Raw genomic sequence first — 576,716 nt, forward strand, 5'->3', positions numbered from 1 at the left:
ATGTTGAGAAGGCCCTTTTAAGGATGCATAAGATTTAGAGAAGAGGTTTTGTGAGAAGCAATGATGAGACTAGCTAAGTTGGACAAAGTTCCTATCCTAGTCAGGGTAGAGTAGGGTGGAATCATAGATTCAGAGACTAGAGGATTGAAGTTAGGAGGGTCTCGAAGAATTTGAGGAATTGTTCCTATGACCATAGTACTTTACATTTCATAAAGTGCTTTTTTTCTGCCTCAAACCTGTAAATTGGGCAGTAAAAGGATTATTTCATTTTAAAGAAACTGAGGCCCAAAGATAGCAAATGACTAAGAAATATCACAGCTGGCTAGAACTTAGTGTGTATGTGTGCGTGTGTGTGTGTGTGTATGTGTGTGTGTGTGTGTGTGTGTGTGTGTGTGTGTGTGCACAACACAAAGAAATATACCAAAATGCTTACTGGACAGTGAGACAAAGGCATCCTGGCTTTATCCCATACCTGATGGGAACCCACAGAAGTTTCTTGAATAGGAAGAAAATGTAATACAAAAGTGGGTTGGAAGTTCACCCAAATCCCCTACAGGCTCTCACCTGTAGCTGCTGGGACATTGTTGAGCTGTATGGTGATGGTACTGAAGTTGGCAGATGTCCGATTATCATCACTAGCATACACCAGCACTGTGACCTGCCAGCTGGTCTGATGAAGAGGACTCCTTGGGCCAGTGGGGAGGTGGCTAGTACTCCCACTGTATGATTGTTGTCCACCAGTAGCCCATCACAGTGAGCCTCTGTCCACAGCTGGTTTTCACCTGTAAGGATGGGAGTAGAGACCAAAATTTGTAGGTTTAGGGACTGGATTGGTAAAGCTTCAGTGCATGGGAGAGGCTACATATCAATGGGATGTGAAGGAAGGGGTTCCAGGAAAATCATTCCTACCTCATTCCTTCCACCTTTAGAATTTCATTCCTTCAGGCTAAGCAGGTTAAGCTCGCTAGATCCTCTTTTATCCCCTACCCCTACTCCAGGGATAGTATTTTCAGTCCCTATCAGAGATGGAGAGGGAAAGAGAGGGACAAGGAAAAAAAGAAAGTGATGGGGGGGGGAGGGAGGGGGAACAGAGTGTGGGGAAAGAAATAAAGAATGTACATGGGAGGCAGAGATAGAAACAGAGAAAGAGATGAAAAAAAGACAAAGGGAGAAAAGAGAGAACAGAGAGGAAGAGAAGTGTGAAAGATGGGAGAGAGAAAGGGCGGGGGCTGAATGGGAGAGGGAGAGACAGAAAGAGACAGAAAAAGAGATAAGGAAAGAGAGAGACAGAAAGGGAAAGAAAGAAAGAAGGCAAGGAGCAGGAGAGACAGAGGGGGAGAGAATCAGAAATAAGGAAGAGACAGAAATGAGAGGAAGGGGATGAGAGAAGGGGGAAAGAACCAAGAAAAAGAAGAGCCTGAGGGGACAGAGATAATTCCATGCTGGTGAAAGGGAGAAAGAAATGAGACTGGCACAGAGGCAGAGATGCCAAAGGAAAGCAGACAGATGGGGGTAGGAGAGAGAGAATGAGGGCTTCTGGAACCTTATGCCCAGCATCTGCATGGGTTGATGAACCTTACCCAACAGGGCCAGCAGCCCCATGACAGTGAGCACAGGCTTTCGGACTAGGTGCACATGGGGTGGCTTTGTGTTGTTCATCTGGAAGCGGGCAGTCAGTGTCCTCTGGGTAAAGTGGTGTGGGTGGTAGCTCAGGAAGGCATTATCGTTGCTCAACAGGGTGTAGTTCAGGGTGTTGTTGGTCTCTGACAGCAGCAGAGTCTGATGCTGGGCTATGACCTAGAAGGAATGGTAGCCTGGAACAAATGAAACTTCCCACCTACCCACAGTGCACCCCACCAGGAGGTGTTTCCATTCCCCTTCTCAAGTCCCAGAGAGTCACAGAGCATATGAGCTGGAAAGGGCCTCAGAGATCACTTCATCTAAAAATGAGGGAAAGCATCATCTAAAGTGGGGTAAACAGGATCAGAGAAAGGAAAAAAAATTCCTCAATTAGTGTCAGAACCAGTACAAATCCCAGGTCTCCTGACTCAGCCCAGAGTCTTTTCAGTTTATTTCATTCTCTCTCATCCCTTTGCCAGTCTCACTTCTCTGTCTCTTTTTGCTATCTCTCCTTCCTCCTTTCTCACTCTTTTCTATTCTCTCTCTCTCTCTCCCTCTCTTTGTCTGTCTCTCTATCTCTCTCCATCTCTGTTTCTGTCTGACTGTCTCTCTACCTCCCCACTTTCCCTTTCCTCTCTCTCTTTCTCCCCTAAAACCTAAGAGCAGTCAAGTAACCCAGTGATCAGAATGCTGGGCCTGGAGTCAAGAAGACAAGTTCAAATCTGGCCTCAAGACACTTGCTAGTTGTGTGACTCAAGTCACTTCACTTCAACATGCCTTAGTTTCCCCAACTGTGAAATAGGAATCATCATAGCACTTACTCCCAGGGTTGTTGTGAGGATCCAGTCAGATATTTATAAATCAGTTCAGTGTCTGACACATATTCTGGATTCTTTTTTTTTTTTTTAGTTTTTTTGCAAGGCAAATGGGATTAAGTGGCTTGCCCAAGGCCACACAGCTAGGTAATTATTAAGTGTCTGAGACCAGATTTGAACCCAGGTACTCCTGACTCCAGGGCCTGTGCTTTATCCACTGTGCCACCTAGTCACCCCTCTGGATTCTTTCTTTCTCCTCTTCTCTCTCCCCCACTTTCTGTATCTCCCCACTTCTGCTTTCCCTTCCTGTCCCTCCACCTTCTTTGTAATTTTTAGCTGGTCACATTGAAGTGAACAAGTATGGACATCTATGAAATGCTTTAGAGAAGTATCTTGTTCCACAAAGACAGAAAGCCTGGAAGATAGAAGGGAGCTCACCTTCACGACCATGGATGCATAAGTCACATCTGCTCTCCAGATCTGGGGCTGGGACCAGCCCACCAGGGGGTCAGCCTCATCATTGTAAATGGGTACATGGGTGAAATTGGGGAAAAGGCTCTGGATCTGCCCGGCGACTTCCTTTTCCTGCTCTAGGATGTAGATAGAGCTGCCCCCACCCTGCAAGAATCCCAAGATAGGCTGTCAGACCACAGAGGCATTGGCCAGGAGGTTGGTCACTCTTCACCCCCTTCTTTCACTTCATACTTCCTATGTTCAAGGGGTTGTGCACAGTGGCCATTTCTACCCTCAAAGAATTTACAATCTAGGAGAGGAGAAAGCCATATATACATCCCTTTGGGGTACCAAGGACATACAGATATTAGAGATTGGTGCCTGCTTCACCAAAGAGAGAAATCATCAAGCAATTCTTTCCAGTTCCCCAGGACAGTTCCCCGGGGAACTGTCCTGCCCTGGTGGCTGACCTGGCCCAGACTTGGACAAGATAGTCTCTCCCTTCCCTAGTCATTGCCTAGGATGGAGAGTGCCAACACCTTGGCTGCTGTGAAGAGGCAGCCAGCTTAACTAGAAGCTGTATTGGGAATCAAGGGAAGAACCCATGGGAACTTCAAGGAAGCATGCCAGTCAGGAAATTCTTATTGTTGGACTCCAGGATGGGGGTTGTATGATCAACAGGAACCATGGAGCAGACATGGTCGCTGAGACCAGAATTGGTGATTCCCCATTCTTCTCTTCCCTTCTTGTAAACGAGATAATATTTGAAAAATATTGGTACATAATAGAGTCTAGTGAATGATTAATTAATGATCAATGTGGATGACCATTGAATCATTCATTTGTGTGTATCATTGCCAGAGAGACAATGGGGAGAATGCCCCAAATGAGATTTCACAACTTACTGGGCCAGTGCTGTCTGAGGACTCAGAGTGAAAAAATGAGAATTACCAAGTCATATGTGTGTTTATGTGGGCATGTGTATGTACATATGTACTTGAATATGTGGATAATATATAAACAGACATAAACATGTGAGTGTGTAAACAGCTTCTAAATACTGGGAAAAACTTTGACCCAGATATTTAGGGTTTTTTTTTTTTACAAGGCAATGGGGTTAAGTGAGTTAATGAAAGAGTAAATGGGGGAATGTTAGTGAATAAATGAATAAATGATCAGCAGATGAATAGGTTGGTCAGTTAAGTGGCTCAATGAACAAAGGGCCAGGCCTGATGTCAGGAAGACTTATCTTCCTGACTTCAAATCTGGTCTCAGACACTTACTGGCTAGGTGTTGCCCAAGGCCACACAGCTAGGTAATTATTAAGTGTCTGAGGCTGGATTTGAACTCAGGTCCTCCTGATTCCAGGGCTGGTGCTCTATCCACTGTGCCACCTAGCCACCCTGACCCAGATCTTTAAAGACAAATAAGCAAATAAGTCAGTAAATTTTACTTTTGTGTGTGTGTGTGTGTGTGTGTGTGTGTAAGCTGTAAGCTATGGAGCTAGCTTTGAGAGAGGATGGGGGTTTTTAGCCATTTCCATTCCCATCATTTTTGTCTGGTTCATTAGAAAGGAAAGCAGGGAGTAGATCAGAAAGAGCCATTAGATGTAATATCTTCAAGGGCAGCAACATTTTGTTGCCTTGATTTGAATCCCCAACACTTAATACAGGGTCTGGTAAGCAGAAGATTAGTGAAAAGCTTCTTGACTTGTTTGGCTAGTAGCCAAGACATGGGATAAAAGGGATCATCAACCCTGAGTAACATTCCACTCCAGCACCACCACTATTGCTAGACACGTGAGTATGATATAAAATGAACATAATAAAGAAAAAAGCAGACATTTAGTTAAAGTGTTATGATTAATTTGATAAGAAGTCATTTTAAGTTGGGAAGATCTGGAAGGACTTCATTGAAGGAGTATCTTGCCTGAGCTGGGCCTTGAGAGAAGGCTCTTAAAGGATGAAAAGGTGGGTGTGGCCAGTTTGTTCCAATCATAGAGGATGGTATAAGCAAAGGCACAATGGAGGGCAAGGATCTAATATATGGTAAGTCTGACAGAAATCTTGTGGTTTCTTTAGCTCCCCAGTTCAGCACTCTGAAGGATCCACCTGAAGCCCACTTACCTTCCTATGTAAGGAGATAAAATCCAGGCGCACACCTTTCTCACCAGTGAAGAAGTTTGTCCCATTGTAGCAGTGACTGAGTAAGTTCCAGCAAATGGGGGGACTTAGGGAATGGATGGAAGGAGTCTCCAGGACCTCCAAACTTCAGGCCCAAATTGACTTCCCTCAGGCCTTCTGAGCAGGCATCATAATAGTTGAGGAAGCCTACATCCAAAAATTGCAGTCATTGCTTCAGCTATTCATTCATTTATTATTTTTTTTTTGTTTGTTTGCTTTTTTTTTTTAGGTTTTTTTGCAAGGCAGTGGGGTTAAGTGGCTTGCCCAAGGCCACACAGCTAGGTAATTATTAAGTGTCTGAGACCGGATTTGAACCCAGGTACTCCTGACTCCAGGGCTGGTGCTTTATCCACTTCATTCATTTATTATTATTCAGTCATTTTCAGTTGTGTCCAATTCTTCACCACCCCATTTTAGAATTTTCTCGGAAAAGATACTGGTTTGCCATTTCCCTCTCTAGTTCATTTTATAGATGAGGAAACTAAGGCAAACAGGATTTAGTGACTTGCTCAGGGTCACCTAGCCAGTAAGTGTCTGAGGCCAGATTTGAAGTCAGAAAGATAATTCTTCCTGACATCAGGCCTGGCCCTTTATTCATTGAGCCACCTAACTACCCAACTTACTCATTTGCTGATCATTTATTCATTTACTCACTAACATTCCCCCATTTACTCTTTCATTAACTCATTCATCCTTCTATTAATTTATATATTAATCCATATACCTACCCAATCTTTCAAACACTGTGCTTATTAAACATTGACTGAAAACAATTTGGTTTATACCAAAGAATTGTCCTAATTCTTCAATTCTTTAAGGAATCTCCCCTGTCTTCTTCCCAGGCTTCTCAATTTCACACAGTTTTCTTCCTTCTCTGTCCTTCCATAGAACTTATAGTCTGCACGACATTCTCTGATTTCCAATCATATACTGAGCTGAACTTTTCTCTCATTGTCATTTCATGGCATCCCTTCCCATCCCCCAAACATCATATAAAGCCCTCAAGAACAGAGGCCAAAAGAAGAGAATGATGGTAAAAGAATGTTGGACTGAGAATCATGAGACTCCCCAACTGAGCTGCTCAAACTGTGTGACTCTGGGCAGGTCATTTAATCCCTGAATCTCAACTTCTCGTTATTGTCGTTCAGTCATTGCTGGCTCTTTGTGACCTCCTTTGGGATTCTCTTGGCAGAGATACTGGAATGGTTTGCCATTTCCTTCTCCAGCTCCTTTTACAGATGAGGAAACTGAAGCAGAGGTTAAGCGACTTGCCCAGGGTCACACAGCTAGTTAGTATTAGAGGCACTTTTTCCATTATGCTACCTAGCTGCCTCAACTTGCTCATCTGCAAAATGAGGATAATAATTCTGCAGACCTCTACAAGTCGTTTTGAGGATGTAATAATACAATACATGTAAAAAGGTCTTGTAGATCATTTTGTCATTTCCCTCACAAGATCTAGTAAAGAGCTGAGCAAACCACAGAGTCAAAGAACCAGAGTTAGAGACTATCCTACTACCTATTATTCTATTCTTTTCAGTTAATAGAAAAGGAAGCAAGTTCAGAGAAGACAAGGGGCATGTTCAAGGTCACACAGTGAGTCAAAGGCAGAGTTGGGAATAGAACCAAACTGAACTTGAACTGAACTGCCCTTCCAGGGGCACTATAAATAATATGTATAAACATATATATACAAATAAGTTTATAAATATTATAAACATATATATATACAAATATATAATAAAACATTAGAATAAAAATCAATGCATTTGCATTAATGGTAGGAAGACCCCCATCTTGCACCTAGAGTGAGTACCCCATCGTCCATCCTCTTCTGGTCATTCTGCTGCCATCTCAGAAAATGTGCAATTGCAAATACCTTGGATCGTCATGGACACATTGTCAAAGTCATGATGATCCGGCTCATTCCAAGTTTCAAAATTCCATCTGGAGACATGGCTTAACCCATATTTCTCTACAAAGAAGATCATGAGAGAAGTCAAGAATACTGTCAGCTCACTCTTCACAGAGAGGAACTGGTGATGAACATTTCAGCCCACACACTGCCACCCCCAGTGATCCTAAAGTGATTCTACATTTCCAAACACTATGCTAACCATTTCCCTGGAGAGCGCTAGTGTGCTATTCTCCAGCTTCTGAGAGCAAGCAAATCTAAGTTAATCACCAGCAGTTTGCATGTGAAAATTGAATTAATTATAAAAATAAGTCTTAAAATTTATTAAATATCCCTGGAGATACTCTATCCTGAAACACTGAAAAACAAACATAGAATAGTCCCATAAAGCTGGGAAAAATCTTGGAACACAGAATACAGAATGTCAGAGTTGGGAGAACATAGAATTTCAGAGCTGGGAGGGGTCTTAGGACATGGAATGTCAGATTGGAGTGGAGATCTTAAGAAACTATCTAGTCCAACCCCCTCAGTTTCCAAAGGAGGAAACTAATGCACAGGAAAGAGAATGAACCTGACTGAAGTCACTTTGTTAGTTTGAGTTATGGGGATACCTGAAAGTAATTCTGTTAACTTCTTTTAGAGTCCTTAAGTTTTTCTCCCAGCCTCATGGGTTCAGATGGGTCTTCCCTGGCTCTCTTGACCACTTCCAATGTTCCTTGTCTCCTGGCATTGCTAAGTTAAAATTGACAAGTAGGGGCGGCTAGGTGGCGCAGTGGATAGAGCACCGGCCCTGGAGTCAGGAGAGTCTGAATTCAAATTCAACCTCAGACACTTAATACTTACTTAGCTGTGTGACCTTGGGCAAGTCATTTAACCCCACTGCCTTGCAAAAATAAAAAAAAAATTGGACAAAAACCTAATGTCAGTCCTAGAGCTATGATCTCTAGCTTCCTCCAACAGGTAATGAAAAGTAGTTATCTCCCCCAGTGGTCCAACAACAGGCAGGCTGCTAGAGGTACAGCAAGGGGAGAAGATGACTGTTTTTGTTCCACCATTTTTCCTTGTAACAAGGGATGGTTCTCCAGGGACTCTGGGGTAGTAACAGTTGAATGAAAAGCATCAATAAAACGTGAACAATTCATTCTAAACCCACTTCATCCTTTTCACATTGCTTTCTCCTCCATATCTCACCTCATTATGTGATTACTGTCTTTAAGTGCCTTAAGATCTCTTAAGATCTCTACACCACTGACATTCCATGTTCTAAGCCCCCTGGCCCTAATTCTGAAGGGATGCCATGCAAGACAGAGGTTTGGCTTTTATCATTTTAGTGAGAAGAGAACCGTGCCTTTGAATCTAGGTTCAAATCCTGCCTTTGATACCAAGTTGAAGTCCCTTTAAACCTTGAGCCCTAATTTCCTCATCTGTAAAATAAGGAGGTTGGATTCAGTGGCTTTTGGGTCTGGAACTACAATCATATACATACTTTCTTTGCAGAACTAGGAGAACAAGGGGAAGTTAAAGAGGCAGATTTAGATTCAATGGAAGAAAAAATTGCTAACAATTAGACCTAGCTAAAATCTGCTCTACCTCCTGGCTTCCCCAGCTTCCTCAAAGGATCAGCTAAAGTTCTTCTGAAAGAAGGCTTTCCTGAACCCTCTCAATGTTAGGGTCTTCCCTCTCAGATCATCTCCAATTTATCCTGCATATAGTTTGTCTGCAACGTAATTGTTTGCATGTTGTTTCCGGCAACAGACAGTAAGTTCCTTTAGAGCAGGAACTATCTTTTGCCTTTTTTTTTGTTGTTTTTTTTTTATGGCTCCAGGGTTTAGCACAATGGCTGGAATAGTTAAAAAAATGCTAGCTGACTGAATAACTGACTGGCATAGGCTGCTCTTGGAGATACTGAATTTTTCATTACTGAAGGTCTCTAAGGAGAGGCTAGATTGGTAGGGAAGTCAGTAAAGGGGAGCCTGAATAGGCAGGGGATTGGAACAGGAGAAGAAGTAATAGTGTTGGTGATGGGAGAGGGCTGGGGATGTGGGCTGATAGGGACAGGTAGAAAAGAAAAGGTGAAAGAAAAAAGGAGAAGAAAAGAACATGGTAAAAAGGAGAGAGGGAGAGTGAAAATGGATAGGAAGCAAAGGAGAGATAGGGAGGAATAAAGAGGGAAAAGAAGAGGGAGAAGAAAAAGATGAGGAGGGAGAAAAATGACAGACAAGAGAAAGGGGAAGGAAGAGGCAAGAATATACTGGGGAAGGGAAAAAAACAAAACAGGTTGTATGGTAGGGTTTTTTAACCTGTTTTTGTTCATAACATGACTAATAAGGAAACATGTTTTGCATGACTGCACATGTATAACTATCAAATTGCTTGACTTTTCAATGACAGGGGAGGGGAGGGGGAGAAGGAGGGGAGAATATGGAACTCAAAAATGTAAGAATCAAAGTTTTAAAACAGTTTTTACATTTAATTAGGGGAAAATAAAATAGTTAACCAAAGTCTTTTAAAACTTACCAATATATCTCTTAGCCAAAAGGGTGACAAGGTTCTTCCATTCATATACCTGATTTTTGTCCTCAAAATTGGTAAAGTAGCCAGATGGGCTCCCCATCAACTCAAACCCTTGAATAAATGAAAATACTTTTCAGTCTCATTAAGAAAACTTTCCCAAATGGGAACAAATAGTATGATAGACAAACCATCAAGGCCAGTGCAAGTAGACAGTGCCCAGGAGGGTCTCAGTTTGCACTCTATGAGTTGGTTGACTTCATTAATTCCTTCATTTATATGAATTCAGAAACTGGAGAGATCAATAAGGGGAAGGAAGACTCCTAGAATTCCAAGACTAAAGATAGGTAAGGTTTAGGAAGGCAAACAGGAGGGAACTGGATATTATAGGCAGGAAGAATGGAGAAAACAAATGTCTAGAAACATGGATGAGCCTGGTATGTTCCAGGAACAATAAGGTAACTCCATGAATTGAAAATGAGGGCCTATGTCAAGGAAGCTATAGAAGCTAAGGCTAGAGAAGCAGAATAGTTAGATTGTAGAGGGCCTTGAATGCCAGAGAAAGGAGTTTGAATTTAATCTTGAAGGCAAGATGTCTGAGAGGTAAATGATACTATCTCATAAAGGAAGGGACAGAGTCGGCACAAGGCTTAGATCTCCCCTTTGGATTCTAATTACCTCTCTATCACTGGGATTAAAGAATTCACTGGAATTCTTTAATTTCAGAATTCTTTTAGGAGTCATTGAAATTATAAAAATGACAGTGTTTCCTGATCCATTTACCTGGAATGAGTTGGTTCTCCCAGAGAAGATCCAAAAATCTATCCAAGTTGGTAAAGTTGTAGTGAAGGTCCCCATCGGTGACACTGAAGAGATATTGTCAAGGTTAAAGAGGCTTAGAAGAAGAAAGACTACAGCATTTTCAGACAGATGGTATGGCATTAAATATAAAAGCTACTAGAATGAGTTCTGGACTTGTAGTGATAAGAAACAAATTGAAGTATTTGATGCATATTAACCATGTGATCAGAGCTTTACCCAAGCCCTTGTTGCTTCATCTACAAAATGAAGAAAATGAATGAGAAACAATATGGGCTGATTACCATGTGAGGTATAACCTATCATATGGTGTGATTATGAGAAAAGCACTCTGTGGAACATAAAGCCCTCCAGAAATGTATTCTAGAGGCCAGCATTAGCACAGAGTCTGACACATGGTAGAAAATAAAAGCCTGCTTGCTTAACTTGATTTATTACTATGTGAGGTTGGAAGGTATACTGAATTTGGAGTCAAAGGACCTAGGTTTGAATCCTAGCCCAGTTACTTAAGAAAATGGATAACAGCATTTAGAGCTAAAAGAGACCCCAGAGAGCAGCTAGTTCAACCCCACCTCATTTTGTTTTTAAGTTTTATTGATTTTTTTGCTTTATATATAGTTATTTCCAGATATTACTCCTCTCTCCATCCATAAATCTTTCCCCTGAAACCTTCCTAACTTCCCTATTACTGCTAAAGGCATCACCATCCTCCCAACCTCCCAGGCTCACAACCTAGACATCATTCTCAACTCCTCTTCCTCATTTTCCCCCATATCCAATCTGTTCCCAAGAATGGCTCCTAGTCTTATAGATTTGTATCAGTTCTCTCTATATATTTGATATGAAATCATTTGTAGGGAAATGCTGCAAAGATTTTTTTCCTAGTCACCTCTTTCTCTTGTAATTGCAACTTCACTTGTTTTAGTTGTGCAGAAACTTAATAGATAGAGTTCTGAGGATAATTTCATTGGAATTTTGAGTTCAAAAGCCAGATGCTCCCTCCACTTGGGCAACTCCTGCTGGCAAGGTTACAGAAGGAAATGATTCAGTTGATCTTCATATAAGGGTTGATATGCATACATATTATAGACTACTGGAATAAAGTGTGGTATAGTGACAAAAATAATGGATTTGGGGGTCAAGATGCAGATGCTAGCTGTGTGACCCTAGCCATGTCACTTCCTCCTTTGAGACCTCTAAAATGAAGGCATTGGACTAACTGCTTGCTCTAATCTCTCGGCTATGATTCTAAGTCCCCATAGCTTCCTATTCATTGTTGTTGCCAAACCATGCCACCTGCACTCTGGCCAGCCTCCTCATCAGAATTCAAACTCTGACTGATTACAGATGAAGAAATTACAGATAGGTGAACTTTTCTAAACCATGCTTCTGTGTTGGTAACCTTCTTCCCTCCTTCCCCCTTGCCCTTTATGTGTTGTCTTTAGCTGTTAGAATATAAGCTTTGGAAGGGTGGGGATCAACTTGCTTGCTTTTATTTTATTTATATCTACAATACCTAGCACAGAGGCTGGCATATAATAAATGCTTCCTTCATTCCTTCATTTATTCTTTTTTTTTTAGGGTTTTTTTTTTTTTGCAAGGCAATGGGGTTAAGTGGCTTGCCCAAGGTCACACAGCTAGGTCATTATTAAGTGTCTGAGGCCACATTTGAACTCAGGTCCTCCTGACTCCAGGGCCAGTGCTCTATCCACTGTGCTACCTAGCCACCCCTCATTTATTCTTTTTAACAAAGATTATTAGAAGATGGGTGGGCAGTTAGGTAGGCACAGTGAATAGAGTTTGGGACTTGGAATCAGGAAATTCCATTTTCCTGAGTTCAGATCTGACCTCACTTACTAGCTATGTGACTCTATGCAAGTCACCTAACCCTGGATGCCTCTGTTTCCTCATCTGTAAAATGAGCTAGAGAAAGAAATAGCAAACTGCTCCAGGATTTTTGCCAAGAAAACCCCAAATAGGGTCACAAAGTATCCAACATGACTGAAAAGGAATGAACAACAAACCTCATTGGGAGATAAACTCCCAGGATAAGATCAAGCATAGGGAAAGGCCAGTGGAGATGCCCTGGGTTTTTTTTTACACATTCCAGTGTTTCCAAAATCTGCCTTAGGAGGAATCACTCTACTCCTCCTCCACAGAGTTGACTTAGTTAAGAAGTCTGAAGTCAATGACATTCCTAAAATCCCTCCAAAGATAGGTCCCCTCCTATTTATTCCTTACCATAACCCAAATGTCTATAGCACTAAAAGGTATAAAGAATTCTTTCCTCACATTAATCTTAAAGCAAAAACTATTATCTTTATTTCCAAAAAAATCTGAGAATCAGATTCAAATTACCCAAGTCTATATAGCTAGTAAATTTTGGAGTTGTGCCACAATTCAGGAGTCTCTGCTTTCAAGTATGGTTGAAATGTTAAATTTTAGTACTATTATTATTAGCAAAAATAATATTCCAATTGTTCTGGGAAGAATAATTCATCAAACAGCTACTGAAGATCTAGAAAGAAATTATGGACACCAAAATCTTTGACACTATCAAATGATTCACCTTTAAAAATGGATTTGTTTTTTTAATCAATGGAAATGACATTTAAAAAAGATGCATTAGGGATAGCTAGGTGGCACAAAGGCTAGAACAGCCCTGGAGTCAGGAGTGCCTGAGTTCAAATTGGGCCTCAGACTCTTAATAATTGCCTAGCTAGGTGACCTTGGGCAAGTCACTTAACCCCATTGCCTTAATAAATAGATAGATAGATAAATAAACTTAAAAGATCCATGGTCACTTCTGTACCCTAAGGCTGGGGGAGAGGCAGGTAGAGAAGGCTAAAAACTCTGATATTCATTTCTTCCTTCTATTAGAATATGAACTTTTTGATAGCTGGGATTATCTCCATTTTCTGTTTAAATGCCCTATGCTTAGCCCAAATGTTGAACATAGCTCATTCATTCATTCATTCATTTATTCATTCATCCATTCTCTACTACTTGTAACTTCACTCTTTAGTTTATCTACTTTGTATCCCAGAGCAGTTCTGATAGAGGAATTTAGAGTTCTTTACAATGGACTCAAAGGATTGTGGACTGAGCTGCCATATATTTAAAAAAAAATAAGGAAGCTTTTCTAAGATGAAGGTCAACATTTTCCAAAAACCAGCCCTAAATAAAATAGAATTATGTAGCTAGAAAGGAGGTCACTTAGTCTGTCCCACCTCTAAGCAGATACTCCCTTGTCAAAAGCTTATAGAGATCATCCAATTTTCACTTGAAGAAAAGGAACTAACTACTACTCTGGATACCCCCATTCCATTCTGAGGTGCCCATTTATCATGAGTAAAGGACTATTTATTCTTTTACATTTGGAATTTAAAGTTTTCTCTATAACTTCTTCCCCTCTGTGATCAGGGTCACAGGGTGATAGAAATAATTTCTCTGAGGACTGAAAGCAAGGAGAGATCGTTTCCTGCTGGGGGGGGGGGGGCAGGGAATCAGAGAAGGCAGCCTAGAGGAGGTGATATATAAGTTTAACCTTATAGGAAAAGTAGGATTTCAAGGAAGAAAAGGAAACAAAAGAGTTTGCAATTAAATTACAAAGATTAGGAAGTGGGAGATGGAGATGTGTTTGAGTAAAATGGAGCAACCCATATTGGCTAAAGAGGAGGGTATTACAGCACATAAAGAAGAGTACTAGGAGAATGAAACAGAAAAACAGTTGAACTGTGGAGGTGCTGGAATGTCTAGGCATATGATTAAGTGGACATTAAATCAGGAAGGCAGCTAGAAGGGCAGGGGTTGAGCACTGGTCCTAGAGTCAGAATCTGAGTTCAAATCTAACCTCAAACACTTCCTAGCTATATGACCCTGGGCAAGTCACTTAAAGCCTGTTTCTCTCAGTTTTCCCTTCTGTAAAATGAGCTGGAGAAAGAAATGGCAAACCATTGCTGTATCTTTAACAAGAAAACCCCAAATGGGGTCTTGGAGAGTCAGACACAAATAAAAACGACTGAACAAATGGAGTCAGGAAGACCTGTGTTAGAATCTCTCCTAGCTTTGTGACTCTGGACAACTGACTTAATTACCAGAAGTCCAGTTCCTCATTTAGAAAACAGAGATAAAGACTTGCTCTGAGAAAAGAACTTTGCAAATCTTAAAGGAGTGCAGAATGACAAATTTCATTATTAGTATTGGCAACAGTGACACAGTGAAAGTTTTGAGTAATGGATTATGGAAGGAGCAGAGTATACAGGATAGATTGGAAGGGGAGAGACTGCAGGAGAGGTCTATTAGGTAGGACATGGTCTCATTGGTTCATATGAGAGGTAGCAATGGCTAGTGTTAGGAGAATGAAGACAAGGGCTCATGTCTGCAGTAGAAACAATAAAAAAAAATTGTGAAATGAATGTACAAGCAGTTTCCACCTATTCCCTGATTATTATCAAAGGTTATCCAAAGGCTGCTGAAAATGCAAAAAAACTTAACCTGCATTTGGGGTAAAAATTAAGTGCTCATTGGTCAAATTCCAAAGGTTAGCTCTCAGACAGTGCTGTGCTACCAACCCATTCCCATCCCCCCATTCTGCCATCTGCAGTCAAACTAGGCACCCCTTCCCCCCTCTACCCCAGAAACATTCATTTCTCCTCGGGATCCAGACTCAGAAATAAGTAACTCTGTCCTATAGAAGGGTCAGGGGTCAGAATTGAGAGGAGTCCTAGAGTGGGGCTAGAATTAGGAGTTCTGGTATCAGTTTGAAGAGGCTAGCTCGTGGTTATTCTAGAAGAGGGGATTGCCCATCTGTTATATAGTCCAGGCTTAGCTTTTGTGGTATGGACAGTGACCAGCATTCCACCAATCCTGCAAGCAGAAGGGGAAAAAATGAGGAAAGAATGAGAAAGAAATGAGACTTTCAGGAGTGGCACCACCTGGTGATAACAGAAGAAAAGAGAAGCAGAAGCCAGAGTGGCAGGACAAATGTGTGGGAAGGAAACACAATCCCCTTTATGTCAGTATCCTGGGACAAAGCCCTACTCACCCTCCCTTAGTTACCATTCTCCTTAGAGACCAGTTAATCCAACCCTCTCATCTGATGAATAAGAAAATCGAGGCCCAGCAAGAGGAAGAGATTGTACCCTAGTCACAGGGCAAATTACTAGCAGAGTTAAAAAAGAACTCTCCTGCTTCTCAAATTTTTTCATTCTTGGAATGAAAGAATAAAACTAAAAATAAGTGGTAGAAAAACAATTTAGGCTAAATTTTAGGAGAACATTTTGCACAATCAATTGTTCTGAAATGGAATGGATTATCTCATGAGTGAGTGAGTTCCTCAACTAGCTCTGTGATAATGATAGTTATAGTAGCTAACATTTAGATAGTGCTTTAAGATTTGCCAAGCACTTTACAAACATAATCTCATTTGATGAGATGGTCTTCTTGCTATTATTCATAGAAAACATGCCATCTCCAGGTGCTATGCCTTGGTCCTGGCTGTGACCCATGCTTGGGATCCAGTCTTGTCTCCCCCCGCCCCAACCCCACTCCATCCCAGAGGATAGATTTAAGACTTAGCATGAAGCCTTTCCAGCCTGGCCCTTTCAGATGTTTCCAGGCTTCTTCACATTTGACTTTTCTCCTCATTTTCTGCAATCCATCAACACTAGCCTACTGGCAGCTCTTTGACCATAACCATCTATCATCCATATCTCCCATCCCGATTCCCTCTTGCTGACTTACTTCCCATTCAAGAACAATAATAAAGGTGATTTGATCATGATTCTTGGTTCAAGAATTGGGTGGAGGACAGGGATGAGGGAGATAGGAAGGAGAGCAGAATAAAGGGGCATAGGGATAAGTTGTCTATGGAAGAGACAGTACACATTGCAAGTGACATTCCCACCTTTCCCAGGTCAGGGAGCTGAGCCTCAAGGAGATTATTAAGTGACCTACCCAAGGTCATAGAATTTATCAATTCCAGCGATGGCTTCTGAACCTAGGTCTCTATGGACTCCAGGTCATTAGGGTCTTAGGACACCATGTGGGGTGACTAGCTCTCTGTTTTGAGATCCTAGAGCAGAAACCAGCAGACTCACAGAGTACAAAAAGTCTCATTGATGCTTCTCTGTCAAATCATCATAAGGCTTAGAGCTAGGAGGGTCTACCTCAGAGACCCTCTGGGTACAGCCCCCTTATTGTAGAAAGGAAGACTATGTGTGAGCAGGTGTTTATGTATGTGTAAGGATATACGTATCTGGGGGTATGTACATGCATTGTGAATAACGTCTATATACATGTGATTTTGTTTGTGTGTATATATATTTTATATATATATAGAGGGGTATATCTAAATGTGTCAGTACCTATATGTCTGTATATATATATATATATATATATACATATATATGAGCACGTATATCTATTTGTGTCTTTATATATTAAGTGGATATATGTGTGGGTGTGCATATATGAGGGTCTGTGTATGTTTAAGTGTGTAAATACATGTCTATGTGCATGTGCTTATATTAGTATGAGCATGTGTATATCTACACCTGGGTTTATAAGTCTGGCCATATACCATATAGTGTCTGTGTATAGGTGTCTGTGTGTGCATATATGTATGCGTGTCTCTCTCTGTCTCATGCACGTGTGTGTGTGTGTATATGTGTGTGTGTGTGTGTGTGTGTGTGTGTGTGTGCACGCAACAAACAGCCAAGGCAGGATTGAGAACAGGTCCTCCCTCTTCAGGTCCATAATACCATGTAGCGCTCCCCCCACCATCCCAACCCAGCTGCTTTTCCTGGGGGAAGGGAGGAGGGAGTCTTCTCCCATCGGCTTCAGACAGAGACTGGGGTAGCCTGCTGCTTCTGGGGAGCCCTCCTGCATAATAATGAAGAGCCTATTCTCCTGCCGGCTTCTGTGAGTGTCTCTGGGCCCTGGTGGCTTGTGAAAACCCAAGCGTGGGAGGGAGAGTCTGTGCCTGTGTTCACAAGGCCAGCTGCGCAGGCGTGTGGACAAGAAAGATGGAGAGGGAGAGGCAGACCCAGGCCCGTTGGCCCCCTGAACAGAGGTGAGTTTTGTCATCTAGCTGCACAGTCCTTTGTTGGTTGTGTTATTTTAACCAAGGGTAAAAGCGGGGCTAGGCCATGAGGCCTCTGTACCGGGACTGCCTTTCACCAGCAATGGAAAAAGCAATTTCCCTTTTGCACAGTGTTGAATGGAATGATTCATCTCCTGCTTCTCTCAGCCCCACCTGCTCCTCTTTCTTTGAAGGGGGCAGGTCTAATCCGGGTATTTTAGCACCAGAATGAGGACCAGGGGAAGAGAATGCACATGCTCACCTCCTGTAAATCCCCTCTCGGATCCTGAGTAAAAGATGTTTGACCAATATCAGGAGCTAGTCTTCCTTTATAGTCACTGAGGGACATTGAGGAAGCACAGAGTGGAAGGGGCTCTCTATCACTTGGACAATCAGCCCAGTAATCTCTCCAAAACTCTCCAGAGTTTTCCAGAAAATGAACATGAACATGGAAACTGTTCCCAAGCTAGAGACTGGGCCGACCCTGGGCAAAGAGCTCTGGCTTCTAGGAGATTTTCCCATTGCTGAGTTGTAGAAAAATCTAGAGCCTGTTTGGACTTTGTTTTCTGGACAGAATTCTTCTTCCACATCTCCATTCCCTGAAATCCTCCCAGTGTGCCATAACCCCATCCTTGCTATATTCACCTGGTTTAGTTCTATATGAAGAGCAAGAATGAAAAGCCCAATTTTTGGCCCTCTCACTATCTCACTGGAGAATGCATCCATTTTCTAGAAAAGGGAAAAACTGGGACAGAAATATAGGTATTTCAGAAACTGAGCTAAAAGCTTATTTCTAAAAAGAATTCAACAAATCAATTCAAGTGGAAGAAGTTTATGGAGTTCAACTATTGAGCCCAAGTATTGTGGGTGGACACTGGAGCTGCCTCTTGTCTTCCTGTCAAACTAGTGCTATAAAAGGTAGGGGAGGAGTTAGACATCACAGCTTCCAGACACTTTCCTTCCTCTTGGAGGTTCCTGGACCAAAAGGTTATAAGCCACTGCTTTTACCTGATGAAGTTTAACTTTCCTGTCATACTCTGATTACTGACTTCTTACACACACACACACACACACACACACACACACACACACACACCACTGCCACTACCATGGATGATAACCTTCATATTGAAGGGTAAGGGACAATTCTCTATATCACAGCTCAATACTAGACATTGGCCATGGAGACAGTGGTTGGGTTTAGATGAAATAAACACGGCTGCTTAATGCTCTCTCCACATCTGAGCTGAGTAGTAAATTGTCATCAGTAATAACTGGATCCATCAGACTCATAAAGGTGGTGAGGACCTTCTCAGATGGTGAGATGAATGACTGCCCATGCAGCCAGCCAACAAACTCCAGCCCTTGACAAATTGGTAAATTTGGTGAAATTTGGTTTTTGGCATGTACAACAGTCTCCTTCCCTCTGTCCCTCCAGGTGCTATTCCCAAGGAATCAGATTCACAAATGTCAGTCAACTAAACCCTAATCATTAAGGCCTAAATAACTGATAACAGCTTTATGTCTTATTCCTTCCAGTGTGATCTGCATTTCAGTAAGATAATGGAAGTCCAAAGTACCTTCAAGGTCCAAAGAACTTAATCTCAAATGATAAAGTTTCAAGAAGTGGGACAGGCTAATGGGGAAAAATTTGGGAAATTGGAGAACCTTCTCAATATTCCTTGAATAATATTTGGTAAATGGTGAACTATGCCAATTCTCAAGATTAACAGAACATGGAGATATTGAGATAGATTCCACAAGGCTCAAGAAAATGGACAATTATGGGGCAGCTAGGTGGTGTAGTAGCTAGAGCACTGGCCTTGGAATCAGGAGTACATGAGGTCAAATCCGGCCTCAGACACTTAATAATTACCTAGTTGTGTTGGCCTTGGGCAAGCCACTTAACTCCATTGCCTTGCAAAAAAAAAAAAAAGAAAAGAAAAGAAAAGAAAAGAAAATGGACAATTGTAATGTAGTCATTTAAAAACTGTAAGATTATAAAATTTAGAGTTAGGAAACCATCCAATTTGCACCCTCTTCCTCTGCAGAGACTTAGAGAGGAGAAAAGACTTGTCAATAGTCACACAGTGAAGTTAGTGGAAGAGGGGCTTCTAGAACTCAGGTTTCCTATATCCAGTCTAATGCTCATTCCAATATTACTACAAAGGGACTGAATTTGGAAACTAGATCTAGGTGAAGACAGAGGTCAGGGCAGAATGTTCCTACTTTGGGGCAAAGACTTAGTAGGTTCAATGTTAATGGAGCACCAAGCAGATACTTGTAATATGAGATTGAAGAAAAATTGAGTTATCATAAATAAATTATTATCTCTAAAAATAACATCTAAAAACAAGTTTAAAAAATAGAGTGATCGATAAGATATACCAATTAGATATACAACATGTTAAAATTGTTTATAAGAAAACAAAGTTAGAATTTCTGATTGATTGAAAACAGGTAATATTTCAAAGTTAATATGGGCTTTGGATAAAAAAAATAAGTCAGATGGCTTTCATTTCCATTATTCTAAACTTTTCTCAAAGCTAGGCCTTCTCCTGACCATTGAATCCAGTGACATCTTTTCTGTTGTCATCCACATGATCATCCCTTCCTTTGAGATACCCCTCCTTCCTTGGCTTTTCCTCCTGCTTCTCCTCATACTTTTCCAACCATTTCTTTAACTTTTGCTCCTTTTCTTTTTTCTGCTTCTTCTTCTCCTTCTTTTTTTTCTCTTCCTCTTTCTGCTCCCACTTCCTCAAACATAAATGTCTCCCAAGCTTCAAATCCTAACCTCCACATCTCTTTTTATACTCTATCTCAGGGGTGGCTAGGGTAGTGCAATGGATAGAGCACCAGCCCTGGAGTCAGGAGTACCTGAGTTCAAATCTGGCCTCAGACACTTACTAATTACCTAGCTGTGTGGCCTTGGGCAAGCCACTTAAGCCCATTGCCTTGCAAAATAATTGTTGGTGTACTCTCAGTGACATTATCTCACTCCTATGATTTCCATTATTACCTCTCTACAGTTGACTCCCAGAGTTAATGTGCTACAATGGATTTGGAAGTCTATAATCAGATCCTGTTTCTGTCCCCTGACCACTTGAATAAAGTTCTAAAATTCTCTGAGCCTCAGTTTCCTCAACTATAAAATGAGAGGATTGGATTAGATGATCTCGAAGGTCCCTTTTTTCTTTTTAGGTTTTTGCAAGGCAAATGGGGTTAAGTGGCTTGCCCAAGGCCACACAGCTAGGTAATTAGTAAGTGTCTGAGACCAGATTTGAACCCAGGTACTCCTGACTCCAGGGCTGGTGCTTTATCCACTGCACCACCTAGCTGCCCCATGAAGGTCCTTTTCATCTCCAAATTTTATACTCAAGATATCATGAGAGGTTGATGTTATTATTGATCTATTTCCAGATGATAAAACTGATGGATAGAGAAATTGTAACTAAAGTGGGATCACACACACACACACACCCACACCCACACCCACACACACACGTAGTCACGTGTCTGAGACTGAAGAGCCAGTGCTCTCTCCACTGACTCTAAGATTCCTATATTTGGTGTCTCATTATCAAAGCTTTGTCGGTGGACTCATGCCAAGCCAGACAGAACCATAGATTTAGAGTGGAAAGAGAATTTAAGGGTCATCTGGTCCAAACCCATGATCTTACAGGTATGGAAGTGGATAATCACAGAGAAGTGACTTTCTCAAGGTCACACAGGTGGTAACATAACCAGCATTTGAACTCAGGATTGCTGACCCCAAACTCAATCCTCTTTCTAGTATGGCATACTATCTCTGAGCATGTATATTGTCCCATTATGTTGTTGTACTTTCTAAGCTCAATTAAGACAGGTTTCTCTCCAGGTAGGGTACACGGTGACAATTTTTTTAGCCACAGTTGCTCATGAATATTCCCTACCAAATCACAAAGGGATTAGGATCAATACTGAGGGGGGAGGGGGAATTGAGGAGGTGGAGGATGCTTTCACAAAGGAAATCACTTCTCCCTGAAATAATGAAGCAGTTTTGGCAGATAATAGATTTAGATTTAGAGCTGGAAGGGAGTTTAAAGGCCATCGAGATGAAGAAATTGAAGTATAGAGAGGTCATATGATTGGCCAAGGTCATATTACTAATAAGTATCTAAGGTAGGATTTGAATTCATCTTTGCCTGACTTCAAATCCAGTGTCCTATAGACTATTTTCTCAGGAAACACTCAGAGCTGCCAGTCTGCCAATAAGCTTTTATTAAATACCCACTATGTGTCAGAAACTATTCTAATTTCTAGGAATACAAAGCTAGATAAAAGACAGTCTGCTCTCAAGGAGTTCACGGTCTAATGGAGAAGACAAACTGCGGATATCTATGAACAAACATAACACAGACAGCATGATCTCAGAGGGTAGACACTGCCATCAGGAGAGGTTTCTTGTAGAAGGTAGGACTTTAGTTGAGGTTTGTTGGAAGCTAGGAGATGGAGATGAAGAAGGAAAGGATTGCAGGCATGAAGGTCCGTTGGAGAAACTGTCCATGACATTTTGGGAGCATCTTGTTCAGGAAGTGTAAAGAGGCTGGCATCTGTGTATCACAGAGAATGGAGAGAGGGCCTGGAGGAAAAGGAGCCTTCAGCTCAGGTACAGGTTTGCTTGTCAAGAGGTTCTGTCAGTCCCTAACTCCTATTTAAACTGCAAACCTGGTTAGAAAATGGCTCACCAGAAAGGAAAAAGAAATCAAAGGAGAGGCAGCTAAGTGGTGCAATGGATAGAACATAAGCACTGAAGGTGGGAGGACCTGAGTTCAAAATCCAGTCTCAGACAACTGATAACTACTTGCTGTGTGTTCTTGGGAAAGTCACTTAACTCCAATTTCACCAAAAAAAAAAGATAAGGAAAAAAAGAAAGGAAGTCAAAGGAATAGAAGTCAAAAGCAATTGATCCTTGAATGGTGATGAAACAAAGAGGATAAATTACAATCAGATGTGTCTGAAAAATAGAATGGATTGGAACTGGGGAGAGTGGGAGGCTTGGTGAGTTCTCTTCCTCTGGAATCGATGACTACTAGCCAGGAGACTTATCAAAAGGGAACCATGACTGGCGTAAGGGTTGGAAGAGATGACACTTTCAACCCTTTTATGGCTTCTCTTTGAGATTTTTGTTTGTTTTTTCTTTCTCATTGGTCTTGATGTCTATGCTTTCAGACATATGACTATAGAACGTCAGGGTAAGAAGAGATTTTAGGGATTATCTAGCCTAATCTTATTATTAAACAGGTAGGAAAACAGAGGTCTAGAGACAGGAAGGCACCTGCCCAAGGCCACAAAGAAAGTCAGTAGAAGAGCTTGGCGGGCTCCAGTGTTCTTTCTCTGACCCTGTAGATATCACAGTTTCTCTAATGGCCCGTTGGTTTTCTAGGCCTTACCAAAGGCCATCCCAGTAAAGCACTGTTACCACCAATTAAGTTTTTCTATGACTTAGCAGTTCCACCCTTTTCAGGCTAGAGAGAAGGAACTGGGGAAGGTGCCTGCTGGCCTTATCCTAAACTCCACTTTAATCCAGTAGGGGAATGAGATCAGATAAGAGTGGCTTTAATGACTCAAACAGTAGCTTTGGGCCCGGAGCCAGAGTAGGCTCTCCCAGGCAGGTGAGGAAATGTCTGTGGTCAATAAGGCTGGCTCTACAGAGACAGAAAATGCATTATCTACTACAGCCACTGGATGGTAACTGATTTGGGTTTGACCATGTTCCCATCTCCTCACCCAGAAAGATTTAGCTTCCCACCATAGAAAACACAATGGAAAATATCTAATTTGATTGACAACAAAAATTTACTGAGTCCACCATTTTTCCCCATCCCCCCAAAAACTATGTGTCCAACCTTGTAATATAGGATGCTCGCAATAGGAAAAGAGGAACAGCTGCTGGCTCTGCCCTCACAAAGCTTATAGTAGTGTGGAAGAGGGACAGAAGAACAGACTTAGGACCAGTTTCCAGCGGTTTCACAGTTTGGAAGGACCGAGAGTAGACTAAGATCCTACCTTCATAGAGCTCACAGTCTAAGAAGGGAGTGTCAGAGGGAAAGTAAATATACCTAGAACAACTTAGGAGCAATAGACAATAAGACTATGGGGGTTCTATAGGAGCTAAGGAAGTGAGGAATGTTTCCTAAACATGCTATTGGGGATTAGACTCAAGAGGTAAATTTTGGGGACAGGGAAAGCACAATTAATTTGGAATCAAGAGGACTTTAGCTTTACTTCAACCCCATCCTCATCAGTAAAATGATGCATTAGGACTAGATCCCTCTGGGAGTCCTCCTATAACTAGATTTGGATGAAATCTGGTGATTGCAGCTTAAACACAAGGAGAAATAAGCCAGGAGATGAACCTTAAGGTGAGAGGAGATGTGCTAAGTGAAAAGATATGGCAGGTAGGCTGAGCAAATGAATGAAAATGCATTTATTAAGCACTTACTATGCCTGGGAACATAGAAGACAGTTTAAAAAATGTTTATTGACTAGACTAACACTATGCTAAGTGGCTGAACAAAATTGTTCTAAGTGGCTAGGGATATAGTTACAAAAAACAAAGATAGTCCCAGTCCTCAAAGAGCTTATACTCTAAAGGAAGAGAAGTGAAGAGTTCTGCTTCAGGAGAGTCCCTCTCCTTCCCCTCCAATCTATGGCAGAGTTGACTTAAGAATGAGATTAAGGTGAATAAATCAAATGGAAGTGGAGTCTTTACCTGAAATAGCTATCCTGGAGAGGCAGTCATTAAGGAGGGGTGGGAGAAAGGGTCAGATGACATGGTTGGAACTCCAGTGTACACAAGCTCATGAAATGTAAGTTAGGAGGGTGTGTGGAAGGAGGGGCTGGGCAAAGGTGGGAAGGATTAGTTGAAGAAACTTCCTTAGAGGAAGCATTTTTAAAATCTGAATCTTGAGAGAAGTAATGGCCAACTGATTGGCAGAGAGGACAGAGGGCATTCCCAACAAAATGAATGGCTTGAGCAAAGGTCATGGGTTGTATAGGAACTTGTGGGATGGTGATCTCTATTCTAGAATAGAGTGGTTGTGTGGTGGGACCAAAACAGTGTGGTTGTGGTCTAAAACCCAACAATGAACTGGGAGACTAGGGCCCTGGTTCTAGTTCTGCCATTGACTCATTTTGTGATCTTAAGTCATCCCCATTCCCCTCTTTCTAGGGTCTCACTTTCCACTTTTATTTTTAAAAAAGAGAGAGATTTGGACTAGCTAGTCTTTCAGGGCTCTGTCAGTTCTGACATCTAATGACTTTTTTATAATTCTAAGTAATAAAAGGAAAGACTGGAAATGTGTTGACAGTAGTACCTAGGATGGTGAGAGGACCTTGGATATCCAGCTAAGGAGTAGGGGAAGTGATTGAAAGTTTCTGTATCACATCTTGAAAAAGGAAGATACCTTCAAGGTTCTCTTCCTCCCTGACCACCCCCCCCCCCACTATCCAGGCTAAGTTAGAAAATCCTGACATGGTGGGGAATTTTTCCTCCCACTTGCTCTAGTCAACCCACTCACAAATCATTTTAAAAATAAGAAATAGAAACAACTATGTCTAATTTTGTTCTGAGTATTTATTAGCTGTGTGATCCTGTTCAAATGAATGAGAAGGCAGTAAAGTGCAGGGAGCAGAATGTCCAGTGGGTTTGGAGTCAACACAACATGAATTTGAATCCTGGCTCTGCTACTTGCTATCTGTGGGACAATTAACCTCTCTGAGTCCCAGATTCCTCCTGAACATTTGGACAAGACTGTAGAAATCCTTTCCAACTCCATATCTACAATCCAATCGGTCACAACCTCTCTCAGTCTCTTTTTTCATTTGTAAAATGGGGGACAATAAAACCCATAGTACCTCCTTCATAAAAGTTGCATAAAGGTGAAAATCCAGTGAGATCAAAAACTTGAAATGCTTAGCAAACTGTAATAAAGAATGCCATCTATTATAATTACTCATCTAGGAAAAACGTTAAAAAGCTAGAACTTATCTAGGGGAGAACACTCATAGTATTAGAGAAAAAGATCTAGATTTGGAATCAGGAGACCCGAGTTCAAATCCCAATTTTGACACTAGCAGTGAGACTGAATAATAATAATAATAACGATAACAAAAACCATTCCTATTTCTCCAGTGCTGCAAGGTTTACAAAATATTTTCTTCACTATAATCACAATAATGAGCCCAAGGATCATCAGACTCATTTTACAGATGAGGAATCTGAGGTTAAGTTACTTGCCCAGATTCACACAGATAGCAAGTTAGAGAATTCATAGGATCATAGATTTTAGACTAGACTGGGCCTTGGAGATAATCAAATACAATTAGCCCTCACTGTATAATGAATAAAATGAAGCCCAGAGAGAATAAGAGACTTGCCTAGATCAGACTGGGTAAGTCAGTGTCTGAATTTGAACCCAGGTCTTCCTGATTTCCAATTCTAGCACTATCTACCACACCAAGCTGCCACCCAATTCTTCTGACTCCAAGGCCTGGCTATATTGGAGGAAAGTTCATTTGGCTAGGGTCTGAACAATGAAATAATAAGATACAAGAAGAGCATAGTATTCATTTCTAATATATCTCCAGAGGAAATTTATGTTTCTATGAGGAACAAGGACAGAAACCGGTTCTTTGAGGTTCAAATTTTCAGGGCCTGGCATGAGGATGTTAGATTTCTCCTGCCTTCATCTGCCTGGACCACAGTCCTTCTCTGTGCTAAGTTGGTCAAGCAGTCCTAGGTAGGTGAACAGAGATCCTAGCATATCCATAACTCAATATGAAGGTGTGAGGGTAAAGGGCTTTGGGTTTAGAGGAATCTTTAACTTTCACTTAGCAACCTTAACCTTTGTTGAGTCAACTGAAGCATGGACATAACGGAAAGACCTTGAAAGGTCAAAGATTAAAGGCAGCACTTGGGCTATTTGTTACCTGTGGTTTTATAATTCTGTAGTATAATCTTCCCAAGACACTTTTCTACCATTTTTCACAGAGGAATGGTCTGGGCAAATTCCTTAAAATGGAGGTTCTCTCAGGAATTGTCCAATCAGAGGAAGGAGCTGCAGGGACAGGGTAAGAAGGAGTAACACCAAGAAATAGAGTCTTAAATCAATGAAATTTAAGATGTGAAAATAATATGAGAACTAAGCCATTCAGTTAATTTGTTGCTATAGGGGATGCATGCTCTTTGGGCAATCTAGTGAAGTCAATGCACTACTTTGCTGAGTAAGGTTTTTAAATAATTGAAAGAAATTCTAAATTTCAGTCAGAGGCAAGTGGAAATAAAGATGTAACTTTTCTTCCCATTTATCTTCACAGACTCCCTGAAATCTCTTCCTAAACAGAGAGGTGTAAGGGAAAGAGAATGACTGAATTTGAACTCAGAAGGGCTTTGCTGACTTCAGATTAAGATTCTCAGCTATTGTGACTCACTTCACCTCTGGTGACTTCCTATTTTAATTAGTCTTCCTAATTATCTGCTAATTATTCATCTGTTTTTTTATCCTGGATCCAAGCACAGGTTGATCCCCCAGTCAGTTGGTTCTGACCGAGGGTACCCATGCCACTGGCACAACAGGGGAAACAAGGGAGGTGTCCTTGCTCCTAGTGCTCTTCCCCCATTGCCCTCTTGTCTAGTTTCTCCATTGGATTTTGGCTTGTGCTCCGAGCCAGACTGATGCAGGACTTCCCAAGTGCAGTCCACTCCTCTTTTGGCTCCCAGAGACTGTAAACTCCCTGAAGGCAAGTCCTTCGTCTTGTCTTCTCTAGGTGCCCACATGACTGGACAGCCAGTGGAATTCAATTGTTTGCCACAAAAGTCAGGTCAGTGTAATTCCACACTTCTGTTCTAGAAACTGGGAAAGGCCCTTTAATAAAAAACAGGCACAATTGGCAAACTCTCCTTCAAGTTTCTTATCACATGAAGTAAGTTCGTTATTCTCTCAAGATGCCAAAGAACCCTAAGTTATTTGTGAGGCTCTGATTACAGGACAACCCACCAGATTATCCTGGTAACACTTTTCTTTGCATAACATATGACTCAGCAATCTCGGGTAAATAATTGAACAACAAGCCTGGTGGCCATTGGGTGCTGGGTTAAGAACAGGGAGGAGCTAGATTGACCCCCCATGTGCTGGCACAGGGACCGCTTTTTGGCCAGTGGAGGACGGTGCCCTAGTCCTCTTACCCCATGGTACTGCCATCAAGTCTCCCTAAGGAGCTAATTCAGGCTAGAACTTAAGCTCTTCATTTTCCTCAGGCTCCACAGAGGTAAGAAGAACTTAGTTGCTTTTTCCTTTATTTTTTTAAAGTTGCATAAGTAAAAGAGACAGAGTAGCAGAAGGGAAAAAAAAATCAACAAATGAATTTTGAGTCAGAAGGCCGGGGTACAGATGCCAAATTTTTATTTACCGCCTCAGAGGCAAGTGACTTAACTTATCTGAGACTGTGTTTCCTCATCTGTAAAATGGGGATGGGCAGTTGAACTGAAGGATTTCTAACATCTCACCCAGATCTAAATTTCAGAATCCTTAGGTGGCTAAGCTTCCCATCGCCTCCTCTTGTGCCTGTAAGAAATAGACATTCCTCCTCCTCCTCTTGGACTCCTCTAGTCTTTGATTCAATCTCATCTTCCTGATCTTGGTCTTTCTATTCCCTTTGCCTACTTTAAATGGCACACGGAAAAAAAAATTAAAAGCTTAGAATTATTTAAAGTTTAGATGCTGAAAATCAAAATAGAAAGATGAGGTGTTCAGAAAATCAATTCAGAAAAATGTCATTCCTCCTTCCTTTGCCTTCTCCTGTACCTATCATAAATTACAACTGATTGGGACACTGTGCTAGATAACTCCATGAAGCAGCAGTGCCTCTATGTCTTGTTCCATGTCCATCTCCTGGCTTGAACAGGATGAATAGTTCCATCACACCGGCTGTATTGTTAGGAGCCTGAATTGGCCAAGGCACCTGTGGTGTGGAGCCAACCCCAAACACACCATTAACAAGGAAGGTTGATGTATTTCTATAATATGGAATTCTGTATTTTATGCTACCAATGAAGAAAAAACTTGGGAACATTTTTCTTCTACCTGTATGTAGGACAAGGTAGATTCCTCTTATTTGGGCAAATAAAGGGGCTATTATAAACAATTTTTTAAAAATTATGATATTCATTTTTAATTTTGAATGCCAGATTCCTTCCCCACCCAATCGAAAAGAAAAGCAATATGATACACATTATAATGAAATCATGCAAAACAAATTTCCATATAAGTTATGTTGCCCAATCCCTCCCTCCCAAAAAAGTAAGAAAAAAATAAAGAAAGCTCCTATGATTTTTAATTAAACTAGGGTCTGATTGCTGGAAACAGAGTCAAGATGACCCAAGTTCAAATCTGACTTCATACACTTAGCAACTATATGACCTGGGCAAGTTACTTAACCTCTGTCTCAGTTTCCTCAATTGCAAAATGGAAAACTACCACCCAAGGTTGTTGTGAGGATTAAATGAGATGATATTTGTAAAGTAGGAGCTTAATAAATGTTTGTTTCTTTCCAAAAATCTTTATGTAAAATGTTAGATATTATTCTCACAGTCACAAGGAATATTAACCTTTCCTTGTGCAATTCCAGTGATAAGGCAGGAAGAAAAATTGCAGTGCAGCTAGAGTTGAATTTTTAAACCATGATATCTTTTTTAAAGGGTCAGTCCCATGCCAGGGGAGCTACGGAGAGTGCCCTTCTTCCTAAGAGTCAAAAGCTGCAGAGAGAACTTTAACCTCAGAATTCATAGGTAGGTCCCTTTGGGGGTGTGCATTTCTTATCATATGCAAACACAGAAGGATCACAGGTATGTCTTATAGCCAGGATCCATTTTTCTCCTCCCTGCATTTTTCACCTCCCGGTGACTTCCTCCCATTTGGGGAAGTGTTTAGCAAAATTTCAACAAGGCTTAAAATCTAATTTCATCTAAAAATGAAAGCTAAACTTTCCAAATTAGGGGATAGGTTGGGGCTCTCAACATCAAATAGCACACTTCCATGTACCCGTCTGATTTATAATGCTAACTTTTGCTCACTGAGTCACAGCAGTTCAGAGGTGGAAGGCACCTCAGAAGGCATCTAGGTCATCAGATCTGTATGCAATTAGAAAGACTAACAACATCTGCTTGAATGCTGCCACTGACAAGGAACTCAATGCCTTTAAGAAACGGTTTCTGCCTTTTTTTTTCCAGTTACTACCTTTTTTTTTGTTTAGTGAGAGTTTTAAAGCTAAAAGAGAAAAGGTGAGTAGAAAAGATGTGGCAGCACTTTACAAATATCTCATTTGATTCTCACAACATCCCTGAAAGCTAGATGCTACAATTGAGGAAACTGAGCAAACAGATTGAGTGGCTCACCCAAGGGTCACACAGCCAGGAAGAATCTCAGGTCACATTTAAACTCAGGTCTTCTCAACTCCAGGTCCAGTGTTCTATCCACTATGGTGCTGCCTAGCAATGACTACCAATTGCTCTGACTTCTGCCCTTTGGGGCAAAGTAGAACAAATTGAAATCTTTTCTCAGATGACTTGAAGACACTAATCATGTCTCCCTCCCCTGCCCCCATCTACGTTCTCTATTTAAGCAAGGAGGTACCAACACTTAAAGACTGGACAAATCATTTAAAAACCACTTTGAGCATCAGTTTTCTCTTTAAAATGGAAATAAAACCCCACCTTAGAGGGCTGTAAAAAAGAAACCTGCTATTTAAAGAACTATAGAAACGTGAGTTATTCTCATTGTGAGTTTTTTTCCACAATAAATCTTGTTTATATAGTTCACTCATGGGAAGACACTCTCACTGGCTATCATTTGGAAAGCTCTGACAAACCAATTTCCCTTAAGGTGTTAATATTCAATTCCATTATCTTTTAAAGCCATTTATCTTTGTTCTAATATTAATAAATGCTTGTTGTAGTGCTTAGAAATTTCTTTCTCCCCAGAAATTATACATTTTAAAAATAGGATCAGGCTACAATCCAAAGAAATGGCAATAGTTTGCAATTATAGGTTCTCAGCAGTCTGAGAGATCATCCAGTCTATCTTCTCACCCAATATATCCCCAATAACTATTTGTATAGCATAGCATCCACTTAAATAAGTTCCATGTGGGGAAGCTTAGAACTTTAAAAAAATTAAAAATTTTATTTTTTCCAGTTACATGTAAAATAATTTTAATATTCATTTTTAAAAATTCTGAGTCCCAAATTTTGTTGTCTTTCCTCTCCCCCATATGATATAGATTTTATGTATGTAGTCATGCAAAACAATTTTCATATAAAGCCATGTTGTGAAAGAAAACATAGAGCAAAAAAAGGCCTAGAAAAATAAAGAAAGTAAAAAAAAAAGTATGCTTCAGTCTGCATTCAGACTCCATCAGTTCTTTCTCTGGAGGTGACTAGATAGCATTCTTCATCATGAATTTTTCAAAATTGTCTTGGATCATTATATTGTTGATAATGGCCAAGTCATTCCTGGTTGACCATCATGCAGTGATGCTGTTACTGTATACAGTGTTCTCCTGGTTCTGCTCACTTCACTTTGCATCAGAAGTTTAGGACAAGGTCAAGATGACCTCAGTTCAAATTTGTCAACTGAAGTTGTCCATTTTTGGACAACCCTTAATTCTTCTTTCTATTGAGCTGAAATTTGCCTCTCTGGAAACATAACTAGGAAGTAGCAACCTGAGCTTTGCCTGAGGGGAATAAAGAGTGTACTGAGGTCTCTGCCCATTCCCGTAATTCTGGAGAGCATATCTTGTACCTGCCTCAGGGACAAAAGTTGTTAGCTACGGGTGTGCCATAGCTGTACTTTCATCTACAGCTCTGAAATCTGCCCTCTGTCACCAAGCAACCCAGTCCTGCCTCCCTGGGATAATCCTTTAAGCACTTGAAGAAAGGTACCCTATGGGACCCTGCCAACATCTTTCCCCTTCCCTGCTCTTATTCCTTGGCCTTTTCTTCTCCAGTCAATTTCACAATTTCAGCAATCAATTATAGCACGTTTTGTGGTCTCTAGTCCTCTCCTCATAAACTTAAGGACCATAGATTTAGGGCTGGAGTGGATCTTGTACATCTTCTAGATGTCCAAACACCTTCCTTTTCCAAATGAGGAGACTGAGGTGCAGAGAGGTTTACTGACTTAGCCAAGATCACACAGGTCAGACAAGGATTTGAACTCATGTCATATAACTCAAAATCTAACATTTTCCTCATTGTGATCAGTGGAAGTTGCAAAGAGGAACATTTTGGCTTAACAAAAGGACACTTGCCCAACAGTTAGAGTTAGGAAGTCCTCTACCTTTTACCCTTTATTTCCTTGAATTTCTCTAAAACTCAGCTCAAATCCCACCATCCGCAGGAGGCCCCTTCTAGTCCCCCAATTACTATGTCTTCTTCCCCTTTTGAATGACCCTCATCCACTCTACCTAGATCCTAGATGTGTGTGTTTATTTTATATCTAAGTAAATATATCTACATTCTTATTGGTGTATATAGATGTTGTTATAGAGGTGCTGAAGTACATATTTCCTCCCTCATTGGAATGTACACTCCTAGAGAAGAGGCTCTAGAGTGTTTTGCTTTTTTTGTTTGTTTTCCTAGCACTTTGCACAATGGTTCCTGTGTTAGAATGTGGACCTGGAGTCAGGAGACTCATTTTCTTGAATTCAAATCTGGCTTCAGACACTTAATAGCTGTGTGACCCTGGACAAGTCACTTCAGGCTATTTGCCTTAGTTTCCTCATCTATGAAATGAGCTGGAGAAGGAAATGGCAAACCACTCTAGTATCTTTACTAAGAAAATCCCAGGTGTGGCTAGGTGGTGCAGTGGATAGAGCACAGGCCCTGGAGTCAGAAGTACCTGAATTCAAATCTGGCCTCAGACACTTAGCTGTGTGGCCTTGGGCAAGTCACTTAACCCCATTTGCCTTGTAAAAACCTAAAAAAAAAATTCCCAAATGGAGTCGTGGAGAATCAGACACAATAAAAACAAGGGAACAATAACAACAAATGTTTGCTAACTAACAAAAAGTTAATGAACTGTCTTGGGAGATAGTAGGTTCTTGCTCATGGAGGTCTTCAAAAGAAGGCTCAAAGGTCCCCATTGATGAGCTTTTAATTTTTTTCTTAATATTTTGATAACCTATATTTCAACATAATTAATTTCTTTTGTAATCTTATGAATTTCATTTATGCATTTAAAGACATGATTCTGAGAAGGTATCACCAGACTGGTAAAGGGGTCCAGGACACAGAAAGACAATTAAGGACCCTGGCCTAAGTGACTTCTGACAACTTTTCTAACTCTGAGATGCTGGGAAGTCGCAGATGCTCTAAGTCTCAGTATCTTTGTAACATGGGGATGATGATAATGAGGATGATGACAATGATGTTGATAATGAGGATGAAGAAGATGATGGTGAGGATGGTGATGGTGGTAGTGGTGGTGATGATGATATTTGCAAAGGCTACCTCACAGGATTGCAGGGAATAAATCATCTTGGCAATCTTAAAGTATTCAAAAAGTGAGAATTATTTTTATTATACTCCTTCTGCTACAGTATTCGGAAGCCCTGAATTTAAGGAATGGAGTGTGTAGGTATGTTGGGGGGAGGGTAGAGGGATATACAACCTATTTGAAGTCAGAGAAAGACAATCAATAAAGGAGGTAGGGCTCTGTTCATAATGGAGTAGGAAGAACTCTGGACTGTGCAGGGAGACTTCCTATGGAACCAAGAGAGGTCACTGTTGTTATTCTGACACTAAAAGATAGCCCAGATCCAACACATGGATAAGATGACTCTTCTCCTTCCGTCTCCAAAAGCCTCAACATGCTCTACAATCTTGTAGAAGCCAGTAGATAGCCAGGGACCCAGCTGACTATAAAAAGTGTTTATTGACTGACTGGGTTATAGATGGGTTTTGTTGAAAGCAGTTTTGGGTCTTCTAGGAAGAAACACTAGAAGGTGTGGGCCATTTGATTTCCTTTAATTATATTTCACTCTCAGACAGAGAATTCCAAAGTGTGGTAAGCTTTACCATGTGGTCATAGTGCACTCTGGAGACATGACCTCATAGATGTCTAAGTCTGGCTGTCTGTGCTCTATTATTCATACACCATTGCTCACTCCAGGACCTCTACATCACAAATCCAGAGTATTGGGGTTTCTAGGAGAAAGTGACAGCAGAGAATTCCTAAACCTCAGTATTTCACAGCTGCAAGCATCTCAGAGGTCATATAGGTCAACTCATATCTGACCAGGATCCCTCTGACCCCTACAAGGGGTTATCAGGGTTTCCTTTGTAGATTCTCACCAAAGGGGAGGTGGGAACCACCTCTTTAGAGAGTAGCCCATTCCACTTTTGTTGTTGTTTTGTCATTTTAGTTATGTTTGACTCATCGTCATCCTATTTGAGTTTTCCTTGGCAAAGATATTGGAATGGTTTGCCATCTCCTTCTCCAGTTCATTTTACAAATGAGGGAACTGAGGCAAACAGGGTTAAGTGACTTGCCCAGGGTCACACAGCTAATAAGAGGTCAAATTTGAACTCAAGAATAGGAGTCTTTCTACCCACTTCACCACTTAACTGCTCCCATTCCACTTTGGGATAGCTCCAATTTTTTGCAAGTTTTTATTCTCCCTAAGTCTTCCCTTCTTCTAATTAAATATCCCCTAGTTCCTTTAACAAATCCTCATTAGTCATGATCTTGAGGACCCTTGATTAACATGGTCATTTTTCTACTAATTTTTGGTGATTTCATTGTTTTAGGGAAATCCCCAATGAAGAATTCCCTTCATTAATAGAGATTACACATAACATGCAATTTGTCATCTTAGAGAGCTGCCTGGGCCCCTGAGAAGTGAAGTGAAAATTTGTCCAGAGTCAGTCAAACAGCCACCATAGGTCAGAGAACTTGAACTCTGGATTTCCTGACTCCAAAGTCAACTCACTATCAATTACAACATGCTGCCTATCCCAGGTCGCCATAGTCTTTCATAAACTGAACTAAACAGAATATTCCATATGAGGTGAGATCACCTGGCCAATAGACTAACAACAGATTAGCTTTTTTTGGTTAAAATATCATACTCTTGAGATATATTGAACCTAGATGTTTTTCAGACAGATGGTTAGCTGAGCACCCCTCCCTATATTATACTTATGAAGTCAACTTTTTTATCCAACCATACAGCTCTACATTTATACATAGCAAATTTCATCTTCTGATACTCAGTCCAAAGATCTAGCCTACCAAGAGATTCTTGGATCCCGACTTTGCCATTCAACACAATGGCTAATCCTCTTGGCTTTCCATTATCTGCAAATCCGATAAGATGCCATCTCTGTCTTCATTGAGGTTATTAATCAAGTGTTAAATATCATAAAGTCAAGGAGAGATCTCTAGAGCACTCTAGGGAGGGACCTCTCTCCAAAGAGATGTCAGTTCATTAATGATTATCTATTCAAGTCAGGCCATTAACCAGTTCTGAATCTCTTTAACTGTACTATTATCTAAACCAGAGATACTTAACCTGGAATCCACAGATAAATTATCAGGAGCTCTGTGAAAGTAGGTGGGAAAACAATTATATCTTTATTGTAACTGTTAACTGAAGCTTACCATTTTCTTTAATTATTTAAAAACACAATTTTGAGAAAGGATCTATAGTCTAGCCCAGACTGTCAAAGGGGCCCAGGACACAGGAAGATTAAGAACCCTTATTCTCCATATTATCTACAAAAATAGCTGTGGCTCCAAAAAAACTGTAGCATATACAGTGGTTACACCCAGTAAAACCGTCTTGGCAGACAGGCTAAACCAGGTTGGGGAGAATGGAAGAACCTCAAACCTGTTAGTGAAATAAGGAGACATCTGCCCAAAGCATGGGAAGACTTTCCCCAGTGGAATGGATGGATGAGAACAATTTGTTCCAATGGCCACAAAGGCGACCAAAGCCAGCAGGCACTGTGGAGCCATCAGAGCTTGATCAGACAACTAGGACGCCAAGGGCATTCATTGCATCCTGAGTCATTTGATAACTCTGGAAGAGAGAGTGAGGCTGATGACTTTGTACAGCTCTGCCTCACTTAAATCTAATTCTTTTTTTTTTTAAGGCTTTTGCAAGGCAAATGGGGTTAAGTGGCTTGCCCAAGGCCACACAACTAGGTAATTATTAAGTGTCTGAGCCAGGATTTGAACCCAGGTACTCCTGACTCCAGGGCTGGTGCTTTATCCACTGCGCCAGCTAGCTACCCCTTAAATCTAATTCTTGCATGTTAAGTCATCACCCTGTAATGTCATTGGTTGGCTTCAAAAATAAAGGACAAACAACAATTACTGAAATCTAAGTAAATTGTCCCTATAGCATTCCCATCATTTGCCAGCCTAATATTCCTGTAACCCTCTCCTTACTATGCCTGTGCATTTGGGAATTGGACCAATTGTTATTATAGAAGCACCCCTAGAAGAGGCAGACTGGTCAAGCCAGTCCTCTGACCTTAGAACCTTAGTTTCCTCATTTGTCCTAGGGAGATAATAATAATAATAATAATATACTACCTTACTCAGTCAATTAATCAATTAGAAAATATTTCTCTATTAATAAGTGTTTGATATGTGACAGGAGCTGAGCTGAGCATTAGGGAGAAAAAGATCAAATTGAAAACTTTACATGGTTGTACTAACAAAGCACATTAGAGAAGTATGTGAGTTGAAAAAGTTTATTCAGGCATCTTAGTCTCTCCTAATTCAAGGCTCTAGAGGTAACTAGATGACTGAGCTGAATTAGGAAGACTGGAGTTCAAATCTTGCCTCAGACACGTATGGACAATGTTACCCTGGACAAGTCACTTAACCTCTGTTTGCCTCAGTTTCCTCATCTGTAAAATGAGCTGGAGAAGGAAATGACAAACCACTCCAGTGTTTTTGCCAAGCTGCCCCTATGGTCACAGGGTAACAAAAAGGCATACATGACTGAATACCAAACCATTTGGTCCTCCCTGTCTTTCCAGCCTGATCTCACACTACTGCTTTCCTCTTCCATTGCTAAGCTCCAGACAAACTGAACATTTCTCTCTGACCCTTCAAAGATCTGTCAGTTCCCACCTCCAGGACTTTTCTCTGTTCCCTCTATGGCCCACTTCTTTAAGTCCATGTCAAAGACTGCTGCCTCCATGAGACTTTTCCTGATTTCCCCTATTGCTAAAAACTTTCCTTTGAGACTGCATAGGGAGCTCTGGCTTTACCTCTTCTGTTGTCCGTAACCCGCAATGTTTTGTACCATCAATGTTTGCTTACCTTCTTTCCCTACCGAGCCAATAGCCATGGGGGCTAGGCTGTGTCTTATGGAAACATTTCTCTCCCACAGCTGGGAGCATGAGCTGGATGTTTGTGTGCTGAACTGAATTTTTATTTTTTAAACTTAACATAGTTCTTTATAAATGTGGGGGCTGGAAGGAGGCATTGGGGATTAACAAGTTCCAGATTTCTTAGAGTTCCCAAAGAACTCTGATGTTCTTTTGGGAATGTGAATAAGACTCCTAAGAGAAAAATTCTTTCTAAGAGATTAACTCTGAAATCACAATCAAATTAAATATTTATTATGGTGATTTCTGGCCAAGATGACTGCCTGAACAGAGGCAGATACCCCAGTTCCCTCATTATTACTTTAGCAAAAAATATACTATTTGCACCAGACTGAATAATGATTAAGAAATCCCAGGAGAAACTGTAGTAAGTGGCTTCTTCCACTCTTGAAATACACAGACACAGACACAGACACAGACACAGACACAGACACACACACACACACACACACACACACACACACACACACTGAACGTGTAGTCAGGAGATCCACAACTAAGCCAGGACTACCACAGGAAAACAAACCAGGTGGACAGGAAAGCCTGTGGTAAGGAGGTGGGAGAGCAGCGCAGTAACAATCAAATAGCAATAACCCAAGCCAGGGACCCCAGAAAGTGACCTGAAGATAGAACACTTTGTACATCAAAGATCAGGAGGCAAGGTCTAAGCCCAGAAGTTTGGGTGGGGTGTGGTCAGCCCAGAAATACAGGGGATGTAAGGCAAGACCATATACATGTCCAACCATTCCCCTCCAAAATATAACAGGAAACACAATGTCTTAGTTCAAAAACTAAATGCAGAGATTAAGCTCAAACACTTATCAAACTTGATTTTACCCAAACCTTTGCTCCCAAATGGAACAAATAACTTAATAATAACTATATACAGTGGTTCAGAAAACAATGAGCTTTCTATAAGGATTACATGAATACCTAGAAGAAATGAAGGAAGAGATTTTTTTTTAATTACATAAACACTCTTAAAAAAGAAAATGGTAAACCTTATCCAAGTTACAGACTCTCTAAAAACTAGAATAGATCAAACAGAAATCAGTAATTTCATTAGTTGGCAAGAACTATTTGAATAAAATCAAAAGATTAAAAAAACAGAAGGAAATATAAGATATTTGGCATCAGAAACAACTGTTAAAATTGTTTTAATATGCATATTGGTTCTATTTTGAGGTTTAGGTTTTCTCTAGAGCTTTCTACATTTATGTAGAAAGGAGAAAAAGGTGATGGAACTTGGTTTGTTTCCCTACTTGGGGTCCATGAGAAGATGACTATAGTAACAATGGCAATAATAATAATAATAATAACTATATACCCATAATAAAGAATATAATAATTGCTAGCATTGATAAAGCTCTTTAAAGTTTGTTGAGTACTTTACAAATATTATCATATTTTGATCATGACAGCATTCCCACTTTACAGAGATAAAAAGTAAGGCAGACAGTGGTTAAGTGGCTTGCCCAGGGTCACACAGTCAGGAAGTACCCGAGGTTGGTTTTAAATATGTTTGCCCTATGTTTGAGCATATAAACAAAGAGCAAGAAGATTGGGACAGTAGGTATCAAATGAACCTCATTTTTTTAGGGGTTTTATTTTCAAGGCAATGGGGTTAAGTGGCTTGCTCAAGGCCGCACAGCTAAGTAATTATTAAGTGTCTGAGGCTGGATTTGAACTCAGGTACTCCTGACTCCAGGGCCAGTGCTCTATCCACTGTGCCACCTAGCTGCCCATGAACCTCATTTTTATCTGAACACACACATAAACATATATGTCCAAGAAGTTTGACATAGAAACCCATAACTACACTGGCATCTGGAATGGGGGTATTAATAAAGAATGAAAATAAAACAGGGGTAGGAGGAGATTGTTGTAAATAAAACAAGGGTCTTAATATTTAAAAAAAAATCAAAGGGGGAAAAATAAAAGCAATGAACTAGAATCTAAGAGGTTGTCCATCAAATGGGGAATGGCTGTACAAATTGTGGTATATTAATATAGTGAAACAGTGTTACCCCATAAGAAATGACAGAAAGAGATGGTTTCAGAAAATCTTTGGGAGGGGGGTATAAAATGGAAAAACTCTGACCAATCAAGTCTCCAGGGGACCTATGTATGATGAAAACTAGACCCATGTTTCTGGACAGGGCCATGGTTCAGAATCATTTTTTTTGACTATGCTTATTTGTTAGAAGAGATTTTCTTAGTTTTTTAATTGGGAAGGAAGAGGTTTGTTCAGTCACGTCCAACTCTTCGTGACCCCATTTGAGGTTTTCTTGAAAAGATATTGGAGAGCTTTGCTATTTCCTTCTCCAGCTCTTTTTCAAATGAGGAAACTGAGGATTAACTAAGACAATTTAGGTGATTTGCCCAAGGTCACAAAGCTAGTGTTATCTGAAGTGTCTAAAGCCAAATTTGAACTCAGGAATCTGAATCTTCCTGACATCAGGTGTAACACTACCCATTGTGCCACCTAGGAAATGGAAAGATTAGAAATAAATATATTTCCCCCAAAGGGGGGCCACTGAACTTTTTTTAACATTCAGAAGGAAACAAAAGGTAGTTCAGAGGGAAGCATAGATAAGAGACAGTTTTGGAAGTGATGAATGGAATTATTGGGCACTTTTTTAAAAAGTAAGAGGTATGAAATGAAGTTTCATGGTTTCAAAGGTAATTCTATTTTTATGTTCTGCTGTGCATGGAAATGTTTTCATTTTAAAAATGACAATATTTCTTACTTGCAGAATATTTTTGAGTATTACTTCTTTCATTTTTCGTCAAAATCTTTACACCAGCCCAGAGGAAGGAAGAGACTTCTCCAAAGTCACACAACTATTCCTTGCCCCTACTTATCTTTGTGTCCTCTGCCTTACCAAGATGGGGAGATGCCTGAGATTATTCCAGTGGTGTATGAACTCCTGGTACGGAAGTCCTACTCACATGGACAAGCTTTGAGGACAAGTGTAGTATCACTATGAGCATCGGGAGAGAAAACTGGCTTTGCAGTTCAAAGAAATCTGGTTTAAATCATGCCTGTATCACAGGCTAAACTAAAAGTCTTGGGGCACATCATTTAACCTCTCTGTGCCCATTCTCTCATCTGTATTATAATAATGATGATGATTATAGTGCTATCTTATCCTCTAGCTCTGAATCTATGGTTTTATGATGTTACAATCAGTCTTAGTTGAAAGGATTCATCACAAACTTGGTCATCAGGGGAGGAATTTTTTTAAAGGTAACATGAATTATGGCATTAGAGGCTCTGACCTCCATTATCGTGCCTCTCCCAACCCCAAACCAGGGGCCTGTGAGTACCCCTGTGAATACTGCATCTCAGATTTGGAAGGGACCCAGGGGGCCACTTAAAACCACTTGTGCCTGAAAAAAGTACCCATTAAGTAACCAACCAGTCTACAGTGGAGGATCTTGGAATCACAAATCTGGAACCAGACAAGACCTTATGGGCCATCTGATCCAACTACTTCATTTCATAAACAAGGAAACTACAATCCACAGAGGGAAGTAATTTACCTAAAGTCACAAAGATAGTAAGTACTAAGTGACGATTCAAACTCAAGTCCTTTGATTCTAAGAAGTGCTCATCCCATAGTTCCACACCACCTCCTTTCATTGAACCCACAATTTATCTAACATGCAACATTTTACTATCTCTTCTAGGCTTGTGATATCTGAAAATTTTATAAGCACCCAATCTGAGTCATTGATAAAATATCCAATGATATCAGACAAAGCATATGCATTTGGGACACTTCACCAGTAAACATCATATGGGTGTCCCATATCTCAGGATTCCCTGGACCAGCACTGATCAAATTCATAAATATGCTCTCAGCTTTAAAGTATTTCCTAGCTGGGCAGTTGGGTGGCACAGAGGATAGAGCCCTAGCCTCAGAATCAGGAGGACAGGAGTTCAAATCTAGTCTCTGAGACTTCTAGCTATGTGACCTTGGGCAAGTCACTTAACCTTAATTGCCTTGTATCCAGGTCATCTCCAGTTGTCCTGATTCATATCTGGCCACTGGACCAGATAGCTCCTGAAGAGAAAGTGAGGTCGGTGACTTAGCACAGACCCCCTCACTCAAATCCAATTCATGTGCTTGTCAAGACATCAACTCCCTGACGTCATGGTCTTCTTTGAGAATGAAAGAGAAACATCATCATGGATGCATTCTAAGAAAAATGTTTTTATTTTATAAATAATATCTTATTGTAAAAATAATTTTTTTATATTTGGTGGGGTTTTTTAAATTTTGAGTTCCAAATCCTCTTCCCCTCTCCTTTCCCCTATGTGCAATAGAATAATGTTTTAAGTGCATAAAATATTTAAAAGTTCAAAGAAAACTGATTATATTGAAATATAGATCTCAAAATATCTTAAAACATAAGCTTATGGACCCAAGGTTAAAAACTTAATCCAGACCAACTTCTTCATTTTATAGAGAAGGAAAAAGAGTGCCAGAGAGAGAAAGAAGAGTATGCCCAACATCACATAGCTAGTAAATGGAAGAACCAGGACTAGGACCCTAATCTCTTGACCTCCTTGCTCTGGCCAATCAATAAACCACACTTTCTTTTGAAAGTATGAATCTGGGGCGGCTAGGTGGCACAGTGGATAGAGCACCAGCCCTGGAGTCAGGAGTACTCTGAGTTCAAATTTGGCCTCAGACACTTAATAATTACCTTGCTGTGAGGTCTTGGGCAAACCACTTAACCCCATTTGCCTTGCAAAAAAAAAAAAGTATGAATCTTAAAAAAGAAAAAAGAAAAAAAAAGAAAGTATGAATCTGAAAAAAAACCAAGTCTGATGAAAACATTCACTTCAACAGTAACACATGATAGGCAGGCTGCTGGCAGGGGTGTCTTCTCTAATTAAGTCTGCGCTCAGTCCCCAAGGAATTTATGTTCTTGGAAGTGGGGAGCTGCTCTGTGGAGACAACATGTGGTAAGTGTGTCATCACTACAACGTATCAATTTGGGGCTGATAGTAATAACTTGTCAGGATGATGATGGTTAAGAAATTCCATCCTCCCACAAAGTGAAAAACTCAAAGTCCCACTCAAGTTCTCAGGGAGAGACTGAGAAGTAGTTACAGATGGAGAATGGATCTAGAGCAACATCCACCTGGAAGTTGCTTCCTAGGGGAGGTTTTCAACAATAATAGGCTTGTAATGTTAAGAGCAAGATTTCTGCAGGTCTGTGGGTGATTAGAAAAGAAAGGAAATTTCATTATTAAGGTAGAGGAAGTGCTTGTATTATAGTCAAAGGATTTTTCCCAGCCCTACTACTTATAGGTGGTAGACGAGTCATTTCCATTCTTTGGTTTTTGGTTCCTTCATCTGTTAAAGGGGGAAAAAAAAGAGGTTGTGCTAAATATTTAGGTATGGCTCCATCCACTGCACCACCTAGCTGTCCACAAATAGTGGCTAAGGCTAAAAATGACCTGTGATCTTGAAATGGAAGTGATGCAAAAACCTTTTAGTTGTTTCCACATGATTACATATTGCTTGCCATCCTAGGGAGAGGGAGAAGATGAAAGGAGGGAGAAAACTTGGAACACAAAACTTTACCAAAAAAGAATATTAAATTTTTTTTTGCATGTAATTGGGGGGAAAATAATTTTTTTAAAAAAAGTATTGGTGGTGAATGAGTGACTCTCTTAAATGATACACCAATACTAGGTTATCCAAGAGTGCAAAGGACAAAGCATGGTGGTGTTGAGGTTGCCATGGTAATTTTGATTTATGCTTTTAAAAAAGTGAAACAAAATGGATGGCAGAGTTTCACAATCTTCCTTTCTTATCTGTTGTTTGTGGGCATGTTTGTTGGTGATTGTCAAATTCATAATAAAAAAAATTAAGTATGTATAAACTATGTAAGCAGTCACAAGCACATAACCAACAGATTTTTTTTTTATTTTTGTGAGGCAGTAGGGTTAAGTGACTTGCCGAAGGTCACACAGTTAGTAAGTTTTAAGTGACAGAGATCAGATTTGCACTCATGTTTTCAACAGATGTTTTTAAAGTGCCTACTCCAAATGCTGAAAATAGAAACTCAAAAGTAGAAACAATTCCTACCTTCAAGCTTACCTTCTATGGGGAGGAATTCTGCATATAGATGCATAATAACTATGCATATGGTTATTTGATGTAAAATTAAGAGGGTAATATCTAGTGACCCTCAGGTGTCAGATAACAGAGGGTAGATATCAGGAAAAGATCTCTTTTAGGAAATAGATAGAGAGGTGTGCTTTGAAAGATGCTGGGAATATATGTATTTTGTAAAGATGTGAGACTAGGAATTGAGTGTTTAACTGAAGAACCCCTTCTCCCTCTGTATTAAAAAAAAACACTAAAAGAACAAGAGGATGGAAACTATGGACTGTTGCATCCTAATGGTGTTGGCAGTTGGGCTTCTGGTGACACTTGTTTCTTCTTCAGGCATACCTGTGGACAGCATGAATGTTTCCAAAATGGATGGGCAAGCTGAGCCTGCAGGAGCAGATCCTGGGCTACAGATTCCCATTCTCATCCAGAGACAAGTTCCATCTCAGAAAAGCCTGCGAGAGACAGCCAAGGCCAAACTGAAGAGGAACTGCTCCCTGACCCCAGCCAGCCTGAAGGATGCCATTCTGGGTTTCTTCCCTGTGATAGACTGGCTTCCTAAGTACCGCTTCAGAGACTACATCGTGGGCGACATCATGTCTGGCCTTGTCATAGGGGTCATCTTGGTTCCTCAAGCCATTGCCTATTCCCTACTTGCAGGTCTAAAGCCCATCTACAGCCTCTACACATCCTTCTTTGCCAACATCATCTATTTCCTAATGGGCACCTCCCGGCATGTGTCCGTGGGTATCTTTAGCTTGCTCTGCCTCATGGTGGGGCAAGTGGTAGACAGAGAATTACAGCTAGCTGGGTTTGACCTCAACGAAGACATCTCCCCAGCCAGTAGTAACAATAGCAATGAGACCTTCCCAGCTTCTGACCTGACTCTGGGGGGCTTGGGTCCAGAATGTGGAAAGGAATGTTATGCAATCAGCATTGCCACGGCCTTGACTTTCCTGGCAGGGGTCTATCAGGTAAGTGTCTCAGCCCAACAAATAGGCCCCCAGATAAAAACCCTTTCTTGTTTGCTAACACTTTACTGACATAACCTTTAAGAACCCAGAATCACCATCAGAGCATAAGGTATCAAAACAAAGAATGAACATTTATCTACTCTTACAAAGCTTTTTTCACACTTGTTATGTTATTTGAGTTTCCCAAAAGCCCCATTTTACAGAAGTAGAAACCGATGCTCAAAGAGAGCCCAGAGTTCAGAGTTAGTAAGTGGAAGAACCCAAGACTAAAAAGTAAAATAAAATAAAATAAGATAAACAAAGGTTTACCTGTTTCTCTGTTTCTGATAGTTCACTCCCTTTATTTTTGATTTAATTCTAGGCAAATCTCTTAACTTCCTTGCTTCGGTTTCTTTTTTTTTTAATTTTTGCAAGGCAATAGAGTTACATGACTTGTCCAAGGTCACACAGCTAAGTATTAAGTGTCTGAGGCAAAATTTGAACTGAGGTCCTCCTGACTCCAGGTCAGTGCTCTATCCACTATGCCACCTAGTTGTCCCTGCCTCAGTTCCTTCATCTGTAAAATGAGAGGATTGATCTAATTAATCTCAAAGGTGCCTTCCAATTCTAAAACTATAATCTTTACCTTGGCTTTAGCTTCATCTGTAAAGTGAGGGAGAATAGGATTAGATCAAGAATTCTTAAGCTTTTTGAAGTCAGGTACCCCCTCTGGCAATCTGGTGAAAACTAAGAACCCCTTCTCAGAATCAGGTTTTTAAAAAAGAGTATCTATTTATTTAATTGTTTTATTTTGTTAAATATTAACAATTATATTTTTTGTGTTTTACAGTTTTATCTTTTTTGCCTTTTTTTCAGAATCATGTTTTGTTTTTGTTTTTGAACTCATATTGAAGGAAATGCTAAATGTTATTTGGAGGTTCATGAAAATAAAGATGTAATTTTTTTTCCACCTAAGCTTATGGACTCCCTGAGACCTATTCACATACCTCTGGGGGCTCATGGACCCCAAGTTAAGAACTCCTGACTGTATAGTCTCTGAAGTCCCTTCCTACTGACACTCTACAAGTCTGCGATTTTATTATGTTCAGTATCAGGAGGAGAGGATAAGGATAAGACAGTGCCTGGGCCTTTCTTTGTTTATCTCTGAGATAAGGGAGACATAAAAAGATAACCACAAATATTGGGCAGTGTATGACTTCTTGACATCTAGCCAGGTATAGACAGTATGCACTAGGGGAACTCAGACGTCAGGAAGGCTTCATAGAGGAAGAAGTCTTGAAGGAAATCAGAGTAATGGTGACATCAATGATAATGCTAATAACAACCACATAAGACTTTTCTCACACAAAGGGGATGGTAATCTGTACAGCAATCGTGCAGAGATTACAATGTCCATTTTACAAAGAAGGAAGCTAAGGTTCAGAGAGTAAAATAAAATAAAATAAACAAAGGTTTACCTGTTCTAATAGTTCACTCCCTTTATTATTGGTTTGATTCCAGGCAAATCTCTTAACTTCTTTGCTTCAATTTCTTTTTTTTTTAATTTTTGCAAGGCAATAGAGTTACATGACTTGTCCAAGGTCACACAGCTAAGTCTAGTAAATGACAGAGCCAAGATTCAGACATAGCACTCTAGTTTCAGCAGTCCCAGATTAGAAAACAGCAGGAATAAAGGTGTGGAGTCAGGAATTAATGAAGAAATAGTGGCACCATGGACAGTAAGCCGACCAGCCTGGCTGTACCATAAGGAAAAACATTGTTTTGTTTTGTTTTGTTTTGTTTTGTTTTGTTTTGTTTAAGTTTTTGCAAGGAAATGGGGTTAAGGCCATTGTCCAAGGCCACACAGGTAGGTAATTATTAAGTGTCTGAGGCCAGATTTGAACTCAGGTACTCTTGACTCCAGGGCTGGTGCTCTATCCATTGTGCCACCTAGTCACCCCAAAACATTGTTTTTTAAATAGATTTTCTTATTGATTTATTTTGCTTTTACATTGCCTAGATTTCCCTATATTCCTTTCTTCCTCCTATAGAAAGCCATTCCTTTTGACAAAAAAAAATGCTTTTAAAGAAAAATAATAGAAAACATCATCAAAACTTCTCAATGTAGCAGGAAAAGAAATCTGATGTATACAATGCTTCACATTCTGTGGGTACAATGTTAATAAGGAAAATTATTCCCTTGTTAGAAATGACAATGCCCAGAAGGCAGCATTGGAGCCCAGGAACGTGTTCATTAGAAGGAAAACCAATTTGGTGTAACAAAGAAATTGCATGGGCAGGGAATCAGAAGACAGGGTATCTAATCCTGACCCTGTCAATAACTCACTGTGTAACCCCAGACAAAGTAACTTTACAACTCTCAGTCTCAGTTTTCCCCATATAAAAACTGAAGGAACACAGTATTTCTTAAGCTTTTTTACTATGAAATATGAAGTTTTTCTTTCTACATTATACATGAAGTCTTTCAATTGCACCAACCCAAAATATATCATCTTAGTTAAATAGAATCCATGGAGAGATTCTATTTATCTAAGGGATTTGCATCAGTGCAGGGAAGAACCATATTGATAAAATCATGGATCACTGAAAGTGGGAAGATATGGCTTAAAACCAATGTCTGGGTCACTTTCCTGATTAAAATGCCTGTAAGCCTTGATGGGGACCTCTTAGAAATAAACTGGTTTTTTTTTCCCTCTTGTATTTTCCACCCCTACATCTGTAATTAATCCATTGTGGATCCTTGCCTTCACTGAAAGGAATGCCTCTCCAATGATGAAATTTCACAAATGGTGAAATGTTGTTGGGGTGAGACATTTTCTCAGACACTGATTCACTAAGTGATCATTCCTTCTCTGGATCACAGTCTTCTCAAATGTAAAATAAGAGGACTGGGCTGTATGATCTCTGAGATCCCTTTCAGTTCCACATTCTATTCTCAAAAGCAAAGGTGCCAAAAACCAACTAACAACATCCTGAATGTGGTCCAAACCAAATTAAAGTTAAAAGAAAATATTCAACAAAACAAATAAAAATTTAGTAAAACACTGGTAATATCACATATTAAAACTAAGTCAATATGTGGTCTGCAGGAATCCTTGAGTGGTTTGGTGGCTCCTATTTCTAATTGAGTTGGAAACCACTGTTGTAACACTTCTTTAATTGATATGATATTAGGTAGTTATAGAGTCATTAACTCTTTGGTCTTAAATTTCCAACCTGCCCCTTTCCTCAACTAGCTGACTCAACTCCTGATTCTGTTTCTAGGTTCTCATGGGACTTTTTCAGCTTGGTTTTGTCTCCACGTATCTTTCACAACCTCTTCTGGATGGTTTTGCAACTGGGGCTTCCTTAACAATCTTAACCTCCCAAGTCAAATACCTCTTTGGAATAAAGATCCCCCGTCACCAAGGATATGGCATGTTCCTTGTCACATGGGTGAACATGATTCGAAATATTACCCAGGCAAACATCTGTGATGTTATCACCAGTGCCATCTGTTTAACAGTACTGGCAACGGCCAAGGAGCTCACAGATAGGTTCAAGAAAAAGATTAAGTTTCCTCTACCAACAGAACTGGTAGTTATTGTCGCTGCTACTCTGGTGTCTCACTTTGGGAAACTGCATGAGCGCTATGGGTCCAGCATCTCTGGGGAAATTCCAACTGGGTTCATCCCTCCCAAGGCTCCCAACTTTGGGCTGATGCACCGTGTAGCCCTTGATGCCATTCCCATAGCTGTTATTGGTTTTGCCTTCACGGTCTCCCTGTCAGAGATGTTTGCCAAGAACTACGGCTACACCATCAAGGCCAACCAAGAGATGTTTGCGGTTGGCTTCTGCAACATAATCCCATCTTTCTTCCACTCCTTCACCACCAGTGCAGCCTTGGCTAAAAGCTTGGTCAAGACCTCCACGGGATGCCACACCCAAGTATCCAGTGTGGTCAGTGCTATTGTGGTATTGTTGGTGCTACTGTTTCTGTCTCCACTCTTCTACTCCTTACAGAAATCCGTCCTGGCCTGCATCATCATTGTCAGCCTGAAGGGGGCTCTGTGGAAGTTCCGAGATGTACCCAAGCTGTATCGTGTGAACAAAGTGGATGCTTTGATATGGTGTGTCACCATGGCCTCTTGTGCTCTCATCAGCACTGAAATTGGACTCCTGGTCGGCGTCCTCTTCTCTGTGTTCTGCATCGTGAGCCGCACGCAGCATCCACACGTGACCTTGCTCGGACGGATTGAGAATACTGTTTTTTACGAGGACAGCAGACAATATGAAAACCTTCTCCCTGTCCCTAAGATCAAGATATTTCGATTTGAGGCCCCCCTCTACTATGCAAACAAAGATTTCTTCCTTAAATCCCTCTACAGGATGACTGGCCTAGACCCCTCATTAGAATGGGCAAAGAGAAAAAAGTGTGAGGGGGAGAAGCCCGCCAAGGACGGGGGGCATGTGGAAAAGGGAGTTATTGGAGAAGTGGGCCAGGTTGATACCACCGGTCAGCTGATCCCAAAACAAAGTGAATTTCACACCATCATCATCGACTGCTCTTCTGTGCTATTCCTAGACACAGCTGGCATCAACACACTTAAAAATGTGCAGAAAGAGTACAGGGCCATCAACATTGCCATCCTCCTGGCGGGCTGCAACCCATCCGTGATAGAAGCTCTGAAGAGAGGGGGCTACTTTGGCAATGACGACACAAGTATGAAGGAGCTGCTCTTCTACAGTGTGCATGGGGCCGTGCAATTTGTCTGGGCCAGGGAGCAAGTGATAGACTCCATCCTTTAGGGTTCAGCCCCCTAACAGCCCGGATAGTACAATACCCACACCCTGAGACAGCAGGCGACCACCGCCACACAGTCTTGGGAGAGAGGAGGGGCAAAGGCAACCTGAAAGCCGGGTTTTTGAAGCAAACACTGTCAAGGGTTTGAATCCCAGTTCTGTTACTCACAAGTTGGGCAGTCTTGTATTGGCCCTTTCTAAGCCTCAGTTTCCTTTTATGTAAAACAAAGGATGGACCTAGATTATTTTAATGCTTCTTTGCAGTTCTCAATCCTATGATCTTAGGTTAATTATGTGAGGGAAAAAAAATTCCTAACCATTATTGTACATCTGCTTTCTTTTATCGAAATAGAGAACAATAGCCTGAGGTCTGTCAGGCTGGGGCTTTCCCTTGGGGGGTTAGAGACATTAAGGAAGAGGAGGTGCTAAAGGCTGAAAAACTGTCACTGTGTCTGCAAAAAGATACCACACCCAAGTGCGTCTTACAGTTAAGACTGTGCTTCCGCACAGGGTACTCTCTACCCTGGGCCAACCCAGGTCCAGGCCTCTGAACACAGTAGGTGCTTAATAAATGTTTGTTGAATGAATGAATGAATGAATGCATTCAGTCTGGATAAACTAGAGCCTTTCCTATCTAACACAGCAATTTTGTGATTCTGTGAGCCCCACAGTACGGTAATCTGTGTGTTTCTAGATATTGGGTTGTATAGTCGTCTTGTCTTGGGGAGAGCAAAGAAGTGTAACAGCCAATGAGCAAGTGTTCAAAAATACAAAGGCTTCCCCTCCCCCTCTGCACGCCCACACACTCCTAAACCTCTAAAACCTCTTGTTCTCAGACACCCCCATGTACTTCCCTCTCTCTTGCACATACCCATATATGATATCCCCCCACACACACACACACAATACTTGCAGCCCCACCCTTGCCACCTCTTCCTGTCACAACACACCCTCCCTCTCCAGTTGTCATTGGTGGGTATAGAAGAAAGAGTGTTGAACGTTAAGGCCAGAGATCCGGGTTCAAATTCCAATCTGACACTAAACGGGTGACCTTGGGTAGGTTGCTTTAACTACCTGAGCCTCAGTTTTTTAATCTGGATAATGGAGAGATCCAAACTCACACAGTCAGCTTCATAGGCCTGTTGGGGGAAAGTGCTTTGTAGATCTTGAAAATGAAGCTGTGGCTGTTTTGTCATGATTGAGCGACACAGAAAGATCAAACAGACTTTCCCTGTTTGCTTCTCAAGGAGGAACTTCAACAAAGAAATAAAATCCAAAGGAAAGCTCCTTTCTCATACCTTCTTGGAATAGGAGAGTTATCTCTGAACTTTTATCTATTTGTCGTCAACCCTGGAGGGCAAAAGAAGGCAGGCTCTTCATGAAGGCTATTGGCTGAGGTTGCTGCCTTCTTGGCCCCACATCACAACGTCCTTCCTGCCTCTGATAGTGCAGCTCACAGACCCTCTCTCCCCTCCCACCATGATTAGGTAAGATACGCAGCTGTAGAGAAAATACATTCTCGCTATCTCCCTCTGCCTCCAATTCTTTGTCCCATTCTCTACCAAGCTCTATCTACACACACACACACACACACACACACACACACACACACACACACACAGAGTATGCTTTATAGTTGATAAAATGTATGGCAGTAAGCCTCTCTGAAGCATCCACATTCACTATCACTTTGAGTAGGGCCTATGTTCTCCATGGGTCTCAGATGAGGAGGTTGGGTTAGATGATTCTTTCCCAATAAGTGATTCTAGAAGACCAGAAAACCTTCAAGGTGCAAAAGAATCAATCTCGGGGCAGTTAGGTAGTACAGTGGATAGAGCTCAAAGAGGACCACAAAGAACAACAGAAGTTGGTACAGTAGTTATAACACTGAGTCAGGAGTCAGGAGGACCTGAGTTCAAATTCAACCTTGGGCATTTCCTAGCTATGTGAACTTGGGCAAGTCTCAATTCCAATTATCTCAAAAAAAAAAAGAAAAGAAAAGAATCTCTATCGTTAGAATCTCAGGCAGCCAAAATATGGATGAATGGAGGTTTTTCAGGGAGAAAATTATCCTTGAATATCCCTCAGATCCTGTCAGCTTCATAGGGTCCTTTTTTTTTTAGGTTTTTGCAAGGCAATGTGTGCCCAAGGTCACACAGCTAGGTAATTATTAAGTGTCTGAGGTCAAATTTGAACTCAGGTCCTCCTGACTCCAGGGCCACTGCTCTATCCACTGCACCACCTAGCTGCCCATAGGGCCATTTCTTAATCTATTTGATTCCTTATACTTCTCTTTCTTCCCTTCCTCTTAAGTCTCACTGAACTCAACTTTCCATGATTTATAGATTCCTCTTGGAACCAATCTGGGAACCTTTGCTTCTGGTCCCCAAACTTCTTTTTTTCACTACTTTCTAAATCTTCCCACATTCCGCAGTCTTCTGCATCAACCTGCTGAGTCCTTGACCTTGTTGATGCCTGGATTCCTGGTTTTGGGGTTCAAAGGGAAAGATGCAGGAGCCCTGACTTCCTATCCCAACTCTACTATTAACTAACAGCATCTTGTACATGTTCTTTTCCCTCACTGGAAAGGGAGGGAGGGAGGGAGGGAGGGAAGGAGGGAAGGAAGGAAGGAGGGAGGGAGGGAGGGAGGGAGGGAGGGAAGGAGGGAAGGAAGGAAGGATGGATGGATACATTTATAAAATGTCCTATATGCCAAACCCTGTGCTTCAGGATTTAAAAATCCTTACAACAACTCTGGTAGGCAGGTGCCATTATAATCTGAATATCATAGATGAGGAAACTGTGGCAGACCAAGGTTAAATGATTTGCCCAGGGTTACACGGTTAATAAGGGTGTGAGAACTCCTCCCTAACTAGAAGGCCGAGGGACTAGCCCAGCATCAGTTCTTCTCAACTATTTTCCCACATTTGCTTTTTTTTAAATATATATTTACGTTTTCATGTTTTATTAGATATTTAACAATGACCAATGATACAAAAAGCTACATTTGCTAAACTCTTTACATTTAAATGAAGTAATTTCAAGGCATCATGATCCTTTTTCAGTTCCTTCCTCTTAGTCTTCATCCATTAGTCAACAAACAATTACTAAGTGCTCAATATGTACCAAACATTGTGCTAAAAGTTGGGGCTACAAATATAAACAAAACCAAGTTGATCTCTGTCCTCAAGAAGCTGACAGTCCACTGAACAAAGATTCCTAGTGGATTCTGCTTTTCCTTCTTCATTTCTTCCCCCTTCCATTCTCCTGCCATCAAAAGTAAGTATAAGCAACTAGAGTCAGAAGACCTGGGCTCTGGTCCCAGCTCCATTACTAATTTGAATCTGAAGTCATTTCCCCTCCCTGGGCCTCAGTTTCTTCATCAGTCAAATGGGCACAGAAATAATCCCCATTCAACCTACCTCATGCATGGAAGACATGAAGACCAAAAGAAGAAATTGATTCAAAAACACTTGTACATGTTCTTTTCCCTCACTGGAAAGGAAGGAAGGAAGGAAGGAAGGAAGGAAGGAAGGAAGGAAGGAAGGAAGGAAGGAAGGAAGGATATAGAAATCAGTATCTCTGCAGGACATGGGACAGGGAGAGAGCTCCTTAGCTCCCTGGGGTTGTGCAAGGAAAAACACACTTGTACAATCATAATTATCTTGTATTATAATTATATTATACCACATTGTTTATCATTGCTAATTAGAATTAATAACTTAGTTTTACAATTATAATTGTATATTAATAATTGTTCATCATTACTAAAATTGCTTTATCATTGAGTTTAAAATTATTTTTCTATTTTGAATTCCAAATTTTCTCCTTCCTTTCCTTCCTCCCTCTCCCTCCTCTCAATTACAGAAAAGACAATTTGTTTTTTAGGTTTTTGCAAAGCAATGGGTTAAGTGGCTTGCCCAAGGCCACTCAGCTAGGTAATTATTAAGTGTCTGAGGTCTGATTTGAACTCAGGTACTCCTGACTCCAGGGCCGGTGCTCTATCCACTGAGCCACCTAGCCACCCCAGAAAAGATAATTTTTAACATTCATTTAAAAAAAAAAATTAATTCCAAAATTTTCCCCTCCCTTACCTAATATTATTATTTATTGAACAACCAATGATGATTTTATTTTATAACAGATTTTTGAGGAAACTCCCTCTAACAACATGAATCAAAAATTGTTTACAACTCAGACTCTTTTTTTTTTTTTGCAAGGCAGTGGGGTTAAGTGGCTTGCCCAAGGTCACACAGCTAGGTCATTATTAAGTGTCTGAGGTCAGATTTGAACTCAGGTACCCCTGACTCCAGGGTCGGTGCTCTATCCACTGCACCACCTAGCTGCCCCTCAACTCAGACTCTTAAAAAATGTCTTGGGACCCTGTGAAGCTAAATGACTTTTTTAATAAGTGTCAGTAGGGGGACTCATGGAAATTTTTCTTAAGCCCAGGGGCAATTTCTCTGTCCCACAGATGACCCTGACTCTCACTCTGGGACTCAGTACTCATGGACAGTCACACCAGTACTGAACCTACTCAGCTGAAGAATTCAAGCAAAAGTGGTCCCATTCACAGCAGTGTGATAATTTAATGATATTGAATGAGAAAAATTATTATTAAAGCTTAATACCATTATACTCTATTGGGTTCAGACTTATGATTCCATCATGGTGCTGGGCTTGGAGTCAAGAAGACTGCCTCAAATGCTTATTAGCTGGGAGACCCTGGGAAAACTATTTATACTTACTAGGAAAAGTTTCCTCATTGCTAAAATGAGAGAGCTGGACCTGATGACTTTTAAGGTCCCTCCTAGCTGTAAATCTCTTTTCCCATCATTCTATGATCACTGCTGAGGACCTGTGCTAGGGCAGATATCTTCACCAATGCCCGTTTGTGATTTGCTCTCTAATTATTAGGTCACACCATCTATCCTGTCATTATATTGCTCTAATACATACTATTATACCTAGCAATAATATTAATAATAACTAGTATTTAAATTGTGCTTTAGGATTTATAAAACATTATATAAATATTAGAACATGTGATCCTCACAACAATCCTGAAAGGTAGTTGCTATTATCCCCATTTTACAGATGAGGAAACTGAGGACAGATGAAGTTAAGTGACTTATTCAAGGTCACATCACAAATGTCCAAGGCCAGATTTGAAGTCAGGGGTCTTCCTGATTCCAGGTCTTGTGCTCTATTCAGCTCTCATATCTAGCTAGCTGTCCCAAGTAATGCACCCAGGGCCCAAGTGTCATACAAGTAATGTACCCCAGGCCACATAGCTAGTAAATGTTGATGCTGGATTGGAACTCAGATTTTCCTGACTCTAAGACCAATACTCTATCCACTGTATTTCTTATTTGCCTATCAAATACTACAATATAATGATATTCTGTCACCATTAGTCAATAAACATTTTAAAAGAACCCATTATGTATTAGGGCCTGGCCTAAGCATAATAATCTTTTCCAAGCATCCTCCCCAAGCTAAATTATAGCAGGAAAGTACCCTTTGGTTCCTGAAGGCAATGCTAGCACCAAGTTCTGACTGGGCCAGACAAACTGGAAAGATTTGGGGTACAGGTTTAGAGATGGAATGTGTGGTATCCCCTGCCTGAGGAACAGTCTAGTTTAGGGCAGAGATCTGTATGTTCCAGCCATATCTCAACCACAGCAATTCATGATGAATTGTCTATTCCAACAGAGAAGGGTTATGATCTGTCTATGTGGAGAGAGAATTTATGTTAGTGGAATCAGAGATTCCTAGGATATTCAGGGATGATGATGATTTAAAATAAAGTTGCCTATGTGGTACAGTGGATAGAGTGTTGGAGTTAGGAAGACCTGAGTTTAAATCCAACTTAAGACAATTACTAGCTGTGTGAACCTGGTAAAGTCATTTAACCTTTGTTTGCCTCAGTTTCCTTATCTGTAAAATGAGTTGAAGATGGAAAGAGCAAACTACTCCAGTTTTCTTTACCAAGAAAACCCCAAATGGGGTCACAAAGAGTTCAGATATGACTAAAACAACTGGGGATAATGCTACAAAACAGAATTGCTTTGAGAATCAAATGAGATAATATTTCTAAATTTCTTGGCATTTCTTGGTAGATGGTACATGCTATTGAATACTTATTCTCGTGCTTTCCCCTATCATTATTAATAAAAATATTAGCATAATCACATTTATATGAGACTTTAAAGTTAGCAAAGCAAAGGTCATATGGACCTGCAAAGCAGAAAGGCCAAATGTGATGATCTCCATTTTCTAGCCCAGAGAGGTCCAGAGAGGAGATTTGGCCAAGGTCATGCAGCTAGGAAACAGTGGAGCTAGAATGAAGACCTAGATCTCTTGGTTTACCTAGTCCTGGCTTCCTGCCATTATACCACCTTAGGTGGAAGAAAAAGCATTGCTTCTCTCATGTACATTTCCTAGTTGCCTGGATAGTTTCCCATGAAATCAGCAGGGCTCACCTGGCAGTGACGAGGTCCAGTAACCAGTGAGTCCTGACCTGTTCAATGCCCTGGTGAGGGATAGATGCAATGTAGGCAAGATTGAGCTGCTGGTCTTTGCTGAGATCATACAGGTTTGACTTTTCATGGGGCAGAGGAGGGCTGAAAAAAAACAAAAAGATCAAGAAAAAAAGTCACTCCCAAGCAATCTTCTCAGATACCCTATGTCTATTGACCCCCTAAGCAAAACACACCTCTCATGTAACAGGTATGTGTTGAGTAACTAGAAACACAAATAAATCAATTCAGTTACCATAGAGGCCATGTAGCATACAACTCCCTAGTCAATGTGGAATACTTTCCATGGTATCCCCAACAAATGGGTCATCTAGTCTCTGCTGGAACTTTTCTAGCCACAAGAGGAATCACTTTTAAGGTAACTGCTACCTCTGCTTTTTTTAAATTAACAAGCATTTTTTTCTACCTTTCTCCCTGATCCCCCACAAATAGAAAAATAAAGAAAAAACATTTAGAGTAAATATGTATAGTCAAGAAAAATTTTTTTAAAAATTCCTGCAATGGAAAATGTCAACTCCATCCAGAGAAAGAATCATAGAACTGAATGCAGACCAAAGCATACTACTTTTCACCCTTTAAAATTTGTTTTTGGGGGTTTGTTTTTCTTTGCTTTTTTCCTTCTCTTGGTTTTTCCCCTTATGTTTTGATTCTTTTTTTTATGGTGTGACTAATTTGGAAATATATGTAACATACTTGTGTAATTTATATCAGATTACTTGCTATCCTATGATGGAAAAAGGGAAGGATAGGAGGGAGAAAACTATAAAAATGAATATTGAAAATAATCTTTACATAAAATTGGAAAAATAAATATTAAAACACTATTTTTTTTTAAATTCCAACTAGTAATGTCAATTTCCCCTTCAGGGTATGTTGGCTTTTTCCCTCCCCTTTTTATTTTTTGTCATATTTTTTATTTTTATTTTTATGTTTTTAGGGTTTTTGCAAGGCAGTGGGGTTAAGTGGCTTGCCGAAGGCCACACAGCTAGGTAATTATTAAGTGTCTGAGGCCGGATTTGAACTCAGGTACTTCTGACTCCAGGGCCGATGCTCTATCCACTGCACCACCTAGCTGCCCCTATTTTTTGTTATAAAGGATGACTTTCTGATCAAGGGAGGTAGACTGGCATAATAGGGAATGAAATTATATAAAAACATAAGGTAGAAATACAAGTTTCAGACAGATTCCCCCAGGCATTAGTCTCACTACATATAGAGTTTTGATTGAAAATAGAGAATTCAGATAGAATATATAAGATTGAATTTGATATTTGGGGGGGTTTTAAAAAAAAGAAGAAAACTTAACTTTATAAAATTATTTGTTCTATTTTAAGCCTTATATCATAATTTGCCATCCAAATATTTTGTTTTCCATGATCCAGCTTTATTTACGGGCATATAAAATGAAATTGTGAGATGTTTTACAAGCTTCTTTTTACCTTGAGTAGCCTTTGATTTGTATGTTTTTGTTTATATGGATAAAGAGCATGACTTCTGCTTCTGTGCAATAGGTTCAAATGTGCATTTATTAGACCTATGTTGAAATGGCAATGTAGCATCTACTCACTGCTGAACTGAAAAGTAATTAATTGTAGGTGGAATTTGAAAGCGTGTACATCTAGCTACTTGGGGTTTTCCCCCTATGTTTTATTTATTTTTCTAATTGTAAGAATAACATTTTGAGATTAAAGTAGTATGTGCACATACACATGTGAAAGAACTACCTGTCGGCAATATTTAAAAATAAATTGATTGGGCAAGAAACCTTAAAAAAAAAAAAGAAAAAAGAAATACAAGTTTTTTTTTTCTTTTGAATGAGACAGTTACAGTTAAGTGACTTGCCCAAAGTCACAGAGTTCCTAAGTATCAAGTATCTGAGGCTGAATTTGAACTCAGGTCCTCCTGACTATACCACCTAGTTGCCTGAAATCTAAATTTAGAAATTTTCATCCTGGGGAAAAGAATTGACTGTTCCAACTTAGTTAACTCTTTGATACTAGTAGCTTTCAGATTTCTAGGTTTTTGTACTAACCCAAATCACCTGGATATCTCTAACTTTACATCTTGGGTGATTCTCTTAGCTACCATTCTGCCTTCATCATTTGTAGAATTCCCTAGCATTTTTTTTTTAGGGTTTTGCAAGGCAAATGGGGTTAAGTGGCTTGCCCAAGGCCACACAGCTAGGTAATTATTAAGTGTCTGAGGCTGGATTTGAACTCAGGTACTCCTGACTCCAGGGTCAGTGCTCTATCCACTGTGCCACCTAGCCACCCCTCTAGCATTCATCTTAATTCAGGTCAACAAATGAATGAAATCAGGGGAGATCCAAGCCCTTTGCTAAGATCTTTCTTCTCCATGCTAAGGAAACCAAGAAACAGTTTTGGAAAGAGCTGAGATGACATGTAAGGAAAGCACCTTGGGGAGACAAACCATGAAATAGTCCTAGACATTCTGTAACCTGTTCTAGTCATCTAACTATGATTAAAAGGAGGCTACTTGATGGGTTGCAGAGGAATTCAAAAAAACCTGCCAGCTTCAGCTATGGTATCTGCCACTTTCCCTTCTAGAAGAATTTCAGTGACTTCATTGATGACTTTGGGAATCTAAAGGGCTTCTTGGCATGCCCTCATTTTCCAGTCTGAGTTTTATAGCCAGGGGTAGCTTCATGACCTGAGGAGCACAGAGTGACCTTTGGGACCCCAATAGCTGAGAGGCAAGTTTATCTAGCAGTCATATTGCATTTGAACATGCTATGGAGAAACCGAGCTAAATGGAGTCTATTTTTCCCAGAGACAGAAGTGGTATCAGGGCAAGAATTTCCCCAAGGGGTTGGGCAAAATGACTGTCAGTTGTGGCTAAGTCCTTAAAGTGAATATCCTTTTGTAAAAGCTAATCGATGTTAAGTGGTTAAATGGAACTGCAGTGCTTGTTACTACCAACTCCCCAAGGATGGAGGGAAGAGCTAGTGAGGGCTTGAGCTAGTAGAGAAGACACCAAAGAAAGACATCTAAGAAAATAGAGTTTTCCTTCCTGTATTGGTAGAGGGAGTACCCATATTAATGAAATCACAGACACCTGAAACGTGGGAAAAGGATTTCATCCTTTTACTCCTCCGTCCTTCATTCACTCAGGAAATATCCCTGAGCATTTATAGAGATGTGTGTTAGCTTATACAGATCCCTCTCCACTTGGGAGAGTGGAAATTTCTCATAATATTAGGGGTGAGTACAAAATGCTTTATCTCAGCCGACTGCCAGAGGCTCTCACCTATCAGTTCAATGACATGAAGGTCCTATATACATTATGTGTGCGCATGTATAATTTATTTTTTCCCCCTCAAATACTATGAGGAATTGACATATCTGAGGATCTGTGACGCTTTCAAGATGCTAATGATCCAAGCAGGTCACAAGAGAATCAGCTGAGAGAGGTAGAAATGTTTAACTTGGACTCAGGTCAATTCAGCAAGCGTGAAGTGCCTACTGAGTGCAAGTGAGGGCAACGTGATCTCTGCCTTGAAGTATGTGAAGAGCTTTCGTGGGAAGTTATAGTCAAATTTGTACCCGGCTCAAGAGAACAGATCCAAAGCAGGAAGTTTCAGGAGACATTTTGGCTGAATACAAGGGAAACTTTCCCCAAGAGTGCCCTAGACAGATAGAATAGAGAGTTACTTATCATCAGAGCAGGTCATGTCCCTAAGGGGAAGGGATCCCTTTCAGATGAGCTCTACAAAGGGGCAGAGGGATAGCTAAGATCCAAACTCTTGCCCTAGGCATCCCTTCACCGAATTTTCGTGGCGCCCTCCTTCTAGAGTTTCACTTCCCAGAATCCTATCGCTGGGATCCCTTGGATCTCACCCCAAAGTTGGGGATCCAGTCCCTCAGACAGCTCTCCATCTTTGAACCAAGAGAAAACAATGGGGGGGATGGAAGACAAGCCCCGCAGGGGATTTTTGAGGGGGGGGCCCTCTTTTTTAGTCTCTTCCTAAAAGTGGCGCTCGAGCTCCAACTCTAGAGGCAGGCCAGGGCCCCCGTCCCAGTGCCTAGCCTCGGAGGACAGCGGGTGGCGGCGTTCATTGCAGAGCCGTCCCACATCCTGGCCGCGGGGAGGCGGACGCAGCCTACCAGAAGCCGGTGCTCTTCCAGAAAGGCTTCAGCGGCCCCGTGGCTGCAGAGGCGTCCACGGAGAAGAGGCAGGAGGCGAAGGTCCGCGGCAGCAGGGCCAGCAGCGGCAGCAGCGCCGCGGCCCCCGCGCTCCGAGCCCCCATCCCGCCGCCAGCCCGGAGTCGCTACAATGTTGCCAGCCTCTGCTACAAAGTAGCCAGATCCCGCGGCTGGCGGCCGGCTTCCCTCCGCTCCTGGCCAGGCCCGGCCCCGCTCGGCCCCGGCCTCCCCGGAATCACGGGCCGCCTCCTCAGCACTCCCACTCCCGGGAGCACGGAATCTCCCGAGCGGTTTCCTGCGTCTGCTGCAGCTGCTTCCTGATCCAGCTCTTCCGGGCAGCCTTGAGTCGGATTGGGGGCGGGGCGAGGGGGGGGTCCTGAACTCTGCCCGCTAGGAAAGAGCTGGAGCCCTGCCTCGGGGAAAGGGTTAGAGTCCATGGGAGATCTGGGGGAAACGAATCCTAGAACTTGGAGCTGTCTGGGGCGGTCGAGACCTCTCCTTTCCCCGAGAGGAAAACTGAAACTCAGAGAGGCCAGTCAAGGTCACCCAACTAGCAAATGGGAAAACAGGTCCTTGGAATCGAGGTCTCCAGACTCCAAATCCAGGCCCAGCCCGTCCTTCCCAAGCAATTAAATTGTAATAATGATAAAAACCATAGATTAGAAGCCAATGAATGGAAACCCCTCCTTTTGCAGATGAGGAAACTGAGTCTAGGAGAGAAATGACTTGCCCTGGGTCTTCTTACTCGAAGTCCGGTATTCTTTTCTCTAACTTTCGCTTAAAGTTTACAAAGCAACCTGAACAAACAAAGATTAAATTCTTCTTCGTCGGAGAGATAGGCCCAGTATACAGATAAGCTTGACGCGAGAGAGGCTGTAGAGCAAAGTGGAGATTCATTCTCCGAGCTCTAGAAAAATGAGGAAGGGGGCTCCTTTCTAGCTGATTGTTGGTGTTTGTCCTTCGTTCTCAAGAGAGGGGACGCCACGACTTGCAAGTGAATTGGGTTTAAGTGAATTGAGGCAAGTCTGCAAAAATCACCAGCCTCCCTTTCTCCTCCGGAGCCATCTGGGTTCAGGGACCAGATACGTATTGGAGATAGCCCTGGATGCTGTGGGAGACCTAGTCATTTTAAACTAAGGTCTTTAACAGCTCTCACTTTTTCTTCTGTTTTTTTTAAGGTTCTTTTTTTGAAAGACAATGGGGTTAAGTGGCTTGCCACACAGCTAGGTAATTATTAAGTGTCTGAGGTCGGATTTGAACTCAGGTACTCCTGACTCCAGGGCCGGTGCTCTATCCATTCTGCCACCTAGCTCTCACAGCTCTCACTTTTACTGAGGCAACCATAGTCATTCCGTGATTAAAGCAGGTTAGAAGGAAAAATAAAGCAAACCATGGCCTCTGGCAATAAAAAAATCACTCTGGAAGGAAAGACTTTCAGGGTTTCCTAGATGATAGAGAGCAAGAAAGGCTTCTGTGGAAAGCATAGAATCTAGGAACTGGACCTTGAAACTTTGTCAGACTGGGAAGGTAAGGAGGTTGGTCTATATATTGGGTCAGATTATACAAAGGCAAGGAAGAAAGAACCCAGGCTCTGGTGAGGGAATAGCTAAAGTCTAGAACAAGGCCCTTGGTATAATTTATTAAAGTTGTCATTTTTGATTTTTTTGCAAGACAAGTGTCTTGCCCACAGTCACATAGCTAGATGATTTGAACTCAGGTCCTCCTGACTCCAGGGTCATTGCTCTTCCACTGTGCTACCTAGCTTTACACACACACACACACACACACACACACACACACACACAAACTTCACCACCTAGCTGCCCCAAGTTGTCATTTTTTAAAAGGAAATTTTTACCTTTTAGATATATTTCTGTCAGTTAAGTTAGAAACTAAGTTCTCATTCATGTCTGTATCTACTATCTGTTGTCCTTTTCTGAACCTTACTTTTAACTTCTGTGAAAGGGGAATAGTAATGCTTCCTCTGCCTTCGTCATAGGGATTATATGAGGAACGCAAGGAATTATGAAAAATAATAGGATGTTGAGGTCAAAGTGTAGAGGTTTAGAAGTCAAAAGACAAATATCAGTTCCCACATTCATTTGCTTGGTGACCAAGGTTAAGTTATCCAGCCAATCAAAAAGCATTATTTAACATTTATTATGTGTCAGGACCAATTTAAACAAAAAGACAAATAGATAATCCCTGCTCTCAGGGAGTTTATACTCTAATGAGAGAAGACCCCTGGAAAAAGGGAACTGAAAAGGGGAGGAAAGGCATCCTTGGGGACATAATGGGGGGGGAATGAAGACCATGATATCAGGGAGGTGATACCATGAAAAACATGTGAATTGGATTTGAGTGAGGGGTGCTGTGCTAAGTCACCAGTCTCATTTTTTTTTCCTCCAGCCATCTGGGTCCAGTGACCAGATATGGGTCAGGATGAATGGAGATGGTTCTAGATGATGCTAAGTGATTGGGATTAAGTGACTTGTCCAAGGTCACCTAACTAGTGTCAAGTGTTTGAAACCAGATTTTAATTCAGGTCCTTCTGACTCCAGGGTCAGTGCTTTATCCACACAGAAGAGAGAAGGACTGACCTTGACCCTCTCTCATAATGGAGGTTTTAGGAACAACTCACCAATGAGAGAAGGGAGTTCTTGGGACAAAGGGATATTTCAAGCTGAGAAAGCCCTAAGGTATGAGGGAAATTCCACAGTGGGAAGGCAGATGAGGCATGGTAGCCAAGTACATAGAGCCCCAAGAGGACTGGGGATCTTTGGGGATCAATGTCCTTATTTATATGACAGGGGCAGTAATATTTATGCAGCTCATAAGGATGTTATTCAGAAAGCTCTTTGTAAACCCTGAAGGGCTATCTATAGAAGCAGGAATGGTTATGATTATTGTCGTTGTTGTCATTGCTGCTATTGTTGCTATTACTATTATATCTCTGACCCATAACAGCGACTGGTGGTGCATTTATTTATGTTCTCAGAGCTCAAGGCCGCCCTCTAAGACTGTAAGTAGCAGAGAAAGTACAGATCTGAACTGGCAGAAAGAATTTCTTCTCTAGGGAGTTCACTGGTCCAACCCCTCTCCCTTATGTATGAGACACATCAGGAAGTGCCACTTCCTGATAGATCAGAAATGATGCTGGCTTCTTGGAGACTAAGCCAGTGGGTTGGCACTAGTCAACCTCAGAGGCCCACTTCTGTCTTTGAATTTCTGAGGTCATGTATACAAGTTCAGGTTTTCAGGACAGTGTGGGTCTTCCCGGTTAAAGGCAGAGATCCTCAGAGTCTCAGCCAACAAGGGATGAAGTTACCCAAGTTGCATCACTGGCTACTGAGGCACAGAGGGGAGAATCTGTCACAGTGTAATCCCACGTCCTCAAAGTGTCAAAGTAATGGATGCTAAAGTGTTTTGGAAGCTGTTAAGTACTGTACAGATGTGAGAGAATATTAGGAGGATGATTACATGTAGGGAACGTTTGGTAAGTTCCTTTTGGTGTTGAGCCCTTCATATACGAGGTGATGGAGGAGAAAATGCTTTGACAAAACATAAAACCCTGCACCCACAACTATGAGGTCTGATAATTATTTTTCAGAATAGACAGAGAGAACCCACCCAGATGGAGTTAAGAGAAGGTCAGTTATTGCCTATTGTTTAGCAGGATAATCCTAAACTATTTATTTTGGCATTCAAGGCCTTCTACCACATGATTCTATCCTGTCACTCCAAATCTATGTTCTACTTTTTTTAACTTCTGACTAGCCACACCCCTCCCTGGCAGACTTTAGGTTCATTGATGCTTCTGGGTTTAAGCTGAAGACTTCCTCCTGCTTGGAAATGTACTTCCTGTCTCCATTCAATTCATTTAAATTCAAATCATAATTATGAAGTGCTTACAGAGTACAGAGAAATTTCCTCATCTGTAAAATGAGCCGGAGAAGGAAATGGCAAACTGTTCCTTTATCTTTGCCAAGAAAACCCCAAATGGGGTCATGAAGAGCTGGAAATGACTGGAAACTACTGGGGGAAGACCCCAGGATTAAACAATGAAAGGATTGCCCTCAGGGAGTTTACAGTGTAGTAGTGGGCCGAGAGACACAATTATACTATGTGCAATTTCCAGTTTAGTAAATATATGTGAGGAAGTGCCACAAAAGACCGATCTGAGGTCATAAGACAAAAGGTTGTTACTATTTGGAGGGACTGTAGCATAACTTTGTGGCAGACGTGCCATTTGAACTGGATGTTGAAGGATGATTATAGAATTTCCCAAGCAGGAATTGAGGGGCAATTTGCCTGGGGAAAGGAAGGCATGAAGGTGGCCAAGCACAGTGCATGTATGATGGTCTCAATTTGCTAGAGTTCAGGGCACTTGGAGGAGAGGAGTAGGAGAACACATTAGAAACTTGGAGTGTCATCAGAATATTGAGGGCATTGAAGACCTGGGAACGTTCAAATCTCCTGATCCTTCAGGGCTCAACTCACCCTCTCCTTTTTCTTGCAAGATAAGATGCCTTTCCTGACTTAACTCCTGTCTCACTGAACTCTTTCTTTTATGCATCCCTATAGCTCTTATTCTCTGCAGTATACCCTCTATTCCACCTCTTTTGAGTGGGTAATTAGATGGTAGATTAGGAAACTACTACAAACAGCGTGTGTGTGTGTGTGTGTGTGTGTGTGTGTGTGTGTGTGTGTGTGTGTGTAGACATCTTGAAAGCTTGTATCATACCTATCTTTGTAACCCTTTATATAGAAGATAGGACCTTGCTCGTGGAAAATGTTTAATAGCTATGGGTAGAAATACTTCCTGAAGTCAGATATTCTTAGAACTGAATGATTACCTAAATGCAAGGTGTAGTGATAAAGAGCAAGGTCACCCTAGAACAGAGGAATTAGAGGTGGCAGGCCAGCTTTGTGGCCCACAAGATAAGGAACACTCTCAAATGGCCAGAACTAGATTAAAAGTCATTGGGAGGGACAGCTAGGTGGAGTCAGGAGAGTTCAAATCTGACCTCAGATACTTAATAATTACCTAGCTGTGTGACCTTGGGCAAGTCACTTAACCCCAATCATTGGGAAATATTTAACAAAATGAACAAAAATATATGAACACATCATGAGAATATGCGAGTTTTCTAAATCAACATGCTGCTTGCTGGGATTCTTAAGTAAAGGTTTGGTGACCCCTATTTTTAATACTATTTGATTTGAGTTTTATATCACTGCCTTAAAGGCAGGTTTCTGGTGTCATAGCCCAGAGATCCATCTTGATTCTGTTCAACATTTGTCTCAATTATTTGGCTGCTTATCAAATTTGCTGATGACAACTGAAATGACAAGTCAGATGACAGAATCAGGACACAGAAAGAGACAGTGATAGTGACAGAGAGACAGAGAGATCTCAATGGACTGAAAATGAAGTTCCAATTAGAGTTCTAGGAATGAAGAAAACTTAGAGAAAAGAGGAAGGGAAAAGAAGAGAGTTCAGACTTCAAATATAAGATGTGTTGCTGGAAGTCACATTTAATCAAATAAATAGTAAGAGTTCCTTATCATGGCTTCTTTAACAGGCAATGGAAATGGGTGTTGTAGGAGGTGATGAGACTCCCAACACTGGAAATAGCTCATCAGAGGTTGGCAGACCATCTGTTATGTAAATTGGTAGAGAAGATTCCTGATATGGTGGGGAGTTTGGTTTAGAGGACCACTAAATCACAACCCCACCCACCCACACATAAAAACACTCAGTAATCATTTGATTACTGAATGAGTGGTGTTTAATGATTCATTTCTAGTCTCCCATGTCTTGATATTCTGTTTTATGGGTTCTACCTCATAATTTGTTTTCTGGAGAACTGTATCTACCAGATTGGTATTGCGTATGGAAGGATTCTCTTTAGGTTTGTTTTTTTTTTTTTTTTTTTTTGCAAGGCAAATGGGGTTAAGTGGCTTGCCCAAGGCCACACAGCTAGGTAATTATTAAGTGTCTGAGACCAGATTTGAACCCAGGTACTCCTGACTCCAGGGCCAGTGCTCTATCCACTATGCCACCTAGCCGCCCCAAGGATTCTCAATAATGTTCTAATTGAGTTGAATCAGAAAGCCACCAATTAACCATGAACCAATACTTTAATGGATCTGTAATTTCAGGTTCTTCTTCTGCCTCTAATATCACAATAGATCACAATGTAGCACAGTGGATAGAGAGATGGACCTAGATTCAAGTAATCCTGAGTTCAAGTCTCCCTTCAGATATTAGCTGTGTGGTGCTGGGCAAGTCATTTGATCACTGTGTGCCTTTTCCCACCCAAAAAATGACAATGATAATAATAATGATAGCTTCCTCCCAGTTATGTAAGGGGGGGGGAATCAAAGAATATTTGTAAAGTATGTTATAAATTGTAAAGTACTATATGAAAACGTATTGTTCTTAGCAAATCAGCTGGTTTATAGTTGGCACCAACAAAAAGAAAAGGATCTAAGACCTTATTCTTATGAAATGCTGGGCTACAGAGCTGTAATTTCTGCATAATGCAACTGAAAAATTCAGTTCAGTAAACATTTAGAAGCATTTGTTCTGGGCTGCAACTGAGGGGGTGTAAGAGATGAATAGGATCTGATTTTTTACTCTCAGCAAGCTCCCAATCTAACTAAAGAAAGGAAACAAGGGCTGTAAGAACTATTTTAAAAAAAATGAAATCACAGCAGATACAGAAGAAAGGTGGCCAGCACAGCCCAAAGCTTGGGAAAGAAACTCATTTCTAGGATCTTAGAGCTGGAATGGACCTTAAAGCTGTAGCCTAACTCTCTTACAGAGAGAGAAATTGAAGTGTAGAGGGGGAGGGACTTGTCCCAAGTTACAAAATTGGTAAAGGGCAGATCCAGGATGGAATCCACAACTTTCCTGACTCCAAAAATCAGTATTCTGTATATTATGTATAGGAAGCTCTCTCTCTCTCTCTCTCTCTCTCTCTCTCTCTCTCTCTCTCTCAGAGGCCATTCTTTGCCTCATTTTTTACCTAGCCTTAAACATTCAAAGGGCCTTTGCTCAGAAAAACTAAGACCTGGGGAAAATCCTAGCTTAAAAAGGCCAAGGCTGCCACTGCATCTGGGCCTCTCCAGTCCTACCGATCTATAGCTTGCTGTATATAGCTCACTGGACCCAGATGGCTCTGGAGGAGCTGGTGAATCTAGTGACTGGCCAGCCTTGCTTCATTTAAATCCAATTCACTTGCAAGTCACGGCATCACCTTCCTGATGTCATGGTCTTCTTCCAGAACGAAGGACAAAAACATTATAAGAAAATTATACATTTTAACATTGCTGATGTCATGGTCTTCCTGGAGAATGAAGGACAAAACCATACAAAAATTATACATTATAACATTCCTGATGTCCCGACTCCCCTGAGATGATTTACACAAAGTGCTTTGCAAATTCTAACTGGCTATGTAAATGCCAGTCCTTGTGTATTATTCTTACTCCAGGGCGGATGGAAACAAGTCAATAGATCTGTAAATGCGAGCTAATGAATAGGAGGGCAAGCTTCCCAGTGACAGGAGGACACTTCGCCGGGAGAAGGGGAAAGGCTTCTCGGTAGGAGATGCCCCCTGGGCTGAGCCTGGAGTGCGGTCCATAGTCTGAGCAAAGAAGGCCAGGAGGGATGGCTAGTGCGGCCTCGCAGGGACACCTTTAGGCCAGTCCTTCTCTCTGGGCCTCAGTTTCCCCCCCCGTAAAATCACAGCGTTGCCCTCCGGGAGGCCTCTCGCGGCCCCTTCCCCTGGGTGAGGGGAGAGGAGCCGGGGAGCGCGGGGCGGGCGGGCTCCGGATCCGCCCCGCCTCGCACCTGCGGGGCCCCCGCCCCGCCCCGCCCCGCCCCTCCCCGCCTCCTCCCCGGCGGCCCCTCCCCCCGCGCCCCTGGGCCCGGAGCCGGCGCCTCTGGGCATGCTCAGTCGCTCCGTGGCCACGGGCTGGCGGCCAGTCGGAAGCTGTGCGCGTCTCGGCCGGGCCCATGCGGACTGCGGAGCCGGGGAGCCCCCGCGCGTCCCGGGCGCCCCGCGCCTGAGCCCCCGGCGGGCTGCGGGCCGCATGACGGCGCCGGCGGCCCCGGGCGCTCGCTCCTGGTTCGGCGGCGGCTCGGGCTCGGGCTCGGGCTCCGGCTCTCGGCTGGGGAGCCCGGCCTCCAGCCCCCAGCTCGGCGGCGGCAAGGGCCGCCCGCAGCCCGGCCCCACGGGCCAGGGGCAGGGCGCCGGGCAGGGGCCGGGCCCCGAGCCCCTGGCGCCCCCCGCCGCCGCCCCGGGCCACAGCTTCAGGAAGGTGACGCTCACCAAGCCCACCTTCTGCCACTACTGCACCGACTTCATCTGGGGACTGGCCGGCTTTCAGTGCGAGGGTGAGTGCGGGGACCCCCGGGCCCCTCCCCGAGGACCGATCCCTGGCGAGACCTCTCAGCCCGCCCATGGAGCCTTGAGCGCCCCCCTTGAAGCCACCCCCTCCTCAGGGGGCGCCCGGCCGTCTCGGACCCTCGCCTCTTCAGGAGGGATGGATCCTAAGTCTTGGACCTCATTTCCTCCTCCTCACCCCTCCATCTCGGGCAGATCTCAGGCCAGTCTCTCCTGCTGATCACTCCCTTTCTTGCCTTTGGTCCCGGGGGGCTTGGTGCTGGGCCCCTCGAATCTCGTCTCCTGCCACTCTCTTCTGCATCATCCTGGTCACGCTGTCGGGGTCTAAGTTTGTTTAGAGGTAGAGCTTGGAAGCCTGACCTGGGGTGAGGACCACACCATTGGGGAATAGGCCAGGCTAGTGGGGGGGGTGAAGAGGGGGTCTCTCTTCTCTATGGAGACTGGAGGGGTGCACCCTCTAAGGCAAGGTCCTCTGTTTAGTCTGGAGGAAAAAAAAAAGAATTTCTAAGACATACAGAGCTGCCAGACTTCAATTTTCCTCCAAACCTCTGTCATTTTTATCTCGTCTGGAAGTCTCTTCCTCCTTCCCAGCGTTTTGTGCCCTAACTGGCTTATCGGTACCTTCCAGGAGAAAGTCAGCTCAGAGAAGGCAGGGTCTCTAAATAACTTCTAAGCTTTGTATCTCCCCCAGCCCTGAACATTGTATATACAGAGGTGGACTATGTTAAACTGACATTGTTTCTATTCATCCGGAGAAGTGGGGGACAGAAAAGGGACCTTTCTTTGCTTGTATGCCACCTCTCTGTGTTGACTTTTCATGGGCTGTTGAAAACCCTTCTCTCTGGTTTGGGGAGGGAGGAGACAGAGAAACAGACCAGGACACCCCCCCCCCCCACCTTTAGGAAGCAGGGGCTCCCAATCTGATAGGGAAGATAGTCTCCCACATGGAGTAAAGGCTGAGTGAGGGATAGCTACACAATGCAGTGGATGGTTCAAGGAGGGAGAGGTCACTTAAAGATGATGTGGTCAGGGAGGACTTCCTGGGGAAGCTGTGACATTGAGCCATGGGAACATGGAAGGTGTGGGGTTGGGCAAGATGGGAATGCCCTGGTTCTGTGGGGGGGGGGGGGGAGATCAGAGTTCAACTCTTCATACAGCTGTACTGAGAGCCACAGGCTGGCTGAAGGATCAGTTCAGCCCCTCAATTCATTTTGTAAATTGTAGAAACTTTAGAACCTGGAATAGAATAGACCTATAAACTAGAACTCTATTGCTCTGCTATTAGTGTAAAGGGTCTCACAGATGAGAAAACTCTTTCTGTCACTGTTTGTTGGCATCTTCTCAAATCAGTATGAATGTCTGCTATGTTGTAGGTAAGGGGAATACAAAGGCAAAAGAGAGTCCCTTCTCTCTAGGAAGTCAGAGTCTGATGGGGGCAAGCAGACAGTCTTATAAAACAAGCTTTCTATAGGATAAATTAGAAATAATCAATAGAAGGAAGGAAGGCACTAGAATTAAAGAGGCTTGGGAAAGGCTTATTTTTTGGAGGAGGTGAGATTTTAACTGGGAACTGAAGGAAGTCAGGAGGCAGAGATGAGGAGTACAGAGTTCCAGTCATGGGGGATGATGAAAAGGTCCAAAGTTGGAAGATGAAGGGTCTAGCGTGTGGGAGAACCAAGAGGCCTGGGCCACAGGATTGCAAAGCGTGATGTGACCGGCTTTAGTCTTAAAGAAAGCAAGAGAACTTTATAGAATGTCAGAATTGGGAAGGACCTTACAGACTATCTAGAGACCAGACTCCTCATTTTACATTTGGGGAAACTGAGACTATGTAACACACACAGAGCAAATTCGTAGTAGAGCCTGGACCAACTTCTTAGCTTTTTTGGACTTCATTGCCCCTCTCCTCAGTTTTTATCATGCTATTACCTGACAAGCAGAAAGGGAGACATCTTTGGGAAGATAGCAGGCATTAAGAATGTGTATAGGCTCAAAGATTCAAAACTGAAAGGTACCTCATAGGTCATTTAGTCCATTCCCTCCCCCATTTTACAGTTGAGGAAACTGAGACTCAGGTCATACAGTAGCAAGTGATAGAACCAGGGCTGCATCAGTCATCTGACTGGAAATACTATATCCTTTCTATGGTGCCAGATCAGCTCTCATCTGACTCTCCATTGTTCTTGGTGGATTGTAACTAATTGAGTGAGACTTTATGAGGTACAACTTAGGGCTCAGTCTTGAGAAGAAAACTCAACTTGGAGCCCAAAGAGCTGAGTTCTGCCACTTATGAGTTATGAGTGACCTTGGGCAAGTCATTTCACTTCTAGAGGTATCTTTATCGTCTATAAAATGGAATTACTACTGCTTACCTCACTGGACTGTTCTGAGAAAAGTGTTTTATAAACTATAAAATTCAATAGAAGTGAATTATTTTTTATTACTACTAATGATAATAATTGAGTTTTGTGGCCATGGGGCTCTTTGGGAGCCAAGGTATGGGACAAAGACACCATGGTAATAATAATATTGGGTGCAGTACATGTCCTGCTGGCTCACCCTTGAACTTGTAATCTCCAGTCTGGGAGAGGATAATGTCTGGTGAGCCCTTACCTGGAGGATAGTCATAATGAAGGAGGGATAATCACTACAACAATTCCCATTTCTGTAGCCTTTGAGTGTGTCCCTTTCAAGGTCCTTGAGAAGAAGGTAGTTTATTTTTATCCCTTCTTACTGGTGAAGCCCAGAGAGGGGAAACCAGTTGCCCAGCATTACACAACAAGAGGCAGGCCCTTGAACCCAGGCCCTCTAAGTCTAAGTTTCAGTTCTCTTTCTTCTATTCTTCACTGGTTTTCTTTCTTGTTATGGACAAAATCCTATCCTTTTTTCCCTCAATCACCTTGGTTTCCTCCCTGCCCCATTCTGCCCCCATTAAGTAGTGGTTTCTGAAAGTGAGCACCATTAACCACAGGAGCTAGTCAACAAAAGACTGTGGGGTTTAATGGAGGCAGAGGACCTGAGCTTATTTTCTTAACTCTGACTTTTCCCTCTATGACCTTGGTCACATCCCTTCTCTCTTAGTTCATTGTCCTCATCCCAAATTGAATGAGAACCAAAATAGATGATCTTTAATGCTCCTCCAACTTTATAATACTAGATGGTGCCTAGAATCTGGTATGGGTAAAAAAGCATTTTTTTAAAGGAACATATAAGGTCCAGTTAGTAGTCCAACATAGGGTGTTGTGGAAATGGCCCTGAGCTGGGTGTTAGGTTGCCTGGGTCCAGATCCCATCTCTCTTACTTCTGAATTATATAGTCATAAGGAACATGTTCTCTTGAAACTTCTCTTTCCTCTCTATATTTTTTTTTAGGTTTTTTCCAAGGCAAATGGGGTTAAGTGGCTTGCCCAAAGCCACACAGCTAGGTCATTATTCAGTGTCTGAGACCAGATTTGAACCCAGGTACTCCTGACTCAAGGGTTAGTGCTTTATCCACTATGCCACCTAGCCGCCCCTAAACTTCTCTTTCCTCAATGGTGGTTTTTTAAAAAAAGTTTTCTTTATTTAAAGCAGTGGGGTTAAGTGACTTGCCCAAGGTCACACAGCTGGGTAATTATTAAGTGTCTGAGGTCACATTTGTACTCAGGTCCTCCTGACTCCAGGGCTGGTGCTCTATCCACTGTGTACTCAGCTACCCCTTCTGAATGGTGTTTTAACTGAGATGTGGCTCCCAACTTGTTTGAGAATGAGTACTTCATTTTTCATATCCTACCCCCTCCCCATAATGATAGCATTTGTGCTATTAACCATAATGTCTTGATTAGAAAAAGAGCAGCCATGAATTCAGAAGTACTTTTAGCAATCACAATAATATCGATGAGCAAATGAAGTAATAGAAACACATGTGAATGAGAGGTATTTGCTGTCCACAGAAGATACAATTTCTTATTTGTGCATTTGCAGACCCCTCATAAAAAACTGTGACCTCAAAGGAGACCATAGCCCTGAAATTGGAATCCATTGGACTAGGGATTTGCTCATTCGATTCCATTATTTATTAAGAGCCCCTATGAACAAGATACTGTAGATATATTGATATGTGATTCAAGATTTTCAGTAGAAAGACTGTATGGAGGCAGTTAGGTGCCACAGTGGATAGAGCACCTGCCCTGGAGTCAGGAGGACCTGAGTTCAAATCCAGTCTGACACTTAATAATTACCCAGCTGTGTGACCTTGGGCAAGTCACTTAACCCCATTGCTTTGCAAAACAACAAAACAAAACAAAAATCACTGTGTACAAAGGAAGCATCTGGGAACCTTATCGATCCCATGGTACCTGAATCCCAGTGACTGTCATGAAGTAGCCACAGCTCTCCTAAAATTCTCTTCTTCCCCCATCAAAGCTGTTAAAACCCGTGAGTCCTGGCGGGTCCTGTGGGTTTCATAGGCTGCCATGGATGGGATTCTTGTCTACAAATAATATAGCTCTGCCATCCCAAGCAAGCCCTGACAGGACTCATAGAGAGCAGGAATAAGCCCTCACACTGGGAAAATACCTTCTCTACTTAAGCCTTTTGGCTTCTCTCAGGCCAATTTTGAGCTTAAGTCCCATTTCTCTCTTGAGACTGGCAGAGACGATTAGCAGCTATGTGAGCTGAGAAGCTCTAAGGAGGCTTTCTGTTCTCAAGGGCCCTCTAGACAGGCAGGTGTCCGATGCTTCCTAGTATAAATACTAGGATCCAGGCAAGCCTGGGGATGGGACTCCTGGAGGGAGAAGCTGCCTAGAAATGGCTCAGAGTTGGACCTTTCAGGATGCCCCAGTGGGGTTGAGGCCAAGTGCAGGCAGGAGGTGGACTTTGGGCCTAGAAGACAGCTGTCTTTGAATCTTGGAGTACAAGCTCTGCTCCACACTCCTCCACTCCAATAAAGGAATCCCGACCTTGACTGTCTCAGCCACTGTTGCTGAAGAACGTGCCAAGGGAAATCAAGGGCTCTCCCTGATTTGTCATCAGGAATGATGTGAGTGTTTTGGAGGAGGGCTTTTTGCAGAAAAGAGTGAGACCTGGACCCTCCCCCACAGAGGACTTGTGGTACAGGAGAAGAAATATGATATACACCCAGAGGGCACTTGAGAGGCTAGTAGAGTGAAGAGAGTGGGCTTGGAGTCTGGAGCCTTAGGTCTGAATCCCAGCTCTAATTGTAATTAGCTGTGGGAACTTGGACAAATCACTGAAGCTCCCAGCCTCAGTTTCCTGTTCTATAAAATGGGAATAATAATAATACTTTTGACTCCTTAACATAAGGTGGCGACTAATATTATCTTGAAAAAAGTATTTATGATCTCAGCAATGTTGTCAAATATACAGTGTCTTGTTGGTTTGAAGTGGAAATCTGGATGTCAAAAAGTTTCCTTAATCCTTCTTTAGTTTCGAAACAGGCATGTTGTCAGCCTGTCTTCCCTATTACGAAGTCAGAGGCTTCCTGAATGGTCTAATTTAAATCAGGATGGGTCGGGGCACCGTGAGGAAATGCAAAAGGCAGGATAGGTATTCTCCCCATTTTCCTGATGTTGAAACTGAAGCCTCAAAGACAAAGTGATGTATTCTCGGTCACATGACTATAGCTATAGCCAATGTCTATTTAAGATCATCTTGTTAATGACTATTTCCCCCACTTATTTATAAGAATTCCCTTCTTTAAGCAACTAAATTCTGTTACTTATGGCAGCCTGGGGAGGGATTAAGGGCTGCTTCTTTTTTTTCTCTCCTACACTTATACAGTTAATATGTATATTCTGGTTGCCCAGAATATGGTACATTAATATGGTACATTCTGTACCCAGAGCTGGCACTTATAAGGGCTACAAAGGATGATAAGACCTAGCCCCTGCCCATAAGGAGCTGATTTCCTTATTGGCAAAATGTCTTTGGATACTTGTGGAATTGAATGGCCCCACTCATGGTGTCAGGGAGAGCCCACTACCCATTCTATAGATAAGGGTAGTGAGTGGCCAACTGTGCCATTTCCCAAGTAGACTCCATCTGAAGACTGTCTTCAGTTCCATGCCAGAGAAGGGCAGTTAGAATGGGGTTCAGAACTGGGTGGCTAGGTGGTGCAGTGGATAAAGCACCAGCCCTGGAGTCAGGAGTACCTGGGTTCAAGTCCCGTCTCAGACACTTAGTAATTGCCTAGCTGTGTGGCCTTGGGCAAGCCACTTAACCCTGTTTGCCTTGCAAAAAAACCTAAAAAAAAAAGAATGGGGTTCAGGGCATTGCCATAAAGGTAGAGATCAGTCAGAGGCTTCTGGAGAAGAGAAGACTTACAGGAATGCAAGGGGTTGTCATATGGAATGAGGAATTGCATCTGCTTTGCTAGGTACCAGAAAGCAGCACAAAAAGAAGGTAGGGGAAAAAGCATCATTCTGGCTCAATATCAAGAATTTCCTAACAGTGATCAATGTCCACTCTCAAAGTGTCTGGCTTTGCCTTCCTTGTGACTTGTTTGAGTTCAGAATCACATTTTAAAATGCATAAAATAAAATGCATAGGGTTACCAAAGAAAACAATTATGCTGAAATACTCTTAAAAAGGTCCACCTTCATCATGTTACAAACAGGGAAACTGAGACCCCAAGCAGGGGAAGTGACTTGACTCCACAGTCAGATGGTGAGTTAGTGGTGGAGTATGGACTAGAATCCAGGTTTCATCTGCAGCATTTAAGAAACAGGGATTGGGAATGGATGTATATTCTCATGTGTCCACCCCACAGTCCCAAACGCTTATGAAATATTGAGAATTGTAATACTTGGGATAGCTTGCTTTGGCTTTTGTAATATGTAAAGGTCACCCAGAGGAGCATTTGTAGTAGTCTCTGCCAGGCTAAGGGCAACTGCTTTGGGAGGGCCCAAGCCAAGAACCCTCTTTGAGAAGTCTGATCCCACAAACCTACTTTTAAAAGGAGTTTCCTGGGTGCTGGGGATAAAAAGACAAGAACAACCCTCAACCTCAAAGAGGTCAGGATCCAGGGCAGCTAGGTGATGCATTAGATAGAGCATTGGCCCTGGAGTTAGGAGGACCTCAGTTCAAATTTGGCCTCAGACACTTAATAATTACCTAGTTGTGTGACCTTGGGCAAGTCACTTAACCCCATCGTCTTAACTAAAGAAAATTAAACAAAGAGATCAGTATCTCCTAGGGTATGACTTCCAACTTGGGATCTGGAAACTTATTTTGAAAACCTCTATTGATCACTATACTGTAGTATCATTGGTTACCTTTAATAAGTCTATATACTTTATTTTATGCATTTAAAAACATGTTTCTGAGAAGGGCTCCATAAGGCTCACCAGATGGCCAGAGAGGTCCATCAGACAAAAAGATTGAGAACCCCCAGACTAGGGGAAGAAATATGACACATGCCTACATAAGTATAATACCAGGGAAATGGGATATTTATGAAGACAAGGTCCACAAAAGCATTGGGAGAAGGATGAAGATATAAAATTTATTGATTTGGGTGACACTCCTGGCTGTGGCCTCTCACCATCCCTGGCATCTTATTCTCTTAGCAACAAAGATCCAGTAAGATTTTGATAGCTAGCACTCTCAACCTCCAAGTCTAGTGTGCTTTCCATACACATCCATGCCCCCAGGAACTCTCTAAAATGAAGAACATAAGATAGACACCAGCGTAGAGACAACTGGGGCTTTTCCTTGCCTGGATGGTGCTTAGATGATAAGACTGGCCTTTACATGTAATCTATACTTAAAAAGAATTCCCAAATGACATCCTTTGGGAATGAAATATACTACAAGTGTCTGGCCAGTCTCTTCCATTCTGGGAGTGCTGTATTTGTGTCCACATGGTGCCATGGGGGTGAGAGGAAGAGGTTAAAAGAGACCTTGGAGAGAGATAGAGAAGTCTGGAACCTGAGTCTTGCCCTTGCAAAAGTTAGTGCTCTGAGGACAACCCCAACCCAATGTGCATCTAAATCCTCAGTTTTGGAGGTGGGTGAGGTTCTGGGACTGCCTCTGGGAAACCTGTTCTGCCAGTCTAGGATTTGACACCGTAGAAGATTGCTTAGTAACTATGGTCGAAGGAGGGATTGTAAACTAGCCGTGTGGGAGGATTAATTGCTAGGTTGTCTCTGTGGAAGTACAAGGAACCAAAATTCAAAGGGGGAAAGAAGATGGTTCATTTGTAGAACTACAGAAGAGTGGCAAAACCAGTCTGGGGGATGTTTATACTTTTAAAAAGTCAGGCAGCTGACTTGGAGGTTAGCCCTGAAGATAGAGGGCCCCAAAAGGATGTCCCCTGCGTATAAGTCTGAGTAAGTCAGATCCAGTCTGGTTAAGGGAAGATAATGCCTAATGACTAATACCAGTCTCCTCACCTCCTCTTCCCCCAGTCATTCCTCCATAGCCCTTTGTTGTCATTCATTTCTCTGTCTTGAGCCTCATACTACCCCCACTGTGAGGCAGAAAAGGGCAGGAATCATTTTGCCCATTTGGCAGAAAATCAAGGCCCAGAGAGGGTTAAATTTAGGAAAGGCCCAGAAGTTTGCCCACAGGTTACCCACAGCAGTTCTTAGCAGAACCTAACTTGAATTTCCATCTAGACTCTTAGACCTGAACTTGTGGGTGGGTATAGAGAAGAGGGCCTGGCTGTTCTGTGGAGAATCTGGAAAGTGTAGATAGATGAGGCCACTCCTTTCTATTTAACTGTCTGCAGAAAGTGGGGTTTGTTATCCCAGCAGCAAATTGGGGATAACATTTCTTTACCTCTCTTATAGGGTCATAGACTCATAGATAAAGAATTTAAGGGCCCTTGCTGGTCATCTGGCCTGAACTTTACCTTTTACAGGTAAAGGAACTAAGACTGAGAACAGTCAAGAGACTCAAAAAGAGTCAAGTCACAGACAGCAAATACCAAAGCTAGGATGTGAACCCAGATTGTCTGATTCCCAATTCACCATTATTATTATTATTATTATTATTATTATTATTATTATTTTTTGCCTTTGCATCCCTGGAAGTTAGCAAAGGGACTAGGAAATAGTGACTGCTGAATAAATGTTTATGAAATGGAGTGGTAGCATAGCAGTGACTCAAAACTCTAGAAGGTCATGCCAACCCAGCAAAAGCCCTGGCACGTCCAGTCAAGTTAGAAGACTTGGAGTGTGGGCCCAGAACATGCATGTCTTATGTCTGTTCCTTGAGGAGAGGCTCAGCACCTCTGGCTTGAACCAACCAGGCTAGTGTGAGTTGTTCTTGTTGCCGGTTTTATTTTTTTGCTGTAACAACTCATTAAACTATAGAACTAAGTCCTAAAGAGAATGGGCAGAGAGAGGGGGTGATCCAAATTGTTGAAATCAGGGATCCTTGAAGAGTAATACTAAGCAATATTTGGAATTTACTCTTAAGAAAAACTAAACAGGGGCAGCTAGGTGGCACAGTGGATAGAGTACTAGCCCTTAAATAAGGAGGACCTGAGTTCAAATGTGACCTCAGACACTTCATAATTACCTAGCCGTGTGACCTTGGGCAAGTTACTTAACCCCATTGCCTTGCAAAAACCAAAAGACAAAAAAAAAAAACAAAAAACTAAACCACTTAAGGTTACATTTTATAACTTTTTTTTAAAACACAGATCACTTTATCAGTTTACCAGTGACTCCTGTGTCAACACCCAACAAATTTAAGCTTCTTTCTATGCTCTTCCCATTATATTTTTTGTCCAATCAATCACTCTGTGTGTTTCTCTAAGCTATTATATATATATGTATATATAAAATCAGTTTTCTTTCCCAATATATTATTTTTCCCATATCCCTATGAGCCTTCTGTTGTAATTAATGTTAAAAAAAAAAGACAAAAGGATAAAAAAGATAGTTCAGCAGAACTCACCCATGGATCAAATCTTGCAACAATGTGTACTCTGTTTCACACCCTCTGCTTCACCTCTTCCCATAAGGGAAGGAGACACTAGCTCAAGACATGTTCCTTCACTGGGAGTTATTTCCTACACATCTTTCCAATAATTGAATTCAACAAGCATTCTTTAATACCTACTTTGTGTAAGACCTATGCCAATCACTGGAAATGAAAAGACTAAAAAGAGGCAGGTCCCTGCTTTCTCTCCTTTTTTTTTTAAGATTTTCCAAGGCAATGGGGTTAAGTGGCTTGCCTAAGGCCACACGGCTAGGTAATTATGAAGTGTCTGAGGTCAGATTTGAACCCAGGTACTCCTGACTCCAAGGCCAGTGCTCTATCCACTAGGCCACCTAGCTGCCCCCCCCTTTTTTGCAAGGTAATGGGATTAAGTGATTTGGCCAAGGTAATTATTAATAATTAATTACTTGTTAGGTAATTATTAAGTGTCTGAGGTCAGATTTGAACTCAGGTCTTCCTTACTCCAGGAAGGAGCTCTTATACTCTTCTGGGGAGGCACCAGGCAGTTTGGGGGGGGAGGGGACACTAAGAGGAGGGGGGAAGAGACATTAAGGGAAGGCAGGAGGGCATACTAAGGGAAGGAGGGAGAGGACACTAAGGGGAGGAGGGAAGGAAAAAGAGAGCTGGGAAGGTTTCTTGGAGGAAGTAGCTTCAGAATTGACTCTGAAAGCAAGATAAAGATGAGATAGGAAGTGCTCTGGAGCCATGTGTGATGATGACTTGGGTAAAAACCTGGAGTCAGGAGAAATCATTTTCAGGGAACAGCCAGCAGGCCACTTTGGCTGGAATGTAGAGTTCACAGATAGGAATAATGTGAAATCAATCTGTCATGGTAGGTGGGAGCCAGATTGTGGAAGGCTTTAAATGTCAGTCTGTATAGCTTATTTTTTAATCCTAGAGGCAATGTATTTATTTATATTTCTCAAATTTTCATTTTTTAAAATAACAATAGTGAGAGGCAGCATAGCATAGCAAATTGAGAGACAATCTCAGAATCAACAAGACTTGAGTAAAAGTTCTATTTTTGATAAATATAGTGACTGTGTGACCTTGATCAAATCACTTAACTGCTGCCTGCCTCAGTTTCTTCTTCTGTAAAATGGAGATAATTAAGGCACCTACAGCTCATGGTTGTTATGAGGATCAAATGAGAAAATATTTGTAAAGTGCTCTGCAAACCTTAAAGTCCTAAATAACACCACTATTGCCACTGTTGCTATTACAAGTACCATTACCTCTACTATAACATGTCTCATCCTGTTTATTCATTTGTAATAGGAAAATGATAATAGTAACCACTTTGTAGCATTGATATGAGATAGTATTTGATGAAGAGTCTTTGTAAGTATTAGTTGTTACTGTAGTCGATATAATGACTATATCACAATTTGTTCAGCCATTCCCTGGTTGTTTTCAAGTTTCTCACTATTCTTACAGATATGTCAAGGAACTCTGATTAATTGTTGGTGTCACATAGTATCATAGGCTTTATGATCTAGGAAGTTCAGAGAAAGTTCTGTCAAAACCTCTTATTTTATAAATGGGGAAGCTGAGATAGTGAAATTTAATGACTTGCCCCAGGTGATGCCAGAAGTTGGATTGGAACCTACATTCTCTCAACTCCAGAGCTAGTGTTTTACCTGTGGAACTTTGTTTATTCTCTAGGTTAGGGTTGGGGAACCTCCTGTAAAAAGTCAGTGAAATCATATGGTCTGTCACTGCACAGGCAACCACAGGCTAGACTCAAATTCAATAAATCTAGGGAGCTTATTAGGGATGAACTAATTGACTAATTTGGTTTGATCAAATATAAGCAGGCTAATTAAGTTTTGGCCCCAGCAGAAAAAGGGTTCCCCATCCCTGCTCTAGGTCTTGGCCTTTCTGTAATTTAGCATGTAACTATTGAGGTTTCTGAGTTTTGCTACTTGTTAATGAACCCAATAATTTCTGGCTTTTAATTCAACATTGGTTTCACTAAATCACTGTCATTATAAATACATGCTACCTTATTAGAAATAGCAATAGTAATGTTCAAAATATCTTTAAAAAGATATTTCTGTTTTTTGGCTATGACATATATCATACTACTCAGAAGGCACAATTGGGTCAGATTGTTCTCCCAAAAGTTTCCATTGAGTTGAAATTCCATCAGTAATGCACTAGGGGACCTATTGCCATAGGTTTTCACTAGTATTGTTTTATAGTTTTTGTTTATTTTTTTCCATTGTGAGAGATTTAAGGTATTAGGACAATAATATTGAGAGTGGGGAAGAGACCATAATAGAGTTCAGCTTCCCTTCTCTTGCTCTACTTCACATTTCCAAAGCAGAAAACGGAGTCCCAGAGAAACAGCAAGTAATTTGTTCAAGGTCACACAGGATTCAAATCTGAGTCTTCAGAGTCCAAATCCAGTGCTTTTCCATAATACTCTATGATAAATCTAAAGAATGACCTCAGAGTTGTTTTAATATGCATTTATTTCATTATGAAGGGCATTGGCCATTTTCCTAAGTGATTATTTGTAATTTGTTGTTTCCTCTTTTGTAAATTGCCTGTTCTTATCCTTTGCATACTTAGCCATTAAAGACTGGGTGTTTCTCTTGAATAATGTATTGAATTATATCAATTCCATATATATATATATATATATTTCCAAATCAAATCATATTTCTATCTTATTTCCAACAAAGATTTTTCTTCTCATCTAATATTTTTCTTTTTCACTCAGTTATATTGTTTTTTTAGTTGTTTTTTTATACAGATTTTGAAAGCATTATGTAACCAAAGCCATCTACCTCATTCCCTATAATTTCTCCTGTTTGTTCATTGTCTTTGGTTTTTGCATATCTCCCAAAAGCTCCTGCTTAGCCCAATAGAATAATGAGTTGCTGAAAGGGGGTGCAGATTTTTATGTTTGAAGGTTTTGATTGAATTTTAGACTCAGTTTTCAAAGAATAACATTCCCATGCTGCTAGGCTGGAGGGTGGACTGGGCATGTGGGTATGTGGGGGGGGGGAGATTAGAACACTGAGTCTTGACTCTTGCTGGGATCTCTGAGCTTCTTTAGTTTGCATAATGCAAGGGTTCCTAATCTTTTTTTTTTTTTTTGCATCATGGACCCTTTGGACAATGTGGTGAACCTTCAAGTTAAGTAATTGAAGAAAATGCCAAATTTCAGTTAGAAGTCAATGCAAATAGGGCGGCTGGGTGGCGCAGTAGATAGAGCACTGGCCCTGGAGTCAGGAGTACCTGACTTCAAATCCGTCCTCAGACACTTAATAATTACCTAGCTGTGCAGCCTTGGGCAAGCCACTTAACCCCATTTGCCTTGTAAAAACCTAAAAAAAATAATAATTAGAATTCAATGCAAATAAGAGTAAATTTTTTTTTCCTATATAAGTTGGTAGACCCTCTGAAATCTATCCATGGCCCACGTTGGGGTTAAGGTAAAGAACTCCTAATGTAATGAGAAAAGCCTTGGATTTGGAGACCTGGATGGGAGTCTTTTCTGTGACACTTATTAGCTTGTATGACCTTGAGGGCAGCTAGGTAGTGCAGTGGATAGAATATCAGCTTTGGATTCAGGAGGATGGGAGTTCAAATCTGGCCTCAGACACTTGACATTTAGCTGTCACTTAACCTTGATTGCTCTGTATCCAGGACCCTCTCCAGTCATCCTGATTCATATCTGGTGACTGGACCCAAATGACTACAGAGGAGAAAGTGAGGCTGGTGACTTAGCACAGCGCCCCAACTCACTCAAATCCAATTCATGTGCTTGTCATGGCATCACCTCCCTGATGTTGTATCTTCTTCAAAAACTGAAGGTCACAGGCGACCCCCCCCCAACAAAACATTGAATGTCCTTGGCCGAAGTACTTCCCTCCCTCAGTTTGTCTATCTGTAAAGTGGAGATTGTAATTCTTTCAATATCTACCTTATAAATTATTTCTGCTGTCATCATTTCATACTCAATGCTTCAGCATCTTTCAACATCCCTGATTAGCTTCTTTTTGAATATCCATCCATGATCAGGAACTTCCAAAGGCAACCACTTCCACTGGTGAATAGCTTTCCTTGTTAGAAGGAAATCTGCTTCTGTAAATTCTACCTGCTCATTTTTTTAACTCTTTCCTAATGTCCTATCCTGCCTCTTTATTGTGGCCTGGAGGTGACCCAGAATTCTTCACCAATTTTGGCAGGTCCTACTGAACTGGAAAAGCTTCCAGTATATTCCAAGGACTGGCCTAATGGGGATCATCCCTAGGTTGACTGCAAACTGATGCATTTTTTTGGTCTCTCTCTCTCTCTCTCTCTCTCTTTCTCTCTCTTTGTTTTTGTGCTGCAGTGGAGTTAAGTGACTTGTCCAAGGTCACACAACTAGGTAATCATTAAGTGTCTGAGCCCAGTTTTGAACTCAGGTCCTTCTGACTCCAGGGCCAGTGCTTTATCCTCTGTGCCACCTAGCTGCCCCATAGTCCTCACATCTCTCAAAGGCTATTTGCTGAATTCTATAGAATTGTTACTTCAAACCCTAGTTACAATGAGTTCTGTCATTTTTCTTTTCTTTTTAAACTAATTTGATATAACTGAAGTGGTACCTCAGAATTATTTTAATTTGGAATTCTTCAATGATTAGAACTTACAGATACAAGGTTAGAGACTCTCCAAGAGTCATGCCTGAGGTTTTGACCCTTCTCTGCCAGCTCCCTAGTGATTACTCCCTCTCCCTAGCTCTTTGTCCTCAATGACTTTGGAAACACCAATGATGCTGGTGGCAAGAAGCCAAACTTCATCACTTCAGGGGACTGGACACAGTGGCCTTTCCCTAATTGGGAAGGGATTCATGTTGCTATTGTGATTCTGACAAATCTATCTGATTTCTGGGAACTGGGATTTAACATGTGAGGCTTTGACCAGAGCAGTATAAATCTGAGTCTCCTGCTGTGAGCTAACATTCAAAAGAATTGCCTTTGAGGTGAAGTTCCAGATTCAAATCCTGGCTCCAACATTTTTTTAGCTCTATGTCCTGGGCGAGTCTCTGGGTTTCAGTTTCCTCCCTTGTCATATGGGGATTTTAATACTTGAACTACCCACCTCCTAGGAGTGTCATGAGGAAGAAATATTCTTTGTAAACCTTAAAGCAGAATAGAAATTGGGGGTTCTTATCTTCTAGTATCTCTGCCTCTGGCCTTCCTGTATCCTTCAGTGTCCATTATTACATCTTTCTTAAGTCATTGTTGAATCTGAAAAGGTTTCTTGTTTCCACAGTCTGCAACTTTATGTCTCATGAGAAGTGCTTGAAACATGTGAAGATCCCATGTGCCTGCATTGCTCCAAGCCTGGTTAGGGTGAGTAGAGAGCTACTTTCTCGAATTTGTTACCTGTAAATGGGTGGGGTTCATTTTTTCTTTTTGTGGTGATGATGAAATCATCAGTTATTCTAATAGCTTTTACTTTGCTAAATACACACACACACACACACACACACACACACGTATGGGTTTGTGTATACACATCCATATTATACTACAAGCTTAATGCAGGTATCATTGGGACCAGGACACTTTTGGGGACTGGGTACTAGGTCATCATGGTGTCTAGAAATTTCATCATGGTACTTTGTATTCGTTTGCTATTGAATTATTATTATTGAATAATTGTATTCTATTATTTTTGAAGTCAAATAAAACTTGAATTGTGGTCCTGAATTTTCTTAGTAGGATTTTAATTGGGCATTGATGGGTCTGTGTTAACTTCTAGTGGGTTTTGGGGTGTGAGAATGGAAGGGGAATGTCCCAAACTGAAGAACTGAATGGGGCTATATGCTTCTTTCCCTCCAGTTCTTTGTCATAGTCCTATCATAGAAGATCTAGAAGGGAATTTTGTGCAGTTGTCTTAATCTTTTTTATATTATGAGCCTCTTTGGCATCAGATAAAACCCATGACCCTTCTTTCTCAAAATCATGTTTTAAAATACATTAAAAATATATGGGATTACAAAGAAATTATAATGAATACTATTGAAATATGTGTAATAATATGAAAAAATGTTGAAATAAATATGATTTTTTAAAAAAAGTTTACAGATTTCTGGGTTAAGAACTCTTGGTGAGTCTCATAAGCAATTGAAGAAGGGAAGTAACTTGTCTGAGGTCTGCTGTTTTAACAGCAAGAGTGAGACTTCTTTCTGATTCTGATCACTTTATTCTGTCTCAATTCTCAGATTATTCTGAATTCTTCATAATTGTTGTGTTTTTTTAATGCGCTTATTGGAATACAATATAATGGAATGCATATTATTATATTACTGCACATAAGGGATTGTAATTTTCCATTACATTCATGAACTGTTCAGCCATTCCCCAAGTGACAGGTTACCAACATTTTTTGTTTTTATAACCACAAAAAGTGCTGCTAGAGAAATTTTAATATACATAGGACCGTTGTCTCTGTTTTTTACTTCCTTTAATGCTAAACACTTATTTCTCTCCCCCTTCCCACTGTGTTCGGCATCTCCCATCTGTTTGGATAGCAGAGGACATAGGTTAGCCTCCCTCAGGGACTTACTCCTGTTGCCCCAAGATCCACCCAGGCCCCTGTTATAGCTCCTTATAGGGGAAGCAAAGTAGTTCAGTCAGGAAGGACCTGTCCAGCTTCAAATACTTATCTGCTGTGGAACCTTGGACTAATCAGTTAAAACTCCGATTTGCCTCTGTTTCTTCAGCTGTGAATTGGAGATAATAATGGCAGCTCTTCCCAGGCTTGTTATAAGGATCAAATGAGATAATAATTACAAAACGCTTATCACAGTGTCTGGCACATAATGGGTGCTATATTAATATCAGCAATCGAAGATGGTGATGATGATAATAGGTACTATATTAATATTAGCAGATGACAATGATGAGGTGGTAGTAGTGGTGATGGTGGTGGTGGTAGTGGTACTCCTTAGATCCTTGGGGAGCCTGACTGTCTTCAGAATCATCCAGAAGCCTCTTAATCCTGTCCTCAGGATCTTCCTTGGCTTTAATCACAGAAATCTATCAGTTGGACCCCTTTGAAAACATTTTTCCAGGTGACTTATTAATCAGTTTTCTTCTACTGATTCAGTGATTTTTTTTTAGATTTTTGCAAGGCAAATGGGGTTAAGTGACTTGCCCAAGGCCACACAGCTAGGTAATTATTAAGTGTCTCAGACCAGATTTGAACCCAGGTACTCCTGACTCCAAGGCCGGTGCTTTATCCACTACGCCACCTAGCCGCCCCCCAGTACGCCACCTAGCCGCCCCTCAGTTTTCTTCTATTTCAAAATTTTTGATCCTATTCTTAAATCCCAAGTAAATTGGAATTTGAGGTCATGGAATCTCCCTGGTCTCCCTGGTTTCCTAGATTCAAAACTTGAAGAGTCCTTAGGGATCCTCTAGCCCAGTACCATTATTTTACAGAGGACTAGTGGCATAAGCTAGACTGGTGCCTTGGTCTTCATACTCCCAAGCCTTAGGCTACCTTCTCTGGTTCTCCACAGGTGGGTGAAAGTTATGTAATGACTTCCTGTTGTCTCCCAGACAGTGTAGCTGGAACCCTTTGACTGGACCATGCCAGGCATAGGAATGACCAGAGTGCAGAGTGTGTTGGCATTAAGCACCTACCAGCAAAACCCTGTGTTGCCAACCAGGATCAAAAGAACATTCTTTCTGAATCAATGTGGGCAGATCTTAAACTTCATTTGTAGAAGTATAGGATCTAGAACAAGGGAGTTCTAGAACACTGACTTCAGCTCTGGTTAGAATATGGTTTAAAGTATAGTTTTTAGTTCTGAGTACTATCTTTAGGAATGGCATTGACAAATTGGAGCAAATCCAGAGGAAGGTAGCCATCATGGAGAGAAGGGGTCACTATCTGAGGTAGGTAGTGCAGTTATCTCCATCTGATTGATTAAGAGAAGTCCTGAGAGATATGTTAATTTCCCATATTTACATAGTTTGTTAATAGAAAAATGAGATCACTCTTTATATTTTTTATTAGTTCTTGAGAGTGGAGGAACTTATAAAGGCAGGATCAGGAAAGCTTAGAACTCCAAACAAGATCTGATGTCACCTTAATTGGAGCTTCAGCACTAGAGCTATGACCAAATGGACAAGGACCAGGGCTATCAGAGCTGCCACAAAACTCAGTTCTTGGGCCACTTGTGGGTTAGCTTCTGACTGTACCTCCTTCCTAGCTGTCTTGGAAATTAATTTATATGTGTGTTTAATCTTTCTGGGAACTAAACCTATGTCTTGAAGTCCTTGCCATCCCTACTTCCCAGCACCTTGTGGGTATGGTGGCACACAATTGGGTAATCCCAACTCTGGTAGGTTGAGACTGGTGAAGCTTTTGAACTTGGGAGTTCTAAACTACAGTGGACTATGATGATCTGGTATCTGCACTAAATTTGGAGCCTTTTGGATATAGGTCATGGAGGGTGAGAATTGGAATGAGCATGTCAAAGTTCCTGTGTCTGTAGAATGGGATTGGACCCATGAGTTATTCCATACAGTTTCAAACTGAGCAAAATAGGAAGACAAGAATTTCCATACCAGTATTACCCTTCATTATTTCAGGATCCTGTGGAATTGAGGCCTCAGTAATCTTAGAACTTGCAAACTTATATGTTTTGCACTCTTAATCTATTGTGATTCAAGTTCCCTGTTTGTTGAGGTAAAGGCACCTTTTTGATCCTTGTTATCCCTATACTGCTAAATCCTGTTACTTCTCAGGACTTTTCCTCATCTGCCATTCCCTGATCTTGTACCTGGAGGAACCCCCTTCTACTAACAAATTTCCTGTCATCCTAGATCTTTTCATTTCCATATTCTTTCTACCTTATTGCACTTGGAAACAAGGATCTCTTAGATGGTAGTCTAGACCATCTTTGTCAGAACTCCTTCTCTTATGTCTCCCAACACACTGTCCCAGCCATCACTATCAGCATCTTCCTTCTCCTATTCCATCCATTATTCTTTGGCCAGAATTACTCACTAACCTCCCTTTTTAGAGTTTTTTTCCTTTTAATCTGCCAGATCTTTGTTGCCATAATCAGCTTTTGTCCAGACTATTCACATTTCCTTTTTTAGTAGTTCAATTCCTTGAGTCTAGGGTCATTGTTTGAAAGGTTAGCGGAGTAAGGTAAAGGTTTTGGTTTTTTTTAAAGGAGAAGGGAGTCTAGGTCTTGTTTGTAAGCAGTAGGTGATTAGTAAGGGAGGGAGATACTGATGAGAGACAGACAAGGAATGACTAGAAGACAAATTCATTAGAAGTGGCCTGAAAGGCATAAGTTGGAAAAGCTGACCTTGACTAGCACTCATTCTTTAAAGTCTAGAGAAAATAAAGTGAGGAATTTAGTGAGGCAGAGAGGAGAGAAGGGAGGATTAGAGATTTTGAAGAGTGAGGAATTTCACAATTCAAAAAGTGGAGCTGGTTCTTGGTATGGGGTGATGGTGAGATGTAAGGTCTAACATCCCTGGCACAGCTGAGGTGAGAGTTGAAGAAACCAGGGAATTCGAGTTTCATATGTAATGAAGTCCCCAAATACAAAATTAGGTAGAGAGAAAGACTAAACAAAGAATTAAATTCCTTGAGAAAGAAGACTGAGTGATCTGGCCATTGACCAATTGTGGCAATCAGGATGGGGTGATAGAGATAGAAAGAACCTCAAAAAGAGGTTAGCGAGTGACTCTGACAAAGGGGAAAATCTGAAAGTGGCAGGCAAGACCAAGAAATATACTCAGGATCTCTTCTTAAGGCCAATATCTGAGTCACACTTCTTTCTGAAGGAATTTTACTATGTTGGCTTGCAGTCTTTCTACCTCAAACCATGCCCAAGTTTTCTGTCCTAAAACAAAACAAAATTTTTCACTTAGCCTTGTCATCCCTCAATAAATTGCCCTATGTTCTTCACTTTTTCATAGGTAAAATCTTAGTGAAATCAGTCAATAAATTAAATACCTGGTATATGTCAGACCCTGTTCTGACACAGTACCTACCCTCAAGGAGCTTAGATTCTAATGGGAGCAATACCATTCACATATAGTTCTATACAAAACACATATAAATAAGGTACAAGATAACTTTCTGTGAGGAAGGTGCTAACTATTAATGGGAAGGGATGGGGGTGGGGAAGAAAAAGCCTCTTGTTCAAGATGGATTTTGAGTTGAGTCTTTCAGGAATCTAGAGATTCCAAGAAGCAGAGGGTGAGAAAGGAGATTAACTGTTGACTTCAAGAATTCAAATTGAGAGAGTGACTGGTGACTTAAGAATTCTAATTTGTCTGGTCAGTAGAGCGAGAGATGTAATAAGGCTGGAATGGGGAAAAAAGATCTTTTATATTCATTACTTTCACTTTGTTATTTCCCACTTATTTGTCAACCCTTTGTAATTTGGCTCCCGCCCCACCATCCAACTGAAGCTGTTCGCTCCAATATCCCCAATGATCTCTTTCTTGACTATATCCAATGATCTTTTCTTAGTCTGTATCCTCTTTGAATTCTGCAGCTTTTGATACTGTTGAACAATTACTCCTTGAGTATAATCTCTTGAATTCATGACATAGCTCTCTCCTTGTTTTCCTCCCACCTACATTTTCTCTGTTGCTTTTACTGGATCACATTTCTTTGCTCTCTCCTAATTGCAAGTGTCCCCCAAGAGTCTGGCTTTTGTCATCCTCTCTTCTTTGTTTTTCTCCCTTAGTTAAATAGCTTTCTTGGATTCAATTGTAATCTCAATAAAGATAATTCCTAAATCTATCAACCCTTAGTATTTCTCTTGAAGTCTAATCCCACCAAATGGCATGGACCACTTGAAGATTTTAATGACTTTCCTATTGCCAGAAGGGTTCAAGAAAAAGCTGACTGGCCATTTTTTAGATATTAGAGATTTGGATGGGTATTGAAATAGATAATCTCAGAAGTCCTTTCCAGCTCTAGATTTATGATCTCATGATATTCTTTCATAAATTCCAATCTCATACTTCCAGTTGCCCATCAGACCTGCCCACATGGATGTTCTGTCAGCATCTTAATATCTAAAACAAACTCACTCTTTTCCCCTCTTACACCTTCCTCTCTATTGAACTTTCCCCATTTCTTTTGCATAATCATCCTCCCAGTCATCTATCCCCTCCCAGGGAGTCCTCTTCAACAAGGGATGCTTAGATGGTATGGTGAATCAAGCTTTGAGCCTTAGAGTCTGAAAGACCTAAATTCAAATCTTGCTGCACCCAAGACATTTTGTAGCATGTGATCCTGGGTAAGGCATTTAATCTCTCAAAGTCTCAATTCCCCCCAGTTGTAAGATGAGGGAATTGGATTCAGTGACTTCTAAGGTTCTTTCAGCTCTCCAACTATAATCTTAGCTCATCCTCAAATCTTATGTCTTCAATCATTTTGTCTTGGTTTCTATCTCCACAACAGCTCCTGATCCATCCCCCTTATCTCTACTTTTAAAATCAGCATCCTATTTCAGGTTTTTATGAGTTCTCACTTGGTTTGCTACATTAGCTGCCTGATTTACCTCCCAGCTTTCAATTTTTCCTCCTCTAGTCCATCTTCCACACAACTGTCAAAATAATCTCCCTGATATATTGACCTGACCATATGGTCCCTGCTCAGAAATTTTCCCTGTTACTGCTAGTATAAAAGATAAACTCAAAAAAAAAACCCTCAAACTCAACTCTAAGTCTAGAATTTAAAGTGGTTTTTTTTAGGTTTTTGCAAAGCAAATGGGGTTAAGTGGCTTGCCCAAGGCCACACAGCTAGGTAATTATTAAGTGTCTGAGACCAGATTTGAACCCAGGTACTCCTGACTCAAGGGCCAGTGCTTTATTAAAGTGTTCTAAACTATGACTCCAACCTAAATTTCTAGACATTTTATATTACTCACCTTTACACATTTTATGTTCCAGCCAAACTGGATGACTAGTTGTTTCCTGAACTTGGTTCCATCTCCTTCCTCCATGTATTTGCTTAACTTGCTCCCCATATTTACAATATACTCCTTCCTCATTTCCATTTATCTTCTTTAAGGCTCTGGTAAGGTCTTCCTTGGTTTCTTCTTGAACTTGGTTTTTGATAGTTCTGTCTCCTCAAATTAATTTGTGTTTAGCGGTGTTCAGGTTGTATCCACCCAGTAGAACAATGGTCTCCATTTAGTGGTTCATGAACCCATTGGGGGTTGAGACAATGTGTCTCTGCTAATGATTCTTTAATGAATCCTAATATAATAAATAATAGCTCAGTTATGTTACAAATATATTTTTGGTTTTGACAACAGACAATAACTGTGTTTTATATTTACAATTATGATTAACTTGGAGGTTTTGTGTCAGAGGTTACTATACCCACTTAATGAATAAATTTGAAAGAATATTAAAAGTAGTATGATAAATTATCCTGAAGATTGGCAATATAATTTTGTTGTTGTTGTTGGAGGGGTTTCAAGGAACAAAAAAAGTTGGGAGCCATTGTTGTAGAACATAAGGTCTTTGAAGGCTGGGGCTGTTTGATTGGTGCCTTTTTATCTGAGCACTGACCATGTAGTAGGTATATAAGAAATCTTTGCTGAATTGGATTGTTGACTTTGGGTGACTCACTTAGTTTCTTTTTCCACATCTTTAAAATATGGCAAACAAGAGGAAACCCTTTGTTCTATAGTCTTCATGAGCTAAAACAGGTGGATATAAAGGTGCTATTCAGAGTCTCTGGGGGGATGGCATCAGAAAAGGGTTCCTTGTTTCAATTAGCTCTTCTGGCTACATCTTTGGAATGGTTACAGTTGTGACATCCATTTCCTGGGGCTATTGTTGGAGAGACATTTTATTATTTTTTTTAAAGAAAGATTTTACTTATTTCGAATTTTACAATTTCCCCCCCTAATCTTGCTTCCCTCCTCCCACCCCCTACAGAAGGCAATTTGTTAGTCTTTACATTGTTTCCATGGTATATACATTGATCTAAGTTGAATGTGTTGAGAGAGAAAACATATTCTTAAGGAAGAAACATAAAGAATAAGAGATAGCTAAATTAAATAATAAGATAACGGTTTTTTGTTCAAACTCCACAGTTCTTTCTCTGGATACAGATGGTATTCTCCATCACAGATACTCCAAAATTGTGCCTGTTCTGTTGCTCTGATGGAATGAGCAAGTTCATTAAGGTTGACCATCACTGGGGAGACATTTTATAAAACTTAGAACTCTATTACAATCATTCAGATATTTTTCTACCTGATGAGAGGCAGTTTAGACTATGGGTCATCCCACTGGATCTGGAGCCAGGATAGCCCTGGAGTTGAGTGATAGGGAGGAGGGGGTTACCTATAGCACCTTCCTTATGGGGTCTTTATAAGGACCTAATGGGGGGGGAAAGTGCATTTAAAAAAGCATTTCACAAGGGCAGCTAGATGGTTCTGCAGTGAATAGAGCACCAGCTCTGGAGTCAGGAAGACCTGAGTTCAAGTCCAGATCAAACACCTGATACTTACTAGCTTTTTGACCCTGAACAAGTCGCTTAACAAACCTTAAAATGATTTGTAGATGTTGGTGGTTATTTTGAATTTTATTTGAATTTTTAGGGCTCTTGGGATTAAAAAGTAGTTTTGCTAAAATTTCCAAAGCAGCAAGATGTCCCTCACTGATGAATGTTTCTGCCCCTCCCTTGGCAGGTTCCAGTTGCTCACTGTTTTGGTCCTCCAGCACACTACAAGAAGAAGTTCTGCATTGTCTGTAGAAAGCCACTAGATTCCCTTGCATTTCGCTGTGAAGGTAACTTTAAAATGGTCTTGAATCATTAATCAAGTCACTTTTATGATCTATAAGATTGTTAGTGTTCACTTACTCTCATTTCTCCTTTTCTAAAAAAAACCCCAACCCTTTTATTGATGCTTTTTTGTTTCTTTCACTTCTTTGTCACCCTTTCCCTCTACAGAATGGAGGAATGGTTGGGGTTTTTTTTTGTCACATGGTATAGTCAAGGCAAAACAAATTGGCACAGTGGCCATATTTGAAAATGTATATCTCTTTCTGCACCTGTGGTCCACCACCTCTCTACTTTCAAAATGCTTCATCTTTAACCCTCTGTTGCCATTATTGGTCACTGTAATGCTCTGATTTGTTCTAGAACTGTTTTCCATTATATTACTGTGGTCATTGTCTTCTTTCTCAGACTATAGCAGAAAGGGTCCTGGTTTGGGAATCAGAAGGGTCCATTTCAGGCCCAGTCTCAACAGTGGATGTTGGACAACAGACCCAAACCAATCTGAGAGAAGGGGAAAGGGTTGGGGATATTCCGAGATTTAGCTCCTGCTGATCCTGTGACTCAGACCTGCCCTGGCCCTGTTCTCTCAGGCAAAGACCTCAGGCTGTTTGAAGCTCAGTCCAGAATGTCTAAGTTTTCCAGGGGCCCACACCACCCAGAAATTGCATGGAAAACCACTCAAGAAAGCCAAACACCTGCCAGAGTCACACTGTTATACCAGAGTGAGACTTCACCTTTGGACTCTCTGGACTTCGCCACCATCCTTTAAGCTGCTCTGTCCTTTTGGCTTCTTTTTCCTGTGGCTGAGTTTCTCTTACAGCCTCCATTTTGAGAAAGCTCAGATTAATCATTCTTTTTTCTCTGGACTTCACCATCATCTTGCCCCGTATATGGGTAACTCCCTCTCCCCTTCACTCTACTTTTCAATTCCCTCTTTTTTTTGAATTTATTTTTTTATAAGGCAATGGGGTTAAGTGACTTGCCCAAGGTCACACAGGTAGGTAATTATTAAGGTCCTCCTGTCTCCAGGGCCAGTGTTCTCTCCACTACACCACCTAGCTACTCCTCAGTTCCCTCTTATATGTTGTCTTCTCCCATTCCATTGCCTATAGGCAGAGTCTTGCTTCATTTGCTTTGGCTCAACTCTTCTGCTTCCATGATTCTGCCAATATTGTTCTTGGAAAAGTCATTTCCTTGCCCAAAGCTTCTGTATCTATGCCTGTAAAATGGGGTTTATGAATACATCCTTGTAGTTTGTTGTAAGTCACAGATAGACCCCTCCATCCTCAGGGTGGGGCAGTATGGACTGGCCTTTGGAATCCTTTCTGACCCTTTGTTGTTGTCATGTTGTATTTATGTAGATATGCACCTTTATAATGACAAAGTCCTTTTCTACCAATTATCTTATGTTGGTTCACATAGCAGAATGGGAGTGCCAGGCAGGGCAATTATTATTGCCTGTTACTTACTGCAAAGGAACCAGATCTTGAGGAAGCAAAATGAGTAGGTTATGGTAGATTTAGATGTTTCAAATTCCTCTGAACTCTCAATTCCATTATCTCTTGATCCAAAGTGACTGTTACCTGAAGTCACACAAAGATAAAGGAAGAATCAATATACTAACACAGATCTTTGACCTTTTTAAATCCAAGACTCTTTCCACTACTGAGTTTCTTTCTTTGGGTGATTTGCTTCTTTATTTTCTCTCCTGGTGCCCTCATCCTTCAGGTGAACCTGTAGACAGGTATGAATCTTAGACTTGGGAACCCTTCAGGATCATTATCCTTTGCTTCTGGCTGCTCCTTCTGAAACCTTTCCTGGGCTAGGAAGCTTGAGTTTAGCCTGCTCATCCCTGGTGTCAGCCCCATAACTTAACACCAAACCCAACTAGGCTTTTTTCCTAACCCCCTAGGATGACTTTCCAATGATCAAAAGTCCTAAAAAGGATAGGAATTGGTAGCTCATAAGAAGAACTATGTCCTTTTGAATCTTCTTAGTCTTATAATGAAGTGTTTACACTCAGTATTATTAGTTAGTCTTGCCTTGGAGATGTCAGTCAAGCCATGAGCTCCTCTGGAGTGGAGATTTCTTTCCTCTAGTAATGCTACAAGTATGTAATTAGACCAAGGTGCCCATCTACTAGCTGTTTGACAATGGACATTTTATGGGCTTCAGTTATTGTCTGTAAAATGGAGATAATACTAGCTAGCATTGCATATCTTGCAGGGCTATTATGAAGATATGACAGCTGAATAAATTTAATTTATTTAGGTACCTGCCATGTATGGAGTTTGGTATATAGGACTGGGAAGATACAAGATGTGGATAGTCTATGATGCCAGCATTTCCTATGTCACATGGATAGCTATAATGCACACTAAGCTCTGACTTTATACTTAAGGTGGGGAAGAGGTGGTTCTTCATGCCAATCATAGCTCTCTTGAGCTACTTGGAAGGCTAAGAATTGATATTCATTGCATTCATCCAGCCTACCACAACTATTGTAACTCAGCATCTAGTCTTCAAATCTGATCTTCCAATGACGCTTCCAACCAAAGTACTTTTACATGGTGGGCAATAAGTGCAAATACTTTCTGTTCCCAGGAAGGGAAAGATAATTTCTTTCTTTTTTTTAAGATTTTATTTATTTTGAGTTTTACAACTTTTCCCCTAATCTTACTTCCCTCTCCCCATCCCCCCCCCCCCCACAGAAGGCAATTTGCTAGTCTTTACATTGGGGAAAGATGATATCTAAACCTCACACCTCCTCTGATGAAGAGGTGTGTAGCTCTTTTCATGAAAATTGTTTTGAATAATATAATAATTCCCATGACCATGATGTTTCAAATTTACACAGAGTTCTTCCTCTTACAAGAGACTTTAGAGGAGGGTCAAAAAATTATTATCCCCATTTTAAAGAAGAATAAACTGAGGCTGAGAGAATTTAAATGGCTTGTTCATAATCCAACAGCTGGTATATAGTATTTGTCTATACTTAGATTCTGACCTATGACCCCATAGCACTCAACATTCACTGCTAATGCATTTTAATAAATTCAGAGTCCATTATACATAGTAGATACTCAGGAAACTTGTGTTCAGATTTGATGTAACAGAAGTCAGATATTCCTCATGAACAGCATTAAAAATAGGGCTCTACTCTTTTAAGTGTATTTGGAAGAAGTTGAAGTAAATCTGACTGAATGAGAGGCAATTAGGTGAGGTAGCAAATAGATTGCTGGGATTGAAATGCAAATCCAGTCTCAGATACTTTATAGCTGTGTGACCCTAGGCAAGTCATTTAACTCTCTCAACCTCTGTTTTCTTAACTATAAAATGGGAATAACAATAGCACTTATCTTCTAGGGTTGAGGATCAAATAAGATCACAGTGATAAAATATTTAGGCACTCTGCTATTTAATTGTTTATTCCCATTTTTCTTCCCCTCTTCCCCTCTGCCCTGAGCTTTAAACTGTTCTGTACAGACAATCTTAGAACTTGGAAGGACTTCAAGAACCTTTTTGGCTAGGATAGGAGTTCTTAGTCATTTTTCTGTCATGGACCCTTGCCCTTCTGGCATTCTGGGTCTGGGGACCTTTTCTCAGGATGTTTTTAAGTGCATTAAAAAAAATACATGGGATTACAAAGGGAGCAGTTGTAGTGAAAAACAGTTGTTTAGTTGTTTTTCAGTTGTGTCTGACTCTGGGACCCCATTTGAGATTTTCTTGACAAAGGTATTAGCACATTTTGCCATTTCCTTCTCCAGTTCATTGTAGCATTGAGGAAACTGAAGCAAACAGGGTTTTAAAGTGATTTGTCCAGGGTCACACAGAAAGTAAGCATCTGAGTTCAGATTTGAATTCAGATCTTCCTGACTCTAGGCCTGGCACTCCATTGATTGCACCACCTAGCTGCTTTTATAATTAGAAATACAATTATCAACACATTCAACAACCAAGTTCACAAACCCTAGGTTAAGGACCATTGATCTTGTCCAATCTGTACTTATTTATACCTTTTCTATAAATGGTCATCTTGTCTGTGTTTGAATATCTCCAGTAAAGGGAAGCTCACTCTCTCAAGATTGGCCACTTCACTCTAATTGTCCTTTCATTGTGTCAAAATCTGCCTCTCTATCATCTTTCCCCATTGTTTCTCATTCATTCTACGCTCTAGGACCAACTGCAGATACGGGAAGACTGCTATTAGATTTCCTCTGAGTCCTCCCTTCCTTACTTCAGGGATTTTCACCTGGTTTTCTTTTACTCTTTTGTGTTATTGTCTTCATTCCCTTAAAATGTTGCACTTTTCTTTTAAGAAAAAAGACACCTGCTGAGTGTCTTTCCCTTCACAAATGAGACAGCTATGCACACAGACACACATACACACACTCTGATTTGAACTGTTTCTGCAAAGATCCCAGTAGGTAAGTTGCTGGACTCAGAGCCAGGAAGACTCAAAATAAAATCCTGTTGCTGATACTTATTAGCTCTGTAGACACATTACTTATAAAATGGAAGATAATAATACTTGTGGTATTATCTTCCTCAAAATTTGTTGTGAAGCTCAGATGAGATTTTGTGAAAAATAAAATGTACTTTCTGGCTTTCCAACTGTGTTTTATGAGTCTTCTCTTTTAGTATTCAGATTCTGCCAGTATAGGATCTGGGTGACCCTTGCTCATTCTGAGTCTCAAGGATGTCTACTGTAAAAGTAAGGATGATCCCAATGGTCCCTTCCAGTTTTGACACCCTTTTAAGTCTAAGATTAAAGTTATTCATGGACACTTCCAACAATAGCATTTACTCATTTGATCAATCATTATTTTTGAGACTCCAGTAAATTGTCAAATCCTGGGCAGCTTGCTGGGTAAGATAAGATGCGATAGGCATGGGCACCACCCAGATAGCTATAATTCACAAAATTGCAATGTCTAAGTCAGAGAGGGGTGGTTGGAGCTGTCCATATGTGGAGGGTACCAGTGTCCTGACTAGATTGGACAGTACGACTGGACTGAGGAGATTTCACAAGCTGAAGAACATGTATGATGTTTTCCCCTTATTTCGTATGTAGGGAATGTGGTTTTTCTAGAAGCAGACCATCAGCATACAGACCCTAGTGCCAAGTGGAATTATTGTTGTAAAGAGAGTGATTCTCAGAGGAGACTCCCCGGATGCCAAGTCATTGCCCCAATCCAAAGTTTGCCTCTAAGTACTGGGTTGATAAAGTCTTGAGGCTAAAAGCTTCCTGTGGTCTCAGATTTAAAGAATCAGTGCATCTTAAGAACATATAAACACCTCTTTTCCAAGGCTTTTGTGCTTCCAAGGGCCGTACCATGAGCCATGTATTCTATTCCACTTAAAAATGGGAATGTTTGTTGAAGCTTTTAAAATAATGGTGTCGAAATTGCCCAACTCATCTGACCTTGGGAATTTATTTCCCGGCATCCTGGGTCCAGTTTCCGCAAGATAGTTCTCACAACTCTCCCTGTGGGTTTCTTCCACTCATTTGCAAATCGCCTCTCCATCTGCCCCAGTTTTCCTGTTGAACAAGACTCTCTTTAGTGCTTATCAGTATTTAAAGGGCATCACTAATGGAATGTGGCAACATCCCCCCTTCATTAGCATAGGGGCTTACAATTCTTGAATGCTTAAATGAATTTCTGTTGTTTCTATGCTAAAATTGCCCTGTTTGTGATTTAAAGACACTTATCTGTAACATCTAGCTAATATATCTATAACATCTATTTTGTTGTGATAGTAATTTATCCTGCAAACATCATGTTTCCACTAATTATGCCCATTAGGAGCCATTGGTCTTTGGGAACAGCCTGGACAGTGCAGGCAACTCAGACATTCATTTATTTAGTTTTTAACTGACTTACTCTTTTCTCTGAAATCAGTGTAGACTTGTGCCATCTCCAGACTGATCTGCCCTCGGCTTATGCCCTAATTTCTTAACCTCCCCCTGAGGCAGGTGGCATTTCTCTTAAGACCCTCTTTATCATCTTCTTTTCAGTCTTCTACTCTGGTTATTATTATTGTTCTTACTATTTGTACTTCATTTTTGAAGAAGACCAATGACATCATAGGGTTGGCTTGCTTCTGAATTGGATTTAAATAAGGCCGAGTTGCATAAAAGTCATCAGCCCGACTTGCTTCTCCTGAGTCATTGAAGTTCAGTGGCAGGACAAAAGTCAGATTGATTGACTGTGGCCCAGGATCCAGTGAATGACCTTGGCCTCTTTCATCCAACCTAACTCCACCCATTCCATAGGGATTCCATAGGGTTTGCTTCAGCCATTTACATGGCCATTAGAACAGATAATTAGTGAGATATATGGGTGTCCTCCTCCACCTGTTTTGCCAGAGAAAAGTCTTCGTATACTTGGAGTAGCCATATCTCTACCCCACCAAGTGGTTCGAAGCCTGTCAGTTACCCTTACCCTGGTTTAGTTCATCTACTGAGATGATTTTGTCAGCTTGTGGCCCCTGAATATGCTATAGCTTTTTGGAGCCTTAGGGGAGAATTGGGGGACTTGTTGGACTCCAAAGGTAAATGAGCTCCTCTGAAAAAGGCTTGGCAACCCTCACATCAGAGGTGCTAGTTGGCTTCTAATATCCCATACACCTCTCTATAATTATTAATTTATTAATCAGATACTTAAGTTCTGAAATATCCTTGGTCATGGGTATTTCCTCTAATAACACAGATTGTGGCTCATCTACAGTTATCCATGTCTTGTGACTCATGTATGTCTCCTCGCAAGTTAACTATGAGAGTGCCACTTATTGCTTTAGGATTCTTGACCTCTCCAGAACAGGATAGGATCTGAGCATACCAGCTCTTATATTACATTGTTATTTTTTTTAGGTTTTGTTTTTTTTTGCAAGGCAAACGGCGTTAAGTGGCTTGCCCAAGGCCACACAGCTAGGTAATTATTCAGTGTCTGAGACCGGATTTGAACCCAGGTACTCCTGACTCCAAGGCTGGTGCTTTATCCACTGCACCACCTAGCCGCCCCTACATTGTTATTTTTTAATCATATTATATCATATATCATCTTTTGTCATATCATGATCCTATATTATCCTATATTATATAACCAATTGGTTGATCCTTGTGTGGATAGCTAACCTCTTTCTCTCTCTCTCTCTCTCATTATTATTATTATTATTATTATTATTATTATTATTATTATTATTTGTAGCTTTTGCAAGGCAATGGGGTTAAGTGGCTTGCCCAAGGCCACACAGCTAGGTATTTATTAAGTGTCTGAGGTCAGATTTGAACTCAGGTACTCCTGACTCCAAGGCCAGTGCTCTATCCACTGTGCCACCTAGCCACCCCTTTCTCAATCATTATTTCTTTGCTGACATCCTTTACATAGCTTTACCTTCATTAGTCCTTTTTTGTTGTGGGATCCAATAGAAGAAAGTAAAATGCTCTCAGAGAAGTCTAGTCAAGGGCTGCTTGGGAACAATTATGCCTCTGTAAAGAGAAATAATATTCTCATTAATGAATTGGATGGATACCTATCAAATTTGCAGATGACCCCAAACTGGGAGGGAATAGATGATTATAGAATCATAGATTTAGATCTAAAAGGGACCTTAGAGACCATCTAGTTCAGCTTCCTTGTTGTAGAGATGAGGCCCTAGAGATTAAGTGATTTGTTCAGGATCATATAACTAGTGAGCAGCTGAGGCAGGAATTGAACTAAATTTCTTTTTATTAACATTTTTAATTAAAGTCTTATATTCCAAATTCTTTCTCCCCCAGTCTCTCCCCCCCCTCCTGAGATGGTAAGTAGAGATAGGTTATATATGCACAGATATGTATAACATTTACATAATAGACATGAACAAAAAGATTCAAAAGAAAAAAATGAAAGTAAAAAATAGCATATGTCATTTTGTATTCAAGCAAGTTCAGTTCTTTGAAGGCAGATTGTATACTTACTTCATCATTAACCCCTTCTGATTGTCTTGGAGCATTGTATTGCTGAGAATAGCCAAGTTATTCATAATGCTTCATCAAACAGTATTGTTTTAACTGTGTACAATGTTCTCCCAGATCTATTCACTTCACTATGCATCAGTTAATATAAGTCCAGATTTTTCTGAAATCATTCTGCTTTTCCTTTCTTATAGTATAATAATATTCTATTATAATCATAAATAACAACTTATTTAGCCATTCCCCAATTTATGGGCAACCCTTTGATTTCCATTTCTAGGCCACACAAGTCTTTTTAATTCCAATTCTCTACTTTCTGTTCTATCCACTACTCTCAGTGTGCTTGGACATAATCAGAATGGGAAAAGAGAATCCTTAGATAGATTTCAAGGAGTCTGTGAACTTGAATGAGGGAAAAATATTGTAACTTTCTTTTTTTTAATTAAGTTGATTTATTTTTATTAAATTTTTGAGTTGCAGGTTATCTATCTCCTTCTCAGCCCTGCATTTCAGAATACCAATATTTAGATATGAATATATATGTAGTGCCATAAAATACATACTTCCAGTTCTTTCTCTGGAGGTTGATAGCATTTTCCTTCCTGAGTCATTTATAGTTGATTTGAGGGTTCTATTACTCAAAATAGCTAAGTCTTTCACATTCCTCTTCCAACAATATTGCTGTTACCCTAAACAATGTTCTCTTGGTTTTGTTCTTTTCACTCTGCAATATTTCGTGGGAGACTTTTCCATGTTTTTCTAAAACCAACTTGCACATCATTTCTTTTTTCTTTTCTTTTAGAAAGGAAAAAACATAAGAGAAGTTTTAAAAAAGTGAACCTAATATCCATTCAGATTCTATCTTTTGTTTTGTTTTTTTCTTCTCTGGATGTGGATGACATTGTCCATAAAGGGTCTCCCAGGATTGGCCTAGTTCTCTGAACTGCTGAGAGGAGCTGCATCCATCATAGTTGATCATAACTCACAATGTTGTTAATGTGAGCATTGTTCTCTTGTTCTGTTCCCTTTGTGTCAGTTTGTGTAATTCTTTCCATGCTTCTCTTAAAGTCTGACCATTTTTGGTTTCTTATAGAAGAATAACATTCATATACCATGACTTGTTCAACCATTTCCCAGTTGATGAGTCTCCCCCTCAATTTCCAGTTCTTTCCAGAAAAAGAGCCTGCTTGTCATTTCCTACAGCACAGTACTATTCCATCACAGCAACTTTATTTAAATAAATTCCAAGTGAAATTAAGCATTTCCTTCAATTATTTAGAAACATGATTCTGAGAAGGCTTCCCTAGACTATCCAAAGGGAGACCAGCACCCACTCATACAAAAAAGGTTAAAAACCCCTGGGCCAGAAGAAGTTCTAAGATCCCTTTCAATCAAAATTCATCATCATATGATACAGTCATAATGAATTTTTGACAACTTCAAAAGATGGGCTGAAGCAGCAATTTGGTGGTTCTGGTGATTGTGAGACTGGCCTTTGAGGCACTCTGACTGAACTATCCAGGATGGAGAGAAGAAATTCACAGGGCTATTGTGTCTGTGAGAATAGCTCCTATTTTTCTGTACCTTGGAAAAATTATTTGGGGGTTCTGTAAAGAAGTAGGATTGCTGAGGATCTCTACTAATTTTATCTGTTCATAGAATGTAAGAATAATTTTATATGTCTATGTGAAGATATGTATGTATTTATATATATGCATAATCTATGTATATATGTGTGTCTGTATGTGTGTATACATGTATATGTATACAAATATACCTATTTATATCTAATGGTAACCATCTTTAGAGCAGAGGATGGGGAGGGAAGGAAAAAAGGGAAAAAGAAATTTACATGATAATTTGTTGTCTTTTTGGAGGAAATATCAAGTTGTCCATGGTAGATTTGCAATGATCTCTTTAGTGTGTTATGGAAATGCTTGTTTTGTTCCCTGAATTGTAAACAAAATAACTTTTATTTTATTTTATTTTTATTTAAGGCGATGGGGTTAAAGTGACTTGCCCAAGGTCACACAGCTAGGTAATTATTACATATCAGAGGTTGGATTTGAACTCAGGTCCTCCTAACTCCAGGGCCAGTGCTATCTTAACTGACCAAAAATAATTTTTAAATTTTTTTAAAAAAGGAATGGATTAAACAAAATATTGAAGTAAATAGATATTTTTCAAAAACTTCCTGGGATTGACTCCTACTGTCAACTGTGTAATGCAGCAGACCTTTGATAGTTTTGATCAAGTCCCCCTTCATAAGAAATTATAAGAGAGACAGAGTCTAACAGTGCCTCATCCTCCCATAGTCTCATCCTGCCTCAATAAATGCAACGACTTTTTCTGAACTGGGATGCTTCTCTGCCCATTAAGCTTTTCCTTTTCTCTCAAATCCAGAGGGTCTTAATATTTTTGTATCATGGAAACTACTTCCCACCCGTCTGAAAATAACTTTTTAAATGTATAAAACAAAGTCCATAGTATTACAAAGGAAACCAATTCTAGTGAAATATAAATATCAAAATACTCAAAAACAAGTTTATGACCCCCAAGTTGAGGATTCTGACTCTAAACTCTTATAAAAGGTATAGATTTAGGGAACTTAATGGGGTCAAATAGGAATTCCCACTTTTTCAGCCTTCTGCCAGAAAATGTAAAAGGAGATGTTAAAACTAAAAAACATACAATGTGTGGGTGTGTGACCAGGTTGCCCTGGAACGGAAGCTTCCTAAGAGACAGGGACCAAGTGGCATCTGTGCTTTCTGAGAACATTTAGCACATAGTAGAGATTTAGAAATTGGTATGAAATAGTTGAGTCTGACTTCAGAGTTAGGAGAGACTTCTGGAATGAAACATGTAAGGCCTTTTACAGCATCTTGAGCTCTTTGACACAGAGTCATTGAATTGAGAAGTGGAAGGGACCTTAGAGACCCTGTTTCTCATTTTGTAGGTGGAGAAACTGAAGTTCAGAGGGATAGATGACTATTTCTGGAACCTGGGTCTCCTGACCTTCAGTTCAATGTTTTTTTTTATCTACATCAATTATTTCCAACCATTTTGAGAAAAGGGACCTCTTTTTAATCTTATAATTTTGTGGGTCCTCCCCCTGTACACAAAATGGTATTTGCTATTCTTTTTTTTTTTTGATTGATTGATTTGAGAAGATACACTATCATTTCAAAATGACAAATAACTCCATAGTTCATGGGGAAGGATGTGGTGTTCTGTGTACCTGAGTGTTTTGTCTATGCTTCTATGTGAATGTTGATCAATTCCTAGTAGGGATCATTTCACCTTCGCCCATGTGCCCCCAACATGTGGGAGAGCTCCTGGAACATAGACGCTTGCTTAATAAATATTTGTTGTTTGAGTGATACACTCTTCAACAAGCATCGCCTTCTATTTTCTGGCTCAGGGATCAATCATTTAGGGGAATACAGCGGAGGCTATGCCTTGGAACTCTCAGGCTAGAAGGGCTGACAAAATGTATATGCTGCTAGTGTTATCCTAGTTCAATGAAGAGAAATGTGTAAGAGAAGTGGGAATTATTGGGGAGGGGGGTTGGAGAGCAGTTTAGGAGGTGGCACTTGAGCCAGGACCTGAAGCAGTAAGATTTGGTAAGATTTGAAGCAGGGATTTGATGGATGGACTCAAGTATAGAGGCAAGCATGAGTCAGGTGTTCTTGGTGGGCAGAAGAATGGAAGTCCGTGCATCTGAATGAAATGTTTTTCCTCCCTTAGTTTGTGAGCTCTATGTGCATACCGACTGTGTCCCCTTTGCCTGCAGTGACTGCCGCCAGTGCCATCAGGATGGCCACCAGGACCATGTAAGTGACTTCAGGGACCTCCCAGATGACAAATGTCAGAAAAATGCCCAAGTGTGGGAGACGGTGAGGGGAATGTTCTTCCCAAATGGAGAAAAAGGGCAGCTTTGTAAAGTTCAGCTGATTTTGGAAAATCCTTCCTTGGCTTCTATGTACCTGCCTTGGAGCCTTGGGGAGGCAGGAGGAAGAAGAGACTTGGGTCCTGCCCTCAGGGAGCTCCTAGTCCTGGGTTTAATTATCATCTCAATCCTGCAGAGACCTCACAAATTATATAGCTCTATTCACTCCCCTCAGTTTCAGTTCTTCCTCACCTATTGACTTTTGGGCATTTCAGACTGGATTTCTTAGAACATCTCCAACTCAACAAGTTCAAAAACCTTGAACCTTGACCTTATTATCTTTCTCTCTAAGCTTTCCCCTAATTTCTGTCAAAGATACATCAAACTTCCAGTTTCCTAAGTCCATAACCATGACATCATTCATTAGATTATAAGCTCCTTGAGGGCAAGAATTGTCCTTTGACTCAATTTTGTATTTAATAATATATTTATTTAATTGAGAATTTCAAGTCCTCTATGATTTGACTTCTTAGGGTTTTGGTTTTTTAAATTGATTTACACTGTCTCTGATCCCTATTTTTAGGACACATACCATCATCATTGGAGGGAGGGAAATCTGTCATCCAATGCCCGCTGTGAGGTGTGTAAGAAGACCTGTGGGTCCTCGGAGGTGCTCTCAGGCATGCGGTGTGAATGGTGCGGCATTCTGGTAGGTTCCTGATCCTTCCAATCATCAAAGCAATTAATTCTTCCCTGATGGTCCTTTAAGGACAAAACGCTTTGCTTACAACAAGCTTGGCTAATGTCATTTTAGGTGGTCAGTCTGTAAACATTTATTTTTTTGCCAGGCAGGCACTATGCTAAGAGTTGGGGTTACAAAGAAAGATAAAAGCCAGTCCCTGTCCTCAAGGAGTTTATAGTCTAATGGGTAGAGGGGGAGACAGCAGATGGAAGGAAGCATCATGTTGTGGAAAGAAACACTGGAGTCAGAGTCTGAAGACCTGGATTTGAATCTCAGATTTGCCATTTTTATCTGAGGGATCCTAAGCAGTTCATTTCAATCATTTAGGTCCCAGTTTCCCTGAGTAAAGTAATGAAATTGTAGTAGACCAGGTTCTTAACTTGGGATATATGAACTTAAAAAAAATTTCAATATATTTTATATCTATCTATCTATCTATCTATGTATCTAATTATATGTATATTATATATTTAAATAATTTATATTATATTTCATATTACTATATATATTATATGTGTTTACATATTATTTATCTATAAATTAAAATATTCGACTTTATCGATAGCTATCTTTCAATATACTTGGCTTCCTTTGTTAATCCTTTGTGTTTTGTTTTATGCATTTAAAAACATGATTCAAAGAAGGGGGTTCATAAGCTTTATCATTTTATCAGAGATCTTTATTGTCAAGTCCAATTCTGTAATCTTAAGGCATTTGTGAATTAATACAGTGGAACCTAAGGAAGAAACTAATCAAGACAGAGCGTTCTTCAGTGTAGTAGGATCATCTTGCATCTGCTGTATATATCTCCTTTAAGTGAACAGCAGAACTCTTTGTTCCATATCTCTCAAGCTAATATATCAAACTTAATTCTAAGTAGCTTTAGGTACATCAGGAGTTTAGGGACCTTTGTAAAATAAAAGTCTCATTCCCTTTGCTTGGCAGTGGAGGCTATCTCCAGACCATCATTGTTCTACCTGTCCAGGTGATTTCACAGGACTCCCCTCCTTTCACTCTATACTTCAGTCAAGCAGGATGACTATGTCTCCTGAAGGTGCCTGGTGCTGTTTTCCCCTGCCTTTGTTTATCATAGTCTCCATGACTAGAATGCCTCCTTGGCCACTGAATGTCTATGTACTCTATAAAACATTAAAACCTTCCTTGATCTCCCTCTAACTATAGTAATATTCTCCCTTAAACTTCACAAAGTACTTGTTTTGCCCTGTTCTAATGTCCTTATCATGGAATAATGTACATTATAATGGTTTGTGTTTCACCCTGTTAGACAATGACCTCATTTTACCCCAACACATACAGTAAGCACTTAATAAATGCTTATTGAATTGAACCATAGTTACTTATCACCCCAGTATTGCCATTAGATAGAGAATCAGCCACAGTGGGATGGTTTAAGAAGGAGGTTTTTTTTTTTTATCAAATTCACAGCATTCTCTTAAGAGATATGTGAATGAATGATTTACTGAATTCTTTGGCGTGATGAGTTCAGATCCTATCATGTTAGTCTTAGATCAGAGTTCTTTGGTGACTGGTTTTGTCCTTAAGGGGAAATTGACTGCAAATGAGATAATGTTTGTGTGTGATGTATTCTGGTACATAGTAGGTACTTAGCAAATGTTCCCCTTTGCTTTCTTTAATGGCAGCTTGTGCCCTAGCACTGGACAGAGACCTGTCTCCTGTATTCACCTTCCTCTACAACCTTCCCAAGTTTCCCTGATGCTTTGAACTTGTACTAGGCTGCTTACAGGAGGTGTCTTGCCTCACTGACAGAAAATCCTGTTAATGAAATCTCTTCCCTTAAAATTCATCAAAGATCCTACAGATCTTTGCAACAATTTGTTAGTTAGCCAAGAAAGACTAGTTATCTTCATTTCATTGCAGTGTGAAATTTATTTGCTCTTATTTAGTTATCAAATTTCTCCAGAGGTACTTTTCAGGTTTTCAGTTGTTTAGGGTTTAGACATAGGGTTCTGAGACCTCCATCTGATCTGGCAGCCCCTTGGAGAAGAGGTGTTACTAGAATGTGGCTATCCTCTGACCTGTGACATAGTCATCCCTGCCCTACTTAACTGTTCTTTGCACTAAAAACTTCAGGCAGCTGGCAACTGAAAGCACATGTCTTATGTGAGACTTATGTAAGAATATACACACAGGTGAAAGGGTATTCCAGGAATTTTACTATGCCTAGAACCATACTGTATCTCCACAAAAATTTTCATCTAGATGATTATCTTTTTAAAAAATATCAATAGTATTTTATTTTTCTTCCAATTACAATTAGAGATTGTTTTCAACATTCACTTTTGTTCTCCTTCCCTTTAAAAAGATAAGCTTATAGCTGTGTGACCTTGGGCAAGTCACTTAGCCCCATTGCCTTGCCAAAAAAAGAGATAAGCATGGTCAATCTAAACAAATTATCATATTGACCATGTTCAGAATTATGGATCTTGTTCTTTATATATAGTCCATCCCCTCTCTGAGTAGTATCCTTCATCATTGGTCCTCTGGTATTATGATTGATCATTGTATTGATCAGAGTTCATAACTTTTAAAATTGTTCACCTTCATAAGGTTGATATTTTGGTATAAATAATTCTGGTTATACTTTCTTCATTCTGCATCAGGTCACATAAATCTTTCTAGGTTTTTCTGAAACACTTTCCCACAGCACAATAGTACTTCATTACATCTGTGTACTGTAACTTATTCAGTTATTCATTTGATAAGCACTTCCTTAGTTTCAAATTCTTTGACACCCCCAAAAGAGCAGCTATAAACAATTTGGCACTTATTTTTTCTTCTTTAATTTGCCTTTTTTCATAATCTCTTCAGGGTATAGACCCAGTATGGTATTTCTGGATCAAAGGGTATACACATTTTTATTGCCCTTTGGGCATAATTTCAAATTGCTCTCCAGAAAGGTTAGATGAGTTCACAGCTCCACCAACAATGTACTAGTGTACCAGATTTCCCACATCCCTTCCAACATTGTCCTTTCTGGTCATATTGGCCTGGTACTATCTTTTAACAGCAAATAGATAAGAGATTTTAGTGTTGATCTGATGTGTTTATTAGTAAGAATAATAAAGATGATGATGATGATGATGATGACAACAGCAATAAAGGCATTTCTATGTTCCTTTAAGGCTTTATAACCTCTTTATATAGATGATCTCTTGGTTTCCACAACAAACCTCTGAAGTAAGGACAATTATTATCTCCATTTCACAAAACTGAAGCTTGGAGCATCTTGGAGCAAATAAATGTCAGAGGGGGAACTCAAAACCCAGTTGTCCTGACTACAGTATCCACTATGCCATCCTATTAGAAAGGCAATAAGAAATAATCTACTCCAAGCTGTCCATTTTACAGAGACCTAGTGAGATTGTAACCTCATCAAGAACACCCAGATAGGAAATATTGAAGGTGGGATTTGAATCCAGGTCCCTCACTTAAAATATCTTGGACTCTTTCCTTGCTCTCCTTACCCTTTTTTTCCCCAGCTCTTCCTCTTTTCTGTTTCTTCTTAATACAAGATTTTCCCATTCAGTCTTTCTCTCAGTGTTTAGTTTGAGTCTTTGTTGTAACTGTTGTTTGTTGCTCTGGTTTGATTTGATTCTAGGCTCATACCTCCTGCTATGCCATTGTGACCCCCGAATGCACGTTTGGCCGGCTGAAGAACATGATTCTTCCCCCTAATTGTGTGCGCTTGTCCTCTCGAAATTTCAGCAAAATGCACTGCTTCCGAATATCAGAGAGCATCCATATGGATCCAGGTATTGGAGGAAAAGTACAGTCTTTTTTCTTTCTTTTTTTAAAAAAAATAAATAGTAACTTCTAGAAACCCTAGAACTGATGAGTTGGAAGAAACTCAAGAGGTCATCCTGCCTAGCTCTGAATCAATGAGCAAGCAACACTGTTCAACTTTTGGTAACAAAATGGGGACCCTCATTTCATTGCTCATTTATAGAATCTACTAGGATGATCAAATGATTTAGAGTGGAAAGGGATTCTAATTTAGACTCTAAGAATGTGTCTCTGTGTGTGTGTGTGTGTGTGTGTGTGTGTGTGTGTGTGTGTGTATTTTGATATTTGTTATTCAGTTGTTTTTTCAGTCCTATCCAACTCTTCATGACCCCATTTGGGGTTTATTGGCAAAGATGCTAGAGTGGTTTGCCATTTCCTTCTCCAACTCATTTTACAGATGAGGAAACTGAGGAAAACAAGCTTAAATTTGTGTGACTTACCCAGAGTCACACAGTTATGAAGTTTCTGAGACCAGAATTGAACTCAGATACATGAGCCTTCCTGATTCTGGATCAGCACACTGTACTACTTAGTGACCTTTAATATTTTGATAACTGTATTTCAATATAATTCTTTTCTCTGTAATGTTATGTATTTTATTTTATGCATATAGAAACATCATTCTGAGTTGTCCATAGACTTCATCTGGCCTGCCAGAGGGGATCATGACACAAAAAATGTTATGAATTCCCAATGTAGTCCAGTCACCTTATGTCATAAGTGAAGACATTAAAGTTTAAATAAAACAACTTGTATAATGTCTCTGGTTACCCAGGAAATAAAGAGTAGAGTTCAGATCTGTACACTCCAAATTTAATGCTGTTTCTATTATTCCAAATTTCTTTTCTTGCATCATTACTAATTGAATTAAACTTTAATTTAAAAATCACCATCTAGGGGTGGCTAGGTGGCGCAGTATATAAAGTACCAGCCTTGGAGTCAGGAGTTCAAATCTGGTCTCAGACACTTGATAATTACCTAGTTGTGTGGCCTTGGGCAAGCCACTTAACCCCATTTGCCTTGGGAAAAAAAAACCTAAAAAAAAATCACCATCTAACATTAATTGGTCTCTTATTGTTTACCAAGCACTAAGGATGGATAGAGGCACAAACATTATCCCCCATTCTCAAGAAGCTTATACTCTAGTCGAGAGTGCATCTAAAAGGTCTTTCTGTTACCCATTTATCCAATGAGAGGCTTTACTTGGTGCTCTCTCCTTAAAAATAAAGCCTAGTAAGCCCAATGGTTGAAGATTGTTGCCAACCACCTTGGTTCTCAAAGAGGACCAATGACATCAGGAGGGGATAGCTTAAGTGAATTTGATTTAAGACAGGGCTGACTCTCTCTACTCCAGAACCACTGGAGTCCAGTTTCAAAAGATAGATTAGGATGACTGGTAATAGCACCAGATAGATAGTTGAAGACTGTGATTTTCCTTCTTTTAGGTGATACTTGATCCTCTGGGAAGACAGAGCCTTGCTTTGGAGCAAGGGAGTAATGTTAAAGAATCCAGTTGCAATAAACATTTATTATTCACCTACACAGCAGAGAGAAAAAAATGAAAAAATGGCAAATCTCAATCTTTCAAGGTATTTGGTACCTGCTAAGTGGAGATGTTACATGTACACAAATCTGTACTAAATAAAGTAGAAGATAATATAAGCAAAGGAGAAATTATGAAAAGAAATGCTTTGTAAGCTCCATAAATGTGAGTAGTAGCAATAGTTGTCTTCCCAACAAAGTGTTCTGGGAACTTTGAATGTGCCAGGTGGTATTTTAAGAATAATGACCTGGCAACTCTATGTTAGAGGGACTGGAGAGGGAAAAGACTGGAGGCAAGGATGCCAGATAGGAGACAGTCACAATATTATGACACAAGTGGGAGAATTAGGCAAAGTGCTGGCAATGAGAACAAAAATGAAGGGATGGCTGGGAATGACTTGATAAAGAAGGAACGGCCAGGACTCAGAGATCTTGGGGTCAGAGGAGAAAGGTGAGGATGACCCTAAGGCTTTCATGTTTGTGTCTCTTCACTGTAGATTGTTAGCTCCTTCTGGGAAGGGTTTAACACAATTCTTAGCACTAACAATTGCTTCTTATATGAATTGATTAATAGAGCCTAGGATAACAAAGTTCCCAGTCTGAGTGACCGGGACAATAGAAGTGCCAGCCATCCTTTGCATGGGTGCTGCCTGATGAAGTCCGAGCCAGGGAATCTGTCTGAGCAATGGAGCGCCATCCTGGTTGGGAATACATAGACATCAGTGGAGACAATATCAGAGTGGCAGTCAGACTTGACTAGGTTGTAATGATGAGTAGAGATGTGATATAGAAGGGAGGGTGCTGGATTTAGAGCTGGAAAAATCATATTTCAGTGTATTACTAGCTTTGTGACCATAGGTGCATTATTTAACCTCTATGAGCTTAGGGTGTCTCATCTGAAAAGTGAAGATAGTTATTTCTGTAGTACCCACTTCACAATCTTATGAGGCTCAAATATATAAAAGTTCTTTGCAAACTTCAAATTTCTTATTATGATTACTCTGGATTCTGCCACATATTATCAATAGAATTTAGAGCTCTAAGGAACTTTTAGAGATCTTAAATATCAACTTCCTCATGACATGACTGAGGAAACTGAGGATGCAAACTTGCCTGAGGTCACACTAGTCATAAATAGTACAGCTAGGATTAGAACCCAGCTTCCGAACCTCTAAATTGGAGGCTCCCTTTATTATCTATAGACCATGCTTTGCTGATTTGCTAACCATGGGATTATGAATAATCACTTCTTTCTAAACCTTAGTTTATTTATTTGTTAAATGAGGATGATAATATCCCCTGTCCTTTCCTGATCACAGCACTGCTTAAGGATCAAATGGGAGTATAAATGTATTGGAAAAGAGATGTTCTCTGTCCACTGCAGGGCTCTGAAGCTTGACAGCTAAAGTCGAATCCATTTGAGAGGAGGGCTGTGGAGTGAGGGTGGAGAAGGCAAGTGGAAAAAGAAAGGGAGAAGGAATGGGGGCACCTTGGAGAGGGCTGTTAGGATGTTCAATGACTATGACAGTGGTGGAGACTTGACCGATGAGGGGATGATGTCATCATCAGGGGAGGTCATACTCAGATTGTGCAGATTGTGCAGAGTACTTTTTGAGGTCCCACAAGAAAATAACCAGAGGATAATGGAAAGTGCCATTCCCTTCTAAAAGAACTCATGAACTGACCTTTTATGAGTTTCTATGAACCTTGATGAAGAGGAACCAGGTTGCTGACTTGTATCTTTCATGGAAGGTGCATTTTGTTGTATCTGAATATCAAAAAGTTTGGATTTTAGAATAATTCTCCATATTATGGATAAATACTGTTACCAAGGGTAACATTTTTCATCAAAAAGTTAGATTTTTTTAAATGGAGATTTCATATTTTAAAGTTATATAAGGTTTGTGAAATGAGCAGTTTGGTGGTGCAATGGATAGAGTGTGGACCTAGAGTCAGGAAAACTCATCTTCCAGAGTTCAAATCTTGCCTCAGACATTTACTAGCTGTGTGACCTTGAACAAGTCATATGACCCTGTTTACTTCAGTTTCCTTCTTTGTAAAATGAGCTGGAAAAATAAATAGCAAACCACTCCAGCAAGAAAACTCCAAAAGGGGGTCATGAAGAATTGGACACAACTGAAATGACTGAACAGAAGCAACAATAAAAGTTTATGAACCAGACACCAATTGTAATTTTGGCTAGTAGATGGTAGAAATCTAAATGAATTATTAATCTATTGTCAGTTGGATGACCAAGAACCTCCTTCTTTGCAGATGATGGTGACGACGCTGTGGACACTGGCCCAGCTCCAGGCTCATTGAAAGATGCCCAGGTTTCTACAGACTCCGGTAAGAGGGAGAAAAATTTTCAAAGGGAATGTCATATAATGTGTAGCTTCTTTTTATTTTTTATTTATTTTTTCAAGACAAATGGAGTTAAGTGGCTTGCCCAAGGCCACACAGCTAGGTAATTATTAAGTGTCTGAGATCGGATTTGAACCCAGGTACTCCTGACTGAAAGGCTGGTGCTTTATCCACTACGCCACCTAGCGCCCTTATGTGTAGCTTCTTAAAAATGAGTTCTGACAATGTAGATATCTCCATCTGTGTCTACTCTAGTTTGCAAAGTCCATTAAATGTCACTGCGATGCCAAAGAGAAGGATTCTGTACTGAGGCTATATGCATACCTCTTAGTTGAGAACAAGATAGGTAAAGGTCTGTGTGTGTCCATAGACTAAACTGTGAAAATCTCCTCTTTCCATTTTCACTCCAGCAAAGCCACAATTGACTAGAGACCCAAAATAGTTGGAGTGTTTCCTGCACTTGAGAGGGAAGGTGAAGGATTTTTAATGAATTAAGTTCATGTCATTAAAAGCTCAGCTTCTACATCATATTCTAGGTTCAGGGGACACTCAGCCCAAATCTCCTCTGTTCAGAGTTTCCTCTAGTGAAGTCTGGAATTTCATTTTAATTCATGATTCCAGTGAAGTCATTGATGACATATCTGTAGATGATGCAAAACTGGGAAGAATGACTAATATATCCTATAATATAGTCCAGAACCAAGAAGCTCTCAGTGGTCTAGAAAGGTGGCCAAACCTAATAAAAATAAACTTTAACAAGGATAAATATAAAATCTTACAGTTGGATTCTAAAAAATCACCCTTTTTTTCAGTGTTACTAAATATACTAGCCATGTGAGTAACTTCCTGTCTCTGAGTGAGAATTTGCATTTGGTTTTTCAACAAAACCAACTATAGAAAGGATGTGGCAGGTATAGGTGGACCATGCATGGGTTTTAGTAGACCACAAATTCAAAATGAGTCAGTAGAGTAGCCAAAATAGATAATGTGAACATAGGGATAGGGAGTGAACTTATGATTTCACTGATATAATGAATTCTCAGAGAAATTCTCTCTTCCTACGTAAATTGGCACCTTCCTTGCCATTTAAAAATCTTAAAGGGTTACCTGAGATTAAATTATTTGCCTAGGATCACTCAACCAATATGTGTCCCAAAGGTGCTTTAAAACCCCATCATCTTGATTTCAAGACCATTTCCTCCAGTGTGAATTTCACTTGGCTTACTGTTCAGAGAGAGGGGTCTACAACTGTATCCAAACTGTGATAGTTTGGATCAGAGTATATTCAGACCTCTGCCCTACATTTGTGTCAAAGTTCTGTAGAGAGTAGTCAGGAGGCTGAGGGAGATGAGCTCCAGAGACCCTGAGGAATCAGTTGACGAACTTGGGAAAGTTTAGCCTGGCAAAGAGAAGGTCTAATAGGGACTTGATTGCTTACTCCAAATATTCAAAGAGCTGTCAGCTAGAGGAAGGATTCAATGAGATGTTTGGCCCTAGAGAGCAGAACTAGGAACATGAGTGGCAGATGCCCTCTGAAGTGTCTGTCAGTTAAGTCTATGGTTCTGTGATCCTGTGTTCCTGTGGAAAGCCTTACTCTTTGAAATTGCAGTGAGATTTAATGGACTTGCAAACTAAGATAGACACAATTGGAGATATCTTGGAAGTTTGAAGAAGTAAACCCACTCTCAGACTCTCAGCTTAGACACAAACTTAATAGATTATCTCTCAGTTGCCCATATCTATCATCTTCAGTATGATAATTTATGTTAGATTTTCCTGGATTTTTGTGTTGCTTTGTTTTGTTTTGTTTTGTATCTGGGGTATATGAAACACTTATTAAATGATTGATGACTTGACTGTATGGAACTCTCCAGCCTATATTCCTTGTGTCCCATTTCCTTGCCTCCTCTTTAAGATGGGGGTGCTGAAAGAGGAAAGAATAGGCTTCACTGAGAGGGGGTGGGACACATTCTGCCCCTGCCAGAGAACAAGTGTCTAAAGAGAGAGAATCAGAATCTTCAAACTCAAAGGGGCTTCAGACGTTCTGAATTCCAACCCTTACCTTCCAAAAAAATAATCCATGACAAATGCTAATAGTTTTGGTTTTGAGAACTCTAGTGATGGGAAACTCACTTTCTGTGAGGCAAGTTGTCCTTCTCCTAAAAGAAAGTTTTCATTAGAAAGATTTTCTTAAAATAGAATTTAAATATGCCTCTCTATAACTTCTACTCTTTATTCCAAATAGAAGAAATCTAATCCCTTTTCCATTTAACTCAGGGGTGTCCAACCTTTTGGTTCTTCTGGGCCACTTTGCCCAACAAAAGGCCCTCAAGGACCATATACAGAATTCATGAAGACAATGAAACCCACTTCACTATTTACAAATGCAGCAGTAGCATATGCAACACTGCTGGCTTGAATGGACCCCAGAGACTTCTGTGGAATCACAACTGGTTGGACACACCTGATTTAACTACTTATTAGCCTTGGAAGATCAATGTCATGATCCCCTTAAGTCTTCTCTTCTCTGTGATAAATATCTTTAGTTCTCTCCACAGATTCTCATGATCTTTTTGATTTTTTGATCCTCTCTCCTTTGGTTTCTATTCCTCTCACTATCCTCATCAACCTCTTCTTCATATGTCAGTTGGTTGATCAACTGGTATGATTTTAAAAATAACATTTTATTTTTTCTCAGTTACATGCAAAGATAATTTTTAATGTTCATTAAAAAATACTTTGAGTTCCAGATTTTCTCTCATCCTCTCTCACCTACTGTACCCTAAGATAGTAAAAAAATTGATATTGGTAATATATGTGCAGTCATGTAAAATATATTTATTAGTTGTGTTGTGAAAGAAACAATCCAAAAGGGAAAAAAACTATGAAAAAATTAATTGAAAAAAGCTTGCTTTAGTCTGAATTCAGACTCCATCATATTGCTGCTACTCTGTACAATGTTCTTCTGGTTCTGCTCCCTTTGTTTTCTATCAGTTCATGTAAACCTTTCCAGGTATTTCTGAAATCATCCTGCTTATCATTTCTTGTAGCACAATAGTATTCCATCACAATCATATACTTGTTTAGACATTCCCAAACCAATGGGCATCCCCCTCAATTTCCAAATCTTTGCCACCACAAAAAAGAACTCCTAGAAATATTTTTGTATAAATAGGGCTTTTTCCCTTTTAAAAAAAATCTCTTTGGTATGCAGAACTACTAGTGATATTGCTAGAACATAATTTGATGACTTTTTGGATGTAGTTCTAAATTGGTCTTCAGATTGGAAACTGGTATTTATTAAGTGCCTACTGTATGCTTGGTATTTGCTAAACATTGGGGATTAAAAAGACAAAGACAAACAGTCCAGATTGTATGTTCTGGTTTGTAAATATCTTTGCTAAGATGACATGCCCAGAACTATGCCGACACTCCAGATGGCCCCAGAGTAGGGGCCTTTGGATCATTGTTCTTGCTCTGGACACTCTGCCTTCATCAATGCAGCCTAAAATCCCTTAGTTCTTACTGCCAGAGGAGGGGTAAAGGAGATGGTAGTGGTGGGAGTGGTGTGGTCCCCAGGGCTCACTGGAGCAGCACCTCAGATACTCTATTTTTTAGCTAAGTAGCAGGAGGATTTGGAAGACTGAGATAATTACTTTTCTCAGGCATTTAATAGACTTATCACGGCCCAATTAATGCAGCAGGGAGTCTCCAGATGGAACCAACAGAGAAGAAAAATGTTTTTGTAAAATTCCCTAGGTGTCTAAATGCCTCTCACTAGGGAAGGCCAGTAAAAGGAAGGGGGGAAAACAATAAAAACAAACATTTAATCCCTTGGAAGTCTGATGGTGACTTCAGATTCAGAAGCCCCCAGACTGTCACCCCGATAGGAACCTTTAGGCCCAGGAATAATGGGATCATTACCATCTAGAATCATCAGAGTTGGAAGGAACTTTTAAAAATTTCTTTCTTTTTTTATTTTCATCCATATGCTCATGTATATTTTTAAGTTACAAAATTTCCTTCCACCCTCCCTTCCCACCCTCCTCCTTCAAGGAAGGGACCTTGAAAAGCCATCTAGTCTGACTCCCTTATTTTACAGAGGAGCAAACTGAGGCCCAGAGAGAAGAAAAGATGTACTTGTCAGGGTCACATAGACACTCTGAAACTAAACCTAAGACCTCTAGATCCTTGGAGTTCAGAGAATTGCTCTATGAATAACGGTGTATTTAGCAAAGATAGTTGCTTGTCTTCTAGGGTAGGGTAAGAAGTTAGTTCTCTGTATGCATTTGTTATCCACAGCCACAAACCCTCCATGCCAAGTCATTTCCCTTGTGTCTCTGGAGTCCTTGGCAGCACATGGGTCAGCAGTGGGCATGAAAGAAGCAATGACTTCCCTCCCCTTTCCCTCCTTACCCCCCCCCCCCATAAAGTCCAATGATTCTGCTGCTTCCTAGCACAGGAAATTGTCTCTGGGTTTACCATCTCTTTCTCCCAATCCTCTTGCTCTATTCAAATAACCAGTGAGTCCAGGCATCAGTGTGATTATCTTTTTGTCTGTTCTCTTCTGACCATTAGAACACCTGGGATCTCAAATACCCTGGGAATTTTTTCTTGGCCTCACATCTTCTGATTGTGGGAATTATTTTAGCCAGAAGGAAAACCTCTCTCCAGACAGATGGAGAACAGCAATTGTTAGAACTAGCTACAGGTTTAAATGAGCAGCTTGAATTAATGGGTTTTGACTGCATTGCAGGTAAAAGCCATTAGAATCTGCCTTAAGCTTAGACTTAACCACATCATTCCCCTGGGGCTCAGACAATTTCCTCTTATCTACAGGTTAAAATACAAATTCAGCCTGACAGTTCAGGTACCCTTCTGCCATCATACCTTGTGTTCTCTTCCACCCCTCCACTGTATGTAGTAGGCACTTAATCAATGCTTATTGGTTTGACTTAGGAACCCTCTATCTCACACTGGGCCATCTCTTTCCAAAAAGAATTGGGAAGAGCTCAGAAATGCAGAGTTCAGATGTGTTCCATGAGTTAGAATTTGATTTTGTACTATCAATACAGGTCATTCCTGGCTGATATATGAATGTATAGGAAGACACTTGGATCACTGGCCTCCACAATCATCATCCACTCCCCTGCCCCCACCCTTGTTTTTCTCTCATCAGTACACAAATGAGGTCTCCTTAGTAATGGTCTTGTTCTAGACCACACTGACACAATATATTTTTATTTCACACAATCCTTGAATCACTCCCACAATGAAATCTTTCTCCCATTGAGCTGTTGGTGAACTCTTTACACATTCTGTGCCCTCTTACTACAATCACTAGTCCTCTCTGCACTCAATTCTGTAACTATTGCTTTTAGACCATTTTCCTAGCTATCTCAACTTTTTACCATCCCAGTGTCTTTATTTTCTTTGTCCCAGAGAGCTATTCCATTTAACAAATAGTACATTTAAAAATTAAAGAGGGATGCACAGCCGATCATTACATTGAAAAAGTTTGAAAACTTGTAGAATATACCAACATCTGTAACCTCTAATCTACACAAGGAAGGGGACTGGGGATGTCCTCTGATCTCTCTTCATTTGAATCCTGCTTGAGCTTTATAATTTATAAATCATTTGATTTTTTTGGATAGTTGTTCTTTCCATTTACATTCTTGTAGATTATTTTCTTGACTGCTTACTCCCCTCTGCATCAGTTCATGTAGATATTTCCATTCTTCTCTATATTTGTCCCATACATAATTTCTTTTAGCACAGTTGTATTCCATTACTCTCTGCAGTTTGTTTTAGCTGTTTCCCATTCAATGAGTATTGATTTTGTTTGAAGTTTTTGGCTATCACAAAAAAGTGCTGCTGTAACTATTTTGGTCTATGTGGACTCTTACAAGTAATAAAGTCTGTGGTTCAAAGAGTATGAATATTTTAGTCACATTATTTGCATAATTCCAAATTGCTTTCCAAAATGTACCATTTTGTAGGTCTACCAACAATGTCTAGCTTGCTTGTCATTCTATAACCCTGTCACCATTAATTATGTCTTTTATCATCTTTGCCAATTTGAAAGGTATGAAGTTGTTTTGATTTGCATTTTTCTTATTAGTGACCTGGAATATTCCTTTATGTGGTTGTGAATAATTTCAGTTCTTCTTTTGCACAAATAATATACACACATATTTGAACCACTCACCTGTAAGCAAGGCAAATGGGGTTAAGTGGCTTGCCCAAGGCCACACAGCTAGGTAATTATTAAGTATCAGAGGTTGGATTTGAACTCAGTACTCCTAACTCCAGGGCCAGTGCTCTATCCACTGTGCCTGTTAGTCTTGAATTGACCTTTAGAATAATGATCCCTGCCCAGAGCTTCTCTCTCTCCCAGGTCTATTGTAAAGATTATACTACATGATGAATAGAGAAGTACCTGTGATTTCTAGAGCATTGCACATATGTAAGGGACTGTTGTGGAAAAAGCATTGAATTTGGAGTCAGGAAAAAACCATGGGTTAATCTCACCTCTTAGGCAATGCATATGTATGAGTTTGAACAAGACACTTACTTTCTTTTCTTTTACCTTCAGGCAAAAAGACATTAGAGTATTATGTGCCAGACCCTAGAGTAAAGATGTTACAAAAATTCTTTCAACTGACCCTCACAACAATCCTGGGAGATATTATCATCCCCATTTTACAGTTGAGGCAGACAGATTAAGAAACTTGCCCTAGGGTCATAGTCCAGATTTGAACTCTGGTCTTCCTGATTCCAGACCCAGTAACCTATCTACCTCTAGCTCTAGCTCTAAAATAAACCATAATAATGATTACTTAATGCTTATCTCTCTAGGATCAGATGAAATGCTGCATGTAAAGTAGTTTGCAAACCTTAAAATGTTATGTAAATGTTAGTTTCTGTTATCATCATCATCATCATTATTTGAGAAATAGCATTATATATCAAGCAGAAAGCCAAACTTAAAGCCAGGAAACTTGGACTGGGACCCAGGGCAAATCACTTCCCTTCTTGGGATTCTAGGAACCTCTGTAAAACTGTAAGCCAAAGAAGAGGTGCCAACTGACGTTGTTAGAGAGTAATTAAGAGTTTTTCATTACCAAGAAATTATAGATATAATTGCTATCCCCTATCTATAATTCTAAGAAATAATCAAAATTGTTAGTTGAGAAAAGGGCAATGGAGAGAATCATAGGGGGTGGGGTGGAGAGGGCTACTTCATATTACCAAACTGTATCTGAAAGGTGACATTAAAAGTAGAAAAGATTTGATTCAGGAGATCTAGGATCAGAAAATCCTAAGTACTTAACAAAAGCAAAGACTAACAGGTAGATACCCACCCAATGGAAAGAGCCCAGGAGGAAGACTTTTGGCATGCTGGGTAGACCCTCTTTGTAGGATTTATGGAAAGATACAGACCTTAGCCATAGACTGGTTAAATGAAAAGGAATCTGAACCCTAAAAAAGAAGAAGTAACTGGTTCAAGAACAAGCAGACACAGATGTATTGTAGTCTACACTGTTATCTGGCAGTTTACACTGCTGAAGGGAAGTTTCACCCACATCATTGAAATCTTTAAAGGATCACAGAACCTTACAAGTTTCAAAGAATAGACAGTGTTAAAAACCATATTCCTAGCCTATAATAAAAAGCAGCTGCCACTTAGGAGGCCTGCAAAGAACTCTCAAGTGAGGAAATAAAGTCTGAAAGGTGGCCCCTGAACCTTCTCCTTTCATTCTTTTCTTTATAATCCCTGTGCTACTGAGTATATTTGTTTTTAGTGGGAGTCTGGGAGTCAATCTAGGTTCAAATCAAGGACCAGTCTGTGGCTAAGGTCAGAGGTCAGTCAGGGATTGTATTGGGATTTGGTCAAAGCCATGCCAAGGATTGTCTTGGAGCTGAGGTCAGGGCTCTGCCTGGAGTTTGATTCTGATTTTCTTTTCTTCTTGTCTTGCCTTTTTTTTCTTTAAAGTTTCATTTAAGAAATTCTGTGCCTTTTTCCTCTTAGGCAAACAGACACTGAAGATCTTTGATGGCGATGATGCCGTGAAACGCAACCAGTTCCGGCTGATCACTATTCCCAGGATAGCAAAGACAGGGGAGGTTGTGGTAAGAGATGGCATAGATCCAGATGGATCGATCCCCACCTCATAGCCCCCATAGGACTTTGAGTGGGTGGTTCGAAGCCAATCTACTTTATTTTTATTGTATTGTCTGTGCTGTTCAACTCAATTAGTTCAACAGACATTTATTAAATAACTTCTGGTGTAAGACACTGGGTTGGATACAAAGAAAAAGCCCAGTGATTCTTGATCTTGAGAAGCTTATTCTCTTGAGGGGAGTGGAGGATACATTATTACTATCAATTCACTGTTAAATTGAGGAAGGATTAGAAATGCTACATACTGGAGATGACATTTGAGTTGAATCTTGAAAGGGAAACAAAGATTGTGAGAAACAGACTCAAGGTTTATCTAGAGCCTTATATACTGTCATTCCTTAAATATTTCAGAAACTTTATACATACATACATACACACACACACACACACACACACACACACACACACACACATATATATATATATATATATATATGTATGTATATGTAGTTTGTGGGTTTTTGGGGTTTTTATGAGGCAGTGGGGTTACGTGACTTGCCCAAGGTCACAACAGCTAGGCAATTATTAAGTATCTAAGGTTAGATTTGAACTCAGGTCCTCCTGACTCCAGGGCTGGTGCTCTATCCACTGCGCCACCTAGCTGCTCCCTTTATACATATATTTTTAAAGAAATGACTGATTTTGCAGGAGGCAGCCTTGAGGGCTTACTTCATCAATGAGGACCAACGAGAATTTGAACTCCAGACATTGACTCAGCAGGCCATGACTGATTGTACAACTCACAAAAAAGGAGGCCCAGAAGATGGCGGTGGCACTAGCATTCCTTCCATGTTCAAAGAGTCCATTCCTGAAGCCTGGATCATTCACGCTAAACCCAAGGATCATGAAGTTATAAAAATTTACCCAGCTTGGCTGAAGTGAGTGGAGGGGCACCTACCAGATGGGACCGAGGGCAGGGTGGGAGTTGAAACCAGGACTTCCTGACTACAAAGAAAGAAGCCTATTCACTTGACCATGTTTCCTCTCCACTTGTTACATTAGTGAGATGTCAAAGTGAGGAAGGTCCTTCATGACCAGAGAATCCAGAGATCCTTGTAGTCTGTTCACAATCAGAGTTTGTTAATTTTCAGATAGATTTATTTGGTATTCTGGATTCAAATGGAGTTGATTGGTTTCTCCAGTTAAAATAGAAATGAGTCCAGTGGATACTATTAAATATTTTAAATTATTTTTTAAAAAGAATGTATAGGCAACACACTTCTGAGTTTAATTGGCATTAATAATATTTTTGCCATCATTTTCTTAAGTCTAGACAATAAAAAAAGTAAGTCAAGCTCTTAATTTGTAGTATTTGTTGATATCTGATGTATAAATCCTGAGGCTGAAAATTTAACAGCTGCCTTTTGTGAGCAGGTGTGAACAGGCTCCAGCATACCCTTTCCTTTCTTTTCTTTTTTTAAAATTTTATTTAGGACAGTGGGGTTATGTGACTTGCCCAAGGTCATATAGCTAGGCAATTATTAAGTGTATGAGGTCAGATATGAACTCAAGTCCTCCTGACTCCATGGCCAGTGCTCTATCCACTGTGCCACATAGCTACTCCCTATAAGGCCCTTTCTATTGGGAACTAGGTAGAAATTTGTGGACTTTGATATTGACTCCTGTGAAGAACTGGCTCTTCCTCCTTTGACTCCCTATACATTCCATATTTTATACAGCTTTTAAATGAAGCCAGCCCAGACAGACACTTTACTTTTCCCAAGATATCTAAGGCAGCGGGCTCTGAAATTTCTGTCTCTTAAAATCCTTATTCCCTCCAGGGTTGGAATGGCATATGTTTCCATCCGAGTTGACAAAGAGAGCACTGCTCAGACAGTGATGAAAGAAGTCCTCCCATTGCTGGGGAGACAGGTAAGCATTTAGGCTATTTGGAAATTTGAGGGATGTTTCCTTTCCAGACTGATTGTCATGCCCCTCTCTCTCCTGTTGGTTCTCCTAAAGTAATACAGTTGAATTTGGTACATCAATCATAAAGTCATTCAACAGACTTTTCATAAGGGCTTACCACCTTCTGGGTCATATGTTCTCAGTTATACTGAGTAGACTCATAATATAGGGAAAAAAGAACACACTGGACTCAATTCAGTCCTAACTCTGCTACTTACTAGCTCTGGATCTTGATTTTCTCTTTTTTAAAATAAGGAGTTAAAATAATAACCACCTTGACTGACATAGATATAACACTTCAAAGTTAGCAAAGTGCTTCTTTGAGCCTTACAAGGGAAAATATAGAAGAAATTTCCATTTTTCAGGTGGGGAGAGTAAAAGGTTAACTTCATAGCAGTTAGGTGACTTGACCATGGTCATACAGCTAGGAATTGATATAGGCAGGATTTGAACATGGGACTTCCTACTCCCACTTCCTACTCAACACTCTATCTGCGATTTCATGCCTTTCCAAACTCTAAATTCTATGAACTTCTGTTATAGATTTAAGAAAGTCATAATACTTCCCTTTCAGAGCAGGCGACCCAGTTGAATCATACTTTGATTTAGACATGTTGAGTTATCACTTGGCAGGGAATACTGGAAGACAATAACCCACTATGGCTGTGCTAAGTTATGTTCTAATTAGATCTCTTTGGACAGACCTTGAAGATACACAGTATGGAAGAGAGTTAGAGTCAGAATGATTAGGTTCTGGTTTTATCTCTGTTCCTTTCTCTGTATGACCTTGAGTGAATTGTTTCCCTTCTCTGGGCCTGAGGTTTGTCATCTATAAAATTAGGATATTGGACTGACTGACCAAACAACCTTTAAGGTCCTTTTTTTGCTTTGATATTCTAAGATACTATTAGTCTTCAAGTCCTTTTTTCAGGATTTGACTCTTTCTATTGGGTCTCTTGCTTTCTTTTTGGGAAGTGGAGATATTGGCATGCATGATTAACTCTTGGAAACCACCTCATGACAAGATATGTTGACTTTGGCAAAAAGTTAATGAATGTTTTGTCTAATCCTTGGCAGGCAGAAAGTCTCAAGAATTTCCGGCTTGTGGAGGTGCTTATGGGCAGTAAACAAGGTAAGAACTGGGACTGTTGGTGAGCCCTGAGATGACAGGTTAGAGAACAATTTTAACTGGGAGCATCAATTTTATTATACTAGGTCCTGTAGATCAGGGTCCAGCTTTGATGCATTTTTCTTTTTGTAATGTTATTTTATTTTATTTTATTAATGTTATTTTAAAGATAATTTGCAATTCCACATTTTCCTACTTCCCTCCTTCCCTGCCTCCCATCTCTTCCCTATATCAGTAATATACCACAGGTTGCATAGGAACAATTGTGTTTAATTATGAGAACTAAAAGAAAAAAAACACATGAAAGAAAGAGACATAAAAGAAGTTTTAAAAAGTAAACATAGTGTGCTTTGTTCTGCATTCAGACTTCACAGTATTTTCTCTGGATGTGGATGGCATCTTCCATCACAAGTCTTTTCAGAATTGTCCTGGATCACTGAACTGCTGTGAAGAACAAAGTCCATCACAGTTGATCATCTTACAATGTTTCCGTTAATGTGTACAATGTTCTCCTGGCTCTGCTCACTTCACTCAGCATCAATTCATGCAGATCTTTCCAGTAGTTTCTGAATTTTGTCCACTCATTTCTTACAGAACAGTGGTACTCCATCATATTCATATACCACAATTTGTTCAGCCATTCTCCAATCGATGAGCATCCCCTCAATTTCTAATTCATTGCCCACTACAAGAAGAGGTTCTATAAGTATTTTTATACATGGGGTTTTTTTCTCCTTTTTAGGATCTTTTTGGGATACATACCTAGTAGTATATTGTTGGATCAGAGAGTGTTCACAATTTTATTGCCTTTTGAGCATAGTTCCAAATTACTCTCCAGAATGGTGTGCTTTTCTTGCTGAGATTCTGTATTACATGTTATTATGATTCTCTGGAAAGGTAGGAGAAGAAAGCAACCTCTATTGACACCAGTTCTGAAGAGAGTACCAAACCTGGGTTTATAGGTAATCAGTAGATAAAAATAGAAGGAGCTCTGAACTAGGAACTGATATTCTCCAAACTAGCATTTATATTGTCAACACAAAAGAAAGCTAACTAAATCATGATTATAGCAGTGTAATGTGGTCCCAGGGGGGTCTATCTATGTAGGTGACTTCCCTTATGTTTCTTCCCTTATGAAATTTTCTGAACTTCATTGTGACTCTTGGGAGGTCCTATTAACTTGACTCTGCTGTGATGTGCTCAAGGTCTTGGAATCTGAGGTCAAAACCCTTGGCTATAAGGTCAGCAAAAGCTACATTCTTGATAGTGCTCTCTGAACCCTAGCTGGGTCTAGGTCAGAGGTTTGGGGAAAAGCGTAGCCTTTCCTTGAACACCTGCCTGGACCATAAAAATAACTTTTGTCAGGATCCCAACCCAGCAACACTTATCAAACCTCTCTTACTTAGGCCAAAGTAGCTGTGGTTTTGAGAGTCCTGGGCATGGTTTCAAATCCCAGCTCTGCCACTCACTGGCCCTGTGAACTGAGTCATGTTTCTTCTTCTCTGTGGGCCTGAGTTTTCTTCCATGTTCATCCCTAAAAACCTCTTTCATCTATCAAAAGAAAGATAGAATAGAAAAATTTACTATTTATTTGCTTGCCTAATACTGGGCACCAGATTTGAGTCTTGGTTTTGTCATCTCTCAAATGAAGATGATAACATTTCTTCTGTCTCATTCTGAGTTGTTGTGAGAAAAGCAACTTATATGCCCTAAACTGGTGGTGTGTCAAACTCAAAGAGAAAAGGTTGACTTAGAAAACCAAAATTAACACTATCTAATTAAGTCATATTCTAGTTTTGGTTATTTTATTCAACATTTCCCCAGTAACATTTTAATCTGATTTCAGCTCCCAATTTTGTGGCCACAAATTTGACACTTCTGTTGGCAAACCACCATATTGGAATCTGCTTTTCAACATTATTATTTGTCCATGTTCTCAAAATTATGACATACTACTCTGCCTCTACTTTGTATTTATATACATGCTTAGGACTTTGACAGCTGTGTGGAAGGTGGGTTGGGGACAGATGCATATATAAATGCAAAGAAATGTGCAGGGATGTTGTATGCAGAGTTAATAAACATACATGTTGCAGGCAAGCATGATAGAATTTAAGTTCTTCCAAGGAAGGAATTGTTTTGTTTTCCAACTTTGTATTCCTAGCACCCAGGTCAGCACCTAGGTCAGCACTCTTAAGAGGGAAGTGAATTGATAATACTGAAATGAAAAGAGTGAATATATCTCTACCTATTCTCAGTCTTTGTTTTCAGGGCTCCCCCTTTGCACCAACCCATCTTTCGTCTTCTAAATCTCCTACACTTGGACCACAGGGTTCATTATATGTCAAATGGCTCACTAAAAACTGAGCCCAGACATGTGTAGAGAAGTCCAGCAATCCTTAGTGACCTTTGTGAATAGGAGTATTTCCAGACCCATGAAAAATTTGATAGTGGATTATTTTAAGCAGAAGTCTATTTTGTTTCTAAATTCCATGATCCTTCAACTCCTCTTAATGTCTTTTGAATCCTTTTAGTTCAGCGGATGACACTGACTGATGAGGAATTAATTCTCAACAGACTTAGAGACATCCGAAAGGTAATTGAATTATGATTCATGAACTTTCTGTTTAGGCCATGAGCCATTATACTGATTAGACTTTAAGCAGAAATCCAAAGAAGAGTTGGGGAGTGTGGTGGAATTTTTAGTGATTCTTTCACAGAGAGAGACCTTTAGAGATTCTTCTGGGTCCAAAAGTATTTTAAACCTTCAAAATTTCTAGGGGAGCATCTTGCTAATCATGGTCCCTGGGAAACATTCCACTTTTAGTTTAATGCAACAAATATTGGCTGAACACTCACTGTATACAAGGTATTCTTTCCTTCTTTCATGCTGTAGAATTTCATTTTATTTTATTTTTTCATAGTATTTTATTTTTTCCAATTACATATAAAGGTCATTTTTTAACATTGCTTTCTTTATAAAATTTCAAGTTCCAAAATGCCTCCTTCCTTTTTTTCCTTCCCTCCTCCCTAATACAGTAAGCACTTTGATTTAGGTTATATGTGTGTAGTCATGTAGAACATCTTCATATTAATCAGGTTGTGAAAGAAGTTTGCAAAAAATTGTTTACAAATGGAAAAAATGCTGTGGAATTTTTTGGGTGGAATGGGAATTTACAAGGCAATGGGATTAAGTGACTTGTACAAGATCACACAGCTAGATAATTATGAAGAGTCTGGTTGGATTTGAACTCAGGTCCTCCTGACTCCAGGGCTGGTGCTCTATCCACTGCACCACCTAGTAGCCCCCAATGCAGTGGGATTTTAAAGGAAAAGGAGAAAAGTTATGGAAGAGGTTTTTAACTTGTTAACCCATAAATTTCTCTAAGTGATACTTTCATTTACACACACACACACACACACACACACACACACACACCCCTTTCATGTCTGCATACCCACAACTTTATATGTTTGTGCAAACAGATGTGTGTATGTGAATATATGCGTCCCATATATATGTATATAGATATAGATATGTTAAGTGTGTGTATGTTGTAGCATTGTGCACATAATAATAATAATGATGTGGATGGATGGAATAATAGGGAAAGGTATCAGGAGACCTAATTTGGTGCCAGGTTGTTGACCCTAGCTTACTGTGCAAATTTAGGCAATTGATTTTGTTTCTCTGAGCCTTCTTTTCCTTGGCAGGAAAGATCAGATTAAACCTTAGGATGCCCTGTGGTTCTCTGATCTCTTTGTGCTGTTCTCCAGACAGTGGGAAGGGTTATGTATGGTTCACAGAACACAAGATCTTAGAGTTGGAAGAAACTTCAAAGGGCATCTGGTCTGGCCGCTAACTAAATTATGTATCTTTTCCATAAGTGCTAATCTAGCCTGCGTTTGAAGACCTCCAGCTCACTACCTGCTAGGGGAGTCCATTGCCCTTTTAGGAAGGTCTCAGTGTGGGGATAGTTTTCCTCCTGGAGAGCTTAAATCTATGTCTCTGTGATTGCTACTCATGACTCCTATTTTCACCTTTTGGGTTGAGAAAGTAAATGTCTAATCCCTTTTTCTTTTCTGTGCCACAGATGTTGGATGACAGCTGTTATGTTTTTCTTGAGTCTTCTCTACTGCAGGCTAAACATCCATAGTTTCTTCACCAGATGCTTGAATGGCCTTGTCTATAGTCCACACATTATTCTCACTGTCCCCCCGCTGACTTTGTCTCAATTTGTCAAAAACCTTTCTAAAATGTGTCCATAACTGCTTACTGTAGATGTGGTCTAGCCCAGGGAAACAGTTGAGCTCTCCCCTCCTTTTTTTTTTAAGGTTTTAATTTTTTTTATTTAATATTGATTCTCATTTTGTACAATCAATGTTATTTTTACATTAGTAAAATATTCTTAAGAGTAAACGAGATACTCCCTCCCCCCATAAATATAGACTTGCTTCAGCGATAAAGTAAAGGGGAGAGAAAAAAAATTAAAATTTAAAATTAAAAAAAATAAAAAAATAATAGTAATAATTGTAGGTATGGCCAGGTGGCGCAATGGACAGAGCACCAGCCCTGGAGCCACGAGCACCCAAGCCCACATCCGGCCCCGTACACCCAACAATCACCCAGCAGTGTGATATGCAAGCCACCTGAATCCCACTGCCCTGCAGAAACCAAAAGAAAAGAAAAAAAAAAGACCCAAAATAAAATAAAATAGTAATAATAGTAGGGGTGGCTGGGTGGTGGACAGAGCATTAGCCCTTGAGCCAGGAGCACCCGGGTCCCAATCCGGCCTTAGACACCCAAGGATCACCCTGCTATGCGGCCCCAGGCAGGCCACCCAGCCCCATTTGCCCTGCACCCCCCGCAAAAAAATAATAATAATATTTAAAAAGGTGCTTCAGTCTTTGTTCTAACACCAACAACTCTGTCGTGTGTGGATCACATTCTTTATGATTACTCCATGGCAAAAGTTACTTCCATATTTTTCCACTGTTGCCATTGCTGATCGCAACTCCCTCCTTTGGTATTTCTCTAGTACCATGTACTATATTTTCTCTCTCCTTTCACTCTGACTCTGCTATAGGGTAGCTGAGTGGTGCAGCAGACAGATCCCTGGCCCTGGGGATAAGAAGCCCTGAGCCCCCATACCACCCCTTAAGCCCAGAATCCACCTGGCCCTGTGATCCTGGACAGGCCATCCAATCCCAGCCCCTTGCAATAAGTAAAAAAGAAAATGTGTTATATCTGACCATTCTCCCCCCATGGTCCATCCTCTCCTCCATCACTCACATCCCCTCCTTGCCCCTGTTACCCCCCCTCTCCTTACTCCAAATGCCTATACCCCATTGAGTATATATACTGTTTCCTCTCCTAGCCACCTCTGATGAGAGCGAAGTTTCCCTCATTCCCCCTTGCCTTCCCCCCTTCCATAGCATTGCAATAGCTCAATATAATAAAGAAAAGTCTTATTATATGCAATATCTTGGCCTATTCCCCCTCTCCTTTTTCTTTCTCCCATTACATTTCCCTTTTTTTTCTATTAACTCCATTTTTACACCGTATTTTATCTTCGAATTCAGCTTTCTCCTGTGCTTCAACTATAAAAGCTCCCTCTACCTGCTCTATTAACTGAGAAGGTTCATATGAGTATTATCAGTGTCATTTTTCTATACAGGAATACATGCAGTTCATCATCATTAAGTCCCTCATATTTTCCCCTTCTCCTGCAATCTCTATGCTTCACCTGAGTCCTGTATCTGAAGATCAAACCTTCTGTTCAGCTCTGGCCATTCCAACAGGAACATTTGAAATTCCTCTGGTTCATTGAAAGTCCATCTTTTTCCCTGGAAGAGGACATTCAGCCTTGCTGGGTAGTTCATTCTTGGCTGCATTCTAAGCTCTTTTGCCTTCTGGTATATTCTATTCCAAGCCCTACGAGCTTCCAATGTAGTTGCTGCTAAGTCCTGTGTGATCCTGACTGCAGCTCCACGGTATTTGAATTGTGTCCTTCTGGCTGCTTGTAATATTTTCTCCTTGACTTGGGAGTTCTGGAACTTGGCTATGATATTCCTAGGGGTTGGTTTTTTGGGATCTCTTTCTCAGGGGGATCGGTGGATTCTCTCCATTTCTATTTTGCCCTCAGCTTCTAGGATATCAGGGCAATTTTCGTGTAGTAATTCTTTGAAAATGATGTCACGGCTCTTTTCCTGATCATGACTTTCAGGTATTCCAATAATTTTTAAATTATCTTTCCTAAGTCTGTTTTCCATATCAATTGTATTTTCAATGAGATATTTCACATTTTCTTCTAATTTTTCATTTTTTTGGTTTTGAAGTATTGATTCCTGATTTCTGGCAAATTCATCAATCTCCCTGCATTCTATTCTTTGTCTGAAGGATTTGTTCTCCTCAGAGAGTTTTCTTATCTCTTTTTCCATCTGGCTCATTCTGCTTTTTAAAGCATTCTTCTCCTCCATAACTTTTTGAACTGTTTTATCCATTTGACCTAAGCTGGTTTTTAGCATGCTATTTTCTTCAGCATTTTTTTTTATTTCCTTGACTAGGCTGCTGACTTTATTTTCATGTTTTTCCTGCATCTCTCTCATTTCTTTTCCCAGTTTTTCTTCTAACTCCGTCATTTGATTTTCAAAGTCTTTTTTAATCTCTGTCATAGCCTGAGCCCAATTTCTATTTTTCTTGGAGTCTTTAGATGCAGGAGCTTGTGCTTCCTCATCTTCAGACTGAGTATTTTGATCCTTCTTGGGCTCATTTGCAAAATGTTTCTCAATTGTGTTCCTCTTTTTTCTCTGCTTGCTCATTTTTCCCAGCCTGCGCCTGTTTTGGGGTGCTTCCTGATCTTTTGGGACACTCCCACAAGGGTCTCAGTGTATGAGGCTTTGTCCTCCCTCCTGGTCTGTGAATGACCATATGCGCCCCCCTCTGCCACATGGCTGAGGTAGGGGGGGCCCTGCTGCTCTTGGGGGGGGGCTAGACTGCAATCAGGATCTGAATGTGGTCAGAGCCCCAGAGTCCTGTTCCTGGGGCTGAGGACAGAGCTCTGCAGTCTCTCTCTCTTTTCACTCCCCTCCCTCAGCTCAATGGGCTCATGCCCTGGAGGCTCCTGCTTACTGGCTCCACCTGCTTCTGTTCCTGGATCAGGGCTGCAGAAAGACCACGTTGCTTTGCTGTGTGCCCTGAAGGCTGGGCTCCACGTGCTTGCTCTGGCAGAGGTCCCCCGCTGTTCCCCCACTTTGTGCCTGGTGCTCCCCGGGGTGTAGCTCAGAAGACTCCCCCGCTGCTGTGAGCCTTGGCTCCCAGTGCCCTGGGGCTGCCTCTGGGAGGCTGAGGTTCTTTTGCTCCAGTGGGCCACCCCTCTGGCGGGCCACCCCTCAGACCCCAGGAAGCAGAGCCTTTCTGCTCTTTTCCAGGTTACCTTGAGTAGGAGAACTGCCTCACTGGGTCCCTCTGTGGGTTCTGTCTCTCAAAAGTTTAGTTAGAGTCCTTGGTTTATGAGTTTTATCAGAGAGCTCCTAAGACTGGATCCTTTATAGTCGTCATCTTGGTTCTGCCCCTTCCCCTCCTTCTTTCTAGTCACTCTTACTCTAATAATGTAGCCTAAGATTGAGGGGTTTTGACCACCATGTCCCACTGCTCCCTCCAGTTAAGTTTTAGAGTTTACTAAACCCTCCAGATCTTTTTCTGTACAAACTGTTTTCTAGATGGGCTAGATGCCCCCATTCCATACTTAGGCAACTGACTTTTGGAGTCCAAGTATAAACTTCCAATGTAATGAAAAGAGCCAAGGATTTGGGCACAAGAGGAGCACAACATAGAGCAAGTTCTGGAACTTCCTTGGGCCTAATTTTTCCTCTTCTGTAAAACAGAGAGACTCAGTGATCCCTCTGAAGCTCATACTTCTCCACTCTTACCCAGGAGTTCACATTTATGTCTGTGAAATTTTGCCCATCATTCTGGCCTGTCAAGCCAACATTGATCAAAGTTATTTTGGGATAACCTCCATTTCCTCTAACCATGGCAAGCCTTTTGTCCTCCCAATTCATCTTTTTTTCCCTCCTCGTTTTGCTCTCCTCAATGCCAGTGCCTCTTCTGCCTCTCTGCTTAGCTCTCACCTAGAATCCTAGACTGTCAGAATCAAGAGGGATATTGGTGATTATTTAGTTCAAGTCTTTCCATAGAGGGATGAGGAAACTGAAGTCCCAAAGTGTAAAGGTTTTTTTTTTGCAAAGTTATACAACCAATTAGTGGAAGACTTAGATTAGAAACAGTTCTCTGAAGTGTAGGCCAGGCATTTATTTCCCCACTGAGTAGCTTCCTGGGCTGCTGTCAGATTGATCCCCAACCCAAATTGGTGATTTCCTATGTTCATAATAATCCCCTCACCAACCCCAAACACCTCTAGGTTCACTTCCACTTTTCCTTATTTCCAGACTTCCATACGTCAAATGAACCAAACGAGGTTTTATGTGATAGAAAATGGCGAAGCTACCACACAAGTGAACTTGTTTGTTGGGGGTCTGCCCCCCCAGCTCTCTGCTGAAGAATATACTCATATCCTAAAGGAGGATTTGGCTATCAAAAGTGAGTAAAAAAACCATCCCCCAAACTACCTTTAAGAAGTTGCTTTTACCTGTTCCTTTATCATTTTGATTTTCTTTCAGTTTATTATCATTTAAGAATTTTCTGAGCAACTTCTTTTTCTCGTTCTCACTTCCCTCTCTCTCTCTGAATTCTTCTGCTGCCATTTTCAATCTTGCTCTTGGGAAAGTAGGGAGACAGAAAAGGAGCATCCCCAGTCCCTGCCCTCAGGGTGCTCACTGGGTGGGGGAGACTGAAGGAACATACTCCTCAGGTCCTGTCCTAAGGGTGTGTGACAATCTTGGGGAGTCAGAGGAGAAGCCCATCATAATCTAGTTCTAGCCTACATTTTCATCTTCATCATCCTATATTTTAAAGTCTAGCCAGTTTTCTTGCTCTTCTAACACATGGTACCATCTTCCATCTGTATTTCCTATCTGCATGCCTTTGACCTACTGGTCTTCCTCATTACTGGAAGGCTCTCCAGACTCGATTCTCCCTGTAGGATGCCTCATACTTCCTTCAAAATTTAGCACTACCTTCTTCATGAAGCCCTTCCTGATTGCCCCAATTTCCTGGGTCCTCATTCCCTAAACTAGCTTCCACTATTTCATATGTTTTTGTTTATATGCCTACATGTATAAATGCAGTTCCTCTGATTGAAAGGAAATTCCTTGAGAATAGTTACTATTTGGGGGCAGCTAGGTGGTGCAGTGGATAGAGAACCAGCCCTGGAGTCAGGAGGACCTGTGTTCAAATCTGGCCTCAGACACTTAATAATTACCTAGCTGTGTGGCCTTGGACAAGCCACTTAACCCCATTGCCTAGCAAAAACCTAAAAAAAAAGAATAGTTACTTTCATTTTTAATCTCAGTATCCTCTTTCTCCAAGATAATAATTTAGTAAGTGTTGAATAAATGCTTATTGAGTAATTGATTGCCCTCAGGGGATCTCCAAATATGAAGAGGCAGGGAGGAGGAGGAGGAGGCAGAAAAGGAGATGAAAGACTTGCCTTTAGGAAGTCCACAGGCCAAGGGAGACAAAGCTGATTGCAAATGGAAGAGAAGTTGTATGATGGTATTTACTAGCTTTTAAAAACAGAGTATAATTTAAATACAAAATGCACGTCCAGACTAAAGGCTGTCATTGGTTAGAAAGAGGAGTCTTCATTGTCTAAGAAGTGCTATATGAGGTTATATTTGAGGTAGACCTTGAAGAATTGGAATAACCTTGGGTTATTCTCATCTTTTTTTTTATTGTTCTAGAAAAAAATTCATGCGGGAAAAATATCTGGGGAGTTTAATAGACAATAAAAGTCAACAGAGTGAATAGTGAACAAAATACTTTATCTTGGACTGCATTAATAGAGAAAGATTGGCTGGAATGAAGGAGAGTCCCAACTATTCATTCCCAATCTTGATTAGATCACATCTACAGTACTACAAATAGTTCTGGGCACATTTTAGGAAGGTTGTTGGTATTCTTACCTAATTTTTTGGACTCTGTCCTGGCATTGTTGTTGACTTGTTGCATGGGCTTGGTCAATATAACAAATGTTTATTAAGAGCTTCCTATAAGCTGGATGTTTGGGATAGAAAGTGTAGCTCAAGCCTCTGCCATCAAGGAGCCCACAGTTTAGTTAGGGAGAGAAGACACCAGCACAGGTCATTGTAATACCTAATATCCCTTAGTTTTCTTGTTGCCCAGTGACCAACCTAGGCTTCTTTCTCTATTTCCATTTCTACGATGAGGAGGTTGAATTAAATGGTCTTAAAGACCCCTTCTGGTTCAGGACTTCCCCAGATTGAACCTGTTTTCCCTTGAGCTTGCAGGTAGTAGCTTGCAGATAGACCATTTCCACTATGGGGATAGAAAATGACAGGATGGCATTTAGATTTATAGAACTTTCTGGGAATTTGGGAAAGCAGCATGTGACCTGGAAGTTGGAAAAAGTGATTTTTATTTTTCTATTTTTACAGCAAATCTAGTGACAGTATCTCATGTTTATGCAAATCAAGGTAAGTAGCATATATTGTATATAACTATTACATAGCTTATATATCTATAATATAGCTCATATCTGTTGTTTGTGTTGTCCTAGCCCTAGTCCTTCATTCTGCAAAAGGACCAATGATGAGGAGGATAATGTCTTGACTTGTAAATGAATTGGATTTCCAGTGAGGCAGAATTGTGCAGTCATCAGCTTCACACTGTTTATATTTATAATGTGTATCATACATAAACAGCTTTGGATTTGGGGGCCAGAAAACCCAAATTAAATTTGATCTCTTTTGCTTGAAAGCTAAGTAACATTAGAAAGCCCTTCTAACTCTCTGAGCCTCGATTTTCTCAACTGTAAAATGGGGATAGTAGTTTTATTCCCTAACTCACAGTTTTGTTTATGAGTCAAGTGAGCAAAACAGAAAATGCTTTATAATTGTCAGTTAATATTCTCTAATACGCTCCCCAGGTGAGATGATGACTTTATTAATTAAGGTGAGATGTAATGAGTTATTCTTTTTCTCCCTTTCACCTTGAATAATTTATAAATCTTTTCTGACAGGGTCTGTCTCCTACTGAAATGGCATGGGTTCAAAGGGACTGGTAAACATTATTTGGGTTGTTAAATGTATTCACTTTCAGATTCATATCTGAAACATTTCTTAGAAAATAGGAATAGAATATAGAGATGGAGATCCCAAAGATGTGATTCCAAAGGATGCTGTTCCAGACCCCCAATTTTTCTGTCTGTTAAATGTCCGTATCTCCTACCACAGTCCCATCTGCTACAGGAAAGTACAAAGCACGTAGACTGGAAGTTGAGACATAGGTCCTAGCCCAACTTTGTTACTGACTTTCTCTGTGACCTCAGGCAGTTAACATTATCATTTTTAACTTCATTTCCTTTCTCTGCAAATGGGAATAAGGAAATATCTGGTCCTGTTGACCACGTGGGATTATTGATCGTCATGATCAAAGAAGGGAATGGAAAGGATGTGCTCACTCCATAAGTGCTAGGTAGGTAGTATTATGGGGAAAAAAAAGGGAGAGAGAAAAATAGCATTTTGGAAAGAAGCAGAGCATAAAATCTAGAGTAAAAAAACCCTAGAGTTCAAGGACCTGGTTTTACTTAATGGAGCCATATGACCCTGGCCAAGTGACTTCTATTCTCTGTGTCTCTGTTTTCTCATTTGTGGGAGGAAGGAAGGAAGGAAGGAAGGAAGGAAGGAAGGAAGGAAGGAAGGAAGGAAGGAAGGAAGGAAGGAAGGAAGGAAGGAAGGAAGGAAGGAAGGAAGGAAGGAAGGAAGGAAGGAAGGAAAGGAGAGGGGGAAGGAAGGATGGTGGGAAGAAAGGAATGTTAAATACTCAGAATGAGTCATCCCCACTTCACAGTTATAGAAACTGAGGCAGATGGTAGTTAAGTTCCTTGCCCAGGGTCATATAGTTAATAAGTGTCTGAGGTCCAGGCCCAGTGATCTATCTGTTATCATGGATTCCTATAGCAGACTAGTGAAGCCGTGTAGAGCCCTTTGCAGAATAATGTTTTTAAATTAATAAAACAAGCTACATGAGGTCAAAAAGGAAACCAATTATAGTGAAATAATAGTAATAACTAAGTATTTTAAGAAACACAAGTTCAGAGATCCCATTACAAAACTCCTAGACTGGATTCCCTAGAAGAGATCCCTTCTGGCTGTAGCATTCTGGGATATGGATCTTCTTTGAATCTCAGAAATGAAAGGGAATCCCAGAGGCCTCTAACATGATCCATCCCAGTGCAGTCATCCCCTTTGCAGCATTCCTGACAAGGGATTATCCAACTGCTAGTTAAATCTCTAATAGTAGGGAACTTGCTATTCTTCTATATGATCCATTCATTCCACTTTGATTATTAGGAAATTCTTCCTTATAATAGGGTATACCCCAAACCACTAAGTATTAAGTTTTAATAGACTAAATATTATTATATATTTTCTTTCTATCATATAAATATTATTTATACATTTTTGTTTTCATAGCCTGAATATTATATTTTAATTTGTTTCTCTATAAACATTTTTACATATTAGCCTAAATATTATTAGGTATGCTAATTTTTTCTATCATAAATATTATTATATATTTTAAGCTTTAACAGTCTAAATATTATTATTTTAATTTATTTCTAGCATAATAAACATTATTTACATATATTAAACTGTAACAGTCTAAATATAAATTAATATTGATTAAATATTATTTTAATATTTAATAGCACTTGAGCTATTAAATATTTTTATACCTCAAAATCTTAATGCAGATTAAGGTTTTAATAGCTTAAATAGAATTATATATTGATATGTTATATTACTACATTAACATTTTAACAAGCTTATAATATATTCATATGATAAATATAATATAAAACATGATATAATCTCTATAATATATGCTATAATGTTTAATAACTTTTAAGTCATAAAAGCTTAAAATTGCACACTAAGACTTTGAGGATATATATTGAGCTAGTACCTGTTTTCCTATAACTTTTCTCCATTATTATCAGGTTTACCTTCTGGGACCAAGCAGGAAAAAAATCTAATTCCATTTCTCTATAATGCACAGACCTTCAGATTCTTTAAGATAGCTCTTAGCTGGGGTGGCTAGGTGGCGTATTGGATAAAGCACCGGCCTTGGAGTCAGAAGTACCTGGGTTCAAATCTGGTCTCAGACACTTAATAATAACCTAGCTATGTGGCCTTGGGCAAGCCACTTAACCCCATTTGCCTTGCAAAAACCTAAAAAAAAAAATGAGATTGTGCAAGGTATGGGGGCTGGAGGAAGCAAATAAAAAAGACAGCTCTCATTCTTGCTTCCTACCATCTCTTCCCCACCACACCCCATCCTCACAGCAACTCTTTTTTCTTTGGGGTTAAATATCCCCATTTCCTTCCATTGATTGTCACATGGCATGATATCCAGCCTTGTTCTCATTCTGGTCAAGTTCTAGTTTGTCACAGCCCATCCTTTGGGTTGTTTTTTCCCTCTAGTGGCCAATGCTGGTTGATACCATTGTATGTAGAAGACTTCAGTATAAGATTCCCTTCCTTTCCCTATTGAGTTATGCGTTTCTTGCTGTTTTACTTTTTTGATTAGATATAAAAGTAAGTTGTTTTCATTTCAGGAGCCGTTGTACTTGACATCTCCTGTTTTTCGGAGGCAGAAAGAATATATATGCTCATTAAGGATACAGTGGTCCAGGACAAGCAGCTGACTGGCATTGTGATGCCTGAAGTGATGGTAAGATACTTGCTTCCCCTAGGGTCAGAGAATTTGTGACTTCCTCCAGGTGACACAGGGAATAAGCAGTACAGCCAGAATTTGAACCAAAGTCCTCAGACTCCAAAGCCATTGTTGTTTCTACTTAATTCCACAACTTTCCTCTTCTCAGAGGGGAATGGCTAGTCAGGAGACAGGTCAGAAAAAGGATAGAAAGGACTAAAATCTCATTTTTGAAAATGATAAAATTAGGGTACAAAATTCAGAAAGCCAAGTCATCAGTTAATTGTAGTCCAACTTAAGTTTAATTATAAATTTGAATGAAAACAAAATGAATGTGAAAAAGAACCTCAAAAATTGTAAAGTGTTGTACAAATGGGAAGTGGGATTATTGATGGCAAAATTCTAGAATTTTGCCATCAATAATCCTACTTTCCATTTGTATGGAGGACACTGGTACCATCGAACTAGATTCATTTGGATTGGTTAATGTATATTAACTATTCCCTAGTGCACACTGTGGGGGATGCAAGGGATGGGAAAGGCACTGTTGCTTCCTTCTTGAAGTCATGGAATTTCAAAATTGGAGAAGAAACCTTAGAGACCTTGACTCTTGATTGCTTAGAAAATCAAATAAAAATTCCTTTGTCTGAATTTAAGGTCATTGACAATCTGGTGTTGACTTTCTTTTCTAGGTTTATTTTATATTTTTCTTCTCCAAGAACTCTAAATTCTGGCTAAACCAGACCCCACATGCCATTTCCCAGCTCTGTACTTTTATCTCCCAACCCTAGAATGCTGACCTCTTCAGAGCCATCTTTCAGAAATCTTCTCTTCCTCCAAGGCTCAACTCAGATGTTATTCCTCTAAGAAATCTTTCCCAATTTCCTTCTCTATTCCTATCTGAAGGCATTTTATCTCCATCTCAAACTTTTCTAGAGCCATTTGTCTGCCTCTCTCCTTTGTCCCCCATCATTATAAGCCACCAAAAATTGGGTATGTTTGCTCTCTCCTCTCCCTAGGCAAATAGAAAATCCTTGAGGACAGAAGCTGAATCTTTTTTTTTAATCATTGCATCTCCTACATTGAGCACAGTGTCTTAACACATAGCAGGTGCTTTAAAAAATATTTATTTTGAATCCTCTGTCATATTAGACAGAGAAAAATCTATGTAGTAAGTTGGGACTGGGTCTCCTGACTCCAGATCTGGGGTTCTTTCTATTATGTCATGTTGCATCCCTAGTTATCCTATCTTCTTTCTGAGACAAGATTGTAATACATATGAAAAGTTAATTCCTCATACATACATATGTATACAAACGTGTGTGTGTGTGTGTGTGTGTGTGTGTGTGTGTGTGTGTGTGTAGGCTTAAAAAACCTGCAAAAGTGGTAGCTATGACTTAAGATACAATGGACAGTCAGGGAAGGCTTCTTGTGCTAGGTCTTGAAAGGGAAAAAAAAAGAAGATACTGTCCTAGGAAGAAGAAAGAGTATGTACAAGGGCTCAAGGATATGAATGAGTTTAGCATTTTAATGGAACAGGAGTTTACAGAGACATAATAAGAATGTGGCTTGGAGTTGAGAGGTCTTCTTGGTCTCTCCTTAAATGGGTAAATACTGTTTGCTGATGTTTATCTGTTTTGTAATGAATTAATCCCATTTTCCCCTTGCTTCATCCACTGATCTGCCCTCATAGACTTGAAGGGCAACCAACCTTCTGCATCTGGACATCTTTGTAACTAGCCAACAGGTGGCGCCTCTGAGTCAATATAATTGAGCTTGCATTCAGCCTTCAGAGTGGGGGAAACTGCCTGGATCTTCCAAGCTGAGTAGCATAGAGAAGAGCTACATTAGAGTAACAGCAGCAAGAGATGTTCAGGAAAATCACAACAGACGAAATCCAAGAAAGAATTTAACTAGAAAAGTGATGGCAACAGATGTCTATAGACTTCTGTCCAAAACACATATGATAAGGCAGAGATCTTACTGCAAATTTGATATGCCAAATTCCAATTGGAAGCATGGACCTCAATCAAAGGTAATATGATTAACAAAAGAGGATTTGGGTGGAGGTGACTACCACTGCCTAACAAGAAGACCTGTGTGTATGTGGAAATCCAGGAACTAGAACAAGAAACATGGTGGAGAGTGTTTGGGTGAAAGTCACTGGTGCCAGAAATAGAAGCAGTATTATTATTGTAAGAGCAAGCCACAAAGCGCCTCTGCAGAATGAGGAAATAGTTGAATACAGGAAAGAGATGATGAGCTTAGCATAGAAGAGTGTTCGCTCGTATTGTTGGAGGACTTCCGTTGTCCACACTTTTGCTGTAGCTTCCTCTGCTCAAAGCAAAACAGCTAATAATTTCTTAGTCTTTCATAATAATAATTTTAACCCCCTCCAGTGACTCTGGATTTTAATTTTTGCCCACAATGGGAAACATTACTGGAGTAGAAACAATGGGAAATAGTCCCTGCCCATGATCAAGTCAAAATATCAGCAGAGAAGAACTGCCTCACAGGGTCTTGAAAGAAATGGCAGGTATGATTTCTGAAGCTCTTTGAAAGATCAGAGATAAGGGGATTTTCCAAAAAAAGGGAAGAGGATAGAATCAGCAAACAGAGACAAGGGAACTGGATTGTAATTTATGGCAAAATTCTAGAATTAAAGAGATAAACCCCTGGTTAAAGAAGTAGTGGTCCAAGAGGCAACATGGCTTCATTAAGAACAGAATTCTATTCCTTTTTTGTTTTCTTTTTGTCTTTTTTGAGTCAGTAGGGTTAAGGTGACTTGCCCAAGGTCACCCAGCTAAGGAGTATTAAGTGTGTGAGCTTGGATTTGAACTCAAGAGCCAGTACTTTATATACTGTTTCATCTAACTGCCCCAGTTTTCCTTTTTGGGTTGTTGGATTTTTTGGCAAGGCAATGATGTTTAGTGACTTACTTGTCCAAGGTCACACAGCTAGGTAATTATTAAGTGTCTGAGAATCGATTTGAACTCAGGTTCTCCTGACCTCAGGGTAGGTGCTCTATCCACTGCTCCACCTAGCTGCCCTAATCTTTTCCTTTTTTAACCGGGTTGCTAGAATCATTGATCAGAGCAGGGGAGTTCTAAAAAACAGTTTACTTTGATTTTAGCCAAGCATCTGATTTTTTTCTTTCTTTTTTTTTTTTAGGTTTTTTTTGCAAGGGGAACAGGGTTAAGTAGCTTGCCCAAGGCCACACAGCTAGGCAATTATTAAGTGTCTGTGGTCGGATTTGAACTCAGGTCCTCCTGACTCCAGGGTCAGTATTCTACCCACTGTGCCACCTAGCTGCCCTCAAGCATCTGATTAAGTCTCTTCTTTTGTCCTTTTGGAAAGGATGGAGTCTTAAGCTAAGCAATACTATTGCATGGATTTGGAACTGTTCGACTCTCTGGACCTTAAGAATTGTGGTTCATTGTCATCTAGGAAGTCTTTAGTAGAACTCTTTAATGACCCTTTGCTATTAAACATGTCTGTTAATAATTTGGGAGGCAACTAGGTGGTACAGTGGATAGAGCACCAGCCCTGGAGTCAGGAGTACCTGAGTTCAAATCCGGCCTCACACGCTTAGTAATTGCCTAGCTGTGTGGCCTTGGGCAAACCACTTAACCCCATTTGCCTTGCAAAAAAATGAAAAAAAAAATAATTTGGCTAAGGACCCAGGTGGCACACATCAATTTCACAGGTGACACAAAGCTGGAGGGAAAGACAGAAACTCTGTTGTGACTGTTGAGTGACAGGAGCTAAAACAATCTCAACAGTTTAGCACATGGACTTGGATCCAGTGAAATGAAATTCATAGGGATCATTGTAAAGTCACATTTGGGTTCAAAATACCAGCTTTACAAATGCAAGATGGAGGAGGTGCAGCTAGACAGCAGTTTAGAGGAAAAAGATCTGGGGCTTTTAGTGAATTATGAACCCAATATGAATTTGCTGAGTAATATAGCAGACAGAAAAGCTGATGCCAGCTCAAATTGCCTTAAGAGAAGCATCAAATCTTGGGCAGGTCTTTTCCTCACTGTACTCTGCCCTGTTTCATCATTACTAGGAGTGTTGTGTTTAGTATTTGTATTTATGTTAGTGAAGTTTCTCTTTGTGTAAATTAATTCAAGAAAATAGGTGTGAGAGCACCTATAAATGCTTCTATACTGGATCAAAACCTGCTATCCTATAATGTTCACCCACTGATGCTAGTTCTTTCCTCTAAATCCATGAAGAAGTATAAGCCATCCATTGTGTGACAACTTTTGAAATAGCTATAGAGAATGGTCATATCCTCCCTCCTGCAAGTCTCCTAATTAAACACTCTCAGTTCCTTCAAATGATCTTTTATGCCAAGGGTTCTCCTAAAGTTCTCACTACCTTAGTCATTGCTTGAGGTCTTTGCAGCTAAGTTTTCTCAAACCATAAATGCTCAAAAGGAGGGTGACCTCTGTTGAGATGGTGCCACACACACCTTGCTTGGTTGAAGCATAGAGATTTAGTTTAGAGGGAAAAGAAGATGGTAGGAGAGAGGGAATAAAGGAATAAAAGATGTAAATTGTCTTCAGGAATATCTTTGAAGGGTCATTCCATGGAAGATGCATTAGTATTGTTTTGTGTGGAAATAAGAGGGAAGAACTGGAGACAAGGGGTGCAAGTAGCAAAGAGTCAGGTTTAGATTTGATGTAAGGAGAAGCTTCTTAATGTTCAAAAGTAGAATGGGCTTCTCTGGGAATTAATTGTTTCTCTCTCCCCAGAGAATCTTCAAGTCTTCAAGCAGAGGCTGGGCAACCACCTTGTTGGGTGGATTTTAGAGGGAGTTCTTAAACTAGGTAACTGCTGAGATTTTAAGATTCCTTCGTCACAACTCTGAGACATGCAGTGATGGCAGTAGCAATCAAGAAAGACTTCAAGGAAAAAATGGAAGTTGAGCAGGACCGTGATGGATGGGGCAAGACAAGCAGACTGGAAATAGAAAGAAAGTTATTATTAACAATAATTACTGCCATTTGTATAGGATTCACTTATCAAATACTTAGTTAAGTAATTGACAGGAAAAAGCCTGAGTTCAAATCCTGCCTCAGACATTTATTAGTTATGTGACCCTGAGCAAATCACTTAATTTCACCAACCTTGGTTTCCTCAGTGAGATAATAATAGCACCTACCTAACAGGGTTGTTGTGAGGATGCTATAAGCAACTTAAAGTGTTATTTAAATGCCCTTCTTGTTATTATTATCATCTTCTTCTTCATTTTCAAATGAAGAAACTTAGCCCGAAGTCTTCTGACTGAATCCAGTTTGTATTTTTGTATACTACTGTCTCTTGATTACAGATGAGTGGAACAAGGGCAGCTAGATAGTGCAGTGGATAGAGCACTGGCCCTGGCATCAGGAGGACCTGAGTTCAAATCTGGTCAGATACTTAATAGTAACCTAGCTGTGTGATCTTGGGCAAGTCATCTAACCCCATTGCCTTCCAAAAACAAAAATAAATGAAGAAATATACCAGATGGGAGGAAAAGTGTGAATCAAAGTGCAGAGTGGGTTATGTATGGTCCATACAAAAATTGGAAGGTAGCTGCCCCAACTCCATTTCTCTTTCATCCCAACCTAAGACTAAGGAGAGAATTTTAGAAACTGAGGCAACCCCTGCAACATCCCTGGGGCAATTCAAGGGAACTTCCCAAAGAACCCTCTTCCCCAGGCTTTTTTATGATTAATTCAAGCATTTTTAATTGATATTTTGTTTTTCCTAATACATGTTATGAAAGTTTTTCAACATTCATATGCATATGTGTATTTTTAAGTTACAAAATTTCCTTCCACCCTCCCTTCTCACTCCCTTTTCCTAGCAGTGAACAGTTAGGTTAATATTATTCATACACATTTGTGTTAAACATGTTTACAGAATGGACATTTTTGGTATGAGGAATTAGGATTAAGGGAAAGAAATACATAGAGATATTTTTCAAAAAGTAAATGTAGTGTTCTTCAGATTCTGAAGAGTTTATTTTTTGTTTTGTTTTTCTTCCTCTAAGGGGCAGCTAGGTGGCAAAGTGGATAAAGCACCAGCCCTGGAGTCAGGAGTACCTGGGTTCAAATGCGGTCTCAGACATTTAATAATTACCTAGCTGTGTGGCCTTGGGCAAGCCACTTAACCCCATTTGCCTTGCAAAATCCTTAAAAAAAAAAGCCCCTTGTTTTTCTTCCTCTGGATGGGAAGCACATTGGGCTGAACTAAGTCTCCCCCCACCTCAAAGCAATGGGGTTTAAAGACTTGCCCAAGGCCACACAGCTAGGTAATTATTAAGTGTCTAAGGTCTGATTTGAACTCAGGTCCTCTGGACTCCAGGGCCGGTGTGCTATCCACTGTGCCTCTGAGCTGAACTACTTCAACCATTTTCAATATTTGTACATCTCAAGACACTTTCCCATTCATCATCTCACATAAATCAAGTTATTTAGCACTGTTTAAGAACTGTATGTGAAGCACTGTGCCTAAGTTCTGGGTATACAAAGAAAGGCAAAAACCAACGCTGAGAGGAGGAAGGCTAGACAAGGATTATTGCTCTCATTTTGCAAATGAGAAAACTTAGCTGCAAAGACCTCAAGCAATGACTAAGGTAGTGAGAACTCTAGGAGGACCCTTGGCATAAAAGAGCATTTGAAGGAACTGAGAGTGTTTAATTAGGAGACTTGCAGGAGGGAGGATATTCCTATATTCTCTGGTATTTTCTATAGGAAGAGAGATGTTGAATTTTGTCAAAGTTTTTCCAGCATCTATTGAGATAATTATATGATTTCTGTTGGTTTTGTTACCATTCTCTATAACTATTTTAAAGTTGTCACACAAAGGATGGCTTATACTTCTACATGGATTTAGAGGAAAGAACTAGCATCAGTGGGTGAACATTATAGGATAGCAGGTTTTGATCCAGTATAGAAGCATTTATAGTGCTCTCACACCTATTTTCTTGAATTAATTTACATGAAGAGAAACTTCACTAATATAGAATCTGCTTTGCAGGGAAGAAAAATTGTTTCAGAAATCACTGGTCTTATTGAGTCAGCTTTCAAGGACTCTATTCCTCAAGGAAAATTTTTCCAGGAACCATTATCAAAATTTCTTTTTGCGTTATCAAAATTAAGTGTTGCCTTTAGAAATCCCCATTCCTGTCCTTCTCTCATAAAATCACACATTAACCCTTGTTTCCATAACATTTTACTTTGTATAAGTGACTTTTTGTGAGCTAGGTATTTTGTCCCCATTTTACAGAGGAGGAACCTGAGATTCAGTAAGGGAATGTGACATACCTGAGGTCACACAGTAAGGAGTAGAACCAGGGCTGAAAGTCAGGTTTCTTTACTTCCCATTCCGGGACAACACATTTGCTTCCCACAATGAGCCTTAGCCCTTTAAATTTATATCAACCAAACATCAACAAGAAATCAAATGTACCAATGTTCTGTTTTGTTTGTTTGTTTTCCTATCAGCTGCTTTTCCAAGATTAAAAAGGTAAGTTGTAACTACCTGGCCATTCCCCTGGCCATGTAGTTAGGACCTTGTTTGTTACGCTGTATGTTTGTATTTAAGAACCATCCTCTCTCTCTTTCTTGCTCCCTGAAGTTTGCCATGTAAGATCGAAGATGCCAGAATTCCCTAGGGTGGCTCTGTTTATGACTCTGACCAAGTCCACTTTATCCAGTTCTGGACAGATACCCTCCAGTCTAGTTTTGTGTCCCAGTGAAAACCAAGGATCCACAAGATGGGATGGCTGAGGATGAGAAATTGGCTTGACTTCAAGCTAGGCTGACCAAATAAATAACATCCTCGTTTTTATGTCATTGGGAAATAATTTTCCATTTCACTTCCATCCTATGGTCTTAATATTTTAGATCTCAAGTTATACTGGAACCTTGGCAATCATCTAATTCCTCCCCACAGAGGAGAAAACTGAGGCCCAGAGCTAGGAAGTAATGACCAGAGTTTAATAGATCTTAGATGAGCCAGGGATTCATCCCAAATCTTCTGATTTTACCTTCAGTTACCACTGAATCACAGTATTCTAGATCAGAAATATAAAAGTGTCATAAGATAATGGGCCATCTGATCAGAAATTCCCTGTGTTTGCACTGAAGAATGGACTAGTTGCCTGCATTTATTTAATTGTGCTGCATGTTAATCAAACCACTCCAAGAACTCTTCTCCCATATGAGTACTTTCTCTGCAGCCCCTGTATTTTCATCTCTGTGGGAGAAGGATCCAGGCAGTTTCACTATCTCCTAACTCACCCTTTACCCCTTCCCAAAAGAGCATGAAGGGAACATCTCAGTCATCCATGGGAGGTGCTGAGGAGCCTTGCTTCTGCACATAGGAATGTGCTGGTCTTCTTAGCATTTAATTCAAATAATTCTGGGAACCTTGGCCACACCTCAGGATTGCAGTTATTACACTGCTGACTTCTTCCAAACCCCTCATTGTCTGGCCTTTCCATGGCTTTTGCTATGGACTCTTGGGGCAGTGGGCTTGTTGAGTTGCTATTGTTGCAGGTAATGCAAAACCCTGTTAAAGGGAGATACAACCTCAGGCAAAAACTCCAGGGTTCTTGGAAATTTCTTCTCCCACTTTCCTCTACCAGTTTCTTCTTCCTTCCCTGCTTTCCTTGTTCTTCCCTACAACTTTGAAGTTTCTTATGTGACTTTCTTCCCAAGTGACACCCTAGGTGAGAAGGAAACAGAATTTGAGGGATTATAGCTTCCAAAGAGAACTTGTGATCCAAATTAGGGATATGGTTACAGCCCTAATTTCTAAATTAACTATTGGTATTCTAAATTTCAAGTCCTTGTTCAATGACCACATGTTGTATTTACTTCTAGAAAAATTGAATCATAGAAGGCACAGCAGGATAGAGCATCAACCCTGGAGTCAGGAGAACTTAAGTTCAAATCTGATCTCAGATATTTAATAATTACCTAGCTGTATGACCTTGGACAAGTCATTGTCTTGCCAAAAAAAGCCCCAAAAAATTGAATCATAGCAATTTTGACATTCTTATTGTAAACAAAACAAAAAACCCCAAAGGACATGTCAGCCAAATGGAATGATGACTCACAGAATGACCTTGGAAAAGCAAATAAAAGAATTAGTTGTAGTGCTTTCCTTGTGTATCCAAAGGCAATAAGAAACATTTTATACAATCTTCACTGGTGTCTATTATATACATTTACCAAAAGACCACTGAAAGTAACTACAGGGTAGAGGAATTGTATGAAGTGCTTCATAAGACCCTGTATCTTTAATTAACTTCTACTTTTGTATTTAGATATTACAATGCAAATGGGAATATAGGAGAAAATGGCAAAACATATTGGAAAATAGGATTTTGGAATAGCCAGTAAGAGAGACCAGATTCTGATACAGATGTGTGTGTGTATGTGTGCATAGAGACAGACATATGTATGTGTATATGATGATGAAAATGAATGTTTGTTTCATATATATATATATATATTTATATATACACTTAAGTAAAATAGTGTATAAAATATAGGCAAATATATGCTTTATATATAATGTATATTAGGTATTGTGCAGATAGAAATACATACATTTTATATTTATATGAGATAAATATATACACACTTATATATAATATGCATGTAGGAATGAGGTACCTTTATAAGCATAGTCTCCTTTCTTTGTTATTCAAACATATTTTTCAATAAACTTTTTGCCATCTTCTCTACCCTTTTCATTATAGTATCTAAATATTAAAGTAGACGTTAATTAATTGGAAAGGCTATATATATATATATATATATATGTATGTATGTATATATATATATATCTTATACACACACACTTTGTTGTTGTTTCACCTTGTCCAACTCTTCATGATTCCGTTTTGAGGTTTTCTTGGCAAAGCTATTAGAGTGGTTTGCCATTTCTTTCTCTAGCTCATTTCACAGAGGAGGAACTAAGGCAAATGGAGTTAGGTGACTTCCCAAGGGTGACAAAGGTAATAAGTGATTGAGTTAAGATTTGAATTCAGGAAAATGAATCTGCCTGATTCCAAGCCTAGTGCTCTATTCATTGTGTGTGTGTGCACACATTCATATATGCATATTTATACACAGTTTTTGTGAATGCATTCTTCAAGAATGTAAGGCACAAAATAAAATTGCAAAAGATTAAACTGATTATATTCTAAGCGATAGGAAAGAACTGGTTACTAATTTGGTAGTCATTTCCAGCTCCAGCAGTAAAGAGTCAGATTTCTGACCACAAATGTAACAGTCAATCTCAAATTAGAAGAAAGAAGAGCAAACAGCTGAGGTAATTCACTGATGCTTTTAACAACAGAAAAGAGATAAGAATCATAGACTTTCACCATTTTCTAAGATATTTTAACCAATGCTAATTATCACTTCAAAGAGGAGAGAAAGAGTCTTGATATTTACTTTTCTAGCTAGTGCTAGATCTGGTCACCAAGTGGAGAGATATGGTAGCCGAGGTCAGAGACAATGCAAAACATAAACTCGTTTGTAATGGGTCAACTAAGTGGTGCAGTGGGTAGAGTCCCAGGCTTGGAGTCGGGAAGATTCTTCTTCCTGAGTTCAAATTTTTCCTCAGATACTTAGGAGTGACTCTGGGCAAGTCACTTAACACTGTTTGCCTCAGTTTCCTCATCTATAAAATGAACTGGAGAAGGAAATGGCAGACATTTCTATTATCTCTGCCAGGAAAACCCGCAAAAGGGTAACAAAGAGTTATACACAGCTGAAAAAAACTAACAAAAGTTTTTTTATAAAAATTTTTGGAGGGACATGGGAGTTTATATGGAATAGTACTTCAAAAAGGGGCAAGAAGGGAAAAGGCAAGTTTATAGAAAGCTTGGAGAGAAAACCAATTAAGTCAGATCATGCCAGAGGCATTTATGGAATAAACTGGAAGAAAGACTATAAACAGGCAGAATTGGACTACCCATAGAGCTGGTCTCTCATTATGTAGAAATCTTAGACAGATTTCTATAGACAATGAGTTTTAGTCTACTGAGGAAGGGGAGATACAATGAATACACATTTAGATCAATACATAGTCATTTTGAGGAAGGAGATAGAAAATAAACTGGTGAGGCTGGGGATGCGGAATTAGGAAAAGATTCCTGAAGAAGATGGTATCTGATATGACTCTTAATAGTGACACTGAATGATAAAGCAAAGGTTGAATTCCCATGAATCTGAATATAGATTGTATTCCTCCCTACAAAAGTAGCCCTTAGAACTGAATACAACCTAAAAATCACTGTTCTTTTTCAGTGTATGTCAATATAGGTTTTATTCCTTTCAAAGATATCTAATTTTTAGGAATATACATTTTTCTTTCTATATTTTTGATCAAATACAACATGTTCTATACCCAAAAGTTTAAAAATCAATTTTCTTTGGTCATTTTTGAGTCATAAAAAATATCAGTCCTACAGACCTCATTGTTTCCTGGAGATAGTATATAAGTGAAAGATACTAAAGCATGAATCAGGGGAGGCTTATAGTGAGAGTCCCCACAGGACCTGTCTTTCTCCTGTTTACTGCTTTAATCAGCAACTTGAATGAAGCCATAGATGGATGATAAGCTTTCCACACCAACCACATTAATAGATGATATACATCTGTGATGGTTGACAGAGAATCAGTATCCAAAAATATCTAGACCAACTAGAATGATGGCATGAAGCAAATAAGATGAAATCCAGACAGATAAATACCAAGTCTTGTACTTGAGAGTTTCATAAAATATCAAGGGGAAATGTGACTATATCAATTCATATGAAGAAGCCCTGGGGATCTTAGTGGAATGAAAACTCAGTTGGAATCAATAGTCAAGAAAACCAGTGCATTTGACACTGCATTTAAAGAAATAGAAACCAAATAGCCATATTGAACTGTCCTTGCCTAGTTTATATCTGGAATACTGTGCCTAGTTTCCAACATGGCAGTACATTGGTCGATTAGAACATATCTATAGGAGTATGGCAAGAATTGGAAGGGGACTAGATACCAAGCTATTTCGGGACTGCTTGAAGTAATTAGAAATACTTAGTCTGAAGAAGAGGAGAGTTGGGGTTTGATAGACATGATATGATAAGTGTATTCAAACATATAAAGACAGCAGGAGATGGGGGAGCTATGTGGGGTGGGGTGGAGGAGATAGTATCTTTTTGATGGGTTAATTTAAGGAAAAATTTGTAACAGCTATCCATTAATGAAGTGATCTATGTCAGAAGGTAGCAGATTCCCTCCCTCTTGGGATGAGACTTTGGCCAGAGATTGGATGATGTGTGCAGATCACATTAGAAAGAGGATTTCTACTCAGGAAAGGGTCTCTTCCAATTTTTCACTTCATTGACCTCTAAGGGCCTGTAATTCCTTATTCCTGGGAAAATTAGAACCAAATTTGTCATATGTGAAGGCTGTTTCTCCTGAAGGCAGGATGTGTGGAATCTTTATTTCAACCTTTGTTTTAAAAAAAAGGAAAAAGCTTCCAATCAGAATCATCCAGCTATCTGCCCTTAAGTCTCTTAGACTTCTCCTTTTGACCTCTCCTATGTTCTCATCATTTTCCGAACTCCATTCTATATCTCCTATTTTTCTATTTCTATGGCATCTCATTCCCTTGCTGGGTTGCAAATTCTTTTGAGTACAGAGATTATGTGTCATATTTAATCTCTTTATCCCTAGAATCCAGTAATATCACTTTGCACTTATCAAACATTTTAGTAAATGTTTATGGAGTTGAATAGGACTGGATAAAAGGATTTGATTGAGTAAATAATGAGTTCCCTGTCACTGTAAGTACTCAGGCAGAGACTGGATGAAACTTGTTTGGGATATCCTAAAGGAGAATTTGTTTATTATCGATTTGAAGAATATTTTAGATCATCAAATGAATCCCTTCCTGTTGAGATTTTGTTTAAAGAAAAAAACTTTCAAAAATACTTAAATTTAATAAATGCATTATACCTTTTCCTTGTTGAGTCCAGGGTCCAAGGGCTGACATTCTGAATACCAGTTATTATTTCTCAGGATTACAGATAAGGAAGAGTTAAAGAGAGATTGGGCTTAGCGTAAACTGAACCCATGATGCACCCTAGAAATTGCTTTTCTGACTAAGTCCCTAATAAGAGTTTGTTTTCCTTTAATTTTACTTTCTAAAAAATTAAAGTCAGGTCCATATAATTAGAGCTTTAGGGTTGGAATCTTGGTTTATTTCAGATCCAATAACAATAATCATTTCTGTAACACTTTCAGCCTTATGAAACCCTTTTCTCACAATGTTGAGAGGGAAGTAAAGAGGGTGAGAATTATGTTCCCCATTTTCTTTTCTTTCTTTTTCCTTGATTTTTCCTTCCTTCCTTCCTTCCTTCCTTCCTTCCTTCCTTCCTTCCTTCCTTCCTTCCTTCCTTCCTTCCTTCCTTCCCTTCCTTCCCTTCCTTCCCTTCCTTCCCTTCCTGCTTCGTAAAATAATTTGGATTAAGTAACTTGTCCACTGTCACACAACTAGTAAATGTGTGGAGTCACATTTGAACTTGGGGTCCTCCTGACTCTAGGACTGGTGCTCTATTCACTATGCCATCCAGCTGTCCCTTACTCTCCTTTTTTTTTCTGAAGAGAAAACAGAATTGACATGATTCGCAAAAGGCCACTCAGCTTGAATTCTACTAAATAAAACAGAAAACAGGTGTCCTCTCAAGTGACTGTCTGTCTTCTCTAACACTATATTATCTTGATCTCATTAGTCCAACCTTGATTCAAGTACAGGATGACCAGGAGAGTGGAGTTACTGGTCAGCTATAGAGACGGGGTGGGGGTGGGGGGTAATAGAAGACTTTATTTATACAGAATGCAGTGATTTCTTCACTCTGAGTGAACCAAGGTCACCTTATGCTCTGGAATTCCTCTAAGGTGTCCTAATGGGAATGACATTATGGGATAAAGGAAAGAGCACTAGATTTGATGTCTGGAGACTTAGGTTCCAATACCTGTTTGACCATTTTCTAAATGTGTGACTAGATAATTGACTTTCTTTCCATGAGCTTCAGTTTTCTTCTCTGTAAGATGGGGATGATCCCTCTTGTACTAATAATTACCCTATAATAGTAGTTATGAAATAATAGTGAACATAACTCTTCCTTTAGGGTTGGTGTGAAAAGTGTACACTATAGAACAATCTTAGTTCTGGAAAGCTAGCTAGAAATCATAAAGTCCTACCTCATCATTTGATAGATGAGGAAGCTGGGTTCTAGAGACCTGATGTAGCCTCCCAACATCACAAAAGTAGGAAGATGCAAAACCAAGATATGAAACCTAGTCCTTGTAGTCCAAATCCAGGGTTTTCCCACTTCCATATACTGATACTGATCACTTTATATGCTCTCTGGGTTTCAGTATGCTCTCTGAGCTTTGCTTACCTTTAAAAAGAGGATGCTAATATTTGCATTTACTGGGAGGAAGGAGCTTCATAAGCTTGACAGTTCTTTAGAAACGGGAATAATTGTACCTTCGCTAGCACTTCTGTGATTGTTCCCTGGAGTTCCTCCCACAGACCAGTCTTTATTGAGTGTGCCCTAGAAATACAAAGAAAAGTCAAAGACAGTCTAATGAACAAGCAATCATTCATTACTAGGTCAAAGTGTTTGAGTTGAAGTAGACTTGAGTGGAAGGGGACGAGTGTTTGGAGTACGTTAGTCAAGTCAATACGCATGTATTTATTAAACCTTACATTATGCCAAACCCTGATCTAGGCAAAAAGAGAGATTCTCCCCTATCATAGGAGAAGATAACATATAAATGGTATTTGAAAAAGAGGAGTGTATAATAACCAGTTCTGTGATCTGATTGGACACCAAGGCTCAGATTCTTGCTCCTTAGGAGAATAGAATGGGCCATGCCAGAGCCTCCTGGGGTCCCTCTCCCCAAAAGGCTTTAGGGACAGACAACATGATGGTAAAAATAATATTGAAATTAGAAGACTGACAAGCCTTTAAGTTTCCCAAAACCTCTAGAGGAGTTGGTTCAGGAAAGACGAATTGAGTTGAATTGAATGGAATGGAATGGATAGGAATTCATTGAAGTCAGCCCACTTGCCAAAGGCTCACATCATTGCTGTTTTCCTAACCTGTCTTTCTGTATTTCTCAGCATGCGAAGCTTCCCCCAGACTGCTGCCCACTCCTTGTATTTGTGAACCCAAAAAGTGGAGAGCTGAAAGGCCGGGACTTGCTCTGTAGCTTCAGGAAACTGCTGAATCCTCACCAGGTCTTTGAGCTCACCAATGGAGGCCCTTTCCCTGGGTAGGTGGACATTGAGCTGTAAGTAGCATCCTTGGGGAGATTTTCTCGACTTCTCCTCATTCCCTCTCCCTTCTCCCATCTCCCATGCAACCAATAAATTGTAACTCAGAGAAACAGGCTAAGTGTTGGGGGAACAGACTTAGCCTTGGTGTGAGAGTGGGAAGGCAGTAACCATTAGTAACCATTAGTAAACAGGAGAGTTTGGATTACTCTGACCTTGAACTTTCTTCCAGGAAATACAAACATCACAGCTGGCCCTTTCCTAGCCCACCCTTGGGATTAGGGCAATAAGTAGGATTGAAGGGTTTAGTACAAAAGACAAACAGATCAATGAACAGCTTTAAATTTTTGGGTTGCAGAGGTATTGCAGAGATCATCTAATTCATTTCCTTCATTTTATGGTTTATAGAATTGTAGTCCATAGAAGGCATAATGACTTGCTCAAGGTGATGTAGGCAACTTAGTTCTTCTGACTCCTAGCCAAGGACTTGCTCCTCTAACATTTACACTGTTTACTAACTCGTTATTCTTTGCTGGTTGTGATTGTGGTTGTTTATCCTTCCTTCTCAAAGAGGACCATGATATCAGGGAGGTTAAGCCATGACATGATTTAGATTTAAGTGAAGGGGTCCAATGCAGAGTCACCAGCCTCATTTTCTTCCCCTGAGCCTGTGTCTAGGGGCCAGTTATCAGACAACTGGAGCTGACCCTGGATTCAGTTGGAGACCTTGTCCTTTTTAACCCAGGGTCTTTAACCTCGGTTTCTCAGTTTGACTGAGGCCATGCCCATTCAATGATTAAAGCTAGGTAATAAAGAGATGAGGCAAAGGATGACTTCTTTAACCTAGTAAAAAAAATCAATCTGAGAGAAGACACTCAGGGTTTTTGACCAAAACAGATTTAGTATTTACATTTACTCTAAGCCAATCAGGGCCCAAACAATGACTAAGCGAGGCTTGACAAATCAATGAAGGCCAAGTGATTTGAGACCTGTAGAAAGGTATCAAACTCTAATTTCATGATCCCTGTTTAGAAGACCCCTTAGACTAGGAACAGGGAACTTCTTGCTCGAGGGCACTATCAGGCTCTCAAAATCATTTGGTCTGGCACTGCCAAGGCAACCACAGGCAGGACTGAAATTCAATAACTCCTCTAGAGGATGTCTTTTTAATTGGGAAACTTAAAGGTTTGTCAGTCTTCTAACTTCAGTATTATTTTCACCATCATGTTGTCTGTCACTAAAGCCTTTGGGGGAGAGGGACCCCAGGAGGCTCTGGCATGGCCCATTCTATTCTCCTAAGGAGCAAGAATCTGAGCCTTGGTGTCCAATCAGATCACAGAACTGGTTATTATACACTCCTCTTTTTCAAATACCTTTTATATGTTATCTTCTCCTATTAGAATATAAATTCCTTGAATTTTAGATATGAATGAATTAAATGTTTGACCAAATATAGCAGGCTGATTTTTAAGTTGATAATTTTGTATGATTCAAGATGTGATGTTTTATCCTTCATTCTTGGAGATGACCATGACATCAAAGAAGTGATACCATGATAAGCAAAAGTTTTGGATTTCAGGTGGGGCTGTACTAAGTCACCAGCCTCACTTTCTCCTCCAGGGCCATCTGGGTCCAGAGGCCAGATATAAAGCAGGATGACCAGAGATGGCCCTGGATGTGAGGCAGTTGGGGTTAAGTGACTTGCCCAAGGACACACAGCTGGTAAGTGTAAAGCATCAGAGGGTGGATTTGAACTCAGGTCCTCATGACTCAAGGGTCTGTGCTCTATGCACAGTGCCAACTAGCTGCCATATATGGTGGGAGAATGATGTTCTAAATATCCAAATGGCCCCTGGCAGAAAAAAAGACCATTTCTAAGTATTCAGCCCTGATTCTTCAGGTGCTCAAGCTTACTCAGAGGCAACACAGTGGAGCACTGGGCTTGATGAGTTCAAAGGCAGCCTTAGACATTTACTAGTTGTGTGACCCTGGGTAAGTCACTTAACTGTGACTTGACTCAATTTCCACATAAAATTGAGATGATTGCATCTACTTCCCAGGGTTGTAGTAATGGTCAAATGAGGTAATGCTTTACAGACCTCAAAGGAATATATTAATGCTAATTATGATGAATAGTTGCAAGAACACTGGACTCAAAAGTTGGAAAAGACCTGGATCTGAATCAGCCCTGTGTAACTTATAAGCTGTGAGACCATGGGTCACTCATTGAACTGCTGAGCTTCAATTGTAACAGCTGTTAAATGGGGCTAATGAAGCCTAACTCAGTGTTATGGTCAGGCTCAAACTTGAGGCTATGGAAGGATGCCAAACCTTAGGGCACTATGTGAACATTAACTATTATTATTTCAGGCTTATTTCTCAAGCTCTTCTCATTAGGTACTCAATTTAATTCAGTTCATTTAAATATTTGTAAAGTACCTATCTCATGTAAAATCCCTGTGGGTTAAGCTCCAGCAGAAAAAGTTTTCAAAATGACAGTCTCTGCCCTCAAAGCATTTATAAATACTTTTCCATCAATTAACTAATTAAGGCACCTCAATGAATCAGGATGGGCCTCAAATCCAGAAGGCTTGAGTTCAGATCTGCCCTCAGATACTTATTAGCTATGACCTGGGATAGGTCACTTAACTTCTGTTTGCCTCAGTTTCCTTATCTGTAAAATGAGGATAATAACCTCTACTCTGGGATGTTGTGAGGATCAAATGAAACACTAATTGAAAAGTGTATAGCACAATCCTGACTGTATTTAGATCCCTGAAATATGTATCTCTTCTGTCTAGCTTTGCTGGCATAGCATTTTTTAACAATCAAACTAAAGAAATTATGGTTTTTTATTTTATTTTAAAATTTTATTAATCTATTTTAAACACCAATGACTAAGCTTTACTTGACAGATAAAATACTAAACTGTGTCTAGAGATGTGTAAATAGGGACCAACACCACCCTGAATGTTTGGAGTATGAATATTTAAGTTCTCTGATATTTCTTCCAGCATTGGGGGTGGGGTTTGACCTCAAATCTGGCTAAGCTTAGAAAGGTAAAAAAACACCTTTTTAGTATGAGCCCAGTTATAGGACCATATGTCTATTATCTCTGCCCTGGCTGAACTAAGACCAGAGGCTTAATAACCAGAGCTCTGGGCATTAGGAGATGAAGGTTTTGGGTGGGTTTTTTTTTTTTTTACCATAAGGAAAAATAAGGACATAAAAATCAATGAAGCAAACATTCACTGTATGAATATTTAAATGGAAGATATTTTGATATTTTATCACCTTTTATTTATCACAATTTTTTGATATTATCACGTTCATTTTCAAACAGTACTTTCTTTCTTACTTCCTTCCCTTATATCCCTTGAAATAAAAAAGAAAAATAAAAGTTCAGCAAAACTAACTGGCCTAGCACATCAACCCGGACTGACAATGTTGGCTATGTTCTATACTCATAGTTCCCCATTTCTGCAAAGAAGGGAGAGAGGTGCATTTTCTTTTCTTTGTTCAGTGACCAGTGGAATCATAATCACACAGTGTTTCTGTCATCCTCATTATTGTGTACATCATTTTTCCCGGTTCTCCTCATATAACATCTGTTTTATATAAACCTCCTGTTTCTCTGTAATCTTCATTGTTTCTTACAGCATAGTGATATTTCAGTAATTTATGTACCCCATTTTATTTTGCCATTTTCTAATTTCTCAGGTTGGTAATGTTTCCAGGATGGTTTGCTTTTTGTATACATTTCTGTGTTCACCTGTGTAAGGAATTCTCATTGAGGACAGTCCCTCTGCTGTTGCTGTGATGAGCTGACTCTGCATTTTATAGTCTAAATATTTCCATTTGTTTGCTACTACCAAGATTCTGCCCTTAACATTTTGGTGTCTGTGTGACCCTTCCTTTCAACCTCTGACCTCCCTAGAGTGGGAATTTTGATTTAAAGGATATGAAAAATGGTATTCACTTTCCATGGTATCCATCCAAATTGTTTCTCAAAATCAGCTTTGACCTACCAATGGTATTTTAGTGTTCCTGTCTCTGCTTAGTTCATCCAGCATGAATTGTTTCCATCATTTGTTACCTTTTCCAATTTACTAAGTATGATACCAAACATTAAGAGTTGTTTGGATATGCATTTCTCATGAAGCTGTTTAAAAACTCCAAACAAATTACAAAAAGTCCTGGGAGACAATAGTTGGAGGTTTGTTTTGTTTTTTTGGGGGGGGTTTTGTTTGCTAAAGGAGAGTTTATTTGAATTCTGTTTATAATTTCTTTGATCATTGTTTCCATAATTTTAAAAAGTGGCAAATATTTTCTCTCGTAGTTACTAGATATGACATGAATTCAGACCCAATGCTTTTTTCTTTTTTTTTTTTATATTTAGTAAACCATTCCTTCTTCCCCCTTCCCAAGAGTCTGTTTGGTCCTCTTTATTTGATTTAAGCAGGTAAATATCAGGTAGGAATAAATTAGACCTTAGGGATAGAGATCTTTGTGTTGACCTAATCTGACTAGCATTCTCATTGCTATCCCCGGGATCTGTCCCTATGTTGGGCCCTGGCCTAAAGAAGGGGAGGTGGAAGACAACAGCCATCATGATATCTTATATTCTATTCCTAAGGGTTTGGGTACCTTTAGATTATCAAGGAAAAGTACTGGATTGGAGAACAGAGGGAGACACAGGCAAAGATGAGCATAGTAAACACAGATGCTAAGACATTAGTCTCCATTCATTAGAAAGCTAATGAAAAGGGCTGTTCTTTGTGGGATGTGAGACATGATACTGGATACATCTGGATCCAAGTCTTGTGAGGGAAACAGAGATTTAGAAGCTCTAGATTGCAGGAGGGGCTCCCCCATAACCCCACTGCTTAGTGGGTACCAGGAAGGTCCAAGAATGAATGATTCTTTCTCTCTCATAGATCTGCTGTTGCTAGCCTTGAGTGGGAGCAGAGGAATAGAAATGGGGGAGAGTATGTTACATGCATGATGAGGCTCTTTAATCTATGTTTCCAGGAATAAGATTCTGTTTGTGCTAAGCTAGCCTCCAACTGGAGAGCCACACAATCTTCTTAGGGTCTTAGCCATGGACTTGGAGTCAGAAGGGACTTTTCAGATCATCCAGTCCAATCTCCCAGCTGAGACTCAAGAAAAAAACATTAATAGTCCTGGATCATGCATTTAGTAAGAGGCTGAGCCAGGGTTATTCATATACATGTTAGGAAGGCCAGAATGCCTCAGCCCATGTAGGCAGGACTCAGGTTTATGCTCTTGGCCTGAGCAGGTAGCAGGTAGCCAGCTCTGGATGTAGACATCCCTACCATAGACTCTGACTAGCCCATGGGTTAGGAGCTTTATGGGGTCTGATGTGGTCTCAGAGGCCCTGATGGATGGCAGAGGGAGCAGACCAGAAGAGAGAAGACAGCTATAAACACACTTAAGGTTTTTTTAGGGTCAGGAATTCTTTTGACATGTTCTTCCTGCCAATTTAAGAGAATAGAAGCCTCTTGTTTGTCATTCATCGACTGAACTTTTAAGGACAGTTTAAAGTATTCAGATTTCTGCCCAGAGAGACTGGGGTCACATGATCTTGTCTCCTGGGCACCGAAGAACTGAACAAACAAAACAAAACAAAACAAAAACCTCTTGAACAAAACTGATGACATACTGCTCTCTCCTTCTGAGTTTTTTTTCTCCTGAGACTGTAGGTGTCCCTCTGAAGAGCAAGGTGTGTGAAATGTGATCAGAACTGTTTTTCCCATTACCATGACACCCTTAGTCTTTTTTTTGGGGGGGGGAGTCTCAGTTTCCTCATCTGAAAAATGAGTATGATCATAATAGCACCTTCTTCCCTGGGTCATTGTGAGGATCAAATGAAATCACACTCTGCAAGCTTTAAACCATTGTATAAATGCTAATTATCAGATATTATGAAGAAAAGAAAATTCAGAAGGAGAGTGACTAGATGAACTACTAAAGATCCCTTCTAGCCTTAAGATACTCTGATGCTATGACTTAATTCAAGTCACTTGTTGACTTGGTGATATCCAGGTTCTGAATCCAAGCATTCTGATTCCTAACCATCTACTCTTTTTTTTTTTGCAAGTCAGTGGGGTTAAGTGACTTACCCAAGGTCAAATGACTAGGTAGTTATTAAGTGTCTGAGGCTGGATTTGAACTCAAATCTACCTGACTCCAGAATCAGTGCTCTTCCAACTGTACCACCTAACTGCCCCTTAGCCATCTACTCTTTTTTTAGTTTTTTTTGCAAGGCAAATGGGGTTAAGTGGCTTGCCCAAGGCCACACAGCTAGGTAATTATTAAGTGTCTGAGACAGGATTTGAACCCAGGTACTCCTGACTTCAGGGCTGGTGCTTTATCCACTATGCCACCTAGTCGCCCCTAGCCATCTACTCTTTACTAGACTGTCCTCCTATGTAGAATGTTGAATTTCTATTCAGGCATCATCATGCTTGACCATTTCCTTGGTTTCTTATGTAAATATTCCTAGGTAATTAAAAAAGTATAATCAGATCTGTATTTAAATGAAGAAGTTTCTGCTCACAATGATGATTTAGGAGTAAGAATTTATTAGGAATGAGTTTGATGCTGCCTTAGAGTTCCAGAGTAAATGAGATGCTTTTTTTTTCTTTCTCTAATAAGGTTTCATATGTTCTCCAAAGTCCCCTGCTTCCGGGTCCTGGTATGCGGTGGTGATGGCACCGTAGGCTGGGTGCTGGGAACCCTGGAAGAGATCCGGCACAAACTGGCATGCCCAGAACCTTCTGTGGCCATCCTACCTCTGGGCACAGGTGAGCACATTCAGACCCTGGATGTGTGAGGAATGAAGGTGGGACAGAGTAACACCTTGGGGGATGAGGAAAAGAGAATCATTTCATGATGAGCAGCAACAAGCAGGGGCACTGTGAAAACAGCCATGTTAGAATATTCACTCCTCATTTCTGTAGCATCTAAAGATTTATGAAATGCTTTGTGGGCAACAACCATGTGAAATATGTTGTTTTCCTCATTTTATTGAAGAGAAATCTTGAGGCCCAGAGAAGGAGAAGTAACCTCATATATACAGTATTATCATAGCCTAAATTCAAACTCTCCTGAAAGTTCAGAGTTCATCTACTGATGAATCATATACAGTGAAAATGAGAACTAGTAATTTTTTATGCACTTAATATTATTTTATTTTTGTTGAAAAGAGCTAAGTCTATCATAGTTGATCATTGTACTATATTGTTGTTACTGTATACAATGTTCTCCTGGTACTCTCTTCATTTAGCATCAGTTCTTTACAGCTTTTTTTCTGAAATCTGCCTGCTCATTATTACTTATTTATTATATTTTATATTTCTTTCCAATTACATATAAAAAATTTTCAACATTTTTTGTAAGCTTTTAAGTTCCTCATTTTTCTTCCTCCATCCCTCTCTTCCCTTCCCTTGATAATGTGTAATGATATTGGTTATACATGTATAAGCATGTTAAACATATTTCCATATTGTGAAAGAAAAATCAGAAAAAAAGTGAAAATCTATGAGAAGGGAAAAAATAAAACATTTTAAAAAGTGAATTAAGCTTTGGTCTGAATTCAGATTCCACAGTTCTATTTTGTTTGTTTGTTTCTGCAAGGCAATGGGATTAAGTGACTTTCCCTAGGACTTGCCCAGCTAGGTTAGATTTGAATTCAGGTCCTTCTGACTCCAGGGCCAGTGTTCTGTTCACTGCACCACTTAGCTGCCCCTCCATAGTTCTTTCTCTGAATATGGATATTTTTTAAGACAAGCCTTTTAGAATTGTCTTATCATTGTATTGCTCAAAAGAGCTAAGTTGATCATCACATAATATTGTTGTAATTTGTATACAATCTTCTCCTGGTGCTGCTCGCTTCATTCAGCATCAGTTCATGTAAGTCCTTCCAGGCTTTTCTGAAGTCCACCTGCTTGTGATTTCTTTCAAAACAATAGTACTCCATCACATTTATATACCATAATTTCTTCAGCCATTCCCCAATTGTTGTGATTTCTTTCAAAACAATAGTACTCCATCACATTTATATACCATAATTTCTTCAGCCATTCCCCAATTGTTGGGCATCCCCACAATTTCCAGTTCTTTATCCATCACAAAAAGAACTGCTATAAATATTTTTGTACATGTGGATCCTTTCCTCTTTTTTATGATCTTTTTTGGATACAGACTTAGTAGTGATATTGCTGGCTCAAAGTATATGCAGTGCATCAAAGTGTATTTGGAAATAGGAGAACTAGCAACTTATAGAAAAATAATAGTTCACATATTTTTAATACTTCAATACTTTTCATAATTCCATATATATTTAATATGAATATGGCCTAAAGGCTTAGTATTCAAGAGGGCTGGAACACTTAGAAAGTGTGTTGGTATTAGAGAAAGGATTCCTATAGAGGTCAGACCTGAGTAATGATTTCAAGGATGCCAGAGATTCAAGAAGGAATGGAATCTCATCCACACTGAAGTATGGAAGTGTTTGTAACTGAGAAGAGTTCAAAGTGTAGCTCTGCCTTTCCTCCATAGAAGTATTTGTATTTTAAGAGGCATCAAGGTCTTAGAGAGGAAATAATGGCTTACTTAATAATTACAGGAAATTCACTTAACCTGTTCAAACAGGAGTTTTCTCATCTGAGTGTATGATACCAGTGAAATCATAGGTCCAGTATCTGCCCTGTCCTTAGCAAGATCTAGGGCCAGTGGGATGCTGCTGTAAGGGAATTCTAGATAATAACAGGGCAGCCAGGGGACCCAGATGATAGAGTGCTGATCCAGGAGTCAGGAACACTCTTCATCCTGAGTTCAAATCTGGCTTCAGACTCTTATTAGCTCTATGACCCAAAGCAAGTCATTTAATCCTCTTTGCCTCAGTTTCCTCCTCTGTGAAAACAAACTGGAGAAGGAAATGGTAAACTACTCAAGGTTCTTTTGCCAAGAAAACCCCAAATGGGGTTCTAAAGAATTGGACATGAATAAAAACTCTGAATAATAGCAACAACAGTAACAAAAGCAGTAACAACCAGATTGCTATGGGAATCCCACCTTCGGTGGCTACCTGTTCATTTGTTGAGTGGCTATTCTTTGCAAGCATATTTCTAGGCTGTACTGATGGAGGTGGAAGGAGAAATAAGACATAGTTCCAGCCATCAAGGAGTCTTCACAATCTACTAGGAAGAGGGGGAAGAGTAAGACATATGCTAGACACATACACTATAAATACACAAAAGAGGCATAAGGTGAAAGAACATTTCTGATGATGAAAGAAGAGACCTTAGAGTTCCTGTAATTCAACCCTTTCCATTTCTAGAAGAGGAATCCTGAAGTCAAAGGAAGTGAGATTTTCCAGAGGCCACATAGCAAGACTCAGGTTTCCCAAGGTTCAGTCTCTCATCTCCTCTCATCCCCTCATTTCAAGTATACTTCAGGATGGTTTCAGAAGTGATACAAAGTAAAGTAAGAAGAATCAAGAGCATTATTTATACAGTAACAGCAATATAAGGTAGATAATCAACTTTAAAAAGCTTGGGAGTCTGATGAAAACAGTAACTAATTATAAGCTCAAAGGACTCCTGATGATACATACTATCCACCTCTAAATAGAGAACTGATGGACCTAGAGGACAGATTGGAAACATATTTTTCTTTTATTTTTTCTTTCTTTTTTGGACATGAGTAATAAGGGAATTTCTTTTGCATGGACTGTGTATATGTATGTGTAACAGATTTTGTTTTCCTTTCCTTCTCAGTAGATGAGAAAGGGGAAGAAGGGAAGGAGAAAATTCAGAACTGTAAATAAAAATAAAATTGAATTTATTAAAAAAAATGAAATGTTACTCAGCGGATAATAAGGATTACATGGACAGAAATAGGGAATGGGGAGTGATTCTAGGTATAAAGGGGAAGGGGGGCTAGAGCAAAAAAAAGGGAGAATTTCTTGAATATGTTGGAGGATCTGGTGAATCCTTTAATTTAACTAGAGAAAAAAGTAGATGAAGAGGAGCTATTGGAAGAAGGGACAATACCTCAGGTTATTGACTTTGGAAACTCATTTAGGACTTGGAAGGTAATAGTTATTTCCTTTGTGTGTATCTGTGCCTCCTTATTTTCCCAGGTAATGATTTGGGTAGAGTGCTGCGCTGGGGAGCAGGTTACAGCGGGGAGGACCCATTCTCCATTCTGGTGAGTGTGGAGGAAGCTGACGAGGTCCTCATGGACCGATGGACAATCCTTCTGGACGCTCAGGATGTTGAGAACACTGAGAATGAGATGGTTGATCCAGAGCCCCCAAAGGTATTCTTTTTCATCACCTGAAATAATGCAATAATTGTTCATCCATCTGGATTCTGGATTTATTTGGGACTGAAAGGGACCCATAGAAATGATAGAGTAGGGAGAGATCAGGATTTAAGATGTTAGATAGAATTGAAAGGAACTGTAGAGATTATCTAGTTCAACACCTTTATTTTATAGATGAAGAAAATGAGGTCCTCAAAGTCAACATGAATAGTCACCATAACTAATAATACTTAGTTTTTTTCTCACATCCCTCTATCTATTCAAATATGGTGAGGTGTTAGCCAAAAAATATTTCCTTATTGGAAAAAAAAAGCTTTGTCTTGTCATGAGTGAGAAATAATCTTTAAAAGGTCCACTTGTCCAGAGTGTTTGGGCACCACTGGAAAAATCATAGGACCATAAATCTGGGGATCTTTAAGTTCACTTAGTCCAATCCCCTCATTTCACAGACAAAGAAAAAGAAACACAGAAAAGTGAGGCACACAGCCTGTGGTCACACAGTCAATAAATGCTGGAGCCCAAATTCAAACCCAGTTTGAGACCATGTTTGAGTTTTTTTTTCTTGGTATATGGTATAACATGTTGGTCTCTATCTAGTTTCTGTCAAACTGTTTTCCAGTTTTCCCAGAATTTTTTGTCAGATGGTGAGTTCTTGTCCCACAAGCTGGGGGTCTTTGGGTTTGTCAAACACTAGATTACAATGCAATAATGGCTTTTCTCAAAAGGTTTTTTCAAAAGCATTAATTGCTTAGCATTATGCACACAGTAGACATTACATTAATAACTTATCTCCTATTTCAGCTGTATTATCCCCTCCCTTCCCTCCCCCTCCAAAAGTACTAGTTTTATCCTTTGCAAAATGGCATCACTCACCCCAATCCCATGAGGTAGATCATGTAAGCATTACTCTTCCCATTATACTGGCATTTTATCAGGAAGGACATCTCCTAGAATCTCAAACTCATCATGTTCCAAGTAGAATTAATTATAGTTCCCACTTCCCTCCCAAACTCATCCCTCCTCATGACGCTACCACCATCTTTCCAGTCTTCCAGGTTTGTCTTCTTGACTCTTCCTTCTCCCTCAATGCCCATGGCAAACAGCTGCCAACCCTTGTCTACCCTGCCACCTCAACATTCTCATGACCCTCCTTTCTCTTTGCAAACAAGGCCTCTATTCTAGTCATCTACTGCCTAAACTTTTGCAATATTGGTCTTCAAGCCATCCTCAGAGTTGCCTATGGCTAGTTCAAAAGCATAGACCTGCCTCATCATTCTGTTACTTAGAAATCTTCAATGGTTTCTTTTTGTTTGAATAAAATACAAAGTCTTCAACCTGGGTATTTAAAGCCCTTCATAGTGTGACTCCCACCAAACTTATCAATCTTATTTCCCCTAGTCCTCTTCATATGTTCTCTTGTCTAGGCAGACTGACCTGCTGACTGGTTTCTGTATGCATAATTCCATTCTTGCTTTGGTGCTTTTGATGCCAAATTGTCCCCTGGGCATGGTGAGCTTAAAAGACTCCTTGCTTACCTGTGCTTCTCTGACTTCCTTCAGAGCACATCCAAGATGCCTCTAGCTATATGAGGTGCTTCCTGATTTCATAAGTTTCCTTTACCCTATTAATAGCATTCTTTCTTTTAATTACACTGCATATGCTTTCTTATTTACTTGTGTACACATTATATTTCTTAGCACCATCTCCATTTAGTTTTTGTATCTAGGACTAGCACAGTGTCTGGCACATGGGGAAAACTGAGGTTCAGAGAAGTAAATTAACTTGATTAGGGTCACTAATGGGGGCTCCCAGGTTCCAGCTCTCTCTTCACTGTCTGGGTTGTGCAAGAGAGGGTAAGTGTTGAATGAGGGGCAAACTGACAATGCTATATGAGACAGATGAGTAGGATTGAGGGTTGGATGGGAGGGGTCAAGGCAGGGAGACCAGGTCCTAAGTTGCTATAACAGTCCAGGTCTGATGTATAGGGTATAAGGAGGTGGGAGAGGTCAGTTAATCTATTTCCTGAGGGGGAGCGGTCTCTAAGCCTCAGCTTCAGCTTCACCCTAAGAGACCAAAATCAGCTATATTTCTTTTGTGGCATTGTTTTTGTCCCGGGCAATAGGGCAATAAGGAAGGGGTAGTAACTTGAGAGCAGCAGAAATGGTCAAGAGTCTTATGGCTCCTTGAAGTGATATTTCCATTTTGACTTTTGTGCTCTCTCTCCCGCCCCCTGCTTCCCCTTCCCTCCCAAGATCGTACAGATGAATAATTATTGTGGAATTGGAATCGATGCAGAATTGAGTTTGGGCTTCCACCATGCAAGAGAAGAGGAGCCAGGCAAATTTACTAGCAGGTAGTCATCATGAACTTTCTAAAGCCCATGACCAAAAGCTTGTGACTAAAGGCAAAGTAAAATTTATCCTGTCTTGGCCACCCTAGGATCTTAGGATCAGCGATTTAGAGTCCCCTGATTTTTAAGGCCTGGGATGGGACTCACCTCAGACATTTACTAGCTGTGTGACCCTGGACATGTCACATAGCCTCTTGTCCACCTCAGTTTCCTCATCTGTAAAACTTTGATAATAACAGCAGGGTTGTTGTGAGGATCCAATGAGATAATATCTATAAGGTACTTTGCACTTTATGTGCCAAGCCTATAATGATGCTTTATAAAGGATTATTGTCTCCTCCCTCCCTCCTCCTTTCCCTTTAAGAGATTCCCACATAACTCAGTAGTATCAGGGAGATCAAACAGCTTATGTCCTCTCCCTTTTGATTCAAGACACTGGTAATGGGGGAGAGTTGGAGGTGAAGGTAAGACTGTTTGCTGTCTCTAGGTTCCACAACAAAGGGGTGTATGTTAAAGTCGGACTACAGAAAATCAGCCACGCCAGGAACCTCCATAAGGACATCCGACTTCAAGTAGAGCAGCATGACATAGAACTGCCCAGCATTGAGGGACTGATCTTCCTCAACATCCCCAGGTAACAAGTGTCCCAACTGCTGTTTGTCAGCAGGCCCCAATCAGGAGCTTGTGCAATGAAAACCATCAACATTTCCTGGAAACCTGCCTGTGCAGAGCACCAAAGATACGAAAGCAAAGAGCAGTCACATGTTCTCTGACCTCTTCGGAGAGGGCCAAAACATTTCACACATAAGCTTAATAATGTCATATAATAATTAATAATAAAGTTAGATGACGTGCCCAGAAAATGCCAAGCAGCCTGAGAAATTCTGTGATGACAGAGATAGTGGAGATGGTCATTTTTCCAACTGTAGAGACAAGGAAGGCTTCAAGGAGGAGGGATAGCCAAAGTGGTCCTCAGAATAGATTGTGAAACCCAGGAAATTAGGCTCTTCAGGGGCAAGTCAGTGTGAATGAGTCAATTGGATTGTGGAGTCTTTGAAAAGAAGTCTCATTTTTTCCAAGATAGCCAATGCCCCCACTTCTCTTGAAACATGGTTCCAGATGTTCCTCACATCCATGACCCTTGATTTTGTTGATGCAGCTGGGGCTCTGGAGCTGATCTCTGGGGGTCTGATAATGATGCTCGGTTTGAGAAGCCACAGATTGATGATGGCCTGCTGGAGGTGGTTGGGGTGACAGGTGTCGTTCACATGGTGAGTACTCTGAGAAGCAGTATTTACTTCATATTACTGTGGTAGGGATCATAAAGTATAATTGGGTTTCTCTGGGATTCAGAGGTAGGGGAGGGGAGGGGAAGGGAGAAAGTCTTTTTCGCATTTTTAATAGTTCTTTTTAAAAATTTTAATCTTAAATGCAAAAAAATTCCAAGTGCACAGCAAAACATGAGAATTCAAAATATAAAGCAATAAATTTTCATTTCAAAAAAGCCAATATAGTAAATACTATATATTGTGTTCAGAATTACCCATCTTTTCTTTGCTTCCTTGTAGATTTCTGCTATACATTTTTTACTTTATTTTTTCCCCTTTCTCAACCATTCCCCACCACCAATTAAGCATGGATATATATATCCACATGCATATATATATATATGCATATGAACACATTTTATATGTTCACATATATACATCCATATACATATTCATAGATATCTATAATCATACATAAATATGTAAGACCATACTATGCTTATTTCTACTTAATGTCTTTCCTCTGGAGATGTATAGCATCTTCCTTCAGAAATCCAAGATTTTCATATTTTTCTAAATCCAACAGCTCATCATTTTCTCTACCATGACAATATTTCTACCTTATACTATCTAGTTATTTTAAATAGACTAAAACAATACTGATTAAGTTTCCCTATTTTTCCCTTTTGATTAAATCCATTTTAGTTTTAACTTTATCTGAGATGATGATTACTACCCCTATTTTTTGCATAATAAATTATATTCCTGATCTTTATTTTATGTTTATGTGTATTATGTGAAAAACAAGAGTTGATCCAAACACATGGCAGCTGGTGAGTTCAGGGAGAACTCTCTGCTTTCCAAAGCACCCATGATTCTTCACTGGGATAAAATCCCAGATCATCACCTTGCAGTTTGCAGCTTTTGACAATCTACTCCATCTCCTTCTTCATCCTTCCCACCTTCCCAACTAGACTGTGCTCCTCTTCATTCTCTCTGTACCTGCTTATTCTGCTCTCTCCACCTGGGGAATATCCTCCTTGTCCTGTTCACACCCAGCTTGGGAGATTTGAATATGAACTGAGTCCTGAAGGCTGGGGAGGGTGTGGAGGGGCAATGAGGACTAAGGAGGTTCTTCCAAGTGTATTTCTTGTAGATCTCTATGGGTATTTGCTATTCTTACCTTATGTAAATCAGTTTAGAATTTTGCTTTTTACCTGCAAAGATTGGACTCACTGAATAGGTCTCTTCGTCTTCACAGGGCCAAGTGCAGGGGGGATTACGGTCAGGGATCCGAATTGCCCAAGGCTCCTATTTCCGGGTCACCCTCCTCAAGCCAATCCCAGTACAAGTTGATGGGGAGCCATGGATTCAGTCCCCAGGCCACATAATCATTTCTGCTGCTGGACCAAAGGTAATGATGTTTATCCATTGTTCTGGAAGAAGACCATGACATCAGGGAGGCAATGCCATGACTTGGATTTGAGTGAGGGGAGGCTGTGCTAAGTCACCAGCCTCAGTTTCTCCTCCAGAACCATTTGGGTCCAGTGGCCAGATAGGAATCAGGACAACTGGAGATGGCCCTGGATGCAGGGCAGTGAGGGTTAAGGGATTTGCCCAAGGTCACATAGCTAGTAAATATCTGGGGCTGGATTTGAACTCAGGTCCTCCTGACGTCAAGGCCAGTGCTCTTTCCAATGCTCCACCTAGCTGCTCTATTGTTAGAGCATGACTCTTTTTATTACTTTTTGGAGCATGGCTATTATTTCTTTAAAGTGAATGTGTTTTCCTGGTAAAGTAGTTTTCAAAGGGTTTTCAACATTTTTTTCAGCTCATTTCATCTTTCATAGAAAATCTCTGAGGGAAGCAGAGCCACTGTTAACTCTTTAAGCAATGAAAACGAGACAGAGATAGATTGGCAAAGTAATCTATAAGTTCATCCTAGTCAATGGCAAAGCTAACATTAGAATGGGAGGTAATAAATGACAGATGGGAGTGCCAGAGTTGGTCATAAGAGTAACTCTCAGGCATTGAACAAGTCACAAGACCATGATTTCAGTTCCAGCCTTGAATTTTACTAGCCACTTAATTGGGTAAGTTGTTCCATATTTTAACCTATTTCATGGAGGAGGGATATCCAAAGTTGTCCGCAGAGGTGATTGGTTCATTAGTCTTGTGAAACCTGATAGATTAGGCTCTTCTGGGACAGGTTGATGTGAATGAGTAGTTTGATTTGTGGAATATTTTTTCAAAATCCTCATTTTTCCAAAATAGCCATCCCCCCTTCTTTTGAAACATGGTTCCAACTCTTTCTCACTTTTATTGCCCTTGATTTTGTTGATGCAGCTGGAGCTCTGGAGCTGATCTCTGGGGATCTGACAACAATGCTCGATTTGAGAAGTCATACATTTGCCATAAAAATGAGAATTATATATTATACCCTTGCATTGCTGATTCCACAAGGTTGTAAAGAAAAATTCATTGTAAATGAAATGTTTTAGAGATGTGTTTATCATTACCTAAAAGATGTTACAGTGTTTTAATAGGTCCCTTAGTCAGAGGACATGATCAAGGAGGCAAGTTCCGAGATGATTAAGACAGCAGGGTGTGGGATGAGTTAGGGAAACAGTATTTTTCTCCACCTCCCTCCTCCTCCTCCCCCTCCTCCTTTCTTCATTGCAAGGGCTGGAGACAGAGAGTGGAGCCCAATGTACCGCTGGGCTGGGGTTGATGTATTGGTTAATATTGCTAAGTTGTTTTTCGTTTTCTTTCTTTTTTATTCTTTGTTACAAGGGATGGCTCTCTGCCTGAGGAATATATTGAGAAATGAAAGTGATATAAAAACAAAGGACATCAAAGGGCAAATAAAGGAAATTTTTTAAATTTCCAAAGGGGGAAAAATCTAGCATTTTTCTTTCAGGAGCAAAGAAAAAGCTTTTTCTTCCTACTAAGAGGGCTTTTTAATGAGAGCCAAGACCTCTTGTGAATGTGCTATTTGATTAAGATTTTAAGGTTATTTTCTGATAATTACAGAAAAATTAAGCCTGCCATACTTTTTGTTCTTTTGCTACAAAGACAAAAGATGTGACCTTTTCTTGTGGCTTCCATTCCTAGGATCTAGTTTCTAAATCAGACTTCATGTGACCTCATCTAGAAATGGTTATATTAAATATCTCAATGCATGAGAATCCTGACACATCAGAAACAGTTATTTGATGTGTCTGAAGGTATTGTCACAGGAACCTAGAGAACAGGGTACATAGCTACATAACCTCTAATCTTGGCTCCAAGGAACAAAGGGTGACGAGATAGTTAGGTGGAGCAGTAGATGGAATACTACCCTAAAGTCAGGGACATCTAAGTTCATATCAAGCCTCAGTTATTACTTATGGACCTGAACAAGTCACTTAATCTGTCTCAATTTCCTCACTTTTGTTGTTTGTCCTTTGTTTTCAAAGAGTACCAGTGACATCAAGGGGTGACGACTTAACACAGGAATTAGATTTAAGTAAGGCAGAGTTGCAGTGTTGTTGGCTTTTCTCTTCCTGAGTCTTTGAAATAAAATGAGGATAACAAGAGTACCAGCCTCCCAGGGTTGTTGTGAAGATCAAATGTGATATTTGTAAAGTGCTTTCATTCTTTTGTTCCTTCCCCTCTTCCCCCCTACCTCCTTCCCTTTCTGTACTCTTTCAGTAGACATGTGGAACACCCCACTGGCAGGCTGTATATATTCACTGTCACATACACTGTCAGATGTAATGATTTACATTTGGTTTTGATTTAACTACTTTTCTTTATTGCAATGAAGATTTGGGGATGGGGAGTATTTATGGAAAAATGCTTTAGGGTAAAAAAAGAAAGCATCAATTAAAAAAAAGCATAATGCTGATAGTTATATGACCTTAAACAAGCCCCTTTCCTTTTCTGGCTGTGTTTTTCCCATCAGTAAAGGGAGGGGATTTGTAGAATATTAGATTTAGAGGTCATCTTGTCCAACCTCTTCATTTTGCAGTTCAGGTCCAGTGAAGGTCTAGTGAAGTCAGAAACAATGCCCGAGGTTGTAAAAGCTCTTAGGATCAGAGACTAGAATTCAAACCTAGTTTCTCTCCCTCCAGATTCTTTGGATTATCTTTGAGATCCCTTCCAACTCTAAAGTCCAGTGATTCTGTGACTCAGTTATATCAGAATTTAATGACCAGCCTTCATCTCTTTTCCCACTCCCTCTACAGGTTCACATGCTGAAGAAGTCAAAGCAGAAGCCAAAAAAAGGAACGGGAAGCATGAAGGATCCCAAAATTGAGAGCTCGGGAGGCTTAGAAGGAGAGATGAAATAGAAGAGGGTGTGAAGGCCAAAGTCGATGAATGGCTCCCGGTGCACCCCAGGGCTGGGCCTAGGGCAGGGAATCGGGAAAGAAGGCTTGCTGATATAACATGCTCATCAATGCCCTTTCATCGTGTTTCCTGTGTTAAGTCCTATCCACCCATTGTGCTCTTTGGCTTGGAAATGTGTGCATTCCATGGCTTTTCAGGAACCTATTCCATCATTTTGAGGTTTGCCACATAAAGAAGTTGGAAGAAGAACAGATTCTCCCCGGTGTAGGCTTGGGGACAAGGTGACTCATTGACTTGCACAAGGATCAAACCATAAGCATCTGCTTCTCTGTTGAATGCAATTTCTGGCCCTTTTTGTCAGACCCTTAGGATGCTTTTCCAAGACAAAAGGGTTCTCATGCACACAACTGTACCCACAGAAACAAGAATCAGAAAAGGTTGAGTGTTGACCTCCATTATTAAGGTCAGACTCATCTGGCATCAAGCTAACTTTTCATTAAATTATTAATTGTTGTGGATGTTTGCAGAAAATTGGTGATGCCTTCCAAACAGTTTTAGTTTGATCACATCCTGTCCAAAGCCACCATTTGTAGTACAAGTTAGATTAGGCAGTTTGTTCCTTCTGCCTTTGGAATGTTTGAGTTTGTGAGTTTGTGAGATCAATCACATTTATTATATCCCCCTCTCCCATGTGCCAGATTTGTTGTAGTGAGAATCTGTGGTCAATGTATACACATATTCCTAATTGGATGACAAAAGATGTCATCTCCAATGGATACTGCATACTATTCTTTAAATAATAGACATAAGGGTGCCAGGGACCCCACCCCCCAATGTATGTATAGTAGTGCCATTGAATTAAAATAAATATTAAAGACAGGAAATACTCTCTGGAAAAGATTTAGGGAAAGTGAAAAAGAATAGATGCAGTTTTGAGAAGATAAAGGGTAAGGGGAGGGATTGAATGCTGATGCACAATTTTTTTGTCCTCTCCTTTGGACAATATTGTACAAATTGCCTCTTATCCCCACTAGAGGGCTTTGCACTGAGAGCTCAGCCAGGTCATGTTACCATAATGTCTTTACCTTTCATGGCCTTCTCTATGTAACTAGTCCCTTTTTTTCTTGCCTCTTTACTTTCCACTTTTTTTTTACTGGTCTATCCTTCTTCAGCATCTTGGCCAATGTGGACAATTTGTTCATCTAGCCCCAAAAGGGGATAGGCAGTGGGTAATAGGACTTCCAAGAATGCTATACTATTTCAGAATGAAAATTAGCACAAAGAATAAGACATTTCCCTTTGGGGGAAAAATACCCATTCTGTAGATTTCCTTATTTCTTGCCAAATGTGTAGGTTCCAGAGGCTGGACTATGCACTAAAATTAGAAGTGTTTTCTGAAGATTTCAGGACTCCAATTAGGAAGATTGAGTTAGCAATGAAAAGTCATTATTTCTTTGACTTGGTAGTTTTATGCCAAATTCTTAGTCTATTATCTACATAGAGCAATATTATGTGAACATTTGGCCTATCCATGCCAGATAATTTTTCCTTTGACACCCATAGTGAACTGGGCCAAGAGAGAACAAACTGTAACAGTGTTTAGGTCTTTCCTTCCCTGATGGTACTGACAGATGTGTGTCCTAGGCTCTTGGGCATTGAGTTTCAGATCCCATCTTTCAGACCTAGCCCACCCCCCTCAACCTCAAACCCTACCTCTCTGTATTCTTGTCAGGACCAGTAGTCACAACGTGACAGAGACAATTTTGGTGAAATATCCCATTGGGGTCTCTTCTATTTAGCTGCTATTGACCATATGATGGGTACCCACTGGGTCTTCTTCAAAATGGTGCTTTGGCCACAAAACATTGGAGACCTGGCTGCATTCATTAGATAAGTGTCTCTAATATGTTGACCCCTGGGCAGATTGATGGTTATTCCAGCTGTGCTAATGAAGCAGGCTAGAAAATTTACATTTGTCAAAATAAAGGATGGATCCATTTTTCAGGGGCTATATATGTTTTCAGGAAATAGAGGATAAGGCTGCCAGATTGCTGATTTAAACTCCCAAGGTTTCACTTGAAAATGCCTGTTTTACTTAAAAATGGGGATTTTTGAAAAAAATTTCTATATGCTAAATCCAACCAAAACTTAGGTAGAGGTTACACAGTCTTCCTGTACCTTGTACCAAGCCCTTCCCTTCTTTGTTAATCCTGTGTTAGTGCCTCTGGAGATGGGTTAGATCCCACCTCTCCCACCCCCATCCCGCTGTACCCCACTGCCAGTGCTCACTTCTGTGTGACTCCCCTCCTGAGCCTCAGGTTCCTCATCCAATGACTTCTGAGAGCCATTCTTGCCCCAGGTCTTTGAGGTCAACCCAGTATTCAAGAAACAAGGAGATATTTCAATAGAAAAAATTATCTACAAATGCTTAAAATATGATGCAATTTTTATCATCTCATATTCTATATTTTATGGTCAGTATTTTTATATTAAATTAACATTATAATACAGCAGGGTACTTGATTTCTCAGCTGAAGGGTCCATCTTGTCAGAATATACCTAAGAGCCACTCTCATCTCTGGGGAAGTAGACATGGAGGAAATGTAGGGCTGTTTGGGTTTATAGGGGAGAACAAATGAAGCACTTAAAATTTTCCTGCTTGAGCTAGACAACCCCCTATATTTAAGCATTTCAAGTGTTGTATGAAAGCCGGTGGTTGTTTGCTCTGAGATAAGCAAGCACACCACAAAAAGTATTTTTTAAAAGATGTTTTAAAATCTAACTTTGTCCAGTGATACCTCTTAACCTTCCCTTGGCAAGTGGGATGCTGGCACTTTTTGATATTTGAGAACACCGACCATTACAAACTGCAAAGAAACTTAAGAGACCATCCAGTCTTGTCTGCTCATTTAAGGAAGAAAAAGTGAGGCCTAGAAAGAGGATATAATTTATCCATGCTCCTAAATGGGAGGATTGGGAGTAAAGCTCTCTCAGCTCTCAATCTCCTAGTCTTCACGTTCATTAGAATGTGTTGTATCTAATAGCTAAAACTGAAAAGCCTATCTCCTATTTCCAGAGGTAGGAGAGATGGGGTGATTGCAGTGGTCACTGTCATACTAGGAGAAGTCAAAGATAATCTTTTACATTTTAGTTACCTTAAGTAAGCAATTTCTAAGGAAATAATTCATAGCAAAGTATGGGTTCAGGCAGCCAGTCAAGGATAGCAGCCCCATATGGCCTTTGAAACCCCTATTTTTACCAACACAGAGTTCCTTTGGTTGGAAGAAGGCATCCTGAAGCTTGAGATGAGAAAAGCAGGATTCTCTATCCTGAGAGAGAGAGGGATAAATAATTTTTCCCTCTCTTGTGTGATCAGTTGGGTTGAGGTTTTCAGCCACCTGATAAATTGAGGGTTAAAGGAGTGGACGTTTTGTCTTTGTAGAAGGCAAGGACATGAACATTTGTATAGATTTAAGCTACAGAATTCTCCTCCATCCTTATACTAATTGAGACCTTTCTAAAATCCGGATGAGTTGAATTTGAAGTAAAGAACAATCAGGGAGTTAAATCATTTAGGGTCAAATAGCACAAGATAGTTTGAAATGATTGCCTAAAAAAAGATCTTTTAATTCCGAAAATCATGTGTAGCATTATTTTATTTTTCAAAAATCCAAAGATTAATTTTCCTTTATATATTACTGGAAGATAATGACTTAAGGGTTCTCTTCTTTAAGGCATTTGTGCTTTCAGACATGAGATCTGTATTTTCATGAACTTTGTGTTATTCTCTGGGCTAGGGCCTAGAAGGAATGGGACCTCCCCTTTCAACTCTTACATTCCCTAAGGTTTACAAGAATCAGTTCCAGCTGCTGGAACATAATCAATCCCATTTATTTGGAACTAGATCAGAATTTGTAAGTCAGGACCAGACGTGGGCCAAAGTTTACTTAAGAATATAGCTTTACTGAACAAGTTAGCAATGTAAATAAATATATTTGAGTAGGAAGGAAAATAACTTTTAATCTACTTAAGAGAACAAATTGTTCTCAAGCACTTTAGAAGCTCACATTTGCCGATAATTAACAAGCAAAATCCAATTAATCCTTAACAATTCATTGAGGCAGGCTACTTATTTTGAGACTAGTTGAGTTTCTGAATGTACTTGAAAGTAGTGAGACTGATTTTTTTCTAAAATTTTTTTCTAATTTGAATTGTTCACCTATTCAGACTGACCTTCCCCCAAATTAATCTGAATCTACTGTGCCTGGATTCCAGCATGTGAAGGATTAAAAGTAGTTTTTGCTTTGCCTTGTTACCCCTGAAAAAGAAGGCTAATTTTTAAAATGTATAAAGCTAAAAAAAATGATACATGGGATGTTCTTGGGGGACCCCGATGGAAAGAATCCTGTAAACTCCAATCTTTGGTTATTTTATTTCTGTCTCAAATTTTATCCCTACTTTAAAAGAACAGAGAATCCCTTTATTATACAGACTCTAACTGCACCAGTGGTCTGTATACAGTAGGTGCTTAGGAAACATTGATGAATGATGACAGATTATGTAATAATTCTCCTTACTTTTGGAGCCAAACTAGTTTGTGGAGATAACAGACTTTTAGATCTGCAGGTGTGAAGACAATGGCTTTCGGTATTACTCAGATGGCCCCTGCATCTGCGATGTGGGACAGAGAATTTGATCTGGAGGCTCTCTTTGATTGTGGAGGGAGCAGAGATTAGATACTTTCTGTCTAAACTGAAATCCTGTGGTGTCTTTATTTCATCAGCTGTTGGCAATAAACAGGGCATCCATTTTCTTATTCTCAAAACAGATTTGGGTCCATGAAGTTGAGGGCTTTGGGGAATGCATCTGATGCTTTCCATTTCTTGTCATGGTAAGAAAAGATGGTCCTGAAAAAAAAAACAACAGAATTTAAAGGAAAGAATAGACTGGACCAAACCTCTTTAGAACCAAGTTTGAGAAGCTGAGTGCCTCAATATATGCTAACATTGATTTTGAAGTGTTAAAAGTATAGCCATATGGCTGATGCCTAGGATCCAGTCCAAGTGAGTCAGTTTGCACCTGCCAATTCTGATTTCTTGCCTATCCTCCTTCAAGCTTCTGCCAAACTCTGTGAACAGATGAATTGTACCTGTAAACCATTCCATGATGGAATATCATTTTCCTCATCATGTGCCTCCAGTATGAGAATTCTCATTGCCTAAGTTTACTTGCAGTTTTTCATCTTAAAAAAATTAATGGTGTTACTAGTTTCTACTTGTTGCTTGGCAAGCCACTGTGTTGGTTCCTCATCCATAAAAATTACTGTTTCTCAATTGTAGTCAGTGTACAAAGAAAATTAAGGTGAAGTTTTTCTTTTTTTTATATTTAAGTATGAGTTTTGTCTATGTGTCTCCTAGACTGTTTTCTGTATATATTTTGCATTGTAGCCATGTGGTGGTTTTCTTCTGACTGCACTTTGCACTGACCTGAATTCTGAACTCTATGTATAATTTATGGGTACCAGAGATAGAAAATAATTTATATGTGTGACAAATACAGTACTGGTCATTTCCATTGTATTTTGGTGTCTTCTTTGTGTCTTGGAGGTTTGGGGTAATAATGATAACAACTTGCAGAAGCAGACTGGCATGATATAATGAGTGCTGGGTTCAAAATCTTCCAATGACATTAGTCATATCACCATGGCCAAGTTATGTGACCTGATTTGAGTATGTACAGGAGAAACAGATTATGATCTGCCTCAGTATTACATGTTCCCAGATATATATGTATGTTTACACATACATACATGTATTCTTATTTATACACAGACAAGCACGTACATATACATACATATATCTGTAACTATATAGTTCTAAATAGTTATCTATACATTTCTGTAATGTAAATATCTATTGATATCCATCTATCTATCTATCATGGATCCTTGATTTATGTTACACATTAAGATTTGCATGTGATTAAAACAGTTGTTTTTTATAACTGGCATGAGGAGGAGCAAGAGGTAGAAGAGTTCTTGAAGAGGAAGTCAAGGGTGGCACCAGGACTATATGATCAATGAGCTTTGGTTCCAATGGCTCATTCACGAAGGCAGCAGAATATGGAGACAACAACAGTGGGTGGGGGCAGTACATAAGAACAGCATAAAGATAACAAAAAAGTGGAACTCACAAATTGGGAATTCTGAACTTTACTGTTGACTCCCATCTTCTTGGTATTTCAACTAGCTTCTTTCTCCTAGTGATGGTCTCCCTGATGAGTTATTCCAGTCTAGCTCTTTCTTCCTCCAACCATCTTTTCCACTTTTTGGGTTTACTTCATATTGGTTCCTGACCCATGATCTTCAGAGTCTTACTTGCCAGGCCTGGCATTTCTACCTACTGCTGGATAGAATCCTTCAGGTTAGAAATGTAGATTTTGGAGGATCCTGATATCATCTAAATTATCCCAAGGTGGATAGGTCTGTCTTGACTGCTCTTTCACAAGACCGTTACCAGGTTACTAATTTGTACAGGAGGGGCAGATCTGATATTCCAAACTCTGTACTGTATAAAAGAACATAGGTGAGTAGATACTGAAGAGTATGGCCCAGGGCCATAGGACTAACTAAACTACATTAGGTTTTTTTGGGGGGGGGGTTAGCAAGGCAAATGGGTTAAGTGGCTTGCCCAAGGCCACACAGCTAGGTAATTATTAAGTGTCTGAGACCAGATTTGAACCCAGGTACGCCTGACTCTGGGGCCGGTGCTTTATCCACTCCACCACCTAGCCACCCCTGAAACTACATTAGTTTTTAAGAACTATTTCCTCTTGTCAGTGGGTCCATGGGGTCCTTGCTCAATCTTAGTACCTACTTCCTTTCTTCCATTCATTGCCTCACCACTAGACTACCAAAGTCTATAGTATTTTAAGATATATTTATAATAAAAAATTAAAATAAATTAAGAGAAGAAAGACAAGTGATCTCTGTAGTCTCCATTGTGGCAGAAGGATGACCTATAGTATAGCAACAAAGCATTTCTACAATGGGTAGGCAGCTAGCTGGTACAGTGACAGAATATTGGACTTGGAGTCAAGAGGACAGGAGTTTGAATTTGACCTCAGACACTAACTAGCTGTGACCCTGGGTAAGCTACTTAACTTGATTACTTCACATCCAGGGCCATCTTCACTCATACCGATTCATATTTGGCCCCCTGGATCTGGATAGGTCCAGAGGAGCAAGTGAGGCTGGTGACTTAAACACAATCCAGCTCCCCCACCCCCATTCAAATCCAATTCACGCTTGTGGTTTGCATCACCTCCCTGATTTCATGGTCTTCAAGAATTAAAGACAGACTTCTACAATGAGTAAATTTACATAAAAGTCAAAGTTCTGTCTTGTTTAAATGTCTGGGAGATTCCCTCACTGTTATCTTTAAGCCTCATCCCGCAAAAAATCAAACAGTTTGTCCCTGCATCCTTAGCTCATAGGATGTTTCTAATGCTGGGCCCTATGTTCATGAGCTTCTCAACAGGGTTAATGGAACCCAATGTTGTTAAGAATCCTCAGGGGTGGTTAGGTGGCACAGTGCATAGGGCACCGGCCCTAGAGTCAGGAGTACCTGAGTTCAAATCCGGTCGCAGACACTTAATAATTACCTAGCTGTGTGGCCTTGGGCAAGCCACTTAACTCCATTTGCCTTACAAAAACCTGGGGAAAAAAAGAATCCTCCCTAAACTAAACTAGGTAATCCTGCTGAAGGCATAAAGTCTCAGGGGGTGGTGTAGAATTGCATTCCCCATCTTGAAAAGAGTTTCCAAGAATGTCTTATACCCTGAGAACCAGTGGAGATGTTGAACTGCCAGAAAACAGAATAGAATTCACCCAAGTAGAGAAAAAGCCACAAGTATATTTCTAGATGTCAGTCTATTAGAACAGGAAAATGGGAAATAAAGAAAATTCCTGGGATTTTCCCCTAAATGGTCAGAAGTGAAGAGATTCTCTCAAGCTTCTCAAAGGCAAATTTTGAGGCAGTGATAAATACCAGTTAACTTCAGATCTCCAACATCTGTACACATGCAACATTCCCTATAATTAATATACTAACAGGTACATCAGAAAAGTCTTCAAAAAAAAGAGATCAAGGCAAAGGACATATTATTTAGAATAAACTTTAGAATATTAAGAATTTACATATTTTCCCATATATTATCTCACTTTGTCCTTGCAAGATCCTTTATACCAATAGAGCAGGTATTGTTTTTTTTTTAGGTTTTGAAAGGCAAACGGGGTTAAATGGTTTGTCCAAGGCCACACAGCTATGTATTATTAAGTGTCTGAGGCCAGATTTGAATCCAGGTACTCCTGACTCCAGGGCTGGTGCTCTATCCACTGTACCACCTAGCCACCCCAGGGCAGGTATTCTTAAAGTAAAAAAATGAAGGTCAGCAGGTTCAATGATTTACCCAATTTCAGGTACTGAATTGGGGTTCAGACTCAGCTCTTTTGACAAGTCCAGATATGCACTTCAATAAAAGTGTAAATTGGTTTTGTTTCTTTTTCCATGACTGGAGTAAGAGATGAATAAACCAAAAGAGACCAGTTGTTATAAAAACAGCAACAATGTTGACTTATAAGGAAGTTTGGTCTATGTACACAGGAAGAGTTGCTATGGAACTTTAACATCATCAGGAATGTTTTTCTCACTATTCATATTTTTAAAAGAAAAAATATTTCTTTCCACAGATGTCTTACAAAATTAGCCACAGAGGCAGGTAAGCAGGCTGCAGGAATGTGACCCAAAAGCTTAGGGAGGAATTACAGCCAACTCTCAATTATTCAGGGGCTGATTAGGTATCAAATGGAATATCCAACCCCCTTGCTGTTCTACTTTCTTGTAGTGGTTCTTTACCATTGACCCTGATTCTGCTTAGCATATTTGCCTGAGTAAGGGATGAGTGGCAAGGGAGAAAGAGACATGAAATAAGGATGCCATAGGAGACTCATAAACATTTGCTGAATATTAGTCTCAGGTCTCAAGTGGACATTTCTGGATTTCTGTTTCTTCTGTAACCACACTGAATTCAGGGCTGACATTTAGGAGAGTCATGACTAGTCCTAATATTTCAAAAATGATCCTCTTTGGTATGCTTTTCTTTCCAGTGGATATGCTAAAATATCAGTAAATTGAGTCATAGTCAGATGCTCCAGGGCACTTGAAACATCTGCTGGGGAAGTTCTTTCTGGAGGCTACTTCTTCTTTTCTAAAATATATATATTATTTCTTCCCTAAAACATGTAAAAACAATTTTTAACATTTTTTGAAATTTTGAATTCAAAATTCTATCTCTCCCATTTTCCCCTCCACACTTCCCTGAGACAGTAAGCAATCTGATGTAGGTTATGCATGTGCAGTTCTGTAAAACATTTCCATATTTTGTACAGGAAGACCTGAGCAAAAAAAGAAAGGAGAGAGAGAGAGAGAGAGAGAGAGAGAGAGAGAAGGAGAAAAGTGAAAAACAATACTCCAGTCTGTATTCAGACGTCTTTCTCTGGAGGCGGATAGCATTTTTCATCATTAGTCCTTTGGGATTGTCTTGGATTATTGTATTACAGAGAATAGCCAAGTCATTCACAGTTCTACATTATACAATCTTGCTTTTACTGTGTACAATGTTTTCCTGATTTCACTTCACTCCTGGTTTTTCTGAAGTCATTCTGCTTGTCATTTCTTATAATATAATATATAATACAATACTTTGCTCCTTAGAAACTCCTTTAAAGCTCCTTTAAAGTTCAAAAATGCTATTCTTAATTCTTTATTTTCCCCTTGATGCTAAAGAGAAAAAGTTTTATTTCTTTTCCAGGACTGCCCTTCATACATTGGAAGGTGACCATGTTATATACCCCCGTTGTCAAAACTTAGTTCCTTCAATTGATATATCTATGATAAGATTTTTCTACTTTCATCATTCTGATCATTCTTCTAATGGATGTCCTTGAAGAACAAGATAGATTTTTTTGGACATATCCATGTGGGAATGCATATTTGATACTGAAGGTTCTGGTTTCATTTTTTCTTTTTCTAATGGAAAGTGTGGAAGGAGAGAAAATAGATCTTTGTTCATTGAAAAATTAAAAATTGTTCATTGAAAAAATAAAATAAAAAGTTAATTCAATGTCCACAAAGACATTTATTTGCCTAGTAACTTTGACCATCTGTGTCAAAAAAGAATTCTCAACCTATTGGAAATGTGGTTACATTAGATCAAAGAAATAACTATAATCAAAGAATTCAGTTTGGCTTTTTTTTAATGGGGGAAAGAAAAACAAACCAAAAAAACCCAGAGTCTCAGAACTAGACATAATGGCACTTTGGTCTGCCCACAGCAACAATGGGATAGGAACACTGTACCTCTCTTTTACTGCATTTGATCCTGGCATCTAGATGCTTCAGTGTATAGAGGAACCATGAGGAAGACTTATCTTTCTAAGTTCAAATCTAACTTCAGACATTTACATAACTGACCCTAGAAAAGTCTCTTAAACCTGTTTGCCTCAGTTTCCTCATCTGTAGAAAAGGAAATGGCAAACTTCTCCAGTATCTCTGCCAAGAAAAACCAAATGGGAGGGAGTGGCTAGGTGTCACAGTGGATGGAGCACCGGCCCTGGAGTCAGGAGTACCTGAGTTCAAATCCGGCCTCAGACACTTAATAATTACCTATCTGTGTGGCCTTGGGCAAGCCACTTAACCCCATTGCCTTGAAAAAACTAAAAAACAAAAAAACAAAAAAACAAATGGGAGCATGAAGAGTCAGACATAACTGAAACAACTGAACAACAACAGCAAAAACAATAGCAAGTTTTTTGAAGTCCATATCATTTGGTAAACAATTCTGAACCAAAGCACAACAAAATCCTCAAATCTTTTTTCATATAAATTGTGTTCTTGCCAAATCTCTCCTGTTCTATACTTGATTTTTTTATACCAAGTATAACTTTCACATTTATCCTTATTAGTTTTATCTTAGATTCAACCCATCTTTCCAGTTTTTTTTAACATTTTTTTGGACTCAACTTTGACTTTGACTTGACTTTGACTCTTGCCTATTCCACCAGAAGTGTGATGGAGACAGCTTGTACCAGCTCAAGATCAGATCATTATATTTTCAGTATAAGCATTTACATCTCAGAAATAAGCAAAGGCTAACAATCAGGGCTTGACTTATTATTTCACTGATTGTCTAAACTTTAAAAAGTGATGGAGAGAATGTTAATCCAGATTAAACTTACAAATGTGTCATATATGATCACTCCCACCCAAGAGACCTAGTTGTTATACATTTGCCGGCATGCCCTTATAATCTTTCCCACATTTGTTATCAGTAAATGTGAGGAGCATTCTATCTCTGCCTTCTTCTGAGACTCTGATTTTTATTAATCACTTTAAAAAAGTTTATAAAAATATAATTACAATGGCATCTTGCTTGGATTTTAAGCCATTTGAGATAAACAATTGAATAAAATAAAATTATGAATTCCCAGAGTTGTTAGTATCATAAAATGTCAGAACTAGAAGGTACTTCAGATATCCATTCATCCAGATTCCTTATTTTCTATGTGAGTAACTGAGATCCAGAGAGGAGAAACAACCTGTTTAAGGTTACTCAGGAATCAGTGGCAGAGATACACTTTGCTTCCATTTTAGTGTTCTTTCTTTTTTTTTTTGTGCAAGGCAATGGGGTTAAGTGGCTTGCCCAAGATCACACAGCTAGGTAATTATTAAGTGTCTGAAGTTGGATTTGAACTCAGGGCCTCCTGATTCCAGGGCCGGTGCTCTATTCACTGTGCCACTTAGCTATCCCTTTAGTATTCTTTCAACTAAAACTATTCTGATCTTTACACCAGAAAAACAAATTTATCAAGACTCTCCTAAGCTAAGAGCTATGATTGAAGTTTATTTAAAACCATTGAAATATCAGCAAGGGCATTCCTCATCTTTCTCCACTGCTTGGCCAGTCTGAATCCTAATAAATAATGCCGTCAAGGCCCAATATTAACTACTGAGTTACAGCTGTCCTGTATGATTCATTGAAAAGTAATCCCTAGAGAGAACAAGGGATAAAGGAAATAATCCCTACTTTCAGATAAGCAGAGCAGAATTTATTACCCCTATTTTACAAACATTTTGGAAATTTTCTGGAATCCTTTGATATCACCTCCATGAAAATGAGGATCTTTCAGGTTAGTCAAAAATATTTTTTGAAAATGTGTATTGAAGGAAAAAAATAGTTTGGGAACCTCTAAAAAGATTGATATGACTGAACTGGGGAGCTGAGATGAACTTTGGATAGAAGATTGAAAGTGTGTGTACAAAGTAGGTAATTAAGGATGAATAAAAAACTGTAGCACCATCCTGAGTCAGAAAAGCTAAAGTTTAGAATCAACTGAGATTTATGGTAAATACTGCCAAGAAAAACAAAGAGCATATACTTAGCTATTCAGGGTGGGGGAGGAACCAAGAGTGAGAAGATACTAACAAATAGCAGAGAGTGTGGAAATCATCAATTTCTATTTTTTCTATTTTAAACTGAACAAAAAGGGTTAAGAGGGAATCAAAACCCAAGATCAGGGAGAAGATAGTAAGCAGCACCCATCTTCTCTAAATGAGTTGAAGTAACCAGGTTCAGACCAATTGCAGATCAGGGTTGAAGAAAAGAAAAATTATAAGGCATTTGCCTGTGCTTTACAATTAATATTTCATTTGATCCTCACACTAATCCTAGGAAGTGGGTATTACTACTATTTCCATTTTACAGTTGGGAAAACAAGACAGATTAAGTCATATTCCCGGGGTCATGCAACTATTATGTTAGGTGGAATCTGAACTTCCTAACTCCAGACCCATCATTCTATCTCCCCTCTAATACCTAGTTGCCTCAAAACTGAAAAAAAAATAGATTTAATTGCTGAAATCATTACTGGTAAAGCTGTAATCCGGTGGTTCTCAAACTTTTCAGCCTTGGAACCCCTTTATATTTTTAAAAATTATTGAGTATCCCCATCCCAAAGAACTTTTCCTTCTGTGGATTATTTCTACTGATATTTACCATGTTAGAAAAAAAAGAATCACTTAACCAGGCAGTGCCTGCTAGACCCTCTCTTAGACTAAATTGCAGAACAGTTGCATAACTGAATTGTTAGAGGGAATTTCCTCATCTGGAAAAATCAGTGAAATCACAGGCCATTTTATCATCAGCAGCATCATCACCATCACTGCAGAAAAGTACATTGTCCTTTCAAGTTGGCAAAGCACTAATTTCATTAGAGCTTAACAGATCCATGGAGGATAATGCCTAAGGGATAGATCATCTTCTGACCAACAATTTTATTAATATGTTAAAGACATTACTGACATTTTATTAAATTTAAGGATGACAGAAAACAAGAAAGAATCACTGATCAATTGAATGACAGAAGCATTATTCAAAAAGATTTTGTTAGGCTAAAATCATGGGTCAGTCCCTTATGGAGGATTTGAAGGCAGACAGACAAGAATAAACCAAAATGAGAAGATTCAGATGCATTGTGAATTACACCACTTGAGAGACTACTCACAGACCCATTTAAGTGTTAAAGTATTGGATCATTTCTAGAGGAGGAAACAAAGATAATAATTAAACTTGAAATCCCAACATGTGAGAATTAGTTGCGAGAATTGGAAATGTTGATGATCCAAATTCTGGGTTGGATTTAGCAATTCATTCTGGAATTCATTTCTCACCAGGCTTGATTGCCCATAAACCTTGAATTTGACTCAAGTTCCTGGACCCCTGGTGCTCTCTCAATCTTCTAAAGTTCAAAAATTACAACACAGTTTATTCTGTCTTCAATGTTACTTCATCAGAGACAGAAAAGAATAGACAAAATAGGATCAGAAGCAACAGTAGGGTCATGTTTTCATGAATTCAAATTAACCCCCTGATGAACTGGAATGTTTCCCACTTGGAGGCTTCAGCAGTTATCATCTCCTTACTCGAACACATCCAAGCAAGAAAGAACTATCCTTAAATATTTGTAGGACTGTCATGTGAAAGAGGGACTACCCAGAAATGACCAAAGTGGAAAACACTTCTTGCTTCCTGGAAGCTATGCTCTCAATGCAACTCAAGATCAAATCAGCTATTTTTAGCTCTCAGATCACATGATTAACTCATATTGTATTTTCAATTACTTAAATCCCAGATCATTTACAGATTACTATCTAATTATCCTTACCCCATCTTTTACTTGGAAGTTCATTTATTGAACCTGATTGTAATACTTTACATTCATTCCTAGCAGTTTCATCTTATTAGATTCAACTCAATATTCTAACCTCAAAGATCCACTGGATTCTGACCATCATCCAATATGTTCACTGCCCTCCTCATTTTGGTCTGCAAATTTGACAAGGATTTCATACCTTTATCCAAGCTATTGAAAAAAAATTTAATAGCACATGACCAACCTTTGCTAAGAAGTTAATGTGCACAAAACATTGTTCTATGGGTGTGTGTGTGGTGGGGTGGTACAGATAGAAAAACAAGACAATCCCTGTGATCAAGGAGCTCATTTTCTATTAGGAAGAGACAGTCATATTAGAGGTTTCAGTCCTTATAGTCATTCAACCAGTTTCAAACCCCTTAATTTGCATGATTGTCTAGTTTGTATCTCTAACATCTTTTCTGTAGCATAAGATACTTCATTAAATGCTTTGCTAAAATTTAGGGATGCTATAGCCATAGAATCCCCATGATCTGCTAATTGTCAACAATCTAGAATATATCCTTATATATCACAAAAGTATATCAACCTGACAAGATCTATTTTAAAAATGAAACTAAAAACATGTTTATGGATATTTTTTGCTTTAACATCACAGTCATTTCCATGTATATCACACCCTCTCTTGACCCCACCCTGTGATCTTATGCAACAAAGAAAACAAGCTAAGTTAAAACAACTGAGATCTGATAGAGTTCTTGGTGATATTTCTTTGTGATCATTAGTTAGCAACATCATGTGTAAATTATTTAGGTCAAAGTAGAATAATTAAACTTATTGAATTATATAATAAACTTTTATAGCTTAATTTTTTTATATGTACTAATTTTTATGCAATCACTTGTTTTACGTGAGTTGGCATTGAGTTCACAAGGTTTTGCACATTTTTTAATACTTCATCATGAAACCACATAGTACTTTGAATATTAGGTTTAGCTTTGATGAACAATTCATTTTTCTAAGATTAGCCTTGATTATAGCCTATAACTTTACTCCCTCAGTTATAATTTTTATTTTAACATTTTTGAACTTAACAAAAACCAAATGAAGCAAGTTTTTTCCACATACCAAGTAGAACAGAGAAAGAAGACAATACATAAAACTGCAGATTTCTATTACGTATAGCTTATTTTTCCTTTTAAGGATGTAATAAATTTAACATTTTGAAGCTGTATGGCTTAAAAAAATTTCCTCCTGGACTTTTATTTCTCTCTTACACATTTAAAAAATGCTTCAATTCCCCCTTTCTTTTTCTTTTTTTTTGGGGGGGGTAACAAATCAATCACTACCCTTTATAATCCTATTTTCTTTTCCTCCCACCTCCCACAATTGCAATAGAAAAAAAACACCTTGTAAAAAATGTATAGTCAAGTGAAACTAATTCCCACATCGTGTGTGTGTGTGTGTGTGTGTGTGTGTGTGTATGAAACCACATATCTCATTCTGCTCCTTAAGTCTATCATCTCTGTGTCAGGAGGAGAGAATTAACATAATCAATCATCAGCCCTCTGGAATCATGGTTGGTCATTGAATTAATTAGAGTTCTTAAGTATTTCAAAGATGTTTTTTAAGAGTATTTTTGTTATTGTGTATAATGTTCACTTGGTTCTGCTCAATTCACTCAAGTCTTTCTAGGTTTCTCTGAAACTGTTCCCTTCAACACATCTTATGGAGCAATAGCATTCCATTTCATTCTTATACCATAATTTGTTCAACCATTCCTTAATTAACAAATCATTCTTTTAGTTTCTATTTTTATCCTGTAAGAAAATGAGTTATTCACTATAAAAATATTTGTATGTCTGGGTCTTCCCCCCCTTTTTATCTCTTTGGGGTAGTCCAATGAACATACATGAACAAGAATTCCTTCACAGATTTCATCTAGTTTTTGCTTCAAAATTTGTAGTAACAGGGAACTACTTCCTAAAGTAGTACATTCTACTTTTGGATAACTCTATTTTAGCTTTCTCTTTTGTTTTCCCATTTGGATTTTACTTCTATACTCTGGACCCAGACAGAACAATTGCTCTTCTACATGATAATCGTCCAAATATAATATTGATGTTATTAAGTCATTTCAGACTCTCCATGACCCTATTTGGGGTTTTCTTCCAAAGATATCGGAGTACTTTGCCATTTTCTTCCCCAGTTTATTTTATAGATGAGGAAAGAGAGGCAAATAGATTAAATGGCTTGCCCAGGATCACCTTAGCAAGTGTCTAATGCTGAATTTGAACTCAGGTCTTCCTGACTCCAGGTCCAGAACTCTATCCACTGCTATAGTTAGCTACCCTTCCAGTATTATTAACTCCAATAATCTGATATATTACCTCTCAGTTCCTTTCAGCAGTCACTGTAAAACCAGATCCCTAGACCTCTCATTATCCTGGCTGACTTACTGGGCCTAGTGTACTGTATTGATATTCCTTCATAACCAAAATATAATACTGTAGCTATGGTGTGACTATTAATAGGACTTCCTTCCTCATTCCAGAAACCATGCTTCTATGAATATATTCTGAAGTTATATTAATTTTGTTAATCGTATTGCCTTGATTTTTTTTGGCATAGTATTTTTTATCCAACTCATATTATTTTCTATTAGGATAAATTCAGGAAACATTTATTAATATAGATTGTACTGTCTAGTTTATTATTCACTATTTTGTTGCACATCACCAAATCCCACAGAGCATGTGTATAGTCTTTTGCAGTCAGTGGTTGCCTAATAAATGTTTATTAGATTAAAGGGAATGGAATGTAGTCATTTCAGACCTCTTTTACGTAAGTGAATGAGATTCACAGCTGTTGGCTAAGTTGGAATGTGAGTTCTTGATGATTAAAGGATTGCCTGAATGACTTTTCAAGATCCTTTTGAGCTCTATGATTCCTTCATCAACTTTATTATTTTTTAAATGACTTCAATCTACAGCCTCTAAGAGGAAGGCATAATTTTCTCTCCCATGTCCTATTAAAGAGTAAATGAGAGCTCTCTTTTACTTCTTCCTCTTAACATGTTAGTATAAGTTTTCCAAGTCTCAGTAGTTCTATAATCATATTACCAGCAAGCTACATATTCTGAAGAAAGTATTGTAAAAGTATAGGCCAGGAAATTACCTGTAAAATTAGATGTCAAAAAGAAGAAAGGATATGTTCTTACATTAAAGTCCTATATGCAAAAGGATTCTCACCTAACTGAAGAAAAAGCTTGTGAGGAATGACTTCAATTATATTCATACACCACAATTTATTTGGCCACTTCCTTATTTAATGACCATCTCCTTAGTTTCTATTTTTTTCTCACCACAAAAAAGCTGCTATAAATACTTTTGTACATGTAGTACCTTCTCTTTCTTTGATTTCCTTAAGGTATAAGCCTTGCAGGAGTATAACTGATCAAAAGTGTGCAATTATAAATTCCTTTAAAAGAATGGTGGAACCCCTTCACAGAAAGGAGGAAAAAGAGACTTCCACAGAGACATAGAAAAATTTGTATAAACTAATGTGAAAAGAAGTGAGTAGAATAGAGAAATTATAATATCAATATCATAAAAACAAAGAATTTTGCAAGTTTTAAGAACTCTGAGCAACAAAATGATCAAATAAGATGATTGATAAGGAAGAATTCTTTCCGCCTCATGATAGACAGCAGAACTCAAAATAGGCTTTTGAACATGATCAATGTAAGCATATACTTTATTTATGCATATGTGATACATTCATCCATGTGATACATTCATTCCATTCATCTTTTCTTCCTTCCATACACCTTTTCTTCCTTCCTTCCTTCCTTCCTTCCTTCCTTCCTTCCTTCTCTCCTCCCTTACTCTCTGAGGATAAAAGGAGGTGGAAAGGAAAAACAAGTGCCTGATCATATTTTAAAATGAAAAAAAAATTAAAGAATGTTTTCTAGAGTTTACTTTTTATGTTTTTATTTTGGATTATGTTATGAAGGGAAACTCTCCACCAACTTTTCTTTATCATATATCAAAACTTGTGAATACAATAAATTAGTGCTATGTAGGAATCTTTCTCAGGGATATCTGCAAATGTGAAGGACACAATGTCTATTCCCCCACATGATGATGAGCACCTATTGAAGTGAATTCTTTGAGCTGACTATCCTAACTTCACTTGCCCTGATGAGTCAAGTGCTCAGAGAATGACTGTTGCCTCTCCTCAGAACTCTAGGGATTGACCTGAAAGGTTGAAGGGAGTTGACTGTGTAATGCTATATGACTCAAGAGCTTTCACTGATGCACTTGCTGTTATAAATAAGAATTGTCTGTCAATAAGACAGCCAGACTCACTGACGTTTTGGAAAGTACCTACAAACTTCAAGGGGAAATGTGCTCAAGTTTAGAATACATGTGGAAAACAGGTAACTCAAAATCCTAGGACTGCTGTGAGTTCATTTCTCCTCCACATGGGATGCTTAAGGAGTTCTTTTAAGCATGGGAAGCTTGTTTGCTGGGTTCCTTGTGGAGCTGTGAATCTGTTGCATTCTGCTCTTAGTTCTTGATGTTGACAGTGCTGTCAGATATTGTAGGTTCAGTATTAGGATGCTGATAGGAAGATGATAAGTCCTTCTGATGTATGCTACATGTGCCTTTGGGGTATCTGGGGTGTCAAGAATGAGCACCTCTGGTGTTAGGGCTGCCAAACCCTTTCCAGGGCTTCTCATCCACCTGGGGGATTCACCTGTCACCCAATTCTCATCAGTGGTTCCAGGAAGCTGTAGGATGTGCAGTGGCCACCCTTGACCATCTTGGCAGATGGACTAAAGCAGGTTGAAAGTAATTAACAGATCTTAAATCCCTTGATAAGTTAAGGGAATGTCTATCCCAAGCATGTGAAGATGTTCCCTGATAGAATGGGCAGATGAGAACAATTTATTCCAACAGCCACAAAGGTACTGTGGAGTTCTTAGAGCTTTGTCATACATTGAAGACGCTAGGGTCAATGAATCTGGCATCCTGGCCATTGCCAATCATCCTCGCTTTTGTCTTGCCACTGGACTTCAGTGCTCTGGAAGAGAGAGTGCGGTTGACTACTTTGTGCAATTCTGTCTCCCTTAAACCCAAGGATTTCATTGGTCATCTTCAAAAATGAAGGACAAACAACAACAACAGGTCCCTAGATTAGAGACTGGATCCTATGCATTTGTGGGGACAGTCTCCACCTGGCCCTTCAGTTAGTAAATTCTGTAGAATTTACCACCAGAGAAAAATTGGAAATATTTTTTCCTTCCATTTTTAGACTACAATTACAGTAAATAAGTTTCCTTTAAAAAGTAGACCATGGGCAGCTAGGTGGCACAGTGGATAGAGCACCAACCCTGGAGTCGGGAGTACCTGAGTTCAAATCCAGTCTCAGACACTTAATAATTACCTAGATGTGTAGCCTTGGGAAATATATATATATATATATATATATATATATATATATATATATATATGTATATGTATGTATGTATTTAGTAAACCAGTATGTATATATATATATGTATGTATGTATTTAGTAAACCAGTATGTGTGTATATATATATATATATATATATATATATATATATGTAGTAGACCAGTTCTTCTGAGAAAATCTTTACTTGTTGGAATTCTTATGTATGCATATCTATTATATGACTGTACTCAATAGCATTAATGATATAAAGAAAATATGAAAATGGATTTGGTATTCTAAAATATTTGTTGTTGTTCAGTCATGTCTGACTCTTCAAGACATCATTTGGGGTTTTCTTGGCAAAGACACTGGAGAGGTCTGCCATTTCTTTCTCCATTTTTCACATGAGGAAACAGGCTAACAGATAGAGTGACTTGCCCAAGCCACATAGGAAGTGTCTGAGGTTCCATTTGAACTCAGGAAGATGAGATGGGTCTTCCTGACTCCAACACTGACATTTTACAATTCCTAGAGGTTTGCCTAGAGTATTCTGATAGCTCATGAATATCTATGTTTTTACTTTTAAGCAGTTCTAGAATGCTTTGCCTGCCTGTTATGTGAGTCTAGACAGCTTGTCTGAGATCTTTATTTATTTTGGGTCCACAGGAGGTTTGCCTTCTGGCCTAGAAACCCCAAGCAAGCATTCTAAATGCCTAATCCCTTTGTGGGAATTCCACACCTCTTTGAGGGTTTTTTAAATTACGTTTTCTGTTAAGTTAAGTTGCTTGTCCTAATGAGGAGTGAATTAGAAAACTCCATTTGTATTTCATCTACAGTAGTGGGGATTCATTGAGGGAAATTTTGGGAACTTTTAGAACAAGGACCCAGAGAAAATTTGCCTTGACTTCTCAGTGAAACACTTACAATACAGAGAATCCTAGGAAAATGTTGATGTGTGAAATGTAGAGACACTTGGAAATATTATCCTTATGCAATGAAGGAACAATGAAAGTAGTTTCACACTAAACAGTTTATTTTCTCATTTAAAGGGAGGAGGAATGACTTCTAGATTATTCCAAGGCCCTAATTCCTGTGGAATGACCCCATGTGCTGCATGATCTTTTGAGGAATTGTTTTTCTTCTAACATAGGGACCTTTATTTTCTTTCCCTTTTTAAGTTAGTTAATGATTAAACCCAGTCTCTCTATGTGAGTCTGAAATAGAGGGGTTCAGCAGCAGAAAAAGGAGAGGGTAAAGTACTCCAGGCCCCCATGAAACCAGTTCCAGTTTTATTATAGGACTTGGCATCCATGAGAGTCCAGAGCAGCAGAGAACCCTCCATGGGACAGAAGAATGAGGATGTTGTTGTATAAGGACCAAGTCAAGTTGGTTTGGTTTCTTATCTCACAATGCAGAGGTTCCTTACAGTCAACCATTAATCTCTGTGGAAAGGGCAGCTCAATGACAATGGGTAGAGAACTGGCCCTGAAGGCACAAGGACCTGAGTTCAAATTTGCCCTCTGACACTTATTAACGGTGTGACAAGTCACTTAACCCTGATTAGCCTGCATTCAGAGTTGTCTCCAGTCGTCCCGATTCATATCTGGCCACCGGACCCAGATGGTTCTGGAGGAGAAGGTGAGGCTGGTGACTTAGCACAGCACTCCCTCATTCAAATCCAATTCATGTGCTTGATATGGCATCACCTCCCACATGTCCTGATCTTCCTTGAAAATGAAGGACACGGGGCGGCTAGGTGGCGCAGTGGATAAAGTACTGGCCCTGGAGTCAGGAGTACCTGGGTTCAAATCCGGTCTCAGACACTTAATAATTACCTAGCTATGTGGCCTTGGGCAAGCCACTTAACCCCCTTTGCCTTGCAAAAAAAAAAATGAAGGACAAATATTATTATGGGGCCAGTAGGTTGCACAGTGGATAGAGCACTGGTTTTTGTAGTCAGGAGGACAGGAGCTTGAATCCAGCTTCAGAAATTTGACTAGCTATGTGACCCTGAGCAAGTCACTTAACCCTGATTGCCTCACATTCAGAGCCATCTCCTGTCAACCAGATTCATATCTGGCCACTGGACCCAGATGACTCTGGAGGAGAAGTGAAGCTGGGTGACTTATCCCCTCTCTCAAATTCAATTCATGTGCTTGTTAAGGCATTACCACCCTGATGTCATGGTCTTCTCCAAGAATGAAGGGCAAATATTATTATAATCCCAGTGAAAAGTGCCCTATGTGCTCAGGGGACTCTGAAAGAAACCACACTTTTTCTCTGAGTTGGGAAGTTTGATTTTTTTCTCTTTACTTTCCTTGATTGTCTTTGGTTGGAAAAGGTATTTTTGCAAGCAAGAAGTTAGGCATTAAATGATTAGAAATTATAAAATAATATTGTTTCTTGAATTGTATCATCAGGTATTTGGAATTTAGGAAGTATGTCAATTACTAGATTTGATTATGAATTATGCCACAGATTTTCTTAAGATCTTTTATTACAATATGTAAACTTTTCTCAAGTCATTAAAGAACTATTAAGAATTTGGAATGATAATCAGGGACAGTTTGGGCTATCTATCTGTGATGGATAATACCATCTGTATCCAGAGAAAGAATTTGGGAGTTTGAACCAAGATCAAAGACTGTTACCTTCAATTTAGAAAAAAAATCCCATTATCTTATCGTGTAATTTTGCTATCTCTTATACTTTATTTTTCTTCCTTAAAGATATGATTTCTCTCTCATCACATTCAATTTGGATCAATGTATACCATGGAAACAATGTAAAGACTAGCAAATTGCCTTCTGGTGGGGTAGGGGGAGGGAAGCAAGATTAGGGGAAAATTGTAAGACTCTAAATAAAATCTTTGAAAAAATAAATAAATTTTTTGTCACTTTCATGGCACTAAAAAAAAGAATTTGGAATGACGGAATCTATGGAACTAGACACATTCCATAGATTTGCTGAGAACAGCAAAACTAGGAGAGAGTGTAAAGGTGAGGGTTGATTAAATGAATCAAGTCATTCTATCCCACTTAAAATAAGTGATAAAATGCTGTGCTGTGATTGGGTGAGAACTTCAGGTGAGAACATGTCTCAATCAATCAATTGAAAATTTCAACTAAATTCAGGAAAAGTCCCTGAACAACTTGTATGGCTTCCTTATAGGAAAAATATTTGGATTGACTGAGGAAGTTTTTTAAACATCCTATGGGGGCTGAATAAAATCCAGGAATTGGTTTAGAGTCTAAGAGAGTAGAACTATACTTCTTAAAAATAATCAGTAGGGGATGGGGGGGGGGAAGTGCAGAACCAGGTCTTGGCCTTGCTTCCTTCACCCCCACCCTATGAAATACTTAGGAAGACCTCTGGAACTTCAAAGGTCAGGAGGACTTTCACATCTTTCCATCAGAATTCCAAGTTAAGGGGATATCAGAGACTAGACATAAATTCAAGGCTCTATAAAGAACACAAAAGAAAAATGATACCATACTTAAGGAGAACATCCTGAGACCTGAAATGAACACCTTTCAGACTCTATGGTTGTTTTTTGTTACATATGCTCCCTAGAATTGAGTTGGACTCTGTAGTAGAATGAATGGATGTCAAAGATTTTGGAGGGAATTGTGCCAACTACACCACTTTAACAAATACCTTAAAAATATTAATTGTCTGCCTGCCTAAATGATAATCATGGTAGGTGGTGCATCATTCCGAATTGAAAAGCATTAGAAAGACACCTCAACCCTTCTAGATAAACCTAAGATAACTAAAGGAAAATAGTAGCTACATCATCATCAGTTCAAGTGTGAGTTGGAGTAATAGTTCTAGTGAAGCCTATAAATCCCTTCTCGGATAATTTCTAATTATATAAAATGAAATAAACAGGATTATAAAGAAAATCAAATACATTGAAATGTAGTTAGTAAGACATTTGTTTAAAAAGCTCACAGATCAAAGCTTAAAATCATATATGCTACACTAAAGTCTAGACTATCAGTCCAAGCACTATCCTTACAGTGAACAGACTCACATGAAGTCAGGGTCTTAAGGGATGATGCTCTTTGGTTGAAGCATTTCATGAAAGATGATAGAAGAGCTAGAATTTGGGTTGATAGGTAGAGAACCTATATCAAAAATATTATGCATGAATTAAAGTTAATGAAACCATGAAACCACAATGATATCTCTCTCTCTCTCTCTCTCTCTCTATATATATATATATCTTCATATTGATAACCCTTCCTACATTTGTAATGAAAGTCTGCCCTACATATCTGGATCTTTAAGAATTGTCACACAAGGACAGTCATATATGTATGTATGAACAAAAATATAAATATATCTATAACTGCTCATTCAAGTGAATCAAACACTATATGAGTTTGTTCTCTTTACTCAATCAAATAAACATTAATTAAGCTTCTAATATGTGCCAGGCTGTGGTGATATATAAACCAAGAATGTTATAATTTCTACTCTCAAGTTCATATGTAAGTAAATAGACCCGGAGTAAAGAGAATTGATACAAATAAAAGACAAGGTCATTTAATAGAATGTAGTTAGAGAAGAAGAGTAGCTATTATTAGCGGAGGAGGATCAAAAAACTTCATAGCAGGGGGCAGTTAAGTTTCCTTTTTTAAGTCTGGTTGGTCCACAGAGTTTGGGAAAGGGAGTTAATGTATGATGAAGAAAGAAAAATGGGTGTGAAGGGTTTGAAAAGTGCACAGAGAAGTTGATATCTGATCCTTGAAACAATAAAAAGAACAAAGTGGAATTTATTAAGGAGGTGAGTGATATGATCAGATATAAGCTCAAGGAAAAGTTCCTTTGGAAGCTATGTCTCCACTGATGGATTAGAATGGGAAGATTTGAGCCAGGACTTTTGGGAAGCCAGGGAGATCAATTAAAAGTCCCCTTAGATACTCAAGGACCAAAAGAAATTAGATCCAAACCCAAAGAATAAGACTGAGGCCTAAAAATAAATATTTACTTATTTGAGAAATAAAATATGTTCCTCCAACCAGAATTAGTGTCTGTTACTCTTGGTCACAAGGTGCATGATTGTTGGGATGAATAAATTAATATCTAAATAAGTGATTGGAGATGGAATGAATGGAAGATAGCTAATACAAAACAACAGAGGGAAATATGTAATATAGATATCTCATCCTTATTCTCACTGAGTTTAATGACTATTGGGATGATAAGAAAAAAGACAGATAGCTATAATACTCAATATTATATGATAACACTCCTAAAATAAAGGTAGTCTTGGTGTAATTACAAGGGTATTAAATGACTTAGTCTTGAATGAAGACTCCACTACTTATGAGTCAAGTCAATTAAAATTTCTGCCTTCAATGCTAGATAAACATTAAGATTCCTCCCAGCATTTCCTCCCTTGATTCTAAGTCCAATTGTAATGCCTCACTGTAAATGTGCTATTTAGGTAACTCCATTTTCTTCAAGGCTGTGCAGCAGCAGATTGCAGAGACTGGCAGGTCCTGCCATGATCAAATACCTCAATATGTTACTATTGATAAATTGGGTCTAATGTGCAAGTATCGACCTAAATACATCCAAGAAACCCATTGCCAGAGTGCTGGACACCAAGTAATGAGATTTTTGGTTCCATCAACTTTTTAAAATTCTGCTAAAGCCTAGAGAGGATGCAGTCTGGATCAGTAGAAGGTGTGCTCCTAGATCTAGAAACCCAAGATAAAGGACTGAACTGAATTGAAGTCATCTAGTCCAGTTCAGCCATGAACAGGAATTCTCTCTACAGTGTCTGTGACAAATGATTATGTAAACTCTGCATGATGATCTCTGATGATGGGGAACTCACTACTTTCTGATACAGCCCATTTTGCTTTGGGAAATCTTTAATTAATTGTTTATTCTTTCATTTAGCTTCAATCTACCTTCTTTAAGTTCCACTCATTGCTCTTCATTTTGCCCTTCAAAGAAAATCTAACAGATCTAACCTCTCTTCCCATTATGGGCCTTTAAAATTTTGAAAATAATGCTAATGCACCCAGAAATCTTTTCTTCTTTAGGTTAAACACCCTGAGTTCCTTCAACTATGTGATTTTGTGTTGAATCCCCCATACAGGCTAGATAGTGCATTGTATAGAGCACTGGACCTGGACTTAGGGAGAACCAAGTTAAAATTCAGCCTCAGACTGTGTAACTCAGTGCAAGTCATTTGACTTCTTTTTCCTCAGTTTCCTCATTTGAAAATGTGGTTAATAATCACATGCACTTCTCAGGGAATATCTTTGAAGCATTTTTCAAATGCTAGCTATCATCATTATTATTCTTTGGATTCACTCCAGCTTGTCAGTACTTCTCCTAAAATGTAACAGCTAGAATTAGGCACAATTCTCTAATTGTTGGCTCACTAGAGACCCTCCTGATCATTATTAGTTTTCTTTTTAAAATTTCATTGCCCACTGCAGGACAGATTTCTATTAAAATAGCCTAATATTCTTAAAGCATTTAATATTAATGCTATGTGATGACTCCATAGAGAATTCTCAGGCTCAATTTCCAGACCTCTCTGCCCTGAAGCACATGTAAAGAATGTTAAGGAATAGTGGATCAGAAGTCTCAGAGAAAGAGGAAAGAAAATTCAAGAATATTGGAAAGTGCCCACTGCCAAACTTTTCCTCATCTCTTAATTTATGTTGTTGATTTATTTCTCTCAGACAACTTTCAAGAAACATTAAGAATACCTATTATGGTACTCTTATGGAAAAGAGGGAGATATATGCTAGAAAATTGTATACCTAGATCAGAGATGGGGAAATTTTGGCCTGCAGGATGTATAATGCCTGCAAAATCATTTGATCTGGTGCTGCCAAGTCATCCACAGGAAGGACTTGAAATTCAATAAATCTTGGATCTTTCTAGAGGTGAATTAATTAAATATTTGACCAAATAGAGCAGGTAAAATTTTAAGTTTTATGACCCATGAATGATGTTATAAATATACAAATGATCCTTGACAGAATAAAGCTTCCTCACCCTTGAACTAACCATTCAAAGTTCCCAAAAGACCATTTCCATAAAATGATCAAACTGACGATTAGATCATAGAAAGACAAGTTAACTATTCTATATTGTCACAAGTCTGTGGCCATAAAATCACCATACCAATGCTCTGACTGGGGTTTCAGGAATGCTGTAGTGCCTCAGTAGCATGGAAGATTCCATCCAAAGCACCAAGGTCTCCCCCTGTATCCAGACCATCATCATAAGTCCTATTTTTTACTAGATCAGGCCATGGGTGAGGACAATTCTGGAAGAGGCAATGAGAAGGATGTCTTTGCACAACATTCCCTTTACTATAATCAACATAATGTGCAAGTCATTCCATCATTCATATGATGCTACAGTCTTCTTTGACTACAAAGAACAACAATCAATCAGTAAAAATATATATATTAGGAATTGTTTGAATGGTCAGAATTCACGAGTAGTTATTAATAGTTCAATTACAGTTCGGAAGGATTTCACTAATGGAGAATCACAAGGATCTGTGCTTGGCTACATGCTGCTTAATATTTGTAGTAATGACTTGGAAAGAGGTATAAATAAGCCAATTATGCTATTTGTACATGAAACAAAGCTAGGAGGGATATACATATTAGGTGATGGAATTAGAACACAAAAAGATTTTGGCAAGCCAAATAGATTAAGAGGAAATTTAAAAGGGATAAAATGTAAATTCTAACGCCAGAGCATAAAAAGTTGTTGTCAAAAATGCAAAATGGGGACAATTTGGTTGAAGAGCAGCTAGTCTGAAAATGATATGAAGTTTTAACAGACAGGAAGCTCAATATGAGTCAACTTTGTAATCTGGCAACCAAAAGACGAATATGATTTTGGGTTGCATTAAGAGAGTTTAACTTCCAGGAAAAAGGTAACACTCTTTGCTGTAATTTACCTTGACTTAACTGCATCTGGAATATTGTGTTTTGGTCTGGGTTACACGTATTGGAAAGAATTTTAATAAGCAACAGAATGACTACAAAAAGTCAAGGACCTCCAGTTCACATCATAAAAAAATTGGTAGAAAAAAGTGGGGATGAGCAGACTTAAGGGGAGGAAGGATTACTGTTGTCTTTAAGTAACTGAAAGGTTGTCGTAGAAGTATAATTACATTTGTTCTGTTTGGTCCCAGAAGGAAGAACTTAGGATTTTTGATAGAAATTGCAAAGCAAGAAATAAAGTTAATGTGAGAAAAAAGTTCATAACAATGAAAGCTATCCAAAAGTAGAAATGAGGTGCCTCAAGGGATAGTGAATTCTCCCTTATCAGAAGTTGCCAAGCAATGGCTGGATGACCACTTTTCAATCATCATCTAGCATTTATATGCGCCTCACTGTGGGTTTGGCACTGCATTAAACACTTTACAAATATTATCTCAATTATCAGGTACTAAAATGTCACTGAAGTCCATTCCAGTTCTATTGTTGGATATACATTCAAACCCTTTTTGGCTCTACAGAACCTTTGAAAGCTTGTGTTTGACTCATATAGCTTTTGAGAACCCTGGGTTACCTACTATGATGAGGTATTGGAATATAATTTTGAAGAATATGGTGGAACAATGCCAAGAACATAACTGAGACTAGAGAAACTAGTGGGAGGTGAAATCAGAGACTGAAGAAACAGGTTTGGTTCTGAGCAAGTAACAGATTTTGAACTAGATAAGGAAAATTTCAATGCACTTCATTGCTACTCTATAGATTCATAAGGTTTTTTCCCAAGGCGATGGGGTTAAAGTGACTATGCCCAAGGTCACACAGCTATGTAATTATTAAGTGGCTGAGGTGGAATTTGAACTCAGGTCTTCCTGAATCCAGGGCTGGTGCTCTATTCGCTGCACCATCTAGCTGCCCCAGATTCATAAGTTTTAAAGGCTGGATGTACATGACTTTGTCCTTCCCTCCAGGTCCTCCTGAATTCCCCTCAGCTGGTGAGTTCTCATCATTGCTGTCACCCTCATTAACTTCTAGAAGTAGTACTCAAGTCACTCACTAGCCATCTTGATATTACTTGTCCTCTGATACTGCTGAACATTTCTTAGAACCCCTCATTGGACACAGACATTCTGAAGGATATCAAATTAACCTTACATACATATTTAGTAACTGGGATTCTTTTATCTAATATGTGGGGACTTTCTGCTTTCTTGTAGGATTTTATATGTTTTCTCTATTTTGGGAGGGCATCCAGGTGGTTCAGTGGATACAATACTGCTCTTGTAGTCAGGAGGACTTGAGTTCAAATCTGATCTCAAAAACTTGATACTTACTAATAGTATGAGCTTGAGTAAGTCACTTAATCCTGATTGTCTCACATCCAGGGCCATCTCTACTTGCCCTCTTTCATATTTGGCCATTGGACCCAGATGACTTTCGAAGAGAAAATAAGGTTGGTGACAGCACACACACACACACACACACACATTTCATGCCAGCCTCTTTTTCAGTTAGAACCTGACTTTTCTGGTTTTAAAGTTCCACTCATATTAGACACTAGAGGGCAGAATTGGGCAGTGAGGTATAACCAGTTGTTTGGTGACAGGTCAATGAATAATTAGCTGAGCTCATTCAGAACCAAAGCTAGCAATCTGACTAAGACAAGGACGATCAAAAAGAGTGATCGATATGATTTAAAAGGCATTTATTTATTTCCTGCTTTATATATATATGTATATATAAACTGTGTAGACATCTAGACATTGGGAAAGATAGAAAGATAACTCAAACATGGTCCTTCACACCTTCTGAGTCTAAATAAAAATGATTTAAAATCCTAACAACATAAAACATAAGAAATGAGATCTGAACAAAGTGCCACTTGAGATCCCACTAGGATGTAAGTTCTTTGAGGGCAGGGACTATATTTGTCTTTCTCTGTATACCTGATGTTTTGCACAGTGTGTGGCATGTTGACAAACTGGTTGATACAGGGAAAGAAAACATTTCTCTCTAGAAGGGTTCCTCGGGATCCAGAGACAAAAGATGGTGCAGATGATGCATTGGAATCCTTTCTGCTTCAGTTGCAGGGATTATAGAAATAGTTGGATTAAGTGGAGTTGAGAGCAGAAGCACTTCTTCTGAGGTATGTAAGGGAATCCGATATCAGGAAGGCTTTTGAACTGAATCAGTGTTTATTGACTAGTGAAAGAGCTAAGCTGGTAGTAAGAGTCAGTAAAATGAGTAGAGGAAAGAAATACAATGAGGCTAGAAGATATATAGTGCAGCTGCAGTCTGCCATGTTTGATTTTGATTTCCTTCCCCTGATTACAGGTGTAGGTGTCAGATTTGGACCATGGATCTTGCTTTTCTAGAGTCCATATTTAGAACATATAATAATTGGAGAGCAAATGATGATGAAATAATATAATCTTATATAGGATATATTTAATATATATGTAATATAAAACTGTTTAGCTCAATTTTACTACTTGAGAAAATGTATGAGAAAGAAGGCAAGTGGTTAAAAGTATCAAATGAAGAGATCACAAAGAAGGAAGCATGAGAAAAGATGAGAAATGTTGTCATTAAGAGATCATTAGTGGCTTTGCATTGCTAGTGGAATGTTAGTGTTGAGGTTGTTGTTGTTTGTTCTTCATTCTTTTTTTTTAAGGGTTTTGCAAGGCAAACGGGGTTAAGTGGCTTGCCCAAGGCCACAGCTAGGTAATTATTAAGTGTCTGAGACTGGATTTGAACCCAGGTACTCCTGACTCCAGGGCCGGTGCTTTATCCACTATGCCACCTAGCCGCCCCCATTCTTCATTCTTAATGAAGACTAGAACATCAGGGAGGTGATGCCATGATATGCAAGTGAGTTGGATTTAAATGGGGAGGGGAAGGGGCTATGCAGAGACACCAGCCTCACTTTCTCCTCTGGAGCTATTTGGATCCAGTGACGAGGTATGGATTAAGATGACAGGAGATGGTCCTCAATGCTGGTGTCAGAAACTAGACTCAAGGAAGTTGAATAGTAAATGAATGAGTTGTGAGAAGATAGAGGCAGTGAGTGGAAACTATTATTTAATTCAGTGATTATTACTAAGCACTGTTAGCTGTTAGATATTCAATTCAAAATAGATATGGTTTTTTCCCTCTTGGTTCTTGGTGGGACAAAATAGGAACCCAGATGAATACAATACAAAATATTATACCACAAATTCATTAGAAAGGATTAGAACAAAGAACTATGGGAGGGAACAGTTTTATGGAAAGATGGCAGAGAAAGAAGTCACAAGGCAGTCTATTTATTCAAAATTATCCTCAAAAATATAATAAAATATATGGAAAAAACAAAACCACTTCACTCCTTTTTTCACAAACTCGAAGAAATTATTATACAAAAATTCTAACCCTGAAATACTCAAATGAATCTACAATCTCATTAATTTAGTAGTTCCCTCCAATAATACAGATCACAGTCCATTCAAACTTGCCCATTTTATGGGATTCATATCCATGTCCTTCCAAAAGATCATCCCTGAAGCTCTTCCCAAACTATTGGAGGGTTGCTTCTTGCAGTGGAACACTGGCGGCTCAACTGCCATTTTTACTTCTTGTCACATGAGTAGTTCTTCTTTTCTTCCTAGTATACAATCCCTTAACATCATCTTTTATTTCTGTTCTTTGGAATTCCTTGTTTATAATATCGTAGCCTGCTTAACACCTACAGTGCACTGCTGCACTGTTCTCTAGGTGTTGCTCATTTCTGGTTTTTTGGAGGTGATGGTGTTCATGTCGCACTGACATGCAGCAACACAAATGAAAAGTCAATATTGCAAAGATGGGCTTTTGAGACACCTGGGGCTGGTAAAAGATCATGATTTCTCAAAAGCAATCCAACCATACTCTTCTCCTTCTGTTCAAATCTGGGTTCAATTCATTGTCAGTAATACTGTATGTCTAAAACAAACATACATAATACAAATATAAATACACACACACACACACTGTTGGACAAGCTCTATTGAGCAAACATCCACATTCATGTTGAAGTCTAGTAAACAGAAAATTTTTCATCCACTTTGCCTTTCCTGTGTGCATAAATAGGCAAAACTCCTTTGAGAGCTTATATATCTTCTCTGAGAAGCTTTTCAGTGTTTAGGGTTTTCATGCAATCATTACAATGTTATATATAAAAATAGGAACATCTAAAAGACCTTATCATGCAAAGGGAATTCTTCAATCTGACATCTAAATAGGCTCTTCTCTATCCCAATGGTACCATTTATTTCCTTCCTTTAGTCTTTTCCTGATGTTAACTATCAGAGGATTCACTGAACAGTTATTTCTAGTGGTATATGATCTAAGGAATCTTGACTGAATGAGAGGTATGACTGGAAGTTAGATTTTTGTAAAAGAACCCCTAATTTGGTATCTTCTTTTACTAAATCACATGTTGCTTCATAATCAATGAACAATAAACACAAGGAATGCAATATTCCTTTATGTGGCTAATTGCTGAATATTGCTTTAGAAAATCTGTCCCTACCAATTATCTTTTCAATGAAGTTCCTGATTTATGTTAAGAAAACTTTTTTTTTTAGTTTTTGCAAGGCATTGAAGTTAAGTGGCTTGCCCAAGGCCACACAGCTAGGGAATTATTAAGTGTCTGAGATCGGATTTGAACCCAGGTCCTCCTGACTCCAGGGCCAGTGCTTTATCCACTGCGCCACCTAGCTGCCCGAGAAAACTTTTAATAAGATAGTCAATAACTAGGATAGTAATCATGAAAGGCTGATGTCTACTGCTAGTCTCAGGGTCACTTTTTTCAGTATATACATTTTTAGATGTGAGATGCTTCCATATTTGTGTTATCATCTCTTCCTTCAGATAGCTTCTTTATTAGTCTTTTAACACCCTTGCAATTGTATTTCCTCCAGCACAGATTATTTCTTCACAATTAAAAAGAAATTCTGAACAAAAGAAACCTGAAGCAAAAGTCATAAAAAGATATACTTAAACATCATCAATAGAAGCACCAAAAAAGCAAGCTAAGTGGAACAATGTAGGAATTAAAGAATGAAATTAGAAAAAAATATAATGTAATGAAACAAGAAAGAAATGAGATTTAAAAAATCTCAGTGTAAAAAGATAATGAAATTCAAGAGTTTGGAAATATTTTTCAAAAAATATAAACAAGTGATGAAAGGGAAATGATGACAGAAGAGAAAGCAGAAAAACATTTCTCAATTTTTCTGAAGCACTTTTCCCCTTCTTTGCCCACATTATTCTGTAATTTACATTATACTGATTGGTTCATATGTTGTAATCCTGAGTAGAAATAAACTTCAAAAGAGAAAAGATGGTGCCAATTTTTATCCTTAAAGTCTAAGCATTTAACACACTGCCTTGTTTACAGTACAATCTTTTTTTTTAGGGTTTTTTTTTTTGCAAGGCAATGGGGTTAAGTGGCTTGCCCAAGGCCACACAGCTAGGTAATTATTAAGTGTCTGAGGTCGGATTTGAACTCAGGTACTCCTGACTCCAGGGCTGGTGCCTGGCTGCCCCTTTGTACAATCTTAATGTTTGTTAAATTAAACTGTATTGTAAACAGTTACTCAGATAAAGATGTGGAAGTAGTATATATAAAAATGATAGATCTGGGATATAGAGTGATCATAAAAATTTAAGATTAAGCTTCTTGAAAACTATGAAAAGGAAAAAAACCTTTAAAACATGTAAGAAAATTTTCTAGAAATAATGAAAATAGGAGACAGATTGTGGAACTGTAGCATATATTAGCAGAATATATAGACATATTTTATATTCATATATACATACTCGTTCTATTCAATTATGTATAATTCTATAGAATTAAAAGTCTATTGACAGAATATATACATTTGATAAGGGTGAAGTCTGAATTTAATCCATCCAGATACTTTACTATCAAGCTTCAATATTAATATGACAAGACAATAATAGTTTTTTTATTAAATATTTTATTTATGTTTCCAAATCTATGCAATGGTAGTTTTTAAGAATCATTTTTTTGGCAAAGTTTTGAGTTTTGCATTTTTATCCCTCCCCTCTTCACTTCCCCTTCCCATGATAGAAAGCAATCTAAAAAAAGCTAAACTTGTATAATTATGCTAAATAAAGATCCATATTAATCACATTGTGAGAGAAGAATCAAATCCAAATGGAAAAATATATTAGAGAGAAAAAAGACATAATTCATAAGACAACTTTTAAAAATTGAAGATAGCAAGCTTTGGTCTACATTTAAACTCCACAGTTCCTTCTCTGGATATAGAAGACATTTTCTATCCCAAGTCTTTTAGAATTGTATTTGACTATTATATTGCTGAAATGTGCAAGTCCATCATAGTTGGTGATCCCCCAATGTTGCTGTTAATACGTAAAATATTCTTCTGGTTCTACTCACTTCACTCTACATCAGTTCATGCAAGTCTTTTCAGGCTATTCTGAAATCTAGTACCTCAGGATTTCTTATAGAATGATAATATTCCATCACATTCATATACCACAGTTTGTTCAGTCATTCCCCAATTGATGAGCATCCCCTCAATTTCCAATTCTTTGCCACTACAAAAAGAACTACTATAAATATTTTTGTACATGTGGATCTTTTACCTTTTTTTTTTTGGTGATTTCTGGGATATAGACCTAGCAGTAGTATTACTGGATCAAAGGGTATACACAGCTTTGTTGCCCTTTGGGTGTAATTCCAAATAAAGCAATGATTTTATAAGCAGTTAAGAATAATGACATAACTTCAAAAATATCTATCTGAATTATGAAAGATTTTTTTTAGTTTTTTTTGCAAGGCAATGGGATTAAGTGGCTTTCCCTAGGCCACACAGCTAGGTAATTATTAAGGTCATATTCCATACCTTGTTCAGTCATTTCCCAATTGATGAGTATCCCCTCAAATTCCTTGTCACTACAAAAAAGAGCTGCCTTAAATATTTTTGAACATTTTTCTCCCTCCTTCCCTTCCCCCCCTCTCCTTGGCAATGAGCATATAGATTATATATGCATATATATATATATGAAACTATGTTAAATATTTCCATATTAGTCATATTGCAAAAAAAGAATCAGAACAAAAGGGGAAAACCATGAGAGGGAAGAAAAATCATAAAGCATAAAAGAAATTTTAAAAACTGAAAATAGTATGCTTTGGTTTGCATTCAAACTCCATTGTTATTTCTCTGGATGTAGAAGTTATTTTCCATTACAAATCTTTCAGAATTGTCCTTGATCACTGTACTGCTGAGAAGAACTAAGTTTATCATAGTTGATCATTACACAGTGTTGCTATTAATGTATACAATGTTCTCTTGGTTCTGCTCACTTTACTCAGCATCAGAGCATATAAACCTTTCCAGGCTTTTCTGAAATTTGCCCATTAGTGATTTTTTTCAGTAGTACTCCATCACATTCATATACCACAGTTTGTTCAAGTATCTCCAAATTGATGGGCATCCCCTTAATTTCCAATTCTTTGCCACTACAAAAAGAGCTGTTATAAATATTGTTGGACATATGTCTTTCCCCCTTTATTATATGATCTCTTTGAGATACAGATCCAATTTCAAATGACTCTCCAGAATGGTTGGATCAGTTCACAACTCCTCCAGTAGTGCATTTGTGTCCCGGTTTTGCCTTATTTCCTTCAATATTGATCATTTTCCTTTTTTTGTCTTATTGGCCAATCTGATATGTGTGACATGGTACCTCAGAGTTGTTTTAATATGCATTTCTTTAACAATGTTTTAGCACATTTTTCATATGAAAAGATAGTTTTGATTTCTTCATCTAGAATGGTTCTTATTTTTATAAATTTGACTCAGTTCTATATTGTTTAGAAATGAGACCTTTATCAGAAAAATTTGCTTCAAAAATACTATTGCTAACTGTATTTCTCTGCAACCTATTTTCTCCTTTATTTGTTTTCTTTTAAGTTTAATTGTATTTATACATGTAACAGTATTTTTCAACAATCTTTTTATATACATTTTTCTCCCTCTCTCCCTTCTCTCTTCCTCCTCCTGGTATAATATAGGCTCTCTCTCTCTCTCTCTCTCTCTCTCTCTCTCTCTCTCTCTCTCTCTCTCTCTGTATATATATATATATATGTATATATACATATATACATATATATATGTATATATATAAAACCATACAAAACATAAAATCCATATTAATCATGTTGTGAAAGAAGAATCACATCCAAATGGAAGAGAAAAAATTAAAGAGAAAAAATTACATAATTCATGACAACTTTTTTTTAAAATTTGAAGATAGTAAACTCTGGTCTATATTTAAACTCCCCAGTTCCTTCTCTGGATATCCCCTATTTTTTCTTTTCTTTCTCTCATTTCATCCAGGCCCATCTCAAAAATATTTTGCATTTATTTGGTCCTGTGCCCAAAGGAACTATGACTTTAAAATTGTACAAATTTTTTGATCCAGCAATAACACTACTGGGTCTGTATCTCAAAAAAGATCATAAAAAAGGGGAAAGGACCCACATGTACAAAAATATTTATAGGAGTTCATTTTGTGAGGGCAAAGAATTAGACACTGAGGGGATGCTCATCAATTAGGAAATAGCTGAACAAATTGTAGTATATGAGCAGACAGATTTTTAAAAACCTGGAAAGACATGAATAGATGCTGAGTGAAGTGAGCAGAAGCAGGAAAACATTGTGTACAGCAACAGTAACACTGTGTGATGATCAATTATGATAGGCTTAGTTTTTTTCAACAGAGAAAATTGTCTCAAAGATAATTCCAAAAGATTGTAATGGAAAATAACATCCACATTCAGCGAAAGAACCATGGAGTCTGAATGCAGACCAAATCATCCAATTTTCACTTTTATAAATTTGCTTTTTATTTTTTCTTTCTCATTTTTTCCCCTTTTGTGCAATTCTCCTTTCACAATTTGACTAATAGGAAATATGCTTAACACAATTGTAAGTGTATAGCCTATATCAGATTCCTTGCTGTCTTAGGAAGGTAGGGTGAAAAATGGGGAACTTGAAATCTTATTTTATGTTTTTAGATTTTTTTTTTTGCAAGGCAATGGGGTTAAGTGGCTTGCCCAAGGCCACATAGCTAAGTGATTATTAAGTGTCTGAGGCCAGATTTGAACTCAGGTACTCCTGACTTCAGGGCTGGTACTCTATTCACTGCACCACTTAGCCGCCCCTTGGAACTTGAAATCTTACAAAAAATTAATGTTGAAAATTATCTTTATATGCAATTAATATAACAACAAAAATAAATAAAAATTATGATCTTGTAATGGAAACAAAAAACCAAATGCAATTACAAAATGATCACCATAGAAATAAAGGGAGACTTGGATAATTACAGAGGAATTCAATTCTCATAGGCCACTGTAAAAATGTTTTCTTTCCTCTTTTATGGGAGAGAGTTACCCCATGCTACTTCTCCCTTTCCCTTTCTCCCAGTACCTTCTTCTCTCACCAAATAAATTTTATTTTTTTTAGCTATCATCCCTTCATATTCAACTTATTTCTGGGCCCTCTGGATATATATATATATATATATATATATATATATATATATATATATGTATATGCATATACATATATATATGTATATATATGTATATTCCTTCTAACTGCCCTAATAATGAGAAAATTCTTATGAGTTATAAGAATCATCTTCCTATATAAGAATGTTAATGACTCAATCTTATTAAGTCTCTTATGATTTTCTTTTCCTGTTTATCTTTTTATGCTTCTCTTGAGTCTTGTTTTTGAAAGTTAAATTTTCTCTTCAGCTCTGGTCTCTTCATCAGGAAAAGTTTGAAAGTCCCCTATTTCATTGAATATGCATCTATTCCCCTGACAAATTATGCTGTTTTGCTGGGTAGTTCATTCTTCGTTGTAATCCAAGCTCTTTTATATTTTGCAACATCTATTTCAGTCACTTTGATCCTTTCAGATACTCTAATAATTTTTCAATGATCTCTCCTGGATCTTTTTTTCAGGTCAGATTTTTTTCAATGATATATTTTATTTTTTTATTTTTTCTTTCTTTTGGTTTTGCAGTATTGTTTCTTGCTTTCTTATAAAGTCATTAGCTTCCATTTGCTCAGTCCTAATTTTTAAAGAATTGCTTTCTTCAGTGAGTTTTTGTATCTCTTTTTCTATTTGGTCAATTCTGAAAATACCTTAAAAACAGACTAGGCCAAATAATAAGTGGGACAAAAGATCAGTGGGGAAAAGAATGCTTTAAAAAGCATAATTAGTTTAATCATTATTTGAATGGGTTTTGAGGCAGAGCTCATGCAAGTCCCTGACTTTATTCTTCCATCTTGGTTCTACCTCTAAAACAACATCTAATAAACAAAATTAACAGAAGCAGAGTTTCCTATGTAGATATACATAATTTGGTTTAATACTTTTGTTAAATTCTAGCTATGGTAAACTAGTTACTCTCTCAATGCAGTCACCAAAAGGAAAAGTATAAGACAAGTATAAGAAAAACCTTAAGGGAATGAAATATAGAGGACTGATTCTCTTTTATAAATCAGGTTAAAAAAAAAAGAGAGTTTTGGCTTTTGGCTTTATTTTGTGGGTTTTTAAAGCAGTATAATGAAGGCAGAGGATTTGGAGATGGACCAATGCCAGATATAAATTCCTATCTAAAACAGTTAGTTGGGTGGATTAGGAGAAATAAAAAAAAATCTAGTGTTAATAGTATATGAAGGGGACTTTAATTATCATTGCCAATTCATGTTTGCAATAAATATGTGAAAAGCTTAGGAAAGACAGAATTGGAGAAATGGGAAGGTTAAATTTCTTTCTGATTAAATAATTTGACAAAAACAGTAGAGTGTAAGTCAAATTTTTAAAGTGTAATTTTAAATGTAAATGGATCAAATTTCTCTATTAAAAGGATTATGAATTATCTTAAATAATAACCTAATCCTATGCAGTAGACAGGAAACATACAAAACATAAAAAGACAAATATAGGTCTAAGATTAAAGTATGAGGTAAAATTTACCATACTTCACTAACTATAGAGAACATGAGTTTGTAGTAATGTTCTCAGAACAAGACAAATTGAAATCAGAAATTATTAAAAGAAATAAAAAATGCAGTATTATATTAAAAGGAGGGGTCTGTGACACTTTTCAATTTTTGAATTCCCAGCATTTAGCCCCTGACTTTCTTTATATCCTTAGCTCTTAGTAGAACATTATAAATGCTTATTAACTGATGACAAGCATGATCTTTTAGGCCTTTAATAAATTTAATAAATATTTATCAAGGTGGCAGCTAGGTGGATAGATCACAGACCCTGGAATCAGAAGGACCTAAGTTCAAATCTGACCTTAGACACTGAATAACTGCCTGTGTGACCTTGGGCAAGTCACACTTAGCCCCATTGCCTTAAATAAATTAAATAAAATATTTATTGAGTTGAACTGAAAATGTAAGATACTTTTGACGTTGAAAAATAAAAAAAAATTAACTATCTATGCACCTAAAAGTCCAGCATCTAAATTTATAAAGGAAAATTTAAATTTATTAGAAGGTATCATTAATAATGACGGGAGATTTCAATGTTCCAAATGGATCTATTTTTTATTGATTGGGGAAATTCCTTCTAATAATGCAACAACTCATTCATTCCTGTCTATCTTGTGCAATATTCTTCCACAGGCTCACCTTCAAGGAGTGAATCAATATGATATAACAATGAAAATAGGAATGTCTGATAAGGAAATTAAAAAGTAAAAAATTGAATTGAATCAACTGTTGAAGAAATTATATTTGACAACTGAAGGGAAAGATTGAATGAGAAAATTAGATTGTTGTTTTTTTTTTGAACATCATCGGAAGTTTATTCCCTGGTGCTTGATCATAAGTACAATCTGCAGTTCTAAAACTAATACGACTAAAACTAATCCTCATCAGAAAGCTGCATTTCATGTATCTTCGAATAAAAGCTCAATATAAGGACCAATAAATTAGAAAAATAAATGAGATCCAAGTGTCTGGAACTACACAGCTCACGTCCGGGCTCACCACACAAAGGCTGCTCGCTGGCGCAGCATGCGGACTCGGAAGCGCTGCCATTCCCGCTGGTAGATCCACAGCTCCTGCGTGGTGTCCAGACAGGCCAGCACGGCCCCGCCCTTCCATGCAATCAGGCGTGGATCCATGTCCTTCGGCCTCGTGATGACGTCAACGTTTTCCACAACTCTTCTGAAGGAAGGGGGCATTTTGTTGAGGATTCGGTGCTGCAGGAATTCCTGGGCTTTGTGGAACATCAGGCCGCCACCCACCACCAGGATGGAGCTGTACATCTTTTTTTTCATGTCGTCTGAGGCGCAGCAGTCGATGCTGTGGAGAATGGCCTTGTCCAGCCCCAGGACTTTCCCTTCAAACTGGGAGACAGCAGTTTTCCTGGACATCAGGGCCGTGGGCGCTTCCTCAGACTCATTGTCCCCCATCAAACAGTCACTCTGTGATGGCCCCAGCTCCACTTCCTGGGCATGGAGCCTGTCTGGCATGTCTGAAGACTGAGCCCGCAGGTCGCTGTCGAAGCCACCAGGTTTGGCCATGGACTTGCGGTCGGCAGTTGCTTTGGAGGACTGCTCCTGCTTGCTCTGTGTGGCTAACAGGTAATGCTCATCATGAGGGTCCTCAGGGTCACCCTGTGATCTCTGGGGCAGTGTTGTCATTTTCTGACCGACAATGCCAAAGGTCGCTGGGTAGAACAGAGCCATCGGCGCCTGTAGCTTCTCATCCCCGAGTCGAAACTGGTAAAGCAGAGCTGGGGAATCTGAAACTCGTGGTCTTGGAGGCCCGAGATGTCCTGGTCCAGATGACAAAAAGTTTCTTTGAGGTGCTGCAGGAGGAGGCAGTCCATCTTATTCGTTAACTGGCAGTCTCTATAGGGGAACCCTGCTCGCTGCATGAGCCAGTAAAAACACCGTGAGACATCGGATCCCCCATAGGCAAGACAAAGCCGAGTATTCCGATGGGAAACTCCATCTTCCACACAGCACACACTGGTCTTCTGGTCCCCAACATCTACAATGCAGGCACTGCCCAAACCACTCCCAAAAGTGGCACACACGGACTCTTGATGGACCACGATGCCTGAGAAACCCATCTTCATGAGGGTCATATTCACCACTTCCTTCACATGCTGTTTGTTGTAAATATCAGGGATTAACAAGATGCACCTATAATACTTGAGGTCTTTCAAGGGGATTTCCAAATATTTTTGTATTACATGTGACCATATTGCTTCGAGATCTGCCAGGATGGCAATAAGGGAGCCCCCAGGTCCAGGGTGAATATTTAACTGACCTCTGCGGATAGGCCAGTGAATATTGTAACAATCTAATGGATTAACATATAAAGCCTCTTCTACTATACTCGGGGTGATGAGATGTGCTTGTCCATTTATTTCCGGAGCAGTGATCTAGAATTGCCGGCTGCATCTGCTTGTTGTAGGATCGAGCCTGAGAATTGCAGAAAATTCCTTCAATTTAGACATGAAATTCAGACTACCTTTTCTCTTCTCCCCCATGGCCCAGGAAGAGAGTAGCAGTCCTGACCAGAGATCCCGGGAAAGGGGAAGAAGGCCGAGGGTCCAGGAAAAAAAGGTGTTTTCTCTGCCAACAGAAGAATTTCCCCTTCCCAGGACCTTGTCATCTGAGCAGTAACTGATCTGAGAATAAGGCTTCATTCTGCCGAGAGTGGGTAACACCATGTCTTTATGTGGTGCACACAATCCCCAACCCTCAGACTTTTCTGCAAGGGCTCCATCACGTTCTCTCAAAGACTCCTGTAAGATCTTTGAAATCGGGGCAAAGGCAAAGGAAGCCTTTCTGAAGGAATGTCTTTTGGCTTGGTCATCTCTTGGTCACAGCCTAAGGAGCTCCAAGGCGCCCTGCAACTCTAAAATCCTAGGACTTAAATATACTAGTGATGTCCATTGAGGAACATCACAGATAGCAAGCACAGGGTGATTCCTTCTGGAGGATGGGCCTTTTCTGCTCTCCAGAGCATCGCAGAGAAATAAGTAAAGGTAGCGACTCTATGCAGTCCTGCTTGGAAAGGCTCACTGCCCAAAGGCTGCCCACCAGCAGACAGGATCTAGGTATCCAAAGACGACCATCTACTGAGGGGGAGGAGCTGCTCCGGGGACACTGGGATTCTTCTTGCACCGTTTGACATCTTTTTGGACCAGATGGCTTGGTCCACCATTTTAAGGCCGTTTTGTCTCTGTTCAGTACTTTCGGGCTTGTTGAGGCGGCCCCTCAGCAGCCAGCTGTCCCGGGGGGCGGCCGGGCCCGGCTACCCGCGCCGCCGCGCGATCAGGTGGGGGACGCTGATCGGCAGCGTGTCCGTGGCGCGGCCCATCCTCAGCGTGGTGGAACCGGGGTGGATCACCACGATGAAGTTGCTCTGGATCTGCTGCAAGCCGCACCGGGGGGTCAGGGGGCCGTACCGGGGGTCAGGGGCACACCGGGGGTCAGGGCCCCCCCCCCCGCCCCGGGCCGGGGGGCGGGGCTCAAATTGTTTTCTTAAAAACACACTTGAAAATTCACAAAAATTGACCCTTTTCTGAGATCTAAAGAAGTTTCAGATAAATTCAGAGAGGCAAACATTTGAAAACCATTTGTGAGCCATGATACAATCATAATAGTCTTCAAGGAAAATATGATCAAAAAGAAGCAGATCCAGACAGTTGAAAAATGATTTGAATAATTCTAAAAATCAAATTATAGAAATAATGATAAATCATATAAAGGACAATAGTAATAAAATGTAACAGAATTTATGGTAACAACCCAGAACCAAATTTATACCTCAAAATGCTTATGTTTACATTAACAAGAAAGAAAAAAGAAAATAAATGAGTTATTGGCAGTTAAATGAGAAAATGAACAAATTAATATATAAAGGGTAGCATGAAGAAATTACTGAACAAGGAGATATGAAAAATATAAAATAAAATAACAGTTGAATAAGTAAAACAAAAAGCTGTTTTTCAAAAGACCCCAAACTGACAAATCAATACATTTTAATTAAAAATGTTGGAAGATCAAATTGCCAAATCAGATATGAGAAAGAAGAAATCATAATGCATACAGAATCACAGAATTCAAGAATTGGAAGAGACCTTAGTGGCCATCTCAAACAACCATACAAGAAAGTCATGCATTCTATAACAAGAAGAAATAAAGAAAATTATCAGAGAAAGAAGGAATTAAATTAAAAAACTTTTAAAGACTAGTATGTATAGTCAAAAGCAGGATCAGAAATTAGGTCTTTGACTCTGAGTTCAAGTCTCTGTCCCTCCATCATATTACTTCCCAATGACTATATCATGAAGGAAATTAAAACAAATGAATAAAAAAGACAAAGAAAAGGTAACTAAAGCCAGATTAAATTTCATGGCTAATGATAATTTCCAAGGACAGTTGATGAAAGACATCTCCCTTTCATGATAGTGAGATAGAGGAGACTTTAGAGGACAAATTTGGCACACTTTTAGACTCAATAGCTGAGTTGGTGATGATGGCTTAATTGTTTCTTGTTCTTACAAATGAGGGTAAATGACAAAACAGGTCTCAAAATGATTTATGCAAAATACAAATTGCAACCCCAAAATCCTTAAAATCCATTTCTATATTATGTAAACTGCTTTCAAAAACAGAAAAAGAAAGCATTCCACCTAACTTTTTCTATAAGGCATATAGGTTTTTTAATACTCAATAAAGAAAAGGCAAAGTAACAGTACTATAGTATTCTTAAATCAATAAACCAATGTCCTCATGAGGCAACACAGTAAAAAACAATGGCTGTAGAATCAAAGAATCTGTGTCTAAATGGTGTCTTTGATATTGGTTATCCATATCCCTTAGGTGAACCAGTTACTCTTGTAAGTCTTTCCCTGCCTGGCCACAGGTTCTTCTGTTTAAAAAAAGAGTATTGAATAGATGGCCTCTCATATGTCTTCCAGTTCTAGATCTATGACTCTATGAATACCAATACTAATACTTCAAATAAATTGCTAGCAAATGGAATATTACAACATATTTTAAAATTTACTAGGGAATACAAGGATGATTTAATATTAGGAAAACAACTGCATAGTCACAACAATGGAAAACACATGAAATTATGATTATATTAGAAGGTGGAGAACAGTCCTTTGATAAATTATTCTAATCCTTATTTTTTAAATCAAGTAATAAAACATTGAAAAATAGAGGAATGGTATTTTTCTTTAATATAACAAAATATATTTATTTGACTGAAAAATGAACATTCCTTACATATGATTCAAAAAACAAACAAACAAATTAGGAGTTGGGGAAGTCACAACCTCTGTCTCAGTTTCCTCAGTTGTAAAATATGAATAAATAATATCACCTTACCTCCCAAGTAGGAAGGATACCTCGCTGAGTTATTTCCCTGGGTATTTCACAGAAATAAGCCTGGGTCAGGTTGTTGGCATTGCAGGTTGACAAACTTCATTTTATCTAATTGCTCAGGAGTGATCAGCTCTGGGCAACTGGTTCATGCTAATCAAATTCACTAGAGACTGATTTATAAACTAGAATACCAACTTGTTAATTTACAAATGGGAACTATACCTGGCATGAGAAATAACATTGGTTGACTGCACAAGGCCCTCCCTCCTGGTGTGAAAGTCCACTCAGGAGACCAATTTATTAATTTACAATGGGAAATAAACCTGGCATAAGAACTGGTGTTGGCTATTTGTAAAGGGCATACTCTACTGATGGCTAAATTCACTTAGGAGAGCAAATTAAAAGATCGGATTGTTTGGCAAATACTGCTGTTCTGTCATTTTTCAGTTATATCTGACTTTCTGATATCATTTGGGGTTTTCTTGGCAAAGATATTGGAGGGATTTGCTATTTTCTTCTCCTGTCCATGAAAAAACTGAGGCAATTGGTTAAGTGACTTGCCCAGGATCACACAGATGGTTGGTTAATTGTTGCCCCCCCCACTTTTTTTTAGGTTTTTGCTAGGCAATGGGGTTAAGTGGCTTGCCCAAGGCCACATAGCTAGGTAATCTTTAAGTGTCTGAGACTGGATTTGAACCCAGGTACTCCTGATTCCAGGGCTGGTGGCCTCCCCTGCCCTTTGTTTTTGAATCAGATCAAAATTACATTACTATGTTAGAGTCGAAGAATAGTATGTCTGATTATGGATGATCAGACTTCTCAGAACTTAGAAGACTCTACCACAAGTTGGTCACAAATAGTTCACGTGAATATTTGAAATGGAGATATCTCTAAATTTGGGCATCTCACTCTTTCTTTGAGCTATTGAAATTCTGCTTTGCTCATAGAACATAACACTTTTTTTGAGATAGGCACACCATGTTGGACACTTTTGAGTATCTCCCATGTAGCACAATTCAAAAATTCTTCAGAGAGAACTTGAGAGTGTCCTTGCATAGCTTCTTCTGACTCCATGTGAGAAATTGCCTTGTTTATCTTTTCCATAAAATAGTCTTCTAGGAAAACTGCAAAGCATTCAAACTGTATTTCAGAGTGCAATACAGTTTGAATGCTTTGCAGTGTAGCTCAAGAAAGGACCTCAGTGTATAGAGCCTTATCTTGCTTAGATGATCTTCAGAATCTTCCCAAAACAATTCTAATGGAAGTTCATTTTCCTGGCATGGTGCTGGTAGACTATCCAGATTTCAGAGACTTAAAACAATGAGGTCAACACAATACCTCTTCAGTTGTGGTAGGCTATTTACTACCTTTTTTCTCCCATATTTTCTTTAGAGCCTCCCAACCACTGAACTAGCCCTGGTAGTGCCTGCATCAACTTCATCATCATGCATACATCACTGGAAAGTATCCTACCAAGTCAGTGAACTTATCCACAGCATTCAATAGTTCTCCATTTGCTATATCTGATGGTTTCATGTATGAATGGTGTGGTGCTGGCTGATGGAGAAGTTCTGTTTTCTTACTGTTAAATCATTAGGTCAAAATCAGTAAAAGTAGTAGAGAATCAATCCATCTTGGTTGCATCTTAGCAATGAGTGCACAATTATTTGTGAACAGAAAGTCATGTACCAATTCTCCCTCTCCTTTAGTCTTGGCTTGTAGCCTTTCCAAGTTAAATAATTTACGGTGTGGTATGGACCCTGATGCCATTTTCTTTTTTGTTGAAGGAATCAGGCAACAATTTAGAAAACATTATGCAAAAAAAAAAGTTTGGGAGCAAGTATATATCCCTCTTTCACTCCATTAGTGAGTGAGAAAGTGTGATAGCATTATCCATTAACCAGAACCCATACAAGTATTAGAGTGTCATGAAATACTCATTATTATCTCATTATCTTTTTCCAGGCAACCAAATTTTGCCATGATTTTTCATGACTCACAACTGAAAATGTCAAAAGCCTTGATCAGGTCAAAGACTACTATTCTACTCTTGATATCCTGGAGTTGTTGGGCAGCAAACACCATATTGACTATTCCTTTGCCCTTTCTGAAGCATACTGGCTCTTGGGTAGAAGACCATCTTCCAGGTGAAAGATCAGGCTATTAAGGAGGACTCCAACAAGAATCATGTCAGCAATGACAGAAAGAGAGAAAGAGAGAGAGAGAGAGAGAGAGAGAGAGAGAGAGAGAGAGAGAGAGAGAGAGAGAGAGAGAGAGTTCCCTGTGATTGTCACAAGACAATTTATTTCTCTTTCCTTTATAGATATTGAGACAAGGGATGTATCCTTGAACTCCTTTTACCAAATAACCTTGAAAATTTCAGTCAGCTTTTGTATGACCAGTGGACCCCCTGCCTCATTAATCTCAGCTGGAATAGGATTAGCACCAGACATTTTGCCACAAGAGAAGTTAAATGACATTCAAAACCTCTTCTTCAGTGGGAAGGTTGGCCAAATAGGGATATACTTAAACTTGAAGTACACAGTCAATGACTTCATCATTGAGTGATGATCAGTTAAGAACACTATGGATATACTTAGCCATCTCTCCAGGATCATGTCCTTATCACTAATCATTGTGGCTGTTAGCAGCACCGAGTAGTTGAGATGCACCAAAATAGCCCATAAATAGCCTTCAGAAAATTACAAAAGTGATTCGGATTGTTACTATCTATAAAATGGAATTTCATCTGCCTTCTCACTAAGTCAAATGTTTGAGAACTGATTTGAACTCAGGAAGACAAGTCCAGGACTGGAACTCTGTTCACTGTGCCACTTAGTTGCCCTTAGTGAATATAAATCACCCCAAAATGAGTTGGAAGTATCAAAAGGTTGTTTCCATGAACTTAGGAAATGTTGACAAATTGATCTTCTCAATTTTGTTGTATGTTTCTGTCTATAGAACCAGTACTAGCCGTCTAGAATCATATTGCTTTTACTCCAGGGACAATTCTGAGGTCAAACTGCATAGATATATATTGTCAAATTCTGACTTGCCTATAAAGATTTTGTCATCCTACCATTTTTTTTTGAAAATAGTAACTGTTAAGGTTTCCATTTTGACATTCTTTTCTGTTAGCTACATTTTAAATTTCTAGTTTCCTTTTTTTTTTTTAAGCAAGTCCAGTGGATAGAGCACTGACCTTGGAATGAGTAGGACAGGAGTTTGAATTCAACCTCAGACACTTGACACTAGCTGTGTGACCTTGAGTAAGTCACAACATTCAGGGCCATCTCCAGTCGTCCTGATTCATGTCTGACGACTGGAATCCAGATGATTCTGTAGGAGAAAGGGAGGCTGGTGACTAGCATAGTACCTCCCTCACTCAGATCTAATTCATGTGCTTGTTGGTATCACCTCTCCTGATGTCATGGTCTTCTTTGAGAAGGATAAAACCTCAGCAATCAATTAGTTTTTCTAATCAAAGTGACAGGTAGTGAATTAAGCTCATGTGTTCTATGATGATTCTTGGGAGATTTCATTTTCAAGAGTTACTCTTTCTGACTTGGTTCCCAAATTTGGGAACTCCTTGTATAGAGACTTTGGTCTTCTTTATTGCTTAAATATTTTTAAAAAGTTATCCCTGTGGAATTTCCAACACTGATATTTCTGCCAAACTTACATCAGTTGTTTCTCGGGCAGTTTGTTTTAGTTTTGTACGGTAAGAACTCATTTAACCCAAGATCTGAGTAGATACGAGAACTCAAATGCAGAATATTTCTACTTAATATATCCTTTCAATTTGGATTATGTTTTGAAACCAGCATATGTAGAGATGTTTGACATTCTGGTAGTTTCAATTGGGGTAAGTGAAGGTATACTCTGAACAACTGCCACTATATATCCTTTATTCCTGGCACAGAAATAATCTTAAGACACAATTATCACTCATTTTCTCAGAATCTGCCATGTCTCACAACCACACTATCTTTAACCTTGCAAGCATGAAACTTTGTGATTTGATCTCATGCCTCCTCACTTCCAAATTCAATAAAAATTTATCAGAGTGTGTAAGACACTGTTAGGTCCCAGGTATAGAAAGTTAGATAAGACAAAGGCCCTAGTTCTCAGAATTCACAATAATTGTGGACAGGGGGTTTTGGTAAAGAAGTAAACAAATAACTATGATGCCAAAGAGAGGGAAATTATTAAGCGAGAGGGAGAAGGAAAGGAAAAACTCTATGAGAAACATGAGGAGGGCCAGGGTAATTCATCATGAATTTTTTTGGTAGTTATGATGGTGTAGTGGAAATAGCAAAAGACTTGAGCCAAGACAGTTTCACCACTGACACCGTTGTATGGTCACGACTGATTACTTAGCTTCTCACTGGCAAAGGGGATAATACTTGTCTTTATTTTGAGGATTTGTTGTGAGGTTCAACTAGGAGACAGAGGTAGGAAGTCAAAACTGCAGTCTTTTTTCCCCTGAGATTAGAAGGGCTTCTAAGTGAGATTAGCTATTTCAATATTTCAAAACTTTGTTTCCATTTGCTTTCCTACACTGTCTTCCTGCTCAGTTTCTATCTCTTTACCCAGATGATCCAAAAGGTTTTTTCCAACTCAAACAACCAAGGATCTTAATTTCCTGAAGATTATTTTTAATTCTTCAGAAATAATGGTGAGGGATGGTGTTGGGGTTTGCAGGGATTTTGAAGGGATGTTGATAAAATTTGGACATGTGAAGGGGCTCATGGGAGAATTTTGAAGGGAAGATGAAGAAATGATGGTGAGGGAAGAAAGGGAGGAGGAGGTGAAGGAGGAGAGATAGGGAGGGGAGAGGATGGGGCAAGTGGATGGAAATGGGGAAGAGGGTAAAGGTAAGGGGAGAGGAGGGGAGAAAGAGGGAGGTGGAGAGAGAGAAGAGGGTGGGGGAAGAAAAAAGGAGAGATGAGGGGAAGTGGGGAGGGGACAGGGGTAAGAAAAATGGGGAGAAAAGGGGAGAAGGGAGGAAAAGGTGGGGAAAAGTGGGAGGTGACAGTTGGGGGAGAAAGGGGAGAAAGGGAAAGATGGGGAGAGAGGATGGAGATGGGGATAAGTGGAAAGATGGGGAGAGGGGATGGGGTTGGGGAGAAGGGGAAAGATGGGGAGAAAGGATGGAGATGGGGAGAAGGGAAAAGATGGGGAGAGGATGGGAGAAGTAGAAAGATGGGGAGGGGGATGGGGATGGGGAGAAGGGGAAAGATGGGGATGGGGAGAAGGGGAAAGATGGGGAGAGAGGATGGAGATGGGGAGAAGGGGAAGATGGGGAGAGAGGATGGGGATAGGGAGAAGGGGAAAGATGAGGAGAGAGGATGGAGATGGGGAGAAGGGGAAAGATGGGGAGAGAGGATGGGGATGGGGAGAAGGGGAAGGTGGGGGTGGAGGTACAAGGGGCGTGCTGGGGAGTCTGGAGGGTGGGCTCCGGGCTCCGGGCTCCGGGCTCCGTCCTCGCCGCCGCGGGGCCTCCTCTCCCGGTGGCGAGCTGAGGTTCTCCCGCGCCGCCGCGGCTCGCCGCCGGGGGGCGCCTCCTCGCCGCTCTGCCAGGAGGGGGCGCTCTGAGGCGGGGACTCCCCCGCAGCCCACCCGCCACGCCGCACCGGGAGGGGCGAGGAGCGGACTCCGCCGGGGCCGAAGCTCGCGACCGCGTCTCCCTCCCCCCGCCCCCCCCCCCCGCGCCCCAGGCGGCCACGCGGGAGCCGCGGCTCCGGCCGGGCCCTCCCTCCGCGGCGCCCGGAGCTGCCTCTGCGCAGGCGCCGGCCGCTCGCCCCGCCTCCTCCCCCGCCTCGGCTCCTCCCCCCGCCCGCCCTCCCTCCCCTCCCCCGGCTCTGACCGAGCCGGCCACCGTCCGTCTCGTCCCGTCCCGGAGAAGGCGAAGCGGCCGCGGGCTGCCGAGTGTGTCCGTGTGCGCGACCAGAGGGGCGAGCCGTCTCTGCCCCCTAAGATGGTGTCGGCGGCCGCCGAGAGGAGGCGGAGGAGGAGGCCGGCGGCGGCCGCGGGGGCGGCGGCGAGCGGCCGGGGGGCGCGGGGGCCCCTGCCGCAGTGCCGGGGTCCGGGCCGGGCCGGGGCGAGGGGCGGGCGGCCGGCCCCCGGGACCCCGCGGCCGCCGCCGGCGCCGCCGCTGCCGCTGCTGCCGCTGCTGCTGCTGCTGCTGCCGCCGCCGCCGCTGCCCCTGCTCCGGGCGGCCGAGGCGGCGGCCCCGGCGGCCGCGGCGTCGGGCTCGGCCGCGGCCGAGGCCAAGGAGTGCGACCGGCCCTGCGTGAACGGCGGCCGCTGCGACCCGGCCACCGGCCAGTGCGTCTGCCCGGCCGGCTGGGTGGGCGACCAGTGCCAGCACTGCGGGGGCCGCTTCAGGTGAGCCGGCGGCGGCGGGGCCCCGTGTCAGGCCGGGCCGGCGCGGCCGCGGGGCGCGGGGAGGCGCCGGCACCGGCTGACCCCGCCTGGCTCCGCAGATGGGGCCCCGGGGCCGCGGGGGGGGCATTGCAGGGCCGGGGCTCCGGGCCGGGCGGCGGGAGGCCAGGGCCGCCCGGGGGGTCGCGGCGGGGGCTCCGCAGTCATGGGCGTGGGAGCCAGTCTTTGCCTGAGAGGGGGCTGCGAGAAGGCCAAACGGGGGTGTCGGGGCTGACCTTGATCACCCGCGGAGCCTCGCTCCGGAGTGGAAAGTGAACCCCGAGACCGGCCACTCCTCGTTTTGTGGTTCCGTAGTTTGCTGTGTCTGTCTCTGCTCCCCCAACGTGGAGTTTTCTCGGCCTTTTTCCTTCTCCAGCTCATTTGGACAGAGGAGGAAACTGAGTCAAACAGGGTTAAATGACTCACCCAGGGGCACACAGCTCAGAAGCCTCCGAAGGCAGACTTTCAGCCTTCCTGACTCCAGGCCAGACTTGACGTGATATCATTATTTGACAGATGAAGAAACTGAGGCCAACTAGGTTAAATGACTGGCCCAGGGGCACAGAGCTCAGAAGTGTCAGGCTTGAACTCAGGAAGCCCGGCCTTCCTGACTCCAGGCCACACTGGACATGACATCCACTACCCACTATTTTACAGAGTGAGGCCTTTGAGAGTTTCTTAGGGCTAAAATATCGGTTCAGGTGGGTTCAGGGACTCATAAAGGTGCAGTGTTGATAGGAGCCTAGGATCAACCGTGAGGATTCAGTAGGAGATTCCAGTGGACCATTGATTATGGGGGTAGAGAAAACATTAATACTGAGAAGAGGGGAGGTTTCATTAGAGTAGAGCAGAAACTGCAAAAGTTTAGAGGTCTTGCCTGTCCTTCATATTCAATTTCAAGTTTAAGAAGTACCAATTATGGTTTACTTTCTGAGAGTACAATGGATAATGAGTGCGGAAAAACACTTCCTAGACCTCAAGGAGCTTAAAATCTGTGGAGATCAGAAAAGAACACAAATAACAAGCTAGAAGATGATAAAAGTGAAGGAGAAATGAGACAAAAGGATCTAAGAAATTGAGGAAAGAATGATCCTCTGTTAGCTAGATTTGTGAAGAGGGAAGTTTTCATGAAGCAGTAGCTGATCTGAAGGGAAGTAAAAAGCTTTCCAGGGAAATTTTAAGAGTATTGTGACTCTCAGATGCCCTACTTTGTGGGTGGTTCCTACTGGATAGAGGTGGGCACCTGGAAGTCTAGCACAGTACTTTTTTGAGGGAGAAATAATAGTGAGGGAAGATTTAGGAAAGTTGATTCTGATCTTGGACACCTCTGAATAATGACATATGTTTGAGAATATCTTTTGATTCTTGTCATTGCTAAACACGAAAGCAATGACCCTGATTTGGGCAGAGTTCTTTCCTGAAAGAAGAATGAATTGTTTTGGTTCCAGTAATTGCCAGATTTTGGGGTGATTTAGTAGTATTTGTGAAAAAAGTGCTTTGTTACTGTTGTTTCCAGTTTTTAGGAAGAAGAGACTCAGGTTGAGCTTTTTTACTTTAAGCAAGGTTTCAGTTTGGAGGATTTCTCCATGTAGTGTCAGTTTTGATTACCATGGAATGTCTAATTTTATTTAGACTTTTAGCTTCTATGTTATTAGGTTAAAAGGACATTAAAGTGAAGGGCCTCACTTATAATTAATTGTTTAGAGAAAGTAGTTTTTGAATTTAGATCCCACTTAAAAAGTTGATTGCATCATCATACCAGTGCTCCATTTTGCTATCTAAGTGAAGTTTTTGTTGTTGTTTTAGAAATGTAGTGGACTTTTTCCAGTATTCAATACTGGCTGAATGGAAAAAACACATAGACTGGTAAAATTGGAACGCTACATTTGCAGTAATTATATACTACTTTCAAGTGCAAGGTGCTACAGAAAGACTTAGAACAAGAATAATATCATTTTAGAGTCTTTTCGGAGATTTCCAGAGCAAGGAAATAAAACTTTTTCTTTTATTTTCCACATGAAAGTTATTTATAATTCAATTGTAATTTTTTCTGCCCACCAGTATCATTGAAATTTTCCTTTGTGGTATAAATAAACCCCACCAAGTTAGAATGTAAAAATTGAGCTACCCTGTTACACATTTTTAGATGTAAATTTTAGCTCTTTTATTTTACATTAAAATTTAGAAAGGATAGTGTGAGCAGGATAAGCAGTGTCCTCAGAAATTCTCTAATACTGTAAATTGTTGAGCAAGTGCCAGTTTATTCCCTATGTCCATGAAATCATAGACCCGATTCTCTTTCCCCTTGCTCTCTTTGAGGCTCAAAAGGACAAGAGATTCAATGATTGTATGCTCTATATTTATATAAACATATGAAGATATATATACACTCATATGTAAAATACTGTTGGAACCTAGCTTCCATAGATGAAAAAACATTTTCCTTAATCTGACCTTTGCTCTTGAAAACCTTTGGCTTAACCAAATTTCAATAAATATTTTGGAAACTGAAGGTAAAGGTTAAGAGTCTAGGAAAGAAAAACAGGTTTTTCAAAAATGAAATCAGTTTTCCTTATCTAGATCTATCAGTGGGTTCATGTCCCCACCTGCCTTGGGGACACAACTACCTTGTGACTGACTTAATGATGGTACTCTTATATTTTTATTTTTGGAAAATACATTTTTTTAAACAGGAAAAATGGAATAATGAAATTAGTTGTCTCTAGTTAATTGCTTATAAACAGTGATATTTACTTGAAATTCCAAATTTCTCCCCATAAAGGGGAGAAGCAAATAATATAGTTTTTTTAAATTGCTTCTAACAGGACTTCTTAGTACACATCTTTAATTCCAATCAAGTTTCTCTTGAATGCCAGGCTTGAACATCCAGTTATATATCTATCCATATGTCCTAAGCTTGCCTTTTGCTTTATTGTTTCTTTCAATAGAACATCATTCCCAGGCCCTTAGCCTTGAAACTTTATTGTTATCCTTGACTCTTCTCTGACTTGATTATTAGCCAGACGTGCTCATTTTTCCTTTTGTAAAGTCATTTCCAGATGCCCATTCTATTTTTGCTATTACCACCATCCAACAATCCTCACCACCTCATGCTGTATATAATGTCTAGACTTCTAACCCTTTTCTGACAGGTCTAGCTGCCTCTAAAATTCTGTTTCCAAATTCAGTAGGTATTGTTAGATTATTTTTCTTCAAATACTACTTGCATATATTTTGTTTGTGCTCAGACACCTTCAGTTCTCTTCCTTCTCTTCCACCTCCCTTTTTAGGTTAGTCTAAGCTAGTAGATTAGGAGGAACATAATTGATGTCTTCAAATATTTGAAAGGCTACCCTGTGGAAGAGGGATCAGACATATTCTGCTTGACTCCAGGGAAGAGATCATCTAGTTCAACCCCTTCATCTTATAGATGAGTAAACAGAGGTTCTTTGTGTGTATGTACTCTTCACAGACAGGGATTTCAAGCAGAAAGGCACCTTAGGCATCATCTGGTTGATCCTTCTCATTTTACAGATAAGGAAATTGAAACTACAGAGAGCTTAAGAAATGTGTCCAAGGTCACAGAGGTAGTAAGTGACCATTCTTGGGAATCAAACACAAAGTTCTCTGATGCCTTTCTCCTGTACCACACTGTAAAGAGCAGATTTGAAAGGAGATGTTCTGACTTGAAATTCACTGTTTTGGGTTTTTTTTTTAATACTATGGCAGTCAGAATATTTATGACCATTGCCTAAATAGATACTTAGGGTTGAATCTCTTGTCCTTTTGCCTCTCTTCTCTTATCCTCTCCTTCTAAACCTTAGCCCTGGATTACTTCTACCATCTGCCTCTTCTGCTTTTGCTTATGAGCTACTGAATCCACAACTGTCCTGACTGAATACATTACAAATTCATATTATTCAACCTCAACTGAGTCCTCACTGAAGCAAGGCAGTCTTTTTATTCTTAATTGATTCTCTCTGTCACTCTTCACAGAAGCTATTCTAAACCTTTTCTTCCTTTCTCAAGCCTCCTCCACCTCAGCTGAAGACCTTGTTACTGATTTAATGAACAAAAATGAGATCATTTAATACATACTTTTCTTTCTTACTTGGTTCTCTTCAAAATCCCTTGACTACTTTCTTCTTTTCCTTCAATTTCTGACAGAGATGGCCCTTTTACTTTCACTTCTAACCCCTCTACATATATGCTTGTTTCCTATCTCATAATGCCTTTTTCTTGGACCTTTCAATATGACTTCAGTGCTTTTAAAAATTAAATTTTATGTTTTTCAATGAGCAGAAGCCTTTCTCTTCCTTTTACTCACTTCCATTGTTGGGGGGAAAAACAAAGAAAAGCAAAACAAATTTCAGCATTGGCCATGTCCAAAATATTACATATATATATATATATATATATATATATATATATATATATATATATATATATATATATGTATATATCACTCTTACCCCAAGTCCATCACTTTTCTGTTAGAGGGTGTCTAAAACATGCTTCATCATCAGTCCTCTGGAATCATGGTTGATTATTGGTCATGGTTTAGAATTCTCAGATCTTTCAAATTTGTTTGAAGGCAGCTACGTGTTATAGGTATGTAAGAGTGCTATGGTTGGACTCCTGAAGACCTGAGTTCAAGTCCATCCTCAAATTTTTAATAGCTGTGTGGCTCTGGGCAAAGCACTTAACCTGTTTCAGCCTCAGGTTCCTTATTAGTAAAATGAGGATAATAAAGCACCTACTCGCAGGGTTAGGACAGAATCAGAAAAGATAACAAGTGTACTTTGGAACCTTCAATGCGATTTATAGAAATGCTAGCTATTATTATTGTTATTGTAGAAATTGTTTTCCTAGTTGTGCTCACATTATTGTATTATTCTTTTTTTTTTGTATTATTCTTACAAGTTTTTTCAGGTTTCTCTAGAGTTGTACCTTTCAACATTTCTTACACCACTATAGTATTAAAGTACATTCTTCTGCTATTCCCCAATTGAAGGGAATCTTTCCCTGTCCCTATCACTTCCTTTCCTCCTTCCTTCAAATATGGACAAGTCTCCCTCATCTTAAAAAAAGACCCCTCCCCCCAAAAAAACCTTTACTAAAAAAAGTCCTCAGTCTCTCTCCCTCAGCTGTCATCTTCTGTCTCTCTTTTTCTCAGCCAAATTCCTTGAAAGAGTTGCCTACATCAGTGGTATCAAGCTCAGATGAACTTGCTGGCAGCATATTGATTTCGGAACCTACAAATTAACATCATATGTTATATTGTATTTTTATTTTGTTAATCAGTTTCCAATTTTGTTTTCATCTTGAGTTGGTGAGACAACACAGGTCTATACTTAATATCTCTACTTCTTTTCCTCTTGCTCCTCAAACTCTTTTTAATCTGGCTTTTGACCTCATTAAAAAAACAAAACAAAACTGCTCTCTCTGAGATTATCAGATCTGTCTTTTTTTCCTATTTTGAGGGACTCTTCTATTGACTCTTCTCTCCATTCAAACAGCAAGCTACTACTTAGTTCACCCCCTCATCTCTTCTCAGCTGGATTGCTGCATCACCCTCCTGTAAATGGTCTTCCTGTCTCCAGGCTCTCACTACTGTAGTTCACCCCATACACTACTGCCAAATTAATTTTCCTTTGTCACAAATATGATCATGAAGACCCTTTTCCACTCCATTAGCTTTCTATTGTCCCTAGAATAAACTATAAATGCTATTTAACCTTGCAAACCCTATACAACCTAACCCTAACCTACCTTTGCAGACTCATTGGACATTATGTCCTTTTGTCATGTCCTGTGATCCAGCCAAATTGTCCCACTTTTTATTACTAAAAACACTCTATCTTTGTTCCCTGAGTTTTTATATTGGCTACCTTCCTGTGCTTGGAATACATTTCATATTTATCCCTGTCTTTCAGAATACCACCTCTTTCCTTTATGAGGTATTTTAGTTGCCATCTTCTGCATAAAGTCTTTTCTGATCTTCCCAATTGCTAGTGCTTTTTCTTCCAATAGTACCTTGTATTTACCTGCTTTATATGTGTCTATACAAGTAAATATATAAATAGTTATGTTTTATGTATTCACTTTTATTTATATTTATGCTGTATATTTACATTTATATTTTGCTATTAATGTCTTTATAGGTACTTTTATTAAATGGTAAGCTCATTGAAAGTAGGGATTGTTTCATTCTTTGCATCTTTATACCTAATGCTGGGGACTTTCTAGGCATCTAATAAATACTTGTTGACTGATTGAAGTCATGTTAGTAATGGTGAAATTTTGTGAGAAATCAAATGTAGGCCTCCAGGTTATCAAGAATTGGATGGCAAAAGATTTTTTGTGGCATGTTAGGTAAAGAAATAATTTTTCTCCATATGTGACTTTATTATAAAATTGTTGTGTAATATTTTTTGATGGTTAGATAGATAATTTTTAAGCTCTTTCTATTTGTTCATCACCATGCTGGGCACTGAGGATTCAAACGCAATCAAGCCAGATAGTCTGTATTCTAATGGCGTTTACATTCTAATGGGTGACGATAGCACATAAAGATGATCTGGAAAAAGGGAGAGATGAAGAGTCATTGATTTGGAGCTGGTGGAAGTGGAGGCTTGGTTCAGGACAAGATAAGGTGAAAGCTAATCTTTCATCTCTTAGTGATTCCTAGGGCCAAGTCCAAGTTTCCAGTGGGAAATAGGTGGGGATGAAGACTGGAATGAAAGGGGTGTGTAATCTGGAACTGTTTGATAATAATTTAGTTGTTAGTGATCTTTTCCTTCCAACCTCTCCTAGTATTTTATTTTTAAAATCTTTTTTTATATCTGATGGCATCTTTTTTTTCCCCTGCTAGACTGTAAGTACACTAGGAAGATAGGGACTCTGTTTTATCACAGCTTTGTATTCCCCCAGTTCCTCAGACACTGCTCTCTGTACACATTAAGTTCTTATACATCCATAGGATCATAGCTTTAGAGTTGGAAGGAACTCTTGAAATCATCTAATTGAACCTTCTCTGTGTCTCCCTCTTCCATATTGTAGTAGATAAAGAAACTGAAACTAGAGAGAGGAAAATTACTTATCTAAGGGAATAATCGTTTTTCCACAATATAGGTTACTTGTAATTATGAATGAGTGAATTCATGGTTGGAGTGGAAGTTGATTAGAAGATCTCTAAGGTTCTTTCCAGTTTTTATAATTCTCAAGTCACTGATGAACTATTTGTTTAGTGTGTGGTAGTTTAGTGTAATTGTTTAAATTCTGATGTTTTTGGAAGCAGGTCTTAAAATGTTGGAATGAATCACTAGATGGTTTCTATAAAAATAATTTTATCTATAGCTATAGAGAGAATCTAAGAACTAATAGCTCCAAAAGTCTTTGGAATGAAAGCAAAGTCTTGCTGATTAAAAACTCATTTTTAACAAGAATATATATTATTAGAAATATTTATCTTCTAAGTGTTATACAAATGTAAAAGTAGATGCTGGATCCCTTTGAAGAAAAACTGAATATTTTTATGCTATTTTATTTTTAGAAATGGCATATATGAAACTAGCATTGATAATAGTAGAGATACATATATGTGGAAAATGATAGACTTATTATGAAAACATTCCATTGTAATGCAATAAACCTTGCCATTATTTCTAATCCATTCTCCACTCACCTGTCAAATTGATCTTAAAGCACAAGTCTGACCATGTCATAATCATCTCTCTCAGTAAAAAAGTTATTTGAGGTAATTCAATCCAAATTTATCACCCAATCAAGATATTGATAGATATTCTCTACTGCTCCCAGAATATTCCTCTTTCCTTAATGAGGTCCATGCCAGGCTGTCTTTCCACCCCTAATTCTTGCTTTTATCCTAGATGACTTTGATAAAGATAGATAGACTGACTGACAGACAGACCAACCAACAACAGACTCTTTAATTTCAAACTCTTTAATTTCCTAGCATCTCAGTTTGCTCAATTCCCATTACCTGTTCTCCATTTAATCTCAGTTACATAGAAACAGTCATATCCTTATCTTGCTATCACCAGTGAGTGTTCTATTTCCATGTTCATGAATTCTGAGGTTAATTAGTCAGTCCATCTATAAGCATTTAAGAAGTACCTGCTCTATGCCAGTTTCTATGCCAAAGACCAGGGATACAGAGAGAGGGAAAAAAAAACAATTCTGCCTTTAAAAAGCTCACAGTCAAATCGGGGAGATGACATACAAATAAATGTGTACAAACAACCTTATATACAGGATAAATAGGGAGTAGAGGGAGACTAGAATTGAGATTGGGAAAAACCTTTCTGTGGAAGATGGAATTTTAGTTGGATCTTGAAGGAGGTCAGGGAAGCTAGGGCCGGGTGGAATTGTGGGAGTGCATTATAGGCATGAGACAACCGGAGAAAATGCCTGGAGGTTGAGAGATGGAGTGTTTTGTTCTGGGAACCTCAAAAAAAGTTAGAAATTATAATCACTTATCATTCATCCTTTCTCTCTACTTTATGATCTGACCTGTTTTTCATTCCACTGTTAACTCCATTTACTTCATTACTTAGTTCTTTCCTTGGTTGTGATTTTTACACTGACTTTACTTTACCTTCTTTTACCCCTTGGTGAACCATTTTATGCTACCACGATTTGCCAAGACCCAACTTCCCTAACTGATTCACTGTCCTTCACTACTATGACTACTACAAATCTTTTTATCTTTCTTGCAGCCTCATATCGAGTCCCTTTATTTTGTCTTCTCCCCTGAGGAACTTGTCTCATATGTTACTGAAAAAATTGAGGTCATCCATTAAGAACTCTTGTTTTCTCGCCTCGTCATCCCATGCTACTCAGTTATTTTCCCTTCTGCTTCTCTACCGTCTCACATGAAATTACCCTACAGTTTGCCAAGAGAAAATGATCTGCATACACTTTTTAACTTAAGTTAACTTATTTTTCCTGCATGAGGAAATCAGGGTTAAGTGACTTGTATAAGGTCACTTAGCCAGTAAGTGTCTGAAGCCGGTTTTGACCTCAGGTCCTCACAGTGCTCTACCTACTGTGCCATCTAACTTTCCCTATTAGATGATGCCTAAGTCATGGTTGCCCCTAATACCAGTGATCTCTTAATTGCTAAATCTAATGACACTTTCTCAGTCTTCATCCTTGACTTTCTTCCAGCCTTTGACATTCTCCATTACTGTCTTCTCCTTCATAGTCTCTTTTCTATGTCTTTATGGAGCTGCTCTATCCTGATTCTTCTATTTGTCTGCCCATTTCTTAATCTTCTTTGTTGAATCTTCCTCTAAGATTGCCCACTCTGGATATTCTCCTTTTTTCTTTTTTTTATAATTTCTTCTTTGGTGAGTTCATCATTTCCTATGTGTTGAACTACTACCTTTATACAGATTATTCCCAGGTCTGTGTATCTAACCTTTGTCTTTCTCCTGACCTCCCATAGACTCCTCTAACCCAGCATGTCTAATGTAGAATTCATGATCTTTCCCTTCAGATCTTGCTACTTCCAAATTTACATATTATTGTTGAAGGTATCACCATGCTCTCTCACAGCAGGACTTGCAACTGGGTATCGTCCTCAACTCTTCCCTCCTACTTATCCCACTTGATCTTCCCTGTTGCCAAGTTCACAGCATCTTTTCTGTGCATCCCATTTTCTCCACAGGCCCATTACTTGTCATATTTATACTATTGTGATAATTTTCTGGTTAGTCTCCCTACTCCGGTACATTGTTCATTCAGCTGCCAAAGGGATCTTTGTCATTTCCATGATCAAATATAAAATCCTTTCTTTGACATTCAAAGCTCTTTACTACCTTTTCCCTTTCTACCTTTCTACCTCGTCCTTTATGATTCAGCAACACTATCATATTTGCTATTGCTCCTGTCCAACACTCCTCTTGACTCTTTACCTTGCCACTGGTCATCTGATCCCTATGACCAGAATGCTCTCCGACCTCTCTATGGTCTCCCGACTTTCCTAACTTCTTTGAAAACTTGGCTTGAATCCCATCCACTGCAATATCCCCATCTGAAATGACCCCTTATTTATGCTGCATATATATTTTGGATGCACATAATTTTTTGCATTTTTTTCCTGTTGAGTATGAGCTCCTTGAGGGCAGGGACTGTTTTTGTCTTTCTTTGTTTCCTTAGTGATTAGCATAGTAAATGATACATAATAAATACTTAATAAATTACTGACTCTTGACTAATCACAAATGCTTCATTCTATTTATCTATAGTTTGCTATCCTTAAACCTTGAGGAGAGAAGCATACTTTACTTTAAGTTCTTGGAAATCACAGTTGGTCACTGTGTTGGTCTGAGTTTAAAATTGTTCTCCAGTTCTTTGCAATTTCACTTAAATCTCTTGAAGTTTCCCCAAATTCTAGGTATTTATTGTTTTTATGGAATATTAATAATAATAATAATAATATTCTTTTCTGTTTGTCACAGTTTGTTCAGCTGTTTTCCAATTAAGGGACACTTACTTTGTTTACAGTTTTTTCTACTACAGAAAGGGTTTTAAAAATATTTCTGTATAAATAGGTCCAAATGGTATAAGCAGTCATTTTGCTGGATCAGAGGATATATATGGTTTTGTCTTATACTTTTCTGGTATAATGTCAATTTGTTTGTTAGAGTGATTGGGCCAAACCTTTTCTGACAGAATTAGCAGACCTGCCTCTCCATGATCCTGCAACATCATTTTTATTGTTTATCATTTTTGCCAAATTGATAACTATGAAGTAAAACTTCCGAGTTGTCTCTTATTAGTTATTTGGAATTTTCATATGTTGAAGGTGTCTAATTCTCAGTTGTTGATGACATTTTTTTCTTTTGAAAATTGCCCATTCCTCTCCTTTGACCACTTGCCTAAATTTGGGAATGGTTTTTGTTCTAATATATTTCTATCAATTTCTTATAATCTTGATTATTGGAATTTATAGAATCAGATCTAGAATTGAAAGAGAACCATCTGAGGTCTGATAGAGTTAAATAATTTGTAGGAAACCTCTATATCAGTTAGAGAGTTGGCCCATTTACTTGCCAAAGCTAACCTTTTCTACATTGACCTTGAACTTATTCCCTCTTGTCTTCTCTAGAAAATTGTCCTAACATCCTAAGCCTCAAATATTCAGTTTCTCCTTATTTACCAGCACCTTTCTTGATGCCATCGAATATTCCTTATGTCTCCCATCCTTAAAAATCCGTCATGTAATCTGACCATCCATGACAGCTGCCAAGCTCTCTCTCTCTTTTCTTCTAAACTCTCTGCAGTCTGACTTTTGACTTCATCAGTCATCTCAAACTGCCCTCTCCAAAAGTTATCAATAATTACTTAATTCCAAATCTAATGGTATTTCTTAATTCTCACCCTTCTTACTTTTTCCTGAATCATTTGACTTTTTTGCTCACCTTCCTTTGGATACTCTCTCCTCTCTAGATTTTTCCCTGCTTTTTCCTGGTATCTGACAGACCACTCTTTTTTTTTTTTAGTCTCTTTTAGCTGGTTCTCTTTCCTTGTCACTCCTGCTAACTGGGTCTCCTCTAAGTCATTAGCCTGGGCTCTATTTTCTTTTTTCTTCATTTCCTAATGATCTCATCAGCTCTCATGGGTTCAATTATCTTCTCTATGGAAATGATTTCCAGATTAATATATCCATCCCTAGTCTCCTTCCTGAGCTCTATTTCTCAATTACCACTTGCCTTTCCTACATCTCAAACTAGATGTCTCATCAGCATCTTAAGTTAACATGCCTAAAGTAGAAGTCATTATCTTCCCTTCCTTCTACCCCACAACTTCCTTTCTTTTGAACTTCCTTGTTGCTGTTAAGGACACCAGTCACTCAGGCTCCCCACTGTTTTTGACTACTCTTTCATTCCAAAAACTGTATCTGTTGCCCTATCTTATCATTTCTTTTTCTTGATTATTCTTTCTTCTTTCATACAACCACTATTACTTTAGTTTGTCTACCTCATCACTTCTTTCTGAACTACTTCAAAATTTCTAACTGAACTAATTTCAATAACCTACTATATAACCTTCTCTTTTCCTCAAGGCACATGCCCAATTCTAATCCATCCTCTTCTCAGCTTTCAAAGTTATTTACCCTAAATCTTTTTTATTTACCCTTTATCTTTTCATGACACATTTTCCCCTGATACAAGCTATAGTGGTTCCCTATTCCAGGATTAAATAAAAGACCTTTAGTTGACCTCTAACCCTGTTTACAAACAGACTCATAATTATCTTTCCATTCTTCTTATAGTTATTTCTCTTCATGCTGACATTCCCTTTGATAAGCCATTTTGCCTTGCTATTGTACAAATGGGGATACTCCCATCTCATTACATTAGCTCTGACTGGTCCCCCGTCCTTGAAATGCTCTTTCTCCTCACTCCTTGACTTTCCTGATTCCAGGAGGTCTTTTCCTTATCCCCCAGGAGCTAATACTCTCCTTTGAGATTACTTTCATCTGCATTGTATATATATTGAATGTACCTGGTTTTTTTTCAGTCAAAATTTTATTTTCCAATTGCATGCACAAGGTAGTTTTTCAACATTCATCCATTTGCAAATTTATGAGTTCCACATTTTTCTACCACCCTCTATTTCCTCCCTCCCTCCCCCCCAAGGTGGTGAACAATCTGGTAAAAGTTGTACATGTACTATCATGTTTAACATTTCTATATTAGTCATGTTGTGAAAGAGGAATTAGAAATAAGGGGAAAGAAGAAAACCGTGAGAAAGAAAGGAAAAACAAAAAAGATATTTTAAAAAAGTGAAAATAATATGCTTTGCTCTGTATTCAGACTCCATAGTTTTTTCACTGAATATGGATTGCATTGTCCAAAGCAGTTTTCTCAGGATTGTCCTTATCTTTGAACTGCTAAGCGATGCTGCATCCCATCATAGTTGATCATCTCACAATATTCTCTGGATTCTGCTCACTTAATTCAGCATCAGTTCATGCAAGTCTTTCCATGTGTCTCTAAAGTCTGACCATTCTAGATTTTTTTAATTAATATTTTATTTTTCCAATTACATGCAATGGTTGTTTTTCAACATTCATTCTTTTGTGAATTTATAAGTTATATATTTTTCTATCATGCTCCCTCCCTTCCTTCCCCTTCCCCTTGGTTGTAAATAGTCTGGTAAAAGTTGTATGTATACTTTTGTGTTCAACACATTTGCGTATTAGTCATTTTTGTGCAAGGGGAATTAGGACTAAGGGAAAAGAAAGAAAATCATGAAATAGGAAGAAAAAAGAAGTTTTAGAAAAGTGAACATAATATACATTTGTATACTATGGGGTTTTTTTCTCCTCTGGATGTGGATGGTATTGTCCATAACAGGTCTTCCAGAATTGTCCTAGTTCTTTGAACTGCTAAGAGGAGCTGCATTCATCATAGCTGATCAATTCACAAATGTTATTGTAAATATCTACAATGTTCTCTTGGTTCTGCTCTCTTTGCTCAGCATCAGTTCCAGTAATTCATTCAGTAGATCTCTAGAGTCCAACCATTCATGATTTCTTATAGAAAAATAGCACTCCATAACATTCATATATATATATATATGTGTGTGTGTGTGTGTATATATATATAACTTGTTCAGTCTTCCCTAATTGATGGACATCCCTTCAATTTCCAATTCTTTGCCACTACAAAGGAAGCTGCTATAATATTTTTGAACATTTTTCATAGTTTTTTATGATTTCTGTGAAATTTAGACTTAGTATTGTCATTATTGGATCAAAGGGTATGAAGGGTTTGCTTATCTTTTGGGTATAGTTCCACATTGCTTTCCAGAATGGCTGGATAAGTTCACAACTCTACCAACAGTGATTTATGTTCTAATTCTCCCACATCTTCTCTAGCATTGATCATTTTCCCTTTTTGTCATCTTAGTCAATCAGATCGAGGTGAGCTGGTACCTCATAGTTGTTTTAATTTGCATTTCTCTAATCAAATGATTTGAAGCATTTTTTCATATGGCTATAAATAGCTTTAATTTCTTCATATGAAAACTGCTTGTTCGTATCCTTTGACCATTTATCAATTGGGGAAAGACTTGTAATCTTATAAATTTGATTCAGTTCTCTATATATTTTAGAAATGAGTTCTTTATTAGAAACATTAGCTGTGAAAATCATTTTCTAGCTTTCTGCATTGCTTCTAATCTTGGCTGCATTGGTTTTATTTGTGTAAAAAATTTTAATTTAATATAGTCAAAATCATCTATTTTGCAATTTCTTGTTTGGTCATAAACTTCTCCCCTTTCCATAGATCTGACACATAAGAGTATTTCTTGATCTCTTAATTGGTCTATAATATCACCTTTTATGTCTAAATCTTGTACCCATTTTGACCTTATTTTGATTTATGGGTTGTAAGATGTGGGTCTAGTCCTATTTTCTGCCATACTGTTGTCCAGTTTACCCAGCAGTTTTTGTCATATAGTGAGTTCTTCTCACAGAAGCTAATGTCTTTGGGTTTGTCAAACAATAGATTACTGTCTCTTTTGTACTTACTCTAATCCCCTGGTTCATTACTCTATTTCTTAATCAGCACCAGGCAATTTTGATGACTGCCACTTTATAATTTAGTTATAGATCTGTGTACTTAGTTGCTTTCATGATTATGTCCGGTGTTTGTCACATGAGCTACTTGGAGGCAGGCTTATTTTTACCTTTCTTTTTATCTCTATTGCTCAGTATAGTACCTGGTACATAAGAAGTGCTTAATAAATATTTGTTGACTGACCAGTTTAAGCAGAGAGAGTCTGTGTTTATCAGAAGTAGTTAAATTGTATGAAGTAGGACCAGATTGTAAGTGACTTGTAATGATGGTTGAGGAGTTTGAACCTTATCCTCTAGGCAGTGTAGACCTGTTGTAGATTTAGGGAAGTATGAAAAGTTATTATAGAGAGAACAGTTTGACTGTCGTACAGTGTTCAGGTTGGATTACAGAGGGGAGAAACTGGGAGGAAACAAGTTTTTTAAATTTATTTAAGGCAATGGGGCTAAGTGACTTGCCCAAGGTCACATAGCTAGGCAATTATTAAGTGTTTGAGGTCAGATTTGAACACAGGTCCTCCTGATTCCAGGGCTGGTGCACCACCTAGCTTGTCCGAAACAAGTTAGTCATCATGTAGCTAGATGGCGTAGTGGGTATTTTTCTGAGTTCAAATTCAGCCTTAGACTTTTACTCATTGTGTGACCTTGGGCCTTAACCCTGATTGCCTTACATCCAGGGCCATCCCCAATGGTCCTGATTCATATCTGATCACTGGAATCAGATGGCTCCAGAGGAGAAAGTGTGACTTAGCACAGTCCTCCCTCACTCAAATCCAGTTCACATGCTTATCATGGCATCATCTTCCTGATGTCATGGTTTTCTTCAAGAACAAAGGACAAACATTATCAAACACTTCTTAATCAGCTTCTATGTTCCAGGCACTGTGCTGGAGATGACAAAAGAAAGGCAAAAGACTATTCCTGACTTGAAGGGGTTCACAGGCTTATGAGGGAAACAACACTCAAATCACTATACAGATCAGCTTTACGTGAGTTCACGAAGTGGAGATGAAGGAGGATCACCTTCCAGGCCTGGAGGATAGAGAACCAAAGAGAATGCTCAGCAATGAGTATCTTGTTAGAGAAACAGCAAGGAAGCAGGTGTCACTGGATTCAGAGTATGTGGTATGGGAAGATTGGAAAGTTCTGTGGGCATATGGAAAGTTCTATAAAGGGATGCCAAACAGTCTTAGATTTTATCCTGGAAGTGATAGAGAAACAGGTGAGTTTATCGAAGGGGCGGGGGGGGGCCACAATGTGGTCAGATTTGCTCTTTAGGAAGATTACTTTGTCAATTGTCTGGAAGATGGACTGGAGTGAGGAAAGTCTGGAGACAGCACATCCACCAGCAATGAATGACATTATTCAGGTAGTGAAGTGATGAGAACCTGTATCTGATTGGAGGCAGTATCAGGAATGAAGGGGATTCAAAACCTGTTATGAAGATAGAATAAACAAGTCTTAGCAACAGATTGGATCTGGAGAATGAGAGAGGATGGAAAGTTGACACACAAGTTGTGATGACTGGAAAGATAAGTGATGCCTTTAATAGTATTAGGGAAATTTGTAAGGTAGGGAGGATTTTTTGAGGAAAATAATGAATTCAGTTTTGGACATGTTCTAGATGTCCATGAGACATGTAGTTTGAGCAGTTGGAGATTCACATCTGGAAGCTGGGAGAGACTGTAGGGTTGGATAAGCAATTCTGATAATCATTAGCATAGACATAATAAGATAACTTGAAGGCTATGGTAATAATCCAGATGTTGAACCACAGGTCTTCTGAATGCAGAGAAAGGGTTAGGAAGGAATAAATCCAGTAAACAATTTTATTGAAGAAAAAAATTACTGCATGAGAGGTTTGATGAATGAAGGGATTAGAATAAGTTAAAGTTAATACCAAATTTTAAAGTTTGGGTTATTAAAGAAGTGGAGTTTTTTTAGTGAATTTTTTATAGAATTTCTTTGCATTAAATATTGCACATAATAAATTGATCATTTTCCCTTTTATCATCTATGACTTAGTCAATATAGGCACTACTTATGATACAGATAATGATCTCTACATATCTTAGTAGTTTATCTTTGGAAGTTCTTGTTGCTATAAAACTTAATATCCTGTGCTTAAGTTGATGATTAGCCTCTCCAAACCCACCTAGTTTATTCTTCAGATAATAGGTTACATGGTTCAGTATTAGGGAAAAGGAGGTAGGAAGAGGGAGAAGAAAGGAGAAGGAGAAAGAAAGGAGATAGGTGAACAAAAGGGAGGGGGGGGGAAGAGAGGGAAGGAAGGAAGAAGGAAGAGAAGAGAGAATAGAGAGACTGTATGTTTATTGAGTGTTTGTGTAGTTTAATTTTACAGAGAGCCAGTGATTTCATTGGTATAAGGAACTCTTGATGAGAAAACTCCCTCTACTAATGCATATCCTATACTTGATTTGCAACTTGAATCACAGATTTGTCTTAGTCACTGAGCAGTTAAATGACTTATTCAGGCTCAGCCTATTATATCAGAAGTGAACCTTGAACCTAGATTTTGCTGGTTCTGAGGCCAGTTCTCTATCTTATTCCATCCAAGTAGTTGATTTTGTAATAACACACATTATTTTTTCAGGCTATTTTCACTTTAGTGTTTTCATATTTTTACCCTTAAGGTTGTAATTTGTTTGGTCTCTTCACTCTCATTCCCCACTTTAGTTGTTGAATTAGATACTCCTTAACCAGAAGGATATTAGGAAGGAGGCCATTTTCCTCCTAAACTAAACTTTCTGAAATGTTAATCAGAATAATGGTTTGGGGTCTCAGTGGGAAGAACAGTACTTCATAGAACAGTTTCATAGGATGCTGGGTCTTGTAACTCCTACAGATCCTTTTGTTGATTTTAATTGGCTACCTCTACAGGTCAAGAAGAACATTGAAAAATAATTTTCTTTAGAACAGGAATTATTTAAAGTACCAGATGATACTCCAAATCACTAAATTGTGCATATTCTTTGACCCAGTGATGCCATTATTTTAGATCTAAACCTTAAAGATATCAAAAGAAAGAGGAAAAGGACTCATATATACAAATGTATGGAGTTGTAAAGTATAGGGGTTCCTCTTAATTAGGTAGTGTCTAAACAAATATAACATTGACTATAATGAAATATTATTATAGTCTAAGAAGAATGAAAGAAATTGCTTCAGAAAAACCTAGGAAGAGTGTTTTAACTGAGGAAGAATGAAGTGAGAAAAACCAGGATAATACCTTAAACAATAACAGCTTTGTAATGACAAATAGCTTTGGAAGACATAAGACCTTTGAACAATGCAGGCTTTCGAGGGTCAGTGAGGAAACCTCCTACCCACCTCCTGACTGTGAAGTACTAGACTCAAGATACAGAATGATTGGACCTGGCCATTGTGTGAATTTGTTTTGCTTTACTATTTACAAAGTTTTTTTTCTCCTAGTTTAGAAAGTGTCTGCTTAATATCTGAACAGAAAATAATTTGATTTAATTTTATTACTTACTTGAGTTATGTGATCTTGGATCATATTCTGAGTAAAAAATAAATTCATTCTCAAAGATATATTGACAGTATTGTCCAAAAAGATAGTCATATTGTTTTATTAATTAGATATTAATTAGATTGTTTTATTAATTAGATACATGTAGAATTTGTTGCTATTTGTATCACAAAAGAATAGTGCAAAAAATCTTTAAGCATAAATGACTTCATAAATATTTAATAAGAAAAGAATTCAGAATGATTTTGACTCAGAATGGTGTTTACATCTTCTCCAGCATCAAACATGAAGATTGAGTGTTCTTTCCATTGCATGCACCATTTTATTTCTGCCAATGCCTTTGAATTTTTTATACTGCTGCTTCTTGGAGCACTAAGAGGGTGGTGTTGGTGCCTCAAGATAGGCATCTGAAGAGAGAGGTTGGACCCATGAAGTCATCAGGGTAGGAAGCATCTGTATCTGCATTTATATTTGCTTTTGTCAAATCTGGAATATTTCTTATTACTTTAGTAACTGTGCCCATGTAATATGGTACTTAGAGGACTTGGTCATATGAATGAAAAGCTACATCATCAGTTTGATCATCTTTAAATATGAAGGATGCATAATATTTAAGTCTTTATGCTTAGGGCCAATATAATTTAGAATGAGCCAAATATCAATAAACACATAAGTTGTTGAAGTATTATTAATAATTTTATTCCTTTTAGAATGATTTATTGATATTAAACAGCAAGAAAACTCTTCTATTTCAACGAAAATGTGAGGAGAGATTACTATAAGGGCAGGAGATGTAGGACAGGGAAGAGGGCATTTCATTCCTTTGTCTGCCTTACTTTCTTCCAGTGGGTTCATGGTACCCTGCTTAACCATTGGCATGGGAATGGGGAATGTAGAGACTAGGGACAAATGGTAGAAGTTTGAGTATTGGGATTCATACTTTAAGAAAGGAGACCACAAAAGGGGTCCTAGGTTGGGTCATGGGGAACAAGCTAGATTCTTTGGCTACTGACCTGGAAAGATCATGCTGGCAGCAAGTGGAAGAATAATCAATCAATCACACTTTAATAAGGCACAAAGAATTCAGAGGCAGTTTGGGCAAAGGGAGTGGGGTGCAGAGAGGGGCAGATGTGGGGAAGAAATGGAGTGGGAGAGAGAGGGGCCCATAGACTCACATATGTAGCCACAGATTGGAATTGGGAGCACTTGCATAGCGTGGACTTGTGGCATATGAAAAGGAGTACTTGAGTGTTGGGGTCCCATTCTTACTAAATTCTGGGTGGGGGAGAGCCTGACTCTTACTACCTTGGATGTCTATTTATTAATATATCAATATCTCAAAGTTATTAGTGCTAGTTTAGGGTTATTTAATTTATATAACTTTTCTCTGGTTTACTGTGTCTTTTGGGGTTTTATCTGTGGGACAGATATTGGGTCTGTATTTTGGGGCCCAATTGGCTTCACCCAATTTAGCATGTAGTCTCTGAATATAACCTTGATTAATTTAAGGAATCAGTTTTAGGGCAGGGGTCTCCACATTCCCTTTTATACTCTCAATTCCTAGTTCCTATTGATTGTTACTTTACCCTCGCTACTTTTATATTTACTGTAATAATTAGCGAGTTTGCTGTGGGTGGTGTGGGAGGAGAGGAACCATAACAAAATACAATTTCAACACAAAAACCAATTCAGAACTTTTAGCCAATATGATCATGACAATGTATTCTCTGTGATCCTTTCAGCTTTGTTTATTCATTGCTATATCGAGTGGACATTTTTTCTAGAATTTGAGTTGGAAGAAAATTTAGAGACTGTTGTCTGGGAATGCTCCCAATATTAACAGGCATGTGATACCGTGGTATTGGAGTTAAAGGACCTGAGTTCAAATTTTAATTCTGATACTACCTGAATGGTAGTTTTATTTTCTTTCTTTAAAAATGAGGGGATTGGATTAGATAAGACTCTATGATCCTGTGATCCATAATCAAAAACTGGCCATCTTGTCTTTGCTTGAAGATTTCAGGTTAGGATCAGCCCACTGCTATTCTATCAGGTCATTTTACTTTTGGATAACTAATTGTTAGGAAAAATTTCCCTATATTTTGATAAATTCTGGTTCTGTGCAGCCTTTTCCCACTGCTAATATTCTGCCTTCTGGAGCCAGACAATAAATCTCATCCTCCTTCCTCATGAATCAGATTGTTATGATAGTTATTGTGGCCATTCTCCAGCGTAATCATCCCCACTTCCTTCAGATTATCCTTATGTGGCATGATCTCTAGTGCCCCTTATCATCTTAATTGTTGACTCTTTCTGGAGACTGTCCAGTTTGCGAGTGTTTTTCATAAAATGTGGAACATGATATTCTAGCTATGTTCTGACTGGGGTAGATTATAACTCTTTCATCTCAGATACTGTAGGTTTACTAAAGACAATAACAGAACCACGTTGGCATTATATTATTATTTATTTTGAGGGGGCTATGTTAAACTATTGATGCATACTGGAGTTATGATCCATTAAGCCCCACCCTCCTTATCTTTTTTTAGACAAACTAGTCTAACTGGAATTTTCCTATCTTGTATTGTTTAAATTTATTTTTAACTACATTATTTTTAATTAAATTTTATTTTTATTAGCATTGAGATAAATTCCATTGTCCTAGGCTGAGAAAACTTTTTTGAATGTAACTGTCATCCAGTGCCTTTCCCAACTTTATGTCACCAGCCAGTTTCATAAGCATACCACTTATGTTTTAAATCAAGTCACTGCTAAAAATATTGCGTAGTACAGGGCCAGTCACCAATTCCTGAGGCACTATTATAGTAACCTCTTTTCAAGGTATATATTTTTTCCTAATTATGGAGTTCTTTCTATTTTTTCTTTTAATGCCTCAAATATGGAGTTATCTTTTTCTCTAAGATAATTTCTAGAATTCTGATTAAGATAAATTTTGGAATCATTCTTCATTCTTTTAGATCTTTCTGTCACTTTTATAACTGTTGACCATATTTGCCTCCTGAACATTCCTACCTTACTTCTCTGACATTTCTATTTTCTAGTTTTCCCCTTAACTAACTCTTCTTCTCAGTCTCATTTTCTGGATTATTATCAGTTTTTTGAACATTTAGTATAAAGAGTCCTCCAAAGAACTTTACTGGTCTTGTTTCAATTTGATTCTCATTTTTACATAGATCTTTGAATTCTGGTCCTATATTACCAACTGCCTCTTGCACATCACCTTTCAAACTTGTGTCCCAACTGTAGCTTATTATTTTTCCTCTAAAACCTACCCTTTTTACAAACTCTCCCTTTTTGTTGAGGACATGACCTTCTTTGAATTCATTCAATTTTGCAACTTAGAATTCATGCTTAATCCTTTAATCTCTTTCATATCTACTACTTAGTTATCATAACTTATTGATTCTACCTTCACATGTCTCTTACATCTAACCTCTTCACTCTTATAAGTTATAATTCATAACTAATACTGTGCCATATAGAAATGCTTATGTTTTTTCTCTGCTAGGATTCTATATGTGAAATGCCATTTCAGATTTCAATTGGAAAAGGAAATAAAGTTCTATCAAAATACTAACAAGTGGGAAAGACATTTTTTTAAAAGAATAATTTTAAATTACTCTGCTGAATAGTTGGACCAATTCACATTTCTACAATATCCCTTCCATATTTTGGTAGCACCTCCAACATGGGTTGGTTCTATTTTTGTAATTTTTTTCCCCATTTTTATTGGGTGTGAGATGAAATATCAATGCAAATACCCCACTCAGCTTGGTTTTTGAGACTTTAATTTAGGGTCACTTATTATAAGAATTGAAATGAGGCCTCCATGAGTTGAGGAATTAAAAAGCAGATGATATTTCTTGAACACATTTTATTTCCTTCATTTGGTGCCAAATGCCTCCCTTCTCCTTCATTTGGTATCCAATGAGTGATTTCCTGGTAAGAGGAGGGAGGGAGGGAGGAAAGGAAATACATGCATAAAACTAAAGGGAACATTTTAGGATATTCTTTATAGATGAGAATGGAACTCTGTAAGTCTCTAAATCTATGTCCAGATTAGGGTGATTTAATAGCTGTAAAAAACAGCTTTTCGGTTTTTCCTATTTTGCATAGGAAAAGCTTTTTCCTCTCATATGTTAGGGATACACTTTGCTTTTCAGGGGTTCTGGATGGTACTTGATACTTGTTAGGAAGCAAGGTGTTATTTGCTATCTGGTTTTCAGTTTTATGCTTTGGTATCTTTTAACTCAGGAGTTGTTTGAGGGGAATGAGAGTATATAACTGGAATATACTTGATTTATTCAATTGGAATAGCCAACATGGGGCATATTGAAAGTCTTACTAGTATGCCATATGCTGCAGGGCCATCTGGGTCCAATTTTATACTTTATGTCATTATTATGGAAGAAGGGGGCGCAGATGGACTTCTTGACTACTTTAAAAAGTGAAAGCAAAAAGTAAGATATTTAAAGAATACATGCCAATTATCTGGTAAGAAGCTGGAGAATAGCCTTAGTTTACTCTCTCCAAAGACAAATCAAAGATCTTATGCTTTTTCTCTCCTAGGATTCTACATGGAAGTACTAGTTCAGATTCCAGAGGGAAGCAGGAATATACTTCCAATAGTCAAAATCCTAAAAACAGGAAAAGAATTTTTTTAAAAAATTGCTTTCCAGAATGATTGGATAAATCACATTTCCATGAACACCTTTCATTTTTTAGTAGCCCCTCCAACATGGACTGTTTCTGTTTTTTTGTTATCTTTTTCCATTTTGTCGAGTGTTAGCTGAAATCCCAGAGCTGTTTTGATTATTTTTGAAATTTGGTTTGTAAGTCCTTGATATGGTTATTAATGGTTTACAATTCTTTTTGCATTGCTCTTGTTGTTTGACCACCTCTTTGCTGGAGGGATATCTCTAGGCATTTATACATTTGTGTTTATTATTGTTATCAATTCTATATTAGAAATATTTGATACACAATTTTTTTTCCTCAATGAAGTTCCCTTTCTTATGCAAGTTACATTGATTTTGTTTGGGCAAAAATTTCAATTTCATGTTATCAAAATCATCTATTTTCTTTGTGATCTCTATTTTATCTTGTTTGATCAAGAACTCGGCCACTAATCATAACTATATAAGTATATAATCAGATTATATGCTAGGTTTAAAAAAAGTGACCATTAATATTTAGTGTAAAATGTTACTCTAAACCCAATCTCTTCCACACTGTTCCTTATTCTAGTTTATCTGGTCTGTTCTACTAGTTTACGTTTCTTTCTTTCCTTAACCCCTGCTGGAGGAGGATAAACACAGTACCTGTATTCTGGGGGTTTACTTTGTTGGGAGGATGATAAGATGTATGCAAATAAATACAGTTCAGAATATGAGATATGCCTGGCAGATGCAAAGTGCTCTGATAAATTCAAGCAAAATATCACTTCTATTTGGTGAATCAGGTAAAGACTTCATAGAGGAGATGGCATTTAGGTACGTGTTTAGGTAGAGTGTAAAATAAGAGTGGGAATTGTGGAAGATAGTCAGATATTCAGTAGATATTGAATCACTATTTTGTTTTTGTTTTATTAATTGCCCCAAATTCCAAATAGTTATGACAGATTAAATTGTTTTATAATGTGAATTGTTTTAAATCAATAACCAATGTTAATTTAATTTTAAGAATATTGGTCTTTAATATGATCTGATTTTTTTTGCTAATTTCCATTGCATATTCATGAGCTGCTAATGTTAATCTATTTTCATTAGAGCTTAGAAAACATTATAGAAAAGATTTTACTTTAGAAATGCAATTTTTATCCCAGATAAAAGTTTTGGAAGAAATTTGGATCATTAGCTAAATACCAGTGAAATGATAAGAATAGATATTTATTAAGCACATGCTAGGTGCAAGCTGTATCATAAGGAAAGTTGTGATTATAAAGAAAACTGAAGGCTGCAGAATCAATGCTTTTGAATTGTGGTGCCAGAGAAGAGATCAGATCAGTCAATATTTTAAAAAATTAATTCAGACTATCCACAAGAAGGTCAAACACTGAAGCTGAAGCTTAGATACTTCAGCCACATAATGAGAAGACAGGACTCATTGAAAAATATCCTGATGTTGGGAAAAATTGATGACAAAAGGGAAAGGGGACAGCAGAGGATGAGAAGGATAAATAATGATATGGAAATAATGAGCATGAGCTTAGACTTTGGGAGTGTTATGTTTCATGAGACCACAAAGAGTCAGACACCACTGATTGAATGGATAACAGTGCTAGGTGCCAGACACTGTATATGCAGGATATCTAAAGGGTAAGTAGGAAATAATTAAGAGAGGGAAGACACTAGAATTAAGAGGGGGCTGGGAAAGATTTTCTGTAGAAAATGGAATTTTAGTTGAAACTTGAAGAAAGACAGGGAAGTCAATAGGTTGAGATGAAAAGGGAGAGAGCATTCCAGCCATTGAGGACAGCCAGAGAAATGCATGAAGTTGTGAAATGTATTTTTGTTCATTAAATAGTAAAGCAGACAGTGTCACTAGATTAAACAGAATGTGTGAGGAATAAAATGTAAGAAGTCTGAAAAGATGTATGTAGTAGGCATGGGACAGGTTGAAAGGGTTAGCTTATGAAGGGCTTTCAATATCAAATAAAGTTTAAAAAGATGTGTTATGTTATTGACATATGAGATTCTTGGAAACCCCAGCATTTTTAAAAATATTTTTCTTTTCTTTACATTTATAGGTTGACTGGATCATCAGGTTTTGTAACTGATGGACCTGGAAATTACAAATATAAAACCAAATGTACATGGCTCATTGAAGGACAGTGAGTAACAGTTGTTTTATTTTTATATGATAGACTTCAAGTTTATATTCAATAATTTTTTTTCTGCTAAAGACATACATGAGGAAAATGCTACTGATTGATTGCTTGTATTTGTTTATTGTACCTTTAGACTTCTCTGGCCATAATTTCAATTAAAAATAAATTTTAAAGGGTGATAACTTTGGTCTATTGCTTTGTTTTCGTTTTATTAATTGTCCCAAATTCCAAATAGTTATTACAGATTAAATTGTTTTATATTGTGAATTGCTTTAAATCAATAAGCAGAGTGTTGATTTAATTTTAAGAATGACTGTCTTTTTTGTTTTTTTGTTTTTGCAAGGCAGTGGGCTTAAGTGACTTGCCTAAGGTCACAAGACTAGGTAATTATTAAGTGTCTGAGGCCTGATTTGGACTCAGGTCCTCCTGACTCCAGGGCCAGTGTTCTATCCACTGCGCCACCTAACTGCCCCAGAATGACTGGTCTTTAATATGATCTGATATTTTAAAATTAGGACTTAGACAACATAGGAAATATTTTATTTGTCTAAATGCTATTTTTATCACAGATAAAAGTTTTGGAAGAAATTTGGATCATTAGCTAAACACCAGTGTAATGATGAGAAGAATTCATCTGATATGAATGTCACATATATCCACATACACATATTTTCATTTGGGGAGAGCAATGAAATTGATTTCATTTCAGAAAGTGAAGTTTACAAAGGCCATTATGATTTTTTAAGAATGGTACTCTCAATTCGTGGATCTCATAAGTACTATTTATTTAATGTTGGCTTATGTCAAAGCATCCTTTTGTGGTTTAACCTAGTGCTTGCTACTGTGGGAAATATAGAATTGCTGAGAATTAGAAGGAAAATTATTTTCTGTGGTTTATTGCAAGTCACTACTTTCTAAAATGAAATAGAAGGGGTGGCTAGGTGGCACAGTGGAGAAAGCACTGGCCTTGGAGTCAGGAGTACCTGGGTTCAAATCTGGTCTCAGACACTTAATAATTACCTAGCTCTGTGGCCTTTGGCAAGCCACTTAACCCCATTGCCTTGCAAAAAAAAAATCTAATAAAATGAAATGAAATAGACTCAGAAGGAAAAGAATAAAAGTCGAATTCGAACTTTTCTTGTTTAAAATATAATTTTAAATTAAGTGTTGATTGCTTTATGGTATTTTCTTCTCCATCGCAAAATTTCTTTTATCATCCAATGAGTTAAGGATGTGAAAGTTAAAGAGTAAATACTTATATTGTCTGCATGATCATTTAGCAAGCTGCTTAAGTGTTCTTAAGTTTTAAAAAATATCATTTAAGGCAATAAATGATTTATCTCTATCAGCGTATCAATGGTTAATTCCAGTGGTTGCATTTTAACTCATTTATTTGCATTTTATCCCATGAATTTGTTCCTATGAGGACAAGTTTCTAAAAGTGAGAGCAAAGCAGAAAATAGTATCTTAGAAAGATAGACCTTACTCTAAGGATCATATATTAGAAGGACAGATCTCATTGTTAAGTATTTTTTTGACTAGAAAGAATTGAAATGAAGATGACAGAATTTAGCTCTTGGTACTCTAGGATTTTCAGTAGAGTAGTAAATAGAATTATTAAGAAGTGAATAAGTGAAGCATAGTGAGTGTAGAAGATTCATTCTAGAAATTGAGCTGTGAAAGAGGAGTGGAATATTCAGTGAAACACAGTAAGAACCATCTGTTTCAACATATACTTAATCAAGAGTCTACCTGATAAAACTTTTACTTGAAGTTCTCTAGTGAGGGAAGAGCTCCTTATCTCCTGGGGTAGCCATTTATACTTTTGGATACCTCTGTTAGAAAGTTTTTTCACACCTGAAGTCTTGCTCTGCAGTTTCCATCTTTGTTCCTTAGTTCTTGCTCTTTGATGGAGAAAAACAAATCTGCTATCTCTTGCAAATGACAGCCTTTTGGATTCTTAAAAGTAACTATTGTGTTACCCCCAAGTTGTCTTACTTCAGGTTAAATATCCCTAGTTCAGTCAATCCTTCTATATAATTGTCTCTAGTCCCTTTAATATCCTGAGCATCATTTTTCAGTTTATCAGTGTCTTTCCTAAAATGAAGTGTCCTGAAAGTAGATCTTAAAGTTATCAATGATTTTTATCATTAAGTTTTATGTTATTCTCTTTGTTCATTACTGATGCTCTTAATTTTAGTACAGTAAAGTTTTTAAGACCTGAGACTATTGGACAGTTTACTCTGGGAATTTCAGCCAGTATCAGTTCAAGTGATGTCATTCAATAATTTTACTTTTGTCTTCTTGTAAAAGGCTTGAATCCTGACATTTGTAATTAGGTTTAATTTTCTAGGGGTTTCAGACATTCATCTCTCTCTCTCTCTCTCTCTCTCTCTCTCTCTCTCTCTCTCTGCAAGGCAATGGGGTTAAGTGGCTTGCCCAAGGCCACACAGCCAGGTAATTATTAAGTGTCTGAGGCCGGATTTGAACTCAGGTCCTCCTGACTCCAGGGCCAGTGCTCTATCCACTGTGCCATCTAGTCACCCCTTAGACATTCATTTTCTCAATGGAACTTGGTTGATATCAGTCACTCAGTAATGTATGTGCCTGGGTTCAGTGGAGATAAAAATACACAAGTGAGACCTAACTAGCCCACAGGGAACTTCCATTTTACTTGGAGCAAAGGGAAAAGAACATTATATGTTCACAAAAAAGTAAGTTTAGAATATCTAAAAAATAAATCAAAGTAACTTTTGAAGACATTTTTGAGTTCCAATGAATGGGTTGCAAAATGGCCATGACAACTTACGCAGAGGCACTGAGAAGGAAAATATAATTTATTCTACAATAAGCAGCAGTAGTGGGGGCAGCTAGGTGGCACAGTGGACAGAGCACTGGCCCTGGAGTCAGGAGGACCTGAGTTCAAATCCGGCCTCAGACACTTAATAATTACCTAGCCTTGTGGCCTTGGGCAAGCCACTTAATCCCATTGCCTTGAAAAATCTAAAAATAAAGAAATAAGCAGCAGCAAGAAGGCATATGCATGAAGGAGAGTAATCTATTAATCAAACTGGAAAAATATGTGGGGCCAGAACTTAGATGACTTTAAAGGTTTTTCAGAAAAAAAGCATTTCTATTTTATACTAGCAGAAAAGAAGAAACATTAACCAATGGTGTCAGACTCAGATAGAGAAATGAGATCACCTATATGTAAGGATCCCTGTGAACTTAGAAAACTACATATTAATCTTATCTGTCTTTTATTATATTTTTTATTTTGCTAAAGATTTCTCAATTACATTTTAAACTGGTTTCAGTTGCATGCACTTAGGTGCATCCCTCATCAGTGTATTTGACAACCTCTACCTTCTTTTTGGTAAGGCAGTGGGGTTAAATAAATGACTTGCCCAAGGTCATTAGTAAGTATCAAGTGTCTGAGGCCGGATTTGAACTCAAGTCCTCCTGACTGCAGGACCAGTGCTCTGTCCACTGTGCCACCTAGCTGCATGGAAGCTTCTTGAGCAGAAGAGAAGAGGGATTTGATCGGGACTCTACTGATCAGTTTTTGCAGTTGTATGGAAGCTGAATTGGATTAAGAGGAAGACAGGCTACAAGGGGATCAAGTAGTAGACTCTTGCAGTAATCCAGGAAAGGCAGTAACTGAGAGACCTCATCTAGGGTAGTTGTGTGATAGAGCAGAGAGAAGCGGACTGACAACTGAGATATTGATGAAGGAGAAACAACAAACTTTGGTCACTGATTGAATTATGGGAATCAGGGTGATTGAGTGAACAATTCAGGGACCTAGATTGCAAACCTGGTTGGCTATAAGAATTACTGAAGTTCTTGGACAGAGAAGTAGAAAAAAAATAACTAACTGGATAGGTAAAGGAGAGGGAGGACAATGAGTTCTGTTTGAACATATTGAGGTTTCAGTACCTACAGGATTTCTAGGTACAGATGTGGCATGGATTTCAGGGAGAGAAATAAGGGTTGGTTATCTAGATTTTATAGCAATCTGTATAGAGAGGAGAGTTGAAAAGGAAGAAAATACATCAGAAACCTGGATTTATACCTAGGCATGATATGTCTTATCATGTAGAATGTACACAATGATTCTTACACAGCCAGATCTTTTAAGAAGATAGGGGAAAACCTGAGAGAGAATGGTAATCTCTAAAGCCCTGAGAGATGATAATATTATTCTTAAGGAGAGGGTGGTCAGAAGGATCAGATTCTACAAAAAGTTCAAAAGGATGAGGACTGAGAAAAGTGCCATTGTATTAAACAATGAAGACATAATCAGTGACCTTAGAGAATGCAATTTTACTTCATGCTGAGGAAGGAAATCATTATGAACCAACTTTTATTCTACATTTCAACATAATTTCAGCATAGATATCTGAACAGTTGCTTTAAGTCTTATCTCTTTGAGATAACTGGTACTTTTTTCTTTCAGATTTATTAGGAAAAATGTCAAATGTATGTTTAGCTTCAGAATTATAAAAATAATCTGTTTTGTGGTTTATCAACTAAATGTAGTTGTCATTTTGCCATGAAATTTTTTTTATATCTTTAGGAGTTCAGTTCAGCAAAGACTTAAGTGACTACTCTAAAACTCCCTATAAATGTATTCTAAATTGGTTGGTACTCTTGAAGGAAAAATAAAAACTAAAGCTCAAGATTAACATTATGTTTGTGCAGAACAGATTTCTAATGTCACAAATATCAGGTTTATTTTAAATTTAGGGAATTTGATTATTTACATATGAAGAGGCATGTACTTTACTAAAATATCTTTGATTATAATTTATTCTTTTTTTCAGGCCAAATAGAATAATGCGCCTTCGCTTCAGTCATTTTGCTACAGAATGTAGCTGGGACCATTTATATGTTTATGATGGGGACTCCATTTATGCCCCACTAGTGGCTGCCTTTAGGTAAGTTCAGATTAAACGAAACAGTAATTATTTGCTGTTTGATTTCTGAATTCTAACACCGCTTGTCTGTATTCTTGAAAAACTGGGTTTTTTCTTAGTCAAAGTTGACTGATCTGTTGATCTGATATGTCCCTGAGGAAAAAGCACTGGCCTGGGAGTTTTAAAAAGACTTCTGGGACTATCACCTACATGTTCTGTAACACTGGGTCAAGTCAATTAGCTTTTCATCATTAGGTTCTTTGGGTATAGAGTGTAGATACCTACTCTGTCTTCCTTATAGGTATACATATGAATCTCTTTATAGTCTTAGCTATGAGGAGCACAGAAGTTATATGGAGGAATTTTGAAGATTCTGAAGTTTCAAATGCTATATAAAATGCATTCTTATTCTCAAGTAACTTTATATTTGAGGTTTCCTAAGCATAAGTACCTGGTAAACTTTCACCTTTTCGCCAAACCATACATTGCTTTCTCTGCCATCTTCATTTCCCTCCAACTAGAATTTTGGTCCCCTGGTTCTCACAGGTGAGCTTTCTTGAACTCTGATATGGGTATTTGATTTTTACTAAGTGTCTGATTATGGGTAATTCATTTAACCTGTCTGAGTCTCAGTATTTACTTCACAAAGTTGTTATGAGGGTGAAATGATAATACTATATATAAAAAGGTTTGAAAATAAGTACATTAATGTTAGCTATTAATATTAGCTTAATATATGATCTTATTTATGATACTTCCTCCTTTAGGGCCCCATTTTCCTTTTCTTTAGAAGGAAAAGTTTGGATTTGGTGATCACTAACTAAAGTTCTTTCATCTCTGTCATTCTAAGAGTCTATTAGATACGATAAATTAGAGTGTGCGATTTATGTAAATAGTTCAAAACAATAATAGGATAGAGCTTATAAGCAAATAAGATTTCTTTATCAAAATTTGTTATTTCTTCCATCAAATGAATAAGTGAATGAATACATGATTAATTGCTAAATTAATGTTATAGGTGAAATTCTATAGGAATTCAGTGGTGGGGGAAGAGATAAATTTACTGGAATGATCATGGATTGCTTTAAGGAGTGGAAAAGATTTGAAAAGTAAATATGGTTTTTAAATGGCAGAGAGGGAAGAAAGCAGTGGTTTGATTCAAATTTTAGAAACAGGAAGAAGCGTGATTTTGAAAGATGTGTAAAGATGACTAATTTGCCCACAGGACAGCTAGGTGGTACAATGGATAGAGTACTAGCTCTGGAATCAGGAGGACCCGGGTTCAAATCTAACATCAAATCTAGCTTTGTGACTTTGGGCAAGTCATTAACCCTGATTGCCTTGCATTCAGGGCCATTTCCAGTCATCCTGATTTACATCTGGCCACTGGATACTGATGGCTCTGGAGGAGAAAGTAAGGTGACTTAGCACAGCACCCCCACTCAAATCCAATTCATGTACTTATCATGGCATCAGCTCCCTGATGTCATGGTCTTCTTCAAGAATGAAGGACAACTATTCCATTCCAATTTGGCTGAGCAGGAACTTTGTGTATATTTTTGTTGCATTTCATATAGGAATAGTGGAGATATGCTTGGAAATATTAGTTGTAACCATCTTTGATAGCCAAGGTAAGGAATCTTGAATTTATCATATAATGACTGAAGAGTCATTTAAGGTATTTGTGCAGGGGAATGATGCAGTCAAAGCTATCTATCTTTTAGAACAAAATAATGTGGGGGTGGCTAAGTGGCATAGTGGATAGAGTACTGGCCCTGGAGTCAGGAGTACCTGGGTTCGAATCTGGCCTCAGACACTTAATAATTACCTAATTGTGTAGCCTTGGGCAAGCCACTTAACCCTATTTGCCTTGCAAAAACCTAAAAAAAAAAATAATGTGGTTGATAGTCCTACCATTTGTATACCTTCCTAAAGTCACAGTCTCCAGTATGTTGATAGACGAATTAGAAATGGCATTAGAGAAAACAAAGATAAGAAAGGTAACCATTAGAATGATAGCAAATAGGGATGGTAGTGGAAGTGGGAGTTTTTTCAAGACTGGGAGGTGTTCATGGATATATTTGTCAGCAACAGAAGGAGCCAACAGAAGGATGGCATGAGATGAAAGATAAGAGATAATGTGGAAATAAGAGTAGGTCGAGTCTACTAGAAAAGATGGAAAAAGATGGAATCAAAGGTATATATTGTGTAGAAGGATTGACTTTGACAACTGGAAGGGTCATCATTTGAGGGCAGAGGTAAAGGTAGAGATGGGGGATAATCTGAGTGTTGTGAAATGAGGAGGAGGAATGAAGAAGGAGCTCTCTAGTGGATGACCTCATTTTTTCTCTTTCTAGTGTTTTTTAAATTGATATTTTATTTTTCCAATTACATATTATATTAGTTTTTCAACATTCACCCATTTGCAGATTTATGTTACACATTTTCTGCCACCCTTCTTTTCTTTCCCCCTCCCCTTGACAGTAAACAGTCTGGTAAAAGTTATACATGTACATTTGTGTCCAACACATTTACATATTAGTCATTTTGTGCGAGAGGAATTAGGATTAAGGGAAAAGAAAGAAAATCAAGTGAAAGGAAAGAAAAACAGAAGTTTTAGAAAATGTTACCCCTCCCCCCATGTGGATACATTGTCCATTACAGGTCTCCCAGGGTTTTCTTGATCTCTGAACCATTGAGAGGAACTGAATCCATCATAGTTGATTAACTCACAATGTTATTGTTAATGTGTATAGTGTTCTCTTGGTTCTGCTCCCTTTGCTTAGTCTCATGATGTTTGTGCAATTCTTTCCATGCTTCTCTAAAGTTTGACCATTCATGTTTCTTATAGAACAATAGTACTCCATAACATTCATATACCATAACTTGTTCAGAAAAGGGCTCATTTTTTTCATTGAATATGAGATTGGGTGATGGTAAAGGTTGGTGATGTCTTAGATTTGAGAGAAATAAAGTTTTGGAATAGTTAGTGTAGAGAGTAAGGTAGGAAATTAATTTGTTGGAGTAGAATGGTTGCCTTGCCACAATGAGGGCTCATTTAAGATTAGATAAAATAATATTTTTGTAGTGGATCAAATCATCACAGTTTTAAGATTTCCTTCATCTTTTTTAATATCATATATAGGGAAATGAAGGAAGCAGATAGGAATAATTTAGGGTTGGGGGTTACTAAGATGTGGTTAATGTGGAATAGAAGGCCAGGGATTTAAAACTAAATAGTGGCGTAGAGCAGAGATGCCAAACTCCCTGCTGAATTAGGAAATGTTTGACAAAACAAGTTAAAATACCATTTGAGGGGTGGCTAGGTGGTGCAGTGGATAAAGCACCGGCCCTGGAGTCAGGAGTACCTTAATTCAAATCTGGTCTCAGACACCTAATAATTATCTAGCTGTGTGACCTTGGGCAAGCCACTTAACCCCATTTGCCTTGCAAAAACCTTAAAAAAATACCATTTGATATTAATAATGTGGTTGTTTATTTTGATAAAATATAGCACTTGTTCTTATTGAAAATACTAGAGAACATAGGAATAAATGGAGTTTTCCTTAAAATGTTAAGCAATATCTATCTAAAAACTATCAGCAAGTGTTATGTGTAATGGGGATAAACTAGAAACATTCCCAGTGAGTGAAACAAGGATGCCAATTTTCACCACTATTACTGAATATTATATTAGAAAAGTTAGCTTTAGCATTAGGAGAAGAAAAAGAAATGGAAGGAATTAGACTAGACAATGAGGAAGCAAAGCTCTCACTCTTTGCAGATTATATGTTGGTATACTTAGACAACCCTAGAAAATCAACTAAAAAAACTCTGAAATAATTAGCAACTTTATTTTTCTTTCTTTTTTTGGCAAGACTTAAGCATTTTTATTTGTTTGTTTGTTTTTTGTGAGATGGGTTAAGTGACTTGCCCAAGGTCACACAGGTAGGCAATTATTAAGTATCCGAGGCTGAATTTGAACTCACGTACTCCTGACTCCAGGGCCGGTGTCCTATCTGCTGTGCTACCTAGCTGCCCCAAGGCTTAAGCATTTTTTCAGTTTTGAAAGGGTTAAGTGACTTGCCCAAGGTCACACAGGTAGATAATTATTAAGTGTCTGAGGTCAAATTTGATCTCAGGTCCTACTGACTCCAGAGCCAGTGCTCTATCCATTTTACTACCTAGCTGCCCCAAAACAAATGAGCAAATTTTAGCAAAGTAGCAAGATATAAAATAAACCCAGACAAATTATCAGCATTTCTATATATTATTAACAAAACCCAGCAACAAGAGATAGAAAGAGAAATTCCATTTAAATTAACTATAGGAAACAAAAGACTTGGGAATCTACCTGTCAGGACAGACTCAGAAACTGTATGAACACCATAACAAAATACTCTTCACACAAATAAAGTCAAATCTAAATAATTAGAAAAATGTTATAATAAAAATGACAATTCAACCTAAATTAAATTACTAATTCAGTGCCGTTCCAGTCAAACTATCCAAAAAACCCCCAATTTTACAGAGTTAGAAAAAATAGTAACAGAATTCATCTGGAGGAACAAAAGGTCAAGAATATCAAGGGAATCATTTAAAAAAATGCAAAGGAATGTATCTTAGCCATATCAGATATAAAACTTTTTTTTTAAAGTGACAGTCCTCGCTAGATTTTTAAATTCTTTTTTCTTTGCCATTATTTGTCAGTGATTTACTAATAGGGAGGAAACAGTGAGATGAATAGGCTTCTTAGATGCCCTCTTTGTCTTTAGTAAGTTTGAAATTGATGCTTATGTCAAACCACATGTAGCATGTGAGTCAGGAATGATCCAGATACAGGAGTGAATTTAAGAATTAAGTTAGGGGAACTTTTCTAGAGGAAGAGTATTAGAAAATTAAATAGAAGGGGGTGGAGCTAAGATGGCAGCATGAAGGCAGCATTTCCCCAGGAACTCCTTCCCCCCGAAACTCCAAAAGCCAACAAATTATGACTCTAGTCAAAATTTAGAGGGTTAGAACCCATAGAAAGACTGAATGATACATTTTCCCAGTCCAAGATAACTTAGAACTTCCATGGGAAAGGTGTGTTTCATGAGGACCAGGGATTGGAAAAAAGCCACGGCTGTGGTGCAATTCAGCACAGCCAAGAGATCACTGGCAACAGCTTAAAGGGGCAGTGAGAGAACTCTGCAACACCAGAATGAGTATGGAGTGAGGAGCACTGGCCACAGAATCTGCAGTGAGAATCTGGAAAAAGCAGCCTGCGCCCCCAGAGATGGTAAGGAGTCAGGGAAGATGGCAGAGATTTCTCTGCTCTCCCTCAGGGTAGGACTCTGCTGCTAGCCTACACTCAGATCCAGGTTGCAGTTTGGGCTTCCATACGAAGTAGACAAGCTGGGTCTCTCCTTATAGCTCCAGGGCAGAGAGAAGTATGGGGGCCATACAGGCAAGAGTGCATAAGACCTTGAAGGAATAAAGGTCCCAGTGGGATGGCCCCCCCAAAAAACCCCCCACAAAGTCTTGGAAGTGCTGTTTTGGACTGAGGAAATTAATAAACAACAGAAAAAGAAGAAACTGACCATAGAGAATAACTTTAGTCCCATGGAAGATCAAAACACATACTCAGATGATGACAAAATCGAAGCTTCCATATCCAAAACCTCCAAGAGAAATAGAAAATGGGCTCAGACTATGGATAAGCTCAAAAAAGACTTTGAAAAGCAATTAAGTGAGAAGGAAAAGTTGGGAGGAGAAATTAGAGCAATACAGAAAAATCATGAAAACCAAATCAACAACTTGGTGAAAGATATACAAAAAATACTGAAGAAAATAATATGTTTAACAACCAGTTTAGGTCTAATGGAAAAAAGCAAAACAAAAGGCAAATGAGGTGAAGAATGCCTTAAAAAGCAGAATTGGCCAGCTGGAAAAGGAGATTAAAAAAAACTCTCTGAAGAAAATAACTCCTTCAAATGCAGAATAGAACTAAAGGAAGCTGACTTCACAAGAAATCAGGAAGAAATAAAACTTCCAAAAAAGTTAAAAATTAGAATAAAATGTGAAATATCTTATTGGAAAAACAACTGACCTTGAAAACAGATCCAGAAGAATTAATTTTAAAATTACTGGGTTATCTGAAAGCCATGATCAGGAGAAGAGCCTAGACTTACTTTTCCAAGAAATAATACCGCAAAATTTCCCTGAGATCCTAGAAGCAGAGGGTAAAATAGAAATTGAGAGAATTCACCAATCACCTCCTGAAAGAGATCCCAAAAGAAAAAATTCCAGGAATATTATAGCCAAATTCCAAAACTCCAAATTATCAAAGAGAAAATTCTAAAAGCTGCCGGAAACAAACAATTCAACTACTGAGGCTCCATAGTCAGGATTACACAGGATCTGGCAGCAGTTACATTAAGGGCTCATAGGGATTGGAATATGATATGATATTCTGGAAGGCAAAAGATCTTGGTTTACAACCGGGAATTAACTACCCAGCAAAACTGAACGTGTGTGTAGACAGCACATAGGAAGGAGAGGAATATAATGGTATAATATAGTAAAAAATATGGAGTCAATTGGTGATAAAGGACAGTACTGGGAGGAAAGGAAAGGAGATGAAGAAGAAGAAGAAGCTAAAATTTCACTAAAGAGTCAAGAAAAAGCTTTTTCAATGGAGTAGAGAGGGGGAAGGCAAGGGCAAATAAGTGAGCCTTCATTCTCATCAGAAGTGGCTCAGAGGGGAAATAACATACACACTTAATAGGGTGAGGAAATCTATCTTATTGTAGAGAAAAATGAGAATAAAGGGATGGGATAAGGGGGAAGGGTGGAAGAAGTGATGGAAGAGAAGAAAGATCACGGGAGAGGGTACTCAGATTCAACACACTTTGGACAGGGCAAGGATGAAAGGAGAGAGAGAATAGAATAAATGAGAGTGGGGAGAAACTGAGTGGAAGTATAGCTAGTAATAGCAACTTATGGAAAAATTTTGAAGCAACTTCTCTGGTCGACTTAAAATAAAGAAAACAATTCACTCCAGAGACAGAGCCATTGAAAGCTGAACACAGACTGAAGTACATTTTTTTTCTCTCTCTAGAGGTCTCTCATCTTCTTGGGGGGGGGGTTATGTTTACTCTTATAATACATTCAGTTTACATCAATGTATAGCATGGAAACAATGTAAAGACTATCAGACAGCCTTTTGTGGGGGGGGAGGGAAGGGGGGAAGAATTGTAAAATTCAAAACCTTACAAAAAATGATAGGTAGATACTGCTATTGTATATAATTGGAAAATAAATAAAATGTTAGCAAATGAAAAAATTTTTAAAAAGCATTATTAAAAAAGAAAATTAAATAGAGAAGAGAATATTCCTTATCAATGATGAGGAACAAAGATCTTGAATAAGGATTGATTTTTGACTAAGAACTCTGAAGTTATAATTCTATTATTTTTTTGAATGTTTATTTCATTTTACTTTTTTCAATTACATAGTTTTCTTTTTTAATTTAATTTTATTTTATTTCCATTTACATGCAAAGATAGTTTTCCACACTCATCCATTTGCAAAAGTTTGAGATCTATATTTTTCTGCCTCCCTCCCTTCCCTTTCTCCTCCCCATGATAGCAAGTAATCTGCTATAGGTTATGCATGTGCAATGATGTTTAAAATATTTACATATTAGTCATGTTGTGAAAGAAAAATCAGAACTAAAAGGGGAAAAAAATCACAAAAAAAAAGAAAAAACACATAGGAAGTTTTAAAAAGTGAATATTGTGTGCTGTGCTCTGCATTCAGACACATAGTTCTTTCTCTGAATGTGAATGACATTTTCTATCCCGAGTCTCTTAGAATTGTTCTTGATCACTGAATTGCTGACAGGAGCTAAGTCCGTCACAGTTGATAATGATGTAAGCAGACCAAGACATACTTTATCCATCAGATATGACCAAACAAGAATTAGAGCACATTATAAACTGCAAAATGAATGATTTCGACTATATTAAATTATAAAGGTTTTGTACTAATAAAGTCAAGGCTGCCAAAATTAGAAGGAAAGCAGAAAACTGGGAAACAATCTTCACAACTAGGAGTTCTGATAAAGGTCTCATTTCTAAAATATATAGAGAATTGCTCAAGAAATCAAGGCTATACAGAAAATCATATGAAAAAATGCTCGAAATCATTATTTATTAGAGAAATGCAAATTGAAACAACAATGAGGTATCATCTCACACCTATCAGATTGGCTAAGATGAGAAAAGGAAAATGATCAATGATGGAGAGGTTGTGGAAAGATTAGGACATTGATGCATTGCTGGTGGAGTTATGAATGGATGCAATATTTCTAGAGACCAATATGGAACTATACCCAAAGAGCAATAAAACTTTTCATACTCTGACCCAGCAGTTCCAATTCTAGGTCTATATCCAGAAGAAATTATAGGAAAAGGGAAAAGTGCTACATGTCCCAAAATATTCATAGCAAGTCTTTTCATAGTGGCAAAGAACTAGAAATTGAAGGAGGGTTGTCCATCAATTGGGGAATGGCTAAACAAGTTATGGTACATGAATACTGTGGAATACTATTGTTCTATAAGAAACCATAAATGGTTGGACTCTAGAGAAGCATGGAATGGGATTTGATGGTGAATGAAGGGAGTAGAACCACGAGAGCATTGTACACATCCACAACAACATTGTGATGAACAACCTTGATGGAAGCAACTCTTCTCAACAATCCAGAGGGCTAGGACAACTGTATTAGACTGGCTATGGACTATATTATCCCCATCCAGAGGAAGAAGAACAAAACAAAGCACGCGTGCGCACACACACACACACACACACACACACACACACACACACACAAACACCCAACCCTTCAGAATCTGATGAACACTTTATAAAAATTATCTCTTATGTATCTCTTTCCCTTAATCCTAATTCTTCATAGCAACAATTACTAATATATAATCATGTGCATCAAAATATGTATGTACAATGCTAACCTGACTATTTGCCACCAAGGGGAGGGGGGGTGGGAATGGAGGGTGGAAGGAAATTTTGTAGCTTAAAAATATAAATATGCATATCAATGAAAATAAATAAAATTCTTTGAAAAGATAATAATGTAAACAACGTTCTCCTGGTTCTGTTCACTTCACTCAGCATCAGTTCAGGCAAGTCTTTCAGGGCTTTCTTGAAGTTCACCCATCTAAGAAAAATAGTATTCCATTACATTCATATGCTATCATTTGTTCAAGTATTCCCCAGTTGATGGGTATTTCTGCCACTACCAAAAGAGCTGCTATAAATAGTTTTGTGCATGTAGGTCTTTTTCCTTTTTTATGGTCTCTTTGGAATACAGATCTAGTAGTGGTACTGCTGGATTGAAGTGTATGCATAGTTTTATTGCCTTTGGGCATACTTCCAAATTGCTCTGAAGAATGGTTGGATTAGTTCTCAACTCCATCAACAATGGATTAGTGTCCTTTTCCCATATACTTTAAGCACTGATCATTTTCCTTTTTTGTCAGTAGCCAATTTGATAGGTTTCAGTAGTACCACAGAGTTGTTTTAATTAGCTTTTCTATAATCAATAATGATTTGAATTCTATTATTTCTATTTCTACTCCATTTAGTGACAAGATAATTCCCAAGTATTTTTGTAGTATTAACTTTTTTAAAGGGCTTTTTTGTTTTTTTTGGCAAGGCAAATGGGGTTTAAGTGGCTTGCCCAAGGCCACACAGTAAGGTAATTATTAAGTGTCTGAGGTCAAATTTGAACTCAGGTACTCCTGACTCCAGGGCTGGTGCTCTGTCCACTGCGCCACCTAGCCACCTCTAATATTAACTCTTAATAGGATAGTACTCACCATTGTCAAGGAATAGTGACATTCGTATAAACACATTGAGATCAATAGATCTTGGTTGATTTCTTGTCCTTCCCCATTTTTAAAAAGTTTTATTAATATGTTTTGTTTTTACATATACAATTCACTCCCACTCAATGGAAGGTCTCTTATTACAAATTAAATTGATTAAGTAAAAATAATAATAAAATGACTTTATCACAAAGTACATGCAGCATTCTACATGTGTATCCCTTTCTTCTAATTTAACAAATTTATTTTCTTTCTCTCTTACCCCCTCCCTCATTTATAAAAAGGTAAAGGAAAATTCTTTGCAAGAAATACACACACATGCATGTGCGTGCACACACACTACACATACACACACACAAACACAGAGTTGAGGAAACCAAATTCCCTTAAACGACCAGATTCAAAATCATATTTGTCCTACTCTGTGTCCTAAATCTATCAGCTCTGACATGCGTATCATGTCATCACTGGCACTTTAGAATCATGAATAATCATTTTATTGATCTTTTAATTTTCAGATTTGTTTTATAGTGTTATTATATAAATTGCTCTCAGGATTTATAAAAGTATTGAAAATCTTCATTTTAGTAATAGTGATGTTGCAGGTTAAATTTTTCATTTTCTACCTACTTCACTCTGCATCAGTTTATATAAATGTTTATTTGTTTTTTTTGAATCATCTCTTTCTTCATGATTTAAAGTATAATATTATTCCCTCATATTCATGTACTTGAACTTATTCAACCTTTACTATATTCATGACCATGCCCTTAGTTTCCAGTTTTTGCTTCCACTTTTCTCCATCCTTTTAAATTTTACAACTGAGCTGTTCATTTGCCTTTTATACTGTCTACTTAAGAGCTCTATGGTTTTTGAATAATAACTCCTCCCTTGTCCATTAAAATAGTTTACTAAATTACAGAGTTAGAAAAAATCTCAGTGATGATCTGGTCCATTCCTACCTATAAAAGAATCTCCTCTATAACATATCCCCAAAATAGGCTTTGGTCTATTGAAGATAAGTGAATGAAATAATAAAGTAGAAGAAAAGAAGAAGGCCTCAGGGCAGAGCCTTATGGGACACCCCTGGAAGATGATCCATCAAAGGAGACTGAGAACAATGAGACATCAAGGAAGAGAACTAGAAGACAGTATAATGGAAACACAGAAGAGATTATGGAGAAGGGGATGACTGATAATCCATTGCAATGAAGAGCCATTTTTATCTTTCAGACATTGTGACTATTTCTTTTGTTATGAACTTGAGTCCAGTGAGAACCTCATTGTTCATTACTTTTAGATTGTCAGCTGGAGAAGGAACTTCACTGATAGACTTATCACTGAAACAGATGAGGAAAAGTCTTCTCTGCCTCACATAGTAAAATTTTGTCATTTAATTATTTTTAATATTTAAAAATTCATCATTGGATGAGTTGGAGAGGATAGTTCTTATTATCATCTTAAACATTTTATCAGTAAGACCCAAGCAAAGATATATTAATATGGCAACGAAACTACAAATTTTGAAAATCTGAAAACTAGAAAAATAAAAAATAGTAAAAAAAAATGTAAATTATATGCAAAAACAACCTTTTGTTTTATTCTTAAAATATTACTTACAAACTTTTATAAACATTTGATGCTCTGAAAGGAAAAGTCTAATGTGGACAAAGAAATGACAATAGAAATAAATGTAGGATTTTATCCTATTCCTAAAATATACTGTTTAATTATATGCTGGGCCTTATAATTAGAATGATCTTTTATTTTTCTTGTTATTTGAAGAGCCTTTGGATTATTATAGAATGTTGATATTGAAGATATGGAAAAAGTCATGAAGTATAAAATAACAATGCCGTTTGAGTTTCAAGTGTCTGAAATATTTTTGCTTGTATTGATGCACTTAGTCCTTCCTGCATTTAAAAAACAAAACTGTTCATTATAGAGATGTACAGATTCACACATATACTTTTTCTTTGTTTTTATATAGAAATGTTCTATTAAAATTTAAAAAGATGCATGATTTTTAAGAGGTACCAAATTGTTATAGAATACTTGAAAAATGCTTCAGTTCTTATATAGATACGAATTAAAACAACTTTGAAGTAGTATCTCACTCACCAAATTAGCTAAGATAATTTAAAACATTGGAAACCAGTGTTGTTGGAATTATAATTAAAGAAATAGAATTTATTAGATAACTCATTTTTTCTAAAAGCTGTTTAGGACCATTGTTCCAGATATGAAAGAACATTTATAAATACAATATTAATTTAGCTGTCTTCTTTTTTGTCTGAATTTCTAATTTTTTGGTGTAGAAAACTTTCAGGTAATGAAATTCCTTGGGTTTTAGAGAGTTATCTCTAATATTGAAAGGAGAAGAGTGTCCTTGTATTAGATTATATAACCAGTGGATCAAAAATGGTACCTGACCTCTCATCTTCCTTATTCTTGGGCTTAATTTCTGTTTCTTGTACCAAGCTACCTCTCTGACAGATTTCTGATGAGAAATGTATTTTCTTTTAATTTGCTAATGTTATCAGTTGTTCTGCCATATGTCTAGAGAAGCCCTTTGGTCTTGAGAGGACAGCACACCAGGCTTTATGTCCAAAAGTAGAATTTTGAATCATACCTCCTACACTTAATGGTTTTGTGACTGTTTTGCACAATTACACTCTGAATCTCAGGGTCTTTTCCCCCTCTTCTGCTAGGTAAAATTGGAAAAATGCCATTTTAAGGGGAAAGGCTGAGGGAAAATCATTATTTAGCATGAAGGGTATCTTACAAATGTGTTCATGTCCACAAAAGTTGTTATATAGAAAGGTAATCAGATACTACTATTCATTAACACTGAGAGCCCCTTGAGAAGAGTAAGCTGAAAATGTATTAGAATGGATATGAAAGCATTTATCCAATTTTAAACCAAGGAATAGGTGACAGCAGGAACCTGAAGAAATCCTTTGTTTGGAGAGGGTTTGTTAAAGTAGGTATGATTATCCATTGGTTTAGCTGTCATTTTTTCTTGAGAGTTAATGGAAGTTAAATTAAAAGGTTAAAAAATACAATATTTAACGATTGCACCATGAAACATTATGAAATCATTGGAAATTTCATTTGACTACCTGTACTAAGTTTTGAAGTGTTGCATAGTGTTGTTTTTATGAGGTAACAGTAAATAGTCAATTGATCTTTTAATGACATCATATTGACATTTGAATTGCCCTATTCATTTGAAAGATCTTCATTTCATTACTATAGAGCTTTTGTGTTTAGTAAACTGATTTGAAGAAATAATAGTTGCTTCTGATTCTAACCAGTAGTGAAAAGGCAACTGTTCAAAAACTTTTTCTGGCACTACAGAATGAGGAAATCATTCTAGACCATTAGTCATGTTGTAAAGAGTTTGTTTTTCTCTTCTGTATTTGGCATTATAATAGACCAAGGTCATGATTTCTACCTTCTAGTAATAAAAACTTTACTAACCATTTCTTTTTGTTTTATTAAAAATTTTGTATAGCACTTTAAAGATTTCAGTACATTTTAATATACATTTTATGATTAGCTCATTGTAACAACTTCCTGAATTAGGTAGAGGTATGTTGTATTTGCATTTTAGTAATCAGAAAACCAGAGACCTGGGGATAGTTCACCTAATATCTTCAGGCTAATAGCCTTGATAATTTTACTAAAGTTTGGATAAATTTGTATTAATTTCTAAACCTTCAAACATATTTTAAATGCTAGTTTTTTTTAACCTTGCTGTCTTGTTAGGTATCTTTTTTTCTAGTGCTACTAACTTACTAAAATGTAATGCATTGTCTGGCATAAGTATCAAATCTCTCTTTATGGTTTCATTGATGAACAATGTATTGAACTTGTATCTTATTCTTGTCCCCACTTTGCCCCTCTACTGCTTTTAGTAAGTATCCTGAGTAAATTTATAAATGACCAGTATAAAGTGGCAAAAGCAGGCAGTAAGATTGCAAAGAGGAAACTGGAAGTCACATACAAACTTTCCCAAAGAATAAAGGAGCATAATTTATAAATTGTTATTATATATTCACCAAAAATCACATCTTGGTAATATGTACTGAAACAGGAGAAGCTGAAAAAAAGGTTTTGCTGTCAGTAATTTTGGTCCTATTTGACTCTAAGACAAGTTTCAGACATCTGTATTAAGATTCCCAGAACATCAGAGTGCTGACAATGCTAAGATGAGGTAGTAAAACCTTAAAGTTTTGCTGACAACTTTGAGATAATTTGAATGTGTTAATGAATTATTTCTAAGATGGCACAGGTAAGAATTAGTCTATTCCCCCCCAAATACTATAAAATGATGCCCCAAACTTCTGCCCACCCACTTCCTCCAGCACTCTTCCACCTCCATCTTGGGTCCATGCTGCTAAGTGTTCCTAACTCTAATCTATGGTTGCATGAGTGGTTCTCTGTATGTGCCTTCCTCCTCCTCTTTCACTTCTTTTACCTCTTCCACTTTCTGATTGTTACCTGACTGCCTTCACAACTCCAACCCTTGTCATTTACCAGCGTTACCTCTTTCATTTTTTATCTGTGCACTTTCTGTGCTGTTTGCCCCTATTCCTTTTGAGCTGCCTTAAAGTGTGATTGTCACTTCTCTTTCCCCTGCCTTTGTGGTCTTTCCTGGCAAGTAGGAAAGTGTTCAGGGAAGACTCATATCTGGTGTGAAAGCCCCTGAGTCCTTTACAAGACTGCTTTTCACCTTTGGAGTCTACCTAATTCACCCAACTCTCACTTGTGGCTCCAAGAAGCTTTATCATATGCAGTGGCCACTCCCAGGAAAAGCATTTTGGTAGGTTGAAGCATTTGGTAGGTCAAGGGGTCTCTAACACACTAGTGAATTAGAGGGATTGTCTATCTAAGCATGTAAAGACTTCCCCTGGCAGAAAAGGGAATGGAGTATGAATTAATTCTCCCCTGCTTGTACTAATTTTGACCTAACAGTTAACACCAAGAAAACAACTTCATCAGCCAGCACTTACCTTGGCAGTTTACTTTCCAGTGTTATATGGTATTGTATTGACTTCATAGTTGAATACCTTTGAAACCTGGACAGTCTACCAATTGCCAGGAAACTCAGTTGCTTCCATTTCAATTGTCTTAGGAAGATAATGAAGATCAACTAACAAGATAAGATACTTTTAGGACCTCACTGAAATCCTTTCTTGAACTGAATTGCCAAGGATTCAAACTCTACTGCAGAGAGCACAATAGCATTTATATACCCTAACTTTGAATTCCAAACATACATTTGCCTAAAAGACTAATTCATAGAGAAGTTAAATAGGGCAAGTTCTCGCATGGAGTTCAGAAGAAGCAATACAAGGACACTCTCAAGATCTCTCTGAAGAAAATCAATTGTGCCACATGGACACACTGACAAATGACTGCCCAGCATGGTATGCCTCATCAAAGAAGGCATTGCGCTCTATGAGCAAAGCAGAGTTTAGTAGCTCCAAAGAAATGTGAGATGCATATATTTAGAAACTTCACTCATGTGGACTATTTGTTCATGTGGACTATTTGTGCCTGATGTGTGGTAGAACTTTCTGAGCTAGTGTTGGCTTGATCAGTCACAGTTAGATACATAGTATCTTGACTATAACATAATGATATCATTTTGGTCTTTGAGATTGAAGGACAACAACCAATCCAAATAACTGGGTTATGCCTGTAGCATTTCTTGATTTCATAAATTATCAGTTCAAGCAGCCTGTTTCCCATGGCTTCATATCTCAACTTTCTGTTTTATTCAATGGCTACCATATTAGCAGGAATGGTACATTTTAGAGGAAGTTGATAATTAGGTAGGATTTTTTTTTTGGTGATACCTGTTAGAAAGAGAATGTGTGTGTATGTGTTGAACTACAAAGTTGAAATTCATTTGCATAGCCAATGTAGGAATTTGTTTTTATTTGTTTTAAGAGCTTTCTCTTTCAGGGGCGGCTAGGTGGTGTAGTGGATAAAGCACCAGCCTTGGAGTTAGGAGTACTTGAGTTCAAATCTGGTCTCAGACACTTAATAATTACCTAGCTGTGTGGCCTTGGGCAAGCCACTTAACCCCATTTGCCTTTCAAAAACCTAAAAAAAAAGTTTTCTTTTTCTTTTCAGTGCGAGGGAGAGGCACTCAACTGTATGTTAGATTTTGTTCAAAAGCATCTATTTTATATAATAGTATTTTATAGATATATAGTTCTAATTTCAGTTAAAGTCATTTATTCAACAAATAATATATGTACATATTTTGGGGTGGGGAGGGTTAAGGGACTTGCATTTGAACTCAGGGCCTCCTGATTCAAAGGCTGGTATCCAACTGTGTCACCTAACTGCCTCATAGATTATGTTTCTTAAGAATAGGGAATATGCATTTTCTTTTTCTTCTTCTTCTACTAGATTGTAAGTTTTTTGAGGGTAGAGACTACATTTTCTTCTTCATTTTCTTTTCCTCCTCCTTCTCAGTAGCTTATGTACTGATTAACTAAATTCTTGACTAAAGCATAAAGAGATGCTATTCACTTTGTCTCATCACCTTGATGAGAATGGAAAACGATAGATCAGAAAGGTTAAGAAGAAGAAAATAGGAATTTGTGTAAATCCTACCTTGTCTTCAAAGAAAAATAAGAAAATCTTTTAATAAGTAAAGAATAGGACAGAACTCAGAAAACTGCTACTGATGTTAGGTGTTCATGTGAATCCATTCTTGTATTAATATATTTTCTTTGTACTGTTACTAAATTATCAGCCTCTATTGCATTTCCACCTTCATTGCTGAGGTTTTGTTCTTTGTTAGAAGAATAACAAGGTTCTTCAGATTTGCACTGCATAAAACTGGTTGGTAGTTAGGGAAGTGAATCATGTTCTGTTTTGACTGTTTTTCCCTACCCCTCCCCCCTCCCCACACTGAAGTAACCTTTGTGGCTTTGTGTTTGGGATTATGTTTAACTTACTAAATAATCCATCTCTTTATTTCAGTGGATTGATTGTTCCTGAGAGAGATGGCAATGAAACTATCCCTGAAGTGGTGGCCACCTCAGGATATGCTTTGTTGCACTTCTTTAGTGATGCTGCCTATAACTTGACTGGATTTAACATCACATATAGGTAAGTCTGTAAAGAGTTTCAAGAATTCTTGGGAATTGTTTGTGTGAACTGAGAATTTCTCTATTGCTTATCAACTAGAATGATTCTTTTTTAATTTTAGAAAGGTTTTATTTATTTTCAGTTTTACAATTTTTGTTCCAATCTTGCTTCTCTCCCACCCCCCACCTCCCAAAGAAGGCAGTTTGTTAGTCTTTACATTGTTCCCATAGTATGCATTGATCTAAGTTGAATGTGTTGAGAAAGAAATCATATCCTTAAAAAAGAAACATATAGTATGAGATATAGCAGAATTACATAATAAGACAATTTTTTAAAAATTAAATTAAAGGTACGTAGAAAGTCTTTGGTCTTTGTTCATACTCTGCAATTCTTTCTCAGGATATAGATGGTATTCTCCATTGCAGATATCCCAAAATTGTGCCTGATTGATGCCCTCTTGGTATGAGGAAGTCCATTAAGGTTGATCATCACTCCCATGTTGCTGTTAGGGTGTACAGTGTTCTTCTGGTTCTGCTCATCTCACTCAGCATCAGGTCACGCAAGTCTTTCCAGGCTTCCCTGAATTCCCATCCCTTCTGGTTTCTAATAGAACATTAGTGTTCCATCACATACATATACTATAGTTTGTTAAGCCATTCCCCAGTTGAAGGGCATTCCCTCAGTTTCCATTTCTTTGCCACCACAAAGAGAGCTGCTATGAACATTTTTGTACAGGTGATGTTTTTACCCTTTTTCATAATCTCTTCAGGGTATAGACCCAGTAGTGGTATTGCTGGATTAAAGTGTATGCACCTTTTTTTGCCTTTTGGGCATAATTCCAAATTGCTCTCCAGAAAGGTTGGGTGAGTTTACAGCTCCACCAACAGTGTATTAGTGTCTCAGATTTCCCACATCCCTTCCAACATTGATCATTGCCCTTTCTGGTCATATTGGTAGAATGATTCTTTTTACCAGAAATAAGCAAGAAATTTTATGGCAGCTAGGTGATATAGTAAAAGAGTGACAGACCTGGAGTCAGGATGACACCTTCCTGAGTTCAGATCTGACCTCAGTCATTTATTAGCTGTGTGACCCTGGGAAAGTCACTTAACCCTGTTTGCCTCATTTCTTCATCGTTAAAATGAACTGGAGAAGGAAATGGAAACTACTCTTAATATCTTTGCCAAGGGGGCAGCTAGGTGGCACAGTGGATAGAGCACCAGACCTGGAGTCAGGAGTACCTGAGTTCAGATCCAACCTCAGACACTTAATAATTATCTAGCTGTGTGGCCTTGGGCAAGCCACTTAACCCCATTGCTTTGCAAAAAACCTAAAAAAAAAATATCTTTTCCAAGAAAACCCCAGAAGGGGTCATAAAGAGTCATATAGGACTGAAAATTGTCTGAACAACAAGAAGCAAGAAATTTATTAAGAAAGAGCAATAAGGATTTTCATTAAGTGGAAATATGGCAAATATAAAATAAGTTTATTTAGTAGTTGGAAAAAATGAGAAAGAAGGTAGTTATATTTAAAGGGAAGTAGATATTATCAGGAGCAACCTGTCTGGAACTTAACTAATGAAACAAGTTTATTCTGGCCCATGTTAATGAGGGATCAGTTGGTGTATTAGATAGTAAGGATGCCTGTAAACTAGGAAAACCTAGATTCAGATCTTGCTTTAGACACATCTTTGTGACTACCAGTGACCCTGAGCAAATGACTTATCCTCTCAGTACTCTAGAAAATTCTCTACAGTCACAGAGAAAGTGTTGACTTGTTTTAATTGAAGGAGATTCCTCAACTGAAATTCCCTCTATTAGTAGAGTCTCAGGTCTTTTTCCATTTTCCTCTCCCCTCTAATCATCCTTAAAATTTTTAAATGACATATTGAGTAACCAGTTTGCATGAGATAATATTGGGGCTTCTTTCTATAGATTCATTAGCTTTCTTTTTTTTTTTTTGCGCTAGAGAAATTTATTTTCTGAAATGTTCCAGAAATGCTATGACAACCTGTGTCATAGAACACATGGGAAAGTAGTTTTTAGGGACAGGCAGGCATCTGCTGTAATGGATGGGCTTATTTTATTATATGTACCAAGCATATGTTTTATATGTTTTTTTATGGTTTCCATTTTTTGACACAATTTAATGAATTTTATAAATTAGTCTTTTTCCTACCTTTTCAGCCAACATACCTAGTTAACTGATCATATAATAATACCAATAGAACACCAGTATCTGGCCATTAGTCACAGTAGAAATGAGCTAATAATTGGCCTTTGTCAGTTAAGCTTGGGTGTAGTAGTGTACTCACAAGGGAAATGTTAGAGGGGAAGAGGGAGGTGGACATTTCTAGGGCCTTGAAAGTCTTTCCATGGATGACATTAATCATGGACAATCTAGGCTGATAGAGATGATAAGAGATAGAAGTACTATCCAGTTTAGAACCGAGTTATTTTCTAAATTTTAAAATTGTTCTCTTTTGTTTTTATGACTTCTATAGTTCCCAATATATCCTCTCCCCCATCTCTTTCGAAAAGCAGCTCCTTTATAATAAAGGATAAAAAGACAAGACAATAATCAGTATATTAAAATAATTTGGCAAATAGATGTAATTTTTTTTCATTCACAGTTCTAATTATTTTCTCTTTATATATTTATTTTTGAATTTGTATATTCCCCTTTCTTTTGTAAATTAATCCTAGAAATGGTTCTTGTGGATTGAAATGTTTGGTGCCTAGGGTAAGAAGATGTGGATTCTAGAATTGACCATTCAGTTTTCAGGCAATGCCACAAGGAAAGGAAAAAAACTTGGTGTTAGTTATAACATTTTTGAACTAACAAAACAAGCTTGGCACAGAATAGGTTAGTTAGATTTCATAATTAATGAAGATTTGTAAAGTGATAAAGTAAAAATTCTGGATCCAAAAACCAAAAATGAAATAGTCTTGTAAAGAAATTATTACTCAGAAAAATTGACTGAAATTGATGAAATCCAAAAGCCGAGACAAGAAATCTCTACAACTAGATCATTCCCTTTAGATCCTACCTGCTTTTCTTTATCACTTACCTTCTAGACTTGTCTCTTGTTCACCAGGTAGGTTCCCTATGGACTCTCTGGAGTCTCTATTGCAATTCTCTTTGTCTTAGCAAACTATCTTAGAGAGTACTGGATGCTAAAGAAAGTGAGCTGTTGTCCAGTTTTCTACAAATCTTTCTTCACATCTGAATTGAATTAGCTAGGTGGAAATCTGTTTTACAGAGAGAATATCAAGGAGTGAAATATCTGGAAGTCTACCTTAGGATATTCCAAGGTGCTTTAAACTTAAAGTAGTAACAACTAATCACATCAAGATTTACAAAGGGCTTTCCTTACAACAACCTTGTGAGGAAGATAAAGATTATATCTCATTATGTCTGTTTGACTGAACAAAGAGGTCCAAGGCCATGGCCATGCTCTGAGCAGAGCAGAGCGGGGATATAAGCAGGGATATTAACTTCAAGACCAGGCCATTACAACATGTTTCCTCTTCTCTATGTTTTAAAGTCTCTCACAACAGTATTATAAGCCACAGTTCATTCAGTTTCTTCAGAGAATGATGAAGGAAACCACATTTGAAATGGCTAACTAAATAGTCAGTACCAGAGGAATCTCAAATGACTTAATTTCACTCATGATTTAAAAGAATAGCTTTCTGGCTCCTTTTTCTCTTGCTATATCATTTAGAGGAAGATCATCAAGACTGAGTGGTAATCCAAAAATCAAGAAGCATTTATTAAGCACCTACTATATTCCCACTCTTGTGACTCAGAGATTTAAAAAATATTCCTGCTTTCAGTTAATACTCTTTATTTTTTACATCCCTTCAAGGGTAGGCATATTTTTAATCCCTTCTCTGTCTTCTTTTTTAGTTGCTTTTGGTCACACATTTTTGAATGCTTAAACTATATGGAACTTGCTACTTTCAAGACCAATATATCACCAAGCATTTATTAAGTACCTTCTCTATCTGAGTGTGAGACTCTGGGACAACTAGCCTAAAAGTGACATATTCCTGGTGCTTAGGAAGGTACAACTAGTTTTGGCAGGAAATAGACAAATGCTATCATTCCTGTCATCCTGCTTTTATGGTTCCTGAGTTCAGATTCCTTGTCACATTGTTTATAGAAATTTTTTCTTCACCCCATCAGTCAGTCAACCAACTAGTCTACAATAAATACAAAGGAGATATATCTGAGGGAATTTGGGAAGGAAGTCATTAGCAGTTGTGGAGGATTAGAATAAGCTTCATGGAGAAGGTGACTTTTAGAAGTTTTGAGATGTATCTTCAAGGAAGAAGCAGAAGGGAAGAGGGAGTACATGAGCAATACAAAGATATGGAAATGACAAATGGAATATGTGAGGATATAGGAGGAAAAGTAATGTCCAATGGGACTGGAAAGACAGGTTGTAGCTAGGTTGTGAAGGGCTTTTAAAAGGCAAATCGAGGAATTTATATCTTTTTACAAGAAGCTATAGGAAGCCACTGGAGTTGATTGAGCATAGGAATATAAGATGATCAGACTGGTGCTTGAGGAAATTTAATTTAGCAACATTGTGGAGGAAGCACAAGATTGAGGAGAAATTTGAGCCTAGGATACCAACCAGGAAGCTTTGAGGCTGGAAAGTAAGATGGTAACATTACTTGAGTAGGGAGTATGGGAAAAGGGTGGAATTTCAGAGAAACTAGATTTAGGAACAGCATGATATGGCAACTAATTGAATAAGTTATTGTTTGAAGGAGAGAGAGGAGTTGAGGATGAAGTCAAAGTTGCAAAAGAATGAGGGAATAGCACTGTCTTTGCCAGAAATAAGGAAGTTTAGAAAAATGGAGGGTTTGAGGGTAAAGATGATGAGTTCAGTTTGGAACTTGTTGAGTTTGAGATGTCTCTAGGGAATGCTCAATTGACAATTGTTGATGCAGGCCTGAAGATAGAACAGAGCCTGGAATTGGAGCTATACAAGAGTGTGTGTGTGTGTGTGTGTGTGTGTACACACATATATACATATATATTTATGTATATGTATAATCATATGTATCTATATAATACATGTATATATGTGTGTATATTTGTGAATCATCTGCATAACTGATGATAGTTAAATTCTTGAGAGCTGATGAGCTTATTGAGAGATAGATAGAAAGAGAAAAGAAGGCCCAAGATAGAACCTTTCATAGTTCAGAAACATACATTCAGTGAATAATGAACCAATAAAGAGGACTGAAAAGGAATGGTCAGAGAGTTATAGGGAGAATCAAGAGAGAGCAATGTCAGAAAAATTCAGGGAAAGAATATCCAGGAAGAAAAGAGTTTTTATCAGTGTTAAATGCTGCAACTTGTGAACAAAGAATGAGAAAAGAACATCAGATTTTGTAATTAAGAGGTGTAATATTGGCAGCTTTAGAGAGAATAGTTTCATTTGAGTGATGATATTGGAAATCAGAATTTATAGGGGGTAAGGAGTGAGTGAGAAGAGAGAAGGTAGAAGGAGTGAACATAAACTTTTATTTTAAGAAAGATTTTATTTTGAGTTTTACAATTTTTCCCCATTCTTGCTTCCCTCCCCCCACCCCCCACAGAAGGCATTCTTTTAGTCTTTACATTGGTTCCATGTTATACATTGATCTCAGTTGAATGTGATGACAGAGAAATCATATCCTTAAGGAAGAAAAATAAAGTATGAGATAGTAAAATTACATAATAATATAATGCTTTTTTTTTCTAATTTGATGGTAATAGTCTTTGGTCTTGGTTCAAAGTCCATAATTCTTTCTCTGGATACAGATGGTATTCTTCATTGCAGAAAGCCCAAAATTGTCCCTGGTTGTTGGACTGAAGGGATGAGCAAGTCCATGAAGGTTGATCATCACTCCCATGTTGCTGTTAGGGTGTACAGTGTTTTTCTGGTTCTGCTCATCTCACTCAGCATCAGTTCATGCAAATCTTTCTAGGCTTCACTGAATTCCCATTCCTCCTGGTTTCTAATAGAACAATAGTGTTCCATGACATATATATATATATATATATATATATATACCACAGTTTGTTAAGCCATTCCCCAATTGAAGGACATTCACTTATTCCAATTTTTTGCCACCACAAACAGGGTGGCTATAAATATTTTTGTACAAGTGAGAGCATAAACTTTTTTAAAAGGAGGCTAGTAAAAGAAATTGTTAACAAATTCAGTTCTGTATCCATATTGGGAATTATCTAATCTCTGTTGTTTGTCCTTTGTTTTCAAAGAGGACCAGTGACAGAGCTCTGGGGAGTTATTCTACTCTTTGTCTTTCAGTAACCTCTCCCACTGGTTGTATATCATTTTGTTACATATGACTTAGCTATTTTCATACTCTAGTCAAGTATGATTGAACTTTAATGCCTAAAGGACAGAATTTTCAAACATGCTGAAAACTCAACTTTTTTGTTAATTTTTTCTTTTTGGTTTTTAGAGAGTATTTATTTCAGTGTACTAAACTAAGTTTATTTTTTATTTTTTTGTTTTTGTAAGGCAATGGGGTTAAGTGACTTGCCCAAGGTCACACAGCTAGGTAATTATTAATTGTCTGAGGTTGGATTTGAACTCAGATCCTTCTGACTCCAGGGCCAGTGCTCTATCCACTACACCACCTAGCTGCCCCACTAAACTAAGTTTAAAACAATTTTTTAAAGACTTAAAGATTGTGTAAATGAAGCTTCTTCGCAAAGGAGAAAACATTTTTGATGTTTTCTTTCAATCTTTTTTCATAGAGAGAATTTTTGTGGTTGTTTAGTTATGCCTGATTCCTTGTGATCTGTTTGGGGTTTCCTTGACAAAGATACTGGAGCAGTTTACCATTTCCTTTTCCAGTTCATATTACAGACAAAGAAACTGAGGCAAACAGGGGTAAGTGACTTGCCCAGGGTCACTTTACAGCTACTTAATATGTAAGGCTGATTTTGAATTCAGGTCTTTCTGATTCTAGACCCAGTGCTGTATCCCAGTGCCCTAGATAGAAAGAGTATATTTACCTTTTAAACTATAGCTTTATTAGTTTCCTCTTTCTTGACAGCCTGTGTATTACAAAGATGAGCTACTTCATTTACTTAAGTTTTTGCTTGTGATTTGAATTCTTAAAATAGCATTTAGAGAGCATACTAGTTTATATCTCGATTCTCTTGGACTTCATAATTGGGGCATATATGCTTCTATTATTAGCTATTAATAGATACAAGGAAAAATATTTTGGAATAGTTGTATGGAGTTTGGCTCTCATGATGTCTTATTTACCAGTTATAATTGCCCCGTGAATTTTTCTGATGTGCTTTGATAAGCGTTTTTTTATCCTTCTCATTGGGACTCATTGGAAGAAGTCAGAGCTTATAAACTTGCTTCTTTAGTTCATTTATTGGTCATTCTTCATTTTAGAGTGAAGGCAGGATAAAATTGTTATGACTTATGCTGTCTTGGGAGATTAAGGCTATCACTATATCACTGTTAAGACAAAAAAACTGGTTCTCTTATCTCCTTCTCCAACTCGTTTTTAAATAACTGCAAAGAATGTTAAACATCTTGTTTTTCTACATAGACATCATTATAACGATTTCTGATAAATACATCAACAGTTGACCATTATCTAGAACTCTAAGGTTTATAAAGTGTTTTTATTATATTATTTCATTTGGCCCTCATAATAATCTTATGAAGTAAGTACTAAAGTATTACTAATTCCATTTTATAAACCTTAAAATTAAGACTGAGAAAAGTTGAGAAATTTGCCTAGAGCTATACAAAGAGCAGTTAGGTGATGTAGTGGATAGTGTGGGACGTGGAGTCAGGAAGATTCTTCTTCATGAGTTAAAATCCAGCCTCAAACATTTACTTGGTCTGTGATCCAAGGCAAATCACTTAACTCAGTTTGCCTCAGTTTCCTCCTCTGGAAAATGAGTTGGAGAAGGAAACCCCAATTGGTATCATGAAGAGTGAGATATGACTGAAAAAACTGAACAAGAATTCAAAAGATCTCTATCCATAGACCCAATGATTTGATACCAAAATTAGCCATAGGGTCAAGGGATGAACTTAGTTCATAACTCTTTTTCCTCCATTACTCCTCTCTACTTATCCCTGATAGGTTCTAATAGAATCCTTCCCCTACAGCCGCCTGCTTCCTCTTTTCCTTGGTCCTTCTTAGTATACTTTAAAAAAAATATTTAATTAATTATTTATTTGGAATTTTACCTTTTTCCCCCTAATCTCACTTCTCCCCCCCCCACAGAAGGCAATCTGTTAGTCTTTACATTGTTTCTATGGTATTCATTGATCTCAGTTGAATGTGATGAAAGAGAAATTATATCCTTAAGTAAAAGAAATAAAGTATAAGAGATAGCAAAATTAAATAGTAAGATAATTTTTTTTATATTAAAGGTAGTAGTTCTTGGTCTTTGTTCAAACTCCACAGTTCTCTGGATACAGATGGTATTCTCCATCACAGATACCCCAAAATTGTGCTTCATTGTTGCACTGATGGAATGAGTAAGTCCATTAAAATTGATCATCACCCCCATGTTGCTGTTACAGTGTACAGTGTTCTGGTTCTGTTCATCTCACTCAGCATCAGTTCATGCAAATCCTTCTAGGCTTCCCTGAATTCCCCTTCCTCCTGGGTTCTAATAGAACTATAGTGTTCCATAACGTATATATACTACAATTTGTTCAGCCATTCCCCAGTTGAATGACATTCACCCAATTTCCAATTCTTTGCCCCCACAAACAGGGCTGCTTTGAATATTTTGTACAAGTGATGTTTTTACCCTTTTTCATCATCTCTTCAGGTTATAGACCCAGTAATGGTATCTGCTTCTTAGTATATTAACCCTTGATTTTTAATTTCATCTACAACATGAAGGATTAGGTACTACTCGGTCTGTGACAATGTTCTCTCTAACTTTTCTTTTGGCTCAGTAGTAGTGCTGTTGTGATTAAGTAGACATTGTTAATGTACAGATAAGTTAGAGTTCAACTCGTGAAACTTTGGCAAAAGTTCTTCCAGATATATTGATGTTTCATTTGCTCCTGACTTTATTTCTTCTTGTGTTTATAGTTTTGATGTGTGTCCTAATAACTGTTCTGGTAGAGGAGTATGTAAACTCAATGGTGGCAGCAATACTGTGAAGTGTGAGTGTTCACAATACTGGAAAGGAGAATCATGTGATATTCCGTACTGTACCAATGACTGTGGCTCTCCAGATCGAGGCTTCTGTGATTCAAGTGATGCTAGAGAATGCACATGTCACTCAGATTGGCAGGGTGAGAATGACTTTTACATATTTTGTTCACCTTTGAGTTCCTAACCCTTCCCTTCTTTAAAGGTATTAAATGAATTAATTCTATATGGAATTATATCTTTAGTACACAGACATTTTTGACAGTTGAACTTTTAGCTATACCTTTGAATTCCAAAGGTATACAATTAAATTGATATTGGGTAACTAGAAAAAGATTTGAATTTGAACCACTGAGCACAAAAATGCCTTGCTTCTTATTCATGTAAATTTGAATTGGAAAACTGCAGTTATATATCTATCTATATCTATATCTATACGCACACACACACACACTTTTTTTAGGTTGTTTTTTTTGCAAGGCAGTGGGGTTAAGTGACTTGCCCAAGACCATATAGCCAGGTAATTATTAAGTGTCTGAGGCCGGATTTGAACATATATACATATAGCTTTTGGCTTCAACTGCTATGAGGACATGTCAAAAGTATAGTTTAGGTAGAGAGAAGAATGATTATAAAATGCATTTCACTAGGAGTTTTAACTTAGAAAATCATAGAGAAGACAAATAGGTAATATGATAGGCTCCCAAAGAAATCAGGTCCTTTAATGGTGTGTGGGGAAAAAAGAGATAGCCAAATGTAGACTTCAGGAGTTTTTCAGTCACTGTCTTTTTTGAAGCTAAAGAAGAAAAGTCCCAAAAATGTTCTTTTTTTCCCTTTGTGGGAAGAAAATGGATTTTTGAAAATCTTTTCCCAAATTTCTTTTAAAGTTTTTTATTGATATTACTAGTTTTCTCGGTGGTTTGTGTCCATTTGGCTGGCATTTAGAGTTTCATTAATCAGGTATTTGAGTACCTATTGAATACCTATCATTATCTTCATAATGCTAAATAAAAGTCAAACTCCTACCTAAAAACTGTTATCGTTTCTGCACTTTGGAGAGTTTTGAGTTTTATCTTAGGTTTAATATTGTTTAAAATTGTTCATGAAGTGTTTGACATAAATAATACTATATAAGTACTAGGCTTAGTAACATTACAAATTAGAAGAAGGATCAAGTGTTAATGTTCTTAGGTACTAAAATTTATCAGAGAAATGCTTAAACTTTTTTATTTGTCTTACTTAATTACTGATGCCATTGCTAGTAGACTTTCCTGAAGGCTACTTCTGGTACATAAAATAAATTTTGAATACAATTTAGTCTGTGCTTTACCTATGATTTCAAGTTTTAGTGATGTTTATTTGATATCAGTGGCTATGACAGATTTGATCCATTAGCAGAACAGAATTGACAGATGAAAACCATTTCCTAGGGTTAAATACGGAAGAGAGATAAACTTGGTGACATTTCTCTTCTAGGTAAATTTTTCTATGATTCATTGCCTCAGTTATAGAAAACAAACCTCTCTAAATGTAAATTCTTCTTTTGTTTAACCAGTTTTTATTATGTTTCTTACAGGACCTGGCTGTGCAATTCCTGTGCCAGCTAATCAGTCATTTTGGACTCGGGAAGAATACTCTCAGCCAAAGCTCCCCAGAGCATCCCACAAAAGTGTAGTCAATGGTAACATAATGTGGGTTGTTGGAGGTTATATGTTCAACCATTCAGATTACAACATGGTTCTGGCGTAAGTTGAATAACTTGTACATTTTGAAAATATAGTTAAGTGTTAAAAATTGTCACAAAGAAAAATAGATTGATCCTAAAGAAAACTATTTTGAACACAATTTTGATATTGATGTTTGAATTCTCCTATTAGGGCTTTAAAATGGGAGAAATATACTTCTTTAATCAAAAATACTTTAAATGCTTAGTTAATGACTTAGAATTGTGCTAGTATTCCAGTAGAGAGTAGAATACAATAAACAAGATACTTCTGCTGAGAATATTTGACTTTCCTAATAACTACTCTGTCTTGATTCTCTGCCCTCAAGTCAGTTTTCTCAACTATTTTCTTCCTAGCCAGCTACCATTCTGGCTTGAAGCAGATTGTTTTTTTCCAAAGAGACTGTGATTGTATCTGTATATCAGACTGGTTTTATTAGAGTGAAATGATTCAAATAGTTTCTTCTAGAGAGGCAGCCATTTTTTTAGTAACTATTTTATTTTTTCCAACTATATGTAAAGATAGTTTTCAACATTTATCTTTTTATAATATTTTGAGTTCCAGTTTTTTTTCTCCCTCCCCAAGAAGGCAAGCAATCTGATAAAAGTTGTACATGTGTAGTCTTGTAAATATATTTCCACGTAGTCAGTCACATGAGAGAGAATAGAACAAAAAGGAAAACCACAAAAAACAACAAAAAAGTGAAAAATAGTCTGCTTCACTTTGCATTCAGTTCTTTCTCTGGATGTGGATAGCATTTTCTTTTTTTTATTATGTAAATGTTTTATTTGTTTTGCAGTTATATACAATAGTAGTTTCTACCTATCATTTTTTGTAAGGTTTTGAATTTTGCAGTTCCCCCTTCCCTCCCCCCTTTGCCCCACAGAAGGCAATCTGATAATCTTTACATTATTTCCATGCTATATGCACTGATCAAAATTGAATGTGTTGAGAGAAAAAACATAGTGGATAGCATTTTCTGTTATGAGTTTTTTAGTATTGTCTTGGATCATTGTGTTGCTGAGAAGAACTAAGTCAATTACAATTGATCATCACACAGTATTGCTGTTACTTTGTACAGTGTTTTCCTTGTTCTGCTCACTTAACATAGCATCAGTTCATGTAAGTCTTTACAGGTTTTTCTGGAAAGCATTCGATTACATTTATATACCACAACTTGTTCAACCATTCCTCAATTAATGGGTACCCCCTCAATTTCCAATCCTTTACCACCACAAAAAGAGCTGCTATAAATATTTTTTGTGAATCTGGCCTTTTCCCTTTTTTATAATCTCTTTGGGATACAAACTAATAGTAGTATATTGCTGGATCAAAGGGTATACACAATTTGATTGTCCTTTGGGCATAGTTTCGGAATGGCTGGATCAGTTCACAAATCCCTTAACAGTGCATTATTGTACCACTTTTCCCACATCCCCTCCAACACTGATCATTTTCCTTTTTTTTGGTCATTTTAGCTAGTCTTATAGGTGAGAGATAATATTTCAAAGGTGCATTTCTCTAATTTGCATTTCTCTGATCAATAATGATTTGGAGCATTTTTTCATATGATTATAGGAAGTTTTAATTTAATCATCTGAAAACTGCCTATTCATCTTTAACCATTTATCAATTTATTATACATTCTTATAAATTTGACTGTTCGCTATATATTTTAGAAATGAATCCTTTATCAGAAACACTAGCTGTGAAAATTATTTCCCAGCTTTCTGCCTTGTCTAATCCTAGTTGTATTGGTTTTAATTTTGTAAAACCTTTTTTAATGTAATAAGAATTATCCATTTTGCATTTTATAATGTTCTCCATCTCTGCTTTAGTCCTAAAATCATTCTCTATATATAGATCTGGCAGATAAACTATTTCTTGTTCTCCTGATTTCCTTTTTGTCTAAATCTTATACCTATCTTAACCATATCCTGGTATACAGTGAGGGATGAGGGTCTGTACCTATTTTCTGCCATACTATTTTCTAGTTTTCCCAGCAGTTTTGTCAGATAGTGAGTTTTTAACCCAGTACCTGGGGTCTTTGGGTTTACCAAATAATAGATTACTATGGTCATTCACTACTATTTCTTTTGTACTAATCTATTCCACTGATCTATCACTCTGTTTCTTAGCCAGTACCAGTCAGTTTTGACATCAATTGCTTTATTATACAGTTTTAGATCTGGTATGACCACCTTCCTTTGCAATTTTTTTCATTGATTCTCTTGATATTTTTGACCTTTTGTTCCTTCAGATGAATTCTGTTACTATTTTTTTTAGCTCTATTGGTAGTTTGATTGGTATGGCCCTGAATAAGTAATTTAATTTAGGTAGAATTGCCATTTTTATTATATTAGCTCAATCTGCCCATGATTAGATGATATTTTTCCCATTGTTAAGAGCATATTTTATTTGTGTGAAAAGTGTGTTGTAATTGTGTTCATATAGTTTCTGGTTTGTCTTGGCCAGTAGACTCCCAAGTATTTTATGATGCCTGTAAGTTACTTTTTTTAAAAAATTTTTTGCAAGGCAATGGGGTTAAGTGGCTTGCCCAAGGCCACACAGCTAGGTAATTATTAAGTGTCTGAAGCTGGATTTGAACTCAGGTACTCCAGGGCCAGTGCTCTATCCATTGTGTCACCTAGCTGCCCCCTGCAGTTACTTTAAATGAAATTTCTCTATCTCTTACTGCTGGGTTTTGTTAGTAATATATAGAAATGCTAATGATTTGAATGGTTTGTTTTATCTAGTTACTTTACTAGTATTTTAGATGATTTTCTAGGGTTCTCTAAGTGTACCATCATATCATCTGCAAAAAATGAGAGTTTTGTTTCTTCAATGCCTAATTCTAATTCTTTACATTTCTTTTTTTCTCTTATTGCTAAAGTTAACATTTTAAAAGCAATATTGAATAATAGTGATGATAATGTTTTACCCCTGATTTTTATTGGGGATATTTCTTTTATCCCCATTGCATATAAAGCTTGCTGATGATTTTAGATAGATACTGCTTATCATTTTAAGGAAAACTCTCTTCCTATATTCTTTAGTGTTTCTTTTTGAAATTTTATTTATTTACTTAAGGCAATGGGGTTAAGTGACTTGCCCAAGGTCACACAGCCAGGCAACTATCACGTGTCTGATGTCAAATTTGAACTCAGGTCCTCCTGACTCCAGGGCTGGTGCTCTATCCACTGTGCTGTGTGTTGTTATTGTATTCATATAGTATGGGTGCTGTATTTTGTCAAAAGCTTTTTCAGCATCTGTGGAGGTAATCTTATTATTTCTGTTAGTTTTGTTATTGATATGGTGAATTATGCTGATTGTTTTCCTAATATTGAATCAGCTCTGCATTCCTGGTACAAAGTCTGTCTGGTCATGGGTTATTATCCTAGTGATAACTTGTAATCTCTTTGCTAATATTTTATTTAAAAAATTTGCTTCAGTATTATTTAGAGAAATTGGTCTATAACTTTCTTTCTCTGTTTTGGCTCTTCCTGGTTTAGGGATCAGCACCATAAAGAAATTTGGCCAATCTCCTTCTTCATCTATTTTTTCAAATATTTATTTAGAATTGGAATTAGTTGTTCTTTAAATGTTTGATAGAATTCACTCGTAAATCTATTTGGTCCTGGGGGTTTTTTCTTAGGGAATTCATTGATGGCTTTTAAATATTCTATCTCCTGCTAATTCAGGCAGTTTATATTTTTGTAATTCATCCATTTTATTTACATTGTCAGATTTATTGGCATGCAGTTGGACAAAATAGCTCTGAATTTTTTCTTTAATTTCCTCCTAATTGGTGGAGAATGTACCCTTTTAATTTTCCAAAGGTTTATATATTTTATTGCTTTTTTTCATAAAACCAGCTCTTAGTTTTATTTATTAGTTCAGTCATTTTCTTCTTTCAGTTTTATGAAATCTTCTTTGATTTTTAGAATTTCTAATTTGTCAATAATTGAGAATTTTTAATTTGTTCTCTTTCTAGCTTTTTTAGTTGCATGCCCAGTTCATTGATTTCTTCTTTCTCTCTTTTATTCATGTAAGCATTTAGAGTCATAAAATTTTCCCTAATGGCTGCTTTGGTGATTTCCACAAGTTTTGGTATGTTTTCTTGTTATTGTCATAGTGTTGAATGAAATCATTTCACTTAGAGTTTAATATTTATTGGCTTAGAGTTGGACAGAATAGCTTCTAATTAATTGTTTTTATTTTCTCTTCATTGATGGTGAGTTCACTTTTTATTTTTTGATACTGGTAATTTGATTTTTTTGAAAATCAAATTAACCAAAGTTTTATTTTATTCATATTTTTTGCTTTTTTCATAAAGCCAGTTCTTGTTTTTTTTTGTTAATTCAATAGTTTTCTTATTTTTCAGTTTTTTGATCTCTCCTTTGATTTTCAAAATTATTAATTTGGTGCTTAATTGGATTTTTAATGTTTTTTTTCTAGCTTTTTAAATTGAGCACTCAATTCATCTATCTGCTCTTTATTTTATTCATGTAAGCATTTAGAGATAAAGAATTTCCCTGAAATACTGCTTTTAGATTTTAATTGCAGCTAATATGGTCTGTGGTCTCATTTTTGTCATTCTCTTTGATGAAATTATTGACTGTTACTATGATTTGTTGTTTGATTTATTCATTCTTAGGATTTGATTACTTCTAGCTAATTTTTAATGTCTTTTTAGTGGTCCTTTATTACAAGTAATTTTTATTGTATCATGATCTGAAAGGGGTGCATTTATTATTTCTGCCTTTCTGCATTTGATTGTGAAGATTTTTATACCCTAATTCATGGTCATTCAGTTGTCTCCAGAGGTCTATCATATATAACTTTCTTAACTTCTTTCTTATTTATTTTGTAATTAGATTTATCTAGTTGTTTTTTTTTTTGCAAGGCAAATGGGCTTAAGTGGCTTGCCCAAGGCCACATAGCTAGGTAATTATTAAGTGTCTGAGACTGGATTTGAACCCAGGTACTCCTGACTCCAGGGCCAGTGCTTTATTCATTGCGCCACCTAGCCGCCCCGATTTATCTAGTTTTGAGAGGGGGTGGTTGAGGTCCTCCACTCATAAAGTTTTGCTGTTTATTGCTTCCTATATTTCATTTAGCTTCTCCTTTAATTATAATTCTCCTTTAATGCTATACCACTTGTTGCATATAGATTTAGAATTGCTATTACTTCATTGTCTATATATATAGTTGTCTATATCTATAGTTTCCTTGCTTTTCTCTTTTAATTAGATCTATCTTTGCTTTGGCATTTCTGAAATCAGGATTGTTACCCATGCTTTTTTTTTTTACTTCTGCTAAAGCATCAAATTCTGCTCCAGCAGTTTACTTTTACTCTGTGTGTGTGTGTGTGTGTCTTTCTCCTTCAAATGTGTTTCTTGTAAACAATATATTGTGTGATTCTGATTTTTAATCCTCTCTGCTGTCTGCTTTCATTTTATGGGACAATTCAACCTATTCACATTCACAGTTAGGATTAATGTGTATTTCTTTCCGTCCTGTCCCCCCTCCTCCATTTATACTTTTTTCTTTCTCCTTTCACCCTGTTCCTCCTTCCATTCCCCAGTTGACAAATGGTCAAAGGATATGCAAAGACAATTTACAGATGAGGAGATCAAAGCAATCCATGGACATATGAAAAATTGCTCTAAATCACTAATTATTAGAGAACTGCAAATTAAAGCTTCTCTGAGGTACCACCCTGTTCCTCCTCACCAGTTTTTACTTTTGACCACAGTCTCCTTCATTCTGCCCTTCCTTCTATTAGTGCCCTCTTTTCTTTTCCCCTTTTTCTCCCACTTCTGTAGGGAAAGATAGACTGCTTTATCCATCTGAATATTTATTTTTCCTCTTTTTTGAACCAAATCTAATGAGAGTTAGGTTCAAACAATGCTCATCCCTCACTTCTTTCCCTCTCCTGTAATAAAACTTGATTAGATATTTGCTGTAAATATTTTTTCCTAGTGTATAACTTCCCTTATTTTTCTTTTTACATTGATTTTGTTCATACAAAAGCTTTTCTGTTTCATGGAATTACATGTATATTATCTTTTGTGATCATCTCTATTATTTATTTCTTTGCGTACTCTTTTTCCAACCATAACTGTGAAAGACAGACCTTTCAGTGACTATATTGGCTTTATCATTTCCTTAAAGTCATTAGGAAAGAGTGATATGGCAGAAATTATTAGTAGTTGAGATACACCATATGTCTTTGGCACATAAATATCTTTCAGGGCATCATAAAAGCATTTTGGTTTGTTTCTGTCTGCATAAAATTGAATTTCATCTGCCTTCTTACTAAGCCAAGAGTCCTACATCTCTCTCTAAGCTTTGCTTGGACTTTACTTTTGTTGGAATTAAATTCTGCCTTCTTAGAAATCAATGAACTATCTTACTGGTAAATCTTGTGGAGATCTCATTTTTCTTTTAGCAGCTTTTTTATTTTCCCCATTATTTTCTTCTAACCAGTCTTGGTGTTTGGAAGCATTCTGGACCAGAAGAGCAAATGCAATACTGTACATCAGATCTCTGAAAATTGCCTACTCCTTTTCAGCTCCACTATTGCCCACTATGTATTGGCTCAGTTTTCCCTCCAAGTTAGCAACAAACTGTTCCCTCTTGGAGAGACACTCTAATCTCTTGACATTAATTCTTCTAGTATTCATTTTGTCTTGGGGCTATGGCTTTTTGAATATGAATATTTAGCTTAGAAAGGATGAGTCTGCGATTAGTCCAGCATTCTGTACCACACATTGCTTTTGTCACTCTCACATCTTGTCTGTCTGTTCTCCTTACAATCACATAGTCTAATAGATGCCAATGCTTGCTATGAGGATGAATCCAGAAAGTTTTATTGCATTTAGGTAAATAGAAGACAGTATTTGTGATGAGAAGGACATGAGATGCACAAGTCTTCAGAAGATGGTGACCATTGCTGTTACTGTCTCCAACTCCATTCCTCCCAAGGACTCCCTGCCATGTCTGGTCTGAGTCTACTCTAGCGTTAAAGTCATCCATGATTATAAGTTTGTCCTCATGGGTTGGCTAGGTGGCACAACGGATAGAGCATTGGCCCTGGAGTCAGGAGTACCTGCGTTCAAATCCAGCCTCAGACACTTAATAATCACCTAGCTGTGTGGCCTTGGGCAAGCCACTTAACCCCATTTGCCTTGCAAAAAAAAAAAAATTAAATAAAAAAAATAAGTTTGTCCTCTTTTGGTACATTGAGGATAAGGTTCTCCAGGTCTCAATACAATTTTTCTTTAACATCTTCAGTATTTGTCATAAGGGGAGCATGATAATGGTGGCATGATATTTTCCTAGAAGTGGCAATCTCATTGTCATGATACTTACATTCACTCCTTTTGGTAGACATTCAAAAATGTTGACTAGATTAGTTTTGATTGCAAAACCTATCCCAGCTTCACAGCATTCCCTTTCACTGCAACCACTCCAGAAAAATGTGTATACTAGTCTGACTTCAGTAAGCTGACCTTCATTTGCCAGCCTTGTTTCACTCAGGGCTGTTATTTGGATACCATACAAACCATCATCAATCAATGCAGAAACCACTGACTGCTTACCTCAAGTTGGAGTCAGTCAGTCCCTAGCTGAAAGTTCAGCTGAAGAAGAGGTTTTGAATGTCATTAGACTCCTTTCAAGTGGCAAAGTACTTGGCGTTGATTCTACTTCAGCTGAGATCTACAAGGTGGGGGGGTCCATTGCTCATCCAAAAACTGTCTGAAGTTTTCCAGATTATATGGCATGAGGAGTTTATCCCCCCAAAATTTAAGGATGCATCTATTGTCCATCTTTATAAAGGTAAAGGGAACAGATTGTCCTGTGACAATCACAGGGGTACTTCTCTTTTAGACATTGCTGGTAAGATTCTTGCCAGAGTCTTTCTCAATAGGCTGATCCTTCACCTGGAAGTTGGTCACCTTCCTAAGAGCCAATGTGGCTTTAGAAAGGTAGAGGAGTAGTCAGTATAGTGTTTGCTGCCTGATAACTGCAGGAAAAATGCCAGGAACAGAACAGAGGTCTGTATACAACATTTGTAGACCTGATACCATCAGTCTCAAGGGTTTATGGAAAATTTTGTTAAAATTTGGTTGCCTGGAGTTTATCAGTATTGTTTGTGACTTTTATGATGGTGTGCATGTACAGGTTCTAGATAGTGGACAATGCTCTTAAGATTTCCCAGTCACTAATGGAATGAAACAAGCTGTGTCCTATACTTTTTTTGGCATATTTTCAACCATGTTATCAAATGCCTTTAATGAGGATGAACATGGCCTCAAGGTCAGCTACCACATTGATGGCAAATTCTTTAACTTGAAAAGACTACAAGCCAAGATCAAAGTTGAGGGAGTGGTGGTGCATGATCTTCTATTTGCAGATGATTGTGCACCCCAATGCAGTCTCTGAAGCTGAGATGCAACGAAGTATAGGTCTCTGCTGCTTGTGTTCATTTTGGTCTAACAATTAACACTAAGAAAACACAGGTTGTTCTATCAGCCAGGACCACACCATCCATATGTGGAACCATCGATTTTGATAAATGGAGAAGTTTTGAGTACTATGAACTTACCTTGGGAGTGTCCTTTCCAAGGAGGTACCCATTGACAGTGAGGCTGACACTTGCATTGCCAGAGCTAGTTTGTTATTTGGGAGACTTTGAAAGAAAGTGTGGGAGAGAAGGGCTATTAAGTGACTACTAAACTGAAGGTCTGCAGAGCTGTTGTTGTGTTGCCCTCATTGCTAAGGTGAAACCTGGACCATGCCAAAAAACTGAATTGCTTCCATTTAAATTGTCTTAGGAAGATTCTGAAGACCACCTGGAAGGAGAAGACACTAGACACTGGGATTCAAACTGCCTAGCATTCCAACTTACTACAAAGAGTGCAAATATGATGGTCTGGACATATTGTTATAATGACAGTCACACACTTGTAAAAAAAACTATTTTATGGAGAATTCACATAGTGCAAATGCTCACAAGGGGGTCAGAAGAAGTGATACTGAGAAACCCTAAAGATCTCTCTTAAGGATTTTAGAATTGATTGTATAGCTTGGGAGACACTGGCACAGTACTACCCAGCATGGCATGCCCTCATCAGTGAGGGGGTTGCACTCTATGAGGAAGGCAGAATTGAAGCAGCTCAAAAGAAAAGTGGCATATGTAAGTTTAGAGTACCCACCTTAGGTGATCACATGGACTATTTGTGCCAACCTGTGGTGGAGCATTCCGAGCTCATATTGGTCAGATCAGCCACAGTCGGACACACTGTCATTTGTCTTAAACATAGTGATATCATTTTGGTCTTCTTTGATAATGAAGGACAAGAACCATTAGCAATTAATACTTTTGTTTGTTTTTTGTTTTTTTGGCAAGGTAGTGGGGTTAAGTGACTTGCCCAAGGTCACACAGCTAGGTAATTATAAGTGCCTGAGGCCAGATTTGGACTTAGGTCCTCCTGACTCCAGGGCTGGTGCTCTATCTACTGTGCCACTTAGCTGCCCCACAACTTATACTTTTATTATTACTAAGCCTTTTAAATGGTAATATGTTGTGCTTCTGTATCTTTAAAATAAGTTCCACAATTGAAAAATTCATCTTCAAAAACTGTTAAATTGTTTTTTCTGATTGCATGAATTATTTTTAAATGAATTACTGTATAATAGAATACATAGAAGCTCCTTGCTTTGGATATACAAACACACAAACATACATATACATATGCATACAAATGGGGGGGGGGTCCTTCCTTTCTTTGCTAGAAGCTAATTGTACATTCCTCCATTATTGTCCTCTTCCAATTGACTTATCAGAGTCTTAAGGTGACCATTGCTTCTCAAGATAGAGCTACAGACTCCAGAGTTTATGGTGCTGAGAGTCTACTTAATTGCACTTGAGAGATAGATAAGAACCATAACAAGTGTTTTTGAAGTTAGTGAGGGTGTTGAGCCTAATCCACTTTTGAGATCGTTACCATAACTAGATGCTGCCCTTTTCCTTTGTCACAGTGTAACAATACTTAGGTGTTTATTTAATGAGAACTGCAAGGATATAACTTCCACAGCCAGTCAATAGACTGGTAGTAAGGGCTGCCTTTGATCTCCCAATTGTTCCATTTTTCTTAAATTAATTGGTCCTTTCGCATATAATTTAGTTTCATAGGGCTTTGGCAGAATTTCTTTTCTTTGTAGGATAGGACTCTTTCAGAAATGTTGAGAATATTACTGGGCAAGTGGAAACTTCTTTTTCTTGGGAAGACTCTCAAATGATGGTTCTGCCTCTGGCTACATCAGAAACAGCAAAGCTTTCTTAATTTGCAGAGTAATGTTTTTATAAATACATTTTACTTTTATATCTTCTATTTAATGAAATGTTTAACTTTTATGCAGTAATAATAGCTGATATTTATGCAGTCTTTTATAATTATGATAGATTTCATATACATTATCTTATTTGTGTTGTGGGTCCATTTTATAGATAAGTAAAGTGAAGATCAGGGAGATTAAGTATCTTGCAAATGGTCACAGAGCTAGTTAGAATCCAAGGGTTGGCATATTCCGAGTTCAGAGTAGTTTTCACCACCCTCTCTGTGATGAATAGATGATAGGCAGGAATCTGATACTGGTAGATGCATTTTTGTCAGTGCTGGGCATAATGTTTGAAACTTAGTGACCTTGATCTTGTTAATGTCAAGCTCTATGGGTACTTAGACAAATGAGAAAATCTTAATCCAAAAATAATTCATAATATATTCTGGCATATAGGAGAAGCAATATTGCTGCCTTTTTAACCCCAAACATTTAAGTTTATATTAGAAATGAATTTAAAATTTTATGTATACATATATAACTTTTTAAAGCCTATAAATTTTTTTAGGAACCAACATGGTCTTTAAAATTTTTTTCTTGTGGCGGCTAGGTGGTGCAGTGGATAAAGCACTGGCCCTGGAATCAGAAGTACCTGGGTTCAAATCCAATCTCAGACACCTAGCTGTGTGGCCTTGGCAAGCCACTTAACCCCATTGCCTTGCAAAAAAAAAACTTAAAAATTTTTTTTCTTATTGTAATTAAAGTGATTATAATTGCTTCATAGAAAGATCCAGAAGCACTGTTTGTAAATTTGTCATTCTTAAATTATCCTTGATATTTTAAAATGGTGAAATAAAATTGTAAGGCAGTTTCATAGGAATGGTGACAAATGGGCAGTCTGCTCATGGCATCACAGCAGAATATTGTCACTTTTAAATTGGGTTGTTAAAGGTATATTTATACTTAACATTTAATTTTGTATAATGAATTAAAAAAGAAGACATGGTAATTAAAATTAGTTATGTGTACCAGTTTAAAGTGAGCATGAAATTAAGTACATGTTAATATGAATTCCTTTAATAAACTTTAAAATAACCCTTCAGCTTTACCTTATGCTGCATGTCTTTTCTTGCTGTCCTTTTCCCTCACCTTTAATCTGTGGACTGAAATCTAGCCTGAAATTGATGATATATAAATTTTTTGTTGCAGTTGCACCATAGCATAGAGTATAGATAGTGGGCTAGAAAAATCCAGGTTCAACTCCTGACTTTAATATATAATAGTATATGACACTGGGCATCTCTCTGGTCTTGAGGCAACTCTGATAATAAGTTGCAGAAGAAGTGCTGATCTGTATGGGTAGAGAGCATTTCCTCATCTGGAAATTCCCTGAATAAGTTAAAACATAGGCCTAGTCTATATCCCTTTAATGAAGGGTAGCACCAATTCAGAGGGATTGGTCATCAGAAATACATTGGTGGTCCCCAGCAGTTATCATTCACCTTCCTTTCTTTATGAGTACCAGGGTCATCCCTGAAATTTACCAAGTACTCACCTCGTACTAGATGGCTTCCCCCCACCCCCCGCAAGTTTAGTGTGACTCTGTGGTGGAATCGATAATAAAGAACAGAATGTGAAATATTGTTTTGTTTGAGTAAAAACTTAATCTCTCTTTGTTGTACAGGTATGACCTTGACACTCGGGAGTGGCTTCCACTGAACCAAACAGTAAATGATGTAGTTGTAAGATATGGTCATTCTTTGGCATTGTACAAGGTAAAATTTCTTCACTTTGGGATGAGAAATTTAACTTTCCTGTGATTGTTGTATTTGCATTATTGTATTTTGGTTAAAAAGAGATTTAACATGATTTTTGATTGGTAAAATCATACCTTCCATGTGAAAAAAACATAGTAAAAGGCAGAGCGGTGGATAAGTAGAAATAAAGAGGAAGATGTTTAAGTTCACTCTGACATCTATCAGAGTAATTTTTAAAAATAACTGAAACTGTATTAGGGAAGTATAGTTGTGGGGCAGGACACTTTTAAATCTAAGAAAGATTGAAACTGCTTATGTAATAACTTTTCATAAATGTTTAGATCACTTGAAGAAAGAATAGACATTCTCTAATAAGATAGTACAGTAGTTTTCACATTTTTTCTTTTCTCTTTGGTAGGGAGTAGTATGAAAAATCTATTGAGATTTGTTTTTCCACTTTATACTTGCAAGAGACTTTCATCAGAGGAAGACCAGGAAGAACTGGCAGGTGTTGGAGATAGGGCATGTGATAAATAGGTTTAGAGCTAGAAGTGACCTTGGACGTCCTAGAGTACAGCCCGTCACTTTCTAGATGATAAAGTTGAGGCTTAGAGAGGTTAAGTGATTTGCCCAGGGTCACACAGCCAGGAAGTATTCCAAGGGGCCTTGAACTTAGCTAGGCCTTCCTTACTCCAGGCCCAATGCCCTCTCTTCTACATCATGTTCATTTTTGGATTAAAAAAAAAAAGTAGAGCATAAGCTGCATTTCAATATCACACATGTTAAAATCATGTTTGTGAAAATTATTGATATAATTTCTTTTCTTCTTCAGAGATTTTTCCAAATGTCTAGAATCTAAAAGTAGTCATTAAGAATTTCCTATGTGGTGTAAAGTAGAAATAAATTATCTTTCTTCTTCGTCTCCTCATATTTGAGTCTTTTAACGTTTCTTCCAAATTCTGTTTCCAGGACAAAATCTACATGTATGGAGGAAAGATTGATTCAACAGGCAATGTGACAAATGAGTTGAGGGTATTTCATATTAAAAACGAATCATGGGTTTTATTGACCCCCAAAGCAAAGGAACAGTATGCAGTTGTGGGGCACTCAGCACACATTGTCACAATGAAAAATGGTAGAGTTGTCATGCTGGTTATCTTTGGTCACTGTCCTCTCTATGGCTACATAAGCAATGTGCAGGAATATGACATTGGTAGGTACATTATTGTCAGTTGTTGCTTTTTAACATTTATTACATAATTGACATTGAGCCAGTTTTTTTCTGACTTAGTTCACATTGATATGGTATGGAAGGTCAGAGGTGGCAAAATAGATTTGCATGTTTCAGCCATTGACCAGTTTTGAAATTTCCAAAATGAGAAATGTGGACATTTGGATAAGGTCTTGAGGTGACAAAAATGATTAAAGTTCTGAAAATTGGGACCTATAAGGAACTTTTTAAGAAACTGAAGTTATTTGCTCTGTCTAAACATGGAAGTCTGTCCTATCTATATTTCTTCTCTCTCCATTACCCTCCTGCCTAGAAAAAAAAACCCCACAGGAACAAATAAACCAAATCCTTGCTCCCATGCCATCTTGTCTATTCAGTTAAAAAAAAATGCCTGCTCCATACAGAAGGCTAGCTTTACATGCTGGAATTTATGCAGAATATTGTACATATAACATGCTGCATTGGCTGTCAAGGTAAGAGAAGACTTGCTATCTGCCCTCAGAAAGAATACAGATGCTGTGACACCCACAAATAACTTGTGTTAATGACCCTATAACCATTCTTCTAATTAACTGGATCTGGACATTTTATACCTGCTTTTTCCTTATCTGCCACATTCCAAAGTCACCAGTGCCCTAGAGGTTCCGCCCCTACAGTATTTTTTAGTTTCCTCCTCTCCATTTTTATTGCCACCACCTTAGTATAGGCTCTTGGTATAGCTCTTGGATTATTCCACTTGTCTTCTATCTAATTTTCTTGCCTTCAGTCTCTCTTTGTTTTTAATTCCTCTTGTAGAAGAAAAGGAAATATTTAGTTATCTAAGTGATTACATAGGAATGTGGATAGAATAGCAAAAAGCTCCAAGCAAAAGTTTCCTAATTAGCTAAAAATGAATTTAGACTATATTATAAACCATTGGATGGGTGCTCAAGCACCCAAGTGAACTGATCTGGAATTGAAACCATTCTATTTTTGAGGACTAAATATTCTGTACCTAGTCAGGAAGAAATCTTGCAGGTCTTGGACTCTGAAACTTTGGATTATAGGTTAGCATAACAAGCAGAAAATCACAAGCTGATTGCCTGCAACTATATTGTTGAGTTTTATAATTCCTTTAAAAATAAAAGCACTCTAATGCCCAATGTGTGATATTAGGGGAAGATATAAAAGGGGGGTATGAATATTAGAAACAGAGAGGCAGTAAGAAAGGAGGTAATCTGAAAATGATTAAGGCCGATTCTAGCTCAGGAAGCCACAAAGTCTCAGATTGGTAACTTGATTTATAATTAATTAATCAATTAATTTTTCCCTTATATGTGGAGATAATTTTCAACATTCATTTTCTCCCTCCCATTCTTCTGTCTCCCACCCTAAGAAAGAAAGTAATCTGATATAGGTTATACATGTACAATCATGTTACACATATTTCCATATTAGATACACTGTGAAGGAAGAATCGGAACAAAAAGGGAAAAACCTGAGAAGGGAAAAGCAAAAAACAATTTAAAAGGTGAAAATAATATGCTTTCATCTGCATTCAGATTCCATTGCTCTTTTTCTGGATATGGATGATATTTTTCTATTGCAGGTCTTTTAGAATTGTTTTTGATCATGGTATTACTGCTAAGAGCTAAGTCCATCATAGTTGATCATCACACAGTGTTGAACCACACTTTAGAAATTAGAATTACTTAGAAATTAGTGAAGAAAGCTTTGCAACTTTCTTGAAGACTGAGATTTTTTTCCCCCCAATGTGAAATTGATGCCATTTAGGCCTGCTTTCTTCTGTCATGGCTAGCTTTCCCCTAGGGTGTTGTTTAAAGTTCTGTTTATTAAATTTTTAGGAAGGACATTGACATAGGTACATTGTCCAGAGGGAGGAGGAACAAGAGGAGTGGAGACCTTGTTGTAATGAGGATTAATGGAAGGACTTGAGTATGTTCCGAATAGAGAGGAAAAGCCTGTTTGCTCTCTTGGAAATAGATAAAAAGATATTCTGTGAAAGAGGGAGATTTGTTCTGCTTGGCTCCAGAAAGTAGAATTGGGAGCATTGGATGGAAGTTTTATAGAAGGAAATTTTGACCTGATGTCAGGAAAAACTTGGTAACCTTTAGAGTTGTGCAAAAATGGAATAGGTTCCATTGGATTGGAACAAATGCCACATCACTAACCCTCCTCAAATTGAGGCTGAATGATTCTGTTTTTTTTGTTTGTTTTTTGTTTTTAGATTTTTTGCAAAGCAAACGGGATTAAGTGGCTTGCTCAAGGCCACACAGCTAGGTAATTATTAAGTGTCTGAGACCGGATTTGAACCCAGGTACTCCTGACTCCAAGCCCAGTGCTTTATCCACTGCACCACCTAGCCTCCCCTGATTGATCCTTTCTTGAGGAGGAATTCCTCTTCAGATATAGATTGGACTTGAAGAGAAAATTTTGAAAAGCACTTTATGTATTTTATCTTATTTGTTTCTCACTATTGTAAGGGGGGGTTTTTATAGATGAGAAAACTGGGGCTTCAGAGAGGTTAAATAACTTGCCCATGATCACATAGTTAATAATTATTTCAAGTAGTACTTGAATGAATGAGCTCAGATCTTTCCGATTCCCAGGACTCTATTAAGTATGGATTGTGTAAGCCAGTATTGCATAGATATCATATTTCCCTTTTCCTTTTCCCTTGGAAATGTCCCCTCTATCTTTTCCCAAACCTAAATCAAAAACCTAACCCCAAATCCACAAGATCCTGCTATGTTCCAGGATCAAAAGAGCTCAGATAAGTTGTGACAGCTTATTTCAGAGAAGCTAACATAGTTACAATACTTTAAACTTGCCTTTTGAGATGACTTCCAATGCTGCCTTCTGTTACATTAGTGATACAGAGAAGCCAACCAAGGGGTCCTGGTTTGTCTTTAGTTTTGGCACTAATTTGATTTAACACTATTGTACTCTCAGCTGTGCTGGAAAAGGAGGCTGCCTCCTATTCACATCACCTGGTTAGAATTGTCAGAAGGATTAGATTGGCTATGAAGGTGCTTGTCTTCATATTCATAGCTTTTTAGTGTGCCTGAGAAGCAGTGGTCTGTTCTTGCTGTACTAGAGGAGCCCTGAAATATTTGCACAGTATTATTGTTAAGGCTCTCTGGAGCTTGGGGAGTAAAGCTTTACCTGTCCTTCAGTCAATCAACAAACATTGGTTGGTTAGTAAGAAAAAAAGTACGATTGTTGATGCTAGGGATGCAGTGACATCATCAAAACTGCTCCTGAATTCTAAGAGTCTAATATTGGAGAGATGCTGTGTACACCTATTAGCATAAAGTGAATACATTCAAAAGAAATACAAGATTATCTGGAAAAGCAACATTTGGGGCTCAGGAAAAACATCAGGTAGAAGGTGATACTTAATTCCAGCATCCATTTATGTCCTTAATCCCATCCTCTCTCCTTTTTGATTATTTGAAGACATCTAGGAAATCTCTGAAGTTTTTTTTTCCCAACTAAATATGCCCAGTATCTTTAACTGTACATCTTATGACAGTTTGCAGATTTCTCTGCATCCAGGCCATCTTTTCTTGCAATTCCATTTATCAGTATCTCGTAAAATAAGGTATACACCAGCTCCAATTTAGATCTTGAAAAAACCATTGTGCAGTTCGTTTTTTTTTAAAAAGCTAAGTATAGGAATTCACATGTATTTATATTATACTGAATCTTATTCTTTTACCTGCCATTCTAGCCTGCTGAATCTTTGAATCCTCAGAATCACAGAATGTGAAACTCAGAAGGGTCATGACAGTTCATCTAGTCCAACATCATCTTTGACAAGTGATTATCTGAAATCTACTTGAATATCTTCATTGTTGAGGAAACAATTGCTCTTTGTAATTGCTCATTCTACTTTTGGATACCCTAATTGTTCGAATTTTTTCCTCTACATTGAGGAGATAGCTTCTTCAAAATGTCTTTGTAATTCCTAGCTTGTCCTTTTGGATTCAAGCTTAATCATTCTTTCACATTGTTAGCTTTTCACTTAGGTCTGGGTTAGCCCTAGCTCCGTATTTGTTTTCTCTTCTTACCATCTCAGTACCAGTACCTTATCCCTCCTTTTGGACTCTGCAACCAGTCCTTTCTGGTGTACTGTACTTTTCTTTTAGTCTTTCATGATTATACTATGAGGAAGTCACTGCTAAGGAAGGAGATTATAATACAGTTAACACAAAATCATTTTGTTTTTCTAGATGTTTTTTTATTTGCATTCCATCAGCATATTGGCTATTGCACCTGAGAAATTAGTCCTAAGGAGTGGGTGTAGATTGTTTAGATGGTACCTTGGCAGGTCAGTCATGAGAGGAATAGGATAAAACAGTATCACTTTAATTTGGTCCGGGCTTGTTAGCATTACAATAGTGCAATCCTAGCCATTTAACTGACAAGAATAGAAAATGGCTTTAACTTGGGTTTTAGCCATTAATTCTAAATTCTTTCCCTTGCCTCTTGACCTCCATTTCTTTTCTACTTCAGTTTCCAGAATGTCTATTGTAATCTGGTTTAATTCAGGATATTCTGTCAGTTCGTTTCCCTTTGCCCTTAGATAGTACTTTGTACTGTGTCCTTCTTGAAAGGAAAAGCTTTTGGACATGGCCTTAGAGTTCTGAAGCCAGCCTGTTTCTGATTCAACAAGTTTTCCTGGAGAGTTGTCTGAATTAACTTTAAATAGGCACAGTGGGAGAAATGTGAGATATTACTTCTTTATATTCTTAGGTTTTTTTTTTTACTGTAGCTTAGGGTTGTATACCAGAGAGATTTTTACCTTTCATTGGTTTCTAGCTCTCATAGTCTGGGCTAGAGTTAGGGTTACTCACTTCTTAATTAACCTTTACTGTCTTTGTAATTCCTGGGGAATTTGCCAGATATAAAGAGTAGGGAAAAAAGGACCTCAGTTCTGCCTGGAACCTCATCAGTTTTGATTCTTTTACCTTTGGCTTAATTCAGGGGTATGGAATTTGGTGCCATTAGCAATTTTATTCAGGGTTTTGGAAAAAAACTAGTATTTTATAAAGAAAAAATCCCCACCAACAATTTTATTCTTTTCTCCTTTTACTTTATAGACTAAAGACCTCACAAAAAGTCATGGGCATTAATTTTAATATTTGTCATAAATTGAAGTTTAAGTTTTGCTCAGATGCCACCTAAAGATGTGAGCCAATAAAATTAAAATTTGAGTATTTAACAAGTTGGTATTTTCTATTATTGGTATTATCTACTATTTATGTTGCAATTGTTTTTCTTATTTTAACAGTGATTTAAAAATTGGTCAGCTGAACTTTGTCTCCTAATGTCTTTTCTCTTTAGCTGTCACATATATTAAGATTCCAAAGGTGAATAATCTGTATGCATTTCCTTTTTTAGAGAAGAATGCTTGGAGTATTTTACAAACTCAGGGTGCTCTTGTACAAGGAGGTTATGGCCACAGTAGTGTTTATGATGCCAAGACAAATTCCCTCTACATACATGGTGGTTATAAGGCTTTCAGTGCCAACAAATATAGACTTGCTGATGATCTATATAAGTATGACGTGGATACTCAGATGTGGTAAGTATTTTCTTTCTCAATGTAATTATTGTTAATTTTGTTTCTTGATGCATAATATAGCAGAGGTAGTTGGGAAGTATATAGTAACTCATATTTTCCCTTACTGCATTTTTATATTGGAAAATGGAGAAAGCTTCCTGACAGATCCTGCTTCATGTTAATGTTTTTAATATTTCTGTAGTGCTAGAGCAAACCCCTGACTAGCTAGAATTCTTGGAGATTGAAGGTATTGTGGATAGTTAAGTGTTTTGAATGGATAAGATTTACTCTTTCATGCACTCAAATTTTATTTTCATGTTTTGGGAAAGAAATTTTCCTGAGTTCAGTCACAAATGTCCCTTCCTTAAGTAGTATTTTCTGAACACAATTAATGTTTATTTGTTTTTTCCCCCTTAAAAACTGTACCTTCACTCCCACTCCTATCATTATCCAGAGTTTTGACCTGTTCTGTCTCCTACCTTGGTGTCCATTCTGTCCCTCCTTAGTCTACTTAGTCCCCTTTCACTTTATTAATGTCAAATTTAGTGCAAATGCCCAATGGCTTATCCACTGAAGCTTGGAACTCTTTATCAGGCAAAGAGGAATTAGAGGTGTGCTCCTTCACAGCCAGGCAGTTTAATGGTTTTTTTGGTTTGTTGCCTTAGTCTTAGGGTTTTTACTTTAAATATCTGTTATTTTTCTGTTTCAGTAAAGTTATGTTTTCAGGGGCTATTAAAATATAATAAATAGGGCTATTTCCCCTTCATTAAATGGTCTGAGCAGACTGTTTTTTGAGTTCTTGTTTGAGATTTTAATTATAAATTTTTGCTCCTGTCTATTTGTCTGCCTGTACAGCTCATCTAATTCACACAAGGGATTTGAAAAACAGGTTCTTGACTTTGTCAGGATGTAAAGTAAAAATAAATTCTGAGTCTGGACCCCAGGGCTTTACTTTGAATAAAGTACATGGGCTTCTTTGAATAAATTGTGATTACTAAGAAGCCTTTTTGGTTTGTATTTTCCTTGTGGATTACTGGGGTACTGCTTTTCAATTTATTTATTTAGTATTTTACTTTTCCCAGTTATATGTAAAAGCAATTTTTAACATTCGTTTTTAAAATTTTGAGTTTCAGATTCTCTCCCTCCCATCCTGTCTCTCCTCATTGAGAAAGCAAGCAATTATTAATCAAAGTAGATTAGATCCATGACAGAAAAGCAGAATATTTACTCTTACACCAGAAAATATATGTGATAATAAAATTTTGATAATTATAATAAGTGTAAAATGACTAATTTGAGATATGAAATCTAGTTATAACATTTATCAGGGCATTGAGCAGAATAGGTATAATATTTTGTAATTTTAAAATTCCATTAAAGAAGTTACTAATCTATTTCTCAAAAACTTCAAGTTTCATGACTTGAGTAATGGGGAAGGATTGAGTTCTATAACTTACGTTAGTCAAGCAAGAAATATTTGGTTGTTTTTCAGAGGAACTTTCAACTGGATTAATGTTTTCTATACTTGTGACTGAATTTGATTTGGAGGGAGGGGGAAAAACAGGAAAAACAAGAAAGACACAGCACACTAGAGGAGAAGAAGAACCAGTTCAAGGAACTGAGTTTTGATTCCTAGGTCTGCTACTTATTATCTGTTTAATATTGAGTTAATCACTTCCTTTCTCTGGGCCTCCATTTGCTCATTGGTAAAATCAGGACAAAGATGATCTCTAAGACCCTTTTTAAAAGGTTCTAAGCTCTATGAGCTAAATCTCTGGAGGAAAATGTAGCTTTTGAAAGTAATAGGTTCCTTGGACCAGGGTTGTAATTCACTTTCATGTGGATCTTTATTTTAAATGTGATGTGTCATGACAATAAGGGAGAAGCCATTTAATAAACATGTATTTTTCTTTTAAATTAATGAAATGATATTATGTACTTGTCAGTGGATAACAAGCCCTTTTCTAATGCCTTTTCTTCCCTTAACTTCAAAGGACCATTCTTAAGGACAGCCGTTTTTTCCGTTATTTGCACACGGCTGTGATAGTCAGTGGAACCATGCTGGTATTTGGAGGGAACACACACAATGACACCTCCATGAGCCATGGGGCCAAGTGCTTTTCATCAGATTTCATGGCCTATGATATTGGTAAGTCTTTCAGAGAGAACAGCTAAAAGGGACTCCTTTATGACTCCCTCAACTAGGAATCAAGGCTAATAATTTCATGGCTCCCTCAGGCTTTTATGAGGACCAGCCAAGATGATGTTCCTAAAGTGCTTGGCATGGGGCCTGGTAGACAGTAGGTGTATAATAAATGCAGTTTCCTTCCCCTTTTGAAAAATGTACCTTTATATATTGGATATGACTTTTTCAGGGAAGTGAATCTGACGTATTTTTTTAGATTTATATAACAGTTTTCACATTTTCAGAAAGGCCTTGAGAGCTTAGTCATTTCTTTCTAACATTATTTTGGGTTGAGTAATTTTTTAGAGGGAGTTGAATTATCTATTAGATGGAACCTTCCCTTTCTGAATTTAAAATTTCCTATACTATGGAATGTACCTATTATTCTTCTGTAAGGACTAATCTCAGAAGACCTTTTCAATAGAAAATAAGAGTTGTTATGTTTCACTGGGGCAAATAAATATGCTTTTTTACAGAGTTCTCCAAACCTGCACTACTACCCACACACTCAGATTAAAAGTTGCTAAGTGTGATTAGCTTGAATGACCAGTAGAGGGTAGTGTTTGTTCATATGAGAACAGATACATGTTGAGAGAAACAGACATTTTTGAGGTACTGAGGTTGTTCTAGCCCTTGTACCCAAAATAGCAATGTCAGATCCTGGATATTGTGAATGACAGACACTTTCTTAATTGTAGCTTGTGATCGCTGGTCAGTTCTTCGAAGACCTGATCTTCATCATGATGTTAACCGATTTGGTCACTCAGCAGTCTTGTATAACAGGTAATTGGATTAATAGTGCTTGAGAATTTTATCTTTTTTCAGATAATAGCTTAAAATGACATTCCATGGTGTTGAGAATATGTAGTTGAACCAGAAGCACAGGTTGATAACATCAAATTTTAAAACTGTGCTTAAAAACAAATGGAGGGAAAGAGGAAAAAGCATAGTAGTTTTATTATTTGTGGACTCATACATTCCATTGATTTTTCTTATAGTATTATGCAATTCTAAATTTCTGTTATTTATATTTTGATTCTTCCAAAAATGTATTACTATTAGGAACCTTAGTTCACATTTCATTTTTTCTAAGTACCAAGAAGGAAATGTCATGTTACAATTGCTCTTATTATGATTTTTAAAAATTAATTTGTGGGGAGAATACATGTTTGATAAGGCTGCATGTAGTCATGCGAGTCCCCCTCTTAGGTGTTAGCTGTACTGCAGAGAGAGACTAAATCATTCAGTAAATTAATTGATAAGTATTTATTAACTGTCTGTTCCTGGTTAGTTACTGAAAGTTCAAATACAAATAATGAAACAATCCCTACTTAAGGAGCTCAGCACAGGATGGAGCTTCAGATTTATGATGAGGTAGATGCTGTAGAACAGCTGTAAAGAAGGGAACACTCTTGTAAGATCTGGGTTGTCTTTTGCAAGTCCTACTAGGGCTTCAGATACTAGATCAAATGCAAAAAGACCCAAGACTTATGGGTCAGAATTATTTGGATATTCCACAAATGTTTTAACCTTAGTATTGTCTGATCCTCCACCATGTTGCTGTGTGAATACTGACCTGGTACCACTGTCTTTTTTTGGTCTCTCATGACCCAGATTCTCCTGACTGAACTCCTTGCCCTGCCTCAATTCTCTGATATTTGGAGAGGGAAACCTGTTATTTGTACCACTCTCCATCATTAGGATCCTGAGAATTAGAGGTCCTAAGCTAGTATTGCCTAGTCAGCCCATTTTACCTCCTTTCCCCTAATCTTAATGATTTAGACTTCCATCTTCCAGGACAAAACCCTCCCTTTCCTGCTCCTCACTATACTTTCATCCCCAATTGAATTTAGTACTATCATATCTCAATGCCTGTCTTTTTGCCCTCCATTTCCATTGTTAGAATCCCCAGTATAAAATGAATACATTTCATTTTCAACTTTCTTTTCACACTCTTTCTCCAGTCTCTCACTGATGAAAACCTGACTGGCTTTGGAAACTGCGACTTAACTGGTTGTTCCTCTCTCATGCTTGGTTATACCTTTTTTCATCCTATAAATTGGACTAGAACTCCCGATCTGCCATCTGCCACCAACCCTCTGTCACTCCTCTGAGGCTTACTTTATCCAGAGAGATCATCTGGTCCAAATCTTTGTTGTTATTTATCTCTTGGCCTCCAGAGGCCATTGACTTTCCTTTGATTCTTTACAGCTTTTCTTCTTATACCAATATGCCTTTGTTTACAAATAAGCACTATGTTGTTTCAAACTCTCTTCATCTATTTCCTCAGTTCTCATGGCCTCTACTTTTCTTTGTGTCAACTACTTACAAGGATGTTCATAGCTTAGAAGTTACTATAACCATAACTGTACCATCTCAGAAATATCAGAATTTGAGATACCTTCTAGTCCCACAATACCTGAAAGGAATCCTCACTGTAACATACCTGACAAATAGTCATGTAGCATCTATTTAAAGACCTCCGTTGAAGGAGAATACATGATTTCTTGAAGCAGAATATTTTAAATGCAAGAACTTAAATACAGTAATATTTCTTGTTTTAACATTTTTCCTTATGATTTTTTCCATTTTTCCCATTTTTCCTTTTGCTACTAAACCTATTATCATTTTTCACCTTCATTTTATGCCCTTCTATTCTTTTTTTGCAAGACAATGGGGTTAAGTGATTTTCTCAAGGTCACACAGCTAAGTAAAGTTTTTTTTCATTTTAAGTCTATTTATATTTAACACTTTTCCCCTTGTATAAATATTTTATTTTTCAATTATGTCCAATGATAGTTTCTACCTTTTTTTTTGCAAATTTTTGAGTTTTACAATTTTTTTCTTTCTTCCCTTCCCCTCCAATAATCTTTACATTTACATCTATGATATGCATAGATTAAAACTGAATGTGTTATGAAGGAAGAAACAGCTCCAAAAGGAAGAAAGATAACATTAGAGAAAAAAAATTATGTAATACATAAGACAGCTTTAAAAATTGAATCTTTGATCTTCGTTTAAACTCCACAGTTCCTTCTCTGGATGCAGATGGCATTCTCCATCATGGATCTTCTAAAATTGTTCCTGATGATTGCACAGATGGAGTGATCATGTCCATCAAGGTTGAGCATCACCCCATGTTGTTGTTAGTGTGTACAATGTTCTTCTGGTTCTGTTCATCTCACTCAGCATCAGTTCATACAAGTCTTTCCAGGCTTCTCTGAAATCCCATCCCTCCTGATTTCTAATAGAACAATAGTATTCCATAGTATTCATGTACCATAACTTGTTTAGCCATTCTGTAATTGATGGACATCCCCTCGACCTCCAATTCTTTGCCACTACAAACAGAGATGTTATGAATATTTTTGTACATGTGGGGTTTTTACCCTTTTTCATGATTTCTTCAGGGATCCAGTAGTGGTATTGCTGAATCAAAGGGTATGCACATTTTTGTTGCCCTTTGGGCATAATTCCAGATTCTTCAGAAAGTTTGGATTAGTTCACAATTCTACCAACAATGCATTACTGTCCCAGATTTCTCACATCACTTCCAAAATTAATCATTCTCCTTTCTGGTCATATTGACCAATCTGAGAGGTATGAGGTGGTACCTTAGGAGTTACAGTTAAGTAAATATTAAGTGTTTGAGACTGGTTTTGAACTCAGGTCCTCCTGACTCTAGGGCTGGTGCTCTATGCACTGCACCACCTAGCTGCCACTATGCCCTTCTATTCTTACATTCATCTCCTCACAACTCCACAGTTGAGCATTTCAATTATATGTAGCCTTTTATGATTAGGCTACTTTGTCCACTTTTCCTTTTGACATTTGATCCCTGCCCCTCAGCAACCCTGGATCACTCTCCTTTCCTCTCCTTTCTCTGCTCTTCTTCTCAAATTGCTGAATTTAGTTGGAATAAAGTCCAGCTTTATAAATGAATAAATCCATATAAAGCTGATGAAGTGGCTCTTCGTTACTGTATGGTCAAACTTATTTTTTTCTTCAGTGATTTTAAATCTTGCTTTTTTTGGTAACTTCCAAACCTTCTTTGTTCAAGAGCTTAACCTGCCTCCTGCCCCACAACATTCTTGCTTCCTGCTTCACTTAGAAAAACGGCTATCAGCTGGAAGTACCTCTTTTCCCCAATTCATACCCCTCAAATCTCCCTGCATCTTTTGTTTCACTTTATTAAAAACTCATTTTAAAAAATATATACCTGTCTTACCTCACTTCCAAAATGAACCTTCCCTTTTAAAAAGTACCCCAAAAGTCAGCAAAATTGACTGATACATAAATGTATCTTGATAGCATATGGAATTTTACAGTTAAAGCCCTTCACTTCTCTGATGAAAGAAAGAAGGTGCATTTTCTCAGTTCTTTTCTTTCTTTACTCCTACTTCTAGAGACATCATGACTCTTCTTGCCAATGACAAGCTCACTTCTTGTGTCCTTGATCCCATTCTTTGCTCTTAGAGCTTGCCCTATAGATAATTCAGTTCCATTAAGTCTTCTGTCCCATTTATCCTCCTCTTTCTGTCAATCACCTTTCTTTTCCCTTTCCTTTCTTCTGCCCACAGACTTGTTCCACTTGATTCCATCAGGACAGAAGCTTTGTTTCTCTGACAATTCTTCTCTGTTAGTATCTTGTGTTTTCCTTTACTTTCACTGCCAAGTTCCTAGGAAGAATTATCCATACTTACTTCTACCCTAACACCCAAACCTATATAATCTAACTCTTCCCCTACCACTCTATTATAATTAATTGCTCTTTCATCTGTAAAATGCAAGGAGAGTTTTGTAGGCATTTACAGTGACTTTGTGATGTTTATCTTTCTGTCATGGCCGAGAAGTTGTCATCAATCCTCAAATTGCCAGGTTCCTTCTTACAAGATTAAATGTAAGAACTTGAGGAACTGCTTTTCCATTATCTAGCTTTTCAGGGAGAATGAAATGTTCATTTTTAAAAAAAATGAAAGTTTCAAGTGTAAAAACAATTATTTGAAGTGGTAGAAGAGAGAATCCTGATTAATTTCATGAGTCTGGAAAGTATGAGAATATGACTGATGCAGAGGGAATTCAGTGGCTTTTTAAATATGGAGACCCTGAGCAATAAATGTGAAGTTCTTTCTAAAGAGAACTGAAGAAGATTGATCTAGTAGAGGTAGTGCTAGCCAAGGATTGATTTTAGGGATATTTAGTTTTCTTCTGGTAAACTATCAAGAAGAATCATTGAAGAAAATTATGAATAATTGTGGAGGGAGTAATTCCCTGCTTATCTGTAATGGAAGCAGTTAGTTCTTAACCCAGTGTTGGTAGAAGAGATTTTCCTGGAGCATATATACAGGGTTTCTGAGACCTGGATTTAAATCCTGCCTCTGACACTACTCATGTGACCCTGGGGGAAAAAAATCATGACCTAATGGACCTGTGTTTCTTCATCTGTAAAATGAGGGATTAGAACCAGATGACCTCAAAAACTCTTCCAGCTCTAGATCCATGATCCTTTGATGGTCTTAACTTCTATATCTGATGACCTTGTCTCTGTCTCTTTCCTGCTTGATCCGGCTAAAGTTTTTATTTATGTTAATTTTTCCTGGAAAACTCACTCCTTTTCCTTGCCTTCTGAGATAATTGATTTTTTCCTGGTTCTCCTTGTACCAGTGCAATCATCCTTAGTTTTATTTTCAAGACCACCCATTTTCTGTTTCTTAATTTGGGTGAGCTCTAAGACTTTTGTTTTGGGACCCTATATTATTACATTTACTCACTTGGTTATCTTGGGTCCTATGGGATTGATTGTCATTTCCTAAATATATAGCTTTTGTGTTAATTTCTGTCCTGGATTTTAATTCCATGTCATCAGTTGCGTGCTAGATGAACCATAGACATCTAGAAGACAGAATAAATTCTTACTTTCTAAAACCTCCCTTCCTCTAAACTCAATCTGGTAACCATGTTTCATTAAAGATAGAGGCAGGATAGTACACAAGGAGGAAAAAGTACTAGATTTGGAGACACAGGATCTGGTTTTGAATCTCTGCCTTGCCACTTATTTCTTTTATAGGCAAGTTACATAAACTTTGTGATCTGAATTTCCATGTCTGTAAAGTGAAGAAAGTGAACTAGATGACCCCTGAGACCACTTCCAGATCTAAATCTATAATTCTGTCTGGGTATTAGTAGTGGACCATAGTAGTTTTACCTTTGATTTAATTTTTTCCTTCTGTTTTTGCATTTGGGCTATTTGTGGCACTAACATGGAATGATTTACTTCTCCTTTATATCTTGTTAGTAGAAACTCTTGGGCAACTATTTCAGTGACATGACATAGAGATTAGAGTATTGGATTTGGAATCAGGAGGCTGCTTTCCTTACTGACATCATTCAAAGAGCCCCTTCGAATTTGCAGAGTACTTGATGTACATTATTTCAGTTGAACCTTCCTGATAGTATCTGCTGGTACAATGGGTAGGTAGAGCATTGGACCTGGAGTCAGGAAGACCCAACACTACTCTCAGAAACTCAGGTAAAGTGACTGAGCAAGTCACTTTACCTCTATTTGCCTTCAACAAGAGCACTTGCCTCTCAGAGTGATTGTGAGGATTAGATGAGATGATAGTTGTGAGTTGCTTTGCCAGCTTTAAAATGCTCTATACATGCTAGTCAACATCATCATCAAGGGTGGATTGTTATCATATTAATTCAATAAGCATATGCTGAAGACCGATTACTTGACCATATTAAATGGTGATATAGAAGACCTCTGGCTCAGCAGTCAGAGGACCTGAGAATGAATTCTTGATCTGAGACCTACTACCTTTGAGAACAAGTCATTTCTCCTTGGGGAGGGAGGGGTTAGCTTAATAATTTTTTTTTTTAGGTTTTTTACAAGACAGTGGGGGTTAAGTGGCTTGCCCAAGGCCACACAGTTAGGTAATTATTAAGTGTCTGAGGCCAGATTTAAACTCAGGTACTCCTGACTCCAGGGCTGGTGCTCCATCCACTGCGCCACCTAGCCTCCTCATAGCTTAATAATTTTTAAAATCCCTTCTGGCCAGAGATTCCATGATCCTTCATAATAGTTTTGACCCGGAGTCAGTAAGCCCTGAATTCAAATCAAGTTTTAGAAACTTATTAGCTTTGTGACCCTAGATAAGTTCCTTAGCCTCTGTTTGCCTCAGTTTCTTCAACTGAAATGGGGACAAAAAGAGCTTCAAACTCTTAGGATTGTTGTGAGGATACAATAAGATGATATATGTCAAAGTGCTGCATAGTACCCGGCAAATAGTGTGCACCATATAGATACTGATTTCTTTCCTTTCTCTTCTCTTTCCCAGAAAATGTAATTTTTAAGTCTCAATTGTTCCTTTCCTATGGCAGTAAGCTGTTAAAGCCTAGGAATACCCAGAGTTTCATAATGGTACAGTGACTGCAGTCAGTATTCGATCCTTCTTTGGAGATGTGACCTGTTGTAAATTCTCTGGGGTGTGAGAAGCACTGTCCTGAACTTGTTCCCAATGTCTAATTGGTATCCAGGCCTAAAGAGGGTCTTCCTAGAAAGCTTTTGCTAAGAACAGTGGTAATAAGGGACTATTTATTGTCTAATTCCCTAAGGGAGGAGAGCTTTCCTGTCCTTGTCCTCTGAGAAAACCAGAGGCATAAAGTCTCTCCTACCTAGTCTAGGTATGACAATGAGGATTAGCACTGGGAACCCAGACCCCTGGAAATGTGCCATCCTGTCTCAAAAGGATTCTTTCCCTACAGTTCTTTTGAAATACTGCATAACAGACTAAATGACTATGGAGAAGTGATTCCTCTAGTTCTACACTGTATTTGTGACTGGGTGTTGATATATATATGGGATCATGAAAACTTTCGTAGTACTTACTAGTGCTATAGACTGGATGTGGTCTGAAGCTCAGGAGTGATGAATTTGGGCAGTAATGCAGGAGATTATGTGCTTTTAAAATAGTAATATTTTACACATTTTAATGGATTTTGAAATGTTTTCTTAAGTAAACTAAGGTATACTTCTTAGAACCATTTAACTTCAGAAAGATGGGTAAGTAGTAGCTAAAGATGTTTAAGAATGTAAGGTGAAAAGAGGATACACATAGAGAAATATATTTGTAAGAAACACCTGTTGCAGAATTTTAAATATCTCTAAGAGACATCAGAATATATTTGATTTTACCTCAAGCAATAGTAACTTCTGCCACATTCTGACATATGATTATCCAGGCTTTGAAGTTTTCTCATGACAGGGGGTTTTTCTTGAGAAGTTGTTCCCACTTTTGAAGGGTTCTAATGTTGAGTTTAAGTCTGCCTCTGTATAATAACATTTCCTGACTGTGATTTTTCACCAGATAGCCTCTATACCTCTAATATGACCCTCCTCCTGGATGCCTCCTGTCTTCCTTGACCCTTTAAGGCACAGCTAAAACCCAACTTTCTATGAGAAACTTCTCCTGATCCCCCTTAATGCTAACACCTTCCCTCTGTAATTCTCTCTTTTATCTTGCATATATCTTGTTTGTAAATAGTTATTTGCATGTGATCACTTCCATTAGCCTTGTGAGTTCTAAAGTCAAGCAGAACATGTTGAATATCCCTTCCACTTGACAGTTGTTTGGTCATTTCAAGACTACAATCATACAAACCCTGCTAACCTCCACCCCTTACAACAAGGCATCATCTACGGCATAAGCAATTCCTTTAGTCAGTTTTTGGTTGGCTAGAACTTCTATTCCCTTACTATTGTGAATATATGCCTTTTGACCTCTTTGTAAATGCCTTTTCTACATTATAGTCCCCTTAAGCATCATTTGGTAAAATGATTTTAATGAAGTAGTATAGTATGAAAAATAGAAAATTTGGGATAAAAACACTTTTTTCTTCTTGTTTAGCACTATGTATATATTTGGAGGTTTCAACAGCCTTCTGCTCAGCGATATCCTGATGTTTACAGCAGAAAGGTGTGAAGCACATCAAAGTGAGGACACTTGTGTAACAGCAGGACCTGGAGTCCGATGTGTGTGGAATTCCTCTCAGTGTATCCCTTGGGACTTGGCAACTGAAGCACAAGAAGAGAAGACCATAGCAGAATGCTTTTCAAAAAGAAGTATGTGCAGCTTCTTTGCTTAAAAAACTTAACTAGTTTTAGTTTTATTTCTTGGTTGTTGGTGGGGGTGATGGAGATATCATTTTGTTTGTTTTTGTTTTTTGGTAAATTAACCTGTGGTATCTATAAGCTGTAAGGTTTTTAGGTTGTGGAACAGCTTAATTATTACTTCCTTTGTGTTGTATACTGAGACACCAAATGATAAATGAAGTCTCCTTTGGGACCCTGAAACTAAATAGAAACTCCTTTGTTTAATAAAATAGGCTCTCCTAGAAATTTCTCACTGATCTTTATATCTTAGAGAAGTGAGATTAGTGAAAGCAAGAAAAAAGTCTGGATGACTGGGATATAAAGGAAAGGGAGGTTTTGTGTGTGTGTGTGTGTGTGTGTGTGTGTGTGTGTGTGTGTGTGTGTGTGTAGGTTTCCAGAAATTATTTCTAACTCTTTGGAATGGGACTACAGCTAGATGATGGAGGCAGACAGTACCTGAACAATATGAATTGTCATGCTTCTAGGAATACCTTAACAAACACCTAGGATTTGGTCTCAGATAAGACAGCTTTGAAGAGTGTTATGCCAGCTCATGATTGACTGGATGGAAGAGTAGTTACCATAATCCAAAAACCTCAGAAAAAGGATTTATGATTATTAACAAAGAGAAATAGAGTTAGTGATAGAAATAGCACATAAAGTTAAAAAACCTCATGAAATTAAATTATTTTAGTTGCCTCTTTGTGCCCCCAGACCACAACCTATTCTATGCCAGAGCCACAGATTTCAAGGGAAAATGAATGTATTAACTCCTGAGGATATAGGAACTTAAAAATAAACTGGGACCAGTTTTTCCCTCATCCTTCTTATTTTTCCAGAGTTTACCAGTTGAGACTCAATTCAAACTGAGCCTTCTAACCCTAAAATTGACAAGGCTAAAGTTTCAGAGGCCCAGTTATCAAAAGTTTGAGTAGCATTAGAGGGGAGGAGAGTCTAAAGAGAACAGAAGCCAAAGACAAGTGACTGGAATATAAAGCATGACTTGAATAAATTCCTAGGTCACAGGAAGATAAATTGAGAAGCTCATAAAAAAAGAGTGAGAAAAATCTCAAAAAAAACCCCCAAGGGGGTAGCTAGGTGGCAGTGGATAGAGCACCGGCCCTGGAGTCAGGAGTACCTGAGTTCAAATTTGACCTCAGACACTTAATAATTACCTAGCTGTGTGGCCTTGGGCAAGCCACTTAACCCCATTTGCATTGCAAAAACCTAAAAAAAAAAACCCAAATCATCATAAGCTAGTATTGGATGATGAAAAAAAATTGAATTTTCCTGATTGGACCCTTCTGGAAAACTGAAAAGCAATAAAACCAACTCTCCAAAACTCTTGTTTTTTAGGCAAAAGTTAAGAAATTTCAAAAGACACAAAACTTTTTTTTAATGTCAGTCATTGTTTATTATTGTTTATTAACAAGTGTTTACCAGCCAAAAATGCTTCTGAACTCTTCTGACTTCCTCACTTTGGCAAGTTAAGGCAGTTAAGCCTTAAATTTCCTTTTTTTTTTTTTTAAAGATTTTTATTTTGAGTTTTGCAATTTTCCCCCTAATCTTACTTCCCTCCCCACACCCCACACCCCACACAGAAGGCAATTTGTCAATCTTTACATTGTTTCCATGGTATACATTGATCCAAATTGAGTGGAGACATGAAACTTTTAGGGGAATAAATTTAGGATGGGAATCAACGTTTTCAATGTAGGATTAAAAATCATAGACCACACAGTTGATGAAAAATTTGAAACATACTAGAGAATCTTTTTTAAAAAGTAGAGTATGAAAGAAGGGGAAAAAACTTGGAATATTAAAATATATTTTTAAAAAATCTAATTTTAGGGAAGCAGGCCTACAGAGCCTCCCAACAGGGAGCTACCTGGCAGCTGCTCCCAGAGCACTCAGCCCACAGAAGATAAGGGAGTGGGGGGAGACTGATGAGCTTTCTCCTCTGTCCATAGATCAGGACTCTTGTGCTTTTTCCATATTCAGACCCTGGTCACAGTCTCATCCCCTATAATACTGTAGCGGAGCAGGGACCTTCACATCACAGCTCCAGGACAGAAGGGTGTGCTTGTGGTTATCCATAGATCAAAGCACAGGCCAGGAGAGCAGTCAGAGCCTCTCACAAGACCTTAAAGGAACTGTGGTCCTTGTGGGGGTGTCCCGATAATACTAAGAAGTTTGGAAAGTACCCCCAAACCAGGGCATAGGCTGGGGAAATGAGTAAATGAAAAAAAAAGGAACCTGACCATAAGCAATTACTTTGGTCCCATGGAGGATCAAAACACACACTCAGAAGATGACAAAAGTTCAAGCTTCTGTATCCAAAGCTTCCAAGAAAAATAAGAATTGGGCTCAGGCTATGGCAAGGCTCTAAAAAGATGTTGAAAATCAAGAAGGGAGGGAGGGAGAGGAAAAATTGAGAAGAGAAATGAGATGCAGGAGATGCAGCTTAGTCAAGGAGATCCAAAAAAATGCTGAAGAAAACATGTTAAAAACCAGTTTAATTCAAATGGAAAAAGCAGTCCAAAAAGTTAATGATAATGAAGAGTACCTTAAAAAGCAGAATTGGCCAGACCGAAAAGGAGATAAAAAAGCTCTCTGAAGAAAGCAACTCCTTCAGATGTCAAATGAAGCTAAAGGAAGCTGATGACTTTGTGAGCAATCAAGAAATGATAAAACAATATCAAAAGAATGAAAATATCAAAACAATGAAAAACTAGAAGAAAATGTGAAATATCTCATTGAAAAAACAACTGACCTGGAAAACAGTTCCAGGAAAGACAATTTAAAAATTATTGGGCTAATGATTAGGAAAAGAGCCTTTTTTTAACTCCCATTTTTTTTTCTTGACCTCACTTTTAAAGAATTCCTGCAGGAAAATTACCTGATATCCTAGAAACATAAGGCAAAATAGAAATTGAGAGAATCCACTGCTCTCCTCCTGAAAGAGATAAAAAAAAAATCCCCAGGAATATTATAACCAAATTCCAGAACTTCCAAGTCAAAGAGAAAATATTACAAGCAGCCAGAAGGAATGAATTCAAATATCACGGAACTACAGTCAGAATTATACAGGGCTTAGTAGCATCCATATTAAGGGCTCTTAGGGCTTGGAATTATGATATTAAAGAAGGCAAAAGAGCTTGAAATGCAACCAACAATCAACTACCCAGCAAAACTGAATATCCTCTTCCAGGGGAAAAGATGGACATTCAATGAAATAGGGAATTTCAGATGTTCCTGTTGGAATGGCCAGAGTTGAACAGAAAGTTTGATATTCAAGTATAGGACTCAGGTGAAGCATAGAGAGGGTGGACAGGATGGGCAAATTATGAGTGATTTAATGATGATGAACTATGTGTATTCCCACATGGGAAGATGATACTGATAGTACTCATATGAACCTTCTCATTTATAAGAGCAGTTTGAAGGAGCATATTTAGACAAGGCACAGGAGGGAGCTGAATTTGAAGGTATAATATATTGTAAAAATTATGTCAATGAGTGAAAAGGAAATGTACCAAGAGAAAGGGAAAGGAGAGGTAGAATGGGCTAAGATTTTCATGTAAAAGACTGAAGAAAAAGCTTTTGCAATGGAAGGTAAGAAGGTGAGGGGGAATGAAGGAGCCTTTATTCTCATTGGAAATGGCTCAGAGATGATACAATATACATAATTAGGGTATAGAAATCTAGAAGAAAAGGAGAGAAAGGGATGGGAGAAAGGGGACAGGGGATGGGGAGGGAGGATGTGGGTGATAGAGAAGAGGGTAGATCATGGGAGAGGATAGTCAGATACAACACATTTTCTTTTTTTATTTTTTGCAAGGTAGTGGATTGGGTGGCCTGTCCAGGCCATGGGACTGGGTGGTTGCTGGGTCTCTGGGGGGTGGAATGTGGGCTTGGGGCCTCCTGGCCAGTGCTCTGTCTGTTTTACCACTTGGCTGCTCCACAGCACACATTTGAAGAGGGACAGAGTGAAAGGAGAGAGAAAATATAATAAATGGTAGTGGGGAGGAATAGATGGAGGGAATTACAATCAGCAACAGGAACTGTGGAAAAAATATGGAAGTAACCTCTCTAATGGACTTAGGATAAAAATTAAAAAATAATTAATTTTGCAATATCTATGAGAAAGACCTTCTGACTAGGAATAATCTACAGTAATGAGAATTTAGAAGAAAGAATGAAATGGTATATTCCAAAAAGCAAAGGAGCTCAAGTTCCAAATGGCTACTTATAACACAGCACTGTGTCCATGTGATACTGCTTTCTTCACAAATTGATATTTTTAAGATTGAGACTTTGCAAAAAATAGAAGATGGTGTGATTTATAAAGGCATTAAGAAAGAAATAGTATTTAAGAGGGAGTTCAGATTTGATCCTTTAGGTCCATTATCCTTATTAGGCATACAGAAAATAAAGAGGAAATAACTGAGGGTATTCTGTGAGTCAGAAAATAAAACAAATAATAGACTCTTAAAGAAGAGAAATATCAAAGAGGACAAATTAAAAAAAAACTTCTTGGAAAAGGATACAGCTAAAAAAATGTTACTTAAGAGTTTTAAAGATGAATAGGGAAGATTTTTGAACCACTCAACTAGATAGGGAAAAGGAAGGCCTAAGATTGGAGAAAATAGGTCAATGAAAAGGGAAGAAACAAATTTAAAAAAAAATTGGGATAAATCAAATGAGTGTAGGGAGGGAAATCTTGTGGGCATAACTAATTGCAATAACGAAGTACTGAGTTAATTTTTTCTACATTTTTATAAGTTTTTATTGATATTTTCTGTTCAGAATATGACTTAAAAGGAAAAAAGGAATAGAATAAAAGAATTAATGAAGATCTCAAGACTAACAATCATAACTTTAAATGTCAATGGATTACACAGCCTAATAAATTAAAGCAAATTGAAGAATGGGTAAGAAATCAAAACCCAGCATTCTTCCATATATGAAAAACATACTAAAATGTAAAGATCCATTTTTTTAAAAAGAGGCAGAACTTACTTTGCATCAAGACTTTTAAAAAAAGAGTTGTAATTTTGCCATCTGATAATAAAAATTCATAATGAGAAAATCAAAATTATAATATATACATATTGGAATTGGGTACTATATTATTCCTTGAAGGAACTATTTATATAATGAGCCATCATCAATAGTAAACATATACATCAATTGGCAAAGTATCTAAATTCATGAAAGAAAGTTTAAATCTATTACAAAAAGACAGAAATTAACACAGTTTTCAGAAATTTGGGGTTCATTCAGAGCTTGAAAAACCTAATAGATAAATAAAAAAGAACTATATGGACCTGAAAAAACTGTTGGAGAATTTAGATCTGAGGGATTTGTGGATCTTTTGAATAAAAACATTAAAGAATGCACCTTTCTCAGAACCACGATACCTTTATAAAAATGAGCCATCTGGAACACAAATGACAAAAGCATAAATACATGGGGAGGCTAGGTGGCACAGTGGATAGAGCACTGGCCCTGGAGTCAGGAGTACCTGAGTTCAAATGCAGCTTCAGACATTTAATAATTACCTAGCTGTGTGGCCTTGGGCAAGCCACTTAACCCCATTGCCCTGCAAAAAACCTAAAAAAAAAGGCATAAATACTAAATATACCAGACTCTTCCTCTACCACCTTGACTAAGCAACCTTTCCTCCTTTGAATTCCCTTCAATCCATATTTTTCACTCAATCCAAACCCTGATGTGGGTTCTCTCTATAGATGTCGAGGGCATTGTTCTTCCTTCTTCACTGAGTTAAGTCCCTAATGCATTATAGTCTCTTTTCTTCCCTATAAACTGATCATATTCTAGAGGATTTTAGTGTACATATTGATGCTTCCTCAAATATCCTAATTTCTCAGTTCCTCTATCTACTGAGCTCCATCTCCTCATTCTTCACTGCACCTCAGCTATACCCAATGATATGGTCATATTCTTGATCTTGTGTTCACCCTTAAGCAGTTTGCTTCCTTGTTTACAAACCTTGAATTTAATTTTTGATCATAATCTTTTATCATTCCCTTTTTCCTTAGTCTTATGAACCCTGACTCTGCTTTTCACATTTACCATGAACTCCCTTCCTGTCAATCCCTTCTCTGTCTTTTTTTTATCATAGATCATGTCTTGTCAAAGCCCTAACCCTGAATTGTTCCCACCAACCATCTCCCTATTTCTTATTTATGTGTTACTTAATGGAAATGGAGAAAATTATGAAACTAAATTGATTTGGTCCACTACAAGCAAGCATTCTATTCCTTTTTCATTGATTTATTATTTTATTCCCCAAAAATGTCTGTTTCATATCTTCTCATCTTTCCTTAAGCTTATTAGCACAGACTTCCTTTACCTCCCCTTTTCAGTTAATGACGTTACCTCACAGTTCACTAAAAAAGCTGAAACCATTCACTAAGACCTGTTTTCCTCTCTCCTCATCTTATAAATCATTCAGACATCCTATCCTACCATCTCCTTCATTCCATTCTCTTTTAAAAATTTTTTATTCATATTATTTTCCAAATTTTCCAAAATTTCCAAATTATATCCAAATATTCTCTTTCATTCCTCAAACGTTCAAAAAACAAGAAATAAAATTCACATTGCACTTATGAAGTCATGCAAAATCTATTTCTTCATTAGTCATGTTCCAGAAAACTAAAACGAGAAAGAAATTTGCCTCAATCTAAACTCTGAGTACATCAGTTCTTTATGTGGAGGTGGATAGTATTTTTTTTTTATTATAAATTCTTTGGAGTTGTGATGGGTCATTGGATTGATAGATGTTACTAATAGTCTTTCACAAATCGTGTAAATTATTCTCCTGATTCTGCTCACTTCACTCTTCATTACTTCATATAAATAAATCTTCCTGGGCTTTTCTGAAACTATCCCATTCATTGTTTTTTACAGCACAATAGTATTTGATTTCATGTATATACTTTAACTTGTTTAGTGATTCCCCAATTGATGAACATTCCCTCAGTTTTTAATTCTTTGCTACCACAAAAATAACTTATAAATATATTTTTTAAAATATGAGTCATTTGCTGAATCAGAAGTATGTGTATTTTATAGCTTTTGGAGTATGGTTCCAAATTGTTTTCCAGAATGGTTTCACTAGTGTACCTATTTTTCTCACATCACTAGCATTTATCATTTTCCTTTTATCTTTACTAATCTGATGGGTGCAAGGCAGTACCTCAGAAATGTTTTAACTTGCATTTCTCTTCTTATTAGTGACTTAGAACATTTTTTTCATGACTTTTGTTAACTTTGCTTTCTTCCTCTCTTCATATTCCTTGACCGTTTATTAGGTGGGTCCTTTCCTTCCATTCTTCAGCAAAGAGTTTGCTTTTCTTCTTGTGAATGCCAACCTCTGTTTATGCATTATTGATCCCTTCCTTTTTCTAAGTGCCATGGCAGATTGATCCCACTCTTATTCCAATTCTTTCTCTTTATCTTCAATCTCCACATATCATGACTCCTTCCCTTTTTCCTACAAACATGTTTATTTCTCCCCAGCTTTAAAAAACAAAACACTACTTGATGTTAATCATCTTAACAAATCATTATGCTATATTTTTTCCCCTTTTGAGTTTAGACAATTAGTTTAGCATCCTCCTAAGTATTTATGGAATTACCATAGATGAAGACCATTTATGTTCTATTGGGGGCCAATTGCAGAGACTCTTAGATAAAAGAAATTCTTAAAAAACAAACAAACAAACCGGGTGGCTAGGTGGTGCAGTGGATAGAGTTCTGGCCTTGGAGTCAGGAGTACCTGGGTTCAAATCCGACCTCAGACATTTAATAATTACCTAGCCATGTGGCCTTGGGCAAGCCACTTAACCCTTGAAAGCCTTGAAAAAAAAATCTAAAAAAAACCCCAAATAAACCAAAGAGCCAGACTCCCTTGTTATCTTTTTATATATCTATAAATATTGAGTAGATGTTCAGTGAATTGAGTTGAAAAAATCAAATGAATTAGCCACTTAACATTAAAGTAAAGGGATAAGATTATAAAAATTTGTCTGAGATGAAAATATGAACTGCTTCAATTAAATGTGGAAAATTTCAAATGAATAATGTGGAAGATGTACAGAATAATATTTAATTTCTTGGAGCAGAGGGGAAATTTCCAAATTTGTAAAGTGAAGTTTCTTGGAACAAATTCACTTTTGTATGAATTATAAATTAAAGCTTTTGATATCCTCTGGTGACTCTATACTAGGAGAACAAAATTACTTCTAGTTAAATATATTTCATTTTTTAATAGCTGCTGATCATGACAAGTGCGATCAACACACAGACTGTTACAGCTGTACCGCCAACACAAATGACTGCCAGTGGTGCAATGACCATTGTGTCTCCATGAACAGTAACTGTACTGAAGGTCAGGTAAGAAGTGCTTCGTACTCTAACCCATTGATGCTCATCAGCAGAGACATCCTCAGGGTAGCAGGGAACCTGCCTGGATGATGGCAGAATTGTAGACAGAATTATAGTTATTTTAAAGTGTGTACAACATGAACATGAATTTCTGAATTTCCAGTTTCCTATTTCAGAAAGTGTTTTTTTTGTGTCTCCTTCCTATCAGCTGATGGAGCTTCTGTGGAGTCAGGAAATTAGATTTTTAAATTTCCAGTAGTGGAAGCTAGATTTGAATATGACAAGTAATGTGTTAGGTGTGAGGGGCAGAAAGAAGGCCAATTTGGCAAGAGTGAGAGAGGAGGAAATGAGGTTGAAAATAGAGGGTATTATGGAAGCAATGTAAAGACTAACAGAATGCCTTCTGTGGGGGGTGGGCAGAGAGAAGCAAGAATGGAGGAAACATTGTAAAACTTAAAATAAATAAAATCTTTCTTTAAAAAACAAAAGGGGGGAGCAGCTAGGTTGTGCAGTGAATAGAGCACCAGCCCTGGAATCAGGAGTACCTGACTTCAAAAGTGGCCTCAGACACTTAATAATTACCTAGCTGTGTGGACTTGGCAAGCCACTTAACCCCATTTGCTTTGCAAAAACCTAAAAAAAAAATAGAGGATATTTTAGCCATAAGAGAATAGGAACTGACACCTTTATAAAGATGATCTGATATTTGTTGTTTTGCTATAATATATAATCTTTAATGGTGATTTCTGAAAAATTATTTTGTAAAATAATAATTGCTAAAATATCTTGTATTTCATAGAATCATACTTTTTAGACTTATAAGGGACTTTAGAGAGCTTCCTATTGAGAGCTCTCCTTTTCTAGTTGAGGAAACTCATTCTCAGGGAGATTACTTGATTTGTTCAAGATCACTCAAATTTATGATAGTGCCAAGACTATGACCTAGGTGTCTTGGTTTTTTTTATAGTAGTCTTTCTGCTATGACTTACTCCTGCCCTTTTCTTGATTCCCTTATTATTTACTCCTCTTGACACATCTTCTCCTTCTACCCTGCCCCCACTATTTTTCCAGACCAAAATTTTCTACAGAATGATACAGTAATCATTAAATTTGTGAGCCGACATTCTAGGAAAATGCATAAACCTGACTTGTATTTTAGGTTTCTATTTCCAAATATGAGAATTGTCCAAAGGATAATCCAATGTATTACTGTAACAAAAAGACAAGTTGTAAGAGCTGTGCCATGGACCAGAACTGCCAGTGGGAACCCAGGAATCAAGAATGTGTTGCTTTGCCTGGTAAGTATGGATGGAGATAGCTAACTGCCTAGGTACTTTTCTTGTCTCACAGATTTTATGTTGAATTATAGGAGAGCAAAGAATTGATTCATGTATTTCTTAATAAAAAATAATGTAAGGCTATTGACTTTGAAAAGAATTATAGCATCACTCATTCTAACTTCCACAATCTCTATATTACCTGCTAAATAGTATGTATAGCCCAATAAGATTGGAAACAATACTAGCAGTCAGTCTCTTTAATACTTTTTTCTCTTAGGTTTATACCAGATTAGGGTTTATATGACCAGAGGTTTCTCTGATGGAGTGAAGTGATGGCAGGGGAAAGAAAATGTTGTCAACAATGGTTCTCAGGCTTATTTTTTCTCTGGAGATTTAAAAGTGGCTAGATTACTTTTAGGAATCCTGAGGATTTGGTTTATTATCTAGTTCTATTTGAGCATCTCATTTTACCCAAAACTGCAGACTGTTCTGACAGGTATATGAGCCTCTAAAATTGAGCAAATCTACCCCTCATAATATTGAGAAAAGAGATTTTTGTAGCCAATCTTCATACCTCAGGTTTTTTTAGTGGCATTGGGCCATGTGGATAAATCTGGGCTCCACTGTACTTCTGACCTGAGTTCTAACACTTAACTTGTTTGGTTTTTTGAAGCAATTGGGGTTAAGTGACTTGTCCAGGGTTCACATCAAGTTAATGTCTGAGTCAGGATTTGAACTCAGGGGTCCTCCTAACTCCAGGGCCAGTGCTTTGTTTACTTTGCCATCTAGCTGCCCTTTGCTTGCTGAATGTACTTTAGACTTATCATCCTCACTTTGCCTTTCAATAAGGGTCTCCTTTCCCTTGTCCTTGTGTAATTTCTTATTCTCATAGTGATCTCTACCTAGCTAGATTGCTAGTATTGTTTGAGAGGCACAATCCTTTTGGTAACATTCTAATTCTTCAGAGGTGATTTAGCTTCATTGGTCCATCTCATCTCCACATCACCCAACAGAAAAATATCTTCTGGTTAGTGCCTTTGCATGTTCAAGGGTATTAGAATTAATGAACTATTAAATTTCAAGAATCATATTGTATAGCCAATTCTACGTGATCCTTCAAATTAAATTTGTTCAACTCATAAGCAGCCTTAGCAAAATAAAGAAAAAAAATAATCAAATGTGGAAGACAGAGAGAAGTGTGTGTGTGTGTGTGTGTGTGTGTGTGTGTGTGTGTGTGTGTGTGTGTGAAGTTGGAACTAAACAATCACAATTTGGAAGTGGTTTCAAATATTGTTGGGAGGGGAAAGGAGTTTCCATTTTTATTATTAAAATTTTATTGTCCTTTTCTATTTCTCTCCCTCTCAAAACACATTACTTCAAGTTTTTCTAAATTTTCCCTGAGAATACATGAATTTTGCCTGCTTTTGTAAAACTTGTTTTTTTTTTCCTTTTTTTTTAACACAAGAAAATATCTGTGGTGCTGGCTGGCATTTGGTTGGAAATTCATGTTTAAAAATTACAACAACAAGAGACAATTACGACAATGCTAAATTGTCCTGCAGGAATATGAATGCTTTCCTGGCCTCTCTTACCACCCCAAAGAAGGTGGAGTTTGTTCTTAAACAGCTGCGCTCCATGCAGTCAACTCAATCGCTGGTGAGTCCTGGGATCTTATCCCCCGCCCTTGTATGCCCTGATTTAGGAGATGTCCAATGGCACTTTGCTACTCAAGGGAGTTTTAGTTCAGTTTTTTAGCTTGTTCAGTCATGCTTTCATTTGATACTTTCTTCCATGTGGTGCTACTTTTAAGATGTTCTGAACAATGCCTTAGAAACTGTGATTGCATTTATCTTGTAAATAATGTGTAAAACTGGGATGGTAAATAAATGGCCCATTATAAAAGTATCAGGATATATGAATATGTCTCTCTTTTTTTGGTGGTGGTGGAAGATGATCTTGGATGGATGACTGGTTAATTCCTGACGTCTTGTGTTGAGCTAATTGGAAGCTCCTCAGATTAAAAGCCTTTTCAGATGACTCTCTTGGTGGTAATACTGTCATTGAGACAAGATTTAGCAGGGTCCAAAGCTCCTTCTGGGTAGTCTGCCTTATATAGTACAGAGAAGCCATATGCTGCATGTTATCCCAGAAAGACTCCCATTCTCTTCTCTCTTGCTCACCCTGTGTCCAAGGTGGCACTCTAAAATTCCATGTTGGAGTTTCATCCCATTCCCTTAAAACTTTAATACAGTATTAGTTCAATTAACCAGTTTTCTAAGATTAAAGGTCCTTTTAACAATATTAAACTGAACAGCCTACATTTTGTCTTTGTCTGGCAGTTGGCAGGGAGATTGAGAAGAAGGCAACTGTGATGCTGACCTCTTACTAGTATGCCAGTCTTGGGTCTGGTAGAGCAGAGGACTGCAATAGTCACCTCCCACTTTCTGTTCATAAGTACAACTGAAACTGCATTTCTTTAGTAACAGATTATCCTTTGATAGGAGTAGTCTTTCTATGCATGTAAAAGGTCACATCCCCCAGGGAGGTTTTTAGTGTGGAATGAACTCTTTGTGAGGAAGTTTGAGGTGAAAGGGAGGAATGGAAGGCACAAGCATGAGGAGAAGGGGACAGATGATCTTGAGGCAAAATCTTTGTCAGATCCCAGTTTTTCCTATATTGGCCCTGATTCTAGTGACAAAGACATTTTTGGAGCAATAAGTAACGTACCTGCCAAGAAGAGCATTTTAAGAAATAGTGTGCATTAAAACCCATTTTCTCTGAGTTCATCAAGAAAGTAAAAAAACATAAAAGTATTAAAATGAACTTTTTGAAAATGTTTCCTGTTTTTAACTTTACTAAAGCTTAACAGTAGGTTTGACTAAACCTTAGTTTACTAGGATTTTAGTCTTTAAGTCCTTTTCCTTTCTTCAACTCTAAAAGTGTCTTTCATCAAATGAATGTTATCCACTTTTACACCCCTCTTTGGTTCCTTCTCTCTACTTTGGTTCCTTTGTCTACTGAAGAGGCTAGAAGCACCAGTCTTGCTTCCTAATCAGGCAGGAAAGTATGCTATGGTTTATGGCCAAGTACCTTTTGAAGGAAAAAAAAAGCAATTCTATGTCATTAGCTCTGCATTTATTTTATCAATGACAGGAAAGATGGGTAACACCCAGAGATGTGTAGAGAGAAGGGGTTGGACTAAAACTCTATAGTTCTCTTCATCTTATGTCATATTCTATCCACATGGCTATTTGCAGGTCTAGACAACAGCTGATTGTCTCTGAGGAATTGCATCCTTTTTTTTAAATTCAGTATTAACAGCACTTTTCATTTTTATATTATTTCACTATCAACTGCATTACTATTTTCCTGATGCTAATTTTAAACTTTGGAGTTGTTTTAACTGATTGAGATTGAGCTAAATGACAACCCCAGAGGCACAATTACTAAGTAATTACTAATCACTTTATTAGGCTAACTGGTAATAAATTAATGGTCAATGGTTTCCCTTGGTAACCAAAGACAAAACCCTGGAGATCCCCAAATGCTTAAATACCTTTGGAAAAGGAAGTGCCTCTGGCAGATGAAAACCAACCCTGATTGGTGAAAAATTAATGAGATCATAGACTTTAAATAAGGAGGTGGACTGAAAGCCTTTTAGCTCCTCCTGCTGAGAATATGATTTGATCATGAGATTCAACTACCTTTAGCAGTCTTAACAAAGGAATCCAGTCTCTACTCAGATCACTCTCATTAGTTTGCTGTTTTATGAGCTGGGTTACCCTACACTCCAATGGAAGAAAGCAATAACATGGGCTTATTTCCTAAGGGCAAGAATTTACTTATACTCAAAATAGAGGTAAAACTCCTAGGAAGTAGATTTCTGTGCAAGATTGAGGAGCATGTGAATTTGGGCAATTCATCTATCAGCAGTGTGCTTCAGAGACTAACTGGTCTTTGGAAGTTGGTTCCTGAATGAGGAAGTAAAAAAAAACCCACCATCTTACTAATTTGATAATTGGTTATTAATATAATCGAAAAATAATCATTTCTTTCAAGATACAGTTAGCCTGCTAATTCTTTCTCCCTACAGTCTCTTAGTCCCTTTTTATTTTCAATTTCATTTTCTACCTTTTTAAATTCAAACCCTTCTTATTATATTTCCAGATTACTTTAATATCTCTTAAGTGTATTTAAAGATATTGGTCTTCTTACATTCTTGCCCTGAACTTATTCCATCCTCTCATAGTGTCACAAAGTTGTAAGAACACAGTAAAGTCATGATAATATAGGATTTTAAAAATGGAAGCAAAGATCATTTAGTGAAAAAGTTCTTAAATATGTTATTTGTATTTTGTTATTATTAGTTTCTTTTGTAATCCTTTGTATTTTATCTTATACATTTAAAATATTCTGAAGAGTACTTGTGCTTAATCAGACTGTCAGATCCATGACCAAAAAAAAAAATTTAGAATTTCAGATCTATCTTAGTCTTTTCATTTTACAGATGTAAAAAACTTAGGCCCATGGATAGAAACTGATCTACTAAATGGTAGTAACTGAGAAACTAAGATCTTTCCATTACATCAAATCTCCCTTCCTGTCTAATGGATGAATTCTCCTTGCCATTAACTGATTAGTATTCTTAAAATGCCATTTGCATTATATCCATTCTCTGCATATACTTTTTGATTCTGTCTTCCATGTCTTCTGTTGTTGCCTTCACCTGGTAAGAAGTCCCTTTTTGCTACCACTTCCCTCCAATTTTTTTCTTCATATTTCACCACAGTATTCACTTCCTATACTATCTTTCCTCATTAACTGCAGAAATAATATTGTTTTACTTTTTATTTCCTTAGCACTTAAAACTAAATCCACTTCATGTGATCTTGAAATTATTTTTAGCTAGTAAACGTACTTATTGTCAACTTTAATTTTCACTCCTTGAGGGTTAATTCAGAGGAGAGAGGTGGTATTATACAAGAATTGCTTGTTGGGTAAACTAGTTTCCTTTCAGCCATGCTTAATGACCACTCCTCTCATCCATCCCCAACCCCAGAGAGAAAGCAGGAATTTGAGAATATAAAGTCTCAGTTTTAGCTTTTTCTTATTATTCACCTTCCTGAAAAGAATTTGTCAAATTACATTTTTCACTCTGATCCTTGATTTTGTCTTTTAAAATATAGCATAAATATCCTATTGAGGGGCAGCTAGGTGGCACAGTGGATAGAGCACTGGCCCTGGAGACAGGAGGACCTGAGTTCAAATCCAGCCTCAGACACTTAATAATTGCCTAACTGCGTGACCTTTGGCAAGTCACTTAACCCTATTGCCTTAAATTTTAAAAAATGTCCTATTAACTTTTTCCCATTTCTGTCTAAATCTGTCTGCTTCTGTCATGGGTAATATGTGCTTGACTATTAAGAGTGTCTGGTGTGTGGGGAGCCTAAGTGGTGCAGTGGATAGAGCACCGGCCCTGGAGTCAGGAGTACCTGAGTTCAAATCCGGCCTCAGACACTTAATTACCTAGCTGTGTGGCCTTGGGCAAGCTACTTAACCCCATTAGCCTTGCAAAAACCTAAAAAAAAGAGTGTCTGTTGTGGATCATACAGTTTGGGATCTGATTAGCAACCTCCCTTCTGCAGAGATCAGACAGAATAATAATTGTGTCTCTTTTGTCTATAGTCCAAAACAACCTTGACCCCATGGGTAGGGCTCCGGAAGATCAATGTGTCCTATTGGTGCTGGGAAGACATGTCCCCATTTACAAATAGCTTACTTCAGTGGCTGCCGTCAGAACCAAGTGATGCTGGATTCTGTGGAATCTTGTCAGAGCCTAATACCAAGGGCTTGAAGGCTGCAACCTGCATTAATCCACTTAATGGAAGTATTTGTGAAAGGCCTGGTAAGTATACAGTTCATTAAGGCTTCCATTTTTCCTTCCCTTTTTTCTATATTTATTTAAGTACCCACTCTTTGGAGAGCCTTGTGCTAGGTCCTTTGGCTACAGAGAAAAATAAGACTCCATGTTTTTCCTTCAAATGGTTTTTGTTCAAGTGTGTGTGTGTGTGTGTGTGTGTGTGTGTGTGTGTGTGTGTACAGGCTCCATCTATATATGCATGTTATTCATTAGAAAACATTGACTAGGTATCTACTAACCTATTGCAGCAAAAAAAAAGAATATTAGATTTGGAGATGGAGGCTATGTTTAAATCTTTTCTTTGCCCCTCACTACCCACATGACCATGGTTAATTCTCTCATCCATACTCCATCTATAAAGATGAGGAGATTGACCTGGATGACTCTTGATAGCCTATCCAACTCTAAATCTATTATCCTAAAGTCTGGAATAAATATGGGCTTTTTCCAAAAGAAAGAGTACAGATATGCACCCCCTTATTAGATGCCTAATGGCAGCTGAATGGCATGGCATAAATGTCATTTCACTTCTTGTTAAACCAATCAATCAATCAATCATTTGGCTTCATACTATGTAGCAATACCAAAATAAATGTGAGTAGCAGGGGAAGGCAGAGCATTTCCAACAAAGAAGACCATGAGTGTAAGGGCACAGAAATGAGTAGGGGCTACATATTTGACTGGCCTAGACAAGCAGATGGCATTATATGTGTTCTTAGAGATAACAGGGTACCATCTGGATTAGTTGAGAAGTGTGGTGACAAAGTACAGGTGTACTTTAGAAAAATTGCTTAGACAAATGGGGAGCATGACTTAGAGTGGAATAAGACTTAAAGCAGGAAGACTATCTAGGAGATTATCATAGTGGTTCAAACAAGAGATGAATGCCTTGAACTAGGATGGTTTTGGTAGGACTAAGAAAAAAGAATGAATGGGAGGGCTGTGATAGAAGTAGAATATATGACGTGAGGGAGAGTTAAGGAGACCAGGATGACATGGAGGTTGTTTGAGCAGGTACCATTTTCAGTAAGTGAAGGAGAATTAAGTTCCTGAAGAGTCAAGCAGAGCAAGGTCAGGTTGAGTGTACACACAAGCAGATGCATGATTAGACTCTTTTAGATTCTGTCACTGTTCTCTCAGAAGATTGATAGATTTATTTCTTTTTTTACAGAGTGTAATCAGATTATAAATGGATTTAGGCTTTTTCCCTGATTCTAAAATATTCCTGAATCTTCCAGAAGAAATTTGTTTAGAACCATAGACTAATAGAAGAATAACTATTCTACTTCAAAATAATGATAATGTGGTCACCTCCTTGGTTTCACCTCTTCCCCACAACCCCATCAGAATCGCTCTCTTATAGACTAGAATATTATTTAGAGTATAACAAATATTAATCCAGTGCTTTATGTAGAAGCCCTATGCTTTGAATAAAACACAAAGCCTTCAGAGAGTTTGTAATTTTGTGTGTGTTCAGGCAGAATGATAGATGACATAAGAGAGGAGAAAAGTGCTAGGGAAAGTCCAGTCAGGCAAAAAGCATTTATTAAATGCTTACTGCTGGTCATGGACTGTGCTTGAGGCTGGGCATACAAAGAGAGTAAAAGCATTTTTTCCTTAAAAAGATCATATTCTAAAAAATTTGTAAGTAAATAAGGTCATACATACAGAATAGAACCAGAAATTTCATGGAAAACTTTAAATACTTCATGAAATATTGAGGGCAGTTAAAGTGTCCTTTAAAAGAGGGTTAGCATTTTGACAGGAGAAAAATATTACTCTAGGCAGAGAAGTATCTAAATGCAAGAGTAGGTAGAAATGTCTTAAGCCATTCACAGAAGGGCAGTTGGTCCAGGTGCTACTTAGGATGCCTTTAGAGAAATGGTAGATGATAAGACTAGAATAACATGGAGTGCTTTAGCAGATAACATTCAATTAATAAATTATTGAAATCACTGAAAGAAAAAGATGATGGGAATATATAGTGCTATGTAGAGTGGATGAGAGGTGTGGGAAGAGTTTCCTTGATAGATTAGAAGATACCTTGATGGCTCTTTGATCTCATGGATACTTCTTCCAGTGATATAGATTGGAGTCCATCCATGCCTTTCATAGAGGTAGCATGAAACATGGATAGTTTTGGATTTAGAGTATAAAAGTTCAAGGATTTGAATTTTTCTTCTTTAGCTCCATAACTGGGAAAGTCAGGTAACTTCTTTGAACCTTTTTTCTCATTTTTCATTAAACCATGTCATCTGAGGCTCAGATGTGATGTTTTTAAATTATTTTAGAAACTTTTTTATTGTTTATTATGTATTTATTTATTTTATTATTACAATAATCTTGTTGTGAAAGTAAATGTAAATACCCTTTCACACCCCCCCCCCCAAAGATAGAGAAACATCAAGAGAAATGAAGTGAGAGGTGAAAAAAAAAGTGTACTTCAGTTTGTGCTCAGATTCCAATCGCTCTGTCTCTGGGATGAATTGCCTTCTTTATCATAAGTCCACCAGAGAAGTTGCTTCAATATCTTTTCCCACAGCCCTTATTACTAGCTGTATTTCCCTCCATCCTGTTCCTCCCCACTCCCATTTATTCTGTTCTCTCTCTCTCCTTTCACCCTGACCCTGCTCAGAAGTGTGTTGTATCTGATTACCCTCTTCCACGATCTTCCCTCTCTTCTTATCACCTACACCTCCCTCCTCTCCCCCATTCCCCCTATCCCATCCTTTTCCTCTCATTTTCCTCTAGGGTAAGATAGATTTCTATGCCCTAAGTATGTATGTTATTTCCTCTCTGAACCATTTCTGATGAGAGTGAAGACTCAGTCCTTTCCCCCTTCCACTCCATTGCAAGTTTTTTCTTGACTCTTTTATGTGGAATATCTTAGCCCATTCTACCTCTCCTTTCCCTTCCTCCCCAGTACTTTCTTTTATCACCCATTGACTCCATCTTCATACTTTATTATACCATCATATTGCTCTTTCCACCCTCTCTATGCTTCACCTAAGTCCTGTACTTGGAGATCAGACTTTGTGTTCTCTCTGGTCATTTCAAAAAGTTTTAAAGTCGCAGGGCTGCTTCAAGGCTGGCGCTGGCTCTGGCCTGGGCTCCACACTCTCTCTGTTGTACAGAGTTCTTAACTGCCTCTTCAAGCTGTCTCCTTTGATCCCTGTGTTGGAAGATCTGGAAACCCCCCCCCCTCCCCCGTCATGGACACAGGCATGCCCAGTTACTAAGGCATGCTGCAGGCTGTTCCTGGAAGGCTGAACTGGTTTGCCCCAGCCAGGCTGTGCTGTGGCCCAGCTGTGCTATGGCTCTTTCCAACCCCTCTGGTCCTGGTGAAACAGACTTTTCCTGTGAATCTTCTAAGTTATATTGGACTGGGAAATTGTCTCATTCAGCCATTCTGTGGATTCTGCCCCTCTAAATTTTGGCTAGAGTCATAATTTGATTTTTGGAGTTTTGGGGGGGATGAGTTTCTGAGAATTCCTGCCCTCACTCCACCATCTTGGCTACACCTATTTTGGAAACTTTCAAGCACTATATAAATGTCTCCTCTTGGTATTATTATCTTGTATGACTCCTGTCCATATTTTACAAGAAATTCTCCATTGCAGATCCACCCAATGTACTGGAGACCATTCTCTTGCCATTTTGACTTTGCAAGACACCAGTGGAATATATACGTGTGTGTGTGTGTGTGTGTGTGTATGGATCATCTTTTAACCCTCTCATTATGTTATTCATCTACCTCTTCTCTTCATACATCTCATTAGTTTATCAATATTGATGTAGATGATTTTTCATTGAACAAAGTTCTCATTTAAGTTAGTGTTTATACATCTAAAAACTATGATTCCTCACAATTTTGGCAACTATTTCTGCTCCCCTACCATTCTGTGCAGAAGGACCTACAAGGACTCAGGGCAGTTTTGCACTTAATCCTGGGTGGTGATAGGGAGCCACTGGAGTCTTTTGGGGAGTGGGAGAAGGGAGGTTGAGTAAAAAACAATGTATCTGTCGGTACCATTTATTGAGTCATTAATTAAGTGCATACTCTGCACCTGGCATTGGAAGTGATATTCTTAATGATGATATAATGATAATTCTCAATCAAGAAAAGGCTAAATTATAATCAGGATACTTTGATAACTAAGGTAGAAAGGAATATAATTCTTAGAATATCTTCACTGAAATATAAAAGTATGTATTTATAGGATTAAATTCAAGGTAGGTTGAAAAAGAGGGCAGCTAAGTGGTACAGTGGATAGAGCACCAGGTCTGGGAAGATTCAAGTTCATATTTGGCCTCAGACATTAGATGTGTCTTTTAACTCTGTGAGTCACTTAACCCTTCTTGCCTTGGTTTCCTCAACTGTAAAAAGAGCTGGAGAAAGCAAGGTCAAACCACTCCAGCATCTTTGCCTAGGAAACTCCAGTGACTGAAAACAGCTCAAAAGTTAGAAAAGTACATTGATTCAGAATACCTTCTAATCAGATGAATGAAGTGTTTTTATGTTTAATATAAAAAATTTTTAGTCAGAGGCAGTGACACCAAATATAAATGTGATGACTGAGATCAGTCTAACAGCGGATATCACTAAGACAACATTGCAGTTTTGTTCAGTCAAATTGGTTGCATTTTTGCTAAATGCCTTCCTGGCTTTTCATTAAAAGTTCAATTGACTAGACAATGTATGATGTAGAAATGGTTTTCACTCATTGCTGCTAGTTTCATATGTTCTATTTCTCACCTTGAATAACCAGCTAGAAAGTAATCAATTCAACAGAAATTCTAAGTATACAAAGTCCAAAGGTGTATTCTGTTTAAGTCATTGTTGGTTGTGTATAGTATCATTTTGCTTCTTCCATTAGTGGGTAGATTAAGGTTGGGGTTTTTTTAGGGTTTTTTTTTTTTTGCAAGGCAAATGGGTTTAAGTGACTTGCCCAAGGCCACACAGCTAGGTAATTATGTGTCTGAGACCGGATTTGAACCCAAGTACTCCTCACTCCAGGGCCAGTGCTTTATCCACTATGCCACCTAGCTGCCCCTAGTGAGTGGATTAAGAAAAAAATCCTGAAATTTTCTATTTGAAAGTGACCTAACTTTAGAACCTCCTTCTTCTTTGTTGTTTTTTTTTAACAAAAATATAGCATCTCATTTGTTAATTTTGCCATGTGTCCTATAATTAAGTTTTATGTGTTGGTTGATTCTAGTTTGCTCTGTTAACATTTGCTAGTACCATTCCAAATCTGTAGAAGAAGCATAATGCCTCCCTTCTGGGATCTTACTAGCCAGGGTGAAGCTTACTTGGGATCTCTGTTCTAATTAAACTCAGATTCCATCATTTATTTTGTTTGGTTACCATGTGTTTTATCAAAACAATCTTTCTCCTCCTCCTCCTCTGCTGTCTCCTCCTCCTCTTCTGACTCCTCCTCTTCCCTTTTTTCTTCTTTCTTCCTTCTTTCCCCCTTTTCTCCTCTTAACCACCTCCCATCCCTTAGCCCCATTTTGAAATTACCTTCCTTTGCCCTTAGCAAATTGGGATGGTGAAATACATGGCCAGAGCTTGGCTATCAGATAGGTATCAGAAGCTTCAAATGTAAAGTTTGATATACTTTTCTGTTGTTTTTTCCTCATCCAGCCAACCACAGTGCCAAGCAATGTCGCACCCCCTGTGCCTTGAGAACCATGTGTGGAGAGTGTACCAGTGGCAGCTCAGAGTGTATGTGGTGCAGTAACATGAAGCAGTGTGTGGATTCCAACGCATATGTGGCTTCCTTTCCTTTTGGCCAATGTATGGAGTGGTACACCATGAGTAGCTGTCCCCGTAAGGAATCTATTCAATTTATAAAATGAATTCTTGACTGAGAGCTTGTGCATGTGTAGTGTGTACATGTGTGCATGTGTGGTGGTAGAGGGGTATATGTAGGCATGTGTCTATGTTTGTGCCTCTATTATATATATATACATGAAGCCATAAATCAACTATGGGCAAAATACAGCAATGGGCTAAAAGTTTTAGCTTATGAAGTCCTTCCTGGTCTAATTATGTTGTCCTACCACTGTCTTGTAGAAGCTTATGATTATATTGGAATTCTGTCACAGATAGATACGTATCTGAAAGATATCAGAATAAAACTACTAATTGAATAGTCTGGGACTACTACATTTTAGGGTTTAGGAAGAGAACGTGTAATTGGTCCAGTAATCAGTGAGATCAAACATTGGAATGTGACATCTTTGCAGAGTACAGTAAGGTCCTATTGACAGATCTATGATTTTTTTCAGGGATTCATGAATGAGTTTTCAGTGATCTTTGATAAGAAATTTCTCTGCCCCCCAACTGAGATATGTTGCTGTGAGCTTTATATTGGTCTTAAAGTATGGTGGGGACCCACTGGTTAGTATAGATTGTTTGAAAGTAAAACAGACCATTTCAGAAAAATCTATGAACTTTTAAAAATGTCATTAAATATCATTGATTAAATTCTTAAAAATGACTAAAAATGATAGAGATTTGGTAAAGATTTTTCATGTATTGTACCTCTGCAAAATCCTCCCCTTCACCATGATTACTCTGTTAGGCTATATCATTGGAGCATAAGATACAGCAGATTCTACAGTATTGGAAAGGCTTTAAAGACCATCTACTAATCAAATGTATAATTTACATGCAGGTTAAATTAATTTAAAATGGTAATACATGTTAATAAGTAAATTACAATTGAAAGTAGCTTACATCCATCATTATAATTGGATATCAAGAGATTTAGTGATGAACTATGGGAATAGGTAATAGATTGGTTGGCATAGGGAAACAAGTTGAAATATGATTTAAGTACCCTAGATAAATTTATATTTGGGGAGTTCTGGTGATACTTGTATTCTAGAGAAACCAGATGAGTGGGGAAGATAGACTATCATGATGTGTAGGAACAATTAGAAAATCCTCTATTCTCAGACCTCTTGCTAGACTCCCCAATATGGTTCTGAATATTATAATTGTAAGATACATTAAGAGCATGGAGAAGGGTGAAAAGAGAACTCTAAATCTAGTAAATGATGTTTGTGAGGAAAACCAAAGGAATTTGATATTCGTTTCTAGAAAAGAGAAGGCCATAAGAGACTGGATCATTTTTTCTAAGATCTTCTTGTTTTGCTTTGATTCCTGTAGGATTAATTGTTCTTAGTCTAAAATTATAATAGAAGGAAATTAGATATAAAGAATGGAAAAATCATAGGGCTGAAAATCAGAAGAATCTTGACTTTCCTTTGTCATAAAGCTAGTTATGCCAAAATTAGTTTATCATCTGGCCTCAATTTCCATATTTATAAAATGATTGCATTTAACAAAGATGATCTCTAGTGTCCCTTCCAGCTAAAAATATATATATATAATTTTCTAATTGAATTATTTAATTGTTTTTGTGGGTACAATATACAGGAAGCAATGAAAGAAGACCTTACTGAGATTAGAAAACTTGACTTCTATTCCTGGTTTTACCATTGATTTCCTTGAGATCATGAGATTTCCTTGAGATCTTCTTAGCTTCCTTTATACTTCTTCTGTAACTTTCCTTTAAAGTTAGACATTCTGACATTGTCAATTGTAAAATATTTCTCTTTAATCATTAAGAAACAGTTTACAACTTTCTGCCAAATGATTTGTGTGTCCTTTTTAACCCTTAATTTCTTTTTTTAAAAAAGAATAAAAAGCTACCTTTTACTAATTATTAGCATGTGGGATTTTTGTAACCTGATGTTTTGTTTTTAATAGCGGAAAATTGTTCTGGCTACTGTACTTGTGGTCATTGTTTGGAGCAACCTGGCTGCGGCTGGTGTACTGATCCGAGCAACACTGGCAAAGGGAAGTGCATTGAGGGCTCTTTCAAAGGGCCAGTGAAGATGCCAGTGCTGGCACCCACAGGAAATCATTATCCACAGCCACTTCTTAATTCTAGCATGTGTCTAGAAGACAACAGATACAACTGGTCTTTTATCCAATGTCCAGGTAACAGATACATTCTCTTTTTGGTCATTTGGTTGAAAGAAATCATTCCTTGTCCTTTTTCTTTTAAAAGTTCACTGTGTTAAAGGTGGCTAGGTGGTGCAGTAGGGGCGGCTAGGTGGCACAGTGGATAAAGCACCAGTCCTGGAGTCAAGAGTACCTGGGTTCAAATCCGGTCTCAGACACTTAATAATTACCTAGCTGTGTGGCCTTGGGCAAGCCACTTAACCCCATTTGCCTTGCAAAATCCTAAAAACAAATAATAGTAGTAATTGTAGATATGGCCAGGTGGCACAGTGGATGGAGCACCAGCCCTGGAGCCAGGAGCATTCACACCCAAATCCAGCCCCATACACCCAACAATCACCCAGCTGTGTGACTTCCAAGCCACCCCAATCCCACTGCCCTGCAAAAACCAAAAAAGAAATAAAAAGACCCAAAATAAAATAAAATAGTAATAATAGTAGGAGCAGCTGGGTGGCAGACAGAACACTAGTCCTTGAGCCAGAAGCACCTGGGTCCAAATCTGGCCTCAGACACCCAATGATCACCCTGCTATGCAGCCCCAGGCAGGCCACCCAGCACCATTTACCCTGCACCCCCCCCAAACAATAATAATAATAATAATAAATGTGCTTCAGTCTGTGTTCCAACACCACCAACTCTGTTGCGGGTGGATCACATTCTTTATGGTAAGTCCATCACAAAAGTTACTTCCATATTTTTCCACCGTTGCCATTGCTGATCACAACTCTCTCCTTTGTCATTTCTCCACTGCCTTGTACTATATTTTCTCTCTCCTTTCACTCTGAATCTGCTGTAGGGTAGCTGAGTGGTGCAGCAGACAGATCCCTGGCCCTGGGCCAAGAGGCCCCAAGCCCCCATACGTCCCCTTAGACCCAACATCCACCTGGCCCTATGGTCCAGGATAGGCCATCCAATCCCAGCCCCTTGCAAGAAGTAAAAAAGAAAATGTGTTATATATGACCACTCTTCACCCATGGTCCATCCTCTCCTCCTTTATTCACATCCCCACCCCTTCCCCCTGCTCCCCCCTCCTTCTTACTCCAGCTGTCTATACCCCATTGAGTATATTTGCTGTTTCCTTTCCTAGCCATCTCTGATGAGAGCAAAGGTTCCCTCATTCCCCCTTGCCTCCCCCCTTCCATATCATTGCAATAGTTCATTGTAATAAAGAAAAATCTTATTATATGAAATATCTTGGCCTGTTCCCCCTCTCCTTTTTCTTTCTCCCATTACATTTCCCTTTTTTCTATTGACTCCATTTTTATACCATATTTTATCTTCAAATTCAGCTTTCCTCCTGTGCTTCATCTATAAAAGCTCCTTCTACCTGCTCTGTTAATTGATAAGGTTCATATGAGTATTATCAGTGTCATTTTTCTATACAGGAATACATGCAGTTCATCATCATTAAGTCCCTCATATTTTTGCCTTCTCCTCCAATCTCTATGCTTCACCTGAGTCCTGTATTTGAAGATCAAACCTTCTGTTCAACTCTGGCCATTCCAACAGGAACATTTGAAATTCCCCTGGTTCATTGAAAGTCCATCTTTTCCCCTGGAAGAGGACATTCATTTTTTCTGGGTAGTTGATTTCTCAATTGCATTCCAAGCTCTTTTGCCTTCCAGTATATTATATTCCAAGCCCTACAAGCTTTTAATGTAGTTGCTGCTAAGTCCTGTGAGAACCTGATTGCAGCTCCACGGTATTTGAATTGTGTCCTTCTGGCTGCTTGTAATATTTTCTCTTTGACTTGGGAGTTCTGGAACTTGGCTATAATATTCCTAGGGGTTGGTTTTTTGGGATCTCTTTCTCAAGGAGATCAGTGGATTCTCTCCATTTCTATTTTGCCCTCTGCTTATAGGATATCAGGGCAATTTTCCTGTAGTAATTCTTTGAAAATGATGTCAAGGCTCTTTTCCTGATCATGACTTTCAGGTATTCAAATAATTTTTAAATTATCTTTCCTAAATCTGTTTTCCATATCAGTTGTTTTTTCAATGAGATGTTTCACATTTTCTTCTAATTTTTCATTATTTTGGTTTTGAAGTATTGAGTCCTGATTTCTTGTAAATTCAGCAATCTCCCTGAGTTCTACTCTTTGTCTGAAGGATTTCTTTTCCTCAGAGAGCTTTCTTATCTCCTTTTCCATCTGGCTAATTCTGCTTTTTAAAGCATTCTTCTCCTCAATAACTTTTTGAACTGTTTTATCCATTTGACCTAAGCTGGTTTTTAGCATGCTATTTTCTTCAGCATTTTTTTTTGATTTCCTTGACTAAGCTGCTGACTTCATTTTCATGTTTTTTCCTACATCTCTCTCATTTCTTTTCCCAGTTTTTCTTCTATCTCCCTAATTTGATTTTCAAAGTCTTTTTTGAGCTCTGTCATAGCCTGAGCCCAATTTCTGTTTTTTTCTTGGAGTCTTTAGATGCAGGAGCTTGTGCTTCCTCATCTTCAAATTGAGTATTTTGGTCTTTCTTTGCCTCACAGGCAAAGTATTTCTTAATGGTGTTCCTCTTTTTTCTCTGTTTACTCATTTTCCCAGCTTGAGCCTGGTTTTGAGGTGCTTCCTGAGCTTTTGGGACACTCTGGTCTGTGAATGACCATAAGCGCCCCTTGCCCACCATGGGACTGAGGTGGGGGAGCCCTGCTGTTTTATGGGGGGTCCTAAACTGAGATCAGGATCTGAATGTGGTCAGAACCCCAGCATCCTGTTCCAGGGGGCAGAGGACAGAGCTCGGCAGTCTCTCTCTTCACTACCCTCCCTGGGCTCAATGGGCTCATGTCCTGGAGGCTCCTGCTTACTGGCTCCACCTGCTTCTGTTTCCTGGATCTGGACTACCTTGGCCACCTGCTTGCTGTGTGCCCTGAGAGCTGGGCTTCATCTGCTCGCTCTGGCAGAGGTCCCCCTGCTGTGCCCCCAAGTTGTGCCCCATGCTCCCCAGGGCATAGCTCAGGAAACTCCCCCACTACGAGCTGTGGCTCCCAGTGCCTGGGAGGCTGAAGTTCTTTTGCTCTGGCAGGCCACCCCTTTGGAGGGATGCCCCTCCAACCCCGGGGGCAGAGCCTTTCTACTCTTTTCCAAGTTACCTTGAGTAGGAGAACTTCCTCACTGGGTCCCTCTGTGGGTTCTGTCTCTTGAAAATGTAGTTAGAGTCCTTAGTTTATAAGTTTTATGAGAGAGTGCCTAAGAGATGATCCTCTCTTGTCACCATGTTGGCTGTGCCCCCTGGAGTATTTATTTCATGTAAGATTAGTTTTCCCTAATGATATGTACTTTCGTTTTTTAGGTTTTTGCAAGGCAAATGGGGTTAAGTGGCTTGCCCAAGGCCACACACCTAGGTAATTATTAAGTGTCTGAGACCAGATTTGAACCCAGGTACTCCTGACTGCAAGGCTGGTGCTCTATCCACTACACCACCTAGCTGCCCCAATGTGTACATTTTAATAAGAGCTTTGCTCATTATTTTGCTGTATTGTAGAAAAATTGCCAAATTTTTTCTGCTGCCTACTTGTGCATATTTTCTGAATGAATAGAATGAAGTTTTATGCACCTTTCCTAGATAATAGGTAGCTACATGCACCCTTCCATCAGTAAGTCTGTTGTAACCTTTTGAAAGGTCAAATCTTGTAAATATAAAATCTCCACTAAGTATATGACATTTAAATGAGCTAGGCAGTACAGTGATAGAGCTCTTGGCCTGTAGTCAGGAAAATCTAACCTTAGGCACTTAATTGTCTGTGACCCTGGATCACTTTTCATCCTGTTTCTTCTATAGAACTTGCCTCACGTGATTGTTGTGAGGATAAAAAGAGATAATATTTTAAAAAGTACTCAGTACAATGTCTAGCAGGTGCAGTAAAAATGCTTATTCCTTTCCCTACTCTCAAGTCCCAGTTGATGATCAAACTATGGGGGATCATTTTTAGTTTTACAGGGTTCCAAAAGATAAAAAAAAAAAACCCTCAGACACCAACAACCACATAAATGACCTCTTTTATTTGTAATAGAATTTACGCTATCCAATATTTTGTATTTAAAATGGTACATAAAAGAATGTGTCACTACTGTGTAATACTTTAGGAAGTTTTCTTTGCAAGCATCCATTACTTTCAATTTTATCATTTGTAGATCAGTGTGATGACTATTTAAGTAAAATTCCTTTTGTTGGGGTGGCTAGGTGGCGCAGTGGATAGAGCACCAGCCCTGGAGTCAGGAGTACCTGAGTTCAAATGCAACCTCAGACACTTAATAATTACCTAGCTGTATTGCCTTGGGCAAGCCACTTAACCGCATTTGCCTTGCAAAAAACCTAAAAAAAAATTCCTTTTCTCACATGATCAATTCTGTTTATATGTGTATGCTATTCAGTATTTTCATAGAAATAGAAGGGTTGACAAAAACTGTCTAGTTTGTAGTTGAGCAGAAATTTCCCCTACATCAACTTCTGAAAGTGGTATACAGTTTTTATGTGAAGATCTCTCCTATGCCTCCCTATTAATGTAATTGAGTTACATTAATGTAATTTTTTTTGTCTTTTATAAGATTTGACATTTATCTATTCAATTTCATCCTAAGTGACTCTGATCAAAGACTGTAAAGGTCTCTTTGTATCTGATTTGGTCACTTAATGTTTTCTTCATCTTCTCTTTCTCCCTGGCCCTCCAACTTTGTGCTATCTGCACATCTGACAAGTTTGCTGTCTATGCCTTTAGCCAAATCATTGGCAAAAATGATAAATAGAATGGGGTGCCAAGTGCAAGTCTTTGGGCACTGGTTATCCTAACCCTTCCAAGCTGACATCAAATTGTTAGTGACTGACTAATTTTAGAGTCTAGCTAGTCAAGCCATTCTGTATGTACCTGATGTGTATTAATAGAAGTGGCATACTACAGTGGAAACAGTACTACATTTGTCATTCAAGGAACCCAGATGTGAATCATTGCTTTATCATCTGTGAGTTAACTTTTCTTGTCCTCACTTCCTCATATGTCAAATCAGATAAAAGACTGGATGATCACTAGTATTACTTTCAACTCTGAATCTGTCATTCTAGGATTACATAATCCTATATCTCTGTTGTCTTCAAGTCTAGTAAAGACTTTGTTAAATGCTTTGCTTTTATATAGTGAAGCTTTGGTTGTAGCATTCCTCAGTCTGCTAGTCTAACAGTCCTCTCAAAAAAAAAAGGTTTATCTGCCATGAATTAGTTGTTCTTGATGAAGCCATGCTAAGCTTTTGTAATCAGGGCTTCATTTCCTACCTGTTCATTAACATTCCTTTAATAATTAGACTTTTGCCCAAAATTGAAATTGGAATCACTGACCTATAGTTTGCTGACTCACTTTTTTCTCTAGAAAATTGGGACATTTGTTCTTCTTAGCCCTTAGTCACTTCTTTCTCTTCTGTCTTTAAAAAATCAGTAACAGTGCCTTGGCATTTACATCCAATTACATCTGCCAATCTGTGTCCAGACTAGAATGAAGTTTATCTGACACTGGTGACATCAAGGACAATATTTTACAGTAGAAAGGACAATGGATTTAGACATAGAAGACCTGGGTTCAAATTTTGGCTCTGCTGCTTTGTATCACTTTGATCATGTCACCTAACTCTTGACCTTAGTTCCTACCTTATAATTGAAGTATTTGGACTAGGTAGCCACTTTTCACATCTGGACCTTGAGTCCTAGGATCCTATTATTTCCTTATTTATATTAGATATTAACTCCCAACTAGGCGTTTTTTTCCTGACAAAATAGAAGTGAAATAATGCTTGAGCAGTTCTGATGCTTTCCACCAGTAGTTAGTTTCTCATTCATCCTGAATAGTTTTTCTCCTTTTTCTTTTATTAACTTTTTTCCTAGAATAGCTAAAAATCAACAGAAGAGCATTATTTTTTTTGCTAGCCTAAATCAGTTTTAAACTTAGTGTTTCTGACATTTTTTTACATGTTTTTTGTTCATTCTTTATCACCTACCCTTGCTTTCATTTGTATATGTTTTTTTAAAATGTAATCCAGATGAGTGAACTCTTGTAAATCCACATCTCTTCTCTTTAGGTAATGCCTTCTTTTTATACTTAGCAAAATTGTTTCTCTCTCTAAAATTTTATTCTTGAGAGCTTTCTAGCTCTCTTGGCTTGACTTTCCTGTGAAATGTTAGGTGACAAACTTCTCTTTTTTTCTCTTCAGTCTTTTCTTTGCACCTCTAGGTGAGTCTCTGACTTTGCCCAACAGTCCCCTCTTTCTGTATCTCAGATACTAAGAGTGATTCCCCCACGGTCACAACATAACTTTCATCTTTCATTTCTCACTCTGTTACAACTGCATATCCAGTCAGTTGTCTTTTCCTTGTAACATCTCTCACAGGTGCCCCCTTCTCTCCTCTGACACTGCCATCACTAGCATAGACCCTCTTCCTTCCATGGTTGGAATACTCAAATAACCTGCTGGTTGGTCTCCCTGCCTCAAGGCTTCCTCATCTATCTTCCTCTCAGCTGCCAAGTGATCTTCCTAAAGCACAGTTCTAACTATCTCACCTTCTCTATTTATAAAATTTAGTGATTCCCTGTTGCCTCCAGAATCAAATATAAAATTCTGTTTGATTAAAGCCCTTTGTAAATTTTACCCTTCTTATTTTTCTCACTTTCTCATATCTTATTCCCCTCACCACACTTGGTAATCTGGTGATCTCTTTCTTGCTAGTCCTCTCTCATGACCCTTCCTCTCCTGACTCAAAGCATTTTCTCTGACTGTTCTCATGCCTGGAACTTTTTGCCTCCTGGCCTCCTTCAAGTCTCAGCTAACATCTGACTTTATTCAGGAACCCTCTCCCAGTCCTCCTTAATCTAAGTACCTTTCCTCTGAGACTACCCCCAATTTATTCTATATAGGTCTTGTCTATTCATACTTGTTTGCTTGTTGTCTCCTCTGTTAGATTGTGAACTCCTGATGAGGAGGGACGTTTTTTTTTTTTGTATTCTCAGTACTTAACACAGTTACTGAAACATAGCAATTTCATTAATGAATACTAGTTGACTAATTTCTCTTAGAGTTCCTATCATATCCACTCAATCATTCATTTCTTCCTTGTCGATGAGAATAAGATATAGAATAAGATATAGAAACACACCACCTTTAATTATTTCCTTCACTTTTGAAGGTCAAAACTATCATGAAGGCAAGCCAAAATATAACTACTTTTGGCCAATTATCCAATCATCATTACCATGTCATGGCTCTGTCAGCTGCTTATCAGAGCTCAAACTCTTTATCTATTTCCCTGTTTTCTCTTGGTCTTTAATAGCATATAATGCAATAGTCTCTTTAGATTTCTGTGTTCCAACCCAAAGGCTGCATTTAGTATGTTTATTTTCTCTTTTACTCTCTCCCTAAAGTGATCAGGGTGCATTTTTTGGGGAGGAGGGGAGGGATGAACAAGTCCGTTATGCTTTGCTTTTTTGCTTTTTTATTCTCATGACATTCTAAATCCAGCAAGCTGCTTCAGATAGCTATAACTTTGGAAGACTTAAGTAGCCCAAGTCCATAAGTTTAGAGGATTTATTGCTTCTTTGCTGTGAAGTTGTTGCTATCCTGAATTTCTTTTCTTCCCCTAGCGTGCCAATGTAATGGACACAGTAAATGTATCAATGAGAGCATCTGTGAAAAGTGTGAAAATCTAACAACAGGCAAACACTGTGAGACATGTATATCAGGCTTCTATGGTGATCCTACAAATGGAGGAACATGTCAGCGTAAGTGAAATCTAGTTTTGTTAAATATAAATCTAATTAATAATGCTGTATTTATTAAATTAAAAAATTGAGGTCTGACATTTTGACAAAGCAAATATGTGAGTGCTACATTTCTTAGCAGAATTTACTATTTTCAGTATACTTTAAACATTGTAAGTTTTCCCATCTATGAAGATTAAAAGTATAAAAATAATAACAATTACATATTTGGAGGAAAAACATGTAAAATTGAAAAGTAATATTAGCTAGAGTCTATATTGTATTCATATTAACTAAATCACTCATATAAACCAGTTTTCTAGTATTTAAATACTGTACTGAATTTTCTGATAGCATGTGAAATGTTTCATTAGAACTCTATTTAAATTGCATTTTTGTAGCCTAGAAAAATTCTCTAAACTCTGAGAAGTCTCCTAGTTATGTCTGAGATGCCTCAGAATATAGTATGTGTTGGTTCCACAACTGATGTCTGAGTGATGCCAGTGATGTGTAAAAGTACTATAGTTATTAATATTGGTGTTGATTTAACCTATTATGTCTCTTAATTTTTACAAAAAGATAGAGCCTTGAAGCCCCCCTTTATGTAATGTTCCATGATCATCTCTAATTGTCCTGGAAATGTAAAGGCAAAGGAGATAAATGTGGCCCCAATTATTCAGGGAAGACTTGATGAAGTAAAGTATGATGTGAGAGACTTTAAAAGGTTAGGTAGAATTTGGAAAGAGAGAGGAGTTGAGAGGGCATTCCAGATAAAGAAAATAATTTAGAGGACAAATAAGTGTAAATTTGAAGCTTTCCCTTGAAATTGAAGTTGGAATATATGAGAGTCCTTCACTGGAATTGGAATCAGGAAGACCTGCATTCCCAGACCCTGGCCAAATCAATTAACCTGTTTACCTCAGTTTCCTCAACTGTAAAAATGGTGATAATATAGCATCTATATAGCTGTTGTGAGCTGTAGAAATGCTCACTGTTATATATAATGCAGGATATAGAGGGTGAAGGAGATTGGGATGAATTGTTTAGACATGTAGGAACAGTACCATCACAATGTAATGTCTTAAAAAGAGTATCTGGAATAGGATTCATGAACTTTAAAAATTTATATTTCTAAAGAAATACTTTAAAATATTTTGATAACTGTTTCAAGTATGGTTGTTTTTCTTTGTAATTCAGTGTATTTTATTCTATTCATTTGAAAACATTCTGAGAAAGTCGTCTTGGAGTGGGCTTGGAGTCAGGAGTACCCGAGTTCAAATCCAGCCTCAGACACTTAATAATTGCCTAGCTGTGTGGCCTTGGGCAAGTCACTTAACTCCATTTGCCTTGCAAAAAAAAAAACCCTAAAAATTTAATTTGTATTTTCAAAAAACTATGTAATAGAAGTTCAGTTTAATATCCAGTTCTCTTTTTCTATTCTTTGTACATTGAAGTATTTACATTTAAAGTTCATAACTTTTTTTAAAAAGAGTGATAAATGAGAAATCTGAAAAAGTCCTGAAAGAATAGTAAGAGTTGGAAGCTTGGAAAGATAACTCTTCTTGTAGAATAACTGATAAAAGTTGATACTACCTCCTGAGAATGACTAGAGTCAATCTTCAGGTCTCTGCTTAATTCAGTACCATCAGTGCTTGACCTTTGTGTTAAATTTACTGATTGAAAATTTTTCACCATCCAATTGCTATCCCTTTTCTTTCTCTTTCATTTTTCAATTAAAGTGGTTTTATAGGCTGATTGGAAACTGATTTTTTTTACCCAAATATAAAGCTCTGTTTTCTTTAATTTTCACAGCTTGCAAGTGTAATGGTCATGCTTCCCTCTGTAATACAAATTCAGGCAAGTGTTTCTGCACCACCAAAGGAATCAAAGGAGATGAATGCCAATTGTGAGTATCACCTCCTTGTACTATACTGAATTTGGAATCCTGGTAGGACAATTGATTTTTAACAAATGTAATTACATTCATTTAGTATTTATAGTCAGCTACATATAAGTGATTTTTGCTAATGACAGGAAGGCAAAGAAATCTGTTAAAGTTATGATCAAAGTCTTTTAGACTTAAGATTTGCCTCCTTTCACCATATTTGTTCAAAAACTGACCAAAAATAATGATAGAATCATAAATGTAGAGTTGGAAGAACTAAGAGCAACCTTCTAGTTTAGTTTTCATATTTTACAGCTGAGAAACTGAGACTCAAATAGTTTAAATTATTTGCCCTAGGTTAGACAAGTGTTACTTGACATAACCAGGATTTGATCCTAATTCTTTAGCTCAAAGTCCAGCATTCTTTCCTATCTAATTGATTGATTTGAAATTTCACTTATATCCTATTCTCAGTTTCAGTGGTGGATTCTAAATTCTAGTGGAGATCATCACAGTGTGGGTACTATTAACCCCAGGAAATCCATAGTTTATACTTCATATTTAGAGAACTTAACCTATTGGTTATCACCCTTACCCATAATTGAAGCAGCTAATTCTCTTGTTCAAGGAAAGAAAGAATGGTTGACTTCCAGTTTTGCAGTATGAAAAATTCATCCTGCTCCATGAGTCTTTTGGACTCAATTCTTCCTTATGACTGACTTAAAAAGGGAGAGTGGAACTGAATTCCCTTTTTTTGGCCTACAACAATATTCTCCAAAAATGATCGGGGACCCCAAAAGGTTTCCCAATCCCTTTCAGAGATCTATAGGGTCAAAACTACTTTCATAATAATGTTAAATAACATTCCTAGTATGAGATCAACAAGTTTAGGAACTTTTGACCTTGGACTTCATTCTTATTATGCTTCAAAAACTTTACTGATATCTAAAATCTAGTTTTAGTTATGACACTCTGACCCTGTTGATTCCTAAGCTTACTTGATTTCTTGAGATCAGAGATTTATTATCTTTTCTCTGTCCTCCCTTCCGGTATTGCCACCATCCTTTGAGCATTAGCCAGGGGTAAGATACTCCCTTTTTTCCATTTTATCCCTGCTGCCACATATTCAAGGTCATGAGTGTATTTTCTAGAGCTTATTCATAAGAAAAAGAATATTAAACACAGAAATTATATAGAAGAGCCAGATAATTCAAAGTCTATATTAAATAAATTGGAAAGTGATCAAGTTTCTGGCTGAGTGTTATCATAGTTCTTCAGGACCCAAAGTGAATTTCTTCTTCACACCTCCAAATGAAAGTGACTATTTTTTAAACCAGAAATCAGTCTACCAACATTTGGTATTCCCTGACCTGTGCATATTGGAATGAACTTATTTGTGTGTTCTCTACAATTCCATGCTTACTTTTAGCCAGTCAGGATTTGTCAACTGAACCGGAGAGAGGAAGAAAGACAAATTTTTGTTTAAAACATTTCTTCTCCCATTTCCTGGAGGTAGAAGAACCAGAATATTCTGAATAGAGGCTTTGAAACAAATGGGTTGGGCGGCTAGGTGGTGCAGTGGATAAAGCACCGGCCCTGGAGTCAGGAGTACCTGGGTTCAAATCCCGTCTCAGAAACTTAATAATGCCCTAGCTGTGTGGCCTTGAGCAAGCCACTTAACCCCGTTTGCCTTGCAAAAAAAAAAAATTGAAAAAAAAAGAAACAAATGGGTCAAAGAAGAAACATCCCATCTCTTTGTGGTAGTACCTAGCTAGCATAGTTCTTAGGGAGGACTGCTTTAGAGGAAAGACTCATTCAGCAAATTCTTTTTTCTCCTTTTTCTTTACGAGAAAGTCTCAAGGATAAAAAGAAATATTTATGACTGCTATAGTATCTAACAGCAATATCTTATAAATAAGCATGTATCCACTGAACTTGCTGTTATTTTGCAGATAATAAAACTGTCCCTATAATAGACTGCCAGTTCTATTTATTAGACTGGGGATCTGTGTCTTAGGAGAATTGCTTGGTTTGATTTTAGTGTTTTACCAAAGTATATTCTTTGCATGTCTTATACTGCTAATAAATTCTGAAGAGAAGGCTACTAGTGGATCCCATTTTGGTTTTTAAAACCAAGATTAAATTAAAGGTGATATAATAAAATCCACTATACATCTCTTCTCCAGGATTAGGTATAAAGTAATAAAATATTGAGGCTCATAGACCTGTATGCTTGGAGAATTTCAATTTCCCTTAAAAGAGATTTTTTTATGTAATTCTGTCATCTTCATCCTAGATTCTCCTTAAAAGAGGGACAGGGTCACATTTTCAAGGCAGAGCGATTGGCCTGCATCTTTACCCCTCAAAATTGTAGTGAGCACAGTGTAGGGGCCACCTGGTTCTTGTCAGAAGGGATCTTAACCCATAACTTTGGTATTGTCTGAGATGACAGTTGTGGAAGGATAGAGAACATTTGCCTATCATGGGCCCTCCTTGATGTGCTATGTAGGTTTCTAGGTTTGCTATACTGAAAAAGTTTTAAATAAGAATTATTGATTTGTGGTGGACTAGTTGAAATCGAGATCTTTATTGAATATGCTGTTCCTTAAAGTATTCAAGTTATTTTTCAAATAGGAAACAGGTTTATTTGACTCTAAATAAACTAAGATTATTGTTTTCACATGACATTTTTGAAAATGGGAGCAAACTACTTAGGGAACATAGAAAAATAATTTAGAGATGACAAATTAGAAAGTATTTTCACTACTTATGTATGAATAATCTGCTTTGGAGAGGGTTTTGATTTCCCAAAGGGCAAAAAATGACTTAAAGGTATAAATGAAGAATTTGTAATTTAAATTTAAATTTCTCTTTTTTTTATTCAGTCTGCATTAGCCTGATTTGGTTTTTCAGTATTTGTTTAATGTATAGGTTTGTTTGTTTGTTTAGGTTTTTGCTAGGCAATGGGGTTAAGTGGCTTGCCCAAGGCCATGCAGCTAGGTAATTATTAAGTGTCTGGGGTCAAATTTGAACTCAGGTCCTCCTGACTCCAGGGCCAGTGCTCTATCCACTGTGCCACCTAGCTGCCCCATTTTTTTTTACTAGATGTTCTCCCAGAGAATAAATATTTGTCTGGATTGTTGGAGAAACAGAAAAAACAGAATGACTGTAGACTTATGTGACCAAGAGTGGGATATAAGTGAAAAAAGTGACTTCATTGCCTTGAAAAACAGTTTTTTACTTGTTTGATATGGATGAGACTTGAGTTCTCTGAGTCTATTTGATTTTAAGTCTCCTAATATAAAAACTACTTTTTCATCAATAAAAAAATGATAAATCTTAATTTTTTTCTAGATGTGAAGTAGAAAATCGTTATCAAGGAAATCCTCTTAAAGGAACATGTTACTGTGAGTATTTCTACCTTTCCTGTTTGATTGGGAACATGTTTGAGTGTTTACCAGGCACCTTTTTTATAAGTCAGCAGAACAAGGGACTCTGGTAGGAATCTGAATGTAGGAGCTTTTGGCTTGTCTACTAAAGGTTAGTGCCCTGGGTCTTAATAGATCCCTTAAATGACTGTTTTGGTTTGAAGGGTAGTGGTCACTATTTGCTGATACTCTGGGGCCTTTTTTTCCCCCTTCATCTCTTTTTTGTAATTCTGCTTACTCTATGAACCTTTGCCATACTGAAGAAGTTTTAAACAGGAATTAGTGATTTGTGGTAGACTAGTTGTCAAGATCTTTATTGAATATGCTGGGGAACAAGTTCAGAAACCAAAATAAGCATTAAAATGCAAATTAATAACCATACTTAAGGTTAGTTAAAATTATATTTATAAATATAATTCCTGAAACACAATTGGGCCCTACTATATGATTTGGCAGAAGCTTTGAGCATTCTCTAGAAGGTGTCTATGGATAAGCACTTCTGTGAAGTACGTTCATTTTCTTGGAATAAAAAATGCCACTTAATTGCAAAGCAGGTATTATCACATGAGCTATTAGGTTAACTTCAGATTAGCATTTATTCAGGGTCTACTCTGAGCAGAGTGCAGAAATCATGAGCTCAGTTTGTATTCTTCCTGTAAAACAAAGCCCCAAAGATTTTATCAGTCTTAACTCCATTATATTTGAACTGCTTTTCACTTTTCATTGTTTTATAAAAAATTACTCACATTTATTTAAAACTTTAAGTTTTGTGAAAGGTTTTATGAGCATTGTTAAATTCCACAGACTCCCCATTGTTGTCCTTCAGAATTGAAATGTACAAATAATTCTAATGAAAATGAAGCACTAATTGAACCTGAGAGAATAGTTCAGGATTTCATGGCAATTCTGAATGCATTTCTTTGGCCCCTGTTTTAAATATTGATGTCTCAAAATAATCTGTATATTCAAGGCAATGTTGTATCAAAGCAAAAGGCAGAATTTAAAAGGATGGAGAAATGACCAGTTGCATCAGGAAGTATTATCTAAGCTGGAGATGAGGGCAGAAATCCTTTGAGAATTTAGAGGGACTTAGTCCATAGCAATCAGAAGACTCAACAGGGTAGAAATGAGGAATTCCCTATTTCCTTAGAGGGTTAAGAGATCAACACGGGGAGGGACCTTTCATAAACTGAAACCCAAAACCCAAAACTAAAGTCATAAAACAGCAAAGGACCAGTTGAGTAAGGATGGGTGCTTGAAGTTAATATAAGGATAGCAGAGCCTCCTTTTTAACAAGAACTTTGGCTACTAGTCAATTTTTGGTGGTGTTGAGCTTTAGGAATTCTTTCTGGCTATTGAGACTTAGTATGGAGCTGAATCAAATAATAGTAACCAGGCCTCCCTGTCACTATTACAGAAGAGACATTTTGCCTACATTGTTTTCCTTTAAATGCTAGCTTGTTTTTTTTTTACTTTCCAATTTTTTACTCTACAGGTTTATTGGTTTCTAAAACTGCATAAATTTTCCCCCCACAGATACACTTCTTATTGACTATCAGTTCACCTTTAGTCTGTCCCAAGAGGATGATCGTTATTACACAGCTATCAATTTTGTGGCTACACCTGAAGAAGTATGATCAAGATGACCTAATGTTTCTCTGGATGTTTGTGATGATTCTTTGTATGAGGTTAAGGGTAGAGGGAATATTACATAATAGTTTTCAGGGTTGATTTTCTTCCATTAGTTTAAAAAAGATAGTACTCTTCTGTCATCACTTGGAATCTTTTTTAAAAAAAATGCTTTCTTGGACCATATGTACATTTTATGGAGCAATAATTCCTTCATACCTTTATGGCAGGGAAATTGAATTTTATTTTGGATTTGTAGCTCAGCTTAAGGAAAATCACCTGGGAATTGCTTTCCCCCTGTCAACACTTGCTCTTCTCAAAAGTTTTGGGTTTCTCATGAGACACTAGTCAAATGTAAGTTCCTCTGTAATTGGGAAAGTTGATAGTAATGAAATTTAACCATGGCTTTCCTGTAAAATCTCCAAATTGTTCTAATATTACTTAGTAACATGACTTTCTATTTTTGATCAGCAAAATAGGGACTTGGATATGTTTATCAATGCCTCAAAAAACTTCAACCTCAACATTACTTGGGCAACAAGCTTTACAGGTTAGTAAAATACTTAGTTATTGCAAAGAACTAAAATATGTTTGACTTTAGAATCTGGAAATATAACATCCAGTCTTTTTATTTTAGTTATGTGCCCAGTAGTGAAAATGTTTTGAAGGTTGGAAAGTGAAAAGATAAAAAGAATAAAGGTAGAAGAGACAGGGTGTTGGAAAGCATATTGGAGTTAAGATTAGGTACTCCCAAGTTCAGTTTCTAATATTGTCAATTTTAATCATTCTTAAATCTCAGTTCTCTAATCTGTAACTACCTATCTCATTGAGTTGTTGTGAGGAAAGTACTTTGCAAACCTTAAATCATTATTGAAATAACTGTTACTATTGGATTGAAAAGTTAACACATGGGGGTAGCTAGGTGGCAGTCACTTAACCCCATTGCCTTGCAAAAATCAAAAAAATAAATAAAAATTACTCCTGTTTCAGTGATCCTTTCATTCCAGACTCTCCAGAGCCTGAGGTTTTCCTCTGAATAGACTATCCCCTTTTGTGGTTACTTGCATGTACCATAAGCTGTTTCATAAATATTTTAAGCATTTGGATCCAGGACTATTTGGGTAGCACTCTTACAATGCATTAATCATTCCTGACATGTCTTGAGAGGATGAAACTTATATGTTCAGACAAGATAGAGCCACAGAATGATTTTAAAGACAAGGAAATTTATGGGAGTCAGCTTCAAGCTAATTCCGTGTTTGGGGGAATGGGGAATCCAACTATAAACAAAAGACTAAGAAAAGGCAGGCTTTGCATATAACAAAAGACTGGTTTACCTTTTAATACATAGCAGGCATATGTTTTCTGTGTAGAAAAAGTACACATGAACTTTGATCCCACATCATTAATGGAGTTAGTCCAGACAAAACTCAAACATGATACACTGCTCATATCCAAAAATTCATCTGTGGTCATAATAATGCAATGCTTATATCTTTGCAAAAAAAATTGTATAGCAGTTCTGAAGAGCTTAAGGGGTAGTGTATAGATGGTGAAAAGTGCCTATGAGAAAAGCTATGGAGCAATTGGGCGATGTTTGCCCTTGAAAAGGAGCCTGTGGTATCTTCAAGCCCTGAAGATTTATTATTTACTGTTCAGAGGACAGGAATTACCAAGTTACAAATTACCAAGACAACAGTGGTGGTACAGTTAAAAGAAAATTGGTTTTAAAAATTAGAGGTCCCCATTCTGGATTTGCTGATTACGAGGCAAATCACCTACCTTCCCCAAGTCTTTGCTTTATTACTGTAAAGTAGCAATAATAGCACCTGAAGTACCTGTCTTATAGAATTATTGTGAGAATAACATATATATGAAATACTTTGTTAAACTTCCAATGCTGTAGTCTGTAGAATGATAACAAAACTGAGGAGTCAATAATAGCAAGGGAATTCATATTCAAAATAACTGCGAAATGCATAGTTTTTAAGTCATTTTCCATAAGCAACTCAGTACCCAAAGTGACAAAATTTGTTTAAAGAAAGACTATTTAATATTTGTGACTTGCTATGCTAATGTAATAAAACTGACAATATTATCAAAGTCACTTTATAAATTTAGTGCTATGCCTGTCAAACTACCAAAAGATACTTTTATAGACTTAGACAAAATAATAAAATTCCTTTGGGGGGGAAACCACAATATCTAAAAATAGAAAAATAATTTTTAAAAAGCTAGAAATGAAAGGGAAATTGAATTTTCAGACCTCAAGCTGTATCATAAAGATGCATTCGTCAAAACCCATTTAGAACTCATTAAAAAAATAGAAAAACAAATCAGCCTAACAACCTAGGCAAGAAAGAATCCAAAATAATTGAACTCACTAACCTAGAGTTTAAAAAAAAAATCTATAAATATAAATTACCAAGGAAAGAACTCCCTATTTTTAAGAACTGCTGAGAACCCTGGAAAATTATTTGGAAGAAATCAGACTTAGGCAAGTACTTACATGAAATTCCCAATAAGTTCAAAATGGATATATGATCTGAAGTTTTATAGCCCTCACAATAAAAAATTAGAATCGTATACCTTTCATAGGTATGGATTATCTGTATCAAGATGCTCTCTGAGATTCCTTTCAATTCTTTTGTGTCTTAGAAGGGTTTCACTGTTGGGGGATCTGATTGAAATTTGTGAGAGGGTTCTTGGAAAATAAATTTTCATCTCCCTGGGAAGACTTTTTGCATGTGAGCAGAAGACTGCATTAGGTGACACTCCAAATACCTTTCTAACCTCCTCTAAGTTCTTTATAGTTGTCAGTTTGAGGGATATAGATGAACTCAGAGACCTTGTATATGTGGGTTTTTTTGCAAGGCAATGGGGTTAAGTGACTTGTCCAAGATCACATAGCCAGGTAATTATTAAATGTCTGAGGCTGAATTTGAACTCGGGTTCTTCTGACTCCAGGGCCAGTGCTCTATCCACTGAGCTGCCTAGCTGCCCCCTTGCATATATGTTTTAAGGATTTAAGACAGTTGAAAATAGAAAATATGAATTGAAATATTGCAAAAAAAATAGGGTTGGTGTCTCAATTGAATAGTATTTTGAAAAGCTTTTCATTTTTGGTTTGTTTTATAAGGGATATAAAGCACTTTTTAATTGTATGTGTCACCACAGAGCTTATCTTTATAATTTTATCACAAAAATATTTGTTCTTTTGGTTATTTTTCAGAATGATGTGGTTAGGAAGTAGTAGGATACTAAGTATAATATGTGGTAGACAAAAGTTTAATGTACTTATTCTTCTTTTTCACCCCAACAGCTGGTACACAAGCTGGAGAGGAGATGGCTGTTGTTTCAAAAACCAACATTAAAGAGTACAAAGATAGCTTTTCCAATGAGAAATTTGATTTCCGCAGCCACCCAAATATCACTTTCTTTGTTTATGTCAGCAATTTTACCTGGCCCATCAAAATTCAGGTACAGTTGCCTCTGATCATTGTTATATTTAACACATTTGGAATTTGTAATTTGGGAAAGTCTAGTTTACTTTTGTAATGTTTGTAGGAAAAGTATGATTTGGGTAAATAGTATAACAAAAAGTGAAAGGGAGAAGGGAGTGAGCCTCTTAATAAAATGACTTATTTTTAATTGATTTATAGAACTTGATCTGGTATATACCATTACTGGGTCAATCGGACAGATATTAATAACAGATTCCAAGTATTCTAGTCATGTTAACTTAGTATTGCTATGAACTGAAAAGTAATTAAAACTTTTATTTTAATTTTGCATAATTCAGACTAGGCCTACCTTTAATAATAATCCTGAGGTCTTTTTAAACTAATAGAAGGAAATTACATTCTTGTAATTCTCTTTTGCTTAATATGGTTTTCTGCCTGACCAGATTTTTTGAGTGGGTGATGTATTAGCCATTTAACACAAGAGTAGAGGAATAGATTCCATTTTTTTCTTTTGTATTCATTTTATTTTTCATTGACCATAAAGAAATGGTCAGGGGCGGCTAGGTGGCGTAGTGGATAAAGCACCGGCCTTGGAGTCAGGAGTACCTGGGTTCAAATCTGGTCTCAGACACTTAATAATTACCTAGCTGGGCAAACCACTTAACCCTGTTTGCCTTGCAAAAATCTAAAAAAAAAAAAAAGAAATAGTCAACTCATAGCAGTGTCTGCAAATTCTGTGCTGCAATGACTATCATATATTACATGCGCAGAAAATTGTGGAATTGAATTAAAATGCTCCTTTTAGTGTCTTGAATTGAAAAGGATGAGATTGGATAACTTAATATTTCTTAGATTTATTGTAATTGACCTCTAGAGAAAAGTTTCTGATGAAGATGTTAGTATCTACAATCAGCCAAAAAAGGGAAAAAAATTTTTTCTGATACCTTGAATAATCTATATTTCTTTAACTGTATATATCTGTATAATTTGATATTGCTGCAAAATTTTAATTAGCTAATAGGCAGTCTTCTAATAATAATGAAGACGGCTGGTTCATAAGTGATAAATACACAGCCCATCTTCAAGCCTATTGCTAAAAGTTTCCAAGCAAAGTTGGACCTAAATAGCACTTGGGCTATTTAGCTTGGGCTAAATAGCACTTGAGCTTTCAAGAGCCCAGAGTCACCTCCATATCGTTGTTAGGTTCATACTGTAATGGAGGAGGCAAAAGGTGACATTCATTCAATTCAACAACCTTTCAATGCTTTCTATGTAATACAGCATGATTTAGGAGAAAGGAAGTGGACTATACTTGGAGTCAGAGATTTGAGTTTGAGACTGACTTTGGACACTTCCTAGTGATTAATCAGCATTTTTTTGTTTAGCCAGGATGTTTTTTTTATTATAGTTGTGCAGAAAGAGGAAATATTTCAGATGATGAAAGCTCTTGACCTGCATGAGACTTAGCAATTTTATATTCTTTGAAGAACTTAAGATCAAACAGGGGTAATAGGAGATAAAAGAAGACATACAAAATTGGGAGAGAAAATTGAGACTATCTAAAGTTGTTAGTGACCAAGTCACTGAGTTGTGATTGAAACAAGTAGTATTTAATAAGTAACTGCTTGTTTTATTACTACAAGTTGAGTGAGTGTCTTTCCATTGTTCTTCCTGGAGATTATAAGATTTCTCATGAAAAAGAAAAATGTTCAGCCTCTTAAAGTCATAATGTCTAGTATAACCTACCCCTTATAATAAAATGGTACCTAGAAGCACAACAACATAATCAGGGCTAGAGGCCTATCTGTATCCTGCCTTCTTGTATTTCTAGAGTGTAAAGGTAGCTATTCTGGAAATTAGGGAAGGTAATCCTTATAGATGTCCATCAACCCATAAACACTGGGGATACAGTGACAAAAATGAAGAGGTTTCTGCCCTCAAATTGCTTATATTCTGTCAGGAAGATAAAGATCATCTCAAGGTGGATCTTTGTTCTTTGAGAGAATTTAAAAGTATGACTGTTTGGCAGAAACATAGGAGATGCAGCTAATATCAGTGAAGATAATGCAAATTGAGTAGGAAAGACTCATTACTGAGATTTGTAGTAGTGACTAAATACGACTTACAAATGGGGGAAATGTCTGAATCAAATTACACATGAACTTGGAAATTACAGTAGGAAAGGAAGAAGGGAGAGGCAGAATGAGGAAAATTTTCTCACATAAAAGAGGAATGCAAGGAAGAGCATTTACAGTAGAAGGGGAAATGGAGGAGGTGGCAGGCAATGCTTGAACCTCAATCTCACCAGAATTGGTTCAGAAAGCAAGGAATATACTCAGCTGTAAGGAAATCTAACTTACACAATAGGGAAATAAGAGGGGAAGGAATAAGAGGAAGGGAGTTGTTAAAAGAAACAGATTAAAGAAGACTGGTTAGAAGCAACATAGACTTTTGAGGAGGATCAGGATATAAAAAAAGAGAAAAAGAAACAAGAAAAATAGGATGGAGAAAAATACAGAATAATCATAACTGTGAATGTAATCGAATGAACTCAATCATAAAACAGAAGTAGATAATAGAATGGATAAGAAACCAAAATTTAACAATCCAAACTTGAAACAGAAAGATACACAGAGTTAAAATAAAGGGTTGAAGCTGACTCTATTATGCTTCAGAGGAAGTAAAAAAGGTAAGGGTAACAATCATTATCTCAGACAAAGCAAAAAGCAAAAATAGACCTAAATAAAAGACAAATCAGGGAAACTATATTTTGCCAGCAGATACCATAAGCGAATGAAGAAGCATCAAAAATTTTTGATAAAAGCCACATTTGCCAGATATATTCTGTGTCAAATTTGTAAAAAATAAAAGCCATTTCCAATTGATAGTCAAAAGATATAGTTTCCAAAAGAAGAAATCAAAGCTGTCCATAGTTAGATGAAAAAATGCTTCAAATCACTTCATTAGTCACCTCAGTGTCATATCTTAAGAGTTTTTCTACCTTTCTTTCCTTTTTATTCTTGCATTTTGTATATATACTTAGTTGGGAGTTAATTTCTTATGGGTCTTCTCCCTTCAATGTGAGCTCCATACAGGTGTTTGTACTTTTGTGTTTCTTTGTATCCCTAGTTCATAGCTTAGCCTAGTATCTAGTAAGTACTCAATAAATACCTACCAACTGACTTTGTCAATACTGATACACCCAATCACCTAGTCCAATGTTTTGTACAAAATAGGCACTTAATAAATGCCAATTGAACTGAATCATATTACTGTGGTGGAATATTATTGGGCCATGAGATGTAAGAAATATAAGGAATTTTAAAAACTGTTGGAAGACCTTGTATAAACAAATACAGAGAGAAGTAGGCAGAACTACAATATATGTAATGACTACAAGGATATAAAACACTGAAAAAAAACTGGACCAGTCTGAGGTATTTAATTTCTGATCTTGATCCTAGAGAATAAAGAATCATTTGTTTCTTGCCATTCATTAGAGAGGTGGGGGAGATTGACTGAATGTTGAATACACTCTTAGATATGGCTGCTGTGGTAGTACCAATTGGTTTTGCTTACCTTCTTCTTTGTTTTAAGGCAAGGTATAGTGGTAGCAGGTAGGTTGTATTTCTAGAAAAGATAAAACCAAAAAGGCATTATTAAATCTTCTTTTAAAAAAATATGCAGAGGAAAGACCAGATAGTTTAGTGGAAATTGTTTTAACTTTCATGTTCTTAGATACCATTTTCCCTGGCTTTATCTTTGAGGAGGGGACTAGGGAGTTGTTAATTATGAAGACTAAAGGTAAGGATCAAATACGAGATATCAGCTGAAGAAACAGAGAATAAGGATGATGAAACTTTTGGAATTTTGTATAATTAGGTTTTATACCAAGTGAAAGTAAGTTAATTTGATCCAAGTTGAAATTAATGGATGTATGCTTTCCCAAATAAGGAAAGTGGTAGTCCTTCCTACATTCTGCACTGACAAACCATTATCTACAATATTGTTCAGTTGTTCTGGGAACCATATTTTTTTTAAATGTTGATAACATGGAGAATGTCTAGAGGAAGGTGATTATGATGATCAGAAAATTCTTGTTATATAAAGAATTGTTGAAGAAACCTTAGGTATGCTTATCCTGGAGAAGAAAAGACTTAAGAGAACATGATCATTTCTTTAAAAATTTGCAGGACTGTTATATGGAATTTCTTGATTTTGTAGGAACAAACCAAAATTGACAAGTAGAAGACAGTTTTTTGTTTGTTATAAGTAAAAACTTCTTAATACTTAAAAAATGAAATGAAATTTTTTGGGGGGAGAGTATGGGTAAATTATGTGGCAGGATGATCCTAAGATGGCCACAGAAAGGAAGTCTGTTCAGGTATGATTTGGACTAAATGAAATCAGGACTTCTTTTCTCATTTGAAAATACTGTAATATCAAAGAGAAGAGTGTTTTGTAATACTTTAAGGAATTAATCCTGTAGAAAAATGAAAATGGTTGCCAAATAATAAGATCCCTATCACTAGTGCTCTTAAAACTGAACCTAATAACAGGATGATTTTGGAGTTAAGAATTTTTGACTGGATGGTTTCTGAAGTCCCATCTCCAAAGTTCTCTGGTTGTTTAATTCTTTGACATAAGAAAGACCATACTATTTGACAAAAAAAAGAAAATGAAAAGAAAGGAGAATAAAGCTGATCTGAGTCAAGAAAATCTACTTTAAGACTGGGAGTAGAAAGGGGAGGGAAGGAGGTGACCATTGAGGAAGGTTTCCTTTCTGGGGGAGGGGGTTCTGTCTGGTAAACTATAGTTTATATTTATATTTAGGGAAGATGAGGTAGGAGCAAAACTTGAGCTCTTGAGTATTTTCCTGATGTGGTTTATAGAATTTTTCCCTCTATGGATTTGTTTTAATAGGAAAACTGTTTAGAATAGAATTATGGAAGGGTAAGAGAGAAAAGAAACTAGGATAAATTAAGAGGCATTTAGATTTGATGTGTATTTAGGAAACCCTGGAGAGTATTCAAGAGTCCTGTGGCAGAAATGTGGGCCTGACAGCTTGAGAAGTACAGGGAGAGAAAAGAAGCAGATAACTTAAATTAGCTCAGATAAATGTTTCAGACAAGAAAGTTAAAGACATGTCAAAAAAAATCTGTATGTAGGCCAAAGGATGGAACTAAAGAGAAGTGTCAAGGATCTTCCTGATATACTCTAAAATTAAACTTGCCAATTAACAGTGATAATATTGTTATTTTTAATATATTAGCACAGCACAGCCATGAACCCCAAAGATTTCCTGAATCTGTTTGTTATTCTTCATTTGTAAATATTTTAGAAAACTTTATAATTGAATCCACACAAGTATTATGTGTGCTTTACTGTCCTGATCCTCCAGATATTGTATATATATTTTGTGATTCTTTTGAATGGGATTTCCATTCCTTTTTTGCCTTTTAGATTTTGTTTATAACATAGTAGAAATGCTGTTGATTTTTATGGGTTTATTTATTTACTTGCAACTTTGCTAAAACTGTTCTATCTTTTGCTGGTTCCCTGGTATTTTTTAAGTAAACCACCACATCATCATCAAATAGGGATATTTTACCTAGCTTTACACATTTATTTTTTCTTGTTTTATTGCTATTAACATTTCTAGAATTATATTAAATAATAATGATGGAGAATGAGCATCTTTGTTTTACTCATATTTATTGGGGAAAACTAGTGTGAGCCCATTTTAAAAGATACTTGCTTTCGATTTTTAGACATTTTTTATGATTATAAAGATCTATTTATATGTGTACTTTATAGAGGGAGAGAGTGGATATAAAAATACATTATACCTCATCAAAGACTTTTTAAAAATAGCAAGACAAAAATGTGGTTTTGGTTGTTTCTATTTCTAACATGATGGTGTTGATTATTTTCCTAATGTTAATATATTAATATTATATAACAATAATTGTATAATAATTATCCATTAAATCATAGTTATATAATTGTTAATTAATAATTATATAATAATTGCTGTAGTCTGTTTGACAACATTTTTTTTACTTTTTGCAAGGCAATGGGGTTAAGTGACTTGCCCAAGGCCACACAGCTACGTAATTATATTAAGTGTTCTGAGGCCGAATTTGAACTTGGGTACTCCTGACTCCAGGGCTGGTGCTCTATCCACTGTGCCACCGACAACATTTTAATTTAAAATATTGAATTGATATTCTTTGATGATATTGACTTATAATTCTTAACTTTATCTCTCCTTGGTTTAGCTTATTAGGACTACATTTGATTCATAAAAGAAGTGTGATCTAATGCTTTATTTCTTAATTTTTGAGACTAATTAGTGTAGTATTGTTACTAGTTGTTCTTTAAGAGTTTGATAGAATTAGTCTCCTGCGAATTTATCAGGACCAGTAATTCTTTTCTTAGTTGTTCTTTTTTATCAATTTTTCAAAAGGAATTATACATTAATTAATTAATTAAAATATACATTATTTTTGTAGTAAGTCCTATTTGAAAGTTGTTGGTTCTATTTCATTTAAAAAGTTTTCAATTTAATCTATTGTTTTAAATCTAACAAATATCAACAAGTGACATTTTCATATGCAAAGCAGAAAAGGGGGAAAAAAGGATTGTATTTACAACTTCATATGCTCCAAGTACAGCTTGCTTGTTCCCTTTGAGTATACAGCACATTTAAGATATTCTTTCAAAGCCTTCTTTATCTGTGTGCCCTCTTCACCTCCCTTTTGCTCCCTTCTATGCATTAAAAAGAAATAGTTCAGTGATCCTTATTTCTTACTTATCTTTTAAAAAAATTCTAGTAACCCTATTGCAGGCCCCCCTCCCCTTAGCCATTGTCTAAACTTACAATAAAGGAAAACAAAATTTTTACATCAGATTTGTAAACTAAAAAACCAATTCCTAAATTGTCATTGAAAAATATCTTGTTCTATACCTTGAATTCATCATTTCATTGTTAGGTGAGTAGAATGTGTCACCATTTCTGAAGTCTTGGTTGATCATTGCAGTGATCAGGCTTCTTAATTCTTTCAGTTATTTTTCTTTGCAAAGTTTGTTATGATACAATGGGGGAGGGGGGATTCTACTCATTTTACTTTGCATCAGTATATGGCGTCTTACCTGATTTGTCTGAAACTATCCTGTCATTTCTTAAGGGGTAATAGTATTCCATTACTATAATATGTTCAGCTCTTTCCAAATTGGTGAACACTTCCATGGTTTTTAGTTCTTTACTACTATAAAAAAGAGCTGCTTTAAATCTTTGTATACACAAGGGTCCTCTTACTCTTTCTTTGATCTCTTTGGGTTATAGGCCTGGTAGTGTTATCACTGGATCAAAGGGAATGCACAGTTTAGTGACATTTTGGGTAAAGTTCCAAATTGCTTTCCAGAATAGCTTCATCAATTTATAGCTCCACTGTTGGTTCTATTTCACCAGAGCATCTGATATCCTTTTTAAAATAATCATCAAATTGTACTTTAAACTTCATTAATTATTATTTAAAAGAGATTATTATTTTTAAGATTCTTGTTGAAAATCTTGCCTTATACTGGCTTTTTTCCCCCTTGGAAAGAGGACGCTGTGCACATAAATGGGCTTTTGTACTAGAGATAGCTGTGCTTTTGCCAATGCTGAGTTCTGGGTTTTTTTTTTCATACCCGTTGCTCCACCTCTTGAAAGTAACTGAAGTGGTTTTAGAGAGTATATTGGTGTAGAGTGTCTCTTCCTCTCTCCCTCCCCCCCCCCCCCCATACCCACTTTTGGAAAATAATCATTTTGAATGTAAGAATCAAAGCTACATTATGGAGGGAGATAGTTTTTCTCTTTAATTTGTCAGTGCCTGTGCCTGAGATGGATTGCTATGCAGAGTAAGAATCACTTAGGAAAGCAGCACACGGGAGGGAGCATATTAGAAAATAAACTATGATATGCTAACCATTTAGTTTGCCAAGCTCCTTTTGAAAAATCAGGTAAGTCTTGTTGCAAATGCAGCTTCATACTCTGATACAACTGCTGTAAGTATTTTGGGGCAATTTTCCTAGATGGGGTAGCATTACCATGGTATGTATGCTTCACCTTGGAAGAGAGTACAATTAGTATTAGTTCCCTTTGTGAACCCCAGTAGGTCTTGGCTTTTAGGACTTAAATGGTAGGAAGTGCTCAAAGTGGAAACCAGTTTGCTGCTAGTCCTATTCCCATGCCTAGTGATGATTGCACAGGTGTGAGCAGCACTCAAAAAGGCATAAAAAAAGGGGTGCTGTGATCTTTCTGCCCTAGTGCACTCATAGACCTGTTCTTGTCCTTTTTTATGTGAAATAAGTCCCTTAGGCCTTAGAAGAAAGTACTCCTACAAATGTAATCCCATGAAAAACTTAGAGCAAAACAGTGTAAAGTTGTTTAGTTTAGATTTCATTTATTATTTTTATTACAATCTAAAGCCTTTTAAAACCCTGCACTCTCATTTTTTAAAAGTAAAATTAATATTGGATGTGCTGCTATCTAAAGGAACCTGAATCTTCACCTTGAATTGTGTATAAACACATACTTTTAAAATGGTAATCCTTAAGTGAAAGTCATTTGGGGCAAAGCCCCAAATTGTTTTTTACAATTAGAAATAGCTCAAATGGTAATTGCTTAAAAGAGGGAGTTTGAAGTTAACTTTAGCATCTCTGCAGGCATTGGTTTTGTTATTTTTTGCTCTTTAACTTTTTAACCAAGTAAAAAGAGTATGTGTTTTAACTGTGTCTATTTTTGAAAGACTGATGTACACATGCTTCATCTCTTGTAAGTAACTCAGACTTGATCCTTGGGAGTCAAAGGACCTGAACTGTTTTCATTCCTGCTCCTAATTTTTTTAGGTCTGGTTCTAGGCTAAAGAATGAATATTCAGATGGACTCATTTGGTTAGGTAGAAAGTAGTTTAGTATATAATGATTACTATAGAAAAGTGTTTTAAATAGACAGAATTGAATTATTGTTTCAGCAATGGAAATTACTTTCTGAACTAATATTAAAGCCTTATCCATGAAGGGATAACTGTATCTAAGATATATGCATAGATATGCCCAATGGAGCATAGAGTTTATTTACTAAAATATCTATTTCTTGGACTTGTTGGGATTGATGTTTATCGAACTCTCTCAAATGGTTGTTCTGAGTGAGAAGAAAATTTTGTTGACCTTACCAGTTATGGCACTACAAACCATAAAAATATCCTTTGTCAGACTACTCTTTAAATGATGCCTAGAGGTTAAATTATTTTCTTCAGATCATAATTATGTCTTCTAGAAGGATGTAAAAAAGATAGCTATATAGCATTTTACCATTTATAAAACTTTTCTAATGTAAACCCTAAGCAAATATTTTTATCCTTATTTTACAGATGGGGAAATTCAGGTTGAAAGTGACTAGTGACTTGCCAGTGGTTATATAGTGTGTGTCCGTGCTGGAACTCAAGCTTAGACTTTAGATTTAAAGTTCTCAAGAATTAGGATCAAGAAAAATAATCCTCAAGTCATATTAAACAAAATCTCTCTCTCTCTCTTTGAGGATTGAAAAGGCATTTGAGGTTCTCTCAGTGGTCCTAGGCTATCTGTAGCAATATAATTTCTCATTGTTTGTAACTGTTTATGTAGGAGATTTGTTGACCCTGCCAAATAATAGAAATAACTTTTGAATGAATTCCTAATGTTAGTTTACTGGTGAGTGGTCTTTTTCTCTTAAATAAAGAGTGTAGAATGCACAAATATAAAACTTTCCATAATTCTTTTAATGTAGTTTATGCTTTCTTTTAATAATGCTTTTCATTATAGTTTTACTTTAACACTATTATGTTCAATGTGTAAATAATTCTCTTTGTTCTGCTTACTTTGCCCTTCATCAGTTCATACAAGTCTTCTCAAGTTTTTCTGAATTCTTCCTATTGGTTATTCCTTGTTGTTTTAAGTGCAGTCAGATTCCATTGCATCCATATGCCAAAATTTATCCAGCTATTCCCAGTTAACTATAAATATTTTTGTATGTGGAGTACATTTTTTTTCCTTTCTCTGATTTTCTTGAAATATATGTGCACTTAATGGGATGTCATTGGATTACAGTTTATTAATTTTTCTAGTATAGCTCCAAAGTGTTTTTCAGAATGATTGGAACAGTTCATAGCTTTATCAAACAGGGCATTAATGCACTTGTCTTCTCACTGACTTCAACATTTTTATCATTCAGATGAATATGAATTGAAACCTCAAGAGTTATTTTTAATAGGCATTTCTCTTATTTTTCATGATTTTTAGTATCTTTTCACATACTTGTTAATATTTCACATTTGTACTTTTGAACACTACTGAATCGCACAAAAAAAATTTTCCAGCAACAATTTGCTTTTCTTAAATCAGAACTATAATGAATATAGAAACTATGTTCTCTAAGTACAATGTTGATGACAATGTTTCATTATCTAGCATTTTGTTCTCTAGAGCTTTAGGATACACTATCTCCTTTGATATTCAAAATGTGAAGGAATCCCTATCTCTACTGTGGTCTGCCCTCTATGTAGGTTGGAGATGACTTTAGGTCCTCCAGATCTGGAGCATTGTTCTTTATCCTCTTTATCTTTGCTGTGCTTAGCACTATGCCCAAACCATAGGAGGTATATGATAAATACTGAGGCCTTACTGCCTACATATGCTCATGGAATTAGGGGTTGTTTTTAATCTTAGCAATTTATGCAGATTTAATGGAATACTCTTACTGATGAAGTCACTGCCATTGTAAAGTATTGACATTCATAGATAAGGAAGATGCTACTAGGTGAAACAGACTTGCCTTAAATAGATGTGCCTCCTTAGGCAAGTCTGTTTATGGTCTAAATAGGGAATCTAGATTTCTGAACAACAATACTTAAAAAATAGAAGAACCCAGGTCTTAGGACTCCAAATTCAGTGTTTTTTCTCTCCCTATTCCACTCTCATTCCAATTTCCACTTATTCCCCCCCCCCCTTTTCTGACCCACTATGATCAAGGCTTATAGCTCTATGGTCCAATCTTCATACTGTCTTGTATTCTTTATGTTTTGGTGTGCAGAAATTTTGATTCCCTATTTAAATCATAAACTCCCAGAGTGCATGTTTGAGAGTTTATTACCTGTACTCCTCAAACATATTTCTGGGTACTTAGACACTCAGGAAATACTAGTTACTCCATTTGGCAGTAATTTTGAATCATTCATGTTTCATTTTATACTATTATCAGTAGAATTGCTTGGCATTAGAGCTTCAAAGGACTGGATCTAGTGCTCAGAGTATTTGAGAGGTCAGCCCCTCATGCAAGTGAAGCTGTTGAGACAGAACCCAAAAGGTTGTGATTTGCTTAAGAACAACAAAGAGTCAACAAGTGAGAGAGCCCAGCTGGACATCCACATCTTTTGATTACACATCTGTTGTTCTCCCAGTGCACCACTTTAATCAATGATTACCTTGTCTAGTTGTAGTGGAAATAATTGTTGAAAATAATTATTCCCATTCATGAGTCAAATGGGACAAATTGGTATCTCCTTTTGTAGATGGTAAGATTTAAAATAAAATTGTAAAGGATTCTTTAAAAAAAAAACCATACAAACCAAAAACAACAAAACAGTAGTATCTTCCTCTGGAGATTGTGTTTTGCTGTTATCTTGCTGATACTGTTTTTAAACACCTATTAGTGATGTTTTCTTCCTTGGAGATTATTTTACAAAGTAATCTGCTGCTTCTTTAGATCTTGAAGGCAAGGATTTATCTATTAAGTGATGCCCTGTAGCATCTATATCAAGAGAGCCTAATAATTGTGAGTTACCTCCCTTCTTAACTGTCTCTTTTCCCTACTCTTGTCCCCCCCACCCCCCAACAACTATGGTACCATGGTGTTCTTCTCCCAGGGTGCTAAAGGATTTTCTCTTCAACATAGTAGGCCCTTACTCTTAATGTGAGCTAAGATCTGGGTCATGGCTTTTCCAGATAGTGTGGTTCTTCCTCAGGTAAAAGACCTTTAGAAATTACCTTACTTATATAGAATCCAGTTGTTCTTGCACTAATACAGTCCTGTTTTCTTCTTTATTTTAATTGAAACAATGGGAGGTGTGCAATCTAATTATTTCTTAGAACAGAGAAGCCTTTTTAAAAATAAGAGGGAGCTTATTTTTATATTTAAGGAATTTTTTTCATATTTAGAAGGAAACCAGGTACCTCAGTTGATAGAGTTCTCAAGCTCTGGAGACACAAATACCTGATTTTAAATATGACCTTAGGTACTCGCTAGCAGTGTGATTCCTGGATAAAACACTATGAATAAATAGGCTGTCTCCATATCCTCATCTGTGAAATGGGGATAATAATTGTACCTACCTCCTGAAGTTTTTTGTTAAGACAAAAATGAGATTATATTTGTAATGTTTTTTGTAAACTTTAAAGTGCTATTTGGATTCCAAGATCATATTTAAAAAGTTGACTAAGGTAGCAGTTTTATTTATACTTTCCTTTTGCATTTGCAGATTATTTCAGTGTGACATTTATTTAGGATTTACCATGTACAGGGTGCTAGGATTCCAAAGACAAAAACTGAAACCATTCCCTTTTACTCAAGAAGCTCATCTTCTATACAGAGGAAACAATAATTATAAGATAAACTAATAAAAGTGATTTCAAGATTGAGAGGAAGACAAACAACTACAGTTTTTAGAAAGTGAATATGCTCTTCAGTTTTATAATTACCCTCTGCATGAATATGTGTTTTTTTCTATATGTGCATTAAGTAACATAGCTTTTTAAAGCAAGTTGTTCCACTTTTTTTCAAGTCAGCAGTCAATAAACATTTATTAAATTCCTATCCTGTTGGGCTTGGGACTCAGCTAAGTTAGGAGGAATAACAAAGAAAGACCAAAGACAGTCCCTAACCTTGAGGAGCTTGCCATTTAGTGAAGGAGACCACATATAACAGCTATGTACAAACAGACTCTATTGAGGAGAAATAGGAAACTCTAGAATTAGGAGGGATTGAGAAAGATTTTTTGTAGGAGGTGGATTTTAGCTGAGACTTGAAAGAAGTTAGGGAGACTAGGAGGCAGGAATGAAGAGGGAAAGAAGGGGAAATGGTGGGAGGAAAATAGGGTGTAAAATAAGAAGAAAGGTGTGGAAGAGGGGGAACCAAGTTATGAAAAGTTTTAACCTCATTTGTATTATATTTGTTTTCATCTATTTTTGGACAATGCCCTTTAAGGGTTTTTGTTATTTGCAGATAATTGATTTTTGGTCAAATTTAAGGAGATTCATATTACCTTATGTACAACTCAAAGGAAACTTAGAGATTATTTAGTATAGGTATTCTTTATGAACTTGGATGGGCAGAAAATTATATCTTTATTTCAGTTCTAATTGATTTCCTTTGAAATCCAATATATCTCTATTTTATGCATTTAAAACATTATTCTGAGATGGTCAAAAAGAAAAATGATGCCAAAACATTTAAGAACTTTTACTCTGTTCCAAGCTCCCTCATTTTACAGATATGAAAACTGAGACCTTGGAAAGTTAAATGATTTACCCAAGTTCCCGGAGCAGAGTCTAAATCCAGCATTCTTTCCACCAAATGCAGTTCGACTTGTAATGCTCAGGACATCATTTTGATTTCTTTGTGCATCGTGTAGTTTCCCTTTGTTCCATGACAAGAGGTTACAAACAAACAGTAGTTATGAGTTGGACCATGATCCTAGGACCATAGGTTTTAGAATTGAATGGCAGATGATAGATGGTTTAGTCCATATCCTTTCATTTCACACAGAGGAGAACTGGGGCCAGGGAGAGGAAGAGATCAACATTGGCAGCTCTAGTTTTGCCCATTTCCCAGGTAACTAGAAGAGGGCACCATAATACCTAGCAAAAGACCATCTCATTAGAAGAATGATTCTTAAGGCTTCTCTGCTGTAGGCATGGAGGTGCTAAATTGATATTCCTTTTAGATTTATTTTTTTAAACATCAACACAATATAATAATACAAATGAAAATACAAATGAATACAAATGAAAAATCATGACTCTTGCCCTTGGAGGAACTTAAAATTCAAAGGGAAAGAGATATTTGTATGCAAATATCAGATATTTAAGATTCTAAATCTTAATTTTCCAGAGAAACATAGAAACTAATCTAGAAAGGTTTACTCTAGAAGGTGAGCCTTGAGTTTGAAAGGGGTTTGAAAAAAATGAAAAAAAAGGGGGGGGTTTGGCAAGAAGAGTTGTTAGCACAGTTTGTGGTGTTTAAAAATTATTGCTGGAATATCTGAAATTCTCAATAAAAATTCCAGGAAGCCTAATAGTTTCTGGGCAGCAAGTGTGGATTTAAGGGGAAAGAAAAAAATTTTCCTTTTGGGAAATCCCCATATGCCAAGAACTGAATTTTCTTATGGAGGTGTCAACAAATAGACTAGGATACTATAGAACCTGTTCCCTTTTCTTTCTGTTTTCTTTCCTATGAAGCAAAAATCAGTTGACTTATTTTCAAACTTATCATTCTTTTTTTTTTTAAAAAAGACTGCTTATTCAAGGGTTTCTAATTTGCTCCTTTCAGCCTCTGCACTCCATGCAGTTTACATACATATTGGGAGAACTTTTTCCTGGGGCACCAACTGTAAATGAGGCTAAGTTTGATTCTTGATTAATACATCTATCATACTTATCTCTTCTTTTTCTCTTTTTCTTAATTTATTTAAGGAAGTGGGGTTAAGTGACTTGCCCCAAGGTCACACAGCTAGGCAATTATTAAGTCTGAAGTTGGATTTGAACTCAGGTCCTCTTGACTCCAGGGCCGATGCTCTAACCACTGTGCTGCCTAGCTGCCCCCCAGCTGCCCCCCCCACTTATCTCTTTTGTGCAGCCTATAACTCTTCCAGGCTTCTTTGATTTCTGTTTTACAATATTCTAATCATCAGGAAAGATCATGGAAGAGGGTAGTCAGATGTAAATACACTTTTGAGGAAGGACAGGTGAAAGGAGCAATGCTGTGACTCAAGAGAACTCTGATGGACTTATAATAGAGAATGCTATCCATCCTAAAGACAGAGTTGACGGTATCTGAATACAGACTGAAGAATATGTTTTTCATTTATTTTTCTTGAGGTTTCTCTTTCTTTGTGTGTGAGGGTTATATTTACAACATGACTATTGTAGTGATGTTTTTCATGGCTATAAATTTTTAACTTACACCAAGTAACTTGCTTTCTCAGTGAGGGGTAATGAAGTAGGAGAGAATTTGGAACTCAAGATTTTGGAAGTAAATATTGAGACATGGTTTTGCATGTAGCTGGGGAGAAAAAATTTAAAATAGAATATTCTTAACTCTACAGGACAAATAATAGTAATGTGATCCTTTGAGTTAATGGTACTCTAAAATGTTGCACCAGTCATAGATTGTATTAAAAGTATTTCATGTATTCTGCCTCACATTTCTTTTACAGCTGGAATTACAATCCTTCCTGTTGACCAGATTTTTTCCTTTCATATATTATCATTTATCTAAAGACTTAATTTGATTATTTTGGATAGATTTCATTTTGATGTCCTATTTTAGGTCATTCTTCATTATGTCAGAAAAGTAGAAGGCTAACAAACCCTGCTACATCGTTATGCCTTTTTCATCCATTTGTATAAAGAACTAAGGTCCTCAAATTTCAAGTTCTCAGTCTTAATCTTCACATAGAAATTCTAACAGGGAAATTAATTTGAGATAGAGCAATAGCTATACTTTGAAGGGCAGTTCACTTTACTCCCTGTGTTTTCTCTTTTTTCCCCTTTGCATATTTTCATTTCTTAGTATATTTTCATTATGCAAAGGAAAAAAATGGAGACTGGTGTAGTCAGAGGAGAGAAGAGTAAATAATCCACCTTTCATTGAATTGTTCTTAGTACTTTATCCAGATTTCTTCTTTGATCATATCACATTCTCTTTTGTATTAAAATTTCTTGTACATGGATAACCTTTACACTCAGTCAGGCTTTCATCACCTCTTTCCTAGAATATTACAAAAGCCTTATGACAGATCTCCCTATCCTTTATACTGCTAATGTGGAGGTCTTCCTATATTACTTCCCAGCTAAGAATTCTTTTAAGTAGATACCTATTTGTTTTAGATTTTTTTGCAAAGCAATGGGGTTAAGTGGCTTGCCCAAGGCCACACAGCTAGGTAATTATTAAGTGCCAGATTTGAACTCAGGTACTCCTGACTCCAGGGCTGGTGCTCTATCCACTGCGCCACCTAGCCACCCCAGATACCTATTTTTCAAAGAACAAAATATATACTTAGCCTGGCATGTAAGATTCCCCTCACACCCACCCCAAGTCTGGTTTTCAGTCTAACTTCCAACTCTCTTCACACTAATTCCTCTCGAACACTTACATCTGACTAAACTAAACAACTGCTGTTCTTTAATGACCTTCTACTCTTTCATTCTACTCTACATTTTGGTGAAGGCTAATTCTAATTCTAGATTATGTCCTTCATTGATGCCTCTTGAAATCCTTTTTCTTCAAGGTCTATTTCAGGTACCACGTTTTTCACAAAGCCATCCCTGATACATCCCTGATAATTACTTCCTCCTAAAAGTTTCCTATTAACACTTAGTCTGGGGCTTTCCTTTGACTTTGTCACAGTCTTTCTTGTATCATACTTATTTTTTTTATGTGTATGCATTGGTATTTGATTGAAACTCCTTAGGAGTATTGACTGTGTTGTCCGTCACCATTATATCCATAGCACCAAATACAGGACTACAGACTTAATAAATATATTTTAAATTTAATTTCCTAAAATGTAATACTCTTGAGTATATTATAATTCACTTTCTCTGAGAGCAGAGCAAAGAGAGTTTTAGTAGATCAGATGTTCAGGATAATAGCAGGGAGAGCTTCTCAGACTCTCTGAAATCAAATGAGAGCTTATTAATGTTGTGAAAATGATAATAGACTTCAAAATGTGCTCATATATTTGTCACAGAAGTAGCTTTTTTTCCCAAAATCCATTTATTAAATTAATTTTGTCTTTTTTTTTCAATTTAACAGTTGTTCCTCTAAAGATTTATAGATACTGTAAAAATTGTTATTTTAATGTACAGTTCTCAAACTTGACTTTGAAAGGGTGAGTGTAAAGGGGTGGGGGGATAATAACAATTAGAAACCTTAACTGGTCCCCAGTATTCTGGGTGTATTTTCTGGAAGATTTGGGCAGAGGCATAGATGACATTGACATAAGCTAGGAAGGGCTTTAGAGAGCTTGTTCTTTGGACAGGTTGAGGAAGTTCTGATATTTGTGGGGAAATGGCTTCATCTGGCTAGTTAATTGGAAGAAATAAATCTCTGCCTTATTCATTGAGAATGGCTTAATGCTTTGAAATATTTGACCTATTAAGTTTGATAATAAAGTTTTCATAAAGTTTTATAGCAAAGAGGGCCCTCTATCAGATGTCAAAGTGGTGTGATTTCAAATCATTTCAAATTTCAAAGATTTCAAATTCCATCTTTGTTGCTCAAGTATTGTGTGACTTTGGACAAGTCATTTTGGTCTGGAAACCTTGTTTTCTTATCTCTAAAGTGAATTTAGATAATTGACTTCTAAGGACTTTTCCAGTTCTATTGAATTTATTCTTCTATTCCTACATATACATATATATATATATATATATATATATTTTTATATACATTATATATATATATATATATATATATATATATATATATATATATAATGTTTATTTCAGTTCATTCCAGTCAGTTTGGCATCTATCTTCACCTATAGGTCTTCATAGAAGACTGCTGTCCAGTCATCTAATGGTAGTTCAGTTATATACTGCTGTTAAAAATCATGTAACATTCTGTTGTAGAAAATAAACAAGAGGGTTTCACCACTCATTTGGGCTTTGAAAAAATCAAAGTTGGTTAGTGAAACAACATTTAATGAGCAGTCCTACTTTGCTGCTCCTTTCCTATCTTTACAGTCTATTATCTGAAAAGTTTTTTTTAAGACATTGGTCACTGAGTACTTAAACTCAGTTATCAAACTTATTAGCCAAGTGGCTTATAGTCTAAGACTTTGCTCTGTTGATTTTAGTATTCCTGCTGCCAAACTCAAGATAACTTGAAACAGCTCACCAGCATGCGAGGGCCAGGGAAGGGAGGATATTTTTAAGGAGTCTCAGGAAGTTTGCTAGCTAGAACGCAAATATTTTAAAATCCAAGCTGTGGAAAATATGAATTTTAGGTTTCACATTAAGGTGTGTTTTCCCTTCAAATCTTGGCATCTCCCAGTTGAAATCTGTGTGTGGTAGCAAGAATGCCTAACTATTAGGTTTTAAAATAACATTTTGGATGGAAAACTTTCTTCCCTACCAACCATATCATTCCATTCTTTTAAAGCAGATGGCTTCATAGAGAATTATAGTTTTACTGGAGCATGATACTAAAATGGATGAGTCAGTTAAATGAAGAAATCAAAGCTAAACTTGAAAAATGAATGAGTGCTGTTGTGAATATTTGTTTAATATTAGCACAGAATAGTCACTAACTTAAAAACTTCATAGAATCTCAGTGAAGTGAGATTTAAACAAAAGACAAGTCAACTTTAAAGATTTTCCTTTAGTAACAGACACTTGAATATGATACTTGATTGTGTTTATAACTGTTAATTTTTTGAGCAGTAGCAGTTGGCAGTTTAATAAAATCCTCTGATTATCAGTGTTTAACCTCTATAAAATTCCTAGGTCTCTAAGAATAGGAAGGAACCTAAAAGATCATTTATCTTTTGTATCTTTGAACTGGAAATATATTTGGTTGTCCAGACCTCTGAAACTATAAATAGTAGCCAGCCAGCCAGTCAGAACACATTTAATCAGCACTGACTGTGAGCCAGACATTGTGCTTTAGTTTTGGGGTTACAAAGATAGGCAAAGGCTGGCCTTTCAAGAAGGTGACAGTCTAAGGGGGAGATGACAAGCAAAAAACAGTCTTTAGATGGGTTAAATTGGAGATGATCCACAGAGGGGTATCAGCATGAAGAGGAGTTGGGAAAGGTTCCAGAAGATGGGATTTCTGTTGGAATTTAAAGGGAGCTGTGGAAACCAGGAGGGAGAGATGAGGAGAAAAAGACTGGGGGTGGGGTGGGGGGTGGACAGAGAAAATGCCTGAAGCTGAGCTACCTTTCAGATTATAAAAGGTTACAGACACTTGCCTTGCAGTTCTTGTATGTGGGAATGCATACATCCTCCTTCCCTTCTTATAGAGAAGGAAATAAATTAAGGTTATTTGCTCACACTCACATTAGACAATAATAGTACTGGAACGCAAGACTAGACAAAAAAAGTTCAAAACTCTCTTAATATATTTTAAGTGAATGAGAGAATGAAAAGGTATTTATCAAGAATTTTCTCTGTACAAGCACTATATTAAGTGCTCGAGATAGAAAAAATAAGGAAAGGACAGTCCCTGATCTTCAAAAGTTCATATTCTCATAAGGAAAGAAACCACTTAGAGAAAGTTTCTGCTATAAGTTAGCTAGCTGCAAAGGCCCACTGGTTCTTAGGATACAGTGTCAGATAGATGGTAATGCTTCACTGGAGTTTGAGAGGAAGTGGTGATGGAAGTAATAGCTGTGAGTTTTCTGTTTTAATGCTAGTCATGTACTTTTCTTTTTCATTGCACTGTTGCTTTACCACTTGCTCCCACCACTCCATAAATATTTTTATAGCGATTTCTTTTTTTATTTAATGATTTCTTTCAGTTAATGATTTTTCTTATTCTAGCTACTTTGATTTTGTTTGTGCAAATATTTTCAGTTTTATGTAATTAGAAGTACATATTTTAACTTCTGTAATCACAATTATCCTATGTTTAATTAAGAATTCTCCTTGTATCTATCATTCTATAAGACATTTTCCTCCCATTCTCTATTTTTAAAAAATTAATCTATAAATTAGTGAAAATGTGTAAAATGTTGGCTTAAAACTCATATCTGCTAAACTGTCTTCTAGTTTTCCTAGCAATTTTTGACTTAGGGCAGCTGCTATCAAACTTCTCAGTTTGATTGAGGACCCCCAAGTTTGTATGTGGGTTATATGCTATTGATATTTAATATATTAGAAGTTAAAATTGATAAAGTTTTAAAAATATTTCTTAATTCATTTTAAAATAATGACAAAACTATTTCATGTTAACAGAGATTGTTATTTTTATGAAAAAATTTCCAGGACAAAAAGTATAGTGAAAGTAGCCTTGTTTTACATATTTTTGTAATTCTTTTTCATGGTCTGGCTTTATAGAAATCTATTGCTTCTACATTCATTCTGTTGTAATATATTGTTTTAGTTAAAGAATATGAAAGATTTATTTAGCCTCCTTTAAGTATGTTGTTAGAAAAATTAGGAATATTTTAATAGGAAGCATCTTAGAATTATTATTATTAAAATAGTTTTGAAAGAGTCTTAGGGGAGACCCCAAGAGCTAAATTTCTAATTTAGGGAATCCTCAATCTAGTAGTTGATGATTTGGATTTATTGGTCACATGGCTAACATGTTTGATTAATTCTGGGTCTTACCTAGTCTTTACAATTTACTAAATTTTCCATTTTTAAGCAATATGTGAGTTTTAGAGAGATTATTACTTTATGGTTTAGTTTGAAACTAAACAATTCAGGATCCTTTATTCTCACCTACTTTTTTTCATCATTTCCCTTGATCTTTTGCTCCCATAGATGTATTTTGGTATTATTTTGATAAGTTCTAATAATTTGGTATGGCACTAAATTCATAACGTAATTTTGATAGTATTTCTTTTTTTATTATGTTGGCACAGTCCAACCATAAACAAAAGACAATACCTACAATTATTTGTTTTCATTTGCTTTTGTATACAAGTCCTGAGAGTATCTTTTTAATTTGATTCCCAAATTTTTTTATGCATTTTTGTAGATATTCTGAGAGTTTCTTTTTCTGTCTACTCTGGCAGATTTTTGTTAGAAATTTACAGATAGGCTAATGATTTTTGCTACTTTATATTATATCTTGCTTCTAATGATCCTTTACCTTTCTGTTCTATCATTTTTTAGGTTTCTACTACTATTTGAGTGTAGTAATTGAATATAATAATAATAATACATGTATAATCTATATCAGATTATTTGTTGCAGTATCAAGGGGAGGGGAGAGGGAAGAAAAAAATGTGGAACTCAAGATCTTAAAAAAATTAATATTGAAATCTATCTTTGCATGTAGTTGGAAAAATAAATTATAATAAATAAATATAATAAATAAAAAATAATGGGTTCTATATTTGCTATGCTGTAGGACCCAGTATTATTAGCTATTTAAATTTCTTTGTAGTTATATGATTAATGTTCTTTTTGGAAATCAGTGTCTGTAATTATTTGATCTATGGTTGGTTTTCAAAGGGAATAAGACAAAGGAATCCAAGAAATACACTATTATCAACTCTTCCCTCCCCCCCCCACACAAAAACCTCCCCAACTTCTCAATGCCACAAACAGATACACCAGAATTTAAAGTATTACATGGTGATAGAAAACATATAAAGGGGGTGAGGTCATCTATGAGATAATTGTAGAGAGAAAAGGGAAAGATGTCCAAAATTGAACTCTTAATCTTTTCCCCAAAACCCAGTCTTCTTATAGTTGTATGGAAAAAATGTTCTAAATCACTATTAATTATAGAAGTGTAAATTAAAACAACTCTGGGGTGTCACCTCACATCTATCAGATTGGTTAATATGACAAAAAAGAAAATGACAAAAGTTGGAGAGAATGTGGGGAAAATTGGGATTCTGATGCACTATTGGTGGAGTTGTGAACTGGTCTAACCATTCTGGAGAACAAGTTTTTTCTTTTTTTTTGTTTTTTTTGTTTTTGCAAGGCAAATGGGGTTAAGTGGCTTGCCCAAGGCCACACAGCTAGGTAATTATTAAGTGCCTGAGACCGGATTTGAACCCAGGTACCCCTGACTCCAAGGCCGGTGCTTTATCCACTACGCCACCTAGCCGCCCCTTTTTTCTTTTTTCTCAGGACCTCAGGACCTCCTGACTCCAGGGCCAGTGCTCTATCTACTGCGTCACCTAGCCACCCTGCAGCATTCATTTTTATAAAAATTTTTTCCTTCCTCCCCAAAACAGCAAGCAATCTGATATAACCTAAATGTGTAACATCATGTTAAACATATTTCCATATTTTTCATGCTATGAAAAAAGAATCAGAATAAAAGGGAAAAACCATGAGAAGGATAAAAACAAACAACAAATTTTTAAAAAGTGAAAATAGTATGCTTTGATCTTCATTTAGAATCCACAAATCTTTCTCTGGATATGGATGGCATTTTCCATCACAGTTCTTTTGAAATGTCAGTCTAGTATAAGTGATCATCACATAGTGTTGCTGTGTACAGTGTTTTTCTGTTTTTGCTCATTTTACTCAGCATCAGTTCATGTAAATCTTCCTAGGTTTTTTTGAAATCTGCCTGTTCATCATTTCCTATCTCACGATTGTATTTCATTACATTCATGAACCGCAACTTGTTCTGCTTTTCATCAATTTCTAGTTCTTTGTCATCACAAAAAGAACTGTTAATATTTTGTACATATTTGTTCTTTTTCCTTTTTTATGATCTTTTTGAGTTACAGGTCTAAGAGTTACATTGTTGGATCACAAAGTATTCACAATTGGATTGCCCTTTTGGCAAAGTTCCAGACTGCAATTTGCAGATTTCAGAAAAACCTGGAAGAACTTACATGAACTGATATAAAGTATAGTGAGCAGAACCAGGAGAATATTATACACACAGTAACAGCAACATTGTGCAACAATCATCTATGATTGTCTTAACTCATCTCAACAATACCATGATCCATTTTTGCCCTGCAAAAAAAAAAAAAAAGAAAAAAAAACTTGTTCTCCAGAATGGTTAGACCAGTTCACAACTCCACCAATAGTGCATCAGAATCCCAGTTTTCCCCACATTCTCTCCAACTTTTGTCATTTTCTTTTTTGTCATATTAACCAATCTGATAGATGTGAGGTGACACCCCAGAGTTGTTTTAATTTGCACTTCTATAATTAATAGTGATTTAGAACATTTTTTCCATACAACTATAAGAAGACTTGTGATGGAAAATGTTATCCTCATCCAGAGAAAGAACTGGTGTGGTCTGAATGCAGATTGAAGCATACTATTTTTACTTTCTTTATTTTTTTTGTTTTTTCTTTTTTGTGACCTGTAAATTTTTTTTACAAACTGTTTCTTCTGTCACACCATGTCTAATGTGAAAACCAGAAAAAAAACCCTACCCTTCTGCCACATTCGTCTTTTTTTATTTTCATGACATCAGTACCATTCTTTCCAACTAATAGTTGGAGTTATCATTCACTTTTTCATCTTCCTCCCCCTGTACACTGAATCAGCTGCCAGATTCTGATAATTCATTTTCTTTCCAGACTGTCTTCTATTACTCCCTTTTCTTTTTCCATTGCTACTACTTTCATTATCTCTCACCCACACTATTTAGTTCAATTTGATCACTGTTTATTATATGTAGGACATTATGTCAAGCACACAAAATTGCAAAAATTACAGTTTCTCAGTCCCTCAAGGAGTTTACAGTCAAGTGAGTATATTTAATACTCCCTTAAATAAATATGATATAAGATTTACTGTACTGAGGGTAAATGTTCTTTTTTTTAAATCAATGTGCTAGAAGAAAATTTCTAGAGGAAATGAAACCTATCCCTAAGTCAGCTTCAGGAATTAGGGAAAGTTTCATGGAGAAAGTGACAGCTAAGTTGAACTTTAAGAAAAAGGATTTAAATAAAGATGAAAGAATCTGTGCTAGAATTGAGATCACCTTATGTGTATGTAAGAAGGGAAAAGGTGGCATAATGAGATCAAAGAACAACTTCTGCCAATACCAGTAACAAAAAAGTTAAAGTGGGAACAGATGGTCAAAGGGAAACATATCAATACTTTACAAGAAAAGTGTTGATTTTGGAAGATTCTCAGATCTAATTGAGCCTCATTGTTTTGTCTTAATTTTCCTTCATTTATTTTGATGGTGTATGGGGGTATGTATGACTGTGAAATGTAAAACAAATGGCTTGCAAAAAAGTTTCCCTTGTTTGACCCTGTTGTCAATTGTGTCCTTGTCCTTTGAGGTTGATTCAATAGAATTTATACTATCTCATTGAGAACTGTTTTAATGAGGATGTCATAAAATGGTAAAAGCTTTGGTCTCCTTCAGTAATCTTGGTTCTAGAAACAACTTTACCAAGAAGCTTACCTTGTAATCATAAACAAATCACTTCCACTCCTGGACCTCTCTTTTCCTATCTTAGATGACTGGGGTTTGGCTAGACCATCTCTAAGACCATCTTCACAACCTGATTCAGTGGCTTCCTGACATTCTTATACAGTATGAAAGCTATCCTGCTGATCTCAAATATCATAGAATGTCATAGCAGAAAGAATTCTTAGGCATTATCTTAACTCAACCTCATTGTACACAAGCTGAAACTTAAGTCCAAAAGGAAGTAACTTGCTGAAATATACATGGGGTAGTAAGAGTTAAACTAAGATCTGAAAATAAATTCTCTGCTTCAAAATCTAGTATTATTCTTCTAAACCTTTACTATTCTATAATAGCATATTCTGTTATGCCACTATGGAAGTAATTTGTCTAACATCTTATAGTTAAAAGAAGAACTAGGGATAGATTTTGTTATTCTGTGTTTTAGAACACTTTTGACTTTTTTTTTAATGAATAAAATTACATGGTATCTCACATTTTTATTATGAAGATTGTGTGCCTTTAAAAGATTAGGATTTAAAACAAAAGCTTCAGTCCTATTTAGGCATTGCTTCAATTTTCAAAAACATGTACATTTCTTCATGATATTCAGTGACCCTTGCTTTAGATTCTTTCCAAGGTTTAAGACAACATAAACTTAATGGCCCCAGAATAGATTATTCTGGGTGCCAACTCAGAGTTGTAAGGTTATAATTTCTGTTTTAGGATGAAACTCAATGTAGCATAAGACTCATAGAAGCCTAGAGTGTTAGAAACAACGAGGATTTTTTAGTTCATCTATTTTTAATCTATTTTATTTCATGGATCCTGTATTGAAAATGCAGTGGAGCCAAAGAACCCCACTTCTCAGAACTATATGTTTAAGTGTGCAAAATAAAATATATAGGATTAATGAAAACCAATTACATTGAAATACAGTCAACAAAATACTATTTAAAAAACAAGCCAGATTTCCAAACCCCAGGTTAAGAACATTTGATTTAGTCTGTCATCTTTATTTTACTGACACCGAGGTCAGGGAACTTATTCAAGAACTTTCAAATTAGTGATTGAGCCAGAACTAGAATGTAGGTTTACTGACTTCCTTATGATCTCATAGTGACTGATGGTAGGTGCTCAATAAATGTTGAGTGAATGTCATTTTACAGTTTTTTAAAAGTTGGCCATATTTTTATAGAACTCTTTCTATAACTTTCATTTCTAGCACTATACTGTTTTAAAAGCACTTTTCATCACCACAAATAGAGGGAAAGTATCTATTAGATATAGCTCAGATTTTTTTGCATAATTTTCATAATATGTAAATATAAACAATTATTTGTTATTTTAAAGAACTGATAATTTCTTTTTTTAAAGCTTTTATTTATTTTGAGTTTCACAATTTTTCACCTGATTTTACTTCCCTCCCCCCCACCCCCCACAGAAGGCAATTTGTCATTCTTTACATTGTTTCCATGGTATATATTGATCCAAATTGAATGTGATGAGAGAAAAATCATATTCTTAAGGAAGAAATATAAAGTATAAGAGATAGCAAGATCAGACAATAAGATATCAGTTTTTTCCCCTAAATTAAAGGTAATAGTCCTTGGTCTTTATTCAAACCCCACAGTTCTTTTTCTGGGTACAGATGGTATTCTCCATTGCAGAGAGCCCCAAATTGTCCCCAATTGTTGCACTGATGGAATGAGCAGGTCCATTGCCTCCATGTTGCTGTTACAGTGTATATTGTTTTTCTGGTTCTACTCATCTCACTCAGCATCACAGAACTGATAATTTCTTATATCACTTTTTCAAGAAGCTTAATCTATCGCTAATAAATGCTTATCTAAGTCTTTAGGCTACAGGAATGCCTAGAGTCAAAAAAAAAGTGATCAGAGGAAGAGCTTGAATGGGGGAGGTATGGGGGAAAGGAAGTTGAAGGGCTGGAATCTGATCAAAAGGAAAAATAGGGTCTTTTGAAAGACACAGAATCAGTATTCAATATATTTTATTTAGGAGAGGTGTTGGATTCATTTGGATGCAGGTCTGAGTATGAGAGTCAGAAGAATTTGTGATAAGGGAACACGTTAGCTTATAAATCCTTGAGGAACCGAATTAAGGGGTTTGAATTTTATTTTAGGGGTAAGTTGGAAACTATATCACAAGTTGTGTTGCAGTCTTGGAACAGCAAGCAATCATTTGGGTTAGCAACTGAGCAAAATTAAAAACCAATTTGAAACATTAATTCAGTTTTTCCCTGAAAATATCCTCCCTTTAGTTTGAATGTGAGTGAGAATGGCAATGCTGAGCTTCCTATTTGTATCCTTCCTGGAACAGTAACATATATACTGTTTGTTTTCCCTTTACAGATTGCATTCTCTCAGCACAGCAACTTTATGGACCTCGTACAGTTCTTTGTGACCTTTTTCAGGTACTTGTATTTCTGAATACTAAAACATTCTGCTCTTTGAATATTAGGTGATTGGGTTTCTTAAACAGAATGACTTCATTAAAGAAAGAATAATTACCCTTTGTTTCCATAGCAGGTGGGTCTTACTATGTAGAGTAGGTATGTTTTTAGAAAATTGTATGTTTTAAACTGGGGTTTAAAGGAAACAAAAATAAACTCAGTTCAATTTGAAAAATTCTTGCTCTCTTTTATAAAGTGGAGAATCTTTTTGAAATGTGAATAACTTCCTTCAGAATACCCATAGAAATATGGTTGGCAAATTTTGTTTGTGTATCAGTTTTTCATAACATTGAATGGGCCCACCTGCTTTAAATTGTGAATGATTAGGATATTTCTTCAGTTGAAGGTAAAGTATTCCAATTTTTTAATAACATAAATGTGCATTCAAGGTGATCTTTAAAATTCAAAACCTGAGTACATTTGGGGTTTCTCTGATTCAGGGAAATCACAGTTTCTGACTGTCAGTAGTTTCTCTTCTCCTATATCAAACTTGAAATTGATTAGCAGATCAAAGATCCCACTTCCCTGTCACCAAATGTTATCTATTTCATGTGATGACCTATGGGATTTTAGTTTATGAATTCCAAGATAAACAATAGAAGTCAACCAAACATAGCCAGAGAAACCCAATATAAGACTGTGAAACCCTGACACTGATACTGATTTTATTCTCTTTTTATTTATGTGCATGTACCCATACATGTAGTTGTCCTGTGAGTATATGATATATGTATATTTATTCATAAAACAAATGAAAGATATTAAAATGCATACCAAATAAACTACATGCAAATCATTACTTATACTTTCTGAAGATCTAAGGCTACTTGACTGTAAGACCCTATCAAAAGAGGAGTTAATTCTCTGTGTTAGGCTTTGGGAGTTTTATTCAGGACTTACTCTAATGACACCCAATGAGGTGGGTCAGAAGTTTGAATAGAGAAATCAAATCTCGAAAGCAGGTTTTTAACTTGGAAGGAGTATCCCATACTTTCACTATCTAATTCAGAAAAAATTAGTACAATTCAATTTGCTCTATTTTTCCTTAGTTGCATTGTTTTCTACAGATAGTATAGTTCCTTTTGTAATCTGAATTGTTTTCTAGGTTGGCAACTAGGCAACTCAGTGGATAGAGAGTGGAACCTGGAAACAGGAAGATCTAAGTTAAGATCCACTCTTTATCTAGCTGTGTGACCCTGGGAAGTCACTTTAAGATTTGTTTGCTTTAGTTTCCTCAGTTCAAAAATAGGGCTAATAATGACACCCTGTTTCCCATGATTATTGCGAGGATGGGCTCATTGTTAAGTGTTGTACAGAGAAACTGGCTCAGAGTTAGCACTACAGAAATATTTTTACCTTTCCTTAAACACCAGTCCAAGGCCTTATCCATTCCCTGCTTTCTCTTGAGGTTTTATAACTACATGTATGGTACTAAAATTTTCAGTTAAGCTAGGATATCTAAATTAAGATGTTTGATTCATTCATTCAGCAAATATTAAGAAATTACTGTCTAACATGTTATGTTATATATCATGATAGAGGTATAAAGTTTACATAATAGTCATTTTTTGCCTTTGTGGACCTTGCAGGGGATAAAATAGCACAGAGATGTGTAATCTTGTTTTTATCAGTCTCAAGATGCAGAACTGGGATTAATGGGTAGAAGTTGTAGAGATAAATTTAGATACGATATAAGGACAAGCCCCTAAAGTCCTGTGTTTTCATAATTTTAATGCCTATTTAAATCCTACATATCCAAAGGGTCTTCACAGCTTAGAAAATGGCTTTGAAAGATGCCAAGTGTGAAAATTCATCCTCCTTTGGCCATCCTTTAATATAAAGTTTTAGATGACAAGTGCTTTAGGGAAAGAACAAAATAAAGTTTTGTGTGTAATCTGGTAAAGGAAAAGAGAAATATTATTATTATTATTATTATTATTATTATTATTCAGGAAATACCTCATGGAAGATGTGACCTTTGAGTTCAATTTTAAAAGGTGGATGGGAATTGATAGGCAAAAAGTGGGAAGTAGAAAATATTCTACATATAGGGGAATATAGTGTGAGTAAATTCACAGAGAGATAAAAATCCAGAGCATTTTCATTGTAAGTACAGAAATATTCCAGTTTGGCTGGAGCAGAGCAATGTCAGATAAATCTGGAAAAGTAGAATGGTATTAGTTTCTAAAGAACTTTGAGTTTTTAGATAGACAGTAGATTACCAATTAAGATTTGTTCATGGGGGCGGCTAGGTGGCGTAGTGGATAAAGCACCGGCCTTGGAGTCAGGAGTACCTGTGTTCAAATCCAGTCTCAGACACTTAATAATTACCTTGCTGTGTGGCCTTGGGCAAGACACTTAACCCCATTTGCCTTGCAAAAAAAACCTAAAAAAAAAAAGATTAGTTCATGAATAAAAGATATAATAATGCAAAGATATAATCTCATTATAAGAAAGACTATTCTTGAAAAATTAAAGATGGAGAGAAGACAGGAGATTATTCCAGTTGTCCAAACTAATAGTAATGAGGACCTGTAAAACAAAGTCAAAGAAAAGAAGAAAACATAAATAGCATTTCATACATTTCAAAACAGATTAAAAGAAAATTGTCCATATTTCTTAGAATGTCAAATGAAACCCCAAAATGAAGGAACATCATAGCCAAAATTCAAAGCTTCCAGATCAAAGGAAAAAATGCTGCAAGCAGCTTTAGGAAAAAAGAATTCAAGTACCAAGAAGGCACAGTCAGGATCACACAGGACATAGCAGGATCTCAGAAACTGAGATTTTGAAATATGATATTCCATAAGGCAGACTATGTAAGCTGACAGCCAAGAGAAACTTACCCAGAAAAATGGAGTGTAACTCTGTTGGGGGGGGGGCGACTTTAATAAAATAGAGGACTTCCAAATATTCCTAATGGATCATTGAAATTCAAGCTTAAAGTTAAAAGAAACAGAAAAGGGTAAACAATCATATAAGGAATATAAATTATTTACCTTCTGATAAGAGAAGATGATACATGTGCCTCTTTGAACCCTATCAGTTGATCATAGAGGACAAATTAGACAGAAGACCTGGGACTGGGAAATAGGTTTCTTATGCTTTAATGATCTTAGAAGAATGGAAAAATGGGGAAGAAAAATATATTGGGGCTGGAGAGGGAAGAGAAAGAAAAGTCTTATCTAATGTCACCTGTGAATCCACAGCATCATTCTTCCTTACTAAATTCCTAAGCCCAGATTCCTCTGATTTAGAGCAAGGTTGATTATATATTGTTCAGCTTTAAATGTTCAGATATGTATTTGTTTATATTTCCACATATGTTTATATATATTTATATACTTTTCCTTATATGTGTGTATGTGTATATTTCTTTCTGTTTATATATTTCCTTTGGGACATGGCCAGCCAATGTGGAAATTTGTTTCACTTGACTATACATGTTTTTAACAGAGGTTTTGTTTTTCTTCTCAATTGGAGAAGGTGAGGGGGGAGGAAAGATGACAGAATTTTGCTGATTAAATTTTTTTAAAGAAAGAATTAATTGTAAAAATAAAGAAAAAATAATGTAAAGAAGCAGAGAGGTATCCTGGCTTCCATCAGAATACTGGAAGGTTAAAAAAAAAGTGACACAGGCAAGAAAGGGAAGGCAGACATCCGAACCCTTCAAACTAAGCAATAGATAATCAACTTTGTTCTAAAACTTTGGGAGCTGGGCTCTTTAAGGGGGAAGCACCTACTACTACTACTTTAAAGAATAAGGCTGTGGATTCAGAAGTACTATAGGATGAATTCATTTAGTAAGGATCAGACAAAATGGTCTTGTTAGTGACCCTGTTGAAGAATACTGAGGAAACTAATATACATATCCAGCTTTTGGCATAAAATCTCCCCAATACATATCACACTTAATGATTACTACTCAGCTCGGGTAATTCACATGGGCTCAGACAATACTTCCAGAAGAAAGCTAAGTTTACAATAGCATAGACAAACTTGGGCATGATCCTGAAGTATTTTTTAGAGGTATGCATTGTTATTTTGAATCAAAGGCAAGAGCTTCAGAATAGACATAGATTTTAGGAGTAAATAACTAGTTAAGTAAAGGATATTGTAATGGACCTATCACAAATTAATATTATGTTTTATATATTTTTTAAAACTAACATTTTATTTTGTTTAATGCTAACATTTAAAAATATAATTCTGGTGCTCTTGGTATTGTATTTGATTGGAAATTGAAACTGGAAATTGATTGGAATTGGAAATGGAGTTTAATTCCTGTCCTGGAACATTGAAGTTCATCACTATTTCTCAAACAGGATTTGAACTCATATCTCTTGTCTTAAAAGTTGGTTCTCTATCCAGAATCTAACTTCATCTCTTGTTTTGAAAAAAAAAGAAAAGAAATAGAAAAAAATAAAATCTAACTCAACAATTATCCACAGTGTATGTAATATTCAGCACTCTACCTCTTAAAAGAGTCAAGAGAGATGCATTTTCTCAATTAGTCTTAGAAACCCAGGTTGGTAATTATAGGTATGCAAAAACCTGAGAATTCAAAGAAAATTGATCATTAAATAAATAAACCCAGACTGAAGCAGGAAATAGCCAAAACAATCCAAACTTAGACAAAGAAAATGAGGAAGCCATTAATAAGTTGCTAGAGAAAGAAATTGGGACCAAGATTATTTGAACAGTCATTCAAAAAATATTTTTTGTAGAACTGTTGTATAGCTGCTATCAACCTGATTTCAGGCTTAAAAATCCTTTTGCTTTTTTTTTATTTAAATTTATTTTTATTAAAGATATTATTTGAGTTTTACATTTTTTCCCCAATCTTGCTTCCCTCCCCCCTCCCCCCCAACAGAATGTACTCTGTCAGTCTTTACTTTGTTTCCATGTTGTACCTTGATCCAAATTGGGTGTGATGAAAGAGAAATCATATCCTTAAAGAGAAGTCTAAGAGGTAACAAGATCAGACAATAAGCTATCTGTTTTTTTTTTCTAAATTAAAGGGAATAGTCCTTGTACTTTGTTCAAACTCCACAGCTCCTTATCTGGATACAGATGGTACTCTCCTTTGCAGACAGCCAAAAATTGTTCCCGATTGTTGCACTGATGGAAAGAGCAAGTCCTTCAAGCTTGAACATTACTCCCATGTTGCTGTTAGGGTGTACAGTGTTTTTCTGGTTCTGCTCATCTCACTCAGTATCAGTTCATGCAAATCCCTCCAGGTTTCCCTGAAATCCCGTCCCTCCTGGTTTCTAATAGAACAATAGTGTTCCATGACATACATATACCACAGTTTGCTAAGCCATTCCCCAATTGAAGGACATTTACTGGATTTCCAATTCTTTGCCACCACAAACAGGGCTGCTATAAATATTTTTGTACAAGTAATGTTTTTACCCTTTTTCCTCATCTCTTCAGGGTATAGACCCAGTAGTGGTATTGCTGGGTCAAATGGTATGTACATTTTTGTTGCCCTTTGGGCATAGTTCCAAATGGCTCTCCAGAAGGGTTGGATGAGTTCACAGCTCCACCAACAGTGTAATAGTGTCCCAGATTTCCCACATCCCTTCCAACAATGATTATTATCCTTCCTGGTCATACTGGACAATCTGAAAGGTGTAAGGTGGTACCTCAGGGAAGCTTTAATTGGCATTTGTCTAATAATTAATGATTTAGAGCATTTTTTCATATGGCTATGGATTACTTTGATCTCCTCATCTGTAAATTGCCTTTGCATATCCTTTGACCATTTGTCAATTGGGGAATGGCTTTTTGTTTTAAAAATATGACTCAGTTCTCTGTATATTTTAGAAATGAGTCCTTTGTCAGAATCATTAGTTGTAAAGATCTTTTCCCAATTTACTACATTTCTTTTGATCTTGATTACATTGGTTTTATCTGTGCAAAAGCTTTTTAATTTAATGTAATCAAAATCATCTAATTGGTTTTTGGTGATGTTCTCCAACTCTTCCTTAGTCATAAACTGTTCACCTTTCCATAGATCTGACAGGTAGACTAGTCCTTGATCTTCTAATTTGCTTATAGTATTGTTTTTTATGTCTATGTCCTGTAACCATTTGGATCTTATCTTGGTAAAGGGTGTGAGGTGTTGGTCTAATCTAAATTTCTTCCATACTAACTTCCAATTTTCCCAGCAATTTTTATCAAAGAGGGAGTTTTTATCCCAATGGCCAGACTCTTTGGGTTTATCAAACAGCAGATTACTATAATCATCTCCTGCTTTTACACCTAGTCTATTCCACTGGTCCACCACTCTATTTCTTAGCCAATACCAAACAGTTTTGATGACTGATGCTTTATAATATAATTTTAGATCAGGTAGGGCTAAGCCACCTTCTTTTGCACTTTTTTTCATTAAGCTCCTGGCAATTCTTGACTTTTTATTTCTCCATATGAATTTACTTACAATTTTTTCTAACTCATTAAAGTAATTTTTTGGAATTTTGATTGGTATGGCACTAAACAGATAGTTTAGTTTTGGTAGAATTGTCATTTTTATTATATTAGCTCTACCTATCCATGATATTTGCCCAGTTATTTAAATCTAATTTAATTTGTGTGAGAAGTGTTTTATAATTGTTTTCAAAAAGATTCTGAGTCTGTCTTGGCAAATAGACTCCCAAATATTTTATACTGTCTGAGGTTACTTTGAATGGGATTTCTCTTTCTAGCTCTTCCTGCTGTTTCTTGCTAGACATATATAGAAAAGTTGATGATTTATGAGGGTTTATTTTATAACCTGCAACTTTGCTAAAATTGCTAATTGTTTCCAGTAGTTTTTTAGATGATTTCTTGGGATTTTCTAGGTAGACCATCATGTCATCTGCAAAGAGTGAGAGTTTTGTCTCTTCCTTCCCAATTCTAATTCCTTCAATTTCTTTTTCTTCTCTAATTGCTGATGCTAACATTTCTAATACAATATTGAATAGTAGTGGTGATAATGGGCACCCTTGTTTCACCCCTGATCTTATTGGGAATGCCTCTAGCCTGTCCCCATTGAATATAATGCTGTTGATGGTTTCAGATAGATACTGCTAATTATTTTAAGGAACAGTCCATTTATTCCTACACTCCCTAGTGTTTTTAATAGGAATGGATGCTGTATTTTGTCAAAAGCTTTTTCAGCATCTATTGATATGATCATATGATTTCTGATAGGTTTGTTGTTGATATAATTGAGTATACTAACAATTTTCCTAATATTGAACCAACCCTGCATTCCTGGAATAAATCCTACTTGATCATAATGTATTATCCTAGTGATGACTTGTTGTAATCATTTTGCTAAGATTTTATTTAGGATTTTTGCATCTATATTCATCAGGGAAATAGGTCTATAATTTTCTTTCTCTGTTTTAACTCTTCCTGGTTTAGGTAACAGTACCATATTGGTTTCATAGAAAGAGTTAGGCAGAGTTCCATCTTTCCCTATTTTTCCAAAGAGTTTATATAGGATTGGAACTAATTGTTCTTTAAATGTTTGGTAGAATTCACTTGTGAATCCATCAGGCCCTGGAGATTTTTTTTAGGGAGTTCAGTAATGGCTTGTTGAATTTCTTTTTCTGAGATAGGGTTGTTTAGGTATTTAATCTCTTCTTCATTTAACCTGGGCAACTTATATTTTTGTAAATATTCATCCACTTCACTTAGATTATCAAATTTATTGGCATAGAGTTGGGCAAAATAATTTCGAATTATTACTTTAATTTCCTCCTCATTGGTGGTGAGTTCACCTTTTTCATTTATGATACTAGAAATTTGGTTTTCTTATTCCTTTTTTTTAATCAAATTGACCAGAGGTTTATCTATTTTATTGGTTTTTTCATAATACCAACTTTTGGTTTTATTTATTAATTCAATAGTTTTTTTGCTTTCAATTTTATTAATTTCTCCTTTAATTTTTAGAATTTCTAATTTGGTACTTAATTGGGGATTTTTGTTTTATTCTTTCTCTGATTTTTTTAGTTGCATGTTTAGTTCATTGATTTCCTCTTTCTCCAATTTATTCATATAAGCATTTAGAGCTATAATATATCCCCTGAGAGTTGCTTTGAATGAATCTCATAGGTTTTGGTATGTTGTTTCATTATTATTATTATCTAGGATAAAACGGTTAATTCTTTCTATAATTTGTTTTTTGGTCCACTCATTTTTTAAAATGAGGTTATTCAGTTTCTAATTTGTTCTGGGTCTATATCTACTTGGCCCAGTATTGCATATGACTTTTATTGCATTGTGATCTGAGTAAGATGCATTCACTATTTCTGCCTTTCTGCAGTTGATCATTAGGTTTTTATGTCCTAGTACATGGTCAATTTTTATATAAGTTCCATGTACTACAGAGAAAAAGGTATATTCCTTTCTATCCCCATTCAGTTTCCTCCATAAGTCTACCATATCTAATTTTTCTAACCATCTATTTACCTCCCTAATTTCTTTCTTGTTTGTTTTATGATTCGATTTTTCTAGATCTGATAGTGGGAGGTTGAGGTCTCCCACTAGTAGAGTTTTGCTGCCTATGTCTTCCTGTAATTCTTTCAGCTTCTCCTCTAAGAATTTGGGTGCTGTCCCACTGGGTGCATATATATTCAATATTGAAATGACTTTATTGTCTATGGTACCTTTTAAGAGGATAAAGTTTCCTTCCTTATCTCTTTTAACGCTATCTATTTTTGCTGCTGCTTTGTCTGAGATAAGGATTGCTACCCCTGCTTTTTTTACTTCAGCTGAAGCAAAATATATTTTGCTCCAGCCTTTTACCTTTACTCTATATGTATCCCTCTGCTTCAAATGAGTTTCTTGTAAGCAGCATATTGTAGGATTCTGGTTTTTAATCCACTCTGCTATTTGGTTACGTTTTAAGGGAGAGTTCATCCCATTCACATTCAAGGTTATGATTACTAATTCTTTATTGCCCTCCATGCTATCTTCCCTCTGTTTGTATTTTCCCCCTTCCCCCCCTTTATCCATATTCCCCAGTCTTTTGTTTCTGAAAACCACCTCCTTCAGTTTGTTTGCCCTCCTATATCACGCCCTCCACTTTCTTTCCCCTTTCCCTTTTTCCCTTTTCCCTTCCCTTCCTTTTGTTATTTCCCCTTATTTTCCCCACTCCCCTTCCCTTTCTCCATCCCCCCTCCCCTTTTCCCCTTTTAATACTTGAAAGGTTAGATGTTTTATAAGTTAACTGAGTATGTGTAGCTTGACTTTAAGCCAAGTCTGATGAGAAGATTCAGGTGTTTCTCCTCTGCTCCCTTCTTCCCAACTATTACCATAGGTTTTTTGTACTTCTTAGTGTAATGAGATTTACCCCATTCAATCCCCTCCCTCCTCCCATCTCTTTCATGTCCCCCTTTTTAGGGCAGTAGTGTTTTTTTTTAGATCATTCTATTTAAGTCATAGAAAATTCTAAGTGTCTGTCCCTTTTAGTTCTGTATATTCTATCGAATAGAGTCAAAATTCCTGAGAGTTATTAGAGTCTTTCTCCCAAGTGGGGTTAAAGCCAGTTACCTCCCATTAGATAGTAGTCTCATGGATAAGGTCATGAATGTCCATCATTTCTGGCTAGGTGTATTCTCTCTGTTAGAGTTACATTTCTCAAGGTTTATGAGAATCTTTTTTTTTTTTACCCCCATGCTGGGATATAGCCAGTTTCAACTTACTGGATTGCAATTTTTTTTCTTTTACCACCCCCCCCTTTTTTTTTACCTTTTCATGTGTCTCTTGAACCTCTTGTTTGATGCCCAAATTTTCTATTTAGCTCTGGTCTTTTCATCAGAAATTTTTGGAATTCTTCCATTTCATTAAATGTCCATCTTTTTCCCTGGAAGAGAAGGCTCAGCTTTGCAAGAAAGTAGATTCTTGGCTGCATTCCAAGCTCCCATGCTCTTTGAAATATCTAGTTCCAAGCCCTTCGATCCCTTAAAGTTGATGCAGCCAGGTCCTGTGTGATCCTTACTGTGGCTCCTTGATATTTAAATTGTTTCTTTCTGGCTGCTTGCAGGATTTTCTCTTTTATCTGATAGTTCTGCAGTTTGGCCACAACATTCCTTGGTGTTTTCATTTTAGGATCTTTTTCTGGTGGGGATCGATGTACTCTTTCAATAACTACTTTGCCCTCCGATTCCATGATATCAGGGCAGTTTTCCATCACTAGATCCTGTAATATTAAGTCCAGGCTTTTTTTCTCTCTTCAATGTTTTCAGGAAGTCCTATAATTTTCAGGTTGCCCCTCCTCGATCTATTCTCAAGGTCAGTGGTTTTGTTGATGAGGTATTTTACATTTGCTTCTATTTTTTCTATTTTTTGATTTTGTTTAACTGACTCTTGCTGTCTCATGGAGTCATTAGTTTCTGTAGACTCCATTCTTTTTTGGGGGGAGGAGTTTTCTTCGTTAACCTTTTGCAACTCCTTTTCTAATTGGTCAATTATACTTTTGAAAGAGCTTCCATTTGACCAATTGAGGTTTTGAGAGAATTAATTTCTTTTTGCATTTGCCCATTTGAAGATCTGAGAGATTTGTTTTCTTGTTGCAAGGTATTGTCTCCCCCAAATTTTCTAGTTGATTTTTAAACTCCTTATTTCTTCAAGGAAGTCTTTCTGTATTGAAGACCAGATTGTATTCTCCTCAGAGGTTCCAGGTCTCTCTGAGTTAGTATCTTTCCCTTCCAAGAATTTTTCTATGCATCCACCTTTCCGCTGACCCTTCTTCATTTTGCTGAGACCTGAGTTTTGGAGGGGCTGGTTCACAGGGGCTTGGGATCGCTAAAGGCTTTACTCACTGAGTGTGGTTTCTTTGGCTGGCCAGTAGGAGGTGCTGGTTGCTTTCTCTGGAGTGTCAGTGACCTTGGTTGAGGCCTTCTCCTTTTCCTTGAAGGGAGGAGTTGGAGGTATTGAATTCTTTTGCCTTCAATCATGGTGGGCTTTACCCTGGCCTGAGGTCATTCCTCAGCTGGGCTGGTTCTTCTGCTCACACACCTGGGCCTGAAGCAGAAGTAGTTTGCATTTGTTTGTTAGGGGAGAAGTCTGAGTTGTAATGGGACTCAGACCAGAGGAGCCCAGGGATGGTATCCACAGCTCCCCTGCTCCAGAATTCTCCCCCCAGCCCTGTCCGGGATCTCCAGGGGGACAGCTCCAACTCCAGCGCCTCTGCTCCCCCACAGACTCATGCCCCTGTGGTCCAGCCCCACCTCTGATCCAGCAGGTCCCACTCTCGGGCCCTCTGACTCCCGGTTCCAATTCAGCTGCTAGTCTGGTTGAGCCTGGCTGATCTTCCCTCTGGGCCCACACTCACCCGCTCGAATTCAGCCACAGCTCCTGCTGGAGACAAATCCCTAGGTAGATGTTCTTTCTTCTGGCTTTTCTTTCTGGGTTTTTTTGAGTCAGATTTCTTTTAAGAGGTTTGTTTCATGTGGTAGATGGGGAAGAGATCAGGAGACTTTAGAACTGTGCCTGTCTTCTCTCTGCCATCTTGGCCGGAAGTTCCCAATCCTTTTGCTTTTTAAGCTTTGTCCACCTCACCTTGGTATTTGGAGTTATTCAAGCCAATTAGGAGATAGAATTTTCCATGAGTAACCCCAAAATGCTTGCTTTGGGTTGAACCTCACACTTCTTCTATACTGCCTTAGGAATTTAGTAAATACTAGCTTTAGCTATTTCTTTTAAGTAATAAATTTATTTATTATTTATTTGTTTGTTTATTTGTTTATTTTAGGGAATAAATAGAGGGCAGCTAGGTGGCATAGTGGATAAAGCACCGGCCTTGGAGTCAGGAGTATCTGGGTTCAAATGCCGTCTCAGACACTTAATAATTACCTAGCTGTGTGGCCTTGGGCAAGCCACTTAACCCCATTTGCCTTGCAAAAACCTAAAAAAAAAAAAGAAAAGAAAGAAATAGTTAAATTATCTAAGGGTTTGTATACTTCTTAGTCAGAATGCTGGTATTTCATCAATTTTAAAAGACCACAAACCAAAGCTTAAATCAACACTTAATTATTTTTTTCCTTTCTTACTTCCTTTTCCTCCATATCTACCATTGCTCATTTAGAACACCTGCATAAAGAAGAGCAAAGAAAAAGTGAACACATTTTGGTAAAAAGAGTCTTAAACTAGAGTTCCAAAGTTCTGAATTTTAAACCCAGCTATATCTTCTGTCTTAAACTAGCTTATATGACTTTGGTCAAGTCAGAAAACTTTTTTGAGCTTTCTTGTCTAATGGGGAGTAAAAAATTTGTCTTAAAGAACTAAACATTCAAAATGAAATTTCTATCTGTGAAAAAAAGGGGAAAAAAGTCATCTTTTAAGAACCTGCAAATATTTTTTTTGTCCTAGCCCATTCACTGAGTTATTTGATCTTTTCTCAATTGTTCAGAACACCAAGCAGTCACTTCTTTATGAAAATTAATATTATATTTCACAAGATAAAACTTTAGAAAAGGAAAATAAATTGATTTGAGGTTTAATCACAGACACAAAGACACACACATACAGAGTAATTTTTCTCAAATGGTCACATAGCTAGATTTTGTATAAATGATATTTCTCCAGTTAAGGTCTCATTCTATAGTAATTATATTTTTTGCTAATGAAGTAATTATAAATGCTTTGTTCAGCATTATAAATGTAGTTGTCTACTCAGGATTGGATAGACAGGAAACTGGAAAGAGAGAAGTGATATTTTCAGCATATTCGTAATTGTATTCTCTTGACTCTCTCAGTTTAGACACCAGGCCTGAAGTCAGAAAGACCTATCTTCTTCAGACTCCTGGCTGTGTGACCCTGGACAAGTAACTTGACCCTGTTTGCCACAGTTTCCTCATCTGTAAAATGGTCTGGAGAAGGAAACTTGAGTGTCTTTGCCAAGAAAAAAATAATAGGGTCACAGGGAGTCAGACACTATTGAAACAACTCAGCAATAAGAACTCCCTGTCACCCCTCCCCTTTTTGCTTTCTCTCATGGAAAAGTGGACTTGCCCAGGGTTCCTTTTATGTTAAAGGCATGGCTTGGAGTTGAAACTAGAATATAAGAATTGTTTGCTGGGAGAAAATTTATTGTTTAATTTACTTATTCTTTGTCTTTTTTTAAAAAAAATTTAATGGGAATCTGAGCTACTGGAATTTAAGTTAGTTCTTAACTTTAAATTAAGGAGACTTTTTAGTTTCCTTCTTCATTATGAATTTAATAACCATGAACATTTCAATATACAAAAACAGAATTGTAAGTGACATTATAAGTTTCTGTAATTTTTAATATATTGGAAATTTAATTCAGTAGTTATAAAACTGCTGTACTTGTTCACCAATCTTATAATTATTTTAAAAAAATTTTAACTTAAGGCAAAGGGGGTTAAGTGACTTGCCCAAGGTCACACAGCTAGGATCATTATTTGTCTGAGGCTGGATTTGAACTCAGGTACTCCTGACTCCAGGGCCAGTGCTCTAACCACTGTACCACCTAGCTGCCCCTAATCTTGTCATTTCTACCTAGATAGTATCTCCTATATGTCTTCTTCTTTCCCTCAGTTCAAACCCCAATTACCCCAGCCTTGAGTATTGTAATATGCACCTGATTGGTTGGTGTCTGGGACTGAAGTCTTTCCTCACTTTAAGGCATCCATGTAAGGAATCCAAAGTGTACTCTCTAAAACACAAACCTCCCTGTGCAACACTTCATTTCCTCCACCATCCCTGTATACATTCCATTCCTATATCCTATTCTAAACAACTATCTGCTCTTTTCTATGTGTTTTTAATGTTTTGATGATGATCTTTATTTTTCTTGTTTTTGCAGCTCTCTTACTACCATTTTCTCCCTACCTCCAATTCCTTCTATCCCTAACAAGTAACAAAAAGCCCTCCTTTATAACAAGTCATTATAATAGAGCATAATGAATTCACATACTGGCTGTGTCTGAAAATATGTGTCTCATTCCATATTACTAGTATGAAATCCATCATCCCTTTGCCAAGAATTGGGAAATGTACTTTATCTCCAGCCTTCCAGAGTTATGACTGTTCATTTTATTATTCATTTCCCTTAAGTCTTTCAAAGTTATTTTCATTTTTTATTTGGGATTCCCAAACCAAGGAAGGTATATTTCCAGAGGTACAAAAGTTTGTCATTAGATATGGGGAATGTTTGCTCAACTATATTTTATTACTCATGGTAATATATCTTTTTTAAATTTCTTATTTGCTTATACATGGTATACTCTATAATTTATTTCCTTTAATTTTGAATGGAGATAGGAGAAGGTTTACTAAGCCAATGGTATCCTAGATAGTATCAGATCCCAAAGTCAAGGGACTTTGAGGTGGAATAAAAAGTTTATTTTCTATATGGAACATTTCTATGAGTCTCAGCAGGATGGCCTTTGAGCCAAGTTTCTATTGTTGGTCTGTGTTTTTATAGAATCACTTTTCCCCAATACCTAGCAGTAGTTAATATCTTTGAATAAAATAGAATGATAATAATAAGAAATTGGGGAGTGGGAAAGAATAAAATCAATTTGTTACTCTGTCATATATTTGATTTAAAGGAGATTTTCTTGCTTTATAACGTTCTCTTCAGATAGCTACACAGATTTGATCATATTGTATTATGGCCAACTGGAGATTTACCTGATTCTGGTTCCAATCTTCTTATCAGTGAATTAGGTAATTGTGAGGAAATTGCTGTATGATTATGTTTAAATATGGTTCAAACAATATTTTGTTCATGTGTATTGGAGAATAGTGGGTGAGACAGCCCCTTTAAGAAACATGAAGGGATTTAAAAACTGTTAGCTTGGTGACTTTAAGCAGAATGGTGCAAAATAACTTACATACTGGGAGAGAACTTTAAAAAGGACTCTATCATAGATACAAAGAAGCTTTTTTTTCTAAACTAGGCAGAATGACACAGGGCTAAAAGTGTTCTAACTTTGTGATTCTGGGCAACTTATTTCTCTTCTATCTAAGCCTTATTTTGTCCTGTCATAACTTTCCTCAAATCAATTCATCAAATTATGCTAGGCTCTGAGATTCTAATGACAAGACCTAAACAGTTTCTTCCCTTAAAGGACCTTCTATTCTTTGTGGGAAGAGAGGGATGTAAGACAAGTCCATATAACTTAAACAGTGAGAGCTTGAACAACTAGTGGGACCTGGTAAGGGTCTGAGGCATCCTTTGCTGATAAAGCTGTGATTTCTCTACAGATGATTCTCAGAGCTACTTATCCTGCTCTGACCTGCCTTTAGTCCTTCATCACCAGCTGCCTCTTGGACCTGCCTCTGATTCACCATATTCAAAACACAACTGTTATCTCCCCCACCCAACCCCCTGCTCCTGTCCTCCCTTCTGAACTTTGTAATTATTGTTTAGAATACTGCTATCCTCCTAGTCACCCAGACTCACAATTTGGGGTCATCAGTAGCTCACTCTTACTCCCCCTCTATATCTACTCATTAACCAATCTTGTCATTTCTGCCTAGATAGTATCTCCTATATTTCCTTTTCTCTTCCTCAGTTCAGACTCCATTTACACCAGGCCTTAATTATTGTAGTATGCATGTGATTGGTTGGTGTCTGGGCCTCAAGTCTTTCCCCACTCTAAGGCATCCATATAGCTACCAAAGTGTTCTTTCTAAAACACAAACCTTCCTGTGTCACATTTCATTTCCTCCACTATCCCTGCATACATTCCATAAACTCCTGGGATTCCTTCAAGATCATATAAAAAAATCCTTCATTGGGCTTTTTAAAAAGTCTCCATAACTTGACCCCTTCCTACCTTTCCAGTCTGATTGTATTCCCCCCACCCCACACACACACATACATAATTAGGGCCCCAAAATACTGCCCTTCTCTTCATCTCTAGCTCCAGGATTTTCAGTTCCCATTTTTGGATTTCTCTACCTCTTGGCTTCCCTGATTTTCATTCCAGTCTCTTGTTTTTATGTCTATATACAATTAAACCATATTTTTTGTTTGTTTCTCTCGTGTCCCTAGAATTTATTTCAGTGCCTGTCTCCTAATTGGTACTTAATAAATTCCTGTTGACTGACTTAAATTTGGAACTCTCCCATAAATGAAGATCAGCTTCTAATTCTGTAATGTTAATCTTACACATTTGTCTGGAGCTTTGAGAAGTTTTATGATTTCTCCAGGGTCACTTGGTCAGCTCTTAATCCACTACTGCATTGTCTTTCAGAATTAAATCTTGCTACTGATCATTGGAAGAGGATAATTATTCATCTTTGGAAGAGGATAATTGATTCATTCATATTTTAATTTTAATTTTTAAAATTTATTTAGCAGTTAAAGATTTACAGAGTGCTTTATAAACATTCTCATTTGATCCTTGCAACAATCTTGGGAGGTGGAGACTACTAATATCGTCATTTTACAGATAAGGAAACTCAAGGCAGGCAGAGGCAAAGTGACTTGTCTGCCATGACGCACCTTGTATCTGAGGTTCAGTTTAAACACAGGAGTTCCAGATTCGGGGCAGCTAGGTGGTGCAGTGGATAGAGCACTGGCCCTGGAGTTCAGGAGTACCTGAGTTCAAATCTGGCCTCAGACACTTAATAATTACCTAGCTGTGTGGCCTTAGGCAAGCCACTTAACCCCCACTGCCTTGCAAAAACCTAAAAAAAAAAAAAAAAAAAAAAAAGAGTTCCAGATTCCAGAGAGTCTAATTGAGCTAATCTTTTTTTAAAGCGAGTCAATTTTGTAGAAAAAGTGTAATTGACCAGATCATGGTCGCTATTATTTAAGTCTTCTCATTGAGTCAGAATTGATTATACAAAGGTAACCACCAAAACCAGAGACACAATCTTCCAAAGCTGACTTGAGGCAGCACACTTTTTTAGATGCGACCTTTTCTGTGACAGATGTAGCTGTGATTCTTCTCATCAGAAAACATCAAGCATACCTTGATATGCTAGACAGTGTACACTGAAGTCTTCTGCCTCTGCCAGAATTATCTTCCTCCTCGCTATTTTCCAATCCAAACTCATCTCAGACACCTTCCCAGGGACAGTCACCAACAGTATCTTTGTTTCCTGCCTGCCCATAGCACTGTATGCCCCATCCCTTGTAGAATCCCTTTATGTAGATATTTTATAGTATTTTTCTCTATATATTTCATGTTTCATCTTATCTTTGTGAAAAGATGGTGAGCATTTTAAAAGCTATACTTCAGGGGCGGCTAGGTGACACAGTGGATAGACCTCCAGTTCTGGAGTCAGGAGGACCTGAGCTCGAATTCAGTCTCAGACACTTAATAATTGTCTAGCTGTGTGATCTTGGACAAGTCACTTAACCACATTGCCTTGCAAAAACTTAAAAAAGAAAAGTAAGCTATACTACATCATGGGCTTTTTCTACTAATAAATCTATTATCTAGTAGACTTTCAGTAGATAATTTGGTGAATTAAATTGGATTAGTACCCTACCTTGCAAGTGCTGATAAACACACTCATATGCATAAACATTGACTGAATAAGTATACAGATTTGTTGTTAAATTATTCAGTTGTGTTCAACTCTTCATGACCCCACAGATCAATACCATCCATGAAGTTTCTTGGTAAAGAAAGAGTGGTTTGCTGTTTCCTTCTCTAGTGGATTAAGACAATCAGAAATGACTTTCCCAGGGTCATATAGTCAATACATGGCTGAACTTGGGTCTTTCTGTCTCCAGATCTAACATTTTATCTACTGAGCTACCTAGCTGTGCCATATACCCCTCTACACCTCCCTACCCCCCCCATTTACAGCAGCTAAATATTAATTTATTACAGGATTTTAATATCAATTAAAATACCTCCATACACTACTCAGTTATACTATAATTATGGTATAGGAATAGTATGTGGTTACATGTTACTTTGAAACTCAAAAGGTTCTTTTTTGATTTTTTTTTTGACAAGGTAGTGGGTTAAATGACTTGCCCAAGGTCATCCAACTACTAGGTAATTATTAAGTGTCTGAGGCTAGATTTGAAGTCAGGTCCTCCTGACTCCAGGGCCGGTGCTCTATCCACTGAATCACCTAGCTGCCCAAAAAGTACTTTCTTCTTGCTTTATGGCCTGTCATTGAGAACTGAATTCTCTTCTACCTATTGCTTTAGAAACCTTAGTCTTAGTTTTAGTTGTTGCATTCTCTTAGTCTTTAGAATTTTTCTAAAAATGGTGCCTTTCCTTTTTTTCTTTCAATGACATAAAACTTTCTCTATTAACTTTGATTTTTAGATCTATTTTTCTGATGGTGGTTTGGAACATATCAATTAAATATTTTCTTTAATGAACATTGTAAGATAATTTTAAGGGGAAGAACACACTATTGTTGTGTTGTTTGATTTATGTTTTTCATCATCCCTTGCAAAAGTACATTTGAAGGAATAATGTACTCTTATATTTACTTATATTTTCACATTAGCTAAACATGTACATTTTTGCTAACAGCTAAGTATTAATATAAGTAGTTTGACCAAGGCCTTTAAGAGAAATCAAAAGATTTGCTAAATTTTGGAGAGTTCACTTAAAAGATCTAAGTTCTACATTTCCTGAATTTGGTGACATAGGTTTTTCAAAAACTAATATTAATAAATGTGTTTTTATAATTTAATGAAAACCATATTTCCCTAGCTTTGTAGCTACAAGTGAACCATTGAAAGTTTATAGCTTAGACATTGAAACATTGTTTTCCTGGGGTCTCAGACCTATTCTGTGGTTAATGTTGAAATGCTAACTTTGGACTATGGATTTCCTACCAGTTGCTGCAGACTGCCCACTGATGTCAATGGAACCTCTGTGTTTCAAATAGATAGACTGTGTCCCTGAACTATTAACTTTTTTTTTTTGAGAGACTTCATAATGCTGTAATAAAGCTACAGAACAACAAGGCTCTCAAATAGATTATGTATTGGCCTTGGTCCATTCATCTATTCAGTAAGTTGTAGGAAATTGTACCATATGTTCATTGACCTGGTTTATGCCACACTTGGTGATTTTGGAAGGTTCTCCAAAAATAATTCCATTGGTTTGTGCATCATACCATCATTACTTTTTTTTTTTTTTGCAAGGCAGTGGGATTAAGTGGCTTGCCCAAGACCACACAGCTAGGTAATTATTAAGTGTCTGAGGCTGGATTTGAACCCAGTTACTCCTGACTCCAGGGCGTGGTGCTTTATTCACTGTGCCACCTAGCCATCCCTCATCATTACTTTTATACAAAAAGTTCATGTCTTTCAAAACTTTTTTTTAAGAAAGAGATGATCATTAAAATTTCTGCACTTTATAAAATATAATTCAACATAACCTCTGCCAGCCATAGGTCATAGGACTAAGTAGTAAAATTGACAAATACATGGTGATTACTACTACAAAATGAGACTAGTAAATTATCTGGTAAAAAGCATCAAATACCCACTGATAGTTGCTGGTATTTTGTAATAGTAAATGTTTATGGAACTCTTCAATCACAAAGTCAAAAAAGGAAAGAATAGTTAGCCTGAATTATCTTTTTGTGTTAGACACATTATTCTGGCTTTATTTCTTAAGAATTCAAGATAGCTCTTTGGTCCATAAAATCTCAATGCCTATAAGTCACCTTGAGATTCCTTTTACTTTCCATTTTTTTCTACCAGCATTACCTACTTAAAACTTCAACTGGAGTAATGCATTAATGAATGAATGAATGAATGAGCATTTATTTTACTATTCACTGAACTGAATGCTAGGAATGCAAAAGGAAAATGTAAACAGTCTGTGATTGAAAAGCTCCTATCCTAAGTGAAGCAGCACATCAAGGAGAATGGAAAGTTCTAATGGTCTTTAGGGCATAGAAACAAGATGGATAGCAACCACATAGGATTCTTAAATGTATAAACGATGCAAATAGTATAATGCCTGCTAGCTGGGGGATGTAGAGGCAAAATAGATGAATGACCTTTAAAATTAGCAACTTCTTCCTTATTAAAGCAGAGTGGGCATGTTTGCCTGCCCTATACCTAAAGGAATAGAGGAGCCTAAGACCATTATTTTTGAGAAAGGAGAAATAGGACCAATTATCCAAGTGAAGACAATGCTCAATTATCCTCACAGTGGTTAGGAAGAGGGAACCTGCTTACTAGAGGTCAGTGGGATTGACAAGAAAGTAGGGAAGAAAAGAAACTTGCAGTGGAATAAGGAATGAACTGTTACTATGTGGCTGTTCCTTGTCTTCCAGTGAGATATTTTCTCATTTATTATATCAAGTATTTATTATAACACTCTCTTTTCTTGGATAATTTCCCCAGCATCCCTCCCACCATTTCTGAAGCTATACCCAATAAGTGTGTGATCTGGCCTGAAGTATTTTGTGAACCCAGTTAAAAAGAAATCTTGTCCCCTCTTCTTCCTCATCTCCTGCCATATTGCAAGGTTATTAGAAAGTTGTTTGCAGAATAGTAACAGTTTTAAAAATTCTTTCCTGCCCTACACCTTCTCCCTGTCACTCTGTTTAGTAGTATAACTCTGACATGGATACTTAAGATCTTTAGCCATCATTTAGCTCCCCCAGATAAATTTGAGCTTCATTGTCCTTATCATAGTTGACCATAGACCTCCATGCAGCAGCAAAGGAGCCCACCTCCCCCCTATTTCCTGAGCTCTCCTGCCTAGTATATTTTCCTTAGATCTGATCCTATTTACTTGTCTCTATTACAGGTTTTCTTTCTTTGCCTTCTTTTGAATCTTGGCTCTTAGTCCTATAATGTCCAACTATCTTGTTATTTTTCTTTCCTTTAACTTATTCCTTTTCCCTCTCTTTATCCCTTGTCTTTTATCTGTCTTTAATTTTTTTAACTATGACCATAACAAATATCAAAAACATGAATTTTTAAATAAAGTTTTATGTGTGGATTATATATATATATATATATATATATGTATATATATATATATATCTCCAAATTATTGGATTACATGTTATATATTTCCATAGATGGCATACATCCATGGATTTCTTATTATGTACAGTTTTTAAATATATATGTATACATATAAAATTTGACATGCTGTACCAACACTGTTGCTTTTTTTTCTATCTCCTTCTAAACAGCTTTCTGCTCTTTTTTGCATTTTCTTTCTTTATATCTTTATCTTTATTCACCTACTCCCCACCCATCACCTCTTCCCATAAAAAACAATCTCATGCAAAATAAATTCACACCTTAATTGGTATCTTTTTTCCCTAATCCTATCATCTTTCTTACTGCATGTTATCTTTTACCATTTTTAGTCTCAGTACAGAAAAACATTTACTGAGAAAAAAGTCAATCACAGTAGTAAATAGAGCAGGATTTCAATGACTTCTCAGGACTAGTTGAATGCACAGATTTGCTTTGACCAGATGTGGTCTTTTGGGTATGTCATCCTTTTAAACTAAAATCATCCTGAAAAAGACTCCTTTCTTTGTTGCTGTTGAGTGAAAATAGAAGATGGTCTCTCCACTCTTAGTGAAAACATTTATTTCAGGAAGGAGGAGTTGTATAGAAAGGGCAGCATTTGTTGTTTTGTTTTTCATGCTGCCACAAAAATCTTGTTTATACTATATCAGAATTTTTACTGAGCCAGCCTCTAACCTGATCATGACAGAGCAGACCTGAGACAGAGTGCCAGGAACCAGGTAGCGGTTTTATTAATTACTTTGTTACAAGACATCCAATTTCCAAATTATGGGATTTCTCCTCATAGGAACTCCCCCTTTCTGTACTTCAGAAAGAAAATACAAGTGTGATCTTAAGTGGGAAAGGAGGAGGAAGGTAGGTCATAGCACAGTCAGTTTAGGGGTTTGAGTGCTCTTCCCAGGACACGCCCACAGTGCAGGACAATCCAACAGTTGCAGCAGTCATGATCATCCAGGTAGGACATCACAGGTATCTTTGAATCCTGTGGAATTGGTTCAGTTGATTGTATAGTCTTGGGGGGGGGGGGTACCCATTATTCTGCTCAGGTACAGTATAGGTTGTCCCAATTCACTTGACCAAACACAAGCAAGTGCCTTCAGGGAAAGAAGGCAGGACCTTCATGATTGATTATTCACTCCCTGCTGCTTTGTTTTCACTGCTTTCCCCAGCCCAGGGTCTGCCTGTGAAAAGGATCTCTAGAGACTAAATTATTATTAAATTCATTACACATAGCAATCAGTATGAAAATCATAATGCTCAACAATACCCAAGAATTACTCCAAATCTTGAGTCCCCCTCATCCACTCAAGCTGATGATTTTGTTCAAGAAGCACACACAGAAAGCATGAAAGAAATCGTGGCCTAGATGACAATTATCAATGTACTCTCCCTGAGTAAATTCATGGCTTGCCCCACCCACCCACCTGGGAAGAGCTGGTTAAGAGTCCCAGATTTTAATCTGTTGACACACCCCTTTGAACATTCAGCAAATTCTGCTTTCCAGCCAACTTGCTGTCCAGTACTAGAAAGAAGGACAAATGGACAAGGGGCTTCTTCATCTGAGACAACTTAATGCAGGTAGAGTTGGAGTCAACTAGTCCCTAACTCTTGACTTTGGGCAAATAATGTCAGCCTCATTTTAATAATAATGGTAATAGTAGTATAGTTGTTATCCTGATTATATGAGATAACACATCCAAAGTGCTACTCAAACCTATGTATTAGTAGCTATAAAATGATGAGTTGGACTGATTACCCTTTTAGCTCCCTTCTGTTTGTAATGTCCTTCATTTTAGGTAAAAAACATACTTGAAGAAACCCAACCTGTCTTCCAGGAGATTCATGTGTGATAAATACCAGCATCCAGTTCAGTAGACACAGAATTCTCACACAACCAGTCCAAGGAGAACAGTGGTGATAGGTATAGGAAAAGATCCATGCAGAAAGTAGGACAGATTTTGATTACATCTGTAAATTATTTATGTAAGCTCCATGAAGGCAGACATCATATCTTTTCTATCTTCTACAACACCAGGCATAGTGCTCTGAATACAATATATACTTCTGTTTGTTGAATTAATGCAATAAAATGATCATGAGTTAAGCACATAATTTAGAATGATGGGAATGAGAGAAATTTATACCTTCCCTTTGAAAAAAGAAAGAAAGAAGCCATTTGGGAAAATAGGAGGTAGACAAAATGAGTAAGGACCTTGGGAAAGCCTTTGAATCAGAGAATTTTAGGGCCTTGCTCTTGATTCAAATTGCAGTGGTCTGGGTCAATGACTTGCCCAACTTTGAGTAATTTACTGGCTAGAACCCAATCCTGGGCTCCTCACTTTAATAGGACTAGATGAAGTTTATACCTTTGAAGGAGAAGGGGACAGTTAGGTAGTGCATCAGCTCTGGACTCAGGAGGACCTGAGTTCAAATTCAGCCTCAGACACTTAATAATTACTTAGCTAAGAGACCTTGGGCAAGTTACTTAACCCCAGTGCCTTGCCAACTCCCCCCCCCCCCAAAATGATGAGCCAACAGATTTTAGAAAAACTTAGATAAACCAATGCTGAATGAAGGTGAGTAGGACCAGGAAAACATTGTACACAGTAACAGCAATATTGATCAACTGAATAATTAAATTATTCTCAGTAGTACAATGATCCAAGAAAATTCCAAAGGACTTATGATGAAAAATGTCACCTATCTATCTCCAGATGGAATCTGAAGACAGATTGAAACATACTTTTTTGAAAACTTTATTTTTCTTGGGGTTTTTTGGTGGGAGATCTGTTTCTTTCACCACATGACTAATATAGATATGTTTTTCATGACTGTATATCAAATTGCTTTCCTTCTCTTTGAGGGGGAAAAAGATGAAAGGGAGAAAATTTTTAACTCAAAATTTTTAAAAAGCAATTTGTTTTTACATGTAATTGGAAAATCATATATTTTTAGGTGCTTTTTTTAGTGTTTTTTTTTTAGTTTTTTGCAAGACAAATGGAGTTAAGCAGCTTTTTTTTTTAGGTTTTTGCAGGGCAATGGGATTAAGTGGCTTGCCCAAGGCCACACAGCTAGGTAATTATTAAGTGTCTGAGGCCAGATTTGAACTCAGGTACTCCTGACTCCAGGGCTGGTGCTCTATCCAGTGCGCCACCTAGCCACCCCTAAAAAACCACATATTTTTAAAAAGGTAGAAGGAACCTTAAGTTCCTTACAGTCATTTTATTGTTTAAGCTCCTGAATCAAAGAAAATTCTCCTTCCTTACCAAAACCAAAGAGTTTGATTAGGAAAAGGATTTTGTTCCAACATTCACTTTTCCCACTAGGGAAACAACTCAAGTATTAAGAACAAAAATTTGTTAGACACTTCTCAACTGTTCATTTTAGGGTTTAGAGTAAACAAAAACTAAACCCCATGGGGAAAATTTAACATTTTCAATAGCATTTCTCTTATATTAGAAGGTTTATTGCTGTAATGTTTATAATGTTTATTGCTATAAATCAGAATATCTGCAACCAACAAGCATTAGGCCTTTTCTTTTTTTAACAAATTCCACAAAATTATATATCCTAAGTTTAAAAATATACCTAGAGGGACAGTTAGCTGGCTCAGTGGATAGAGCACCTGCCCTGGAGTCAGGAGGACCTGAGTTCAAATTCAGCCTCAGACACTTACCTAGCTGTGTGGCCTTGGGCAAGCCACTTAACCTCATTGCCTTGCAAAAACCTAAAAACTAAAAAAAATACACTTGGAATTTTCTCCTAGGTGAGATTGGAAGCAAAAGATATTTTTCAGTCTTTCTCTTTGCTGAATTAGGCTGTTTGGAAATTAAGGGAGAGTCTGGATTTTCATAGCCATTTTAGGAAAAGAAGCAAAGGTTTTGTATCCCTGGTTGTGTTTCAGTAGAAAGAGATGAGGATTAGTTGATGAAACCATAATTCTTAGGAATGACAGCAGGAAGGTAGGTGAGCAGGCAGGGCACCAAGTGTAACTAATGAGATGTGCATTTGTTAATCAGTAGAACTTTTTAAGTGTGTGTAGTTAAGCAGTACAATGGATAGAACACTAACCTTGGAGTCAAGAGGATGGGAGTTTGAATCTCGCCTCAGATACTTGACCTTACTAGATGTGTGACTTTGGGCAAGTGATTTAACTCTGCCTCATATCCAGGGCCATCTGCAGTCATCCTGATTCCTATCTGGCCACTGAATCTAGATGGCTCTGGAGGAGAAAGTAAGGCTGGTGACTAAGCAAATCATCCCCTTACTCTAATCCAATTCACTTGCTTGTCACAGCATCTTTGAGGATGAAGGACAAACATCAAACCTTTATTAAGCATCTACTATGTGCAGATGTCTAAGCTCTGGGGATATGGGCCTGTCCTTCCTGGAGATGAGTTCCTTGGTAGGGCTGTTGAACACAGTGATCATCAAGATTCACTGGCCTGGCTTCATGTGTTTGCAGCTGTAATATTTTGAGAAGTTGAATGTGAATTGTAATGCACCAAAGCGTTAAAGATAACATTGCAGTTATATAGTTATCACTTTATTAGAATGATTTGAGATTATATGTTTTTCTCATCAGAGGGGAGTTTTTAAAAATTTGAAACAGAAACATCTGATATAATCATTTCCCCAGTAAACTGTCACCTTTTCAGTGGTTGAGTTAATGTCCAATAAAATGCCAGGGTTTAGTAAAATGGTTCCTAAGGAACTATGTTGTTTCTTTTTTTTTTTTTAATATTGCCATGGTCTGATAGTATTCCTTACCCAGGAGAGAAATAAGAGCTAGAGAATAGTCTTTATGAATTGCACACAGTAACCAAAGTAGGAGTTTTATATGTAAGAACACTGAACTAAAAGGATATGAATACCTTCAGCAAAACTGGGGGGAAGGGAGAACTTGCCCTGGGAAATTTGATTGTTGTTTTAACAAAGTAGATATTTTTGAGCCTTGACCCAGAGGGTTGTCTTGAGGGTTAACAAACTTTTAGATGGAAATCATAAATCATAGAATTTTAGAGATAGATGAGATGCTAGAGATTCTCTAATACAGGGGCTCTTAATTCACAGTCTGAACTTGACTTTTAAAAATTATTTTGCTAGCTATATTTCAATATAAATTGTATTCCTTTGCAATTCTATTTTATTTTTATGCATTAGGGTCTGTAGGCTTCACTACTATACAAAAGAGTCCATAAGCACAAAAAGTTAAGAACACCTACTTTAATCCAACACCATTTTAGAAAGTGTCAAAAGAAGGTCTTAATGATGTTGAACTGTTTGATGAAAAAAGTGAGACTTGAGAAGCCAGGACTCTGATGTAGTACTCTTTTAACTATAAAATGGACCTTTGGCTGATTGGCAGCCAGGATAGGTGGGAATGGATGGGAATATTGTGGGATTAGAGGAGAGTTTCTAAAATTGGATTTTGGCCTTTTGCTTCTTTTGTAGCACTCAACCCTACTGATTTTTTGTGAAGACTTTTTGTAGGTATAGAAAGTCAGGACACAACATGTGGCATGGCATTCATATTAGATTTGAAGGTTTTTATAGTAATGAAATGAAAATATATGTTAATGGTTTTTAAAATTTTTTTATTTTCAACTTCAAATTCTTACCTTCCCCTCATCCCTTCCACTAAGAACACAAGAAATGCAATACCCATTATATATATGAAGACATGCAAAACATCTTTTCAAATTATCCATGTTGTAGAGATTGGAGGGAAGCAAGAAAAATAAAAGAGAAAAAATAGGACTCCTTCTGTACCCTGAATTCATGAATAGAATTTTTCATCATAGATCTATTGAAATTGTTGTGAATCATTGCATTGTTCTGAAGTATTTCATAGTTGATTATCATTGTAACTTTGCTATTACTGTGTGAATTGTTTTCCTAGCTCTGCTAACTTCACTTTATATCAGTTCACATGATATGCTTTGCAAAACTAGTCACATATTATTAATAAAAAAATATTATTGCTTTAATATATTAAGAATTACTAGTTTTATTGGTCTTTCCTCTGATGTAATTCATAATCACTGTGTGTCTTCATAGACAGTGTCATTGTATTATTCAGACTGAAAAAAGTTTGACAAAAGGTAATCCCATTTCTGATGCCAGTTTAATTGGGCTTATCCTCAGGTACAAAATACTATTTATTGCTATTTCTATCTCAGGAGGGCCTATCAGAGCTTGTACTCTACTGACCTAACCTTCTAGACTTCAGATTCATCTCCAAACCCAATAAGGTGATTTTCTCCACAGTTTCCTTCTTCCTCTAAATACAGTGAGAATGACAATACCCATCTTTCCAGGAAATGACATATTTATCGAGCCCTTGGCATTGTGCCTGCCACATAGTAAACATTATATAAACGTTTAACTAGTTTTGTTGTTGTTATTGTTATCTACTTTGGTTTACACTTTGATCCAACAGGTCCTAACTGTGATTCCTTGGTACTTGAACTCTTTCTGACTTATTTATAGAAATTTTTTTTAATGTCAAAAGAGCTTTAGTTAACTGTTTTTCATATTTCTAGACATTTCCTTTTGGAATTTCTTTTAGGAGGTGATTTTTTTGGGGGGTGTGGAGAGAGATTCTCTTTTTCTTATTTTATTCTCAGGTTCTAATAGATTTGATAGATAATAGGTTCTAATAGTTCTATTTGTGATTTTTTAAAAAAAATATATAATCCAATTTTTAAAAAATCATTGTTTTTTAGAGAATCTGATAATTAAATTATGGTTCCAGGTCAGTTTTTATTACAGGATCTTACATATCCTAATTTTTCAATCTTGATTTTGTTGAAATATTCTTTCTCTCTCATTGTCATTGATTTCTTTTTGTTCTGTTCTAATTTTCAAAGTATCCATTTTACATGATTTAACACTTTCTGCTCTAGGCTATTTATTTATACTCTCAGCTCTTTCCTCCAGAAATTTTCTTTCATTTATTTGTTCTTTTGCTTGCTTTCTTCAAAGTATCTGTGTAGTCCCTATGACTCTTCGTGGTTGTTATGGAGCTACTTTGTCCTTCTAGATTGGAATTTTGATAATCTCTGAAACTATTGTAATTCTTTATAGTGTTCTGCATCTTCCAGTATTTTCTCATTTCTCCAGCCTTACTTAGTTCCTGAAATGAGGCTTTGTGCTGGGCCAGGCTCTGCCTTCTACTGTACTTTTAGGTACAGTGACCAGCTCTACTTAGTCTGCACCTGAGTCCTTGCATTTCTCTCTAGCTCCCAAGATTAGTTTTTGAAGTTCAGATTGCTGTGCCTCAGAGCAGAGTGCTAAGGACTCCAGAATCTGGGAGCCTGGGAGTGTCTCAGGACTGGTTGCTGTAACACTTACTCTCTTCACTGTTCTCTACAGGGGGTTTATGTCCCACTGGGGCTTTGTTCCCTCATTCTCATTTCTGGCCAGGCACTGATCATGTTGAGAAGCTGCTATTTTGCTTTGCACTACTTTGTCTGGTGGCCCCAATCTTCTTTTCTATGGACTTTAAAAAGACTGGATTTTTAATGTACTTCTGGGATAGAAGAAGACCCTTATTATAGTGAATCATTGGAATTCTTGATAATTATTCAATCTGGTGCAATTCTTAGTTGTTCATTAAAGTAGATGTATGGGAACTAGGAGTCCTGTCTCCATTCAGTTAATCTTGCCTGGAAATCCCAAAGTGATTTTCCTAAAGCATAGGTCTGACCATCTTTTTTGTAGGGATTGAGAATGAGATCTCACCTCCCCTTCCTATTATTTCTATTATTTCAAATATAGGTTTCTCCATTTATATTGAAAGTACTGCTTTTCAATCTGGTCCTTTCCTCCCTTTGTAGTCTTGTTACATATTATTCCTCTGAATGCCTTCTGTGGACTTGCCACACCTGCCTGGCTGCTACCCTTCACACAGGAGATTCTATAACTTTTCACCCCTGGACTTAGAATACTGTCCTTCCACCTCACCTCAAGGTTCCTTCAAAAACATCCCCAGCACCACCTTCTGCACAAAGGACTTTCCTCATCTCCCCAAATCTCCATATGTGTTTTGTATAGATATAGATGTGATTTCTCCCATTAGAATGTCAGCTTCTTAAACCCCTTAGTGTTTTTTTGACTGATTTCATGCACAGAAAGGAAGCAGAATGTTACATTCTGGAAATAATCCCTCTGCATATGATATAGAAAAATGGAATATTTGAAGGTAAATAGTGTGAAATAAGGTTTAAAAAAAAGTTGGGATCAGATGGTAGACAGCTTTTTATATTAGTCTAAGGAGTTTATCCTTAGAAGTTATGTTATCCTAGAAGAAATAAGGAGCAGCCATTAAGGTGTCCACACACCACTGCCCCCAATCCTCACCAGAAAAAAAACAAACAAAAAGATTACCTTGTATTTCTTTTGTGTTCTATGTATGTGTTGTCTCCCCTGATTAGATATAACTCTTTGAGGGCAGGACTGTTTTATCCATTTTTAATCTTTGTAATTCTAGTACCTTAGGTTCCCAAAGACTCAAGAATTGTGTAAGAGAGGTATAACAGAATTAACAATTCGTTTAAAAATACATTGGGATTTTAATGGACTAAAAGCTTAATTTGAGTCAACAATTTGGCATGACAACCAAAAAGGCAAAGTTAAATTTATAATGTATCAATCCAAGCATATTGTCTAAAACTGTGGAGATGATAGTTCTTGTTATCTTGTGCTTTGACCAGTCCTATCAGTAGTATTATGTCCAATTCTGAATGACACATTTTAGCAGGGTCTATTGGTAAACAATGCATGTCCAGAGGAAATAGAAAGACCTTGGTTAATGGGGATTGATTGACAGAACTAGAGATAGTTGAAGAAGAGAATATTTGGTAGGGTCCAGGGACAGGGTAGTTCATTTTAACTATCTTCAGCTATTATATAGAAGAATCAGGCTTATTCTTCTGGACCCCAGAGAAAAGAGGTGGGAATAATAGAGGCTTCAGGGAAGCAGGCTTCATTCACCTTACTAGAGAGAAGAGCTGTCTAGTAATGAAAAGGACTGCCTCATAAGGGCTGATTGCCCAGATCCTGGAGATCTTTAAGAAGAGATTGGTCATCCAGCCTATCAGGAGTTTCATAGATTCCTCTCTCCCACTTCCATGTACTCTTTGTAGGAGGTCATATTTGAAAGGACAGTTTTAATCTGTTGGTCTACTTTTTGTAGTATTGTTTCTAACACAAACAGATGGAATGAACTAATCTCTTGGCATCGAGAGAGGTGCTGGCAGCATCCCAAAGTAGCTGTGTAACACTTTTAATACCTATTTCAGTATCTGACACTAAGACCAGCCCTCAGATACAGAGCTGTATACCAAGGCCTCGGATTGTGTCTCTGGGCTGTCAGGCTTAACCATTTACATGCTGTTGTATTTTTACCCCATTAAGTATTTTCCTGTCAGGTTTTAGGGTTTTGCAAAGAGCTTGTCTGTTTTGACTTAACTAATTTCCATGTGGATTTGCTGCCTCCTTGTGTCTGTCTAAAAGCAACAGCAATGTTGTCTTCCTAGAAAGAACAGAGAATAAGTTTAGTTTAATGTTGCATTATTTTTAAAACTCCCTGCTGCTTCTATTCTGAATGAGAATTAGAGCTACAAGGAAACTCAAGAGGTCATATAATCTAAGCTCATTTTATAGACAAGGAACCTGAAGTCCAGTGAGATTACTTCATTCGCCCAGGGTTTCATAGGTATAAATCAGTTGAACCAAAATTTGAACTAAATCCTAACAATAGAAGTCATGTGCTTCCTAAGTTGTACAAGATATGGGCAGAAGATATAAACCCATATCTTAGAAATTTAAAATGTGACTGTTTTCCATTTTGCTTGTGATAATTTTTTCAGCAATTAAGGTGTTGGTGCTAATGAAGTCAGTATGCGTAGATTTGATCCCTATCCAGGCAAATAATCCTTGTCAAAGTTATTTTCTCAAACCACAATTCCCTCTCCCTCCTCATGTTACAGACTTGCGCCATTTGATATAAGTGAGTTAGAATGATTCCATGTAGATCTGACTCCTCTCCAGGAAAACCAATATCAAGTGTTCAAATGTATTATTAGGAAACTGAGTGTTACCTGGGGATTCAGTGAATCTGCCACATAGTAGGATGTCTTTTAAGAATAAATAGCTGCCTAGCTGTGTGGCCTTGGGCAAGCCACTTAATCCCATTGCCCTGAAAAAAAATCTAAAAAAAAAGGGGAAAAAAAAGAATAAATAGCAATAAATGCTAGCCTTCAAACTATTTGAATTGCTTTGTAAAAACATAGAATGCCAAGTATACTTTTGATTTAGAATTAATTTCTTTAAAGAGTTGGTCTTACTTTTATCTTTCAGCAGAAGTAAATATTGTGCTTTGCTTTGACCTTATCTGCCACAGTAGCTATTAGATCCCTGGATGCTTCCTTGGTTAGTGTTGGTTTATGGGTTTGAGAGAATTATAGGCTTAGAGTTTAAGAAAACTAACAGTGACCTAAGAGTCTTTTATCCCTGTTTGCCTCTCACCCAGGGTCATCTCCAGTCATCCTGATTCTTATCTGGCCACTGGACCCAGATGACTCTAGAGGAGAAAGTGAGGCTGGTGAATCTAGCACAGCAATCCCTTACTGAAATCCAATTCACTTGCTTACAATGGCATTACCTCCCTGATTTTACTTTGTAAAAATAAATCTCTGTGTGATTCACACTGTTATATTTTTCTATATTTTCTAATCCCTAAGTTACCAATTCCTTCCATAATCACCCATTGTTGCTCTGAGGTATTTTCTATTCCTTCAGTTTTTTATATTTGCTATTGACAGCATCACCTACATCATGCATTTCTCCAAATGTTCTTCTTCCACCCAAGTTAATACTGTAGAATTGAGGAGTCAGAGTCCTCCTTCCAGTATTGCTTTCTTCCATGGAGAAAGCTATGTCACCTTAGGGTAAGGCCATAAACCTGCCCTTTCCAAAACCTCTCCCTACTTTGCCCTGCATGCTCCCTACTACCATAAGAAGCAGTGGAGCAGTAAAGAGACTGCATCTTCCTTGAAGAAGTTGAGGGAAGGGTGAAGAACCCCCTTTGTAGGGGGCAGTACTGGTGTGGAGTAGAATCAGGGAGGGGCTGCCTTAGTGGCCTAAGAGTCTGTGATCATGATTGTGCACCATTTGAGACCAGCTTAATAATCTGATGCTTTCTCTCCTCTAGTTGTTTCCTCTCTTTGCTGCTTGTGGCTGCTGTGGTTTGGAAGATCAAGCAAAGCTGTTGGGCTTCAAGGCGGAGAGAGGTAAGACAGTCATTCACCAGAAGACCATTCCTTAAAGATCAGGGAGACTTTTTTGTCCTTCACTTTTATCTCTGGGATAAATGATACTACATATGACTTCATTAAAAAATCATGCAGCATTTTCCTTCCCAACAACTTAAGATCATGAGAGTTCTTATTTGAGCAACAAGGAAGAGTCCTGTGTGCAGCCTGATGAACAAGGTTGAAGTTTTCCAAAGGGAATATAGACTATTACTGTTGCTTTTTAGAGAGTGCTGGAGAACTGAGTATTTCAGGCAGAGCCTTCAACTCCACAAGTTGCCTCCTTCCTGAGGCAGCTTCCTGTATTTTATATTTTTTTTCCCTATGGAGTCAGGAGAGGAGAGTGTTTTTGTTCTTTTCTGCTTCTTATTTAAATTGTATTTCTTCTATTTCCTCTATTTAATGGCCTTGTCTGATACCTCACCCTGTGGTAGGAAAATGACCAGGTTTGCCTGTGTTTTTCCAGCATAATATAGGGTTTAGTTAGGAGGATCTGAGTTCAAATTCAACCTCAGGCACTTGACACTGTGTGATCTTAGACGAGTCACTTAACTCTGATTGCCTCTCATCCAGGGCCATCTCCAAGCATCCTGATTCATATCTGGTCACTAGACCCAGATGACTCTGGAGGAGAAAATGGGGCTGGTGACCCAGGACAGCACCCCCTCACTCAAATCCAGTTCATTTGCTTGTCATGACATCAGCTTTCCGAAGTCATGGTCTTCTTCATGAACAAAGAACAAACAGCATCAAGCTTTAGTGAAGACCAGGCCAGGGCTGGCTACCAGGGTTTATATGTCTTTTTTTTCAGCCCCAACAGCTCACGCATAGAGTTAGACCACAGGGACAAAAAAGAGCTATGGTCTTAATCAATGGAAGGAGATCCATGTTGATGAAATAGATGACCCCTGAGCCATCTGTGTTTCAGGAGAGTTCCTGAAAGCTAAAGAGAAAGGCATGGACACTTGCCATCACTAAGAAATAGGGTGCTAATGGACTTAAAATAAATTATAATAGAAATGCATCAGAAAATCAGTGAGTCTTTAGTAAAATAGCACATGAAATTTATAAAAGATTTTCAAGCTACTGGGCTGGCCTTGAAGAATTTCTGCATTGCCTTCCCAAGGGCATAGCCTTGGCCTTTAGATAGGGGCTTTATCTTCTTTGGGCATTTGCTTTGTTTTATTGTACTTAATTTTTGCAAAGCTTTGGCTTTCTTTTGTGGGGGAGGGAAGAAAACTAAGTGCTTGACAACTAAAAAATAAAATTTAATTAAAAATGAATTTAAAAATCAGTTTATTCCTCTATTGCAAAATTCCTCTATTAACTATCTTGCATAGGGTTATTGTGAAGAAAACATGCTGTAAACCTTAAAGCTCTTTGTAGATGAGTTGTTTCTTCTACCTTTCCCTTCCACCATCCTCTCTTCTTCCTTTTTTCCCTCCCTCCTCTTCCCCCTTTCTTCAACCTTTCTTCTCCCTCTTTTTTTCCTTTCCTCTTTTTTCTTCCCTTCTCCTCCCCTCTTTTCCTTCTTTCTCTTTCCCCTTTTCATTTCTCCTTCCTCATCCTCAACAGAACCTGGCATTAGAATATTCAGATCTTAATAACAAACTTTGAGTTATAGTGGATGGAGAACTGGTCTGGATCTGGAAAAGCTGGGTTCAGCTATGCCTTGGACACATTTTGATTATGTGGCCCTTAGCTAATCACTTACTTCTTGCGATATCTCAGGCAGATCTCTAAGACTAAGTTGTACAAGAGTTCCCAACATGTCATGGATAAATGTGAGTTTCTTTGTTTGAATTTCCCTGCACCAATGAAATTGCAACTCTGCCCACTTCCTCCAACTTCTTTTTTAATTCAGGAACCTTGAAGTCAGAAAATTCTTCCTAATATATACCTGAAAATTTTCCTTGTATCAGCTTAAGTCCCTGTCTTCTCGCCTCTGTTCTTCAGCATCCATCTATATGTGACCTCAGTGCTCATCTCATATGAGTTGATAATTCCAGTTTTTTTAACTTCTTTAGTTTCTCTCAGGTCCAATTTTTAGCCTGGCTGAGATGAAGCCCTTCTCTTGAATTGGATCTTCTCTAGACCAATAAAGTACATTATTGTTTTGTTCTTAAGTTTTGTGTCCTTCAAGAAAGAAAAAAAAAAGAAATTTTTCCCTTCAATGGTATGAAATCCTTTCTTGGGGCAGCTAGGTGGTGTAGTGGATAAAGCACCAGCCTTGGAGTCAGGAGTACATGGGTTCAAATCTGGTCTCAGACACTTAATAATTACCTAGCTGTGTGGCCTTGGGCAAGCCACTTAACCTCATTTGCCTTGCAAAAAAACTAAAAAAAATCCTTTCTTTACAAACATTGAGCAAAAGTAAACTGTGAGATTAATAAATTCTGGAAACTAGTCCTCTGTATTTCTTCTAGCAAAGAAATCAAGAGATTTCATCATACTAGAAGCACTAAGAAACACTAGTTCACATAATGTTTGGTGGAGGAGAAAGGAAGGTTGATGAGAAGGGTTATTTATTCCAAGAGAAGTATGTACCTTTTCTGCTGGGTCAGGAGAGCTTTCCCACTTTAGAAATAAAAGTCCCTCCTGCCTCAGAGAGTTGCTACTCCAGCTGCTGTGTGGTAAGGCAAAGATACAGTCTCCTGTGCCAAGGACAAAATCTTTCCCTGTCGAACAAAGACTTAAAGGGTACTTATTCAAAAAGAGAAAAACAAAAACCTGGGCACCATTTGCACCTGGCAAAGTATGTATTTCTGACCACTTCTTCCAGGGTTGATTACAGCTAATCCATTGATTTATATAGTGTGATGTCTGAAACAGACTCCCTTTTGCCATTGTGGGCTATTCTTTTAGTAGTATTTCATTCCATTGGTTATTGGACTAAAGTCTTTAATAGTGTTTCTCTTGCTCTCTCACTTGTGCCTGAGATCATGGAAGACTGATGGACAAGGGAAGCTGTTATTTTAATCTCCACGTTTGCCATAAGAAACAACAAATATGAAGAATTTAAATGATAATGAGTTCATCTTTCTAAAATGAAGAAAGCTAAAGCTCACTATGTGGTCACGCAAAAAAGTTCATGTAAATTTAGGTTTCATGCACGTGTCACAATCCCTTTTTTATGCTGGTTGGTCTTCTATTTGGAGGAATTGCATATTATGGGGAATTAAGTTGTGAGTATATTGGAACCCATTCTGTCAGTAGTAACTATACCTTCTAATTTTATAGTACTCATTGAGCCTTCACAAACTTCATCCCCATTTTTTGAGGAAGTGTTGGAAGAGAAGAGAACTGAGCCTTTTGAAGAAACTGATGATGAAGTGGTTGATCAATGGAATAGACTAGGTGCAAAAGAGACAGCAGGAAAGGATTATAGTAATCTGCCGATTGATTAGCCCAAAGAGCCCAGCTTCTGGGATAAGAACTCTTTCTTCGATAAAAGACTATTGGGAAAATTGGAAGTTAGTATGGCAGAAACTTGGATTGGACCAATATTGCACACCCTATACCAAGATATGATTAAAATGGGTGCAGGATTTAGTCAGAAAAGACAATATTATAAACATACTAGGAGATCAAGGCATAGTGTACCTGTCAGATCTATGGAAAGGGAAGTAGTTTATGACCAAGGAAGAGATAGAGAACATCATTAAAAACAAACTAGATAATTTTTATTACATTAATTTAATTTGATTACATTAAATTAAAAAGCTTTTTTACAAGCAAAACCACTGTAACTAAGATCAAAAGAAATGCAATAAATTGGAAAACAATTTTTACAACTAATATTTCTGACAAAGGACTCATTTAGAAAATATATAGAGAACTGAGTCAAAAACAAGCATTCTCCAGTTGACAAATGATCAGAGGATATACACAGACAATTTACAGATGAGGAAATCAAGGTTATCCATAGTCATATGAAAAATTGCTCCAAATAATTGCTGAATAGAAAAATGCAAATTAAAGCATCTTTGAGGTACCATCTCACACATCTCAGATTGGCCAATATGACTAGAAAGGACAATGATCAATGTTGGAAGGGATGTGGGAAATCTGGGACGCTAATACATTGTTAGTGGAACTGTGAAGTGATCCAACCTTTCTGGAGAGCAAGTTGGAATTATATCCAAATGGCAATAAAAATGTGCATACCCTTTGATTCAGCAATACCACTACTGAGTCTATACCCTGAAGAGATCGTGAAAAAGGGTAAAAATATCACCTTTACAAAAATATTCATAGCAGCTCTGTTTGTGGTAATAAAGAATTGGAAATCCATCACTTGATGAATGGCTGAACAAAATTATGGTATATGTCTGTTATGGAACACTATTGTTCTATTAGAAACCAGGAGGGATGGGAATTCAGAGAAGCCTAGAAGGATTTGTATGAACTGATGCTGAGTGAGATGAGCAGAACCAGAAGAACATTCTACACCATAACAGAAACATGGGGTTGATGATCAACCTTAATGAACTTACTCATTCCATCAGTGCAATAATCAGGGATAATTTTAGGGTATATGCAATGGAGAATGACATCTTTATCCAGAGAAGGAATTGTGGAGTTAAAAACCAAAGATTACTACTACCTTCAATTTTTTTAAGTGTCTTATGTACTACATAATTTTACTATCTCTAATATTTTGTTTTTCCTCAAGGACATTCAGTGTCTTCTCTCAACACATTCAATTTTGATCAATGTCTAGCATGGAAATAACATAAAGATTATCAGACTACCTTCTGTTGGGGGGGGGACATTGTAAAATTCAAAATCTTACAAAAAATGATAGGTAGAAACTACTGTTGTATATAATTGGAAAACAAATTAAATATTAAAAAAAAAGAAACTGATGGTGATCAGTCATTAACTACTTTTTTTCCCCAGTACCCATTTTGTACCTTTGCTTGCAGTGTCACCTCATCTTCATTCTTTTTTCCAAATTGATGTTTATTTGTGTGTTCTTTTTGTTCATTATATTACACTCAACTGCTTCTTTTATGATTCCTACATCAGGGACCAGTCATTACTTGTCTGTTAAGCTATGTTTTTGTCCCATATCATGTCTAGCATTTTCTGATTCTTTTGTGAAATGAAGTATTCATGAGTCTTTGGAGTAGTTTACAAGTCTTATTTCCCAATCTTGATCCATATTTTCCAACCTACTTTTCACCATCATCCCTACCTTTGAATTGAAGATAAATAATGTTAGAGTATATTATATATTGATCTGATTTGGAGAATCTTAAATGCTTTGTAAAATTTTTCTCTGTATTCATGCTTTTCAAGTTTCAGTTTTCTTCATGATGATTCTTTTGCCAAGATAAAATTATTATATGTTCCATGTAACTATTTGCTTTATAACTTTTTTGTTTCTCCAATAGGGAAAGTTCATGAGCCCTCATTCTATATAGCTCTGCCTTCCTTTTTGTCTATTAAAAGAATGTTATTATTGATATGATTCAATTCTTTTAGTAATATTTCATTCCTTTGGTTATTGGACTAAAATCTTGTATTTGGTGTACCTATAGTTGTTATAGATAGTCCAAAAACTTATCCTTAGCTCTCTTTATTCTTAGAATTTTTAAAAGAGCTCCACATGATTGAATGCCCTTTATTTTTTTTCTGTCTCTTGGCTTGTAATGGATAAAGGATTAAAGAGTCAATAGTTAGCTTACTGATAGTGAGTCTCTCTTCACATAGCTAAATTCATCCTCAGAAAGCTTTGTCTATTCCTGGGACCAAAAATGAAACCTCTTCAACTTTTTCTTCTCAACTTCATTCCCTTACCCCCTTCTATTCTTGATTATCCTGTTGTTGGCATTATTTTATTCCCATTTACCCTGCAAGGCATCTTTCTGATAACTCTTATCACACTGTATTATTTTAATGGTATTTATCAAATCTTCTTCTGTACCATAAGCTCCTTAACAACAGAGACTCAGTTTTCATCTTTGTGTTACCCACTATGTCTTGCATTTGTAGACATTCATTAAATATTAGGTGAATGATGCATAGGACTTCATATTCAATAATATTTACTAAATTTAACAAATATATTACATAGGACTAAAGGGAAAAGCTCTAAAGAAAGATTTTTTTTGTAAAATAGAGTTGAGGATGGTACAAAAGAGATGTGTAGAATAGAAAGGAGAAAGTGAAAGGAGATGTTGTGAAGGGCAGTCAGCAGAATGCAAACAATACAAAGAAAGACTAAAATAATCTCTGATCTTAACCTGCAATAGATAAGGAGAAAGGTAGATAAGTTGTTTAGATAAAATGAGGAGAGAGGGGGCTTAAGTAAAGGAATATGTGAAGTGGAATGGAATAAGAGGAATAGAGAAGTATTATATAAATTGGAATAAGGAGAGGCAGAAGGAGGAAGATGGGAGGAGAAATACATGATGGAAGATGTGAGGAGAAATAAAGGATGGAAGAAATAAGGAACACAATAGAAAAAGAGGTTCCGTTTAGGGCAGAAGGAGTGAGTCAGATTTAGAGTACCTATTTTCCACCTGTCTCTTCTGCAGCTGTATTTCCAGGGTTCAGATTGTTCCTCTTTAGTAGTACTAGGTTACATTCATGGTACCGAGGAAGATGGTTACTGAAAAGGTCATCCTCCTCTCCCCACTCCATACTCAACTGTGGGCCTGCTTTTTACTGTCAGGGTTGTGGAGTTTTACAGCATTCTAATGGGCTTCATCCAAGGCCAGCTTCAAGACAGACTGATTTCTGTTTAATACTCTGGATCAGAAGAAGATAAGAGTTTAATTGCCCTGTTATCTGTTGAGCTCTACTTTTTATTCATGGACTTTGGGTACTAATGCACTTTTGGATTTGCGATGACATTTGCATTAGAACAAATCACTTGTACTATGGCCTTAGAATTTCAAAACCCAAGTGTCCTTCCAGCCCTCTTGGAGTAGAGAGAGCCATGTACCTACCCTTGAACAGCAGACAGCTTCCTGAAGTAGACAGAGTTCTTTTCTCCCTAACCTTTTAGATCTTTTCTCATATTTAATTTCTAACTGAAATTTCCATTTCTTAGTAATTGGCAAAGAGTAAATTATTGAATACATTCCTTTTTTTTATTTTGCAGTACGATGAATTCTCACTAATGGGAATTAGTGCATCACTCAGAGCACCTCTGGGAATGTTATAAAAGTTTCTCTAGGAACTTTCTAGCAGGGGAAAAAGTCAAAATTGTAAATGAGTAGCTCTCCTCAGATTGATTGTATCTGACTGCTCCCTAAAGGGAATTTTCCCAGGCTTTCCCTGGTAGAGGATAGAGCAGTAATATTCAAACACATTTTCTCTAAGCTTTTCTGATAGGCCACAGGTAGACATGGAGTTCTCAGCCAATAACCAAAGCCCAGTCATTCAGACAACTTCTGTTAAGCTCCTGCCATGGCCCAGTCACCATGCTGGGGCTCTAGATACAAAGACAGATAGCAGAACTTACAAGGAGACAACATAGAAATGTAAACAAATTAAAGATGAAGCAAATTGGAAAGGAAACCCACTATTGGCAGGAGATATTAAGAAAGAATCCTGGAGAAGCTGCCATTCCAACTGAGTTTCAAGGACACATGGGATTCTGAGCAGGGTCTATTCAGAAATGTGGAAGAGCAAGGAGAGGTGGCATTGCTCTAGAGATAATTATCGCACCCTCAGGAACTGAAGAAATCACTGAGAAGAGGGTATAAAGAAGAGAACCAGGATGGCATACCCATATCTATAATCATTCAGCAAAGAAGAGAAAGTCAAGACAGGTAAGAGTGCAGTATCCCTAAGGCTCAGAAGAGAGATTTTTCAAGAGGTCTCTATGTTGTCAGGGGTTTGCTAGAAGAATTGAGAAGGCAGGGTGCTGGGTCTTGCTGATTGTCTAGCCTCTTGAACTCTGATGACTTTGGAGGGAAAAGAGTGAGACTGATTGACTTTGCACAGCTCTTCCTCACTTAGATCCAGTTTACTTGCAAGTCAAGGCATTGTGATATCATTGATTCTTTTCCAGAATGGAGGACTGGCTACAAACTGAGAAGACAGGGTCATATAATGAAAGGAGTATTGGATGAGGAAATAGAAGACCTGAAATTTGAATCTTGGCTCTACTAATTATAAATAATTCCTTCCATTTCTACAATACTTTAAGGCCTACAAAATACCTTTCTGATAACAGCAATATGAGAGTAAGTTATGTTATTTCCATTTTATAAATAAATAGGTGGCACAGTGGATAGAATGCTGGCCCTGGAGTCAGGAGGGCCTGAATTTGAATCTAGTCTCAGATATTTACTAGTTGTGTGACCTTACACAAGTCACTTAATCCTGTTTGCCTCAGTCTCCTCAACTGTAAAATAAGCTGGACAAGGAAATGGCAAGCCACTTTGGTGGTTTCCAGTATCTTCACCATGAAAACCCCAAATAGGGTCATGGAATGTTGAGCATAACTGAAATGACTCAATAAGACAAACTAGAAGAAACTAGGACTCAGACAGAGGTTAAGAAACTTGCCCAGAATTCCATAAGGAAGATGGGTGGGATTCATCTTTCCATTACACCACACCAGTACCTATATAACCTCAGACAAGTCATTGCCTTCCTTTGACTCCAATTTTCCCATCTGTAACATGAACTTGATATGTCTTTATTTCTCTTTCATCTATAAAATCTGGATTAAAGTAATTGCTGCCTAGAAACTGATGTTGGAGAGTACAAGTCACAGCCACTGGTGGTAGAAACATAATGCCTTGGGAAATTTAACTTTGTTTATGATGGAAAAACTTCTAAGAATAGCAGCAGTAAAGAAATGAAGTCAAATGAATAAGACAAGATTGCTTACCTCTGGTTCTCATAAATTAAAATTTTTTTTCACTGTGATAATACAGTCAATTCCATAAATTTTATTATTATATGTACATATAGGCATTCTATATAATACAGCGATGGCTATATCACATATATCTATAAGTATTATATGTAGTATAGTAGTGGTTAGGCACTGGACTTGGAGTAAGACCTAAGTTCAAATTCTACTTCCCATGCTCCTTAATTCTATACCCACAGTCAAATCATTTCATCTGATAATAGCACCTTGGATCGATGTGAGAATCAAGTGACAATATGTATGTAGAGCTCTCTTACTGTATTTTTTTTTTGGCTTGTATCTGACTCCCAGTAAGAAAACTCCCTCTCCCAACAAAGATCACCACCTCCTCTACCTCATCCAGGCTCACACTGTGGGTAGGGGGGTGTTGGAGGCGAGATTCAGATCCAGGCTGTCCTGATAACCGTGGCCAGCTGCCTCTCTGAATTAGATATCAGGAGTGAAATACTCAGCCTCCTTCCACCTCAAGCTAAACTTGGTCCGCAGACTTAGAAGACACCTAATTGTTGAAGCCAAAACCTGATACTTTGAAATAAGACCTTCCCCTCCTTGACCTTCCCAAATGAGAATGTTCTATCTCTGCTCCCCCGACACTCTTTTTTCTATGGCCCAGGTGGAGGGTTGTGACCATGATTCAGAACTACCTCCTCTTTTGCAATTCTTTTTAAACAATGCAGGAGTCCAGAGTTTGAGAAGTGATATTCTCTGTTTCTGACTCCCAAAGAGTCGAAAAATGACCAGAACCTCTATTGACTGTCGCCCAGGTTGTAAATAGATTCTCATGATGGCTTTTTTTCAAATGGGGTGTGAGCCTCTGGGCCCACCTGTCTAGCCTCTCTGCCCCCCTACCCCATCATTGAGAAGCTCTAGGACAGAGGATGAAGGGCAAGACAGGAAGAATAGCCAGAGAACAAGTTCCTACTGATTTCCCTGAGGAAGATCTTCCTGCAGGTGCTGGCCAGGAGGTGAAGCGGGTGGTCACTTGGCCCGTTTGGGGCTCAGGGGTTCTTCAGTAAGAGAATTCTTCCTCGTTGAGATGCTGTGGAGTGCGTGGAGGCTTTGGACCTGCTGCAGGTAAGCTGCTGCTGACAGGCTCTTTGGACTGCTGTGGCATTGTCAAGGTTCCAGCTTAAAGCTCGGGCCAGAGCCTCTGGAGGCTGCTTGATCACCAGCTCTAAATCCTGGTTAGATAAGCTCAGCTCTGGGGAGGACTTTTCCTTCAGCACCATTAGGACGTGACTGGAGAGGGTGACGTGGTCAGCAACCCCCGAGTCCACTTCATCCATCCTTTCATCCAAAGGAGCCTCAGATTCTTGCTTGGACAGGATGCCGCCCTCCCGCTCCAGGGCCTGAAGATAGAGCTGCAACAGCTGCCTGGATTGCCGGGCTTCTTCTCAGTGGTCAAGCACCTGCTGGAGCGTGTTCTGGTGGTCCTGGGTTTTTGACGGGCTCTGGGAAAGTTCCTCTGCCAGGAGAATGATGGTGGAAAGATCTCCTCGGAGCTGCTGGGCCAGGTTCCTCCACCGGCAGGCTGTCCTGCTGTCTATCTCATCTTTTGCTTCAAAGGATTCCTGGGAGAGCCAAGCTGTGCCTCCATCTGTATTGCTGTATTTCCACGTCTCATTGCAGGTGAGGGCTACGAACTTGGTATTGTCGGGTAAACACAGGAAGTAATCATCATCCACGATGGTGCCATCCTCCACCAGGACCAGAGTGATTGGCTCCAAGGACTTGTCGATGGCCAGGAGATCACAAGCCTTGCTCCTCAGCTCCTCCAGGGAGGCAGCTGCCACACCGCGGTGCTCCCAGCCCTGGTTGCAGCGCAGCAGGCACGGCTTCAGGGCGCCCTTGGGCTCCGCCGCGTCCATGGCCGCTGACAATGGCGCACTGAGCCGTGGGACAGGAGCGGCCGGGGCGCGGGCCCCCAAATTAAAATTTTTATAAAACAATTTTCTTTGTAAAAAAACAGCATCAGGAATTTAGCTAGTGAATAATTTAGGAATTGGTATTGTATATTCATTAACATTCCTTGTGCTTCTCTTTTTAGGTGTTTGTAGGATTGTAGGCATCCTTTTTACATGTGTTTTTTCATAGGACCTCTGGGCCATCTTTTTTTTAGTTAGCCTTTCCCTTTCACTGTTTATTAGTATTGTGAGAGTTTGCTATATTAAAGATTTTTCCTTGTGGAATCACAATGTCAGAACTGGAAGAGAACTCGGAAATATATTCCTACTATCTCATTTTGCATGAGTAAACTGAGATGCAAAAAAAGCAAAGACACAGTGAATCATTGGGAGAACTAGGATTGGCTTTAGCTAAGTCTTTGGAATTCTGATCCTAGGCTCATTCCATAACAGCACAGGAGAGAAGTAGGCAGTGGGGCAGAACTGACCCTTGGCTTATAGAAAGGCCTAGAAAACACCCTTCCCACTGAACCCACCCTGGTCATTGAAGTAGACACCAAAGGTTCCATTGGGCCATGTCTGAAGCCTGTGTAACTGACCTGAGGCAAGGAAGAAACGGTCATCTCAAGAATCACTGCTGGCTAATGGTTCTGGTGTACTTCCCATATGTCTTCCCTGCCCTGACTCTCCACTGAGAGATCTGCCTTTCAGTTCCACCTCTGGAGAATGCAGCATTCTCTCCTTGGAAGAAGCAATAGACTCAGGTCATCAAACCTTTGTAATCAGGGATAAATGCTGTACTTTCTCTGTTTCTGTTTTTCTCTTTCCTTCCCACTTTCATATGAAAGTTTCACTTATGGTTATGTGTATATAGGAGTCTCAATGCATATTCTTTCTCAATTTTGTTTTAATTTTAAAAACTTGAAATTTCATTGACAGTTTTCCTTTTGTTTCTGAAACAAGATGCCAGTAATAGACTTACTTTGCTACTGAGGAATAAATCCCGGGCAGTACCTTAGAACCAAGTTGGTTAATTTAACAACAAATGTCAGTAGTTATCATTTATCTATCCATTATGGGGTGAACACCAAAGGATACTTTTGCATTCAGACAAAGACAAAAATATGGCTAGGTTTTTATTTTCATGTATTTTCAGCCTGGTTCCTTATTTTGACATATCCTTTATATTCAGCATCTTTCAATTTTAGACCTGTGGTGTTTTATTTTTGCAGATTGCTGTGTCCTTCATCATCCTTGACCTGGCACCTCAACCATCATTGCATACCCATATCAAGTGGCCTTGTACCCTATTCCCCATGAACATATCTGGACATAGATTTGCCCAACAGGAACATTGTTTGAACTTCACTTTTATTTTCTAAGAGTGTTAGATAGGTACATATATCTCAGCATTTCAAGGCAAGAGATGGTGTAATCAAAACACTGTTGTATATCTCCCTTTATCAGAGACTTAGTGTGGTATAAAAGACACATTTGAAAACAGAACTGGCTTCAGCCCTTGCTGACATTAGACAAGACATTCCACTTCGTTCAAATTAGGTATTATCCCCTGCATGCAGCCCTTCTAACCTCAGCTGAAAATGGTCTCTCAAATTTTTGTAAAATATTTTGTTTGAATTTCTCCTTAACCTAATTCTCTTGTGTCATACTATCATCTCTTCTTTCCATTTTCTTTTAAAATATTTCTTGAATTTATCCCTTCCTACCCATTCCCAATGTCACCATCCTTGGGCCAGACCCTCATTACCTCAGCAATGCATTTAACTCTTCCTAACTAATCTTTTTCCCCCACTCCCTCTTCTTCCAATCTAAATGCATTCACACGTTAAATTTAGTAGAAACTACATGGTACAGTGGAAAGGGCAGAGTCCCTGGTCTCAGGAACTAGGTTCAAATCCCACCCTTGATGGTTAATATCTATCCACAAAATGAAGTTGTTGGATTAGATCATGTCTAAGGGCCCTTCTACATCTAAGTCTATGGTCCTGTTTACAAACACCTTATCATTACACTTCCATCTCCTCAAGCTAATGATCTCTCTCTTTCCTTCAGCACCAGGCTCTTAGAAAGATCTATTGCTATTCTGTCTCTTCTTTGTCACCTTACAGGCAAGTTTCTAGATACTTCACTCTGAAATTGACCATTGACCTCTAAACTGATAGGCCAGATAACCTTGACCTTTCTGCAGCTTGTAACATTGCTGATCCCACCTTGAGCTTGAGAGTTGGCTTTTGTGACACTGTTCACTCATTTTTCTCTGTCCTCATTCTTCTTTTGTTTTCATTTTGCCTCCCATGCCCAAAGCAAGAGGATCTTTTGGAATCTCCTCTCTTTATATTCCATCTTTTGTTGACCTCCTCAGCTCCCCAAGATTCAAGCATCAGCTGTTCCCTTTAGGTGACTCCCACATCTCTATATTCAACAAGCATTTATTAAGGTCCTGTGTTGATCATCACTAACATACGTCTTAAAACCCCATTTCTACATGCCTACTAAATAACTCTACCTGCATGTTAGAATTTCAATTCCATTCTAAACCGGCCCTTCCTCCAAACTTGCCTAGATCTATTGCCTGAGTTCTTATCATCTCAAGCATTACCCTTTACTCTTTTTTTTAGGTTTTTGCAAAGCAGTGGGGTTAAGTGGCTTGCCCAAAGCCACACAGCTAGGTAATTATTAAGTGTCTGAGGCTGGATTTGAGCTCAGGTACTTCTGACTCCAGGACCAGTGCTCTATCCACTGTGCCACCTAGCCACCCCCCCTTTACTCTTTCTTCTCACACACTCTCCACCTCCAACATTACCATACCATGCCTGTCTCCTCTAAACATAAGTCCCCTCTAATACCTCTTATCTGTACTGTTATAAGAGCTTCTTAATTGGTCTCCCAACTTTCAGTGATTCCCCTCATCAGTCTATCCTTAACACACAATTGCCTAATTTCTGTTCCTAAAGCCCAGGTCTGATCATGTTACTTCCCTTCTCAGGAGACTTCCATAGCTCCCTCTTCTACATAAGAGACAAATATACTTATATTTAGTAATTAAAACCCTTTGCATTCTATTCCAATTGAGCTTTTCGTTACCTTCCTGCTCAAATATGCTGCATTCCAGTCAAACTAACCTATTTGCTATTCCTCCTATTGTTCCCCTCAAGACTCATCTCCAGGGTTCTCCTGATCCCCTTTGCTGCTTGTTTTCCCTTACCCACCATCCTTGAATTATTTTATATTTATGTCAACAAACATGTATTCTTCCATTGTGTTAAATGTCCATCTTTTCCCCTGAAAAAGAAGGCTCAGCTTTGTGGGATAGTGGATTCTTGGCTGCATTCCATTCTCCCTTGCTCTTCAGAATATCTCATTCCAGGCCCTTTGATCCCTTAATGTTGATGCAGCCAGGTCCTGCATAATCCTCACTGTGGCTCCTTAATATTTAAATTGTTTCTTTCTGGCTGCTTGCAGGATTTTTTCTCTTTTATCTGATAGTTCTGGAATTTGGTCACAACATTCCTTGGTGTTTTCATTTTAGGATCTCTTTCTGGAGGGGATCAATGTATTCTTTCAATAACTACTTTGCCCTCTGGTTCCATGATATCAGGGAAATTTTCCATCATTAGATCCTATAATATTAAATCCAGGCTTTTTTTACCCCTCTTCAATGTTTTCAGGAAGTCCAATAATTCTCAGGTTGCCCCTCCTCGACCTATTCTTGAGGTCAGTGATTTTGCTGATGAGGTATTTTACATTTTCTTTTTTCTATTTTTTGATTTTTGTTTAACAGGCTCTTGCTGTCTCATGAAGTCATTAGTTTCTTCAGACTCCATTCTTTTTTGTAGAGAGGAGTTTTCTTTATTTACCTTTTGCAGCTCCTTTTCCAGTTGGTCAATTCTACTTTTGAAAGAGCTTTCCATTTGACCAATGGAGGTTTTGAGAGAATTATTTTCTTTTTGCATTTGTCCAATTAAGGATCTGAGAGATTTATTCTTATTTTGTATTTGACCAATTGTATTTCCCACTGATTTGTTTTCTTGTTGCAAATTTTCCAGTTGATTTTTAAACTCCTTCCTTATTTCTTCAAGGAAGTCTTTCAGTGCTAGAGACCAGATCATATCCTCCTCAGAGGTTCTAGGTCTCTCTGAGTTAGGGTCTTTTCCTTCCAAGAATTTTTCTGTGGATCCACCTTTCCGCTGACCTTTCTTCATTTTGCTAAGACCTTGAGTTGGGGAGGGGCTGGTTCACAGAGGTTTGGTGTTGGGATCCCTAGAGGCTTTTCTCACTGAGTGCAATTTCTCTGGCTGGCCAGTAGGAGGTGCTAGTTGCTTTCTCTGGAGTATCTGTGACCTTGATTGAGGCCATCTCCCTTAGCCTGAAGGGAGCGACTGAAGCTGTTAGATCCTTTTGCCTTCAATCAATGGTAGGCTCTAGCCTGGGGTGAGGTCATCCCTCTCCCTATTGTCAGCAGGGCTGGTGGTTCTGCTCACACACCTGTGCCCACCAATGCAGAAGACAAATCCTGAGGTAGATGTTCTTTCTCCTGCCTTTTCTTTCTGGGTTTTGTGGATTGGATTTCTATTAAGAGGTTTGTTTCATGTGATAGATGGGGAAGAGATCAGGAGACTTTAGAACTATACCTTTCTTCTCTCCACCATTTGGCCACAATTCAACAAACATGTATTAACTGCTGTGTGTCAGATATTGTGATCCCTGCCCTCAAGGAGTGCTCATTCTAATAGGGGAGACAAAATATCAAAAAATTACATGCAAGATATGTATACTGGGAATGGGAGATAATTTTGGAGGGAAGAGAGCTAGCAGTGGAGGTGTTGAGTGAAAGACCTCCAGCAGAGATAGGATTTAGTTTAGTATTTAAGAAAGCTCAGAGGTAGAGCTGGCAAGGGAGAGCATTCCAGGCCAATGAAAAGGCTGAGTCCAGAAATGGAATGAGGCCTCCAGTGGTGCTGTGTCAGAAAGTACTCTGAGGGAAGTAAAATATAAGGAGACTGAAAAATTAGGAAAGGGCAGATTGCAAATAAAGCATTTTTATATTTGATCTTGGGGATATTGAGAAGCCATTGGAATTTGAGTAGTGGGCTGTCATTGTCAGACCTGATTTTTAAGATCACTTTGGCAGCTGAGTGGATAGTAGATTGGAGAGAAGAAAGACTTGAGGATGGGGAGACCAACCAGAAGAATATTTCAGTAGTTCAAGCATAGAGGTAATGTGAACTTTCAAGTGGGTATAGCTATGTGAATAGAGAGAAGGGATCATAGAGGGGAGATGGTGAAAGTTGAAAGGACAAAATGTGTCATTTGATTGAATATGTCGAGTGTGGGAGAAGTGTCCAGGATAACACTAAAGTGAGGCCCACAAAATAATTGAGTTCATAAAGGAGGTGAATGTTGGGGGAAAGGTAATAAGGACTGTTTCGCACATGCTGAGTTACAGATGTCCACTGGAGGTCAGGAGAAAGGTTAGGCCTGGGGAAATATATCTGAGAACCATCTGCAAAGGGATTCCCATGGATTCAGATGCCAGCTCAGCTAATTGTTATTTATATGACATTAGGTAAGTCAGCTTACCACTCTGAGCCTCACTTTCTTCATCAATCTGAACATTTAGATTAGATGATCATTAAGTTCTTCTCTTACTCAGAATTCTATGAAGGGGCTGCTAGGTGGCACAGTGGATAAAGCACTGGCCCTGGAGTCAGGAGTACCTGGGTTCAAATCCAGTCTCAGACACTTAATAATTACCTAGCTGTGTGGCCTTGGGTAAGCCACTTAACCCCATTTGCCTTGCAAAAAACCTAAAAAAAAATTCTATGAAGACTCAGGATCTTTGTTTTATTATCCTATCTCCTTTTAAAAAAATTTTATTGATGACATGGGTATGGGTATGGATGTGGGTGTGTTGGATGTGTGTTTGTATTGGGAATGGATGGTTATACCACATTGATATCTCCCTCCTGAGAACCCTCTTTTATAGCCAAGGAAAAACAAGTAAGCAAAACTGAATAACAGAGCAATCATATCTGTCAACATTTTACATCTACTGTTCTGTGGAACCAAAATTTGTCATTGTATTTAATTTGAGTTCACCTGCCTTTTTAAAGTTGTTTTTATTTACCATATTGTAGTCACTGTATATGTTTTACTCTTTGTTCATTTTGCATGAGATAATGCATCTTCCTCATGTTTCTCTAATTTCTCTATTATAGTCATCATTTCTTGCAACATGATAATGTTCCACTAAATTTACATATCACAATTTGTTCAGATTTTCTCAAAATGACAGATACTTTATTTTTTACTTTTTTTTTGCTATGACTGTATGAGAGAGACCTTTTTGCTTTGACTTCCTTGGGTTATATGCCTAATAATGAAATTACTGAATATGCCATTTTGGTTATTTTTCTCACAAAATTCCATATTATTTTCCAAAACAGTTGGACCAATTTACAGTTCCACCAACATTGCACCAGTTTGATTCAATTTCTTTATATATATATAGCATTCCATCCAGCTTTTTTCAGTCCCTCTTTCACTATATGATTTAATACAGTTGTAGCCAGAATGAAAGCCACCACTGAACTAACAGTGTTTTCTCTTAGCCTGTGTAATCAAGACAGGAATAACTTCATCATTAGACCTTTTGCCCACCATCACTTAACTTCTTACCCATCAGATTCATTTCTTTAAACCTACACCATACTTGGATAAAATTTCTTTGCCCTTCATTGGTTCCCCTGTTCCTCTCCTCTATGTTACTACTCTTGTTCCCCACCCTTGATCTTGGAATACAGTATTCATACTGTTGTCTTTATTTACTTATTAGCAACTTCTTCGTGAGATGCAACAGATGGCCAGTCGTCCCTTTGCCTCCATCAATGTTGCCTTGGAAACAGATGAAGAGCCACCTGATCTTATTGGAGGAAGCATAAAGGTGAGAGGGCTTGTTGAAGAGTAGATCCTGGGGTATTTTGCATGGTCCCTTGTTCCCCTGGGTCTGGGGGAAAGCACAAGATAGGAAGTCTCAATATTCTAATAACCTCTTTTTCTCCTTTTCCTCTAAGCCAAAATGCTGAAGCTGTAAGGTCTTGTTTTGCCTTAATTTTCATTACTTCTGAATGTGCAGTTAAGTCTTGGGTTCTCTTGGTTTTAAAGAATAAACCATTTGTTTGGTTTTTCTCGCTTAGATTCTGAAAGGTTGCAGTTCAATACTGTAGAACATTTGGCTGGAAATAGCTGAGTGCTGCTAATGGAAACCATTTCTGTTCAAGATCATATTTTTTGAGGTCTGAAAAGAAGCAGAACAGTAATTGGCTATGTCCTCTATGAAGATATAAATATTTCTTACCAAAAATTGGTTAAGAAAAGTGTTGCATATAAACAAATAAAGGAGAAATGGTAATACATCCTTCTTAGTGGAGATTGAGATATCCTTCTGTTTGAGATGCACAGGGGTTGGGAAAAGGAAGCTGTGTTTTTTTAGGCAAATAATGGTAAGGAAAAGAACTGAGACTTGGAGGCACTAAAGATCAGTGGTTTGTGAGGAAAAAACTTAACATGGTCTGTATTGCCAAGAGCTGTGTCTATTCATTACTCCAATACTCACTACCACTTAATAGATTTTCCTCTGAATTGATTATCACACAGATGTTATTCCCCAGACACCATAGCCAAATCTTTTTAAGTTTGGATCAGATGAGTATTGTGTTTAATTCCTCATTCATGTTATAGGAGGAATAGAGTTGAGAAATTTATGACCATTAGCAACCATTGGAGAGTGTTTTTAAACGGATCTAATCAGACATGTTTTGAGTCCTGATTAATACAGGATAGGGAAGCAACTAGAGATTGTCCTGCAAATATTAGTTTAATGAACTGAGAATGCAGAAGAGACTATAGCAAGAAATAGAATCATTGTTTTCATGTGTTGGAGGTCTGTCACCTAGAAGGAGAGATTAGATTTGTTCTATTTGACCTCACAAGGCAGAACTAGGAACAATAAAAGTTCCTGGTGGGGAGATTTCAAATTCTGTATAAAAAAAACTGCCTAAAAGTTAGAGGTGTTAGAAAGTAGAGCAAAGACTGAATGACTACTTTTTTGTGATTATTGCAGAAAGGATTCTTTGCCAGTTATGGGTTAGACTAGACATATTCTCGTTTTGACACTCTGTGACCCTGGGCAAGTCACTTAACCTTGGCTGCTTCCATTTCCTCATCTGTAAAATGAGATGAGGAAGGAACTGACAAACCACTTCAGTAACTCTGCCAAGAAAACCCCAGATGGGGGTCACAGAAAGTCAGATACAACTGAAAACAACTGAGCAACAAGGACACATTCTGAAATTTTATGACCTGACCTGTTTGAACATTAAGAGAGGCATTTTTTTGAAGCAAGAATTCAGATAATTGTATCTGATTTCTTTTTCATATCACCCTTCATAAAAAGGAAAAACAGAAACAAAACTTTTTCAACAAATATTCAATTTTTGTTATATTTGTCCAGTTCTGCAAGGGGCACATTATAATGTTGCTATCTATTTCTCCCTGTAACTCGTTTAATTTTGCATTTAAGTAAAGTAAGTGTGTGTGTGTGTGTGTGTGTGTGTGTGTGTGTGTGTGTGTGTGTGTGTGTGTGTGTTGGGGGGGAAATGGTTATACCACATTTATTTCTCCCTCCTAAGAACCCTCCTTTATAGCTAAGGAAAAACAAGTAAGCAAAACTGAACAACAGAGCAGTCATATCTGTCAACACTTAATATCTACTGTTCTGTGGAGCCAAAATTGGTCATATATGTGACATTGAAATTAATTAATTTTAATAGTATCTTTCAACAAAATAATTTCTCTATTTCTCTCTTTGTCTTGTTTAGCTTTTATCATGTCTGAGATTATTATTGCTACCACCTGCTTTTTTATTTCATTTGTGGCATAGTTATGTCTTCAGTTACCTGGGAGGAGCAGCAATGGATAGAGTGTTGGATTTAGAGTTGGGAAGACCTGAGTTCAAATCTGTCCTCAGACAGTCCCCAAGCTATATTTTAGGGGTGAAATAGAGAAAATAAATATGATTCATTCTGTACCCTTCAGTTCTTTCTCCAGAGGTAGATAACATATTTTGTAGGTTAATGTATTGATCAGAATTACTAAGTCTTTCACAGTTGATTCTCTTCACAATATTGCTTTTTATCATATAGGTTATTCTCCTGATTCTACTCACTTACTTTGCATCAGACTCAAACATATCTTTCCAAGTTTTTCTGAAACTTATCTCCTTCATTCTTTTTTCTTTTTATATTAATTTATTGTTCAGAAATATTAAATTGACAAAGACATTAATAGTTCTGAGTTTCAAAGTTTTTTCTGCCCCCCCACCAAGGCAGCAAGCAATTTTATATAGGTAAAACATGTACAATCATGCAAAACATTTTTCATGTTGTAAAATAAGAATCTAAGAAGGGGGGAATAAGAAAAAACAAAAACAGATTTTAAAAAGTGAAAATAGTAAGCTTTAGTCTGCATTCAGATTCCATAGTTCTTTCTTTGAATGATGACAGCATTTTCCATCACAAGTCCTTTGGAATTGTCTTTATTGCATTATTGAGAAGAGCTAACTCTGTCATAGGTGATCTTCACACAATTTTGCTGTTAATATGTACAATGTTCTCCTGGTTCTGTTGATCTCACTTAAGAACAATTCATTAAGTCTTTCCGGGTTTGTCTTAAATCTACCTGCTCATGATTTCTTACAAAACAAGAGTATTCCATCACATTCATTTACCACTACTTGTTTGGCTATTGATGGGCATCCCCTTGATTTCCAGTTTTTTGCCACGTGTTTTTGTACATGTGGGTCCTTTTCCCTTTTTTACTCATTTCTTTCAACATAATAGTATTCCATCATCTTCATATAATACAATTTGTTTAGCCATTCCCCAGTTGATGGACATCCCCTCAGTGTCCAATTCTTTGCCACCACAAAAAGAGTTGCTATAAACATTTTTGTACATAGAGTCCTTTTTTTCTCTCTTTGATCTCCTTATGATATAGACCTATTGTTGTTTGGTCAAAGGGTATGCACAATTTAATAGTCTTTTAAGGCTTAGTTCCAAATTCCTTTCCAGAATGGTTGGACTAGTTCTTAGCCCCCACTAACAGTGCATTAGTTTATTTTTTTCCTACATTCTGTCTAGCATTTTCATTTTTCATTTTTTGTCATCTTAGCCAATCTGATGGATGGGAGGTGGCACATCAAGAGTTGTTTTAATTTTCATTTCTCTAATTATTGATGATTTGGAGCATTTTTAAATATGGCTGTTGATACCTTTTATTTCTTCCTCTGAAAACTACTTATTTGTATACTTTGACCATTTATCATTTGCAAAATAATTTTTATACTTACAACTTTGACTCAATTCCCTGTGTTTTAGACCTGAGATCTTTAGCAGAAAAAATTGCTAAAATGATTTTCCCCTCGTTTCTTGGTTTTCTTCTAATTTTAATGTTATATATTCAAAATTATCCATTTTCCTTCCTGTGAAAGTGTTCCCTATCTATAGACACTAATTTGCTTATGAAATCAACCATTCTGTCTATATATCTTCTTCCCATTTTGAACTTATATTGGCATATGGTAGGAGATGATAATGAATGTTCAGTTTCTCTCAAACTACATTATAGTTTCCCCTAAAATTTTTGTTACAAAGTGAATTTTTTGCCCCATAGCTCAAATCTTGTTTGTCAAACACATTTGCTTCTGTATATTGTGGACCTAATCCATTCCACTAATCAGCCTCAGAGCATACCATGTTCAAAAGTTTCTTCAGGAGACTTTTCTCTGAGATTGTATAGTTTAAAACCAAAGCAACCTAATGCCAGGCAACTCTACCTAAAATATATTCCTTTGCCCTAAAAGTTAAAAGACAGATTCCTCTCTAATAGCCATCAAAATGTCTGTCCTTTGCACAATTGGCATTTCATAGATTTTAAGAAACTCTAAGGGGAGTGCTGTTGATCAATTTACTAGACTCATAGACATGACCAGTAAGCCTCTCTGGAGTGGCATGAATTGCCCAGGACAAAGTGTCTTGAAAAATTGTTCCTCTTTTTCAGCCAGTACATTTGCTCCATTTTTTTCCAGCCCTGGGTTTAGGGGTAAGAGATGTAGTGGGGGTGGTAGACAGAAAAGAAAAGAAGAAAAGGCACATCTTATTCGAAGAGCATTGAATTTGGAGTCCAAAAGTTCAAATGTGAACACCCACTAGTTGTGTGGCCTTGAACAATTCGCTCAACTCCTGTAGACCTTAGTTTCCTCCTCTGTAAAATAAATTCATAGAGTTGTCTTGAGAAAAGTTCTCTATTAAAGCCTTTAGCAACATGGTGCCCTGGGGGCTTTGGATGTTAGCAGTTAAAGTACTCTGGTCTATCCTAGAACCTCAGAAAGTTATATTATCATTATTGGAGAAGGGAGGAAGCAATGATGATTGTGATGGACATCACAATTTAGTTGGTACTAAAACAATTCCAGTTTATAGTGCTATAAGATTGAAAAGAAAACAGGAAAACTAAGACCCAAAAGCAGCACATTACATGCATACAAAGAAAAAGAAAAAGAAACCCTCATAAACTAGTCACTTAGCATAGGAATTTTTTTTCAGTCACTTGATTCCAGTGCAATAGAGAGACCTGGTTGGTGTCTCCCCCACCTCCCCTCACTCACCTATAAGGGAGACACATGAAAGAACTTGATTAGCTTTCCCTTACACTCTTTTCTAGAAAGATTTGTACAATTCAGTCATATATTCCAAGCTATCATGTAGAAACACAAACTTTTCTTTAAGATCTAGAGTCAAACATTTACCTACTATTTGTTAAAAACTTAGAAGTCAGGAGATATACATGCAACAATGAAAAAGGGCCCTGATCTCAAAAAGCATGTAGATGTCGCCAACTTGTTCTCACAGGATTGAAGGGGAACTTAGAAGTCACATTATCTGGTCACCTGTGACTCTAGAAGAACAGATCATAGAAATGATTTTAGTGCCCCTTTAAAGATTTATAAAGTACTTTTTTCTACTCAGCATCCCTGTGAATTAGATAATAAAATATTACAATCCCCTGCTGTCAGGGAGCTCATATTCCAGTGAGTCAGAGCACATCTACATGAAAAACCTTTAAGGCCCCTTTCAGAATATGCCTCCACTTAAGATCTTCCTCACATGTGCATGTGTGTGTGTCTGTACCTGTGTCTGTGTATCTATGTGTCTGTGTCTGTGCCTATGTCTGTGTATCTGTATGTCTGTCTGTGTCTGTGTGTGTGTGTGTCTGTGCTCTATTTCTGTGTCTGTGTATCTGAATGTCTGCGTCTGTGTCTGTGTTGTGTCTGTGTTGTGTCTGCGTCAGTGTGTACTGTCACTTCCCTAGGATACCTTTCCCCTATACCCCTCCTTTATAACAAAGAAGTCTAGGTAAGGAAAAACCAACACCATATTGGTCAGGTATAACAAAAATATTCAGTGAATCATATAGGATTATTGAAAAGGGTGATATGACTAGGCTGGACTGAGGTTACCCAGCCAGGGTGTGGGTATCATGAACCCCTCAAGGACTTTGTCTCTTTCTGGAGTGCCCCTCATATGGAGGATCCCTCTTGCCCCTCCCTTCATTTTGGTTTCTGTCGGTGAAAATACCTGTAGGCAGATGCTTGAAATACCCATTGTCATAGTTGAGGCCAGAAGGCTGAAGACTCAGTGAATCATTTTGAAATTTCAGTAACGCCTTTGACCAACTCAATTTTGAGTCTGTGAACATGCATGCACCCAAACATGGAGGTGCACACCCATTTCTTTTCCACTTACTCAATGAAAAAGCGGTTTTCATCATCCCCAGGGAGAATGGCTAACAAGTGGGGCAGTTTCTCTGACTGTCATCTAGCTGCTGAGCTGACTGCCTCGGCAAAAAATGATGGAATCATATTAGCGTTTACCTCCTATCTTGCTGGTAGGTGTTGACTTTCTTTGGCATTTGTAGTTTCTCTGAGAAGACTGTGCCCATCTGTCATCATTTGGAGGGCTCCTGAAACTGACCTCCAAAGTTACTAAGCTGCCCCCCTCCTGTCGTCCATGCCCTGAATGGCCATAGCCATCTCTCTTGCCTCTACTCCTTGTATAAACCTCAGACAGTCAGCAGGATAGCTTTTCTCCATCCCTAGATCCTGGGAATTCTTTCCAACTCCCCAAACCCAACACTAGCCATAGCTGAGAGAACTCCTTGACCCTTTAATCCTCATGTTGTGATTGTTCCAGATTCTTGTCAGAGCTCAAGAGAGCTACCTGGTCCTTTACCTTTAACTTCCCTACCTTTAACTTTATCTTCCCCTTTAACTCTTCCTGTATGGAACTAGTAAGTAGTAAAAGGGAATTCCCTCATTCAAGTAAATGAACCTGCCAGGGGAATACTTTCCCATCAGCTCCTCCCCAAAATTGATGCTGACTAGGAACTAAAAGCTCTATTTTGTAAAATGGGTCTGTACTTGCTAAAAATAGCTGAGGGGAAGGAAATAAGGATCTTTTAGGATCATTTAGGATTGCCAGTCTTTTCCCCTAAACTGAAAAGTTTCATCAATTCTTCCTCCTTTTCTACCCCTCTTCTATACTCTTCCTCCCCCCAAAAAAATTGCCGCAAGGACACTTCACCCACTCAGCATTGGCTTGGGCTGACCCTGGGGAGTGTCCATCCATGGGTCATGCCACCCAGATTTCTGAGCCTGAATTGCACCACCAAGGTAGCTCCAGTGCATACTGAAGCCATACTGACTGGGTCTGTTCCTTCTAATACATTCATTCTTGAACAGAAATGTAAGTAGTAAAATTTTTAATGGTACAGCAAAGAAATCCCATAAAATATACAGGGATTTTTATGCCTGTTTGAAGTTGGTTAATCAAGTTAGCTAATTTAAAGAGCACTCTGTTTAGAAAAACATGAGATGAAGAAAAATTAGAGAAATTGCAGATTGATATTTAAGAACTTAAAAATATTCATGGAAGGGGCAGCTAGGTGGCGCAGTGGATAGAGTACCAGCCCTGGAGTCAGGAGTATCTGAGTTCAAATCTGGCCTCAGACACTTAATAATTACCTAGCTTTGTGGCCTTGGGTAAGCCACTTAACCCCATTGCCTTACAAAAAAAACCAAACCAAAACAAAACAAAAGCCTAAAAAAAAATTCTTGGAAGTAGCAAATACCAAAACTAAGAATTGTAAGTTTAATATTAGAAGGGGATTTTAGGGATAATATATTTCAAACTTTTCATTTTACAAATGAGGCAACTGAATTCCAGAGAAGTAAGATGATGTTCCCACAATCATGCAGAATAAAGAGACAAAATCCATCAAAATGTGCTTATAGGAAGTACATAATGCAAAGATAATAGCTAGATTAAAAGTAAGATTCTGTCTAAAATACATTGTCCAACTGCCTAGGAATGATATCGACCAAGTAGAATTTAAACTAGGAGACAGAAGATGATACTTCATAATAGTGATAGAAAACATGAATAACTAATGTGTAACAATTCTCTGTTTATATGCTCCAAACAATTCAGCAGTTAAATTCATAAAAGAAAGATTAACAGAAATAGAAGAAATATATTTTAAAAACTAATATTTAATACGTTATTGTCAGATATGGGCAACAAAAAATTAATAAAGAAATCTCATTCAATGTATAAAATGGAACCAATGTAAAAAATAACAGAATGCCTTGTGGGGGGGGGTGGGGGGAGGGAAGCAAGAACAGGGGAAAATTATAAAACTGAAAATAAAATCTTTCTAAAAAAAGGAAATCTCATGATTTCTTTCTTATGATAAAGAAACAAGGAATACACATTCTTTTCAAGTATACATGGAATGCCCACAAAAATGAATCATTTACTGGGTCATAGAGAAGTCCTCCATAAATTCAGAAAAGCAGAACTGATGTAAATCATATGCAATAAAATTTAAATTAAATTTTAATAATATAAGTAAAAATTGTAAAAATTTTGAGAATCATAGATTTAGAGCTAAAAAGACCTTGGGAAGAGGTTCAAGTCTATTTTTTATCTATGAGGAAATCAAACTCCAGAAAGTTTGTCTCTTGCCCAATGCCACATAACTTGTGTTTGAGAAAAGAGTTGAAATGATGGCTAATAACTCAAATCAGTGCTCCATCTATTATATCATGCTGCTTATCTATAGAAACTGAAAAAGATAATCTTTTAAACAAATGAATTGGAGAAGAAATCAGGGAAAAAGTAGAAAAACATTTAAATCCAAAGATAAAAATAATTCCACATATCAAAATTAATGGAACTTCTGGCCATGATGGTTACCTAAATCCAAGCAGATTGCTCAACTCCCTCATATCTAGTTCATTAAAAATCTGAAATTCTAATAACAGACTAAACAGTAGTCAGTAAATCCGGTGAAAAAATCCATTGTTACTTTTTTTGGTCCCCAAACTGCACAGAAAGTCAGTTAGCAACTCACAGACAATAGGAAAGTAGACAAGTAATCAACTCCAGTCCAGACAAATAAATCTTTTACCTCCCAGCACCAGAGAAGAGCCAGGAATGAGTGAAGAGCTCCACAAAATGTTTGATAAATCTGTAGAAGTATCATGGATAGAAATTCGTTATTTGAAAAATATTCCTTGGAAGATTGGTTAACAGTTTATAGAAAATGAATTTAGATCTATATCTCCTATCAAAAACTTCAATGATTTTTAACTGTGTGATAGACTTGAACATTAAGGGGGGGGGCAACTAAAAAGATGGAAAAAATACAGTAGTGGGTTTACTCTCAGATGTGGAAGAGAAATAACTTTTCTGGTCAAAAAATATGTAATCAACAGAAAATGGAAAATAGAAGATTATGGGAAACAGCTATTGTAAGAAAAAACCATAGATTTGGCATTAAACTATATAAGGAATTCTCTTTTTTTAAAATGTATTCTAAACCAGGTGCTTTTGTAAAATGTTGAAAAATGTTCAGAATACTGACAATCAGTGATATGCATATTAAAATCACTTTAAGGTAACACCCAACAAATTGCTCAAAATAATTAAAAATAATGAAACTCAGTACTTGATGATTCTTTGGGGAAATTGGGACATTTGTTCTTTGCTAATGGAATTGTGAACTTGTAGATATTTTTGGAGAGCAATCTGGAAATATTCAGTTCAAAGTCAGAGAGTCATAGAAATAATCACACCTTTTGACTCAATAATTCAGTTGGGAATATAACCTGAACATGTTATCAAAAACAAAAAAGAACTGTTCAGAGATTTTTGTGGCAATATTATCTCTGAATTGAAAAACAAAACAAAACAAAAAAACCTCAAACAACCAAAACAGAATAAAAGTACCCTAATGTCCAATATTAGGGTAGTGATTAAATAAATTGCATTACACTGAGATAATGTAGTGTTATAATGTAGTTAAGATTTACTGGGATAAGGAACATAATGAAATATGGAAATATTTTTATAGAATCATGCAAAGTGAAAAAATCAAAACCCCAAAAGGATAGAATATGACTGAATGAGATAGAATGGGGGTAAAAAATTAACAGACATGGACTCTTTGAACATTCATCCATTTTCAAATTTGTAAGTTACACAGTTTTTTACCACCCACCCTTCCTCCCCTCTCCCCTTGGTGGAAACAGTCTGGTAAAAGTTGTACATGTACATTTCTTTTTAATATATTTATATATTAATCATTATGTGTAAGAGGAATTAAGATGAAGGGAAAAGAAAGAAAATCATGAGATAGGAAAAACTTAAGAGGTTTTAAAAAAGTGAACATTGTATATATTCAGATTCTGTGGTTTGTTGTTTTTCCTCTGGATATGAATGGCAATGTCCATAATAGGTCTCCTAGAGTTGTCCTTGATCTGTGAACTGCTGAGAGGAGATGCAGCCATCATAGTTGATCATCTCACAGTGTTGTTGTTTAGGTGTACAATGTTCCCTTGGTTCTGTTTCCTTCAGTCAGCATCAGTTCATTTAATTTTTTCCATCAAGCATGAACTCTTGATGGAGACTTAAAATTGTTACACCATTTTAGATGTTGAAATTATTTTAAATGTAAATGACTAAAAAAACAAGTCTAATTGATTGAATTGATTGGTGAGGCATAATAAATAATTTAATTTTAAAAAAAGAAAAAGTGAGAGTGTGGGCAGGAAACTTGGGTTCAAAGTTCAGTTCTACTCTTCTTGCTGTGACTTTGGGTGATTTCTCTAACCTCCGGACCTGTTTTCTTATCTGTAAAATGACTTGGCCTTGGTGAGCTCTTCTCATTCTGGGTCTTCTTCAACAACCTGAGAACACGGAAGGTCTGACAATGGAATGGTCAACCAGTGAGAGGAATGATGACTTAGCAGGAAGGGAGGGGGACACAGGGGGACACATTTCCTGTTTCAGGTGTGATCTCTCATTTGGAATGCTGATAGGACAGAAAATTGTATATGGAGGGAGGAGATAACAGGTCGGGGTGGAGAAACAATGGAGGAGGAAATGTAGAATGGAAGACTATGGGAGGCAGTTTGGAAGCAGGGGATGACTTCAACTGTTTCATGGCTTTGGCCTAACCATTAGCATAGGGACCGAACTACTATTAGATTAGAGCCTATAAACATATTTTGCAAAAAAGAAATTATTGTGAACTTCTAAGATTTTATTGAAAGAACCAAACAGGAAAACTATGTGGTCATAAACATACCCAGACTGGGTTTTATCTTCCTAAGCTGTGAAAGTCCAATTTATATTACCCTGAAAAGATGACATATAAGGCCCAGTTGTAATGATTCCAGTTTCTTCTGATCATAAAATGATTTTAAGTTCAATTTGTTTAGCTCACTCTGCTGTTTTATTGGATGCTGATGATTTAATTGTGATATTTTATTTTTCCCTTTCTAACTTGTAAAATCATGTCTCTGGGTCTCTTAATTAAAGTATACCATGATAGTTTTAAGTTAATTGAATGAGCAGCAATTATTTGATTAGTATATATGAAGATGATATCAGAACATGATTTTTTTGTAGTCTTAAGGGAGAAGAATTTGGAAATGATAGTTATTGCTCAGCTCAAACTAAACCTTCACTGTTTGAGAGAAATGTATAGTAAATAGCAGAGAAATGGAGATCAACCCTCAGCCTCACAACTATATGACCCATAGTGGCATCTCTCATTAAACAGGTGTTTTCCTTCTCTGCCAGTAGAGGAAGAACTGTTTGATTTTAGGGGTACCTCATCACCAGTGAGCAGTCCTGAAAAGAATTGGTGTTATAGGGCAGCTAAGGTGGCATAGTGGATAAAGCACCGGCCTTGGAGTCGGAGTACCTGGGTTCAAATCCAGTCTCAGACACTTAATAATTACCTAGCTGTGTGGCCTTGGGCAAGCCACTTAACCCCATTTGCCTTGCAAAAACCTTAAAAAAAATTGGTGTTATATTCAGTGGTAGGGTCATTAGTCATGCTTGGACTTTTTCCTCATTGGTGTAGCCAGCTTCCCAGCAGGTCTTTATAAGTTATAAGTTTTTAAAATAAGCTCCAAAATGACCATAATGGTTGTGGTCCAAAAAATGCAAGATTCTTTACCAATGGCGTGACCACTTAGGCCTCTACTGCACATGTCCGTAACATTACTCCTAGTCAAAAAGAGAGCAGACTTTCAGTTGTACAGTATGTTGAGTGTCTGGGAAGGACTTGATGAAGTTATACTTTGAAATGAAAATGATTTTATTAATGAATGGAACCAAAAGGGCCAAGAGAACAAGCAGTCTTTTATTATTTTATTTTAGGTTAGGGGCCGGCAGCCTTTCAGAAGTGGCAGGCCATGGTGCTGAGCCATTGTCCCTGGACCACTGGCAGGAGAAGGAGGATGTGTGTTGATGACAAAGCATGGTTTCTCTTGAGTGGAAAAGTGTGAGCCTTTGCACCTCGCACACCCAGCCTGGGCCATGGCAGGCTATTAATAAATGCTTGTGGGTTGATTGATTGATAGTGTGTGGTTGTGTGTGTGTGTATGTGTGTGTGTGTGTGTGTGTGTGTGTGTGTGTGTGTGTGTGTGTGATGGTGTGTTGGTGTGTTGGGTTACTGACATAAAAGAAAGGGAAACCTTTCTGCCACTAAAAATTAATCCAGACGTAATCTTTGGTGTGCATGCCAGTCCCAGTGATGCTTGTGTTCTTGCAATGCTTTCTGATCTTAGAGAATTCTGGGGCTCCTCTGATTTCAAGAAGAAAGGCTAAACTGTTTCTACCACCCCCTAACTCCTGTGTCCTGCCCCCTGGCTAGAAGTAGATCAGAAAAAATTAGGCAAAACTGTCTGTCAGTGATACTTTAAGAAGCCATTATTAACCCTATGTGCTTTCTTCTTCCACAGGCTGTTCCCAAGCCCATTGCTTTGGAGCCCTGCTTTGGTAACAGAGCTGCAGTCCTTTCAGTATTTGTAAGGCTGCCTCGAGGCCTGGGAGGAATCCCCCCACCAGGACAGTCAGGTGAGTCTATGTTCCCCTTCAGCTGATATGAAAGCAACAACCTGCCTTTAGTTCTGAAGAAGAGAGCTAAAATACTTAGGAGCCTTGAGCTTTCCTCAGAGATGTCAATACTGAAACGACTTGCCCAAGGTCACACAACTAAGTCATTATTAAGTGTCTGAGACCAGATTTGAGCTCAGGTCCTCCAGGACCACTGCATCACCTAGCTGCCCCGAAACATTATTTCTTAAGCTTCTCTTCATTTTTAGGTGGTGAGAACACCAGAAAAAGTCAGGGAAGAGAAAGTTTACAGAACATTGAATGTCAGAACTGCGAAGGACCTTAGAACATAAAATGTCAGGTGTGGAAAAGATCTTAGAGACCAATGTGTCCAAAATGGAACTCTTACTTCTCTAGTAACCTATTCCTTCTCCAGAATTCTCCATTCTGTTGTTGGCATCATCCTTCCAGTCATTTAAACTTCTCAACTCTGAGTTATCCTTGACCCTCCTCTCCTCCAGTCTGTACAGTTGCCAAGTCTCATCAGTTCACCTTCTCCATTATCCCTTTTCTCCCCTGAAAGCCTCAGTGTTCATTCAGATCCTCAGAAGCTCTCACTTGGATTGTTAGAATAACACTAATTAGTCTCCTTGATTTCACTCTCTCCCCCTCTCCAGTCCATCCTCTACACAGCCTAGGTAATTGTTTTAAAACAGATCCTAGTAAGTCTTCCATACACTCAAAATTCTTCAGTGACTCCCTTGTGCCTCTAAAATAAAATGCATATTTAGACTGATCTTTAAATCTCTCCACAGCCTGGCCCTTGCTCCCCTTTTCAATGTCATTTCCTATGATTTCTCTTCATGCTCTGTTATATTCAAACTGGTCAGCTCGCCCAGTGTCCATAGCATCCCATCACCTATCTTGGAGATTTGTAGGGGTTCTACCCCTTCTCTACCCGGGATGTGTTCCTCACCCACTTCCTTGGAAACATAACTGAGGGGCCTCCTCCAGAGGGAGTTTCTCCCTCATCTCTCATCCCTCCACAAGACCATAGCTATGTCCCTCTCTAAAATGTCTTTTTAAAAACTGTCTATCAGCTTCTTGTGGACTTCCTTATACACAGGGTGAACCAGTAGATCAGCTGATGCTCTGACATGTAACAGCTGGATAACTCCAGGCAAGTCATTTAATCTCTCTTTGCCTCAACTGTAAAATGGGGAAAGTAATAGGATGTCAGCTCCTAGTGTAGTTGTGAGATAATATTTATAAAAAAGCCCTTATTACAGTGCCTGGAATGGAGAATGCTGCAGAAGTGCTGGTTTCCTTCCCTCCCAGGGGAGTATATGCTCCTGAGGATAGGCACTCCTCTTGTTTCGCTTTGTATCCCTGATGTCTAGCTCAGTACTTGCATATAGTGAGTACTTGATAAGTGTTATTATTGAATTGAGTTGAACTGAATCTGTTGTAGAAAAGAGACAACTGAGGCACAAAGAAATAGAGGTGCCTGTCCAGCTTGTTTCCTGGGGGTAGACTGTGCTGTGTTGTGTAGACAGAGATAAAAATGCCCTCAAGGAACCCACAGCCAGAGAGCTGCTCAAGGACACATACACAGGATCTTGTTACAAGGCAGGACCTGCAAGAGCCAAAACAGGACCCCCCCATACAGGGCTCATCTCAGTGCTGTGGAGTAAGCAGGATGAGCCTTCCTGATTGTCCCTATTTTACAGAGGGGTAGATTGAGGCTCATAGAAGGAAAATTTCGCCCAAGTCATACAGCTGTATCTGAGCCGGGGCTCCACCTCAGGACCCCTCTTTGCACCTGGAGTTCAGGGAGCAAGAATTAGGAATAGTGGTCAAGCCATGGAAATGCTTTGAGTGAGCTATAATTTAACTTCCTCTGTGGATGGAGACAGTTTGTGCCCCTAGCCCCTGGGGGTTTGCCAGAGTGGTACTGTGAGGAAAGCCCTGATTTTAGAGGCATCTTCCTAACTGCCTTGTGGTCACTTCCACAAGCCTTGGTTTGCTCATATGAAAAAGTCATAATAATCCTTACCTTTCAGGGTTGTTGTGATCAATGAATTCTATAATCATTAAAACACTAGAAAAGTGGAAAATGTTCTTATTGCTATTTGAAGGGCAAGCAAGACCCAACTGTCATCCCATTTTTTCAGAGAATAATTCCATCTTTTCCTTTGGTTACTGATTACTAAAAAAAGGGACGCCTCCATCCCCAACTCCTAGAGAAACCTAAACTTGAAGTGGAAATAAAAGAGAGCAGGCAGTGTTTTTTTTTTCCTATGTAGATGAAAGAAAAATTCAGGACTTGATTTTCATCATTATACATTATACATACAAAGGGGAACACAGTGAGTTTATATCCCAAAGGTGATTTGAAATCTCACATGTGCTTCAGCTTGACTTCCAGTCTCTTCCTCTGGAGCACTGTCTTTGCAGTTTGTCTAGCCCAGCCCTTAACTCCTAGCAGAGGGGCTAATAGATTGGGATTTCTTAGCAACCTCCTCCTTACACAGCAGTAGTTACAGATAAAGGGTACAGAACCCACTGATCCTGGCCATGAGCCAAGTGTGCAAGTTGGGGGAAGGAGGGAGTGTCTTTTCAGGGAATGATGTCAGGGAAGGGCAGTGCCTGCCCCTTCCAAAGTGCCTTCTCCACCAGGCCTGGCCTTCAGGTGTCACAGCAAAGGCTCTCCTTTGCTGTAATTAGAAGGTGAGGTCTAATGAGAAAATTATCCTGAGCTGTTCCTGAACAGCACACTCTGTGATATCTGCTTGCTTCTCCCAACTGAAATTATCTGTTCCATGGGATTTTCCTGGAGCCCTTTATTAGATTACCTTTTGCCTGTCACCCCCTGCCTTAGACTACATTTCTTTTCTTGTTGAATGAATCCACATAGACTCATCCTCAGGAAGGAGGATATGTTCCACAAGTAGGGACTCTGCCACTTCATGCATCCTTTTCTCCTCAAGGCTTCACCAAAGGCCTTGAATTTTGTAGACATTTAATGTTTGTTAAAATGAAACCATAGCATGAAATGAATTTTTTTTAGAGAATTATAAAAGGAAATGATTTTCTTTCCTTCTACCAATGCCTGGTACTATCACAGATCTTGGATAGATAGTTAAGTAGAAAACATACTACTCATTTTTTTTGTTTGTTTTGGGTTTGGGGGGGAGAACAATGGGGTTAAGTGCCTTGTCCAAGGTCACACAGAAGTATCAAATCTCTGAATCCAGATTTGAACTCAGGTCCTCCTGACTCCAAGACCAATGCTCTATCCATTGCACCACCTAGCTGCCCCTATACTACTTATTTTTCTTGATAACTCATTTTACTATATTTTCGGTTTCTAATTTTCTCTCTTTCTCCTCCCCCACCCATTGAAAAAGCAAGAAAATGAAACTCATTACAAATTCATACAAATCAAATTTCCATATTATCCATGTTCAAAAGATTAAAGAGAGAGAGACAGAGACAGAGACAGAGACAGAGAGAAGAAAATATGCTTTAATCTGCCCTCAGGGTCCATCAACTCCCTTTTGGAGATTGCATGTTTCCTCATGAATCCTTTGGAATTCTGGTGGGTCAGTATGTTGATTAGAGTTACTAAAGCTTTCAAAGTTGATTTTCTTCAAAACATTGCTGTTACTTAGGATATATTGTTCTCCTGATTCTGCTCACTTCTCTTTGCATCAGTTCACATAGATCCTCCCATGTTTTTCTGAAACTATCCCCCACTTCATTTCTTACAGCACACTAATACAGTTTTCTGTCACATTCATGTACCACAACTTAGTCAGCCATTACTCAGTTGATGGGCACCCCTCACTTTCCAATTCTTTGCCTTCACAAAAAATGCTGCTGTGGATGTTCTTGTATAATTGAGTCCTTTTCCTTTCTCTGCGATCTCATTGGGATACAGACTAGAAGCAATATTGCTGGTTAGAGTTTGAGGTCAGTTTATAGCTGCTTATTCATGTACATTCACTTGGGGTCTCTTTTTAGGACTTGCTGTGGCCAGTGCCCTGGTAGACATTTCTCAGCAGATGCCAATTGCCTACAAAGAAAAATCAGGAGCCACACGAAATCGGAAGCAGCAACCACCTGCACAGCCTGGTACCTGCATCTGATGCTGGAGCATGAGGACTGTCCCTGTAAGGGTTTTAACACACAAGAACAGTTGGAAAGGGTGGGAGGGGGGGAGGGAGGGCCACAGATTTTACAGTCATGGTGCAAGCGGCTGGAGATACTTGGAGAAGGCAGCGTCCTTGAGCCCAACCTTGTCTGCATGGTCGTTTGCTTTGTCTGAAAGTTGCTCCAGTTTGTGTTCCAGAGTCCACCCTTTTCTTTTTCGTCAGATTCATTTAATTTAATTACAGGTCCAATAATGATCGTGTCATCATTATGGGAAGTCAGTGTAAATAAAGCCAGGAGAACAGTTAGGAATGAATGACACTCAGGTTTATACATGGCGAACTGTTCCTGGGGACTTGTATTTCTCAACTTTGCAAAAAAAAAAAAAGAGAGAGATGCTGTGTTTACAGGTCAATGTTAGTCATCGATAACTCACCAATGTAGGCTTCTAGGGAACCTTCAGGTGAAGTCACTTAATTTTTGTCTGAAGTGTATTCTCTCTTTAAAAAAAAATGCTGTTTATTCTTGAACCATCTAGGCAGAGATATCTCTCTTCCATGGAGTGGTATTTTTCTAGTTGAGAATTATTTACAGTCCATTTCTTTGGAATCATGGCAAAATAGAATAGAATGAGACTATTTTAATATAAAGATCAGAAATGTCACTTGGAAAGAATGCAAATGATTGTGGTTTTCTAAGGAATCTTGGTTAATATAGTCTTAACCCATTTAGAACACACACATGTGCACACACACACACGAAGTGCCTAGACTTTAAATAGATCTAGCAATTGGGAAATTAGTATACATAGGTTTTTACATAATTGCATTCCTATATTCCTGTAAAATTTAAATGGTTACCCTAGGCAATCTGTGCTCTTTTCTAAAACCTAATTTGCAGCCAGGAAAGATGATAGAATTTTCCCACCCAAGGATGTGCTTAACCTGGTAGCAGTACCTGGAAGGGAAAGTAGGATTGAGCTACAGTATCCTATGTAAAAGCTGCTGTTCTCACCTCTTGTCCCAAGTCAAAAGTGTGTGAATGTGGAGTGTCCCTTGTGTGTGTCCCATAACCTTATAGGTCTCAACTTTAATATTTCTCTTGGCCCTTCCTGTGCTTACTTCTAGGGCACAAAAGTGGAGGTTACTCATTCTCCATACTCACTGAGCAATTAAGAGGATGGGGGCACCACATTGGGTGTTCTTTGATTCCTGGAAGCAAGGCAGCTCTGTTTTCTCTGTCCTTTCCATTTTAACCTCATCTTCCCTGAGCATCTTTTTTCTTTGACTAGTGAACTCAGCCAATCTGTTTGGAGAAAGGGACAGTCCTTGGTGGGATTCTAGTTAAGTTCACTTCAGATATTGATCCTATAGATACAAATATGAAAGGGGCTCTTCTAGTAAGGACCTTGCAATCTGGGATGAGATAAAGACTCAAATAAATGTGGTACAAGGTAGAATGTGGTAAAGGCAAAGAAGAAATTCAAATGATACTGTGGAAAAATGTGAGTAGGGGGAAGTCACTTTTCAGTAAGGGCTTCCACCAAGGGCCAAAACCTAGAGTCTGTCATGATGTGGAGAAAGGGAAAGAAGACACCTTCCCACCTCAGTCTCCCCCAGTTGTGGGAGGCTCTTTTCCACTAACTAGTGTCCATGATGAGGACTAATAGAGAATCAGCACATTTAAAAGTCTGAAAAACAGAAACTCAGGTTTGCCAAATGGAGTGAAAAATAGGGAAAGATTTTAAGAGGGCAGGAGGAAAGAACTCTTAGAAACTGAAGGTACTGCATCTTTTCTCCCCCATCCCCATTTTCTTATTCTCTATCTTTGAATATCCATAGTAGCCAGTGAGAAAATCACTCCCACCCCATCTCAGTGAGACCTAGGCTATGACAGGGGATTAGAAGAACTTCTTTTCCATCTTCACCTCAAAATGATGGTGGCAAAGGGAGGTGAACCTTTGGGCATTTTGGGAGCCCAAGACCTGTGAGAATAATGCCTTGGGAATTTTCTCTTTGAGATGTAACTAAATGGAGTGATTAGAGAGAGCTTTTTCTCTTCTCCCAACCTTATAACCCTATTCTTGGTCCCAGGGTAAGATCCCTAGGAATGCTTTTTTCCTAGAAGGTTTTTTTTGGGGGGGGGGGCGGGGAATCAACAACACTAATGTACAAATGAATTACCTCCAGGAGACTCAGTTCTCCAAAAAAGGACTTTTTCCCTTTTTTCCACACTACTGACCAAGAGCAAGGATATATAACCTCTGAAGGTCCCTTTCAATTCTAACTCTGTGTTTCCAGTTGAACTCAGAGAAGGAGATCCCACAGCCCCTTCTGCCTAAGTTGTCCATCCAGCTTCTCCAGGAGGTGCCCATTTATGTAAAGACCTTGAGAGTGATCCAGGCCTGTTTTGGGAATGGGGAAGTGGGAAAGAGGCTGTGGGAGCTGCATTGATTATTAGGATTGATTTTCCCTTTGCAAAGATACTCTTCTCTGCACCTCTTCCCCCAACACTCCTCACCAACCCCTTGCCCTTCTTCACTAATGTCTTTGTTGAAAAAGTTCTGACCAGTAAGTGACTGTCAGCCCTCTGAGGGCCATCAGGTTAGCTCTTCAGTGATTTAAAAGAGAGGATGCAAGAGGAGGCAGGAAGCAGAAGGCAAGGCAGCAGACCAAGAATTGTGAATCACTTTTGGGGAACAGCATTCCTTTAAGTCTTCTTTCTGCCAACATGTGGAATGTCTGGACGGTTGTCATGTCTCTGCTTCTACCCTGCTTCCTTTAGCAAACAGATGAATCCAGACTTAACAGTTCAACTGGAATGGAGAGCAGTGAAGTCTCTAATTGCTGGTGTGTCTCTATTCTAAGCCAGCTTCCCAGCCCTGGATACAGGCCCATATGTCACCAGAGAGCCTGTGAATAAATGAAAACCATTTTAATAACCTAACTAAATAACACAGTGGCATTGTATACAAAATGCTAAATCTTTGAAGATGCACATAAAACAGAGATACTGCTCATGTATTTTTGATGCATTTTAAATGATGCCTGAGTTTAGGCTTAATAACATGCCCCAATACTAATCACTGAGTATTTTTCAGAGCTCATAGAAGTCATCCAATTAGATCCTGATGCTCTGCCAATTGAGAAGGAAAAATGTCCCCAACATGTTGATGCATTAAATGCAACTCATTTCAATGAAATAAGCAAAATATCTCAAATTGAAACTTTGTCCTGTGAATCACCTTAATGCAGCTGTTCCATGGGAGAATTTTAAAATGAAGCTATTTAACCTCTTGTCATTAGAATTGACTCAAATCTCCATTTGCTAGGGAGCCTTGGCTTCAGGGCAGAGGTTGGGTGCCCTAAGTTTCAGTCCTAGAACCAATTTCCCTTGGTTTTTACAGTTGAAATATTATGAGACATGGAAGCAAAAATTCCAGAGCCATGTCTTAGAAGGTTGAAATTTGTGGTTGTGGCTTTGTTTAGGTTTTTAATGGAAATTTTCCACCCTTTTAGTTTATAGCATGAACGATGCCTTTGGGCACTGAAAAATAAGGGTTATTTTTATTTGGTTATTTGTTTGCAAATAACTTCTATTTTCCAACAAAAATTTCATAAATGTTTGTAGCCATTATGTGCAGCAGCCAGTAACACCCCTGTTTACTTGTTTCCTCTCTTACTCCTTCCCATGTCTTTATTTGTCTAGAAACCTGCAGTCTTTTCTCTGGGCACAGAAAGACTGAGGTCCCTTCTACCTCTTCCCAAGGCCATCTGCCCATGATGAGGGCAACCTGATTGCTGTGAGATGCGCTGGAAGAGAATCCTGGGCCCACAGGTCTTGTGTGCAGGGCAGAAAAACAGAGCTGGGCAGGGTGGTCTGTGGGTAAAGGGGACCAGAACACTCAGTCAGTGACCCCGAAACTGAATGAATGTGAAGCTTCTTCTAATGCCTCTTCTGGGATAGTCGTCATTAACCTAGTATAGTTATCATGCACTCATCTTGGAGTTGGGATGCCTGGAAGGGAAGAGGAGGATGGCATGCCCTAGAGGATCCTCATACCAACCAGTAGGAATAGATTTTTTTTTAAACAGCTACTCCACGGTTTTTTATCTTGTGTGGTAAAGTTCAAATTTATCAAGGGTTTTCTACCAACCAAGCACTCAGTTAAGGCAAAGAGTCAGGTTTTTAAGTTCCTTACCTTTATCAGACATACATCTCCACAGATACCTTTGGGTAGAGTTAAGCATGTGAACGTGGAACAGATTGAAGAAGAGTAATGTATTCCCTGTAACAGGAGGCCTCTTAAGGAGAGGCCAAATGAGAGTACTGATATGAGGGACAGGGTTATAGAAGGGATTTTTGCCCAGTTGGACTAAATGCTCTCTAGTTCTGAAATTCTGTGGAAGGGTTAACAACCAAATTATAGAATTGGCTTTGACTTCCAACTATAGATTAGGGAAGACCTGGAAGAGACTCTTCCTTTCTTCCCCCCCCCCCCCACCTCCAGTAAACCAGACTCAAGGGCAGGAGTATGAACAGAGGGAAGAAATAGGCCGAGCAGAGGCATATTATGCTCAGGATACTTGCTGTCTCTTCCACTTAGGGGCTCAAGTGACAGTTACCCAATTTACTGAACTTTTCTTAAACAATAAAAATTCTTGTGCATGTCTTCCAGGTACTGTAATTATCCCCATGAGACATTTTCCCCCAATTAGTAATTCACACTAATAAAAAGCTTTGCCAAGGAGGGAAAATTGTGTAATAGCCTGTAAAATCTGTCAGTCCACCCTTTTCAAAGAAATCCTGAAAGAGATTCCCACTTATTCTGAATTTGGACCTAGCACACATTAACACTAGTGAAACCTATTTCCTAAAACTAATTCTGTCTTTGGAAACTCCTTGGGTCTGCGGTTATTTCCAGTTCTTCTGTGTTCAGACTCCAGCTTAGTTTGTTAATATGTATAATTTAGCATTGATTGCACTCATATGTAAATACGGAGTAAGTATTGTAAACTATTTCATTGCTGGGGATTGTGGGTGTTATACATACACAAGTTAGGACTGCAACTTTTTGGTATTTTTTGTATTGTAAGATAACAGCTAATTTAAGCCGGAACAAGAGAATTCTGGGAGGTCTGTGCATTTTAAACACAAATGTGAAGTATATGTATATAAACAAAAAGTAAATACTGTAATACAAAATTTCCTTCGGAAATAAAAGTAGAAGATCTGGTTAAAGTGCGGCTTTTGGTTTTAATTTTTACTCTTCTATTACCTTTCTTTTTTGATTACCAGAAGTTTTAAGATACTAAGCAAAAGAAAAAAAGAAAAGAAAAGATCCAGTGGAAAAAAGACCCAGCCCATTGATTTACCTGAATGTCTAGAGGCCTCTCATTAAGGTTACTTCTGGAGTCATGAATTCTCCACTGAGAAAAGCATCTGACTCTTTTAGAAAGTGAGTGCTTTGATTCTTGAACCAAATGAACTGAGTTTGAACCTGTGATCCTTACTATCTGTGAGAAAGGGCAAGTTATTTAATAATATATCATCACTTTGCAAATATTAAAACATTATTATTAACATTTTATAAATGTTATTATAAAACATTAATATTAAAACAAAAACTAGCCATGATTAAGTGACTTCATCTCTCGGTGCCTCAGTTTCCTCATACATAAGATAGAGATAAAAATACTTGAGTTACTTACGTCATAAGAGGGTTATGGGGAAAGTACTCAAGAATGTACTCGAAAAATGTAAGTAGTTGTTCCTGATAGAATAAGCCCTCCAGAGGATTATGACATAGTGAGAAAATTTGTCAACTCTCTACTTCTATTTTCCCCTGCCACCCATTAAAAATCAGCCCTCTACCTCCAGAGCTGGAGAAGGGAACATAGCTTTGCGGGTGTGGGCCTTAATAAATTCTGCTCTAAACCCCATCTTCTCCAGTCATCGCTATTCATAATTCCCCCTTTTCTCCACTCCATCTAATTTACCAAGATTTTATTCTGCATTATAGGGTTCAAAAGAGCAGTATTTCTGATGAGGCAGTGTGATATAGTGGAAATAACTCAAGATCTTGAACTCAGAAGACCTGGGTTCAAATTCTACTTCTGATACTCTCTGGGATCATGGACAACCTCTCAGGGTCTCCATTTCTTCATCTTAAAAAAAAGAATAACATAGCAGTACTAAATTCACAGTGTGGCTTCAAAGCTAAAATCAGATAATGAATGAAGCTTTAGAGGCTATCTAAATGCCAGCTGTCATTATCTGGTTCAGCGATCCATTTTTATGTTATTTTGCAGGTGGTGAAAGAAAGCAAGGCCAGGAGAGCTGGTGGTTTTCCCCAAATGGCACAGCTCCCCTGTATCTTCAGAAACCACTTACTGAGCGGCTGTGGAGGCCACCTTCCAATTCCTATGCTTGGCTCAGGCTTAGAAAGGCACAGAGAGTTTAAGATTAGACACAGTCCATCATCCCAGTGGTGCAAATCTAGTAAAAACAGAAGGCAACTTCCATTCTTCAGGAGCCCGTGATCTCATTAGAGAGAGAGATTCTCATGTTAAACAGTTCAATAAAATAAGGTACAGCCCAATTAAAGTGCAGTCAGAATTGAGACAAAATGAAAGATCATAAAGAAGGCTGCAAAGAAAAGGAATGAACTGGACCTTGGGAGGATGAAGAAGAAGGATGAAGAGCAAAGTAAATAGGAGTTGGGGCCAAAAACCCATGGGTATACCATGATAAGATCTAGGGACCAGGTCTTTGAACAACCTTGGAGAATAAAAGAGGTAGGGCAGCAAGGTGGCACAGTGGATAGAGCACTGGTCCTGGAGTCAAGTCAAATCCAACCTCAGACACTTAATAATTACCTAGCTGTGCGACCTCATTGCCTTAAAATGAAAATAAGAAATATTTTAAAATTAAGTTCTGCACTTAGATTTTTAAAAACTACAGGCATAGAATGGAAGCTATATGGCTAGGTAGTTGCTATGAAAAATATCTGATTGTTTTAATATGCTGTAAAAGTATGACCTAGATGGCAAAGTGGTTAGAGTCTTGGGCCTAAAATCAGAATGACTCATCTTCCTGAGTTCAAATCTGGCCTCAGACTCTTCCAAACTGGTATGCCCCTGGACAAGTCACTGAGCCCTGTTGCTTCGAGTTCCTCATTTGTAAAATGAACTGGAAAAGGAAATGGCAAACCACTCCAGGATCTCAGCCAAGAAGACCCCAGAAGTAGTCATTAGAATTAGACATGATTGAGGCAGCTAGGTGGCGCAGTGGATAGAGCACTGGCCCTGGAGTCAGGAGTACCTGAATTCAAATCCGGTCTCAGACACTTAATAATTACCTAGCTGTGTGGCCTTGGGCAAGCCACTTAATCCCATTGCCTTGCAAAAAGAAGAAGAAGAAGAAGAAGAAGAAGAAGAAGAAGAATTAGATATGACTGAAAAATGACCAATGACAACAATTTCACTTTTCAATCAACAGTGCAATATGAAAGCTAAAAACTCAACTTCAGCTCTATTAAGAGAAACATAACCTCCAGAAGGTGAGAGATAATAATACTCTGCTGTAATCAGTCCACATCTGGAGTATTGTATTCAGTTGTGTCATGTTTTAGGGAAGACTGACAAGTCAGAATAGATGATCAGAATAGTTAGACTACAAAGGAATGGGTCATTTATTATAAGGATCATTTGAAGCAACTGTGTTTAGTCTGGAGAAGAGAACACTTAGTAGGGACAGAATCATAGGAGCATAGAATTAGTCTTAAAAGAGTCCCTAGCAATCTTAATCAACAGATGAAGAAACTAAGACCAAGAGGCTAAATGATTCGTTTAAGGTCACACAGACCTGAAATTTGAACTTGGATACTCTTGATTCCAAATCCCAAGGAACTCCTTTATGCTGATCTGCCTCCCCTCCCAAAATAAGACTGCCTTTCTCTCCCTTTGCCATCTCCCTCCTCATTCTCCTCCCTCTCTCATCTCCCACCTGCATCTTAATTCCAACTCTCTTCTGTTCAACCTGTTCCAGATTCAGATAGTACCATCCCAATATCCCTCATTCCCTTAGTATCCTCCCCTCTTCCCAGTCCCCTGCTTCTTTTCCTCTCAGCCAAGCTCAGCCTCTCTATATCCATTCTCCAAAGCATCTCCTAATCTTTATCTCAATCTATCTGAGGCACTTATTATTCCTCATTTAGAAGGCTGGCATAAGGAAGGGGCATTAGACTATATGTTGAGTATATGGGAGAGGCTTGGTCAGGTATATGCTGAAAGAGATGACCTCTGAAGTCCCTGGCAGGCCCTGGATTCTGAGAACAAACCTGGTACATCAAGCTATTATGTAGAGGACAAGGATACAGAAAGGCCATCAAAGTCACTAGGTTCAGGGGACATGAAATGTGACGAGGTAATGGTCTCTAGGGGAAATGAAATGGTATTATATTGCGAGAGGAAGATCTGAATGCAAATTTGCTTTCAACATTTACTTGTTGTGTGACCCTGAAAAAGTAATTTAATCTCAGCCATAGTTATCTCATTTGTAAAATGGGTTATTATAAGAGCACTTCATTTTACAGGCAGTTATGAGAATCAAATTAATTTGTGTATGTGCATGTATACAAGACTGGGAGAGACATGGCTGGGAGGGACTTGTTGCCAAAACAGTTGTTTGCAGGTAGAAAAGATGACAAAGAGGAGAGATTGATCACCTCATCAGACACAGTAACTGCCTCTCCTTATGTCCCTCTCCATCAGTTCACATCTTCCATGTTTCTCTGAATTCTCATGCATGTTGTTTCTTCTTATATTTCATTATGTCTTTTCCCCCTTATACCTATGTACCACCATTTGTTTCGCCTTCTTCCAGTCAATGGATGTCGATGGTGTTTGCAGTTCTTACTCCCACAAGTAGTACTGTTGTAAATTGTTACATTAGTATGTTGTGCCTTTATGTCTTTGACGTCCTGCACCTGGCACTCTTCCCAGCTTTTCCCACAACTTCACTATTTGGTTCATAGTCTTGTTCACCACATCCTTGCCATCATCCATAGCTTTCTCTCTTCCTCTTGATGTCCCTTCTAGCAATCTTACCCCTTAGTTTCTCCACCTCCATCATCCCTACCTCAGGCGCACACACACACACACACACACACACACACACACACACACACACAGTCTTAACTTAGAGCCTGGCCCCTCTTAAAATTGCACCCTCACAAATTTCATTCTCCAATATTAGCTTCCCGATGCTACCTTTCCCTTTCACACTAAACCTTTTTGCTCATGTCACATCCTCTGATCCCCACTACACTACCCTCTTCTCCCAATCAGTCTCTGCCATACTAGCTTTGCTTGCCTCCAAACCCAACCTTGACCCTGTAACTACCACCCTAGATTCCCTTTCTCCTGACCTGCCATCCCTAACCTCAGCTGAGAAACAGCCCATTGTATGGATTGGAGGGCCGGGCCTTCAGTCAGGAAGACCTCAGTTCTAGCAGCCTGACTAGGACATAAAACTAGAGGAGAGAAGGCACAAAGATAGCCCAAAAGGAATGACCTCCTGCTGTAAATTGTTGAGGAGGCTCCTGAACTGAGGACATAGGTAGGATGTCAGCTCTCCAGGCTCACATTTAGGAGCCAGGCATTAATTATCAGTGGGACCCCATTTAAATTCCAACACCTCCTCATTATCCTTAGCATCAGCTATAAATTAAAGCCCTTCATGCCTGTCTCTAACCACTCTCTCCCACTTTGCTACACATTATTCCCTAGTGCATCTGAGTTTTTGTCCCCAAGTCTGGAAGGCTCTTCCCTCAGCCTCTTAGAATCCCTTATTTCCTTCAAAATCCAACTCAAACATTTCTCTTCTGCATGAAACTTTTTTGATTCCCCCCCCAAGTCTTGGTGCTCTTACCCTCTGAATTAGTGTGTGTCCATTTACTAAAATTATTCTCATAACGCCATTTAAACTCCTTGAAGTCAGGGAGCGCTTTGGTTTGATTTGTTTTGCTGGGTCTTTAAGAGTAGAGTTGGAGGGTGAAGTCAGCTTTCACCCAGATACTAAAGAAGGCTTCCTGGTAATCAGGATGGATTGTAAAGGTGCTTAGAGAAAACCTCAGTTGTCAACAGTACTAAGACTCGCCTTCCAATCCCATCAGGAGAGCATCTTCGGCTAACTCTAGGTTCTGCAAGTCTTTGGCGTAATGATAAGGCACTCCTTTTACTGGGATAGCTGAGGTTAGGCTCCCATCTCATCCTGAGGTGCCCACCCCCAACCTGGGCCTTACCCTTCAAGCCAGAGGTGATGGTTCAGATCCTGCCTTCTGATTCAGAGAGAGTGCAGCTCCCATCTAGGATGGGATAATCACATTGTTCAAATACCCAACATATGTTTGCCATAAAGACTGTTTCATGGAAAACTCATAAGGCAAGAGCTCACAGTAGGGTCTTAAAAATTTTGGAATTAATTGTGCAGCATGGGAGACCACTGACACAGGACTGCCCAGCATGGCAGAGGGTGCTGCTGCAAGGTAGAATGGAAGCAGCTCAAAGGAAATGTTAAATGGGTAAGTTTAGAGTAGCCACCCAAGTGTTATGGATTATTTGTCCCCAATCTGTGATAGAGTATTCTGAGCTCATATTGGTCTGATCAGCCAGTCAGACACACTATAACTTAATGCTAACCTAGTGTGTCATTTTTGTCGTCTTCAATAATGGACAGCAACCACAGCAACCCCAGCTCCTATCCTCTCAGCAGAGAATCTCAGCTCCTATTTTAATGAGAAAAGACTATTCCTCTTGAGAGCTCTCTTCTCCCCAACTCTATATCTCAAAGCCCCTTAGACACCATCCCCTACTCTCCTCCTTTGTTCCATTTCCTGAGGGGGTAACATCTCTTCTGCTCTTTCCAAAGTTGCCAAATCTAGAGGTAGCTAGGTGGAATAATTACCTAGCTGTGTGACCTTGGGCAAGTCACTTTAACCCCATTGCCTTGCAAAAACGAACAAAAAGAATATATACAAAGTTGCCAAATCTAATGATTTCTCATTCCTGATCCTCCTTGAACTCTGCAGCATTTGACACTATTCATCACTTCCTGGAGACTATTCTCTTCCTGACACTGTTCCTTTGCTTCTTCATGTCTGACTGTTCTTTTTCATCTCTTTGGCTGGTGCATCATCCACATTGTGCCACCAGACTCTCAATATGCTCTTTCTTGGTGACTTTTTTCAACCCCATGGAGGCACCCTTGCTTTTCTTTTCACCTTCACTTCTCTATATCCCCCCCCATCTCTATGCAAATAACATCCAAAGCTACATATCTAGTTCTGGTCTTTCCTGAATTCCAGTCCAAGGATAGCCAAAATCGAACTTATTAGATCCCCTTACGTTTCCTGGCTTGTCTTATTTCTGTTGAGGGCATCCCTGACCTTCCAGTCAGAAGAGCTCCAAACCTCAGTCATCTTCAGTTCCCATTCTTAATCACTCAGTTGCTAACTCGTATAATTCTATATCCTTCCCTTTCCTTCCACCATCATAGTTCCTACCTTTATCACCTCTCACCCAAGACTATTGCAATTACTCCTGAAGAATATTCCTGCCCCGTCTTTCCTTCCCCACAGATGCCAAGTAAAATTCCTATAGGCGAAGTCTAATCATTTTATACACCTCCACCCCCTATTCTGTGAACTCACAGATTCCCAATTCCCTCTAGTTTCAATTGCAAACTTGTCTGGCATTTAAAGCCCCTCCCAGCCTGACCCTGACTTACCTTTCCAAGTTTAGTATATCCATTGCTCCCTTTCACAACTGGTCCAGTGTACTGTGCTTTAAACACAAACTGTCTCCCAGGCCTACAGTACCCTCCTTCCCTCCCTCCCCATCTGAGAATCTCTAGCTGCCTCCACGCTCCTCTCCACACTGGGGCTCCAAGCTGGGCCTTAAAGAAGAAGGGTGTGAATGCACCTCCCATTCTTCTTGAGAGACTATGGGACTATGGAATTTTGTATATATTTAAATATAGACATACACATGTATATGTGTATAATGCTGGATTTGATCATGTGCTGCTTAGTTGAATTGCCTTCTCCCTTTTTAAAAAAAAATGTTTATGGCAAAGAATTTCTCTAGGAAATGAAGATGATATAAAAGCAAAAGTTATCAATATGAAATTTAAAAAAAGAGAAAGCCTAATGTCCTTGAGACCAGAGATGCTTTCATTTTTGTCTCCACACTCAAAACACAGTAACTTATACATGGTTGGCCTGAAGAAGTGACCATTGTTTGATTAGCATTAGAGCTATGTTTCCACACTGGGAAGGGGAGGAGGAAGCTTGATTTGGATTTGTATAGAGTATGAGAACAGGATGGTAACAGCAGAGAAGGCTGGTCTTTCCCAAAGGTTGCTGACAATTCAGTATGACCAACTAGGAGTGATGGCAGATGGCAGTAGCTCTTCCCTTTGAATCAGTAGGGAGATGAGATGTGTCACCGTGTTCCCAGGTGAGTATGGCACTTGAGGGTTCTGGGCACCACTTTGTGTCGATGATTTAGGGGGGACTACAGGAGTAATAGCTAGTCCAGGGTGCTGTCATCCTTTGAGCCTTTTGAAGTTCTTTATGTCACTGTTAGTTACACAATGAAGGCATGTCATAGCTGAGCTGTTCACCATAGGTATGTGTCATACCTGTAACAACTGCCAGGTGGTCTCATCAGAGTTAGCCTACCAAGAAGCCAAGCCATAGGGTGAACATCTATAACTAACACACTCCCAAGCCAATCCTACAATCTCCATCGAATAACCCTTCATAGTCACAGAACACAGGCAGTGAGCATACTGGGGTCACAAAATCTATTAGAGATAGGGATAAGAACTGGATCCTAATTTATTCTTGAATTAATTGATATAGGGAATTCTCAAATGAAGAAGCAGGGTCTATCCATTCAGAGTAATGCCATTTAAGGAGCTGCCTAGAGCAGTGAGAAGTGAAGCCAGGAAGCCCTGGTTTTGAAGCAGTTTCTCTAGCCAGTGCTTTAGAGATAGTATAAAGAAAAGAAATATTAAGAGCTCCCCACATGGAGCTCCCCATAGCTATCTCCTCCAACTTCCAACCACATCCCCTTCTCCTTGCAGAGCCTAGAAAGGATCCCAAAGCACCTGTGCCCATAAATTGCAGAGCAGGAATTGGGAGCCAGGGTGCATAATAGGGAGACTAGTGTCCAGAACTGAAGAGTTTCACCAAGTAGGGCAAGGAGTTTCCATCATCCCTGGTTCACTCTTTGGGTTCTGAGACAGCCGGGTGACTCTTTGAGGTACTCTCAAGGAGCTAGCTCCTCTCTCTGACTAGCTTCTGCTCCTAGTCTGGGTATGTCTGAAGCACTGCCTCCAGTATTGGTCCTAGCCAGTCCTACCCCATGGGTAGGGGGCTTTAGACTGGCTGCAGTAACTTTCTCGCTTCTGCACCCCAAATGACAAGATGTCTCAAGGACAAAGGAAAAAGAAATAGACAATTCTGATCCAGAGTACTCCTGTGTCCCCACACTTTCCAGCAGCTTCCAAATCTGTTTTACCCTGTCAGAATTCCTAGTGACCATCACCAGTTCCTGACGAAGATGAGACAGAAACTTGATAGATAGGGTCCCAAAAGCAAAAAGGTTGTTATTGTGTCTCAAGTCCCAGACTGGATCCTATCTAGCAACAGAAGTTTTCCCCAATCCTAGCTTGAGAGTAACTGGCCAGAGCTGACCCAATGATGGAGTGAATCTGACTCAGGTGAGAGGGAGACGGGGAGAGGAAAGTAAAGAAAGGGTCCATGAAGAAATAGTCCTTGCTCTTAGCTGATGGCTTTCTTCATTAGCAGTAACCAGCAGCCTGTGGGTGGAATTGGATCTATCCAATACCACCCCTTATCGTCTTGCCCTTCCCCTACCTGAGGACAAACACACAGAACCTTCTTCCCTGAGAAGAAAAGATCTGTGGGAGCTTCTTCAGCCTTAGCATCATCTTCCACCATTTCTCTCCATTGAATCATGGAAGAACTTGCCATAGTGAATAGGATGTATTCCATCTAACCTTATCCAGGACCCCATTGTTATTGCATCTTCAGTCTTTCTGTTGCTGGTAGCTTCTTTCCTCCACAATTTGTATATTTATCCTCTCTCCTGTCCTTGTACAGCTTTCAAATGTTGTCTCCTCTGGTTCCCCATTAATAAAGACTAACATCTTTTGTTTTTTAATTCAAGTGTCTTTTCTTGTTACATTTCAGTTGTGTCCAATTCTTTGTGACCCTGTTTTGAATTGTCTTGGCACTGGAGTGGTTTGCCATTTCCTTCTCCAGCTCATTTTACAGATGAGGAAACTGAGGCAAAGGGTTAAGTGACTTATCCAGGGTCACACAGCTAGTATATATCTAAGGCCAAATTTGAACTCAGGTCTTCCTGACACCAGGCCCAATGCTCTATCAACTGAGTTACAGTTTTTTGTTTGCCCTTCTCAAATACATAGATGTAATAATGCATATTTTTGTTTTTCCCACTACTATGTTGACTTCTGTGATAACAGAGACTGAGGGAACTTTGTACCCTCTCTCCCTGCTTCTTCCATCCCTTTCTTCCTCCAGTGCCTTTGTATACAAGCCCCCACACAAACACCCTGCAAACATACACCCTGCAAATTCACAGACTGTATTAAAGGGAGAGGGGGAGATACACATTGATGCCTCAATTCCTACTGTAGGATAGAGCACAGAATTTGGGATCAGAAGACTTTGACTCTTCAACTAAGTACCGGTGGGCATATTAACTCCAGTTATGAACTTGTGAGGATGTAAATGTTAGGGGATGTTCCCTAGCCGGGGTGTTGTGAGGATAAAAATGAAAGGATCTAACCTCTATTGCTGCCAGGCTAAATGTTGTAACATTCCTGTGCCTGATAATTAAAGTTCTCCCCAATATGACTCCCACTTACTTAGAAGCTGTGTCCCAATGAAACCGCTCCCTGCACAGGACGCCATCTCCTGCCTCCCTCTGCCCCAGAGAAGCACCACAGAAGGACCTCCTCCTCCAGGAGGTCTCTCCCAATTCCCGCCATCGACTACACTCATTTATTGGTATATATGTTGCAACCTCAGTAGAATGAAAGTCTAGGGCAGGGACTATTTTGGTTTTGTCTTGGTGTTGTCAGCATCAAATGTAGTGCCATCGAGGAATTAGGTGCTTAATAAATGATTGGTGAACTAATTGCTCTCTTGAGGCCTTAGTTTCCTCATCTGTAAAATAAGGGTCTAAGGGTGCTTCCATTCCAAATCCTGGGATTCTCTCTTCTCCCCACCTACTATTCTGAGATATGTGAGCAGCTAAGTAACACAGTGGATTGAATGCCACTCTGAGGTCAGGAAGAGCTGAGTTCAAATCCTGTCTCACTAGCTGTGTGACTCTGGCCAAGTCATTTAAGCTGTTTGCCTCATTTTCCTCATAGGTGAAATGAGGGTAAGAGCACCTTTCTCCCAGAGTGGTTGTGATAAACAAATGAGATTATAATTATAAGCACTTAACATAGTACCTGGCAATGGTGAGCACACCAGAGAAGTTAGCCTTTTTCCAAGGATGCTTGGGTAAGGTAAATATCCCCCCTCCAACCTGGAATAAGAAGCATTATGTGTGTGGAGAGGGGAGAGTCAAAGACATAGAGACTGAGAGACAAAGAGAGACAGAGAAACAGTATATTCATGGCTATGTAGAAGGAATGGTCACCAGCACTCAGGTGAGTTTGGGTGCCCATGGGGTGTATGAGAGAGATGAAGAAAGGTCCATGCCTCAAAGGGATAATCCAGTGTAGTTCCTGCCATTCCTTAGGTGGTCACAGAACAAATCACTCCCTTCCCTGGGTCTCAGTTGCCCCATCAGTGAAATGGGAATAACAACTGTGACCCTGATCATCTGAAGTCATTGAAGCACTAATGAAATTAAATGGCATGAGAGATGGAATGAAAATCAGCATCAACCGGACCAGCATTGTATCATCTGTTGTCTTAATTTGTTCTACTTTAATACATGCTAAGGTTTTTATTTTCCTTAAAGGAAAACTCCCTAAATATGAAACTTTATGGAAAAAATAAAATCATACCGACCCTCTATTATATTCCACCTTCATCTTTGCTCCTGGTGCCCCTGTCTCACCCCTCCCCTTTCCCCAACTTGCCTTGGAGATAGGTGACTCTAATCACTCACCAGCTCTCCCACCTGGAATGGACCTCAGGGGGTTCTAGTACAACTGGTTTCTGAAGATGGGCAGTGGGGGAAGCCTATAGCATTTCACACAGGTGGGCATCTGGCACCCATCTGGTGATCAACAATACCTTAACTATGACAGTGGGCCATTCCCTTTTTAATGACCAGAATCATTCATCTTTCCTTACGGAGCTGAAATCTGCCTCTCCTCTCTCCCCTATTTTACCTTCTGAGAACAAGCAGGACAAATCCGATCTCTTCTCCGGGTCAGTCCTGGTCACCTGCCTTTACACCTATTCTAGCTAGTCAACGACTCTCCTAACACAGTGTGCTCAGAATCTAATGCCCTCCTCTAGATGAGGGGAGAGGGATCCCCCCCAGCCTGAGCCTGTGCCCTCCGTAATACAGCCAGGGCCATGTCCTCCTGTGATTCGTAGTGACCCTACTAAGTGACCCAAGATCTTTTCTCAGGGCACCTGTTGTCCAGATCTGCCCTGCCAATCCTCTGTTGGTGTAGTTGCTTCTTCTTAGCACCAGCACACTGTTCCCTACTCCACCCCAACAGGATCAGAATAGCTGTGTTTTCTTTAATGCTTTAATGTTTACAAGTACAATTCTATGAAGTGGGAATTGTCATTAAATCATAGGACTGAGAGGGGGGCCCTAGATGTCATCTAAGGTGACCTCCATTTTAATGACGAGGAGATTGAGGCCAAGAGAGGAACCGACTTGACCAAGATCACCCAGCTAATGAGAGACAGGGCTGCTACTCGGCCTAGGTCTCCTGACTGTCCACAGCTCTTTGCATTACACCAAAGCCATGGGTCTCAGTTTGTTCAACTGTGATAGAAGCTGGATTCTATGGTCTCTAAAATTCCTTCCATTTCTAAAATCCCACCAACCTTTCACCTCAATCAATGGATGAACATTTTAAGTTTCTACTCCGTTCCAGTCCTTGCCCTCAAGGAGTTTTAAGTTCTATAGGTACCTTAGACCTCAGATTCCAAGGGTCAAGGCCAGCCTCCTCCCCCACCCCCCAGGCAAGGAGCATTTCAGGGTCCAGTAGTTTCTAGGATGTAATGTCTTCTCTGCCATAATCCCCCAACACTTCCTCTCTATCTTGGGTCAGGAGAGAAGGGCAGGAAGTCTGAGTCATAGACCAGCAGAAGTCTGAGGCTGGGGAAAGTTGGGGACAGCTCAGGGGTGACCCCTAGGTCCCTACTTCTCTTTGACTCAGATTCCCACCATGCCACCCCACTGGAAAAGAATGAATTCAAATAGGATCATTCATTCTGTCTTCTGCCAGCTGTCCTAGTCAGGGCAGGAACCATAGGGCCAGGACTGTAAGAAGCAGTTGATCCTTGGGGAGGGTCAAGCCTTGAGCCCCCCGAAGCCTTGGAGAGCTTCCAGTGGAAGGCATGCCTTCGCCTGATACCTACACAAAGGAGAAAAGAATTCAATCAACAACATTGTTTACCATTGGCAAGCTCCAGGGATTGCAAGGACAAAAACAGGTCTTGCCCTCAAGATGTTTACATTCTGGGGAAGAAGATAAGACATGGATATAGATTATTAAAAACCAGGTCATTTGAGAAGGAAACCCAATTCTGGGAGCAGAAAAGGCTTCCCCAGCTGTAGAAAGTGGTGGGCAAACGGAGCTTTGATAATAAAGCCACGCATTCCAGGACTGTTCAGGGGCCTAGAGGCTTGAGATTGATAGGGCAGGACTAAGAGAATAATGAATTAAACCAGTCAGGTTGGAATATCGTGTGTGAACGTAGATGTAATGTGAGACTGAAATGAAAAGACAGAGCAGGGAAGATTAAGGAAAAGCTTTTTTGCTGAAAAGTCTATTTCATCTCAGAAGCAAGAGTCATTGGAGATTCTTTGTTTTTTTAGGTTTGTTTTTTTTTTGCAAGGCAAATGGGGTTAAGTGGCTTGTCCAAGGCCACACAGCTAGGTAATGATGAAGTGTCTGAGACCAGATTTGAACCCAGGTTCTCCTGACTCCAGGGCCGGTGCTCTATCCACTGCGCCACCTAGCCACCCCATTGAAGATTCTCGAGAAGAGGAGTAGCATGGTGAAAACTACCCTTCGGACAAGTTGTATTGGTAGCTTCTCGGAAGATGGGTGGAAGAGGGGAGAAAGTTGGACCAGTCTGGTCAGAGGTGAAGGGTCAGGATCTCTACAGGGTGTCTCAAGTCCTTAATTGCAGCTTTAAGCTTTAAGACCCTGAGAGCAAATTTGAACTCAAGCCATCTGACCCCAGACTGGTCCTCTATCTACTGTACCACCTGGTTGCTCATTGGCTGGTTGTACTGGGACTACAGCCTCTGAAACTGAAACACACAACCTGCTTACCCCAACCCATACCCTTGCAGAGGTTTGAAGGGGTCCCATGGTTGGAGCCCAGACTCAGCTTTTTTCCCAACTTCACATGAGGGAGGAGTGTAAGGAGGGAAAAGAAAGAGAGAGGGGCCCTAGATATCATCTAAGGTGACCCCCCCACCATTTTAAGGCTGAGGAGATTGAGGCCAAGAGAGGAACCGACTTGCCCAAGATCACCTAGCTAATGAGAGACAGGGCTGCTACTCGGCCTAGGCCTCCTGACTGTCCACAGCTCTTTGCATTACACCAAAGCCATTGGTCTCAGTTTTTTCAACTGTGATAGAAGCTGGATTCTATCTTATGTGGACTGTATGTTATGTTTTCCCTGGGAACCAAGAAAGATACTCAACATATTCAATGTGTAAAGGAATGAATTAATAGAAGACTACAGATGGGAAGAAAGAAAATGATAATTAAATCAATATATTGTGTTGTTCAAAAGCAGACAGAAGTTTCTGGGGAAATCGGGCCAAGGTATCTATCTGTCCTATTAGGGAGGAGAATGAACAGGGCAAGAGAAGACAACTAAAAGGGGATCTGGATGAACCATTTGGGGAAAGAATTAACAGGTGGCAATATTCTATTGGCTCAGACTTAGCTTAGGTAGCAAAATTCTTGACACATTTCATGGGATCTTATGTCATTTCAACTGTCTTTGGGTGTAAGAATTATTTCAAACTGGCAACTGTCTTCACAATGTTAATAGAAACCTTTCATAGTTCCTTGTAGGATGTCAGAATAAATACAAATTCCTGAGCTTGGTTGTTCAGATCCTCCACCAATAGGTTCCATCCAATTCTTTTCTAGTCTTCTTTTGCATTAATTTTGCCCCCCCCATTTCATCCTGTTCTCTCTCCTAAATATCTACATAGACCCTCATGTCCTCCCTCCCAAGCATCTCCATCTTTCTGAATTAAAAGCCTCTCACAACTCTCCATCTCCCCACATATAAGGAACCTCTCTTCAGATTTTCCTGGAGCACCTTGCACCTTACTAAAATGAAAAGTTCTCTAAAGCCCTCAGCACACTTGGGGTGATTCTCATCAACCTCTCCTATCCCATGTCACTGTCTATTAGATTATAAGCTCCTTCAGGGCAGGGATTCTGTCATTTGCATCTTTTGCGACCCCAGGAGAAGCACAGAACCTTGGAAATACTGAATGGTTAACAAATTTTGATTGAAATAAATCAAAAGGAGGCCAATATGGGAAGTTACGTGTGTGTATGTTTTTCTCCTCACAAGTTAGGTGATTGATGGAAGTGACTGGGGAAACAATTTCTCTAAAGACAAGGGACCATGGCTTCCCAATTAAAAGGTCCGTCCTGGGTTGAGGGGGCAGACTACAATTTGGGGGCTTCAAGATGCTTGGGGAACAAGGACATTTTTAAAGAGGGAAGGAGCTCAGGCTCCAAAGAATCATACCTGGGTGGATTGTGGGGGTTTCAGTTGGTTGAAGAGGCTGTGCCCAGGACCTGGAGACTCCTGCAAGTATGTTCCAGGTGGAAAGGTAGAGGGGCCCTTGCTTAGGGCTGACTGGTTGCCAAAAGCCAGGATGGCATTTTCTGGTGAGAAAGCAGATGGAAGACCATGGGCAGGACGTGAGCCAGGGTCTTCCCTGTCTGCCCACTGATGTCTCCCATCATCCCCAGACTCTGCTTTTGTTCCATCCTCCCCACTCCCACCTCCAGGCTGGGAGCACTTACGGAGACAGGGGTTCCCCACAAAGAGCCCCAGGAAGCTCTCACATTCTTCAAGCCTATTCCCACTGGAGCTGCAGCTACACCAAGGGGCCACAGCAGTGCTTACATTGTCCACATAATTGGGGGTGATGGAGGTCCCTGGAAAGGGGAGGAAAAAGGCCCAAGATACTGACCTCTTCTTGCACCTGATACCTCTTCCCCATCCCAGTAGGGAATAGATACTCTTCCCGGTAAGCGTCCCCTGCAGCTGCCCAGTGTCACCCGACTCTTAACCCCCGGGGATGCAGACACAGGGAGGGAGTGCCCTCCCAGGGCTCTTGTCCCCATACTTAGATGGACACCCATGTAAATTCCCATCCTCACCTCCTCATACCCAGGATGCCTCTGGAGGTGGCAGCCCAGGTAATCCCCCCCCCCCCAGCTTACCCTCACAAAGCTCAATCCCTACAGACAACATAGCCGTGGAGAGGCAGACAGGACTCCCTAGCCATCCCCACCCCCACAAGGCTCTGCCCTGCCTTTACCCCAGAGGCTGCTCGAGAAGCTGCCTTCTTGTCCTTAGGTTATCCGTGTAAATTAAGCTCCCCCCTCAGATCCAGGCTGCCAGTGTAGAGACTGCTAGTGTAGACACAGCTGCTCCTACCTAGGATGTCAGTGTAGACAGGGCCAGCTTCTAATCATGATACTAGTGTAGGCACAGTTAGCTGCTCATACCCAGGATGCCAGTGAAGACAGGGTCAGTTTCTACCCAAGATGTTAGTGTAGACACAGGTAGCCGCTCCTACCCAGGATGTCCGTGTAGACAGGGCCAGCTCCTACCCATGATACTAGTGTAGACACAGCTAGCCGCTCCTACCCAGGATGCCGGTGTAGGCCCAGAGGCAGCTCGGGGAGTCTTCGTGGACGCATCCGCTGGGGGTGAGCAGGGACGGCTGGCAGGCGGCTTGGAACTCGGCCAGTCGGGACCTGGGGGGAGCCGAGGTCAGGCCGGGCCGGCCCCCTTCTCCCGCTGCCCGCTCCCCTCTCTCTGCCCCGCCCCGCCCGGCTCACCTGCACAGGTAGCCGCGGCGGCAGACGTCCAGCGGCTCCAGGCAGTCGGGCCGGGCCGGGGCTGGGGCGGGGGGCGGCCCGGGCCCGTAGGAGCAGGCGGGCACGATGGTCTGCCGGCGGCGCTCGGCGCAGGCCGCGTCCCCGGGCCCGCAGGGGCAGAAGAGCAGCGCGTGGCCGAGCGCGGGCCGGACGCGGTCGAAGAAGCGGCGCAGGGCCCGGCGGCAGCGGGCGCGGGGGCAGCCGCGGGCCCCGGGCCGCAGACAGGGCGCCGCGTAGCCCGCGCGCAGCCGCCGGCACAGCGGGTCCTCGTTGCAGGCCTTGGCCGCCTCCAGGCAGCGGTTCCCCCGCGGGGGCGGGCTCCGGCCCGCGGACCCTGGGGCGGGGGGGAGCGCTAGAGACCCTGCGGGGAGCCCCCGGGGGCAGGAGCCACCCCCCCAAGCACCCCCCACTCCCAGGGCAGGCTTCTTAGCCCGGGGGTCATTCACTGGGCATTGCACTCGTATTCTGATGGCGGCATTTTGTCTTTAAACAAGGCAATGGGGTTAAGTGACTTGCCCAAGGCCACACAGCCAGGTAATGATGAAGGTCTGAGGTCGGATGTGAACTCAGGTCCTCCTGACTCCAGGGCCGGGGCTCTATCCACTGCGCCACCTAGCCGCCCCCAAATAAGAGCTTTTCAATATGAGGGGCTTCCTAGGTATCATCCCGAGAAGGGGTGGCTCCCCAAAGGGGCCTTGGAGCCCCAAAGAACCGGGCTGGAAGATCCAACAGAGGAAGGTCCGATGGCGAACAGTGCAAAGTCCACAGGGCAGAACGCCCTCCCTTCCCAGCGACTCTCCCTGCTCATCACTGGGAGCAAAGATTCCCGCGCGGTGAGGACGGGAGGGGACGAGCAGTTATCGGAACCGCGCGCTGGGAACTCGGCATTTCACAAAGCTCTCGGGCCATTCTCCTAGCAGCCTCAAAAGCAGCTGCTGCGATGCAGCAGGCAAAGGGGAAAGGGCTTGGCTAGTCACCCGTCTAATGGGTCAGTGCCTTGAGCTCAGGTCTTCCTCCAACTCATTTGAAGTGCCTGAGCTCGGGGCAAAAGACCTGGACAGCAGGAACAAAGGGGGGCGGCCTGCAAGGGCAGGAGAGTTCCTCCACCATTGAATGAAGAAAGATCGCTGCTGTCTTGGACCGACTTGGTAGCCCTGGAGAAAGTTGTGGAGGTGGGGAGGCCCTGGGAAGGGAGGCTGCTTCCCACTCGGGGAGATTGGAGGTGTTTGGGTTCTCACGGATGGTTGAGGGCTTTGGTGGGGTACGTACCTGCTGTAATAGCCGCCATTCCGACGTAGTCAAGGCCTCTAATGAAAGGCTCGTAGGGGGAACTTTCTAGCATCATTCCTTGGATGCAATGATGAGGAGGGAGGAGGAAAGAGATTTCTGAACTTCTGAGACTGTAGTGTGTCCTGCCTCCCCACCCCAGCCCAATTCTGTTCTCCTGTTGCCATTATCCTTCACCTCTGAACTCTCCCACCCAGTCACCCAGCCACCCAGCCCTGGTTAAGCCTTCCCCAAACCTACCCAGAATAGGAGCAGACTCAGAGGGAGAGGGGAAGGTCTGAAGGGAAGGCTGGAACTTATGGACTTAGCAGGAGAAAACATTCAACCCCACTATATACCCAGACATGCTAAGAGGAAGGCGGAGCAAATCCAAGGCTCTTCTCCCTCCTCAGCCTTGACTCTCTAACACAGCACTTGGCAATTATAGACGGCTCAATCCCTAGATACTCCCTTCTTCCATTTTGGGAATGTGGGCAGAAGGTCCTGGCTTTATTCTATTCCGAAGTTGATGACCTCCTACATCCTTCATTTCCTTTCTTAGATCATCTTCCTCTTCTCACCAGCCCTCAAAACTTATTCACCATCCCTCTTCTCTCTAGACCCCCACCAGGAGGTCTCACCTTGACACATGAGGTAAAGAATGCTTCCTTCAGTCACTGAGAGTCAGAATGAGCCTCAGCAGGCACCTAGTCTAATTACAATAATATCCCTTACAAGTGGTTTACTCACCTCTGCTTGGAGACTTCAAGAGACTGCAAACCCATTTCTTGCTAAGACAACACACTGGATAGTTCTCATTTTCAGAATGATTGTCTTTACAGGGTGTCAAAATCTCCTTTTCTAAAACTCTCAGTCTCGATTGAACCGACATCAAGGGATAGATAATCAGTAAAGTCCTGGGTTAGAATCCTGCCACTAACACTTAGAAGCTATTTGGCCATAGACATGTCACTTGACTTTTCTGAAGCTCAGTGGTCTCATCCATAAAATGGGGATGATGATACTTTTAGAACCTTCATCAGCCCCAGGGCTATATGTTGGAAGACTTAAATGATCAAACACCTGTAAAGTGTAGCAAAAGCTAGATGAATGTCATCTATTTCTCTTTCTCCTAATTCTGCCTTCTGGGGCAAAACAAACCAACTCTAACCTCTCTTCCATATGACAGTAATTCAGATTCTTTAAGACAGATCTCTAGGAGACAACTTTTTCCATTTTGTTTCTCCTGTGGTCAAACTTGTAAGGTCCCCTTCTCTTTCTCCTTCATTTTTGAAGACCACGACACCAGGGAAATGATGCTATAACAAGCATGTAAACTGAATTTGAGTGGGGGAGGGGGCTGTGCTAAGTCACCAGCCTCATTTTCTCCTCCAGAACCACCTGGGTCCAGTGGCCAGATATGGATCAGGATGAATGGAGATGACCCTGGATGCCAGGCAGTCGAGGTTAAGTGACTGCCCAAGTTCACACAGCTAATAAGAGTGAGGCCAGATTCGAACTCCCACTTCCTGACTTCAAGTGTTCTATCCCCTGCTGCTGATGGTGAGTTCCCTGAAGGTGGGGCCCGGGACCACTCCTCCTCCATCTCCCCAGACTGAGCTCCCTGCCTTGGATCTGCTTCCCCTCTAAATCTTCTCTAGGGTACGAGGCTAGTACACGGGCTGAGCAGACAGAGAGGGAAAGCAGAGGGAAGACATCAGCTGTTGAATGTGAAGGGAGGAAAAGCTTACTGAGAACAGGTTTTCTAGACTGTGCTTATGAGTTTGGCCAGCCTGAACCGAGGAGAAAGGCAAGCAGTAGAAGGCAATGACTTGAGAGAGAATGAACTTGTTTTAAGAGCAAGAAATAGGCTGTGTGTGGGATCAGAATAGCTGCCACTCCAGGGAAGGAGGAGAGGAAAGCTCTGGTGGGGCAAGGGATAGCTGTTTGGACAAGGTCTGGAGGCAATGACCCTGGAGGACAGAAAGGCCAGAGTCTGGCACCAGAAGCAGAGCCTCAACTGACCCTCCAGATATAGAATCAGAGGATTGGTCCACACTGACCTTGTGGGAGGGTGTGATGAAGGCTCCAGTATACTCCCAGGCAGTCCTTTTCCCGTTTCATGCCCCGTCGACATCGGCAGCCATAGAGACTACTGGACAGCAGAGCTTGGACTGTGCTCTGGCATTGACTTTGGGCATCAGGCCCCAGTTTGGATGCACCATCTCCAGCTACACATTGGCGAAGGATGCGGAGGTGAGCACTGCAGCCAGCATCCTTGGTGCAATGTTCACTGGCCCTCAGGCAGTCTTGGTCCCCTTCTATCCTCAGGTCTTGGTTTGGGCTCAGGGATCCAGAACCTGAAAAGCCCTCTGTGGGAGAGGAAAAAGAGGAAAGTAAGGAGAGGAGAGAAAACAGGGAGGGGGGGGTAGGGAAAGAAAAGGGGAGGGAAGAACAGGGAAAAGAAGGGAGGAAGGGAGAAGAAAGGGGAAAGGGGGGAGAAGAGAAAAAGGAAGAGGGGGAAGATTAGTTTACACCAAAAACTGACCCACTCCACTAATGTCCCCTGCCCCAGGCCTGACCAACTCAACTACTATTCTCATTGAAAATAGTCCTTCCCCAAACCCCCCACCTTCTTTGCTCATGTCTTTAGAGTCGAAGGGAAATAGATCCAATTCATAAGCTGGGGGGAAGAATCAGGATCGTACTCTTGTGAACCCCCAGTATGATGAAGAAACAGATGGAAAGATGGTTGGATCTGCTGGACAGACCATGTTTGGGGTATGCATAGGTGATGAAGGGAGGGGAAATAAAAATTAGCATTTTCCAGAAAGAATCTGGGATAGAGCAGGGAGGGAAATGACCAGGGCAGTGACATCTCCCTCCACCACCCACCAATCCACCAATATATGTCTAGATATTATTTGCAGACCCCAGTTTTTGTTCTCAAAACTGCATTTGTTCTCGTCTACCCTGACCCAAGTATCTGTAGTACAAACATTGTCCATGATGCAGAAAATGAGGACCCCATTGTTCTCTGTCCTGGCCAGACCATATATGGAGCTTTGTAGCCACTAAAGGAAGGGCATTAAAAGCTGGGGCCTATCCCCAGCAAAGTGGTCAGGTTGGAAAAAAGGACTCGAGGTCCTGCTGTGGGAAGGACAACTGTTAGAGGCCAGGTGTAATGTTGGCTAGAAGAGTGACAAGCCTTAGTGAGGAGGACCTGGGTTCAAGGCCCGTACGCTGTCTGTGTGACTGGGCAGGTCACTCCACCTCTTATTACTGTCAGGCCACTCCATGGCGAGTGACTAAATCTCCAGGTTGGTCTGCTGTGACTAAGGAAGTTCCTCCCCAGGAGCTCACTCTGAAATCAGAGATCTGGCTTAAAAAAAAAAAAAGACAAAAATTAAAGGAACGTGAGGTATTTAGCGGAAAGAAAAGACGCTATAGGGAGGGCATTTGAAGGACTGACTTGTGGAAAAAGCAAAAGATTTTTTTAACACTGAGAGTTCATCTGAAAAGGGGTGGCCTCTTTTGTGTGAGGGGGATGTGCCCTTTCCTCATCCTTAGAGGCCTTCAAGTCAGGACTGCTCAGCCACCTGACCAGGATGAGGCCAAGGGAGGATCTTGTTTCATTAGGGACTGGATGAGGTAACCTCTGAGATCTATTCCATCCCTGAGATTCTATGCTGCAAGTATCAATGAGAGGGGAAGAAAGGCAGTCCAGGACTGCGATCCATATTCTTCTTCTTCTCTACCTTGAATAATCCTCACCCACCCAATCAAAATACAGCCCCTCCTTTAAAACCCCACTCCAATGCCATTTGGAGGAGGTGGCCCCCTAGTCAGTAGTCAGCTGCCTTTTTCTGTTTCTTTATGCTACAGTTACCTGTCTCTGAGTTATTCTTCTACCAGACTGGGAACTCCCTGAAGTGAGTTCCTAGAACCTGTTGATGATCTTTCTCCTCCTCAGCATTAAGCCCAGGGTTACAGTAGATACTCAAGAGATGTTTGAATGGATGAATGGAGTTTAAGATGAAGCAGATGTTCCTAGCATAGCAGTAAAAATAGGAAGGAGATTCAGATTTGGCCTCAGATAGTTAAGAATTACCTAGCTGTGTGGCCTTGGGCAAGCCACTTAACCCCATTTGTCTTACAAAAAAAAAACCACTAAAAAAAAGATAGGAAGGAGAATAAAGGAGTGGGTAGCTCAGGAGGCTCTTTCTTTGAGAGATCCGGTCTATCTATCTTCTCTGAAGATCCTACAAAAATGAGGGAGAGATAGCAAGACTGGAGAAGACAGACTTAGAAGGAGGACAGAGAGAAAGAAACACAAAAATACAGAGAGATTGACCAGAACAGACAAACAGAAAACAAGAGGGTGTGGGCATGTCAGAAACAGAGAGAGAGAGAGAGAGAGAGAGAGAGAAACTTATCTCAGATTATTCTCCATTCACCCACTCTGGGTCATCCAGTCAGTTTGCTCTTTAATTCAATATTCATTTCCCACCTCTGTGCCTTTGCCTTTAAGAGTGCATTAGGAGGGGTGACTAGGTGGGGCAGTGGATAGACTGCCAATCCTGGAGTCAGGAGGACCTGAGTTCAAATGTGGCCTCAGACACTTAATAATGACCTAGCTGTGTGGCCTTGGGCAAGCCACTTAACCCCATTTGCCTTGCAAAAAAAAAATTTTTTTAAAGAGTGCATTAAGGATAGAATGTGGCCATTAAGGATATATGGTCACCTATATCTTGGCTTGGATTTGGCCTTTAAAAGGTCTGGAGAGCAGGAGATCTTCAAATGGGGAAAGTCCAAAGTTAAGGTGGGTAGAGAGAAACCAGACGGGCAGACACAGACTCCAGTTTCCTAGAGGGAAGCCTGTACCTTCACAGGGCCAGAAAGGCCCTCCAGGGAATCACATATACCAGGGAATCCCAGTACTCCAAGGATGCCAAGAGGCAGGAGCACAGTAGTGAACAGTTCTGGGTCTGGTTGGAAGCTGCCCACAGGAGGGGCATGGTTATGCCTGAGTAAGCCTTCTGGGCATGAGAAGGGGGTTCTTGGACAATACTGAGCTCCTGAACCAAGTAGAAACCAAGCCAAGGAGCAGCAAGGGAGAAAATCATAATTCAGTGAGACCCTTCACTGCAGTTGAGGGTTGGGTGGAGTGTCCAGGAGAAAGGACTTGGTTCTTTTTCCTACTTCAGACTAGCAACTGAGTGATTGAGCCTCAATGGGAAGATAATGTTGGAAGGATGTGTAAGTCCCCAGGGGATATGGGGCTCACTGAAAAGGGAAAGAGGCTTGCCTTGGCTATTCCTGGGCTTGAGGCAAATTCTTTGCACTTTTTCAGTCAAGATAAATGAATCCCATACTATAGTGAAGGTTAACTCAATAGTTGATTTCAATTCCATGACTGATGTTATGTGAACCTCAGTGCTTTCATAGAAGCTGAGGGCTTTTCTGCCTTTACTGTAGAGATCTAAATAAGAACCAAATACTGATGCTTCTAGGGGAAACCTCACCCAGAAGCAAGGGCCACAAAGAATATTTGTGAATGATACTCCCAAGATTAAATCATTCTATGTAAATCCAGAGCTTTGGTTCTACATCCTGGAATACAACTAGGTAGAAGTATCTGAAGTTCCTTCCAACTCTGATGTTTTATGGTTTTTTTTAGGTTTTTGCAAGGCAAATGGGGTTAAGTGGCTTACCCAAGGCCACACAGCTAGGTAATTATTAAGTGTCTGAGACCGGATCTGAACCCAGGTACTCCTGACTCCAAGGCCGGTGCTTTATCCACTAAGCCACCTAGCCGCCCCCAACTCTGATATTTTATGAACCTATACAGATGGGAAGAGACAGAGTCAGAAGGGGAGGGGAGAGACTGAGGCAGAGGAGAAGAGTGAAATAAGCTTTGAAGTAAGATGAGAGTTATTGAGACCAGGAGAGAGAAACAAATGATAAGGGGAGAGAAATGGAAATAGGGAAGTTCCTCTGTGGTAGAGAAAATGAAGAAGGAAGGAAGGCTACAATGGTGTGTCCAGGATGGGTATCCATAGCCAAATACTTTATTAGCTTCTGAGGACTTAATGTATTCACTGTTCATCAGTCTTTCCCCTTGGAGAGGAGAGAGAGAGAGAGAGAGAGAGAGAGAGAGAGAGAGAGAGAGAGAGAACATATAATATACATGGGTATATAAAAAGAGATAATTAAGCAACAGTGAGCTAAGAAATCATCCTTTGGTGACAACAAATATACAAATATATACACTGGACTTAGAATAAGGACACTTGGGTTCAGATCCCAGTTTTGCCATATGCTTTGAACTAAGCCTCAGTTTTCCCATTTGTAAAGTGAAGCTACTGGACTAGATGACTCGCTAAGGTTTTTCTCAGCTCTATATCCTTTGGAGCCATGAGGCATCCGGGACATCACCCCAAAAGAGAATCTTGATACAACTCTCATGAAGGAAGCCCCAGGACCTTATTTTGTGTCTCTGAAAGGGAGAGTCAAAACTAGCATCCTCTGCTCTCAGTAAAAACTTGCATGAGCAGATGCAATAGGAAATGTACCATATACAAAGTCCCAGCAATGTTACAGGATGATCAGCTGGGAATGAGCTTCCTTTTCTCAGCAATGCTGTGACCCAAGAGAAGTCTGAAGGACTTATGATAAACAATACTATCCATTCCAAAGACAGAGCCAATGGTATCTAAAAATAGATTGAAGTATAGTTTTTTTAATTTTATTTTTCTTGAGGTTTCTCTTTCTTGGGGGGGAGGAGTTATGTTTATTTTTACAATAGGATTATTGTGGTAAGGCTTTCATGAGTACACATTTTTAAGCTATATCAAATAACTTGCTTTCTCAACGAAGGGGTGTGTGCGTAGGAGGAAAGGAGGGAATTAGGAATTCAAGATTTTAAAAGTGAATGTTGAAATTTGTTTTTGCCAGGTTGAACATCTGGTCACCTTCTCTCCTACCTTTCTCCTGAGTACCTGATGCTCAGGCTCCTCCTCTCTCACTGAGGTATGGTTGGGCTTGTAGGCATTTACATTTGGAATAGGTTTGAGAGAGAATCTCTTCCCAGAATGCAATGCAGAGAAACCCACCACACAGCCAGTATTTCAGCCATCTGCTCTGACAGACAGACAGATGCTGCTGACCTAAGTTCTGGGATAAAGGAGGGAGGGAAAGGGAAAGGAGCATTAAGAGACTTAATGAGACCTCAAATCCAAGCCCCTCACCCTCATCACATCCAGATGAAGTTTAAACTCTTTTTTTTTTTGAAGTTTAAACTCTTGCCAGATAAGCAGACCCCAGAAGGATCCCAGATGGATTGAAGAAAAGCCAGGGTGAATAGGAAGCTACAACAAGATAAATGATGGGTAAGAAACTTACTGATGAGGGTGTGGAAGATTCCCCGGTGTTTAAAAGACACTGTGAAAAGTAGAGAGAGCATTGACTAGAAGAGGGGCTGTCTGATCTGCAGGCAAAGAGAAGGTTATGAAAATCCTCTCCCCAAGGAAACATCCCTAGTTCTGTTGTCAATGTCATGGGATCATCAAATCTTTCTCTTTGATCATTATAGGGGCAGCTAGGTGGCCCTGGAGTCAGGAGGACCTGAGTTCAAATGTGACCTCAGATAATTACCTAGCTGTATGACCTTGGGCAAGTCACTTAACCCCATTGCTTAGCAAAACACACCAAAAAAAAAAACAAAGAAAAAAGAAAGATCATTAGAAATCTCCCAGTCCAACTCCTAAATTTTACAGATGACAACCCTTCGATCCAGAGAAAGCGTGATTTGACCCAGGTCACAGAACTAATATATCTCAGATCAAAAACTTAAGCCCAGTTTTCTGACTACAAACATGATTACAATATCTGTGATCCTAGAATCACTAGAACTAGAAAGTTCCTCTAGTAAGTAGTTGGTCTATTATCCCACCTCCCCCACTTCCATTTTACTGATAAAGAAGCTGTCATATAAAGCATGTCAAATAACATGCAGTAGATAATTGTTATACAATGGGAAAGGTAAGTAGGAAAAGTGGGAAGAATCAGAAGTTGGAGGTTCCTGTCATATCATACTTAAATGAATCTTATGACCTTGCCAAATAACTTTACCTCTTAATGACTCAGTTTTCTCATCTGTAAAATGGAGATAATGCCTGTAACTACTTCTCTCTCAAGATTGTTATCAAATTGTGGAATGGGACATTGTATATATATTATGGGGTAAGGGTTAAACCTAAGACTTCATGGGAATAAGGGATTCTGGATAAGGAGATGCCTTCCAGTGGAGGTCAGCAATAATAATCTTGGTGATGTCTAGTCCCCTGAAAGATTAAATGACTTGGTTCGCATTATCATACAGACAGGTAAGTGAGAGGCAGGACTCAGACACAGTTCTTAGAAAGTAGATTTAAAAGCCATCAGGTCCAGCTCCCTCATTTTATAGATAAGGAAACTGAGCCATGGAGGCTAAACTGTCTTGCCCAGGTTCATACAACCAATATATATCAGAGGCAGGATTTGAACCCAAGTCTTCTAGTTCCAAAGCTATCTCCACTATTGCTGTGGCAACTTTCTGCACATAACAGGCACTTCACAAATACCTGTTGAATTAAACAGGAATTTCATTCTTCAATATGGGGTTCTGAGCCTTCACCTTTTTTCAGGTCCATATGATTTACTAGAGACCTCATGAGCAAATTCAGTCCCTTCCCTAAGCCTTAGTTTATCCATTTGTAAAAAGGGAAAGTTGGTATAGTCCAGATATTCTTAACCTTTTTTGATCCTTTGGCAGTCTACTTCAGCTTAGAGAGAGACCTCTTTCCAGGATTTTTTGTTTAGAAAATAAAAATAAAATTCATAATTGAAGAAAATGCTTCATTTCAGTTAAAAATTAGTGGAAATAATTATGTAATTTTTCCCATCCAAATTTACAAGTTCTCTTTCTTTAATCTATGGCTTGTAAACCGGGAGTTAAAATTTGTTCTAAGTGAGTTTCAAGATCTCACCCAGTTACAACATTCTGATATCAAAGTGTGTCTAAGTCAGTGGAGCCTGGAACCCAGGAGGGAGATGAACTATCCACCTTTAGATCAAATGAGAAAAAATCTGTAAAGTCCCTGTCCTATAGATGCTCCATAAAAGTATTTCTTTAATAAATCCCTTTCCTTTAGGTTTTATCTAGGAAAGAAACAGGGCAGGTACCTCTCCAGGAAACCCCAACCAAATCAAAACTGGACAATAGTGACCTTGGCACAAGGCTCCCAAAGCTCTCATATACCTGGTGAAGCTCTTTTCTGGAAACAAATGCAGCTAGGGCCTGGGAAGGAAGTGACCACATCTAAATTCCCCTCCAACTGTTACAGAAAACACTGCTGTACCATACTGCTCCACATTTTTATCAAGGACTGGCTTAAGGGTGAAGGAATTTCCAAGGATGAAGACACAAGATGGTGCAAGCATCACATTTGTAGATCCCACAAATCTAGACTCAGAGCTCAGGTGTTGGATGGCAGTCAGTATCCAAAATGATGTCCTCAGTTTCAGCATAAGACGAGGCTTAATAGAGGTAAATAGAACATCCTCCTAACTGGGATTCAATTAGCCAATTTTATACGTTCAGTATGGGTGAGTCCTGGCTAGACAGTTTGAGTGGACTGCGAGCTCAATGTGAGTTAATAGGGGGACTTATCAGTCAAAAGTGAATGTGATCTTTATCTGCATTCATTAATAGGGCAGAGTATCCATAAATCATAAAAGGAAGTGTAATGGAGCTAGCGAGGCCTGGGTATTCAGGTCTCAAGTCTCTAACATATACTGGATTTATGACCCTGGCTAAATCACAAAACTTCTTAGGGTTCCAAGAAACTCTCAAGATTCTAAGTCACAGAGAAAGTACCTTACCTATCTTGGCAGAGTTTCCCCACCAGAAACTTCCCTATGCCAGTGACACCATTAGGAATAGGGTCCAGTCCATATCCCTACCCTAGTGTCTAGAACAAGGGTGGGGGGGATAGTCTCACTGAACTCTGCCCTGGTCAGATCATATCTAGAGTCTTGAATTCACCTCTGGGTGCCACCTGATCACCATCTTGGAAAACCTGTTATGTGAAAGTGAGATCAACTATTCTTTGTGGTCCTGTACAGCAAAGTCAAGAATAAAGGAGGAAACTCCAGGGAAGATTTTGCTTCTTAGAACTGTAAACCAAATCAGAGCTATTTGGCAGCAGAGTGGGCTGATTGATGAATACCAAGCTTCCCTTCCATGGGCTTCAAAACTGGAAAAGAGTGTAAAGGTCATCAGATCCAAGCCCTTCTTTTTACAAGTGAGGAAACTGAGACTTGGAACAAGTGAAATGACCAAGTTCATGCACGAAATCTGGCAGATAGAGGATTATAATCCAGAGCTGATTTCCAGGAGCAGGTACTTTCCGCTCTACCGCCCAACCCCTCACTGTCCAAGAGGGTGCTAAAGACTCATCTCTTAGGCATGTTATGGGGAGACTCCTAGACTAAATTTCTAAAGTCCTTTCCAGTTTCTATGGACTCAATTTATGTATTATTGAGCTTCCCTTTTGTGTCTGAGAGTCTGTGACTCTCCTTTAGACCTGACTTCAGATAATGGCTTGTGTTTCCTCCCCAAGACTGTCTCTTTCAAGTGACCAGGATTCTGAGAGGAAGAAGAAGCTGAGTTGGGTAGGGAAGAGAAGAGAGCACAGAGCAGGTTGAAAAATAACATGGGCATAGGTTCCCCCTCACTTGAGTGGTTGAAGTTTCCCCACCTATAAAATAGCATCAATAATTCCTGCCTGATCTTTCTCTAAGAGATGGGATCAGGCTCAATGAGAATCACTCAGGTTCAAAATCCATTTAGAACATAAGCTCCTTGAAAGTAGGGATTGTTTCTTTATATTTGAGTCCCAAGAGCCTAGTTCAAGCATATAGCAAGAGTTTAATAAATGGTTGTTGATTGATGGCTGATGGAGTAATCCATCTGTGACAATTCTGTCTCCTTCACTCCCCTCCACTTACTTTTCAAGACCTGTAGATGCCACCTCAGTAACATCCCTACATTTCTGCTCAGTCTCTCATTTCTTCTTGTATTAATAGTACTAATTATTTGTATTTGTTACAATTAACTATTTAATACATAATAATATTTACTTATTTCATATATAATAAATTAATTATTGTATTAATAGTCTAATTGCTCTCCCTGCCTTCCACTCACCTCTCCCATTTATATTTCATGTAGCTTCACAAATAATCTACACAAACTATAATTCTGAATACATCACTTCCCTCACTCAAATACTTTCAGTTCCTCTCATGAATTACCAAAATGATGTCCTCAGTTGCAGCATAAAATGAGACTTAACAAAAGTAAATAGAACATCCTCCTAACTTGGATGCAATAATCCAACTTCATATGCTGAGTATGGGTGAGACCTGGCTAGACAATTTGGCTGAGAAAGCTCTGAAGGTTTTAGTAGACTGCAAGCTCAATGTGAGTTAACAGTGTAAATTCTGACTCTGGAAATCAAGGTCCTGAGCACTCTTGCTACAGTCTACATCTCCTTCTCTTCCTATTTCAGTCAGACAGACTACAAACTGTCTCCTCTTTTACCTCTATGTACTCTCTCACTTTGCCTGCCATGTTCTTCTTCATCTCCACCTTCTCCATAAAAAACTAAACCCAAGTGCTGTGTTCTCTATGAAGCCTATCCAGTTGTACCCCCTCCTGTCAACTAGTCACTTCTTTCCTCAGATTTTCCTGGATCTCTCATATTGATTTGTTCCATTTTTGTCCTGATCTCTGCCCCCAGTCCTGTTAGACTCTCAATTCCTTGAGGGAAGAAGGGGGCTACCATCATTTTTTTCATCTCTCTACATCCTCAAGGTCTGTCATGAGTATTTGTAAGTCATAAAATTTGTAAGTCATAAAATTAATAGACAATTATTAAGTATGTTCCACTGGGCTAAGCACTGAGGATACAAGAAAAATACTTGCCTTCAAGGTGCTTACATTCTAACAGACAGACCCTTAATAAAAGGATACTGAGTAATAAGTAGAACTGTTTTACACAATTAGAACATGTGTGTGTGTGTGTGTGTGTGTGTGTGTATGTGTGTGTGCTTTCTTTATGGTACCACCATTTGATCCTCACCACAAACTTTTGAGATTAGATAGTTCAGTTATTTGACACTTCTTTACAATTGGGGAAACTGAGCTCAAGAGCTATTGAATACTTACCAAGTCACACAACTAACAAAGGATTTGAACTATAAGTCTTCTGACTCCAAATCCTTCCTTTGTATCACATTGCACTGAAGGAAGGGAAGGGAAGGGCAGGGCATCTGTACATAGGAAACAGTGAGGTACTATCCATGTGTACATGTAGTAGTAAGGGGGTGGAGATTGTTAATAGACAGGATTTTTTTCTTCTCTTCAATATTTGATGTCTGTCTCTGGAGGGAACAGAGAGTCTACTTTGTACCCTAACAGATTTAGTCTCAATAAGTATGATGGAATCAGAATACCTGATCAAATCCATTTTGCCACGTATTATCCATGTGATTTGCTTCTCTGGACCTTGGTTTTCTTATCTATAAATGGGTGGGGGGGGTTCAGGTGATCTCTAAGATTCCTTTCAACAATAGATTACTTTTCAGGATGATTTCTGCCCTCCCCCATCTCCTACATTCTTTCTTGTGAAAGAAGGTTCATTCTGCTTAATGGAATAATTGATAAGTGGAAGGTGCAAAAAAAAAAAAAAGATTTGGGCTTTTTAAAGATTAAAGTGGTCCCAAAATAGCAGAGAGTTCTCCATTCCTGAAACTCTCCAAGCTGGACTAGCAGTTAAGTTCACTAATACTAACATTTATTAGATTCCCATATAAAGCTACTTTTCTATTGGGTATTGTGCAGAACACATTCCTGTTTGGGAATTAGGCTAGAAGCACAGTTTGGGGGAAAGAACATTGCGTTTGAAATCCCGCTGCCTGGGTTGATAATTACTCTGCTACTCCCTAGGAGATCTTGGGCAAGTCTCTTAACTCTCTGGGTCTCAGAATTCTCATCTAGGAAATCTTCCCTTTTAATCCTATGAGACTTTGAGGTTCCTTCCAGTTCTGAGAATCTGTGGTTCTTCCCCACCCCTCTTATCTCCCCTCATTCTCTAGGAAGACACCATACAGACAGAAAGAGGACACAGATACTTCAGCTGAGGCAGATGGACCCAGAGACACAGACTCTGTCTCCTTCTCCAGCTATTAAAAAATCTCCACCTGAGTGTGGGGAACTGTCATAGCAATAGAAGAGATGTGGAAGCAATCACTTAAGGCCATTTGGGCCGGGCAGTAGAAGCAGTAACCTCTGTTCCCTGACTGCCTTCTGATCTTTCCATGTCTCCAAAAGAGCATTGGCTGCCCTGCCTCAGCTCAGCAAACTGGCCCCATGAGATGAGAGAGAATTTTACCAGAACTTTAATCTCCCTGATGACCTGGGGGTGAGGAGGGGAAGGAGGAGGAGGAGGAAAGGAGGGCTGGTGACCAGGCTAGAAGGAAAGGAAAAGGTCTGGAGGGCTATTTCCTCCTTTCCCCTACCGGCAATAAAATCAGTACAGATCAAGGGCATACAACTGAAGGCCCTCTATCTACTAAGATGATGGCAGATGGGAAAACCTGAGAAAGTTGGAAAAACAGTGAGTGAAAAAAGAAGAGAGACACAGAGAGTAAGAGACAAGGGGAGAGGTGGAGATTGAGAGATGATGACATTAGTCCTTCATTATTGAAGAATACATGAACAAGAATTGATTTTGAGTGAGGGTGGGGGCTGTGCAAAGCCAACAGCCTCACTTTCTTCTCCACAGACATCTGGATGCAGTGGTCAGATAAGAATTAGAACAACCGAAGATGGCCCTGGATGCAGGGCAGAGTTAAGTGACTTTTCCAAGGTCACACAGCTAGTAAAGTATCTGAGACCAGATTTGAACTCCCACCCTCTTGACTCCAACACCAGTGCTCTGTCCACTGCACCACCTATGCTCTTGGCTGAGCAATAATACTCATGTTTGTCCTTCATTTTCGAAGAAGAGAGGGAGGTGATGCCATGACAAGTAGTGAATTTGGATCTGATGAGGGGGGCTGTGCTGTGTCACCAGCCTCACCTTCTCCTCCAGAGCCATCTGGGGCCAGTGGCCAGATAGCAATAAGGACTGGCAGGCAGAAAGAGTGGGGTGACAGAGTAGAGAGGAAAGCAGTTTGAGAATGGGGGGGGGGAGAAGGAACAAATATTTATTTACTATCTACTATGTGCCAATGGGCAGTAAGGGGGTGAAGAACTGGGTCCAGAGTCAAAAAGACTCATTTTTCTGAGTTCAAATCCAGCCTCAGACACTTACTAGCTGTGACCCTGGGCAAGTCACTTCACCCTGTTTGCCTCAGTTTCCTCATCTGTAAAACGAGCTAGAGAAGAAAATGGCAAACCACTCCAGTATCCCTGTCAAGAAAACTCTTACTAGTTTCATGAAGAGTTGGACTCGACTGAAAACGACTGACAGAAGTTCCAGGAACTGTCCAAAGCGTTTTACAAATCGGGTCAATATTAGAGACGACTGGGAAACAGAGTTGCCAAAGATGTTGCTGTTATCTGTAGCCAAATGACCAGGTTCAAATCCTGCCTATGGCATTAACTCTCAGCATGACCCTGAACAAGTTCTTTCCTCTAGAAAAGCCTGAGTTCCAGTATCTGGGGAAAGGGGCGCTTGGGTGAGCGGGCGTCCAAGGTCCCTTTTAGCTCTGTCAGGAGAGATTCGGAGACAGGCGGAAAGAGGCAGGAAGACAGGGACGGGGGAAGGGGCCGGGGGGCCCCGAGAGTGAAAGCTCAAGCAGAAGCACAGATGGGCTGCTGGCCTGCAGGGGCGAGGGGAAGGGGGGGCCTCGGGGCGCACGGACTCACCGACTAGCAGCAGCACGGACAGGAGGCGCCACAGCTGCGCTGCCATGCTGGCCGGTCCGGCTGTGTGTCCGGGCTCCGGGGCCGGGCTCCGCTGACCCGGCCTCAGTCCAGCTGCGCGCTCTGCTCCTCCTCGCGCCCCCAGCGAAGCCGCCTCTGTCCGGATCTCCGTCCGGATCCCCTGCGCGGGCGTCTCCGATCCTGCGCTCTCTCTCTTCTGGCGCTTCTGCCTGGATGCTCCGGCTCTGTTCCCCGCCCCGCCGCCCCGGGACGCCCCCCACCAAGAGCACCACGTCCCGCTCCGGGCTCTCCTCCAGCACCCACTCAGTGCGCCCGGCCCCAAAGGCGCCCCTGTCCCGTCCGCCACCCCAAGGCGACTGGAGCGATCTTAAAGGGACCGCGAAGACTCTTCCCCCACCCCACTCCACCCCACCCCCCGTTCCACTTAGCCTCTGCGAGGACTTCTTGTCCACCTCCCGCCCGCCCTTCCCTTAGAGCTTAGTTTGCAGGAGCTTCCAGGTGTGTGACCTGGAGGAGGGTGGTCGAGAAGAATACTCCAGAGGAGCCCAGCACCCAAAGAGAATGGTGAAGTGGGGCTGGTGAGGCCCAAGAATTTCTGTGGTCCTCGCCTGCCATCCCCCCGAGGCCCAGTCCCTCGGACTCCCTACTCTAGCTTCATCTAGACCTGGGGGGCTCATGATCCTTGACTTTGGCCTTCCATCCCCCCCCTCCGGCGTCCCCATCACTCAGCCACACAAACAGTGGGCACAGGAGAAACACGGGGTGTGTGGGAAGGGGTAGGAGTTGAGGGCTGGGGGGATGTAAGGCTGCTGGGGGTGGGGAGGCTGCCAGGTATCCTCCCATTCTCAAAGGGACTCTAGCATTTGCTCATAAATAACTCCAAACAGTCGGACTTTTGGTGTTTTGTCCATCCCAGAGTGGATAGTGGGATGCTGCTTGAGTGAAGGTACCAGCTCTCCCTCTCACACATAACTTCATCCCTTCAGCTTAAAAGTGTGCATTCATAGAACTAAAATGGTCTTTAATTTTAATGTAGTCCAATTAAACTTTTACAGATGTAGAAACTGAGACCCAGAAGGGACCTGCCCAAAGTTACATATAACTAGAGAACTGGAATTTGAACCTAGGCCTAATGGCTGAAGATTCCTTTCTTCCCCGTCCTCAATAATTCAAGAACAAGGGAAATTCTGATCATAATTTGAAAGAATAGTTCAGGAAGCCAGAGCTTAACTGCTCTATAAAGGAAAGGCAGGGGCAGGATATGGCCAGGTTCTAAGCTGGAGGGCTTTCCGGCAGGTGTCCTAGGCCAGACTGGAGGTGAATGAGGTTGGAGATGGAAGATGAGAAGAAAGAGGCCAGATTCTTGACCTCTCAGACTTGATGGTAGCTTACCTGGGTTTGAGTCTGTGTCTGATACCCTAGATACCTGACCTTTGGGATGTGAGGCCTGTTTGTTTGATTTCCTTCAGTTTTTCAGGGAAAGAACATTATTAAAAAACATCAGTCTTGCCTGACTTCTTTCAAGGAAAAAGTGATTTCTTCCCTTAGCTGGGCCAGGTGAGGATGACAGTTGCCAGAAATGGAGTCATCTCAAGATGATGTTCATGATGGGATAAACTAGAGCTTCTTAACAAGTATGCTACTGCTGTTGCTACATTCATTGTGGTTGTTCAGTCATTGCTGGAATGGTTGCCTTTCCTTCTCTGGTTCATTTGAAAAGATGAGGAGACTGAGGCAGGGTTAGGTGACCTGCCCAAGGTCACACAGCTAGTAAGAGCCTGAGGTCAAATTTGAACTGAGCTCTTCCTGATTACAGGCCTAGCACTCTAGACACTGAACTATCTTATTTCTCTGCTGCTGCTGCTTGCTGCTATTTTCTCAACAACCCCTTCATTATACAGAGGGAGAAAAATAGATTCAAAACAGCAGCAACAGAATAAGTTGGGGCAAGATGGAAGCCTCCGAAATTTCAGCTATGGGAGACTGAAGGAGTAGATGAGACAGAGAGAGAGCCCTAACCTGGGCCAGAGGAGCATTTGGGGACAGAGAAGAAAAGCCAGACAGCCCCATTTGTGGATCTGGAATGGAAAAGTTCTGAGCTTTAAAGAGCCTTTCCTAGAGCTAGAGGTAAAATAGGCTTTCACACCTGAGCCACATTTCACTGGCCTCTGTGTCCTTTGAGAGGGAACAAGAACAGAGATCCATCAACATGTGGATAAACCAGTTGTCTAGGAATATTCCACCGTCCCTGCTCCCTTTACCTCCGGTTAAGCAGGTGTTTGTGGGGGTGGGGTAGGGGAGGAGGGCAGAGAGACAGGTGTCTAGTGGCTGAGGGTTGTTTAAAGCTAAGGCTTTGGACTTAGAACTAGGAAACATGGGTCATTTAGTTGAGAAGAGGCTGTGGGCAGTACTTAAAATCTCTCCCCATCTCCCATTTATAGTGGCTATTTCACTAGAAATATGAGGGCTTGGAAGTAGGAGAAAGCAGTAAGGAAAGGGAGGAAGAGATTGTGATTATAAAGGAGAAATGCCCTCACAGGATCACCTGTCCTTTAAAGGACATGGCAGGGTGGGGCTGGGGGAGAGAGAGAGAGACAAAGACAGAGAGACAGACAGAGACAGAAAGACAGAGAGAGTGAGACAGAGAAAGAGTTAGATATGGGCATAGAAAAATACAATGGGCAATAAAGATGTGGGAAGACAGAGGAGAAAGGCAGGTAGGCAGATACAGGGTAAAAAAGTCAGAGGGAGAGGGATATCCTCTGAATGAGGAGTAGAGAGAATGAGGATGATAAATACACTCTGCTATCAACCCAGGGAGAGGGAAAAGAATAAGCAAGTATTTAAAATAATTTTTATTTTTCCCAATTACATGTAAAGAGTTTTTAACATTCATTTTTTAAAATTTTGAGTTCTAAATTCTTTCCCTCCCTCTCTCCTCCCTGATACAGTAAGCAATTTGGTCTAGGTTATCCATATTCAGTCATGCAAATCATATCTCCTTATAAGTCATGTGGTGAAAGAAGGCACCAACCAAAAATAAAAATAGACACAATTACACGCACACACACAATGTGAAAAATAGTATGCTTTGATCTGTATTCAGACTCCATCAATTCTTTCTCTGGAGTTGGATAGCATTTTTCATCATGAGTCCTTTAGAATTGCCTTGGATCTTTGTATTGCTGAGAACAGCTAAGTCATGCACAGTTGAATATCATGCAATATTACTGTTACTGTATAAAACATTTTCTCCTGGTTCTGCTAATTTCATTTTGCATCAGTTCATGTAAGTCATTCCAGGTTTTTCTGAAAGCATCCTGCTCATCATTTCTTATAAAACAATAGTATTCCATTATTATTATATCACTCACCAGGAATAGGCATTTCTTAAACACTTCACAAATCTTAACCTTATTTCCTTCTCACCACAAACCTGTAATTATCTAATATTATCTCCATTTTACAGTTGAGGAAACTAAAGCAAATGGCTTGTCCCTTGTCCAGGGTCACACAGCTGGGAAATGTATAAAGGCATGTTTGAATTCAGGTCGTCCTCATTCTAGGCCCAACACTCTATTCACCTTGTCACTCAGTTGCCTCTGCCATTGTTGTTACCTGTCCTTCATTCTCAAAGAAGACCATGACATCAGGGAGGTGTTGCTATGGCATGAAAGTAAATTGGATTTAAGGGTGGGGGTGGGGGTGGAGAAACTATACAAAGTCACCAGCCTCATTTTATCCTCCAGACCCATCTGGGTCCAGTGGCCAGATAGAAGTCTCTAGGATGAAATAGGGAGGGGGAGAGGGATGAAATCCTGTACTATATAAAGCATGGTTTAATACAGTGAAGGGCTTGGAGTCAATAGAGACCTGTCCTTGATGCTTGTTATTAATAATTAGCAAATGACTCCAATTTTCTGATCCTCAGATTCTTCTTCTATAAAATGAGAATAATAGCATTTATGTATACAAGAATTGTTATGAAGCCCAATCGGAATAATATATTTAAAGTGCTTGGAAAATTTTAAAGTGCAATACAAATGACAATTATATTAGTAGATTCACTTTTAAAATTTTAATTTTAATTTTTCTTGCAAGGCAGTCAGGGTTAAGTGACTTGCCCAGGGTCACACGACTAGGTTATCTTCACTTTTAATAATAATTGGTGCCTAGAAAATCCCACTTCTTCCAAGGACCAGAGACCCAGGGTCCAAAGACTTTCGATAAATCTTTGGATAGATTGCAGGGAGTTTGTGAATTTGGGTGAGAACAAAATAACAATTCATTTTTACTAACCTTGAACTGAAATGTAGCAGTTCTTTCAATTATGAATGCCAATAGCAAACACAAGTAGTTTTATCAGTACCTGTGACTTCCTCACCAAAACAAATCACATTTTGCAGTTATTGCTGATATCTCAAAATATTGAAATATCATTTATTCTCATCATTCAATTGAAATGACTATAGTTATTATACCAACTGCTAGATTTCCCATGATTGCAATCTTTATATCTGTGGGCTGTATTTCAATAGAATTGGTTCCCTTATAATTTGTATTTTATTTTATGCATTTAAAAACATGATTCTGAAAAGATGGGTTCACCAGACTATCACAGGGGTCTCTGATATTAAAAAGAATCTTTATTCTAGGAGGACAGTTCTGGCGGACTTAACAACTGCTTTCCTTCTTCAATAACCCATTCCTCTTTTTGTCACACACAGGTGGGGATACATATATTTAGTCATGTTGTAGGTCTCCTCACCACCATAAGCACATCAAAACAAGACCAAAGTGACAAAATAAAAAAGATTTTAGACATTCAGCTGTCCTAATCATTGTCTTGGAGATAGATTTCCTTTCGATTTATTTGGGGATTCAGGGGCATCTGTCTCCCTGACAGGATTCCTCTCCTGGGAGTTAGAAGGGTGGAGATCAGGTGAGAGAGTGTTTCTTCATAACCAGTATTTTTCTTCTTGGTAGGAAAAATTCTCTTTTTTTCTTCAGTAGAAATCCTCCCTGCTAAGGCTCTGTCTCCTTTGGAAGAAGTTAAAACAGCCTTTAGACATTTCCCAGCAAGGCAGCCATCCTGGGAACTCATCCCTGAACTTGATGCAAATTTCCTTAGTCCCAAATCATCTGGAACACTTAATTTATTTTGAAGGGAGTGGTCTATCTGCTTGTGCTCTCCTTCCTACTTCCTTTCTGGATCCTGGGATTCCTAGATTCCCCAGATCTCAGTGCTTAGTTAGATATAAGCCATGGATCTCTATTCCCTTAATTCCCTGGAGACTCAGTGATGCAAGAAATGAAATTTCACCAGAGAATTTAAGGAAATGCAAGCATTAGACCAAATAAGGGACAAAGCCTTGGAGTCTGTTAGTAGCTAGGTATGTAGATATCCCTTAAGATTTCCATGCATCCCTTTTGTGGAAAATCATTTCTCTCCTGATTTGAGCAGTTAGAGTAACAGATAACCATTGATTTCTATCTACCAAAAACCCCTAGAAGACATCCAGTTCCTTCAGATGATTAGATTGAGACTCAGCTAGGTGGTGACTTGTCCAAGATCACCCAGGTAAATAAGTCACTAAATTCAAATTTGAACCCTTACCCTCTAACCACATGCCACCTCTCCTGGCTTTTGCCTGATGAATGAGGCTTAATCTATTCTATGGATCAATCAACAAATGCATTTTTTTTTAGGATTTTGCAAGGCAAATGGGGTTAAGTGGCTTGCCCAAGGCCACACGGCTGGGCAATTATTAAGTGTCTGAGGCCAGATCTGAACTCAGGTACTCCTGACTCCAGGGCCGGTGCTCTATCCACTGCGCTACCTTGCTGCCCCAACAAATACATTTTTTAACAAATATTTATTGCTCACTTCAGCAGCACATATACTAAAATTGGAACGATACAGAGTAGAATAGCATGGCCCCTGTGCAAGGATGACATGCAAATTCGTGAAGCATTCCATATTTTTAGGGGCAGCTAGGTGGTGCAGTGGATAGAGCACCGGCCCTGGAGTCAGGAGTACCTGAGTTCAGATCTAGCCTCAGACACTTAATAATTGCCCAGCCGTGTGGCCTTGGGCAAGCCACTTAACCCCATTTGCCTTGCAAAAATCCTAAAAATACAAAAAAATTAAAAACCCCAAATATTTATTAAGAGCACTGTACTTGGTTCCTATTATACTGATTGGCCTTGAAAAATCCCTTCATCCAGCTAACATTTTTCCCTATCAGGGAATGTTTACAAAGCTGTGGAGAGTTCAGGATTTGGAGTTAAGAAGAGCTGCATCTGAGTCCCAATGAAGACATTTACTAGTTTCATAACCTTAAGGTTAGTCATTTAAGCCCTTTAAGTTTCCTCTGATGTAAAATGGAGATAATAATAGTGCTTGGCTCACAGGGGTTCTTGTGAAGACTAAATGAGTTAATATATGTAAAGGGCTGTGCAAGCCTTATGTTCTTCAAGGACTAATTGACCTCTACATTGCTGCCTCTGGCTTTTTAATGAATGTTTTGCCATTTCCTCACAAATTGGTAAAACTCCCCAGAACCTCTCCTTACAGAGGACAGCTTCCTAATGGAACTTGTTCTCCTTCCAAATTTGGAACTTCTTTCTTTTAAAAAATATTTCCAATTACATGTAAAGAATTTTTGACATCCATTTTTAAAATCTGAGTTCTAAATTCTCTTCCACCCTCTCTTCCTCCCTCATTAAAAAAAAAAAATTGGTATAGTGTAGTCATGCAAAACATTTCCAAAATAGTCACATTGTGAAAGAAAACACAAACAAAAAATCTAGTAAAAATAAAATGAAAACTTATTTTAGATGCCACCAGTTCCTTCCCTGGAGGTAGATAGCATTTTTCATAATAAGTCCTTTGGAATTATCTTGGATAGTTGAATTGCTGAGAATAGCTAAGTCATTCCCAGTTGTTCATCATACAATATTGCTGCTACTGTGTACAAAGTTCTAGTTCTGCTCACTTCATTTTGTATCAGTTCATATAAGCCTTTCCAGGCTTTTTTTGCAAAAATTGCTGGAAAAATTGGAAAATGGTATGACTGAAATGCTCTATCCACTGTACCACCTAGCTGCCCCCAGGCTATACTCTTTAATCACCTCCTTTCTACCCCTGATCATGAGTTCCCTGACTTGACTCAGGGAGTCTAAGAATTTTTCCAAGACCTTTGTTATTTCTTTTCTGCAAAATGATGGGCTTGGATGAGATGATCAGTAAGGTGTCTTCCAACTCTAATCTGAACATCTCACATCCTATACCAAGATGAGGTTGAAATGAATATATGATTTGGGCATAAAAGTAATATCATGTTTTTTTCTGAATATATCTTGCTCATCATTTTTAAGAGCAATCTATCACAATCATAGGCCAAAATTTGTTCAACCATCCCCCCCGCCCCAGTTAATGGGCATCTGCTCAAATTTCCTTTTTTTTTACCATCACAAAAAAGAGCTGCCATAAATATACATATAGATACTCTTTTCCTTTTCTAAAAAATTTCTTCGGGTTACAAACCAAATAGTACTATTGCTGGCTCAAAGGAGGTTTACAGTTTTATAGCCTTTAGGGCATAGTTCCACATATCTTTCCAGAAAGGTTGAGCAGTTCACAACTCTACCAATAAAGAGCATTAGTGTCCCAATTTCCCTATATTCCTTCCAACATTTGTCATTTTCCTTTTCTGTCATATTAGCCATGATAGGTGTGCAGTAGTGCCTCAAAGTTGTTTAATTTCTATTTCTCTAATCAATAGTGGGGAAAGGTAGGTGGCACAGTAGATAGAGTGTCAGGTCTGGAGTCAAGAGAATCTGAGTTCAAATCTAGCCTCAGAGACTTATTAGCTATGGGACCCTGGGAAAATCACTTAACCCTGTTTGCCTTAGTTTCCTCATCTAAAAAATGGGTTGGAGTAGATAGCAGCATGAAGGTAGGAGTTCTCAGAAACTCTTTCCCCTCCAAACTCTAAAAATAGGCTGGAGAAGGAAATAGCTAACTACTGCCCTTGCCAAGAAAATCCCCAGTAGGGTCATGAAGAGAAGGAATGATTGAAATGACTATATAACAACAATCAATGATTACTTAGAGCATTTTTTCATATGACTATAGATAGCTCTGATTCTTTATCTGAAAACTACCTGTTCATATCCCTTGATCAGCTACCAAATGAAGTATAACTTATATCCTTATAAATTTCATTCAGTTCTTTATGTTTGAGAAATGAGAATTTTATCAGAGAAACTTGCCTAATTTTCTGCTTTCCTTCTAATCTTGCATGTATGTTTTGTTTGTGCAAAGCCTTTTTAATTTAATGTGATCAAAATTACTTCTTTCAAAACCAAGCTGTATTCTTTTTTTTTTTTGGCAAGGCAATGGAGTTAAGTGACTTTTCCAAGGTCATACAGCTAAGCAAGTATGAAGTGTCTGAGGCCAAATTTGAACTCAGGAACTCCAGACTCCAGGGCCAGTGCTCTATTTAGTTTCACTTAGCTGCCCCCAGGATGCACTCTTTAATCACCTCCTTTCTACCTCTGATCATGAGCTCCCTACTTGACTTAGGAAGTCTAAGAATTTTTCCAAGACCTTTGCTATTTCTCTTCTGCAAAATGATGGGCTTGGATGAGATGATCAGTAAGGTGTCTTACAGCTCTAATCTGAACTCTATGATTAGAAAACTGGTTCTGCCATTGTGGGAGGTGGAGAGGATAAGGAAGAGGGATTGGGGGAGACCTGGGTTTGGGAATTGATTGACTGGAGGGGAATTGGAATGATTTGGGGCAAGTACGGTACAAGTACAGAAATCTTGGGAAAGGTTTCATTTCTCTGTGCTGGAAAATTCATGTAGTTACCAAGAAGGAGAGATGAGCAGGAAGTAAGGAAAGGAATTCAAACTAGACTGTATTAAAGACAGAAGGGAGTCAGATCAGGTAAAGACATCTCCCCTCCATGAATTGGATGGGGTGACCTTGTGTGGAGAGGTGACAGTGAATCATTATCCTCATTCCAAGGCCACAATCTAGGGGTTCTCTCTCCCTTCAAAACTAAGCCTCCCCCTCCATTGCCCATTCTATGCCAGGTCTCCTCCACTCCCATGCTATTTTTTTATGAAGGACAACAGCTCTGGTGTTTCTATTCTGGGCTGTCTCTCTCCTCCCACTGCCAGAATATTGGGGGTTGGAGGGTGGTGAAGACAGGATTAATAATAACTTCTATTTCTATGGCACTTTAAGGTTTATACAGTGCATTCCTGATGACAACCCTATGAAGAAGAGTGCAGGTATTATTACCATGTTTTACAGTAAAGGAAATTGAGATCCAGTAAAGTTATATATGATCCAAGGTCACACTAAGAGGATCATATGACCATCAATTTAAAGCTGCATGGGATGGCGGAGGTCACTGAATCCAAACCTTCATTTTATAGATAAAGAAACTGAGGTTTAGAGAAATTAAATGAATTGACCAGGCTAGTAATTATCTGAGACAGGATTCAAACTTTGACTCCAAGTTCAACAATTTATCCACTATTGCATCTAGATTGTAGCAAAGATGAGAGTTGAAGTCTCGATTCAACCCAGGGCTCCCCAACCCCTACCCTGAGGCTTTTTATTTTTAATTATTAATTTAAAAATATTTTAAAGCAATTTTTATTTCCTAATATTTATTTTTTTGAGTTTCAAATTCTCTTCTTTCCTCCACTCCCACACACTGAGAAAGCAAGCAATATGATACCCATTATACATGTGAAGCCATGCAAAACATATTTCCATATTAGCCATGCTGAGAACAAAGGCAAGAAAAATAAAGTGAAAAAATACGCTTTGATCTGCATTCAGAATTCATCAATTAGAGACAAGAAAAGGGATCTATTCTTCTCTATTGTTCCTTCTCCCTTTCCTTAGAACAAGCTTTTGATGCCACCATCTAGATTTGCTAATTACGTAACTCTTCCTGAACAGGAAAAATGAAGGGCTCCCTCCCCATCAACCTGAACTGATTTCTAACTCCCACAGCTTTCTTGGAGGCAATATTCCTTAGGATTGGCACACCAAGGAAGGCAAGAAGCTAAGTTGTAGGAGAGGAGGGCAATAGCTACTGCCTATAGCCCTGACAAAGACATAAACCTCTCTTCCATTTTGAGGCTGCATGGATAGAGCATTTAAAGGAAAGGAGAGTTTGAACCTCTGAGCTGGTATTCCTTAATATAGCATCTTATCCTCAACCATATATACAAACATACATAGATACTTTCCCCTCTATACATTATGCATCAGCGTCCATTAAAACATATATTTCATTAGTGTCTTTTGATATGTTTATTTTACCATCCAACCAAAGGATTTTTTTTCAGTAGGGTCCACTCCCTCACGACCTCATTTTGGGTTTTCTTGGCAAAGATAGTAGAGTCATTTGCCATTTCTTTCTCCAGTTCATTTTGTGGATGAGGAAACTGAAGCAATCAAGGTTGAGTGACTTGCCCAGGGTCACACAGCTAATGTCTAGGTAGCACAGAGGATAGAACACTGGACCTGGAATCAGGGGTCATATTAATTCAAATCAAAAGACAATTAAGCACCACAATTAAGTCAACTAAACTGAGCTCTTTGTTTCCTACACAAAACACTCCATTTTACTTCTGTCTCTTTGTCTCTTTTTGGTTGTCCCCATACCTATAAGGCACTCTCTTTTCACCTCCACCCCACAGAATCCTTTTCATCTTTCAATACTCATTGCAAGCTCCACTTTCTACATGAAACCTTTCTTGATCCTCCTAGCTACTAGTGACTTCCTTTTCAAACTACCTTATATTTAAGACTTTGTATTTATTCTCTTTATATTTATTCCATGTGGAATATATACATATATATGAAACATATATGTTTATATCACTGACATATATTACATACTATCCTTGTGAGGGATGATTGTTTCATTCATCCCTTATGTCTACCAAAATGTTTGGCAATTACTAAGGGCTTAATAAATGCATATTTATATTATACATGCATGAATATACATATCTATATTTTATATGTATACATATATATATATGTAATATGCATCTTAGAAAATCCAAGAACCAGAATAGGTGGAAATATACTGAAGAGCATCTGGGTGAAGTTCAGTGGAGGGAGAAAAAGAAATAATATCTTTGGAATATACTACAAAAAACTTGGACAGGAGCAATTAGACAAGGAGTTCAGAAAACAGATCTGGCTCAGAGACCTGATAATGTAATGATGGGGGACTTCAACCATCTGGATATTTTCTACCAAAAGCAGAGCAGCTGAGGAATTGTGACTTGCCTTAATGATAATTTCATCCTTCAAAAAGTTGAGGAATTGGCAAGGAGAACTGCTCTTCTGGGCTCAATTCTGCTCAACAGAGGAACTAGTTTCTGGAGTAGAAATGATAGGAAAGTTTGAGAGGAAGTAGCTACTTCATAATAGGACTGAAAGAAAAGAGAGAAAAAGTAGACAAAATCTGATATATACCCTACATATGAGGAAAGTAAATTTCAGAGGGGACAGATTAAGTAAATATTATAGAGCAATCTCCAGTACTTCATGGGTCTTCCAGAATCCCTTGGCATCACTCATCTTGTGGCTACCACCATCACTCAGGACACCACCCATCCCTTCTGGTGTGGATAGAATAACTAACAGAGAATTTATTAAAAAACCCAACTATTCATATTAATCATATGTATAATAAGGGAGATTATAGTCAGTGATATCTGAGGTCTTTTTCAACTATGTTATCCTATTCAACTCTGGTTTTTATTTATTTTCCAGGGTAAGGAGAATGATCCCCCTGAAGTAGGGTAATGGACTTGGAATCGGGAAGATTGTAGTTCAAATCCTGCCTCAGACTTTTAAATTTTTTTATTTATTTAAGGCAATGGGGTTAAGAGTGACTTGTCAAAGGTCACACAGCTAGGCAATTATTAAGTGTCTGAGGCTGGATTTGAACTCAAGTCCTCCTGTCCCCAGGGCCGGTACTCTATCCACTGTGCCACCTAACTACCCTGCTTCAGATTTTTAATAACTGAATGACTCTGGGAAGGTCCCTTAACCTTTCTCTTCCTCTTTCTCTTTATCTGTAAAATGAAGATGTAAATGGATTCAATGGTTTCAAAGGTCCCATCCATCTCTACCTCCCTAAATTATATGATCTTTTGATTGAGGAAGACATAACAAAAGTGGATGACACTGGATGACACTAAAGTGAGTGAGGTGATGTGAAAGAGCACTTAGTTTTCCTCAGTGATTCAAGTTACCATATCCAAATCAACAAGGTACACCCTAGTGTATTAAAATATTTGATAGATGTAACTACTAATCTTTCATTGTCAGTGTTCTTTGACTGATTAATGGATAATGTAAGAGGTGAAATAGACTGAAACAGGACAAATATTGTTTTCAAGATAGAAAAAAGGTGTAACCTGTAAACTCTAGGTCAATGAGCTTGCCTTCTATTTCTAGAAAACTCCTAGTATATATTGTTAGATGGATGCTATGTGATAATTTAGAATGGGAAGCAGCAATCACTAAAATCCCAGATGGTTTTGTCAATAGGAGGACATTGTGATGGGGTAATGTCATAGACCCAATATACTTAAAATTTAGCAAAGCAGTTGATAAAACTCTCTCATGTTATCTTTGTGGACAAAATAAAAATATGTGGGCTAGGTAATAGTACAGGGTCAGCTAACTGAATAGCTGATCGAAGGAGTAGACCTTAATGGTTTGCTAGCAACTTGGGAAGAGTCTAGTACAGTGTCCTAGGGATTTGTCCTTGGCACTTTCTTGTTTATCATTTTTAACAGATCACTGCAGGAAATTGGATAAATTAAACTTGTCAAATTTGCAGGTGAGATAAAGCTTGGGGAGACGGCTAACTGAAAGATCTTAAATTAGAGTTAGGGCACAGCATGACATTATATGACACTGTATGACAGTTAAAATCCAAAAAAAAATTTTGACAGGTTCGATCAATGGGCCAAATCTAATAAAGATTAAACATAATAGGATCACAAATGAAGTTTGGCATTGAGTTTCAAAAACTACAAGAGCGGGAAAATATGGTTAGACAATGGTTCCCATGAAAGAGATCTAGAGAATTGTTTGTGGACTGTAAACTTAATTTGAGTTCTTATTATGTGATAGCAGTTTAAAATATTAGTTGGTGTCCTAGGCTATGTTAAGAGTGATGGAGTGTCCTAAATGAGAGAGGTGATAGTTTCACTGTACCATGTTCTGGCCAGATGGTTAGGTTATGGTATTTAGTTCAGTGTAATCCACATGTTAGAAAGGATATATACAAATTGGGGAGCATCTGTGAGATGGCCTTTACTATGCTAAGATTGTAGACCACCAGTATATATTGAGGGAATTGTTAGAAGAACCTAGAAATGTTTTGTTTTGTTTTTAGAAGAGAAAACTTGTCAGATAGTTGTCAGGTATTTGAAAAGTTGTCTTATAGAATCAGGATTAAAGTTGTTTTGATTAGTTCCAGAGGGTAGGAAAAGAAGTTTCAGAAAATCAGGTTTTATTTAATATAAGAGAAAACTTCTTACAATGAGTTGTCCAAAAATGGAAGAGACCTCTTGAAATGTGGTGAGTTCCCATCCACCAACAGGGATTCAGGAATGGGTGTTGTCAAAGACTATATAACCAATTGTCAGTGATGCCATGTGGAAGTGATTTGCTCTTGTTTAGGCATGGAATAAATTCCAATGTCTCCGAACTCTTAGATTCTGTGTGAAACTATGAAAGGAAAGGGGGTAGGCATCAGCATCAGGCTTCCAGTTCCAGTGACAAGAAAAGGGAAAGGAAAAATTAAGGATAATAGATTATTGGAAGGTAAGAGCTGTATCTCTCCCTTCCCACCCCTCCCCCCTGCTCCAGATCAGGGCTTGACTTAATGCATCTTTTTCCGTATCTCTTTGCCCCTAGAGCTGGGGTTGTTCAGAACCTTGGACAGCTCTAGGCAAATTGATAAGGGGGGCAAAAATTATCTGTAGAGGTGTTTCCCCCTTTCTGGGACCCCAGGGGCTTCATTACTCAGGTTCCCTCTTACTAATCTAAGAATTTCATAGGATTTGTACTTCCCCCTTCAAGAAAATTCTGGATTTGTGAATATAATCCTTGCTAATCCTTGCCATCAGGGAAGTTAAGTATGGGAATCACTTGAACTCAGTATTCTGAGCTGCAATAGCAGCAATAGATAGGGTGTTTGTAGTAAGCATGATGCCAATATTTGGAGTCCCTATAATAGCAGGGGACCACCAGAATGTCTAAGGAGGGGATAAACTGGCCTGTGCCAGTCAGTAATGGGGTTGGGTCCATGAGTGGTGACTGCATTTCCACCTTGGGCAAGATAGAGTAAGTCTAAAAAAAATGGTGGTGGGGTCAGAATGGACTGGAAGAGACCTCATCTAATCCAAGTCATTTATTTTACAAATAAACTGAGACCCAAAGAGGTTAAAGGAATTGCTCAAAGTCATAGTAAGTCAAAGTAAGTAACAAATCAAAGGGAAAATTAGGGCTCCTGACTTTTAGTACAGTCATTCTCCCAGTACACAATTTAGTTGTGACACATGCTAATTGGAATGAGTTGAATGAGGCATCTCTCAAGGCATTGTGATAGCTGCCTTCTAAACTTCTACAGCAACCTCTATGTCCTCATCCTTTATTGACTGCTGAAATTTTGTGTCCAGAACAAGTGAGGGAAGGAGAGAGAGAGAGAGAGAGAGACAGAGAGACAGAGAGACAGAGAGACAGAGAGACAGAGAGACAGAGACAGAGAGACAGAGAGAGGCAGAGAGATAGAAACAGACAGAGACAGAGACAGAGAGACAGGGACAGACAGAGTCAGAGATAGAGACAAGACAGAGAGAGACATAGCTTCAGGTAGGTAGATCTTTAGGTGGGAGAGGAGTGGACAAATCAAACACCTCTTCCTATGGTAGTTTGTGTCTAGGGAGAAAATCTGGGGAATTCTCCTAAGTTTGGTGGGGGGATCTTATGAATGCTCAAGCCATGTATACTGTAGTCATTCAAACATAAGGGGGGGAAGGCTTTCTGCCCCTCCTGTGTGAGGACTATAAATAGAGATGCATGAGTTGCACTCAAACTTTTTAATTCATTGATAGTTTCCAGTTTAACACCTTTTTGGAATCACAGAATATTAGAAGTAGAAGAAATCTCACTTCTTGACCCTCTCCTTATTTTCTCCTCTTTATGAAGGGGCATAGTAATAAGCAAGAAGGTAGTATCTACCCATGACTTGCATCTTGGAAACCTAACTCCCAAGCAGAGCTGAGGATTTTGACCCTGATTTAGAGTCAGATGGTTTGGGTTTGAATCCTGGCTCTTCTACTATGAGTATCATTCCCCTCTCTGGAGTTCAGTCTCCATTTCTTTAAAATATGAAAGTGACTCAATTTTTCCAAGGATCCTACCAGGTCTAGGTCCTATAATCCTAAAATTATGGAATCATAACATCTTGGAGATAATTTAATTAAGATCACATATAAAGGAGGAGTATTTGATATACCATCCTGGTAGAGAAATAAACTCTCTAGTTGATGGAGTGACCTTTTCCACTCCCTAGGCTCATTTTTGACAATAATAATATCTCACATATAAACAGTCCCTTTATAGAGTATAAAGCACTTTGTGTGTGTGTGTGTGTGTGTGTGTGTGTGTGTGTGTATACACATGTATGTCATAGGACTAGGACTAAGCTAGACACTGGAAATACAACTACAAAAACTGAAACAATTCCTTCTTTCAAAGAATCCTTATACCTGCAGATATGTTATATGTGTTCTGGGAATAAAGCATTGAGATAAAATGTCTGTGAAAAGATATACACACAGTGTAGTAACCTATTTCCACTGAAAACTATCACAAAGTAAAAGAGTTGTTTTCAGAAGTAATGGCTTCTCAATCACTGGAAGCCTTCAAATGAAGGTTCTATGGCCACTTCAGTCTCTCCTTTTCTACTGGCTCCTTCCTACCAATACATACATATACTCAGACTTTTCAGTCTTAGAATAACCCTTGTTTAAAATAACCCTGCTATTTATTTATTACAATATCTCTCTTCCTTTGCACAGCCAGACTTCTAGAAAAATACATTTACTTTCTCACCTCCCACTTACTTCCCAATTCCTTGCAATCTGGTTTTAATCCTACCACTTAATTGAAACTGCTCTCTCTGACACTATTGATGAGTTTATAATAGCTAAATCTGATGATTTTTTTTTCAGATTTCATTCTTCTTGGTCTTTTTTGCAGTTTTTGACACTGTAGATCACCCTTTACTCCTGAATATTCCATGTGTGTGTGTGACTGCTTCCCTTAGTTCCACTCCTATTTGTGAGATATTCACTCCTCTTCTCAGGTTCCTATTCAGAATAATCATCCAGGTTCTTCCTTCAAGTATCTCTTAAGACCCTGTTCTGAACCCTTTTTTTCCCTGGATTTCATTTCTTTTGGTAATTTCATCAGCTTCCATTACTTCCATGTAACTAATTTCCAATCTCTCTCAGGAAAGACAGTCTCTCATCAACACCTGCCTATTGGACATTTTCACCTAAACATCTATCAGCACCTGAAATTTAACATGACCTTACTACTTGCTACCAAATAAAATTCATCCTTTCTCCAAACTTCCCTATTTTGGTTGAGGGCATCAGAATCCTTCCAGTCACATTAGTTGGCAACCTTGGATTCACCTTCAACTTTTCCTTTTGCCTCACCCAATCAGAAGTCTTATCAATCCTTTCTCCACAGCATCTCTTATATCCATCCCTTCTCTCCACTCACATGATCATTACCTTAGTTCTATTGCAATAGGTTCCTTATTTGAGGTTCCTACTTCCAATTTCTCTTCTTTACAATTTACAAATTACAAATCCTTTCCACAAAGTGCCAAAATAATCTGCCTAAATGGCAGATCTGATCATGTTACTTTCCTCTTCAAGAATCGTCATTATTCTCCATTGGCTCTAGGATAAAATTAAAATTCCTCAGTTTGGTATTTAAAGCACCTCATACTCTAGTTCCAGGTTACTTTTCCAGATTTACATTTCCCATTACTCCTTTTCACTCCATGTTCCAGGCAAAGATGTTCTATTTGCAGCTCCCTAAGACTGCAATTTCGTTTCCTACCTCCATGCTTTTGTACACTCCTTTGTATCTCAGACTTCTTGCTTGTATAGCTAAGTAGAATGCAAATGACCTTAAGACAGGAACTGTTTTATTGTTATGTCATTTCTACTCTAGCAGGGGCAGCTAGGTGGTGCAGTGGATAGAGCACTGACCCTGGAGTCAGGAGGACCTGAGTTCAAGTCGGTTCTGAGACATTTGATCCTTACTAGCTGTGTGACCTTGGGCAAATCATTTAACTCTACTGGTTTTCCCACCCATGCCCCCCAAAAAACCCACAATACCATATCTAGTCTAGCAAAGTACTTGGTGTGTTGTTGTTCAATTGTGTCCAACTCTGTGAATGTAGGAGGCAAATAATGAATGGTTGTTGAAGTTTGTTGAGGGTATTCCTGCTCAGATACTAAAAGAGGCCCCTTTTGAGATGAAATTTTGAGATTTCCCATAAATAGAACACAATGTCTGCCAGTGGAATGCCTGCAAATAAAGTGTCCAGGAATAGAACGCCAATCTTCTAATTGAATTCCATAAATGGATTCCTCTTTTTCTGGTGAGACTGATCATTGTGGGAGAAGGGGGGAGACTCACTGTTCTAGGAGTTGAAAGAGAAATCATATATATATATATATATATATATATATATATATATATATATATCTATATCTTAGTGTACATATTAACATCTAAGCATACATCTCAACCCCTAGATAGATGTGTATGCAAGAGTTTTAAACATCTTCCATACTTTCCCTCTCTGTGACTCAGCCTCCTATTCTGAAAAATAGAGATAATAACCCTGCCAGCCTCCTTCTCTAGGATTCAGAAAGGGAAAAAATGAGATAATGGATAAGACAGTAACTGAAGGACACTATAATTGTTCAGTTGTTTTCAATTGGGTTCAACACTTTTCATCCCATTTAAGGCTTTTCTTGGCAAAGACACTGGAGTGATTTACCATTTCCTTCTCCAATTCATTTTCTGATAAACATGGTTAAATGACTTGCCCAAGGTCATACAGCTAGTATCTGAGGTCAGATTCTGAACCTTCTTTCACCAGGCCTGGCACTCTCTTCACCTTAATTACCTACCTGCTATAACTTGTTATTTTTTATGAGCAGAAGACAAAAAGCCCTCAGCATTTAATTTCCTATCCATTATTTCATTCGTTTCTTATACCAACTGGGTTATACAGTGCAGGAAGTAAAACTTTCTTTTATAGATGAAACTGAGGCACAGAGGTTTATAAAATCCTTGAAAATAGGACCTGCCTTTTTTTTTCCCAGGCTGGATTCTTTTTAGTGCCTATAATGGAGATACTTAACAAATTATTTCTTATCTTGATTTGAAAGAAGGTAAGGCTTCCCCATGATCTCACAGCCAATAAAGGGCAGGATTGGGTCAAGAACCCAGGTCTCCTGACCTGTGGGCCAAAGTTCTCTCCACACTGCTCTCTGAAAGGGACCATTTGTGGCAACGTTTGAGGTGAAAGGACCCTAAGGTATATCTCCCCAGAATGTCTAATTCTACTCCAAAAGGTCCCCTCATTTTGAGGGGATCAAGGAGTGCCATAGGAGGTTACCAGACCCCAAAGAGCAAATGGAACAAATCCATCGTTCAGCCAGACAGGGAAATGTTGGAGAAAGAGGTATATCAGGGTTCAGGTACTCAAAACTAAAGAATTCCCCCCCCACACACTCCTCCTACTGATACCAAAGAAAATCCTCTGCTAAAGTTGTTACTGCCTGAATTTCATACTAGGAAGCTAGTTATCCTAAACTGAGTCAGGGGAGCCTGCCAGGGAGTTCTTACTACACCACAATCCCATATCACTGAAAAGAAAGTAGGCCATGGGAAAAAAAAGGCAACAGAGCCAACAAATGGAATGGGAAGCTGATCAAAGTAAGCACCCTATCACAGAAAGTGTTCAAATGCAGGCTGATAAATTCATCTTGGAGATTGTGGAGGGACTTCTGCTCAGGGAGCAGAGCTGGGGGAATGCCCTCTGATATTCCTCCTAACTCTGAGACTCTATAATTCTATAGTTCCCCAAAAGGTGTGGAATACTTCTCTGGTTTAGGGCAGAGCCCTCTAGATGTGACACATCTCAATCTGAAGGTGACTCTCTCCCTCAGCAAAGATGACTCTGAATCTGGAAGGCCCTGAATCTCACTCTGAGGGTCATCTGTGTCTCTCCAAAGATCCCTCTTCCGTCCCTGGACTAAATCCCCCCAGAGGTAAACTAGTTGCTGAGCAGAATGTCCCAAAAGAGGAGGCATGGTGTGGTGCAAGAGACCTGAATTTAAACTCAGAGAACCTGAGTTTAAATTCCAATTCTGCTATTTATTAGCTGGGCAATCTTGGATAAGTCCCACCCCCTCCCTCTCTAGATTTTGGCTCTTCGGTAAGATTTCTAAATGATCCCTCCCAATTCTATAAAATAATTGGACACAGCTATGCTTAGTGGTCCACTTCGCCCCCTTGTGGTCTTGACTTGGTGCAAACTCCCCTCTTCCCGACTTCCATCAGAGAGGAAAGAATGTGTTATTTTTTTAAATGAACAAGTAGGGAAACTGAGGCCCAGGAGGAAGAACGCAGAAGGAAAATTAGGAGGAAAAGCCCAGTTGTAGTTTCTCCTCCCACCACTATAGTCTATGGTACAAAGGGAAGACAGAGCCAAATCCATGTAAACGTCTGTGTTACAAACACCAGTGTCTCCTTAAGGCCCCTCCCACTCTCCTCCACACCCAAGCTCCTGGGTCCCAGTCCTCTCCAGCAGTCTGGCCCCTGGGCTGGCTCCGGGCCATTTCTGAGGTAGATTGGTGACAAGGATGGTTCTGACCCTCAGACCCAGGACCAAGAGACGGTGACCCTCCTGGGATCATACAAGCAGAAGGGTGGGCGAGGCAAAGGTGGGCAGGGAACCCCAGTGTTCTGTGCTCCTCTTCTCCTCCCCTTCCCCAGGCAGCTAGTTAAGACATCTTCGCCCCAGGTCAAGGCGTGGGTCTGTTGGGTGGTCTCAGGAGGAAGAATTGAAGCACGAAGGAAGGTGGTGATTGCTCTCCCCAATGGTTCCCCCCACCTGGGGAGGGCAAGACCTTTGCCCTCAGGAAAGCAGCTCCTGGAGAACCTGGTCTGGTCATTTCTTAAAACTGAGAGAGCTTTTCCCTGGGCTAGGCCTGGAGGACAGACAAGGAAAAGACGGTGTGAATTTCGCTACCCCTATGGGCCACATCTGCCCCTTCTCTTGGCCTTGCCTCCTTCCCTGCCTCACCCCTGTTTCTTCCAGCACCCGCGCCCCATCCCACCCCCCAACAGCCAGACGAGAAGCTGAGGCTCACTGGAGCTAGAGGCCGGAGTAAAAGGGACTTCACTTGGGGGGGGGGTGGTGGTGGCAGTTCTCTGCTCTCCAGGAGGGCGGGCCTGGCTCTCCTGGGGAACTGGAAGAGGGTCCCACTCACCTAGGGGACCGAGCTGGACTGGGTGGCACCATGACCAGGAGGCGGGGACCTCGCGGCGGCTGTTTGACCAGGACGGGGTCTCCAGGGAGGGGCCGGCTCGGGGGATCCTTCTTTAGCGGGGGCTAGGGACAAGAGGATTAGAAGGGAGCACTGGGCCTCTTCCCCTCCCTAGCCCCTCCACCCTGGGGCTCTCCGATCACCTTAGGGCCCCGGGTCGGGCTGACGGGAAGGGGTCTCTTGGGGGGCAACAGGCGGCGGGCTCCATCTCCTCGGTCCCCTCGATCCTCTGGGTCCTTTCGGGGGAAGCCAGATCTCGGGGAGTGACTCAAGGGGGGTGGTGGCCGGGCGGGTCGACAGTCGCGGGGTTTGGAGGGGCTGGGGCGCAGGGGTCGAACCACGTTGACTGGCTGGGAGACTCCGGGTTTCGGGGAGAGAGGTCCCCGGACTCCCTGAGAGAGAATCCCAAGTATACATCTTAAGTCAGAGAAGACCTCGAATCCCTCGCCCATCCGTGCCTTGGCCTTCTCCCTAGAACTGCCCGCCCACACCCTCCTCCTTCTCCCCTTGCTCACGCCGGGGGCAGGGCGAGCAGGCCGACGGAGGGGTAGGTTCTGCAGAGTTATGCCCGATTGGGCCCCACTTCTGAAACTTCTGGTGCTCCTGGTCCGATACCTGGGGAAAGAGAGGACATAGGGTGAGCCACCATCTGTGGATCTGGGAAGTCCAGCCTGCTACCCCCCATCTCCCATGAATGCTCCCCTCAGAACCTCTGCCTCAGAATACAGGGTCCTGCCAGACTCAGCTCCCAGAGGAAGGCAATCTTAATTCCTGCCAAAGAAACTGCTTTGTGTTTACTTTGAATACGTTTGAAATTTAATTTTATGTATACATGCTGTTCTCCTATAATCAAAGTTCCCTAAGGGTAGGTGCTAAATTTTGTAACTGTGAACCACAATATTGTCTGGCACGTAGCAAAACCCAAATAAAATGCTCCTTATCATGGTATTCTCATTGAGTATGGTTTGGAATGGCATCGGAGGACCCTTGCAATTCTGAGATTCTGTATGATGGACTCAGCAAAGATGGGGTCATACAGAGAATCTGCCCAACCTCAAACAACTGTAATTTGGGTTTCATGAGCTCAAATCCCCTTACTGGGACTAACACAGCAGTTTGCAGATGGGACAATGCTTGGACAAGTTACAGGATGATGGCATTTTGAGCAGGGAGGGATTGTTCATCCGTATAATAGAGGACTTGATCTCCAGACTCTCTTCCCTTTCAAAGTGCCATCATAACCCCGTGACTTCATTTGTTGGCTTTTACCAAATGTTGTCGTATGTGTATATAGATCTATTTATTCAAACTTTGAGCCCTTCTAGGCATGGGCACAGAAAGGAGTGATGCATCCCTAGTAGATGAGCTGAGGGAAGGGCCTCAGAAAGAGGAACAATTAAGAAAATAAGTGCATGTGAAGCTGCCAAGGCAATTATAGGGTTAGGTCATGCCTTTTATTCCCATTTCCTTTATGCTATGGGGGATTAGAGTGAGGGCACATTGTAGGTGCTTAGTTTAGAGAAAAGAGAATTAAATAGGACAGCTGTCTGTAAATGCTTCATGGTCACCTGGAAGAGAGATTAGACTTAGTCTTTGACTCTAGAGCAAATGAGACATATGCAAAGTATAAACCTTAAAGTGTTATATAAATTTGATCTGTTATTATTATTAATAATATTAGGAGCAGTGAGTAGAAGTTGGAGAGAAGTCAAAGTAGGTTAGCTGTAAAGATGTAAAGAAAAACTTCCTAATCACAAAAGCTGTCCCAAAGTGCTTGATGGGTGGACTCAGCAGGTAGTTGGCTCTCTGTCACTGAGAGTTCTCAAGCAGAGGCTAGAGTTGCATAATGTGTTGTAGACAAAATGATTTTCTGGGTAGCACCTAGGCCAAATGACCACAGAATTCACCTCCACTCTGAAATTGTATATTTCTGCTTAACAAATGTTTGTGAGACATATCTGAAGAGAGAATATCATTTAGCAGTTCTTCCTTCTAATTCTAAATCTTAAAATGCTATGTGATTTGACAGTGTGGATAAGAGGAGGAAGTCTGGATTTGGACCCGGAAGGCTTGCATTCTCAGATCTTCCCCTAAAGTGTTCTGTAGTTCCAGGGATGGCCTTTTCCCTTTTCTAGGGAAGGGGTCTCCAATTTCTTCTGCTGTTAAGTGGGGGGATGAGATAAGAATGGTCTCTGAGGGCCAGCTCCTGTGGCCCAATTGTTATGTGCCAAGAGGACACATGGGAGATTCTGGGGATAGACAGCACATGAATGAGTGTGGAGACAGGCTCACCAGCAGCTTTCTTGTCCTTTTCTCAGCCCTTGAAGACCTTGGTGTAGCAGGGAGTTTGGGCAATGGTAGTAGTAGAGAACCATTCCAGCACTGGAAAGCAGTAATAGCATGAAGACAAGAAGCAGGGCCATCTGAGTGCTATCATGGTCTGGGGGGAGGGGGAACAGATGGTCAGTCCGGAAATGAGGGTCCCCTTTCTCCTTCCCTGCCTGGACTGCGGATAGTTCCTGCTTGATGATACTCACTGTCATTCTGTACAGGACCACTATCCACACTGCCCCCCAGCCCTGGCTCCTCACAGGTTGGGGGGGCCCAACCTGGGTCACAGTGGCAGTTCCTATTGCTGTTACAGACCTAGTGGGATAAAAAAAAAGGAAAGGGGTTGAAATAAAATGACACTCTCCAGCCAGTATCTCTCAGTTCCCTGGAACCATACTCAGGGGATACTCACCCCATGGCCATTACATGTTTCCAGGCATCTCTGAAGGTCAGGGAAAAAGGCATTCTGGCATCTTCGATCATGACACACCTAGTGATGGTGGGTGAGAATGATGGAAGCAAATGGTGTAGATGGGCCCAGGGCATCCTGGGCAAGGCAAGGCAGGCTAAGGGAAAAGGAGTCCCAGGGCATCTGCTGAGGAGGAGGTTGATCATCTTAAGAGTCCCACAGATCCACAGAAAACTCTCCCCACTAGTGACCCCATACTCCTAGGGAGTGCCTCCCATCACAATCCCTGGGGCTGGTGAGGCAGGCTCACCATGCCATCTCCACACTTAGTACCAGGCAGCACAAGACCAGGGTCTGGCAAGTCAGCAGAGGAGTCAGGTCGGGGTACACGGTACATGAAGGCTCCTCGGCACGTCACCTCTCTGCCACCCAGGCGGATGGTAGTCTCCATGGAAACAGTGTGTGGCCCTCGGGGCTTGTCTGCCCCACTCTGGCACTGAAGCTTCCCACACTTGGCATCCCTGCAGGAGCAGGGGAGGGAGGGCTGTCAAGAGAACAGCCAGCCCAGAAGTATCTCCAAGCACTGACCCAGATTTAATAACTGATCTTATTTCTTTAGCACTTTCAAGTCTTATTTTTTATAGATTTTGTTTCCTACACCCCTGAGGGTTAGATTCAACAAATGTTATCATACCCATTTAACAGAAGAAGCAGCCAAGATGCAGAAAGGTTAAGTGATTGGCTGTGGTCACCTCAGAGACCAAATCCAACACCCTATCTAAGATGGTTACCTACATCACTGGCCCCCGACACTTGCACCCACTAACTCCTTGTCCAGATATTCTTTACTCCATCATATTCCTAACCCCCTCATTTCCCTAATCCTTGTTCTGCTCTTTCTTTATAATGCTCATCCAACACATTTTTTGACTCCCTAACATCTGGCTCTCATACTCCTCACTCCCCCGCCACCTTGTCCTAAAGATTCTGGTCTGTCCTTTCTTCACCTCTCTTTGCCCCTACTCTCACCTCCTATCACATGGGACATAGCGGCCTTCACTGTCCTGGCCACAGTTTCCATAGGGATCCCCAGCTGAGTTCACGTCCTGGAAGCAGGCATCAGGGGCTGGGTGGGCGCCTGGAGGTTGGAAATAGTGTTGGTGAGAAGGGGAGGGAGGGAGCCAGGATCTAGGAGAAAGGGGGGGCCTCTGGGGTGGGGAAAGTCTTCAGATTTCCTTTTCCCATCCCTCCAGAAGTATGTGTTCATGTGGAATTATCTGACTAATGGTAGAAAGAGGACTGAAGAGAGAGAGAATTAGGACATCAGTGACTCAGGTTTGGGGAAGGGGAAGAGCCCAAGGAGAAAGGGTTCTCACCAGGCCCCCAGAGCTGTTGGCACTGCCCCTCATGAGTGGGACACATGCCATCTCGACAGTAGGCAGTGCCCCCTGCACACGGGGAGCCATCAAGGTGGTAGACATTGGCTGGACAGTGGGGGGAGGCTCCATTGCAGAACTCGGGCAGGTCACAGTCCCCAGCACCTTCTCGACACAATGTCCCAGCTGGCTTCAGCTGTAGTAGGGTGGGCAGCGAGACAAGGAGAAGGGACACACAAGGGAGACAGGCAGAGCCCAAGGAAAGGCCAAGTACAAAACCAAGGGAATAGGGGAAAAGAAGCAAGGAGGGTAAGACAGTGGAACCCAGGGCTGCCAGCTCTTTGGTCTTTGCCTCTCTACTCTCTACCTTTTTCTTTCTTTCTTTCTTTTTTGCAAGGCAGTAGGGTCAAGTGATTTGCCCAGGGTCACACAGCTAAGTAATTAATAAGGTCTCATTTGAACTCAAGTCCTCCTGACTCCAGGGCCTGTGCACTATCCACTGCACCATCTAACTGGCCCTATTCTCTACCTTCATAACTTATGTTTGTAAGAGTCCACTCACCTCACTCCCCCTTATCCCCTCCTTACTCCCCTGTCCTACCTCCCCCTTACTCAGTCCCCCCTTCCCCCTTCTCACAGAGCAATGGGCACAGCAGTCCCCCTGGGCACACTCGGCTCCCTCCCGAAGGGTGCAGTTGTTGGCATGGCAGCAAGGATCAGTGCATTCCTGCATCCCAAAAAGAGACAGAAAGAAGCAATGAAGAGCCAAGATCAAGGTCCTGGCCTAGTTCTGAGAAGTCAACAGACTGGGAATTTCTTTATGTTGGGCAACTCCCAATTGGAAGAGGAGAATCCTCAAGAATCAGTTAAACCCAAGAAACTTGAAGCCAACTATTGAATCTCAAACATTTGGGGAGGAGTGTAGGGGAAGGGAGGCTATTGGTGATACTAAAAGATCCATGGGCTAATCCATAGGGAGCAGCTGAGGATTCTATTCTGAGGGTCGCCGGGCACTGGAGACTGACTGGCTTCTAGGGAATGAGGACCCTAGGTGGAGAGTCTTTAGAAATATGAGAAATCTGAGGAATGCTAAGAATCCCAGGATAAATATTAGAGGAATCCTGGAGAATCCTGACCAAGAAACCAGGGAGATGCTTCAGACTTGGGGGTCCTGGGCCAAGGACTGGGGGAGTGGAGGGAGATCCTAACCTCAATGTCCCCACAATCGCACTCTTCCCCATCTTCCAAGAAGCCATTCCCACAGCGGCCTCCCAACACCAGTAACCGAGGGTCAGGAGGGTTGAAGAGGCACATTCCCCCTCCTTTTTGGAAGAAGTGAAGCAGCTGTTGGCGACTACAGGTGCTGAACACACGTGGAAACGGGTGTCTGCAGAGGGTGAGAGAGTTAAGACACTGGGACACCCCCTAGCACACTCTCAGCAAAAGCTGAGCCTCATAGATTCCCATCAGCAGGTGGCACTATGATCACATCTACAGCTAACATACAGCTCTGGAGGGCTTGCACCTAGTGCAGGGTCTCAGCATTCCCTCACACCTGGACTAGTGCAGCAGCCTGCTGGTGGATCCCCCTGCCTCAGTTTCTCCCTGTCTAGTTCATCAGCTGTCAAAGTGATCTTCCCAAAGCATAGATCTGACCAAGAGACTCCAGTGCTCTCCATCACCTCTGGGATGGTAAACAAATATCTTCTGCTGAGCTATTTGAAAGCCTTTCATAATCTGCCCCTTCCTCCCTTTCCAGTCTTCTATTTTTTTTTGATAAATTTTTCTTTTCTCTTTTCTCTTTTCTCTTTTTTCCTTTCCTTTCCTTTCCTTTCCTTTCCTTTCCTTTCCTTTCCTTTCCTTTCCTTTCCTTTCCTTTCCTTTCCTTTCCTTTCCTTTCCTTTCCTTTCCTTTCCTTTCTCTTCTTTTTAGCAAGGCAATGGGGCTAAGAGACTTTTTTTTAGCAAGGCAATGGGGCTAGGTAAGTGTCTGAGGTTGGATTTGAATTCAGGTTCTCTTGATTCCAGAGTCAGTGCTCTATCCACTGTGCCACCTAGCTGCCCCCTTTCTAGTTTTCTTATACCAAATCCTCCCCGCTCCCCAAATAATTTACAATTGAGGATGCAGATCCTCTTGGATGATCCTTCCAGGAGGCTAGTTCTGAGCACTTTCCACTGGTTTCTTCCAATGGTTAGATCTCTCTCCCTCTTCATTTCCAGACTGAACTTCCCTGAATTTCTCCCAAATCATTACCAGTTCTTATCTTAGTCTTTTCTCTGAGACTATTCACAATTTTTATGGCATATTTGGACCTAATTTTCACATGTCGTCTCCCTCATTACACTTGAGAACAGGAAATGGCTTTTACCTTTATTTTGTATCTCCCTCCTGCCTGACTCATAATAGGGGCTTAATGAATGCCTGCTGACCAACTTTCCTTACAACAACGCAGTGAGATAGATGTGGCATGTGTTATAGATATGAGCACAGGCCCACTGAAATAAGCTTGTACCCAAACACATCAGGGTTCGATAGGAATCCAAGCAGTGACAAAGACTGTAGATGCTAGAGCTGGGAAGGTCCTTAGAACCCAGAATGGCAAAGCAGAGAAGGACACTTGAAACCATATAGTCCAGGAGTTTGTAGCCTGCATCCATCAGGGGATTGTACATTTTTTTAATGAGATAACTTAATTTCAACATAACTTGTTTTCTTTGTAATTGTATGCTGCTTATTCATTATACTTAAAACTAGTATTCTAAGAAGGGTCCCATAGGCCTCACCAGACTGTCACAATCCATTACACAAAAAATGTTAAGAATCCCAGAGCCAACCCAAACCTCTCCTTTTACAGATAAGGAAACAGAGTTCTAGTAAGTAGAAGTGATCTGTTCATCTCTTCTTAGAAATGTAATCCAGACAAGAACTCAAATCTCTTAATATTTCCTCCCCACCAAACCCCACTCGGGGCTGTTTCCACCCCCACCTTAAAGACATTGTTGTTCTAAGCCAGTCCTGTCACATTCTGGCTCTGATCTTACTCACCCAGTGGCTGCTGCCATCACACAACCCCCCTCCTCAGGCAAGGCCTCTTCGCAGCATCCATCTGCATCATGGCTCATCCCGAAGCTATGGCCGATCTCATGGGCCATAGTGGCTGCTGCACCAATGGGCAACTCTGAATGGTCCTGGGCAGGGTAGAAAGAGTCAGCCTGGACTCTTGTGAAAGATCACCATCTCCCTCTTCCATTGATCAACCCACCTACTACAATCCTACGGTTGACAGAAAGGGACAGAAATGGGAGTGTGGTGGGATGGAAAGAGGGGATAATTCTTTTATAGCAAGCAGCAAGATTATACTGGAAGGAATTCTCCAGGAAATGAAGTATCCTAGCACAGGGTCATCAGGTTACCGAAAATGAGGCTGATTGGTCCCAACCAGAGTTCTAAGGTTGGTGGGAAGCTAAGATCAATGATGAGCTGGGATGGTGGGGGAGGGGGGAGGGTTCAGAAGGTTTAGGGTCATAGGTTCCTGGGGAAACAGAGGAGCCAAGCAAGGATGACGAGCTCACCGCACTGACTCCCCCAGAGTTCTCAGCACTACACATCCCCTCCAAGGGCGCCATGCCAATGGTGGTACCCTGAAAAGTTCGGCCCCTGCTCAAAACAGACAGAAGAAGGAAAAGGCAGAGGATTAAAACCAGTCCCTTCTACATCTCAGTCTTCCTGGTCAGAGGCCAAGAGAAACCTACGTGAGAAGCTGGGCTGTGTCATGGGGCCTCCGGGCCCGAAGCCCCCGGCGCCACTGCAGGAAGGCCCAGAGAGTGGTATTGGCATCTTCTGTGACGCGACTCTGGTCTCGTTCTGTCCACACTTCTAGGCCAGTCAGTGCTACTTTGATGTTGAGGGACCTGTAAAACTGGATGGGATGGGCCAAAGGAAAAAGGGAAATGATGAAGGGGATAAACAAGCAGTATGAATCCCTGGAAAGATGCCCAATTCCCCAGCTTTGGGGAAGACCCACTTGGAACTAGCACCCTTCCAGGGTCCAGCACTCCCACCCCCTTCCAGCTGGCCAAGACCATTACCATCAGCACCTTCCGTCCCCTCACTCCACTCCACCCAGTCGGGGATCTCCTATTCATCTCCTTAGGGATCCAGATCCTTCCTCCTATTCTCTCCACCCAAGGAGTTGGGTTCAGTAGGGCCATCTTCCCCTTTTACCTTGTCCACATAGTTGGCGATCTCAAGGAGTCGCTGCTTGGTACGACCTAGATCCCTCTGCTGCCTCAGGTACTAGCAGACATGGAGGAGGACATTCAGAGGCAGGGAGAAGAAGTCAGATGCCCCAAAACAGCTCCCTGCTCCAGGCCTGCCCCTAGACTTGCCCAAGTGTCACCCATCCCACCCACTCACCAAAGCATGGTCTGCCACAATGAATAGCTCCAGGTACTTCAGGGCCCGCTGGGGGTCTCCACGTCTCACCTGAGGAGGGGAAGGGAGTTGGAGGAGAGCCTTAGTGGAGAGGAGGAGTGTGAGGGGGAAAAGATAGGGAGGAACCATGAAGGGGGGGTGGAGTGCAACTTAAAGAAGAGACTCTAGGAGAGAGTGGGCCAATATGGGGTAGAACCCAATAAAGGTGGGAGGGGCCTGATCAGGAGGTGGGGGCCTGAACAGTATGGAATTTAGAGAGGGTGGGGTGGGAATTCAGCTAGCTGCCCTCACCCTGGGTCCCCGATTTTGGCGGAGGAAGCGTGCCAGTCCTAAAGTCCCGGGTAGCCCGTGCCCACAGGTCCCATCATGGCTGGGTAGCTGCTCCGTCCGGAAGAGAAGGTGAGGGCCAGGTGGTCCAGATTCTGGAGTCCGTGGAGGTTGGATGTAGTAGCTGCTATTGGCACTGAGGACTATCAGCCCGCTGGAGGGGGGGATGGGGCCATCGAGGATGTGAGAGTTCCTTCCTTCTACACTGATCCCCCTGCCAAGACTACCCCCAGCCCAGGTGCACCCTTTTACCTGATCCCGGAGCAGGAGCTTAGGGCCACCCAGGAGTCCGGGTATCCCTGAATGTGGCCATGGTAGTAGCAGTGGTCCTGATCAGGGGTAGAGGGTTGGTTAGCCTCAGCCTCTGGCCCAGCCTCAGTCCCTCTTAGTTACAAATCTCCTTAGTTGGGGGTCCCTGAAGCAATGAGGGGAATGCTCCTCACTCAGATGGGGGATATGGTCTCTCTCACAGTCAGGATTAAGGATCTCTCCTGAAAACTCCCCCCAACTGCTTAGAGAAGATTCCATAACTTCCAGGCCCTTTCCTTCCCACTACCAACCCAGGGACCTGGTCTTACCGTATGGTTGGGAGCTAAGGTCACCGGCTTCCCATCTGGACCATAGTGGGTTTCTGTGTAACCCTGAGCCAATAGCCAACTAAGGAAAAGAGGATAAGGAGAGGAGAGATAGTTGACTTAGCATCACCTACTCCAGGAAGCCTGCCTCCCCTATTTCTTCCATCCTAACTGATGTCTCCAGATACATTCTCACATTTTCTGGTATATGCTTGTAACAATTCATTCATTTATTTAGTTAGTTATTTTTTAGGGTTTTTTTGCAAGGCAATGGGGTTAAGTGACTTGCCCAAGGCCACACAGCTAGGTAATTATTAAGTGTCTGAGGCCAGATTTGAACTCAGGTCCCCTGACTCCAGGGCTGATGCTCTATCCACTGTACCACCTAGCTGCCCTGTGATAATTTATTTTTATTGAAGAGGGACTAAGTTCCACTTTCCCCAATCTGGCTTCCTTCTTAGGTCCACCAGTACCAGTGGGCCACTACTCACAACTCCCAGACTTCACAATCCTTCCCAGACTCACCGGTTTCTCTTCAAGGAGAGGAGAAGTTCCTTGCCTTCAGCCCTCACTGACAACAGGGCCTCATCTGGTTTTCTGTTCTGGGTGAGGGAAAGACAAAAGAGAGTGAGGCTGGGGTAGGAATGGGTAGACAGACACATCCATCCTCTCCACTATTTATGTTGTATGATTCTGGACATTCACTTGAACTATGGGAACTTTTCTCATCTTTTCCTACCCAGAGGTGGGGTATGCTTGGTTGAAGTAGGGGTAGGGGAATAACCTGTATGGAACACCCAAACATATGACCCACAGTATTATCTCTGCTCCAAGCATCTCTTTCCTGCTGTCCCATCCATCTAGCGTGGGACAGGAAAGGAGGGGTGGCCCTTTGTTGAATAGAGGAGGGTTATGTGTGCATGGGGGGGGGGGGGGCGGGTTGTTGATCTGTTGAGACAGGCTGTTCAGGAGGTTGGGAGCCAGATGTTCCAGATGCCTCCTTTCTGCCCTTCTCACTCTGAGTCTGACTGTAACTGTTCTATCTCCCACTGTCTCCCCCTGGTTCTTCTCTCTCTGTTCTGCTCTTCCCTTTTCCAGCCTGCCCCCAAATCCCATTTTTGGCAGAGTTCCTTGGGCAAGCTATTCCTCTTTTCTTTCCGTAGCTCATATGGCTCCTCCCCCCCCCCCTCCCTTCCCCACTATTAAGTAAACAAAATTTACTCCAGGACCTCTGAAAGGGAAACTCAGCTTTCTTTGCCTGGTCCACTGGGTCACTCTGGTCAGTCTCCTGTCTCTCTCCCTCCCCTCTCTTCTTTATGTCTCTCCCATGAATGTCTTTCTCACACCTTTGAAATGTGGGGGAAAGAAAGAGGTGGGGGCAAAGAAGTGAAAGAGAGACAGACAGGTAAATAGAGAAAGACAGAGAGACCAAGGGGGGAGGGAGGGAGATATTGACTGTGTTCTCCAGAAAAATATCAAAGAAGGCATGAGGCTATCTATGAGAAGTACTGAGTAAGTGATGCAGCAAAAAGGACAAAAGGATTGAAGTCCTTTGGGGGTGGAAGGGGTTGATCTTGATTTGTGATTTTGCTGGTGTAGGAAGGCCCTGCTATCAATGCTGATGGAAAAAGTGTTCTGTAACTTGGACCTAGAGAGCTGTCTGGCACTGTGAGATTGGCTTGCCAAGGTTAACATGGCCAATGTGTCAGAGCTGAGTCTTGAACACCCATCTTCCTGATTCTCAGGCTGGCTCCTTATCCACTTTGCCAAGTTGCTTTTCCTGTGGCTGAGTCTTAAGACTTTAAAAAGTCAGCTTCCAAAATGGGGGCTAGAGAAGGCTTAGCCAGACATCGTTCTGTGGAAAAAGATGTGAGGGCTTTAAAGGAATGTAAGTTTAATGAGTCAATACTGCTCTACACATACACACACACACACACACACACAGAACTAATGTAATTCTGAGCAGCATAAAGAGGGGAAGACCTTAAAGAAAAAGGTGATGGTCCTACTGATCTCTGCCCTCCTCATAACACATTCAGAGCACTTTGTTCAGTCTTGGGCACCATGGTTTTTAGAAAAGTCTGGCAAACTCGGGAGCTTCCTTGGATGGCAAGGGTCCTAGCCAAGTCAAAGCAAGAACTATCCAAGAAACCTGAGTCACTTAACTTGAAGAAGACTTCAAAGTGGGGGAAAGGGGTGGAGAAGGGGTGAGCATTATGAACAAGAATCTGCAAGATACTTCATGGAGAAGAGTGATGGGAATTTAGACTTGTGCTTGGTTCCCCAAGCCAAACTGGGGGCAGGAGGTGGAAGCACCCTAGAGGCAGCTGCAAGGAAGACTAACAACACTAACTACCCCAGAGTGAAATGAACTTCCTGGGGTCCTAGGGAATGCCCCACCGCAGGAATCAGGGCTGCTGGATGTCTAGAAGAGAAACATTCATCCATCCATGATGTTCTGGGAGAGATTTTTTTCAGACTGATTCATTGTTTTCTCTCTATTTTTTTAAACTATTCCCGCCCCCCCCCCATTTCTAACTGTATATAGAGCTTTCCCTTCCTCTTTCCCTCTGCTTAGCTGTCTGTCTCCCTCTGCCTGTCTCCTCTTTCTGTCCTCTCTCCTGGCTTTTACTTTGTTTTCTTGTCTATCCTCTGTCTGTGGTTCTCACCATTTTGTCTTTCCCTCTGATGGATCCTCCCATCTTCAGTTCCTATTGCTGCTTTTCTCTCTTTCCTCCCGAGTCTAACTTCATTCCCTTCTGCCATAGCTCCCTGTCAGTGGGCTTGGATCTCAGAACCAGAGGGTAGAGGAAGGTCTCTCCTTTGGCTAGGAGGGGGACCAGAATATTATCCCCTTTCCTGGCTGTGGGACCCTGGGAAAGTCATTTGAGTCCTATAATTCTAAATTTCACCATGACATCAGGGACTGGAATGTTTATTGTAGCTATTTCATGGCATCATACACTACCCCCCATCCCCCATGCTGCTTAGGCAGGGTGGGAGAGGGCAGAAGGCCTTTGTCTCTGGTGAGTTCCCGTGAAAGCTCTCAGAACTAGATCCTGGGTCCTCCTCTCTCAGCTGAGGGTGCTGAAGGAAAGGACAGGACAGTTTCAAGTCCAGCCCCCTTTTCCCCACCCCCTCATCCCTTCCCAATGCCCAGAGGATGAGGTCACCAGCCTGGTTAAGGCTTTTTTGGGAAACCTGTACCCTGGAGTAAGGGGGAGAGAGGAAAGTCCAAAAATGGTGTCACCCCTCATTCCTACCCACTCACTCTCTTCTCCCTCTGCCACTCTGCAAGTCTCTGCCTCTTCCCTTAGGTGTATTATGGTCTGTCTGTCCTTATTTCTCTTTTTTTTGTCTCTGGTATCTCTCATCTTGACTCATTCTCTCCTGGTATGTCTCTGTTTCATGTTTCATCATTGCCATCTGCACTTTCTCTGGGATGATCACACCTGCCTCTGTCAGTCTGGTCACTCCTCAGTCCTTCATGGTCCCATTCTGGGCAGCCCTGGACAAATTCTTTCTCTAGGACACAGATCCATATCTGTTCTGTCCTGCCCTGCCATCCCCTGGGGGTGGGCATGTTCCTGAGGGGTGACCTCTCCTCTCCTCTTTGTCCCCTTTCCCTTTCTCTGACCAATTTCAAATCTCTGTCTCCCCTTTTCCCCTGTTTCTTCCTTTTCACTTTGCACTATCTGGTCTTCTCTCTCCTCTCCTCTGACTCCTTCCCTATCTCCACCTCTAAATTTAGAAAGGAATTGATTTTCACAGATTAAATTTTATCAACAGGCAGAGTATGCTAGGGACCAAGAACAATCTCCCATTTTATTATCTGACTGAACCCAGCCATCTTTGGCTAATTTTGCCAGGTATGTGGTTCTGACATTTGCATTCAAGGGCCACTGACAGAGAGATCAGTCACATCCCCCAAGACTGTGAAGTCCCCTCTGGAGGAAGCTGAATTAGAGAGGGGACAGGGAAGGGAATAAGCATCCATCTAGAGTCCACTATATGGCATCAGCATGCTAAGCACTTTATAAATATCATCTAATTGGGTCCTCTTAACAGCCCTAAGGGCTAGGTTCTGCAATCATCCTCATTTTACAATTGATAAACCTGAACACTACCTGGCTTTCCCATCTCAACCCCCTAAGCTAGGAAGGGAGAGTTCTAGAGATCTACCAGAGTCACAGAAAATCAAAGTTGGAAGGGACCTTAGGGGCCATTTAATTCAACCCTATCTTTGAAACTGAGGCCTAGGGAGAAGAAAGATCACTCAGCTGGAAAGGGTTTATCCAAGATCAGCTGGTAGAAGGGTTAAGACTATGATAATAATAAAGAGTATTTAATTAGTGCTCTTAAATTTGTAAAAAAAAAACCACTTTATAAATATTGTTTCTTGTGATCCTCACAACACTGGGAGGTAGGTAGGATTATTAGCTCTACTTTGCAGATGAAGAAAGTGAGGTAGACAGAAGTTAAGTGACTTGCCCAGGGTCACACTTATGTGTCTGAGATTGCATTTGAACTTCAGCACTCTATCTACCTAATTGCCTAAGGGTGGTAGAGATACAGGTTACTATATTAGAGCCTAGGGAGTGATATGGATCTAGGTTACCATATTGGATCCTGGGGAGTGGTATAAATCCAGGTTACCATATCAGATCCTCTGGAGAAGGGAATGTTTAACTCTCTAGAGACTCTGAGTTTTCCCCATGATGGGGGGAGGAGCCCAGGTAAGCACTATAATCAAAAGAAATGGAGAACTGAAGGCAGGGGATCACAATGGCTAGGGGTGGGGAGGAAGTTTGTTTGGGAGTCCAAGTTCTCGTCTCTTTCAGGGAGGCCTTGCACTCTAAGCCTGGTCCCTAAAAAGAGAGGACAAGAAATTTGTCTTGACTATTTGTCTCCTCTTTTCCCTCTGAATTGATTGTCCGATTCACTTCTTCTCTGGTCAAAAACAGTAGGAAGGAAATGCTGCCTGGTCATAAGAGGGTAGATCTATGCCAAGGAATCTCAAGGAGATCTAGGTTTGGGTTCCTAACTTTGTGTGTGACTTGTGGTAAAGTTTCCCTCTGGGCCTCAGTTTTATCCTTTGTCAAATACAAGGATTGGGCCAGATGGATTCCAAGATCCAGTCTGGTTGTGATAACCCATGAAGCTGTTCTCTTTAGACTTGGAGCCTCTGTACAGAATAAGGAGGAAGGTAGAAATCTGGTCCCTGTAAGCGGGGTAGGCGTTAATGTTGACAGACAAGCTGAGAAGGGAGGTCCCCGGGGATGGAAGGGTTGTGGGAACTGGCTGGGATGTGTGTGAAGAGATTCTCCCTGCAATGGAAGGAGGGCGGGACAATATTGGGGGCACAGAACAGGGGGCAAGGGGAGGGAGTTTGGGGGGAGCTAGGGTAGAATTCCTGGGAGTTTTGTTTGAGAGACTAAACATTCTCCTGCCCTAGAGGGGTATGTTAGGGGGTGGGGGGAGCAGCAGCAGCCAGGGTCAGGGCTGGGCCGAGTTCCTGGAAGGGAAAGGAGGGGTGGTGGGTGGGGGAACCTGATCTGACTGGGGGTTGGGGGGTGCTGGGAATGACTTCCATGTGTGTGCAGCGGTGGCCCAGGATAATGAGATCCACATGTTTCTGGTTTGCTTGAATCCCCGCCCTTCTTGGCCCAAGCTTCCCTACTACACAGCCTATAGAGATGGAAGGGTCTGTGGCTCAGTTTCCCACTAGGAATTCTGCTCTGAGGTGGGGACAGATGGACTCTGAGCCAAACATCCCCAAGGAGAGAAGAGTAACCCTAAAGAAGGGAGATTACAATGCAGATGGACACACACACACAGACATACATACACATCTCTTTTTTCTGGGATGGTACATGGTCTGGAGACCAAGGAGACACAAAATGAGAGAAAGTCCTGGGTAGTCAGATGGAAAACCTCAAGAAAAATGAATCAGAAGGGGAAACAGAAGAAGAGGATGAGGAAAGCTAAGAGAAGAGGAAGTTTAGAAGCTTCCTAGGATACTACGAGAGATTAAGAAGAGAAAATGAGAGAGAAAGAGATGAGAGAGACAACAGAGGGACTTTCCCTCTTTTCTGGTCATCACAACATGTTGGCCCTGAGGAACATAGAATTCTGGGAGTGGTGTGGAGACAGGGAGTTTTCAGGACTACATACAACAGCTGGGACCCAACAAGAATGAAGGAAAGGATGGTTATGGGCAGAGTGCCCACTGAGGGTGAGAGATGCCAGCTGTTGCCCTCTTGAGCCCCAAGAAATGTGGGCAGAAGTCATTCCAACCAGTTCCCTGCCTCCAATATGGCTCCTTCCAGGGGGGGGGGGGCCTGCTGTGGCACTGACCGTCTCTTCTGTGGTGATCTCCCGACGGCTCCGGCTGCCCAGCACCCAGTGGGGGGTGACTGGCTCTCCAAAGGGAGGTCCTGGGAGGGGGATACAGAGCAAAGGGTGAGGGGAGATTCCTGAGAGATGACTAGGGCTGTGGTAAAAGTATAAAGGTCCATCTTGCAGCAAGAAGGATTAAGGTTTGATGCCAAGAAAGATTTCTCTACTGGAAGGTGACTGGGGGGAGATGGAGAAGGGAGAGGTCCAGAAAGAAAGGGAGTGTTGTATCCTTTGTGTGTGTGTGTGTGTGTGTGTGTGTGTGTCTGTGTCTGTGTGTGTGTGTGTGTGATAAAAATAGGAAGAAGGTATAGGAAGAGAAACAAAGGCATGGAGAGAGAAAGAGGAAACTGAGAGAAATTAAGAAAAAGGGGGAGAAAATACCATCATAATTACCTATTGCCAGATTCTGCACACATGGACTTAATGCATGTTTACTTGAATGAATAAAAGAATGAATGAATGGAATTTGGGGAAAAGGAAAACTTTGGGATAGAATTGTCCCCCCCACCCTCACCCCTACACCCCATGACTCTGAAGGATGGATCTGAAGGAAGAAGCTTAGGGTTGCTTGGTGGATGGGAGAGGGAATGGGAAGGAAATAAGGACTAACAAACATTTTTAGTCCCAATCTCTTCCTCAAGAGAAAAGTGATCAACATTCCTGACTCCAAGTCTTGACCTGATAGAAGGACAGAGATGTGGAAAGACTGTGAGGGAGGCAGAAACATTGAATGAGAGAAAAACAAATAGAGACACTTCAGGAAACATATAAAGAAATTCAGTTCCAGAAACAAGGGGACACTAAAGGAGAAGGAGCCAATGAGAGAGTGAGAGACAGAGAAAAAAGAGCAACAGAGATACTAGGAGACAAAGATATACTTACAGAGAAACAGTACCAGAAATGAGGGGGAACATGAGAGAGAGAGAGAGAGAGAGAGAGAGAGAGAGAGAGAGAGAGAGGCAGGCAGAGTCAGAGGTAGAGACACAGACACAGACACACAGAGATATGCAGAAATAAATACAGAGAGGTAGAGAGAGAAATAGAGACAATTTGAAAGAGATAGAAATGTTGGAAAAGACACAGAACCAGATAGGGACATCCCTGAAGGGGTATGGGATTAGGAATGGAGGGCCCAAAGGACAGGAAAGTCTAGCATTCCTGACTGTGGATTTAGGCCATCCCCTTGCCACTACACCACATTGCCCTTCCTCAGTCCCACACAAGCCCTCCTCCACCCTACACCAAGTCTACCCCTCCTCCCAAGGGGAAGCAGCTGCTGCTCCAGATGTGAGTGGAGGAAGGGTCTATATAGCGCTTAATTCCCTTTTGTGCTCTCACTTCCCCTCCCCAAGTTGTTTATAGCCTAGGAGTCCATGTCATGATCTGAGAGAAAGAGGGGCTCAGGCCCAGACTCTCCCTCAATTGGGATATGGGGGGTGTGAAGAGAAGGAAGCTAAGAGGGCTCTTGGTGAGTCACAGGAGAAAGGAAGTTACTCACTAGACCAAAATGCCTGGAATCTTCACCCTTTTTGGTTTAGCCTCTATAACCCCCACCACTAAACCTCTATCCATCTGAGTTCTCCCACTGATCCACAGAGTCATGATGCCTGGCTGGAAGTCCAGTATCCAGTCTGAGACAAAGCAAGTGGAATAGGGGAGGAAAACAGATGGGTGTGGTAGAAAGACTCCCAAATTTGTGTCTGCTGCAGTATTTGACACTGTAGACCACTTTCTATTCTTGGATACCCTCTTCTTTCTGGGTTTCCATAACACTGCCCTCTCTTGGTTCTCCTACATGTCTGACCACTAATCTTTAGTCTGCTTTGTTGGCTCACCATCCAGATCATAATTCCTTATCTTGGGGATGCCCTGAGACTCTGAGCCCTCTCCTCTCTGAACTTGGCGGCCCCATCAGCAAGCACAATTTCAAATGATCATCTTTAGGCAGATGATAATCATGGCTACATATCCAGTCCCATTCTCTCTCTCTCTCTCTCTTGAACTCTTTTCATCATCCTACCAGATATTCTGAACTGAATGTCCTAAAGGGATCTCCAACTCATTATAGCCTAAGCACTCACTGTCGAGGCAGAAAAACATGCTTATGCTAGTGTCTCCTGAGTCTCCATGAATCTGTCCCTTGTCCCTCTAGGCACCCAGAAATGAGACATCTTCCATAATATCCCCGAACCTACCAAATCAAGACTCAAGGACAGGGGTCCTATAGTGGAAGTAGGAGCAGACATACCCAACTGATCAGGAAAGTGACCTGGTGAATAAAACTTTGGGGATGCTGAACTGCATGCAAGGTCTAGAAATACATAGTAGAATCAAATCTGGTATATTAGACCCAAAAAGTGGCCTCCAGGAAGAATGGCATCCTAGCCCCTAAATGGTGATGACAGAATGCTAGAAATGTAGCATTTCTACCTCTCTGTATTTGTTTCTGCATTTCTCCCAGGATTACACTTCCCAGGTCCCAGTCACTTAGAGGGACTGACTTTCTTGAGGACTGGGGCCATCCTGGGAGGCTTTTTAGGAGTAGGTCCAAAAAAGGGTCAGGGAAAATGATTTATCAGCCCTTAGTGGTTTGTTCAACCTTCTTCCCGGCTCAACTCTTTCACCTAGATGGCAACATACATCTAGGAATCTCTGGGAAAGTCTCTTACCTCCAGAAAGACTTCCCTTATTGGAAGGGTTATTTCCCTCCCTCATATCCAAGTAAGGTATTTGCCTCTTTATTTTTCTCTAAGTTGCTCCCTAGTTCTCTAGATCACAAACATCACACTTCAAAATCCAGGGAAGAAGGAGAGATGCCCCACCCACCTTGGGCATGTGGAGTTGATTCAAACCAGGCTTCTTGGGCAAAATAAACTCAGAGGTTGCCTCAGCTTATCTCCTCACATCAACGGCCTCATTCTCACACAGGAAACTCATAAAACTCCTGGGGCCCAGTCCAAGGCTCTGTGGCTGCTCCCTTCCCCCATAACCTCATCTCCTTAAAGGAGGAATTCAGAGCAGTGCTCTGCCTGAAGCCCCTCCCTCCCTCCATCCCCAACTTCTCCCAGCTCTCAGGATGCAAAGCTTCAGAAAAGGAAATGGGGGGGGGGTGCTGTAGGAATTGGTTGCTTCAAAGCTGAACAAAACTCAGGTTTCCCAAACCCACCTTCTCCTCAACTAAACTCTGTAACCCCCAACCATTTCACTGGACCCTGATCCCTTCACTGAACCCCATCTTCTAGCATTAAACCTTAATGGCCCTAGGGATGCCCTGCCCTCATTTTGCCTCATCTTCTCTTTGAGTCTGCATCTTGTAAAACCCTAATCCCCTTACAAAACCCTTATCCTTCCAATCTCTCACTGATCCCTTATACTCTCACATAGATTCCTATGCCCCTCACTGACCCTTTGTTTCTACCCCAAAGGAAGTTATGTGATGGGCAGGTGAATGGTGGAGGTGGAAGGATAGTGTATTACTCCATAGCCTTCTTCAGGTCTTTTTTTACTTAGACTTTTATAACTTCCTAACTGATCTGCTATATCTATTTTCCCCCTTCTCCAAAATATAGTGAATGAATTGGATTAATTGGACCCATTTACACCCTAGCTCAAAAACCTCCAGTGGCTCCTCACTGCCTACCAAAAAAAAAAAAAGCAAAAAACCCTCCTCACCCTTTGGTTCAAGGATCTCAACAATGGGACTCCTCTCTGACTTTCTAGTCTTAATGAACACAGCTTTCCTTTTATGTGTCATTCTATATTTCAAACAAAGGAAACCACCCTCCTCCACTTTGTTGTCTTATCCTCTTATTTCAGTGCTTCTGCATCACCGCCCCACCCCCACACTGTAATGGACTTCCCCCCTCACCCCAAGTCCTGAATCTTTATCTGTCCAAATCTTTCATTTCCCCCCAAGACTCTGCTCCCAACTCCTCCATGAAGGCAGCTCCAGGAATCCTCAGTGGGGTCTGAACAGTATATGTGTGTGTGTGTGTGTGTGTGTGTGTGTGTGTGTGTGTGTGTGTGTGTGTTTTAGGGGGTAAAGAAGGCGGAAAGTTAATTACACCCCTCACATGTCTCTTCAAAAACAAGCAATTGTTGATTCTATTATGCACCAGTCACTGTGCTAGACATGGGAAAAACAAAAATGAAGCCATCCTGATCAACACCCCACACACACTTTGTCCCTATCATCTTCAACATCGGATTATGCTAATTGGTATCTAACTCATATTGCCCTTATATGGGTGTATATTCCTTGAAGGCAGAGACTGTTTTTGGTTTTGGATTCCAGACCATGAGCCCATGACCTTGTATGTGATCCAGGAATAAGACTTCACCAGTCTAAAGAACTCAATCCATGCAGTTCAACATGTTCTCTGAATTATAGTGGTGGCGAGTTTCCTGGAGCACAGAGTGGTTAAGCAATCTGCCCCAGGTCACAGAGCCAACATGCATTTAAGGTGACTTAGAGTTCAATTTCTTAGCTATTATGTTTTCCACAATTACAAATTGGTCAGTTTTGAATTGGTAAAGACCTCCCATCTCAGAGATGTTAGATACAGGAGTTTATAGATAGGCACAAGGAGAAGGAGAATAAAAAGAAAAAGAAGGAAGAAGAAAGGAGAAGGAATCAGAAGATGGAAAGATTTTTGTTTGAGGACTAGAAGACTTGATTGGGATGAGGGGAAGGTCTGATGTTCCCCATCCAGTCTGAGATAAGTAAAGGATGAAGCAGGAGAGAGGTTAGAGATTGGGAAGAAATCAATTCAATTCAGCAAACAATTGAGCCCCAAAGATGGGAATATAAATAATGAAAAAGGTGTAGCTCCCCTTCTTTAAAAAGTTCCAATCCACAAGCTTTTATTAAAAGCTTACTATGGGGGGGGGGTGGCTAGGGGGTGCAATGGTTTTTTTTTGCAAGGCAAATGGGGTTAAGTGGCTTGACCAAGGTCACACAGCTAGACAATTATTATTAAGAGTCTGAGGCTGGATTTGAACTCAGGTACTCCTGACTCCAAGGCCGGTGCTCTATCCACTGCACTGCCTAGCAAAAACTTTAAAATAAAAAAGCTTTCTATGACTGTACAAAGCACTGGGTGAGGCCCTAGGTGCTGCTACACAAAAGCAAAGCAGTTGCTGTCTTCCAAGGAGCTGCCATTCTAACCAGGGAGACAATTCAAACAAAACAATCTTATTTAGAAAGTATACAAAATTATTACAAGAGAATTGTAGGGGAGTGGAGAGAGGCTGCTAGGAGCTTCCAATCTGATGGGGAGTTTGAGGAGAGGAGAAGAGTTATATGACAGAGACCAAGGATGATTCCAAGTAGAATGTGAGCAGGAAAGAGGAGAGATACCGAGAATTGCTAGCAGAAAAGCCAAGCATACTGAAGGAAGGAGTCACAGTAGAATCAAGGAAGGTTGACTGAGACAGAAAAGAAGAGAAAGAAATAGACTACAGGGACCTGGAGGTCTGATTCTATCATTCCATTCATTGAGCTCCTCCTCCGTGCAGGAATCTGAGCTCCCACTCCGGTCCTAAAGGCATTCTTATTTTGATTATAATCTGTGTTCTGTTCAAGAGGGATCCCTAGTACCTCTGCTAAGACTGCCCCCAGTAAGAAGGATTCAGGAAGCCCCCATCAAGGAATCATATGAGTCCTCAAGATCATGCTGCTGCCTGGCAGGGAAAAAAGTCCATTCCACCTTTAACTCACTATGGAACCTGTGATCTTTTCCCTCCAAGTCTCAGTTTTCCCTCTTTGTAAAATGGGTATAATAAAGTCTGTCTTCCCTCCCTCTTTAAAGGGTTATGAAGATCATGAGAGAACAGATGGAAAAGATGTGAGTGATCATCATCATCATTATTATTACCTTCATTATCATCTAACTCAGACTCAACACAATTGAAGAATATGAAATGCATGGTGGATTAAAAAGAGCCCTAGACTGGAAGGAGGGAGAAACATGGATTCCAGTACTAGTTCTGCCTCTACAAATGAGTTCTGTAACCTTGGGCAGGAGCAGCTAGATGGCACAGTAGATAGAGTGGTAGGTCTGGAAACTCACCTTGGTGAGTTCAAATCTGGGCTCAGACCATTACTAGCTGTGTGACCCTGGGCAAGTCACCTAACCCTGTTTGCCTTGGTTTCTTCATTTGTAAAAGGAGCTGGAGAAGGAAATGGCAAATCACTTCAGAATCTCTGCCAAGAAACCAATGGGATCATGAAATGACTTATCAGCCTTGGAAAAGTTTCTTGCTTCTTGATCTCAATCTCTTCTTTTAAAATGAAGGAGTTGCATTTGAATGGGGGTTCTTAATCTGGATAGATATCAGTCACTCATTAAACAATCATTAAGCACTAACTAATGGGCCAAGCACCACATAAGTGCTGGGACTACAAAAAGAGGCAGGACCTCAAGGAGTCCCTACCATGAACTTGGATGTGATTTTTATAGTTTTAATAATGCCAATAATAGTTAATGATAATAATATAAGTTCATGATTAATAATTTGGTTCCTTTATAATGCTTCAAATTTTATTTTATGCACTTAACATTATTCTGAAAAAGAGTCCATAGGCTTCAGGTTATATTAAATAATGAGCTTTTAGGTTAGAAGATTGCTCAGCACTGACATTCTGTGATCAATTATTCCATGTAGAGATGGACCTTTTGACCACACTCACTATTCAGATTCATTTTCCAGTAATAAAGAACTGACAGACCAAGATTTCACAGGTGACACAAGCCTGAAGAACCCCAGAGACATCACTACACATTTCCCAACCACAACAGTATTAGTTTTACACTTCTACCCCTTCCCTGCCGGTCTGCAATCCATTTGGGGGGGAAGGGGTGGAGCAAAAGGGAGGTGTGGGTAAGAGATACTTAGATGGGATGGTCTGATCCCTACTCCCAAAGGCCTTTTCACCTCCAATGTCCACATCTGGCAGGAAGAGTGTGTCCCTCCCCTGATCCCCAGGGACTTGAACTGAGCAGAGAAAAAAGAAAACATATACAGAGAACCCCAGAGAGAAGGGGATACTCAAAGAGAGGAAGAAACAACAAAACTAAATACAAATCCTAGAGGCCCAGGGGCAGAGAGACATGAGCCCCAGCTCAGGAGAAAAGACTAGCAAAATGAACGGGGGTTGGGGAAGTGAGAACATAGGACAACTAAAGCCATCCAGTCACCAGAATCCCAATCCTGTGGGTCCTGTTCCCACTCAAAGCAACTCAAACTTCCCTCTAAAAACCAAAGCCCAGAGAAAAAGAGAATGCAGTAACTTCCCTTCAGTGTTTTTCTGTCAGGCTCCAGAAAGCCTAGGGGGGAGGAGGAGTGTTGGAGATGTGGGAACTGTCTAAAATCGACCCTCTGAGCAATGACTTCATTCGATTCTCCTTGGGAAGTGACAGGAGGGAGGGAGGGAAGCCAGGAGAGGAAGGGGCATCCCCAGATCATTCCCAGGCTCCACCAAAGGCCCTTGGGGCTCTCAGTCCTAACCCCTGACCCTCTCTCCCTCCCCCATCCGGTTGAAGGAGGATGGAAATGAAGCTCCAGGAATGGGGGAGGGGCTGACATAGGGAAGACCCCCCAGGCCTGGACTTTCATCACCAACCTCCTCACTAGTCTCTAGACCTCCATCTGTATATGACCAGAATCATCTTCTGAATACGCAAAACTCTAATAAGGTAAATAGAATTATACACAGGACTTGTAATTTGTCCAAGACCATACAAAAGAGTAAGAGGCAGGGCTGAGATTTGTACCCATGGCCTCTGACTCCAAATCAAGCCCATTTGACATCATACCCATACTACTACTGGCTCATATAGGTTTGGGAACTTAAAAGCACCTTAGTGTTCATTTGCTCCAATCTCCTTTTACTGAAAACAGACCTCAGTCCCAGAGAAGGGAGTGATTCACCCAAAATCACACAGGTGGATTTACTAGCTGATTTAGATCTGGAAATGACCTCAGGAGTCATCCAGTTCAACTCCCTCATTTTTAGACAACAGATAACTGAGGTCCAAAGGTCAGACAGGTAGTAAGCTTCTGAGGAAGCCAGGTGTTTTTTTTTTTATTTTTATTTTTTTGCAAGGCAGTGGGGTTAAGTGTCTTGCCCAATGTCACACAGCTAGGTAATTATTAAGTGTCTGAGGCCAGATTTGAACTCAGGTACTCCTGACTTCAGGGCCGGTGCTCTATCCACTACACCACCTAGCCGCCCCAAAGCCAGGTGTTCTTAATACATATGCAAAGAAGTTCCCATGATGCCATGCTGACTCTGAACTCCACAGAGCCCAGCTCTGCTATGGAGTTTAAGAGAAGAGAAGACTTGTCCTTGACCTTGAGTAAAGGCACAGCAAGGTTGAGAAGACAAGACACCACAAAGAGGACTGAAAATGCAAGGGATTTCCACTAAGCAAATGACCACTTAAGACTACATAGAGCTCTCTCTCATCCAATCTCACTGCTTCAATGATCGCCTTCATATAAGAAATAAAAATGAACGCTGCTACATGTGGAGCATTGTCCTAGGCGCTGTACACATTTGGGATGTGACACTTGTAAGACTGGGGAGTTGTAGACCAGTGGTACCCAACCCAAATAGAAATTGTAATTGTTAAACATCAAGGAAGACTCCCACTTGCCCATATTGACTTAGAAAGCTTCATATTAATATTCTATTGCATTTTTATTTATTTTGTTAAATGTTTCTCAATTACGGTTTAATTTAGTTCCTACTTAGGAGTATTGGAAGCATATTTGACATGTCTCTTGTAGCTATCTCCCAAACTTATATTTTAGGCTCTTGAGCTTTCTTACTAGCTCTAGTTCTCAATATCCAATTGGCTGCTGGTTATCTCTAATTGAATAGTAGACTCTTTACACTCAAGAGATTCCAAACTGAACCCATCATCATCTCTCTTAGATCTGCCCCTCCCTGAAACTTCTCTATTTTTGTAGAGAACACTAACATCCTCTTAGTTACTCAGCCTCAACCATTCAAAGTCATAATTGACTCTTCCCTTCCTTCCGCATCAGCTTTCACTTCTCCTTCCCCTTCCCTCCCCCACCCCCATGATCCATCCAATTAGGAGTCAAATCCTTCCCATTCTACTTTTGCAATATTTTTTTGAATTTGGTTCATCTTTTCCACTCGCATATCTTCCTCCCTAGTTAAGTCCTTAACACTTCTTGCCTGTATGATTGCAATAATATTCTAATTAGTTTCCTTGCCTCTCTTGCCTACCATCTATCCTTCAAGCATCTTTCAAAATAATTTCCTTAAGATGCAGTCCTGACTAAAGTGAATTCTCTGCTTTAAGGAAGGATAAAACACAAATATCTTAGCCAGGTATTCAAGGCTCTACTCAATCTTACACCAATTTGTCTTTTAAATTAGTTTTTTTTTAAATAAGCTGTAATGATTTTTGTTGGTTTTGTTTCTACCTTATGGTCATTTTTATAAATATTATTCCACTCTTCTTCCTTTTCAAAATTGAATCCTCACTTGAAACAAAGAAAAACATTTAAGCAAAGACAACTGACAGAGTAACCTCAACTGACAAACATTCTATCCTCGTACACAACCTCAAAGGAAAGAGTTATATTTCATAATTGTTCTCTGAGAGCTTCATTGGTTTTCAGTTACTAAGTCAGGTTTCCTTTTAGCATTTTTTTCATTTACATTGTTTCATTTCATATATTGTTCTTTTTATTCTGCTTATGTTTTACCCAGATGCATTTCTCTTTCTCTCTCACTTTCTTTCTTTCCTGCCCAGGATCACATAGCTAATAAGTGTCAAATGTCTGAGTCTGCATTTGAACTCAGATCTTCTGATCCCAGGGCTAATGTAGAGTAATGGGATCAAAGGGTATTAACATTTAGTTTCTTTTCATGTAACATGCCAAACTGACATTCTGAAAAGTTGGAACAGTTCTAGCAATTGTACATTAGTGGACCTGCTTGCCTACAACCCTTTAACATCAACTGTTCATGGGGTTTTTTTCCCCTTTAAATAGTATTTGACAGTTTTCAAAGTGTGCAATGAAATCTCAGAATTGCTTTAATTTACTTTAGTAATTTAGAGCATGTTTTATAAAATCATTATAATTCACAATTTTTTCTTTCAAAAATTCTTCCTATCTTTTTGTTCTTTTATCTATTGAGGAAAGACTCTCACTTTGATAAATTAGTATCAGTTCCCTCTATACTGTGAATATCAGACTTTTATCAGTAACATTTGGTATAAAGATTTCTTCCTACTCAACAATTTCGCTTCTCAGTATATCTTAATTCATTTTGTTTCTAATCAGTCTTATTTCACACTACTCCCTTCAAACACTCCAACTTCTTTTTTTTTTTTTAGGTTTTTGCAAGGCAATGGGGTTAGGTGGCTTGCCCACGGCCACATAGCTAGGTAATTATTAAGTGTCAGACTCTGGATTTGAACTCAGGCACTCCTGACTCCAGGGCCGGGGCTCTGTCCACTGTGCCACCTAGCTGCCCCAAACATTCCAACTTCTAATCAGCTAAAATCATTAGCTGTTCTAGATTTTGTCTCGCCCTTTCTCTTTTGCACATTCCAAGGCTATTCCACTTGTCTAGAAAAAGTACCTTCCCATCTCTATTGCCATTAGAAAATGTTTCTATTTTCCCTTCTCCCTCCCTAGCACTTAACTAAAAATTTTCTTTTAGAATGTTCCACAATACTCTTTTCATTCCTATGGATTTATTACATTCCAATTTGAATGCTTATTTTTTGCTGTAGATATACATATATATATATATATATATATATATATATATATATATATATATATATATATCTCCAAACTCTAATCTCACTAAATGAAAACTCCTAGAGAGCTTGGAATGGACCAGGTCTGTAAAGATCCTACACATAGTAGGTACTTAAGAAGTGGTTGATGAATGAATTGAACAAATAAACAGTGAGACAAAATTGGAGTCAGATTCTAGAGGATGTTCAATGTCTGATTAATGAAACTGGATTTTTTTACCCTTACTCTAGTCCTTTGAGGAAGTCATGTGAATTCTCTTAGGGTTCAGCCTCGATGAAAAAAGATACCACTTAGAATTGGAAAACTTAATAGAGATCTAATCTAGCCTTACTACTTTGCTCACTTCACTGGTACAGATCAGCACCCATTTATGCCTTCTCAACTTGTACTACAATTCTTGTCCGCTTCCTCTCATAAATCCTTCATAGGATGTCTACCAGAGGTCTTTCTCTGGATCTTTTAAAACTGTGGGTGCCACTGTAATACTAAGCCTCTCCATCTGTTATCACTTACTATCTCCTCAAGATCTGTCTGTCTCTCTCTTCAGTTGTATCCTCAGAGAAATGTTTTACATCACTTGTTAAAAAAAAAAAGTCATCTTTGGCAATATACTGGTATCTCTAGGAAGAGGTATCTCTTCCTAGCCTTTGAGTCATCTGCAATTTTGATTCCTTGGAGATTATGATATTCCATAATTTACAAAATAGCCTCACCAAGGGAATATTGTTGAAAAGGTAGACTATTATTGCTGGGAGGAGCTTGGGGGTCACTGAAAGCACTTAGTAATTTTCCCAAACTGATTCATTCTGCCTTCCTAATTCACTTTTCTGTCAATTGTATTGTTCATCAGAAATATCTATACAAAATATATGTACTAATGGATTAATTCACTCGAGGGGGTGCCTCTCCAACTTGTATGGCATAATTTGGCAATAGAAAGTCTTCATCCATTTGGTATTTGCTGTATGGATTACTAAACCAATCTCAATTGTGTGATCATGGATCTCATTGAGGAGGCTCTCTAGGATACAAAGATTTGATGTAATCTTCCCCAAATGATCCCCAAACCAGATCATCTGGAGGATTTCACCTTCTAAAGGAAATCCTTCCATTTGGACTTTGTTTGACATGACATTGACAGAGACCCTTTTTGATCATATATGCCTTGCATGTGGCAAAGTGGATAAGAAAGTTGAACTGAGAGGAAGACCTGGATTTAAATCCTGCCTTGGACACTTATTAGCTCTATGAGTCATGTCACATCTTTCTCAGTCTTATTTTCTTCATTTGCAAAATAAGGATAAGAATGGTATCTAACTCATAGGATTATTGTGAGGATCAAATTATATCATATGTGTATTATATATATATATATATATATATATATAGAGAGAGAGAGAGAGAGAGAGAGAGAGAGAGAGAGAGAGCACTTGGCAAATCTCAAAATATTAGCTAATTGTTGATATTGTTATTATTGTTATTAACAATGTAACCAGAAAATCTTTGGACAAAGTATTCAATTGGCTATACAAGAGAATTTTATATGATTTTGACATTTACATAAGAAACATCTTATTGGAGATTTGTTTTACCCTAGTGATTTATTCTCATCATTAATGACAGTAGAAAGACCACTATGTGTCCTATGAGTTTTGTAAGAAAAAGAAAATGGCATTCAAGAATATTCTCTTGTAAAGGGTAGTTAAATCTAACCAAATACAGAAGAAATCATGGAGATAAAATGATTTAAAAAGCAGCCAGGTCTTGATTTTCAAGATAACTCTGAGGGAATTTCAAAGGAAAGAAGAAAATTCCAGACAATGTTATTAATTACCCAAAGAAGGTGACCAAGAAGACACCAACACTTACATATGACAACTTTTTCCTTTATAAAAAAAAATCTTTCTGAGAATGAATGGTCCATGCACAAATCAAAATTGTTGAGAAGGAAACTGCATGATTTTTACAGATGATTTTTTTTTTACAAAGGGCATCATTTTTTAAAAAGTCGCATAATTAATGGAGCCAGTTTGTTTAACTACTAAAAGGGGGGGGGGGGTGACTTAATAGAGCAAAACCAGACTTAATATCCAGATCCTAGCAGCCAGGTTTCTGTTTTTATCACTCTACTGAAACTGCTTTTTCTCAAGTCACTCCTAAGCTAATTGACGAATGTGATTGGCCTTCTTCAGTCCTCATACCATTTAGCTTCTCCAGGCTTTAAACACTGCTGACCACCGCTTCCTGCTGAATATTTTCTATTCCCCTGGCTTCACAAACAGCACATTTTCTTGGTTTTTGTGACTCTCTGACTGCTCCCCTATCTCCTCAGCTAGTTGTTCATCATTCTCTTTAACTTTATTAAAGGTGTTTTGGGGTCCATAGTTAGCTCTCTTCCCTTCTGACTGAAGTCCCTGGGCAATCTCATTCTGCTCCATACTTGCAATGATCATTTCTCTGTAGTGATTCCAATATTTGTTTTCCAAGCTTCAGACCTACGAATTTCACTCCACCTGGGACTTCTATACTCAAATTTCTTTCTAAGTTTAGTATATTCCAAATTAAGCAAATTATCTTTCTTTCTTAAAATCGTTATTTCCTAAACCTCCTCTTCCTTCTGCTATCATTATTTCTGTCTGGCATCATCAATTGCCCAGTTTTCCATGTTTGTAACTTGGGGTTACTCTCAACTCTTTCTTCTCCTTCACTTCTATCCAAACAATTACCAAGTTCCTGTTATGTCCATGTCCACTTCTCTTTCATCCACCTTCTCCTCAATTTCTTGGGCCATTGCAACATCTTCCTAACAAATCATCTTGCCTCCAATCCATTTTCCATAATATTCTTCTTCTCTCCATATCTAGTCATGTCTTTCACTTACTATACTGTAAACTTAAGTGTAACCTACAAAATCAATAATGACTAACATTTAACTGGTATTTTACATACATTATTGTATGTATATTACATAGATTACATACATAATTGATCTAAGAAGATAGATACTGCAGAAATTAGTCTCCAACTACTGCTTAGTAAGGTTGAGTGATATATCAGTGGTCAGGGATGGGATTGGAACTCAGCTCATCTCCACTCTCGATCACCAACCAAGTAAAGCTTTTGTGGACCTTCAAAGATCTCCCCAATCTGGAGGGATCTTACTTTTCCAGCCTAAGGGCAAATCACTTTCTCTCCCAGTTTTTTGGAGCTAAGGCCCCACCCAGTCTTATCTAAATAGGCTATCTCGAGGAATAGCTTAATCAGTGTTTGTTCCCAAAGTGGGGGCGAAGATCAACCTTAATGGATTTGCTCATTCCATCAGTGCAACAATCAGGCATAATTTGGGGGTATCTTCGATGGAGAATACCATCTGTATCCAGAGAAAGAATTGTGGAGTTTAACAAAGACCAAAGACCTTTTAATTTTAAAAAAAGCCGTTATGTTATTATGCATTTCTGCTATTTCTTATACTTTATTTTTTTTTTCCCTTAAGGATAGGATTTCTCTCTCATCACATTCAACTTAGATCAATGTATACCAAAGTAAAGCCTAACAGACTGCCTTTTGGGGGGGTGGGGTGGAGGCAAGCGAGGTTAGGGGGGAAAACAGTAAAATTCAAAATAAATAAATAATTTTTTTTTAAAAATCAGTGTTTGTTCTCTCTGGTAGAATTGTTCAGAGTCCCAAGCTCCCTCCCAGCCTGCTCTCCCTTCCCAGGCCCTTTCCCAACTCAGACATTTCATGTTCTGCCTCTGAGGTCCTTCCCAGCCCCCCTCCTCTTGAGTTGGCAGGAGAATCCCAGGCCCCGCATCCAGACCCCAGAAGACTCTGCTTTCATCTAACGATTCAAAGACACCCACATCCTAAGCGGGGGCCTGAGTCAGCCCCGATGCCAAAGACCCCGGTTGTCCCAGAGACAGCGATTGGGGATCTGCTTTGGCCGACCCCCCCCTCCCTCCTTGGGGTCCTTGTCCTCCTCTGTCCCGGCCCCGAGCCCCCTCCCCCAAATCCTCTCCCTGGGACCCTCTCACAGGGCAGCCCTCCACTCCAGCCCCGCTCCTCCCGGACCCTGGCATCCCTGATGCCTTCTACCCGTCCGCCCCCTTCTCACCTTTCTGCTCTCGGCCCCGGGTCCCGGCTCCCAGAGGGAGGAGGAGGAAGAGGAGGAGGAGCCCTGGGGGCCAGCGGGTCGTCCCAGGGCCCGGCGAGCCCGAGGCCCCGTCCGAGCCCCAGCCCATGCCTGTCCGACTCCAACTCCCGGGCCCCCGCCTCGGTTGTCCCTACCCCGGACTGATTCACCAGTCAGTCCCCGCCCCTTCTCACTCTCCCCGCTCCCCCCTCCCATCCCTCGCTCCCTCTCCAGGACTCCTGCCCCCCTGCCCTCCTGCCGGGGCCCTACCCCACTTTACCGTCCCCCCGCCCCCTGCCTGCCGCAGCCTAGAACCCCCAGCTGGCCCTGGCCCCTCTCCCTGCCCCACTCTTGCTCCCTGCACCCCAGGCCCTTGTCTCAGGCCGGCCGAGTTGACCCCAGGATTCCCCCCTTTCCTTCTCCCCGAGGGGGCAGGGAGTTCTTCCTCACTCCAAGAGATTAGAACCTAGAACCTAGGACATCAGGACTTAAAGTAGAACCAGTTCCTTCTAAAAGAGTTCTTTTTAGAACACAGAAGTAAAGCCTCGAATGAGCTTTGAATGTCAGAAGAAGGAAACAGTACACATAAGTCCCTCCACAAAAGTTCCACTCTGAGACCTTCCCTGTGGTGTGGGTCATAGATGTGGAGATGAAAGGGCCCTTAGAAGCCATAGGATCTACCCTCCTCTCCCATTTTATAGATGGGGAAACTGAGTCCAAGGGAATTTAAATGACTCCCCCAAGCTCAGATCATGGCAGGTTCTGAAATCAGGTTCTCTGAATCCAGAGCCAATATTTTTCACACTGCACCACTGATTGCCTTAGATGGTCCTGCCAATATAATCCAAGGACTTCCATTCGCTAAACTTCAGGGATCCCTCTTCTCTCCAGGATCAAGCAAAAACTCCTCTGTATGGCATGTAAAAGGCAGCTCGATGTGGAAGTGAAGTCAGGAAGACTTGTTTTTAGGCACTTACAAGCTGTGTGATCCTGGCCAAGTCACTTAATCCTTGTTTGCTTCACTTCCTCATCTGGAAAATGAGCTGGAGAAGGAAATGGCAAACGACTCCAGTCTCTTTGCCAAGGAAATCCCAAATGGGGTTATGGAATTGAACAGGACTGAACAATAACATGATTTGTAGAAATTTTCACAAATGGGCTCCAGTCCACATTTTTAAAAATTGTATTTTTCCAGTTACATGTTATGAAGATTTCCAACATTCATCCACTTGCATATTTATAAGTTACACATTTTTCTACCTCCCTCCCTTTCCATCCTCCCTCCCCTCAGCATGAACAGTCTGGTAAAAGATGTACATAAACATTTGTGTTTAGTCATTTAAACATATTAGTCATTTTGTATATGAAGAATTAGGACTGAGAAAAGAAAGAAAACAGGAATAGATAGGAAAAACATAAGAGGTTTTTTTTAAGTGGATATGGTAGCCATTCAGATTCGGGGGGGGGGGGGGTTTGTTGTTGCTTGTTTGTTTGTTTTTGTTTTCCCCAGGATGAGGATGGGCTTGTCCATAACAGATCTCCCAGGGTTGCCCTAGATCTCCAGATACATCCATCATAGTTGGTCACCTCACAAAGTTATTGTTAGCACATTCAATCCAACTCCCTTCCACTGTGGCTCAGCAAAACTGACCTTTGGTCTTCACACAAGATGCTCCATCTCCCATCACCATGCCTTTGAACTGGCTGCCCTCCATGCCTAGAATGTGTTCCCTTTCACCTCCTCTTAGAGTCCTTGGCTTCTTTCAAGATACAGCTCCAGAACCGTCAGGCCTTTCCTGGTTTCTCCCCCACTACTGATGTCTTCTCCTCTACTAAAGTTATCTTATATCTGTTTTCAACCTGCCTTATATTTGTACATATTTTCTCACTATATATATGGGAGCTCCTTAATGGCAAAACCCATTTCATTTTGTCATCTTTAGAATCTAGCACAGTGACTGGTATACAATAGATATCTAATACAGACTTGTTTATTGAAAACCCAGGAAACAAAGAAAAGTACAAAAATGGTTTTTTGTTCTCTGTAGTCCCCTTCCTCTTTCTCTGAATAACAGAAAAGCAGGTGGGGATAGGAAGGAGAGCTAAGAATGATATAGTTTTTAAAGCACCTATAAATATCACTTTGACTGTTGATAGTTCCAAGATCTTTGTTCAATTTGCAGCAGTGATAAAAACACCACCTGTTCTCCGCTCAGAAGTCTTCATTTTCTTGCCCCAAACTTCATGTCAGAAAGTCTTCTAACATCCTTTCATTGGCAACATTTGTCCCCAAATGAAACACCAGGACTGATTAATCAAGTTTCAGAGGCTTTCTGCCAGGTCCTGGAAACATGCCCCAGGAAGGGAAAAAAAAACAACAACAGAGTTCTTTATGTCTATAACCCATGGTATAGAGCAACCCTTCAATACACACACGTACAGGACTCCAGGCTCACATAAACAAACGACTCAAGAGGATCATGTATATACACTTTGGCTGACTGCCCTCATCCAGAATTTACTCTGGGAAAGTTTCCAATTATAGCTCATGTCTAGGTTTCCAAAGATGTGTTTCACAGGGTTCCCAGCTCCTATAAAAGCACTAATGTTAACATACACATATCAGGTAGAGATTTCACTGTAAAATATATAAGACACAAAGAAATCAGAAAGGACAAAAAAATATTTCAGCTAGATTCAGTTCCCACTGAGACAACACTCTGACATTTGCATGATTCCTTAACTCTCCCACAGGATCCTACATAGAAGATTTATGCTGTTCATGGTTATATATGTGTAGCCCATATTAGATTGCTTTCTATCAGGGAGAAGGGGGAGGGAAGGAGAAAAATGTAGAATTCAAAACCTTGCAAAAAAATGAAAACTACCATTGCATGTAGTTGGAAAAATAAATAAGATATTAAAAACAAACAAAAAAGATGTTCTGGTAGTTTGGATTTCCCCTAGGAAAGCAAATACCTTAAGATACTGCTAGATTGGCAGAAATGAAGCTCTCTTGCATCAGATCTGCACTGTCATTAATAATATCAAAGGATGGCCTCTTCCGTGTTTTGGCTTTGTTTTCTTGTTGCAGTTAGCAAAGTGGACAATTCCCTCTTCCAGAAGCATGGCACTTAGGAATACTCCATTTCTCTAGGAACCCAAGGCCTTAATTTTCAAACTTTGCCTTCCTGGTGAGAGAACCTTTAAGAATATCCTTGGGGCAGCTAGGTGGTGCAGTGGATAGAGCACTGGCCCTGGAGTTAGGAGGACCTGAGTTCAAATCCAACATCAGATACTTACTACTTACTTAACTGTGTGTCTTTGGGCAAGTCACTTAACCCATGGTCTTGCAAAAATAAAAAAGAAATATTCTTGCTCAAGAAACTCCTTTCCCTGATGATTTGAATTCAATATTTTACTGACTAGGAAATTTTCTGTTCTTCATTTTTTAGTCATATCTGATTCTTTGTGACTCCATTTGGGATTTTCTTGGTAGAGATACTGGAGTGGTTTGCCATTTCCTTCTCTAGATCATTTTACAGATGAGGAAACTGAGGCAAACATGATTAAGTGACTTGCCAATGGCCACATAGCTAGTTAAGTATTTAGTGACAGACTTGAACTCAGAAAGAGAAGTCTTCCTGACTCCAGCTTGATCATTCTGTCTACTGTGCCCACTTCTAATCAGCAAGGTGAAATATGCACATTATCTAAGAATTCGCCTCTCTTAGTAATTTATATTTCAATATAATTATTTTTCTATGCAATCTTATTTGTTTTATTTTATGCATTAAAAAGCATTATAAGGAGAGTGGATCCAGTAGGTTTACTGGACAATCAAAAGGGGCCATGATAGTAAAAAAAAAAAAACCAAAAGGATACAAGTTTTTGGACTAGAAAGAGACAGGGAGTTACTGAGGGACATATTTTTTTAAAGATCAAAGAGGATTACCCATATGTCCCCAGCAGCTGAGGGAACAGCAAGAGCTGTTTTTTTTAATAAAAGGGTTATTGTATATTGATAAATGTCTTTATTTTACCACCACTTGCCACTCAAAGTAGTTTATATTTTATTCAAGTGTCAGTAGGGAATTTCTAAAATAAAGTTTTATGAGCAGAGTAGGGCTATGGTCAGACCCATTCTCTATCATTAATTTGGTGGTTGTGTGGAAAATAGATTGACGAGGAGAGAAAGAGGAGAGGGTGGAGGCATAGAAACCAATCAGATTCCTATCAGACATCCAATAACATGAGAAAAATAGACTTAGAGGGGAACTGTCTTGTCCAGGGTCATATAACTAACATCAAAGGCAGGTAGCAAACCTAGGCCTTTTGCCCCAAAATCTAATGTCATTTTGTCCTTCATGTTCGAAGAAGAGTGAGGGTGGCTGTGCTGAGTCACCAGTCTCACTTTCTCCTCCGGGGTCCTTTGGATCCAGAGGCCAGATAGGAATCAGGATGGCTTGAGATGGCCTTGGATGTGGGGCAATCAGTTAAATGACTTGCCCAAGGTCACACAGCTAGTAAGTGGCAAGTGTCTGAGTCATTTCAAACTCTTGTCCTCCTGAACCCAAGACCAGTGCTCTATCCACTTCAAACCTAATACTCTCCTGACTACACTATTTTATCTTTTCCAAATGAAGGAACTGAGCCTTAGAAAAAGGAATAGAAATCCAAGCTAGAATTGGGGAAAGTGAACAGATGATTATGTTAAAAGCTCCATGAAGTTTTTCAATGGCAGAGATTTCAAATGGTAGATAACATCCCAAGGAATGAGGTTCAACAACTTCGGTTCAGAGAGATAGCAGTTCTGTATTCAAGACCAGAAAGGCAGATTCAGGTGTCTCAATTTTCTCTCTCCTCTCATGTGAGACCCACATGCTCTCCCAGGAGCCTGGCCTGTACAATTTCACAGAATCACACCTGAAAGGAACTCAGCAGACAACCAGGCCAACCCATATGTGAAGAAGAATTGCCCCTACAGCATATTTGATGACCAATCAATAAACATTGATTGAGCTCCTACTGTGTATCAAACATCAAGACAAGCCTTGGGGATACAAAAGAGGCAAAAAATAGTCTCTGTCTTAAGGAACTTGCAATCTAATGGGGGAGACAACATGCAAATCACACACCCACACAGTGATATGACTTACCCAGGAAGGTAGTAGATGAGTTGATCAGGATTTGAACTCCTTTCAACACTCATTCCCCTACTCCACACTGTCTCTCTCCTACTTACAGAATTTAGATGGATTTATTGAGCAGACAGATGATAATGCAACACCAGAGTTCAGGAGAGATTAGGACAGGATATATGGATTGAGTCACCTGTGTAGAGATTATAATTGAACTCATGAGAGCTAATTGTAGTGAGACAAAAGAAAAAAAAAAAAGATGGCCCAGGGCAGAGCTTTGACATCTAGACACAGTAGGGAAAAGGTGATAATTGATGACTCAGAAAAGGAAACTGAGCTAGACCTAGACCTGTCTGGCAAGCTGGATGAAAACTAAGAGATAACAATCTCAGAAAAACTACTAGATGGAATGCACAAAGAACGTCAAATGCTGCCAAGAGATCAAGGAAGATGAGGTCCTCAAAAAGACCTTGGATTTAGCAATTAAGAGATCATTAGTAAGCTTGGAGGGAATTTTGTTGTGGTAGGATCAGAAGTCAGATTGCAAAAGAGTGTGAAGAGATTGTGAGGTATAGGAATGAAGGCAACATGGGTTGATAGCTCTTTCTAGGAATTTAGCTATGAAAAGGAGATGGGGAGTCAGAGAGAATGACAGAGTTAAGTAGAAGAATTGGGGAGACCGGGAAGAACTAGGTATATTTCTAGGCAGTAGAGGAGGAGCCAGAGGTTAAGGAGAAATTATTAAATTGGAAAAGGAAGAGGGACCAACTGAAGAAACATACACCTGGAAGCAATTAAGAGGAGAGGATCAAGGCCTGGCTTTGGCCTAGGGGAGGGTCACTTCTTCAGAGACAGAAGTAAATGGAAGATGAGGTAGAAGGATGTGATGTGGAGCAAGGGAGATGTGCAAAAGGCTTCTATTTTCTCAACAAAGTAGGAGATAAACCTCTCAGCTGAGGGGGTCTAATATGAAAAGAGAAAGTCTGGAAAATGTGGAGTGTGGTACAGTGTGGAGTGTGGCATAGTGAGTAAATCAAGAAAAAGAAAAGGATTGCTAAGTAGCAGTGAGGGTCCAGTTGATGTCAGATGACACATTTATAGTGGACTCACTACTGTCTACTTCCCAGGGTTACTATTAGGAAAACATGTTGTGACCCTTGAAGGGCTAGAGAAATGGGACTGATTATTTTCCTAACTTCCAATTCTCTAGACAAACTTGAACCTTCCCTCCCTTCTTTGAAACTCAGTTTCCCTTGTGGAAAAAGTAGAGGATTGGTGGTTCTTTGGGTGGCAAAATGAAGTCGATGGTGATATGTCGCAACAGCTTTGAGTAGCCAAAGCCCAGGTGCCCATGTTCCAAATCTAAGACAACTCACTTTGATACAGGCTACCCCTCTGAGTCAACTCTCTGCTTCATCTACTATAGTCCTATCTTAGCAGGATAAAAAAAGGGGGTGGAATTCTCCTCAGATTGGGCCCTCTAGCAGCTTCAGTCCTTGCTTAGGACATTATTGGGGGGAGGCTGTGGTAAGAAATGTGGGATTGGTCCAAGAAGGGCCAATTCCAGGAAGAAGGGTTCCAATGAAGGAGCAATCTCTAGAGCCCAAAGTAATGATTTCCAAGTATAGCTAAGGGATGGAGGGGCTCAAGGATGTTTCATTTCCAGAAATAATAGCTTTGCAGAGCAGGGGGTTCTTTGAGATCCAGGACCGGAATAGTTAAAGAACAGAGTAGGTCAAGTTTCTCACACTAGGAGAACAGTGTGGGGAATCAAGGGCCGGTCAGTTGTGCCACTGAATCTTTATGTGCCCTCAGGAAAAGGCTCTTCGCTTTCTACCTCATTTTCCTCCCACGTAAAATGAGGAATGTGGACAAAATGGTCTCTTAAAACAGGGATGATCTATGGTCTCTGTTCTAAGAGCCCTTTTTAAGTCAGACATTCTAGGTTCTAACTCTCACCCCTGCATACAACATTCTACATTCCTAAGGTCCCTTCAACTTCTGTTCTTTAATTTTCTTCCAAAGGAATCTATGACTCTCAGAATTGGGGATGATTGTGCCCCCTTGTGCCCCCTGCTGTCCACATCTTCTCACTGCCAAAGCCACCCAGTAGCTATCCTCTAAACTGTCCCTCACCTTCAGAAAAATTAATGCTGAGAAGGAGAACCCAGCCAGGAAAATATCTGAGATGCAGGGAGGTGAACCCAGAAGAGCTGGACCTGGTATTTGAATTCTTACCTAAGAGCGCTAGGCACAATGGTGGTGACAAGGTAGGAGAGGATATTAAGCCTTCATTTTTTAATGTCATATCTGCCATCTACCACTCAAGTGAGTTCTTCATAGAATCCCCCTGTCTGCTCATTCTCTGACCCAGATTTTGGTGTATAAGCTATAATTATCTTCAAGGTGGTGGGTCGGTTGGTTTCATTTTTGTTTTACTTATTCTCATCATCAGCCCAAGGATTGTACAGAATGGTGCTTTTTTTAAAGTTATGTTTATTTAGCATATGTACACATAAAAGAGAATTCACTGTCTGATTCCACCCAACAGAAAACATACAGGAACCCATGGTGGATGATTGGGGAGGGGGCCTAGGCCCCATAGTGGTGGTTGGGATGGTGCAATCCTGCCAGTCACACCTGCAGGGCAGTAAAGAGCTAGACTGAGCTGCTGGGTGGGCCACGGTCCTATAGAAGTTAACATTAGAATAAGCGTGCACCATAGCCAAAGGTCTGTTTAATGCTCTCAAAATAATACTGCTGCCAGTCCTATCTTGTCTGTTCCTCCTCTGGTGATGGAATGCTCTTGCCCTCCATGAGAAGCTCTGTCTCTCCATCTTTGTCAATAAAGGTCAAGATAATGGTAGCAAAGGGTCCATCAGGCCATGACGTAAACCTCCCCTTCCATCACAATCTTGTTTTCAGGGACCAGATCCAAGAACTCCCCGGTGACATTACCATCCAGCAAGTGGAACTTTCCCCTTTATCTGCTTCTAACACAGCAGAAGCATGGATGAAGGCCTGAACCATTTCCTGGGTGACAAATACCCTAATGATGTTAGGAAAGTGTCCCTCAGAACAATCTTGCAGGTGGGGATCTTGACACCAAGTTTTAGACTGACTTTGAACTCCTCAGCTTTCACTGACACCTGAGGGCTGGATCTACTGTCTCACCATTCAGAGTAAATAGGATCATGCCCTGTGTGAATTCTGTTTTAAAAGTCCTGATATAAGTCTCCACTGCATCTCAAATCTTTGTCACACCTTCCTGCTTCATTAAGGCCAACAGGGTTGTGCCAGGCTCATCTTTGGCAATGCTCACAATAACCTGCACTTCATTGACATTGTTTTCATCTGACAAGTTGGGGATCTCTACATGTCCCTTGTATTTCACTCCTGACCTAGAAGTACCTGTCCAGTTCAGTTTGGCAGTTCACTCATAGAAGAAGATGAGTTTGCCTTATTCGATTGTGGATTGAAGCCTCTCCATCAAGCTTGCGCACTTCTGTTACCTCACCGTTGCCCTCCTCACCTTGCACTTGGATTGCCAGAAACAGAGATTTCAGCTTATCAATGGACCAGTTTGGAGCATCTCTCTCAGTCCAGGGCCAGTTATTGATGTTAGTAGCAACTGCCTGCTCCTTCACGATCCAGCATGGGTCACCCTCGCCCCACCTGGCCATCTGGTCTCAGATTCTACTGCTGCGGACTCCCACACAGCCCAGGCCCAACTGCCTGGAAGCACCTGGCAATTACTAGGAGCAGGCGCAGCACCTCCCAGCTTGCTTCTCCCTCCACCTTCCCCCCCAACCCCCACCCCAGCCCAACCTCCTCCATTCCCCCTCCACAAACTTCAGAATGGTGCTTCTTGTCTTTGGACACATATAAAACAAATGCTATCAACTGCTGTTTGCTTCCCCAAGATCCATGAGCTTTGTTTTTATTTAGTTCTAACTTTTTTATGTCTTCTAGTTTAGTTAAGAACAAGAATTTCAATATTGCGATGGTTCCATTCTCCAGATTGTATATCAATTCACTGGTTCTTGGAATACCTAGGGAATCCAAATGGAAGATTGAATAAAACATTTCCAGGTGTCCTAGAACACACAGCATACACGCAAATACTGAAAACAAACCAACCACAAGGCAGTCTAATTTTGTAGGGATCTACAGGAGGAAAAGGATCACTTTTGTTCTTTTTTTTATTGTAATTGAAGTCCATTTTCCTATATGCTCCATTTACAAGTGCCTTTTAGATAAGTTGTATTTATTTGAATGTTTATAGATTAATATATGTTGTGTGCTGTTTTATTCAAGATCATCCAACTATTTAGCTATTCATTCCTTGTAGCTACTGGGAGCCCAATGTATTTTGCATCACTGAAATACTGATCTCCAGAAGTTGATCTAAAACATGCTCTTATAGTACACAAATGTTCTTTTTTTTTCTTTTTGCCATTAAGCACACTTAGATTGCTTGCCTTATTGGATGATCATTATAGTCTGCAGGTCTACTTCTGTCCTAGAAGGGCAAGCAATCCATTCCAAATGCCTAATCACTTTGGGGATCCCAATCCCTGTATCCTAATTTCTATATTTACTAATGTATGCATAACTGTATCTGAGGGCAATTGCAATTTCCTTCTGTAAGTTTGTTTGAGATCATCTAAGATTTGTGCCACATAGACTTTTCTGAGATTTGTTAGTGGAAGGCCCAGAGAAAGAGATCCAAATAAAAGACTATGATTGAGCTTCTCTGGGACTCCAGAGAATAATTTGGTATTGGGAATGTGGGCAGGGAGTTCAAAAGCACCCAAGCCAAATTGTTGAGGACTGCAAATTTTTTTTATGAAGGGAAGATCTGGGAATGGAGACACAAACACTTGGTGCTTGGGATTTCCATACATGGAAAGATGAAGGATGCCACATAAATCCTGATCCTGCTTCTTTACTCTCCTCTCTCCCACATCTTTCTACCAGAATCCTCTGTGAAACTCTTCCCAGCAGTTCCAATTCTAATACCATAGAAACTGATGGATGCTTAGTTACATCCCCATGGCAACTCCTCATATTTTCTTAGTCCTGTATATTCCATCTTGTAGCATACTTATTTGTGTTTTTGAGTGTATTTGTCCTCACCCTTCTCCCTGAGATTGTAAGCTTCTTGAGAGTATGAGTTAAGAGGCAGTGGAATGTAGTAGAAAGAGCACTTCTTTGGTATGCCATGGCTCCTCAGTTTCTCCACCTGTAAAATAATTTGGTTGGAGTGGATAACCTCTGAAATCTTTTCCAATTCTAAGTTCCATAAAGCTGTGTCATTTCTTCCTTTTTGAGTTCCCAGAACAAAGGAAGGACACTAATTACTTTTTTGGTTGTATCAAGGGAATGAATGGTCATTTTGGTGCTGTGGATAGCTGAAGAACCAGAGATTTGGAAAGCTCAAGTCCAGTCTGTGATATATACTGGATATGTGACTCTGAGCAAGTCAATTAATCTCTTAAATGGCGCTGAAATGCATAAGCAGAAATGGTAGGAGGTTTCCTTAACTAATAGCTAATGAAATCACAAAAGCAGTCCCCTTCCTACTGAGTATGCTAAAAAGATTACAGAAAACTCCCCAAAGATTCATATCTATTCTGCTTTAAATATGACATGTCTGACACAAATGTGTGACAACATTTAATCCATTTAACATTGAATTCGGATGATAAGGGAGATAGAATAGAGAGGAAACAGGCAAAGAGCAGACTCCTAACTAATAAACAACTGAGAAAAAAGCATTAGAAACACAAAGAAACAGCACTTTCCCTTATCACAGACACACAGACACAGACACAAACACACACACACCATTTAACAACAAACTTCACCAAGATGAGCTTCAAAACCAAGAAGAAAACTTAACAGCATTTGTTGGTTGGTCGTGTTTGATCCTTCAGGACCACAATTGGAGTTTTCTTGGGAAAGATATTGGAGTAGCTTGCCTTTTCTTTCTCTGGTCATTTTACAGATGAGAAAACAGAGACAAAGAAGGTTAAGTGATTAATCCAGGGTCACACAGCTACTAAGTGTCTGAGGCTGGATTTGAACTCAGGAACATAAGACTTCCTGATTCCAGGTTAGGCTTAGTTGCAATAGAGCTTCCTTATGAATACCAGAAAAGAAGAACCAGTAATCAGGAATCTCTCCTGCTATGCTATTTTGCTTGGTGATCCCATCAACTACCATAGATCCTGTTATCATCTCTATGTCGGTGATTCCCAGCTCTATTTATCCAATCCTAACCTCTTCTCTGAGCTCCAGTCTCACTCACATCACCAACTGTCCATTAGATAGTGCCAATCAAATACAGGCATCTCTTTATGAGTAAACTGGTTTATGTATGTGTTGTTGGAGGAGGAAAAAATTGTCACCAAATTTGTCTTGCAAGAGGACAAAAATTTGCAATATGAACATCACGTTTGCATTTGAATGGCTTGTGAAGGGATGACACTCAACTTGGACAATGGATTTTTTGCTTTCATATGTCAAAGAAATCTCACTCAACCCACATTGTCTGTTTCTTCTTCAACACTATCTCCATGGATAGCCCCTTCTCACTATTCACAATCATCCCCATTACTCATGCCCTCATTACCTCTTACCTGGACTGTTGGATAGCTTCCTAGTTCAAGTTTTGAGTACCTCCCTTCTCCAATTCACTCAGAAGTGAACATAAGGGGGAAAAAATTAGTGAGTCAAAAAATGAAAGTGATTCAAAAAAAAATGAAAAATAACGAAGGCAGTAGTGTCAGTCTTATTTTTAGTGAAGATAGCATAAGAAGGAGAACATTCCCAAAATTGAAATTCCCAATGTTTTCATGGAAGGAGATTCTCATTCCAAGCTTCCTCCTCCTCCCTCTCATTTCTCTCATGCCAACTACAACTCTTCTCAAAGATAAAGTGCAGGTTAATTTGCTTTATTTTTGGTTTATATTGTGTACTATTCATTGCTACTGCATTTCAGGTGCATCAGGGATAAAAAACTTACTTAAATTTATAAATAATTATTTTATATGAATTTTTTTGGAATATGGTATTGATCATTCAACTTTACATTATTTCCTATGGGAAAATTTACTTTACAACACTAACAAAATTTCATGATAAACAGAATCTTGGAACAAATTCAATTCATAAACAGAAGTTCTACTGTATTCTTCCCAGAATTAATTTTCTTTCCTCAGAAACCTTCCCCTCTCTCAAATGTTCCTTTTAGTTAAAAGCACCACCATCCTTATGGGCACCCGGATTCTTAACCTTGATATGATCCTCAGTACTCATTCATTCTCACACTTACTCCGCATATCCAATCTGTTACTTAGTCTTTTGGCTTGACCCTCATGATAAATTTTTGAAAACATTCCTTTCTCTCCACTCATACAACTAAGACCCTGGTCTAGGTTCTAATCAGCTCCTATCTCTACTACTGTAATAGTCTCCTGCTTGGTCTCCCTGCATTGAGTCTCTCCCTACTTCTGTTTATCTTCCACTCAGTTGCCAAAGGAATCTTCTCAAAACCCATGTCACTCCTACTCTCAAGTACCAATGGCTCCCTATTACCTCTGAAACCAAATATAAAAATCTAATTTAGTATTTAAAACTTTTCAGAACCTGGCTTCTTTCTACTTTTCTCATCTTCTTACCTTTATCTCTCTCCACATATCCTCAAGCGATGAAGAGTGAAATGAGCAGAGCAAGGAGAATGATTTATACATTAATAACACTATAAGAACAAATAACTTGGATTAACTCAATGACTATTCATAATTTCAGAAGACTGATGATAAAATATGGTATTTATTACAAAGAAGATTACAGAATGAGATGTGAAGAGCCTCTTGGCCACATTCCATCTCCAGGTGCCATGCTGTCCCCATTAATGGAATGTTACCTCTCCTCCTCTTGATTCCCTGGTCTCTCCTCCTTTATAAAATTTTTCCTGATGCATTTTGTTTTTATATTTCTATGGATTATTTCCACTTTGCGAGATGTAGCTTGTAACAAAACAGTTAATTTATAAAAATTAATATAATACGGACCTCATCTGAAAGTCCATTCAACTTTTAACATCTGTAGCACTCACCCAGAGGCAACTATGGGGTGCAGTAGATAGAACACTGGGCCTAGAGCTAAGACACTTACTAGCTGTGTGACCCTGGGCAAATCATTTAACCTGTTTGCCTTCATGCATTGGAAAAGGAAATGGCAAATCTCTCCAATGTCTTTGCCAAGAAAATCCCATTGTCAGAATGGTCCATGGGGTCACAAAGAGTCAGACACAATTGAACCACAAAGTACTCAGCCACTTCTCTATTTTTAAAATTAACAAAAATTTATTTTCTCTTCCTCCCCTTCCCAATGGGAAAAAAAAGAAAAACAATTTTTATAATAATTAGGCATAGTAAAACAAAATAAATTCCCTCAATGGATGGATACAAATATGTATAAATCTATACACACATACATTTAGACATTGATTCACACATATGGGTATAATCTATACTTATATACATATATACTTATATCTATACTTATATACACCTATATACATACACATGCATACTCATGTCTCTTTCTGTACCCTCAGTCTAGATACTACCTCTCTGTAATGAATACAGGGTTTCATTATCAATTTTCTGAGATTATGAATGGTCATTGCATTAATCATAGCTATTACAGTTATTTGTTTTTACAATGTTGTTAACATATAAATTGTTCATCTTGTTCTGTTCGTTTTATTCTTTATCAGTTGATAAAAATCCTCAAAATTGTTCATTTACATAATCTTATTATGTAATTATGTATTAGATACAAATTTTCTTTTGATTCTGCTTATTTCACTCAGTTCATTTAAACTTTTACATTTTTTTTTTTAGGTTTTTGCAAGGCAATGGGGTTAAGTGGCTTGCCCAAGGCCACACAGCTAGGTAATTATTAAGTGTCTGAGACTGGATTTGAACCAGGTATTCCTGACTCCAGGGCCAGTGCTTTATCCACTATGCTACCTAGCCACCCCCATCTTTTACATATTTTTTAAAATAATATATTTCCTCTTTTCTTACAGCATCTTTGTATTCCATTATATTCCTATACCATAACTTATTCAGCCACTCTTCAATTAATAGGAATTCCATAAGTTTCCAGTTTTTTCACCACCACAAAAAGAGGTGCTATAATTGTTTTTACATTAGTAGGACCTTTTATCATGTCTTTGATCTCTTTGAGGTATTGGACTACTAGTGATAGAGTTGGTCAAAGGCCCAAACTATTTGTTTGTTTGTTTGTTTGTTTGTATGTGCATGATTTTTTGCAAGGCAATGGGGTTAAGTGACTTGCCCAATCACACAGCTCAGTAAGTATTAAATAGCTGAGAACAGATTTGAACTCAGGTTCTCCTGACTCCAGGGCTGGTGCTCTATCCACTGTGCCATTTAACTGCCCCTTTTTGTTCATTTGTTTGTTTTGTGAGGTCCTCACTGTTCGTTAATTTTTTTGTGAATAATTCCAAATTCCTTTCCAGAATGGTTGTACCCATCCACCAATAATTGAAAAGTAATAACTTTGCCACAGTCTCCCCAACATTTGTTCTCCTTTTTTGCTACTCTTCCTCCTTCTTTGCTACTCTGATGGTTGTGAATTGGAATCTCAAAAGTGTATTTCTATAATTAGTTGTAATTTGGAGAATTTTTGTAATATAATTATAAATAGCTGGTGTTTCTTCCCTTGAAATATGCATCTTTATATCCTTACACCATTTTAAAATTAGAAAATGACTTGTTTTCTTATAAACTTGAATTATTTTCTTATGTTTCTGAAAAATGATACTTCCATCAGAGAAACTTCCCACAAAGATATTTCCCAGTTTCTTCCCTTTTAATCTTGGCTTTATTAGATTTATTTGTACAAAAGCTTCTTCATTTTATGCAATCAAAATAGCCTATCTTATCTTCTGTGATCCTCTCTATTCCTTGTTTGGTCATGAACTTTCCTTCTCGTCAATGATCTGATGGGCAATTTTTTTTTTCATGTTGCTCTAATTTGTTCATGATGTGATCTTTTGTATCTAGGTCACATACCCATTAAGAGCTTGTCTTTGTACAAAAGCTTCCTTCTAGTTTCCACTTAAATCTTACTTTGTGCAGGAGGCCTTTCCTGGTCTTTCTTCTTCCCTGGCCCCATTGCCTTCCCTCTGAACAAACCTTCCATCTCTTCTGTATCTTGTAAGTACATGGCTGTGTGTCTTCCTCCCTCTCCCTTGCCTCTTCTCCTTTTGAATCTGAGTGCTTTAGAGCAAGGACTGCGGTTTTACATTTCTTTGCATCCGCCATCCTTATTACAGTTCTTGGAGCTCAGTGAATCACCTTCTCAGGAGGTTCAGAGGCATAGGTGGGGTCCCTCATTTAAACTGAAGTGAGATGAAAGAAGTGATAAAGTTGTGTGTGTGTGTGTGTGTTGCCAAGGAGGGAACCACAAAGCAAAACTAAGCCTTGATATGATGCTGAAGAGATAAAAATGAGTCTTTGTGGGTGAGGAAAACAGAAACTATGCCACAGAGCAGAGGGAGCAATGCTGAGGTTACCTGCTCAGTGAAGACACTTTAAACTCTAAAGGCAAAGACAGGACCTCACAAGGGATTAAGAAGAAGATGTGTTAATATGTAAACATGTTAACGTCCCGTAGGAGAAAAGAAAGAGGAAAATAAATTCATGGATTATGGGAACTGAAAAGGACTTCAGAAACCATCTCATTTTAGACTTGCATTAAACAAACTATTTTAATGTGATGAGTCAGTTGAGCACAAACTCCCTTCCCGAGTCCAATACAAGCAAAAATATTCTCTAAAATAATGACCCAGTCAGAGAGAGTAACTTCTGATAATCCAAAAAGAGAGTAACTTTAGTTTGTCCAAATTCAGTGAGTGTTCATTGTCTGAGCCAAATATATTACTAATGATGTAACACTGTGAGATTATGAGGAATCCTTTTGTGGGCATGGAGACAGAGAAGTAAGTAACTGAGTGGCTATTCAAAAAAGAATGACTGTCACCCTCACAGTTCATGTGACAAATTGTGCATTTTATCTCTAGATTCCCATAAAGGGGGTGGGGAAATTCATTGTTCATTCCCCTCAACCCAGTCCTGCTCCCAGAATGAGATATGGGCTACCCAAAGAAAGTTTGTCTTGAGGCTCCTGGCTGCCTTTTCCCCCCTTTTTTGAGTGTTTGTTGTTGTTCATCCTTCATTCTTGAAGAGGACCAATGACATCAGGAGGGAGATGTCTTGCAAGTGAATTGGATTTAAGTGAGGCTAATGAAATGTCATCAGCCTCACTCTCTCCTCCAATGACAAGGCATGGGTCAGAACAATTGGCAATGGTCTTTGCTAAGGTCTTTGCCAGTAAAGGTTAGGTAAGAATTGAAGCAAAAGATGACCTAATTTACCTTCATAAAAGAATCAATTTGGGAAGGGAAGAGTCTCAGAGTTTCTAGTCAGAATAGAAACAATTGCTAATTACACTCACTCTGAGTCATAAAAATCTAACAATTAGCAAGTGAGTTCTGAATGAAGTGAGGTAAGCTTGATAGAACAGAGCTGAGATAGAATGGAAAATACCAAGTCATCAGTCCTACCAACTGCTTTATGTTCTGATGAAGTTTTAGCATCATTCTCCCACTACATTGCATGAGCAATTATTAAATTTTGTTCTGTTAATGTTCAATTACAAGTCTTTTATGTTTTCACTGTGTAAATAGGTGAAAGAATAAATTATCTGATTCATGCCTGATTCATATTGTACAATAAGTGCCTTTTTTATTCCTATCCCAGTTTTGGAGAGTCCCTAGATATGAGTCACATGCATATTTATGTTTGTGGGTCAATTGGATAAAGGTGGGAGCTGATGAGGTTATTATGAGACTCTAGAAGGGGAAAAGGGTTTGGGATAGAATATTAGGGAACACTCACAATTAGTGACAATGACATATGGAAGATTGGCCAACAAAGGAAATTGAGAAGGCATGGTCAGAGATGTGGAGGGAAAACCAAGAGAGAGGAGTTTTATGCAGCCAACTGTAGCATATGCAGCAGATAAGGTTGAAAAGGATGCAGACTGAGACAAGATCCTCAGATTTGGCAATTAAGAAATCACTGGTAACTTTAGAGAGAATGGCCCAAACTGAATGATGAGGCTGGAAGTCAGATTACAAAATGCTGGGGGATTTATGAGAAGAGAGAAATGGAGATGAATGTCGAGAGTCTTTTCAAGGAATTTGGCAGAAAAAAGAAAGGAGATCTATATAGAGATTAAAGGAGGGGCGGCTAGGTGGTGTAGTGGATAAAGCACCGGCCCTGAAGTCAGGACTACCTGGGTTCAAATCCGGTCTCAGACACTTAATAATTACCTAGCTGTGTGGCCTTGGGCAAGCCACTTAACCCCGTTTGCCTTGCAAAAACCTTAAAAAAAAAAAAGAGAGATTAGAAGGATGATAGTTAGGGCAGCTCAGTGGTGCCAGGAGGACCTGAGTTCAAATCCAACTTAGGACAGCACATGACCCTGGACAAATACTTGATCCTGTTTGTTTCAGTTTCCTCTTCTAAAAAAAAAAATGAACTGGAGAACAAAATGGCAAACCACTCCAGTATCTTTGCAAAAAAAAAAACAAACCCCAACACCTCAAATGGAGTCATGAAGAGTCAGATAAGACTAATTGACAAAACAACAGAGCTAGTTAAAAAAAGTTTAAAGATGGGAGAACTTGGGCATGTTTGAAGACAGAGAAGGAATCAGTCAGTAGGGAAAGGATGGAGATTCAAGATCGAGCAGGGATGATTGAGGGGGAAATCCACTGGAGAATAAAGATGCTAGCCTGTCATAGCAGAAAAGGCTCTGATCCAAGTTCATGTCATTCTAGGAAAATACTGGTGGAAAGGTAATAATTGGATATCTTGGTTCACAAGAATTTCTACACCCAGTTTTTTCCTCTGGGAACTCTGGTTGAAACTTCAGAATCATCAACCAAAAGATGGAATTGGATCTGAGAAATCCTAGATCTCACTATTGCTTTTGATTAGAAATGTCCTAATCTCCAGGCAGAGGACAGAACAGAGAAGGGAGAATATTCAAAACTTCTCAGAGAGGACTTGGTACAGCAGCTATTACCTCACTCTTTACTTGGGCTTCCCAGCTACCTAATTCTGCACAAAGGGGTATGTTGACAAATATTTAACAACCAGCTTTCTGAAAAGTGTGACATATTTTTAAGTTTAACTTCTCAATCATTTTCTTAAGTCTGGGCAATCAACAAAACAATAAATTGAATCCTGATTTATAGCTTGCCAGTTTCTTAGGTGTAAATGCTCACACTGACAATTTAACAATCATCTCTCTATCTCTAGAAACTGCCTCCCTTATGTCACTGCCACAAGGAGGAATCTGGCATAAGTAGATCTGTCCCTTTAGAACTCTGATCAATATAATAACCAACTACCATTCCAGAGGACAGAAAAATAAGCTGCTACCCACCTCCTGCCAGACTTAAAATACAGAATGAGGGGCAGCTAGGTGGAGTATTGGATAAAGCACTGGCCCTGGAGTCAGGAGTACCTGAGTTCAAATCCCATCTCAGACACTTAATAATTACCTATCTGTGTGGCCTTGGGCAAGCCACTTAACCCCATTGCCTTGCAAAAAAAAAAAACAACTAAAAAAAATACAGAATGAGTGGTAAGGTGAGGATTTGTTTTGTTTGACAAGAATATTAACTATGCGGACTTAATTCTTTCTTTCCTTCTCTTTTTCCTTCTTTCCTTCCCCTTCTTTCCTTCTTTTCTTCCTTCCCTTCCCTCCCTCCCTTCCATCTTTCCTTCCTTCCTTCCTTTCTCTTTCTTTCCTTCATTTCCTTCTCTTTTTTTCTTTTTTCCTCTCTTCTTCTCTTCCTTTCTTCCTTCCCTCCCTCCCTCCTTCCATTCCTTTCTTCCCTCTTTTTTACCTCTCTCCCTCCCTTTCTTCATTTCTTCCCTTCCTTATTTTTTTCCTTCCTTCCTTCCCTCCCTCCTTTCCTTACCTTTCTCCCTTTCTCCCTCCCACCCTCTTTCCTTCCTACTTTCCTTCTTTTTGTTTTAAATTAAGGAGAATATGATAGAAAATCAATTATGTTAATTGAAGAAAGGGATTGTTCTTCTGTGGCCATATCAGGCTCCAAACCCTAGATGGGAAGGGGTTGGTAGGGTGATAGAAAGCTGAGCTCTTTTTGACATGCTGAAATCATGATGTCTTTGCTTTTCAATGCTAATATTTACTAAAGGATAGATACTTAAATCAGGCAGGAGATAATAGTAGTCTCTCATTTGCTATTTAATATGCAATTTCTCAAGTATCTATCACTCTTACAGAAGCCCAAGTGATTTGAACCTAGGTCTTCTGAATCTAGAATAAGTGATCTTTCTTCTCTGTCATATCCAACCATTCTAGAATTCTGTGGTCAATCTCTTCCTACTTAGTCTTCCTTTAAAACAGGAGTGGAGGACCCTTTTTTCTATCAAGATCATTTGGATATTTAGAACATTATTCTTGGACCATATAAAACTATCAACTTAAAAGTTCATTTGCTTTTATTTGGTCAAACGAAGCAGAACACAGAGAAAATGTTACAATTTTTTAAAACTCTTCTATGTGTGTTGACAATTTGTGATCTCCATTTCCTTAGTGGCATATGCATTGGAGAATACCTGGAGCCAGGTGCTAAAACACATCAAGTATCACCCTTGTCCCACCCACTGGAAAGGTGTTTGAGCAGATTTCCACCTAGTGCTCTCTCTCCCTCTTAGCAGGCAGGCCCTCTTCTCTCTCAGTTTAAAATATGCATGGTGTGGTCATGCTGCTGGAATAATATGGCCCCAGCTCTATATGGCTGGATCTCTATTGAGCTAAGCTTCTCTTTTCTTTTTTCCCCTTCTTGTGGGTTTCCTGCCATTTCTTTCTCTCTTTCCCCCCCTAAGTTTCTTTTCTTTTCCCTTTCCCTTTTTGACTTGACTACTCCTTTCCCAGGAATTCCTTGTCACTACCAATATAGCCCCAGTTCCATGTGGCTAGATCTAAGTGGGTCCAAGCCCAGTAACATCTTGTGACTTTTTTGTTTCCTCTTTCCCCTTTCTTAAATGTCTTTGCTATTAGCTTTTGTGAGCTTGTAGCAACTTGTGAATCTTTGTGCAATTTGTGAATTAAAATTTAAACTTTTCTTACCTCCCTAGAATGGGATATTTTTCACTCCAAATGAACCCAATCTTTAATCTCCCTCTCCCTGAAGGCATTTTCCCATCTTCAAAACATTTAATTAATCCCCCCCCTAAAAAACTACTAGATTCATTGAATTTTGTGTCCTGTCTGTAGTTGCCTTGGCAGTATCACAGCAAATGATTTGCGTGTCTTATATATGGCCTGTGGGATGGATATTTCCTTCCCTTGTTCTAAAACTTTACCCAAGTTCTGAGCTAACTTTGCTTTAAAAACTAGAAACTAGAAAAATTAGGATTAAATGCAGGCAGGCAGATTTTAGTTAATACTAGAGAAAAACAACAGAATCACAGAATTTCAGAGTTAGGAACAACTCTCAGAATACAAAAGATTATAGCCTAGAAAGACTTTAGAACACAGGGCTATGAGGGACATTAGAAATTATATCATCCAAACCTCTCCCCATTTAATTTTATAAATGAGTAAGCTAAGTGACAGAGAAGATGTGTTTCCCTCAGATCTCCAACTGCCTATTGGATTTTCAAATTGGAGTTCTTTTGGACATCTTAAACTCAATCTGTCCAAAATTCAACTCATCATCTTTACCTCTCCCCCCAAAAACCCTTCCTTCCTAAATTCCTTAATACTGTTGTAAGTGCTCCATCCTCCCAGTTCTCCAGATTTGCACCTAGGTGTTCTCTCTGACTTCTCATTCTCTTTATGTCCCCATATTCAATCTCATTGCCCAGGTTTGTTGCTTTTTATCTTCATCACATCTCTGTCATGTCATGCTGTCAACTTATATTGAACATGTAGCTCACCAAAATTCCCATATTTATGGATAGGAAGAATACATCAGCTATAGCAATTGTCTGGTGAATTAAAGGAGGGAGGACAAATGAAAGATGTTACTGGCCTTTCAAGCCCAAGTGCTTGAGAAGATGGTTTGATGCAAAGAAATAAGGAAATAAGGTGGAAACTTGAGATTTTGAGAATTTAAACTTGGAAATTAGGAATTTTGAGTTATCAGGAGAACATCTGGTCATGATAGTCAGAGGTAGAGTCTTTTAGATATTCAGCAGACTGATGAACATGTGGTACTAGAGTTCAGAAGGTAGAAATCTTAACCTAGCCAAGGAAATGCTCTAAGAGGAAATGAAAAGGGACCAGGAACCATAGATAATAAACTACCTAGTGGAACCCACTTCCCTATTTCCTATTATTTAGGGATCATTTAAAAGGACAGTGACCCAAGTCATTCCCCAATTGCTAAATGGTCAAAGGATATGAACAGGCAGTTTTCAGATGATGAAATTAAAGCTATATATAAACACATTTTTAAAAAGTGCTCTAAATCATTACTTTAGGGAAATGCAAATTAAAACAGCTATGAGGTACCACTTCACACCTATCAGATTAGTTAAAGTGACAAAAAGGGAAAACAATCAATGTTGGAGAGATGGTGGGAAGATTGGGACATTAATGCACTATTGGTGAAGTTGTGAACTGAATGACCATTCTGGAGACCAATTTGGAATTATGCCCAAAGAGCAATAAAACTGATCATACCCTTTAGCCCAGTAATACTGATACTAAGTCTATATGCAAAAAAAATCATAAAAAAATGGGAAAAGTCCCACATATTCCATAATATTCATAGCAGCTCTTTTTGTGTGGCAAAGAATTGGAAATTGAGGGGATGTCCATCAACTGGGGAATGACTAAAAAAATTATAGTATATGTTATAGAATCCTGTTGTTCTATAAGAAATCATGAATGGTTAGATTCTAGAGAAGTATGGAATGAATTATAGGAACTGATACTGAGTGAAGGAAGCAGAACCAGAAGAATATTATATACATTAACAACTACATTACCTATAATGCAGAGCCAAGATGGTGGCATGAAGGCAGGAATTCCCAGAAACTCGTTCCTCAAAATACTCCAAAAGCCATCAAATGACTAGTCAAAATTTAGCGGGGCAGAACCCACGGAAAAACTGAGTGATACAATTTCCCAGTCCAAGACAACTTAGAAGTTCCTCATGAAAGGCTACTTCACCAGGACCAGGAGGATTGGAAAAAGCCACTGCAAGCCACAGCACAGCTGGGCCATGTGCCTAGATCCTTGGGGGCACCTGGGTCCATGGCAGAGGGGGCAGTTTTCAGACCTCTTGACCCAGGGATCACTGGGAACAGCTTGAAGGGGTGGTGAGAGAACTCTGTCACACCAGAGTGAGTGCAGAATGAACACCAGTCTCAGAGCAGCCCTGCAGTGGGAATCAAGGAAGTCAGCCTAAACCTCCAGAGCACAACCTATAGACATAACAGGGCCAGGGGAGACTGCAGAGTTCTCTCTGCTGTCCCTGGGGCAGGACTCAGCTGTTTGCCCACACTCAGATCCAGGTTGCAGTTTTGGCCTCCATACCACCATAGCTGAGCAGGGACCCTTCTCATAGCTCCAAGGCAGAGGAGAGCATCTGTGGTCATCCACATACCAAAGCACAGGCAAAAGAGCAGTCAGAGACTCTCATAAGATCTTGGAGGAATTAAAGCCCCTGGGTTGTCCCCAAACCCCCCCCCCCAAAGCCTTGGAAGTGTGGTAAATCAGTCATAGGCTGAGGAAATGTAAAAGAAGAATTTGACCATAGAAAATTACTTTGGTCACATGGAAGATTCAGAAGATGACAGAATTGAAGCTTCTGTATCCAAAACCTCCAAGAGAAATAGAAAATGGGCTCAGATTGTAGATAAACTCAAAAAAGACTTTGAAAAGAAATTAAGGGAGGTAGAGGAAAAATTGGGAGGAGAAATGAAAGTGATGCAGATAAATCATGAAAACCAAACCAGCAGCTTGGTGAAAGAAATACAAAAAAATGCTGAAGAAAAATGTTAAAAATCAGTTCAGGTCAGATGGGCAAAGCAACACAAAATGGCAAATGAGGAGAAGGATACTTTAAAAAGCAGACTTGGACAACTGGAAAAGGAGACAAAAAAGCTCTCTGAAGAAAATAACTCCTTCAAATGCATAATGTAACTAAAGGAAGTTGATGACTTTGCAAGAAATCAGGAGGAAATAAAACTATTCCAAAAAAACAATTAGAAGAAAATGTAAAATATATCATTGGAGAAACAACCAACCTTGAAAACAGATCCAGAAGAGAAAATTTAAAAATTATTAGGCTACCTGAAAGTCACAACCAAAGAGCCTAGACTTCATTTTTCAAGAAATAATACAGCAGGAGCAGCTAGGTGGTGCAGTGGATAGAGCACCGACCCTGGAGTTAGGAGTACCTGGGTTCAAATCTGGCCTCAGACACTTAATAATTACATGGCTGTGTGGCCTTGGGCAAGCCACTTAACCCCATTTACCTTGCATAAAAAAATTAAAAAAAAAAAGAAATAATACAGCAAAATTGCCTGAAGATCCTAGAAGCAGAGGATAAAACAGTAATTGAGAGAATTCACCAATCACCTCCTGAAAGAGGCCCCAAAAGAAAAACTTCTGGGAATATTATAGCCAAATTCCAAAACTCTCAAGCCAAAGAGAAATACTAAAAGCTGCCAGAAACAAACAACTAAACTACCATGGCTCTATAGTTAGGATTACACAGGATCTGGCAGCATCTACATTAAAGGCTTGTAGGGCTTGGAATATGATATTCTGGAAGACAAAAAGAGATTGGTTTATAAAACTGAACATCCTCTTTCAGGGAAAAAGATGGATTTTCAGTGAAGCAGGGGGACTTTCAAACTTTTTTACTGAAACAACCAGAGTTGAACAGCAATTTTGATTTCCACATACAGGACTCAGGTGAACCAATAGAGAAGATGAATGAGAAGGACTAACTATGAGGAACTTAATGATGTTGAACTATTTGTATTCCTGCATGGGAAGAAGATACTGATAACCCATATGAACTTTATCATTCATAAGAACAGTTAGAAGGAGCATAGGAGCATCTATAGACAAAGGCACAGGAAGGAGCTGAATATAATGTTATAATATAATAAAAAGATGGAGTCAATGGGTGATAAAGGAAAGTCGCAGGAGAAAGAGAAAGGAGAGGAAGAAGGGACTAAGATATTTCACATAAGAATCAAGAAAAAGCTTTTTCTTTTTTTTGATGAACTTTTCTTTTTTTTTAAAGATTTTATTTATTTTGACTTTTACAATTTTTCCCCTAATCTTACTTCCCTCCCCCCATCCCCCACAGAAGGCAGTTTGTCAGTCTTCACATTGTTTCCATGGCATACATTGATCCAAATTGAGTGTGATGAGAAAGAAATCATATCCTTAAGGGAGAAACATAAAGCTTAAGAGATCGCAAGATCAGACAATAAGTATCAGTTTTTTTGTTCTAAATTTAAGGTAATAGTCCTTGGTCTTTGTTTAAACTCCACAATTCTTTCTCTGGATACAGATGGTATTCTCCATCGCGGATACCCCAAATTGTCCCTGATTGTTGCACTGATGGAATGAGCAAGTGCATCAAAGTTGATCATCACCCCATGTTGCTGTTAGGAGGTACAGTGTTTTTCTGGTTCTGCTCATCTCACTCAGCATCAGTTCATGCAAATCCCTCCAGGCTTCCCTGAATTCCCATCCCTCCTGGTTTCTAATAGAATAATAGTGATCCATGACATACATATACCACAGTTTGCTAAGCCATTCCCCAATTGAAGGACATTTACTTGATTTCCAATTCTTTGCCACCACAAACAGGGCTGCTATGAATATTTTTGTACAAGTGATGTTTTTACACTTTTTCATCATCTCCTCAGGGTATAGACCAAGTAGTAGTATTTCTGGATCAAAGGATATGCATATTTTTGTTGCCTTTTGGGCGTGGTTACAAATTTCTCTCCAGAAAGGTTGGATGAGTTCACAGTTCCACCGACAATGCAATAGTGTCCCAGATTTCCCACAACCCTTCCAACAATGATCATTATCCTTTCTGGTCATATTGGGCAGTCTGAGAGGTGTGAGGTGGTACTTCAGAGAAGCTTTAATTTTCATTTCTCTAATAAATAATGATTTAGAGCAATAAGAAAGAGCTTTTGCAATGGAGTGGAATGGAAGAAGGTGAGGGGAATTACTGACCCTTCATTCTCATCAGAAATGACTGAAATAGGAAATGATATACACACTTAATAGGGTATAGAAATCTATCTTACCCTAAAGAAAAATGAGAAGAAAGGGATGGGATAAGGGAGAATGGAGGGAGAGATGAGGGAAATAGGTAATAGAAGAAAGGGAAGATTGTGGGAGAGAATATTCAGATACAAAACACTTTTGAACAGGGACAGAGTAAAAGGAGAGAGAGAGAATAGAATGAATGAGAGTGAGAAGGAATAGAGTGGAGGGAAATATATCTAGTAATAGCAACTGCAGGAAAAATATTGAAGCAGCTTCTTTAGTGGACTTATGATAAAGAAGGCAACTCATCCCAGAGACAGACCCATTGGAATCTGAACACAGATTGAAGTATATTTTTTTCTCTCTCACTATTCTTGAGGTTCCTCATCTTTTTTTTGGGGGGGTGAGGGGTTATGTATACTATCACAACAAGATTATTGAAATAATATAAAATAGCATTTCCTCAAACTGCCTATCTAACTCTCCCTGGAGGCCATTCCATTCCATGTTTAAGCATAAAGTTCCCACTAAACAGTTAACTTCAAGTAAACGTAGGTTTGCAAAGGACAGAGAAATGAGCATTTTTGAGCTCATTTAGCAAGAAAATGGGGTATTTCCTTTCTTGATAAATACGAAATATTGTTAAGGACTATACTAATTCACTAATGATAAATAAAATTCACATCAAAACTACTCTAAGACTTCTTATATCCAGAAAATTGGCAAAGATGACAAATAGAGGGGGAATAGGCAATGTGGACAGTTTTTCAGTGTTGATGAAACTGTGGTTCAACCATTCTGGAAAGCAAATTGAAATTTTGCTTAAGAAGTAATTAAAATGTTCATACTTGACTCAAAGATCTCTCTTTTAGACATGGTCAAAACAATAACAATAACTAGCATCTATACTAGATATTTAAGGCATTCATGGTGTTTTACACCGATTATCTCATTTTATTCCCCAACAACTCTGGGAGGAAGATGCAATTATTATTCCTGTTTAACAGATGAGGAAAGTGAGGCAGACAGTTATATGATTTATCTAGTGTCACACTAATAGAAGTGTCTGAAGTTAGACTGGAATTCAGTTCTCTCTGAGTCCATATGTACCAAAATATTCACAGCAACACTTTTTGTGATAAAAAAAAAGAACTAGGGGAAAAAATTATATATATATATATATATGTGTGTGTGTTTGTGTGTGTGTGTGTGTGTGTGTGTGTGTGTGTGTGTGTGTGTGTGTGTGTGTGTGTCTGGGGAATACCTAAATAAATCACCACATGTGAATGGTCTTTGATGTAAAAAATTAGAAATATGAAGAATTTAGAAAAGCATGAAAAGATTTAAAATGAACTGATACAAAATGAAGAAAAAAGAAGCACCCCCCCAAAGAAATATATATGAACCACAATGATGAGAATGGAAAGAATAAAAGCAAGAAAAAATGAAACTAAGTGCTGTGTGATTATAATAACCAAGGTTGACTTTTGAGAAGAGATGAGAAAAGGTGTCTCCTCTTCTTTGCAAAGGTTATGGAAAACAATACCCAATCAGTTGATGAGTTTTTAGTTTTTGCTAAACTAATTTTTCTTTTCTCTTAAATTTTTTTATTATAATGGATAGCTTGATGAGTTATTGGGGAAAGGATATATTTGGGAAAGTATTGAAAAAATTAAAATAAAAGAAACAATAAAATTAACATTAAAAAATTAACATTAAAGACAGAAAGCAGATTCAACTCTGGTCATGCTGGTCTCATCTGTGAACTGAGTGTCTTTTATCAATCTCTTTTCCAATCAAAATCTGTCTAAATGCTGGGGCACTGTATTGGATCAGAGGAAAGAAAACCAACCAAAGAGGGAAAGTGAGGAGGATTTTATGTGAGAGGAAATGAATTTATATTTTATGTTTCCCTGAGACTGACATCCACATATTCCTCTAAATTAAATGAGCATGTATGAGGTGAAGTGGATAGAGCATTGATCTTGGAATCAGGTGGATCTAAGTTCAAATCTGGTCTCAGATACTTGACACATATTAGCTTTTTGACCCTGAGCAAGTCACTTAACTCCAATTACCTTGCAAAAAAAAAACAAACAAAAAAATTGGATGAGTCAATACGGGCCTTTGCTAAACCTGGGCTTTCTGCTTAAAAGACTTCCCAGAACCAGGAACAATAGAAATAATTTCAGAGAGACAGATTTCTATTTAATGTAAGGGAATAAAAAAAGAATCAGAATTTCACAGCCAGAAGTAAGTCTGAAAACATAGAGAAAGTTTTAGAATATAGCATATCAGGATTGGGAGAGTTCTTAGAACATATAACAAAGGATTTTAGAATGGGAGAGATGTTGGAGATCATCTAATCTAACTTCCCCCTCACTTTCCCCTCATTTTATGAGGAATAAATTGAATTCTAGAGAAGGGAAGTTTTGCCCATGTTCACAGAAAGTGACAAAATCAAGAGCAGAACCATTGACTGAAGTTTAAATTGATCTGAGAACTAAGAGGCAGGAATCCAGAGGAGGAAAATCTTTTGAGTAACCTAGGGAGGGAAGTTTGGACCACCAGATCATATTATTGAACTGAAGATGAGTACAGTTCAGAGACCCATCAAAGAACAGCTCAACAGAAACAGAAGAGGACTCAGTAATGATTTTACAACTCAATCATCTCCTTCCCATAAACTGTTTTCCCTCTTACATTCACATCAGTGTAATAAGGTACCTTCAGCTGCATGGAAAATCAATCTGGTTACTATCACCTAATTCACATGACATATCTGATAAGTTGTGGCATGATATGGTGGAAGCTGTGAGCCTCAGAAAGATTCTTAGGTTTTAGAGAGGTAGCAGGAAATCAATGAACTAGCTGGATGCTGCTAGAGCTACTTATGTAGACAAGTGAGTCCATGTTTCTCCTACTAACACTATGGGAGCATCTGGAGAAATCAGGAGATTTTCAGAGTCCTTCGTACTGTGCTATTCTGGCCCTTACTTGAACTGTCTAACTTTATTTTCATTTGTAACATAGAACTGTTATGCTATGTTTCACCTATGTTATAAGTGAAATTTTCTTAATCTGGGATCCATAGATATCTGCCAATAGATTTCATGGGATCGCTGAACTAGGACAGGGAAATGTGACACCTTGATTTTTTATTATCATTTGCTTTCCTTTGTAACTCTAAATATTTTATTTTATGATTTAGAACAAGATTCTGAAAAGGGTTCACTAAGATAAGCTTCACCAGATTGCCAAAGTGCCAAAGAATCCTCATTAAAGATAAAGAATACATAATAGTAATAGCTTTCATTTTTATTTTATTTCTATCTATTCATTTCATTTTAAGATTTACAAGCTACTATTGTTACAACAACTCTATGAAAAAATATCAGTACAAGTATTATTATCTCCATTTTGTTGTTCTATTGTGGTTTTTTGGATGGGTGGCAAGATACTGGAAGGGTTTGCCATTTCCTTCTCCAGTGAATTAAGACAAATAGAAGTTAAATGACTTGTCCAGAATCACTCATCTATTGAGTATCTGAAGTCAAATTTGATTCCAGTCTCCCTGACTATAGGGCCATTGCATTATCCACTAAGCCTCCTAGCTGCCTTCTTATCACCATTTTACAGAAAACAAATTGAGACTCAGAGAGGAAGCAACTTAGTATGATCACATAGAAAGAGTAAGCATCAAGATTCAAACCCATATATTTCTCAACCCTAAGCATCCTCTTGGCTCTATGCCATTGCTTTTGTTGTTCTAGTGATGGATGTAAAAGAGGCTGAATGATTCTTTTATATGGGGAGAAGACTGTAGAAGGGAGTCATGACCTGGGAAGGTAACTGACATAAAGCTATATGAAGACCATTATAACTCTGTGATTCAACAGAAGATGTTTTTTTAAAAGAAGGAACAGGGGTTATTGAGCCAGAGATTTAGAAGATGGGAGGGGTCTGTGAAGAATTCTTGTCATTAAGTATTTTCAGGATTGTCATATGGAAAATAATTTTGCTCTCAAGGACAAAAATGAGTAATGGATTGAAGTGGCAGTTTTCACCTCCATTTAAATAGGAAAAATTTCCTGACAGTTTTCCAAAAATGGAGGTAGTCAGCTCGCTAACCTTGAACTGTTTGGGGAGGCCTGGACCACCACAAGAAGAGTCTTGTTCAGGTAAGGCTGGACTTGATGACCTCTGAGATCCCTTCCACCTCTGTGATTCTATAGCAGTAGCTAAGGAGATTGAAGCCAGAGCTGAAGAAGTCAGACTTCTGAAATAAACTGTGCCCGGCTGGACTTAGTGGTCAAACTATGTTCCTGGAATTTTCCTCCCTATACAGAACTTGAACCCTTGAATCTCTTCACACATTGGTAGGGAATTAGATTTTTGCCAAAGCTCCCTAACTAGATAAACTTTGTACTGATGACAAGGGGAGTGGTTGGATTTAGCTGCTACCTCAGTTCCCTTCCTTTAGAGACAGTTCTGTGACACAGGATGGATCTAGAATCTGGAAGACCTGATTTCAATACCAGACACCTTGGGCAAGTCACTTACTTCACTTCCACCTGAATTAAAATAATAATAATAATAATAAATTAGGAAAATAATAGCTTCTAACTCTCAAGGTTGCTGTGAGAATCAACTGAAATAAAATTTGTAAAGTGTACATAATAGAATATTTTTTGTAGATTTTTAGATTTTTCTTTTTGCAAGGCAGACGGGGTTAAGTGGCTTGCCCAAGGCCACACAGCTAGGTAATTATTAAGTGTCTGAGACCAGATTTGAACCCAGGTACTCCTGACTCCAGGGCTGGTGCTTTCTCCACTACGCCACCTAGCCACCCTACATAATAGAATATTAAAGAAGACTTCTTTCCTCCATTTTAATCCTGAGATTTTTTTTTTCTGATTGGATCAACCCCATGACCAGCATAAGGATTTCTTCATGGTATTTAGGGTGGAGATCTTGAGTGTTGGAGAAAGCACTATAATCCTCTGATAATCCAGGGATTTTTGTGTTTGAGACTGTGAGTTCCCTAGATCTTTCTCAGTGAATGACTGAGATAAGTCAGGTGTCAAATAAAGATGAGGCAAAGAATCCATCTTTCCCTCTAAAATAAATTTTCTACAGAGCTGTCAAAATGATTTCCCTAAGACTTGTGTCTAATTAGATCACTCCCCTGTCGGAAAACAAAGAAACAAACAAATTTAAGTGGTTACCTATTTCCTTTAGGAAAAAATTTAAACTTCCTGTCTTAGCATTTAAAGCCATTTATAGTCTGGATCTAGCTTCACCACTCCTCCAGCACAGGATTAGGTTTCAGACAAATTGGTCTATTCAAAAGTCAGCATCCAGTTTCCTAGTTTTATGTACTCGTACCAATCATGCCTCATGTCTGGAATTTGTGCCTTCCTCATCTCTACCAACCAGAAATCTTATCTTCCTATAAGCCACAGCTCAGATGTCACCTCCCTGCAAAGTCTTCCCAGATCCTCACTAATGTCAATGAAATATTCTAGACTATGTTGATTTGACTTGTGTATACTTCATACTCTGTTTAAGAGAGCATCCTAACCCAGGAGAATGTAAACTCAAATGAAAGCTTGAGGGAAAGGACTTTTGCTTTATATGTGTCCCTTATTTATTTGTTTGTTTATTTGTTTGCTTTATTTTTTAGAAAGATATTACTTATTTTGAGTTTTACAAATTTACCCCTATTCTTGCTTCCCTCGTCCCACCCCCTCACAGAAGGCAGTCTGTTAGTCTTTATATTGTTTCCATGGTGTAACATTGATCTCAGTTGAATGTGATGAGAGATAAATCATATCCTTAAGGAAGAAAAATAAAGTATAAGAGATAGCAAAATTACATAATAAGGTAATGGGTTTTTTTCCCCTAAATTGAAGGTAATAGTCTTTGGTCTTTGTTCAAACTCCACAACTTCTTCTCTGGATAAGATGGTATTCTCCATCACAGATAGCCCAAAATTGTCCCTGATTGTTGCACTGATGAGATGAGCAAGTCCATCAAGGATGATGATCACCCCCATGTTGCTGTTAGGGTGCACAACATTCTCCTTGTTCTGCTCATCCTGCTCAGCACCAGTACATGCAAATCCCTCCATGTTTCCCTGAATTCCCATCCCTCCTGGTTTCTTTTTCTTTTTTTTTTTTTTTGGTTAATATGATTTTATTTATACAGTACTAAAATATTCTTGTTTAAGAGTAAACATAATACTCCCTCCCCCACAAAAATATAGAACCTCATGAGAAATAAAGTAAAAGAGAGAGGAAAAAAAATGTTTCAGTCTGTGTTCTGATACCATCAGCTCTGTCTCGGGTGGATAACATTCTTTATCATAAGTCCATCACAGAAGTTATTTCCATATTTTTCCACAGTTACTGTTGCTGATTGTAATTCCCTCCATCCATTTCTCCCCACTACCATATATTGTATCTTTTCTCTCCTTTCACGCTATCCCTCTTCTAAAATGTGCTGTAGGGTAGCTGAGTGGTGCAGTGGACAGATCACTGGCCCTGGGGCCAAGAATCCCCAAGCCCACATATCACCCCAGAGACCCAGCAACCACCTGGCCCCATGGTCCCAGACAGGCAACCCAGTACCAGCACTTTGCAAAAAGTAAAGAAGAAAATGTATTATATCTGACTATTCCCTCCTATGATCTACCCTCTCCTTTATCACCCACATCTCCCCCACTTCTGACTGTGCCCCTCTCTCCTTTTTACTCTAGATGTCTATACCCTATAGAGTGTGTATGCTGTTTCCTCTCTGAGCCATTTCTGATGAGAGTGAAGGTTCCCTCATTTCCCCTTGCCTTCTATATCATTGCAAAAAAATATATATCTTTTATATGAAATTTCTTAGCCTATTCCACCTCTCCTTTCTCTTACTCCCCATACATTTCTCTTTTAGCCATTGACTCCTTTTTTACAATATATCTTCAAATTCAGCTCTCTCCTTTGCTTCATCTATAAAAGCTCCTTCTACCTGTTCTATTAAATGTGAAGGTTCATATGAGTATTATCAGTATCATTTTTCTATGCAGGAATACATGCAGTTCATTATCATTAAATCCCTCATAATTTACCCTTCTCCTACACTCTCTGTGCTTCACCTGAGTCCTGTACTTGAAAGTCAAACTTTCTGTTCAGTTCCAGTCATTTTAACAGGAACATTTGAAATTCCCCTGTTTCATTGAAAGTCCATCTTTTCCCCGGAAGAGGATGTTAAGTTTTGCTGGATAGCTGATTCTCAGTTGCATTCCGAGATCTTTTGCCTTCCAGAATATGATATTCCAAGCCCTATGAGCCCTTAATGTAGTTGCTGCTAAGTCCTGTGTGATCCTGACTGCAGCTCTACAATAGTTGAATTCTGTCCTTCTGGCTGCTTGTAATATTTTTTCTTTGACTTGGGAGTTCTGGAACTTGGCTATAATATTCCTGGGGGTTGTTTTGGGGGGGGGAATCTCTTTCTGGGGAGATCAGTGGATTCTCTCAATTTCTATTTTACCTTCTGCTTCTAGGATATCAGGGCAATTTTCCTGTAGGAATTCTTTTAAAATGAGGTCAAGGCTCTTTTCCTGATCATGACTTTCAGGTATCCCAATAATTTTTAAATTATCTTTCCTGAATCTGTTTTCCAGATCAGTTGGTTTTTGAGATGTTTCACATTTTCTTGTAATTTTTCATTCTTTTGGTGTCAAAGTATTGTGTCTTGATTTCTTGTAAAGTCATCAGCTTCCTTTAGCTCCATTCTATATCTGAAGGATTTGTTTTCCTCAGAGAGCTTTCTTATCTCCTTTTCCACCTGGCCAATTCTGCTTTTTCTTCTCCTCAATAACTTTTTGAATTGTTTTATCCATTTGACCTAAGCTGGTTTTTAACATGTTATTTTCTTCAGCATTTTTTTTGGATCTCCTTGACTAAACTGCTGACTTTGTTTTCATGTTTTTCCTGAATCTCTCTCATTTCTTTTCCTAATTTTTCTTCTATCTCCCTTACTTGATTTTCAAAATCTTTTTTTGAGTTCTGTCACAGCCTGAGCCCCAACTTCTATTTCTCTTGGAGTCTTTAAATGCAGAAGCTTGTACTTCCTCATCTTCAGATTGAGTATTTTGATCCTCCTTGGGATTATAGAAAAAGTATTTGTTAATGATCAGGTTCCTTTTTTTTCTATTTACTCATTTCCCCAGTCTGTGCCTGGTTTTGGGGTGTTTCCTGCACTTTTGAGTTTTATTGGGACACCCCCACAAGGACCTCAGTGTGTGAGGCTCTGACTGCTCTCCTAGTCTGTGGATGACCCCAAATGCACCCTCTGCCAGAAGGCTGAGGTCCCTGTTCTAGGAGGGGGCTAGACTGCGATCAGGATCTGAATGTTATCAGAGCCCCAGAGTCCTATTCCAGAGACAGAGGACAGACCTCGGAAGTCTCCCTCCACTCCCTTACCTTTGGTGCGCTGAGCACTCAGGGTGCAGCTGCCTAGAGGCTTCTGCTTGCCAGCTTTATGGGCCTGCTTCCATTTCCTGAATCTGGGCTGTGGCCACACTGAGGGCCTGAGCTTCCATGCTCACTCTGGCAGAGGTCTCCCTGCTGATCTTCCAAGTTGAGCTTTGTGCTCCCTGGGGTGCAGGTCAGGAAAGTGCTGGGAGCCATAGCTCCCAGATGCTCTGGGGCTGTTCCTGGGAGGCTGAAGTTTCTTCACTATGGCGGCTGCCCCTCTAACCCCATGGAACAGAGTTTTCCCACTATTTTCCCAGTTACCTTGGACTGGAGAGTTACCCCACTGGATCTTTCTGTGGGTTCTGTCTCTCAAAAATTTAGTTAGAATCATAATTTTAAGATTTTTGAAATATTTTGGAGAGAGCAGCTAGGAGAGGCTCTCCTCTTGCCACCATCTTGGATCCACCTATGCATCCCTTATTTAGGACAGTACTTTGTACCTAGGAAAAACTGTCAGGTGCAAGGGTATACTCTGTTTTTTGGGTTCAAGACTCTCAGAAACAATTTCACATTAAGATATATCTTAAAGTCATTTCTAGCTTGGAGAGAGGAAAAATATCCAAAATAGTTGAGTATGACAAGGCTCTTTTTTATAAACATATTTTTAAAAATTTTTATTTATTTAAGGCAATGGGGTTAAGTGACTTGCCCAAGGTCACATAGCTAAGCAATTATTAAGTAGTGTCTGAGGTCAGATTTGAACTTAGGTCCTCCTGACTCCAGACCTGGTGCTCTATCCACTATGCCACCTAGCTGCCCCCTATGACAAGACTCTTAATCATTGTCCCTAGAAAATTTTAGGTAGTATTTGTAGATATCTTCAAAGAAAAGAGGAAAATATATATTAAAATACCATTTGGGTTAGTATTCCAATATTGGCTAAGTAATCAAGTGTTTATGACTTCCTATGGGAAGCAATTTCCTGGAAGAAACATTGGGGAAATATTTCTCTATCTGGGCTCCTCTCAGAGATCTATATTGAGAATCTAAAGTGAATGGGAAGCTGAGAGGGTGTCTCTCTCTTTAATAGAATGGGTAATTCCCTTTGATTGGGAAGGAAGTGAACTGATCTAGATAAGAGTTAATTAAGGTCACCTTTAATTCATTTTCTAAGAAATACCTTAACTTTAGTCTATATACTTTCCTAAAGGAAAGATCTGGGGAAGATTATAGGCTGGAGATATGTTATTTCTTCATATTTCTAGAACAACAAAAAATATTTTTAATATATTTTGAAAGAGATTAAGACATATTTGTTGCAATAAAATTTAATTAGATCACATAATGTTAAACTTGAAGAGACCTTGAGAGATCATAGTCCAGGCCCTATCTGAGCATCAATCCTTTCTCAGTTTAAAGACCTCCAGTGGTGGGGAGCACACTATTCACAGCCTATTTCTTGGGCTAATGATTCAAGTTTATCCCTCAAGATAGTGAGTTGGACAGCTCCCAATTTGTCACTACTACCTATTGTGACTTTGGGTAAATCCTTCACTTCTTCAGGGCTCATTTTCATCATCTGTCTGTGACATTTATGCTTGATTTGATTTGACTCATATTGCTTCCTTTCATCATAGAGGATGAGTGCTGTCCCATAGGTCAATATCAATCAACAGGTATTTATGGCACTTTTAAGATGAGGCACTGTGCACATTTTTAGACCACCAGATGGCGTGCAAGGTCTGTGTGTTGCTCTTAGAGATGTTCGTCGCATTTTCCCCTCTTTTCATTTCCGGTGCATGTTCTTTTGCAGTGTGTATCACCTGTGCAACCTGAATGCTAATCTAGGGTATGGGAATATCAAAAATAGTCATCCCTACAATAATCTTGGCTCTATCCCTTCCCTCCCCCACTCCAAATTTGTTCTCTCAATGAATCTCAGTACCCACCTCTGACATTCTTTGTTTTGTGGTCCAAGTTCCTTCCAGTTCTTACTACACAAAGCACGGGTTGAACCTGGCTCGTGTCTGTTAAATCTTTCCTGTTTTTCTTTTTGCTACTATTTGTATACAGTAAGTACTTAATAAGAGATCCTTGCCTTGCCTTGCTTTGTCTTGTTTCCTGAATGTCTGATTTTCACTTTGATAGTTCATTCCCTTAAACCCAAAGGTACTTGTTACCTCAGGAAAGAGTTCTGAGGCCAATCTTTGTTTAGCCTTTGCCAATGACCCTTTGATGCTTCAAAGAAGATGGGGCATGAGCAGTATCACATAGTCTCACATATAGGGCCAGGCACAAGGGTGAGGAATGATTTGTCACATTCTCACCAGTGAATACACACTAATCCTTTGAAGATAAAATGCTCTGGTCTCTCATGGCACAAGTCACTCTTCAATGAGTGTTCTCATTGTTCTCACTGTTCTCTACTCTGATAAGTTCCTATTTATACTATTGGTTTTAGTTCTAGATACCACATTTTGGAAGGAACATTGAAAACTGGAGCATGTCCAGAGGAAGGGAACCAGAATGAGAATATGAACCTTATGAGAATCTGCTGAAAAAGCAAGAGTATTTAACCTAGGATCGTGAGAGCTGACTTTAAGTGTATGGGAGGTTGTAAGGTAGGAAGTGGATTATTCTTTTTCTACTTAGTTCCAGATGAGGGAACTGGAATCATCAGGGGCAGAAGATTATCAAGTGAAATTATGTATGGAAAACTTTGAATAAATTGTAAAGAAGACTATAAATGTCAGCCATTATTGGAAGGGCAACTATGCATAGAAAATTGGTTGTCTTTTGATCTCAGAATTCCTTTACATTCCTAAAAATTATTTAGAACACAGAGCTTTTGTTTATGAGAATTATATCTATTGATATATACCATATTAGAAATTAAAACTGATAAATTTTAAAATATTTTAATTCATTAATCATAACTGTGACATTTTATGAAAATATCTATATTTTCTAAAACAAAAATTAGTGAGAGACATCCTTTTGCATATTTTTTACAAGATCTTTTTACTGTCTGGCTTAATAGAAGATAGCTAGATTCTCTTATTAATTTTTGCATCCAACTTGTAATATCTTGTTTTGGTTGAAGTTTATGAAGCAAATTCAACCTCACACAAATAAGTAGCCTAAAAAGGGAAGAGCATTTTAATAGGTAAATAACATCTTGGTACTACTATGAAAATAGTTTTGACCTTGTGGATCCTCTGAAAAAGTCTCAGAGATCCTCAGGGGTAAATATACCACACTTTTAAAATTTCTATTATAATGGAAAGTATATTGAACCTGATGTCAGGAGATTTGGGTTTAAATCTCACCTCAGAATGGTTACCAGGGTTAATGCAAGTGTTTGCTGGCTCTGTGTGCCAGTGCTGCTACTGCCTCTCCCTCTCCTCCTCATCCTTGCTGTTGTTTTCACCAATTTGGGAATTTTGCTGCTCAGGATACATTACACCCAAATTCAATGCAGAAACCAAAGTCATCTTCATCCATCCCATGACTTTCTAGCACATCCATGGAGGATATTCTCTTCTCCCACTCTCTGGACTATACCATATTATAAACAGAATTAGACTGAGTTGCAAAGCTGACACCAGAGCTAGTCAAGATAAATGTTAAGAGAATTCCCTTTTCATCCACCATGTCTAGGATCACATAGCCTAGAATGTGGAAATCAATGCATACCACAGATATAGACCCACAGAAAAACTATCTCCCCTTATCACTGATGACAAAGGCCTTTATTTGATACAAAATTTTAAAATATTAGTAAGGAGATCACAGCAATATTTCACAAAGATCATCCACTATGACTAGGCAGGATATATGCCAGAAAATTAGGACTGATTCAATATTAGGAAAACTATAAGAATAATTGACCATATCAATAACAAAAAATAACAAAAATTGTATGATTATCTCAATAGATGCAGAAAAATGCTTTTGATGAAATACAACCATCATTCTTGTTTTTAAAAACCATTAGAAACATAGGAACAAATGGAACTTTCCTTAAAATCATAAGTGATCTTTATTTAAAATCAAGAACAATCATTATCTATGATAGGGATAAACTAGAAGTCTTCCCAATAAGATCAGGGGTAAAGTAAGAATATCCATCATCACCACCATTATTTAATATTGTATTAGAAATGCTAGCTATAGCAATAAGGAAAAAAAAAAGAAATGGAATTATGAAGAAGAGACATAACTATGGACAATGGTTATTAGTAGTGAAGAGGATCAAAGCATTCAGATTGACAAAAGAAAGAACTCATAATAATCACAGCTACTCTCAGTGGAATTGGCTGTCTCAAGAGGCTGTGAGTTCTCTTCTCTAGAAGTCCTCAAGCAAAAGTATAATCACCTGGAGGTGTTCTAGAGTGTCTAATGTTTTAGGTGTCAACCTGTGAATTTTGCTTCCCTTTCTTTAAGACTCTAGTTGAAGGTCAACTTCCTCAGGAAACCTTCCCTGATTTCTCATATTGGTAACAACAGAGGTCTTACTTCTGTGATCTCACAAAGCACCTTGTTTTGCCTCTATTATATAATATTTTATTATGTAAAACCCCATGTTATAACTAGGTATGTTTGTGTTTCTCTCCCTCTTGGCACTATACTTTATCTAAATTTATGTCCTCCAATGTCCAGCAAAGCCTCTTTCTACAATGAGTATTTATTACCCAATTTTGATATATGAAATTATGGAATTGTTACTATACTATAAGAATCAGTGAACATGTTGAAAACAGACAAGTTTAGGAAGAATTACATACAAGGATGCAAAGTGAAGTGAGCAGAACTAAGGGAAAAGTATACACAATGACTATAACAATGTCAATGGAAAGAACATCAATACAATTGAAACCAAATTATTTGAAATTACAATGACCAGCCTGACCTCAAAGAAGAACTATAAGAAAATACCTCTCCCTACTTATTTGCAGCAGTGTGTAAGTGGGCAAAAGATATATGTATGAAATACTACATATGTCAGACTTTGTTGATATATTAATTAATTTTACAGTACTTTCCCCTTCTGACTTTCCTTTTAAAATTCTTTATTATAAGGGATTCCATATTATACCCAGTGTGTATTTCTTTCCTTATTAAAACTATACTTTATCTAAATTGCATTTCCTCCAATGCCTGAAGTCTTTGTTCCTCTTTACTTCTAATACCATGGTTTCTAGTTCTGCTCTCAGGAGTGAAGACAAAGTCTAGAAATCCCTCTTCCATATAAGAACCCTTCAAACACTTGAAGATAGGCTTCATGTCCCATCAATCATTTCTGACCACTAAAGGAAGTGAAGGCAGGATGTTTTAAGCATAGGCAGCAATATAAACAAACACATGAAGAGCCAGGTGAACATAGAGCAAATCTGGGGACAGAGAGTTCAGAGAGTTCACCAGTTTGCTGGGTCCTTAGAATACATGGAATGATATAAGATTAAGACATTACAAATGGAACAGTACCAGTTTGTGGAGAGTCTTGAATGCAAAACTAAGCATTTCGTGCTTACTCAAGAGGTAATAAAGAATCACTGAAGATTTTCATTTTGACTCAGTGGGAATCTATTAGGTACCTGCTTTAGGCAAGGTAGAGCAGTAAAATGACCAAATTTATGCCAAAGAAAGATTAGTAAGACAATGGTATAAATACTGATTAGAAAAGGGGAAATGAGAGGAGGTTGAAAAAAGTAGTCAGGAGACTATTAAAAGGGTCTCTAGATGGGCAGCAATGAAAAACTATATCTCATTGGTAATAATGGTAGCAAAGGGCATAGAGAGGAAGGTGAAAAATGGAAGAGGTATTGGGGAACTGGAAATTGATAGAACTTAACTGGACATAGAGAGATAACAAACAGAAAAAGTCAACAATAATCACAAGGTTTTGAACATGGTGAATGACAGTACTACTGTCAGAAATAGTGAAATCTCAAGTAGGAGATGCATTAAAATCTTCTCTATACAGTTCTAGCCCAGTTCTTTCAATGTTCTTTTCTCTTCTCCATTCTCTTCCTCTCCAGTTTGGTGAGGCAATATATGCATGTACTGGAATATTTTGCTAGGACATTAAAACATGATAACCTAAGGAGAAAATCCCCTGGAGGGATGAACATCATCCTTATATTGAGTTTGGGAGGAGCTGAGATGATGAAATGGACTTCCATCATGAAACTAGTCAATCATCAATAGCTTTGGGTCCCTCTTACAAATGAATTGAAACTCGTGGTCACAGGATATATCATTCCAGGACTTCAGAGAGGACCTCTTTAGAATTACACAATGTTCATTTTCAGCTAAGTTATTGGGTTCCCCTTCTATCCAGAACCTGATGAGAAAAGAACATAACATAGCACACACCTTTCTATTTTTTTTGCAAGGCAAATGGGGTTAAGTGGCTTGCCCAAGGCCACATAGCTAGGTAATTATTAAGTGTCTGAGACTGGATTTGAACCCAGGTACTCCTGACTCCAAGGCCGGTGCTTTATCCACTATGCCACCTAGCTGCCCCCCTTTCTGTTTTTTGCCTTTGGTCTCAGAACTAGGTCCAAGATGAGGAAATAACAGCCTAGATCTCAGGAGGGCTTGGGTCACTTCATCTCAAATTTCATCGTCATTTAAAGATTGCCTAGAAAGATCCTGTCTAATGAAGCTACAGTAAGGAGCAGGAAATATCTAAAAGGAAATTTAGCTTTGAGTCCAATTCTCAGGTCTCTGTATTAAACACAGATATATACAATGCACAGACACACAACACACATACACACACACACACACACACACACACACACACACACACACTTACACACCACACATACAAACAAGCTATTGACTGTCAGAAATGAAGGCACCTCAGAACTCTGAACATAGGACTTCAGAGCTAGAAGGGATCAACTATTCTAAAACTTTCGTTTTTGTAAATGAGGAAATAAAGGTTTGGAGAGAGGTGGAGACTTGGCCAAGATCACAGAGAAGGCTCTAATTCTAGAAGCTGTTGTTTAAAATCCTTGTTTTTGACTCACGGGCCAGAGCCCTGACTTCAGAAAGCCCACACACTAGACAAGACAAATGGGATGACTTTTTCTCTTCCTCTAAGGTCTAGGCATTTACCTTGGGATCTTGGATAAAGAAAGGGTCAGTAAGAAAGCAAATGTGATAATGGACTCACCCAGTATTTTCCTTCTCTATGTACGGAGATTCATCACTCCAGTGCCAGGCACTAGAAGGTCCTGTTTTTGTCAGGCCAATCCAATAAGGAACTCCTTTGGCTACCTTCCAAAGAAAGTCCTACAAAATAAAATCAACAGAGGAATTGGTGTTGGGTAGGGAGTAGTGTCTCTGTGTTTAAATATGTGTATGTGCCTCCAAAGGAGATCTCCAGGGAACACTTTCTTTTAATACCTGTTTAATGCACTCATTAATACCTTGTTTGCCCCTCTGCTATGCTGTGAACTCTACAGAGACATAATGTCTATCTCACCGAAGCTCAGGATCTCTTTTGGTGATGTGCCTAGGCTTCTAAACACAAATGAAATTAATTTCCAAGAACCAAAGGGAAGCAAAATTGGTATTCTGTAGTCTTGCCCTTACTAAGGCTCTAATCTGGCATTGTGGTTTGTCCTTCATTCTGGAAGACCACGACATCAAGGAGGTGATGCCATGACAGGAACATGAATTGGATTTGAGTTAGAGGGTGCTGTACTAAGTCACCAACCTCACTTTCTTTTCTAGAGCCATCTGGATCTAGTGACCAGTTATAAATAGTAATGATTGGAGATGGCCCTGGATGTGAGGTTATCAGGGTTAAATAACTTGCTCAAAGGCACACAGCTAGTAAGTGTCAAGTGTCTGAGGCCAAATTTGAACTGCCATCCTCCTGACACCAAGGCAAAACTTCCCAAATTTCTCATTTAATTTCTTATGCCAATCTGCAAAATTCAAAACTGTCATGGAGAAAGTCATGATGTTGGGGCAGCTAGGTGGCATGGTGGATAGAGCAACGGCCCTGGAGTCAGGGGTACCTGAGTTTCAAATTCAGTCTCAGACACCTAGCTGTGTGGCCTTGGGCAAGCCACTTAACCCCATTGCCTTGCAAAAACCTAAAAGAAAAAAGAAAAAAAAAAAGAAAGTCATGATGTGGAAGGGATAACTGGAGAGCCCAAAGCCCATTTTATGATGAACACAGCTCCAGTTTTGAGATGGAGATTTGGTTGAGGGAATAGAGAGAGGATTAGGAATAGGTGAGCTGGACAGCAGACTAGGGCAAACAATTCATTGGGAGGAGTCAACAGTAGAACTTGTTTTAAACATTAATAAACATGAGAAAATCCCATTATTTAAGATTTATAAGTTATCAAGGAGGTGATACCATGACAGGAACATGAACTGGATTTGAGTGAGAGGGTACTGTACTAAGTCACTAGCCTCACTTTCTTCTCTAGAGCCATCTGGATCCAGTGGCCAGTTATAAATCAGAATGATTGGAGATGACCCTGGATGTGAATAGTCTTTGTTACAACAAAAGTTCAGAACTCCTGTAATCAGAGGCAACTAAAGCCCAATGTTGTTACCTTGCTTGGCATCTTCTTCTCAGCCCTGGGTCAAAGTCAGAAGGATCTCTCCTCTAGATAGATGCTTCTAGAGGTGTTTATATG

General features: G+C 38.9%; 8 protein-coding genes, 1 non-coding gene and 2 pseudogenes across 14 annotated transcripts in view; 4 read left to right on the forward strand and 7 right to left on the reverse strand.

Moving 5' to 3' along the window:
• Positions 1-550: 550 nt before the first annotated feature.
• On the reverse strand, positions 551-59,755 carry LOC141519316 (alpha-L-iduronidase-like). The gene is given in 12 exon segments (XM_074231596.1): positions 551-667; positions 669-698; positions 700-782; positions 1,581-1,797; positions 2,874-3,053; positions 5,015-5,113; positions 5,115-5,218; positions 6,951-7,046; positions 9,504-9,611; positions 10,281-10,363; positions 55,226-55,366; positions 59,407-59,755. Coding segments are annotated over 12 exon segments (1,401 nt in total). The 5' UTR covers positions 59,550-59,755.
• On the forward strand, positions 27,573-51,316 carry SLC26A1 (solute carrier family 26 member 1). Of its 2 annotated transcripts, XM_074229987.1 has the most exons (4): positions 27,573-27,711; positions 29,141-29,230; positions 43,321-43,958; positions 47,223-51,316. In XM_074229987.1, exons 3-4 carry the CDS (start codon positions 43,338-43,340, stop codon positions 48,744-48,746), a joined length of 2,145 nt encoding a protein of 714 aa, XP_074086088.1. In that variant the 5' UTR covers positions 27,573-27,711; positions 29,141-29,230; positions 43,321-43,337; the 3' UTR covers positions 48,747-51,316. The 2 variants fall into 2 exon arrangements, with proteins under 2 accessions (XP_074086088.1, XP_074086089.1); XM_074229988.1 differs by lacking the exon at positions 29,141-29,230.
• A 7,793-nt stretch (positions 59,756-67,548) lies between the features above and the next one.
• On the forward strand, positions 67,549-176,518 carry DGKQ (diacylglycerol kinase theta). Its single transcript, XM_074229990.1, has 23 exons — positions 67,549-67,852; positions 83,084-83,163; positions 91,515-91,614; positions 103,314-103,399; positions 104,039-104,164; positions 107,838-107,991; positions 111,839-111,913; positions 119,964-120,064; positions 120,765-120,994; positions 121,898-121,988; positions 123,102-123,156; positions 125,688-125,749; positions 131,605-131,755; positions 133,732-133,770; positions 136,917-137,032; positions 152,219-152,370; positions 159,050-159,198; positions 162,540-162,718; positions 164,977-165,077; positions 165,562-165,708; positions 166,234-166,345; positions 167,604-167,756; positions 170,572-176,518. The coding sequence occupies exons 1-23, from the start codon at positions 67,549-67,551 to the stop codon at positions 170,674-170,676; spliced, it is 2,868 nt and encodes a 955-aa protein (XP_074086091.1). The 3' UTR covers positions 170,677-176,518.
• Positions 176,519-210,371: 33,853 nt separating this feature from the next.
• On the reverse strand, positions 210,372-212,754 carry LOC141516434 (actin-related protein 8-like). The gene is given in 4 exon segments (XM_074227511.1): positions 210,372-211,263; positions 211,266-211,855; positions 211,857-211,951; positions 212,628-212,754. Coding segments are annotated over 4 exon segments (1,521 nt in total). The 5' UTR covers positions 212,697-212,754; the 3' UTR covers positions 210,372-210,496.
• An 8,084-nt stretch (positions 212,755-220,838) lies between these two features.
• Positions 220,839-450,440, forward strand: ATRN (attractin). 4 transcript variants are annotated; one of them, XM_074229992.1, is made up of 30 exons: positions 220,839-221,263; positions 246,194-246,277; positions 251,101-251,214; positions 268,095-268,223; positions 277,328-277,533; positions 278,967-279,135; positions 291,149-291,239; positions 292,191-292,434; positions 297,859-298,042; positions 300,016-300,170; positions 300,905-300,989; positions 309,116-309,330; positions 317,666-317,787; positions 318,938-319,076; positions 320,524-320,714; positions 324,744-324,963; positions 330,626-330,811; positions 332,762-332,995; positions 340,634-340,771; positions 342,563-342,656; positions 345,990-346,042; positions 347,600-347,694; positions 348,164-348,242; positions 351,015-351,172; positions 377,915-377,976; positions 410,202-410,280; positions 427,964-428,071; positions 440,564-440,678; positions 444,684-444,832; positions 450,111-450,440. In XM_074229992.1, the coding sequence occupies exons 1-29, from the start codon at positions 220,854-220,856 to the stop codon at positions 444,806-444,808; spliced, it is 4,284 nt and encodes a 1,427-aa protein (XP_074086093.1). In that variant the 5' UTR covers positions 220,839-220,853; the 3' UTR covers positions 444,809-444,832; positions 450,111-450,440. The 4 variants fall into 4 exon arrangements, with proteins under 4 accessions (XP_074086093.1, XP_074086092.1, XP_074086095.1 ...); XM_074229991.1 differs by lacking the exon at positions 450,111-450,440 and adding an exon at positions 448,521-450,053; XM_074229994.1 differs by lacking the exon at positions 450,111-450,440 and having other exon boundaries at positions 440,564-440,682; positions 444,684-450,053.
• On the reverse strand, positions 420,169-421,071 carry LOC141518191 (DNA fragmentation factor subunit alpha pseudogene; annotated as a pseudogene).
• An 11,337-nt stretch (positions 450,441-461,777) lies between the features above and the next one.
• On the reverse strand, positions 461,778-473,668 carry LOC141516435 (GDNF family receptor alpha-4-like; the record flags this gene model as incomplete). Its single annotated transcript, XM_074227512.1, has 8 exons — positions 461,778-462,494; positions 464,872-465,011; positions 465,153-465,287; positions 466,006-466,115; positions 466,200-466,572; positions 467,508-467,585; positions 469,568-469,888; positions 473,629-473,668. Coding segments are annotated over 8 exons (1,317 nt in total), but the record flags the coding sequence as incomplete, so codon positions are not given.
• Positions 473,669-488,381: 14,713 nt separating this feature from the next.
• Positions 488,382-488,488, forward strand: LOC141519816 (U6 spliceosomal RNA). Its single transcript, XR_012477451.1, has one exon. It is a non-coding gene; the product is annotated as a U6 spliceosomal RNA (small nuclear RNA).
• An 11,909-nt stretch (positions 488,489-500,397) lies between these two features.
• Positions 500,398-535,994, reverse strand: ADAM33 (ADAM metallopeptidase domain 33). Of its 2 annotated transcripts, none has more exons than XM_074229996.1 (23): positions 535,675-535,994; positions 519,038-519,117; positions 513,206-513,282; positions 512,684-512,762; positions 512,358-512,434; positions 512,070-512,259; positions 511,761-511,829; positions 511,569-511,640; positions 511,097-511,263; positions 510,917-511,001; positions 510,390-510,532; positions 508,554-508,731; positions 507,982-508,071; positions 507,345-507,540; positions 506,998-507,106; positions 506,279-506,489; positions 505,972-506,049; positions 505,766-505,874; positions 505,521-505,668; positions 503,744-503,843; positions 503,372-503,620; positions 503,172-503,293; positions 500,398-502,889 (listed from the first exon to the last, which is right to left on the reverse strand). In XM_074229996.1, exons 1-23 carry the CDS (start codon positions 535,736-535,738, stop codon positions 502,850-502,852), a joined length of 2,733 nt encoding a protein of 910 aa, XP_074086097.1. In that variant the 5' UTR covers positions 535,739-535,994; the 3' UTR covers positions 500,398-502,849. The 2 variants fall into 2 exon arrangements, with proteins under 2 accessions (XP_074086097.1, XP_074086096.1); XM_074229995.1 differs by lacking the exon at positions 535,675-535,994 and adding an exon at positions 534,006-534,142.
• Positions 535,995-541,867: 5,873 nt separating this feature from the next.
• LOC141516437 (activator of 90 kDa heat shock protein ATPase homolog 1 pseudogene) lies at positions 541,868-542,847 on the reverse strand (annotated as a pseudogene).
• Positions 542,848-571,717: 28,870 nt separating this feature from the next.
• Positions 571,718-576,716, reverse strand: part of CD207 (CD207 molecule) — a 12,240-nt gene continuing 7,241 nt past the window's right edge. Inside the window, exons 5-6 of the mRNA XM_074229997.1 lie at positions 575,231-575,349; positions 571,718-574,390 (exon numbers count right to left, since the gene is read on the reverse strand). Of these exons, the coding sequence (XP_074086098.1) occupies positions 574,237-574,390; positions 575,231-575,349 (273 nt within the window). The 3' untranslated portion in view covers positions 571,718-574,236. The remainder of the gene's footprint in view (positions 574,391-575,230; positions 575,350-576,716) is intronic.

This window comes from Macrotis lagotis, chromosome 3 (genome assembly GCF_037893015.1).
Source record: "Macrotis lagotis isolate mMagLag1 chromosome 3, bilby.v1.9.chrom.fasta, whole genome shotgun sequence".
Lineage (NCBI taxonomy): Eukaryota > Metazoa > Chordata > Mammalia > Peramelemorphia > Peramelidae > Macrotis > Macrotis lagotis.

Coding starts and splice junctions, on each gene's coding strand:
- SLC26A1 (XM_074229987.1), top strand. CDS start 43,338: ATGAATGTTTCCAAAATGGATGGGCAAGCTGAGCCTGCAGGAGCAGAT. Junction 43,959..47,222: donor TCCTGGCAGGGGTCTATCAG/GTAAGTGTCTCA, acceptor TTCTGTTTCTAG/GTTCTCATGGGACTTTTTCA.
- DGKQ (XM_074229990.1), top strand. CDS start 67,549: ATGACGGCGCCGGCGGCCCCGGGCGCTCGCTCCTGGTTCGGCGGCGGC. Junction 91,615..103,313: donor CCTTGCATTTCGCTGTGAAG/GTAACTTTAAAA, acceptor TTCCTCCCTTAG/TTTGTGAGCTCTATGTGCAT. Junction 103,400..104,038: donor AGGATGGCCACCAGGACCAT/GTAAGTGACTTC, acceptor CCCTATTTTTAG/GACACATACCATCATCATTG.
- ATRN (XM_074229994.1), top strand. CDS start 220,854: ATGGTGTCGGCGGCCGCCGAGAGGAGGCGGAGGAGGAGGCCGGCGGCG. Junction 309,331..317,665: donor AGAATGCTTTTCAAAAAGAA/GTATGTGCAGCT, acceptor ATTTTTTAATAG/CTGCTGATCATGACAAGTGC. Junction 340,772..342,562: donor AAATGGAGGAACATGTCAGC/GTAAGTGAAATC, acceptor TAATTTTCACAG/CTTGCAAGTGTAATGGTCAT.
- ADAM33 (XM_074229995.1), bottom strand. CDS start 534,132: ATGGGCTGGGGCTCGGACGGGGCCTCGGGCTCGCCGGGCCCTGGGACG. Junction 511,002..511,096: donor GACACAGCCCAGCTTCTCAC/GTAGGTTTCTCT, acceptor TGTTTTGAGCAG/GGGCCGAACTTTTCAGGGTA. Junction 505,669..505,765: donor TGGTCCTGTACAGAATGACA/GTGAGTATCATC, acceptor CCCTCCCCCCAG/ACCATGATAGCACTCAGATG.